Below are 560924 nucleotides of genomic sequence, written 5' to 3' on the forward strand. Positions count from 1 at the left end.
TATCCACTGAACAGTCCATCCATCAAATCCATCTCTCTCCAATTTAGAGAGAAGGATGTTGTGGGGGACCGTGTCAAAGGCCTTACAGAAGTCCAGATAGATGACATCCGTAGCTCTTCCCTTGTCCACTGATGTAGTCACTCCATCATAGAAGGCCACTAGGTTGGTCAGGCAGGACTTGCCCTTGGTGAAGCCATGCTGGATGTCTCGAATCACCTCCCTGTCCTCCATGTGCCTTAGCATAGCTTCTAGGAGGATCTGTTCCGTGATCAGACAGGATCTGACAGCCCAAGGAGAGGCGAGGCTGCCGCAGCTCCATGCCCCCAGGTCCAACCAGTAGCAAGGCTGAAAATGTAGGCACATGCACAAAGAGCACATGTATACACAACATATATATATACATATATACATTATACACAGCCAACCACACAGATCACAGACACACAGAGCACTCATGCGAACACAGACAGCACCAACGGCCTCATCCCACTCCCCTCTCTGGCTGAGCAAGATGGAGGTCCGCTAGTGAGAATATATATATACGTTATGTACAATGAGGATGCCTCCAGCAGCTGAGCTCAGATGCTCCGTCTGCCCAGTAGCTGGCCCCCGGATCCCAGTCCCCCCAGTTGCTGGCATCTCGACATAAGAGCCCCCGAGGCCAGAGCCCCACTCCAGTTGCTGGTACAGACAGTCACACACACACAGAGTTGGCCAGGACTCCCCTGGTCCCCAGTAGCCAACCCCCCTGTGGTCTTGCCCTTAGACACACACACGCACACACACACACACGGGTCTCGCCCCTAGAGACACCCAGGCCCTATGGTCTCTCTGGCGGCTGGCTGGGATTCTCCTGGTCCCCAGTAGCCAACCCCCTTCAGAGAGGTCGCCCTTAGAGACATACCTGCTACTCAACCCACTTCACCTTGATCTTTGCTAGCACTCACACACTCACGTGCACACCCACACTTGTTCCAGTTGCTGGCACCACGGACGCATGGGCCTCTGACCCCTGGTCCCACTCCGGTGGCTGGCACTTGGTTTCACTCACTCTGGTCCCTCCAGTCGCTGGCACCCAGGCACACGGGCCCTAGGTCCCACGGTCCCAGTCCAGTTGCTGGCACTCAGTCCCCCATACACACACATGCATGCACACATAATAGAGAGTCCCTCACCCAGTAGAAAGAGTTAGAAATGGAATTTAATAAGAAAATAGGACAGACAGTGCTCATCAGGCACAGGACAAAAGCTAGTTTAAAGGCCTCCTCACTAGGTTAGGAAGCCTGTTGGTAAAGATGCTCTTGCCCCACTTTGTCAGATAGATCCCATCTCTCCCCAGAAGTGCTCATTCCTCAAAGAGGGTTCTGTGGTGATAAAAGCCAAAGCCCTGCCTGTGACCCCAGCCACACAGCCAGGTCTTAACCTGCTTGAGGGTCAAGAAGCAATGGGCACAAAGTGGCACACAGGACATTCTGTCTGAACGTAAGGAAACACTTTTTACTGTGAGGGTGACCGAGCACTGGAACAGGTTGCCCAGGGAGGTTATGGAGTCTCCATCCTTGGAGATATTCAAAAGCTGTTTGGACATGGTCCTGGGCAACCGTTTCTAGGTGGCCCTCCAGAGGTCCCTTCCAACCTCAACCATTCTGTGTGATTCTGTGATTCTGTGGATGTGTTAATTCCTTTCCCTTTCACCTGTAATACTGAGGAGGAATACCACCTGAGCTCCCATGCCCTTCAACTTGATCCTCAGAGGCCCATAATCATTCTTGATATGCTCAAGGTTACCCCTTTGGCTTCACTTTCAGCTGTCTCACTCCTTTCCACAGAGCCTCCACACAGCTGGTTAACAAAAGACACATATATGACATGCTGCAGTTAATTCACATTAAACGTGCATATAAATCTGTGCAACCCTTTTGATTTGAAAATTATCTTTTATCATAATAAGACATCTTATCGCTACGTGTAATACTCAAGAAAAACAAGTAGTCACATGAGCAGCAGAATTAATGAATCTTGTTTACCATGGATTTTTGTTCTATATTGTCGTGTTTCTTTCCCACAATAACCCAGTCGTCGTCGTCCCGTCCGTCCGTCCCCCAAATCCCTACAGTCCCCATTCTTTGCAATTTCATTGTTTTCCCTACCCCTTGATACCCTCCATTCCTTCCCATGCCCGGAAAGAGGGAGCATACACTGCAGCTATTTCCAAGCAGCGTGTGTGCTGACTGGCCAGCAGATACATACATGCCAGCAAGCCAAACAAAACAGCATCAACTCACATCATAGTGTTTCCTTCAGGCAGGACACTAATTTATCTGCTACCCTTCCCAAAGGGCTCAGAAGTTACTGACAGAGGAATAGGATCAAAAGAGCAAGGATGCCAGCTTTAAATTTAATTCAAAAGCCAAACTGAAGAGGTCACATGCAGCAGTGCTTTGCTTCTCCCTGACATACAAGACAGGCCTACTTTCTATCTTGCTTATATTTTACATTCGCAATCCAGGTCTTGTTTGCACCAATTTTCCTTAAAAAACTCTATAATGACTCATGATGTGATAAACCTACTAGAATATAAGTATTGATGAGGTAAAAGCTAACTGACACAGAGGAAACTTTTATTGAACAGCTCCTAATTCTTTTGTTTATTTGTACATTAATCACACACCTGACAAATGTAGAAGAACAACTGTTACTGGACAACAGAACTCTCGATTGATTTCTCTGGCTACCTCTTGAAAGAGCCCTCCATGTACATAAGGCAGCGCAGATTGGACTCAACACTCCCTATACCTCTAAGGTTAAAAAGAGTCCACGCTTCCCTCTGCAAGAAGGAAACATTGCCTGCACTTTGTAAATCAAAAAACAGAGAGGTTGGGAAGTAGGGGGCAGAGGAGAGGCAGGAATGCAACTCTGCTTTCAGCACTCACTTTAAATACAAACAACTATTTATGCTTTATTAAAAAGTATATGTAAACTAAATTCTTTGCATCTCAAAGTTTTGGTTTGTTGCTTGGTTTTTTTTAAATGATTGGTGCCAAAAATTCAAGGTTAAAAAAAAAAAAAAAAAAAAGAGAGAGAGAAGTCACACTTGCGTGTCTAAGCAAATGACTTCCCACCATTGCTTCTGATCATGTGCAACTAAAGCAATCCCAAATTTTAGTTAGTTCTTCTCCATTTACAGTGGCCAAAGCAGGAATCCCCAAGGCCAAGAGTAATATACCCATTCTTCTGCTGTTGTAGCATTCATCCATACATCTTCCCTAATCCCTTATATTCACTATTCCTTTTTCAGTAAAAGCGGGCAAAATACAGGAAATCCTTTAAGCAATTTTTCCTTATTGTTCAGACCCTTAATTATTACTACTTTTTAATCAAGCTGCATACAAGCAGGACCATTTGGATGTGTGTCAAAAAAACAAGGGTATCTATTTTGTCAGACTAGTATAATGAACTAGCATATTACAGATGCACAGACTGGCTAAATAGTACTGTATGAGAACTCCAGTGAAGCTCGCAGAATTTAACTGACTGGAGCACCAAATTCAGGGAGACCATTTTCCCCTCCTTAGAAAAACCTAAATTTAGAGAAAGAAAGATTCTTTTTCACCTTTCACTGGTCTTCTTTCAACTGTATACGTCATTGGGAAGAGCAGTATTTCTCTTGGAATATTTCAGTAATTTCATTTGAAGAAATGAGTCGCTTGCCAAAAAATGACAGTATAAACAATATTTTCTAGTACATGTGCTTGTAATCAGCCTGTATTTCATACTGTGAACTTCTCCCAATCCTTCTCCCAATCCTATACTTGAATTTCTAAACATCACCACCTTGTTTGAAACAAAACTAGGAATATAATAGGGAGTCACCAAAGATTTCCTTGCTTAGCCTAAGGAACAGTCAGTTGCCATGTTATTGTTACAAGTCTTATTTGATAAGCAGGGACAATATCTGAACATCAGAATCAGTTTATGTAAATCAATTGGAATAACTGTTCTGATAACTTTAAGGTCTATTTTGCAAGAAAAAAACAATTGCAATTTTGAAAAACAGGAAAGAAAACCCACCCCCAGAATACCATACATGAATATCGACAACTCTCAGGAGGAAAAAAAGAAAGGCTAAAATATAATCATATAGCTTTTTACCATTAATACCATATCCCAAACCCTCCCCTTAACCATACTAGCCAAATATCTCACAATCATAAACGTGTTAATCATCACAACAGCCTTGTTATGGAATGGCAAGACTGAGTCCAGCATACAGAATGAGAACCAAGATACACACTGGTCATGTGATTTGCCCAACATCCACAGTGGAACATGAGACTTGAAACTGATAGGGATACTTGATCATCCTTCCTTCCATAGCAAGACCTATCTTTAGCTAAAAATGGAACATACATACATATATATATATATATATATAAAAAAAATCTAGGTTAGTGGACTGGAATCCATTGTCTCATGCTACATAACAGCTCTTCATTACAATCAGACTTAATCCTATTCCAATCACTCTGATACAGAACAACCATAGTATTTTGAAGCTTTGAGGCAGAATCACCAGGCAGTTTCGGAAACATCCTGGAAGTGGGGGAAGATCCTGGAGATGGGAGAGATGTGGGAAGACAAATGCCAGGGGATGCCCAGGGACCTTGGCTGGTAACGCCCCAAACTGGTAACTGTGAGCAGCTGCATGGCACAGAACTGACATGACTTTCTGCCTGACCTTCCTGAACCAGCAGCAACCCCCTCGATGGAAAGGGAAGTCAAGACCAAATGAACGTGACACTTTGGGGGGAGTGAACGAGTAAGTGTGTGAAATGATCAAGTAGGGTAAAAGCTCTAATCTCATTGGTTCTTGAATAAACCCCAGTATCCAGATCCATTACAGGTTATTGCTTACTCTGTCTTTCCCATGACACTGAAGCAGCTTTTACTTGTAATAAGACTTACTTTAGCTTTTTGGAATAGTACAGACATCAAGTGGATCAAGACAACCTGCCTAATGCTTTCAGTAGTACATATGAACAGACAATGAGCAGGTATTCCTTCAGTAGCAGGCCAGATTCCTAACTATGGCTGTTATTCAAGAGGCCTTTCTCTGGCCATGGCAAATGAGGCATCAATATCAACTTGGGTTCATGCAGGTGCTCTACCAACACAGCTGCTCCAAGAACAAAGAGACACTGCCTGGGAGAAGGCTGCCCATTGAACCAAGAACAGGATAGAAACCTTGAGTCATAGAATGTCTGTATTACATTTTCATCTGAGAACAAGAGGTAGTTTCTACTCAGGAAAGAGATATAACTAGTTGACTCAACATTTTTATACTTCACCAGCTTACATACCAATAGGACTCCAACATGCTTACAATGTTTTGTGTTAGAGGAAAATATATCATGCCAGATCCAACAGCCCAAGAGAGGCGAGGCTGCTGCCACTCCATGTCCCCAGGTCCAACCAGTAGTGAGGCTGAAGATATATTCCCAGCAGGCACACACACAAAAGCACACATATACACTACAGATATACATATATACGTGTATATGTATATCCATATATACATATATACATGGCCGGCCACACAGATCACAGACAGACACTAAGAGCACTCACACGAACATAGACAGCACCAACGGCCTCATCCTGCTCCCCTCTCTGGCTGGACAGGATGGAAGTCCACTAGTGAGAATATATATACACATATGTACAAGGTGGATCCCTCCAGCAGCTGGGCTCAGACACTCAGTCTGCCCAGTAGCTGGCCCCTTGGACTCCAGTCTCCCTAGTTGCTGGCATCTGGACATACAAGCCCCTGAGGCTGTAGCCCTACTCCAGCTGCTGGTACAGACAGTCACACGCACACAGCTGGCCAGGTCCCCCTCCCGTGCTCTTGCCCTTAGAGATACACAGGCGCTCTCACACCCAGAGATGGCCCTTAGAGACCCACTCACCCTCTTGCTCCCAGGCCACTTCACCTATTCACGGGCTAGTCCGGCTTGATCTTCGCTAGTGATCGCACGCTCACTCACACGCCCGCAGTCACTCCAGTCACTGGCACCATGGACACATGGGCCCTCCGACCCGTGGTCTGACTCCAGGTGCTGCACTCACACCCCGATACACACGCATGCACACGGAACAGGGAGTCCCTCACCCAGGAAAGAGTTAGACAGGAATTGAATAAGAAGATAGGACAGACTGTGCTGATCAGGCACAGAGCATAGCCAGACAAGCATCCTGACCAGCCAACTACACGCGACTGGCCCTTTTTATCCCCTTATCCCTCTATTTTCCCACTCTTGTTCCTCCCCAAATCACCTAAACCCCTCCCTTGTCCCGCCTTTGGTTCCTCCCCTAAACATCCCATAATAAGTCCTGTGCGATCCCAAACTGATTTTCTCCTGCATCCCATAATGTGTCTCATCCCTAGGCAGCAACCCCCCTTGGTCCGAAAGGTGATCTGGAGAGCTGCTCCCGATGACTCAATGTGATAGGTTTCACACACCACAGTTCTGATCCTGCAAATACTTAAACATGTTTTTTTATGAAAGCAGAATTACACACATGCTTAGAAGACCATACTTAGAAGTGGCGTTCCTCAGGAGTCTCTCCTGTTTAATATCTTCACCGGTGACCTGGAGGAGGAGACGGAATCCACCTCATTGAGTTTGTGGACAACACCAAACCGGGGGGAATGTAGTTGATATACTCAAGGATGGAGCTGCCATTCAGAGGGATCTAGAAAGACTGGAGGAATGGGCCGGCAGGAACCTTATGAAACTCGACAAGGACAAATGCCAAACCTTGTACCTGGGATGGACTAACCCCTTGCAGCGGTACAGGTTGGGGACTGACTAGCTGGAGAGCAGATCTGCTGAAAAGGACCTGGGGGTCCTGGGGGACAGAAGGCTAAACAGGAGCCAGCAGTGTGCTCTAGTGCGCGCGTGCGCGTGCACACACACACACCCCCCAGTACAAGAAAGATGTTAATAAACTTGAGCAAGTCCAACAGAGGCCACCAAGATGGTCAGGAGGCAGAAGCACATGCCCTATGAGGAGAGGCTGAGGTCTACAGGGTATTTAAAGACCTAGATTTCCTTCTTCAAAGATAAAAGCTGTCAGGCAGCAAGGGCTGGCTGCTCCGCAAGGGAAGGTGAGCCAGGAGCCAAGTGTGATAACAAGGCCAGCAGAGGCAGTGGCCTCACCAGTAAGGCCCCAGTCCCACATTACCCAAGCAAGATGAGCAGGGTAGGTCCGGTGACGGTAACCATGGTCAGACAGTCCAGTGATCTCCAGGCAAGTCCATGGTGACAAGGCAGGTCCAAAGTCAGGCCAAGAAGTCAGTTTGTGAGTCAGGGTCCGGATCCTGATCAACGGGTCCCATGGCCAGGCACAGGCTTGGCTGCAACACAGTGGGAGCTGTAGCTCAGGCAGGGGCCAAACGGTGGAGGCTCAGTTTAAAAGCAACTCCCATGGGAAGGGGGGGTCAGCCCTTGCTGAGGCCTCCCTGCAGAGCTGTCTGGGACCGCTCTCCCCAAGGTCACCAGAGGGAAGGGGGGCAGCCCTCAGCTGCACTGTCTCTAAGTTAGCCCTGAGCCCAGGCAGCCAAACCTCCAGGAGGGGGGGGATGCTCTCAGGGCCCTTACAGAAGTAACTGTTACCCTACCTCATTCTCCTGAACAGAACAGTGCTGACTGATGTCCAGTGTTAAACTCCTTGATAGCTTACATCAAACAGATCTAAGGAAAAGTTATATCCAGTGAGGATTTTTCCACTGTTATGGGCTTTGTTTTGTTTTAGAGTTTACAAACTCAAAATATTGCAGTGATCAGAAAGCTGCTGCATTCAGTATTGCAGATTTCCTTTCACTTCAGGTGAGTTCAAAGCTCACTGCTTTAAGTAAGAATAACCACTAAGACAAGGTCTCCCAGGCCTTTGTGCCTAGAGACAGAGTTCAAGGAGGAGAGGAACTGCCAATAGTGGGAGATCAAGTCAGGCATCAGGGATCTCTTGAGAAATCTCAACCCACACAAGTCCATGGGACCAGATGTGATGCAGCCAAGGGGGCTGAGAGAGCTGGCTGATTTCATTATGAGGCTGCTCTCAATCATCTTTGAAAGGGCTTGGAGATCAGGGAAGATCCCCAGTGACTGGAGAAAGGCAAACGTTGCACCTGTCTTCAGAAAGGACAAGAAGGATGATCCAGGGAACTACAGGCTGGTCAACCTCACTTTAGTCCCTGGGAAAATCATGGAGCAAGTCCTCTTGGAACACGTTTCTGGGAACATGAAGGAAGAGGTGATTGGGAAGAGCCAGCACAGATTTATCAAGAGTAAAACATGCTTGAACAACCTGATGACTTCTATGATGAGATGACTGGCTCTGGGGACAAGGGGAGAGCAGTGGATGTTGCCTACCTTGACTTTAGCAAGGCTTTTGACACTGTCTCCCACAGCATCCTCATATCCAAGTTGGGATGTTGTGGTCTAGATGAGTGGACTACTAGATGGGTGAGAAAGTGGCTGGATCATTGGGCTCAAAGGTTAATGGTTCGTGCTCTACCTGGAGGTTGGTTACAAGTGGAGTTTCTCAGGGGTCTATTCTGGAACAGCTCCTGCTTAATATATTTATCAATGTCCTGGAGGAGGAGACGTAATGCACCTCATCAACTTTGTGGACAACACCAAACTGCGGGGCACAGTTTCAAGACCTGACCGGATAAAGCCCTGAGCAACCTGGTCTGAATTCAGTGCTGACCCTGCTTTGAGCCGGGGGTTGGACTAGGGACCTCCCAAGGTCCCTTCCAACCTGAATGGTTCTAGGAGTCTGCGAATCAAATCTTCACAGGAACAGGCCTGAGCAGAGAGTAAATGTAAACCTCAAAAGTTTCCCTTTGCAACCTAAATAATATCCCAGGTACATAGTGCAGAAACATAAAGAAGGATAAGTTTTATCTATGCTTATAACACGCAGCAAACATTTTCAAATTCTGTATTGTAACTTCTTGGTGCAGGTACATCATACAGCATTCATGTGGTGTTCCTTGTTTTCTCCAACACAGACTCAACACTTTCATCTTTTCAGTGAATGTTACTAGCCAGACTTAGTTGCATAATCATTCCCCAGCCTCTCATACAAATACATAACACGCAAACAGATACTCTCTATGGCATTTACCATTTTTTAGAATATTGTAGGGTACTCCTTTAAGAGGAAACTTTCAAATTATGCAGATTATGAAGTTATATGTTAATAAAATCTAGAGAATTCAGATTTAAACTTTTCTTCTACATATGTATTGGCAGGGAATGATCTTATATATCTTGTAAGAAACATTTCACACTCATGCAAACTCTGTTACCGATTTGGAGCACTTGGAGCACTGACCGACCTGTTAAAAATCCCTTATGCTGCTCACAATTTTGAATGTATTCATTTAATTGCAAATGCATTTTAAATTAAAAATAATCATTTCGCATTTATGTCATGTCATTAAACAAAAAAAAAATCAAATTCTCTGTGAGAATCTCACATGCAATATAGTTATTAGGGTTCTTAATGTGATCTAGCTTTTTGATTCATGTTATAAGAAACATCATTTTATTAAGAATTAAACTCGACCAAGCCTGCTCAATGCCCAAGGAATCTCTTAAATCCCATGATAACAGCTGAAGTACTGCTTAAGGCTTCATGTAAGCTAGACTGCAATGGGATAAATTTCACCCTGAATACTTTGTCGTCTCTGTTTTATCCTCCTTGGTGCTGTTGAAAGGCTTCTCATTGCCTGGCTGAGAGCGGGACATGTAGGAAAGGTTCAGTCCAAATAAGACTGAAGTGATGCTGGCAAATTAAAGGAAATGATTAACCAGAAGGTCGTATTGTTTACAAAAAAACCTCACAAAAAAGCAAAAAAAAAGTGTTCATTAGCCATCCCCTCTCAACAGAAAGCTGAAATACATGCTTTAAATATGCTTTCCTAACTTCACAGGCAAATAAATATGCTCATCTGCAAATTCCTTGTAGGGTAAATGCGCATCCAGCTTCCTGTCCCCATGCTAATGCCCTTGCTACTCATGGTTTGTGTGAAAAGGGAACCTTTGTCATCAGTCTATAGGTGATAAAGCATTTCAAGACATTTCACTAATTTCTCTTGTAATGGCTGATCTTCTGCATCCACATAGATAACCTGTGTTCATTGCAGCGTTGTCCAGCACCTGGTATGGTTTTGTTGGGAATCTTTCCTCTGTACATAGAGAGATGATATGATTTGGCTTTCATAGTTTGGAAATTTTTCTTAACAATCAGCCTTCAGTAAAGCACTGCAATATTTCAGACTTCAAAACTGAGCCAGTCCATCACTGTGAACTTGCCTGGCCATCTGGACTGTTGTCTGACCCTGGTTACTGTCACTGGACCTGCTCTGTTCTCCTCACCCAGGTAGGTACTGTGGGTTTAAGGGCCCTGAGAGCAGCCCCTCCTCCTGGAGGTTTGGCTGCCTGGGCTCAGGGCCAACTTAGATATAGCACAGCTGAGGGCAGCCCCCCCTCCCTTCCCTCTGGTGACTTTGGGGAGAGCACTCCCAGACAGCTCTGCAGGGAGGCCTCAGCCAGACCCACCCCCACTTCCCTTGGAATCTGCTTTTAAGCTGAGGCTCTAGCAGCTGTCCCCCACCTGAGCTACAACTACACCACAGCCATGCCTGTACTTGGCCATAGACCCCACTGATGCAGACCCTGACCTGGGGACAGACTTCCCAGCCTGGCCTCAGACCTGCCTCATCACCACAGACTTGCCTGGCAATTGGGACTCTTGGTTGAATCCGGCTACCATCCCCGGGCCTGCCCTGCTTGCCTCACTCAGGTACTGTGGGACTGGGCCCTTGCTGGCAAGGTCACTGCTTCTGCTGGCCTTGTTATCATGCTCAGCTCCTGGCTCCTCTTCCCTTAGAGAACAGCCAGTCCTCACTGCACCCTGAGAGTGGGGCTGCACACCTTGTAAGTGAGGTCACTGCCCTGGCCTGCCTTGCTGTCACCCTTGTCTCCCAGCTTGCCCTCCCTCACAAAGCAGTCACTCTTACTGTTCCCTGAGAATTTCATAGCCTCTCTCAGTTAACAAATGAGAGGGAGCAGAACTGGTCATGTACGTAAGCTAGCGTGTAATGTCATGATGACATGAATGGGCATTCTTTATCATTGCTAAAGCCCTGCCTACTTTAAAATGATCATTTAGACTACCTACTCATCAAGTGGGGTCACTTTTTAACCTTTAAGAGACTGCCTTAGGTACTGAAACACCTGTCAGGGAGCAGCAAGAGCAGGGCTGCCCCCTCGAGGAAGGTGAGCCAGAAGCTGAGGGCAACCACAACACAGGCCAAGCAATGACCTCACCAACAGGGCACAGTCCCACAGCACTAGAGGCAGTGTGGTGACAGCAACAGGTCCTATCAGTAATCCAGGGAGTCAGAGCTGCAGGCTGTGGGACCGGGGGGGGGGCTGCAGTGATGCAGAAATCCTGGGGTGGCCTTACATAATTTCTCATTCTTAGAGTAGTTAGTGACTATGTTTCCCATCCAATTTCTCCATTTCATCCGGGAGGATCATGGCTCAGGATCTGTCCATGCCGCCCCCCCTTCCCGCACATACCTTTCCATCAATTTCCCTACCCATTCCAAGCACCCATCTGCTTCCCCCAGAGGACCTTTTCCCTCTGTAACCAAACCCTCCTTCCCAGACATACTCGTTTAGTCTGCTGACTTCAGATCAGGATCCTGCCGACTATGTCAGATGTTAGGCACTGATTAGCAAAATGCCATCATGACTAGAACGGGCACCGATATGGCGATACCAGGATGCTTGACCCATCCTGTCAGAGTGTTCTCCTGCTAGGCAGGGAAAGCAGCCCCCCTTCCCTCCCATCCTCCTGACCACAGAAGAAGGCTTGATTTGCATGGCATGGTCAGAACAACAGTCTTTGTTTAACGTCTTGATTTAAGCTGCAGTGATCTAGCGCAGGGCTGTCCGGCAGGTGCCTCCAGACAGCCCTGATCCCATGATTTGCATAAATTACTCCTTTTCCCATGTCATCACCCTCCTTTTCGCTGCCCTCATACTTCTGTTGCAGGAAAAAATCTGGTGAACCCATGTAGTTTAAATCAAATCAGGATTCAAATGGTTTATTGATTTATTAATGACATAATTAGCCAGCAATCAGTGAGCTATACATTCAGGATCAATATCAGGAATTCAACAGATAAAGCACAATACTACACACTTACAAAATATTAATAAACACTTAAAAAATTTTAAATGCCCTTCTATAACTAGCCCCAAGAAGTTCTAATCCCCCCCCCACACGCATTCACACAGTTATATGCACACCCTCTCCTGGGACTGCGGGTACCTCTACTTGCACACGCTTACTGTGGGAGATGTGGGTGATCCAGCTTTATGTGAAGCCATGCTGCTCCCTACGTTCCTGGTGAGAGAGCACCCCATGAGGTCACATACACACACGGAAGGTGTGGGTCCCTACCTGCTGCATGCACTCTGTACCATCAGTGCACTAGCTAGAATGCAGGCTACTCATAGTGCCCCACAGGGAGGCTGCTCTGTCAGGCCTAGGCAGAGGTCATGATGTCTGCAGGGTGACTTTTGGCAGTGTCAAACCAGGTTTTGATTCCTGCTTTGTTCCCACTTCTTTCTCCCCACTGTTACAAATTTTCATGCTTCTTTTATACTTCTTTTCAAGCTGACACCTTTTTTTCAAAAGTCTTTTGCTAATTCACTGGTTACTGCTTAATTTGGCTCATGGTTATCTTAAGCAAACTTCCTCTTCAGCCTCATCAGCTTTTGGGCAAACGCGCTCTCAAAGAGTTTTGGGTATTATATTCATGCACACTATTTGCACTCACATTCCTCTCTTATCAGCTGTTGGTATCCAATCCATTTTGCCAAGAGATGGCCGTGTGGATTCCCCCACTTAATGCCCCTCTCCTCCCATATAAACCATCACCCCTAATCATGTTTTCCCCGTTGGCCCCAGTTTTACTACATCTGTACCCAAATTTGGTATTTCTGATACCAGTTCCAAGGCATTCATGGCCATATATGTTATTACTGATACAGTTACCCAAGCACTGCTGGCCTTGCAAGACTCCACTCCCCAAAAGGCCCCCAATGCTCCCCTTAGGTGTCTCCTCCTTAACCCCATATGAAATCCAGCCATCCCTCACAGCACTGCCTGTAACTTCTCACACTATTATTGACGAGGAGAAGCAAGAGCAGAACTGCTCTATGAGGGAAAAAAAGAGTTAAAAACAAAGGGCAATTACAGAAAAGGCAGGGGCAATGACCTAACCAACCAGGATACATCCCCACAGTATATGAGGAGGGTGAGCACAGCAGGGGTGGTGATAACAACAGGTTCTATCACAGGCTGGCAGTGGAAGGGGTCTGTGTGATGCTGAGGCTTCAGGAGGGAGACATGAACAACTGGGTGAATCTTCTGGGATCATGGGAGCTCCAGGCAGTAGGTAACTGGGTTGATTTGGTCAGCCATGGTGAAAGGCCCCAAATAACGATGGTCCAGCTTGGCAGATGGTCAGGCAGTCTGGATGTGCTTCCTGGAAAGCCAAACCCAGTGACCAATGGAGAAGGCTGTGGCCAGGCAACACCATCTGCCTACTTGCCTCTTGTAGGCACTTTTGGCTTTGTCCAGCTGGGTTATGAGGAGGATGTGAATTTGCTGGAATTGTACAAGCAGGTCACCAGTTGCAGGTGTGTGTGTGAAGCAGCTGCTGTGGTTGGATGACTCTGGGGGTGGAAATCAAAGTTAGCAAAGAATGGGGTCTGCTCTGCAGATGCAAGGATGTTATTGTTGTAAGCAAACTCTGCCAATGGGAGGAGGGTGACCCATTCATCTTGGAGAAAATTATTGTAACGCCAGAGATATTGTTCCAGGATCTGATTCACTCTCTGTGTCTGCTCGTTGGTCTGGGGGTGGTGAGAGGGCGAGAGGCAAGTTTGTACGGGGAAGAGCCCCACAAGCTCCTTCCAAAATCTGGCTGTAAACTGCTGCCCCCCCCGCCCCCTTCCCCCGGTCGGTAATGATGCTGTCTGGGAAAGGCTATGGCATCAGAAAATGTACTGTAGGAAGTCGGGCAGTCTGTGGGCAATTTCCCGAGGGGGACAAAGTGAGCCATCTTAGTGAAGAGGTCCACGGTCGCTAGGACAGCTGTGTTGCCCTGTGAGGGGGGCAGGTCTACTATGAAGTCCATGGACACCAACTGCCAAGGCTGGTCAGGAGTTGGGGAGGGTCTGCAAGAGACCCTGTGGTCTTTGCAGAGGCCTTTTGGTATGAACGCAGGTGTTCACTAGGATGGCTGTGTTGCCTTGCGAGGGGGGGGGCAGGTCTACTATGAAGTCCGTGGACTGTGGCCTGTACTGTGGGCCACCAGTAAGTCCAGGTAATCAGGTGTTGTATCTTCCATCAGCCCACGCATCTGGCTGCAGGTACATGGTGGCATTGATGGAGGACCTGTGCTTGCAGCGGTCTCTGCAGGATGTACAGCTTCTTCCCCCAATACAGGCAGGTGTCCTGTTTTTGCAGGCTAAGTTAGGCTGTGCCAGCACAATGCTTTGCTAGAAGGGCACCATTTGCAGTGGTTTCTCTTAACTAGTGCAGTGAGCTCGTCCTCTGCTGTGGTGGTGACGAAGTGTCTGAGTCCCCTTTCCATGACAAGGCATTGGCCTTGCCATTCTGCTGCCCTGGACGTTAGGCGAAAATGAAGTGAAAGTGCAAAAAGAAAGAGGCCTAGAGGGCAAGGCTGGGAGAGAGACACGTCACCCCTCAGTAGTATTCCAGGCTATGGTGGTCGGTCAGCAACACTGTTGGGTCTTTTGTCCCCTTGAGGAGGTGAAAGGCAGCTTTGATTGCCAGGAGCAACTTGTCCCAGATGTTGTAATTCGTCTCAGTGGGAGCGAGCTGCTGAGAGAAAAAGGCACAGGGGTGGAGCTCCCGCTTAGGGCTGACCTTCTGAGAGAGGATGACCCCTACGGCTCCGTCTAAGGCATCCACTTCTACAAAGAAAGGCCGTCTGGGTAGTCTAGGAATGCAGCTGTAAGTGAATGCCCGTTTCAATTTCTTAAAGGAGCATTTCTTGAGTTTGGCATAGAGATGCTTCTGTCACAAGTCACTCGAGACTTCCTGCATGTAGTCTACGTGAGCCTCTTGAGTGGTTGAAAAAGTCAAGATGTCATCCAGGTATGCCACGACAGAGTTATCAAGCAAGTCCCTCAGGACATCATTTATAAAATGCTGGAAGGTGGTTGGAACATTGCAGAGACCAAATGGCATCACAAGATACTCGTAGTGGCTGTACCTGGTGTGGAAAGCAGTTTTCCACTTGTCCCCCTGCTGGATTTCGAGCAAGTTGTAGGAGCCTCTCAGGTCCAGCTTTGTGAACCAATGAGCCTCCTGCAGACGTACCAAGAGCTTCAGGATGAGAGGAAGAGGGTGACGGTTTTTAACCATTGTATCATTCAACCCCCTGTATTCTATGCAGGGGCAGAAACCTCCATCATTCTTTTTGCTGAAAAATATGGGGGCCCCGGTGGGGGAGATGGAGGGGACAGATGAACCCGCATGCCAGATTGTCCTCAAGAGCTGCTAATTCCAGGCATAGATGCATCTGAAAGGCTCCTCCTTTCCTAGGATCAGGTCAATGGGACAGTCATACGGGCAATAGGGCAGTAGTGTTTCCACCCCCTTCTTCTCAAAGACATCTGCAAAGTCACTGTACTCATCTAGGAACATTGTTGGGAGCGAGGGATCCAGTGACTGAGGCAGAGGTATGTTCAACCTGGACAACTGCTCACATGATGTAGAGCCAGGACCATGGGAGTCTCTGGGTCAAGTCACAGAGGGTGCTGTGGTGGGGGAGACAGCCCCAAGAGGATCCCAGGGCCAGATCTTGTCCTCAGGCTCTGAATATCCCCTTTCCACAGGAAAGCCCAAGAAGACCAATTGTCAGTTAACGATAGGTTCTGCTTCCATAACCAGGGCAGCCTGAGGATGACTAGAAAGAGGGGTGTGTGCAGGATGAGGAAGGGCAAAATCTCAGTGTCCAGGTGCCATGGTTACCCAAAGGGGAAAAGTCTCATGAGTAATGCCCCCTCCAATCTCGGGTTCTCCTCCCATCTTATAGCAATGACTGTGCTTGGGGTGGGTCAGGGCTGGGCACTCTTTTCAGACTCAGAGGCCATAAACCAATGGGATGTCCTGAGTCTATCAGAGCAGTAGTTTAGATGGTGTGCCCACCTGGGAGGGTGATGATCCTGGACTCACAATACCCCTCACCTTGTGCAGATGCCCCTGACCACACTCCCTTCACAGCGGTTAGGGTAGAGGATTTGTTGGGGCAAGTGGCAACACAATGGCCTTTCTCACCACAGTAGAAACATACCCTTGCCTTCCACCTGCGTTTTCACTCTTGAGGTGAGGTTGGGTTTTGCCTACCTCTATGGACTCCTCCTCTGGGGATAGTAAGGGAGGTGGAGCAAAATGCGGAGGTACGCTCTCTCTGGTGTGCTATCAGGCACTTCTCCAGAGTGATAGCCAGGTCTGACAGCTGCCCCAGGCTCTGGGGTGGGTCAGCCCTGGCCAGCTCATCTTTGAGAGCCTCAGTCAACCCTGATCTGTAACAGGCCATAAGGGCTTGGTTCCTCCCACACGGTTTCCATGGCCTACTACATGAATTACTGAATTGAATTGAACTGAATTGTGTAGTTAGTGCCTGACTGACTCCCTTGCCAGAGCTCCAGCAAGGCAGCCTCAGCTGCATGATTGCAGTCTCCCCCAAAACTGTTCCAGAGCAATGAATAAATAATCAGGGTCCTGGAGCACTGTGTCATTGCACTCCATATAGGGGGTGACGCAGTCTAGGGCCATCCCTGAGAGCCAGGATATTATTAATGCTGTGTGGCTAATTTCTGTTGGATAAGCAGTACAGATTAGCTGTATCTCACTAATAAATCCCCATACCCTCACCTGATGCCCATTGAAGGGTTTGGGGAGGTGGGGGGGCAAGGGCAGGCTGTGACCTGCCTCTGCATGCTGATTATAGCTTCCTGCAGGGTTTGGAGGTCAGCCTGGAGCTGTGGGGGAGCCATGGGAGCAAGTCCCCGTCCAGCCTGAGAGCCAGACTCCGTGGCACTCGGCTCAGGGCTCAACGAGGCCTGAGCTAACTGTCAAGGAGCAGCAAGAGGAGAACTGCTCCATGAGGAAAGGTGAGCTGAGAACCAAGGTGTGACCGATCAAGGAACCCCTACAATGGAAGAAGGCTCAGAGAAGATAGGCAAGGGTGATGTGCTCATGAAGCTCAGAAAAGAATATAGGAAGTGACCACACCTATCGTAAAGGAAGCTGAACTTATCTCAACACAAAGGGGTCTGTTTTAGATAAACAGCTGTATCAGTTGAGTGGGTCAACTGGTTATGTAAATGGCCTTCCCTAAAATAATCACTAGAGAGTATTATCTTCCTAAGCCAGACAGACCAACATGGGGGAAGTGTATATGTGGCTCAGCCCAACACAGAACATAAAAACCGGACAACCAGCAAGGTGAACTTTGAAGAGAGCAACAGGCTTGAGCTGGCTTCAACCCACGTATTCCTTCCTGGCAACTGGGGATGCTCAGTGTCGTGATGGTGAGCATATAGATATCGGTAACGGGAATCATGTTTGTATTGTGATCCAACTATATGTTGCAATTGCTATAGTGTGTTTGTGCTGTGATTTCAGTATGTTGCTGTATCACTCTGCTAAATCAAAAATCCCACGTAACGTCAAATACCTACAAATAAGTAAATCTGATATTAAACATTAAACCCTCCTGATGTGGAATAATTAAAAGAACCTGGTCAGAGAGTATTGGACTCTGACACAAGGGCAACCACAGCGCAGGCAGGGGCAGTGACCTAACCAAAAAGGGCACGACACCACAGTATCTGAGCAGGGTGAGCAGAGCAGGGGTGGTGATAGCAGCAGGTTCCATCAACAGTCCAACAATCATCAGACACAGGTGAGGTAACAAGTCAGGTCTGAGGCCAATCTGGGAAGTCCAATCAACATGTCAGGAATGACAAGGGACAGGACTGGAGACAAGTATACCAACAACATAGCTCAGGCGAGGACATGTAGTCTGGGCCTGAGCTTAAATGGAGCTCCTGGACCAGTGAGCAGAGGGTATGTGAGTGGGAGTCTCAGGTAAGGTTGGTTAGGGCAATGAAGGCCTGTTATTGCACTCAGCACTTTGACAGTTATCTGTCATGTCCAGCAATTTCTCATGTCATGGCCAGTAGTTTTCCACGTCTTGTTCAATTAGATTAACCTCAGGCCAGGGACTAGTCGGTGGTGTAGTCATTTGCCTGCAGCCCTGTTGTGGTTTAACCCCAGCCAGCAACTAAACACCACGCAGCCGCTCGCTCCCCCCCCACCTCCGGTAGGATGGGGGAGAGAATCGGGAGGGCACAAGTAGGGAAACTCGTGGGTTGAGATAAAAACAGTTTAATAATGGAAATAAAACAAAGTAGAACAGTAATAATAACAATGAGAACAGCAACAATAATAGAATATACGAAGCAGGCGATGCACAATGCAACTGCTCACCACCCGCCGACCGACGCCCCGCGTGTCCCGAAACGCGAGAGCCTCCCCCCCCCCCGGTTTTTATACTGAGCATGACGTCACATGGTATAGAATACCCCATTGGCCAGCTGGGTCAGCCGCCCCGGCTATGCTCCCCCTGCCAGCTTCCCGTGCACCTGGCAGAGCATGGGAGGCCAAAAAGTCCCCGGTGCAAGCACCACCCAGCAACAACCAAAACATCAATGGGCCATCAACGCTCCTCTCATACCAAAGCCAAAACACAGCGCACCCCCCAGCCACCAGAAAGAAAGTTAACTCTATCCCAGCCGAAACCAGGACAAGCCCTGACACTGAGCTAGCCATCTTGGAGAGAAATGGGCTGCTCCATGGGGTGAGCCATCTAATCTACCTTAGATAATCATCTTGTGTCATGCATCACCCTCTGGGGGTGCTATTGACTTGGAAAAGGAGCTTGGGGTGACTAGATGTCCCACATTTTATTGTGTAAATAGGACAGGTGATTCCTGCCCTGTACACCCACTGAATTTCAACGGGTCTCCAACTGTAATGTGGAGATAACGAACCGTAGGATATTGACATGCTCACTCTTTCCATGCACAGCACCAAGCACAACAAAACAGAAGAAACAACCAAGCACATTTTCATCAGAAAAGCTTTTTTTCCGGTCTTTTTTGATGCAAAGTCAATTATTTTTCCACAGAGGAAAATTTTCAGACTGCTAAGCATATTTTTGATGACTATATAAATTGAGTAGAATTATGATAGAACAAGTCAGAATTAAAAAGAAAATCCTTGAAAATGCTCAAAGATTTTGAGTTCCATGGGTTTTGAAATGGAAGGGTTTTTTGTTTTATAAATAAAAGTGATTACAAAATTAATTACAAAAATTGCTTTTTACATTTTTCCCCTCTTCCGGTCTCCCTTTTTCCCTTTCCCCATTTATTCCACTGATTGAAAACGTAATGACAGCCATACTGGGTCAGACCTAAGGTCCACCTAGTATCCTTTCACTGACAGTGACCAGAAGTGGATGTCGAAAGAAGGGGATAAGAACAGAGCAAGCGTATATGACACTTTCTCAAGGGCTCTCTCAGCCTCTGACCATTTGCGAGATCCGGGTTTATTTTCCATTCTTCTTTTGTCACTCAGTGATGGTTCCAAAACTGAGGAAGACTTTTAAGAGTGCCACATTGGAAAAAGGAAAAAATATCACTTGAGAAACTTTTGTCGTTGTCTCACCCCCACCCCACCCCGAAAAAAGAAAAAAGCACAAGAGAGGGGAGAAAAAAAGAAACCTCCCCAAAGATTGCCTGTTCTGTTGTGTTTCGTGGCAACCTGGATGCCAGCAGTGGGATGTGAGGGGAAAGAAGAAAACATGGAATTTTTTTTTACAGGGGTTGTCTTTGCCTCTAACATTTTGACCAATTCTAATAAAACTAAGAGGATAAAAGGCCTTTGCGGCGGTCAGGGTAGGAGGTTTGTTGGGGTAAATGACAACACGGTGGCCTTTTTCACCGCAGTAAAAGCATACCCCTTCCCTCCATCTGTGTTCTTACTCTTGGGATGAGGGGTGTGGCTGGATGGCACCTACTTCCATGGGCTCATCCTCTGGCAGGGTGTCACGGGTGAGACAGAGTAAAAGACAACCCATAGTGGATCTGGATACTGGGGTTTATTTAAGAACCAACAAGATTAGAGCTTTTACCCTACTTGATTATCTCACACACTCACTCATTCACTCGCTTCCTCCCCCCAGTGTTACATTCACTAGGTCAGGTCTTAACTTCCCTTCCCATCAGGGAGATTGGTCCAGGAAGATTGAGCGGAAAGTTGGATCAATTCCTGCTGTGCCGCTACTCGCAGTTATCGGTCTCAGGCATTACTGGCCAAGGTCCCTGGGCATTTAGGGACTGGAGCATCTCACATATGAGGAAAGGCTGAGAGAGCTGGGGCTGTTCAGCCTAGAGAAGAGAAAGCTCGGGGGGGATCTCATCAATGTATACAAATATCTGAAGGGAGGGTGCAAAGAAGACAGAGCCAGGCTCTTTTCAGTGGTGTCCAGTGACAGGACAAGAGGCAATGGGCACAAAGTGAAACACAGGAGGTTCCGCCTGAACATCAGGAAACACTTCTTTACTGTGAGGGTGACCGAGCACTGGGACAGGTTGCCCAGAGAGGTTGTGGAGTCTCCCTCCTTGGAGATAATGCAAAAGCCATCTGGACATAGTCCTGGGCAACTGGTTCTCGGTGGCCCTGCTTGAGCAGGGGAGTTGGACCAGAAGACCTCCAGAGGTCCCTTCCAACCTCAACCATTCTGTGATCCCCCCAGCATTTGTCTCCACACATCACCCTGATCTCCAGGATCTTTCCCCACTTCCAGGATCTTCACTCACCTTCCCCCCCACGCCCCTCCCTCCCCCTCGAGACCACTTCTTCTTTTCGAGAACCCTTCTTTTTGGCACCAGCTTGTCTTTTCTGAACCCCAAGGCCCTGTTCTTCCCAATCTAAATAGTCTATGTGCAGAAGCACAATGTGTGATCGGCCTCCTAATCAGTGGTTCTGTCTCGTGTCTCTTTATTAATTGGAGGATGCAGGATATGCCACTTTTGTTTAGTCCAGGTGTTATCAAAATTTCCGACCAGCCTATACCAGTTGCAGCTAGCAAGTAGCAGGCTTCCACCTGAGAGTTCAAAAGTTCAATTTCAGACATTCACCCACACATACACCCAATTATCTGCCGCCTGTTAGCATTCACAACTTAAGCTATGACGGGGTGGTAAGGGAGGTAGAGAAAAGCATGGCTGAGCTCCCCCAAGGATCTGGGCATCCTCTCTCTGGCACGCCATCTGGCACCTCTCCAGGGTGATAGCCAGGCCTGAGAGCTGCCCCAGCCTCTGGGGTGGGTCCACCCTGACCATCTCGTCTTTGAGGGCCTCAGTCAGCCCTTACCTATAGCGAGCCATAAGGGCTCACCCTTCCCACCCAGTTTCCATGGCCAACTTCACAAATTGTGTAGTCAGCATCCCACTGGCTCCCCTCCAGTAAGGCAGCCTCAGTCACAGCTGCACAATTGCTGTCTCTGAAAAACACACTCCAGAAGAGCAACTAGGTCATCAGGGTTCTGGAGCATGGGGTCATTGTGCTCCATATAGGGGGTGACCCAGTCTAGGGCCATTCCTGAAAGCTGGGAGATAATTACTGCTGAGCAGCTAATACCTGTTTGGTAGGCCCCTGGATAAGCAGCATTGGCCGCATCCGACTAACAAACTCCCATACCCTTGCTCAAATCTCACGGAAGGGTTTAGGGAGCTGGGGGGCAGGGGGTGCGCTGGGTGCAGAGGATGCTAAAGCAGCCTGCAAGGGCTGTAATCTGCCTCTGCATAGTGACCACAGCCTCCCGCAGGGTTTGGAGGTCAAATGGGGGCTGTGAAGGCAAGTTCCAGCACAGCCTGAGGGCCAGGCTCTACCGGTACTTAGTTCAGGGCTTGAGATGGCCTGAGCTAATTGCAAGGGAGCAGCAAGAATGGGGCTGTTTCCTAAGGGAAGGTGAGCAGGAAGTTAAGGGTGGCCGCAATACCAGCCAGGCAACCACCTCACCAACAGGGTGCAGTCCCATAGCACCAGAGGCAGATGAGTAGAGCAAGGTGGTGATAGCAACCAGTCCTACTAGCAGCCCAGCGAGCATCAGATAAAGGGAACAAGCTAAATCCAAGGTCAAGCCCTTCACCACCCCTGGCCCCCAAGCCTGCCTGGCCTCCAGGGCTCCCAAGGGGCATCTCCCATGCCATGTCCTTTTCCAGTTTCCTATCCCTGCCCTAGCTCTGTGTCCCCTGAAATAGTCCCATGACAACCCATAGCAATTAAATCACTCTACAGCAAGTCCCTTCTGAACCCAGATCTCTGTAAGGTGTGAGGACACACCTTGCTGGGAGGGGAGGCTGCTGTCAGTGCCCTGAGGGCATTAATAGGCCTGAATTGCTCTGACCAGCCTCCCCTGGAGCCTCCACTCCCGCTTTCTGCCCAGGGGCCCAGGGGCTCCGTTTAAGCTCAGGCCTGGGCTTTCAGTTTCTAAGCTATGTTGTAGGTGCATTTGTCTGTGGTGCTGTCACAACTATGCCTGTGTTTGGTCATGGACCTTGTTGACCTGGACCCTGATCTGCAGACTGGTTTCCCGGTTTGATCTTGGACCTGTCTTGTCACTGTGGATTTGCCTGGGCTATTTCTGCCCCTGGTTACTGTTGCTGGATCTGACCTGAGGATTGACTTCCTGGCTTAACCTTGGACTTGCCTCGTCACCATGAACTTGCCTGATGGTTTGAACTCTTGGTTGAACCTGGCTATCGTACCCAGGTCTGTCCTGCTTGCCTTGCCCCAGTACTGTGGGACTGGGCCCTGACTGGCGAGGGTCCTGCCTTGCCAGATGTGTTATTGTGCTTGGCTCCTGGCTCCCTGTCCCTTAGGGAGCAGCTGGACCTTGCTGCTACCTGACAGTGTTGACCCCAAGGAATGCCAGTAGTAACCAGCTGACAGTTGGATTTTGTATTGTGCAATGCAACCCTTTGAGCCTAGTAGACAGAAAATCGGCTGCACCATCTTGTAGTCAGTCCACTTATCCAGCCCATATTTCACCAATTTGACTATAAGGATTCTATGGGAGACCATGACAAAGGCCTTGCTGAAGTCAAGGTAAACCACATCCACTGCTGTGCCCTCACCCACAGAGCCAGTCTTTTCATTGTAGAAGGCAATCGGGTTGGTCAGGCACGATTTGCCCTTGGTAAATCCATGCAACTAGGTCATCAGCTCCTAATAAAAAGGGGCTTTCATTTCTCTTAAGGTCTCCAGTGAGATTCCCTGAATGTGCTCAGTGATACACAGCCTGCTAAGCAAGAGCATTTTATGGGAATGCTTGCCTGGTCTACCCTTGGCAAATGGCCTGGATAACACCTATTAAGCTAAGAATGTGAGTACAAATTGTGTGTGTGTGTGTGTGTGTGTATTGAATACATAATACTATCTATCTGGAGGGTGTTGTCAGAGCAGCCATAAAAGCAACCTGGTTATATTGGGAAAAATACTGACAGAGAAAGATGTCTGCTAAAATACTGACAAAGGAAGATGTCTGCTAGCCTGGAAACCCAGAGTATCCTTGAGAAGTGCAGCTGGAATCCTTGAAGAGTGTCTGGGTACCTGAGAACCTGAGATATCCTGAGATATCCTTGATAAGCACAAACCAAACAAACTGCAATAACAAATTACCATCTGGAAAAATGGAAATTCATCTGGGAAAAGTAAAAATCAGTCTGGGAAAGCAAAGAATGGTCTGAGAAAATAGAAAACAACAACATCTATTGGCTGTTCCAGGTGGAAAAATTGAAGTCAGCAACAGCTATTGGCTGCTCCAAGTGGTGGTGTCCTACTGTACTGGTTTGGGCTGGGATAGAGTTAATTTTCTTCATAGTAGCTGGTATGGGGCTATGTTTTGGATTTGTGCTGAAAATAGTGTTGATAACACAGGGATGTTTTAGTTACTGCTGAGCAGTGCTTACACAGAGTCAAGGCCTTTTCTGCTCCTCACTTTACCCCATCAGCGAGTAGGCTGGGGGTACACAAGAAGTTGGGAGGGGACACAGCTGGGGCAGCTGACCCCAAATGACCAAAGGGATATTCCGTACCATATGACATCATGCTCAGCAATAAAAGCTGGGGGAAGAAGAAGGAAGGGGAGGACGTTCGGAGTGATGGCGTTTGTCTTCCCAAATAACCGTTACGCATGATGGAGCCCTGCTTTCCTGGAGATAGTTAAACACCTGCCTGCCGATGGGAAGTAGTGAATGAATTCCTTGTTTTGCTTTGCTTGCGTGCACAGCTTTTGCTTTACCTATTAAACTGTCTTTATCTCAACCCACGAGTTTTCTCACTTTTACCCTTCCGATTCTCTTCCCCATCCCACTGTGGAGGGAGGGAGTGAGCGGCTGTGTGGTGCTTAGTTGCCGGCCGGAGTTAAACCACAACACCTATGCTCCCTTATGTCTCTAACGATATAAAAATAACTCGCTATCTACCCAAAGTGGAGCTTCTCTCTGAGATCTCCTCCTGCGAGAACTGCTCTTTGCAAGATGTGAAAAGCTCGAGAAGTGGGCCTGTGTGAACCTCATGAGGTTCAACAAGGCCAAGTGCAAGGTCCTGCACCTGGGTCGGGGCAACCCCCGGTATCAATACAGGCTGGGGGATGAAGGGATTGAGAGCAGCCCTGCTGAGAAGGACTTGGGGGTACGGGTGGATGAAAAGCTGGACGTGAGCCGACAATGTGCGCTCGCAGCCCAGAAGGCCAACCGTACCCTCGGCTGCATCAAAAGAAGCGTGGCCAGCAGGTCGAGGGAGGTGATTCTGCCCCTCTACTCCGCTCTGGTGAGACCCCACCTGGAGTACTGCGTCCAGCTCTGGAGCCCTCAGCACAAGACAGACATGGACCTGTTGGAGCGGGTCCAGAGGAGGGCCACAAAAATGATCAGGGGGATGGAACGCCTCTCCTGTGAGGAAAGGCTGAGAGAGTTGGGGTTGTTCAGCCTGGAGAAGAGAAGGCTTCGGGGAGACCTTATTGCAGCCTATCAGTACTTAAAGGGGGCTTATATGAAAGATGGGGACAGACTTTTTAGCAGGGCCTGTTGCGACAGGACAAGGGGGAATGGTTTTAAACTAAAAGAAGGTAGATTCAGACTAGCTATAAGGAAGAAATTTTTTACCATGAGGGTGGTGAGACACTGGAACAGGTTGCCCAGAGAGGTGGTAGATGCCCCATCCCTGGGAACATTCAAGGTTAGGTTGGACGGGGCTCTGAGCAACCCGATCTAGTTGAAGATGTCCCTGCCCATGGCAGGGGGGTTGGTCTAGATGACTTTTAAAGGTCCCTTCCAACCCAAACTATTCTATGATTCTATTCTATGATTCTATGAGTCTATGAAGATCTCCTGGACAGACTGGACCCTCGCTGGGGACACCTGGTTGACTCCGAACTCTGTGAAGTGGATCATCTACAAAGTTGACAGCCGGCTGAACATGAGCCGGCAGTGTGCTCAGGTGGCCAAGAAGGCCAACGGCATCCTGGCCTGTATCAGAAATAGTGTGGCCAGCAGGAGCAGGGAGGTGATCGTGCCCCTGTACTCGGCACTGGTGAGGCCGCACCTCGAATCCTGTGTTCAGTTTTGGGCCCCTCACTACAAGAAGGACATGGAGGTGCTGGAGCGTGTCCAGAGGAGGGCAACAAAGCTGGTGAAGGGCCTGGAGCACAAGTCTTATGAGGAGCGGCTGAGGGAACTGGGGTTGTTTAGCCTGGAGAAGAGGAGGCTGAGGGGAGACCTCATCGCGCTCTACAACTACCTGAAAGGAGGTTGTAGTGAGGTGGGTGTTGGTCTCTTCTCCCAAGTAACTAGCGATAGGACAAGATGAAATGGCCTCAAGTTGCACCAAGGGAGGTTTAGATTGGACATTAGGAGAAATTTCTTTACTGAAAGAGTGGTCAGGCCTTGGAACAGGCTGCCCAGGGAAGTGGTGGAGTCACCATCCCTGGAAGTATTTAAAAGACGTGTAGATGAGGCGCTTAGGGACATGGTGTAGTGGGCATGGTGTGTTGGGTTGACGGTTGGACTCGATGATCTTAGAGGTCTTTTCCAACCTTAATGATTCTATGATTCTATGATCTATGAAGAGAGACCTTCTGTTGTCGATTAGCCCCGCTCCTGGGAGCGGTTTTGGAAGTGCTGTACCGGTAATGCTTAGAAAGTTTATATATATTATAGGTGTGCATATAAGTAAATAATCATAATTATATACTTGGTTTACTAGTAGTAATTTGTAAAAACTTGCAATAGATTATCTCAAAATAAACAAAACCCTCTGTGTCCTTGTGTATTATGGAATCCTACAAGCCCACCGTTGTGATCTTTGCACACTCGCAGGCTGGGTAACTTTTATAGGTTGCGATAGGTGTTTGCCCAAAACTGATCATGTTAAAGAGGAAGACAACCATCAGCCAGATTAAAAAGTAACTGGACAATTAAAAGGAGACTTTTGAAACAAAGAAGGAGTCAGCCTGAAAAGAAGTATAAAAGAAGCATGAAAATTTGTAACACTGGGGAGAGAACTTGGAGAGGAAACAGCAATAGTCAAAACCTGGTTTAATACTGCCAGAAATCACAGGATCATAGGATAATTTAGGTTAGAAGGGACCTCAGGAGGTCTCTAGTCAAACCTCCTTCTCATAACAGGGTTAGCTATGAGTTTAATCCAGGTTATTTGGGGTTTATCCAGTCTAGTCTTTAAAACCTCCAAGGATGGAGAGTGCACAACCTATGTTGCCCTGCAAACAGTTCCCCCACACCTGTGCTGACAGTATATGGTGCAGCAAGTAGGGACCCAAACCTTGCATGTGCGTATGTGACCTTGTGGGGTGCTTTCTCACTGGTGTGTGCATTACAAAATTGTAGGGAATCACATGGGTTACCATAAAGTTGGAGCACCCACATCTCCCACAGCAGGTGTATGCAAGTAGGAGAACTCCCACTCCCAGAAGGTGGGGTGCTTATAAACCACGTCCCACGAGAGGGGTCTGTGCGTGTAACAGTGTGAATGTGTGTGGGTGTTGGGGGATTAGAACTTCTTGGGGCTAGTTGTAGAAGGGTGTTTAGAACTTTGTAGGTGTACATCAACATTTTGCGCATAGTATTATGCTTTATATGTTGTGTTACTGATATTGATCCTGAACATACAGTTCACTGATTGCCAGTTAATTATGTGCTGTTAATAAATCAGTAAACTGCTTCTATACTGATTTGATTTAAACTATGTGAACTGAGCGGTTTTTCCCTGCAACAGGTTTCACCACAGCAATTGAATCCTCCTCCCGTTTACTTATGTTCATCTGGGTGAACATACTGATATATGTTCCCCAAAGGACAGGGAATTAACAGGGAAAGGATGGAGGCTAGTAAAAAAAATGGTCGTTTGATTAGGAACAGAGGGACCATCAATCACAGTGATCGTAAGATAGTTACAGTGAGAGAAGAGGACAAGCTAGATTAATACATTTTCATCTATAGCATTGGCAGGATGTTATTGCTATATTTTCTCCAAGTAATAGAGTTTATTGTCTGTCTTTATCCTTCACATATGAGGTGTGTGCATCTACATCAGCTGCATAATGAAGTAATTGTTCCTTTCATAGGCTGAGGCTTCATGGAAAAATAAAATCAGATGTTTTAAAAACTGTTTTGAAGGACAGGAGCCACCACTACCAACAGTGTAGGTGTGGTGGGTTGACCCTGGCCAGCAACTAAGCACCCACCCAGTCGCTCGCTCACTCTCCCCCAGCAGGATGGGGGAGAGAATCAGAAAAGCAAAAGCGAGAGAAGTCGTGGGTCGAGATAAAGACAATTTAATAAGCGAAGCAAAGCTGTGCACGCAAGCAAAACAAATCAAGGAATTAATTCACTATTTCTTATTGGCAGGCAGATGTTTAGCCACTTCCTGGAAAGCAGGGCCTCAGTACGCATAACGGTTACTTGGGAAGACAAACACCATAACCCCGAACATCCTCCCTTCTTCCTTCTTTCCCCCAGCTTTTATTGCTGAGCATGACATCATATGGTATGGAATATACCTTTGGTCAATTCAGGTCAGCTGTCCAGGCTGTGTCCCCTCCCAATCTCTTGCCCACCCCCAGCCTACTCGCTGCGGGGGAGGGTCAGAGTGAGAAAAAGAGAAGGCCTTAGCACTGTGCAAGCACTGTTCAGCAGCAGCCAAAACATTGGTGGATTATCAACACCATTTTAGTCACAAATCCAAAACAGCACCATATGAGCTGGTGTGAATAAAGTTAACTCCATCCCGGCCAGACTCAGTACAGTGGGTCTGAGGCAGAGACAATTTACAAGATGTCTATAAAGTGAGAACATCAAGGATGTTCAGGAGATTCAACTCTGACTCCCACTGTATGCGGAGGCTGCATTTCACTCTTGCTTAAGAATATTTAGCAAGCAGTAGAGAAATTACCCATTCATCCATTAAAATCAAAGGACACCTACTGAGGCATCATCTGAAGCACAACATTTATCTCCTTGCTTGACTGTTATCTGCAAGCCAGTGTTATCTGAAGCCAGTGCATATTTTCCTGTGGCATGTTGAGTCACTTTGGTGAAGACAGTCATTGAGAAAGAGCTTTGTCAAACAGGCAGACAATTACCTGCTCCAATGATGGAGAAACTGCCCTGAGCTTTCTTCTTTAATCTGTTTGGACGCTGGTAAGAGAGACAAGCAAGGATGAGATAGTAAAGCAGAACTTTTCAGTGTTTGCCTTAACTGCCAGTCTATGAAGACTTTATTAGTGACAGACCAAAAATGCCCACTGCAAGTGGGCCAAATGCAAATAGCACATGCAGAACTGGGGCAGGCTCAGAAACATTTGTACTTTTAAGTCATGCAGGGACTTTTGAAACCTTCTTCTCTTTGCCGATGTGACAGAGGAGTAAAGGTGGGCTACACTACCTTCTGCTAGAATATATGGGGAGATCCTCTGAGAAAATGGACATTCATTTCAGTGGGCTGATTTACATTCAGACTCTGGCTCCTGTTGGTATTAGGGGAATGGATATAACAGAATATGCCTGTGTGCACATGTGTGCAGGGGGTGTAACACAGCCTTAAACTCTGGATCTCTGGCACAAAAAAATGAAGCAGTGTTGCACATATGCAGTCATGGGGTGTGGACATGCATTTGTGAGTGTGTGAATATTTAATCTGTTACAACCTTCAGGTGTATAGGACACAGAAAATACTCAGCTGTATCCATCAACAACCCAGAGAGTGTACAACAGGTTAGGTGTCCCATGCATTCGAGTCAAGGGACACACTCCAGAGCTTTACCTCACTGAGTAACAGCTACCACTGTGAATTATTTCTGTATCAAGATGCTTCTTAGCTGGAATGAAGGAGGAAGAACTGGACTCCAGAAAGAGACTCTTTCTCTGGCTGCAGTGCTTCAAGTATAATTTATACTATAATTTCTCCTTGCCTGAGGTGCCTTTCCATCCTGGCCAATGCAGCCCTACCAAATCTCACTCAGAATGGTAGGTTTCCGGGTGGATTAGGTCACACTGATGATACATTTCCTCTTTGGCTCAGACAGAATTACTGTCAGCATGTTGACTAAGATATTGGTCTGTTTTCCACTGAGCATTCTCCAAGTCACTTGACTGGGCACTGATGAATGAGACACATTGCCGGACTTAGGCTCATTGGTTGCTAACTAGAATCAAATGTAATTTCTGATTGATTTATCAGCAAATTTATGAGCAACATATTTTGGGAACGGCTGATGGGGAAAGAGATTAAATGCTCCCCCCTGCAATTCAGTGTTGAATTGCCCCAGTGATACTGGGGCAAAATCCCAAACTAATTCAGATATTCAGTGTTGGGGGGAGGGGAGGGAAATTTTTGGATATTTTATGTAGGTGTGATGCAGTAGATACAGTCTGTTACAGTACCTATTATTCCATACTGCTTGCTTCTAATTCTAAACAATGAAGACTTGTTGCTTAGGAGTTAGGTAACTAGCAGGTATTGTGTTTGCAGGTGTGTAGCATTGTTAGACCCTGGTAAAGATTAACCTTGGAAATGAGAACCATAAATGAACGTGGTCCAGACATGGCTCGGAGACAAACCTCGACCTTATAAGGAAAGAAAGGAACGGGTTCATGAAGAGTTCACTACCCTGCCGACCACCAGAGACCACTCGAGACCCTCAAGAAGACCCTAAAGACTTTAGTGCGCATGTGTCTAGGATGATGTAATATTATAATTAGTTCTTGGAAATTTAATGCATATGCAAAAGAGAAACTTAAAATATGTATGAGAAGCATGGATATAAACAGAAAGGTGATTAGACCAGGTGTGCTTGATTTGTGGCAAGTCCACCGAGCCCCCAGGCCTGAATAAAACAATATCTCTCCTGAGCGTGTGGAATTGGTTACTTGCACGCCGGGCACGAATCCGCTTTTTGGACAACAGGTGGATTGACTATCTCACGGTCCAAGGCCATCACTGTGGTGGACGGTGTCTCCCACAGGCCAAGTATATGAAAGCCCTCCTATAGGTTTCTGAACATCCCTCTGCTGTCTCCCCTCAGCACCTGTGTCCTCCTATTCTCCTAAAGGGTTTATGCCATGGAGGAGTGTGGAGCCTGTGCTAATGTGAGCTCCTTGACAAAGATATTCATAAGGTCACATTCCTCTCCTGTGTGACCCCAGCGAGCCAATGGAATTTATCAAGGAATTCATTTTGCCTCTGATCACGCCTCAGTTCTATTCCTATCTAAACATCAGAGGAAAATTTCTTCCCAATGAGAGACTTCAAGAGCTTGATCTGTTCAGCTTTAGAAAAAGAAGGTTGAGAAGTGACTTCATAAATGTACAGAGACTTTCACTGCACCGGAGAAAATACTGTGTACTAGGGAGCTCTTTACTTTGGTAGAAAAAGCTGAAAAAGACCCAGAAAATGTCAAAACCAAATGACACAAACAAGAGTGAGGGACCGCATTTTTAACAGACAGAGCATGTTCACTTTTGGAACAAGCTTTCAAAGGATATGGTGGGATTTTTTGATGTCTTCCACGTCAGATCAGATTACTTTCTCTGAAATAACTGTTAGACAAAAGCCATTCTAAGGGTCTATTACTGAGGTCAAACAGGAGGTGAGACTTGTGGTCCAGAGGGGCTTGTGAAGCTGTGAAATGGCTTAGCTCCAGAGTGAGGCAAGGGCAAGTGTCCTGGCCTACAGAGCTGACATCACTCGAGTAATTAGGGTGATGTCAGAGGCCCACGGTTTGACCTTCAGGATGTTGCTATGTAGTTGTTAGGGATGTAACTTTTGTTAGATAAAGCACAATTAGAGAGGTGTTATGGGGAAAAAAAAGTGTAATTGGCAGAAATAGCAGAAGTAAACTTATACAAGAACGTTCGCCTGGCGACTCACTACATCAATCAAGAAGCAACAGCTCAGAGTGGTCCACCAACCAGTAAAGATAAAACCACCTGGAAGAGTCTCTCCACCTCATAAAACTCATCCACCTCAGCCCAAAGGGGAGTGGCACAACTCTATCTTTAGGGACGCCCGACCCTGGAGAACCTCCAGGGATGCCTGAGACCAAGCTTGCGTGGCCGGAACCATCATGCTCAGCGCCCTGACTACTGACAACCGCCATTCCTGTCAGCAAGGAACGGGGAAGTAGAGATAACCAGTTTTCTGAAACTTTGTAGTGTTCTTTGCATTATTAATCACTCTTTCACAGAGGCAATATCTAAACTCCGTCACACAGATCCAATTATTGCATAGTAATTAATATGTACATTTAGTCTGTGCTGACCTAAACCACGACATTAATAAAAATGGTGTCATAAGTGGGATCCGAAGGAGGTTTTGGACTGTGAAAAGAGGATTGTACAGCTGTAGTACCGTCCAACGAATGTCCGCAAGGCTGAGACTACCTACAGCTGCCGAATTAGTTTGCCCAGGTGTAATTTTGCAGAACCTGAGAGTGGGCGCTCGGGGTAGGAGTCTGGTGGGGAGCACACTTAGTACTCCTTCTCAAGGTAGTGTTTTAATGGTGCATATAGGATAACACTAACTTATATATAAGATAACACTAACTTCTACTTGATTTAATGTGTCAATACTGTATATAAGATACCACTACCTCCTACTCTATATAGCATGTTAATAGCATATATAAGATAGCACTAACATTTTGAAACATGTTCAAGCATAAAACAGTAACAAATGTAATGTAGCTCTTTCCCCTTCCTGGTATGTCTTCTGTAATCACTCAGCAACTCCCAGTATATAGTCCAGCAAATCCTTTCTGTGCTGTCCGAAACATCCTTGGTATGAAACCGTACTTCTTGGAAGGGGGAGGGGCCGAGACACTGTGTACTCCTTGAAGAGCAGCGGGAGGAAACAGTAGTCAAGGTTGTGTAGCTGTGCTCTGAGCAGTGTATCTTAACACTTCCTCTCCCGGCATCCATGTGAAGAGGTGGTTTCTTGCAACGGTTTCTGCCAGGCTGGAAGAGGGGCTGAGAACAGTCACACAAAACACTAATGATGTAAGAAACTGAAACCACACAACCCTTAAACAGGGACCTAAAGACTGATTTTAAATGGGCAGAGGAAAACCTACTAGCCTATTACGATGCTGGGGTGTGGGCACCAGCAGCTTAGAGCTAGATGACTGGGAGGCATGGTGGCTGGGGTCTCTGTCCAATGACAGAGCCATGGATAGTGCAATCACCAAGAAGTTAGCCACCTGGGTACATGAACTCAAGGAATGAGAAGGACATTTCTGCCTTTGTCAGGCCCCTGAGTGCACTAATAGGCCTTACTGGCCCTGACTAGCCTCACCCGGGGCCTCCACCCACACCCTCTGCCCATGGGCCCAGGGGATCCGTTTCAGCTGAAGGGGAAATTCAAATTGTAACTGCTCAGCAATGGTAATTTGTGACAGAGGAATGATCTGGTGTGGAGGGCGAGAAGGCCTAACTGCAGAACTGGTTAAACTGACTAGAAGCAGGAATGCCAGAGACAGAAGGACTCCTTGCAAGGAAGCATAGATTCCCTTGCTGATAAGAAATGCTGTCTTGTAAGGATCATGGAAAGCGAGTGCTCAGGGGGACACTTTTGGTCAGCAGAACTGGCGCTGGGGGATGAACCAAATGCCGGGTTAAGGCTCCCGATGCCGACGCTCCTATGATTGGTGCTGGCGCAAGCGTATATAAGGAATTGGCTTGCGCTGCATCTTTGCAGACTCCTTGTAGAACCGCTTATGGTGGTAGGACTCTGTCCAATGCATTGTCCATTAAATATCTTTATATTTACGCACAAACATGTGTTTAATTCGCCTCGAGGGGTACAATAAAAATTCCCCAACAGATGCTACAGTAGCTACTGGTCAAAAAGGAGAGACCCGTTCTTGTTTCCTTTGTTCTGTAAGGAGGCTTGAATATTGTCTCCCATGAGGCTTTCTATCTCCCTGTCAGGCTTTGGCAAGGCTGTCTGTTTCTCTTGTCATGCCCCAGTGTTGGGAGCTTTTTTTCTTCTTCTGTTAGAAGGTTATTAATTAAAGCTGTCTGGTTGCAGCTCAGCAAAGACAAGACGTTACTGGAGTAAACCAGCTAGATTTAGGGATAAGGAAAGAGCTTATCCCTATGGGGTCATAGGAGATAACTTAGGAATAGTGCACCCACAATACTGAAATAACCAGACCTAAGAATTGGAGATCTAGGAATGTATTTTCTTAGTCTGTGACATAAATGAAGTCCACATCACAGTACTTATTGCCTGTGGAGGTTAACTCTTCTCTTGTTTATCAACTTCACTGTAACCTCTGGAAGATCCAGAATACAGACCCTCCCTTATATGTGGTATTACTTATGGAGCTGGATTAAACCACCATCTAACAGGGTTCTGAGAGCAAGTGTGCCATGACAATGTGTGACTTGAAAGAGAATGGATGCGTCCCAGAAAGCTACCTCTTCACTATATACTGTTCACCCAGCGGTGAATGTTAGAGAAGGACGAATCCAGTAGCCTGACAGAGGTGAGGCTGCTGCAGCTCCATACGCCCATGTCCAAGCAGTAGCCAGGCTGAGCATTTCTTCCCAGTAGGCACACGCATGAGCACACGTATACACCACATATATACACAGCCGGCCACACAGATCAACACATTCAGAACTCACACAAACACAAGCAGCACCAATGGCTTCATCCTCTTTCCCTCTCTGGCTGATCAGGATGGTCCATTAGTAGGAATATATACACATGTAAAATGTGGACACTCAGTCTCCCCAGTAGCTGGCCCCTGGATCCCGGTCTCCCCAGTTGCTTGCATCTGGACATACGAGCCCCCGAGACCCCGCAGCCTCACTCCAGTTGCTGGTACAAACCTCCTCATGCACAGACACACATGCACACATGCAGAGCTGGCTGGGCCTCCCCATGTCCCTCTGGTAGCCAAGCCTTGTAGTCTTGCCCTTAGAGGCACACAGACACAAGCGGATCTCACCCTCAGAGACCCCCAGACCCTATAGTCCCTCTGGCAGCTGGCTGGGCCCCCCCGGTCCCTCCAGTAGCCAACTCCTCCTGTGGTCTCACCCTTAGAGAAGCACACACATACCTGGCTCCCAGGCCACTTCACCTACTTGCTGGCTAGTCTGGCTTGATATTCGCTAGTGATCACACACTCTCTCGCACATCCTCATTTGCTACAGTTGCTGCCACCATGGACACATGGGCTCGCCGACCCACGGTCCCAATCCAGTTGCTGATACTCAGACCCTCACTCACTCCAGTTGCTGGCACCATCGACGCAGGGGCCCCTGTGACCAGAGGTCCCACTCCAGTTGCTGGCACTTAAGTCCATTCACTCCAGTCTCTATAGTTGATGGCATCATATATAGAGGCCCTGTGACCCATGGTCTAACTCCAGTTGCTCACACTTAGACCCCCATACACACATATAGAATCATAGAATCATAGAATCATAGAATCATACAGGTTGGAAAAGACCTCTAAGATCATCGTGTCCAACCGTCAACCCAACACCACCATGCCCACTACACCATGTCCCTAAGGGCCTCATCTACACGTCTTTTAAATACTTCCAGGGATGGTGACTCCACCACTTCCCTGGGCAGCCTGTTCCAAGGCCTCACCACTCTTTCAGTAAAGAAATTTCTCCTAATGTTCAATCTAAACCTCCCTTGGTGCAACTTGAGGCCATTACCTCTTGTCCTATCGCTAGTTACTTGGCAGAAGAGACCAACACCCACCTCGCTACAACCTCCTTTCAGGTAGTTGTATGCCACAGAATAGAGTCCCTTGCCTAGGAAAATAGAAATGGAATTAAATAAGAAGATTAGACAGACTCTGCTGATGAGGCACAGGGCATGGCCATACAAGTATACTGACCAGCAACTCTTTTTGTGTGACTGGCCTTTTTAATCCCTTTGTTCCCTCTGTTTTCCCATACTTGTTCCTCTCCAAACCACTTAGATCCCTCCCTTTCCCCACCTTTGGTTTCTCCCTAAAACATCCCATAATAAATCCCGTGCAATCCCCAAATGTTCTTCCCCTGCATCCCATAATGTGTCCCATACCCCTAGGCAGCGGTCCCTCTCAGTCCAAAAGGTGCTCCAGTGTTGACTCATCTTGATGGGTTTCAGGCCTGAACAATGGGGCACTCCTGGGACAGAACTCCTGGGACAGACCTGGGAGGAATCCAGACAAGGTGTCACTTCCTCTGATTCTGTAATTTGGGTTCCCCACCTGCCATTGTGCCTCTGTGCTCCTCTGGGCTTGTGGAGATGGGCCTTTGATGGGCTGATAGCTCTCCTGTGATGGGCCTGGGACTAGCCAGGGGCAAGGTATTATTCAGGCTCCCCCACCTAAGTTGAACATTGAATCATAGAACATCCTGAGTTGGAAGGGACCCATGAGGATCATCGAGTCCACCTCCTGACTCCACACAGGGCAACCAAAAAGTTAAACCATATATCTAAGAGCATTGTCCAAACACTTCTTGAACACCGATAGGCTTGGGGCCATGACCACTTCCCTGAGGAGCTTGTTCCAGTGCTTGACCACCCTCTCAGTGAAGAACTTTTTCCTAATATCCAATCTGAACTTCCCCTGACGCAGCTTTAAGCCATTCCCTCGTGTCCTATCACCGGACACCAGAGAGAAGAGATCAGCACCTCCCTCTCTGCTCCCCCTCATGAGGAAGTTGTAGACAGCAATGAGGTCACCCCTCAGTCTCCTCTTCTCTAAGCTGAACAAGCCTAGTATCCTAAGCCGCTCCTCATAAGTCAGGCCCTCTAGTCCTTTCACCATCTTTGTTGCCCTCCTTTGGACACATTCTAATATTTTTATATCCTTCTTATATTGTGGATCCCAAAACTGCACACAGTACTTGAGGTGAGGCTGCACCAATGCTGAGTATAGTGGGACAAGCACTTCTTTCGACCGGTTAGCTATACTGTGCTTAATGCACCCCAGGACACGGTTGGCCCTTTTGGCCGCCAGGGCACATTGTAGACTCATATTGAGCTTACCATCATGTATTTCAAGTGTTTTTCAATAACTCCCAGAATAACCTTCTCCATAATTTTACCAGGCACCAAAGTGAGACTGACAGGCCTATAATTACCAGGGTAATCTCTCTGGCCCTTCTTGAAAATGGGAATAACATTTGCTAGCTTCTAGTCGTCTGCGACTTCTCCAGATTCCCAAGACAGTTGATAAATAACTGAGAGCGCTCTCGCGATAACATCAGCCAACTCCTTCAGTACCCTGGAATGAATCCCATCGGGCCCCATAGACTTATGTGCATTCAGTTGCAGCAGCAAATCCCATACGAGTTCAAAGTCAGCTGGGAGCTTACCACTCCCCCAGTCGCAGCCCTCCAACCCAGGGCTCCGGGGGTCCCAGGGCCCATCATTGGTGTTAAAGACAGAGGTGAAGAAGGCATTAAATGTCTCTGCTTTATCTTCATCCCTATTGGTGAGGTGACCAACCTCATCAAGTAACGGACCAATGTTTTCTTTAGTCCTCTTTTTGCTGTTAACATACTTAAAAAAGCCTTTCTTGTTATCCACCACAGTACTGGCCAGCTTCAACTCCAACTGAGCTTTGGTCGTATGAATTTTCTCCCTACAGTGGCGAACAGCACCTCTGTAGCCCTCCTTTGTAGCCTGACCTTGCTTCCAAAGTCCATACACTTTCCTTTTCCGCCTAAGTTCCAGAAGGAGATCCCTGTTCAGCCAAGCTGGCCTTCTGCCCTGCTTGCTTGACTTCCGACACATTGGAATTGCCTGTCTCTCTTAAAAGATGGCTCTTAAAAAGTGACCAGCATTTACGGACTCCAATACCCTCAACATCAGATTCCCAGGGGACCTTACTAACCAGCTCCTTGAACAGCCTAAAGTCTGCTCTCCCAAAATCTACGGTAGCAGCTCTGCTGACAGTTTTTTCTCATATCACCAAAGATTTTAAACTCAACCATCCAACATGAGTCAGCAGTGTGCCCTTGCAGCAAAGAAGGCCCACTGCATCTTGGGCTGTATTAGAAATAGTGTAGCCAGCAGGTCCAGGGAAGTGGTCCTTCCTCTCTTTTCAGCACTTGTGAGACTGCATCTGGAATATTGTGTCCACTTTTGGGATCCCCATTACAAGAAAGACACTGACCTACTAGAGCGAGTCCAGCGGAGGGCCACCAACTGGTCAGGCAGCTGGAGAATTTGACATCCAAGGTGAGACTGAGAGAACGGGGCCTGTTCAACTTGGAGAAGAGAAGGCTAAGGGGAGACCTTACTGCTGTATACATGTATTGGGTTTATATGGCAAGGTATTGGTAGCGGGTGGGGGCTGCAGGGGTGGCCTCTGTGAGAAGAGACCAGGGGTTGCCCCCGTGCCGGACAGAGCTGGTTCCAGCTGGCTCTATAATGGACTCACTGCTGGCCAAAGCTGAGCCAGTCAGCGAAGCTGGTGGCGTCTCTGTGATAACATATTTAAGAATGGGTAAAAAACGCTGCACAGCAGCTTTGAGAAGGAGAAGTGAGAAAAAATGTGAGAGAAACAATTCTGCAGACACCAAGGTCAGTGAAGAAGGAGGGGGAGGAAGTCCTCCAGGCACAGGAGCAGACATTCCCCTGCAGCCTGCGGTGAAGACCATGGTGAAGACCCAGGTTTTCCCCCTGCAGCCCATGGAGGACCCCATGCTGCAGCAGGTAGATATGCCCTGAAGGAAGCTGCAGCCTGTGGAGAGGAGCCCACACTGGAGCAGGTTTTCTGGCAGGAACTGTGGCCCGTGGGGGACCCATGCTGGAGCAGTCTGTCCCTGGAGGACTATTCTCTGTGGAGAGGACCTATGCTGGAGGAGTTCTTGAACAACTGCAGCCGGTGGGAAGGACCCATGTTGGAGCAGTTTGTGAAGGACTGTATCCCTTGGGAGCGACCCCATGCTGGAGCAGGGGAAGAGTGTGAGGAGGAAGGAGCATCGGAGACAAAATATTATTAACTGACCGCAATCCCCATTCACCATCCCCCCGCACCACTCGGTGGCAGGGGGAGGAGGTAGAAGAGTCGGGAGTAAAGGAGTGAAGTTGAGCCTAGGAAGAAGGGAGGGAGGTGGGGGGAAGGTGTTTTAGCTTTTGTCTTGTTTCTCACTATACTTCTCTACGTTTGATTGGCAATAAATTAATCTTCCCCAAGTCAAGTCTGTATCGCCTGTGACAGTAATTGGTAAGTGATCTCCCTGTCTTTATACCTTTAAGCTCTTGCTTTCTCCCCTTGTCCTGTTGTGGATGGGGAGTGAGAAGGCAGCTGGGTGAGCATCTGGCAGTTAGCCAAGGCCAGGAAAATTGCTGCTCCAGTTTCCAGTGAGCAGTTCCCCAGACAGAGTAGAAGGGCTGATCTTACTTCCAACCTTAATAAAGGGACTTTTGATTCGCATTTACAAGAAGCGAGTAACGAGTACTATGACCAGGACTAGAGGGGCCCTGTCTCCTGCCAGGTGGAGGAAAGGGACAACCAGGTTTACTGGACTGTGTGGATTCGATGGCCTGGCACATCAGACCCACAGGAGTATAAGGCTCTCGTAGACACCGGTGCACAGTGCACCCTGATGACATCAAGCTATAAAGGGGCAAAACCCATCTGTATTTCTGGAGTGACAGGGGGATCGCAAGAGTTAACTGTATTGGAGGCCGAAGTGAGCCTAACCAGGAAGGAGTGGCAGAAGCACCCCATTGTGACTGGCCCAGAGGCTCCGTGCATCCTTGGCATAGACTACCTCAGGAGAGGGTATTTCAAGGACCCAAAAGGGTACCGGTGGGCTTTTGGTATAGCTGCCTTGGAGACGGAGGACATTAAACAGCTGTCTACCTTGCCTGGCCTCTCGGAGGACCCTTCTGTTGTGAGGTTGCTGAGGGTTGAAGAACAGCAGTTACCAATCGCTACCACAACGGTGCACCGGCGGCAATATCGCACCAATCGAGACTCCCTCATTCCCATCCATAAGTTGATTCATTGACTGGAGAGCCAAGGAGTGATCAGCCAAGTGGTATGCCACAAGTGCTATCGCTAATGGATTTTTCTCAATCCCTTTGGTGGCAGAGTGCAGGCCACAGTTTGCTTTCACTTGGAGGGGCGTCCAGTACACCTGGAACCGACTGCCCCAGGGGTAGAAACACAGCCCTACCATTGGCCATGGACTGATCCACACCGCACTGGAACAGGGTGAGGCTCCAGAACACCTGCAATACATTGATGACATCATTGTATGGGGCAGCACAGCAGCAGAAGTTTTTGAGAAAGGGAAGAGAATAGTCCAAACCCTTCTGAAGGCCGGTTTTGCCATAAAACAAAGTAAGGTCAAGGGACCTGCACAGGAGATCCAGTTTTGAGGAATAAAATGGCAAGATGGACGTCATCAGATCCCAATGGATGTGATCAACAAAATAACAGCCATGTCCCCACCCACTAGGAGAAAGGAAACACAAGCCTTCTTAGGCGTTGTGGGTTTTTGGAGAATGCATATTCCAGACTACAGTCTGATTGTAAGCCCTCTCTATCAAGTGACCCAGAAGAACAATTTCAAATGGGGCCCTGAGCAACAACAAGCCTTTGAACAAAAAAACAGGAGATAGTTCATGCAGTAGCCCTTGGGCCAGTCCGGGCAGGACAAGATGTAAGGAATGTGCTCTACACCGCAGCCAGGGAGAATGGCCCTACCTGGCAGAAAGCTCCAGGGGAGACTCGAGGTCGACCCTTAGGGTTCTGGAGTCGGGGATACAGAGGATCCGAGGCCCACTACACTCCAACTGAGAAGGAGATATTGGCAGCAGATTAAGAGATTCGAGCTGCTTCGGAAGTGGTTGGCACTGTAGCACAGCTCCTCCTGGCACCCCGTCTGCCGGTGCTGGGCTGGATGTTCAAAGGGAGGGTGCTCTCTACGCACCATGCAACCGATGCTACGTGGAGTAAGTGGGTCGCGCTGATCACACAACGGGCCCAAATAGGAAACCCCAGTCGCCCAGGAATCTTGGAAGCGATCACGAACTGGCCAGAAGGCAAAGATTTTGGAACATCCCCAGGGGAGGAGGTGACACGTGCTGAAGAGGCCCCACTGTATAACAAACTACCACAAAACGAGAAGCAATATGCCCTGTTCACTGATGGGTCCTGTCACCTTGTGGGATAGCATTGGAGGTGGAAAGCTGCTGTATGGAGTCCCATACGCCAAGTTGCAGAAACTGCTGAAGGAGAAGGTGAATCGAGCCAGTTTGCAGAGGTGAAAGCCATCCAGCTGGCCTTGGACATTGCCAAACGAGAAAAATGGCCAGTACTTTATCTCTATACTGACTCATGGATGGTGGCAAATGCCCTGTGGGGGTGGTTGCAGCAGTGGAAGCAGAACAACTGGCAGCGTAGAGGTAAATCCATCTGGGCCGCCGCACTGTGGCAAGATATTGCTGCCCGGGTAGAGAACCTGGTTGTAAAAGTACGTCACGTAGATGCTCACGTACCCAAGAGTCGGGCCACTGAAGAACACCAAAACAACCAGCAGGCGGACCAGGCTGCTAAGATTGAAGTGGCTCAGGTGGATCTGGACTGGCAACATAAGGGTGAAGTATTTATAGCTCGTTGTGAGAGAAGGGGCTAAGGGAATTTTAGCAGTTGAATGATAGATAGTGGTTAAAGGATTGAATTAGTAGATAAAGTTTGATACTTTGTTAACTATTGTGCAAATTAACTGTGACTCCTCACAAGGATAATTCCTGATAAGCTTTGTTAACTATTGTGTGTAAATTAACTGTGACTCTTCACAAGGACAGTTCCTGATAAGAACCAAGAACTTGCCTTAAGAGACCAGCTAAAACCGACCCTACGGTTTGGGCAAGAGCCAAGGAAGAACTGAGCCTGCGCAAGAACAAAAGGTTACTAGCGGTGACGAAGAGGAACCACTAACCTTCATCCCCACGACCCCCGACGACCACCACCGGGAGGCAATGCGCAAGCGCACATGGGAGGGGCTCATGGAAATAACGTCTTGGAACTCATTTTAATACGAAGCGGGGATAGGTCATGCATATGTATAGGCGTATTGCGAAACTTTATGTATATACAACGCTTCGCTGTATATATTTCTGGCAAGTACCGTGTTGGGGCGCGCACGACTTTGGTGGGATTACCCCCCGTGCTGCCCAGCGCTGAATAAACATACCTACTCTACAATCTTATAGATTGTGGAGTCCGTTTTTCCGCAAGTCAGTTTTGGTGAGCCAGGCAGGAGGCTCTCTGCTTAACTGCGGGATTGACTGCGGAGCGGACGCCCCTGGGCGCGCCCCGAGCACTTTCCTCGGAGGGGACTCTGCTGCCAGCCGCTCACCGTGGGAGCAGACAACAACCTCCTGAAGCCGCGGAAGGAAAAGTATGTTTTATGGGAGGGGCCTGTAATTCGTACGCGTGGCCAGGGCTGCTGGTAAATCGTGCAAAGACGTCTGGCGTGCAGCGTAGTCCCCGTATGGGAGGAGGGTACCCTGCACGGTAATAGGGGGGATTCGCTGACCGATAGAGCGGCCGCTAGTGATCTTGGGAGTAGATCGAGTGAATCCGAGGTTTCTGCTGCATCCCAGTGTTGGGAACCAGGACGGACCTGCTAATGACTGGTATATAAGAAGCAGGAGAAGGGTAAGCGGACCTCCTCGCAATTGCGGTTGGGTTATTTTTTTTTTACATTTGCAGCTGCTGAAGGGATAACAACTAGAGTATGAACTGTATGCTTTACTTATGAAACGCCCGGGTATTTTATGTTAGAAGCATTTGTGTGTGTGTGTGTGTGTGTTTGAGACGCAGCGCAGCTGCGAAGCGAGTGCGGAGTTCTGATCCGTGGTTCCGTGATCTCCGCGAGGAGAGCGGCCGGGGACGAGCGAAGCGAATGATAGGATTATGTTTTTGTCTTTATGTGTGCGTAATGTATGGAAAGATTGTAAGATTGTAAATGCCTCTATATGTTAATGAAGGAGCAAGGCAGAGGGAATCACTTCTTCGGTGGTTTGGGCTCGAACCTTGGGAATATTTAAATGAAGGAGGGAATCGGATAAGAAGGGGGAATGAGCAATTTTATCTGAAAGGAGCATATGTGACTCCCGCAGGACGGAAAGTGGCCTTAGAGTGGGAGCAGCCTTCGGATGTTTTTAAAAACCCCTGTGTTGGTGGACTAAGAGGAGTGATTCCCTGCCTTGCATGTGGACTTGTTCCTAGAAATTTGGCACCAGGCTTGGGTTTTGTTGAAATGTAAATCTTGCAGGGAAATATGGTATTGTATATCTAGTAGGAGGAAAGCGGAGTGCCCTAAGTGCCTTCCCCGGACTTCACAGTTCTGTGATAGGGAAGAAGTCCAACAAGAATCTGAAATAGTGAAGTTGCTGTGTGGAAAGTAAAAACTAGTCCCGGAAATTTGGGAAGTGTGGGAAAAGGACTGGGAGAAAACCATAAGGAATTGCAAGAAACGATTTGCGTGGAAACTTACTAAAAGTCAAAATAAAGATCAATAGAAGAAGTTACAAAATGGGTAACGCTCAAAGGGGAGTTTTGAAGAAAAGCCCCTTGGGCTGTGTGCTTGCTCATTGGAAAGACATTGTTGGGACTGGAGGGACAGAAAGTAAAAAGATCCTTATCAAGTATTGTAATCAATGGTAATTTGTATAAATTAGAAAGTGAAGCTAAGTGGCCATTTAATGGATCTATAGACTATAATACTCTCTTACAATTGATGCTGTTTTTAAGGAGAGAAGGGAAGTGGGATGAAGTTTCATATGCAGACATGTTTTTCACCCTCCGAAACCATCCGGAGTGGCAAAGGGACTGTGGAATGGTGCCACCACAGGACCCTATGGTACTCGCACTTGAGCGAGAAAATAATAAAGAATTTAAAGGTAAACTGAAGCGGTGTTGCTCGGCATGCAGTATTGGACAAAGGTGTATTAAAGCAAACAAAATTCACCAGGCACCGGAACCAGATCTAACTGACCTGTTTAAGCCTCCCCCTCGACCACAGGAACAGGATGCAGACTCGGATGAAACTTCCACCCCCCCGGACAGCCCTGTATCTTCCCGCACCAGGAAGAAATCTGTCCCAGCAGCCTTACAGGCACCTCTTCGAGAGGCGGTAGGGATGGATGGCGGGACGATGCTAATCAAGGTACCTTTTTCCACTACTGATTTAGGGGAATGGAAAAGGGTTGCAAAGGATTACAGGAGTGATCCGATCAGTGTAACCAAACATTTTCAGTTTATTGTGAAACGGCATAACCCTGATTGGAAGGACATACAGTTATTATTAGAATATATGACTGAGACAGAGAAGCAACTGATTTTAAAAACGGCAGGGAATTTGGCTGATGATCATTATAAGATTATAGGAGGGGACGTTAAGGAATATTTCCCTCTCCAAGATCCAAAGTGGGATGTTAATAGATCTGCACATATGGAAAAATTACAGGGGTATCAGGAGTGGATTTCGAAAGGAATGGAGAGGGCTATCCCCAAAACTATAAACTGGTCAGCTTTATATGCAGTTAAGCAAGGTCCCTCCGAGTCCCCATCCGAATTCCTGGATCGATTGAGAGATGTAATGCGCCGTAACACACCGCTGGATCCTGGGTCCGAGGTAGGAATACAACTAGTCTCTCTGTTCTTGGGTCAGTCCACAGGAGACATTAGGCGCAAGCTCCAGAAGCTACGTACTACAGAAAGTAGAAATCTGGAAGTGTTAGACGAAGCGTGGAGAGTATTTAGTAACAGAGAAGAAGGATATAGACAAGGGCAAAGGAGAATAATAGCGGCTATCAGAGAAGAGGAAGAAAGGAGGCCTAGGCAAGGACTGCCTCGATTAGGCAAGGATCAATGTGCGTTATGCAAAAGATTTGGTCACTGGAAAGATGACTGTCCGGAAAAATGGAAAAATAAGGAGAAGGGGCGGAACAATCAGAAAGGAAGAATAGTGGCCCATGTGAAGAAAGACTGATGGGAACCGGGGGAATCTACCCTAGCGGATCCACTGGTTATAATGCAGCTAGGGAAGGAGCAAAAGAAAGTAGAATTTCTGGTTGACACAGGGGCAACGTATTCGGTTTTAAACCAAGCTTTGATGCCCCTGGGAAATGACTATATCATGGTAAAAGGGGCAACTGGCCAAAGTGAAAAGGCATATTTTTGTGAACCTCTGAGATATAAACTGGGAAAACAATGGGGCATCCACAGATTTCTGTACATGCCCAACTCCCCGAAAGCACTTCTGGGAAGAGATTTATTGGAACAACTGGGTGCAATAATCAAATTTGAAAAGGGAGAGATTACTCTGGAGGTAAATGACCAGCAGTATATCCAAATAATGAGTTTATCCCTAGCTAGTGTTCCCACAGAAGGAAAAATCAGCGAAGAAATCATGAACCAGGTATATCCCGGGGTATGGGCCACCGATGTGCCCGGGAAAGCAAAGAATGCTTCACCTGTTGAGGTCAAGCTCAAAGACGGACGACAGCTGGTAAGAATCAAACAATATCCCCTGAGGAAGGAGGACAGGGAGGGAATTCGGCCAATAATAGAAAAATTTTTACAACTGGGATTATTAAAGGAATGTGAATCCGACTTTAACACTCCCATATTACCTGTCCATAAACCCGACGGGTCATATCGGGTGGTCCAGGACCTACGGGCTATAAATAAAATAACTGAGGATCTCTACCCCATAGTGGCGAATCCATATACTCTGTTGACTGTATTAACGCCTGAGCTAACTTGGTTTACTGTTTTAGACCTGAAGGATGCCTTCTTTTGCCTCCCTCTCCATAAGGCCAGCCAGAAAATATTTGCATTTGAATGGGAAAATCCTAAAAGCGGGCGTAAAACTCAGCTCACTTGGATGGTGCTACCACAAGGGTTCAAAAACAGCCCTACTATATTTGGCAACCAACTCGCAAAAGATCTTGAGTCCTGGGAAGCCCCGCCTGAGGAAGGGAAACTGTTACAATATGTGGATGATATCCTACTTGCCACCAAAACAGAGGAAGATTGTATGATCTGAACGGTGAGTCTATTAAATTTTTTGGGGTCCAAGGGTACCGGGTGTCCAGGAAAAAGGCCCAAGTAATGCAGTGTGAAGTGATTTATTTGGGCTATGAAATCAGTGCTGGACAAAGGACCTTGGGACAGGCCCGAAAAGAGACAATATGTCAAACTCCAAGACCGCAAACAGTGAAAGAATTACGGACTTTCTTAGGGATGACTGGGTGGTGTCGACTGTGGATTTATAACTATGGACTGCTTGTTAAACCATTATATGCACTAATAGCCACTGAACAGAAACACCTTAAATGGAACAAGGAGACCGCACAAGCCTTTGAGACACTGAAGAAAGCTTTGATGTCAGCTCCGGCCTTAGGGCTCCCAGATGTAAGTAAGCCATTTTTCCTCTTTTCCCACGAGAAACAGGGGATAGCTCTGGGGATATTAGCACAAGATCTGGGCCCCTATCGACGAGCGGTCGCCTACTATTCCAAACAGTTAGATGCAACTGCGAAGGGTTGGCCTGGATGTTTGCGAGCGGTTGCAGCTGTAATACTAAATATACAAGAAGCCCGAAAATTTACTCTGGGCCAGAAAATGACCGTCTTGGTGTCCCATACAGTATCCGCAGTGCTGGAAGTGAAGGGTGGGCACTGGCTTTCTCCACAAAGGTTCCTGAGATATCAGGCTATACTGGTAGAACAGGATGATGTGGAGATCATAGTTACTAACATTGTCAACCCAGCTTCTTTCCTCGAGGGAAACACAGGAGAACCAGTGCACCATGACTGCTTGGAGACCATTGAAGCAACGTATACAAGCCGGCCAGATCTAAAAGACAGCCCCATGGAAGGCGAGGAAAACTGGTTCACAGATGGAAGCAGCTATGTCCTAAGTGGTAAAAGACATGCAGGATACGCCATTACCACTAGTCAAGAAATTATAGAGTCAAGACCTTTGCCCATAAATACCTCTGCACAGAAGGCAGAAATAATTGCTCTGACCCGCGCCTTGGAATTGGCCCCTATTGTGTGTAAATTAACTGTGACTCTTCACAAGGACAGTTCCTGATAAGAACCAAGAACTTGCCTTAAGAGACCAGCTAAAACCGACCCTACGGTTTGGGCAAGAGCCAAGGAAGAACTGAGCCTGCGCAAGAACAAAAGGTTACTAGCGGTGACGAAGAGGAACCACTAACCTTCATCCCCACGACCCCCGACGACCACCACCGGGAGGCAATGCGCAAGCGCACATGGGAGGGGCTCATGGAAATAACGTCTTGGAACTCATTTTAATACGAAGCGGGGATAGGTCATGCATATGTATAGGCGTATTGCGAAACTTTATGTATATACAACGCTTCGCTGTATATATTTCTGGCAAGTACCGTGTTGGGGCGCGCACGACTTTGGTGGGATTACCCCCCGTGCTGCCCAGCGCTGAATAAACATACCTACTCTACAATCTTATAGATTGTGGAGTCCGTTTTTCCGCAAGTCAGTTGGGCAAAAGGACTTTTGTGTTTTAATCCTAGGCAGTAACTGAGCACCACACAGCTGCTCGCTCACTCCCCCCATTTCCGGTGGGATGGGGGAGAGAATCGGGAGAGTAAAAGTGAGAAAACTCGTGGATTGAGATAAGAGCAGTTTAATAACTGTAATAAAGTAAAATAGTAGTAGTTGTAATAATAATAATAATAATAATAATAAAAGAATATACAAAGCAAGTGATGCACGATGCAATTGCTCACTATCCGCCGACCAATGCGCAGCCAGTCCCCGAGCAGCGGTCTCTGTCCCCCAGCCAGCTCCCCCCAGTTTATGTACTGAGCATGATGTCATATGGTATGGAATATCCCTTTGGCCAGTTTGGGTTAGCTGTCCTGGCTATGCTCCCTCCCAGCTTCTTGAGCACCTCCTTGCTGGCAGAGCATGAGAAGCTGAAAAGTCCTTGACGTAGTGTAAATACTACTCAGCAACAACTAAAACATCAGTGTGTTATCAACATTCTTCTCATCCTAAATCCAAAACACAGCACTATACCAGCTACTAGGAAGAAAATTACCTCTATCCCAGCCGAAACCAGGACATCCACCACACTACAACTACCTGATTAGAGGATACACAGGAAATGGAGCAAGACTCTTAGAGGTGCATGGTGATAGGACAAGAGGCAACAGATACAAGATGGTGCATGGGAAATTACAATTAGATATTAGGAAAGTTTGAGAGGGTTTTTGGTTTTGTTTTTTTTTGATAAAGAGAGAGTGAGTAATGGGCAAGACCCAGGAAAGGCCAACCGTGCAAAGTTGGTCCAACCACCCATCCGCATTAGAACCAATGCCACCAGAAAAGTACATAGGGTGTTAGTAATTGGAGACTCCTTGCTGAGAGGGACTGAAGCGCCCATTTGTCACACAGACAATATCTCTAGAGAAGTTTGCTGCCTGCCAGGAGCTCGCATACGCAATGTCACGGAAGTCCCCCTTCTCTATGTCAAAAATGGGATTGATTGCACGGAGCTATCTTTGAAGAATAGCAATGCGCAGGTCAAGAGCTTATGGGTGAAAATTAGAGACCAAGCCAACAAAGGAAACTTTGTGGTTGGTGTTTACTACAGGCCACCCGATCAAGAAGAAGAGGTTGATGAAGAGTTCTTTCTTCAACTGCAGGAAGCATCATGCCTTGATCCTGATAGGGGACTTCAACCATCCGAACATCTGCTGGAAAAGCGGCACAGAGAACTGCAAGCAGTCCAGGAAACTACTGGAGTGCGTTGAGGACAGCTTCCTAGTACAGGTGATGGAGAGCTCGACCAGAGGAGAGGCACTGCTGGACCTTTTGCTCACTAATGTGGAAGAACTTATCAGAGAGGTCAAGATTGGAGGTAGCCTGGGCTGCAGCCATCATGCCCTGGTGGAATTCTCAGTCTTGAGGGGTACAAGATGGGTAAAAAGTAGAGTCAGGACCCTAAACCTCAGAAAGGCAAACTTTCGGCTGTTTAGGGTGCTAGTGCATGGGATCCCTTGGGAAACTGCCCTCAGAGGCAAAGGAGTGAATGAGAGCTGGGAGATACTTAAAGACATTTTTCTTGGGGCACAAGAGCTCTCAATCCCGATGTGCAAGAAGTCAGGCAGGGGAGGCAGGAGGCCAGCTTGGCTAAGTCAAGACCTCTTATCCAAACTAAAACACAAAACCAAAATGCATAGGCAGTGGAGGCAGGGATATACATCCTGGGTAGATTATAGGGATATGGCCCGAGAGTGCAGGGAGGGGATCAGGAAAGCCAAGGCACAGCTGGAGCTGAACTTAGCTAGGGACATGAAAAATAACAAGAAGGGTTTCTTCAGGTACATAGGACAACAAAGGAAGGTGAAAGAAACTGTACCCCCCATGATGAGCGAAACGGGAGACCTGGCTACAACCAACATGGAGAAGACTGAGGTACTTAATGACTTTTTTGCCTCGTTCTTCACTGGCAAGTGCTCAAGCCTCACCACCCAAGCCACAGAAGGCAAAGGCAGGGACTGGGAGAATGAAGAGCTGCCCACTGTAGGAGAAGATCAGGTTCGAGACCATCTAAGGAACCTGAAGGTGCACAAGTCCATGGGAACCGATGAGATCCATCTGCGGGTCCTGAGGGAACTGGCGGATGAAGTTGCTAAGCCACTATCCATCGTATTTGAGAAGTCGTGGCAGTCCGGTGAAGTTCCCGCTGACTGGAAAAGGGGAAACATAACCCCCATTTTTAAAAAGGGAAAAAAGGAAGACCCGGGGAACTACAGGCCAGTCAGTCTCACCTCTGTGCCTGGAAAGATGATGGAACAGATCCTCCTGGAAACTATGCTAAGGCACATGGAAAACAGAGAGGTGATTGGTGACAGCCAATATGGCTTCACCAAGGGCAAATCGTGACTGACAAACTTGGTGGCCTTCTACGATGGGTTTATAGCGTTGGTGGATAAGGGAAGAGCGACTGACGTCATCTACCTGGACTTGTGCAAAGCATTTGATAGTGTCCTGCACAACATCCTTGTCTCTAAAATGGAGAGACATGGATTTGACGGGTGGACCACTCGGTGGATAAGGAATTGGCTGGATGGTCACACTAAAAGAGTTGCGGTCAACGGCTCGATGTCTGGGTGGAGACCAGTGATGAGTGGTGTCCCTCAGGGGGCTGTATTGGGACCGGTATTATTTAACATCTTTGTCAGGGACATGGACAATGGGATTGAGTGCACACTCAGCAAGTTTGCGGATGACACCAAACTGAGTGGTGCGGTTGATACTCTAGAGGGAAGGGAAGCCATCCAGAGAGACCTTGACAGGCTTGAGGAGTGGGCCCGTGCGAACCTCATGAAGTTCAACAAGGCCAAGTGCAAGGTCCTGCACCTGGGTCGGGGAAATCCCAAACATGGATACAGGCTGGGTGATGAGGGGATTGAGAGCAGTCCTGAGGAGAAGGACTCGGGGGTATTGGTGGATGAAAAACTGAATATGAGCTGGCAATGTGCGCTCGCAGCCCAGAAAGCCAACCGTATCCTGGGCTGCATCAAAAGAAGCAAGGCCAGCAGGTCGAGGGAGGTGATTCTGCCCCTCTACTCTGCTCTGGTGAGACCCCACCTGGAGTACTGTGTTCAGCTCTGGGGCCCCCAGCATAAGAAAGACATGGACCTGTTGGAGCAGGTCCAGAGGAGGGCCATGAAGATGATCAGGGGGCTGGAGCACCTCCCCTATGAGGACAGGCTGAGAGAGTTGGGGTTGTTTAGCCTAGAGAAGAGAAGGCTCTGGGGAGACATTATAGCGGCCTTCCAGTACTTCAAGGGGGCCTACAGGAAAGATGAGGAGGGACTCTTTATCAGGGAGTGTAGTGATAGGACGAGGGGTAATGGTTTTAAACTAAAAGAGGGTAGATTTAGATTAGATATTAGGAAGACTGGACATTAGTAAGCATTTCTTTACCGAGAGGGTGGTCAAACACTGGAACAGTCTTCCTAGAGAGGTGGTCGATGCCCCATGCCTGTCAGTGTTTAAGAGGCATTTGGACAATGGCCTTAATAAGATGCTTTAACTTTTAGTCAGCCCTGAAGTGGTCAGGCAGTTGGACTAGATGATCGTTGTAGGTCCCTTCCAACTGAAATAGTCTTTTCTATTCTATTCTATTCTATTCTATTCTATTCTATTCTATTCCATGTTTAAGGTCCCTTCCAACCCAAACCATTCTATGATTCTATGATTCTATGAAATATTGGAACAGGTTGCCCAGAGAGGTTGTGGTATTTCCATCCTTCGAGGTATTCAACATATGACTTGACACAGCCCTGAGCAACCTGGTCTAATTAGACTTATTTTGATCAGGGTGGTCGACTAGATGACCTGTGAAGGTCCCTTCCAACCTAAATTATCCTTTGATTCTGAGGTTCCTGTCAGACCATTTTCCCAGCCTGTTGAATTCCCTCTTAATATTATTCCTGCATTCTAGTGAATTCACCACTTCCCCCCTCCCCATTTGGTATCTGTTTACTTGCTGAGTGTATACCCCATCCCATCATCCAGGTCATTAATAAAGATGTTAAATAGTGTCAGCGCCTATATTCACCCTGAGGGACAGCACTAATACCTACCAACCATTTGGGCTTTGTACTGCTGATCACAGACCTTTGAGCTTGGTGGTCTAGCCAATTTTATACCCACTTTATAGTTCACTATCCACTGTATCTCACCATTATAAACCATTCCCTCTTGAATGGTAAACTTCAGTCTAAAATTAATCATTAGCTGGCTATGAGAGATGCTCTTCTGTGTATGCTTTTAATTGTATATTTCAATACTACTTTCTTATCCACTTGATTCAATTGAATGCCAATCAATCCAGGTTACTCTTCCTAAAACTGCTCTGAAATATAAATTGAAATTCTAAGAATTCTCAGTATTGCACATTAGAGTGCAAATTGTGAAAAATTATGCTGAATATGGATGTCATTTCTGTGATCATAGTTTTCTAAATGTAAACATAGTTTTAAGGGGGAGCTTCTCTAGGATCAGTGGCATTTCTGCTGTGAAGGTGTTTACTCTCTACTGATGAAGTAATGATCCAGGTTAATTATATCTACTAAAATTCTGTCATTAACATGTTCTGCACCACAGTTGGGGGCAAGGGGTGAGGTGAGAGAGAAAAATGGTGCAGGATTCTTTCTGGATCTCAGTAAGAAAGGCTCGACAAGAAATGGCTTAATAAAATAGCTGTTTTAATAAGACAGAATAAGAAAAGGAATATAGATAGCAAGTAAATCTTACGTCCCTTTAAATGTTGGGCACATCGCGTTCACGCAGCATCAGATGGACCCTAGATGGATTTTTTTTCACATGGTACACTGCGCAGATCCTGTCTGTGGAGGGAAGCTCCTCCTTTTTGATCATTTGAGCTATTATATAATTGTCTTAAAAGAAAACAAGTCTGTTCCTAAAGGATGTTCATGAAGCCTTGGACAGTTGCAAATTATGTAAATAATGTGTAAGACAGTTATAAGCTTAACGATGAATTGTCATTCTCTTATCAAGGATGTAGCTCTTCTGTTCCTCCCAAACCTTCCTGGAATACATCATCCTTAGTCCCTGAGATAAGCAGTGTCAAGATGACCTGAACATATAGAAAAGGCTGTATTTCAAAGACTGTTTTAATAAGACTTGAATGGTTGCCAGGGTTGTCCCTGATAAAGCAGCAAACCTGTGCCCTAAAACTGAACTTTGCTTCAAAATGAGGAGGGGGCACTTCCCCAAACGACCACCAACGACCACCAGAGACCCCCGCGAAAGCGCAGAAGGACTGGGAAGAATGCCAAGGAAGATAAGAAGTAACGCTTACATAAACTCATGAATATATATTAGTTAGGCATGGCTTTAGGCGTGGTTTTGCTAATTTTGTACTATAAAGGAGAGCCTGGAGTTTGTGGCAGTGTGCTTGATTTATGGAAAATATCCACCCTGCACCCTGCGCAGAATAAAGCAATGTCTCCTCTCTAAACATGCTTGTTTGGTGTGTTTTGAGGGCTTAAAATCGACAGCATTCACAAGACAACTTCTTGCTGCACCTTTAGATAAGGCAAGGCCATGCCGGTGGCATAATTGCCGGTACAGAGTGGGAGCTGCCTGCAGGCTCCTCTGGTACAATGAGCTGGTTAACTTTACCCTGCAGCCAAGGAATCTCTCTAGCTCAGCACAGGCCTGGGCCTACCCAAGTTAACTATTACGTGGATCATTAACTCCTTGTTGTACAGTGATCTCCCAGTCAGGATTCAGGATACATTCCACCCCTTGATCCACATACAGTTCACCATTCCCAAAGATATTATAAGTTACAGATTATATGAATAACATATAGGTTCTCAAGCCCTAAATACAAAGCCCAATAGACCAGACATGGCCTGTCCAAGATCACTAACTCCTCGAATACAATGTCTCCTGCAAGGCTTCCAATACACTCCACCCTTTGGTCTCGATCACAGCCATGCCTGCTATCTATTGAAGAGCCATTTTGCTATGCATATTAACAAGCTGCTTAGTAATACAAACAATATGGATATACAGAGTAATCACAGCAATAGTAAGTAACACAGTAGTTGCAAGCAATACAGTGATAGGATGCATGATCAAACATATAACAGCATTAGCGTTGGGACTTATTCCCTTAAATATCACCATCTAGCTTTTGCAACATTATCAAAATGTTTGGTCATTTGTATAATTTGTTTATTTTGATGGAGCATGGATATTTCAGTTTTATCATATTCACTGATATAGTTGTGGTATCATTTGTCCAGTGCAATATGATACCACCTTCTACTTGCTGTAAGGTCCATGTCCCCAGTTCTCCATCACCTTCACAATGCAGGTGTAAGTTTTGACCTCCAGACCCTAGCAGCCATTGGGTACCGCTCACCATTCCATGTCTGCTTAAACATTGGCCTTTCAGTTCCCACCAGAGAGTCCATTGTATTATGGGCAGGTGGGACTTTGAACTTTGGTATAACTTATGGGTTGTTGACAGGTGTTGCTTCAGGCTAGTGCACCAGTGAGGCTTATCAGGTAGGGTATCTATATCCATATTCTGCAAAACAAATTGAAATCACTGTTTTCTGTAAATCAAATGTTGTAGAACATATTTAGGAATATCAGCAGAATGCTCCAAAAGTAAGGATGTATGCCCTGGCCCTGGGCCCAGGATCTCAGCAGGGACCAGTGATCATTAATTTTCATCAGTCTGTTTTTCGGATATTAGGATATGTCCCTGTCAATTAAAGTGACCTCAGCCCCTGTGTCCATTAGAGCCATCACCCACTGCTGGTTATGATGGCTCAAAAATATTGTCAGGGGAATATAAGGTGTGTTATCTCCCCATGGGGCCCCAGGCATGCATTGCACCTTGGCAGGGGAGATCCAAATCTAGTCAGCCCTTGTGGGTTTTGTATGTTTTCCAGTGAGCCATCAAGGTGCAATCAGGGTAATTACTTCGTCCCAGCATGCTCTCCCTTTCTTCACTGAAGGTGGGGGAGCAGAAGGTGTAATGGGGCCATCCATCATTCTAATTTTGTTTTGTGATCTCTTTTTCATTTCAATTGGTTATATTTTTCTGATAAATAGGGACTAGGTTTCCCATCGATTTTGTCTTTTGGGATTCCAGACTGAAGTAAAGCTACAGACATCTCCTTTCAAGTAACTTTTTTCTTTTGTGGTTTATCCACAAAGCATAATCTCCTGTGGTGGGTTGACTTTGGCTAGCTGCCAGATACCCACCCAGACTCTTGCATTCCCCCTCCTCAACAGGACAGGGGGAGAAAACGAGATAAAAAAGCCCATGGGTCAAGATAAAGACAGGGAAATCACTTACCAGTTACTGTCACATGCATAACAGAAAGTTAACTTTCTTCATAGCAGCTCCTATGGTGCTATGTTTTGGATTTGTGACCAAGACAGTGATGATAACACACTGATGTTTTAGTTATTGCTGAACAGTGTTTACACAGTGTCAAGGCCTTCTCTGTTTCTCATGCTGCCCTGCCAGCAGGTAGGCTTGGGGTGCACAAGATGCTGGGAGGGGGCACAGCTGGGACAGCTCACCCAAACTGACCAAAGGGATATTCCATACCATATGACGTCCTGCTCAGCAATAAAAGCTCAGGGAAAGAAGGAGGAAGGGGAAACATTCGGGGTTATGGCGTTTGTATTCCCAAGTAACCGTTACGCAAGATGAAGCCCTGCTTTCCTCGAAATGGCTCAACATCTACCTGTCGATGGGAAGTAGTGAATGAATTCCTTATTTTGCTTTTCTTGTGCATGCAGCTTTGCTTCACTTATTAAACTGTCTTTATCTCCACCCACAAGTTTTTTGTGCTTTTGCCCTTCTGATTGTCTCCCCCATCCCACTGAGGGGGAGTGAGCGAGCGACTGGGTGGGGGCTTACCTGCCAGCCGGGGTCAACCCATCACGCTCCTCATACTGCCGTGCAGCATTTTTGCCCTTTCTTAAATATGTTTTCGCAGAGGTGCCACCAGCTTCACTGATTGGCTCAGCTTTGGCTAGTAGAGGATCTGTTGCCGAGTCGGCTGGAACCGGCTGTGTCCAGCAGAGGGCAGCCCCTTACCTCTTCTCACAGAGGCCACCCCTGCATCCCCTTCCGCTACCAAAACCTTGCCATGTACACCCAACACATCTCTCTTCCCTTTCTACTTGGTATTCTCTTAAGTCCCCTAGCATGACAATTATATCACTGACCGCTTTCTCCTGGGCAGTTCCCAGGAGCAATGTGATGGTCCCTTTAAGATGAAAAGGAGCTCTGGCTCACAGTCTGGATTGCATTCCTGAGGTAAATACCTCTAAGTTGGGGCTAGTGAAGGCAGGGTTGTAAACATCCTAATGAATAGCCAGTTCTCAGTCTGAGTGTAATCTCGCACTGATATAGTATGCTGCAGCACCTGGAGAGTCCTTTTGCTTTGTTAATAACAAAAAGGCGTACAGGGATCACTCTATCATTTTTGTCCTTTGAAGCCTTCAGTCAATTCCTCGGCAGAGGAATCCCAGCCACCACTGTACCCATAATCACTGGTGTAACTGACTGCTCGACCCCTATGCCCCCATCGCCCAGTGCGGGCGCTCTACCCCTTCCTCACTGTGCGTACTTCGGTCTCCAGCATATCTCCCTGTGTCTGGGCTTCCAGTCTACCCAAGCGCAGCTGGGTCTCCAAACTTTCCAGTTGCACTTGCAATTCCCTTGTTTTCTTTCATTCACTTTCTAGGATCTCCCACAGTTGCCGAAAGCAAGTTAACAGTAAGAAGACACTACTTAGATCTTATTTCCCTCTGCCCCGTCCTACCCCTTGCTTCTCTAAACATCTCCCAGTGGGGCACTGGGGTAATTCCTTCTCAGCTCCCCAACTCACTGGGGGAGGGGTCACCTGGGCTAGACACTGCACGACTGGCCCCCATGACTGCGTGCAGGGCACCCATTCAGGTTTTTCCTGCTCTCTGCTATGCCTCTTCCAAAACTGCATTTCTTATCGAGATCCTGTCCATGATGCCAAATGTACTGCATAAGAGTAGGGAGCAGGAGGTGAGGTGAGAGAGAGAAATGGTGTAGGGTTCTTTCTGGATCTCAATAAGAAAGGCCCAACAAGAAATGGCTTAATAAAAAAGCAGTTTTAATAAGACAGAATAAAAAGAGGAATATAGATAGAGAGTTGTCCTGGTTCCGGCTGGGACAGAGTTAACTTTCTTCCCAGTAGCTTGCGGGGTGTGCTGTGTTTTGGATTTAGTGTGAAAGGAGCGTTGATGGCCCATTGATGCTTTGGCTGTTGCTGGGTGGTGCTTGCACCGGGAGGGGGGGGGGGGGGGGACAGCCGGGGTGGTGGACCCAGCTGGCCAATGGGGTATTCTATACCATGTGATATCATCCTCAGTATAAAAACCAGGTGTGTGGGGGGGGTCGCCCCCCGTTCGTGACACGCGGTCGGCGGTCCGTGAGCAGTTGCATTGTGCATTGTCTGCTTTGTGTATTCTGTTATTGTTGTTGTTCTCATTGTTATTATTACTGTTCTACTTAGTTTTATTTCAATTATTAAACTGTTTTTATCTCAACCCGGGAGTTTTCCTACTTGTGCCCTCCCGATTCTCTGCCCCATCCCACTGGAGTGGAGGGGTGATCGAGCGGCTGCGTGGGGTTTATTTTTGCTGGCTGGGGTTAAACCATGACAGTCCTTTTTGACACCCAACGTGGGGCAGTGAAGGGTTGAGATAACGACAGATTAATTAGAACATATTAAGGAATTTATATCTGGTAACATATTAATTTATTCTGCGCCATGCTCCTGTTTTTACTGTACCTGTTAAAGATTGGAGTTGGGTTTTGTAGTCTGCTGTGCTCTGCAGTGATTAATGATGTTTTGCCTGGGAGATTTGTTACTAAAACGCTGGCATTGGGGGTTATTTGGTATTTGGGATTCGTAATGAAACCGTTTCTGTATTTCGGGTACCACCTCCTGGAGACCATTAGCAATTATACCTTTTCCTCCGAGAGATTTTTTATGGAGGAAATAGAGAATGGCACCCTCGCTACCTTTCTCTATGATGTAATTTCCTTTGTTAAAATAACTTGCCAGTACCTTGAACATCCCTGGGTAGTTAAGATACATCTATTGGTACTCCTTGGGAATATTGTTGTGGTTTTATCCAAGGTTAGTAAGCAATTTAAGAATGTCATCCAGAGAACCAACCCATGCCGGTATCAGTCGCCCCTATACAAAAAAGAAAATGCACAAGAAAATCAGCTCGTTTAGTAAGGGATGAAGATGAACCAGGGCCATCAGGAGAACAGGAGGAGGAGGAGGCAGAACCCGTAAATGAGATGGTAACCACCCGATCCCTATCCCTGGGTGAGCTGCGAGATATGCGAAAAGACTTCAGCCGTCCTCCAGGGGAGCACATTGTCACCTGGCTGCTCCGATGCTGGGATAACGGGGCCAGTAGCCTCGAAATAGAGGGGAGGGAAGCCAAGCAGCTGGGATCCCTTGCTAGGGAAGGGGGCATTGACAAAGCAATTGGGCAAGGGGCACAAGTCCTCAGCCTCTGGAGGCGACTCCTGTCAGGTGTGAAGGAAAGGTATCCCTTCAAGGAAGATGTTATATGCCACCCAGGCAAGTGAACCACCATGGAGAGAGGTATCCAGTACCTGAGGGAATTAGCCGTGCTGGAGGTGATTTATGATGACCTGAACAACGAGCAGTTATCCAGAGACCCAGATGAAGTCAAATGCACCCGACCCATGTGGCGGAAGTTTGTACGGAGCGCACCAGCGTCACATGCAAACTCATTGGCAATAATGACCTGGAGAGATGGAGAGGAACAAACAGTGGATGAACTGGCTGGCCAACTCCGGCAATATGAAGAAAGTCTCTCTTCCTCCCTACGGGCCTGTGTCTCTGCTGTGGAGAAACTGTCTCAGGAGGTCCAGCAACTCAAAGAGGATATGTCCTGCTCCCCACCTGCACGGGCCAGCGTCTCAGCCATTAGGAGCAAGCACCCCTCTGCTCAAAAGAGGAGACATCGTGGGTACACACCCCGGGGCACCCTGTGGTTTTACCTGCGTGACCACGGAGAGGACATGAGGAAGTGGGATGGAAAACCTACCTCAGTCCTACAGGCACAGGTACATGAGTTGCAAGGAAAAACAACCACAAAAAGGGGTTCTTCCAGGAAAACTGCTGCTCCAGTCTCCAGTGAGCAGTTCCCCAGACAGAGTAGAAGGGCTGATTCCACTTCCGACCTTAACAAAGGGACTTCTGACTCATACTTACAAGAAGTGGATAGCGAATATGATGACCAGGACTAGAGGGGCCCTGCCTCCAGCCAGGTGGAGGAAAGGGACAACCGGGTTTACTGGACTGTGTGGATGCGATGGCCTGGCACATCAGATCCACAGGAATATAAGGCTCTCGTAGACACCAGTGCATAGTGTACCCTGATGCCATCAAGCTATAAAAGGGCAGAACCCATTTGTATTTCTGGAGTGACAGGGGGATCCCAAGAGTTAACTGTATTGGAGGCCGAAGTGAGCCTAACAGGGAATGAGTGGCAGAAGCACCCCATTGGGACTGGCCCAGAGGCTCCGTGCATCCTTGGCATAGACTACCTCAGGAGAGGGTATTTCAAGGACCCAAAAGGGTACCGGTGGGCTTTTGGTATAGCTGCCCTGGAGACGGAGGAAATTAAACAGCTGTCCACCTTGCCTGGTCTCTCGGAGGATCCTTCTGTTGCGGGGTTGTTGAAGGTCCAAGAACAACAGGTACAAATCGCTACCACAAAGGTGCACCGGCGGCAATACCGCACCAACCGAGATTCCATGATACCCATCCATGAGCTGATTCGTCGACTGGAGAGCCAAGGAGTGATCAGCAAGACTCGCTCACCCTTTAACAGTCCCATATGGCCAGTGCGAAAGTCCAATGGAGAGTGGAGACTAACAGTAGACTACCGTGGCCTGAACGAAGTCACGCCGCCACTGAGTGCTGCCATGCCGGACATGCTAGAACTCCAGTACGAACTGGAGTCAAAGGCAGCCAAGTGGTATGCCACAATTGACATCGCTAATGCATTCTTCTCAATCCCTTTGGCGGCAGAGTGCAGGCCACAGGTTGCTTTCACTTGGAGGGGCATCCAGTACACCTGGAACCGACTGCCCCAGGGGTGGAAACACAGCCCTACCATTTGCCATGGACTGATCCACACCGCACTGGAACAGGGTGAGGCTCCAGAAGACCTGCAATACATTGATGACATCATTGTATGGGGCAGCACAGCAGAAGAAGTTTTTGAGAAAGGGAAGAGAATAGTCCAAATCCTTCTGAAATCTGGTTTTGCCATAAAACAAAGTAAGGTCAAGGGACCTGCACAGGAGATCCAGTTTTTAGGAATAAAATGGCAAGGTGGACGTCATCAGATCCCAATGGATGTGATCAACAAAATAACAGCCATGTCCCCACCAACTAGCAATAAAGGAAACACAAGCTTTCTTAGGCATTGTGGTTTTTTGGAGAATGCATATTCCAAATTACAGTCAGATCGTAAGCCCTCTCTGTCACGTGACCCGGAAGAAGAACGACTTCAAATGGGGCCCTGAGCAATGACAAGCCTTTAAACAAATTAAACAGGAGATAGTTCATGCAGTAGCCCTTGGGCCAGTCAGGGCAGGACAAGATGTAAGGAATGTGCTCTACACTGCAGCCGGGGAGAATGGCCCTACCTGGAGCCTCTGGCAGAAAGCACCAGGGGAGACTCGAGGTAGACCCTTAGGGTTCTGGAGTCGGGGATACAGAGGATCCGAGGCCCACTACACTCCAACTGAGAAGGAGATATTGGCAGCATATGAAGGGATTCGAGCTGCTTTGGAAGTGGTTGGTACTGTAGCACAGCTCCTCCTGGCACCCCGACTGCCGGTGCTGGGCTGGATGTTCAAAGGGAGGGTCCCCTCTACACATCATGCAACCGATGCTACGTGGAGTAAGTGGGTCGCACTGATCACACAATGGGCCCGAATAGGAAAACCCAGTCGCCCAGAAATCTTGGAAGTGATCACGATCTGGCCAGAAGGCAAAGATTTTGGAATATCCCCAGAGGAGGAGGTGACACGTGCTGAAGAGGCCCCACTGTATCATAAACTACCAGAAAATGAGAAGCAATATGCCCTGTTCACCGATGGGTCCTGTTGCCTTGTGGGAAAGCATCGGAGGTGGAAGGCTGCTATATGGAGTCCTATACGCCAAGTTGCAGAAACTGCTGAAGGAGAAGGTGAATCGAGCCAGTTTGCAGAGGTGAAAGCCATCCAGCTGGCCTTGGACATTGCCGAACGAGAAAAATGGCCAGTACTTTATCTCTATACTGACTCATGGATGGTGGCAAATGCCCTGTGGGGGTGGTTGCAGCAGTGGAAGCAGAACAACTGGCAGCACAGAGGTAAACCCATCTGGGCTGCCGCATTGTGGCAAGATACTGCTGCCCGAGTAGAGAACCTGACTGTAAAAGTACGTCACGTAGATGCTCACGTACCCAAGAGTCGGGCCACTGAAGAACATCAAAACAACCAGCAGGTGGATCAGGGTGCTAAGATTGAAGTGGCTCAGGTGGATCTGGACTGGCAACATAAGGGTGAATTATTTATACCTAGGTGGGCCCATGACACCTCAGGCCATCAAGGAAGAGATGCAACATATAGATGGGCTCGTGATCAAGGGGTGGACTTGACCATGGACGCTATTGCACAGGTTATCCATGAATGTGAAACATGCGCTGCAATCAAGCAAGCCAAGCGAGTAAAGCCTCTTTGGTATGGAGGACGGTGGTTGAAATATAAATATGGGGAGGCCTGGCAGATTGGTTCTATCACGCTCCCACAAACTCACCAAGGCAAGCGACATGTAATTACAATGGTGGAAGTAACCACTGGATGGCTGGAAACATATCCCGTGCCCCATGCCACTGCCCGGAACACCGTCCTGGGCCTTGAAAAGCAAGTCCTGTGGCGACATGGCACCCCAGAAAGAATTGAGTCAGACAACGGGACTCATTTCCGAAACACCCTCATAGACACCTGGGCCAAAGAGCATGGCATTGAGTGGGTATATCACATCCCCTACCATGCACCAGCCTCCGGAAAAATTGAATGATACAGCGGGCTGCTAAAGACAACACTGAGGGCAATGGGTGGTGGGACATTCAAGCATTGGGACACACATTTAGCAAAGGCCACCTGGTTAGTCAACACCAGGGGATCTGTCACTCGAGCTGGCCCTGCCCAATCCAAACCCTTACATACTGTAGAGGGGGATAAAGTCCCTGTCGTGCATAGGAGAAATATTCTGGGGAAGACAGTCTGGGTTACTCCTGCCTCTGGCAAGGGAAAACCCATCCGTGGGATTGCTTTTGCTCAGGGACCTGGGTGCACTTGGTGGGTGATGCGACAGTATGGGGAAGTCCGGTGTGTACCTGAAGGGGATTTGATTTTGGGTGAAAATAGCCAATGAACTGAATTGTATGATGTTAGTTACTATATAATACTGTATGTCATCACTTCTATGGTTACCATATGCCATTTTAACAGTATTATAGTAAGAATCACCCAGATTAATGTAGAATGAACTCCGATGAAACTGAGCAAGGTGCAACGATGATAGAACCGGAGGAGCGCCCAGAACTGTCCTCCGCATGCAAAAGTCCAACACCACACACCATCTCTCCTGCCCTGAAAGAGTGTTACAACAGATGGAACCCGAAGTCATGGACTAAATGAACTCAGTGGACATTTTAGAGGGATGGCCCATGGACTAAGGGAATGATATCTCTGTGTGTGTATATATCAAAAGGCAGGGAAAAGTAGTGGTGGCTAATTGGAATGTATGGGAAAATGTGAGACCTGGGCATGATGTAGATGGTATAGAATAAGGGGTGGATATTGTCCTGATTCCGGCTGGGACAGAGTTATCTTTCTTCGGAGTAGCTTGCGGGGTGTGCTGTGTTTTGGGTTTAGTGTGAAAGGAGCGTTGATGGCCCATTGATGCTTTGGCTGTTGCTGGGTGGTGCTTGCACCGGGGAGGGGGGGCACAGCCGGGGTGGTGGACCCAGCTGGCCAATGGGGTATTCTATACCATGTGACATCATGCTCAGTATAAAAACCAGGTGTGTGGGCGGACTCGCCCCCCCGTTCCGAAAAGCGGATTCGTGCCCGGCGTGCAAGTAACCAATTCCACACGCTCAGGAGAGATATTGTTTTATTCAGGCCTGGGTGCTCGGTGGACTTGCCACAAATCAAGCACACACGGTCTAGTCACCTTTCTGTTTATATCCATGCTTCTCATACATATTTTAAGTTTCCTTGTTACATATTCATTACATTTCTGAGAACTAATTATAATATTACATCATCTTAAACACATGCGCACTAAAGCCTTTAGGGTCTTCTTGGGGGTCTCGGGTGGTCTCTGGTGGTCGGCAGGGTAGTGAACTCTTCATGAACTTATTTCCTCTTTACCTTATAGGGTCGCAATTTGTCCCTGAGCCATGCTTGGACCACGTTTGTTTATAGTTTCCATAGCTAAAATTAATTATCACTACTTCTAAAACACACACCTGTTAGTTACCTAACTTCTAAGCAACAAATCTTCATTGTTTAAAATTACAGAAGCGAGCAATATAGAATCCACAACAAACTAAACTATCTATCACCATAGTGTTCTTAAATTAAAACATATACATCTTGATCTCCTCCAATCAAACACCCACTCACTAGCTTCATCATTCTGGTTTCTTATTAACTGGTCTTTTAACCCAGTTCTGGGTGAGGGCTATACACAGGATGATAACACTTTGAAGATTAATGTTGATTAAGATCAACATTAACAACATCATGCTCAGTATAAAAACCAGGTGTGTGGGCGGACTCCCCCCCCCCCCCCCCCCCCCCGTTCGTGACACGCGGTCGGTGAGCAGTTGCATTGTGCATTGCCTGCTTTGTGTATTCTGTTATTGTTGTTGTTCTCATTGTTATTATTACTGTTCTACTTAGTTTTATTTCAATTATTAAACTGTTTTTATCTCAACCCGGGAGCTTTCCTACTTGTGCCCGCCCAATTCTCTCCCCCATCCCACCGGAGTGGGGGGGTGATCGAGCGGCTGCGTGGGGTTTATTTTTACTGGCTGGGGTTAAACCACGATAAGAGTAAATCTTATGTCCCTTCAGATGCTGGGAACCTCGTGTTCATGCAGCATCAGACGGGCCCTGGATGCATTTTTCTCCCATGGCACACTGCACAGATCCTGTCTGTGGACGGAAGCTCCTCCTTTTTGGTCATTTGAACTATTATGTAAGTTTCTTGCAAGAAAACAACTCTATTTCTAAAGATGTTCGCATGAGAACTTCCTGCTGCACTTTTAGTTGAAGACAAGGACACACAGGTGGCATAATTGCCTGTACAGAGTGGGAGTTGGCTGCAGGCTCCTCTGGTACAATGAGCTGGCTGAGCTCATCTTGTGGCCAAGGGATTTATGCAACACAAGACAGGCCTGAAGGCCAAGCTGTATGTGCAACACAGTACAGCACAGGCCTGTACCTGCTCAGGTTAACTGTTATGTGGATCACTAACTGCTGAAGGCCGGACTGCTAAGGGCTTTGTGCTTCCCGGTGTGATACAGGGGACACCTGCACCATGAGCTTGCCAAGCCACACTCCATCATTTATCAGCAGTCCTGGTTAAGAGGGGAGGTCCCAGACGACTGGAGGCTTGCCAATGTGACACCCATCTACAAGAAGGGCCGGAAGAAGGATCCGGGGAACTACAGGCCTGTCAGCCTGACCTCGGTGCCGGGGAAGATTATGGAGCGGTTCGTCTTGAGGGCGCTCACAAGCCATGTGCGGGACAACCAGGGGATCAGGCCCAGCCAGCACGGGTTCATGGAAGGCAGGTCCTGCTTGACCAACCTGATCTCCTTCTATGACCAGGTGACCCGCCTAGTGGATGAGGGAAAGGCTGTGGATGTGGTCTACCTGGACTTCAGTAAAGCCTTTGACACTGTCTCCCACAGCATTCTCCTAGAGAAGCTGGAGGCTCATGGCTTAGACAGGTGTACTCTTCGCTGGGTAAAAAACTGGCTGGACAGTCTAGCCCAGAGAGTTGTGGTGAACGGAGTGAAATCCAGTTGGTGGCCGGTCACGACGCTATTGCACAGGTTATCCATGAATGTGAAACATGCGCTGCAATCAAGCAAGCCAAGCGAGTAAAGCCTCTTTGGTATGGAGGACGGTGGTTGAAATATAAATATGGGGAGGCCTGGCAGATTGGTTCTATCACGCTCCCACAAACTCACCAAGGCAAGCGACATGTAATTACAATGGTGGAAGTAACCACTGGATGGCTGGAAACATATCCCGTGCCCCATGCCACTGCCCGGAACACCGTCCTGGGCCTTGAAAAGCAAGTCCTGTGGCGACATGGCACCCCAGAAAGAATTGAGTCAGACAACGGGACTCATTTCCGAAACACCCTCATAGACACCTGGGCCAAAGAGCATGGCATTGAGTGGGTATATCACATCCCCTACCATGCACCAGCCTCCGGAAAAATTGAATGATACAGCGGGCTGCTAAAGACAACACTGAGGGCAATGGGTGGTGGGACATTCAAGCATTGGGACACACATTTAGCAAAGGCCACCTGGTTAGTCAACACCAGGGGATCTGTCACTCGAGCTGGCCCTGCCCAATCCAAACCCTTACATACTGTAGAGGGGGATAAAGTCCCTGTCGTGCATAGGAGAAATATTCTGGGGAAGACAGTCTGGGTTACTCCTGCCTCTGGCAAGGGAAAACCCATCCGTGGGATTGCTTTTGCTCAGGGACCTGGGTGCACTTGGTGGGTGATGCGACAGTATGGGGAAGTCCGGTGTGTACCTGAAGGGGATTTGATTTTGGGTGAAAATAGCCAATGAACTGAATTGTATGATGTTAGTTACTATATAATACTGTATGTCATCACTTCTATGGTTACCATATGCCATTTTAACAGTATTATAGTAAGAATCACCCAGATTAATGTAGAATGAACTCCGATGAAACTGAGCAAGGTGCAACGATGATAGAACCGGAGGAGCGCCCAGAACTGTCCTCCGCATGCAAAAGTCCAACACCACACACCATCTCTCCTGCCCTGAAAGAGTGTTACAACAGATGGAACCCGAAGTCATGGACTAAATGAACTCAGTGGACATTTTAGAGGGATGGCCCATGGACTAAGGGAATGATATCTCTGTGTGTGTATATATCAAAAGGCAGGGAAAAGTAGTGGTGGCTAATTGGAATGTATGGGAAAATGTGAGACCTGGGCATGATGTAGATGGTATAGAATAAGGGGTGGATATTGTCCTGATTCCGGCTGGGACAGAGTTATCTTTCTTCGGAGTAGCTTGCGGGGTGTGCTGTGTTTTGGGTTTAGTGTGAAAGGAGCGTTGATGGCCCATTGATGCTTTGGCTGTTGCTGGGTGGTGCTTGCACCGGGGAGGGGGGGCACAGCCGGGGTGGTGGACCCAGCTGGCCAATGGGGTATTCTATACCATGTGACATCATGCTCAGTATAAAAACCAGGTGTGTGGGCGGACTCGCCCCCCCGTTCCGAAAAGCGGATTCGTGCCCGGCGTGCAAGTAACCAATTCCACACGCTCAGGAGAGATATTGTTTTATTCAGGCCTGGGTGCTCGGTGGACTTGCCACAAATCAAGCACACACGGTCTAGTCACCTTTCTGTTTATATCCATGCTTCTCATACATATTTTAAGTTTCTTTGTTACATATTCATTACATTTCTGAGAACTAATTATAATATTACATCATCTTAAACACATGCGCACTAAAGCCTTTAGGGTCTTCTTGGGGGTCTCGGGTGGTCTCTGGTGGTCGGCAGGGTAGTGAACTCTTCATGAACTTATTTCCTCTTTACCTTATAGGGTCGCAATTTGTCCCTGAGCCATGCTTGGACCACGTTTGTTTATAGTTTCCATAGCTAAAATTAATTATCACTACTTCTAAAACACACACCTGTTAGTTACCTAACTTCTAAGCAACAAATCTTCATTGTTTAAAATTACAGAAGCGAGCAATATAGAATCCACAACAAACTAAACTATCTATCACCATAGTGTTCTTAAATTAAAACATATACATCTTGATCTCCTCCAATCAAACACCCACTCACTAGCTTCATCATTCTGGTTTCTTATTAACTGGTCTTTTAACCCAGTTCTGGGTGAGGGCTATACACAGGATGATAACACTTTGAAGATTAATGTTGATTAAGATCAACATTAACAACATCATGCTCAGTATAAAAACCAGGTGTGTGGGCGGACTCCCCCCCCCCCCCCCCCCCCCGTTCGTGACACGCGGTCGGTGAGCAGTTGCATTGTGCATTGCCTGCTTTGTGTATTCTGTTATTGTTGTTGTTCTCATTGTTATTATTACTGTTCTACTTAGTTTTATTTCAATTATTAAACTGTTTTTATCTCAACCCGGGAGCTTTCCTACTTGTGCCCGCCCAATTCTCTCCCCCATCCCACCGGAGTGGGGGGGTGATCGAGCGGCTGCGTGGGGTTTATTTTTACTGGCTGGGGTTAAACCACGATAAGAGTAAATCTTATGTCCCTTCAGATGCTGGGAACCTCGTGTTCATGCAGCATCAGACGGGCCCTGGATGCATTTTTCTCCCATGGCACACTGCACAGATCCTGTCTGTGGACGGAAGCTCCTCCTTTTTGGTCATTTGAACTATTATGTAAGTTTCTTGCAAGAAAACAACTCTATTTCTAAAGATGTTCGCATGAGAACTTCCTGCTGCACTTTTAGTTGAAGACAAGGACACACAGGTGGCATAATTGCCTGTACAGAGTGGGAGTTGGCTGCAGGCTCCTCTGGTACAATGAGCTGGCTGAGCTCATCTTGTGGCCAAGGGATTTATGCAACACAAGACAGGCCTGAAGGCCAAGCTGTATGTGCAACACAGTACAGCACAGGCCTGTACCTGCTCAGGTTAACTGTTATGTGGATCACTAACTGCTGAAGGCCGGACTGCTAAGGGCTTTGTGCTTCCCGGTGTGATACAGGGGACACCTGCACCATGAGCTTGCCAAGCCACACTCCATCATTTATCAGCAGTCCTGGTTAAGAGGGGAGGTCCCAGACGACTGGAGGCTTGCCAATGTGACACCCATCTACAAGAAGGGCCGGAAGAAGGATCCGGGGAACTACAGGCCTGTCAGCCTGACCTCGGTGCCGGGGAAGATTATGGAGCGGTTCGTCTTGAGGGCGCTCACAAGCCATGTGCGGGACAACCAGGGGATCAGGCCCAGCCAGCACGGGTTCATGGAAGGCAGGTCCTGCTTGACCAACCTGATCTCCTTCTATGACCAGGTGACCCGCCTAGTGGATGAGGGAAAGGCTGTGGATGTGGTCTACCTGGACTTCAGTAAAGCCTTTGACACTGTCTCCCACAGCATTCTCCTAGAGAAGCTGGAGGCTCATGGCTTAGACAGGTGTACTCTTCGCTGGGTAAAAAACTGGCTGGACAGTCTAGCCCAGAGAGTTGTGGTGAACGGAGTGAAATCCAGTTGGTGGCCGGTCACGAGCGGTGTTCCCCAGGGCTCGGTTTTGGGGCCAGTCCTGTTCAATATCTTTCTCAATGATCTGGATGAGGGGATTGAGTGCTCCCTCAGTAAGTTTGCAGACGACACCAAGTTGGGCGGGAGTGTTGATATGCTTGAGGGTAGGAAGGCTCTGCAGAGAGACCTGGACAGGCTGGATCAATGGGCTGAGGCCAACTGTATGAGATTCAACAAGGCCAAGTGCCGGGTCCTGCACTTCGGCCACAACAACCCCAGGCAACGCTACAGGCTTGGGGAAGAGTGGCTGGAAAGCTGCCCAGAGGAAAAGGACCTGGGGGTGCTGGTTGACAGCTGGCTGAACATGAGCCGGCAGTGTGCCCAGGTGGCCAAGAAGGCCAATAGCATCCTGGCCTGTATCAGAAATAGTGTGGCCAGCAGGACTAGGGAGGTGATCGTGCCCCTGTACTCGGCACTGGTGAGTCCGCACCTCGAATACTGTGTTCCGTTTTGGGCCCCTCACTACAAGAAGGACATTGAGTTGCTGGAGTGTGTCCAGAGAAGGGCAACGAAGCTGGTGAAGGGCCTGGAGAGCAAGTCTTATGAGGAGCAGCTGAGGGAACTAGAACTGTTTAGTCTGGAGAAGAGGAGGCTGAGGGGAGACCTCATTGCGCTCTACAACTACCTGAAAGGAGGTTGTAGTGAGGTGGGTGTTGGTCTCTTCTGCCAAGTAACTAGCGATAGGACGAGAGGAAATGGCCTCAAGTTGCACCAAGGGAGGTTTAGATTGGACATTAGGAAAAATTTCTTTACTGAAAGAGTGGTCAAGCCTTGGAACAGGCTGCCCAGGGAAGTGGTTGAGTCACCATCCCTGGAAGTATTTAAAAGACGTGTAGATGAGGTGCTTAGGGACATGGTTTAGTGGGCATGGTGGTGTTGGGTTGACGGTTGGACTCGATGATCTTAGAGGTCTTTTCCAACCTTAATGATTTTATGATTTTATGATTCTATGATGACGGAGGTGGAAGGGAGTGCACCCTCACCGTTGGCTAGAGTACCCTGACACTGCCTCCATTGTTCTTCCTCTGAGGATTGACCGAGTGACTCTTGTACTTTTTAAAGTCAGAGTTTAAATTATGATTACTGTATCGTGCGCTGATTATTAAGAATTCGATCTGATCTGCAGAGGATCCAGGTGACTGAAAAATCTAAGTAACTAAAATTTTAGCTAATAGGAAAGCTATGCTAATTGCTAGAAATTCTCTGTAAAGATAAGCTACCCTGATTGCTAGAATCTTTATATAATAAAGCTCTAATTCTAACTACAACCCCGTGGCCAGTTCTCATTCTACCAAGGATCCTTAAAAGAACCTGCCTGTCCCCGTAGCATCGGGTAGCGTCAGCTGACAATATTCAAAAGAACTAGCAATGGCATTAATTTCTTCTGGAACATAGTAGCCAATATGTTAGAGGAAAATATATCATGCCAGATCCAACAGCCCAAGAGAGGTGAAGCTGCTTCCACTCCATGTCCCCAGGTCCAACCAGCAGCGAGGCTGGAGATATATTCCGACCAGGCAGGCACACACACACAAAGCACACATACTCTACATATATACATATATATATACTGAAGGGGAATTTCAAATTGTAACTTCTCAGCAATGGTAATTTGTGACCAAGGAATGATCTGGCCTGGCAGGTGTAAAAGTCAGTTCTTCACAGGCCGAGGAGAGAGGCAAGGATGCTTAGCATAGAATTACCAAAGGAATTTATGCGCATAGCAGTGCCCCAGCCTAATGCATGGAGGACCCCGATACAGAGGAAAGCAGGGTTTATATATGTTACAATACAGTTGTGTAGACCAATCAAATTAGTCGCGTTAAGGGGTGGGCTAATCAGTTACTATTGCTCGCGTAATCGGTATGTACTTGTCCCATGCAGGATCAGTACATGCTTGTCCCGTGCAGGTGGTGTGGACGTATGGTCAGTGGTGTGTTAATCTTCATTGTTCTAAACCCATGTCCCTGTGGTGGGTTGACCCTGGCTGGATGCCAGGTGCCCACCAAAGCCTCTCTATCACTCCCCCTCCTCAACTGGTCAGGGGAGAGAAAGTATAACGAAAGGCTTGTGGGTCGAGATAAGGACAGGGAGAGATCACTCACCAATTATTGTCACGGGCAAAACAGACTCGACATGGGAAAATTAGTTTAATTTATTGCCAATCAAAAGTCAGAGTAGGATAATGAGAAGTAAAAACAAATCTTAAAACACCTTCCCCCCACCCCTCCCTTCTTCCCGGGCTCAACTTCACTCTTGGCTTCTCTACCTCCTCCCCCCGAGCGGCACAGGGGGCCAGGGAATGGGGGTTGCGGTCAGTTCATGACACGTTGTCTCTGCCACTCCTTCCTCCTCAGGGGGAGGACTCCTCACACTCTTCCCCTGCTCCAGCATGGGGTCCCTCCCATTGGAGACAGTCCTCCATGAACTTCTCCAACGTAGGTCCTTCCCACAGGCTGCAGTTCTTCAAGAACTGCTCCAGCGTGGGTCCTTTCCATGGGGTGCAGTCCTTCAGGAACAGACTGCTCCAGCATGGGTCCCCCATGGGGTCACAAGTCCTGACAGCAAACCTGCTCTAGTGTGAGCTCCTCTCTCTCCACGGGTCCACAGGTCCTGCCAGGAGCCTGCTCCAGCACAGGCTTCCCACAGGGTCACAGCCTCCTTCGGGCACATCCACCTGCTCTGGCATGGGGTCCTCCATGGGCTGCAGGTGGATATCTGCTCCACTGTGGACCTCCATGGGCTGCAGGGGTACAGCCTGCCTCACCATGGTCTTCACCATGGGCTGCAGGGGAATCTTTGCTCTGGTGCCTGGAGCACCTCCTCCCCCTCCTTCTTCCCTGACCTTGGTGTCTGCAGAGTTGTTTCTCTCCCATATTCTCACTCCTCTCTCTCAGCTGCAGTTGCTGTTGCGCAGCAACTTTTTCCCCTTCTTAAATATGTTATCACAGAGGAACTACCACCATTGCTGATTGGCTCAGCCTTGGCCAGCAGCGGGTCCGTCTTGGAGCTGTCTGGCATTGGCTCTATCGGACATAGGGGAAGCTTCTAGCAGCTTCTCACAGAAGCCACCCCTGTAGCTCCCCCGCTACCAAAACCTGGCCTCGCAAACCCAGTACAGTCCCATGCAGGTGTGGGGGAGTGTATACTGGATTCTGTTCGATTGCTGTTCTGGCCTGGTTTCATTGAATGGTAAATCTTCTATTGTTTTATCTTCAGTATGGGGCATTCTCAGCCGGTAGTCTTCAGGTCACATCGACCCTGAGGTAAAAGCTCATAGCCTCAGGTAGTCTTCATTCTTCTAAGCAAGTGGTATTGCAGTTAGCGCCTTGCCTTTCACAGTCCCTCCTCCTCTTTTGTCCGTCAGGACCTATTTACTTGATATAATACTTGGGAGCTATAGTATTACAAAGAGAAAGACAGCATTTAATACTCACGTCCAAGACAACGAAAAGCGAATAATATTGTTATTAAAAAAATTGTAAGCTTTTGTGCCCATTGAGCAATATTAGGAAACCAGGACATTAGCCAATTCAAAGCATCAAAAGTTTGTTCTTGTCCTACTTCATGTAGGACTTGCAAATGAGTTCTAATTTGTTCAATATCTGTCTTTATTCATTGATTTTGATTGACATAAAAGCAGCAGCTAGTATTAATTAGGGCGCATACTCCGCCTTGTGCTGCTAAAATGTAATCTAAGGCCGATTGGTTCTGAGTAACTATTTGTGAAGGCATATTTTTACGAATTAGGTGTTTCTGTCGTAGGATCAGTTTTTGCCATCTGGTCCCTTTTTAACATGGGAGTGATGAATCCAGGAACCTTTACCCTCCACCTTTACAACAGAAAAAGAGGTTAGTAATGCAAGATAGGTTTCTTCCCATTTTGGAGACAAACCATTTTTCCGTTTATGTACCTTTATCCCTACTTTATCCCCTGGGGAAAAGGTATGTAATGATCCCTCTAGCGGTACTGGCTGTGCCAATTGGGCCTGATTCTGATTTTGGTTTATAGTTTGCTGAATATTTAGGATGTATTGTGTTACTTGTTCATCCCTGGCTAATAGGTTTGAAATGTCCTTTTATTTGTTCTTTGTTCAAAATGTGTGTTCTGGCTGAGGTTATAAAACCTCTTTGTTTCCAAATTTTTCCTGTGGCGTGGCACACTCTGAAGGCATATTGCCAGTCTGTGTAGATGTTAACCGTTTTATCTGTGCTTAGTTTACGGGCTTAGGTTAGGGCAATTAATTCAGCTGCTTGTGCACTTAGTCTGGGGCTAAGTGGCTCGCCTATTAACACTTCGGTTTCCAAAGTAGCTGCAAAGCCTGTGATGCGATCTCTATTTAGGTAATATGAAGAGCCGTCAACGTATAGAATCAAAGCTGGATTTGCAAGAGGGGTATCTCGGAGGTCTTCTCTTATTTTTCCGGATTCTTGTATGACTTCTGTACAGTCGTGATGCGGAAGTCCTTCATGGGGTAGTGGAAGTAAGGAAGTTGGATTTAAAGTGTTGCAATGTTTCAGTGTAATGTTGTCAGCTGTTAAGAGTGTTGCTTCATATTTCTGAAGGCGTTGAGGGGACAAGGCTTGAGTCACGTGATTAGAATCATAGAATCATAGAATCATAGAATCATTAAGGTTAGAAAAGACCTCCAACCGCCAACCCAACACCACCATGCCCACTAAACCATGTCCCTAAGTGCCTCATCTACACGTCTTTTAAATACCTTCGGGGATGGTGACTCAACCACTTCCCTGGGCAGCCTGTTCCAAGGCTTGATAACCCTTTCAGTGAAGAAATTTTTCCTAATGTCCAATCTAAAGCTCCCTTGGCGCAACTTGAGGCCATTTCCTCTCGTCCTATCGCTAGTTACTTGGCAGAAGAGACCAACACCCACCTCACTACAACCTCCTTTCAGGTAGTTGTAGAGCGCGATGAGGTCCCCCCTCAGCCTCCTCTTCTCCAGACTAAACAGTCCCAGTTCCCTCAGCCGCTCCTCATAAGACTTGTTCTCCAGACCCTTCACCAGCTTCGTTGCCCTTCTCTGGACACAATCCAGCAACTCAATGTCCTTCTTGTAGTGAGGGGCCCAAAACTAAACACAGTATTCGAGGTGCGACTTCACCAGTGCCGAGTACAGGGGCACGATCACTTCCCTGCTCCTGCTGGCCACACTATTTCTGATACAGGCCAGGATGCTATTGGCCGCCTTGGCCACCTGGGCACACTGCCGGCTCATGTTCAGCCAGCTGTCAACCAGCACCCCCAGGTCCTTTTCCTCTGGGCAGCTTTCCAGCCACTCTTCCCCAAGCCTGTAGCGTTGCATGGGGTTGTTGTGGCCGAAGTGCAGGACCCGGCACTTGGCCTTGTTGAATCTCATACAGTTGGCCTCGGCCCATCGATCCAGCCTGTCCAGGTCCCTCTGCAGAGCCTTCCTACCCTCGAGCAGATCAACACTACCGCCCAGCTTGGTGTTGTCTGCAAACTTACTGAGGGTGCACTCGGTCCCCTCATCCAGATCGTTGAGAAAGATATTGAACAGGACCGGCCCCAGTACTGAGCCCTGGGGAACACCGCTCGTGACCGGCCGCCAACTAGATTTAACTCCGTTCACCACAACTCTCTGGGCTCGGCCGTCCAGCCAGTTTTTTACCCAGCAAAGAGTACACCTGTCTAAGCCATGAGCCTCCAGCTTCTCTAGGAGAATGCTGTGGGAGACAGTGTCAAAGGCTTTACTGAAGTCCAGGTAGACCACATCCACAGCCTTTCCCTCATCCACTAGGCGGGTCACCTGGTCATAGAAGGAGATCAGGTTGGTCAAGTAGGACCTGCCTTCCGTGAACCCGTGCTGGCTGGGCCTGATCCCCTGGTTGTCCCGCACATGGCTTGTGAGCGCCCTCAAGACGAACCGCTCCATAATCTTCCCCGGTACCGAGGTCAGGCTCACCGGCCTGTAGTTCCCCGGATAATATGCTGGGCATAAATCAATTACAGTAGAAAATTTAGAATTTGGGGGGACTAAGGTGATAATAGTTGATGGATCGGGCACTATTGGGTGGGGTATTTCTACCCACTCGTTGATGGCTTTTAGATCCTGTATGAATTGGTAGAGAGGTTTCCCATCCGGGCCTGGTTTAGATTATTTAATGGGTAGAATGGGGGTGTTACATGGTGATTGGCATTCTTTTAATATTCCTTGGCATAAAAAGCTTTGGATTAGACGTAATACCCCTTCAGTGGCTTCACGAGATAATGCATATTGCTTGAGTGAAGGTGGGGGACCCTCTTTAGTTCATAGGATAACTGGTTTTGCAGATTTTAGGAGCCCTACTTCAGTGGGATCCCACCCCCAGATATGAGGAGGGAGTTTTTGCAGCTCTTTTGGTAGGGTGAAGTCTCTAGGGCTTTTCCTGTAATGGGGCAACTAATTTAGATAAATTCTTGATAGATATCTGGAGCCGCATGCCCTGGGGGGAACAGTTTAAATTTGCCTGCAATTTGCAGCGTAAATCTCTCCCTAATAAATTTGTTGGGCTGTTTTCAAGTAGTATAAAAGAATGTGTAATTGATAAGGGCCCTATCTGGAGGGGCATCTCTTCTAACAAGGGTACGTGTTGGGTAGGGGCTTCCTTCAATTCCCATGATATATTTTTGTCCCACTGTGTTAATGTGGTCAATTGTTTAGAGCCCAATGTGTAGCGCCTGTATCTACTAGGCACAAGTAATCTCTCCCCCCCGCCCCCCGACACACTTTAAGGGTCAGTTGGAGCTCTTGTTGTGGGTTTACAGTGTTTTAAATCATGTAGGCATTACTCATGGTTGCTGCATAATAGGTTCCCAGTAATTGTCAATCTTGGGTACAATTATGTTCTTGTGCGGGGGCAGGGGAATTGAATTCAGAAGTCACGGTTAAACCGGGCATAGCTTGTGGTGTCAGAGAAAAATGGGGTTTATAGGGGCAATCTTTTTTCCAGTGTCCTAATCACCCACAAGAGTTGCAGCAATCGGCTCGGGCAATTTCAGGGGAAAAAAGTCCTCGTGGTTTACCACGTCCCAGTCCTTGGCCCCTCCCTCTCGGGAAGAAAGGTCCTGGACCCCTAAGGGCTGTGGCCAGTAAGGAAATTTTTTCCTCCTGTTGTTTTTTTTCTCTCAGTTTCTCCTGTTTATCTTCCCTGCCATTAAAGACAAAAGTTGCTATACTAACAATTTCATCTATTCCTTTCCCTTGCCATCCTGGAGCATGTCTGGAAAAATATTTGTGGATGTCAGGAGCGGATTGGTCGACAAAAACGGAAACAAGTAGTGATTGATTTTCAGGATTTTCAATGTTGACCCCTCTGTACATTCTCATTTGTTTAGCTAACCGAGCATAGAAATGGGATGGGTGCTCTGTCGACCCTTGCTGACATTCCCTCACTTTACTCCAATTTGGTTTTTTTCATCCTGCTCGCTCCAGGGATTCTAAAAGTCCATCTCTACATTGTCTTAGGGTGTTCCTCCCTGCTTCTGTATTATGATCCCACCCTGGGTCAGCCATCGGCCACGGTGTTCTCCCAGTGGCTTCTTCAGCCTATCTCGGATTTGTATGCGTTCATCCGGGGTAAACACTGATTCAAATAATTGTTGGACGTCTGCCCAAGTTGGATCATATGCTCTCAGGATACGCCGAATGGTCTGGACTACCTTTTCTGGGTCATCTCTGAGCCTGGGCATCTGTTGTTGCCATAAGACTAAATCATTAGGGCTGAAAGGAATGTGAACAGTACCTAAAATCAGATGTCCAGGAACCTGCCCGGGCCCTACTACAACTTGTTTTAGAGGAGCCTTGTGGAGAAGAATTGTGGAGTTGGGAGTTTCGGCCAAGATAAGACAGGAATTCGGCCTGTGCGCTGAGAACTAGCAGACACGCACATACGCCTGAGATAAGACCTGAACACCTGGCTTAGTTGTCTCCTCTGTAAGGAAACTGAAAACATCAAGAGAATTATGTAACTGGTTAACCGTGAGAATAAGCGGATCTGAGAGCAGATGTGTGGATCGTTGTCAAAAGGAAGAGAGACTGTTTTACTTAGTTTATAAGGGATACGAGTCGGGTGATGTTTGGGGGAGACAGCGGGACCTCCCCGTTATGGTAAAGGATATATTCTCCTGTATTGTAACAATAAACGATTCTGTGCATGCTTATGTGAGAGTCCGTGCAATCATACACCACAGAGCCTGAATCTCCCGTGCACTAGGAGATTCAGGGTCCTTAGGGTTGGAGGAAAATCGAGGGGGTTTAGTTTGTAAAAACTCCCCATTTGCCCGACCTTGATGGTTGAGCGGAGGGGGGCATTTCTTTCGCCAGGCGTAATTATTCCAAATATACCAATAATCCATCTGTCCCGGGGATTGGTCCTCTAATTGTAGATGCAAAAACTGCTGTCTATCCTCATCCAGACTGCCCATCTTGGGCCACTGCTGGTCTATATTTCCAACAGAGGTCACCTCAGACCAGTTCAATTGGCATAATTGTACTGCCCTTTTTCTCGAGAGGCCATGAGTCCCGTCTGGTTTCAGCCAATCCTTTAATATTTCTTCTAAGGCCGACCCCTTCACTATACTAAGTCCTCCTCCCATCATTAACACACCTCTTTTAACGCCCAAAAAGAATTCTTCCACTCGCTACACCCTGTATTCAAGTTCCAAGGTGAACTCACCTTCTTGCCGGCAGTGGGACACGGAATCACAGGGAAACGTAGCGACGTGGTGAATCGAGCGAGTCGGCGGTGTCCCCTCTGGGGTGCCAACTGTAAAAGTCAGTTCTTCGCCAGCTGAGGAGGGAGGCAAGGACACTTAGCATAGAATCACCCAGGGAATTTATTCTTTTATTTTAGCTATGCGCATAGCGGTGCCCCAGCCTAATGCATGGAGGACCCCGATACAGAGGAAAGCAGGGTTTATATATGTTACAATACAGTTGTGTAGACCAATCAAATTACTCGCGTTAAGGGGTGGGCTAATCAGTTACTATTGCTCGCGTAATCGGTATGTACTTGTCCCATGCAGGATCAGTACATGCTTGTCCCGTGCAGGTGGTGTGGACGTATGGTCAGTGGTGTGTTAATCTTCATTGTTCTAAACCGATGTTCCATGCAGGTGTGTGGGGGGTTCTACTAGATTCTGGTCGATTGCTGTTTTGGCCGTGGTTATATGCCTGGTTTTTTTGAAAGGTAAATCTTCTGTTGTTTTATTGTCGGTATGGGGCGTTCTCAGCCGGTGAGAGCTGGCTTAGGTTGGGTCTTCAGGTCACATCGACCCTGAGGTAAAAGCTCATAGCCTCAGGTCGTGTTCATTCTTCTAAGCAAGTGGTATTGCAGTTAGCGCCTTGCCTTTCACAATTTCAAGAAAAACTTTTGCATAATTGGCTGATGGGATTGAAAAAGGAGTATCATGATTTAGTAAGGGCAGCCAACAATGCACTTCTTCCATTTGGATCTACATCTCTTCCTGAGGTAACTTTTTCAGCTATGACAACCATTAAAACCAAGTATTGAAATAAACTGAACTTAGAACTAGACCTTCGAATTGCTGTATCACAAGTTGATAAACCAAGATTTTAAAAAATAAAGAAAAATATCGATAATAATTTTTAGTGAGAGCAGAAAGGTGGTTTTGTACCATTAATAAATCAACTAATTAAAAAAAAATTATTTCATCTTTATCTCATCCTTTTTTATTTCTATTTTTTTGTATGTTTTATAATGTACATAATATATTAGTACAGTAGTATATGTATATAAATTATAAACGTATACATATACATATATTGGGGGTGCATGATTGTCGTGAATGAGTGGTTTAGAGGACGCTTAAAGAATCACTATCAAAGGTATTAGCAGAAAGTGATTTTAATAGTAATTTATAAAAGCGCGACTTAACAGAGTTCAATGGCAAGGTTCACTCTATTACTTACTACACGGATGAAACATATAAAGGAAAATCGAGTCAAAATTGGGCTAGAATGATTTACATAGAGACCGAGGACGTAAAAGGGTAAGGGAGACCCTCCTATTGAGTCATGAGGTTCAGAGAAGACCCCCTTGCTCTCTAAACTCCTGATGGAGCTTAGGTGTGGCTGGATCCAATCTTAGTCTCAGACTTAGTCAACGGTTTATGTCTAAGGGATTATATGTGTTTAGCAGCAGTCTAAGGTTCATTCATAATTTTAAGGTGGATCACCAGATTTTAGCAGTACTTTATTAACTAATCATTAACAAACTTTAGCAGCACTTAATCATTAACTAATTTAATATTTACAAAGTGTTAGTAGAGTCTACTACAATCATGACTTAATTACAGATTATGCTTACTATTATTTCTCACACACAAAGACAGAAATATATATATATAAATGTACAAAAGGTACCTGTTAAAAATTCCCCTTGAGTTTGGTGAAGAAATATTCACGTAAAATGTCTCGGCATTTCTCAATGGGTGAGGGTTGAGCCTCGAGAAGTGAAGTTTCAGCCCAGGTCCCGTCGGACGACGGGCCTCCAAATATTGCCAGCTCAAGACATTGCAAACTCTGAGAGGTGTCCCACTCAGAGGGAGATGCTGGGTGCAGCCCGCTGCGGTCCTGGAGGCTCAAAGGGTCTCACTTAGGACCACCATTTATAGGTTTGCAAGATGATTGACTTTAGTAATCCGTAAATTTCCATCCTGGCCACAGTCCCAGGTGGTAATTACTAAAAAATTCTCAAGGTTTCAGTGTTGTTCCACTTGAGCTACAACTCAGATATGGGTATCAGGGGATGACACCTGGGCCAGGCAGTAGGGGTATGTTCCCAGCCTCAGCTATGCAGAGTTTCTGACACAGTCAAGGAGCACTTATCCGCTAGACTCAGTACACCAAGGCCAAGGTTTCATGGGAATTTCTGAGATCAACAAGCAGCCCAGGAGAAGGAGGGAAATACAGCACCACAATGATAAAAAAAATTTGGAGACCACTGCTTTAGATAACTGGAGGAAGCTTCATGATCGCAGGCCCTGATCAGTGAAGAAGGAGGGGGAGGAGGTGCTCCAGGCACCAGAGCAAAGATTCCCCTGCAGCCCATGGTGAAGACCATGGTGAGGCAGGCTGTACCCCTGCAGCCCATGGAGGTCCACAGTGGAGCAGATATCCACCTGCAGCCCATGGAGGACCCCATGCCAGAGCAGGTGGATGTGCCCGAAGGAGGCTGTGACCCTGTGGGAAGCCTGTGCTGGAGCAGGCTCCTGGCAGGACCTGTGGACCCGTGGAGAGAGAGGAGCTCACACTAGAGCAGGTTTGCTGTCAGGACTTGTGACCCCATGGGGGACCCATGCTGGAGCAGTCTGTTCCTGAAGGACTGCACCCCATGGAAAGGACCCACGCTGGAGCAGTTCTTGAAGAACTGCAGCCTGTGGGAAGGACCTACGTTGGAGAAGTTCATGGAGGACTGTCTCCAATGGGAGGGACCCCATGCTGGAGCAGGGGAAGAGCGTGAGGAGGAAGGAGTGGCAGAGACCCCTGTGCCGCTCGGTGGAAGGAGGTAGATAATTCGGGAGTGAAGTTGAGCCCGGGAAGAAGGGAGGGGTGGGGGGAAGGTGTTTTAAGATTTGCTTTTCTTTCTCATTACCCTACTCTGATTTGATTGGTAATAAATTAAACTAATTTTCCCAAGTCGAGTCTGGTTTGCCCATGACAGTAATTGCTGAGTGATCTCCCTGTCCTTATCTCGACCCACGAGCCTTTCATTATATTTTCTCTCCCCTGTCCTGTTGACGGAGGAGGAGTGATAGAGCGGCTTAGTAGGCACCTGGCATCCAGCCAAGGTTAACCCACCACAGGGGGACACCTGATATATGCTCGGCATGCAATATGGCTGGATGCAAGCAAGTTAGGAGATTGCTGGAGGGTGTTAATGACAAGGGTAGATGCTGAGCTGGACCTGTTACTTGAAAACAAAGAAGAATTAGCTGACGATGTAAAGGTCAAAAGCCTTGATTGCAGTGACCATGAGATGGTGGAGTTTAAGATCCTGAGAAAAGTGAGCAAAATGAATAGTAGACTTAAAACCCTGGATTTTGGGCAAGCAGATTTAGGCTTTTTCAGGGATCTGCATTGCAGGATCCCATGGGAGACTGCCCTGAAGTGCAAAGGGGCCCAGGAAAACTGGGTGATCTTCAAGGACTATCTCTTCAAAGCACAAGAACAGCCCATTCCACTGTGCGTAAAATTGAGCAACCTTGAAAGAAGGCGGCCAACATGGATGAGCAGGGAACTCCTTACTGAGGTCAAGCATAAAATGGGAAGTATGCAGAAGGTAGAAATGGGAATGGACTACCTAGTTGGAATATAGAGACATTGCCCAAGTGTGCAGGGACAGAATTTGGAAAGCCAAAGCTCAGCTGGAATTGGAACTAGTGAGGGATGTGAAGGGCAACAAGAAGGGCTTCTTCAGGTATGCGGGCAGCAAAAGGAAAGCTAAGGAAAATGAATCAGGGGACCTAGTGACCAAGGACATGGAAAAGGCTGAGGTACTCAATGCCTTTTTTGTCTCTGTTTTCACTGGTAAGCTCTGCCCTCAGGCCTTTCAGGTCCCTGAGCCTAGTATCAGAGTCTGTGGGAGAGAAGCATTACCTACAGTAGAGGAATATCAAGTTAGGGATCACTTAACCCACTTAGACATGTACAAGTCCATGGGACCAGATGGGATGCATCCAAGGGTGCTGAAGGAGCTGGCCAATGTAATTGTGAGGCAGCTCTCTATCATCTTTGAAAGGTCATGGCAATTGGGAGAGGTTCCAGATGACTGGAGAAAGGTGAATGTCATACCATCTTCAAGGACAGCACAAAGGAGGATCTGGGGAACTGCAGCCCGGTCAGCCTTACCTCTTTTGCCAGGAGGATTATGGAGCAAATCACAGAATCATAGAATCATAGAATAGTTTGGGTTGGAAGGGACCTTTAAAGGTCATCTAGTCCAACCCCCCTGCAATGAGCAGGGACATCTTCCACTAGATCAGGTTGCTCAGAGCCCCGTCCAACCTGACCTTGAATGTTTCTGGGGATGGGGCATCTACCACCTCTCTGGGCAACCTGTTCCAGTGTTTCACCACCTCAAAGCCATGTCCAGGCACATAAACAACAAGAAAAGGTGTTTTGGAACAGCCAGCATGGCTTTAACAAGGACAAATGGTGTCTGACCAACCCGATAGCTTTCTATGATGGGATGACTGGCTCTGTGGACACGGGGAGAAGAATGAATGTAGTTTACCTTGACTTAAGGAAAGCCTTTGACACTGTCTCCCATAGTATCCGTATAGCCAAGCTGGAGAAAGATGGTTTAGATAGGTGGGCTATAAGGTGGATGGACAATTGCCTGAACTGTTGGGCTCAAAGGTTTGTGATTGAGTGTACAAAGTCCTACTGGTAGCCAGTTACTGATGTTCCTCAATTGTTGATACTGGGGCCAATACTATTTAATATCTTTATTAAGGACCTGGACGATGGGACAGAATGTACCCTTGGCAAGTTTGTGGATGACACCAAATTGGGAGGAGTGGTTGATATGCTGGAGGACATGGCTACATGATCTTGATAAGCTGACTACGTGAGCTGACAGGAACCTCATGAACGTTAACTAAGGCAAATGCAAAGTCCTGCATCTGGGATGGAACAATCCCATGCAACAGGACAGACTGGGGGCCCACTGGCTAGAAAGCTGACAGTAGCCAGCAGGTTGAGGGAGGTGATTATTCCCCTCTACTCAGCACTGGTGAGAACACATCTGGAGTAGTGTACAGTTTGGGGCTCCCCAGTATAAGAAAGACATTGACATACTGGAATGAGTCCAGCAGAGGCCACCAAGATGGTTAGGGGGCTGGAACACATGACATATGAGGAGAGGCTGAGAACTGTTTTTGTTGTGGATTTTTTTCTGCCTTAAGAACAGAAAGCTATGGGGAGATCTTATTGCTGCCTACAACTACCTAATGGGACAGTATACATGTACGGAAATTTCTGTAACAAAATTCAGTGCAGGATCTTATGGAAGGGGAAGGTGATATTTATTTACTAAATCTCTAAGTTGATTTTACCCACTCACTCTCTCACACTCACATACTCACAGCCATCAAAATGTATGTGTCTAAGTGGTCTGGCCAAGATCACTTGTGTGCTACACTGAGGACAAGGGACGCTGGCTGTCAAGCCCTCACTACATATCTTGGGTTCCTCTTGATTGGTGACAATGTACTATTTTTGGACAGATCTTTTACACCCTATAGGAGTCAACAGTTGTTATGGGGTGGTCCTTCACTTCAGAATTGTGTAGACTTCAGTCTCCATCAGTCTTAGGCAAGGTACCTGATCATTGTCTGTTTTCCTGTTGGGCTAACAGGAAAAGAAATGGCGTATGTGATATGCTGCAAGCTTGTTGTCATCTTCTTGTTTTTAGAGTGCAGGGTCTTCTGCTGACAAGTCATCTGTGCTGTGATCTGACCAGAGTGCAGGCCTTCTGGTTGCAACAGAAACACATTCCTGAGTTTCATGTCCGAGAACAGTGCCCTGGGAACCATGTTCTTCATTATCCATACAGGCTATTCTTTTAACCCTTGTTCTGCTGCTTCTTACGGTGTTTTCTCACACTCGCACACATTTGTATTCATATTTCATTCCTATCAATGTTCACATTTTTGTTTCAAATAACTACAGCCCCCCTCTTGGTTCAGAGAATGTCCACATTGGAATGAATTATATTAGCATACGGATTCATTGTGATTCATCTCAGTATATTGGTCATCTGGGCATCCCAATGTGTTTTTTTTTTCTTAATCAATCTACGATCTTCAATCAAATTATTCATAGCACGAAAGCATGCAAAGCAGTGTAGAGTATATCACAATATCACTGGCATTGCTATTACCATTTCTTCCAAAGCACAATAGCTGTTGGTTTTCTAACGTAATCTGAAGTTTCCCCTCTTGGTGTCTCTTTATTAATGTTTTTAGCTTCTTGTTCTATTTCTTGTGATTCACTAAAAAGTTTATTCCAATGATGTAATGCACCAGTGCTAGTGTTCATTATGATCCCAGGAAGAAAGGCACTCAGACTCTGTAAGGTATTGATTAAAATATCATTTATTGGAGCTAACATTAGAAGGAAAAAGAGAATAAGGAGAATATGTCCCTTCAGACGGTGGGAACCCTGAGTTGTGGAGTATAGGATGGATCTCCAATCAGGGCATGGCATGTTGCACAGATACCATCCATGGACAGGTTCCCCAACATTTTGGTCTTTAGAGGTCTTATAGTATTTTCTTAGAAGAAAACAACTTTATTAATCATTTATACTGTCAAGCAAAAAGATGTTCACATGAGAACATGCTGCTTTACTTTCAGATAAAGACAAGGATATGCAGGTGCTGTAATCTCTGGTGCCAAGTGGGACTTGCCTACAAGCTCCTCCATTACAATTAGCTGGCTAAGTTTAACCTGTGGCCGAGGATTATGTACAGCACAACACAGGATACACTAAGGTATAAGTGCACACTTATAGTACAGCACACTAAGCTATAAGTGCAGCACAGCACAGGCCTGGGCCTGGGTCTACTCGGGTTAACTGTTATGTAGATCGCTAACTCTTCAATGTACAGTAGTCTCCCAGTTAGGATCACTACAAGTAAACCCAGACTTAATCCCAGTATAAACCCAGACTTAATCCCAGTATAGTGTTTTTGTATTTTATATTACTCTGATTATACTATAGATGATGCATGACGTGTGGACATTGCAGATGTTTCACCCCTTATCTATACACACGAGAAAAATTGTACATACATTTTTCCACAAGGGTTTCAGTTTTCTGATACAATCCCTACCAAACTGGATACAGGGAAACAACACATATACATCCATTTCCAGTAGCGTATATGTGAGAATCATTAACTGGTACCATGTGCAAGTAATTATTGTCTCGTTATTCCATTCCATTTCCAGGACTGGAATTTAAACCAATCTGGACATTGATTTTCACACTCTATGTGTTCAGGTGATTGATATTTTTATAGCAAGAAACCATTACTTTGGTTGTTTGTTATCTTGTTAGTCTCAACTGCTAACAGTTGCGTTTGAGTACAAGTTTGTCCTGGTTTCGGCTGGGATAGGGTTAAATTTCTTCCTAGTGCTGTGTTTTGGATTTAGAATGAGAAGAATGTTGATAACACACTGATGTTTTCAGTTGTTGCTAAGTACCCTCCTAGTCCAAGGACAGCTCCCATGCCTACTACTCAGCTAGGTACACAAGATGGGAGGGAACATAATCAGGACAGCCAGCCCAGATGGCTAATGGGGTACTCCATACCATGTGACGTCATGCTCAGTATATGAATGGTAGGCGTGTTCCAGGAAGTAGGGATTGCTACTTGGTTATCGGTCAGCGCGGGTGGTGAGCAATTGCATTGTGCATCACTCATTTTGTATATTCTATCATTATTTATTATTATTATTTTCCCTTTTCTGTTCTATTAAACTGTCTTTATCTCAACCCACGAGTTTTTCTCACTCTTACCCTTCCGATTCTCTCCCCACCCCACTGGGGGGGCGGGGGGAGTGAGTGAGCGGCTGCGTGATATTTGGCTGCCTGCCAGATTAAACCACGACAGTCCTTTTTGGCGCCCAACGTGGGGCTCGAAGGGTTGAGATAACGATAGATCTGACCAAAGTGTGTTAAGGCAAAATTGTTATAAGCATCCATTATATTGATTGGTCACAATGTTGATGTATTGGCTGTCAAAGTTGTGGGGCTGGCTCTCAATGTTGGGTCATGTAATACCTTGCTTGCAGTATGTGTTCCCTTTTGTGCTGTTTATCATTAGTCGGAACTGGGCCAAGATTATCATTTTGCTGCTGTTTTATGAGGTGATAAAATCATTGGTCGTAAGTCTAATCTGGTATCTGGACTCGGCACTGCCGTCATTTCTGTACCTCGGGAACCACCTCTTAGAAACTATTGGTAATTGCACTTTTTTCTCCTCGGAGAATGAATTTAAGGGGGAGACAGGATGGGACACTTTCTCCCACTTGTTCATCTTCCCTTCCATATTGTCAGAAACTCCTTTTTCTTCTATCCTCTTCACGAAGATGTCCACAATATTCCCTGAGAATTTTGAACATCCTTGGGATGTTCAAACAAGCATGTTCATATTGCTACTATGTCTCCTGAATGTGGTTCAGGCCTTGTTTAGGGTTAAACAACTATTCAGGAATACTGTCCAGGGATTAACCCTCAGGAAAAAGAAAAGAGGGAGGGCAAACGGCGGTGCCTCGTCGGGGCGGGCGGAGCGGAGGGTCCCGGGGGCGGCTACAGACACGGCAGCTACTCAAAACCCCACGACAGGCACTGCGGCTACTTCAACCCCTGCGACAACCCCTGTGGATACTCAAACCCCGGCAACAGTCACCGTAGCTTCTCCAACCCCTGCGACAGGCACTGCAGCCACTCAAACTCCGGCAACAGGCACTACAGTTACTCCAACCCCCATGACAAGCACTGCAGCTACCCAAACCCCAGCAACAGGCACTACAGCTAAACGAGAGGACCAACCCTTGCTGGTATCCGTTGCCCCTGTACAGAAGAGGAAATCTTGGAAGCGGAAGTCAGGTCATTTAGAAAGGGATGATGGAAGAGCAGGGCCATCACAAGGAGAGGAGGAGGAAGAGGAAGAACTCATAAACGAGACGGAAACCACCCGATCCGTATCCCTGTGTGAGCTGCGAGATATGCAGAAAGATTTCAGCCGTCGTCCAGGCGAGCATATTGTTACCTGGCTACTCCGATGCTGGGATAATGGGGCAACTGGAATTAGAGGGGAAAGAAGCCAAACAGCTGGCATCCCTTGCTAGGGAAGGAGGCATTGACAAAGCAATTGGAAGAGGGACGCAGGCCCTCAGCCTCTGGAGGTGACTGCTGTCAGGCGTGAAGGAAAGGTATCCCTTCAAGGAAGATGTTATACATCACCCAGGCAAATGGACCACTATGGAGAGAGGTATCCAGTACCTGAGAGAACTAGGCGTGCTGGAGGTAGTTTATAGTGACCTGGACGATGACCAAACACCCAAAGATCCAGATGAAGTCCAGTGCACGCGACCGATGTGGCGGAAATTAGTACGGCGCGCACCAGCGTCGTATGCCAATGCGTTGGCAGTACTGTGCTGGAAAGAGGAAGAAGCACCAACGGTGGATGTCATGGTTAGCAATCTCCGGGAATACGAAGAAACTGTCTCCTCCTGCCTTGTCTCAGCTGTGGAGACATTGTCCCGGGAGGTCCAGCAACTCAAAGAGGATAGGTCCTATTCTCCACCTGTATGGACCAGTATCTCAGCCATTAGGAGTCAGCGTTTTTCTCCTCAAGAGAGAGGATATAGAAAGTACACACCCCGGGGCACCCTGTGGTTTTACCTGCGTGACCACGGAGAGGACATGAGGCAGTGGGATGGAAAACCTACCTTGACCATAGAGGCACGGGTACGTGAGTTGCAAGGAAAAACAATCACACAAGGGGATTCTCTCAGGAAAAATGCTGCTCCAGTTTTCAGGAAAAACCTGTCTCACGATGGTCCAGTTTCCAGTGAACAGTTCCGCAGACAGAGTAGAAGGGCTGATCTTACTTTGGATTGTAACGAAGGAATTCTTAACTCGCGTTTGCAAGAAGTGAGAAATGGATACTATGACCAGAATTGGAGGGGCCCTGCCTCCGGCCAGGTGGAGGAAAGGGACAACCGGGTTTACTGGACTGTGTGGATTCGATGGCCTGGCACATCAGACCCACAGGAGTATAAGGCTCTTGTAGACACCGGTGCACAGTGCACCCTGATGACATCAAGCTATAAAGGGGCAGAACCCATTTGAATTTCTGGAGTGACAGGGGGATCCCAAGAGTTAACTGTGTTGGAGGCCGAAGTGAGCCTAACCGGGAAGGAGTGGCAGAAGCACCCCATTGTGACTGTGACTGGCCCAGAGGCTCCGTGCATCCTTGGCATAGACTACCTCAGGAGAGGGTATTTCAAGGACCCAAAAGGGTACCAGTGGGCTTTTGGTATAGCTGCCTTGGAGACGGAGGAAATTAAACAGCTGTCTACCTTGCCTGGTATCTCAGAGGACCCTTCTGTTGTGGGGTTGCTGAGGGTTGAAGAACAGCAGGAACCAATTGCTACCACAACAGTGCACCGGCGACAATATCACACCAACCGAGATTCCCTGATCCCCATCCATGAGCTGATTCGTTAACTGGAGAGCCAAGGAGTGATCAGCAAGACTCGCTCACCCTTTAACAGTCCCATATGGCCAGTGCGAAAGTCTAATGGAGAGTGGAGACTAACAGTAGACTACCGTGGCCTGAACGAAGTCACGCCGCCACTGAGTGCTGCCGTGCCGGACATGCTAGAACTTCAATACGAACTGGAGTCAAAGGCAGCCAAGTGGTACGCCACAAGTGATATCGCTAATGCATTCTTCTCAATCCCTTTGGCGGCAGAGTGCAGGCCGCAGTTTGCTTTCCCTTGGAGGGGCGTCCAGTACACCTGGAACCAACTGCCCCAGGGGTGGAAACACAGCCCTACCATTTGCCATGGACTGATCCACACCGCACTGGAACAGGGTGAGGCTCCAGAACACCTGCAATACAATGATGACATAATCATATGGGGCAACACAGCAGAGGAAGTTTTTGAGAAAGGGGAGAGAATAATTCAAATCCTTCTGAAGGCCGGTTTTGCCATAAAACAAAGTAAGGTCAAGGGACCTGCACAGGAGATCCAGTTTTTAGGAATAAAATGGCAAGGTGGACGTCATCAGATCCCAATGGATGTGATCAACAAAATAACAGACATGTCCCCACCAACTAGCAATAAAGGAAAAAGGAAACACAAGCTTTCTTAGGTGTTGTGGGCTTTTGGAGAATGCATATTCCAGACTACAGCCTGATTGTAAGCCCCATCTATCAAGTGACTCGGAAGAAGAATGATTTCATATGGGGCCCTGAGCAACGACAAGCCTTTGAACAAATTAAACAGGAGATAGTTCATGCAGTAGCCCTTGGGCCAGTCCGAGGAGGACAAGATGTAAGGCACGTGCTCTACACCGCAGCCGGGGAGAATGGCCCTACCTGAAGCCTCTGGCAGAAAGCACCAGGGGAGACTCGAGGTCGACCCTTAGGGTTCTGGAGTCGGGGATACAGAGGATGTGAGGCCCACTATACTGCAACTGAGAAGGAGATATTGGCAGCATATGAAGGGATTCGAGCTGCTTCAGAAGTGGTTGGTACTGAAGCACAGCTCCTCCTGGCACCCCGACTGCCGGTGCTGGGCTGGATGTTCAAAGGGAAGGTCCCCTCTACACATCATGCAACCGATGCTACGTGGAGGAAGTGGGTCGCGCTGATCGGGCCCGTATAGGAAACCCCAGTCGCCCAGGAATCTTGGAAGTGATCACGATCTGGCCAGAAGGCAAAGATTTTGGAATATCCCCAGAGGAGGAGGTGACGCGTTCTGAGGAGGCCCCACTGTATAACAAACTACCAGAAAATGAGAAGCAATATGCCCTGTTCACTGATGGGTCCTGTCGCCTTGTGGGAAAGCATCGGAGATGGAAAGCTGCTGTATGGAGTCCTATATGCCAAGTTGCAGAAACTGCTGAAGGAGAAGGTGAATCGAGCCAGTTTGCAGAGGTGAAAGCCATCCAGCTGGCCTTGGACATTGCTAAACGAGAAAAATGGCCAGTACTTTATCTCTATACTGACTCATGGATGGTGGCAAATGCCCTGTGGGGGTGGTTGCAGCAGTGGAAGCAGAACAACTGGCAGCGCAGAGGTAAATCCATCTGGGCTGCCGCACTGTGGCAAGATATTGCTGCCCGGGTAGAGGACCTGACTGTATAAAAGTACGTCATGTAGATGCTCACGTACCCAAGAGTCAGGCCACTGAAGAACATCAAAACAACCAGCAGGTGGACCAGGCTGCTAAGATTGAAGTGGCTCAGGTGGATCTGGACTGGCAACATAAGGGTGAATTATTAATAGCTTGGTGGGCCCATGATGCCTCAGGCCATCAAGGAAGAGATGCAACATATAGATGGGCTCATGATTGAGGGGTGGACTTAACCATGGACGCTATTGCACAGGTTATCCATGAATGTGAAACATGCGCTGCAATCAAGCAAGCCAAGCGAGTAAAGCCTCTTTGGTATGGAGGACGATGGCTGAAATATAAATATGGGGAGGCCTGGCAGATGGATTATATCACACTCCCACAAACCCGACACGGCAAGCGCTATGTGCTCACCATGGTGGAAGCAACCACCGGCTGGCTAGAAACATACCCTGTGCCCCATGCCACTGCCCGGAACACCATCCTGGGCCTTGAAAAGCAAGTCCTGTGGCGACATGGCACCCCAGAAAGAATTGAGTCAGACAACGGGACTCCTTTCCGAAACACCCTCATAGACACCTGGGCCAAAGAGCATGGCATTGAGTGGGTATATCACATCCCCTACCATGAACCAGCCTCTGGGAAAATCGAACGAAACAACGGACTGCTAAAGACTACGCTGAGGGCAATGGGTGGTGGGACATTCAAGCATTGGGATACACATTTAGCAAAAGCCACCTGGTTAGTCAACACCAGGGGATCTGTTAATCGAGCTGGCCCTGCCGAATCAAGACTCTTAAGTACTGTAGAGGGGGATAAAGTCCCTGTCGTGCACATAAGAACTATGCTGGGGAAGACAGTCTGGGTTACTCCTGCCTCTGGCAAGGGAAAACCCATCCGTGGGATTGCTTTTGCTCAAGGACCTGGGTACACTTGGTGGGTGATGCGAAAGGATGGGGAAGTCCGGTGTGTACCTCAAGGGGATTTGATTTTGGGTGAAAATAGCCAATGAACTGGATTTTATGATGTCAATTGTTATATGATATTGTATACCATTATTTCTATGGTTGCTATCAATGGTATAGCAGTGAAAATCACCCAGATTAATGAAGAATGAACTATCTCCGATGAAATCGAGCAAAGTGCAACAATGATAGAACTAGACGAGCGCAGCAGTACCGAAATGAGAACTGGCTTCAGGATGCAACAGCCCAACACCACACACCATCTCTCCTGTCCTGAAAGACTGTTATGACAGATGGAGCCCTAAGTCGTGGTCTAAATGAACTCAATGGACATTTTAAAGGGATAGTCCATAGACTAAGGGAATGATATCTGTGTGTGCATATATATATGTATACATAAAAAGAAAGTTAGAGGTGATTAATTGAAATGTATCGAAAAATGTGAGACCTAAGCATAACGTAAATGGTATGGAATAAGGGATGTATACTGTCCTGGTTTCGGCTGGGATAGGGTTAAATTTCTTCCTAGTGCTGTGTTTTGGATTTAGTATGAGGAGAATGTTGATAACACACTGATGTTTTCAGTTGTTGCTAAGTGCCCTCCTAGTCCAAGGACAGCTCCCATGCCTACTGACTGAGCTAGGTACACAAGATGGGAGGGAACATAATCAGGACAGCCAGCCCAGCTGGCCAACGGGGTATTCCATACCATGTGACGTCATGCTCAGTATATGAACGGTAGGCGTGATCCAGGAAGTAGCAATCGCTACTTGGTTATCGGTCAGCGCGGGTGGTGAGCAATTGCGTTGTGCATCACTCATTTTGTATATTCTATCATTATTATTATTATTTTCCCTTTTCTGTTCTATTAAACTGTCTTTATCTCAACCCACGAGTTTTTCTCACTCTTACCCTTCCGATTCTCTCCCCGTCTCACTGCGGGGGGCGGGGGGAGTGAGTGAGCGGCTGCGTGGTATTTGGCTGCCTGCCAGATTAAACCATGACGAAGCTTTATCAATGCTAGTAACATTTCTCCAGTCTTAATACTTTTCCTTTACGTATGTTAAATATTTTCATTGCTTTTGTACACATTTTGATCCCAATATGATATGATTAAAGCTTGATTTGAAAGAATCTCACAATTTGGTATTTCCTCTCAATTATTCTCTGTTAAATTGACTTTCAATCAGCTGTTCATTTCAGGCTAGTATCATTTTCAATCCACAAATAATATATTCCCCTGAAATCAGAAACTTGTTAGCAAGACAGCATTATTCTTAGCATGTTAAAATACAAACAATGTTACTGGTTTATTTTAATAATTTCTTATATACCTCAATGATGGAAGCAGAGACACTTCTTATTTTCATGATCACGGTTTCTCTTGTTTGGAAAAGGAGATGTCTTGAAATTGGATCCATTTTTCTTCCCTCAGTTTGTCCCTAATTTTCTCATGTTTTTAAGTTCAGCCCTTAACCATGGCGATTAATCTCTAAAGAAATGTACCTATACCTTCTTTTTCATACATGCACATACAATGATAAAATCAAAACAAGTATACTGAAGCCAAGAAAAAATTAAAAATAGCCATAGGGTTGAAATGGATGCCTTACTCCTCTGTGGAAAATAGCAAAGTTTGTTATTAAGAGTCATTTAAGTTACCCAAGCTAGCACATCTCCCTCTATAGGTGTTTCTGGTGATACTAACTGTCTAATTAACTGCATTTCTTCATTTCCTTATTTTATCAATTTTATTAACTAATATTTTTAAACAGCTGTTCACTACTCTTCCTTCCACACCTGTTATCCACTGCTTCCATTCCTTCTTTATAACAAATAAACTTTGTTTTTAAAGTTAAATTAACAGTCATTGCATTTATGCATTGATTTTTACTATTATATTTTTCCCTCCTTACTCTTGAAAGAAATGCTGGTTTTAACACATCAGTTGCAGTCAAGCATTATAGGGTTAACTTTTGTTTGTTTTTCCAAGTTTTTCCCAATTCAATAACAGTATTTTATTATTCATTATCCCCTCAAACCTTCACATACACATGCTTAAACCACCATTCAACTCTTAAGTACTGGTTCTTCTGTTTCAAACCTCCTCTTCTTTCCTTCCTTGTTTGATACCCTTCCTATGTTTCTTTTATGAATATGCTCACATAAAGTTACTTGGAAACATTTCTGAATTGTATCTTTCTCTGTTGATAGCCCTTGGAGGATGACTCTGCAAAATAAAATGTAAAGATTTACCCAATCATTAGGTTATGATGTTTGTAATTCACTTTTATAGAGCTTGAAGTCAGATTGGTGAATAAAACATCTTCAAAGGCAGATCTGATCTTTATATGCACTTGTTAAACTATTGGGTTGGGGGGTATTTATGAATGAACAAAATTATTATGGGCAAATAATTTGATTGTTTGTTGTGGTTTAACCCCAGCCAGCAACTAAGCACCACACAGCCACTCACTTACTCCCCCAGAGTGGGATGGGGGAGAGAATCGGAAGGGTAAAAGTGAGAAAACTCGTGGGTTGAGATAAAGACAGTTTAATAGGTAAAGCAAAAGCTGCACACGCAAGCAAAGCAAAACAAGGAATTCATTCACTACTTCCCATCGGCAGGCAGGTGTTCAGCCATCTCCAGGAAAGCAGGGCTCCATCACGTGTAACAGTTACTTGGGAAGACAAACGCCATCACTCCGAATGTCCCCCCCTTCCTTCTTCTCCCCCCAGCTTTATATGCTGAGCATGACGTCATATGGTATGGAATAGCCCATTGGCCAGTTGGGCTAGCTGTCCTGGCTACGCTCCCTCCCAGCTTCTTGTGCACCTGGCAGAGCATGGGAAGCTGAGAAGTCCTTGACTAGGGAAAACACCACTTAGCAACAACTAAAACATCAGTGTGTTATGTCCTGGTTTTGGCTGGGATAGAGTTAAATTTCTTCCTAGTGCTGTGTTTTGGATTCAGTATGATAAGAATGTTGATAACACACTGATGTTTTCAGTTGTTGCTAAGTACCCTCCTAGTCAAGGACATCCAGCTCCCATGCTCTACTGACTGAGCTAGGTGCACAAGATGGGAGGGAGCACAGCCAGGACAGCTAGCCCAGCTGGCCATTGGGGTATTCCATACCATGTGACGTCATGCTCAGTATATGAATGGTAGGCATGTTCCAGGAAGTAACGATCGCTATTTGGTTATCGGTCAGCGCGGGTGGTGAGCAATTGCATTGTGCATCACTCATTTTGTATATTCTGTCATTATTATTACTATTTTCCCTTTTCTGTTCTATTAAACTGTCTTTATCTCAACCCACGATTTTTTCTCACTGTTACCCTTCTGATTCTCTCCCTGTCCCACCGGGGAGGTGGGGAGTGAGCGAGCGACTGCGTGGTATTTGGTGGCCTGCCAGGTTAAACCACGACAGTTATCAACATTATTCTCATACTAAAACCAAAACACAGCACTATACCAGCTACTAGGAAGAAAATTAACTCTATCCCAGCTGAAACCAGGACATTGTTGTTGGTGCTGATAACTTAAATCAGTAAAAGGAATGGCATATGTGATATGCTGCAAGCTTGCTGTCATTCTCCTGTTGGAGGAAAATGGAGCACATTACCTCCAGAAGGAAATAATTTGTAATACAACGGAACCTTCAAGGTATCTGTCTGAAAAGCTACAGACCCACATTTTATAGACACAACCTCTCTGAACTCCCAGATGGCCTGTAGTCTGGAATGCACATTAGATTAATGGCCCAAGTAGCTTCATAATGCAGAACTATCCTTCCTTTTCTTATTTGAGGATAAGATCTGTGGAGCAATGTTAGAAATCTAATTTTAGTTGAATGAATGATCTTGCTTTCAGACCTTTTCCTTCAACCAGAAATTGCCTAAAACTGAACTGTACAAAGGACTCGGGAAAAGGTGAGGCTGTGCCATGACTCAATGTTATGCAATATCATAGAATCATAGAATAGTTTGGTTTGGGAGGGACCTTTAAAGGCCATCTAGTCCAACCCCCCTGCCTTGGGCAGGGACATCTTCAACTAGATCGGGTTGCTCAGAGCCCCGTCCAACCTGACCTTGAATGTTCCCAGGGATGGGGCATCTACCACCTCTCTGGGCAACCTGTTCCAGTGTCTCACCACCCTCATGGTAAAAAATTTCTTCCTTATATCTAGTCTGAATCTACCCTCTTTTAGTTTAAAACCATTCCCCCTTGTCCTATTGCTACAGGTCCTGCTAAAGTTTGTCCCCATCTTTCTCATAAGCCCCCTTTAAGTACTGAAAGGCCGCAATAAGGTCTCCCCGTGCCTTCTCTTCTCCAGGCTGAACAACTCCAACTCTCTCAGCCTTTCCTCATAGGAGACGTATTCCATCCCCCTGATCATTTTTGTGGTCCTCCTCTGGACCCGCTCCAACAGGTCCATGTCTTTCCTGTACTGAGGACAATATTGTCAGTACAGGAAGAGTTTTAAAGTAACTTACATATGGGAACTGAATGAAGCCTGAATCACCATAAAGCAATGGTGGTTTTCTGTATCCTCCTGTTTCTGTCATTTCTGTATGAAATTTCTGTATGAAAAGAGCTGTGTGGTTACCATATAGTGGTGATAGGGACTGTGAAAAGTTGCAAGTACCTCACAAAGGCAAAGCACAGGATGTCAAGAAAAAGTGCTTTTGACCCTTATATTCTACAAGGTGGCTAGCTAGAAGTTGTTACTTGCAATTTGTGGGGTGTTTAGGTTTGTGAAATTTAGCAAACTAACCTAGAAAGGCCTCATATGGCCTTAGATAATTGCTGGAAGACGTTCCATGATTTTCAGCACAAGGTTGCAAGGCCCAGTGATATCACCTCTCTGGAGGTGGTGTGGTGACCTCTTCTTACATTAGGTGAAAACCCAAAACAAACCACATGTAGGAATGAGGAAAAGGGGTGATGCAGGTAGGTGACATAGAAAATCTCATGAAATCTGGAAAGCTTTCTGTAGTGAAGGACTGTCTTTGGGGACGGGCATTAACTATTACAGTTGTAAAAAATAAACAGAAGAAAACTTTCCCATCAATTAAATTGTGTTTGGGGTTGTGTGGAGAACATGGCAGTGCTGTGATATTTAGAAGTAAATGAATTGTCCATCTATACATTAAAGCTCACATAATTCTTCTTCAACAAAGTGACACCACATGTCACCTTTTAGGTAGTAAATTTTGCCGAGTAAAGACTTTTTCTTTGGTTATGTACATGCCAATTTTCACATTATAAACTCTTCCTGAAAACTAAAACTCAATTTTTTTTAACAAATGTATGTATTTATTTTAATACACACACATTTTTAATTCTTGTGAGAAAATGTCCTAGCTGCATTCTTAGTATCTTTTAAAGTGAAATGGTTGAAATAAAAAATGCTTACCAGATACATTACCAAAGTAATATGCTCTAGCCATTGTGTCAAATTTAAGTTTACTTACATATCAAGCTCTATATAAAATGGTAAGGTCAGTGTAATTGCTTGAACCAAGAAACTGCAAGCTACAGGTCTAGAAAATTTTACCCCTTTGTCCTGGTTTCGGCTGGGATAGAGGTAATTTTCTTCCTAGTAGCTGGTATAGTGCTGTGTTTTGGATTTAGGATGAGAAGAATGTTGATAACACACTGATGTTTTAGTTGTTGCTGAGTAGTGTTTTCCATAGTCAAGGACTTTTCAGCTTCCCATGCTCTGCCAGGTGCACAAGAAGCTGGGAGGAAGCATAGCCGGGACAGCTAACCCAAACTGGCCAACGGGGTATTGCATACCATATGACATCATGCTCAGTATATAAGCTGGGGGGAGTTCGCCGGGGAGCAGCAATCGCTGCTCGGGGACTGGCTGGGCATCGGTCAGTGGGTGTTGAGCAATTGCATTGTGCATCACTCATTTTGTATATTCTATCATCGTCTTTATCATTATTATTATCCCTTCCTTTTCTGTTCTATTAAACTGTCTTTATCTCAATCCACAAATTTTACTTTTTTTTTTCGATTCTGTCCCCAATCCCACTGGCGGGGAGGGGGAGTGAGCGAGTGGCTGTGTGGTGTTTGGCTGTCTGCCACGTTAAACCACAACACCCTTCAAATACTAACTGAAGTATTTTTGAACCAAATCCAAGTAACTGAAAAGTCTTTCACCCTGCCACACCTGTCCATTTCTTGTTCCTAATTAAAATTAACTATTTATCTTTCCAGACACCTCTTCTGATTGATCTTGACAGTAGAGCTGGTCATCACTGCACTAATCAAATATCTGGAATTTTTAAATGATAATTAATCTTCATGCAAGGGTCCATCATTGGTTGCATGTAACCCTGGGAGGCCGTGAAGGTCCCAGTGGATTCTCCACGGATTAGAGCTTGCCCCTTTCTTTGAAGGGCAGTAATTTGTCTGTCAGGCAATATGGACACAAATTACTAACCAGTTATGCCCATAGCATCCCTGGTTCATCGTCTCAGGATGGGAAATAAAGCCCAGGGAAAAGTTTCTAAAGGTGCCAGGCTGAGGAATGCACACATGCACCTTGCACCCTGGCCACTGTAATGCCTACTTCCCAATCCCATGCCATCAATATGACAGTGACTTTTCTGCACGTGCCATGCGATGGGGAAGCTGAAGATACAGACTTCAGCGTTTGCTCCCTGTGACGGGCCTGTAAAATACAGGGAGAACTGGGGAAAAGGGGAGAAAGGAAAGTGAAGGGGGAATTGAGCACTGGGGAAAGAAACCTGTGCGCACAAGGGGTGTATGAGAGCGAGGCTGGCGGAGCTGCAGGAGGTGAAAAAGCACATGCCTGACAAAAGGCGACGTGGTGGGTTGACCTTGGTTGGCCACCAGCTGCCCACCAAGCCGCTCTATCACTCCTCCTCCATCAACAGGACAGGGGGAGAAAATGCGATGAAAAGCTCGTGGGTTGATATAAGGACAGGGATATTACTTACCAATTACTGTCATGGGCAAAACAGACTCGACTTGGGGAAATTAATTTAATTTATTGTCAATTAATTATAACAGAGTAGGATAGTGATAAATAAAACAAAACTGAAAATACCTTCCCCCACCCCTCCCTTCTTCTCTAGACTCAACTTCACTCCCAACTCTTCTATCTCCTCCCGCAGAGCGGTACAGGGTGATGGGGAATGGGGGTTGCAAGCAGTTCATAACATTTCATCTCTGCTGCTCCTTCCTCCTCACACTCTTCCCCTGCTCCAGCATGGGGTCCCACCCATGGGATATAGTCCTTCACGATCTTCTCCAATGTGGGTCCTTCCCACGGGCTGCAGTTCTTCAAGAACTGCTCCAGCATGGGTCCTTTCCACGGGGTACAGTCCTTCAGGAACAGACTGCTCCAGCGTGGGTCCCCCAAGTGCCACAGGTCCTGCCAGAAAACTTGCTCCTGCATGGACTCCTCTCCACGGGCTGCAGCTTCCTTCAGGGTATATCCACCTGCTCCGGCGTGGGGTCCTCCATGGGCTTCAGGGGGACAACCTGCATCGTCACCATGGTCTTCACCACAGGCTGCAGGGGAATCTCTGCTCCGGTGCCTGGAGCACCTTCTCCCCCTCCTTCTTCACTGACCTTGGTGTCTGCAGAGTTGTTTCTCTCACATATTCTCACTCCTCTCTCCCAGCTGCTGTTGCACATCGGTTTTTACCCTTTCTTAAATGTGTTATCACAGAGGCGCTCCCAACATCGCTGATTAGCTCAGCTTTGGCCAGCAGTGTGTCCGTCTTGGAGCCGGCTGAAACTGTCTGTGTCTGACATAGGGGCAGCTTCTGGCATCTTCTCACAGGAGCCACCTCTGCACTCTGCAGCGCCCGCCCGCCCCTCCCCCGCTACCAAAACCTTGCCACGAGCCCAAAGTACCATTGTTTTTTGTAAACAATTGATTCCTGTCCCCGCCACCGTGCCCTGCTCTTTCTGACTGCTCAACTCTTCTCCTCAAACAGCAGCAAGAGCTTGCATGTAATGGAAGAAGAGCCGGCCCTGCAGCCAGCGCACAGCCCCGTGCAATAGCCCGGCTGCCCAATCGAACGATCGCAGCAGTTTCCTCTTCTCTCACCCCCACCCCCACCGCACTCCTCGCCCCGCCCGCAAAGCATTTGGCTGAAAGGGAGAGAAAAATATCACTGCAAAGGCAGCCCTGTTGCTGGAGAGGCCTTTGCAATTACAGATATTCCCTGCAGCTCCCTGCTAACTCACTGCATGCGGGAGGGCGGGGGGAGAGAAGGTGTGGGGAGAGCTTGTAGGTGCTTCCGAATTGGAGCGATGGGAGAAGCTAGGGGTAGCTGGAGCATAAAGGACATGCTTGAGTCCTAATCAATGAAGCAGTGCAAAGGGGACAATGACGATTGCAGGTTCAGTGTGTCTGGTCTGCTCAGGACTTTCCAACACAATTGATTGCTGCATATTTATTGCAGGCAGAGACTCCCTGGCTTTGTGTAGATCTCCCAGGAACCAGGGCCACCCTGGTAAGACAAAGGCTCATTTAATTGAAAGTGCATGGATGGCAAGGAGCCAGGGCTGGAAAAGTCTACCAAACCCTTTCAAGCCTTCCCTGTTGAGTTTATAGCCGTGTGCGCGTGCACGCATACACAGAATCACAGAATGGTTGAGGTTGGAAGGGACCTCTGGAGGTCTTCTGGTCCAACTCCCCTGCTCAAGCAGGGCCACCGAGAACCAGTTGCCCAGGACTATGTCCAGATGGCTTTTGCATTATCTCCAAGGAGGGAGACTCCACAACCTCTCTGGGCAACCTGTCCCAGTGCTCGGTCACCCTCACAGTAAAGAAGTGTTTCCTGATGTTCAGGCGGAACCTCCTGTGTTTCACTTTGTGCCCATTGCCTCTTGTCCTGTCACTGGACACCACTGAAAAGAGCCTGGCTCTGTCTTCTTTGCACCCTCCCTTCAGATATTTGTATACATTGATGAGATCCCCCCCGAGCTTTCTCTTCTCTAGGCTGAACAGCCCCAGCTCTCTCAGTCTTTCCTCATATTGAGATGCTCCAGTATATGCCGAGCAGTACAGGCAGTACTGCTAGCCAGTGGCTTTCTGTTTTCTGTGTGCGCATGTGGCAATCCATGTGGGGCTGCCCTCCCTCCGTTGCTTGTATGCTTTGGTCATAAGCTTTTTAAAGGAGAAGGGAAAAAAAGATAAAGATGAGCGGAGCTCTGCCTGAGCTCAGCACCAGGCTCTTGACTGCTGAGACATCTGTCACTGCCACCGCTGGGAGTGGGGGCAAGTAGAGTCTGGGGAAAGAAGGGAGCAAGGCCTGGGAGAGGGATGTGCCCTAGCATCTCAAGTGCTGTATGATGCAGGACAGCTTTTCCCTTCCAGCATGGCCAAGGGATACCCAGGGTGGTTGGGCTGAGACCTGCTGGTGCAGCTGAATGCTGGCAATGGGAGTGGGATGGAAGGAAAAGAAGTGGAGAAAGGAAGGAGAGGGGAGAACAAAACAAGGGGAGAAAAGTTTGTGTGTCTGGTGGGGATGAGGCCCTCCCCTGGTTGTCATGTTCTGTCCTGTGCGGGAGCTGGTGTTCCAGAAATTCAGTGGCCCCCTCTGTTGCCTTGGGATCCAAGTGGACAGAGTTGGTATGGAAGCGGGAAGATGCAGGGCTGGCTGCGAGCTGAGCACTCTTCTTTCTCACCGTGTATAATTTATGCTGGGCTGGTGAGGCCGATAGCAGAGGAGGAAGGAAGCAACTTTTTCCCTGAGAGCAGCCAGACCAGCGTTAGGGGATAGAGGACTTGCCTCTACCCTACATAGGGAGAGGAGAAAGCGCACACACACGCAAAGGCGGATCTAATACATGAACAGGCACCCGCGGGGAATCACCCCCCTCTTCCGGTCAGGGCCGGGATTGAGAAGTGGACCTTGCCATCTTGTACGAGGGGGGCCAAGACGGCAGACGAAGTCCCCGAGACGGAAGGGCGGGGGGAGACGGACTTCACTGATTCGGATACCCTTTTCTTTCGCTCCCCTGGCGTAGTGCTGTTATTGTTTCCAGGGCGGAGGCGGGGGAGGGAGAGGTATAATAGCCTTCTATGCTGCCTTTGTTTACTCTCTTGCACTGAGCCCTAGCCCTTTGAGTCGTGAGGCACAGCTAATCGCCTCCCCTGCCGAGCTAGCAGGCTCAGCCCCCGCCCAGTGCCCCTGAGCCCGTACCGGGGGACAACGAACGGTGGCAGCCCCCTTACCCCACCGCTGCTACTTCGCAGGGGAGGGGAGACCGAAAGGGAGTTTGTTGCCGTGCTCACCACCCCTCGTGCTCTGTCTGGGCAGTTGGGACCCCGTCTGCTGACAACTGCTTGGGGGCGGGCGGGGGGAAGTGATGCCGATCGCCGCCAACTCGCAACCTTGCGCTGTGCAGGCCGACTCCCGCCTCTTTCCTTCCGCCTGCCTGCGGAACCACGACCGGGAATCCGCAAAGTCCGGGGAGGACGGCGTTGAAGATCGATCGGATCCCCTTCGCCAGGTGGGAGAAGCGGGTAGGGGAGTTGGACTCACCAGCAGATTGGTGGCTCCTTCCGCCGTCTCCCTCCCCCCTCCTCCTGCGCTGTCGCCCCCCGCCTTCTTCTCCTCCTCCCCCTCCCCCATCGCTGCCGCAGCCGTCGCCTCCCCCCCAGCTCCCTTCCTCCTCTTGGAGCCCCCCCGAATCCACTCCAGCTTCCTCAGCTTCGCCATGAACGGGGGCACCGCTCATTTCCAGCAGCCGCCTCCCCCCACCCTCTGCCAGCAGCCGCCGCCGCCCCTACACAGGCCGAGCCTCCCGGAGCAAGGAACTCAGAGCCAGGGCAGAGGCAGACACATCGCCGCCCCGGGCAGCAGAGCCCCTGTATCAGGTAAGCGGTGCGTGTGAGGCGGGGAAGGATATTCCCCCCCCAGGACTACCCCTTTGTTCATCTTCTCCCCCAAAGGTCCCAGAAGTTGACACCCTCCGCAACACTTCAGTGGAGTGGAGTTATGCCCGCCCCGCCGGGTATGTGTCCCCACGGGAGACACGACGGGTGTCTGGACGCCAGGCGGTAAAACACGCGGGGATGGGGGAGAGCCCAGAGTCGTGGTTACGCCCTCCATCTCCTTTGGGGTGTCTCTGCCCTCAGAGCTTGTGACCTTCTTGAGTGGTCGCCTCGCGGCCCGGGGGTGACTTGAGAGTAGCAGCGCACACGGGGGAGACGTCGGCGCTCCCGGAAAAGGGACTGAGCAAAAACTTTGCTAGGGTTATACCAAAACAAATAAACTTGTTGGGGCTCTTGTTCAAGTTTTGTACCTCCTGGCGAACAGCTGAAACTTTGGAGTGTATCGGGGGGAAAGAGAAACAGACTCACCAAGACCGGGGGTTTGTGGAGTCTTCAGGACTGTGTTGAGAAGCCATTTCCTTCTCTGCGTATTTTCTCCTTGTATTTCTGGTGTTGGAATCGTTGAGTGGACTGGACTGCTGGAGAAAGTTTCTGAACTCTCTTGCTCCGTGTGGCTCAAAGGGGTGCATTGGTCTTGCCACAGAGCCCGAGTTGGGTGTTAGGATAGAAGCATTTAAAGTTATTCCATCCTTTGAGACCTTTCATATATATTTTTTTTTCTTAGCATCAGATGTGGCATTATAAATTATGCTGTTGGAGAAGAAATGCTATAATTAAATTTGAGAGGGCACATTTGTTCTTAGTATAATCATTGTTAATATAGTATCTGTGCTGTCTTCGTATTTCCTAGCCTGTTGGTATAATGTTGTTTTTTTTCTAATTTGAGATTACTGTTTTTTTATTGTGCCTTTAAATATGTCTGTACTATCATATAAACTTTTTTTTGTATTCTGAATAATACCAGGGCTGTGTAACTTTGATTGTAGTTACTCTGTTTAGCTGATCCTCCAAAATATTATGTGAGATTCAGTGATTGTCTATGGTTAGCTCTGATCTCTTTGGTAAAGAAACAGCCCCCTAATACAGCTAATCTGTTGATAAATGTAGTAGATAGCATAAGTGTATGGGTGATGTATTCTTACTTAATTTCCTTAATGAGTAGCTGGCTGCTTGCCTTCTTACTGCCCTTTGGCTTTATTGGTATTGGAAAGTGAACTGACACACTTTTGTAAGCATCAAGTGTTTAATTTTTAGAATATTTATTTTGTGGGGAAACTTGCAATCCTTCAGGAGTGGCATTCAGTTCCAAAATTACATGTGTATATAAATCCAAAGCAGCCCCTAGCTGGTTGACTACTTTTTTCCTTTACTGTCAGCATCTTTTGAAACTATTATTAAGACTGATATGGCTTCTTTTATTCTTGTATATGTTGGTAACTCCAAAATGCTGGGAAAACATCATCTTATGGAAACCCTGTCTTTCTTCCTAATAATCTCTGTATATTGGCCATTTGACACCTGACTTTTTAAGTGTCAGGTCCATTTCCTGTTAAAAATGGTTACATGATGATATCCCTCTGAGGAACAGCTTTTGACCACTCAATTCACTTTTATTTTGGAGCTATGATGTTTTCAAGACTGAGGCCCTAACACTTAAGTTTATGTGTTTATTTTTAAACGTGGGAGTTCTCTTCTAGACTGCATTGGGATTTCCCACATGATTAAATTTTAAGCACAACTGTGCTTTCAGGATTGAGGTCTTAGATGTTTTTTCATCATTGTTTGCATATGGCAATAAGAACTTTTATATATATAATATATTAAAACCTATATCTATAACTATATAAATACATATAATAACCATATCTATAACGTAAGTTTTATATATATGAAGTCAGTAATTATGCATTGGTGCGGGGAGCACAGCAAACAATGAGAGATCATTCTTTGGGATTGGAGCGTGGAGAAATAGACTAATTAGTCCTTTCCTAGAATATATTTGTAACTGTGCTTATGTCTTGGGGAGTTACTTAGATGACTTATGGAAGTCTGTAGTATGGATGTTTACACCATTAGAAATCTTACTCTAAAATTAGATATATTTTATACACAACAGGGTTCACCACTTTCCCTTGGAATTTGTGGTTGGAAATGTTTTAAAGGAATACCATGTTAAAAATTTAGAAAGAATTTTAATTTTTACATTTGAATTGGTTTATATATTGCAGAAATATCTGTGTATGTGTATTGGAGATCACTTCTTATATAGCTATCTCTCCTCCCCAGTTATGTGGGCCTTTCACAAAAGATGATATTTAACAGAAGCAGGCCCTGGTTATTATGGGGGGCTTCAACTACCCTGATATTTGTTGGGAAAGCAACACAGTGGTGGACAAGCATTCTAAGAGATTTCTTGAATGCATTGAGGACAACTTCCTAGTGTAATTGCTGGATGTGCCGACTAGGAGTGGTGCTCTTCTGGACCTACTGCTTACAAATAAGGAAGATTTGTTTGGAGATGTGACTGTCAATCGCAGCCTTGGCTGCAGTGACCATAAGATCACAGAGTTTGAGATCCTAAGGGGCATGAGGAAGACAAGTAGCAGAATAAAGACCTTGGACTTCAGAAGAGCTGATTTCAACTTGTTTAGGGAACTGTTATGAGGGATCCCATGGAAGTCTGCTTTGGAAGGCAAAGGAGCTCAGGAGTCCTGGGAGATTTTCAGAGACAGCCTCCTCAAGCACAAGAGCAGTCCATCCTCCTAAGCAGGAAAAGGAGTAGACATAACAAGAAACCAGCCTTGTTAAACAGTGAGCTACCGAGAGAGCTCAAATGCAAAAAAGGAAGCATATGAGATATGGAAAAGGGGACAAACTCCCAAAGAATATAGAAATATTGCTTGGGCGTGCAGAGATGCAGTTAGGAAGACAAAAGCTCAGCTGGAGCTCAAACTGGCAAGAGATGTCAAGAATAACAAGAAAGGCTTCTATAGGTATGTTTGTAGCAAGCGAGCATGTATGCATGAATGTTTCTCCCTGCACACATATGTGCATGTGTGTCTCCCTCTCATAAAAAAGTCTAGGTTGGAAGGGACCTCTGGAGATCATCTGGTCCAACCTTCTGTTAAAAGCAGGGTCTTAGATTAGGTTATCCAGGACCCCGTCAAGCAGTCTTGACTATTTCCAGCTCAGCAGTTTAGCTAGTTTTCTACCCATCTTGTGGTCCATCTATCCAGTCCATATCTTACCAACTTGCCAACAAGGATGGGGTGGGAGACCATGTCAAACACCTTGCTAAATTCGAGGTAGATGATATCCACTGCTCTCCCCATATCCACTGAGCAAATGCACGTGCAATAGGAGAGGAGGACACTCATGCACATACAAAGGGAGAAACATGCCCTCACACATGCAGACAGAGGCACTTGTGCATGCACGCTCACAGAGGCTGACACAGGGAGACACCCGTATACAGAGACACGCAAAGGGAGACACACATGTGACAGAGAGGGAGAAACTAGCATGCACCCAGAGGGAGACACACGGACACATGCACAGACACAGATGGAGTTACTCACACACACAGAGAGACAGATGTGTGCACACACACAGAGACACTTAGATTCATACAGACATAGAGGGAGATACCCTCCCCCCCATGCATACACAGAGGACGCTGATGTACATGGACACAGAGGGAGATGCACACATTCAGAGGGGGAAATGTGCACACACAGAGCATGCACACAGAGGGAGACACAGATGCACACATACGCAGGGAGATGCACATGCAGAAGGAGGTGCAAACAGACACAGGGAGACAGATACATGCACACAGACGGGAAGACAGGGAGATGTGTGCACACAGAGGGAGGCACGCACATAAACATACAGGGAGACAGTCATGAGTGTATGCACGTGGACACAGAGATACTTGTGCGTGCACACACATGCACATTGGTAGATACTGATGCATGCTCACACACAGGGAGACACGCATGCGCACACCCCCACAGAAGGAGACACTCAGATGCATATGTATACACATACACAGATACACAGAGGAAGACACTCACACACGTGCACACACACAGCTGGAGATGCACACACATATACCATCATCTCTTCCCCTGTCCTGATTTTTCTGTTGGTATCAGTGTATAAACACTACTGAAAATGCCCTGGATTTGCCTGTATGCAGTTGAAAGGCAATTCAGGCCTAACGTCTTGTAGTTTTTATGGTGAGGATATGTCTGGTAATCCTGCCTCAGTTAAAATGACTGATAACAGACACGATAATGATAACTCGGTGTACAGTACAGCCTCAGTTCAGTGAAATGCAATGACATGCAGCAAAATGTAGCTGTCCTGTGTCTAAAAGCAACAATGCAAACATATTTAACTAAGTAAGTGACTTGAATTCAATATTAAAAACTCTTCAGTTGCTCTTTGTAGTTGAATAGATAGTTATATTTTTTTAGCTCAGTCCATGTCCTAACACTTCCCTTCTATGTCTGCATTATTTTTCCATATTGGAAATGATGCTACAACACACATGTTTTCATGCCTATCTTAAAGTAGCATCACAGGCACTCAAAAATGTGTTGTTTGTGCTGTGGGCTATTTCATTCCAGGATAAAATTACTTAAAACATATTGCCTGCTGCTTTTCTTGTATTCTTCCTGCTTTATGTGGGGGTTGTGCTTTGGGACAGCTGGGGAGACTGAAATTTTATGTCAGAAGTTTTATTTATATGGTGTTAAAAAGAATGATTGCTTTGTCACTGAAAGGAAAGAATAATGCTTTATCAGGGTATTAATAAGCGTGACTATGAACGTACAAACCCTTGGAAAATCTGAGCTAGTTTTTTAAAAAAAAAAAGCTTTTGCTCTTCTTTTCATGCTGCTTATACCCTCTTTTCTTCACCCTCTATGTTACCTTGGCAAAATGAAACCTGCATGCACACATAATCTTTTTAACCTATGTTGTCTGAGAAAAAGATTTTAAATCTTTTTTTTCTTCAAGATTCTTGCACTTGAAAACCATTCATCAGGTCTTCTTATATGGTATCTGCTTCATATCAGAAGTTCAGATAGAACGATGTCAGCTAAACATAGAGTTGAAAACCTGAATGAGATGCAAGATGTAGGGGTGAGCCATAGATCTGAGTGGACATCCTGCCCTATCCCTCAGCAAGGTGGTCATCTGGCAATAGTTACTGGCAGCAACCATCCCAAACCACATGCTGGTCAGAAGCCTGACTGGGGAAGGATTAGGAATGTTTTCAGTGTGACTCTAAGGAAATGATTTGGAATGTCTGTCTTGGAAGAGAGGAGAGAAGGATGATGCTGCAAAACCATGGAGGGATGCTCTGACTACACTCCCTCCTCTTCAAACAAGAATGCAAAATGTCAGGGAGTGTCTTGAAAATTTTCTAGTGAATCTCCCTTCATGTGAACATGCTGATGTCGAGGTGCTGCTTTCCTCCTGCTTTTGTTTATCTGTTGCTTTTTTCTTTAGATGGCTTTTGGTTGAACTCTCTTATGCTTGTTCTACAGTAGTGGTTTGTTTTGGTTTTTTTTTCCTCTCTGTGTGTGTGTAAAGTACAGTAAATATCTATTTGGTTGTTAGAGCTCCCTGGCTATGGAAAACATTTTCTCACTGTTGAGGGGAAAATTATTGGCTGTTGTTCTTGTGCTCTGGCAATCTAAGACACAGCTGTCTTTTAGAAGTTACTTTACTTGACATGTAATGTAGAAGGAAGAATGAGTACTTTGTACTATTTAGGGAAAGAAGCGGGAAGTGGTTTTGAAATTTGCTATTTTAAGAAGGGTTTTGAGTATGTATAGTGTTCTTGTTTTCTCATCTTCTCAAATGCACTCACATGCCCCAAATGTTCATTCTTAAAACACTGTCTTCCCCAGACCTTTCTCAGTCGAAGGGATTGATATCATACCTGTTATCACCAAGGTTGCTGTTCCCAGAATCACTGCCATCTTATTTAGGTTGAGCCTCTGCCTCCCAGCTTTCATTCAAGCCCTTGCTACTCATGGTTTGTGTGAAAAGGGAACCTTTGTCATCAGTCTATAGGTGATAAAGCATTTCAAGACATTTCACTAATTTCTCTTGTAATGGCTGATCTTCTGCATCCACATAGATAACCTGTGTTCATTGCAGCGTTGTCCAGCACCTGGTATGGTTTTGTTGGGAATCTTTCCTCTGTACATAGAGAGATGATATGATTTGGCTTTCATAGTTTGGAAATTTTTCTTAACAATCAGCCTTCAGTAAAGCACTGCAATATTTCAGACTTCAAAACTGAGCCAGTCCATCACTGTGAACTTGCCTGGCCATCTGGACTGTTGTCTGACCCTGGTTACTGTCACTGGACCTGCTCTGTTCTCCTCACCCAGGTAGGTACTGTGGGTTTAAGGGCCCTGAGAGCAGCCCCTCCTCCTGGAGGTTTGGCTGCCTGGGCTCAGGGCCAACTTAGATATAGCACAGCTGAGGGCAGCCCCCCCTCCCTTCCCTCTGGTGACTTTGGGGAGAGCACTCCCAGACAGCTCTGCAGGGAGGCCTCAGCCAGACCCACCCCCACTTCCCTTGGAATCTGCTTTTAAGCTGAGGCTCTAGCAGCTGTCCCCCACCTGAGCTACAACTACACCACAGCCATGCCTGTACTTGGCCATAGACCCCACTGATGCAGACCCTGACCTGGGGACAGACTTCCCAGCCTGGCCTCAGACCTGCCTCATCACCACAGACTTGCCTGGCAATTGGGACTCTTGGTTGAATCCGGCTACCATCCCCGGGCCTGCCCTGCTTGCCTCACTCAGGTACTGTGGGACTGGGCCCTTGCTGGCAAGGTCACTGCTTCTGCTGGCCTTGTTATCATGCTCAGCTCCTGGCTCCTCTTCCCTTAGAGAACAGCCAGTCCTCACTGCACCCTGAGAGTGGGGCTGCACACCTTGTAAGTGAGGTCACTGCCCTGGCCTGCCTTGCTGTCACCCTTGTCTCCCAGCTTGCCCTCCCTCACAAAGCAGTCACTCTTACTGTTCCCTGAGAATTTCATAGCCTCTCTCAGTTAACAAATGAGAGGGAGCAGAACTGGTCATGTACGTAAGCTAGCGTGTAATGTCATGATGACATGAATGGGCATTCTTTATCATTGCTAAAGCCCTGCCTACTTTAAAATGATCATTTAGACTACCTACTCATCAAGTGGGGTCACTTTTTAACCTTTAAGAGACTGCCTTAGGTACTGAAACACCTGTCAGGGAGCAGCAAGAGCAGGGCTGCCCCCTCGAGGAAGGTGAGCCAGAAGCTGAGGGCAACCACAACACAGGCCAAGCAATGACCTCACCAACAGGGCACAGTCCCACAGCACTAGAGGCAGTGTGGTGACAGCAACAGGTCCTATCAGTAATCCAGGGAGTCAGAGCTGCAGGCTGTGGGACCGGGGGGGGGGCTGCAGTGATGCAGAAATCCTGGGGTGGCCTTACATAATTTCTCATTCTTAGAGTAGTTAGTGACTATGTTTCCCATCCAATTTCTCCATTTCATCCGGGAGGATCATGGCTCAGGATCTGTCCATGCCGCCCCCCCTTCCCGCACATACCTTTCCATCAATTTCCCTACCCATTCCAAGCACCCATCTGCTTCCCCCAGAGGACCTTTTCCCTCTGTAACCAAACCCTCCTTCCCAGACATACTCGTTTAGTCTGCTGACTTCAGATCAGGATCCTGCCGACTATGTCAGATGTTAGGCACTGATTAGCAAAATGCCATCATGACTAGAACGGGCACCGATATGGCGATACCAGGATGCTTGACCCATCCTGTCAGAGTGTTCTCCTGCTAGGCAGGGAAAGCAGCCCCCCTTCCCTCCCATCCTCCTGACCACAGAAGAAGGCTTGATTTGCATGGCATGGTCAGAACAACAGTCTTTGTTTAACGTCTTGATTTAAGCTGCAGTGATCTAGCGCAGGGCTGTCCGGCAGGTGCCTCCAGACAGCCCTGATCCCATGATTTGCATAAATTACTCCTTTTCCCATGTCATCACCCTCCTTTTCGCTGCCCTCATACTTCTGTTGCAGGAAAAAATCTGGTGAACCCATGTAGTTTAAATCAAATCAGGATTCAAATGGTTTATTGATTTATTAATGACATAATTAGCCAGCAATCAGTGAGCTATACATTCAGGATCAATATCAGGAATTCAACAGATAAAGCACAATACTACACACTTACAAAATATTAATAAACACTTAAAAAATTTTAAATGCCCTTCTATAACTAGCCCCAAGAAGTTCTAATCCCCCCCCCACACGCATTCACACAGTTATATGCACACCCTCTCCTGGGACTGCGGGTACCTCTACTTGCACACGCTTACTGTGGGAGATGTGGGTGATCCAGCTTTATGTGAAGCCATGCTGCTCCCTACGTTCCTGGTGAGAGAGCACCCCATGAGGTCACATACACACACGGAAGGTGTGGGTCCCTACCTGCTGCATGCACTCTGTACCATCAGTGCACTAGCTAGAATGCAGGCTACTCATAGTGCCCCACAGGGAGGCTGCTCTGTCAGGCCTAGGCAGAGGTCATGATGTCTGCAGGGTGACTTTTGGCAGTGTCAAACCAGGTTTTGATTCCTGCTTTGTTCCCACTTCTTTCTCCCCACTGTTACAAATTTTCATGCTTCTTTTATACTTCTTTTCAAGCTGACACCTTTTTTTCAAAAGTCTTTTGCTAATTCACTGGTTACTGCTTAATTTGGCTCATGGTTATCTTAAGCAAACTTCCTCTTCAGCCTCATCAGCTTTTGGGCAAACGCGCTCTCAAAGAGTTTTGGGTATTATATTCATGCACACTATTTGCACTCACATTCCTCTCTTATCAGCTGTTGGTATCCAATCCATTTTGCCAAGAGATGGCCGTGTGGATTCCCCCACTTAATGCCCCTCTCCTCCCATATAAACCATCACCCCTAATCATGTTTTCCCCGTTGGCCCCAGTTTTACTACATCTGTACCCAAATTTGGTATTTCTGATACCAGTTCCAAGGCATTCATGGCCATATATGTTATTACTGATACAGTTACCCAAGCACTGCTGGCCTTGCAAGACTCCACTCCCCAAAAGGCCCCCAATGCTCCCCTTAGGTGTCTCCTCCTTAACCCCATATGAAATCCAGCCATCCCTCACAGCACTGCCTGTAACTTCTCACACTATTATTGACGAGGAGAAGCAAGAGCAGAACTGCTCTATGAGGGAAAAAAAGAGTTAAAAACAAAGGGCAATTACAGAAAAGGCAGGGGCAATGACCTAACCAACCAGGATACATCCCCACAGTATATGAGGAGGGTGAGCACAGCAGGGGTGGTGATAACAACAGGTTCTATCACAGGCTGGCAGTGGAAGGGGTCTGTGTGATGCTGAGGCTTCAGGAGGGAGACATGAACAACTGGGTGAATCTTCTGGGATCATGGGAGCTCCAGGCAGTAGGTAACTGGGTTGATTTGGTCAGCCATGGTGAAAGGCCCCAAATAACGATGGTCCAGCTTGGCAGATGGTCAGGCAGTCTGGATGTGCTTCCTGGAAAGCCAAACCCAGTGACCAATGGAGAAGGCTGTGGCCAGGCAACACCATCTGCCTACTTGCCTCTTGTAGGCACTTTTGGCTTTGTCCAGCTGGGTTATGAGGAGGATGTGAATTTGCTGGAATTGTACAAGCAGGTCACCAGTTGCAGGTGTGTGTGTGAAGCAGCTGCTGTGGTTGGATGACTCTGGGGGTGGAAATCAAAGTTAGCAAAGAATGGGGTCTGCTCTGCAGATGCAAGGATGTTATTGTTGTAAGCAAACTCTGCCAATGGGAGGAGGGTGACCCATTCATCTTGGAGAAAATTATTGTAACGCCAGAGATATTGTTCCAGGATCTGATTCACTCTCTGTGTCTGCTCGTTGGTCTGGGGGTGGTGAGAGGGCGAGAGGCAAGTTTGTACGGGGAAGAGCCCCACAAGCTCCTTCCAAAATCTGGCTGTAAACTGCTGCCCCCCCCGCCCCCTTCCCCCGGTCGGTAATGATGCTGTCTGGGAAAGGCTATGGCATCAGAAAATGTACTGTAGGAAGTCGGGCAGTCTGTGGGCAATTTCCCGAGGGGGACAAAGTGAGCCATCTTAGTGAAGAGGTCCACGGTCGCTAGGACAGCTGTGTTGCCCTGTGAGGGGGGCAGGTCTACTATGAAGTCCATGGACACCAACTGCCAAGGCTGGTCAGGAGTTGGGGAGGGTCTGCAAGAGACCCTGTGGTCTTTGCAGAGGCCTTTTGGTATGAACGCAGGTGTTCACTAGGATGGCTGTGTTGCCTTGCGAGGGGGGGGGCAGGTCTACTATGAAGTCCGTGGACTGTGGCCTGTACTGTGGGCCACCAGTAAGTCCAGGTAATCAGGTGTTGTATCTTCCATCAGCCCACGCATCTGGCTGCAGGTACATGGTGGCATTGATGGAGGACCTGTGCTTGCAGCGGTCTCTGCAGGATGTACAGCTTCTTCCCCCAATACAGGCAGGTGTCCTGTTTTTGCAGGCTAAGTTAGGCTGTGCCAGCACAATGCTTTGCTAGAAGGGCACCATTTGCAGTGGTTTCTCTTAACTAGTGCAGTGAGCTCGTCCTCTGCTGTGGTGGTGACGAAGTGTCTGAGTCCCCTTTCCATGACAAGGCATTGGCCTTGCCATTCTGCTGCCCTGGACGTTAGGCGAAAATGAAGTGAAAGTGCAAAAAGAAAGAGGCCTAGAGGGCAAGGCTGGGAGAGAGACACGTCACCCCTCAGTAGTATTCCAGGCTATGGTGGTCGGTCAGCAACACTGTTGGGTCTTTTGTCCCCTTGAGGAGGTGAAAGGCAGCTTTGATTGCCAGGAGCAACTTGTCCCAGATGTTGTAATTCGTCTCAGTGGGAGCGAGCTGCTGAGAGAAAAAGGCACAGGGGTGGAGCTCCCGCTTAGGGCTGACCTTCTGAGAGAGGATGACCCCTACGGCTCCGTCTAAGGCATCCACTTCTACAAAGAAAGGCCGTCTGGGTAGTCTAGGAATGCAGCTGTAAGTGAATGCCCGTTTCAATTTCTTAAAGGAGCATTTCTTGAGTTTGGCATAGAGATGCTTCTGTCACAAGTCACTCGAGACTTCCTGCATGTAGTCTACGTGAGCCTCTTGAGTGGTTGAAAAAGTCAAGATGTCATCCAGGTATGCCACGACAGAGTTATCAAGCAAGTCCCTCAGGACATCATTTATAAAATGCTGGAAGGTGGTTGGAACATTGCAGAGACCAAATGGCATCACAAGATACTCGTAGTGGCTGTACCTGGTGTGGAAAGCAGTTTTCCACTTGTCCCCCTGCTGGATTTCGAGCAAGTTGTAGGAGCCTCTCAGGTCCAGCTTTGTGAACCAATGAGCCTCCTGCAGACGTACCAAGAGCTTCAGGATGAGAGGAAGAGGGTGACGGTTTTTAACCATTGTATCATTCAACCCCCTGTATTCTATGCAGGGGCAGAAACCTCCATCATTCTTTTTGCTGAAAAATATGGGGGCCCCGGTGGGGGAGATGGAGGGGACAGATGAACCCGCATGCCAGATTGTCCTCAAGAGCTGCTAATTCCAGGCATAGATGCATCTGAAAGGCTCCTCCTTTCCTAGGATCAGGTCAATGGGACAGTCATACGGGCAATAGGGCAGTAGTGTTTCCACCCCCTTCTTCTCAAAGACATCTGCAAAGTCACTGTACTCATCTAGGAACATTGTTGGGAGCGAGGGATCCAGTGACTGAGGCAGAGGTATGTTCAACCTGGACAACTGCTCACATGATGTAGAGCCAGGACCATGGGAGTCTCTGGGTCAAGTCACAGAGGGTGCTGTGGTGGGGGAGACAGCCCCAAGAGGATCCCAGGGCCAGATCTTGTCCTCAGGCTCTGAATATCCCCTTTCCACAGGAAAGCCCAAGAAGACCAATTGTCAGTTAACGATAGGTTCTGCTTCCATAACCAGGGCAGCCTGAGGATGACTAGAAAGAGGGGTGTGTGCAGGATGAGGAAGGGCAAAATCTCAGTGTCCAGGTGCCATGGTTACCCAAAGGGGAAAAGTCTCATGAGTAATGCCCCCTCCAATCTCGGGTTCTCCTCCCATCTTATAGCAATGACTGTGCTTGGGGTGGGTCAGGGCTGGGCACTCTTTTCAGACTCAGAGGCCATAAACCAATGGGATGTCCTGAGTCTATCAGAGCAGTAGTTTAGATGGTGTGCCCACCTGGGAGGGTGATGATCCTGGACTCACAATACCCCTCACCTTGTGCAGATGCCCCTGACCACACTCCCTTCACAGCGGTTAGGGTAGAGGATTTGTTGGGGCAAGTGGCAACACAATGGCCTTTCTCACCACAGTAGAAACATACCCTTGCCTTCCACCTGCGTTTTCACTCTTGAGGTGAGGTTGGGTTTTGCCTACCTCTATGGACTCCTCCTCTGGGGATAGTAAGGGAGGTGGAGCAAAATGCGGAGGTACGCTCTCTCTGGTGTGCTATCAGGCACTTCTCCAGAGTGATAGCCAGGTCTGACAGCTGCCCCAGGCTCTGGGGTGGGTCAGCCCTGGCCAGCTCATCTTTGAGAGCCTCAGTCAACCCTGATCTGTAACAGGCCATAAGGGCTTGGTTCCTCCCACACGGTTTCCATGGCCTACTACATGAATTACTGAATTGAATTGAACTGAATTGTGTAGTTAGTGCCTGACTGACTCCCTTGCCAGAGCTCCAGCAAGGCAGCCTCAGCTGCATGATTGCAGTCTCCCCCAAAACTGTTCCAGAGCAATGAATAAATAATCAGGGTCCTGGAGCACTGTGTCATTGCACTCCATATAGGGGGTGACGCAGTCTAGGGCCATCCCTGAGAGCCAGGATATTATTAATGCTGTGTGGCTAATTTCTGTTGGATAAGCAGTACAGATTAGCTGTATCTCACTAATAAATCCCCATACCCTCACCTGATGCCCATTGAAGGGTTTGGGGAGGTGGGGGGGCAAGGGCAGGCTGTGACCTGCCTCTGCATGCTGATTATAGCTTCCTGCAGGGTTTGGAGGTCAGCCTGGAGCTGTGGGGGAGCCATGGGAGCAAGTCCCCGTCCAGCCTGAGAGCCAGACTCCGTGGCACTCGGCTCAGGGCTCAACGAGGCCTGAGCTAACTGTCAAGGAGCAGCAAGAGGAGAACTGCTCCATGAGGAAAGGTGAGCTGAGAACCAAGGTGTGACCGATCAAGGAACCCCTACAATGGAAGAAGGCTCAGAGAAGATAGGCAAGGGTGATGTGCTCATGAAGCTCAGAAAAGAATATAGGAAGTGACCACACCTATCGTAAAGGAAGCTGAACTTATCTCAACACAAAGGGGTCTGTTTTAGATAAACAGCTGTATCAGTTGAGTGGGTCAACTGGTTATGTAAATGGCCTTCCCTAAAATAATCACTAGAGAGTATTATCTTCCTAAGCCAGACAGACCAACATGGGGGAAGTGTATATGTGGCTCAGCCCAACACAGAACATAAAAACCGGACAACCAGCAAGGTGAACTTTGAAGAGAGCAACAGGCTTGAGCTGGCTTCAACCCACGTATTCCTTCCTGGCAACTGGGGATGCTCAGTGTCGTGATGGTGAGCATATAGATATCGGTAACGGGAATCATGTTTGTATTGTGATCCAACTATATGTTGCAATTGCTATAGTGTGTTTGTGCTGTGATTTCAGTATGTTGCTGTATCACTCTGCTAAATCAAAAATCCCACGTAACGTCAAATACCTACAAATAAGTAAATCTGATATTAAACATTAAACCCTCCTGATGTGGAATAATTAAAAGAACCTGGTCAGAGAGTATTGGACTCTGACACAAGGGCAACCACAGCGCAGGCAGGGGCAGTGACCTAACCAAAAAGGGCACGACACCACAGTATCTGAGCAGGGTGAGCAGAGCAGGGGTGGTGATAGCAGCAGGTTCCATCAACAGTCCAACAATCATCAGACACAGGTGAGGTAACAAGTCAGGTCTGAGGCCAATCTGGGAAGTCCAATCAACATGTCAGGAATGACAAGGGACAGGACTGGAGACAAGTATACCAACAACATAGCTCAGGCGAGGACATGTAGTCTGGGCCTGAGCTTAAATGGAGCTCCTGGACCAGTGAGCAGAGGGTATGTGAGTGGGAGTCTCAGGTAAGGTTGGTTAGGGCAATGAAGGCCTGTTATTGCACTCAGCACTTTGACAGTTATCTGTCATGTCCAGCAATTTCTCATGTCATGGCCAGTAGTTTTCCACGTCTTGTTCAATTAGATTAACCTCAGGCCAGGGACTAGTCGGTGGTGTAGTCATTTGCCTGCAGCCCTGTTGTGGTTTAACCCCAGCCAGCAACTAAACACCACGCAGCCGCTCGCTCCCCCCCCACCTCCGGTAGGATGGGGGAGAGAATCGGGAGGGCACAAGTAGGGAAACTCGTGGGTTGAGATAAAAACAGTTTAATAATGGAAATAAAACAAAGTAGAACAGTAATAATAACAATGAGAACAGCAACAATAATAGAATATACGAAGCAGGCGATGCACAATGCAACTGCTCACCACCCGCCGACCGACGCCCCGCGTGTCCCGAAACGCGAGAGCCTCCCCCCCCCCCGGTTTTTATACTGAGCATGACGTCACATGGTATAGAATACCCCATTGGCCAGCTGGGTCAGCCGCCCCGGCTATGCTCCCCCTGCCAGCTTCCCGTGCACCTGGCAGAGCATGGGAGGCCAAAAAGTCCCCGGTGCAAGCACCACCCAGCAACAACCAAAACATCAATGGGCCATCAACGCTCCTCTCATACCAAAGCCAAAACACAGCGCACCCCCCAGCCACCAGAAAGAAAGTTAACTCTATCCCAGCCGAAACCAGGACAAGCCCTGACACTGAGCTAGCCATCTTGGAGAGAAATGGGCTGCTCCATGGGGTGAGCCATCTAATCTACCTTAGATAATCATCTTGTGTCATGCATCACCCTCTGGGGGTGCTATTGACTTGGAAAAGGAGCTTGGGGTGACTAGATGTCCCACATTTTATTGTGTAAATAGGACAGGTGATTCCTGCCCTGTACACCCACTGAATTTCAACGGGTCTCCAACTGTAATGTGGAGATAACGAACCGTAGGATATTGACATGCTCACTCTTTCCATGCACAGCACCAAGCACAACAAAACAGAAGAAACAACCAAGCACATTTTCATCAGAAAAGCTTTTTTTCCGGTCTTTTTTGATGCAAAGTCAATTATTTTTCCACAGAGGAAAATTTTCAGACTGCTAAGCATATTTTTGATGACTATATAAATTGAGTAGAATTATGATAGAACAAGTCAGAATTAAAAAGAAAATCCTTGAAAATGCTCAAAGATTTTGAGTTCCATGGGTTTTGAAATGGAAGGGTTTTTTGTTTTATAAATAAAAGTGATTACAAAATTAATTACAAAAATTGCTTTTTACATTTTTCCCCTCTTCCGGTCTCCCTTTTTCCCTTTCCCCATTTATTCCACTGATTGAAAACGTAATGACAGCCATACTGGGTCAGACCTAAGGTCCACCTAGTATCCTTTCACTGACAGTGACCAGAAGTGGATGTCGAAAGAAGGGGATAAGAACAGAGCAAGCGTATATGACACTTTCTCAAGGGCTCTCTCAGCCTCTGACCATTTGCGAGATCCGGGTTTATTTTCCATTCTTCTTTTGTCACTCAGTGATGGTTCCAAAACTGAGGAAGACTTTTAAGAGTGCCACATTGGAAAAAGGAAAAAATATCACTTGAGAAACTTTTGTCGTTGTCTCACCCCCACCCCACCCCGAAAAAAGAAAAAAGCACAAGAGAGGGGAGAAAAAAAGAAACCTCCCCAAAGATTGCCTGTTCTGTTGTGTTTCGTGGCAACCTGGATGCCAGCAGTGGGATGTGAGGGGAAAGAAGAAAACATGGAATTTTTTTTTACAGGGGTTGTCTTTGCCTCTAACATTTTGACCAATTCTAATAAAACTAAGAGGATAAAAGGCCTTTGCGGCGGTCAGGGTAGGAGGTTTGTTGGGGTAAATGACAACACGGTGGCCTTTTTCACCGCAGTAAAAGCATACCCCTTCCCTCCATCTGTGTTCTTACTCTTGGGATGAGGGGTGTGGCTGGATGGCACCTACTTCCATGGGCTCATCCTCTGGCAGGGTGTCACGGGTGAGACAGAGTAAAAGACAACCCATAGTGGATCTGGATACTGGGGTTTATTTAAGAACCAACAAGATTAGAGCTTTTACCCTACTTGATTATCTCACACACTCACTCATTCACTCGCTTCCTCCCCCCAGTGTTACATTCACTAGGTCAGGTCTTAACTTCCCTTCCCATCAGGGAGATTGGTCCAGGAAGATTGAGCGGAAAGTTGGATCAATTCCTGCTGTGCCGCTACTCGCAGTTATCGGTCTCAGGCATTACTGGCCAAGGTCCCTGGGCATTTAGGGACTGGAGCATCTCACATATGAGGAAAGGCTGAGAGAGCTGGGGCTGTTCAGCCTAGAGAAGAGAAAGCTCGGGGGGGATCTCATCAATGTATACAAATATCTGAAGGGAGGGTGCAAAGAAGACAGAGCCAGGCTCTTTTCAGTGGTGTCCAGTGACAGGACAAGAGGCAATGGGCACAAAGTGAAACACAGGAGGTTCCGCCTGAACATCAGGAAACACTTCTTTACTGTGAGGGTGACCGAGCACTGGGACAGGTTGCCCAGAGAGGTTGTGGAGTCTCCCTCCTTGGAGATAATGCAAAAGCCATCTGGACATAGTCCTGGGCAACTGGTTCTCGGTGGCCCTGCTTGAGCAGGGGAGTTGGACCAGAAGACCTCCAGAGGTCCCTTCCAACCTCAACCATTCTGTGATCCCCCCAGCATTTGTCTCCACACATCACCCTGATCTCCAGGATCTTTCCCCACTTCCAGGATCTTCACTCACCTTCCCCCCCACGCCCCTCCCTCCCCCTCGAGACCACTTCTTCTTTTCGAGAACCCTTCTTTTTGGCACCAGCTTGTCTTTTCTGAACCCCAAGGCCCTGTTCTTCCCAATCTAAATAGTCTATGTGCAGAAGCACAATGTGTGATCGGCCTCCTAATCAGTGGTTCTGTCTCGTGTCTCTTTATTAATTGGAGGATGCAGGATATGCCACTTTTGTTTAGTCCAGGTGTTATCAAAATTTCCGACCAGCCTATACCAGTTGCAGCTAGCAAGTAGCAGGCTTCCACCTGAGAGTTCAAAAGTTCAATTTCAGACATTCACCCACACATACACCCAATTATCTGCCGCCTGTTAGCATTCACAACTTAAGCTATGACGGGGTGGTAAGGGAGGTAGAGAAAAGCATGGCTGAGCTCCCCCAAGGATCTGGGCATCCTCTCTCTGGCACGCCATCTGGCACCTCTCCAGGGTGATAGCCAGGCCTGAGAGCTGCCCCAGCCTCTGGGGTGGGTCCACCCTGACCATCTCGTCTTTGAGGGCCTCAGTCAGCCCTTACCTATAGCGAGCCATAAGGGCTCACCCTTCCCACCCAGTTTCCATGGCCAACTTCACAAATTGTGTAGTCAGCATCCCACTGGCTCCCCTCCAGTAAGGCAGCCTCAGTCACAGCTGCACAATTGCTGTCTCTGAAAAACACACTCCAGAAGAGCAACTAGGTCATCAGGGTTCTGGAGCATGGGGTCATTGTGCTCCATATAGGGGGTGACCCAGTCTAGGGCCATTCCTGAAAGCTGGGAGATAATTACTGCTGAGCAGCTAATACCTGTTTGGTAGGCCCCTGGATAAGCAGCATTGGCCGCATCCGACTAACAAACTCCCATACCCTTGCTCAAATCTCACGGAAGGGTTTAGGGAGCTGGGGGGCAGGGGGTGCGCTGGGTGCAGAGGATGCTAAAGCAGCCTGCAAGGGCTGTAATCTGCCTCTGCATAGTGACCACAGCCTCCCGCAGGGTTTGGAGGTCAAATGGGGGCTGTGAAGGCAAGTTCCAGCACAGCCTGAGGGCCAGGCTCTACCGGTACTTAGTTCAGGGCTTGAGATGGCCTGAGCTAATTGCAAGGGAGCAGCAAGAATGGGGCTGTTTCCTAAGGGAAGGTGAGCAGGAAGTTAAGGGTGGCCGCAATACCAGCCAGGCAACCACCTCACCAACAGGGTGCAGTCCCATAGCACCAGAGGCAGATGAGTAGAGCAAGGTGGTGATAGCAACCAGTCCTACTAGCAGCCCAGCGAGCATCAGATAAAGGGAACAAGCTAAATCCAAGGTCAAGCCCTTCACCACCCCTGGCCCCCAAGCCTGCCTGGCCTCCAGGGCTCCCAAGGGGCATCTCCCATGCCATGTCCTTTTCCAGTTTCCTATCCCTGCCCTAGCTCTGTGTCCCCTGAAATAGTCCCATGACAACCCATAGCAATTAAATCACTCTACAGCAAGTCCCTTCTGAACCCAGATCTCTGTAAGGTGTGAGGACACACCTTGCTGGGAGGGGAGGCTGCTGTCAGTGCCCTGAGGGCATTAATAGGCCTGAATTGCTCTGACCAGCCTCCCCTGGAGCCTCCACTCCCGCTTTCTGCCCAGGGGCCCAGGGGCTCCGTTTAAGCTCAGGCCTGGGCTTTCAGTTTCTAAGCTATGTTGTAGGTGCATTTGTCTGTGGTGCTGTCACAACTATGCCTGTGTTTGGTCATGGACCTTGTTGACCTGGACCCTGATCTGCAGACTGGTTTCCCGGTTTGATCTTGGACCTGTCTTGTCACTGTGGATTTGCCTGGGCTATTTCTGCCCCTGGTTACTGTTGCTGGATCTGACCTGAGGATTGACTTCCTGGCTTAACCTTGGACTTGCCTCGTCACCATGAACTTGCCTGATGGTTTGAACTCTTGGTTGAACCTGGCTATCGTACCCAGGTCTGTCCTGCTTGCCTTGCCCCAGTACTGTGGGACTGGGCCCTGACTGGCGAGGGTCCTGCCTTGCCAGATGTGTTATTGTGCTTGGCTCCTGGCTCCCTGTCCCTTAGGGAGCAGCTGGACCTTGCTGCTACCTGACAGTGTTGACCCCAAGGAATGCCAGTAGTAACCAGCTGACAGTTGGATTTTGTATTGTGCAATGCAACCCTTTGAGCCTAGTAGACAGAAAATCGGCTGCACCATCTTGTAGTCAGTCCACTTATCCAGCCCATATTTCACCAATTTGACTATAAGGATTCTATGGGAGACCATGACAAAGGCCTTGCTGAAGTCAAGGTAAACCACATCCACTGCTGTGCCCTCACCCACAGAGCCAGTCTTTTCATTGTAGAAGGCAATCGGGTTGGTCAGGCACGATTTGCCCTTGGTAAATCCATGCTGGCTGTTCCCAATCACCTTTTTTGTTGCTTGTGTCTGAACATGGCTTACAAGTTCTTCAGTCCTGTGGGATATTGAGGCTGCAGCAGGTGCGGAGTGGTAGAGAATATGTCAAATGTATAATAAGTGCATCACACTGTGCTTGACCCTTTAAGAGGAGGCAGGTCCAGCCTCCATGTCCAAGGCAACACTTGTCAAGTGATTAGAAAAGCCAGAGCATGGTCCATGGGGATGGCTGGCTCTGAGGGACAGGAGAGAACAGGAAGAGGGAAATGCCTCAGTGATGGCAGTGGGTGTTATTCTCAGGTTTTGATTTGAAGGGTAAGCCATGCCTTGGGAAGGGTTCTCAACAGAGCATGGAGGGCTCTAGGTAGATGGCCCTCCTGGCACTGTTGTCCGAAAAGCGGATTCATGCCCGGCGTGCAAGTAACCAATTCCACACGCTCAGGAGAGATATTGTTTTATTCAGGCCTGGGGGCTCGGTGGACTTGCCACAAATCAAGCACACCTGGTCTAATCACCTTTCTGTTTATATCCATGCTTCTCATACATATTTTAAGTTTCTCTTTTGCATATGCATTAAATTTCCGAGAACTAATTATAATATTACATCATCCTAGACACATGCGCACTAAAGTCTTTAGGGTCTCCTTGAGGGTCTCGAGTGGTCTCTGGTGGTCGGCAGGGTAGTGAACTCTTCGTGAACCTGTTCCTTTCTTTCCTTATAAGGTCGAGGTTTGTCTCCGAGCCATGTCTGGACCACGTTCATTTATGGTTCTTAATTTCAAGGTTAATCATTACTAGGGTCTAACAATGCTACACACCTGCAAACACAATACCTTCTAGTTACCTAACTCCTAAGCTACAAGTCTTCATTGTTTAGAGTTAAAGAAGCGAGCAGTATGGAATAATAGGTACTGTAACAGACTGTACCTACTGCATCAATTCCCCCCTTTGAGACTTATGATGTTGAGCATCATGAGTCTCACACCATTCACTTATAAGCATTTGGTCTGCAAAAAGACATACATTGAATTATACAACAAGTAATTATAACTAAGATGACGATCAGTATTGCAAGGAAAAAATAACTATCTGAGCCAATATAAATTTGGAAGCCATGAAAATTTACTTCTCGGGCTAAAAGTTCCCAGATATTTTGATTTCTATCCCATTTTGGCAATAGAAATTGGGATTCAGCTTTACTTATCGTCATAACTAATACCAACAGGCTCCACATTTTCTACTCCTAAAACCTACAATTCCTAATTTGGTTTCCCTTCTAACAATAAATATTTTAAATATCACAAATAATTCAGCAACATTTCCAGTGACTCATCAAGTATGCCTTAAAGTTAATTTCAATGGTTCCTTAGGTGTAGATGTCCACAGTCTACGAGGTATTTTCTTTATTCTGGTGTAATGAATTCAAGAGTTTATTTCGTCTAATTTTACAGCAGTGTTTGTTGTTAACACTTGGAAGGGTCTTTTCCACTTTTCTCCAAAGGGGTCGTCCTTCCACGTTCGCAGGTAGACTTGGTCTCCTGGACTGAATGAATGTACCAGAAATTCAAGGGGTAAAAGTGTCTTCAAGAGAACATATTTGTGTAAAGAACTCGCCATTTTACTCAAAGACAAGAGATATTCAGTTAACACTTTTTCTCTAGCTCTTGGCATTATTCTAATTCTTAACAAGGAAAGTTTCAATCTATTTCAACTGAGCTTCCTGACATATATTAGAAATTTGTTTCTTTAATATTTGTTTTTTTCTCTCTACTTGTCTACTAAATTGTGGTCTCCAAGGGGTATGTAAATCCCATTTGATTCTTAGTGTTTTACTCACATTCTTAATAACCTCCGCTACAAAATGTGTGCCTCTATCAGAGGACATCCCTAAAGGGACTCCAAATCGTGAAATAAATTCTTTTAATAAGTGTTTTCTTACCTCTTTTGCCTTGTTGATTCGACACGGGAAAGCTTTTGGCCATCCAGAGAAGGTATTTACCAATACCAATAAATATCGGTATTGGTTGCACCTTGGTAACTCTGAAAAATCTATTTGCCAATACTCACCGGGAGTTATGCTTTTCTTTACCTCTCCAGGAGGGGGTCGGATTTGTATTTTCGGATTGTTCCTAAGACAAATCTCACATTTATTACTCACACTTTTAGCAATCAATAACATTTTAGTCCCTATTGCATATCGTTTTACCGACTCAACCATTGCTTCTGCTCCCATATGTGTCTCAGCATGGGTTGTGACCATCAATTTCTTCATGATTTCGGGAGTTACTATACATTGTCCATGTAAAGTAATCCATCATCCCTGATCATTCTTTTTGCACTGTAATAGCTCAGCCAACTTATTTTCTTTTTCGTTATAATTTGGGGATTCTATTTGAATTTCTTTTGATGGAATTAAAACATAGATTGTGGTATTTAGCGCCACATGCTTGGCAGCTTCATCTGCCTTTCAGTTTCCTTGTATCACTTTTGAGTTTCCTCTTTGGTGCGCTTTAAAATGAATCACAGCAACTTCTTTGGGTTTTTTTGTGCTGCTTCCAATAAATTTAAAACCTCTGTTCCATACTTTATATGTCGTGGTTTAACCTGGCAGGCAGCCAAATACCACGCAGCCACTCACTCACTCCCCCCACCCCCAGCGGGACGGGGAGAGAATCGGAAGGGTAAGAGTGAGAGAAACTCGTGGGTTGAGATAAAGACAGTTTAATAGAACAGAAAAAAAGGGAAAATAATAATGATAATGATAAAATATACAAAATGAGTGATGCACAATGCAATTGCTCACCACCCGCGCTGACCGATAACCAAATAGCGATCGGTACTTCCTGGATCACGCCTACCCTTCATATACTGAGCATGACGTCACATGGTATGGAATACCCCATTAGCCAGCTGGGCTGGCTGTCCTGATTATGTTCCCTCCCATCTTATGTACCTAGCTCAGTCAGTAGGCACGGGAGCTGTCCTTGGACTAGGAGGGCACTTAGCAACAACTGAAAACATCAGTGTGTTATCAACATTCTCCTCATACTAAATCCAAAACACAGCACTAGGAAGAAATTTAACCCTATCCCAGCCGAAACCAGGACAGTATCCACCCCTTATTCCATACCATTTACGTCGTGCTTAGGTCTCACATCTTTTTTTAATACATTTCAATTCACCACCACTATCTTTCTTTATATATACACACATATATATATGTGCACGCACAGATATCATTCCCTTGGTCTATGGACTATCCCTCTAAAATGTCCACTGAGTTCATTTAGTCCATGACTTTGGGCTCCATCTGTCATAACAGTCTTTCAGGGCCGAAGAGATGGTCTGCGGTGTTGGGCTGTTGCATCCTGAAGCCAGTTCTCATTTCGGTACTGCTGCGCTCGTCCAGTTCTATCATCGTTGCACTTCGCTCGGTTTCATAGGAGTTAGTTCATTCTTCACTTATCTGGGTGATTTTCACTGCTATACCACTGCTATATCATAGAAATAATGATATACAATATCATGTAACAATTGACGTCATACAATTCAGTTCATTGGCTATTTTCACCCAAAATCAAATCCCCTTGAGGTACACACCGGACCTCCCCATCCTTTCGCATCACCCACCAAGTGTACCCAGGTCCTTGAGCAAAAGCAATCCCACGAATGGGTTTTCCCTTGCCAGAGGCAGGAGTAACCCAGACTGTCTTCCCCAGCATAGTTCTTATGTGCACGACAGGGACTTTATCTCCATCTACAGTACGTAAGAGTCTTGATTGGGCAGGGCCAGCTCGATTGGCAGATCCCCTAGTGTTGACTAACCAGGTGGCTTTTGCTAAATGTGTGTCCCAATGCTTGAATGTCCCACCACCCATTGCTCTCAGCGTAGTTTTTAGCAGTCCATTGTATCGTTCGACTTTCCCGGAGGCTGGTGCATGGTAGGGGATGTGATAGACCCACTCAATGCCGTGCTTTATAGCCCAGGTGTCTATGAGGGTGTTTCGGAAATGAGTCCCGTTGTCTGACTCAATTCTTTCTGGGGTGCCATGTCGCCACAGGACTTGCTTTTCAAGGCCCAGGATGGTGTTCCTGGGGGTGGCATGGGGCACAGGGTATGTTTCTAGCCATCCGGTGGTTGTTTCCACCATGGTGAGCACATAGCGCTTGCCGTGGCGGGTTTGTGGGAGTGTGATATAATCAATCTGCCAGGCCTCCCCATATTTATATTTCAACCATCGTCCTCCATACCAAAGAGGCTTTACTCGCTTGGCTTGCTTGATTGCAGCGCACGTTTCACATTCAAGGATAACTTGTGCAATAGCGTCCATGGTTAAGTCCACCCCTCGATCACTAGCCCATCTATATGTTGCATCTCTTCCTTGATGGCCCGAGGTGTCATGGGCCCACCAAGCTATAAATAATTCACCCTTATGTTGCCAGTCCAATTCCACCTGAGCCACTTCAATCTTAGCAGCCTGGTCCACCTGCTGGTTGTTTTGATGTTCTTCAGTGGCCTGACTCTTGGGTACGTGAGCATCTACATGACGTACTTTTATACGGTCAGGTTCTCTACCCAGGCAGCAATATCTTGCCACAATGCGGCAGCCCAGATGGGTTTACCTCTGCGCTGCCAGTTGTTCTGCTTCCACTGCTGCAACCACCCCCACAGGGCATTTGCCACCATCCATGAGTCAGTATAGAGATAAAGTACTGGCCATTTTTCTCATTCAGCAATGCCCAAGGCCAGCTGGATGGCTTTCACCTCTGCAAACTGGCTCGATTCACCTTCTCCTTCAGCAGTTTCTGCAACTTGGCGTATAGGATTCCATACCGCAGCTTTCCACCTCCGATGCTTTCCCACAAGGCGACAGGACCCATCAGTGAACAGGGCATATTGCTTCTCGTTTTCTGGTAGTTTATGATACAGTGGGGCCTCTTCAGAACGTGTCACCTCCTCCTCTGTGGATATGCCAAAATCTTTGCCTTCCGGCCAGTTCGTGATCACCTCCAAGATTCCTGGGCGACTGGGGTTTCTTATTCGGGCCCATTGTGTGATCAGTGCGACCCACTTACTCCACGTAGCATCGGTTGCATGATGTGTAGAGGGGACGCTCCCTTTGAACATCCAGCCCAGCACCGGCAGTCGGGGTGCCAGGAGGAGCTGTGCTTCAGTACCAACCACTTCCGAAGCAGCTCGAACCCCTTCATATGCTGCCAATATCTCCTTCTCAGTTGGAGTGTAGCAGGGCTCGGATCCTCTGTATCCCTGACTCCAGAACCCTAAGGGTCGACCTCGAGTCTCCCCTGGTGCTTTCTGCCAGAGGCTCCAGGTAGGGCCATTCTCCCCGGCTGCGGTGTAGAGCACATTCCTTACATCTTGTCCTGCCCGGACTGGCCCAAGGGCTACTGCATGAACTATCTCCTGTTTAATTTGTTCAAAGGCTTGTCGTTGCTCAGGGCCCCATTTGAAGTCGTTCTTCTTCCTGGTCACTTGATAGAGAGGGCTTACGATCTGACTGTAATTTGGAATATGCATTCTCCAAAAACCCACAACACCTAAGAAGGCTTGTGTTTCCTTTTTGCTAGTTGGTGGGGACATGGCTGTTATTTTATTGATCACATCTGTTGGGATCTGATGACGTCCATCTTGCCATTTTATTCCTAAAAACTGGATCTCCTGTGCAGGTCCCTTGACCTTACTTTGTTTTATGGCAAAACCGGCCTTCAGAAGGGTTTGGACTATTCTCTTCCCTTTCTCAAAAACTTCTGCTGCTGTGCTGCCCCATACAATGATGTCATCAATGTATTGCAGGTGTTCTGGAGCCTCACCCTGTTCCAGTGTGGTGTGGATCAATCCATGGCCAATGGTAGGGCTGTGTTTCCACCCCTGGGGCAGTCGGTTCCAGGTGTACTGGACGCCCCTCCAAGTGAAAGCAAACTGTGGCCTGCACTCTGCTGCCAAAGGGATTGAGAAGAACGCATTAGCAATGTCAGTTGTGGCGTACCACTTGGCTGCCTTTGGCTGCAGTTCATATTGAAGTTCTAGCATGTTCAGCACGGCAGCACTCAGTGGTGGCGTGACTTCGTTCAGGCCACGGTAGTCTACTGTTAGTCTCCACTCTCCATTAGACTTTTGCACTGGCCATATGGGACTGTTAAAGGGTGAGCGAGTCTTGCTGATCACTCCTTGGCTCTCCAGTCGATGAATCAGCTCATGGATGGGGATCAGAGAGTCTCGGTTGGTGTGATATTGTCGCCGGTGCACTGTTGTGGTAGCGATTGGTTCCTGCTGTTCTTCAACCTTCAGCAACCCCACAACAGAAGGGTCCTCCGAGAGACCAGGCAAGGTGGACAGCTGTTTAATTTCCTCCGTCTCCAGGGCAGCTATACCAAAAGCCCACTGGTACCCTTTTGGGTCCTTGAAATACCCTCTCCTGAGGTAGTCTATGCCAAGGATGCACGGAGCTTCTGGGCCAGTCACAATGGGGTGCTTCTGCCACTCCTTCCCGGTCAGGCTCACTTCGGTCTCCAATACAGTTAACTCTTGGGATCCCCCTGTCACTCCAGAAATACAAATGGGTTCTGCCCCTTTATAGCTTGATGTCATCAGGGTACAATGTGCACCAGTGTCTGCTAGAGCCTTATACTCCTGTGGGTCTGATGTGCCAGGCCATCGAATCCACACAGTCCAGTAAACCCGGTTGTCCCTTTCCTCCACCTGGCTGGAGGCAGGGCCCCTCTAGTTCTGGTCATAGTATCCATCTCTCACTTCTTGCAAACGTGAGTCAAGAATTTCTTCATTGCAATTACAATCCAAAGTAAGATCAGCCCTTCTACTCTGTCTGCGGAACTGTTCACTGGAAACTGGACCATCGTGAGACAGGGTTTTCCTGACAACTGGAGCAGCATTTTTCCTGGGAGAACCCCCTTGTGTGATTGTTTTTCCTTGCAACTCACGTACCCGTGCCTCTATGGTCAAGGTAGGTTTTCCATCCCACTGCCTCATGTCCTCTCCGTGGTCACGCAGGTAAAACCACAGGGTGCCCCGTGGTGTGTACTTTCTATATCCTCTCTCTTGAGGAGAAGAACGCTGACTCCTAATGGCTGAGATACTGGTCCATACAGGTGGAGAATAGGACATATCCTCTTTGAATTGCTGGAACTCCCGGGACAGTTTCTCTACAGCCGAGACAAGGGAGGAGGAGATAGTTTCTTCAAAATCCCGAAGTCTGCTAACTAAGACATCCACCGTTGGTGCTTCTTCCTCTGCCCAGGATAGTACTGCCAACAAACTGGCATACGACGCTGGTGCGCTCCGTACCAACTTCCGCCACATGGGTCGCGTGCACTGGACGTCATCTGGATCTTTGGGTGTTCGGACGTCGTCCAGGTCACTGTAAACCACCTCCAGCATGCCTAGTTCTCTCAGGTACTGGATACCTCTCTCCATAGTGGTCCATTTGCCTGGGCGATATATAACATCTTCCTTGAAGGGATACCTTTCCTTCACGCCTGACAGCAGTCACCTCCAGAGGCTGAGGACCTGTGTCCCTTTTCCAATTGCTTTGTCAATACCCGCTTCCCTAGCAAGGGATCCCAGCTGTTTGGCTTCCTTCCCCTCTAATTCCAGGCTACTGGCCCCATTATCCCAGCATCGGAGCAGCCAGGTGACAATATGCTCGCCTGGACGACGGCCGAAATCTTTCCGCATATCTCGCAACTCATTCAGGGATAACGGTCGGGTGGTTTCCGTCTCGTTTATGAGTTCTTCCTCTTCCTCCTCCCCTACTCGTGATGGCCCTGCTCTTCCATCATCCTTTTCTAAACGACCTGACTTTTGCTTCAAAGATTTCTTCTTCTGTACAGGGGCGACGGATACCAGCGACGGTTGGTCCTCTGGTTCAGCTGTAGTACCCGTCGCGAGGGTTTGGGTAGCTGCAGTGCCTGTCGCGGGGGTTGGAGTACTTGTAGTGACTGTTGCCGGGGTTTGAGTGGCTGCAGTGCTTGTCGCACTGGTTGGAGTAACTGCAGTGACTGTTGGCGGAGTTTGAGTAGCTGCAGTGCCTGTTGCAGGGGTTGGAGTAACTGTAGTGACTTTTGACGGGGTCTGAGTAGCCATAGTGGTTGTTGTGGGGGTTGAAGTAGCCACGGTGCCTGTCGCAGGGGTTTGAGTAGCCACAGTGGTTGTCATGCGGGTTGAAGTAGCTACAGTGCCTGTCGTGGGGGTTTGAGTAGTCACCGTGTCTGTTGCTGGGGTTGATCTCTGGACAGTATTCCTGAATAGTTGTTTAACTCTAAACAAGACCTGAACCACATTCAGAAGACATAGCAATATGAACATGCTCGTTTGAACATCCCAAGGATATTCAAAATTCTCAGGCAATATTGTGGACGTCTTCATGAAGAGGATAGAAGAAAAAGGAGTTTCTGAAGATATGGAAGGGAAGGTGAACAAGTGGGAGAAAGTGTCCCATCCTGTCTCCCCACTAAATTCATCCTCTGAGGTGAAGACGTAAGAAGTGTAATTATTAATAGTTTCCGAAAGATAGCTCTCGAAGAACAGGAATGATGGCAGTGCTGAGTACAGGCTCGTGACCAATAATTTTATCATAACATAAACCAGTGTCACACAGTATAGCAAAGCAATGACCTTAATCCATTTCCCAGAGATGACCAACCCCACATACAAACTGATAATCAGCAGTATAGACAGCCAGTAAGGTGCTATATACCACAACTCCAAAAACAGATCCAAAAACTCTGAGAGCAAATAAATCAACATTGTGAACATCGAGTACTAAACTGATATAATGAATGCTTATAACAAATTTGTTTTAACCCGTTTGGGTCAGATGTGTCGTTATCTCACCCCTTCGAGCCCCACGTTGGGCGCCAAAAAAGGACTGTCGTGGTTTAACCTGGCAGGCAGCCAAATACCACGCAGCCGCTCACTCACTCCCCCCGCCCCCAGCGGGACGGGGAGAGAATCGGAAGGGTAAGAGTGAGAGAAACTCGTGGGTTGAGATAAAGACAGTTTAATAGAACAGAAAAAAAGGGAAAATAATAATGATAATGATAAAATATACAAAATGAGTGATGCACAATGCAATTGCTCACCACCCGCACTGACCGATAACCAAGTAGCGATCGGTACTTCCTGGATCACGCCTACCCTTCATATACTGAGCATGACGTCACATGGTATGGAATACCCCATTGGCCAGCTGGGCTGGCTGTCCTGATTATGTTCCCTCCCATCTTGTGTACCTAGCTCAGTCAGTAGGCACGGGAGCTGTCCTTGGACTAGGAGGGCACTTAGCAACAACTGAAAACATCAGTGTGTTATCAACATTCTCCTCATACTAAATCCAAAACACAGCACTAGGAAGAAATTTAACCCTATCCCAGCCGAAACCAGCACAGTGAGCCACTGGCAGACAAAAGTTCTCGCTCTTTCCATACCGCTCCATGGGCATGAACAACTCCAAAAGCATATTTAGAGTCTGGATAAATATTACCTGTTTTACCTTTAGCTGGATCTAAAGCTCTTGTCAAAGCTATTATCTTTGCCTTCTGGGCGGATGTATTTGGAGGTAATGCTTTTACTTTTCGATCTTTGGTTAAAGTTACCATGGCATAGCCAGCCCTCCTTTCTCCTTTCACAACAAAGCTGCTTCCATCAGTAAATAATTCTTCATCCGGAGTCTGGAGAGGGACATCTCTCAGGTCTGGCCTGCTGGCATACACCTGTTCGATAACTTGTAAACAATCATGATTAGGATCACTCTCTTTTTCACTTGGCATTAAAGAAGCAGGATTTAAAATTGCACTTACTTCAAAATGATGTCATCCTGTTTCACTAACAGAGCTTGATATTGTAGATTGAGGGGGTCCCATCTTGCAAATGGCCTTTTTTCTATCATTTCCCAATCTTCGCTGTCCTTGGGAAATCTCAAATCCCAAATAAATTACCGTTTGTTTTGCAATTTGTGCTTTCTTCTCTGACACCCTATACCCGGCCATTCCCAAAAAGTTTAGGAGGCTAACAGTCTTTTCTTTGCAGATCTCAATAGTATCTGCTCCCAATAGGATGTCATCAACATACTGAAGGAGGGTGATTTGATCTTCCTTACCGGACCACCGTTCCAGTTCCTTATTCAGAGCTGCTCCAAAGATGGTTGGGCTATTTTTAAACCCTCGTGGCAGCACAGTCCAGCAGAGCTGAGTCCTCCTCCCAGTCGACAGATCTTCCCCTTCAAAGGCAAAAATCTTTTGACTGTTTTCTTCCAGAGCTATAGAAAAGAAAGTATCTTTCAAATCTATAACTGAGAAATGTACATTTGATTCATTGATAGTTGTTAGCAGCGTATATGGATTAGGGACTCCTGGATGAATGTCCACCACTAATTGACTTTTTGCTCTTAGATCTTGAACCAACCTATATCCTTGGTTATGTGGCTTTTTCACTGGAAGGATAGGAGTAATCAGATTGACATTCTCTTAAAAGTCCATATTTGAGAAAATTATTTATTATTGGTTCCAAACCTTTTCTGGCTTTTATACTAATAGGATATTGTTTCTTTCTTACCGGTCGAACTCTTGCTTTCAATTTTTACCGGTTACATATTTTTTGCTCTTCCTGGTTTCTCTGTCACCCAAACAAAAGGGTAAAATGCATCTTTAATCTCTTCTGGAATTTCTTCAGATTCATCTGTGTTTGTCTGTAATAAATAAACTTGGGCTTGCCAGGCATTAGCTTCAGGAAAATGAACTTGGATTTTTCCTTTTTTAAAGTTCATTTGGGCTCCCAATTTATTCAATAAATCCCGTCCTAAGAGAGGCATGGTGCATTCCAGTATATATAAAAATTCATGCATCAATGTTTTTCCTCCAATTTTACATTTTAAAGGTTTCAAAAAAGGCCTTACCTCTTTCTTTCCCGTGACCCCAACAATAGATACATTAAATTTACTCATTGGTCATTTACATGTATTTATAACAGAATATTTTGCTCCAGTATCTACTAAAAAATCAACTACTTCATCTCCCAGCTTTACTGGAACCAGGGGCTCAGCTGGGAGAATATAATTTTCTTCCCCCAGTCCCCATCATTCACAATCCCCTCCCATCATAAGTAGATCAGCTTCAGGTGGGATTTGTTGTGGCTGGCTAACTTTCCTATTTTTTTGGACACTCATTCTTCCAGTGTCCTTGTTTCTTACATGTAGCACATTGATTGATCCCTACTGGAGCAGACTGTCTAAATATATTTCCATATCTTCTACCTCTGTCTCTCAAGTACCCTCTGCCTCTACCTCCAGCAGGTCCTTGGGCATCCACAAAAGCAGCTGCTAGAATAGCAGCTTTCTGTTTCCTATCTTTTATTTTTTCTTTCATTTTCCATATTAGTTTTTTTCAATACCACCCTCTTTTCTGCAGGAGTTAACAAATTATTTAAAAGAATTTGAATATCTTGCCAATCTGGATTATGATTTTTAATAATTGTCTTAAAAGATCTATATACCTTTTCAGGATTTTCCCTATATGATCCTGCCAATTCTTTCCAATTCATCAAATCAGAAGTAGTAAAAGGTATTTTCACAAACACTGGTTCCCCCCTTGGGCCCACAGCCTGACGAAGGGGTGCTAATAAGACAGACCCCTGTTGGATCCTAGTTCTGCCAGGTATTGGACTAAATGTATTACTTCCTCTTGCTTCAGTTTCAAAACTTTCATTTTTACTCAGTGCCACCAACATCTGTATATCTTCTTCCTCTTCTCCTAGTTTTAAACACCGTTTTCCTATACTACAAGCAGAACAACAATGCGTTTTTGGTTCCTTGTCCTCCATCATCATCATCATCGCATTAGAATCTGAGTCTAAAAGTTTATATTTCTTCCGAATTTCATGATCATTTCTCAAGGTAAAGAACAAGTCCACATAAGAGACCTCCTCCCATTTACCCTGTCGTCAACAAAATAACATAAGTTGCAAGATAGTATTATATTGCAAAGTTCCCAATTCTGGCCATTTTACCTCATCTTCTAATTTATACATTGGCCACCATTTAGTACAATACTCAATTAATTTCTCCTTTCTCAAAGGATCTCCCCCAAATTTTCCCCAATGTTTTATAATGCATCCAAGGGGAGAGCAAGGTGTTACTTTAGACTGTTGAGTTCCCATATTTTTGCCCAAAAAGAACATTCTAAACCATGATTTCATATACTCCAGTCATCACTGTCAAACGTATATGAATATACCCTTTTACCTTTGGCCACAATTTCATATACTCCAGTCATCACTGTCAAATGCATATGAATATACCTTTTTACCTTTGGCCACAATTCCTTACCAAATGCATGCACAATTTTATACCCCAGAACAATATCTCATTTACCTTAGCGTTGCACCATTGAGTCGCTCACCTGCTCTGGTTGGGGAGAATACTCACGGATTCCCCAATCAAAAGGTCGGTGCACGCTGGAGTCCAGAGAGCAGGGTCTCCCCACTGAGAGCCGGCAAGTCGATCCGGGCAAGGCTTCACAGCAGTCCCACCTGGGTCGCCAAAAACTGTTGTCCGAAAAGCGGATTCGTGCCCGGCGTGCAAGTAACCAATTCCACACGCTCAGGAGAGATATTGTTTTATTCAGGCCTGGGTGCTCGGTGGACTTGCCACAAATCAAGCACACCTGGTCTAGTCACCTTTCTGTTTATATCCATGCTTCTCATACATATTTTAAATTTCTCTTTTACATATTCATTACATTTCCGAGAACTAATTATAATATTACATCATCCTAGACACATGCGCACTAAAGTCTTTAGGGTCTCCTTGAGGGTCTCGAGTGGTCTCTGGTGGTCGGCAGGGTAGTGAACTCTTCGTGAACCTGTTCCTTTCTTTCCTTATAAGGTCGAGGTTTGTCTCCGAGCCATGTCTGGACCACGTTCATTTATGGTTCTTAATTTCAAGGTTAATCATTACTAGGGTCTAACAATGCTACACACCTGCAAACACAACACCTGCTAGTTACCTAACTCCTAAGCTACAAGTCTTCATTGTTTAGAATTAAAGCAGCGAGCAGTATGGAATAATAGGTACTGTAACAGACTGTATCTACTGCATCAGCATCTCTACTTTCTGAGCACTGTTCCCAAACCCTGTGCTTCCCCTGTACCTGTGCATGAAGCTATTTGTCGAGAGTGCTTGGATGAAAGAGGCTCTTCCCTTGGCTTTGCCTAGTGTGTTTAGATGGGAAACATTCTTTTTTTACTGTATGGGCCCTTTGCATGTTCACTCCAGCAGAGTCTTTCCATTGGTTTGAGTAGTGTCTGGGTCACCCCAGAGTGGTGCAATAGTTCTCTCTGCTATACCCTGGGGGAGAATCTTATCCCTTTGCAGTAAGCCCATATCTCTTGGACCCATTCGCTCTCTTAATCCAGGCATTGCGAGCAAAATAGTCTTGAGTCAGGGAATTTCACTGAATTTAATTTATTGCTGATTGCATCAACTTATAATTATGGATTTGGGTACTGAGAAACAAGTAAGAGTCAAACAAACACTCAGGGAAAACACCCTTTCTCCTTTACCTGTCTCAGCTTTGCTCCAGGCACCTCTCCTCCCTCCTTCCTTGTCTCCAATGCCCTTGCTTTTGCTGCATGTTACACTCAGTCCCTTCAGTGAGGTAACGGGCAGGCACAGGAGGTTGGGGGTCAGTGTGGAGTGGTTTCCTTTTTTGTCACTCCTTGTTTATTACTCTCTTAAACTGCCCCTCCAAGTGAAAGCAAACTGTGGCCTGCACTCTGCCACCAAAGGGATTGAGAAAAATCCATTAGCGATAGCACTTTTGGCATACCACTTGGCTGATCACTCCTTGGCTCTCCAGTCAATGAATCAACTTATGGATGGGAATCAGGGAGTCTCGATTGGTGCGATATTGCCGCCAGTGCACCGTTGTGGTAGTGATTGGTACCTGCTGTTCTTCAACCCTCAGCAACCCCACACCAGAAGGGTCCTCCGAGAGGCCAGGCAAGGTAGACAGCTGTTTAATGTCCTCCGTCTCCAGGGCAGCTATACCAAAAGCCCACCGGTACCCTTTTGGGTCCTTGAAATACCCTCTCCTGAGGTAGCCTATGCCAAGGATGCATGGATCCTCTGGGCCAGTCACAATGGGGTGCTTCTGCCACTCCTTCCTGGTTAGGCTCACTTCGGCCTCCAATACAGTTAGCTCTTGCGATCCCCCTGTCACTCCAGAAATACAAATGGGTTTTGCCCCTTTATAGCTTGATGGCATCAGGGTACACTGTGCACCGGTGTCTACGAGAGCCTTATACTCCTGTGGGTCTGATGTGCCAGGCCATCGAATCCACACAGTCCAGTAAACCTGGTTCTCCCTTTCCTCCACCTGGCTGGAGGCAGGGCCCCTCTAGTCCTGGTCATAGTACTCGTTACTCGCTTCTTGTAAATGCGAATCAAAAGTCCCTTTATTAAGGTTGGAAGTAAGATCAGCCCTTCTACTCTGTCTGGGGAACTGCTCACTGGAAACTGGAGCAGCAATTTTCCTGGCCTTGGCTAACTGCCAGATGCTCACCCAGCTGCCTTCTCACTCCCCATCCACAACAGGACAAGGGGAGAAAGCAAGAGCTTAAAGGTATAAAGACAGGGAGATCACTTACCAATTACTGTCACAGGCGATACAGACTTGACTTGGGGAAGATTAATTTATTGCCAATCAAACGTAGAGAAGTATAGTGAGAAACAAGACAAAAGCTAAAACACCTTCCCCCCACCTCCCTCCCTTCTTCCTAGGCTCAACTTCACTCCTTTACTCCCGACTCTTCTACCTCCTCCCCCTGCCACCGAGTGGTGCGGGGGGATGGTGAATGGGGATTGCGGTCAGTTAATAATATTTTGTCTCCGATGCTCCTTCCTCCTCACACTCTTCCCCTGCTCCAGCATGGGGTCGCTCCCAAGGGATACAGTCCTTCACAAACTGCTCCAACATGGGTCCTTCCCACCGGCTGCAGTTGTTCAAGAACTCCTCCAGCATAGGTCCTCTCCACAGAGAATAGTCCTCCAGGGACAGACTGCTCCAGCATGGGTCCCCCACGGGCCACAGTTCCTGCCAGAAAACCTGCTCCAGTGTGGGCTCCTCTCCACAGGCTGCAGCTTCCTTCAGGGCATATCTACCTGCTGCAGCATGGGGTCCTCCATGGGCTGCAGGGGGAAAACCTGGGTCTTCACCATGGTCTTCACCGCAGGCTGCAGGGGAATGTCTGCTCCTGTGCCTGGAGGACTTCCTCCCCCTCCTTCTTCACTGACCTTGGTGTCTGCAGAATTGTTTCTCTCACATTTTTTCTCACTTCTCCTTCTCAAAGCTGCTGTGCAGCGTTTTTTACCCATTCTTAAATATGTTATCACAGAGACGCCACCAGCTTCGCTGACTGGCTCAGCTTTGGCCAGCAGTGAGTCCATTATAGAGCCAGCTGGAACCAGCTCTGTCCGGCACGGGGGCAACCCCTGGTCTCTTCTCACAGAGGCCACCCCTGCAGCCCCCACCCGCTACCAATACCTTGCCATATAAACCCAATACATGTATACAGCAGTAAGGTCTCCCCTTAGCCTTCTCTTCTCCAAGTTGAACAGGCCCCGTTCTCTCAGTCTCACCTTGGATGTCAAATTCTCCAGCTGCCTGACCAGTTGGTGGCCCTCCGCTGGACTCGCTCTAGTAGGTCAGTGTCTTTCTTGTAATGGGGATCCCAAAAGTGGACACAATATTCCAGATGCAGTCTCACAAGTGCTGAAAAGAGAGGAAGGACCACTTCCCTGGACCTGCTGGCTACACTATTTCTAATACAGCCCAAGATGCAGTGGGCCTTCTTTGCTGCAAGGGCACACTGCTGACTCATGTTGGATGGTTGAGTTTAAAATCTTTGGTGATATGAGAAAAAACTGTCAGCAGAGCTGCTACCGTAGATTTTGGGAGAGCAGACTTTAGGCTGTTCAAGGAGCTGGTTAGTAAGGTCCCCTGGGAATCTGATGTTGAGGGTATTGGAGTCCGTAAATGCTGGTCACTTTTTAAGAGCCATCTTTTAAGAGAGACAGGCAATTCCAATGTGTCGGAAGTCAAGCAAGCAGGGCAGAAGGCCAGCTTGGCTGAACAGGGATCTCCTTCTGGAACTTAGGCGGAAAAGGAAAGTGTATGGACTTTGGAAGCAAGGTCAGGCTACAAAGGAGGGCTACAGAGGTGCTGTTCGCCACTGTAGGGAGAAAATTCATACGACCAAAGCTCAGTTGGAGTTGAAGCTGGCCAGTACTGTGGTGGATAACAAGAAAGGCTTTTTTAAGTATGTTAACAGCAAAAAGAGGACTAAAGAAAACATTGGTCCGTTACTTGATGAGGTTGGTCACCTCACCAATAGGGATGAAGATAAAGCAGAGACATTTAATGCCTTCTTCACCTCTGTCTTTAACACCAATGATGGGCCCTGGGACCCCCGGAGCCCTGGGTTGGAGGGCTGCGACTGGGGGAGTGGTAAGCTCCCAGCTGACTTTGAACTCGTATGGGATTTGCTGCTGCAACTGAATGCACATAAGTCTATGGGGCCCGATGGGATTCATTCCAGGGTACTGAAGGAGTTGGCTGATGTTATCGCGAGAGCGCTCTCAGTTATTTATCAACTGTCTTGGGAATCTGGAGAAGTCGCAGACGACTAGAAGCTAGCAAATGTTATTCCCATTTTCAAGAAGGGCCAGAGAGATTACCCTGGTAATTATAGGCCTGTCAGTCTCACTTTGGTGCCTGGTAAAATTATGGAGAAGGTTATTCTGGGAGTTATTGAAAAACACTTGAAATACATGATGGTAAGCTCAATATGAGTCTACAATGTGCCCTGGCGGCCAAAAGGGCCAACCGTGTCCTGGGGTGCATTAAGCACAGTATAGCTAACCGGTCGAAAGAAGTGCTTGTCCCACTATACTCAGCATTGGTGCAGCCTCACCTCAAGTACTGTGTGCAGTTTTGGGATCCACAATATAAGAAGGATATAAAAATATTAGAATGCGTCCAAAGGAGGGCAACAAAGATGGTGAAAGGACTAGAGGGCCTGACTTATGAGGAGCGGCTTAGGATACTAGGCTTGTTCAGCTTAGAGAAGAGGAGACTGAGGGGTGACCTCATTGCTGTCTACAACTTCCTCATGAGGGGGAGCAGAGAGGGAGGTGCTGATCTCTTCTCTCTGGTGTCCGGTGATAGGACACGAGGGAATGGCTTAAAGCTGCGTCAGGGGAAGTTCAGATTGGATATTAGGAAAAAGTTCTTCACTGAGAGGGTGGTCAAGCACTGGAACAAGCTCCTCAGGGAAGTGGTCATGGCCCCAAGCCTATCGGTGTTCAAGAAGTGTTTGGACAATGCTCTTAGATATATGGTTTAACTTTTTGGTTGCCCTGTGTGGAGTCAGGAGGTGGACTCGATGATCCTCATGGGTCCCTTCCAACTCAGGATGTTCTATGATTCAATGTTCAACTTAGGTGGGGGAGCCTGAATAATACCTTGCCCCTGGCTAGTCCCAGGCCCATCACAGGAGAGCTATCAGCCCATCAAAGGCCCATCTCCACAAGCCCAGAGGAGCACAGAGGCACAATGGCAGGTGGGGAACCCAAATTACAGAATCAGAGGAAGTGACACCTTGTCTGGATTCCTCCCAGGTCTGTCCCAGGAGTTCTGTCCCAGGAGTGCCCCATTGTTCAGGCCTGAAACCCATCAAGATGAGTCAACACTGGAGCACCTTTTGGACTGAGAGGGACCGCTGCCTAGGGGTATGGGACACATTATGGGATGCAGGGGAAGAACATTTGGGGATTGCACGGGATTTATTATGGGATGTTTTAGGGAGAAACCAAAGGTGGGGAAAGGGAGGGATCTAAGTGGTTTGGAGAGGAACAAGTATGGGAAAACAGAGGGAACAAAGGGATTAAAAAGGCCAGTCACACAAAAAGAGTTGCTGGTCAGTATACTTGTATGGCCATGCCCTGTGCCTCATCAGCAGAGTCTGTCTAATCTTCTTATTTAATTCCATTTCTATTTTCCTAGGCAAGGGACTCTATTCTGTGGCATACAACTACCTGAAAGGAGGTTGTAGCGAGGTGGGTGTTGGTCTCTTCTGCCAAGTAACTAGCGATAGGACAAGAGGTAATGGCCTCAAGTTGCACCAAGGGAGGTTTAGATTGAACATTAGGAGAAATTTCTTTACTGAAAGAGTGGTGAGGCCTTGGAACAGGCTGCCCAGGGAAGTGGTGGAGTCACCATCCCTGGAAGTATTTAAAAGACGTGTAGATGAGGCCCTTAGGGACATGGTGTAGTGGGCATGGTGGTGTTGGGTTGACGGTTGGACACGATGATCTTAGAGGTCTTTTCCAACCTGTATGATTCTATGATTCTATGATTCTATGATTCTATATGTGTGTATGGGGGTCTAAGTGTGAGCAACTGGAGTTAGACCATGGGTCACAGGGCCTCTATATATGATGCCATCAACTATAGAGACTGGAGTGAATGGACTTAAGTGCCAGCAACTGGAGTGGGACCTCTGGTCACAGGGGCCCCTGCGTCGATGGTGCCAGCAACTGGAGTGAGTGAGGGTCTGAGTATCAGCAACTGGATTGGGACCGTGGGTCGGCGAGCCCATGTGTCCATGGTGGCAGCAACTGTAGCAAATGAGGATGTGCGAGAGAGTGTGTGATCACTAGCGAATATCAAGCCAGACTAGCCAGCAAGTAGGTGAAGTGGCCTGGGAGCCAGGTATGTGTGTGCTTCTCTAAGGGTGAGACCACAGGAGGAGTTGGCTACTGGAGGGACCGGGGGGGCCCAGCCAGCTGCCAGAGGGACTATAGGGTCTGGGGGTCTCTGAGGGTGAGATCCGCTTGTGTCTGTGTGCCTCTAAGGGCAAGACTACAAGGCTTGGCTACCAGAGGGACATGGGGAGGCCCAGCCAGCTCTGCATGTGTGCATGTGTGTCTGTGCATGAGGAGGTTTGTACCAGCAACTGGAGTGAGGCTGCGGGGTCTCGGGGGCTCGTATGTCCAGATGCAAGCAACTGGGGAGACCGGGATCCAGGGGCCAGCTACTGGGGAGACTGAGTGTCCACATTTTACATGTGTATATATTCCTACTAATGGACCATCCTGATCAGCCAGAGAGGGAAAGAGGATGAAGCCATTGGTGCTGCTTGTGTTTGTGTGAGTTCTGAATGTGTTGATCTGTGTGGCCGGCTGTGTATATATGTGGTGTATACGTGTGCTCATGCGTGTGCCTACTGGGAAGAAATGCTCAGCCTGGCTACTGCTTGGACATGGGCGTATGGAGCTGCAGCAGCCTCACCTCTGTCAGGCTACTGGATTCGTCCTTCTCTAACATTCACCGCTGGGTGAACAGTATATAGTGAAGAGGTAGCTTTCTGGGACGCATCCATTCTCTTTCAAGTCACACATTGTCATGGCACACTTGCTCTCAGAACCCTGTTAGATGGTGGTTTAATCCAGCTCCATAAGTAATACCACATATAAGGGAGGGTCTGTATTCTGGATCTTCCAGAGGTTACAGTGAAGTTGATAAACAAGAGAAGAGTTAACCTCCACAGGCAATAAGTACTGTGATGTGGACTTCATTTATGTCACAGACTAAGAAAATACATTCCTAGATCTCCAATTCTTAGGTCTGGTTATTTCAGTATTGTGGGTGCACTATTCCTAAGTTATCTCCTATGACCCCATAGGGATAAGCTCTTTCCTTATCCCTAAATCTAGCTGGTTTACTCCAGTAACGTCTTGTCTTTGCTGAGCTGCAACCAGACAGCTTTAATTAATAACCTTCTAACAGAAGAAGAAAAAAAGCTCCCAACACTGGGGCATGACAAGAGAAACAGACAGCCTTGCCAAAGCCTGACAGGGAGATAGAAAGCCTCATGGGAGACAATATTCAAGCCTCCTTACAGAACAAAGGAAACAAGAACGGGTCTCTCCTTTTTGACCAGTAGCTACTGTAGCATCTGTTGGGGAATTTTTATTGTACCCCTCGAGGCGAATTAAACACATGTTTGTGCTTAAATATAAAGATATTTAATGGACAATGCATTGGACAGAGTCCTACTGTTAATGTTAATCTTAATCAACATTAATCTTCAAAGTGTTATCATCCTGTGTATAGCCCTCACCCAGAACTGGGTTAAAAGACCAGTTAATAAGAAACCAGAATGATGAAGCTAGTGAGTGGGTGTTTGATTGGAGGAGATCAAGATGTATATGTTTTAATTTAAGAACACTATGGTGATAGATAGTTTAGTTTGTTGTGGATTCTATATTGCTCGCTTCTGTAATTTTAAACAATGAAGACTTGTTGCTTAGAAGTTAGGTAACTAACAGGTGTGTGTTTTAGAAGTAGTGATAATTAATTTTAGCTATGGAAACTATAAACAGACGTGGTCCAAGCATGGCTCAGGGACAAATTGCGACCCTATAAGGTAAAGAGGAAATAAGTTCATGAAGAGTTCACTGCCCTGCCGACCACCAGAGACCACCCGAGACCCCCAAGAAGACCCTAAAGGCTTTAGTGCGCATGTGTTTAAGAATGATGCAATATTATAATTAGTTCTCGGAAATGTAATGAATATGTAACAAGGAAACTTAAAATATGTATGAGAAGCATGGATATAAACAGAAAGGTGATTAGACCGTGTGTGCTTGATTTGTGGCAAGTCCACCGAGCACCCAGGCCTGAATAAAACAATATCTCTCCTGAGCGTGTGGAATTGGTTACTTGCACGCCGGGCACGAATCCGCTTTTCGGACAACAGTTTTTGGCGACCCAGATGGGACTGCTGTGAAGCCTTGCCCGGATCGACTTGCCGGCTCTTGGTGGGGAGACCCTGCTCTCCGGACTCCAGCGCGCACCGACCTTTTGATCGGGGACTCCGTGAGTATTCTCCCCGACCAGAGCAGGTGAGCGACTCAACGGTGCAACGCTAAGGTAAAAGAGATATTGTTCTGGAGTATAAAACTGTGCATGCATTTGGTAAGGAATTGTGGCCACAGGTAAAGAGGTATATTCATATGCGTTTGACAGTGACGACTGGAGTATATGAAGTTGTAGGCGCCAGGGGTAAACCGGTATATTCATATGCGTTTGACAGTGACGACTGGAGTATATGAAGTTGTGGTAAAGAACGTTCTTTTTAGGTAAAGGTATGGGAGCTCAACCATCAAAAGTAACACCTTGTTCCCCCTTAGGATGCATCATTAAACATTGGGGAAAATTTGGGGGTGATCCTTTGAGAAAGGATAAATTAATTGAGTATTGTACTAAATGGTGGCCAATGTATAAATTAGAAGATGAGGTAAAATGGCCAGAATTGGGAACCTTGCAATATAATACTATTTTACAATTAATGTTATGAGGTACTTTATGTAATTTGTTTTTTTTTTCTTTGAGAAATGATCATGAAATTCGGAAAAAATGTAAGCTTTTAGATTCAGATTCTAATGTGATAATGATGATGATGGAAAATAAGGAACCAAAAGTGCATTGTTGTTCTGCTTGTAGCATAGGAAAACGGTGTTTAAAACTAGGAGAAGAAGAGGAAGATACACAAATGTTAGTACCACCAAATGAAAATGAAACTTCTGAAACCGAAGCAAGAAGAAGCAATACTTTTAGTCCGATAGCTGGCAGGACTAGAACCCAGCAAGGGTCTGTATTGTTAGCACCCCTTCGCCAGGCAGCGGGCCCAAGGGGGGAGCCAGTATTTGTGAAAGTACCATTTACAACTTCTGATTTAATGAATTGGAAAGAGTTAGCAGGATCATATAAAAAGAATTCTGAAAAGGAGTATAGACCTTTTCAAACAGTTATTGAAAATTATAATCCAAATTGGCAAGATATTAAAATTCTTTTGAATAATTTGTTTACTCCTGAAGAAAAGAGGGTAATATTAGAAAAAGCAAATATAGAAAATGAGAGAATAAATGCAAAAGAAGATCCTGCTCATTTTATGCTAACTCAAGACCCAAACTGTAATCCTAATAGTAATGATGGGAAATTGATGATTAAACAGTATCAACAATTAATTTTATATGGAGTAAAGAATGGAATACCCTGCCCAAAGAATTTGGCGAAATTGACTCAAATAATTCAGGGAAAAACAGAGGACCCATCCACCTTTTATGAACGATTATGTGAGGCAGCTAGGAGATGGACAGACTTAGATCCTGAAACTGATGAGAATAGAGCAATATTTACTACTTTGTTTGTAGGGCAAGCTGCTCCAGATATTCGAAAGAAATTGCAGAAAGTGGATGGGATTACAGGAATGACTATATCACAGTTAATTGAAATTGCTTATAAGGTGTATAACAATAGGGAAGAGGAGGAAAAGAAAAATCAGGAAAAAGAAAAAATAAAAGACAGGAAACAAAAAGCTGCTATTCTAGCAGCTGCTTTTATAAATGCCCAAGGATCAGCTGGAGGAAGAGGTAGAAGATATTTGAAAGGAAAAGGTAGAGGGTATTTGAGAGGAAAAGGCAGAGGAGGTAGAGATATGTTTAAACAATATACCCCATTAGGATTTAATCAATGTGCTGTATGCAAGAAACAGGGACACTGGAAGAGTGAGTGTCCAGAGAACAAAGGAGCAGTCGTGACTCAGTCACAGCAGATACCACCTGAAGCTGATTTACTTATGATGGGAGGACATTCTGAATGATGGGGACCGGGGGTAGAAAATGATATTTTCCCAGCTGAGCCCCTGGTTCCAGTAAAGCTGGGAGATGAAGTAGTTGATTTTTTAGTAGATACTGGAGCAAAATATTCTGTTATAAATACATGTAAAGGACCAATGAGTAAATTTAATGTATCTATTGTTGGGGTCACGGGAAAGAAGGAGATAAGGCCTTTTTTGAAACCTTTAAAATGTAAAATTGGAGGAAAAACACTGATGCATGAATTTTTATATATACCGGAATGCACCATGCCTCTCTTAGGACGGGATTTATTGAATAAATTGGGAGCACAAATCAACTTTAAAAAAGGAAGAATTCAAGTTTATTTTCCTGAAGCTAATGCCTGGCAAGCCCAAGTTTATTTATTACAGACAAACACAGATGAATCTGAAGAAATTCCAGAAGAGATTAAAGATGCAGTTTACCCTTTTGTTTGGACAACAGAGAAACCAGGAAGAGCGAAAAATGTGGAACCGGTAAAAGTTAAATTGAAAACAGGAGCTCGACCGGTAAGAAAGAAACAGTATCCTATTAGTATAGAAGGCAGAAAAGGTTTGGAACCAATAATAAATAATTTTCTTAAATACGGACTTTTAAGAGAATGTCAATCTGATTATAATACTCCTGTCCTTCCAGTGAAAAAGCCACATAACCAAGGATATAGGCTGGTTCAAGATTTAAGAACGATAAACCAGTTAGTGGTGGACATTCATCCAATAGTCCCTAATCCATATATGCTGCTAACAACTATCAATGAATCAAATGCATATTTCTCTGTTATAGATTTGAAAGATGCTTTCTTTTGTATACCTCTGGAAGAAAACAGTCAAAAGATTTTTGCCTTTGAATGGGAAGATCCGTCAACTGGGAGGAGGACTCAGCTCTGCTCGACCGTGCTGCCACAAGGGTTTAAAAATAGCCCAACCATCTTTGGAGCAGCTCTGAATAAGGAACTGGAATGGTGGTCCGGTAAGGAAGATCAAATCACCCTCCTTCAGTATGTTGATGACATCCTATTGGGAGCAGATACTACTGAGATCTGCAAAGAAAAGACTGTTAGCCTCCTAAATTTTTTGGGAATGGCTGGCTACAGGGTGTCAGAGAAGAAAGCACAAATTGCAAAACAAACTGTAATTTATATGGGATTTGAGATTTCCCAAGGACAGCGAAGATTGGGAAATGGTAGAAAAGAAGCCATTTGCAGGATGGCACCCCCTCAATCCAAAAGAGAGTTGAGAGGATTTCTAGGAATGGCTGGATGGTGTCGCCTTTAGATTCCAAATTATGGTTTGATGGCAAAACCATTGTATGAGGCAACCAAAGGCCCTGAAGAAAATCCTGCCTCTTTAATGCCAAGTGAAAAAGAGAGTGATCTTAACCATGATTGTTTACAAGTTATCGAACAGGTGTATGCCAGCAGGCCAGATCTGAAAGATGTCCCTCTCTAAACTCCGGATGAAGAATTATTTACTGATGGAAGCAGCTTTGTTGTAAAAGGAGAAAGGAGGGCTGGTTATGCCGTGGTAACTTTAACTGAAGATCGAGAAGTAAAAGCATTACCTCCAAATACATCCGCCCAGAAAGCAGAAATTATAGCCCTCACAAAAGCCTTAAATTTGGCTAAAGGTAAAAGAGTTAACATCTATACAGATTCTAAATATGCTTTTGGAGTTGTGCATGCTCATGGAGCAATATGGAAGGGGCGAGGACTTTTATCTGCTAGCGGTACCCCTATAAAATATGGAACCGAGATTTTGAATTTGTTGGAAGCAGTACAGAAACCTAAAGAAGTTGCGGTGATTCATTGTAAAGCTCATCAAAAAGAGGACTCAAAAGTAATACAAGGAAATCGAAAAGCAGATGAGGCTGCTAAACGTGTAGCATTAAATACTATGATTTATGTTTTAATTCCATCAAAAGAAATTCAGGTGGAATCCCCAAATTATAATGAGAAAAAAAAATAAATTAGCTATGTTATTACATTGTAAGAAGAATGATCAAGGATGGTGGATAACTTCACATGGACAATGTATAGTAACCCCTGAAATTATGAAGAAATTAATGGTCAAAACGCATGCTGAAACACATATGGGAGCAGAGGCAATGGTGGAATCAGTAAGACGATATGCGATAGGAACCAAAATGTTATTGATTGCTAAAAGTGTGAGTAATAAATGTGAGATTTGTCTTAGGAACAATCCGAAAATACAAATCCGACCCCCTCCTGGAGAGGTAAAAAGAGGCATAACTTCCGGTGAGTATTGGCAAATAGATTTTTCAGAGTTACCGCGATGTAACCAATACCGATATCTATTGATATTGGTAGATACCTTCTCTGGATGGCCGGAAGCTTTCCCGTGTCGAACCAACAAGGCAAAAGAGGTTGTGAAACATTTGTTGAAAGAAATAATTTCAAGGTTTGGAGTCCCTTTAGAAATGTCCTCTGATAGAGGCCCACATTTTGTAGCAGAGGTTATTAAAAATGTGAAGAACCAAATATTAAAGAAACAAATTCCTAAAATATATCCAGAAGCTCAGTGGAAATAGATTGAAGCTTTACCATTTGCCTTGTTAAGAATTAGGGTGACCCCGAGAGTTAGAGAAAAAGTAAGTTGATTTGAAATTTTGTATGGTAAACCTTATGATCCTTAATCTAACAGGAAGATCTAAACAAATGCATGTAATAGGAGAAAAAGTATTAACTGAATATCTTTTATCTTTGAGTAAGGTGTTGAATTCTTTGCATAAGTATGTCCCTTTGAAGACACCTTTACCTCTTGAATTTCCAGTACACTCATTTAATCCAGGGGATCAAGTTTATTTGCGAATGTGGAAGGATGACCCTCTTAGAGAAAAGTGGAAAGGACCTTTCCAGGTGCTGTTAACAACAAACACTGCTGTGAAACTGGAAGGAATAGATTCTTGGATTCATTATACGAGGATTAAGAAAATTCCACCTGGACTGTGGACATCTGTATTTAAGGAACCATTGAAGTTAACTTTGCGGCGTGTTCAATGAGATACTGGAGATGCTGCTAAATTAGTGTAACAATTTGATTATTGAACAGAATTAAATCAGAGAGAGAGGGAAGATGTGGAATGTGTTGTTGTTAATAATAACGATCAGTTAGATTGATTCTCAATTTTTGTTATAGAAATCGAAATATCTGGGAACTTTTAGCCCGAGAAGTAACCAACATGTCTTCCTTTTGTATTGCAGCCGAAAATTCTGTGGGAGAGATGTATAGTTCTTGTTTGGTAAGAAAAGATATAAATTATACCTCCCAAGCACTTTCGACTATTGGTAAATGACACAAATAAGAAAAGCCACACTTGAAAACAGGGCTGCAATTGACTATTTACTTTTAAGACACAATCATGGTTGTGAAGAATTTAAAGGAATGTGTTGTTTTAATTTGAGTGATAATTTACAGTTAGTAGAGAAGAAAATCCAACAATTAAAAGATTTGGCATATGGGTTTAAAGAACGGGAAGGATTTAGATTTTTCTTGCTTGTTCTCGTGGCTTCCAAATTTAAATTGGCTTAAACAATTATTTTTGTTTGTGGTACTGATCGTTATTTTAGTTATGATTATATGTTGTATGATTCAATTTATATCTTTTTGTAGAAAATAAGTATTGTGAGACTCATGATGCTTAACATCATAAGTCTCAAAGGGGGGAATTGTTAATGTTAATCTTAATCAACATTAATCTTCAAAGTGTTATCATCCTGTGTATAGCCCTCACCCAGAACTGGGTTAAAAGACCAGTTAATAAGAAACCAGAATGATGAAGCTAGTGAGTGGGTGTTTGATTGGAGGAGATCAAGATGTATATGTTTTAATTTAAGAACACTATGGTGATAGATAGTTTAGTTTGTTGTGGATTCTATATTGCTCGCTTCTGTAATTTTAAACAATGAAGACTTGTTGCTTAGAAGTTAGGTAACTAACAGGTGTGTGTTTTAGAAGTAGTGATAATTAATTTTAGCTATGGAAACTATAAACAGACGTGGTCCAAGCATGGCTCAGGGACAAATTGCGACCCTATAAGGTAAAGAGGAAATAAGTTCATGAAGAGTTCACTGCCCTGCCGACCACCAGAGACCACCCGAGACCCCCAAGAAGACCCTAAAGGCTTTAGTGCGCATGTGTTTAAGAATGATGCAATATTATAATTAGTTCTCGGAAATGTAATGAATATGTAACAAGGAAACTTAAAATATGTATGAGAAGCATGGATATAAACAGAAAGGTGATTAGACCGTGTGTGCTTGATTTGTGGCAAGTCCACCGAGCACCCAGGCCTGAATAAAACAATATCTCTCCTGAGCGTGTGGAATTGGTTACTTGCACGCCGGGCACGAATCCGCTTTTCGGACAACACTACCGCCATAAGCGGTTCTACAAGGAGTCTGCAAAGATGCAGCGCAAGCCAATTCCTTATATACGCTTGCGCCAGCACCAATCATAGGAGCGTCGGCATCGGGAGCCTTAACCCGGCATTTGGTTCATCCCCCAGCGCCAGTTCTGCTGACCAAAAGTGTCCCCCTGAGCACTCGCTTTCCATGATCCTTACAAGACAGCATTTCTTATCAGCAAGGGAATCTATGCTTCCTTGCAAGGAGTCCTTCTGTCTCTGGCATTCCTGCTTCTAGTCAGTTTAACCAGTTCTGCAGTTAGGCCTTCTCGCCCTCCACACCAGATCATTCCTCTGTCACAAATTACCATTGCTGAGCAGTTACAATTTGAATTTCCCCTTCAGCTGAAACGGATCCCCTGGGCCCATGGGCAGAGGGTGTGGGTGGAGGCCCCGGGTGAGGCTAGTCAGGGCCAGTAAGGCCTATTAGTGCACTCAGGGGCCTGACAAAGGCAGAAATGTCCTTCTCATTCCTTGAGTTCATGTACCCAGGTGGCTAACTTCTTGGTGATTGCACTATCCATGGCTCTGTCATTGGACAGAGACCCCAGCCACCATGCCTCCCAGTCATCTAGCTCTAAGCTGCTGGTGCCCACACCCCAGCATCGTAATAGGCTAGTAGGTTTTCCTCTGCCCATTTAAAATCAGTCTTTAGGTCCCTGTTTAAGGGTTGTGTGGTTTCAGTTTCTTACATCATTAGTGTTTTGTGTGACTGTTCTCAGCCCCTCTTCCAGCCTGGCAGAAACCGTTGCAAGAAACCACCTCTTCACATGGATGCCGGGAGAGGAAGTGTTAAGATACACTGCTCAGAGCACAGCTACACAACCTTGACTACTGTTTCCTCCCGCTGCTCTTCAAGGAGTACACAGTGTCTCGGCCCCTCCCCCTTCCAAGAAGTACGGTTTCATACCAAGGATGTTTCGGACAGCACAGAAAGGATTTGCTGGACTATATACTGGGAGTTGCTGAGTGATTACAGAAGACATACCAGGAAGGGGAAAGAGCTACATTACATTTGTTACTGTTTTATGCTTGAACATGTTTCAAAATGTTAGTGCTATCTTATATATGCTATTAACATGCTATATAGAGTAGGAGGTAGTGGTATCTTATATACAGTATTGACACATTAAATCAAGTAGAAGTTAGTGTTATCTTATATATAAGTTAGTGTTATCCTATATGCACCATTAAAACACTACCTTGAGAAGGAGTACTAAGTGTGCTCCCCACCAGACTCCTACCCCGAGCGCCCACTCTCAGGTTCTGCAAAATTACACCTGGGCAAACTAATTCGGCAGCTGTAGGTAGTCTCAGCCTTGCGGACATTCGTTGGACGGTACTACAGCTGTACAATCCTCTTTTCACAGTCCAAAACCTCCTTCGGATCCCACTTATGACACCATTTTTATTAATGTCGTGGTTTAGGTCAGCACAGACTAAATGTACATATTAATTACTATGCAATAATTGGATCTGTGTGACGGAGTTTAGATATTGCCTCTGTGAAAGAGTGATTAATAATGCAAAGAACACTACAAAGTTTCAGAAAACTGGTTATCTCTACTTCCCCGTTCCTTGCTGACAGGAATGGCGGTTGTCAGTAGTCAGGGCGCTGAGCATGATGGTTCCGGCCACGCAAGCTTGGTCTCAGGCATCCCTGGAGGTTCTCCAGGGTCGGGCGTCCCTAAAGATAGAGTTGTGCCACTCCCCTTTGGGCTGAGGTGGATGAGTTTTATGAGGTGGAGAGACTCTTCCAGGTGGTTTTATCTTTACTGGTTGGTGGACCACTCTGAGCTGTTGCTTCTTGATTGATGTAGTGAGTCGCCAGGCGAACGTTCTTGTATAAGTTTACTTCTGCTATTTCTGCCAATTACACTTTTTTTTCCCCATAACACCTCTCTAATTGTGCTTTATCTAACAAAAGTTACATCCCTAACAACTACATAGCAACATCCTGAAGGTCAAACCGTGGGCCTCTGACATCACCCTAATTACTCGAGTGATGTCAGCTCTGTAGGCCAGGACACTTGCCCTTGCCTCACTCTGGAGCTAAGCCATTTCACAGCTTCACAAGCCCCTCTGGACCACAAGTCTCACCTCCTGTTTGACCTCAGTAATAGACCCTTAGAATGGCTTTTGTCTAACAGTTATTTCAGAGAAAGTAATCTGATCTGACGTGGAAGACATCAAAAAATCCCACCATATCCTTTGAAAGCTTGTTCCAAAAGTGAACATGCTCTGTCTGTTAAAAATGCGGTCCCTCACTCTTGTTTGTGTCATTTGGTTTTGACATTTTCTGGGTCTTTTTCAGCTTTTTCTACCAAAGTAAAGAGCTCCCTAGTACACAGTATTTTCTCCGGTGCAGTGAAAGTCTCTGTACATTTATGAAGTCACTTCTCAACCTTCTTTTTCTAAAGCTGAACAGATCAAGCTCTTGAAGTCTCTCATTGGGAAGAAATTTTCCTCTGATGTTTAGATAGGAATAGAACTGAGGCGTGATCAGAGGCAAAATGAATTCCTTGATAAATTCCATTGGCTCGCTGGGGTCACACAGGAGAGGAATGTGACCTTATGAATATCTTTGTCAAGGAGCTCACATTAGCACAGGCTCCACACTCCTCCATGGCATAAACCCTTTAGGAGAATAGGAGGACACAGGTGCTGAGGGGAGACAGCAGAGGGATGTTCAGAAACCTATAGGAGGGCTTTCATATACTTGGCCTGTGGGAGACACCGTCCACCACAGTGATGGCCTTGGACCGTGAGATAGTCAATCCACCTGTTGTCCAAAAAGCGGATTCGTGCCCGGCGTGCAAGTAACCAATTCCACACGCTCAGGAGAGATATTGTTTTATTCAGGCCTGGGGGCTCGGTGGACTTGCCACAAATCAAGCACACCTGGTCTAATCACCTTTCTGTTTATATCCATGCTTCTCATACATATTTTAAGTTTCTCTTTTGCATATGCATTAAATTTCCGAGAACTAATTATAATATTACATCATCCTAGACACATGCGCACTAAAGTCTTTAGGGTCTTCTTGAGGGTCTCGAGTGGTCTCTGGTGGTCGGCAGGGTAGTGAACTCTTCATGAACCCGTTCCTTTCTTTCCTTATAAGGTCGAGGTTTGTCTCCGAGCCATGTCTGGACCACGTTCATTTATGGTTCTCATTTCCAAGGTTAATCTTTACCAGGGTCTAACAATGCTACACACCTGCAAACACAATACCTTCTAGTTACCTAACTCCTAAGCAACAAGTCTTCATTGTTTAGAATTAGAAGCAAGCAGTATGGAATAATAGGTACTGTAACAGACTGTATCTACTGCATCACACCTACATAAAATATCCAAAAATTTCCCTCCCCTCCCCCCAACACTGAATATCTGAATTAGTTTGGGATTTTGCCCCAGTATCACTGGGGCAATTCAACACTGAATTGCAGGGGGGAGCATTTAATCTCTTTCCCCATCAGCCGTTCCCAAAATATGTTGCTCATAAATTTGCTGATAAATCAATCAGAAATTACATTTGATTCTAGTTAGCAACCAATGAGCCTAAGTCCGGCAATGTGTCTCATTCATCAGTGCCCAGTCAAGTGACTTGGAGAATGCTCAGTGGAAAACAGACCAATATCTTAGTCAACATGCTGACAGTAATTCTGTCTGAGCCAAAGAGGAAATGTATCATCAGTGTGACCTAATCCACCCGGAAACCTACCATTCTGAGTGAGATTTGGTAGGGCTGCATTGGCCAGGATGGAAAGGCACCTCAGGCAAGGAGAAATTATAGTATAAATTATACTTGAAGCACTGCAGCCAGAGAAAGAGTCTCTTTCTGGAGTCCAGTTCTTCCTCCTTCATTCCAGCTAAGAAGCATCTTGATACAGAAATAATTCACAGTGGTAGCTGTTACTCAGTGAGGTAAAGCTCTGGAGTGTGTCCCTTGACTCGAATGCATGGGACACCTAACCTGTTGTACACTCTCTGGGTTGTTGATGGATACAGCTGAGTATTTTCTGTGTCCTATACACCTGAAGGTTGTAACAGATTAAATATTCACACACTCACAAATGCATGTCCACACCCCATGACTGCATATGTGCAACACTGCTTCATTTTTTTGTGCCAGAGATCCAGAGTTTAAGGCTGTGTTACACCCCCTGCACACATGTGCACACAGGCATATTCTGTTATATCCATTCCCCTAATACCAACAGGAGCCAGAGTCTGAATGTAAATCAGCCCACTGAAATGAATGTCCATTTTCTCAGAGGATCTCCCCATATATTCTAGCAGAAGGTAGTGTAGCCCACCTTTACTCCTCTGTCACATCGGCAAAGAGAAGAAGGTTTCAAAAGTCCCTGCATGACTTAAAAGTACAAATGTTTCTGAGCCTGCCCCAGTTCTGCACGTGCTATTTGCATTTGGCCCACTTGCAGTGGGCATTTTTGGTCTGTCACTAATAAAGTCTTCATAGACTGGCAGTTAAGGCAAACACTGAAAAGTTCTGCTTTACTATCTCATCCTTGCTTGTCTCTCTAAACACTGAAAAGTTCTGCTTTACTATCTCATCCTTGCTTGTCTCTCTTACCAGCGTCCAAACAGATTAAAGAAGAAAGCTCAGGGCAGTTTCTCCATCATTGGAGCAGGTAATTGTCTGCCTGTTTGACAAAGCTCTTTCTCAATGACTGTCTTCACCAAAGTGACTCAACATGCCACAGGAAAATATGCACTGGCTTCAGATAACACTGGCTTGCAGATAACAGTCAAGCAAGGAGATAAATGTTGTGCTTCAGATGATGCCTCAGTAGGTGTCCTTTGATTTTAATGGATGAATGGGTAATTTCTCTACTGCTTGCTAAATATTCTTAAGCAAGAGTGAAATGCAGCCTCCGCATACAGTGGGAGTCAGAGTTGAATCTCCTGAACATCCTTGATGTTCTCACTTTATAGACATCTTGTAAATTGTCTCTGCCTCAGACCCACTGTACTGAGTCTGGCCGGGATGGAGTTAACTTTATTCACACCAGCTCATATGGTGCTGTTTTGGATTTGTGACTAAAATGGTGTTGATAATCCACCAATGTTTTGGCTGCTGCTGAACAGTGCTTGCACAGTGCTAAGGCCTTCTCTTTTTCTCACTCTGACCCTCCCCCGCAGCGAGTAGGCTGGGGGTGGGCAAGAGATTGGGAGGGGACACAGCCTGGACAGCTGACCTGAATTGACCAAAGGTATATTCCATACCATATGATGTCATGCTCAGCAATAAAAGCTGGGGGAAAGAAGGAAGAAGGGAGGATGTTCGGGGTTATGGTGTTTGTCTTCCCAAGTAACCGTTATGCGTACTGAGGCCCTGCTTTCCAGGAAGTGGCTAAACATCTGCCTGCCAATAAGAAATAGTGAATTAATTCCTTGATTTGTTTTGCTTGCGTGCACAGCTTTGCTTCGCTTATTAAATTGTCTTTATCTCGACCCACGACTTCTCTCGCTTTTGCTTTTCTGATTCTCTCCCCCATCCTGCTGGGGGAGAGTGAGCGAGCGACTGGGTGGGTGCTTAGTTGCTGGCCAGGGTCAACCCACCACACCTACACTGTTGGTAGTGGTGGCTCCTGTCCTTCAAAACAGTTTTTAAAACATCTGATTTTATTTTTCCATGAAGCCTCAGCCTATGAAAGGAACAATTACTTCATTATGCAGCTGATGTAGATGCACACACCTCATATGTGAAGGATAAAGACAGACAATAAACTCTATTACTTGGAGAAAATATAGCAATAACATCCTGCCAATGCTATAGATGAAAATGTATTAATCTAGCTTGTCCTCTTCTCTCACTGTAACTATCTTACGATCACTGTGATTGATGGTCCCTCTGTTCCTAATCAAACGACCATTTTTTTTACTAGCCTCCATCCTTTCCCTGTTAATTCCCTGTCCTTTGGGGAACATATATCAGTATGTTCACCCAGATGAACATAAGTAAACGGGAGGAGGATTCAATTGCTGTGGTGAAACCTGTTGCAGGGAAAAACCGCTCAGTTCACATAGTTTAAATCAAATCAGTATAGAAGCAGTTTACTGATTTATTAACAGCACATAATTAACTGGCAATCAGTGAACTGTATGTTCAGGATCAATATCAGTAACACAACATATAAAGCATAATACTATGCGCAAAATGTTGATGTACACCTACAAAGTTCTAAACACCCTTCTACAACTAGCCCCAAGAAGTTCTAATCCCCCAACACCCACACACATTCACACTGTTACACGCACAGACCCCTCTCGTGGGACGTGGTTTATAAGCACCCCACCTTCTGGGAGTGGGAGTTCTCCTACTTGCATACACCTGCTGTGGGAGATGTGGGTGCTCCAACTTTATGGTAACCCATGTGATTCCCTACAATTTTGTAATGCACACACCAGTGAGAAAGCACCCCACAAGGTCACATACGCACATGCAAGGTTTGGGTCCCTACTTGCTGCACCATATACTGTCAGCACAGGTGTGGGGGAACTGTTTGCAGGGCAACATAGGTTGTGCACTCTCCATCCTTGGAGGTTTTAAAGACTAGACTGGATAAACCCCAAATAACCTGGATTAAACTCATAGCTAACCCTGTTATGAGAAGGAGGTTTGACTAGAGACCTCCTGAGGTCCCTTCTAACCTAAATTATCCTATGATCCTGTGATTTCTGGCAGTATTAAACCAGGTTTTGACTATTGCTGTTTCCTCTCCAAGTTCTCTCCCCAGTGTTACAAATTTTCATGCTTCTTTTATACTTCTTTTCAGGCTGACTCCTTCTTTGTTTCAAAAGTCTCCTTTTAATTGTCCAGTTACTTTTTAATCTGGCTGATGGTTGTCTTCCTCTTTAACATGATCAGTTTTGGGCAAACACCTATCGCAACCTATAAAAGTTACCCAGCCTGCGAGTGTGCAAAGATCACAACGGTGGGCTTGTAGGATTCCATAATACACAAGGACACAGAGGGTTTTGTTTATTTTGAGATAATCTATTGCAAGTTTTTACAAATTACTACTAGTAAACCAAGTATATAATTATGATTATTTACTTATATGCACACCTATAATATATATAAACTTTCTAAGCATTACCGGTACAGCACTTCCAAAACCGCTCCCAGGAGCGGGGCTAATCGACAACAGAAGGTCTCTCTTCATAGATCATAGAATCATAGAATCATTAAGGTTGGAAAAGACCTCTAAGATCATCGAGTCCAACCGTCAACCCAACACACCATGCCCACTACACCATGTCCCTAAGCGCCTCATCTACACGTCTTTTAAATACTTCCAGGGATGGTGACTCCACCACTTCCCTGGGCAGCCTGTTCCAAGGCCTGACCACTCTTTCAGTAAAGAAATTTCTCCTAATGTCCAATCTAAACCTCCCTTGGTGCAACTTGAGGCCATTTCATCTTGTCCTATCGCTAGTTACTTGGGAGAAGAGACCAACACCCACCTCACTACAACCTCCTTTCAGGTAGATGTAGAGCGCGATGAGGTCTCCCCTCAGCCTCCTCTTCTCCAGGCTAAACAACCCCAGTTCCCTCAGCCGCTCCTCATAAGACTTGTGCTCCAGGCCCTTCACCAGCTTTGTTGCCCTCCTCTGGACACGCTCCAGCACCTCCATGTCCTTCTTGTAGTGAGGGGCCCAAAACTGAACACAGGATTCGAGGTGCGGCCTCACCAGTGCCGAGTACAGGGGCACGATCACCTCCCTGCTCCTGCTGGCCACACTATTTCTGATACAGGCCAGGATGCCGTTGGCCTTCTTGGCCACCTGAGCACACTGCCGGCTCATGTTCAGCCGGCTGTCAACTTTGTAGATGATCCACTTCACAGAGTTCAGAGTCAACCAGGTGTCCCCAGCGAGGGTCCAGTCTGTCCAGGAGATCTTCATAGACTCATAGAATCATAGAATAGAATCATAGAATAGTTTGGGTTGGAAGGGACCTTTAAAAGTCATCTAGACCAACCCCCCTGCCATGGGCAGGGACATCTTCAACTAGATCGGGTTGCTCAGAGCCCCGTCCAACCTGACCTTGAATGTTCCCAGGGATGGGGCATCTACCACCTCTCTGGGCAACCTGTTCCAGTGTCTCACCACCCTCATGGTAAAAAATTTCTTCCTTATAGCTAGTCTGAATCTACCTTCTTTTAGTTTAAAACCATTCCCCCTTGTCCTGTCGCAACAGGCCCTGCTAAAAAGTCTGTCCCCATCTTTCATATAAGCCCCCTTTAAGTACTGATAGGCTGCAATAAGGTCTCCCCGAAGCCTTCTCTTCTCCAGGCTGAACAACCCCAACTCTCTCAGCCTTTCCTCACAGGAGAGGCGTTCCATCCCCCTGATCATTTTTGTGGCCCTCCTCTGGACCCGCTCCAACAGGTCCATGTCTGTCTTGTGCTGAGGGCTCCAGAGCTGGACGCAGTACTCCAGGTGGGGTCTCACCAGAGCGGAGTAGAGGGGCAGAATCACCTCCCTCGACCTGCTGGCCACGCTTCTTTTGATGCAGCCGAGGGTACGGTTGGCCTTCTGGGCTGCGAGCGCACATTGTCGGCTCACGTCCAGCTTTTCATCCACCCGTACCCCCAAGTCCTTCTCAGCAGGGCTGCTCTCAATCCCTTCATCCCCCAGCCTGTATTGATACCGGGGGTTGCCCCGACCCAGGTGCAGGACCTTGCACTTGGCCTTGTTGAACCTCATGAGGTTCACACAGGCCCACTTCTCGAGCTTTTCACATCTTGCAAAGAGCAGTTCTCGCAGGAGGAGATCTCAGAGAGAAGCTCCACTTTGGGTAGATAGCGAGTTATTTTTATATCGTTAGAGACATAAGGGAGCATAGGTGTTGTGGTTTAACTCCGGCCGGCAACTAAGCACCACACAGCCGCTCACTCCCTCCCTCCACAGTGGGATGGGGAAGAGAATCGGAAGGGTAAAAGTGAGAAAACTCGTGGGTTGAGATAAAGACAGTTTAATAGGTAAAGCAAAAGCTGTGCACGCAAGCAAAGCAAAACAAGGAATTCATTCACTACTTCCCATCGGCAGGCAGGTGTTTAACTATCTCCAGGAAAGCAGGGCTCCATCATGCGTAACGGTTATTTGGGAAGACAAACGCCATCACTCCGAACGTCCTCCCCTTCCTTCTTCTTCCCCCAGCTTTTATTGCTGAGCATGATGTCATATGGTACGGAATATCCCTTTGGTCATTTGGGGTCAGCTGCCCCAGCTGTGTCCCCTCCCAACTTCTTGTGTACCCCCAGCCTACTCGCTGATGGGGTAAAGTGAGGAGCAGAAAAGGCCTTGACTCTGTGTAAGCACTGCTCAGCAGTAACTAAAACATCCCTGTGTTATCAACACTATTTTCAGCACAAATCCAAAACATAGCCCCATACCAGCTACTATGAAGAAAATTAACTCTATCCCAGCCCAAACCAGTACAGTAGGACACCACCACTTGGAGCAGCCAATAGCTGTTGCTGACTTCAATTTTTCCACCTGGAACAGCCAATAGATGTTGTTGTTTTCTATTTTCTCAGACCATTCTTTGCTTTCCCAGACTGATTTTTACTTTTCCCAGATGAATTTCCATTTTTCCAGATGGTAATTTGTTATTGCAGTTTGTTTGGTTTGTGCTTATCAAGGATATCTCAGGATATCTCAGGTTCTCAGGTACCCAGACACTCTTCAAGGATTCCAGCTGCACTTCTCAAGGATACTCTGGGTTTCCAGGCTAGCAGACATCTTCCTTTGTCAGTATTTTAGCAGACATCTTTCTCTGTCAGTATTTTTCCCAATATAACCAGGTTGCTTTTATGGCTGCTCTGACAACACCCTCCAGATAGATAGTATTATGTATTCAATACACACACACACACACACACACAATTTGTACTCACATTCTTAGCTTAATAGGTGTTATCCAGGCCATTTGCCAAGGGTAGACCAGGCAAGCATTCCCATAAAATGCTCTTGCTTAGCAGGCTGTGTATCACTGAGCACATTCAGGGAATCTCACTGGAGACCTTAAGAGAAATGAAAGCCCCTTTTTATTAGGAGCTGATGACCTAGTTGCATGGATTTACCAAGGGCAAATCGTGCCTGACCAACCCGATTGCCTTCTACAATGAAAAGACTGGCTCTGTGGGTGAGGGCACAGCAGTGGATGTGGTTTACCTTGACTTCAGCAAGGCCTTTGTCATGGTCTCCCATAGAATCCTTATAGTCAAATTGGTGAAATATGGGCTGGATAAGTGGACTGACTACAAGATGGTGCAGCCGATTTTCTGTCTACTAGGCTCAAAGGGTTGCATTGCACAATACAAAATCCAACTGTCAGCTGGTTACTACTGGCATTCCTTGGGGTCAACACTGTCAGGTAGCAGCAAGGTCCAGCTGCTCCCTAAGGGACAGGGAGCCAGGAGCCAAGCACAATAACACATCTGGCAAGGCAGGACCCTCGCCAGTCAGGGCCCAGTCCCACAGTACTGGGGCAAGGCAAGCAGGACAGACCTGGGTACGATAGCCAGGTTCAACCAAGAGTTCAAACCATCAGGCAAGTTCATGGTGACGAGGCAAGTCCAAGGTTAAGCCAGGAAGTCAATCCTCAGGTCAGATCCAGCAACAGTAACCAGGGGCAGAAATAGCCCAGGCAAATCCACAGTGACAAGACAGGTCCAAGATCAAACCGGGAAACCAGTCTGCAGATCAGGGTCCAGGTCAACAAGGTCCATGACCAAACACAGGCATAGTTGTGACAGCACCACAGACAAATGCACCTACAACATAGCTTAGAAACTGAAAGCCCAGGCCTGAGCTTAAACGGAGCCCCTGGGCCCCTGGGCAGAAAGCGGGAGTGGAGGCTCCAGGGGAGGCTGGTCAGAGCAATTCAGGCCTATTAATGCCCTCAGGGCACTGACAGCAGCCTCCCCTCCCAGCAAGGTGTGTCCTCACACCTTACAGAGATCTGGGTTCAGAAGGGACTTGCTGTAGAGTGATTTAATTGCTATGGGTTGTCATGGGACTATTTCAGGGGACACAGAGCTAGGGCAGGGATAGGAAACTGGAAAAGGACATGGCATGGGAGATGCCCCTTGGGAGCCCTGGAGGCCAGGCAGGCTTGGGGGCCAGGGGTGGTGAAGGGCTTGACCTTGGATTTAGCTTGTTCCCTTTATCTGATGCTCGCTGGGCTGCTAGTAGGACTGGTTGCTATCACCACCTTGCTCTACTCATCTGCCTCTGGTGCTATGGGACTGCACCCTGTTGGTGAGGTGGTTGCCTGGCTGGTATTGCGGCCACCCTTAACTTCCTGCTCACCTTCCCTTAGGAAACAGCCCCATTCTTGCTGCTCCCTTGCAATTAGCTCAGGCCATCTCAAGCCCTGAACTAAGTACCGGTAGAGCCTGGCCCTCAGGCTGTGCTGGAACTTGCCTTCACAGCCCCCATTTGACCTCCAAACCCTGCGGGAGGCTGTGGTCACTATGCAGAGGCAGATTACAGCCCTTGCAGGCTGCTTTAGCATCCTCTGCACCCAGCGCACCCCCTGCCCCCCAGCTCCCTAAACCCTTCCGTGAGATTTGAGCAAGGGTATGGGAGTTTGTTAGTCGGATGCGGCCAATGCTGCTTATCCAGGGGCCTACCAAACAGGTATTAGCTGCTCAGCAGTAATTATCTCCCAGCTTTCAGGAATGGCCCTAGACTGGGTCACCCCCTATATGGAGCACAATGACCCCATGCTCCAGAACCCTGATGACCTAGTTGCTCTTCTGGAGTGTGTTTTTCAGAGACAGCAATTGTGCAGCTGTGACTGAGGCTGCCTTACTGGAGGGGAGCCAGTGGGATGCTGACTACACAATTTGTGAAGTTGGCCATGGAAACTGGGTGGGAAGGGTGAGCCCTTATGGCTCGCTATAGGTAAGGGCTGACTGAGGCCCTCAAAGACGAGATGGTCAGGGTGGACCCACCCCAGAGGCTGGGGCAGCTCTCAGGCCTGGCTATCACCCTGGAGAGGTGCCAGATGGCGTGCCAGAGAGAGGATGCCCAGATCCTTGGGGGAGCTCAGCCATGCTTTTCTCTACCTCCCTTACCACCCCGTCATAGCTTAAGTTGTGAATGCTAACAGGCGGCAGATAATTGGGTGTATGTGTGGGTGAATGTCTGAAATTGAACTTTTGAACTCTCAGGTGGAAGCCTGCTACTTGCTAGCTGCAACTGGTATAGGCTGGTCGGAAATTTTGATAACACCTGGACTAAACAAAAGTGGCATATCCTGCATCCTCCAATTAATAAAGAGACACGAGACAGAACCACTGATTAGGAGGCCGATCACACATTGTGCTTCTGCACATAGACTATTTAGATTGGGAAGAACAGGGCCTTGGGGTTCAGAAAAGACAAGCTGGTGCCAAAAAGAAGGGTTCTCGAAAAGAAGAAGTGGTCTCGAGGGGGAGGGAGGGGCGTGGGGGGGAAGGTGAGTGAAGATCCTGGAAGTGGGGAAAGATCCTGGAGATCAGGGTGATGTGTGGAGACAAATGCTGGGGGGATCACAGAATGGTTGAGGTTGGAAGGGACCTCTGGAGGTCTTCTGGTCCAACTCCCCTGCTCAAGCAGGGCCACCGAGAACCAGTTGCCCAGGACTATGTCCAGATGGCTTTTGCATTATCTCCAAGGAGGGAGACTCCACAACCTCTCTGGGCAACCTGTCCCAGTGCTCGGTCACCCTCACAGTAAAGAAGTGTTTCCTGATGTTCAGGCGGAACCTCCTGTGTTTCACTTTGTGCCCATTGCCTCTTGTCCTGTCACTGGACACCACTGAAAAGAGCCTGGCTCTGTCTTCTTTGCACCCTCCCTTCAGATATTTGTATACATTGATGAGATCCCCCCCGAGCTTTCTCTTCTCTAGGCTGAACAGCCCCAGCTCTCTCAGCCTTTCCTCATATGTGAGATGCTCCAGTCCCTAAATGCCCAGGGACCTTGGCCAGTAATGCCTGAGACCGATAACTGCGAGTAGCGGCACAGCAGGAATTGATCCAACTTTCCGCTCAATCTTCCTGGACCAATCTCCCTGATGGGAAGGGAAGTTAAGACCTGACCTAGTGAATGTAACACTGGGGGGAGGAAGCGAGTGAATGAGTGAGTGTGTGAGATAATCAAGTAGGGTAAAAGCTCTAATCTTGTTGGTTCTTAAATAAACCCCAGTATCCAGATCCACTATGGGTTGTCTTTTACTCTGTCTCACCCGTGACACCCTGCCAGAGGATGAGCCCATGGAAGTAGGTGCCATCCAGCCACACCCCTCATCCCAAGAGTAAGAACACAGATGGAGGGAAGGGGTATGCTTTTACTGCGGTGAAAAAGGCCACCGTGTTGTCATTTACCCCAACAAACCTCCTACCCTGACCGCCGCAAAGGCCTTTTATCCTCTTAGTTTTATTAGAATTGGTCAAAATGTTAGAGGCAAAGACAACCCCTGTAAAAAAAAATTCCATGTTTTCTTCTTTCCCCTCACATCCCACTGCTGGCATCCAGGTTGCCACGAAACACAACAGAACAGGCAATCTTTGGGGAGGTTTCTTTTTTTCTCCCCTCTCTTGTGCTTTTTTCTTTTTTCGGGGTGGGGTGGGGGTGAGACAACGACAAAAGTTTCTCAAGTGATATTTTTTCCTTTTTCCAATGTGGCACTCTTAAAAGTCTTCCTCAGTTTTGGAACCATCACTGAGTGACAAAAGAAGAATGGAAAATAAACCCGGATCTCGCAAATGGTCAGAGGCTGAGAGAGCCCTTGAGAAAGTGTCATATACGCTTGCTCTGTTCTTATCCCCTTCTTTCGACATCCACTTCTGGTCACTGTCAGTGAAAGGATACTAGGTGGACCTTAGGTCTGACCCAGTATGGCTGTCATTACGTTTTCAATCAGTGGAATAAATGGGGAAAGGGAAAAAGGGAGACCGGAAGAGGGGAAAAATGTAAAAAGCAATTTTTGTAATTAATTTTGTAATCACTTTTATTTATAAAACAAAAAACCCTTCCATTTCAAAACCCATGGAACTCAAAATCTTTGAGCATTTTCAAGGATTTTCTTTTTAATTCTGACTTGTTCTATCATAATTCTACTCAATTTATATAGTCATCAAAAATATGCTTAGCAGTCTGAAAATTTTCCTCTGTGGAAAAATAATTGACTTTGCATCAAAAAAGACCGGAAAAAAAGCTTTTCTGATGAAAATGTGCTTGGTTGTTTCTTCTGTTTTGTTGTGCTTGGTGCTGTGCATGGAAAGAGTGAGCATGTCAATATCCTACGGTTCGTTATCTCCACATTACAGTTGGAGACCCGTTGAAATTCAGTGGGTGTACAGGGCAGGAATCACCTGTCCTATTTACACAATAAAATGTGGGACATCTAGTCACCCCAAGCTCCTTTTCCAAGTCAATAGCACCCCCAGAGGGTGATGCATGACACAAGATGATTATCTAAGGTAGATTAGATGGCTCACCCCATGGAGCAGCCCATTTCTCTCCAAGATGGCTAGCTCAGTGTCAGGGCTTGTCCTGGTTTCGGCTGGGATAGAGTTAACTTTCTTTCTGGTGGCTGGGGGGTGCGCTGTGTTTTGGCTTTGGTATGAGAGGAGCGTTGATGGCCCATTGATGTTTTGGTTGTTGCTGGGTGGTGCTTGCACCGGGGACTTTTTGGCCTCCCATGCTCTGCCAGGTGCATGGGAAGCTGGCAGGGGGAGCATAGCCGGGGCGGCTGACCCAGCTGGCCAATGGGGTATTCTATACCATGTGACGTCATGCTCAGTATAAAAACCGGGGGGGGGGAGGCTCTCGCGTTTCGGGACACGCGGGGCGTCGGTCGGCGGGTGGTGAGCAGTTGCATTGTGCATCGCCTGCTTCGTATATTCTATTATTGTTGCTGTTCTCATTGTTATTATTACTGTTCTACTTTGTTTTATTTCCATTATTAAACTGTTTTTATCTCAACCCACGAGTTTCCCTACTTGTGCCCTCCCGATTCTCTCCCCCATCCTACCGGAGGTGGGGGGGGAGCGAGCGGCTGCGTGGTGTTTAGTTGCTGGCTGGGGTTAAACCACAACAGGGCTGCAGGCAAATGACTACACCACCGACTAGTCCCTGGCCTGAGGTTAATCTAATTGAACAAGACGTGGAAAACTACTGGCCATGACATGAGAAATTGCTGGACATGACAGATAACTGTCAAAGTGCTGAGTGCAATAACAGGCCTTCATTGCCCTAACCAACCTTACCTGAGACTCCCACTCACATACCCTCTGCTCACTGGTCCAGGAGCTCCATTTAAGCTCAGGCCCAGACTACATGTCCTCGCCTGAGCTATGTTGTTGGTATACTTGTCTCCAGTCCTGTCCCTTGTCATTCCTGACATGTTGATTGGACTTCCCAGATTGGCCTCAGACCTGACTTGTTACCTCACCTGTGTCTGATGATTGTTGGACTGTTGATGGAACCTGCTGCTATCACCACCCCTGCTCTGCTCACCCTGCTCAGATACTGTGGTGTCGTGCCCTTTTTGGTTAGGTCACTGCCCCTGCCTGCGCTGTGGTTGCCCTTGTGTCAGAGTCCAATACTCTCTGACCAGGTTCTTTTAATTATTCCACATCAGGAGGGTTTAATGTTTAATATCAGATTTACTTATTTGTAGGTATTTGACGTTACGTGGGATTTTTGATTTAGCAGAGTGATACAGCAACATACTGAAATCACAGCACAAACACACTATAGCAATTGCAACATATAGTTGGATCACAATACAAACATGATTCCCGTTACCGATATCTATATGCTCACCATCACGACACTGAGCATCCCCAGTTGCCAGGAAGGAATACGTGGGTTGAAGCCAGCTCAAGCCTGTTGCTCTCTTCAAAGTTCACCTTGCTGGTTGTCCGGTTTTTATGTTCTGTGTTGGGCTGAGCCACATATACACTTCCCCCATGTTGGTCTGTCTGGCTTAGGAAGATAATACTCTCTAGTGATTATTTTAGGGAAGGCCATTTACATAACCAGTTGACCCACTCAACTGATACAGCTGTTTATCTAAAACAGACCCCTTTGTGTTGAGATAAGTTCAGCTTCCTTTACGATAGGTGTGGTCACTTCCTATATTCTTTTCTGAGCTTCATGAGCACATCACCCTTGCCTATCTTCTCTGAGCCTTCTTCCATTGTAGGGGTTCCTTGATCGGTCACACCTTGGTTCTCAGCTCACCTTTCCTCATGGAGCAGTTCTCCTCTTGCTGCTCCTTGACAGTTAGCTCAGGCCTCGTTGAGCCCTGAGCCGAGTGCCACGGAGTCTGGCTCTCAGGCTGGACGGGGACTTGCTCCCATGGCTCCCCCACAGCTCCAGGCTGACCTCCAAACCCTGCAGGAAGCTATAATCAGCATGCAGAGGCAGGTCACAGCCTGCCCTTGCCCCCCCACCTCCCCAAACCCTTCAATGGGCATCAGGTGAGGGTATGGGGATTTATTAGTGAGATACAGCTAATCTGTACTGCTTATCCAACAGAAATTAGCCACACAGCATTAATAATATCCTGGCTCTCAGGGATGGCCCTAGACTGCGTCACCCCCTATATGGAGTGCAATGACACAGTGCTCCAGGACCCTGATTATTTATTCATTGCTCTGGAACAGTTTTGGGGGAGACTGCAATCATGCAGCTGAGGCTGCCTTGCTGGAGCTCTGGCAAGGGAGTCAGTCAGGCACTAACTACACAATTCAGTTCAATTCAATTCAGTAATTCATGTAGTAGGCCATGGAAACCGTGTGGGAGGAACCAAGCCCTTATGGCCTGTTACAGATCAGGGTTGACTGAGGCTCTCAAAGATGAGCTGGCCAGGGCTGACCCACCCCAGAGCCTGGGGCAGCTGTCAGACCTGGCTATCACTCTGGAGAAGTGCCTGATAGCACACCAGAGAGAGCGTACCTCCGCATTTTGCTCCACCTCCCTTACTATCCCCAGAGGAGGAGTCCATAGAGGTAGGCAAAACCCAACCTCACCTCAAGAGTGAAAACGCAGGTGGAAGGCAAGGGTATGTTTCTACTGTGGTGAGAAAGGCCATTGTGTTGCCACTTGCCCCAACAAATCCTCTACCCTAACCGCTGTGAAGGGAGTGTGGTCAGGGGCATCTGCACAAGGTGAGGGGTATTGTGAGTCCAGGATCATCACCCTCCCAGGTGGGCACACCATCTAAACTACTGCTCTGATAGACTCAGGACATCCCATTGGTTTATGGCCTCTGAGTCTGAAAAGAGTGCCCAGCCCTGACCCACCCCAAGCACAGTCATTGCTATAAGATGGGAGGAGAACCCGAGATTGGAGGGGGCATTACTCATGAGACTTTTCCCCTTTGGGTAACCATGGCACCTGGACACTGAGATTTTGCCCTTCCTCATCCTGCACACACCCCTCTTTCTAGTCATCCTCAGGCTGCCCTGGTTATGGAAGCAGAACCTATCGTTAACTGACAATTGGTCTTCTTGGGCTTTCCTGTGGAAAGGGGATATTCAGAGCCTGAGGACAAGATCTGGCCCTGGGATCCTCTTGGGGCTGTCTCCCCCACCACAGCACCCTCTGTGACTTGACCCAGAGACTCCCATGGTCCTGGCTCTACATCATGTGAGCAGTTGTCCAGGTTGAACATACCTCTGCCTCAGTCACTGGATCCCTCGCTCCCAACAATGTTCCTAGATGAGTACAGTGACTTTGCAGATGTCTTTGAGAAGAAGGGGGTGGAAACACTACTGCCCTATTGCCCGTATGACTGTCCCATTGACCTGATCCTAGGAAAGGAGGAGCCTTTCAGATGCATCTATGCCTGGAATTAGCAGCTCTTGAGGACAATCTGGCATGCGGGTTCATCTGTCCCCTCCATCTCCCCCACCGGGGCCCCCATATTTTTCAGCAAAAAGAATGATGGAGGTTTCTGCCCCTGCATAGAATACAGGGGGTTGAATGATACAATGGTTAAAAACCGTCACCCTCTTCCTCTCATCCTGAAGCTCTTGGTACGTCTGCAGGAGGCTCATTGGTTCACAAAGCTGGACCTGAGAGGCTCCTACAACTTGCTCGAAATCCAGCAGGGGGACAAGTGGAAAACTGCTTTCCACACCAGGTACAGCCACTACGAGTATCTTGTGATGCCATTTGGTCTCTGCAATGTTCCAACCACCTTCCAGCATTTTATAAATGATGTCCTGAGGGACTTGCTTGATAACTCTGTCGTGGCATACCTGGATGACATCTTGACTTTTTCAACCACTCAAGAGGCTCACGTAGACTACATGCAGGAAGTCTCGAGTGACTTGTGACAGAAGCATCTCTATGCCAAACTCAAGAAATGCTCCTTTAAGAAATTGAAACGGGCATTCACTTACAGCTGCATTCCTAGACTACCCAGACGGCCTTTCTTTGTAGAAGTGGATGCCTTAGACGGAGCCGTAGGGGTCATCCTCTCTCAGAAGGTCAGCCCTAAGCGGGAGCTCCACCCCTGTGCCTTTTTCTCTCAGCAGCTCGCTCCCACTGAGACGAATTACAACATCTGGGACAAGTTGCTCCTGGCAATCAAAGCTGCCTTTCACCTCCTCAAGGGGACAAAAGACCCAACAGTGTTGCTGACCGACCACCATAGCCTGGAATACTACTGAGGGGTGACGTGTCTCTCTCCCAGCCTTGCCCTCTAGGCCTCTTTCTTTTTGCACTTTCACTTCATTTTCGCCTAACGTCCAGGGCAGCAGAATGGCAAGGCCAATGCCTTGTCATGGAAAGGGGACTCAGACACTTCGTCACCACCACAGCAGAGGACGAGCTCACTGCACTAGTTAAGAGAAACCACTGCAAATGGTGCCCTTCTAGCAAAGCATTGTGCTGGCACAGCCTAACTTAGCCTGCAAAAACAGGACACCTGCCTGTATTGGGGGAAGAAGCTGTACATCCTGCAGAGACCGCTGCAAGCACAGGTCCTCCATCAATGCCACCATGTACCTGCAGCCAGATGCGTGGGCTGATGGAAGATACAACACCTGATTACCTGGACTTACTGGTGGCCCACAGTACAGGCCACAGTCCATGGACTTCATAGTAGACCTGCCCCCCCCCTCGCAAGGCAACACAGCCATCCTAGTGAACACCTGCGTTCATACCAAAAGGCCTCTGCAAAGACCACAGGGTCTCTTGCAGACCCTCCCCAACTCCTGACCAGCCTTGGCAGTTGGTGTCCATGGACTTCATAGTAGACCTGCCCCCCTCACAGGGCAACACAGCTGTCCTAGCGACCGTGGACCTCTTCACTAAGATGGCTCACTTTGTCCCCCTCGGGAAATTGCCCACAGACTGCCCGACTTCCTACAGTACATTTTCTGATGCCATAGCCTTTCCCAGACAGCATCATTACCGACCGGGGGAAGGGGGCGGGGGGGGCAGCAGTTTACAGCCAGATTTTGGAAGGAGCTTGTGGGGCTCTTCCCCGTACAAACTTGCCTCTCGCCCTCTCACCACCCCCAGACCAACGAGCAGACACAGAGAGTGAATCAGATCCTGGAACAATATCTCTGGCGTTACAATAATTTTCTCCAAGATGAATGGGTCACCCTCCTCCCATTGGCAGAGTTTGCTTACAACAATAACATCCTTGCATCTGCAGAGCAGACCCCATTCTTTGCTAACTTTGATTTCCACCCCCAGAGTCATCCAACCACAGCAGCTGCTTCACACACACACCTGCAACTGGTGACCTGCTTGTACAATTCCAGCAAATTCACATCCTCCTCATAACCCAGCTGGACAAAGCCAAAAGTGCCTACAAGAGGCAAGTAGGCAGATGGTGTTGCCTGGCCACAGCCTTCTCCATTGGTCACTGGGTTTGGCTTTCCAGGAAGCACATCCAGACTGCCTGACCATCTGCCAAGCTGGACCATCGTTATTTGGGGCCTTTCACCATGGCTGACCAAATCAACCCAGTTACCTACTGCCTGGAGCTCCCATGATCCCAGAAGATTCACCCAGTTGTTCATGTCTCCCTCCTGAAGCCTCAGCATCACACAGACCCCTTCCACTGCCAGCCTGTGATAGAACCTGTTGTTATCACCACCCCTGCTGTGCTCACCCTCCTCATATACTGTGGGGATGTATCCTGGTTGGTTAGGTCATTGCCCCTGCCTTTTCTGTAATTGCCCTTTGTTTTTAACTCTTTTTTTCCCTCATAGAGCAGTTCTGCTCTTGCTTCTCCTCGTCAATAATAGTGTGAGAAGTTACAGGCAGTGCCGTGAGGGATGGCTGGATTTCATATGGGGTTAAGGAGGAGACACCTAAGGGGAGCATTGGGGGCCTTTTGGGGAGTGGAGTCTTGCAAGGCCAGCAGTGCTTGGGTAACTGTATCAGTAATAACATATATGGCCATGAATGCCTTGGAACTGGTATCAGAAATACCAAATTTGGGTACAGATGTAGTAAAACTGGGGCCAACGGGGAAAACATGATTAGGGGTGATGGTTTATATGGGAGGAGAGGGGCATTAAGTGGGGGAATCCACACGGCCATCTCTTGGCAAAATGGATTGGATACCAACAGCTGATAAGAGAGGAATGTGAGTGCAAATAGTGTGCATGAATATAATACCCAAAACTCTTTGAGAGCGCGTTTGCCCAAAAGCTGATGAGGCTGAAGAGGAAGTTTGCTTAAGATAACCATGAGCCAAATTAAGCAGTAACCAGTGAATTAGCAAAAGACTTTTGAAAAAAAGGTGTCAGCTTGAAAAGAAGTATAAAAGAAGCATGAAAATTTGTAACAGTGGGGAGAAAGAAGTGGGAACAAAGCAGGAATCAAAACCTGGTTTGACACTGCCAAAAGTCACCCTGCAGACATCATGACCTCTGCCTAGGCCTGACAGAGCAGCCTCCCTGTGGGGCACTATGAGTAGCCTGCATTCTAGCTAGTGCACTGATGGTACAGAGTGCATGCAGCAGGTAGGGACCCACACCTTCCGTGTGTGTATGTGACCTCATGGGGTGCTCTCTCACCAGGAACGTAGGGAGCAGCATGGCTTCACATAAAGCTGGATCACCCACATCTCCCACAGTAAGCGTGTGCAAGTAGAGGTACCCGCAGTCCCAGGAGAGGGTGTGCATATAACTGTGTGAATGCGTGTGGGGGGGGGATTAGAACTTCTTGGGGCTAGTTATAGAAGGGCATTTAAAATTTTTTAAGTGTTTATTAATATTTTGTAAGTGTGTAGTATTGTGCTTTATCTGTTGAATTCCTGATATTGATCCTGAATGTATAGCTCACTGATTGCTGGCTAATTATGTCATTAATAAATCAATAAACCATTTGAATCCTGATTTGATTTAAACTACATGGGTTCACCAGATTTTTTCCTGCAACAGAAGTATGAGGGCAGCGAAAAGGAGGGTGATGACATGGGAAAAGGAGTAATTTATGCAAATCATGGGATCAGGGCTGTCTGGAGGCACCTGCCGGACAGCCCTGCGCTAGATCACTGCAGCTTAAATCAAGACGTTAAACAAAGACTGTTGTTCTGACCATGCCATGCAAATCAAGCCTTCTTCTGTGGTCAGGAGGATGGGAGGGAAGGGGGGCTGCTTTCCCTGCCTAGCAGGAGAACACTCTGACAGGATGGGTCAAGCATCCTGGTATCGCCATATCGGTGCCCGTTCTAGTCATGATGGCATTTTGCTAATCAGTGCCTAACATCTGACATAGTCGGCAGGATCCTGATCTGAAGTCAGCAGACTAAACGAGTATGTCTGGGAAGGAGGGTTTGGTTACAGAGGGAAAAGGTCCTCTGGGGGAAGCAGATGGGTGCTTGGAATGGGTAGGGAAATTGATGGAAAGGTATGTGCGGGAAGGGGGGGCGGCATGGACAGATCCTGAGCCATGATCCTCCCGGATGAAATGGAGAAATTGGATGGGAAACATAGTCACTAACTACTCTAAGAATGAGAAATTATGTAAGGCCACCCCAGGATTTCTGCATCACTGCAGCCCCCCCCCGGTCCCACAGCCTGCAGCTCTGACTCCCTGGATTACTGATAGGACCTGTTGCTGTCACCACACTGCCTCTAGTGCTGTGGGACTGTGCCCTGTTGGTGAGGTCATTGCTTGGCCTGTGTTGTGGTTGCCCTCAGCTTCTGGCTCACCTTCCTCGAGGGGGCAGCCCTGCTCTTGCTGCTCCCTGACAGGTGTTTCAGTACCTAAGGCAGTCTCTTAAAGGTTAAAAAGTGACCCCACTTGATGAGTAGGTAGTCTAAATGATCATTTTAAAGTAGGCAGGGCTTTAGCAATGATAAAGAATGCCCATTCATGTCATCATGACATTACACGCTAGCTTACGTACATGACCAGTTCTGCTCCCTCTCATTTGTTAACTGAGAGAGGCTATGAAATTCTCAGGGAACAGTAAGAGTGACTGCTTTGTGAGGGAGGGCAAGCTGGGAGACAAGGGTGACAGCAAGGCAGGCCAGGGCAGTGACCTCACTTACAAGGTGTGCAGCCCCACTCTCAGGGTGCAGTGAGGACTGGCTGTTCTCTAAGGGAAGAGGAGCCAGGAGCTGAGCATGATAACAAGGCCAGCAGAAGCAGTGACCTTGCCAGCAAGGGCCCAGTCCCACAGTACCTGAGTGAGGCAAGCAGGGCAGGCCCGGGGATGGTAGCCGGATTCAACCAAGAGTCCCAATTGCCAGGCAAGTCTGTGGTGATGAGGCAGGTCTGAGGCCAGGCTGGGAAGTCTGTCCCCAGGTCAGGGTCTGCATCAGTGGGGTCTATGGCCAAGTACAGGCATGGCTGTGGTGTAGTTGTAGCTCAGGTGGGGGACAGCTGCTAGAGCCTCAGCTTAAAAGCAGATTCCAAGGGAAGTGGGGGTGGGTCTGGCTGAGGCCTCCCTGCAGAGCTGTCTGGGAGTGCTCTCCCCAAAGTCACCAGAGGGAAGGGAGGGGGGGCTGCCCTCAGCTGTGCTATATCTAAGTTGGCCCTGAGCCCAGGCAGCCAAACCTCCAGGAGGAGGGGCTGCTCTCAGGGCCCTTAAACCCACAGTACCTACCTGGGTGAGGAGAACAGAGCAGGTCCAGTGACAGTAACCAGGGTCAGACAACAGTCCAGATGGCCAGGCAAGTTCACAGTGATGGACTGGCTCAGTTTTGAAGTCTGAAATATTGCAGTGCTTTACTGAAGGCTGATTGTTAAGAAAAATTTCCAAACTATGAAAGCCAAATCATATCATCTCTCTATGTACAGAGGAAAGATTCCCAACAAAACCATACCAGGTGCTGGACAACGCTGCAATGAACACAGGTTATCTATGTGGATGCAGAAGATCAGCCATTACAAGAGAAATTAGTGAAATGTCTTGAAATGCTTTATCACCTATAGACTGATGACAAAGGTTCCCTTTTCACACAAACCATGAGTAGCAAGGGCATTAGCATGGGGACAGGAAGCTGGATGCGCATTTACCCTACAAGGAATTTGCAGATGAGCATATTTATTTGCCTGTGAAGTTAGGAAAGCATATTTAAAGCATGTATTTCAGCTTTCTGTTGAGAGGGGATGGCTAATGAACACTTTTTTTTTGCTTTTTTGTGAGTTTTTTTTGTAAACAATACGACCTTCTGGTTAATCATTTCCTTTAATTTGCCAGCATCACTTCAGTCTTATTTGGACTGAACCTTTCCTACATGTCCCGCTCTCAGCCAGGCAATGAGAAGCCTTTCAACAGCACCAAGGAGGATAAAACAGAGACGACAAAGTATTCAGGGTGAAATTTATCCCATTGCAGTCTAGCTTACATGAAGCCTTAAGCAGTACTTCAGCTGTTATCATGGGATTTAAGAGATTCCTTGGGCATTGAGCAGGCTTGGTCGAGTTTAATTCTTAATAAAATGATGTTTCTTATAACATGAATCAAAAAGCTAGATCACATTAAGAACCCTAATAACTATATTGCATGTGAGATTCTCACAGAGAATTTGATTTTTTTTTTGTTTAATGACATGACATAAATGCGAAATGATTATTTTTAATTTAAAATGCATTTGCAATTAAATGAATACATTCAAAATTGTGAGCAGCATAAGGGATTTTTAACAGGTCGGTCAGTGCTCCAAGTGCTCCAAATCGGTAACAGAGTTTGCATGAGTGTGAAATGTTTCTTACAAGATATATAAGATCATTCCCTGCCAATACATATGTAGAAGAAAAGTTTAAATCTGAATTCTCTAGATTTTATTAACATATAACTTCATAATCTGCATAATTTGAAAGTTTCCTCTTAAAGGAGTACCCTACAATATTCTAAAAAATGGTAAATGCCATAGAGAGTATCTGTTTGCGTGTTATGTATTTGTATGAGAGGCTGGGGAATGATTATGCAACTAAGTCTGGCTAGTAACATTCACTGAAAAGATGAAAGTGTTGAGTCTGTGTTGGAGAAAACAAGGAACACCACATGAATGCTGTATGATGTACCTGCACCAAGAAGTTACAATACAGAATTTGAAAATGTTTGCTGCGTGTTATAAGCATAGATAAAACTTATCCTTCTTTATGTTTCTGCACTATGTACCTGGGATATTATTTAGGTTGCAAAGGGAAACTTTTGAGGTTTACATTTACTCTCTGCTCAGGCCTGTTCCTGTGAAGATTTGATTCGCAGACTCCTAGAACCATTCAGGTTGGAAGGGACCTTGGGAGGTCCCTAGTCCAACCCCCGGCTCAAAGCAGGGTCAGCACTGAATTCAGACCAGGTTGCTCAGGGCTTTATCCGGTCAGGTCTTGAAACTGTGCCCCGCAGTTTGGTGTTGTCCACAAAGTTGATGAGGTGCATTACGTCTCCTCCTCCAGGACATTGATAAATATATTAAGCAGGAGCTGTTCCAGAATAGACCCCTGAGAAACTCCACTTGTAACCAACCTCCAGGTAGAGCACGAACCATTAACCTTTGAGCCCAATGATCCAGCCACTTTCTCACCCATCTAGTAGTCCACTCATCTAGACCACAACATCCCAACTTGGATATGAGGATGCTGTGGGAGACAGTGTCAAAAGCCTTGCTAAAGTCAAGGTAGGCAACATCCACTGCTCTCCCCTTGTCCCCAGAGCCAGTCATCTCATCATAGAAGTCATCAGGTTGTTCAAGCATGTTTTACTCTTGATAAATCTGTGCTGGCTCTTCCCAATCACCTCTTCCTTCATGTTCCCAGAAACGTGTTCCAAGAGGACTTGCTCCATGATTTTCCCAGGGACTAAAGTGAGGTTGACCAGCCTGTAGTTCCCTGGATCATCCTTCTTGTCCTTTCTGAAGACAGGTGCAACGTTTGCCTTTCTCCAGTCACTGGGGATCTTCCCTGATCTCCAAGCCCTTTCAAAGATGATTGAGAGCAGCCTCATAATGAAATCAGCCAGCTCTCTCAGCCCCCTTGGCTGCATCACATCTGGTCCCATGGACTTGTGTGGGTTGAGATTTCTCAAGAGATCCCTGATGCCTGACTTGATCTCCCACTATTGGCAGTTCCTCTCCTCCTTGAACTCTGTCTCTAGGCACAAAGGCCTGGGAGACCTTGTCTTAGTGGTTATTCTTACTTAAAGCAGTGAGCTTTGAACTCACCTGAAGTGAAAGGAAATCTGCAATACTGAATGCAGCAGCTTTCTGATCACTGCAATATTTTGAGTTTGTAAACTCTAAAACAAAACAAAGCCCATAACAGTGGAAAAATCCTCACTGGATATAACTTTTCCTTAGATCTGTTTGATGTAAGCTATCAAGGAGTTTAACACTGGACATCAGTCAGCACTGTTCTGTTCAGGAGAATGAGGTAGGGTAACAGTTACTTCTGTAAGGGCCCTGAGAGCATCCCCCCCCTCCTGGAGGTTTGGCTGCCTGGGCTCAGGGCTAACTTAGAGACAGTGCAGCTGAGGGCTGCCCCCCTTCCCTCTGGTGACCTTGGGGAGAGCGTTCCCAGACAGCTCTGCAGGGAGGCCTCAGCAAGGGCTGACCCCCCCTTCCCATGGGAGTTGCTTTTAAACTGAGCCTCCACCGTTTGGCCCCTGCCTGAGCTACAGCTCCCACTGTGTTGCAGCCAAGCCTGTGCCTGGCCATGGGACCCGTTGATCAGGATCCGGACCCTGACTCACAAACTGACTTCTTGGCCTGACTTTGGACCTGCCTTGTCACCATGGACTTGCCTGGAGATCACTGGACTGTCTGACCATGGTTACCGTCACCGGACCTACCCTGCTCATCTTGCTTGGTGTCGTGGTTTAACCTGGCAGGCAGCCAAATACCACGCAGCCGCTCACTCACTCCCCCCGCCCCCCCAGTGGGACGGGGAGAGAATCGGAAGCGTAGGAGTGAGAAAAACTCGTGGGTTGAGATAAAGACAGTTTAATAGAACAGAAAAGGGAGAATAATGATAATAAATAATGATAGAATATACAAAATGAGTGATGCACAATGCAATTGCTCACCACCCGCGCTGACCGATAACCAAGTAGCGATCGGTACTTCCTGGATCACGCCTACCCTTCATATACTGAGCATGATGTCACATGGTATGGAATACCCCATTGGCCAGCTGGGCTGGCTGTCCTGATTATGTTCCCTCCCATCTTGTGTACCTAGCTCAGTCAGTAGGCACGGGAGCTGTCCTTGGACTAGGAGGGCACTTAGCAACAACTGAAAACATCAGTGTGTTATCAACATTCTCCTCGTACTAAATCCAAAACACAGCACTAGGAAGAAATTTAACCCTATCCCAGCCGAAACCAGGACAGTATCCACCCCTTATTCCATATCATTTACGTTATGCTTAGGTCTCACATTTTTCGATACCTTTCAATTAATCATCACTATCTTTTTTATATATATACATATATAATACATATACATACATATATACATATAATACATATACATACATATATACACATAAATATATATATAAATGTCCATTGAGTTCTTTTAGTCCACAACTTTGGGCTCCATCTGTCACAACAGTCTTTCAGGGCCAGAAGGATGGTGTGTGGTGTTGGGCTGTTGCATCCTGAAGCCAGTTCTCATTTCGGTACTGCTGCACTCGTTCAGTTCTATCATCGTTGCACTTTGCTCGGTTTCATCGGAGTTAGTTCATTCTTCGTTAATCTGGGTGCTTTTCACTGCTATACCATTGATAGCAACCATAGAAATAATGGTATACAATATCATATAACAGTTGACATCATAAAATTCAGTTCATTGGCTATTTTCACCCAAAATCAAATCCCCTTGAGGTACACACCGGACCTCCCCATCCTTTCGCATCACCCACCAAGTGCACCCAGGTCCTTGAGCAAAAGCAATCCCTCGGATGGGTTTTCCCTTGCCAGAGGCAGGAGTAACCCAGACTGTCTTCCCCAGCATATTTCTTATGTGCACGACAGGGACTTTATCTCCATCTACAGTACGTAAAAGTCTTGATTGGGCAGGGCCAGCTCGAGTGACAGACCCCCTAGTGTTGACTAACCAGGTGGCCTTTGCTAAATGTGTGTCCCAATGCTTGAATGTCCCACCGCCCATTGCCCTCAGTGTTGTCTTTAGCAGCCCGTTGTATCGTTCGATTTTCCCGGAGGCTGGTGCATGGAAGGGGATGTGATAGACCCACTCAATGCCATGCTCTTTGGCCCAGGTGTCTATGAGGGTGTTTCGGAAATGAGTCCCGTTGTCTGACTCAATTCTTTCTGGGGTGCCATGTCGCCATAGGACTTGCTTTTCAAGGCCCAGGATGGTGTTCCGGGCAGTGGCATGGGGCACAGGGTATGTTTCTAGCCAGCCGGTGGTTGCTTCCACCATGGTGAGCACATAGCGCTTGCCGTGGCGGGTTTGTGGGAGTGTGATATAATCAATCTGCCAGGCCTCCCCATATTTGTATTTCAACCATCGTCCCCCATACCAAAGAGGCTTTACTCGCTTGGCTTGTTTGATTGTAGCGCATGTTTCACATTCATGGATAACCTGTGCAATAGCGTCCATGGTTAAGTCCACCCCTCGATCACGAGCCCATCTGTATGTTGCATCTCTTCCTTGATGGCCTGAGGCATCATGGGCCCACCGAGCTATAAATAATTCACCCTTATGTTGCCAGTCCAGATCCACCTGAGCCACTTCAATCTTAGCAGCCTGATCCACCTGCTGGTTGTTTTGATGTTCTTCAGTGGCCTGACTCTTGGGTACGTGAGCATCTACGTGACGTACTTTTACAACCAGGTTCTCTACTCGGGCAGCAATATCTTGCCACAATGCGGCAGCCCAGATGGGTTTACCTCTGTGCTGCCAGTTGTTCTGCTTCCACTGCTGCAACCACCCCCACAGGGCATTTGCCACCATCCATGAGTCAGTATAGAGATAAAGTACTGGCCATTTTTCTCATTCAGCAATGTCCAAGGCCAGCTGGATGGCTTTCACCTCTGCAAACTGGCTCGATTCACCTTCTCCTTCAGCAGTTTCTGCAACTTGGCGTATAGGACTCCATACAGCAGCTTTCCATCTCCGATGTTTTCCCACAAGGCGACAGGACCCATCAGTGAACAGGGCATATTGCTTCTCGTTTTCTGGTAGTTTATTATACAGTGGGTCTTCTTCAGCACGTGTCACCTCCTCCTCTGGAGATATTCCAAAGTCTTTGCCTTCTGGCCAGTTCGTGATCACCTCCAAGATTCCTGGGCGACTGGGGTTTCCTATTCGGGCCCGTTGTGTGATCAGTGCGACCCACTTACTCCACGTAGCATCGGTTGCATGATGTGTGGAGGGGACCCTCCCTTTGAACATCCAGCCCAGCACCGGCAGTCGGGGTGCCAGGAGGAGCTGTGCTTCAGTGCCAACCACTTCCAAAGCAGCTCGAATCCCTTCATATGCTGCCAATATCTCCTTCTCAGTTGGAGTGTAGCGGGCCTCGGATCCTCTGTATCCCCGACTCCAGAACCCTAAGGGTCGACCTCGAGTCTCCCCTGGTGCTTTCTGCCAGAGGCTCCAGGTAGGGCCATTCTCCCCGGCTGCGGTGTAGAGCACATTCTTCACATCTTGTTCTGCCCGGACTGGCCCAAGCGCTACTGCATGAACTATCTCCTGTTTAATTTGTTCAAAGGCTTGTTGTTGCTCAGGGCCCCATCTGAAGTCGTTCTTCTTCCTGGTCACTTGATAGAGGGGGCTTACGATCTGACTGTAATTTGGAATATGCATTCTCCAAAAACCCACAACGCCTAAGAAAGCTTGTGTTTCCCTTTTGCTAGTTGGTGGGGACATGGCTGTTATTTTCTTGATCACATCCATTGGGATCTGACGACGTCCATCTTGCCATTTTATTCCTAAAAACTGGATCTCCTGTGCAGGTCCCTTGACCTTACTTTGTTTTATGGCAAAACCGGCTTTCAGAAGGATTTGAATTATTCTCTCCCCTTTCTCAAAAACTTCTTCTGCTGTGTTGCCCCACACGATGATGTCGTCAATGTATTGCAGGTGTTCTGGAGCCTCACCCTGTTCCAGTGCGGTGTGGATCAGTCCATGGCAAATGGTAGGGCTGTGTTTCCACCCCTGGGGCAGTCGGTTCCAGGTGTACTGGACGCCCCTCCAAGTGAAAGCAAACTGTGGCCTGCACTCTGCTGCCAAAGGGATGGAGAAGAAGGCATTAGCAATGTCAATGGTGGCGTACCACTTGGCTGCCTTCGACTCCAGTTCGTATTGAAGTTCTAGCATGTCCGGCACGGCAGCACTCAGTGGCGGCGTGACTGCATTCAGGCCACGGTAGTCTACTGTTAGTCTCCACTCTCCATTAGACTTTCGCACTGGCCATATGGGACTGTTGAAGGGTGAGCGAGTCTTGCTGATCACTCCTTGGCACTCCAATCGACAAATCAGCTCATGGATAGGGATCAGGGAATCTCGGTTGGTGCGGTATTGTCGCCGATGCACTGTTGTGGTAGCGATTGGTACTTGTTGTTCTTCAACCCTCAACAACCCCACAACAGAAGGGTCCTCTGAGAGACCGGGCAAGGTGGACAGCTGTTTGATTTCCTCCGTCTCCAGGGCAGCTATACCAAAAGCCCACCGATACCCTTTTGGGTCCTTAAAATACCCTCTCCTGAGATAGTGTATGCCAAGGATGCACGGAGCCTCTGGGCCAGTCACAATGGGGTGCTTCTGCCACTCCTTCCCGGTTAGGCTCACTTCGGCCTCCAACACAGTTAACTCTTGGGATCCCCCTGTCACCCCAGAAATACAGATGGGTTCTGCCCCTTTATAGTTTGATGGCATTAGGGTGCACTGTGCACCAGTGTCTACGAGAGCCTTATACTCCTGTGGCTCTGATGTGCCAGGCCATCGAATCCACACAGTCCAGTAAACCCGGTTGTCCCTTTCCTCCACCTGGCCGGAGGCAGGGCCCCTCTAGTCCTGGTCATAGTATCCGCTTCTCACTTCTTGCAAACGTGAGTCAAGAATTCCTTCATTACAGTCCAAAGTAAGATCAGCCCTTCTACTCTGTCTGGGGAACTGTTCACTGGAAACTGGACCATCGTGAGACAGGGTTTTCCTGACAACTGGAGCAGCATTTTTCCTGGGAGAACCCCCTTGTGTGATTTTTTTTCCTTGCAACTCACGTACATGTGGCTCTAGGGTCAAGGTAGGTTTTCCATCCCACTGCCTCATGTCCTCTCCGTGGTCACGCAGGTAAAACCACAGGGTGCCCCGTGGTGTGTACTTTCGATATCCTCTCTCTTGAGGAGTAAAACGCTGACTCCTAATGGCTGAGATACTGGTCCGTACAGGTGGAGAATAGGACCTATCGTCTTTGAGTTGCTGGACCTCTCGGGACAGTTTCTCTACAGCCGAGACAAGGGAGGAGGAGATAGTTTCTTCAAAATCCCGAAGTCTGCTAACCACCTCATCCACCGTTGGTGCTTCTTCCTCTTTCCAGCACAGTACTGCCAACGAACTGGCATACGATGCTGGTGCGCTCCGTACCAACTTCCGCCACATGGGTCGCGTGCACTGGACGTCATCTGGATCTTTGGGCGTTTGGTCGTCGTTCAGGTCACTATAAACCACCTCCAGCACGCCTAATTCTCTCAGGTACTGGATACCTCTCTCCATAGTGGTCCATTTGCCTAGGCGATATATAACATCTTCCTTGAAGGGATACCTTTCCTTCACGCCTGACAGCCGTCGCCTCCAGAGGCTGAGGACCTGTGTCCCTTTTCCAATTGCTTTGTCAATGCCTCCTTCCCTAGCAAGGGATCCCAGCTGTTTGGCTTCCTTCCCCTCCAATTCCAGGCTACTGGCCCCATTATCCCAGCATCGGAGCAGCCAGGTAACAATATGCTCGCCTGGACGACGGCTGAAATCTTTCCACATATCTCGCAGCTCACTCAGGGATAGGGATCGGGTGGTTTCCGTCTCGTTTATGAGTTCTTCCTCTTCCTCCTCCTCTCCTCGTGATGCCCCTGCTCTTTCATCATCCCTTTCTAAACGACCTGATCTCCGCTTCCAAGATTTCCTCTTCTGTACAGGGGCAACGGATACCAGCAAGGGTTGGTCCTCTGGTTCAGCTGTAGTGCCTGTTGCTGGGGTTTGGGTAGCTGCAGTGCTTGTCATGGGGGTTGGAGTAATTGTAGTGCCTGTTGCCGGAGCTTGAGTGGCTGCAGTGCCTGTCGCAGGGGTTGGAGAAGCTACGGTGACTGTTGCCGGGGTTTGAGTAGCCACAGGGGTTGTCATGGGGGTTGGAGTAGCCGCAGTGCCTGTCGTGGGGTTTTGAGTAACAACTGTGTCTGTAGCCGCCCCCGAGACTCGCCGCTCCGCCCGCCCCGATGAGGCACCGCTGCTTGCCCTCCCTCTTTTCTTGTTCCTGAGGGTTGATCTCTGGACAGTATTCCTGAATAGTTGTTTAACCCTAAACAAGGCCTGAACCACATTCAGGAGACATAGCAATATGAACATGCTTGTTTGAGCATCCCAAGGATATTCAAAATTCTCAGGGAATATTGTGGACATCTTTGTGAAGAGGATAGAAGAAAAAGGAGTTTCTGACGATATGGAAGGGAAGATGAACAAGTGGGAGAGAGTGTCCCATCCCGTCTCCCCCTTAAATTCATTCTCCGAGGAGGAACAAGTGCAATTACCAATAATTTCTAAGAGGTGGTTCCCGAGGTACAGAAATGACGGCAGTGCCGAGTCCAGATACCAGATTAGACTTACGACCAATGATTTTATCACCTCATAAAACAGCAACAAAATGATAATCTTGGCCCAGTTCCGAATAATGATAAACAGCACAAAAGGGAACATATACTGCAAGCAAGGTATTACATGACCCAACATTGAGAGCCAGCCCCACAACTTTGACAGCCAATACATCAACATTGTGACCAATCAATATAACGAATGCTTATAACAATTTTGCCTTAACACACTTTGGTCAGATCTATCGTTATCTCAACCCTTCGAGCCCCACGTTGGGCGCCAAAAAGGACTGTCGTGGTTTAACCTGGCAGGCAGCCAAATACCACGCAGCCGCTCACTCACTCCCCCCGCCCCCCCAGTGGGACGGGGAGAGAATCGGAAGGGTAAGAGTGAGAAAAACTCGTGGGTTGAGATAAAGACAGTTTAATAGAACAGAAAAAAGGGAAAATAATAATGATAATGATAAAATATACAAAATGAGTGATGCACAATGCAATTGCTCACCACCCGCGCTGACCGATAACCAAGTAGCGATCGGTACTTCCTGGATCACGCCTACCCTTCATATACTGAGCATGACGTCACATGGTATGGAATACCCCATTGGCCAGCTGGGCTGGCTGTCCTGATTATGTTCCCTCCCATCTTGTGTACCTAGCTCAGTCAGTAGGCACGGGAGCTGTCCTTGGACTAGGAGGGCACTTAGCAACAACTGAAAACATCAGTGTGTTATCAACATTCTCCTCGTACTAAATCCAAAACACAGCACTAGGAAGAAATTTAACCCTATCCCAGCCGAAACCAGGACACTTGGGTAATGTGGGACTGGGGCCTTACTGGTGAGGCCACTGCCTCTGCTGGCCTTGTTATCACACTTGGCTCCTGGCTCACCTTCCCTTGCGGAGCAGCCAGCCCTTGCTGCCTGACAGCTTTTATCTTTGAAGAAGGAAAACTAGGTCTTTAAATACCCTGTAGACCTCAGCCTCTCCTCATAGGGCATGTGCTTCTGCCTCCTGACCATCTTGGTGGCCTCTGTTGGACTTGCTCAAGTTTATTAACATCTTTCTTGTACTGGGGGGTGTGTGTGTGTGCACGCGCACGCGCGCACTAGAGCACACTGCTGGCTCCTGTTTAGCCTTCTGTCCCCCAGGACCCCCAGGTCCTTTTCAGCAGATCTGCTCTCCAGCTAGTCAGTCCCCAACCTGTACCGCTGCAAGGGGTTAGTCCATCCCAGGTACAAGGTTTGGCATTTGTCCTTGTCGAGTTTCATAAGGTTCCTGCCGGCCCATTCCTCCAGTCTTTCTAGATCCCTCTGAATGGCAGCTCCATCCTTGAGTATATCAACTACATTCCCCCCGGTTTGGTGTTGTCCACAAACTCAATGAGGTGGATTCCGTCTCCTCCTCCAGGTCACCGGTGAAGATTTTAAACAGGAGAGACTCCTGAGGAACGCCACTTCTAAGTATGGTCTTCTAAGCATGTGTGTAATTCTGCTTTCATAAAAAAACATGTTTAAGTATTTGCAGGATCAGAACTGTGGTGTGTGAAACCTATCACATTGAGTCATCGGGAGCAGCTCTCCAGATCACCTTTCGGACCAAGGGGGGTTGCTGCCTAGGGATGAGACACATTATGGGATGCAGGAGAAAATCAGTTTGGGATCGCACAGGACTTATTATGGGATGTTTAGGGGAGGAACCAAAGGCGGGACAAGGGAGGGGTTTAGGTGATTTGGGGAGGAACAAGAGTGGGAAAATAGAGGGATAAGGGGATAAAAAGGGCCAGTCGCGTGTAGTTGGCTGGTCAGGATGCTTGTCTGGCTATGCTCTGTGCCTGATCAGCACAGTCTGTCCTATCTTCTTATTCAATTCCTGTCTAACTCTTTCCTGGGTGAGGGACTCCCTGTTCCGTGTGCATGCGTGTGTATCGGGGTGTGAGTGCAGCACCTGGAGTCAGACCACGGGTCGGAGGGCCCATGTGTCCATGGTGCCAGTGACTGGAGTGACTGCGGGCGTGTGAGTGAGCGTGCGATCACTAGCGAAGATCAAGCCGGACTAGCCCGTGAATAGGTGAAGTGGCCTGGGAGCAAGAGGGTGAGTGGGTCTCTAAGGGCCATCTCTGGGTGTGAGAGCGCCTGTGTATCTCTAAGGGCAAGAGCACGGGAGGGGGACCTGGCCAGCTGTGTGCGTGTGACTGTCTGTACCAGCAGCTGGAGTAGGGCTACAGCCTCAGGGGCTTGTATGTCCAGATGCCAGCAACTAGGGAGACTGGAGTCCAAGGGGCCAGCTACTGGGCAGACTGAGTGTCTGAGCCCAGCTGCTGGAGGGATCCACCTTGTACATATGTGTATATATATTCTCACTAGTGGACTTCCATCCTGTCCAGCCAGAGAGGGGAGCAGGATGAGGCCGTTGGTGCTGTCTATGTTCGTGTGAGTGCTCTTAGTGTCTGTCTGTGATCTGTGTGGCCGGCCATGTATATATGTATATATGGATATACATATACACGTATATATGTATATCTGTAGTGTATATGTGTGCTTTTGTGTGTGTGCCTGCTGGGAATATATCTTCAGCCTCACTACTGGTTGGACCTGGGGACATGGAGTGGCAGCAGCCTCGCCTCTCTTGGGCTGTTGGATCTGGCATGATATATTTTCCTCTAACACAAAACATTGTAAGCATGCTGGAGTCCTATTGGTATGTAAGCTGGTGAAGTATAAAAATGTTGAGTCAACTAGTTATATCTCTTTCCTGAGTAGAAACTACCTCTTGTTCTCAGATGAAAAGTAATACAGACATTCTATGACTCAAGGTTTCTATCCTGTTCTTGGTTCAATGGGCAGCCTTCTCCCAGGCAGTGTCTCTTTGTTCTTGGAGCAGCTGTGTTGGTAGAGCACCTGCATGAACCCAAGTTGATATTGATGCCTCATTTGCCATGGCCAGAGAAAGGCCTCTTGAATAACAGCCATAGTTAGGAATCTGGCCTGCTACTGAAGGAATACCTGCTCATTGTCTGTTCATATGTACTACTGAAAGCATTAGGCAGGTTGTCTTGATCCACTTGATGTCTGTACTATTCCAAAAAGCTAAAGTAAGTCTTATTACAAGTAAAAGCTGCTTCAGTGTCATGGGAAAGACAGAGTAAGCAATAACCTGTAATGGATCTGGATACTGGGGTTTATTCAAGAACCAATGAGATTAGAGCTTTTACCCTACTTGATCATTTCACACACTTACTCGTTCACTCCCCCCAAAGTGTCACGTTCATTTGGTCTTGACTTCCCTTTCCATCGAGGGGGTTGCTGCTGGTTCAGGAAGGTCAGGCAGAAAGTCATGTCAGTTCTGTGCCATGCAGCTGCTCACAGTTACCAGTTTGGGGCGTTACCAGCCAAGGTCCCTGGGCATCCCCTGGCATTTGTCTTCCCACATCTCTCCCATCTCCAGGATCTTCCCCCACTTCCAGGATGTTTCCGAAACTGCCTGGTGATTCTGCCTCAAAGCTTCAAAATACTATGGTTGTTCTGTATCAGAGTGATTGGAATAGGATTAAGTCTGATTGTAATGAAGAGCTGTTATGTAGCATGAGACAATGGATTCCAGTCCACTAACCTAGATTTTTTTTATATATATATATATATATGTATGTATGTTCCATTTTTAGCTAAAGATAGGTCTTGCTATGGAAGGAAGGATGATCAAGTATCCCTATCAGTTTCAAGTCTCATGTTCCACTGTGGATGTTGGGCAAATCACATGACCAGTGTGTATCTTAGTTCTCATTCTGTATGCTGGACTCAGTCTTGCCATTCCATAACAAGGCTGTTGTGATGATTAACACGTTTATGATTGTGAGATATTTGGCTAGTATGGTTAAGGGGAGGGTTTGGGATATGGTATTAATGGTAAAAAGCTATATGATTATATTTTAGCCTTTCTTTTTTTCCTCCTGAGAGTTGTCGATATTCATGTATGGTATTCTGGGGGTGGGTTTTCTTTCCTGTTTTTCAAAATTGCAATTGTTTTTTTCTTGCAAAATAGACCTTAAAGTTATCAGAACAGTTATTCCAATTGATTTACATAAACTGATTCTGATGTTCAGATATTGTCCCTGCTTATCAAATAAGACTTGTAACAATAACATGGCAACTGACTGTTCCTTAGGCTAAGCAAGGAAATCTTTGGTGACTCCCTATTATATTCCTAGTTTTGTTTCAAACAAGGTGGTGATGTTTAGAAATTCAAGTATAGGATTGGGAGAAGGATTGGGAGAAGTTCACAGTATGAGATACAGGCTGATTACAAGCACATGTACTAGAAAATATTGTTTATACTGTCATTTTTTGGCAAGCGACTCATTTCTTCAAATGAAATTACTGAAATATTCCAAGAGAAATACTGCTCTTCCCAATGACGTATACAGTTGAAAGAAGACCAGTGAAAGGTGAAAAAGAATCTTTCTTTCTCTAAATTTAGGTTTTTCTAAGGAGGGGAAAATGGTCTCCCTGAATTTGGTGCTCCAGTCAGTTAAACTCTGCGAGCTTCACTGGAGTTCTCATACAGTACTATTTAGCCAGTCTGTGCATCTGTAATATGCTAGTTCATTATACTAGTCTGACAAAATAGATACCCTTGTTTTTTTGACACACATCCAAATGGTCCTGCTTGTATGCAGCTTGATTAAAAAGTAGTAATAATTAAGGGTCTGAACAATAAGGAAAAATTGCTTAAAGGATTTCCTGTATTTTGCCCGCTTTTACTGAAAAAGGAATAGTGAATATAAGGGATTAGGGAAGATGTATGGATGAATGCTACAACAGCAGAAGAATGGGTATATTACTCTTGGCCTTGGGGATTCCTGCTTTGGCCACTGTAAATGGAGAAGAACTAACTAAAATTTGGGATTGCTTTAGTTGCACATGATCAGAAGCAATGGTGGGAAGTCATTTGCTTAGACACGCAAGTGTGACTTCTCTCTCTCTTTTTTTTTTTTTTTTTTTTAACCTTGAATTTTTGGCACCAATCATTTAAAAAAAAACAAGCAACAAACCAAAACTTTGAGATGCAAAGAATTTAGTTTACATATACTTTTTAATAAAGCATAAATAGTTGTTTGTATTTAAAGTGAGTGCTGAAAGCAGAGTTGCATTCCTGCCTCTCCTCTGCCCCCTACTTCCCAACCTCTCTGTTTTTTGATTTACAAAGTGCAGGCAATGTTTCCTTCTTGCAGAGGGAAGCGTGGACTCTTTTTAACCTTAGAGGTATAGGGAGTGTTGAGTCCAATCTGCGCTGCCTTATGTACATGGAGGGCTCTTTCAAGAGGTATCCAGAGAAATCAATCGAGAGTTCTGTTGTCCAGTAACAGTTGTTCTTCTACATTTGTCAGGTGTGTGATTAATGTACAAATAAACAAAAGAATTAGGAGCTGTTCAATAAAAGTTTCCTCTGTGTCAGTTAGCTTTTACCTCATCAATACTTATATTCTAGTAGGTTTATCACATCATGAGTCATTATAGAGTTTTTTAAGGAAAATTGGTGCAAACAAGACCTGGATTGCGAATGTAAAATATAAGCAAGATAGAAAGTAGGCCTGTCTTGTATGTCAGGGAGAAGCAAAGCACTGCTGCATGTGACCTCTTCAGTTTGGCTTTTGAATTAAATTTAAAGCTGGCATCCTTGCTCTTTTGATCCTATTCCTCTGTCAGTAACTTCTGAGCCCTTTGGGAAGGGTAGCAGATAAATTAGTGTCCTGCCTGAAGGAAACACTATGATGTGAGTTGATGCTGTTTTGTTTGGCTTGCTGGCATGTATGTATCTGCTGGCCAGTCAGCACACACGCTGCTTGGAAATAGCTGCAGTGTATGCTCCCTCTTTCCGGGCATGGGAAGGAATGGAGGGTATCAAGGGGTAGGGAAAACAATGAAATTGCAAAGAATGGGGACTGTAGGGATTTGGGGGACGGACGGACGGGACGACGACGACTGGGTTATTGTGGGAAAGAAACACGACAATATAGAACAAAAATCCATGGTAAACAAGATTCATTAATTCTGCTGCTCATGTGACTACTTGTTTTTCTTGAGTATTACACGTAGCGATAAGATGTCTTATTATGATAAAAGATAATTTTCAAATCAAAAGGATTGCACAGATTTATATGCACGTTTAATGTGAATTAACTGCAGCATGTCATATATGTGTCTTTTGTTAACCAGCTGTGTGGAGGCTCTGTGGAAAGGAGTGAGACAGCTGAAAGTGAAGCCAAAGGGGTGACCTTGAGCATATCAAGAATGATTATGGGCCTCTGAGGATCAAGTTGAAGGGCATGGGAGCTCAGGTGGTATTCCTCCTCAGTATTACAGGTGAAAGGGAAAGGAATTAACACATCCACAGAATCACAGAATCACACAGAATGGTTGAGGTTGGAAGGCACCTCTGGAGGGCCACCTAGAAACGGTTGCCCAGGACCATGTCCAAACAGCTTTTGAATATCTCCAAGGATGGAGACTCCATAACCTCCCTGGGCAACCTGTTCCAGTGCTCGGTCACCCTCACAGTAAAAAGTGTTTCCTTACGTTCAGACAGAATGTCCTGTGTGCCACTTTGTGCCCATTGCTTCTTGACCCTCAAGCAGGTTAAGACCTGGCTGTGTGGCTGGGGTCACAGGCAGGGCTTTGGCTTTTATCACCACAGAACCCTCTTTGAGGAATGAGCACTTCTGGGGAGAGATGGGATCTATCTGACAAAGTGGGGCAAGAGCATCTTTACCAACAGGCTTCCTAACCTAGTGAGGAGGCCTTTAAACTAGCTTTTGTCCTGTGCCTGATGAGCACTGTCTGTCCTATTTTCTTATTAAATTCCATTTCTAACTCTTTCTACTGGGTGAGGGACTCTCTATTATGTGTGCATGCATGTGTGTGTATGGGGGACTGAGTGCCAGCAACTGGACTGGGACCGTGGGACCTAGGGCCCGTGTGCCTGGGTGCCAGCGACTGGAGGGACCAGAGTGAGTGAAACCAAGTGCCAGCCACCGGAGTGGGACCAGGGGTCAGAGGCCCATGCGTCCGTGGTGCCAGCAACTGGAACAAGTGTGGGTGTGCACGTGAGTGTGTGAGTGCTAGCAAAGATCAAGGTGAAGTGGGTTGAGTAGCAGGTATGTCTCTAAGGGCGACCTCTCTGAAGGGGGTTGGCTACTGGGGACCAGGAGAATCCCAGCCAGCCGCCAGAGAGACCATAGGGCCTGGGTGTCTCTAGGGGCGAGACCCGTGTGTGTGTGTGTGCGTGTGTGTGTCTAAGGGCAAGACCACAGGGGGGTTGGCTACTGGGGACCAGGGGAGTCCTGGCCAACTCTGTGTGTGTGTGACTGTCTGTACCAGCAACTGGAGTGGGGCTCTGGCCTCGGGGGCTCTTATGTCGAGATGCCAGCAACTGGGGGGACTGGGATCCGGGGGCCAGCTACTGGGCAGACGGAGCATCTGAGCTCAGCTGCTGGAGGCATCCTCATTGTACATAACGTATATATATATTCTCACTAGCGGACCTCCATCTTGCTCAGCCAGAGAGGGGAGTGGGATGAGGCCGTTGGTGCTGTCTGTGTTCGCATGAGTGCTCTGTGTGTCTGTGATCTGTGTGGTTGGCTGTGTATAATGTATATATGTATATATATATGTTGTGTATACATGTGCTCTTTGTGCATGTGCCTACATTTTCAGCCTTGCTACTGGTTGGACCTGGGGGCATGGAGCTGCGGCAGCCTCGCCTCTCCTTGGGCTGTCAGATCCTGTCTGATCACGGAACAGATCCTCCTAGAAGCTATGCTAAGGCACATGGAGGACAGGGAGGTGATTCGAGACATCCAGCATGGCTTCACCAAGGGCAAGTCCTGCCTGACCAACCTAGTGGCCTTCTATGATGGAGTGACTACATCAGTGGACAAGGGAAGAGCTACGGATGTCATCTATCTGGACTTCTGTAAGGCCTTTGACACGGTCCCCCACAACATCCTTCTCTCTAAATTGGAGAGAGATGGATTTGATGGATGGACTGTTCAGTGGATAAGGAATTGGCTGGACGGTCGCATCCAGAGGGTAGTGGTCAATGGCTCAATGTCCGGATGGAGATCCGTGACGAGTGGTGTCCCGCAGGGGTCTGTATTGGGACTGGTACTGTTTAATATCTTCATCAACGACATAGACAGTGGGATCAAGTGCACCCTCAGCAAGTTTGCGGGTGACACCAAGCTGAGTGGTGCGGTTGACATGCCTCAGGGTCATGATGCCATCCAGAGGGACCTGGACAAGCTCGAGAAGTGGGCCCGTGTGAACCTCGTGAGGTTCAACAAGGCCAAGTGCAAGGTCCTGCACCTGGGTTGAAGCAATCCCAATATCAGTACAGACTGGGGAATGAAGGGATTGAGAGCAGCCCTGCAGAGAAGGACTTGGGCATACTGGTGGATGAAAAACTAGACATGAGACAGCAACGTGCGCTCGCAGCCCAGGCAGCCAACCGTATCCTGGGCTGCATCAAAAGAAGCGTGGCCAGCAGGTCGAGGGAGGTGATTCTGCCCCTCTACTCCGCTCTGGTGAGACCCCACCTGGAGTACTGCGTCCAGCTCTGGAGCCCTCAGCACAAGACAGACATGGACCTGTTGGAGCGGGTCCAGAGGAGGGCCACGAAAATGATCAGGGGGATGGAACGCCTCTCCTGTGAGGAAAGGCTGAGAGAGTTGGGGTTGTTCAGCCTGGAGAAGAGAAGGGTCCAGGGAGACCGTATTGCGGCCTTTCAGTACTTAAAGGGGGCTTCTAAGAAAGATGGGGACAGACTTTTTAGCAGGGCCTGTTGCGACAGGACAAGGGGTAATGGTTTTAAACTAAAAGAAGGTAGATTCAGACTAGCTATAAGGAAGAAATTTTTTACCATGAGGGTGGTGAGACACTGGAACAGGTTGCCCAGAGAGGTGGTAGATGCCCCATCCCTGGGAACATTCAAGGTCAGGTTGGACGGGGCTCTGAGCAACCTGATCTAGTTGAAGATGTCCCTGCCCATGGCAGGGGGTGTTGGACTAGATGGCCTTTAAAGGTCCCTTCCAACCCAAACTATTCTATGATTCTATGATTCTATGATCCGTCAGGATACATTTTCCCCTAACAACATGCAGTATGGGAAACAAACAGGAGGAATTCCAAGTCCGACTGCAGTTGCAGAGCTCTGATCTCACTGGGATTACAAAGATGTGATGGCATAGCTCACATGACTAGAGTGCTGCAATGGATGGATACAGGCTCTTTGGAGAGGACAGACCAGGAAGGCAAGGAAGGAGGGGTTGTGCTCTATTCAAAGGAGTGGTTTGAATGCATGGAGCTTTGCCTTGGAACAAGTGACAAGCCACTTGAAAGCTTATGGGTAAGGGTCAGAGGACAGACCAACATGGGTGACATCGTGGTGGGCGTCTGCTGCAGACTTCTGGATCAAGGAGAGAAAGTAGATGAGTCCTTTAGACCAGTGGTCTCCAAAGTGGGGTGCGCGCACCCCAGGGGGTGCACAAGATGATCTGTTGGGGTGTGGGAAGAAACTATTGGAACTTCTATTTATATTTTTTTTTATCTAAAAAAAAAAAAGAAAAGAAATTAAGCTTTAGTAATATTTAATATGTGGATTGACACTGGCGCCCTGACTCGGTCCGTATGTCGGTCGCGTGTCACATATGGTAGGCGAGGTATCCTGAGGGAAGAGTGGGTGTTCCACAACGCGAAGAGGTTGACAGTGGCGCCCTCACTCATTCACTGGCTTTCAGCATATTGCAAGGTATTGCAGTTTACGTGTGCCAGGTTAAGTGGCTTTATGGATTATATTATATAGTTTTAACTAAACTAACCCTCACAGAATGGACAAGTGGCTTAAAAAGATTCCTGCAAAGAAACCGTGGATTGAAGATAATGCTAATAACGTGATGTCGTGGTTTAACCCCAGCCGGCAACTAAGCACCACGCAGCCGCTCGCTCACTCCCCCCCGGTGGGATGGGGAAGACAATTGGAAGGGTAAAAGTGAGAAAACTCGTGGGTTGAGATAAAGACAGTTTAATAGGGAAAGCAAAAGCCGCGCGCGCAAGCAAAGCAAAACAAGGAACTCATTCACTATTTCCCATCAGCAGGCAGGTGTTCAGCCATCTCCAGGAAAGCAGGGCTCCATCACGCGTAACGGTTACTTGGGAAGACAAATGCCATCACTCCGAACGTCCCCCCTTCCTTCTTCTTCCCCCAGCTTTATATGCTGAGCATGACGTCATATGGTATGGAATACCCCGTTGGGTAGCCAGTTGGGTTAGCTGTCCTGGCTATGCTCCCTCCCAGCTTCTTGTGCACCTGGCTGAACATGGGAAGCTGAAAAGTCCTTGACTAGGGAAAAACACTACTCAGCAACAACTAAAGCATCAGTGTGTTATCAACATTATTCTCATACTAAATCCAAAACACAGCACTATACCAGCTACTAGGAAGAAAATTAACTCTATCCCAGCCGAAACCAGGACACACGAGCACAAGCGAACAATAAAATGATAGAGCTGACACTTCTACTCCTAGTAGGAGTACTCTTCGCCAGCCACATTGCGAGGTAAAAACAATGACAATCTAATCAGATCTGACAAGAAGTCAGATCAAAAACCCCAGAAATTATCAAGAAGACTATTTGAAATATGGATTTACATCCACTATGATCAATGATGAACCTCGCCCTGAGAGTATACTGTGCCTTGAGATATTAGCTAATGATAGTATGAAGCCATCACGATTAGCAAGACATTTAAAAACTAAACATCCAGAACATGAAGACAAACCTCTACCGTTTTTTCAACAATGTTTCAAGTCATGCGATACTCAGTCTGATACTTTACAAAATTTCACTAAACTTAATGATAAATGTTTAGAAGCCTCTGTTGAGGTTTCTTACTCAAGAGTGAAAGACAAAAAGCCACGTGCCATTGGGGAAACACTTGTTCTTCCTGCCACGGTAAAAATGACTGAAATAATGCATCGAAAACAGTATGGCGACAAACTAAAACGCACTCCTTTGTCAGGAAATGCCGTTGGAAGATGCATAGAAAACATTGCTGAAGATTTGAAGAAACAAGTATTAGAACCAATTACACAGTGTGGGAGGTTTGCTATGCAGTTGGATGAAAGTACAGATGTTTCTAACATGTCTCAGCTTATGGTATTTGCTAGATTCTGTTTCAAGAATGAAATACACGAAGAACTACTTTTTTGTGAGCCGCTAAAGGAAAGATGCACCAGAGAAGATATATTCTCAACAGTAAATGACTTCTTTAATAAAAAACAATGCTTTATGGAAAAAACTGTGTAAGTGTAACCCCTGATGGAATGGCTGCTTTGACTGGAATTAAAAAAAAAAAAAGGATTCCGGGGTAAGGTATAGCGGAGGTAGCACCACACATGAAACTCATCCACTGCCTCATTCATAGGCAAGCTATTGCAGCAAAGATGTTGGAGCCAGAACTGCACAAAGTCCCTCAACAGCTTTGGTGACCCAGGTGGGACCCTAGGCGACTGCCATCAGACCCTCTCGTCTCCAAACGTCCAGTTGCTGGCAATGGGTGAGTTCACCTGGGAACTTTGGGGACGGGAGGGTGCTGACTGGCGAGTCTTAAACTTCCGCTACTAAATTCTGGTCTGGACTAAAGCGCGTTAGGATGGGAAACGCACCCGGCGTAGAGAAGAGGACGCCCTTAGCCGAGGTGTTGGAAAATTGGAGGAAAATTGATGGTACCAAAGGGTTAGAAAAAAATAAATTAATAACATTATGTCAGGAGGATTGGCCGCTCCTTACACAGGAGGGCAATCTGGCAGAAAGGTGGCCACCACAGGGAACCTTTGACCAGCAAGAATTAACCTTCCTACGGCAATATTTAGAGGACAGATTCCCTGGACAAATGGATTATCGGTATGTATGGGATAATTGAGCATTTGCTAAGCAAAAAGAGAAACCTAGAAAAAAGGGGAAAGCTGCTTCTCAGAATAATGTGAGTATAACCCCTGCTATGTCTGCTAAACTGCTTGTGGAATCTACTCCACCCTATACTCCGCCCTCCACTTTGCCCTCTACTTCGGCTTCTCTATACCCCCCGCCTTCTATTCCTATTTTCCAGGCCCCTTTACAAGTGGTGCCCATGCCAGGGGTGGCTGTGCCTGATCGTGGAGTACCCCGGGTAGCCACTACCGACCTTGGGGTCCCCAAGATTTGATTACTTGGAGTCAACAGACCCCCAGGCTTAGAGAGGACCTGGAGAAGGTATTACAGATAGTAAAAGGAATACTGCGAGCATACGACCCTACTTGGGGGGATGTGCAAATGCTCCTTGAATCCCTGTTCACCCCAGACAAGAAAAACGCAATTTTGGATGCGAACCATCAGCTGGGCTGAACAAGGGGGGCTCCAGATGCCCGAACCGTGTGGCCGACGGCGGATCCCAGATGGAATTATAATGCAGAAGCAGATTACAGACAGCTGCAATTAGCCAGGAAGGGTATAGAAGAAGCAATACGCCTGGCAGGACAAAGGACTGCAAATTGGTCCAAGATAAGAGAGTGTCAACAACAGCCAGAGGAACATCCTTCGGCTTTTCTTTCTAGATTGTATAAACTAATTAGGATGTTTGGGGGAGGAGTAGATCCGGAAGCAGAAGCTAATAGACCATTAATTGTTTCTACTTCTGTGGACCAAACATCCCTGGATATAAAAAAATATTTTTCTAAACATGTACCTGACTGGCCAGGAAAAACTATGGATGAAATAGTGCGTTTAGCCACATTTGTATACAATAGTCGTGAGGAAGAAAAGACAAAAGAGAAAAAACGACAGTGCTACACAATGTCATCAGTATGGTTAATTTTATAAAAACAAGACCTGTAAATAGTAGAAACTTTACAATACTTTGTAATGAGATGGGGAGTGACAATGGAAATCTTTTGTACCACACAGAGGTTCGCTGGTTATCTCATGGCAAAGTGCTTAAAAGAGTTGTCAAACTTAAAAATGTTACGCATTTTTTTTTACAAAAAGACATGTGTTCCAAGTTTGCTGACCTTTTCTGTGATGACAAGTGGCTGCCAGTAGTATTCTACCTAGCAGATATTTTCGAAAAAATAAACACACTTTATGTGTCCCTTCAAGGTGAAGGTGACATTTTAACAAAGAGCGAGAAAGTAACTGCTTTTCAAAAGAAACTAATGCTATGGAGAGAGCATTTGGAAAACAGCTGTTTGGAAATTATGTGACTTTGATGCTGAAAACGATGTGTGTCACCTATAAAAACTCTTGTATCTATACACTTAAAAAACTTGGAAACAGAATTTTGTAGCCTGTTTAAAAATCTTCCCAGTGAAGAGTTTCAGCGGGTTTTGAACCCATTTGTCAAAAATATAAAAAAGCAACACTTTCCGAATAGTTTGCAAAAACAACTGCTTGACATCATCAGGGAAGACGAAAATTTACAAGCCAAACTTTGCAAAAGTCAGTTCTTAGCCGGCCGAGGAGGGAGGCAAGGACACTTAGCATAGAATTACATAGGGAATTTATTCTTTTATTTTAGTGTCCCGGTTTCGGCTGGGATAGGGTTAAATTTCTTCCTAGTGCTGTGTTTTGGATTTAGTATGAGGAGAATTTTGATAACACACTGATGTTTTCAGTTGTTGCTAAGTACCCTCCTAGTCCAAGGACAGCTCCCGTGCCTACTGACTGAGCTAGGTACACAAGATGGGAGGGAACATAATCAGGACAGCCAGCCCAGATGGCTAATGGGGTATTCCATACCATGTGACGTCATGCTCAGTATATGAAGGGTAGGCGTGTTCCAGGAAGTAGGGATCGCTACTTGGTTATCGGTCAGCGCGGGTGGTGAGCAATTGCATTGTGCATCACTCATTTTGTATATTCTATCATTATTTATTATTATTATTTTCCCTTTTCTGTTCTATTAAACTGTCTTTATCTCAACCCACGAGTTTTTCTCACTCTTACCCTTCCGATTCTCTCCCCGTCCCACTCAGGGGGGCGGGGGGAGTGAGTGAGCGGCTGCGTGATATTTGGCTGCCTGCCAGATTAAACCACGACAGTCCTTTTTGGCGCCCAACGTGGGGCTCGAAGGGTTGAGATAACGATAGATCTGACCAAAGTGTGTTAAGGCAAAATTGTTATAAGCATTCGTTATATTGATTGGTCACAATGTTGATGTATTGGCTGTCAAAGTTGTGGGGCTGGCTCTCAATGTTGGGTCATGTAATACCTTGCTTGCAGTATGTGTTCCCTTTTGTGCTGTTTATCATTAGTCGGAACTGGGCCAAGATTATAGTTTTGCTGCTGTTTTATGAGGTGATAAAATCATTGGTCATAAGTCTAATCTGGTATCTGGACTCGGCACTGCCGTCATTTCTGTACCTGGGGAACCACCTCTTAGAAATTATTAGTAATTGCACTTTTTTCTCCTCGGAGAATGAATTTAAGGGGGAGACAGGATGGGACACTTTCTCCCACTTGTTCTTCTTCCCTTCCATATCGTCAGAAACTCCTTTTTCTTCTATCCTCTTCACGAAGATGTCCACAATATTCCCTGAGAATTTTGAATATCCTTGGGATGTTCAAACAAGCATGTTCATATTGCTACTATGTCTCCTGAATGTGGTTCAGGCCTTGTTTAGGGTTAAACAACTATTCAGGAATACTGTCCAGAGATCAACCCTCAGGAACAAGAAAAGAGGGAGGGCAAACGGCATTGCCTCGTCGGGGTGGGCGGAGCGGCGAGTCTCAGGGGCGGCGGGCAGCGGGAGATCAACCCCAGCAACAGACACGGTAGCTACTCAAAACCCCACGACAGGTACTGTGGCTACTTCAACCCCCGCGACAACCCCTGTGGATACTCAAACCCCGGCAACAGTCACCGTAGCTTCTCCAACCCCTGCGACAGGCACTGCAGCCACTCAAACTCCGGCAACAGGCACTACAGTTACTCCAACCCCCATGACAAGCACTGCAGCTACCCAAACCCCAGCAACAGGCACTACAGCTAAACCAGAGGACCAACCCTTGCTGGTATCCGTTGCCCCTGTACAGAAGAGGAAATCTTGGAAGCGGAGGTTAGGTCATTTAGAAAGGGATGATGGAAGAGCAGGGCCATCACGAGGAGAGGAGGAGGAAGAGGAAGAACTCATAAACGAGATGGAAACCACCCGATCCGTATCCCTGAGTGAGCTGCGAGATATGCGGAAAGATTTCAGCCATCGTCCAGGCGAGCATATTGTTACCTGGCTGCTCCGATGCTGGGATAATGGGGCCAGTAGCCTGGAATTAGAGGGGAAAGAAGCCAAACAGCTGGGATCCCTTTCCAGGGAAGGAGGCATTGACAAAGCAATTGGAAAAGGGACACAGGTCCTCAGCCTCTGGAGGTGACTGCTGTCAGGCGTGAAGGAAAGACATCCCTTCAAGGAAGATGTTATATGTCTCCCAAGCAAATGGACCACTATGGAGAGAGGTATCCAGTACCTGAGAGAACTAGGCGTGCTGGAGGTAGTTTATAGTGACCTGGACGATGACCAAACACCCAAAGATCCAGATGAATTCCAGTGCATGCGACCCATGTGGCGGAAATTAGTACGGAGCGCACCAGCGTCGTATGCCAATGCGTTGGCAGTACTGTGCTGGAAAGAGGAAGAAGCACCAACGGTGGATGTCGTGGTTAGCAATCTCCGGGAATACGAAGAAAGTGTCTCCTCCTCCCTTGTCTCAGCTGTGGAGAAACTGACCCGGGAGGTCCAGCAACTCAAAGAGGATAGGTCCTATTCTCCACCTGTATGGACCAGTATCTCAGCCATTAAGAGTCAGCGTTCTTCTGCTCAAGAGAGAGGATATAGGAAGTACACACCACGGGGCACCCTGTGGTTGTACCTGCGTGACCACGGAGAGGACATGAGGCAGTGGGATGGAAAACCTACCTTGACCCTAGAGCCACATGTACGTGAGTTGCAAGGAAAAAAAATCACACAAGGGGGTTCTCTCAGGAAGAATGCTGCTCCAGTTTTCAGGAAAACCCTGTCTCACGACGGTCCAGTTTCCAGTGAACAGTTCCCCAGACAGAGTAGAAGGGCTGATCTTACTTTGGATTGTAACGAAGGAATTCTTAACTCACGTTTGCAAGAAGTGAGAAATGAGTACTATGACCAGGACTAGAGGGGCCCTGCCTCCGGCCAGGTGGAGGAAAGGGACAACCGGGTTTACTGGACTGTGTGGATTCGATGGCCTGGCACATCAGAGCCACAGGAGTATGATGCTTTAGTAGACACTGGTGTACAGTGTACCCTGATGCCATCAAGCTATAAAGGGGCAGAACCCATTTGTATTTCTGGAGTGACAGGGGGATCCCAAGAGTTAACTGTATTGGAGACTGAAGTGAGCCTAACCGGGAATGAGTGGCAGAAGCACCCCATTGTGACTGGCCCAGAGGCTCCGTGCATCCTTGGCATAGACTACCTCAGGAGAGGGTATTTCAAGGACCCAAAAGGGTACCAGTGGGCTTTTGGTATAGCTGCCCTGGAGACGGAGGAAATTAAACAGCTGTCCACCTTGCCTGGTCTCTCGGAGGACCCTTCTGTTGTGGGGTTGCTGAGGGTTGAAGAACAACAGGTACCAATCGCTACCACAACAGTGCACTGGCGACAATATCGCACCAACCGAGATTCCCTGATCCCCATCCATGAGCTGATTCGTCGACTGGAGAGCCAAGGAGTGATCAGCAAGACTCGCTCACCCTTTAACAGTCCCATATGGCCAGTGCAAAACTCTAATGGAGAGTGGAGACTAACAGTAGACTACCGTGGCCTGAACGAAGTCACGCCGCCACTGAGTGCTGCCGTGCCGGACATGCTAGAACTTCAATACGAACTGGAGTCAAAGGCAGCCAAGTGGTACGCCACAAATGATATCGCTAATGCGTTCTTCTCAATCCCTTTGGCAGCAGAGTGCAGGCCACAGTTTGCTTTCACTTGGAGGGGCGTCCAGTACACCTGGAACCGACTGCCCCAGGGGTGGAAACACAGCCCTACCATTTGCCATGGACTGATCCACACCGCACTGGAACAGGGTGAGGCTCCAGAACACCTGCAATACATTGATGACATCATTGTATGGGGCAACACAGCAGAAGAAGTTTTTGAGAAAGGGGAGAGAATAATTCAAATCCTTCTGAAGGCCGGTTTTGCCATAAAACAAAGTAAGGTCAAGGGACCTGCGCAGTAGATCCAGATTTTAGGAATAAAATGGCAAGATGGACGTCGTCAGATCCCAATGGATGTGATCAACAAAATAACAGCCATGTGCCCAGCAGCTAGCAAGAAGGAAACACAGGCTTTCTTAGGCGTTGTGGGCTTTTGGAGAATGCATATTCCAGATTACAGCCTGATTGTAAGCCCCCTCTATCAAGTGACTCGGAAGAAGAACGATTACAAATAGGGCCCTGAGCAACAACAAGCCTTTGAACAAATTAAACAGGAGATAGTTCATGCAGTAGCCCTTGGGCCAGTGCGGGCAGAACAAGATGTAAAGAATGTGCTCTACACCGCAGCCGGGGAGAATGGCCCTACCTGGAACCTCTGGCAGAAAGCACCAGGGGAGACTCGAGGTCGACCCTCAGGGTTCTGGAGTCGGGGATACAGAGGATCGGAGGCCCGCTACACTCCAACTGAGAAGGATATATTGGCAGCATGTGAAGGGGTTCGAGCTGCTTCGGAAGTGGTTGGTACTGAAGCACAGCTCCTCCTGGCACCCCGACTGCCGGTGCTGGGCTGGATGTTCAAAGGGAGGGTCCCCTCTACACATCATGCAACCGATGCTACGTGGAGTAAGTGGGTCGCACTGATCACACAATGGGCCCGAATAGGAAACCCCAGTCACCCAGGAATCTTGGACGTGATCACGATCTGGCCAGAAGGCAAAGATTTTGGAATATCCCCAGAGGAGGAGGTGACACGTTCTGAAGAGGCCCCACCATATAACAAACTGCCAGAAAACGAGAAGCAATATGCCCTGTTCACTGATGGGTCCTGTCGCCTTGTGGGAAAGCATCGGAGATGGAAGGCTGCGGTATGGAGTCCTATATGACAAGTTGCAGAAACTGCTGAAGGAGAAGGTGAATCGAGCCAGTTTGCAGAGGTGAAAGCCATCCAGCTGGCCTTGGACATTGCTGAATGAGAAAAATGGCCAGTACTTTATCTCTATACTGACTCATGGATGGTGGCAAATGCCCTGTGGGGGTGGTTGCAGCAGTGGAAGCAGAACAACTGGCAGCACAGAGGTAAACCCATCTGGGCTGCCGCACTGTGGCAAGATATTGCTGCCCGAGTAGAGAACCTGGTTGTAAAAGTACGTCACGTAGATGCTCACGTACCCAAGAGTAGGGCCACTGAAGAACATCAAAACAACCAGCAGGTGGACCAGGCTGCTAAGATAAAAGTGGCTCAGGTGGATCTGGACTGGCAACATAAGGGTGAATTATTTATAGCTTGGTGGGCCCATGACGCCTCAGGCCATCAAGGAAGAGATGCAACACAGATGGGCTCATGATCGAGGGGTGGACTTAACCATGGACGCTATTGCACAGGTTATCCATGAATGTGAAACATGCGCTGCAATCAAGCAAGCCAAGCGAGTAAAGCCTCTTTGGTATGGAGGACGATGGTTGAAATATAAATATGGGGAGGCCTGGCAGATTGATTATATCACACTCCCACAAACCCGGCACGGCAAGCGCTATGTGCTCACCATGGTGGAAGCAACCACCCACTGGCTAGAAAGATATCCTGTGCCCCATGCCACCGCCAGGAACACCATCCTGGGCCTTGAAAAGCAAGTCCTATGGCGACATGGCACTCCAGAAAGAATTGAGTCAGACAACGGGACTCATTTCCGAAACACCCTCATAGACACCTGGGCCAAAGAGCATGGCATTGAGTGGGTCTATCACATCCCCTACCATGCACCAGCCTCCGGGAAAATCGAACGATATAACGGACTGCTAAAGACCACGCTGAGGCCAATGGGCGGTGGGACATTCAAGCATTGGGACACACATTTAGCAAAGGCCACCTGGTTAGTCAACACTAGGGGGTCTGTCACTCGAGCTGGCCCTGCCCAATCAAGACTCTTACGTACTGTAGATGGAGATAAAGTCCCTGTCGTGCACATAAGAACTATGCTGGGGAAGACAGTCTGAGTTACTCCTGCCTCGGGCAAGGGAAAACCCATCCGAGGGATTGCTTTTGCTCAAGGACCTGGGTGCACTTGGTGGGTGATGCGAAAGGATGGGGAGGTCCGGTGTGTACCTCAAGGGGATTTGATTTTGGGTGAAAATAGCCAATGAACTGGATTTTATGATGTCAATTGTTATATGATATTGTATACCATTATTTCTATGGTTGCTATCAATGGTATAGCAGTGAAAAGCACCCAGATTAACGAAGAATGAACTAACTCCGATGAAACCGAGCAAAGTGCAACGATGATAGAACTGGACGAGCGCAGCAGTACCGAAATGAGAACTGGCTTCAGGATGCAACAGCCCAACACCACACACCATCTCTCTGGCCCTGAAAGACTGTTATGACAGATGGATCCCAAAGTTGTGGACTAAATGAACTCAATGGACATTTTAAAGGGATAGTCCTTAGACTAAGGGAATGATATCTGTATGTGCATATATATATATGTATATATAAAAAAAGATAGTGGTGATTAATTGAAAGGTATCGAAAAATGTGAGACCTAAGCATAACGTAAATGGTATGGAATAAGGGGTGGATACTGTCCCGGTTTCGGCTGGGTTAGGGTTAAATTTCTTCCTAGTGCTGTGTTTTGGATTTAGTATGAGGAGAATGTTGATAACACACTGATGTTTTCAGTTGTTGCTAAGTACCCTCCTAGTCCAAGGACAGCTCCCGTGCTTACTGACTGAGCTAGGTACACAAGATGGGAGGGAACATAATCAGGACAGCCAGCCCAGATGGCTAATGGGGTATTCCATACCATGTGATGTCATGCTCAGTATATGAAGGGTAGGCGTGATCCAGGAAGTACTGATTGCTGCTTGGTTATCGGTCAGCGCGGGTGGTGAGCAGTTGCATTGTGCATCACTCATTTTGTATATTCTATCATTATTTATTATTATTATTTTCCCTCTTCTGTTCTATTAAACTGTCTTTATCTCAGCCCATGAGTTTTTCTCACTCTTACCCTTCCGATTCTCCCCCCGTCCCACTGGGGGCGGCTGCGTGGTATTTGGCTGCCTGCCAGATTAAACCACGACATTTAGCTATGCGCATAGCGGTGCCCCAGCCTAATGCATGGAGGACCCCGATACAGAGGAAAGCAGGGTTTATATATGTTACAATACAGTTGTGTAGACCAATCAAATTACTCGCGTTAAGGGGTGGGCTAATCAGTTACTATTGCTCGCGTAATCGGTATGTACTTGTCCCATGCAGGATCAGTACATGCTTGTCCCGTGCAGGTGGTGTGGATGTATGGTCGGTGGTGTGTTAATCTTCATTGTTCTAAACCGATGTTCCGTGCAGGTGTGTGGGGGGTTCTACTAGATTCTGGTCGATTGCTGTTTTGGCCATGGTTATATGCCTGGTTTTTTTGAAAGGTAAATCTTCTGTTGTTTTATTGTCGGTATGGGGCGTTCTGAGCCGGTAAGAGCTGGCTTAGGTTGGGTCTTCAGGTCACATCGACCCTGAGGTAAAAGCTCATAGCCTCAGGTAGTGTTCATTCTTCTAAGCAAGTGGTATTGCAGTTAGCGCCTTGCCTTTCACAGTCCCTCCTCCTCTTTTGTCCGTCAGGACCTATTTACTTGATATAATACTTGGGAGCTATAGTATTACAAAGAGAAAGACAGCATTTAATACTCACGTCCAAGACAACGAAAAGCGAATAATATTGTTATTAAAAAAATTGTAAGCTTTTGTGCCCATTGAGCAATATTAGGAAACCAGGACATTAGCCAATTCAAAGCATCAAAAGTTTGTTCTTGTCCTACTTCATGTAGGACTTGCAAATGAGTTCTAATTTGTTCAATATCTGTCTTTATTCATTGATTTTGATTGACATAAAAGCAGCAGCTAGTATTAATTAGGGCGCATACTCCGCCTTGTGCTGCTAAAATGTAATCTAAGGCCGATTGGTTCTGAGTAACTATTTGTGAAGGCATATTTTTACGAATTAGGTGTTTCTGTCGTAGGATCAGTTTTTGCCATCTGGTCCCTTTTTAACATGGGAGTGATGAATCCAGGAACCTTTACCCTCCACCTTTACAACAGAAAAAGAGGTTAGTAATGCAAGATAGGTTTCTTCCCATTTTGGAGACAAACCATTTTTCCGTTTATGTACCTTTATCCCTACTTTATCCCCTGGGGAAAAGGTATGTAATGATCCCTCTAGCGGTACTGGCTGTGCCAATTGGGCCTGATTCTGATTTTGGTTTATAGTTTGCTGAATATTTAGGATGTATTGTGTTACTTGTTCATCCCTGGCTAATAGGTTTGAAATGTCCTTTTATTTGTTCTTTGTTCAAAATGTGTGTTCTGGCTGAGGTTATAAAACCTCTTTGTTTCCAAATTTTTCCTGTGGCGTGGCACACTCTGAAGGCATATTGCCAGTCTGTGTAGATGTTAACCGTTTTATCTGTGCTTAGTTTACGGGCTTAGGTTAGGGCAATTAATTCAGCTGCTTGTGCACTTAGTCTGGGGCTAAGTGGCTCGCCTATTAACACTTCGGTTTCCAAAGTAGCTGCAAAGCCTGTGATGCGATCTCTATTTAGGTAATATGAAGAGCCGTCAACGTATAGAATCAAAGCTGGATTTGCAAGAGGGGTATCTCGGAGGTCTTCTCTTATTTTTCCGGATTCTTGTATGACTTCTGTACAGTCGTGATGCGGAAGTCCTTCATGGGGTAGTGGAAGTAAGGAAGTTGGATTTAAAGTGTTGCAATGTTTCAGTGTAATGTTGTCAGCTGTTAAGAGTGTTGCTTCATATTTCTGAAGGCGTTGAGGGGACAAGGCTTGAGTCACGTGATTAGAATCATAGAATCATAGAATCATAGAATCATAGAATCATTAAGGTTAGAAAAGACCTCCAACCGCCAACCCAACACCACCATGCCCACTAAACCATGTCCCTAAGTGCCTCATCTACACGTCTTTTAAATACCTTCGGGGATGGTGACTCAACCACTTCCCTGGGCAGCCTGTTCCAAGGCTTGATAACCCTTTCAGTGAAGAAATTTTTCCTAATGTCCAATCTAAAGCTCCCTTGGCGCAACTTGAGGCCATTTCCTCTCGTCCTATCGCTAGTTACTTGGGAGAAGAGACCAACACCCACCTCACTACAACCTCCTTTCAGGTAGTTGTAGAGCGCGATGAGGTCTCCCCTGAGCCTCCTCTTCTCCAGACTAAACAGTCCCAGTTCCCTCAGCCGCTCCTCATAAGACTTGTTCTCCAGACCCTTCACCAGCTTCGTTGCCCTTCTCTGGACACAATCCAGCAACTCAATGTCCTTCTTGTAGTGAGGGGCCCAAAACTAAACACAGTATTCGAGGTGCGACTTCACCAGTGCCGAGTACAGGGGCACGATCACCTCCCTGCTCCTGCTGGCCACACTATTTCTGATACAGGCCAGGATGCTATTGGCCGCCTTGGCCACCTGGGCACACTGCCGGCTCATGTTCAGCCAGCTGTCAACCAGCACCCCCAGGTCCTTTTCCTCTGGGCAGCTTTCCAGCCACTCTTCCCCAAGCCTGTAGCGTTGCATGGGGTTGTTGTGGCCGAAGTGCAGGACCCGGCGCTTGGCCTTGTTGAACCTCATACAGTTGGCCTCGGCCCATCGATCCAGCCTGTCCAGGTCCCTCTGCAGAGCCTTCCTACCCTCGAGCAGATCAACACTACCGCCCAGCTTGGTGTTGTCTGCAAACTTACTGAGGGTGCACTCGGTCCCCTCGTCCAGATCGTTGAGAAAGATATTGAACAGGACCGGCCCCAATACTGAGCCCTGGGGAACACCGCTCGTGACCGGCCGCCAACTGGATTTAACTCCGTTCACCACAACTCTCTGGGCTCGGCCGTCCAGCCAGTTTTTTACCCAGCGAAGAGTGTACCTGTCTAGGCCGTGAGCCTCCAGCTTCTCTAGGAGAATGCTGTGGGAGACAGTGTCAAAGGCTTTACTGAAGTCCAGGTAGACCACATCCACAGCCTTTCCCTCATCCACTAGGCGGGTCACCTGGTCATAGAAGGAGATCAGGTTGGTCAAGTAGGACCTGCCTTCCGTGAACCCGTGCTGGCTGGGCCTGATCCCCTGGTTGTCCTGCACATGGCTTGTGAGCACCGTCAAGACGAACCACTCCATAATCTTCCCTGGTACCGAGGTCAGGCTCACCGGCCTGTAGTTCCCCGGATAATATGCTGGGCATAAATCAATTACAGTAGAAAATTTAGAATTTGGGGGGACTAAGGTGATAATAGTTGATGGATCGGGCACTATTGGGTGGGGTATTTCTACCCACTCGTTGATGGCTTTTAGATCCTGTATGAATTGGTAGAGAGGTTTCCCATCCGGGCCTGGTTTAGATTATTTAATGGGTAGAATGGGGGTGTTACATGGTGATTGGCATTCTTTTAATATTCCTTGGCATAAAAAGCTTTGGATTAGACGTAATACCCCTTCAGTGGCTTCACGAGATAATGCATATTGCTTGAGTGAAGGTGGGGGACCCTCTTTAGTTCATAGGATAACTGGTTTTGCAGATTTTAGGAGCCCTACTTCAGTGGGATCCCACCCCCAGATATGAGGAGGGAGTTTTTGCAGCTCTTTTGGTAGGGTGAAGTCTCTAGGGCTTTTCCTGTAATGGGGCAACTAATTTAGATAAATTCTTGATAGATATCTGGAGCCGCATGCCCTGGGGGGAACAGTTTAAATTTGCCTGCAATTTGCAGCGTAAATCTCTCCCTAATAAATTTGTTGGGCTGTTTTCAAGTAGTATAAAAGAATGTGTAATTGATAAGGGCCCTATCTGGAGGGGCATCTCTTCTAACAAGGGTACGTGTTGGGTAGGGGCTTCCTTCAATTCCCATGATATATTTTTGTCCCACTGTGTTAATGTGGTCAATTGTTTAGAGCCCAATGTGTAGCGCCTGTATCTACTAGGCACAAGTAATCTCTCCCCCCCGCCCCCCGACACACTTTAAGGGTCAGTTGGAGCTCTTGTTGTGGGTTTACAGTGTTTTAAATCATGTAGGCATTACTCATGGTTGCTGCATAATAGGTTCCCAGTAATTGTCAATCTTGGGTACAATTATGTTCTTGTGCGGGGGCAGGGGAATTGAATTCAGAAGTCACGGTTAAACCGGGCATAGCTTGTGGTGTCAGAGAAAAATGGGGTTTATAGGGGCAATCTTTTTTCCAGTGTCCTAATCACCCACAAGAGTTGCAGCAATCGGCTCGGGCAATTTCAGGGGAAAAAAGTCCTCGTGGTTTACCACGTCCCAGTCCTTGGCCCCTCCCTCTCGGGAAGAAAGGTCCTGGATCCCTAAGGGCTGTGGCCAGTAAGGAAATTTTTTCCTCCTGTTGTTTTTTTTCTCTCAGTTTCTCCTGTTTATCTTCCCTGCCATTAAAGACAAAAGTTGCTATACTAACAATTTCATCTATTCCTTTCCCTTGCCATCCTGGAGCATGTCTGGAAAAATATTTGTGGATGTCAGGAGCGGATTGGTCGACAAAAACGGAAACAAGTAGTGATTGATTTTCAGGATTTTCAATGTTGACCCCTCTGTACATTCTCATTTGTTTAGCTAACCGAGCATAGAAATGGGATGGGTGCTCTGTCGACCCTTGCTGACATTCCCTCACTTTACTCCAATTTGGTTTTTTTCATCCTGCTCGCTCCAGGGATTCTAAAAGTCCATCTCTACATTGTCTTAGGGTGTTCCTCCCTGCTTCTGTATTATGATCCCACCCTGGGTCAGCCATCGGCCACGGTGTTCTCCCAGTGGCTTCTTCAGCCTATCTCGGATTTGTATGCGTTCATCCGGGGTAAACACTGATTCAAATAATTGTTGGACGTCTGCCCAAGTTGGATCATATGCTCTCAGGATACGCCGAATGGTCTGGACTACCTTTTCTGGGTCATCTCTGAGCCTGGGCATCTGTTGTTGCCATAAGACTAAATCATTAGGGCTGAAAGGAATGTGAACAGTACCTAAAATCAGATGTCCAGGAACCTGCCCGGGCCCTACTACAACTTGTTTTAGAGGAGCCTTGTGGAGAAGAATTGTGGAGTTGGGAGTTTCGGCCAAGATAAGACAGGAATTCGGCCTGTGCGCTGAGAACTAGCAGACACGCACATACGCCTGAGATAAGACCTGAACACCTGGCTTAGTTGTCTCCTCTGTAAGGAAACTGAAAACATCAAGAGAATTATGTAACTGGTTAACCGTGAGAATAAGCGGATCTGAGAGCAGATGTGTGGATCGTTGTCAAAAGGAAGAGAGACTGTTTTTCTTAGTTTATAAGGGATACGAGTCGGGTGATGGTTGGGGGAGACAGCGGGACCTCCCCGTTATGGTAAAGGATATATTCTCCTGTATTGTAACAATAAACGATTCTGTGCATGCTTATGTGAGAGTCCGTGCAATCATACACCACAGAGCCTGAATCTCCCGTGCACTAGGAGATTCAGGGTCCTTAGGGTTGGAGGAAAATCGAGGGGGTTTAGTTTGTAAAAACTCCCCATTTGCCCGACCTTGATGGTTGAGCGGAGGGGGGCATTTCTTTCGCCAGGCGTAATTATTCCAAATATACCAATAATCCATCTGTCCCGGGGATTGGTCCTCTAATTGTAGATGCAAAAACTGCTGTCTATCCTCATCCAGACTGCCCATCTTGGGCCACTGCTGGTCTATATTTCCAACAGAGGTCACCTCAGACCAGTTCAATTGGCATAATTGTACTGCCCTTTTTCTCGAGAGGCCATGAGTCCCGTCTGGTTTCAGCCAATCCTTTAATATTTCTTCTAAGGCCGACCCCTTCACTATACTAAGTCCTCCTCCCATCATTAACACACCTCTTTTAACGCCCAAAAAGAATTCTTCCACTCGCTACACCCTGTATTCAAGTTCCAAGGTGAACTCACCTTCTTGCCGGCAGTGGGACACGGAATCACAGGGAAACGTAGCGACGTGGTGAATCGAGCGAGTCGGCGGTGTCCCCTCTGGGGTGCCAACTGTAAAAGTCAGTTCTTCGCCAGCTGAGGAGGGAGGCAAGGACACTTAGCATAGAATCACCCAGGGAATTTATTCTTTTATTTTAGCTATGCGCATAGCGGTGCCCCAGCCTAATGCATGGAGGAGCCCGATACAGAGGAAAGCAGGGTTTATATATGTTACAATACAGTTGTGTAGACCAATCAAATTACTCGCGTTAAGGGGTGGGCTAATCAGTTACTATTGCTCGCGTAATCGGTATGTACTTGTCCCATGCAGGATCAGTACATGCTTGTCCCGTGCAGGTGGTGTGGACGTATGGTCAGTGGTGTGTTAATCTTCATTGTTCTAAACCGATGTTCCGTGCAGGTGTGTGGGGGGTTCTACTAGATTCTGGTCGATTGCTGTTTTGGCCGTGGTTATATGCCTGGTTTTTTTGAAAGGTAAATCTTCTGTTGTTTTATTGTCGGTATGGGGCGTTCTGAGCCGGTAAGAGCTGGCTTAGGTTGGGTCTTCAGGTCACATCGACCCTGAGGTAAAAGCTCATAGCCTCAGGTCGTGTTCATTCTTCTAAGCAAGTGGTATTGCAGTTAGCGCCTTGCCTTTCACAATTTCAAGAAAAACTTTTGCATAATTGGCTGATGGGATTGAAAAAGGAGTATCATGATTTAGTAAGGGCAGCCAACAATGCACTTCTTCCATTTGGATCTACATCTCTTCCTGAGGTAACTTTTTCAGCTATGACAACCATTAAAACCAAGTATTGAAATAAACTGAACTTAGAACTAGACCTTCGAATCGCTGTATCACAAAGTGTTAAACCAAGATTTTAAAAAGTCTATTCAATTGCATTGCTCTCACTGAAAAACATCAATTTTTTTTTTAGTGAGAGCAGAAAGATATTGTTCTTTTCATCTTTATCTCATCCTTTTTTAATTTCTATTTTTTGTGTATGTTTTATAATGTACATAATATATTAGTACAGTAGTACATGTATATACATTATAAATAAATACATATACATATATTGGGGGTGCATGCTCAGAAATTTTTTATTGATAGGATTGTGTGATCAAAAAAGCTTGGAGACCACTGCCCTAAGGAACAGGGATCCAAGCATGATATCAAGGCTGGGAGGGCAGGGGCTTCTACAGCTAGGGCCCCATCCCACAATACCCAGGAAAGGCAAGCCTGGGGATGGGAGCTGGGATCAACTGAGGGTCCATATCACCAGACAAGTTTGTGGTGATGAGCAAGGTCCAAAGTCAAGCTGGGAAATCAGTCTGTAGGTCAGGGTTCATAGACAGGCACAGCTATAATAAAACTGGAAACAGGTAGTCCCTCAATGTAGCTTAAGCAGGAAGTCAAGTCCCAGGACTGAGTTTAAATGGAGCTTCTGGGGCCATGGGCAGGGGTTATGGGGTAGAAGTCCCAGGTGAGGCTGATCAGGGAATTTAAGGCCTATTGATACACTCAGGACCCTGATACCATGTGGTTTGGTTTTTTTTTTTTTATATATATAATGCAAGGTCCATGTTATTGAGTCACTTAAAATTTATTTTCTCCCAAAGTAGATTCACCTGGATTTAGATGGCATAAATGCACCACCTCTGGAAATTTCTCCTCTTATCCAAATGTATAGATGATCAAAAGAAGTGTATATGCAATAATTTGTCATAACTGTTCTCATTATTTCCTGCATATTGTTTTTATCTTAAAATAAGTTATCTTGAATAAGTTTAGTTTAATTTTGTCCCTGGTGTAATAGGCAAGAAATAAGGATTGTAATCGATTAAAAATGTCAGTGCCTTATCCATAATGCTGTTTTTCTTATGATTTTCAGCTTGAATTCTGAGCTTGAATTGATTCCAAGTTTCAAACAAGTATATGAAGTGTACTTACTAGTAGTTATGTGTATTGCTTAAGCCTAAATGAAGTGGGAACAGGAAACTTAAACTATTTTCCAGTGTTAATTTTTTTCACCTATCTTGAAACTTTTATTTCTTGTGGGGCGGAGTTAGAAAGGGGAAGGGGAATGCAAATGCAGAAGTACAAAGTTCTTGGACAAATGTGTGTATGATAGACTGGCATACTCAGTTAGAACTGTTTTGACCTGTTAAGCCACTACAGACTTACTAAATTCTGCACTCAAGCATTGCCTTTTTAATGTGATGGGTCAGGAAAAAGTTCATTTTGTGGAACTCAGTTGTTTGGGGGAATGAATTTTCAAATGAATAATCCTCCCAAAATGTACATTTTGTTGCAAATTGTAACTCTCTCTAAACTAAACCTGGCAAACTGGTAAGGAAATCCCACCTTTAAAGTACTCAGTCAGGGATCAGCTTGGCAGGATCCAATGGGGACTGCCCCGAAGGACATAGGGGCCCAGGAAAGCTGGCTGATCTTCAGGGACAACTTCCTCAAAGCACCAAAACAGTCCATTCTGATGAGCATAAAGTTGCGCAAGTGTGGTAGAAGGCCAACATGGATGGACAGGTAATTCCTGAATGAGCTCAAACACAAAAAGGCAAGTACAGGGAAGATGGAAGTGGGGATGGGCTACCCAGGATGAATATAGGGACATTGCCAAAGCGTGCAGGGACGGAATTTGGAAAGCAAAAGCTCAGCTGGAATTGGAACTAGTGAGGGATGTGAAGGGCAACAAGAAGGGCTTCTTCAGGTATGTGGGCAGCAAAAGGGAAGCTAAGGAAAATGTGGTCCCACAGTTCAATGGGACAGGGGACCTAGTGACCAAGGACATGGAAAAGGCTGAGGTACTCTGCCTTTTTTGTCTCTGTTTTCACTGGTAAGCTCTGCCCTCAGGTCTCAGGTCCCTGAGCCTAGTGTAAGAATCTTGAAGAGTGAAGTATTACCCAGAGTAGAGGAAGATCAAGTCAAAGAGCACTTAAGCCAATTGGACATTGTCATGGTTTAGGTCAGGATAGACTAAACGCACAGTTTAATTACAGCACAGTAGTTGGATCCATGTGAAGGAGTTTGGATATTTATTGCCTCTGTAAAAGAGTGATTAATGATGTGAAGAACACTACAAAGTTACAGAAAACTGGTTATCTCTACTTCGCTTTTCCTTGCTGACAGGAGTGGCGGTTGTCAGTAGTCAGGAGGAGTAGGGTGTTGAGTGTGATGGTTCCAGGCATCCCTGAGGTCCTCCACGATCATGTGTCTCTATGCAGTTCCCCTTTGGGCTGAGATGGATGAGTTTTATGAGGTGGAGAGACTCTTCCAGGTGGTTTTATCTTTACTGGTTGGTGGACCACTCTGAGCTGTTAATTGTTGATTGGTGTAGCAAGTCAACAAGCAAATATTGTTGTATAAGTTTAGTTCTGCTATTTCTGCCAATTACACTTTTTTTTCATAATACCTGCTTAATTGTGCTTTATCTAACAAAATTTACATCCCTAACAACTACATAGCAACATACTGAAGGTCAAATTGTGGGCCTCTGACATCAGCCTAACTACTCAAGTGATGTCAGCTCAGTAGGCCAGGATACATTCCACCATTCCACCCATTGCTCTAAACCTCTACAACTCTCTTTCTTCTAATTAAATGTAGTGGGAGGTTACTTGCATAATAAATAACATCTTCTGTGACAGTCTCCAGATCTTTACGTATAAGACTATAACAACAAGGCTAAAGATTATAAGTGCCCCCATGCCGTGGTTTAACCCCAGTCGGCAACTAAGCATTGTTACAGACTACTTAAGTAGTACATAAATGTAATAAATGGCCATTAAACCTAGATAGATTTTTGGCTTGAACCTAAAAAATTGATACCAGTTGCAAACTACAAAAACTGATCCAGCTGTCACAGCTTTTTTAAAACTGTAAGCATTTGTGCTCACAAGCAGGCTTTGAAGTGAATCTAGATTTCTGCGGTGGGTTAACATTGTCTCGCTGCCAGATGCCCACCAAGCAGCTCTCTCACTCCCTCTCCTCAGCAAGACAAGGGAAGCTCGTGGGTCAAGATGAGAACAGGGAAATCGCTCACCAATTACCGTCATGGGCAAAACAGACTCAACTTGGGGAAATTAATTTAATTTATTGCCAAATAAAAAAAGAGTAGGATAGTGGAAAAAAAACCCCAAAACCTAAAAGCACCTTCCCCACACCCCCCTTCTTCCCAGGCTCAACTTCACTCCTGACTCTTCTACCTCCTCCCTCCCACCCTGAGCAGCACAGGGAATGGGGGTTGCGATCAGTTCATTACAATTCGTCTCTGCCACTCCTTCCTCCTCACACATTCCATGCTCCACCGTGGGGTCCCTCCCACAGGAGATAGTTCTTCACAACCTTCTCCAACGTCGGTCCTTCCCACAGGCTGCAGTTCTTCAAGAACTGCTCCAGTGTAGGTCCCCCGCGGGGTCACAGGTCTTGCCAGAAAACCTGCTCTGTCATGAGCTCTCCACGGGCTGCAGCTTCCTTCAGGACATACCCACCTGCTGCGGCATGGGGTCCTCCACGGGCTGCAGGTGGATATCTGCTCCACTGTTAACCTCCATGGGCTGCAGGGGGGCAACCTGCATCACCATGGTCTTCACCATGGGCTGCAGGGGAATGTTTGCTCTGGCGCCTGGAGCACCTCCTCCCCCTCCTTCTTCACCGACCTTGGTGTCTGCAGGGTTGTTTCTCTCACATTTTCTCACTCCTCTCTCCCAGCTGCTGCTGCGCAACATTTTTTACCCTTTCTTAAATATGTTATCACAGAGACGCCACCAGCGTCATTCATTGGTTCAGCTTTGGCCCTTGGTGGGTCCGTCTTGGAGCTGGCTGGAACTGGCTCTGTCCAACATGGGGGCAGCTCCTGATCTCTTCTCACAGAAGCCCCCCCTTGCAGCCCCCCCCTTCCGCTATCAAAACCTTTCCACATAAACCCAATACAATTTCACAGGGTTTTCTATTGCTATTATTTTGGTCTATATGGTAAGGATGAAATAAGAATAGTTTTATTTAGGACAATAAATTTTTTCATGTAAATGTGGTTTTAAATCTTGAAAGCTTCACTGTTAATTCAAACATCGGTCATTATTTAGCTTCATATTCTTTCTGGTATTATTTACATGGGAATGTGTGCTCAGGGTACTGGAAATGGCAGAAGGGTTTTTCACCTTTGGGTACAGTAATTTCTGTCAAGACTAGGTTGACAGACACCCAAATAATTATCAGTCATGTGTGGCCAGTACAAAACAAAAGCGGTAGCCTCCATTTAATTCTTAGAGGAGATGCATGCACATTGCAAAATCCACTAAAACAACCCACTGCCACCTATGGTAAATTCTATGGAATTTAATGTATAACTGTTATATAAGGAGGAAATCATAGTTATAATTGTGGTGTAGCTGGGTATCAGGGCTGTGCTTGTGTGTATACTCAGTGGGCCTAGCCATCAGTTCCCTGGGTAGTCCAGGAGCTCCCCAGCTAGTCTCTGCTACATGAAACAATGAACTGACTTGAGACAAGGTGATTGACAACTCCTGGCCCCTTCACAGCAAAGCATTTGACTAATTGTTACAGGACCTCTCCCAGTGGGAAGTTCAGACAGTCCAGGAGATTCCCACAGGCAGCCCCTGCTGTGCATAGGCCAATTGATAGGCACTACTTATATGCTTCAATATGTTGATTAAGATCCTCGGTGGAGAATCTGGCAGTCCAAGTGACTCCCCCAAGCATTTCCTGCTGTAGAATTGACCTAACTGTACATAGATAAGATACTTGTAAATAGTCAGTAGAAACTGTTCCTGCAGATGCAGAAATGATCACGTAGGATAGTCTTTTGTACATAGTTAAGAGGAGATAATCAATAGCAATGGCTCATGCATGCATTGGAGTGGTCACGTAGGAGGAGCCATCTGGATTATAAGAATTCACTAGAAAAATAGTTCAGGGAGTCTCAACTGATCCAACTGAAGACATCGTTGCGAGGATCCTGTTGCCATCCAGACAGCAACTGATCAGCCTGTTAGAGAGATTTGATTCATGTGGTGGGTTAACCTTGGCCAGCAGCCAGGTGCCCACCCAGACACTCACTCCTCCTCCATAACAAGACAGGGCATGAAAAAACCTCATGGGTCGAGGTAAAGACAGGGAGATTGCTTACCAATTACTATCATGGGCAAAAAAAGACTCGACTGGGGGAAATTTAATTTAGTTTATTGCCAATTAAAAGAGATTTGGGCACTGAGAAACAAAGACAAAAATTAAAATAACACCTCACCCCGCTCTTTTCCCAGGCTCAACTTCATTCCTTCATTCCAGGCTCTTCTACCTGCCCACCCCCCCACCCCCAAGTGGCACTGGGGGGGATGGCGGGGTTACGGTCAGTACATAACAGTTCCTCTCTGCTGCTCCTTCCTCCTCACACTTTTCCCCTGTTCCAGCATGGGTCCTTTCCATGGGCTGCAGTCCTTCAGGGAAAAAAATGCTCCAGCGTGGGTTCTCCACAGGCCACAATTCCTATCAGGAGAATCTGTTCCAGTGTGGGCTTTTCCACAGGCTGCAGCTCCTTCAGGAAATATCCAGCTGCTCTGGTGCGGGGTACTCCATGGGCTGCAGTGAATATCTGCTCCAACATGGCCTCTTCCACAGCCTGCAGGGGAATCTCTGCTCTAGCGCCTGGAACACCTCCTCCCCCTCCTTCTTCACTGACCTTGGTGTTCCCTCTGCTGTTTCTCACTCTTTTTTCTCTCCTCCTCTGCCTGTCTGGTGTTTTTGCCCTTTCTTAAATATGTTTTCACAGAGGTGCCACCAACTTTGCTGATTGTCTCAACTTTGGCCTGTGGTGGGTCCATTGTGGAGCTAGCTGGAACTGGCTGTGTCAGGCACAGCCTTTGACCTCTTCTCACAGAGGCCACCCCTGCAGCGCCCCCCCCCCCCGCCAAAACCTTGCCACGTACACCCAATACAATTCGTCACATGAACATTTTCCTATGCAAAATATCCCAATAAATTAGCTGGCTTTTTTAAACAAACACTCTCTCCATGAGCGTTTGTGCAACACATCCTTATTGTCAAGAATGATTAGTGTGGATCACAGCAGAAAGAGACAGCCAACAGATGCAGCAGTTTGTGCAGCAGATTCTGGGCTCTGCTTCTCTGACGTCTTCTTGAGATCTCCTTGAATTTCTGGGCACTTTGTCTGGGATCTGGAAACTCCTGGGAACCCTCAGAGAAACTTGAGGGTGCCTGCTGCTGTCCATTAAGGCTAAGGATAAGGTAAGGACAGCTCTAGCAGCTTCTAACAAAGTCAGCTTTCCTCATCAAAGGGTGCCTACAGCCTTTGTTCTAGCTGACCCCTGATTAGGGAAGGTCAAGGACCCTTTTAGCTGGTGCTAGGGAGAGGCCTATATAACAGCCAATACACAGCTCCTAGACTGTACCGAAGAAAGACAGCAACCAAGTGTGGCAGTTTGCATAGCAGGGCACCTAAAAACATGCAAGTGGTTGAGAAACAGTGCAAAGCATATATTATTAGCAGACACCGATTCTTAGAAGAGGAGAAAACAAGAAATAACTAAGAAATTGAGAAATATCAGATGTAATGTAGCCTAAAACAGTAGTTCTCCTCATCCCAGCGAGAATATAATATTGCCATCTAAACACAAAGTTATGAACAGTAGAAAAAACACTCTTCAGGTTGCTTTTTATTATTTATTTGAAAATCATAACTATTTATTCATTTTACCATGTGTGCTGGTTTTGGCTGGGATAGAGTTAATTTTCTTCATAGTAGCTAGTATGGGGCTATGTTTTGGATTTGTGCTGAAAACAGTGTTGATAATACAGGGATGTTTTCATTATTGCTGAGCAGTGCTTACACAGAGTCAAGGCCTTTTCTGCTTCTGTCCTGGTTTCGGCTGGGATAGGGTTAAATTTCTTCCTAGCGCTGTGTTTTGGATTTAGTATGAGGAGAATGTTGATAACACACTGATGTTTTCAGTTGTTGCTAAGTGCTCTCCTAGTCCAAGGACAGCTCCCATGCCTACTACTGAACTAGGTACACACCACCCCAGGCTGGGGGTGCACAAGAAGTTGGGAGGGGACACAGCTGGGACAGCTGACCCCAAATGACCAAAGGGATATTCCGTATCATATGACATCATGCTCAGCAATAAAAGCTGGGGGAAGAAGAAGGAAGGGGAGGACGTTCGGAGTGATGGCGTTTGTCTTCCCAAGTAACCATTACGCGTGATGGAGCCCTGCTTTCCTGGAGGTGGCTGAACACCTGCCTGCCGATGGGAAGTAGTGAATGAGTTCCTTGCTTTGCTTTGCTTGCGTGCGCGGCTTTTGCTTTACCTGTTAAACTGTCTTAATCTCAACCCACGAGTTTTCTCACTTTTACCCTTTTGATTCTCTCCCCCATCTCACTGGGTGGGGGGAGTGAGCGAGCGGCTGTGTGGTGCTTAGTTGCCAGCTGGGGTTAAACCACGACAACATGAATACACAACCTCTCTCTAGCAGAGGCCTTCAAAATCTACCTTCCCAGGCAACTAACTCATGAAAGGCTAAACTCTTCTGCAGCTTCAAAAGACTGTCATACGTAGTAACATATAAATATAAATTTGCCAGAGATATCCTGTTTCAAACCTCACACTGTGTCAATTCCATTCCTTATGAGCACTTAAATATAAGCAAAAAATATGGCATCCCAGAGCAGATGACAGGTCTATGCTCAATTTTTTTGGGGACCTATCTGCAATAGAAATGGGTGCCATATACCACCAGAAATCTTCATCTTCCCTTTACTATGAATGTGCTTGTACCTCTGTGAGATTTTGAGGCATCTAGTGATCTGGAACCTTTGAATTAGCCATCTCAGTGGGGGTAGGGAATGGAGATCAACAACTAAACCATCAGTGTGTTATCAACATTATTCTCATACTAAATCCAAAACACAGCACTATACTAGCTACTAGGAAGAAAATCAACTCTATCCCAGCCGAAACCAGGACACCCCAACAATACGACAATAGGGTGAGTGAGGAGAACAAGGAACAAGGCATTAGCATTTGGGCTCCAACCAGAGATTGTATTATACCAATGTGCTTCATCTGCAGTGACTACACTGTGAGCAGTCTTAAGTATATTCCCATTGTCACCCAACGCTATGGAGACAGGCAGGTTCTTTAGGGAGCCATGGTAGAATGAGGACTGGCCACAGAGTTGTGTTTATAATTAGAGCTTTATTATTACATAGAAATTTTAACAATCAGTGTAGCTTATTGTTATCTACAATTTCTAGCAGTTAGCGTAGCTTATTGTTGCGTAGAATTTTTAGCAATTAGCATAGCTTACAGTTAAACAGAATTTCTAGTAATTAGTATAGCTTTCTTATTATGTAGAATTTTTAGTTACATAGACTGTTCAGTCACCTGGACCCTCTGCAAATTGGGTCAAATTCTTAATAATCATTGCACGATACTATAATCATAATCTAGACTTAGACTTTACCTAAAAGAACATGAGTCATTCACTCAGTCATTGGAGGAAGAAGACAACAATGGAGGCGTCTCTGACCACCAGGGGATCATAGGTTTTGCCATCCAGTCTAAGTCCCACTTGTAGCTGCTTGATTTTATAGGTAATATCTCATGTGCTGTTACGCTTCCTTGTTCCGTAATGGGTGTCACCATATCTTGGCAACAATGTTGGTGGGCAAATGCTCTTTGCTCTTATCGCAATGCTGACAGTAGTTTTGCCTGTTCTATAATGGTGACAACACTGGTGGGCAAATGGTCTTATCACAATATTGAAAAAGGGGGCTGTTTGCCCAAGAAAATGGCATTGGTTATGCTAACCATATTACTAGGTGTCAGGAGCAGGGGATACCGGTCACACCCATGCTGATGTAACACTTGGATCCCTACCTCTCAGTGTGTATCTAGGTCTCTTAACAGTTTTGTGATGCGTGTGTCTAATTCTGCTTAGCTTTGGAGGATACTATTTAGGTATCCCCCAACCTCAGAGCCAGGTACTGTCCATTGAATACTTTCTTTAGACAAGTTTTTCACATCCACCTGTGTGAATACTGAGGCATGATAAGTGCAATTACCAATTATAGTCATAATAGTGTTGGTTTTACGTTCTTGCATGGGCGGAAACGAACAAGTTCCATCTTCCCACTCTACTGGTAGACCTACAGATTACACAGAGACGCCCGTTCCAATTAGTGGTTACAAATTGTTTTTCTCTAAAAGATATAAGGGTACAAATATAATGAGTTCTGCTATTTATACAAGTCAGGCACAATGCGGGGTTCTTGCGTATATCCATTTCTATTCTGGTTTAATCATAATATCTTACCATTCGCTATCACATTTTAAACTTTCATATACGCTTGCTTAACCTTCAATTCTCTCAACTTTTAACCACTTAAGTACAGGTAACATTTAGCTGGTTTTCCTTCTGTTTTAAACTTTTTACCTTCTTGATACCCCCTCTTAGTTTTCTTTTGTTAGTTACATATTTGTTTAAAAGAATATTACTGAAACCAACAATTTTATCACTGGGTTTGGTTGTTTCTTTTCAAGTTGCTGTTCTTCAAAGGATCACCCAGTAAAACAAAACAAAAAGATTTACAAAGGCCATTAAGTTGTTATACTTTGGCTATAACTGTGACTGCTGAAACTATTTCATGGGTCAGTCTACAAGACACCAGGCCTGCTGGTGACAGATGGGGTACACCTGTCTCAAAGGGGGAAAAGGATCTTTGCACAGGAGTTAGCAGGGCTCATTGAAAGAGCTTTAAACTAGATTTGAAGAGGGAAAGGTATAAAACCAGGCTCCCTAGAGATAAGCCTGGGGGCGGCATGCCAATGTTTGAGGGACGGCGTGCTAGCGAGGTCCTTCGGTCTGCCATCTCAGTGGAGGTAGGGGATGGAGATCCATGCGGCAGCAAAGATGCAAGGGTTCTTGATGTGTTAGAAACCACGGAAGCGCCTGAGAACAGTCACATAGGAATTAGGGCTTCTCCTCCAAAAAAGGTGGCAGGATCAATAGCCCAACCGAAGCGCATCTACACCAATGCACGCAGCATGGGCAACAAACAGGAGAAGTTGGAAGCCATTGTGCAGATGGAAAGCTATGACATAGTTGCAATCATGGAAACATGGTGGGATGACTCACACGACTGGAGTGCTGCAATGGATGGCTATAAACTCTTCCGAAGGGATAGGCAAGGAAGGAGAGGCGGTGGGGTAGCCCTGTATGTTAGGGAGTGTTTTGACCATCTAGAGCTTGATGATGGTGATGAAAGGGTCGAGTGTTTATGGGTAAGAGTCAGGGGAAAGGCCAACAAGGCAGATATCATGGTGGGAGTCTGTTATAGACCACCCAACCAGGATGAAGAGGCAGGTGAAATATTCTTAGAAGCAGCTGGGAGAAGTCTCACGTTCGCTAGCCCTTGTTCTCATGGGGGACTTCAACTTACCAGAAGTCTGCTGGAAATACAATACAGCAGAGAGGAAACAGTCTAGGAGGTTCCTGGAGTGTGTGGAAGGTAACTTCCTGACACAGTTGGTGAGTGAGCCAACTAGGGAAGGTGCCCCACTGGACCTGTTGTTTGCGAACAGAGAAGGACTTGTGGGTGATGTGATGGTTGGAGGCCGTCTTGGGCATAGCAATCATGAAATGATAGAGGTTTTGATTCTTGGAGAAGTAAGGAATGTGGTTAGCAGAACTGCTAGCTTGGACTTCCGGAGGGCAGACTTTGACCTGTTTAGGGGCCTGGTTGACAGAGTCCCTTGGGAGGCATTCTTCTGAAGGGCAAAGGAGTCCAGGAAGGCTGGACATTCTTCAAGAAGGAAATCTTAAAGGCACAGGAGCAGGCCGTCCCCATGTGCCGAAGGACGAGCCGGCGGGGAAGAAGACCGGCCTGGCTGAACAGAGAGCTGTGGCTGGAACTCAGGAAAACAAAGAGAGTTTATGACCTTTGGAAGAAGGGGCAGGCAACTCAGGAGGACTACAAGGATGCCATGAGGTTATGCAGGGAGAAAATTAGAAGGGCCAAAGCCCAACTAGAACTTAATCTGGCTACTGCCGTAAAAGACAATAAAAAAATGTTTCTATAAATACATTCACAAGAAAAGGATGGGCTAAGGAGAATCTCCATCCTTTATTAGATGCGGGGAGAAACATAGTGACAAAGGATGAGAAAAAGGCTGAGACACTTAATGCCTTCTTTGCCTCAGTCTTTAATAGTAAGACCAGTTGTTCTCAGGGTACCCAGCCCCCTGAGCTGGAAGACAGGGACAGGGAGCAGAATGAAGCCCCCATAATCCAAGGGGAAATGGTTAGCGACCTGCTACACCACTTAGACACACACAAGACTATGGGGCCGGATGGGATCCACCCAAGGGTACTGAGGGAGCTGGCGGAAGTGCTCGCCAAGCCACTTTCAACCATTTATCAGCAGTCCTGGCTAACCGGGGAGGTCCCAGTTGACTGGAATTTATCAAATGTGATGCCCATCTACAAGAAGGGCCGGAAGGAGGATCCGGGGAACTACAGGCCTGTCAGTTTGACCTCAGTGCCGGGGAAGGTTATGGAGCAGATCATCTTGAGCGCCATCACACGGCACGTATGGGACAACCAGGTGATCAGGCCCAGTCAGCATGGGTTTATGAAAGGCAGGTCCTGCTTGACTAACCTGATCTCCTTCTATGACAAGGTGACCCACTTAGTGGACGAGGGAAAGGCTGTGGATGTTGTTTACCTGGACTTTAGTAAAGCCTTTGACACCGTTTCCCACAGCATTCTCCTGGAGAAACTGGCTGCTCACGGCTTAGACAGGTGTACTCTTCGCTGGGTAAAAAACTGGCTGGATGGCCGGAGCCAAAGTGTTGTTGTGAATGGAGTTAGGCTTGGGGAAGAGCGGCTTGAAAGCTGCCCTGCGGAAAAGGACCTGGGGGTGTTGGTCAACAGCCGGCTGAATATGAGCTGGCAGTGTTACTAAAGTTTGTTAATGATTAGTTGATGATTGAGTGCTGCTAAACACATATAGTTCCTAAGATATAAACCCTTGGATGATTTTCCTTTATATGTTTCATCCGTGTAACGAGTAATAAAGTGAACCTTGCCATCGAATTCTGTTAGGTCGCACCTTTATAAATCTCTATTAAAATCACTTTCTGCTAATACCTTTGATGGTGATTCTTTAAGCGGCCTCTAAACTTAGGAGGCAGGGCCCCTCTAGTTCTGGTCATAGTATCCGTTTCTCACTTCTTGCAAACGCGAGTCAAGAATTCCTTCGTTACAATCCAAAGTAAGATCAGCCCTTCTACTCTGTCTGCGGAACTGTTCACTGGAAACTGGACCGTCGTGAGACAAGTTTTTACTGAAAACTGGAGCAGCATTTTTCCTGAGAGAACCCCCTTGTATGATTGGTTTTCCTTGCAACTCACGTACCCGTGCCTCTAGGGTCAAGGTAGGTTTTCCATGCCACTGCCTCATGTCCTCTCCATGGTCACGCTGGGAAAACCACAGGATGCCCCATGGTGTGTACCTTCCATATCCTCTCTCTTGAGCAGAAAAATGCTGACTCCTAATGGCTGAGATACTGGTCCATACAGGTGGAGAATAGGACATCCTATTCGAGTTGCTGGACCTCCCGGAACAGTGTCTCCACAGCCGAGACAAGGCAGGAGGAGACAGTTTCTTCGTATTCCCGGAGTCTGCCAACCACATCATCCACCATTGGTGCTTCTTCCTCTTTCCAGCACAGTACTGCCGACGAATCGGCATACGATGCTGGTGCGCTCCGTACCAACTTCCGCCACATGGGTCACGTGCGCTGAACAACTTCTGGATCTTTGGGTACCTGCTCGTTGTCCAGGTCACTATAAACCACCTCCAGCATGGCTAATTCTCTCAGGTACTGGATACCTCTCTCCATAGTGGTCCATTTGCCTGGGCGATATATAACTTCTTCCTTGAAGGGATACCTTTCCTTCACGCCTGACAGCAGTCACCTCCAGAGGCTGAGGGCCTGTGTCCCTTTTCCAATTGCTTTGTCAATGCCCCCTTCCCTAGCAAGGGATCCCAGCTGTTTGACTTCCTTCCCTCTAATTCCAGGCTACTGGCCCCATTATCCCAGCATGGGAGCAGCCAGGTGACAATATGCTCGCCTGGACGACGGCTGAAATCTTTCCGCATATCTCGCAACTCACCCAGGGACAGGGATCGGGTGGTTTCCGTCTCGTTTATGAGTTCTTCCCCTTCCTCCTGCCCTCCTCGTGATGGCCCTGCTCTTCCATCATCCCTTTCTAAACGACCTGACTTTCGCTTCCAAGATTTCCTCTTACGTACAGGGGCGACGGATACCAGCAAGGGTTGGTCCTCTGGTTCAGCCGCAGTGCTCGTTGTGGGGGTTGGAGTAGCCGCAGTGCCCGTCGTTTTGTCATCAGATCCGGAGACCTTCTCTCCCCCTTGAGGGTTCTGAACAGTGTTGAATAGGGCTCGGTAGGCATGGGCCAGGCCCCAGCACGTTGCAGTAATCTGGGTCTCTCTGGAATTGCCAGCGTGACAGCATACGTTTTCCAAATATTTTACTATTTTTTCAGGATTCTGCACTTGTTCAGGGGTGAAGCTCCAAAACATTGGAGGTGACCACTGTCCTAGGCACTCGCCCATACTATCCCACACACCCTGCCACTCATAACTATCCAGCCTCGGGGCAGATCTCTGGGGGGTATTCTTAAATAGTTGTTTAACCTTAAACAAGGCCTGAACCACATTCAGGAGACATAGCAATAGGAACACGCTGGTTTGAACATCCCAAGGATATTCAAAATCCTCAAGAGCTATTGTAATCAGCCTGGAGGAGAAGGGGAAGGTGAAGGAAACTGTCTCCCCTGTAAATTGGCTCTCCGAGGAGAAGGGGTAAAAAGTGTAATTATTAATAGTTTCCCAAAGATAGCTCCCGAAGAACAGGAATGATGGCAGTGCTGAGTACAGTCTCCTGACCAATAATTTTATCATAACATAAACCAGTGTCACACAGTATAGCAAAGCAATGACCTTAATCCATTTCCCAGAGATGACCAACCCCACATAAAAACTGATAATCAGCAGTATAGACAGCCAGTAAGGTGCTACAGACCAAAACTCCAAGAACACATCCAACAACTCTGAGAGCAAATAAACCAACATTGTGACCAGCGACTACTAAACTGATATAATGAATGCTTATAACAAATTTGTTTTATCACGTTTGGGTCAGATGTGTCGTTATCTCAACCCTTCGTGCCCCACGTTGGGTGCCAAAAAGGACTGTCGTGGTTCAACCCGGCAGGCAGCCAAACACCACGCAGCCGCTCGCTCACTCGCCCCTCCCCCAGTGGGACGGGGAGAGAATCGGAAGGGTGAGAAAAACTTGTGGGTTTAGATAAAGACAGTTTAATGGAACAGAAAAAGAAGGGAAAATAATGATGATGATGATGATGATGATGATGATGATGATGATGATGATGATGATAGAATATACAAAATGAGTGATGCACAATGCAATTGCTCACCACCCGTGCTGACCGATAACCAAGTAACAATCGCTACTTCCTGGATCACGCCTACCATTCATATACTGAGCATGACATCCCATGGTATGGAATACCCCGTTGGCCAGCTGGGCTGGCTGTCCTGAATATGTTCCCTCCCACCTTGTGTACCTAGCTCAGTCAGTAGGCATGGGAGCTGTCCTTGGACTAGGAGGGTACTTAGCAACAACTGAAAACATCAGTGTGTTATCAACATTCTCCTCATACTAAATCCAAAACACAGCACTAGGATGAAATATAACTCTATCCCAGCCGAAACCAGGACAATTGCCTCTGTGAAAGAGTGATTAATAATGCAAAGAACACTACAAAGTTTCAGAAAACTGGTTATCTCTACTTCCCCGTTCCTTGCTGACAGGAATGGCGGTTGTCAGTAGTCAGGGCGCTGAGCATGATGGTTCCGGCCACGCAAGCTTGGTCTCAGGCATCCCTGGAGGTTCTCCAGGGTCGGGCGTCCCTAAAGATAGAGTTGTGCCACTCCCCTTTGGGCTGAGGTGGATGAGTTTTATGAGGTGGAGAGACTCTTCCAGGTGGTTTTATCTTTACTGGTTGGTGGACCACTCTGAGCTGTTGCTTCTTGATTGATGTAGTGAGTTGCCAGGCGAACATTCTTGTATAAGTTTACTTCTGCTATTTCTGCCAATTACACTTTTTTTCCCCATAACACCTCTCTAATTGTGCTTTATCTAACAAAAGTTACATCCCTAACAACTACATAGCAACATCCTGAAGGTCAAACCGTGGGCCTCTGACATCACCCTAATTACTCGAGTGATGTCAGCTCTGTCCCCCAGCCAACTCCCCCCAGTTTATATACTGAGCATGACGTCATATGGTATGGAATACCCCGTTGGCCAGTTTGGGTCAGCTGTCCTGGCTATGCTCCCTTCCAGCTTCTTGTGCACCGGCAGAGCATGGGAAGCTGAAAAGTCCTTGACTAGGGAAAAACACCACTTAGCAACAACTAAAACATCATTGTGTTATCAACATTATTCTCATACTAAATCCGAAACACAACACTATACCAGCTACCAGGAAGAAAATTAACTGTATCCCAGCCGAAACTGGGACAAACCTATGTTGGCTGTGCCTGATGATTGCATTGGTCTTTAAATGCCTTTCAACGGCACCCAGTATGATCTTCTCCAGAATTTTTCCAGGTACTGAGGTTAGACTAACAGGTCTGTAGTTTCCTGGGTCTTTTCTCATGCCCTTCTTGTAAACTGGAATAACATTGGCTAGCTTCCAGTGAGCAGGGACCTCCCCAGACTTCCAAGACCTTTGGCAGATGATTGAGAGGGGTCCTGCCATAACATCTGCTAGCTCCTTCAGTACTCTGGGATGAATCCCTTCAGGCCCCATGGGCTGTCAACCAGCACCCCCAGGTCCTTTTCCTCTGGGCAGCTTTCTAGCCACTCTTCCCCAAGCCTGTAGCGTTGCATGGGGTTGTTGTGACCCAAGTGCAGGACCCGGCACTTGGCCTTGTTGAATCTCATACAGTTGGCCCCAGCCCATCGATCCAGCCTGTCCAGGTCCCTCTGCAGAGCCTTCCTACCCTCAAGCAGATCAACACTCCCGCCCAAGAAGAACATAAAACCCCATCGAATGTAACCAATAAGTTGAAGGAAAAAACATGACAAGAGAAAAAAAGACACATATATTTTTAAAATTTTTTTTTAAACCAAACTCCTCAATTTTTATTGTCCAAGCTATGATTTTGCAGAACTTTTGAGTTGGCTGTATAGTCAACACAAAGCTACGCAGACAAAGGGAATTTAGGTAACTTATTAGAGAGTTTTGTACATACCATTGGTTGTAGTTTTTCACTCAGGCAGTCAGAATATTTAAAGAATCCTGAGCCTAATCAATAATGGAAAATGGAAAAAGTAGTACCTCCGTCTTTCAGACATTCTGCAACATTTCTAAAATAAAGTTTCATAGATATCTGGCATTTAAGAATGTAGAAGGGCACAAGTAGAAAGGCTTATTCATGCTTTATGCACTTTTTGCTAACGAAAATCACTAGCAATGGAAGTAGTATCTCAGCTACGTGAGAACAGAATCATCATACAATAAATTCCTTATATTTACTATTCCTATTATTAAGCTCAATATTTTGCAGTTTTTTACAATGTGAGTATTTCAGTATTAGTGTTGAATATTCCCTTAATGCCACTCAAAAATAATATCAATACTAACGCAATTTAACAAGTGTAGACAAATAGGGAAGACTGATGCTAATAAATTTGCACATTTCCATAGCAAAACTAAATTTTGCAATGCATGTGTTTGTGTATCCAACAGTAGGAAATTACAGTAAACTTCCTTTTTTGTCGCATATATGCATATCAGTCTTTTGAAAAGTGGTTTGGTTGCAACCAAAGGCATCTTGCAGCTTTGGCATCGCTGTTTGAAAATTCTAATCCACAACAGATCAGAAGCTTTTTACAATGGCACATTCCTCTGGGCTCCCTAACATCATTATGCAGTAACAGTGAAGAGGTACTCTCACAGCCAGTCTGTCACAAGTATAGTATTGATCCCTCCCCCTCTGCCCTTTTTCCTCTAGGGAGACCAGTTTTGAGGGTGTTACTTGATGTTCTCAGCAGGAAACCTGACATTTAGCACTGACAATCCTGCTTTACTGGAAACTAATTAAAATTCAGTATGAAGAAAGCTATATCCCTTTCTTCTCGCTTGCTGCATGAAGGAGTGTTTGCTTTTTAATTTACAGATATATGTTCGTTAGTGGATAGATCAGTCATAATGTAAAAGTGAAATTATAGTGTTACTAAGGCTACTTAAGGATACTAAAGGAATGGATCTATGTGGTTTAGGGAGGAACAAATGTAAGAAAATAGAGGGATAAAGGGAATAAAAAGGGCCAGTTGTGTGCAAACAGCTCCTGATCAGTACACTTGCCTGGCCATGCCCTGAACCTGATCAGCACTGTCTGTCCTGTCTTCTCATTAAACTCCATTTCTAACTCTTTTCCTGGGTGAGGGACTCTCTGTCCTGTGTGCAAGTGTGTTTATGGAGAGCTAAGTGCCAGCAACTGGAGTGGGACCATCGGTCAGAGGGCCTGTGTGTCTATGATGCAAGCAACTGGAGCAAGTGTGGGTGTGTGAGTGTGTGATCGCTAGTAAAAATCAATCCAGAGTAGCTGGCAAGTAGGTGAAGTGGCCTGGGAACCAGGGGAGTGTGTGTGTGTCTCTAAGAGCAAGTCCACAGGGGGAGTTGGCTACCAGAGGGATCAGGGGAGTCCTGGCCAACTGCTGGAGAGCTCTGTGTGTGTGTCTTTAAGTGAGGAGGTCTGCACTAGCAACTGGAGTGGGGCTGCAGCATAGGGGGCTCTTATGTCCAGGTGCCAGCAACTGGGGAGACTGGCATCCAGGGACCAGTTACTGGGCGGACTGAGTGAGCCCAGCTCCTGGAAGAATCCACATTGTACATATGTATATATACATTTCCCACTAATGGACCTTCATCCTGATTAGCCAGAGAGGGGAACAGGATGAAGTTGTTGGTGCTGTTTGTGTTTGTGTGAGTACTGAGTGTTTCTGTCTGTGTTGAGCTGTGTGGCCAGCAATGTGTGTGTGTATATATATATGTACAAACATGTTGTATACATGTGTGTGTGTGTGCGCGCGCACGCACCTCCTGGGAATACATTCTCAGTGTTGCTATTGGTTGGACCTGGTGACATACGGCTGTAGCAGCCTCACCTCTGTCAGGCTATCAGATTTGGCTCTCCCTAACGTTGCTGGAAGGTAATTATGGACTTAATTTAAGGAACAGACAGCAGAAGTAAATGAACTACTGAGAAACAGTCTGTTTTCAAACAAGTGTCCTTAGTTATAAAAGAATCCTGAAAATTAGGAGACTTGACTGAGACTTGACATTAGGAAGCATTTCTTTACCGAGAGGGTAGTCAAACACTGGAACAGGCTTCCTGGAGAGGTGGTTGATGCCCCATGCCTGTCAGTGTTTAAGAGGCATTTGGACAATGCCCTTAATAATATGCTTTAACTTTTAGTCAGCCCTGAAGTGGTCAGGCAGTTGGACTAGATGATTGTTGTAAGTCCCTTCCAGCTAAAATATTCTATTCTATTCTATTCTATTCTATTCTATTCTATTCTATTCTATTCTATTCTATTCTATTCTATTCCAGAAAATGTGATATGCAAGAAGTATTTTCTCCAAAGTTCCATTACTTATGACTTACAGATCTGCCCAGATATAGCACACACTGACAGAAGGGTCTCCACTCAAAATAGTTTATAGTCTGTGTTAAAACTTGAGACTTGCAAAAAACCATAGGTGAAGAGAATAGCATAAGGACAACAATACTTTAGTTAACTAGTTATTTAATTTTAGTCTAATTCTAAGTATATGAAACTGCTGTTCATAAATAATATGAATAAGCAGGTTTTGAAAAATGTGGATCAGCAGCACTGGAAGAGACGGGCTTGCAATTAAATTTTTAAACATCCTAAGCTCACACTCACAGGTTTTTCTTTTATACTTGTGGTGGATTCACCGCAGCCAGCAGTCAAGCACCCACACAGCACTTGCTCACTTTCCCACCCCGACCCAGTACATTACTAAAAATTTAAGATGTGATTGCCTTGTTTCCCTATCTCTATGAACTACTGCAGAACTTTCAGGATGACTGAGATTCTGCAAGTGAAATATGACTGAGATGGGAATTGATTTTTATTCAGAATTGTTCGGTTTAAAAAATATATTGTGGATGAGCACACATACATCCCTACCTCAATCCCCTAGCAAGTCCAAGTAAAACCCGAAATAACACCTGACAACTACACAGTCATTAAAAATACCACACATTGAGCCTTTTGGTTTTTTAAAACTTATCTGTAGATCACAAAGCAGCAAAACCAAGAATGCATTTTGAGAAGGCACAGGTCACCCTAAGGTTGCAAAGAAAGTTTAAGAAATAACTTTCAGAAATAACTAGCCAGAGGAATTTCTATGACTGTAATACAACCCACTAGATGCAAGAAACTCATAATTAAGACAAACATGACAATTCCCTTCGTTCTCTTCAATGAAAGAAAAAAATCTTGATCCTGACACCAAAAGTTTTTGTTAAAACAATGGTCATATTTTTCAGATTTCTTCATCAGCTTGCAGTCCAAAATGCAACCAAGAGTTTTGTCTTTAAGTTACACAACCAGTGCCTTTAAGATCTGCTGTTTATGTTTGTATCCATGCTCACATAAACAGAATCACAGAATAACTGAGATTGGAAGGGACCTCTGGAAGTCTCTGGTCCAACCCCTTATTCAAAGCAGGGCCAACTTAAAGCAAGTTGTCAGGGCCTTGTCCAGTCACAGTTTAAACATCTCTAAGGATGGAGATCCCACAGCCTATCCGTGCCCCTGTTCTACTGTTTGACCACACTCATGGTAATAAATAAATAAATAAATAATTCCTAAAATCTAATCAGTATTTCCCTTGTTGCAACTTGAGTCCATTGCCTCTCATCCAAAGATTGCACCTACAACCGTAGTCTTGCTCCATCTTCTCTGTGTCCTCTGATCAGGTAGTTGTAGACAGCAATAAGGTCTCCCCTTAGCCTTCTCTTCTCCAGGCTGAACAAGCTCAATTCTCTCAGCCCCCTAATCATCTTGGTGGCCTCTGATGGACTCAATCCAGCATGTCAGTATCTTTCTTGTACTGGAGAGCCCAGAACTGGACACAGTACTGCAGATGTGATCTCACAAGTGCTAAATACAGGGGAGTAGTTGCTTCCCTCATTCTTCAGGCTAATACAGCCTAGTATGTGGATGACCACCTTTGCTGCAAGGACACGCTGCTGACTCATGGTCAACTTGACTACCAGTTCTGCAAAAATACTTCCTAGCCAGTCAGACCCCAGCTTGTCCTGCTGCATGGAGTTTTTCCAGCCCAGGGACAGGACTTGGAATTTTCCTTTGCTGAGCTTCACAAAGTTCCTCTCAACCCATTTCTCCAGTCTGTAGAGATCCCTCTGAATAGCAGCCCTGCCCTCCAGCATATCAACCACGAGCTTTCTGAGAGCACATTCTGTCACACTGTCCAGGTTGTTAATAAAGACATTAAATAGTATTGGCTCCACTATCGGCACCCCTGTAACACTATTAGTAACTGGCTGCCAGCTGGACATGGTACCACTGGTCACAAGCCTCTGAGCCTGACAGTCCAGCCAGATTTCCATCCACCCTATAGTCCACTTATCCAGTTCATGTCTCACCGTTTTGAGTATAAAGGTACTATGAGAGACTGTGTCAAAGGCCTTTTCTAAAGACAAGGTAAACTACACCAACTGCACTTCTCTCATCCACACAACCAGTCGTCTAATTGTAGACGGCAATCAGGTTAAACAAGCATAATTTGCCCTTGGTAATGCCATGCTGGCTGTTCCCAATCACCTCCCTGTCTGGCACATGTTTGAAAATGGTTTCCAGGGAGATTTTTATAATCATGGAAGTCTTTGAAACACAAAGTATGCTGGGGCCTAATGGGATCCACCTGTCCCGATGGGGGAAACACATCTTTGGATGTAAGCTGGCAGGACTGACTGAAAGGCCTTTAAACTAGAATCAATAGGGGGAAGGGGATACCATCAGGAGAGCTGAAGGTAAACCAAGAGTTGGCATGGAATTACCTGAGGGTGGCAATGTTAGTGGGAACATTTACGCTGCTCTCCTGCAGTTGTAGGAAAAGTGTCAAGGATTTTCATTCATTTTAAGCTTTGTTTTCCTTATGACAGGATGGTAGACCAGTGTCCTGGGTCTGGCTGGGATGGAGTTAATTTTTTTCATAGTAGCTCGTATGGTGCTATGTTTTGGATTTGTGATGAAAACAGTGTTGATAACACACCCATGGTTTAGCTATTGCTGAACAGTGCTTACACAGCATCAAGGCATTTTCTGCTTTACACACTGCCCTGCCAGCGAGTAGGCTGGGGGTGTGCAAGAAGTTGGGAGGGGACACAGCCAGGACAGCTGACCCCAACTGACCAACAGGATATTCCATACCATATGACATCATGCTCAGCAATAAAAACTGGGAGGGGGGAAGTTTGCCATTGCTTGGGGACTGGCTGGGCATCGGTTGGCTGGTGGTGAGCAATTGTTGGTTTTTTTGCATCACTTGTTTTTCTTGGGTTTGTTTTTCTTTGTTGTATTTCTTTTTGGGTTTTGGTTTTTTACTTATTAAATGGTCTTTATCTCAACTCATGAGTTTTTGCACTTTTACCCTTCCAATTCTTACCCCATCCCACTGTGGGGGGAGCGAGTGAGTGGGCTGTGTGGTGCTTAGCTGCCTACCGGGGTTAAACCACAACAACCAGGCCTATGGCTGGAGAGTCAATGGCTGAAGCTTTGTTGTGGAGGTTAATAAGATTGTTCATAATAAGATTGATCTCCATCGACATGGAGAGGGCTGGATAATAGCCTTTCCGCAAAGTATACTGCCATGTCTTGCCCTGCAGCGCTATTTTAAAGATGCTGTCTTTGTCAATGCTATTCCAGATGTGTGGGTACTGTATTTCCACAAGCCCCACCTCCCACTTGCCTGAGAGCTCCAGGGGTCTCACCAGCTGTGAGGTGAAGTTCGAGCTGGTGTTTTGTGGGAAATTTCTGGCACTGACATTGCTGGGCAGCATGATGTAAAAACAATTGTCTGCGATCCTTCTTTTTCCCCCACTCCTATCCCAGTCACTAGACATCCTGGGCTTGGGAGGCTTCTATCCAGCTGTTAAATTTCTGGGGCAAGCCATGCCTCTTCACGAGCAGCTGTTTCTTTCTTCCTTTCCCTTTTGCAGTGATGATCTCAATTTTGTAGATTCTGTCCTCATCAGGATTCACTTTTTGAAGGTTTTCAGGGTAAAATATCCCCTTGATTGCTTCATGACCATAGTCTATTAAGCGGTACGTGGGTATCTGTCCCCTTCTCACAACTTCAGCTACTATGAAAATTTCATCTGTGAACATCTGTTCATAACCTTTCTGAAATTTCTCTTTTGTTCAATACACCCTGAGGATTCGAGCAGAGGCACAGATTCTTTAACTTAAAACCAATCCCCATATATGGTTTTGCAAACCTTCGCAGAGTTTAAAGTGTTCATGTGCACAGGCCTGGCTCTGATAGTTCTGTGGAAGCTGTAGTTATTACTCTTCATAAACTGCAATAACACACTGAAGCTACAAAAGTTGTTGCATGCTGTAAAATATCTCCACATCTTGGTTTCGAGAGTCCTGCTAAAATGCTGTATGATGGAAGCTTTTACTTTATTATTAGTAACAAAGTGGTGAATGTTATACTGCTTTAGCATTTTGTTTAAAGGCTGGTTTAAAAATCCTTTTCCCCAGTCAGTCTAATTTACGAGGCATGTGCCCCCTGGTAAAAATGCTTTTAAAAGCCCAAGCTATTTCATAACCTGTTTTGCCTTTTAGACCAAAAGCCCAGGCGCATTTTGGTAATATGTCTATCAGTATTAGATGTACTCAACACCATCCTTGTGCTTGGAAAACTGTTGCATATCCACCAAATCTGCCTGTCATTGTGCATCCACCTCTGCCACAATCACCTTGTTTCTTTTAAAATGCTTCCTTGCCACCTTGTGTAAGCTGTAAGCAACCTGGTTTGCAAGCCGGGTTACTACTTGGCTTTTGTTCCGATCAGGAATTCACCTTTTAGTGGCTTCAAAAAGGGGATTTATACCCCCAAAGCTTCCCACCTCCCCAAGAGCATAGTAAATGCTCCCTGTCCCGATGGGGAAAACGCATCTTTGGATGTAAGCTGGAGGGACTGATCGAGAGGGCTTTAAACTAGAATCAATGGGGGAAGGGGATACCATCAGGAGAGCTGAAGGTAAACCAAGGGTTGGCATGGCATCGCCTGAGGGTGGCAATGCTAGTGGGAACATTTACGCTGCTCCTGGGAGCTCAGAGGGCTCAGGAGCATATCTGAAATGCTTGTACACCAACACACGCAGTATGAGAAACAAACAGGATGAACTGGAAGCGTTGGTCAGTCCCCAGAGCTATGATATCATTGGTATTAGTGAGACTTGGTGGAATGAGTCCCACGATTGGAGTGCTGGGATGGAGGGCTACAGGCTGTTCAGGAGGGATAGGCAGGGCAGGCGAGGTGGAGGTGTCGCACTCTGTATGTAAGGGAGAGGTTTGATTGTACAGCCCTCACAGTTAGGGATGATGTGGTTGAGAGCCTCTGGGTGAGGATTAGGGGGATGGAAAACAAAGCAGATGTCGTTGTGTGGGTGTCTACTACAGATCGCCCAGCCAGGATGTAAGCACCGATGAGTTATTCTATAGGCAATTAGGAGAAATCTCTGGATCAGTAGCCCTTGTCCTTATGGGAGATTTCAACTTCCCAGGCATCAACTGGGAATATCATACTGCTGTGACAAGCAAGCCTGGGAAATTCCTGAAGTTTGTAGAAGATAACTTCTTGTCACAAGTACTCAGTGAGCCAACTAGGAAAGATGCCCTCCTAGACTTGTTGTTTGTGACTAGAGAAGGACTCGTGGGAGATGTGATGGCAGGTGGCTGTCTTGGCCACAGTGATCGTGAAATGGTTGAGTTTAAAATTTTCGGTTGTCGTGGTTTAACCCCAGCCAGCAAAAATAAACGCCACGCAGCCGCTCGATCACCCCCCTCCTCCGGTGGGATGGGGGAGAGAATTGGGAGGGCACAAGTAGGAAAGCTCCCGGGTTGAGATAAAAACAGTTTAATAATTGAAATAAAACTAAGTAGAACAGTAATAATAACAATGAGAACAACAACAATAACAGAATACACAAAGCAGGCAATGCACAACGCAACCGCTCACCGACCGGTGACCGCGTGTCACAAACGGGGGGCGAGCCCCCCCACACACCTGGTTTTTATACTGAGCATGATGTCACATGGTATAGAATACCCCATTGGCCAGCTGGGTCCACCACCCCGGCTGTGCTCCCCCCTCCCGGTGCAAGCAGCACCCAGCAACAGCCAAAGCATCAATGGGCCATCAACACTCCTTTCACACTAAACCCAAAACACAGCACACCCCCCAAGCTACTGGGAAGAAAGTTAACCCTGTCCCAGCTGGAACCAGGACGATATCCACCCCTTATTCTATACCATCTACATCATGCCCAGGTCTCACATTTTCCCATACATTCCAATTAGTCACCGCTACTTTTCCCTGCCTTTTGATATATACACACACAGAGATATCATTCCCTTAGTCCATGGGCCATCCCTCTAAAACGTCCGTTGAGTTCATTTAGTCCATGACTTCGGGTTCCACCTGTCATAACAGTCTTGCAGGGCAGGAGAGATGGTATGTGGTGTTGGGCTCTTGCATGCGGAGACCAGTTCTGGGCGCTCGTCCGGTTCTATCATCGTTGCACCTTGCTCAGTTTCATCGGCGTTCATCCTACATTAATCTGTGTGATTCTTACTGTAATACTGTTAATATGGCATATGGTAACCATAAAAGTGATGACATACAGTACTATGTAATAACTAACATCGTACAATTCAGTTCATTGGCTATTTTCACCCAAAATTAAATCCCCCTGAGGTACACACCGGACTTCCCCATCCTTTCTCATCACCCACCAAGTGCACCCAGGTCCCTGAGCAAAAGCAATCCCACGGATGGGTTTTCCCTTGCCAGAGGCAGGAGCAACCCAGACCGTCTTCCCCAGCATATTTCTCATATGCACGACAGGGACTTTATCCCTCTCCACAGTACGTAAGGGTTTGGATTGGGCAGGGCCAGCTCGAGTGACAGATCCCCTGGTGTTGACTAACCAGGTGGCCTTTGCTAAATGTGTGTCCCAATGCTTGAATGTCCCACCGCCCATTGCCCTCAGTGTTGTCTTTAACAGCCCGTTGTATCGTTCAATGTTTCCGGAGGCTGGTGCATGGTAGGGGATGTGATAGACCCACTCAATGCCGTGTTCTTTGGCCCAGGTGTCTATGAGGGCGTTTCGGAAGTGAGTCCCGTTGTCTGACTCAATTCTTTCTGGGGTGCCATGTCGCCATAGGACTTGCTTTTCAAGGCCCAGGATGGTGTTCCGGGCGGTGGCATGGGGCACAGGATATGTTTCCAGCCATCCTGTGGTTACTTCCACCATGGTGAGCACATAGCGCTTGCCCTGTCGGGTTTGTGGGAGCGTGATATAATCAATCTGCCAAGCCTCCCCATATTTATACTTCAACCATCGTCCTCCATACCAAAGAGGCTTTACTCGCTTGGCTTGCTTGATTGCAGCGCATGTTTCACATTCATGGATAACCTGTGCAATAGCGTCCATGGTCAAGTCCACCCCTCGATCACGAGCCCATCTATATGTTGCATCTCTCCCTTGGTGGCCTGAAGTGTCATGGGCCCACCGAGCTATAAATAATTCACCTTTATGTTGCCAGTCCAGATCTACCTGAGCTACTTCGATCTTGGCAGCCTGATCCACCTGCTGGTTGTTTTGGTGATCTTCAGTGGCCCGACTCTTGGGTACGTGAGCATCTACGTGACGTACTTTTACAGCCAGGTTCTCTACCCGGGCAGCAATATCTTGCCACAATGCGGCAGCCCAGATGGGTTTACCTCTGCGCTGCCAGTTGTTCTGCTTCCACTGCTGCAACCACCCCCACAGGGCATTTGCCACCATCCATGAGTCAGTATAGAGATAAAGTATTGGCCATTTTTCTCGTTCGGCAATGCCCAAGGCCAGCTGGATGGCTTTCACCTCTGCAAACTGACTCGATTCACCTTCTCCTTCAGCAGTTTCTGCAACTTGGCGTATAGGACTCCATACCGCAGCCTTCCATCTCCGATGTTTTCCCACAAGGCGACAGGACCCATCCGTGAACAGGGCATATTGCTTCTCGTTTTCTGGCAGTTTGTTATATGGTGGGGCCTCTTCAGCACGCGTCACCTCCTCCTCTGGGGATATTCCAAAATCTTTGCCTTCTGGCCAGTTCGTGATCACCTCCAAGATTCCTGGGCGACTGGGGTTTCCTATTCGGGCCCGTTGTGTGATCAGCGTGACCCACTTACTCCACGTAGCATCAGTTGCATGATGTGTAGAGGGGACGCTCCCTTTGAACATCCAGCCCAGCACCGGCAGTCGGGGTGCCAGGAGGAGCTGTGCTTCAGTGCCAACCACTTCCGAAGCAGCTTGAACCCCTTCATATGCTGCCAATATCTCCTTCTCAGTTGGAGTGTAGCGGGCCTCGGATCCTCTGTATCCCCGACTCCAGAACCCTAAGGGTCGACCTCGAGTCTCCCCTGGTGCTTTCTGCCAGAGGCTCCAGGTAGGACCATTCTCCCCGGCTGCGGTGTAGAGCACATTCTTCACATCTTGTCCTGCCCGGGCTGGCCCAAGGGCTACTGCCTGAACTATCTCCTGTTTAATTTGCTCAAATGCTTGTTGTTGCTCAGGGCCCCATCTGAAGTCGTTCTTCTTCCTGGTCACGTGACAGAGAGGGCTTACGATTTGACTGTAATTTGGAATATGCATTCTCCAAAAGCCCACAACGCCTAAGAAAGCTTGCGTTTCCTTTTTGTTAGTTGGTGGAGACATGGCTGTTATTTTATTGATCACATCTGTTGGGATCTGACGACGTCCATCTTGCCATTTTATTCCTAAAAACTGGATCTCCTGTGCAGGTCCCTTGACCTTACTTCGTTTTATTGCAAAGCCGGCCTTCAGAAGAATTTGGACTATCCTCTCCCCTTTCTTGAAAACTTCCTCTGCTGTGTTGCCCCACACGATGATGTCATCAATGTATTGCAGGTGTTCTGGAGCCTCACCCTGTTCCAGTGCGGTGTGGATCAGTCCATGGCAAATGGTAGGGCTGTGTTTCCACCCCTGGGGCAGTCGGTTCCAGGTGTACTGGACGCCCCTCCAAGTGAAAGCAAACTGTGGCCTGCACTCTGCCACCAAAGGGATGGAGAAGAATGCATTAGCGATATCAATGGTGGCGTACCACTTGGCTGCCTTTGACTCCAGTTCGTATTGAAGTTCCAGCATGTCCGGCACGGCAGCACTCAGTGGTGGCGTCACTTCGTTCAGGCCACGGTAGTCTACTGTTAGCCTCCACTCTCCATTGGACTTTCGCACTGGCCATATGGGACTGTTGAAGGGTGAGCGAGTCTTGCTCTCCAGTCGACGAATCAGCTCATGGATGGGGATCAGGGAGTCTCGGTTGGTGCGGTATTGCCGCCGGTGCACTGTTGTGGTAGCGATCGGCACCTGTTGTTCTTGGACCTTTAACAACCCCACAACAGAAGGATCCTCTGAGAGACCGGGCAAGGTGGACAGCTGTTTAATTTCCTCCGTCTCCAGGGCAGCTATACCAAAAGCCCACCGGTACCCTTTTGGGTCCTTGAAATACCCTCTCCTGAGGTAGTCTATGCCAAGGATGCACGGAGCTTCTGGGCCAGTCACAATGGGTTGCTTCTGCCACTCATTCCCGGTTAGGCTCACTTCGGCCTCCAACACAGTTAACTCTTGGGATCCCCCTGTCACTCCAGAAATACAAATGGGTTCTGCCCCTTTATAGCCTGATGGCATCAGGGTACACTGTGCACCGGTGTCTACGAGAGCCTTATATTCTTGTGGATCTGATGTGCCAGGCCATCGAATCCACACAGTCCAGTAAACCCGGTTGTCCCTTTCCTCCACCTGGCTGGAGGCAGGGCCCCTCTAGTCCTGGTCATCATATTCGCTATCTACTTCTTGTAAGTATGAGTCAGAAGTCCCTTTGTTAAGGTCGGAAGTGGAATCAGCTCTTCTACTCTGTCTGGGGAACTCACTGGAGACTGGGGCAGCAGTTTTCCTGGAAGAACCCCCTTTTGTGGTTGTTTTTCCTTGCAACTCATGTACCCGTGCCTGTAGGACTGAGGTAGGTTTTCCATCCCACTTCCTCATGTCCTCTCCGTGGTCACGCAGGTAAAACCACAGGGTGCCCCGGGGTGTGTACCCACGATGTCTCCTCTCTTGAGCAGAGGGACGCTTGCTCCTAATGGCTGAGACGCTGGCCCGTGCAGGTGGGGAGCAGGACATATCCTCTTTGAGTTGCTGGACCTCCTGAGACAGTTTCTCCACAGCAGAGACACAGGCCCGTAGGGAGGAAGAGAGACTTTCTTCATATTGCCGGAGTTGGCCAGCCAGTTCATCCACTGTTTGTTCCTCTCCATCTCTCCAGGTCATTATTGCCAATGAGTTTGCATGTGACGCTGGTGCGCTCCGTACAAACTTCCGCCACATGGGTCGGGTGCATTTGACTTCATATGGGTCTTTGGATAACTGCACGTTGTTCAGGTCATCATAAATCACTTCCAGCACGGCTAATTCTCTCAGGTACTGGATACCTCTCTCCATGGTGGTCCACTTGCCTGGGTGGCATATAACATCTTCCTTGAAGGGATACCTTTCCTTCACACCTGACAGGAGTCGCCTCCAGAGGCTGAGGACTTGTGCCCCTTGCCCAATTGCTTTGTCAATGCCCCCTTCCCTAGCAAGGGATCCCAGCTGCTTGGCTTCCCTACCCTCTAATTCCAGGCTACTGGCCCCGTTATCCCAGCATCGGAGCAGCCAGGTGACAATGTGCTCCCCTGGGCGACGGCTGAAGTCTTTTCGCATATCTCGCAGCTCACCCAGAGATAGGGATCGGGTGGTCACCATCTCATTTACGGGTTCTGCCTCCTCCTCCTCCTGTTCTCGTGATGGCCCTGGTTCATCTTCATCCCTTACTAGACGAGCTGATTTTCTTGTGCATTTTCTTTTTTGTATAGGGGCGACTGATACCGGCATGGGTTGGTTCTCTGTCGCAGGGGGCGGAGTAGCTGCTGTGCTTGCCCTGGGGGGTGAGGGAGCCGCTGTGCTTGCCCTGGGGGGTGGGGTAGCCACAGGGCCTGTTGCTTTGTCATCAGCTGCAGAGACGTTTCCTTCCCCTTGGGGGTTCTGAGTGGTGTTAAACAGGGCTCGGTAGGCGTGGGCCAGGCCCCAGCACATTGTAGTGATTTGCGTCTCCCTGGAATGGCCAGGGTGACAGCATACTTCTTCCAAATATTCTACTAATTTTTCAGGGTTCTTCACTTGTTCAGGGGTAAAGTTCCAGAACACTGGGGGTGCCCATCGCCCTAGGCATTTGCCCATGCTATCCCACTCGCCCTGCCACTCATAACTATCCAGCCTTGGGGCAGATCTCTGGATGACATTCTTAAATTGCTTACTAACCTTGGATAAAACCGCAACAATATTCCCAAGGAGTACCAAGAGATGTATCTTAACTACCCAGGGATGTTCAAGGTACTGGCAAGTTATTTTAACAAAGGAGATGAAGGTAGCGAGGGTGCCATTCTCTATTTCCTCCATAAAAAATCTCTCGGAGGAAAAGGTATAATTGCTAATGGTCTCCATGAGGTGGTACCCGAAATGCAGAAACGGCTTCATTACGAATCCCAAATACCAAATAACCCCCAATGCCAGCGTTTTAGTAACAAATCTCCCAGGCAAAACATCATTAATCACGGCAGAGCACAACAGACTACAAAACCCAACTCCAATTTTTAACAGGTACAGTAAAAACAAGAGCATGGTGCAGAACAAACGAATATGTTACCAGATATAAATTCCTTAATATGCTCTAAATAATCTGTCGTTATCTCAACCCTTCGTGCCCCACGTTGGGCGCCAAAAAGGACTGTCGTGGTTTAACCCCAGCCAGCAAAAATAAACGCCACGCAGCCGCTCGATCACCCCCTCCCCGGTGGGATGGGGGAGAGAATTGGGAGGGCACAAGTAGGAAAGCTCCCGGGTTGAGATAAAAACAGATTAATAATTGAAATAAAACTAAGTAGAACAGTAATAATAACAATGAGAACAACAACAATAACAGAATACACAAAGCAGGCGATGCACAATGCAACTGCTCACCGACCGCCGACCGCGTGTCACAAACGGGGGGCGAGTCCCCCCACACACCTGGTTTTTATACTGAGCATGATGTCACATGGTATAGAATACCCCATTGGCCAGCTGGGTCCACCACCCCAGCTGTGCTCCCCCCCCCCCCCCGCCCGGTGCAAGCACCACCCAGCAACAACCAAAGCATCAATGGGCCATCAACGCTCCTTTCATACCAAACCCAAAACACAGCACACCCCCCAAGCTACTGGGAAGAAAGTTAACTCTGTCCCAGCCGGAACCAGGACAGTGTCCTAAGTCAAGCAAGCGGGGCAGAAGACCAGCTTGGCTGAACAGGGAACTCCTCGTGGAGCTTGTGATGGTGCATTTCCCCCCTTCCCCTGGGCCACTCTACGATCTCAGGAACTCCTGTTAGGCCTTCGACATTGTGTAATGAGTTGGGCGGTTGAGCGTCCCTTGACCCTTGACCAGGCACTCTTGCATGGCTAAGGTGGGGAGCGACACTGATCGTACCAGGAACACCGGCTACCTGATCAAGGTATGGAACAAGAGCAGGGGATAATTTGTCGTCTCTGACAGCCCTGAAGCATTCCCTACCTGGATCATAGCTCAAGTGGAACGATACCATGGTTACCGTGGAACAATACCATAATTACTATCCCGGATCACCCCGGATAGTGGCCAGGATGGAAATTTACTGATGACTAAAGCCAATCATCTTGCAAACCTATAAACAGCGGTCCCAAGTGAGACCCTTTGAGCTCTCCTGGACCACAGCGGGCTGCGCCGAGTCTCCCTCTGAGTGGGACACCTCTCAGAGTTCGCAAACTCTCGAGTTTGTGATATTCGGAGGACCGTTGGGACCTGGGCTGAAACACTCCTCGGCCGAGACACTCCTCAGGGCTCAACCCTTCGCCCATTGAGAAATGCCAAGACATTTAACCTGAGTATTTCACGAGACTCGAGGGGAATTTTTAACAGGTATACCTTTATAAATGTATCTAGCTTTAGGCCTTTATAAATTTATCTAGCCTTGGGCCCTTATGTGTGAATTGATCTAGATCTTTTGTGTGTGTGTGTGTGTTTGTGTGTATTGATTTAGATAACCAGTAATAAGCATAATCTGTAATCAAGTCACTTCAGTAATTGTAGTAAACTTGATTAGCTCGCCTTGTAACTGTTAAATTAGTCAATGATTAAGTGCTGTCAAAATCTTATGATCTACCTTAAAACTGTAAATGAACTTTAAATTGCTGCTAAACACATATAATCCCTTAGGCATAAACCGTTGACCAGGTCTGAGACTAGGGGTAGATCCAGCCGCACCTAGACTCCTCTCTGAGAAGGAGTTTGGAGGGCGGGGGGGTCTACTCTGAACCTCGTGACTCAACGGGAGGGTCTTCCTTACCCTTTTTGTTCTCTGTCTTTCTATAAATCATTCAAACACAATTCTGACATGATTTTCCCTGTGTATACTTAATCCATGTAATGAGTAATAGAGCGAACCTTGCCATCGAATTCTGTTAAGTCACGCTTTTATAAATTTCTGTTAAAATCGCTTTTTGCTGATACCTTTGCCAGTGATTCTTTAAGCGGCCTCAAAACCACTCATTCGCAACAGAGCTCAAGAGGAAAAAGAAATTGTATGATCTCTGGAAGCAAGGTCAGGCTTTGCAGGAAGATTACAGAGCCGTGGTTCGCATATGCAAGGAGAAGACATGAAAGGCCAAAGCTCAACTAGAGTTGAAACTGGCCAGTGCTGTGTCAGACAGCAAGAAAGGCTTTTTTAAGTATGTTAATAGCAAGAGGAGGTCTAAAGAAAACATTGGACCGATACTTGTTGAAGATGGTCACCTGACAAATAGGGATGAAGAAAAAGCGGAGGCATTCAATGCTTTTTTTGCCTCAGTCTTTAATAATACTGATAGACCTTGGGCTGCCCAGTTGTTGCGAATGAGTGGTTTAGAGGCCGCTTAAAGAATCACCATCAAAGGTGTTAGCAGAAAGTGATTTTAATAGAGATTTATAAAGCTGCGACCTAACAGAATTCCATGGCAAGGTTCACTCTATTACTCGTTACACGGATGAAACATATAAAGGAAAATCATCTAAGGGTTTATAAACCCTTAGGGACTATATGTGTTTAGCAGCACTTAATCATCAACTAATCATTAACAAACTTTAGTAGCACTTATTCATTAATTAATTTAATATTTACAAAATAATTGTTAGTAGAGTCTACTGTAATCACGACTTAATTACAGATTATGCTTACTATTAGTCCACACATACAGACAGACAGAAATATATATATATATATATGTACAGAAGGTATACCTGTTAAAAATTCCCCTCGATTTCAGTGAAGAAATATTCACGTCGAATGTCTAGGCATTTCTTTCTCAACGGGTGAAGGGTTGAGCTTCGAGGAGTGAAGAGTTTCAGCCCAGGTCGGCGACGGTCCTCCGAATATTGCAGACTTGAGAGGTCGCGAGCTCTGAGAGGCATCCCCTTCAGAGGAAGATGCTGGGCGCAGCCCGCTGCGGTCCAGGAGAGCTCAAAGGGCCTCACTTAGGACCACCTTCTACAGGTTCGCAAGATGGTTGGCTTTAGTCATCCATAAATTTCCATCCTGGCCACAGTCCCAGGTGGTAATTACTAAAAAATTCTCAAGGTTTCAGTGTTGTTCTACTGGACACCTGGGCCAGGCAGTAGGAGTATGTTCCCAGCCTCAGCTATGCAGAGTTTCTGATACGGTCAAGGAGCACTCAATAGCCAGACTCAGTACACCAAGGCCAAGGTCTCATGGAGATTTCTGAGATCAACAAGTGGCCTAGGAGAGGGGGGAGGAAATACACCACTACAATCCACCCCGTGACTAAAGTCAATCCATCTTGATCACAGAGTGGCGGTGTGGTCGCCTCTTGCCTCTGTGCTTATAAACAGATCAATGCCATATTCTAATTGTAATTTCAGGGAAATTTTGGTTGGTATACTTAATCATTAAGGTTTTGTTAAATACAATTAAGCGATGTTATATATGCAAGGAGGTTTTGGTATTAGTGCCATTTGTTTAGTTATCTTCCACACTTTAACACATAGAATAACGTTCAACAATAAGCATAGCACAATAGAAATTAGTAAAATTATGATGGGATGTAACACCCGATTCAAAGTTCCTGTTGCTGTTGGTGACCATCCAAATAAAACATCCCACCAGTGATGTTCTCCATCCTTCTTTACCTTTTCTAGGACATGATGTATCTTCGCTGCATCATGATGGACCGTAATCAGAGTTCTTTGTCCGTTGTTTTGAATCCAGTTTAGCAATTGACTCAGGTCATCATGTTGTAACAGTTTTCATACTAATGTAAGATTCATTCCAATGGGGGTAGGTAGTAGATCTTGACAAGATGTATAGCTTGTAGCAACTGATGGGTTGTAACAGGAGCTGAATAGTTGAAGTCGCATCCCATAATCTTAGTAAAATTACAAATACAGTTATTTGAGTGGTTAGATGTTTCCACAGTGGTGTTGTCTGTAAATATAGAATCACAAAGAGTTCTCATGCAAACACATCCATTTCCAACATATATAAGTACAGTTTCAGGGGTTTCATCAGGATGTATTTCAAAATGACAAACATTTTGTCTAGTATCAAGACAAATGTCTTGGGCCTTAATGGTATTGCTTTCACAAATAAATCCCTGTTGTTCTCGCACAACACATGCATCAACATCAATAGTTTGCCATTTGTTCCCATTTTTTTGGGCCCATACTCTATGTTCTAATGGATAGACACCAAGTTGGGCGGGAGTGTTGATCTGCTTGAGGGTAGGAAGGCTCTGCAGAGGGACCTGGACAGGCTGGATCGATGGGCTGGGGCCAACTGTATGAGATTCAACAAGGCCAAGTGCCGGGTCCTGCACTTGGGTCACAACAACCCCATGCAACGCTACAGGCTTGGGGAAGAGTGGCTAGAAAGCTGCCCAGAGGAAAAGGACCTGGGGGTGCTGGTTGACAGCCCATGGGGCCTGAAGGGATTCATCCCAGAGTACTGAAGGAGCTAGCAGATGTTATGGCAGGACCCCTCTCAATCATCTGCCAAAGGTCTTGGAAGTCTGGGGAGGTCCCTGCTCACTGGAAGCTAGCCAATGTTATTCCAGTTTACAAGAAGGGCATGAGAAAAGACCCAGGAAACTACAGACCTGTTAGTCTAACCTCAGTACCTGGAAAAATTCTGGAGAAGATCATACTGGGTGCCGTTGAAAGGCATTTAAAGACCAATGCAATCATCAGGCACAGCCAACATAGGTTTGTCCCAGTTTCGGCTGGGATACAGTTAATTTTCTTCCTGGTAGCTGGTATAGTGTTGTGTTTCGGATTTAGTATGAGAATAATGTTGATAACACAATGATGTTTTAGTTGTTGCTAAGTGGTGTTTTTCCCTAGTCAAGGACTTTTCAGCTTCCCATGCTCTGCCGGTGCACAAGAAGCTGGAAGGGAGCATAGCCAGGACAGCTGACCCAAACTGGCCAACGGGGTATTCCATACCATATGACGTCATGCTCAGTATATAAACTGGGGGGAGTTGGCTGGGGGACAGAGCTGACATCACTCGAGTAATTAGGGTGATGTCAGAGGCCCACGGTTTGACCTTCAGGATGTTGCTATGTAGTTGTTAGGGATGTAACTTTTGTTAGATAAAGCACAATTAGAGAGGTGTTATGGGGAAAAAAAGTGTAATTGGCAGAAATAGCAGAAGTAAACTTATACAAGAATGTTCGCCTGGCAACTCACTACATCAATCAAGAAGCAACAGCTCAGAGTGGTCCACCAACCAGTAAAGATAAAACCACCTGGAAGAGTCTCTCCACCTCATAAAACTCATCCACCTCAGCCCAAAGGGGAGTGGCACAACTCTATCTTTAGGGACGCCCGACCCTGGAGAACCTCCAGGGATGCCTGAGACCAAGCTTGCGTGGCCGGAACCATCATGCTCAGCGCCCTGACTACTGACAACCGCCATTCCTGTCAGCAAGGAACGGGGAAGTAGAGATAACCAGTTTTCTGAAACTTTGTAGTGTTCTTTGCATTATTAATCACTCTTTCACAGAGGCAATTGTCCTGGTTTCGGCTGGGATAGAGTTATATTTCATCCTAGTGCTGTGTTTTGGATTTAGTATGAGGAGAATGTTGATAACACACTGATGTTTTCAGTTGTTGCTAAGTACCCTCCTAGTCCAAGGACAGCTCCCATGCCTACTGACTGAGCTAGGTACACAAGGTGGGAGGGAACATATTCAGGACAGCCAGCCCAGCTGGCCAACGGGGTATTCCATACCATGGGATGTCATGCTCAGTATATGAATGGTAGGCGTGATCCAGGAAGTAGCGATTGTTACTTGGTTATCGGTCAGCACGGGTGGTGAGCAATTGCATTGTGCATCACTCATTTTGTATGTTCTATCATCATCATCATCATCATCATCATCATTATTATTTTCCCTTCTTTTTCTGTTCCATTAAACTGTCTTTATCTAAACCCACAAGTTTTTCTAACTCTTACCCTTCCGATTCTCTCCCCGTCCCACTGGGGGAGGGGCGAGTGAGCGAGCGGCTGCGTGGTGTTTGGCTGCCTGCCGGGTTGAACCACGACAGTCCTTTTTGGCACCCAACGTGGGGCACGAAGGGTTGAGATAACGACACATCTGACCCAAACGTGATAAAACAAATTTGTTATAAGCATTCATTATATCAGTTTAGTAGTCGCTGGTCACAATGTTGGTTTATTTGCTCTCAGAGTTGTTGGATGTGTTCTTGGAGTTTTGGTCTGTAGCACCTTACTGGCTGTCTATACTGCTGATTATCAGTTTTTATGTGGGGTTGGTCATCTCTGGGAAATGGATTAAGGTCATTGCTTTGCTATACTGTGTGACACTGGTTTATGTTATGATAAAATTATTGGTCAGGAGACTGTACTCAGCACTGCCATCATTCCTGTTCTTCGGGAGCTATCTTTGGGAAACTATTAATAATTACACTTTTTACCCCTTCTCCTCGGAGAGCCAATTTACAGGGGAGACAGTTTCCTTCACCTTCCCCTTCTCCTCCAGGCTGATTACAATAGCTCTTGAGGATTTTGAATATCCTTGGGATGTTCAAACCAGCGTGTTCCTATTGCTATGTCTCCTGAATGTGGTTCAGGCCTTGTTTAAGGTTAAACAACTATTTAAGAATACCCCCCAGAGATCTGCCCCGAGGCTGGATAGTTATGAGTGGCAGGGTGTGTGGGATAGTATGGGCGAGTGCCTAGGACAGTGGTCACCTCCAATGTTTTGGAGCTTCACCCCTGAACAAGTGCAGAATCCTGAAAAAATAGTAAAATATTTGGAAAACGTATGCTGTCACGCTGGCAATTCCAGAGAGACCCAGATTACTGCAACGTGCTGGGGCCTGGCCCATGCCTACCGAGCCCTATTCAACACTGTTCAGAACCCTCAAGGGGGAGAGAAGGTCTCCGGATCTGATGACAAAACGACGGGCACTGCGGCTACTCCAACCCCCACAACGAGCACTGCGGCTGAACCAGAGGACCAACCCTTGCTGGTATCCGTCGCCCCTGTACGTAAGAGGAAATCTTGGAAGCGAAAGTCAGGTCGTTTAGAAAGGGATGATGGAAGAGCAGGGCCATCACGAGGAGGGCAGGAGGAAGGGGAAGAACTCATAAACGAGACGGAAACCACCCGATCCCTGTCCCTGGGTGAGTTGCGAGATATGCGGAAAGATTTCAGCCGTCGTCCAGGCGAGCATATTGTCACCTGGCTGCTCCCATGCTGGGATAATGGGGCCAGTAGCCTGGAATTAGAGGGAAGGAAGTCAAACAGCTGGGATCCCTTGCTAGGGAAGGGGGCATTGACAAAGCAATTGGAAAAGGGACACAGGCCCTCAGCCTCTGGAGGTGACTGCTGTCAGGCGTGAAGGAAAGGTATCCCTTCAAGGAAGAAGTTATATATCGCCCAGGCAAATGGACCACTATGGAGAGAGGTATCCAGTACCTGAGAGAATTAGCCATGCTGGAGGTGGTTTATAGTGACCTGGACAACGAGCAGGTACCCAAAGATCCAGAAGTTGTTCAGCGCACGTGACCCATGTGGCGGAAGTTGGTACGGAGCGCACCAGCATCGTATGCCGATTCGTCGGCAGTACTGTGCTGGAAAGAGGAAGAAGCACCAATGGTGGATGATGTGGTTGGCAGACTCCGGGAATACGAAGAAACTGTCTCCTCCTGCCTTGTCTCGGCTGTGGAGACACTGTTCCGGGAGGTCCAGCAACTCGAATAGGATGTCCTATTCTCCACCTGTATGGACCAGTATCTCAGCCATTAGGAGTCAGCATTTTTCTGCTCAAGAGAGAGGATATGGAAGGTACACACCATGGGGCATCCTGTGGTTTTCCCAGCGTGACCATGGAGAGGACATGAGGCAGTGGCATGGAAAACCTACCTTGACCCTAGAGGCACGGGTACGTGAGTTGCAAGGAAAACCAATCATACAAGGGGGTTCTCTCAGGAAAAATGCTGCTCCAGTTTTCAGTAAAAACTTGTCTCACGACGGTCCAGTTTCCAGTGAACAGTTCCGCAGACAGAGTAGAAGGGCTGATCTTACTTTGGATTGTAACGAAGGAATTCTTGACTCGCGTTTGCAAGAAGTGAGAAACGGATACTATGACCAGAACTAGAGGGGCCCTGCCTCCTAAGTTTAGAGGCCGCTTAAAGAATCACCATCAAAGGTATTAGCAGAAAGTGATTTTAATAGAGATTTATAAAGGTGCGACCTAACAGAATTCGATGGCAAGGTTCACTTTATTACTCGTTACACGGATGAAACATATAAAGGAAAATCATCCAAGGGTTTATATCTTAGGAACTATATGTGTTTAGCAGCACTCAATCATCAACTAATCATTAACAAACTTTAGTAACACTGCCAGCTCATATTCAGCCGGCTGTTGACCAACACCCCCAGGTCCTTTTCCGCAGGGCAGCTTTCAAGCCGCTCTTCCCCAAGCCTAACTCCATTCACAACAACACTTTGGCTCCGGCCATCCAGCCAGTTTTTTACCCAGCGAAGAGTACACCTGTCTAAGCCGTGAGCAGCCAGTTTCTCCAGGAGAATGCTGTGGGAAACGGTGTCAAAGGCTTTACTAAAGTCCAGGTAAACAACATCCACAGCCTTTCCCTCGTCCACTAAGTGGGTCACCTTGTCATAGAAGGAGATCAGGTTAGTCAAGCAGGACCTGCCTTTCATAAACCCATGCTGACTGGGCCTGATCACCTGGTTGTCCCATACGTGCCGTGTGATGGCGCTCAAGATGATCTGCTCCATAACCTTCCCCGGCACTGAGGTCAAACTGACAGGCCTGTAGTTCCCCGGATCCTCCTTCCGGCCCTTCTTGTAGATGGGCATCACATTTGATAAATTCCAGTCAACTGGGACCTCCCCGGTTAGCCAGGACTGCTGATAAATGGTTGAAAGTGGCTTGGCGAGCACTTCCGCCAGCTCCCTCAGTACCCTTGGGTGGATCCCATCCGGCCCCATAGTCTTGTGTGTGTCTAAGTGGTGTAGCAGGTCGCTAACCATTTCCCCTTGGATTATGGGGGCTTCATTCTGCTCCCTGTCCCTGTCTTCCAGCTCAGGGGGCTGGGTACCCTGAGAACAACTGGTCTTACTATTAAAGACTGAGGCAAAGAAGGCATTAAGTGTCTCAGCCTTTTTCTCATCCTTTGTCACTATGTTTCTCCCCGCATCTAATAAAGGATGGAGATTCTCCTTAGCCCATCCTTTTCTTGTGAATGTATTTATAGAAACATTTTTTTATTGTCTTTTACGGCAGTAGCCAGATTAAGTTCTAGTTGGGCTTTGGCCCTTCTAATTTTCTCCCTGCATAACCTCATGGCATCCTTGTAGTCCTCCTGAGTTGCCTGCCCCTTCTTCCAAAGGTCATAAACTCTCTTTGTTTTCCTGAGTTCCAGCCACAGCTCTCTGTTCAGCCAGGCCGGTCTTCTTCCCCGCCGGCTCGTCCTTCGGCACATGGGGACGGCCTGCTCCTGTGCCTTTAAGATTTCCTTCTTGAAGAATGTCCAGCCTTCCTGGACTCCTTTGCCCTTCAGAAGAATGCCTCCCAAGGGACTCTGTCAACCAGGCCCCTAAACAGGTCAAAGTCTGCCCTCCGGAAGTCCAAGCTAGCAGTTCTGCTAACCACATTCCTTACTTCTCCAAGAATCAAAACCTCTATCATTTCATGATTGCTATGCCCAAGACGGCCTCCAACCATCACATCACCCACAAGTCCTTCTCTGTTCGCAAACAACAGGTCCAGTGGGGCACCTTCCCTAGTTGGCTCACTCACCAACTGTGTCAGGAAGTTACCTTCCACACACTCCAGGAACCTCCTAGACTGTTTCCTCTCTGCTGTATTGTATTTCCAGCAGACTTCTGGTAAGTTGAAGTCCCCCATGAGAACAAGGGCTAGCGAACGTGAGACTTCTCCCAGCTGCTTCTAAGAATATTTCACCTGCCTCTTCATCCTGGTTGGGTGGTCTATAACAGACTCCCACCATGATATCTGCCTTGTTGGCCTTTCCCCTGACTCTTACCCATAAACACTCGACCCTTTCATCACCATCATCAAGCTCTAGATGGTCAAAACACTCCCTAACATACAGGGCTACCCCACCGCCTCTCCTTCCTTGCCTATCCCTTCGGAAGAGTTTATAGCCATCCATTGCAGCACTCCAGTCGTGTGAGTCATCCCACCATGTTTCCATGATTGCAACTATGTCATAGCTTTCCATCTGCACAATGGCTTCCAACTTCTCCTGTTTGTTGCCCATGCTGCGTGCATTGGTGTAGATGCGCTTCGGTTGGGCTATTGATCCTGCCACCTTTTTTGGAGGAGAAGCCCTAATTCCTATGTGACTGTTCTCAGGCGCTTCCGTGGTTTCTAACACATCAAGAACCCTTGCATCTTTGCTGCCGCATGGATCTCCATCCCCTACCTCCACTGAGATGGCAGACCGAAGGACCTCGCTAGCACGCCGTCCCTCAAACATTGGCATGCCGCCCCCAGGCTTATCTCTAGGGAGCCTGGTTTTATACCTTTCCCTCTTCAAATCTAGTTTAAAGCTCTTTCAATGAGCCCTGCTAACTCCTGTGCAAAGATCCTTTTCCCCCTTTGAGACAGGTGTACCCCATCTGTCACCAGCAGGCCTGGTGTCTTGTAGACTGACCCATGAAATAGTTTCAGCAGTCACAGTTATAGCCAAAGTATAACAACTTAATGGCCTTTGTAAATCTTTTTGTTTTGTTTTACTGGGTGATCCTTTGAAGAACAGCAACTTGAAAAGAAACAACCAAACCCAGTGATAAAATTGTTGGTTTCAGTAATATTCTTTTAAACAAATATGTAACTAACAAAAGAAAACTAAGAGGGGGTATCAAGAAGGTAAAAAGTTTAAAACAGAAGGAAAACCAGCTAAATGTTACCTGTACTTAAGTGGTTAAAAGTTGAGAGAATTGAAGGTTAAGCAAGCGTATATGAAAGTTTAAAATGTGATAGCGAATGGTAAGATATTATGATTAAACCAGAATAGAAATGGATATACGCAAGAACCCCGCATTGTGCCTGACTTGTATAAATAGCAGAACTCATTATATTTGTACCCTTATATCTTTTAGAGAAAAACAATTTGTAACCACTAATTGGAACGGGCGTCTCTGTGTAATCTGTAGGTCTACCAGTAGAGTGGGAAGATGGAACTTGTTCGTTTCCGCCCATGCAAGAACGTAAAACCAACACTATTATGACTATAATTGGTAATTGCACTTATCATGCCTCAGTATTCACACAGGTGGATGTGAAAAACTTGTCTAAAGAAAGTATTCAATGGACAGTACCTGGCTCTGAGGTTGGGGGATACCTAAATAGTATCCTCCAAAGCTAAGCAGAATTAGACACACGCATCACAAAACTGTTAAGAGACCTAGATACACACTGAGAGGTAGGGATCCAAGTGTTACATCAGCATGGGTGTGACCGGTATCCCCTGCTCCTGACACCTAGTAATATGGTTAGCATAACCAATGCCATTTTCTTGGGCAAACAGCCCCCTTTTTCAATATTGTGATAAGACCATTTGCCCACCAGTGTTGTCACCATTATAGAACAGGCAAAACTACTGTCAGCATTGCGATAAGAGCAAAGAGCATTTGCCCACCAACATTGTTGCCAAGATATGGTGACACCCATTACGGAACAAGGAAGCGTAACAGCACATGAGATATTACCTATAAAATCAAGCAGCTACAAGTGGGACTTAGACTGGATGGCAAAACCTATGATCCCCTGGTGGTCAGAGACGCCTCCATTGTTGTCTTCTTCCTCCAATGACTGAGTGAATGACTCATGTTCTTTTAGGTAAAGTCTAAGTCTAGATTATGATTATAGTATCGTGCAATGATTATTAAGAATTTGACCCAATTTGCAGAGGGTCCAGGTGACTGAACAGTCTATGTAACTAAAAATTCTACATAATAAGAAAGCTATACTAATTACTAGAAATTCTGTTTAACTGTAAGCTATGCTAATTGCTAAAAATTCTACGCAACAATAAGCTACGCTAACTGCTAGAAATTGTAGATAACAATAAGCTACACTGATTGTTAAAATTTCTATGTAATAATAAAGCTCTAATTATAAACACAACTCTGTGGCCAGTCCTCATTCTACCATGGCTCCCTAAAGAACCTGCCTGTCTCCATAGCGTTGGGTGACAATGGGAATATACTTAAGACTGCTCACAGTGTAGTCACTGCAGATGAAGCACATTGGTATAATACAATCTCTGGTTGGAGCCCAAATGCTAATGCCTTGTTCCTTGTTCTCCTCACTCACCCTATTGTCGTATTGTTGGGGTGTCCTGGTTTCGGCTGGGATAGAGTTGATTTTCTTCCTAGTAGCTAGTATAGTGCTGTGTTTTGGATTTAGTATGAGAATAATGTTGATAACACACTGATGGTTTAGTTGTTGATCTCCATTCCCTACCCCCACTGAGATGGCTAATTCAAAGGTTCCAGATCACTAGATGCCTCAAAATCTCACAGAGGTACAAGCACATTCATAGTAAAGGGAAGATGGAGATTTCTGGTGGTATATGGCACCCATTTCTATTGCAGATAGGTCCCCAAAAAAATTGAGCATAGACCTGTCATCTGCTCTGGGATGCCATATTTTTTGCTTATATTTAAGTGCTCATAAGGAATGGAATTGACACAGTGTGAGGTTTGAAACAGGATATCTCTGGCAAATTTATATTTATATGTTACTACGTATGACAGTCTTTTGAAGCTGCAGAAGAGTTTAGCCTTTCATGAGTTAGTTGCCTGGGAAGGTAGATTTTGAAGGCCTCTGCTAGAGAGAGGTTGTGTATTCATGTTGTCGTGGTTTAACCCCAGCTGGCAACTAAGCACCACACAGCCGCTCGCTCACTCCCCCCACCCAGTGAGATGGGGGAGAGAATCAAAAGGGTAAAAGTGAGAAAACTCGTGGGTTGAGATTAAGACAGTTTAACAGGTAAAGCAAAAGCCGCGCACGCAAGCAAAGCAAAGCAAGGAACTCATTCACTACTTCCCATCGGCAGGCAGGTGTTCAGCCACCTCCAGGAAAGCAGGGCTCCATCACGCGTAATGGTTACTTGGGAAGACAAACGCCATCACTCCGAACGTCCTCCCCTTCCTTCTTCTTCCCCCAGCTTTTATTGCTGAGCATGATGTCATATGATACGGAATATCCCTTTGGTCATTTGGGGTCAGCTGTCCCAGCTGTGTCCCCTCCCAACTTCTTGTGCACCCCCAGCCTGGGGTGGTGTGTACCTAGTTCAGTAGTAGGCATGGGAGCTGTCCTTGGACTAGGAGAGCACTTAGCAACAACTGAAAACATCAGTGTGTTATCAACATTCTCCTCATACTAAATCCAAAACACAGCGCTAGGAAGAAATTTAACCCTATCCCAGCCGAAACCAGGACAGAAGCAGAAAAGGCCTTGACTCTGTGTAAGCACTGCTCAGCAATAATGAAAACATCCCTGTATTATCAACACTGTTTTCAGCACAAATCCAAAACATAGCCCCATACTAGCTACTATGAAGAAAATTAACTCTATCCCAGCCAAAACCAGCACACATGGTAAAATGAATAAATAGTTATGATTTTCAAATAAATAATAAAAAGCAACCTGAAGAGTGTTTTTTCTACTGTTCATAACTTTGTGTTTAGATGGCAATATTATATTCTCGCTGGGATGAGGAGAACTACTGTTTTAGGCTACATTACATCTGATATTTCTCAATTTCTTAGTTATTTCTTGTTTTCTCCTCTTCTAAGAATCGGTGTCTGCTAATAATATATGCTTTGCACTGTTTCTCAACCACTTGCATGTTTTTAGGTGCCCTGCTATGCAAACTGCCACACTTGGTTGCTGTCTTTCTTCGGTACAGTCTAGGAGCTGTGTATTGGCTGTTATATAGGCCTCTCCCTAGCACCAGCTAAAAGGGTCCTTGACCTTCCCTAATCAGGGGTCAGCTAGAACAAAGGCTGTAGGCACCCTTTGATGAGGAAAGCTGACTTTGTTAGAAGCTGCTAGAGCTGTCCTTACCTTATCCTTAGCCTTAATGGACAGCAGCAGGCACCCTCAAGTTTCTCTGAGGGTTCCCAGGAGTTTCCAGATCCCAGACAAAGTGCCCAGAAATTCAAGGAGATCTCAAGAAGACGTCAGAGAAGCAGAGCCCAGAATCTGCTGCACAAACTGCTGCATCTGTTGGCTGTCTCTTTCTGCTGTGATCCACACTAATCATTCTTGACAATAAGGATGTGTTGCACAAACGCTCATGGAGAGAGTGTTTGTTTAAAAAAGCCAGCTAATTTATTGGGATATTTTGCATAGGAAAATGTTCATGTGACGAATTGTATTGGGTGTACGTGGCAAGGTTTTGGCGGGGGGGGGGGGCGCTGCAGGGGTGGCCTCTGTGAGAAGAGGTCAAAGGCTGTGCCTGACACAGCCAGTTCCAGCTAGCTCCACAATGGACCCACCACAGGCCAAAGTTGAGACAATCAGCAAAGTTGGTGGCACCTCTGTGAAAACATATTTAAGAAAGGGCAAAAACACCAGACAGGCAGAGGAGAGAAAAAAGAGTGAGAAACAGCAGAGGGAACACCAAGGTCAGTGAAGAAGGAGGGGGAGGAGGTGTTCCAGGCGCTAGAGCAGAGATTCCCCTGCAGGCTGTGGAAGAGGCCATGTTGGAGCAGATATTCACTGCAGCCCATGGAGTACCCCGCACCAGAGCAGCTGGATATTTCCTGAAGGAGCTGCAGCCTGTGGAAAAGCCCACACTGGAACAGATTCTCCTGATAGGAATTGTGGCCTGTGGAGAACCCACGCTGGAGCATTTTTTTCCCTGAAGGACTGCAGCCCATGGAAAGGACCCATGCTGGAACAGGGGAAAAGTGTGAGGAGGAAGGAGCAGCAGAGAGGAACTGTTATGTACTGACCGTAACCCCGCCATCCCCCCCAGTGCCACTTGGGGGTGGGGGGGTGGGCAGGTAGAAGAGCCTGGAATGAAGGAATGAAGTTGAGCCTGGGAAAAGAGCGGGGTGAGGTGTTATTTTAATTTTTGTCTTTGTTTCTCAGTGCCCAAATCTCTTTTAATTGGCAATAAACTAAATTAAATTTCCCCCAGTCGAGTCTTTTTTTGCCCATGATAGTAATTGGTAAGCAATCTCCCTGTCTTTACCTCGACCCATGAGGTTTTTTCATGCCCTGTCTTGTTATGGAGGAGGAGTGAGTGTCTGGGTGGGCACCTGGCTGCTGGCCAAGGTTAACCCACCACATGAATCAAATCTCTCTAACAGGCTGATCAGTTGCTGTCTGGATGGCAACAGGATCCTCGCAACGATGTCTTCAGTTGGATCAGTTGAGACTCCCTGAACTATTTTTCTAGTGAATTCTTATAATCCAGATGGCTCCTCCTACGTGACCACTCCAATGCATGCATGAGCCATTGCTATTGATTATCTCCTCTTAACTATGTACAAAAGACTATCCTACGTGATCATTTCTGCATCTGCAGGAACAGTTTCTACTGACTATTTACAAGTATCTTATCTATGTACAGTTAGGTCAATTCTACAGCAGGAAATGCTTGGGGGAGTCACTTGGACTGCCAGATTCTCCACCGAGGATCTTAATCAACATATTGAAGCATATAAGTAGTGCCTATCAATTGGCCTATGCACAGCAGGGGCTGCCTGTGGGAATCTCCTGGACTGTCTGAACTTCCCACTGGGAGAGGTCCTGTAACAATTAGTCAAATGCTTTGCTGTGAAGGGGCCAGGAGTTGTCAATCACCTTGTCTCAAGTCAGTTCATTGTTTCATGTAGCAGAGACTAGCTGGGGAGCTCCTGGACTACCCAGGGAACTGATGGCTAGGCCCACTGAGTATACACACAAGCACAGCCCTGATACCCAGCTACACCACAATTATAACTATGATTTCCTCCTTATATAACAGTTATACATTAAATTCCATAGAATTTACCATAGGTGGCAGTGGGTTGTTTTAGTGGATTTTGCAATGTGCATGCATCTCCTCTAAGAATTAAATGGAGGCTACCGCTTTTGTTTTGTACTGGCCACACATGACTGATAATTATTTGGGTGTCTGTCAACCTAGTCTTGACAGAAATTACTGTACCCAAAGGTGAAAAACCCTTCTGCCATTTCCAGTACCCTGAGCACACATTCCCATGTAAATAATACCAGAAAGAATATGAAGCTAAATAATGACCGATGTTTGAATTAACAGTGAAGCTTTCAAGATTTAAAACCACATTTACATGAAAAAATTTATTGTCCTAAATAAAACTATTCTTATTTCATCCTTACCATATAGACCAAAATAATAGCAATAGAAAACCCTGTGAAATTGTATTGGGTTTATGTGGAAAGGTTTTGATAGCGGAAGGGGGGGGCTGCAAGGGGGGGCTTCTGTGAGAAGAGATCAGGAGCTGCCCCCATGTTGGACAGAGCCAGTTCCAGCCAGCTCCAAGACGGACCCACCGAGGGCCAAAGCTGAACCAATGAATGACGCTGGTGGCGTCTCTGTGATAACATATTTAAGAAAGGGTAAAAAATGTTGCGCAGCAGCAGCTGGGAGAGAGGAGTGAGAAAATGTGAGAGAAACAACCCTGCAGACACCAAGGTCGGTGAAGAAGGAGGGGGAGGAGGTGCTCCAGGCGCCAGAGCAAACATTCCCCTGCAGCCCATGGTGAAGACCATGGTGATGCAGGTTGCCCCCCTGCAGCCCATGGAGGTTAACAGTGGAGCAGATATCCACCTGCAGCCCGTGGAGGACCCCATGCCGCAGCAGGTGGGTATGTCCTGAAGGAAGCTGCAGCCCGTGGAGAGCTCATGACAGAGCAGGTTTTCTGGCAAGACCTGTGACCCCGCGGGGGACCTACACTGGAGCAGTTCTTGAAGAACTGCAGCCTGTGGGAAGGACCGACGTTGGAGAAGGTTGTGAAGAACTATCTCCTGTGGGAGGGACCCCACGGTGGAGCATGGAATGTGTGAGGAGGAAGGAGTGGCAGAGACGAATTGTAATGAACTGATCGCAACCCCCATTCCCTGTGCTGCTCAGGGTGGGAGGGAGGAGGTAGAAGAGTCAGGAGTGAAGTTGAGCCTGGGAAGAAGGGGGGTGTGGGGAAGGTGCTTTTAGGTTTTGGGGGTTTTTTTCCACTATCCTACTCTTTTTTTATTTGGCAATAAATTAAATTAATTTCCCCAAGTTGAGTCTGTTTTGCCCATGACGGTAATTGGTGAGCGATTTCCCTGTTCTCATCTTGACCCACGAGCTTCCCTTGTCTTGCTGAGGAGAGGGAGTGAGAGAGCTGCTTGGTGGGCATCTGGCAGCGAGACAATGTTAACCCACCGCAGAAATCTAGATTCACTTCAAAGCCTGCTTGTGAGCACAAATGCTTACAGTTTTAAAAAAGCTGTGACAGCTGGATCAGTTTTTGTAGTTTGCAACTGGTATCAATTTTTTAGGTTCAAGCCAAAAATCTATCTAGGTTTAATGGCCATTTATTACATTTATGTACTACTTAAGTAGTCTGTAACAATTTAACAATTTCAGTGTAGTGAAATCATGCGTGAGGGGTGTTCAGACTAACAGGGAGATTCTACCAATTTTTTTGACTATTTTTTTCTTTCCTAAAATACAGCTATGGGATTACTTGAGGATGATGTGCATAACCAAAAGACATGCTCTTAAGCATTCTTTCCATTTGAAAATGGAGGGCTTAATTTTTTTCTGAAAAATTAACTTTGAAGATCATGTCCTTGAACAACATAAGTTTACAGCACAGTGAATGTACTCACCAATTAACTGAAGCTCACATATGATTCTTGACTTTCTACTTTAAAAGCAAGAAAAAAATATTGAAAGCAATTTTAATGTCTGATAAATTTTTGTTTAACTAAAGTAGTGACGGCAATAAGCAATGACACATTGCAAATTTTTTTCCAAATAACTGTGTTGGGAGAGGTGTCTAAGGAGACCTTGCACTGGCAATGATTTCTGCCTGTGCCTGGTCTGTATTTTGTCAAGCATTCTTACAAGATCTTTGATCAGTCCTCTTATGGTCCAAAGCAATGTGGACCACAAAGATGTATAAAAATGCTGTATGTGAAATTACAAAATAAAATTATCCACATTTCAAAACTTCAAAAACAGTTAGAAATTGTTAGGGGAAAGCTTTAGGTACATCTTCTGCAAGGAAACCATGTAATAATGCAGCTTTACAAATGAGACTGTTTTTTCTACTTTTTTTTTTTTAAGTGTCTTTGCTCAGTGGGAAGAGGGAGACTTTTTTTCCACAGCTTACAGGCTCTGTACATGTATTCATTTGCACATTAGCCAAAAGCTGTTCCCAGCTTCTAATTATTTTGGTTCAGTACAGCTTAGTCCTTACTTAAGTTTGTGCATATGTATTTTACTGCATATGATTGTTTTGGATTGATGAACCAGAGCTAATTTTGTTATCTTTAAGCATTTAAAAAAAATAATCTGGGTGAAGTTATTGCTGGCACACTGAAAAATGTCTCTCTGCTGCTTATTGTCTTGAATATAAGAGCTGTCTGATACAGATGTTTGGCAAGTAAATATCTCTGCCGTGTAAAAATAGTTTCTGGCTGGTACAGTTGTCTATATTTATTTTTAGTGTTCATAGGAATTGTTTTTTCATTTTAATGAATTTTTTTCCTTCCCCTCCCCCGCTTCTCTTGTAGGTAGCATTGGCACTTCGTTTCAATGCCAGTCAATCCATCAAGATCATATTTGCAGCAATGACAGTGACAAGGTGAGGTTTGCATAAATGTTCCATTTACAAGGTGCATTTTTTTATGAATCACGTTGATTTTACTGTACTAATAGTGTTTGTTTTCCAGGCCCAGTAGCTAACTTTCAGTGTTACACTTTGAAATCTCTCTGGCTTTTTAAGAAGTACATGTACTTACTTCACTCAAGACAATCTTTTTAGTTGATTAAAAAGATATTTGTCTTGTAGCATATTTTTCTTCTTGCTTGCATTCCCTTGCTATTCTAAATATTTGTGCTTTACCCTCACAGGTAATAAAGAGTGGCAATGTCAAAAAATCATAGAATAGTTTGGGTTGGAAGGGACCTTTAAAGGTCATCTAGTCCAACCCCCCTGCAGTGAGCAGGGAATGTCATTGTTAATACGATAGGCACAGTAACGTGTCTTACTCCTATCACTTGTGTTTTCTGAGGTTTGAGCTAGTTAACAATGCTGAGAGTTTTTTTGCAATGGCTTTCTTTTCTATATTTGGAGATGATGGCAACTCTAGATTTTACAGACAGGAACCTATTGTTCATTACTGTAGCTTTAAAATATCATCCTATCTAGCGCCATCCAAGTGTTTTCCTAATCTTTTAGCAAGGGATCATGCTCGCAGTGATATATCAGTAATGTATATGTGGGCTATATGATATATCAGTAATATATGATATATCAGTAATATATGTGTGGAATACAGAAGGGAAAAGTTTTCAGGTTGAATTACTGTCAAGACTTGCTTTCATGTTTCTGTTCTTGTTTGTGTTTTTTCCTCAACAGTTCCTCTCCTTAATAACACAAATTGATTAACATTAGTCCAATATGTAACATGTGTTACATTATTTTCAAGTTTGACACTGTATAATAAGCTTTCTTGCTGCCTTGAGAAGCCTGGGAAAGGGCATGTATTAGTCAAATTTAATTAATCTTTCTTGGAAGTTGGAATGCTAGCTGCCTGTCAGTGCTCTGATAACCGCACAAATCCTTGTGCTTTGTGGAATAAATTAAGACTCAGTTTGTTTATAGCATTTTCAGCTCATTCCAAAACCAAGTTTCTTTTCAGAATGACTCTGCATTTTTTCATAATTTCGAAGTATGCCCAGATTTGGAGTCTAGTTATCTTTCAAATATTGGACAAACATGCTAGTTACAACTTGGTAAAAAAAAATATTTAAAGTTTCCAGTTGATTTGGTGGTCATTGTCAGGGAGCAGCAAGAGTGGCTGCTCCACAAGAGCAGGCGAGCTGGGAGCTGAGGGTGACAGCAAGGCAGACAGAGGCAATGGCCTCAACAACAAGGGGTGCAGTCTCGTAGCACCTGAACACGGAGAGCAGAGCAGGTCTGGTGGCAGTGACCGGGGTCAGTTATGGTCCAGTGATAAGCAAGGCCATAGTGATAAGGCAGGTCCAAGGTCAAGCCAGGAAATCAAGTCAGCAAGGCAAGGACAGGATCAAAGTACATGGCCAGGTACAAGTGTACATAGCATACCTACAGGGTAGCTCAGGCAAGGTCCAAGGTCCAATGGCCTGAACTTAAATGCAGCTCCTAAGTGAAAGGGGTAGCCCCTGCACTGAGGCTTTTCCCAGCTCTTTCTCAGCAGTCTGATGCCAGGTTACACAACTGTGCTATGTCAGAGCTGGCCTTGAGTGCAGGCAGACAAACCCTTGGTGGGGAGGGGGGAAGAGGTTGCAGAGTCTGTTGGTGCACTCTGGGCCCTGGCAGTAATACACTATGGTAGAGTAAGACAGTTACTTTCCCTTATGGTGTTTCCAAGGTCTGAAAAGCTTCTTTCTAACTATAAAAGGAAGAAAAAAATAGTCCAATTACTTTAAACTATTTTCTTTTTCTACGGTGTTGGATCTATTTTCAAGGAAAGTTAGGGATTATGTTGTAGCTTTGCCTTATGTAATGGGCTTCTTCAATAGGAAGCCTTTCCTGTCTGTCTTGGAAACTTGACAGGGTTGAAGGTCACTTCTAGGTGATACATCAGAAGTGTGGAACAGATGGTGGAAATGTGGAAGAGAGAAAAGTATTAGAGTTGAAGATTCTGTGGTCAGGATTCAGTTGTACAGTCAGCGTGCTGTTGCATACTCACACACTGAGTGCTATTTAAAGAAATTGATTTATTGCAGTCTTCTGCATAGGGTAATGCTCATTTGGGGAATCGCTCAAACAGGATGGCCAGCTGTTGTCTGGCTGTTGACAGGTGTCTCAATTGCAAGGGTCCTTGTAATGGCATCTTCAGCTGGATCAGATGAGACTCCCTAAACTGTCGTTCTGTAAATTCTCATAATCTAGCTGGTTCCTGGTTCTACAATACCGCTCTAGCATATGCATGATCAGTTTCTATTGAATAATTAAACTATCTTAACTATGTACATCTTAACTATTGTCCTATCCAATAATAAACATATCTAAACATACAAATAGAATCTACCAATTGGTCAGTTACTTTATCTGTGCAAAGCAGGAATTGCCTCTGGAGTTCCTGTCAATCTATTGATTACCTTATCAACATGAAGCCAGGACTGCCTGGGAAGGGGGGTCCTTTATCAATTGGTCAATTATCTCATCTAGGCAGAAACTGTCAGGGGGGTTCATGGGAGTGTTCTATTGATGACTAAGTGGGTTGAGTATGTACAAAGGCACAGGCTTTATACCCAGCTGCATTAATTATAATTGTAGTGTAAGTATAATTCTACAGGTTTTGCCACATTGCCAATACATCTGTTGGTAGTAATGTTTGTAGAAAGCAGCAAAATGAAGATTCTTTAGATCCTTTTACATGTTGCGTATTCATAAATTTCTTTTGTTCCTTGTGAGCTATATTCCAAGTGGATTCTTGGGGGAGAAGAGCAAGCAGTGGTAAATTCCTTTCAGAGCTACACTAATGTACCAAGTTCCATATTGGAACTTCCTTCCTTTTTAACACTCCTCCCTTTCTGCCATTATGGTGAAGAACATATTTTTATTAGTGATTGGGTTAAGAGAAAAATCAGGGAAGATAAAAAAGTATGTTCAATTAAAAAAATGTTTTAATTTCAGTTGAGAATTCCATTTTTGGCATGTCACAAAAGTTTGGGAGGGTGGGGGAAAACACAGAAGGTTTAAATTCCAGAAGACTACATAACTTTTTTTGAGTTGCATGGTGTCGTGGTTTAACCTGCAGGCAGCCAGATACCACGCAGCTGCTGGCTCACTCCCCCCACCCCCACAGTGGGACGGGGAGAGGATCGGAAGGGTAAGAGTGAGAAAAACTCATGGGTTGAGATAAAGACAGTTTAATAGAACACAAAAGGGAAAATAATAATAATGATGATGATGATGATGATGATGATAATGATAGAATATACAAAATGGGTGATGCACAATGCAATTCCTCACCACCCGCGCTGACCGATAACCAAGTAGCGATCGCTACTTCCTGGAACACGCCTACCATTCATATACTGAGCATGACGTCACATGGTATGGAATACCCCGTTGGCCAGCTGGGCTAGCTGTCCTGGCTGTGCTCCCTCCCAGCCTCTGCTTGGTAGTATGGAAGCTGAATGTCCTTGACTAGCAGGGTACTTAGCAACAACTAAAAACATCAGTGTGTTATCAACATTCTTCTCATACTAAATCCAAAACACAGCACTAGGAAGAAATTTAACTCTATCCCAGCCGAAATCGGGACAGTATCCACCCCTTATTCTATACCATTTAGGTCATGCCTAGGTCTCACATTTTTCAATACATTCCCATTAATCACCACCACATTTTTTGTCCTTTTTTATATATATATATACACACACAGAGATATCATTCCCTTAGTCTATGGACCATCCCCCTAAAATGTCCATTGAGTTCATTTAGTCCACGAATTTGGGCTCCATCTGTCATAACAGACTTTCAGGGCTGGAGAGATGGTGTGTGGTGTTGGACTGTTGCATCCTGAAGCCAGTTCTCATTTCCAGTATTGCTGCGCTTGTCCGGTTCTATCATCATTGCACTTTGCTCGGTTTCATCGGAGTTAGTTCATTCTTCATTAATCTGGGTGATTTTTACCGCTATACCATTGATAGCAACCATAGAAATAATGATGATATACAATATCATATAACAATTAACATCATAAAATTCAGTTCATTGGCTATTTTCACCCAAAATCAAATCCCCTTGAGGTACACACCGGACCTCCCCATCCTTTCGCATTACCCACCAAGTGTACCCAGGTCCTTGAGCAAAAGCAATCCCACGGATGGGTTTTCCCTTGCCCGAGGCAGGAGTAACCCAGATTGTCTTCCCCAGCATAGTTCTTATGTGCACGACAGGGACTTTATCTCCATCTACACTACGTAAGAGTCTTGACTGGGCAGGGCCAGCTCGACTGAAAGGTCCCCTGGTGTTGACTAACCAGGTGGCTTTTGCTAAATGTGTATCTCAATGCTTGAATGTCCCACCACCCATTGGCCTCAGCGTAGACTTTAGCAGCCCGTTGTATCGTTCAATTTTCCCAGAGGCTGGTGCATGATAGGGGATGTGATAGACCCACTCAATGCCATGCTCTTTGGCCCAGGTGTCTATGAAGGTGTTTCGGAAATGAGTCCCATTGTCTGACTCAATTCTTTCTGGGGTGCCATGTCGCCATAAGACTTGCTTTTCAAGGCCCAGGATGGTGTTCCTGGCGGTGACATGGGGCAGGGGATATGTTTCCAGCCATCCGGTGGTTGCTTCCACCATGGTGAGCACATAGCGCTTGCCGTGGCGGGTTTGTGGGAGTGTGATATAATCAATCTGCCAGGCCTCCCCATATTTATATTTCAACCATCGTCCCCCATACCAAAGAGGCTTTACTCGCTTGGCTTGTTTGATTTTAGCGCATGTTTCACATTCATGGATAACCTGTGCAATAGCGTCCATGGTCAAGTCCACCCCTCGATCACGAGCCCATCTATATGTTGCATCTCTTCCTTGATGGCCCGAGGTGTCATGGGCCCACTGAGCTATAAATAATTCACCTTTATGTTGCCAGTCCAGATCTACCTGAGCCACTTCAATCTTAGCAGCCTGGTCCACCTGCTGGTTGTTTTGATGTTCTTCAGTGGCCCGTCTCTTGGGTACGTGAGCATCTACGTGACGTACTTTTACAGCCAGGTTCTCTACCCGGGCAGCAATATCTTGCCACAATGCGGCAGCCCAGATGGGTTTACCTCTGCGCTGCCAGTTGTTCTGCTTCCACTGCTGCAACCACCCCCACAGGGCATTTGCCACCATCCATGAGTCAGTATAGAGATAAAGTACTGGCCATTTTTCTTGTTCAGCAATATCCAAGGCCAGCTGGATGGCTTTCACCTCTGCAAACTGGCTCGACTCACCTTCTCCTTCAGCAGTTTCTGCAACTTGGCATATAGGACTCCATACAGCAGCTTTCCATCTCCGATGCTTTCCCACAAGGCAACAGGACCCATCAGTGAACAGGGCATATTGCTTCTCGTTTTCTGGCAGTTTATTATACAGTGGGGCCTCCTCAGCACGCGTCACCTCCTCCTCTGGAGATATTCCAAAATCTTTGCCTTCTGGCCAGTTCGTGATCACCTCCAAGATTCCTGGGCGACTGGGGTTTCCTATTCGGGCCCATTGTGTGATCAGCGCGACCCACTTACTCCACATAGCATCGGTTGCATGATGTGTAGAGGGGACCCTCCCTTTGAACATCCAGCCCAGCACCGGCAGTCGGGGTGCCAGGAGGAGCTGTGCTGCAGTACCAACCACTTCCGAAGCAGCTCGAACCCCTTCATATGCTGCCAATATCTCCTTCTCAGTTGGAGTGTAGCGGGCCTCGGATCCTCTGTATCCCCGACTCCAGAACCCTAAGGGTTGACCTCGAGTCTCCCCTGGTGCTTTCTGCCAGAGGCTCCAGGTAGGGCCATTCTCCCCGGCTGCGGTGTAGAGCACATTCTTCACATCTTGTCCTGCCCGGACTGGCCCAAGGGCTACTGCATGAACTATCTCCTGTTTAATTTGTTCAAAGCCTTGTTGTTGCTCAGGTCCCCATTTGAAATCATTCTTCCTCCAGGTCACGTGATAGATGGGGCTTACAATCTGACTGTAATTTGGAATATGCATTCTCCAAAAGCCCACAATGCCTAAGAAAGCTTGCGTTTCCTTTTTGTTAGTTGGTGGGGACATGGCTGTTATTTTGTTGATCACATCTGTTGGGATCTGATGATGTCCATCTTGCCATTTTATTCCTAAAAACTGGATCTCCTGTGCAGGTCCCTTGACCTTACTTTGTTTTAGGGCAAAACCGGCCTTCAGAAGCATTTGAATTATCATCTTCCCTTTCTCAAAAACTTCTTCTGCTGTGCTGCCCCATACAATGATGTCATCAATGTATTGCAGGTCTTCTGGAGCCTCACCCTGTTCCAGTGCGGTGTGGATCAGTCCATGGCAAATGGTAGGGCTGTGTTTCCACCCCTGGGGAAGTCGGTTCCAGGTGTACTGGACGCCCCTCCAAGTGAAAGCAAACTGCGGCCTGCACTCTGCTGCCAAAGGGATTGAGAAGAATGCATTAGTGATATCACTTGTGGCGTACCACTTGGCTGCCTTTGACTCCAGTTCGTATTGGAGTTCTAGCATGTCCGGCACGGCAGCACTCAGTGGCGGCGTGACTTCGTTCATGCCACGATAGTCTACTGTTAGTCTCCACTCTCCATTGGACTTTTGCACTGGCCATATGGGACTGTTAAAGGGTGAGCGAGTCTTGCTGATCACCCCTTGGCTCTCCAGTCGACAAATCAGCTCATGGATGAGAATCAGGGATTCTCGGTTGGTGCGATATTGCTTCCGTTGCACTGTTGTGGTAGCAATTGGTACCTGCTGTTCTTCAACCCTCAGCAACCCCACAACAGAAGGGTCCTCCGAGAGACCAGGCAAGGTGGACAGCTGTTTAATTTCCTCCGTCTCCAGGGCAGCTATACCAAAAGCCCACCGGTACCCTTTTGGGTCCTTGAAATACCCTCTCCTGAGGTAGTCTATGCCAAGGATGCACGGAGCCTCTGGGCCAGTCACAATGGGGTGCTTCTGCCACTCATTCCCGGTTAGACTTACTTCGGTCTCCAATACCGTTAACTCTTGGGATCCCCCTGTCACTCCAGAAATACAAATGGGTTCTGCCCCTTTATAGCTTGATGGCGTTAGGGTACACTGTGCACTGGTGTCTACGAGAGCCTTATACTCCTGTGGCTCTGATGTGCCAGGCCATCGAATCCACACAGTCCAGTAAACCCGGTTGTCCCTTTCCTCCACCTGGCCGGAGGCAGGGCCCCTCTAGTCCTGGTCAAAGCATCCGTTTCTCACTTCTTGCAAACGCGAGTCAAGAATTTCTTCATTAAAATCCAAAGTAAGATCAGCCCTTCTACTCTGTCTGGGGAACTGTTCACTGGAAACCGGACCATCGTGAGACAGGTTTTTCCTGACAACTGGAGCAGCAATTTTCCTGGGACAACCCCCTTGTATGATTGGTTTTCCTTGTAACTCACGTACCCATGCCTCTATGGTCAAGGTAGGTTTCCATCCCGCTGCCTCACGTACTCTCCGTGGTCACGCAGGTAAAACCACAGGGTGCTCCAAGGTGTGTACCTTCTATATCCTGTCTCCTGAGCAGAAAAACACTGACTCCTAATGGCTGAGATACTGGTCCATACAGGTGGAGAATAGGACATATCCTCTTCGAGTTGCTGGACCTCCCAGGACAGTTTCTCCACAGCTGACACAAAGCAGGAGGAGACAGTTTCTTCGAAATCCCGGAGTCTGCCAATGACATTATCCACCGTTGGTGCTTCTTCCTCTGCCCAGGATAGTACTGCCAAAAAACTGGCTTACAATGCTGGTGCGCTCCGTACCAACTTCTGCGACATGGGTCACGTGCGCTGAACTTCATCTGGATCTTTGGGTACTTGCTCGTTGTCCAGGTCACTATAAACCACCTCCAGCACAGTTAATTCTCTCAGGTACTGGATACCTCTCTCCATAGTGGTCCATTTGCCTGGGCGATATAGAACATCTTCCTTGAAGGGATGTCTTTCCTTCACGCCTGACAGCAGTCGCCTCCAGAGGCTGAGGGCCTGTGTCCCTTTTCCAATCGCTTTGTCAATGCCCCCTTCCCTAGCAAGGGATCCCAGCTGTTTGGCTTCCTTCCCTCTAATTCCAGGCTACTGGCCCCATTATCCCAGCATCGGAGCAGCCAGGTGACAATATGCTCGCCTGGATGACGGCTGAAATCTTTCCGCATATCTCGCATATCCGCATATCTCATTCGGGGTTAGGGATCGGGTGGTTTCCGTCTCGTTTATGAGTTCTACCTCTTCCTCCTGCCCTCTGTGTGATGGCCCTGCTTTTCCATCATCCCTTTCTAAATGACCCGACTTCCGCTTCCAAGATTTCCTCTTCTGTACACGGGCGACAGATACCAGCAAGGGTTGGTCCTCTGGTTCAGCTGTAGTGCCTGTTGCTGGGGTTTGGGTAGCTGCAGTGCCTGTCGTGGGGGTTGGAGTAACTGTAGTGACTGTTGCCAGGGTTTGAGTGGCTGCAGTGCCTGTGACGGGCGTTGGAGTACCAGCGGTGTCTGTCGCTAGGGTTTGAGTAGCCACAGTGCCTGTCGCGGGGGTTGGAGTAACTGCAGTGACTGTTGCCCGAGTTTGAGTGGCTGCAGTGCCTGTGACGGGGGTTGGAGTACCAGCGGTGTCTGTTGCCGTGGTTTGGGTAGCCACCGTGTCTGTTGCCGGGGTTGATCTCTGGACAGTATTCCTGAATAGTTGTTTAACCCTAAACAAGGCCTGAACCACATTCAGGAGGCATAGCAATATGAACATGCTTGTTTGAACATCCCAAGGATATTCAAAATTCTCAGGGAATATTGTGGACGTCTTCATGAAGAGGATAGAAGAAAAAGGACTTTCTGAAGATATGGAAGGGAAGATGAACAAGTGGGAGAGAGTGTCCCATCCTGTCTCCCCCTTAAATTCATTCTCCGAGGAGAAAAAGGTGTAATAACTAATAGTTTCTAAGGGGTGGTTCCTGAGGTACAGAAATGACGGCAGTGCTGAGTCCAGATACCAGATTAGACTTACAACCAATGATTTTATCACATCATAAAACAGCAGCGAAATGATAACCTTGACCCAGTTCTGAATAATGATAAACAGCATAACAGGGAACATATACTGCAAGCGAGATGTTACTTAACCCAACATTGAGAGCCAGCCCCACAACTTTGACAGCCAATACATCAACATTGTGATCAATCAATATAATGAATGCTTATAACAATTTTGCCTTAACACGCTTTGGTCAGATCTATCATTATCTCAACCCTTCGAGCCCCACGTTGGGCACCAAAAAGGACTGTCGTGGTTTAACCTGGCAGGCAGCCAAATACCACACAGCTGCTCGCTCACTCCCTCCCACCCCTCAGTGGGACGGGGAGAGAATCGGAAGGGTAAGAGTGAGAAAAACTCGTGGGTTGAGATAAAGACAGTTTAATAGAACAGAAAAGGGAAAATAATAATAATAATAAATAATGATAGAATATACAAAATGAGTGATGCACAATGCAATTGCTCACCACCCACGCTGACCGATAACCAAGTAGCGATCGCTACTTCCTGGATCACGCCTACCATTCATATACTGAGCATGACGTCACATGGTATGGAATACCCCATTAGCCAGCTGGGCTAGCTGTCCTGGTTGTGTTCCCTCCCATCCTCTGCTTGGTAGTATGGAAGCTGAATGTCCTTGACAGGACAGGGAACTTAGCAACAACTGAAAACATCAGTGTTATCAACATTCTTCTCATACTAAATCCAAAACACAGCACTAGGAAGAAATTTAACCCTATCCCAGCCAAAACCAGGACACATGGCATATGATCTGTTTTCATATTGACAGAAGAAAGGGACTAGAACTTTTTTAGTTTTCATGTTTGTTGGAAGGCAATAGGGGGAATCCAACTTTCTTATTGGTATTGATTCTGTATCAAATTAGAACATCAAGTTGTAAAAGCTGATAAAAGTAAAACTAGTCCAAAACACAGGAAGAATGCTTTTTGGAAGCATTGCAGAGATATTTGTGCTTTTTTCCCCAAATGTCAGTTTTATCTTTGATTTTTCTATCAGAAAATGTCAAACTCTCTTGCACTTTTTAGAAGAATCTGATGATTGTTTCTTCCTAAGAATGTTCACAATTTTACCAAACTTGAGCTATAATACTTCTTTCTAAAAGCAGTAGGTTGCAATAGTAGGGTATAATAGCAATCTCCTACCCCTTTCTCCCAATACTGCGTGTGTGTCTATGTGAATAAGGATTTCCACAACCAATTACTTCATTTTGTTGACTCAGCACACAAGAATCACAGAATCATAGAATAGAATCATAGAATCATTAAGGTTGGAAAAGACCTCTAAGATCATCGAGTCCAACCGTCAGCCCAACACCACCATGCCCACTATACTATGTCCCCGAGCACCTCATCTACAAGTCTTTTAAAGACATCCAGGGATGGTGACTCAACCACTTCCCTGGGCAGCTGTCGTGGTTTAACCCCAGCCAGCAAAAATAAACGCCACGCAGCCGCTCGATCACACCCCCCCCGGTGGGATGGGGGAGAGAATTGGGAGGGCACAAGTAGGAAAGCTCCCGGGTTGAGATAAAAACAGTTTAATAATTGAAATAAAACTAAGTAGAACAGTAATAATAACAGTGAGAACAACAACAATAACAGAATACACAAAGCAGGCAATGCACAACAGAACCGCTCACCGACCGCCGACCGCGTGTCACGAACGGGGGGTGAGCCCCCCCACACACCTGGTTTTTATACTGAGCATGATGTCACATGGTATAGAATACCCCATTGGCCAGCTGGGTCCACCACCCCGGCTGTGCTCCCCCCTCCCGGTGCAAGCATCACCCAGCAACAGCCAAAGCATCAATGGGCCATCAACGCTCCTTTCACACCGAACCCAAAACACAGCACACCCCCCAGGCTACTGGGAAGAAAGTTAACCCTGTCCCAGCTGGAACCAGGACAGCAGCCTGTTCCAATGTTTAACCACTCTTTCAGTAAAGAAATTTTTCCTATCGCTAGTTACTTGGCAGAAGAGACCAACACCCACCTCGCTACAACCTCCTTTCAGGTAGTTGTAGAGCGCTATGAATCTTGAATTCATGTTCAGTGAGATCAGCAGGAAACTGAAGACTAGGATTTCTTTGTGTGTGGCCTCATGGCATTAAAAAAAGAGAGTAATTGTTTGGTAATACAAAGAACCTGCTTGACCTCACAGCATCAAAAAGCAACATTTTGCAACTTATCCCTTAAAAAGATGTAGTATTCATATATATACAATACAGTTTTCCATTGTACGTGGTGTTTTAAAAAGTTTATAAACAAGTCTTAAATTGCTTTTTTAGAGGTGGAAACTTTCAAGTATCAATGCATGAATTAAATGGACCCTTTTTTACACCTGTAATTTCTTTGATTTTTTCTTTGAAGTGTAACATGCCATCTATATTTAATACCAATGGTTTTTAAATGAATAGAATAATAATATAAAGTGAGGCTGCAATTGTTATTCTTAAAGAAATGACAAAAATGGAAAAAATTCTTCTTGAAGTACTGCATTTAGGGAAAAGTATTTTATAAAAAGAAAATGCTATTGCTTAAAACATTACTTTGCTTTAAACTCCAACAATGGCTTCCCATTAAAGGTAAATAGAGAGATATATTATTTTTCAGTGCCTTTCAACCATATTCAGTTTATTTTCTTTAAACGTTTTTCCTCCATTAGCTTTTTATTTTGACACTGGTATAATTCCACAAAATGATGCTTCCACTAGTTGAAAAGAAACATGTAGTCTACGATAACTCTCTGATTGCCAGCTGTCTTTAGATTAGTGCAAGAACAATCTGATTGGATGTTACTTTTTTTTTCTAAGACTTTGTGTTTCACAGTGGAAAGTACTGCATAATGTAGCTTGTCATGCTATGTTTACTTACAGAAAATGCAAATTTGACACTTCTGAAATCACTGGGTCCTTATGGTCTAAGTATTTCTACATCGTACATGGTTAGACCTTGTCCCAGTCTTGGGCAAGACTGGGCAATCAGTTAACTGTTGCCTGCTCATTTAATTTCTCACTATTCTTATTTGTAAATAAACCTACAAAGATGCAACTTGTAACTACTTTTGGAATGTCACTTTCAGAGACCTCATCCAGCTATCTATTTCCTTAGTTCCTATGCAAATAAAACCAAACGGACCACCCAATAGTAATGTAAAAAATAAGGCACCATAGGAGCAGTGCTGGCACTAAGAGCTGTCAGATAAGGCACTAAATAAGGGACAGATTCTTCCCTTAAATTAAACATTTATATGATACAGATTAGTGAAGTAAAATACTTAGCATGAACTATACAGAATGTATAAAATGCCCAGATTTGCCTCTTCCTCACCTTAAGGTTCTAGAATCAAAGTTATGTTGGTTTAGCTGCAGTGGTTCAGTGTTGCATATGCTTACACTAACGCATCTTAATATTTTCTAGTGTTTTGTTTGATGATGATAAGTCCTTCATGCTTTGTCACTTTCCTTGGAAATTTTCCCTATAACTCTGTACATCTTGCTGTTTGGAAGGATTATCTCTTAGAGACCACAGCTACAGCAGAAGGAGCAAGGGGAGCAGTAAGAGCCAATGGGGTGTTACAGAGATGAAAGACCGTGATTATTATCAGGTACAGAGTAGTGGCAAGCAAGGAGGAGGGCATAAAAGGGCTGCTGGTGCTGATAATTCTAGGGCCTTGGTTCACAGGCTAGCAAAACTGAAAACACTGTTACAATGAAGACTACTAATTAGGAAAACTAAATGAATTTTGCATCACTTCAAGCGTCATGTTGGCAAGGGGTTTACAGGGACCTCAAGGGCCATAAAATGTAAACTGCTTTCCTGAACCTGATGGGCCAGTGAATGTGTCCTACTAGGGCAGAAGATCATAGAATCATAGAATCATAGAATCATACAGGTTGGAAAAGACCTCTAAGATCATCGAGTCCAACCGTCAACACCACCATGCCCACTAAACCATGTCCCTAAGCGCCACATCTACACGTCTTTTAAATACTTCCAGGGATGGTGACTCAACCACTTCCCTGGGCAGCCTGTTCCAAGGCTTGACCACTCTTTCAGTAAAGAAATTTTTCCTAATGTCCAATCTAAACCTCCCTTGGTGCAACTTGAGGCCATTTCCTCTCGTCCTATCGCTAGTTACTTGGCAGAAGACACCAACATCCACCTCGCTACAACCTCCTTCAGGTAGTTGTAGAGTGCGATGAGGTCTCCCCTGAGCCTCCTCTTCTCCAGACTAAACAGTCCCAGTTCCCTCAGCCGCTCCTCATAAGGCTTGTTCTCCAGACCTTTCACCAGCTTCGTTGCTCTTTGGACACGCTCCAGCACCTCAGTTTCCTTCTTGTAGTGTTGCATGGGGTTGTTGTGACCCAAGTGCAGGACCCAGCACTTGGCCTTGTTGAATCTCATACAATTGGCCTCAGCCCATCGATCCAGCCTGTCCAGGTCCCTCTGCAGAGCCTTCCTACCCTCGAGCTGATCAACACTCCCGCCCAACTTGGTGTCGTCTGCAAACTTACTGAGGGAGCACTCAATCCCCTCATCCAGATCATTGATAAAGATATTGAACAGGACCGGCCCCAAAACTGAACCCTGGGGAACACCGCTCGTGACCGGCCGCCAACTGGATTTAACTCCATTCACCACAACTCTCTGGGCTCAGCCGTCCGGCCAGTTTTTTACCCAGCGAAGAGTGTACCTGTCTAAGCCGTGAGTCGCCAGCTTCTCTAGGAGAATGCTGTGGGAGACAGTGTCAAAGGCTTTACTGAAGTCCAGGTAGACCACATCCACAGCCTTTCCCTCATCCACTAGGCGGGTCACCTGGTCATAGAAGGAGATCAGGTTGGTCAAGCAGGACCTGCCTTCCATGAACCCGCGCTGGCTGGGCCTGATCCCCTGGTTGTCCCGGACATGGCTCATGAGCGCCCTCAAAACGAACCGCTCCATGATCTTCCCCGGCACCGAGGTCAGGCTGACAGGCCTGTAGTTCCCTGGGTCCTCCTTCCGGCCCTTCTTGTAGATGGGTGTCACATTGGCTAGCCTCCAGTCATCCGGGACCTCCCCTGTTAACCAGGACTGCTGGTAAATGATGGAGAGGGGCTTGGCAAGCTCCTCCGCCAGCTCCCTCAGTACCCTCGGGTGGATCCCATCTGGCCCCATAGACTTGTGAGCGTCCAGGTGGCGTAGCAGGTCATTATGGGGGGTTTATCCTGCTCCCCATCCCTGTCTTCCAGCTCAGGGGCTGAGTACCCTGAGGATAACTGCTCTGACTATTAAAGACTGAGGCAAAGAAGGCATTAAGTACCTCAGCCTTTTCCTCATCCTTGGTGGCAACACTCCCCCCCGCATCCAATAAAGGATGGAGATTCTCCTTGGCTCTCTTTTTGTCATTAATATATTTGTAAAAACATTTTTTGTTGTCTCTCATGACAGTGGCCAGATTGCATTCTAGCTGAGCTTTTGCCTTTCTAATTTCCTCTCTGCATAACCTAACGAGATCCCTGTACTCTTCTTGAGTTGCCTGCCCCTTCTTCCGCAAGTGGCAAACTCTCCTTTTTTTCCTGAGTCCCAGCAAGAGCTCCCCGTTCAGCCAGGCCGGTTGTCTTCTCCGCCCGTTCTTCTTATGGTGCATGGGGACAGCCTGCTCCTGCGCCTTTAAGACTTCCTTCTTGAAGAACGTCCAGCCTTCCTGGACCCCTTTGCCCTTCAGGACTGTCTCCCAAGGGACTCTCTCAGCCAGTGTCCTGAGCAGGCCAAAGTCTGCCCTCTGGAAGTCCATGGTAGCGGTTTTGCTGGCCCCCCTCCTCCTTCACCAAGAATCGAGAATTCTATCATTTCATGGTCACTAAGCCCAAGATGGCCTCCGACCACCACATCTCCCACCAGATGACCCCCTGGAAGTGACTTCCTGGTTACCACAGCCGCCTGCAAAGCAAGAGGCTATGCCCCCACAAGTTCACAATGAGGATGTCTCCCTGGAGAGACCACCAGCAACACTCCCAAGCCCCTCAGGGGGCATTTGAAAGCCCAGCTTTACTCCTGCCCTCAAATGTAGCAGGGGAGGTGGAGGCAGTCCAGCTTGTGGCTTCCATAGAGCATGTGCGACAGTGGAAATGGCTGATCCAGAGTTTTGGGGTAGGTGATGTGTAGAAGAGTAGAGTATTGTTAATTTATATCAGGTATCACTACATGAAGCTTATGAAACATTTGTTCAGGGTGTAGAGCAAATTTTTGTTCATCTACTTCAGCTGTTTGAAACTAGCAATTATGCTCAGCTCTGTCTTGAAGCTGTCAGCGTGCACGATTTTATATTCTCCCACTATTGATTTAAGCAATATGAATGCAGAAATTTTTTTAAGATTGGGTCAGCACTCTCCTACAAAGTAAGAGAGCTGTGTTTTCATCAGACTGTCTGCCTGGCTATCATTATTGTAAAAGGTGTTGGGGATGGGATGCACAGAACCCTATGGTCTATCCCCCATTCTAAAATAGATAAAAAGCGCTGCTATTTAATTGATCTAAATAACAACGACAATAATCTCTGTTTTGCTGGGAGTCTTGCAGTGCTTACAGCACTGAGGGATCTAACAGATACAGAACTGTTAATAGGTGCAAAAGAGCTACAGGACAAACTGGGTATGTGGAAGGAGAGTCCATCTGCTTCATTAAGGTTATCTGACCAAGGCCTTTTCAATGCAAAAAGAGATAATAAGTACAGGGGGAAGCGATTAACAAGAACACACAGAGATACAAACCTGGTAGACAAGGGATAACAGAGACAATGCCAAGGTCCAAAAGTCTCTGGTCACTAATTGATGGGCCATCAGGAAACTACAGGCATAGCTTTGGAGAGAGCCACCTGGATTTTGTAACTGATAAGAAGAGGGAAACAAGAGGCACATGAGGATTTGGGATATTCAAGAGGGGCCTGTTCCAAAATCTATTAGGGAACTTTTAGGGGAAGGGGATTGGGGAGGAACAAAGCAGGGAATAGACAGAAATGGGTATAAAAGGGACCAGTCATATAAAATGGGGCCATTCAGTACGCTTGTCTGACTAAGCCCTATGCCTGATCGCTGCAGTCTGTCCTATCTTCTTAGTAAGTCCTTTCTTAACTATGTCTCTGTGTAATCTCACTCTCTACCCTGTGTTCGTGAGTGCTGTAAGGACTAGGTGCCAGCTACTGGCGAGACCGACATGAGTGTATTTGGTGCCAGCAACTGGAGTCAGACCGGGGGTGTAGGTGCCCCCTGGCCTGTGGTGTCAGCAACTGAAGTGAGTAGGGGTGTCTCAGTGCTAGTCACTGGAGCAAGGATCTCAGTTCCACTTAGATGGGGCTGGTATGTGTCCTGGGCACAGCTCCTGGGGGGGCCGGGGTGAGTGAGGGTTGCAGCACCAGTGACTGGAGTAAGACCATGGGTCACAGGCCCATGTGCTTGGGTGTGTCCTGGTTTTGGCTGGGATGGAGTTGATTTTCTTCCTATTAACTGGTATAGTGCTGTGTTTTGGATGTAGTGTGAGAATAATGTTGGTGACACGCTGATGTTTTGGTTGTTGCTAGGTAGTGTTTGCGCTAGTCAAGGACTTTTCATCTTCCCATGCCCTGCCAGATGTGCAGGGGGCTGGGAGGGAGCGCGGCCAGGGCGGCTGGCCCATCTGGCCAATAGGCTATTCCATACCATATGACGTCATGCTCAGCATATAAGGCTGGGTGAAGAAGAAGGAGGGGGGCGTTCGGAGTGATGGTGTTTGTCTTCCCAAGTAACCGTTACGCGTGATGGAGCCCTGCTTTCCTGGAGATGGCTGAACACCTGCCTGCCGATGGGAAGTGGTGAATGAATTCCTTGTTTTGCTTTGCTTGCGTGCACGGCTTTTGCTTTCCCTATTAAACTGTCTTTATCTCAACCCACGAGTTTTTCTCACTTTTACCCTTCTGATTCTCTCCCCCATCCCACCTGGCGGGGGGGGGGTGAGCGAGCGGCTGCGTGGTATTTGGCTGCTGCCAGGTTAAACCACAGTGTTTGTATCTTCCCCAAACCTGGTGTGCGTGCGGGGGCTGTGTGTGTAATTTGCCAGCAAACTTCAAGCTGGACTATCTGGCCAGTAGGAGGCCCAGGGTCTGTGCAGGGATATCAGATGTGCAGAGGGTCCATGCTGGTATTTGGGATGACCTGCGAGTGTGGAGTGCCTGCGAAACGGGTGTGTGAGTCTGTGAGCACGTACATCTGCTAGCAAGCATCAAGCTGGACTAGGCGGCAAGTAGGAGACCTGTGGAGTGGTTAAGAGGGCTCAGGATCCAGGCAGGGGTATCGAACAGAAGGTCTGTGCCAGTGTGCGAGGGATCTGCAAAAGTGCATGTGTTTGTGAATCTAGAGTGAGGGAGTGTGTGCCAGAGAGGATGAAGGGGACTTGGCTGTCTATACTTATGTTTTATGTGAGTCCTGGTAGTGTTATATGTTGTTGTGGTTAACCCGGCAGGCAGCCAAACACCACACAGCTGCTCGCTCACTTCCCCCTCCCTGCACAGTGGGATGGGGAAGAGAATTGAAAAAAAAGAAGTAAAATTCGTGGATTGAGATGAAGACAGTTTAATAGAACAGAAAAGGAAGGGATGATAATAATAATAATAATAATAATAATAATAATAATAATAATAATAATAATAATGGTAGAATATACAAAATGAGTGATGCACAATGCAATTGCTCACCACCCTCTGACCAATAACCAGTAGCGATCGCTACTTCCTGGACCACGCCTCCTATTTATACACTGAGCAAGACGTCATATAGTATGGAATACCCCGTTGGCCAGTTGGGCTAGCTGTCCTGGCTATGCTCCCTCCCAGCTTCTTGTGCACCTGGCAGAGCATGGGAAGCTGAAAAGTCCTTGACTAGGGAAAACACCACTTAGCAACAACTAAAACATCAGTGTGTTATCAACATTCTTCTCATACTAAATCCAAAACACAGCACTAGGAAGAAATTTAACTCTATCCCAGCCAAAACCAGGACGTATGTAGGTGCTCTTAAAGGCAGATTCTTGTCTGTAGCAGTAGTGTGTAGCCAGCTGCGTCGGTGTCCTCTGTGTGTGTGTGTGTGTTTCTGGGATACACTCTCAGCCTCGCTGCTTCAACCTGCAAATGTGAAAGCAGCAGCTGTGTCCATCAGCCTGGGACCAAGTCCCTCAAGTCTCCTGGCTGGGCTCCAGCAGCCTGTCAGGAGGAATCACCAGGCCCTGTAGCTGCTGGATGCAGTGGCTACTTATAACATCCCTTAACACTGGGGTGATCTGTGTACAGGAAGGTCATGCTGAGTGACATCCTCTTGTTTGAGACTCTGCTACGTGTTAATATATGTGTCAGCCTCTGATTTGAGGGGAAAAAAGGTTGGGGAATTTTTAAGCCAAAAAATAGTTTTATGTATCCCAAGATCTGTTTCCTGCTTTTGCACAATGAACTTTTTTATGGTGTTAAGGATGTCAGGAAGGTATTTGGGGCAAGAAACTTCTTTAAGCTTTGTCATACATTATATAATCATGGCCACAGCTGTAAATATTATTGTCAGCTCTGCCTGTTGTGTGACTGTGCACTTAACACTGGCGTGAGAATACGTTGCCCTAGCTGCAAACTGCTGTGCAGGTCTGGGGAATGTTTGTAGAGGCATAAGGCCCTGACTTTTAAAAAATCAAATTGATTTTTTGGCTGTGATTTTCTGTGAGAAGTGGAAAGCCTATGTGGAAAAGGCCTCACAAATGTAAAGGCTGGAAGTGCAGCATGTGCTATGAACAGATCTATCATGTAAACCAGCACCGGTGCTTCATGCCCATGATCAAAAACCCAGAAGCAGGGCAGGGCTATATTTTCTATGAAATCAAATGTATGCAGGAAACAAGGATGTCCCAAACTACATATTTGCCATGAAGTTAGCACTGGAAGCCCCTTGGGATGAAGAAGAAGGGGTATGTATTGGATTTATGTGGCAAGGTTTTGGCAGCAGGGGGGCTGCAAAGGTGGCTTCTGTGAGAAGAGATCAGGAGCTGCTCCCATGTTGGACAGAGCCAATTCCAGCCAGCTCCAAGACAGACCAAAGCTGAGCCAATGAGTGATGCTGGTGGTGCCTTTATGATAACATATTTAAGAAAGTGTAAAAAATGCTGCACAACAGCTGTGAGAGAGAGGAGTTAGAAAAATGTGAGAGAAACAACCCTGCAGACACCAAGGTCAGTGAAGAAGGAGAGGGAGGAGGTACTCCAGGCACCAGAGCAAACATTCCCCTGCATCCCATGGTGAAGACCATGGTGAAGCAGATTGTCCCCCTGCAGCCCATGGAGGACCACGGTGGAGCAGATATCCACTCTGCAGCCCGTGGAGGACCCCATGCTACAGCAGGTGGGTATGCCCTGAAGAAAGCTGCAGCCCGTGGAGAGCTCATGGCAGAGCAGATTTTCTGGCAGGACCTGTGGCCCCGTGGGGGACCCACGCTGGAGCAGCCCGTTCCTGAAGGACTGCACCCCATGGAAAGTACCCATGCTGGAGCAGTTTGTGAAGAACTGCAGCCCGTGGGAAGGACCTGCATTGGAGAAGTTTGTAAAGGACTGTATCCTGTGGAAAGGACCCCATGCTGGAACAGTGGAACAGTGTGAGGAGGAAGGAGTGGCAGAGATGAAGCGTTATGAACAGACCGCAACCCCCATTCCCCATCCCCCTGCGCTGCTCAGGGGGAAGGAGGTAGAAGAGTCAGCAGTGAAGTTGAGGCCGGGAAGAAGGGAGGGGTGGGGGGAAGGTGTTTTTATTTTTGTTTTATTTCTCACTATCCTACTCTGTTATCAGTTGGCAATAAATTAAGTTAATCTTCCCCAAGTTGAGTCTGTTTTGCCTGTGACGGTAATTGGTGAGTGACCTCCCTGTCCTTATCTCAACCCACGAGCTTTTTCATCGTGTTTTCTCCCCCTGTCCTGTTGAGGAGGTGGAGTGATAGAGCGGCTTGGTGGGCACCTGGTGGCCAACCAAGGTCAACCCACCACAGGGCAGAAAGGAAAAGTGAAGGAGAATGGGAGTTTAAAGGGGACACATGACTTGTCGACTTTGGTTGTTTATGGACACAAAGTTTTGGGCCTACACTTTCCTAGCGCATAATGCCAAAGGCTATGAAGCCTACTTTGTTGTTAGTCAGCTTCTGAAGGAAAGAATGGATGTGCAGCAGAGGTGGTAAATTCATGTGCATAGACGTTCCCCTGCTGAGTATATGTTTCATAGACTCTTCACATTTTTTACCCATGTAACTAAACAGCCTTCCCCATGTGCTGGGTATTGAGGGCTGCAAAAGTTATTTCTCCCATTTTTTCAATACTGCTGAAAATCAAAGTTATGTGGGCCCTCTTCCACAACTGGAATATTATGGGGTGCACACCATAATGCCTGAGGCATGGCATACAGCTAATCAGGAAAAGATTTCTGACTTTCAAAAAGAACTGTGTTACTATTGTGTCGCGAATGAGTAGTTTAGAGGCCGCTTAAAGAATCACCATCAAAGATATTAACAGAAAGTGATTTTAATAGAGATATATAAAGGTGCGACCTAACAGAATTCGATGGCAAGGTTCTCTCTATTACTTATTACACGGATGAAAACATATAAAGGAAAATCATCTAAGGGTTTACATTTCAGGGACAGTCTAGGTTTCATTCACAATTTAGCAACACTTAATTATCAACTAATCATTAACAAACTTTAGTAACGCTTAATCATTAACTAATTCGATATTTGCAAAGTGAGTTAGTAAGTCTACTACAATCACAACTTAATTACAGATTATGCTTACTATTAGTTCACACACACAGAGAAACATATATATATATAAAAATATACAGAAGGTACCTGTTAAAAATTCCCCTCAATTTCAGTGAAGAAATATTCACGTCGAATGTCTAGGCATTCCCTCTCAATGGGCGAAAGGGTTGAGCTTTGAAAGGGACTCACCCAGGACCCAACAGTCCTCCGAATATTGCAGGCCTGAAAGATCGCAAGCTCTGAGAGGCGTCCCACTCAGAGGGAGATGCTGGGTGCAGTCCGCTGCCATCCAGGAGAGCTCAAAGGGCCTCACTTAGGACCACCGTTTATAGGTTCGCAAGATGGTTGGCTTTAGTCATCCATAAATTTCCATCCTGGCCACAGTCCCAGGTGGTAATTACTAAAAAATTCTCAAGGTTTCGGTGTTGTTCTACTGGACACTTGGGCCAGGCAGTAGGAGTATGTTCCCAGCCTCAGCTATGCAGAGTTTCTGATACGGTCAAGGAGTGCTCAACTGCCAGACTTCAATACACCAAGGCCGAGGTTTCATGGAAATTTCTGAGATCAACAAGCGGCCCAGATCAACAAGTGGCCCAGGGAAGAAAGGGGGGTATGAATGCACCACCACATATTGCCAGCAAGATGTGAAAAATTTGAGGGAGGCCTGCAGATCATACAGGAATGAGATTATGGTGATAACTTGGGCTGTCAGAGCCAAGCATTCTTTAAACCCCTGACTACCGACACTATCCAGTGTGACTGCTTCCTGCTGCCTGGCTGTGTCTTTGTAGAAAAGCCTCATGGAGAAATGCATGGACAATGTGTCATGTCTGTAATGGAGAAGCAAGTCAATGAAGGCGCGATAGGGATAGCAGTTGTTGCTCTGGCTTATTAGTTGGTCCTGTGGCATAATGTCCAGCTGGCTGAAAATAGAGGCCAGTGGGTAATTTGCCAATCCCATGTCCTCACCTCACCAGCACCAAAGTTGGACCCAACATCTTTTAAGAACTTGCAGCAAAGGTATAGAGAGTATTGTTCATATCTGTGTTATCTTTTCCATTCCCAGCTATGAAAAAGTCCAGAGGTGTAGGCTCCATATTAGCTAAAAGCGGGGACACTTCAAACAAATCCAACTCAGAACTGATACATTCTTCTGAGGAGCTGTGAACGAAAGGTATCCCTGTCAAAATATAGCTCCTTTTCTAGCAGTAGAATGGGCCCCCGTTCTTTGGGTTTTCCATTTCTTTTGCACCGTTCAGCCTGTCTTGTTCTTTTTCTTCTTCCTGTCCTAGTCAGACTGCTGCCTGGCACCACCCATCCTTTTTCTTTTAAGGGGCTGGGGTCAGCCTTGCCCTCTGGGGGCATAAAGCAGCTCTCTTTCTTTTAAAGCTCTTTGAATATAATCAAGCCTCAAGACCTCGTGCTTTGCCGGTGTTTCTGGCTTGTCCAGGAGGTTCTTGGAAATGCATCCAAACACATTTGTTGCAATGTCTTGAATGATGCGTTTAACTTGTAGCTTAACAATTTCCAAACCCCTTTTCAAAAGCGGAACGGCCTTTCTAAACAGGCTATGGAATATACCTCCAGTGTCCACCCCATACATCACAGGAATGCCTTGAAAACCAGGGAGACCATTGTCGGCCTGGACTCTGTATTAATTAATGTACGAGGCCAGTTCCTCATAGTTCTTTACCACTGCCTATTTGGCATGGTTTCTAAAATTTCAGAGACTTCTGGGTCCACAGATGCAGCTTCACAATCACCTTCACAAAGCAAAATGAGACATGCTTGTTCTGGTCAGTCTTTATTTCAATGCTGATTGTGTTGATGTGCTGGCAATTTACCGGCACAGTGCGGCTTGTCATATGTCACCGTAAAAGTCTCATTGTCGTTACTGCTGATGGAACACAGCACTATAATGGAAACAAAAAGTCCCTGTGGTGGGTTGATCCTGGCTGGTCGCCAGGCGCCTGCCAAAGCCACTCTATCACTCCCCTCCTCAGCAGGACAGGGGAGAGAAAATATAACGAAAGGCTCATGGGTCGAGATAAGGGCAGGGAGAGATCACTCACCAATTACCGTCACGGGCAAAACAGACTCGATTTGGGGAAATTAGTTTAATTTATTACCAATCAAATCAGAGTAGGATAATGAGAAATAAAAACTAAATCTTAAAACACCTTCCCCCCACCCCTCCCTTCTTCCTGGGCTCAACTTTACTGCCGATTTTTTCTAACTCCCCCCGCCCAGCGGCACAGGGGGACGGGGAATGGGGGTTGTGGTCAGTTCATCACATGTCGTCTCTGCAGCTCCTTCCTCCTCAGGGGGAGGACTCCTCACACTCTTCCCCTGCTCCAGCGTGGGGTCCCTCCCAGGGGAGACAGTCCTCCACGAACTTCTCCAATTGTGAGTCTTTCCCACGGGCTATAGTTCTTCATGAACTGCTCCAGCGTGGGTCCCTTCCACAGGGTGCCATCCTTCAGGAACAGACTGCTCCAGCATGGGTCCCCCACGGGGTCACAAGTCCTGTCAGCAAACATGCTCCAACGTGGGCTCCTCTCTCCACGGGTCCACAGGTCCTGCCAGGAGTCTGCTCCAGCGTGGGCTTCCCATGGGGTCACAGCTTCCTTCAGGCACATCTACCTGCTCTGGCGTGGGGTTCTCCACGGCCTGCAGGTGGATATCTGCTCCACCGTGGACCTCCATGGGCTGCAGGGGGACAGCCTGCCTCACCATGGTCTTCACCATGGACTGCGGGGGAATCTCTGCTCCGACGCCTGGAGCACCTCCTCCCCCTCCTTCTTCACTGTCCTTGGTGTCTGCAGAGTTGTTTCTCTCACATATTCTCACTCCTCTCCTCCGGCTGCAGTTGCACAGGGTTTTTTTTTTACCCTTTCTTAAATATGTTATCACAGAGGTGCTACCACCGTCGCTGATTGGCTCGGCCTTGGCCAGCGGTGGGTCCGCCTTGGAGCTGGCTGGCATTGACTCTATGGGACATACGGGAAGCTTCTAGCAGCTTCTCACAGAAGCCACCCCTGTAGCCCCCCTGCTACCAAAATCTTGCCACGCAAACCCAATACAGTCCCCAACAAGCTAGTGCTCTACAAGGTCTGAGGAGAGGCAGAGCAAGTTAAACCCTCCAGTGATGTCTGCCACAAAGGGAAATTTCTTAGCAGCAATCCCTGGAGAAGCCCCCAAAATATGTTCTCATTCCCCAGTTGTAGGAAAAGTGTCAAGGATTTTCATTCATTTTAAGCTTTGTTTTCCTTATGACAGGATGGTAGACCAGTGTCCTGGGTCTGGCTGGGATGGAGTTAATTTTTTTCATAGTAGCTCGTATGGTGCTATGTTTTGGATTTGTGATGAAAACAGTGTTGATAACACACCCATGGTTTAGCTATTGCTGAACAGTGCTTACACAGCATCAAGGCATTTTCTGCTTTACACACTGCCCTGCCAGCGAGTAGGCTGGGGGTGTGCAAGAAGTTGGGAGGGGACACAGCCAGGACAGCTGACCCCAACTGACCAACAGGATATTCCATACCATATGACATCATGCTCAGCAATAAAAACTGGGAGGGGGGAAGTTTGCCATTGCTTGGGGACTGGCTGGGCATCGGTTGGCTGGTGGTGAGCAATTGTTGGTTTTTTTGCATCACTTGTTTTTCTTGGGTTTGTTTTTCTTTGTTGTATTTCTTTTTGGGTTTTGGTTTTTTACTTATTAAATGGTCTTTATCTCAACTCATGAGTTTTTGCACTTTTACCCTTCCAATTCTTACCCCATCCCACTGTGGGGGGAGCGAGTGAGTGGGCTGTGTGGTGCTTAGCTGCCTACCGGGGTTAAACCACAACAACCAGGCCTATGGCTGGAGAGTCAATGGCTGAAGCTTTGTTGTGGAGGTTAATAAGATTGTTCATAATAAGATTGATCTCCATCGACATGGAGAGGGCTGGATAATAGCCTTTCCGCAAAGTATACTGCCATGTCTTGCCCTGCAGCGCTATTTTAAAGATGCTGTCTTTGTCAATGCTATTCCAGATGTGTGGGTACTGTATTTCCACAAGCCCCACCTCCCACTTGCCTGAGAGCTCCAGGGGTCTCACCAGCTGTGAGGTGAAGTTCGAGCTGGTGTTTTGTGGGAAATTTCTGGCACTGACATTGCTGGGCAGCATGATGTAAAAACAATTGTCTGCGATCCTTCTTTTTCCCCCACTCCTATCCCAGTCACTAGACATCCTGGGCTTGGGAGGCTTCTATCCAGCTGTTAAATTTCTGGGGCAAGCCATGCCTCTTCACGAGCAGCTGTTTCTTTCTTCCTTTCCCTTTTGCAGTGATGATCTCAATTTTGTAGATTCTGTCCTCATCAGGATTCACTTTTTGAAGGTTTTCAGGGTAAAATATCCCCTTGATTGCTTCATGACCATAGTCTATTAAGCGGTACGTGGGTATCTGTCCCCTTCTCACAACTTCAGCTACTATGAAAATTTCATCTGTGAACATCTGTTCATAACCTTTCTGAAATTTCTCTTTTGTTCAATACACCCTGAGGATTCGAGCAGAGGCACAGATTCTTTAACTTAAAACCAATCCCCATATATGGTTTTGCAAACCTTCGCAGAGTTTAAAGTGTTCATGTGCACAGGCCTGGCTCTGATAGTTCTGTGGAAGCTGTAGTTATTACTCTTCATAAACTGCAATAACACACTGAAGCTACAAAAGTTGTTGCATGCTGTAAAATATCTCCACATCTTGGTTTCGAGAGTCCTGCTAAAATGCTGTATGATGGAAGCTTTTACTTTATTATTAGTAACAAAGTGGTGAATGTTATACTGCTTTAGCATTTTGTTTAAAGGCTGGTTTAAAAATCCTTTTCCCCAGTCAGTCTAATTTACGAGGCATGTGCCCCCTGGTAAAAATGCTTTTAAAAGCCCAAGCTATTTCATAACCTGTTTTGCCTTTTAGACCAAAAGCCCAGGCGCATTTTGGTAATATGTCTATCAGTATTAGATGTACTCAACACCATCCTTGTGCTTGGAAAACTGTTGCATATCCACCAAATCTGCCTGTCATTGTGCATCCACCTCTGCCACAATCACCTTGTTTCTTTTAAAATGCTTCCTTGCCACCTTGTGTAAGCTGTAAGCAACCTGGTTTGCAAGCCGGGTTACTACTTGGCTTTTGTTCCGATCAGGAATTCACCTTTTAGTGGCTTCAAAAAGGGGATTTATACCCCCAAAGCTTCCCACCTCCCCAAGAGCATAGTAAATGCTCCCTGTCCCGATGGGGAAAACGCATCTTTGGATGTAAGCTGGAGGGACTGATCGAGAGGGCTTTAAACTAGAATCAATGGGGGAAGGGGATACCATCAGGAGAGCTGAAGGTAAACCAAGGGTTGGCATGGCATCGCCTGAGGGTGGCAATGCTAGTGGGAACATTTACGCTGCTCCTGGGAGCTCAGAGGGCTCAGGAGCATATCTGAAATGCTTGTACACCAACACACGCAGTATGAGAAACAAACAGGATGAACTGGAAGCGTTGGTCAGTCCCCAGAGCTATGATATCATTGGTATTAGTGAGACTTGGTGGAATGAGTCCCACGATTGGAGTGCTGGGATGGAGGGCTACAGGCTGTTCAGGAGGGATAGGCAGGGCAGGCGAGGTGGAGGTGTCGCACTCTGTATGTAAGGGAGAGGTTTGATTGTACAGCCCTCACAGTTAGGGATGATGTGGTTGAGAGCCTCTGGGTGAGGATTAGGGGGATGGAAAACAAAGCAGATGTCGTTGTGTGGGTGTCTACTACAGATCGCCCAGCCAGGATGTAAGCACCGATGAGTTATTCTATAGGCAATTAGGAGAAATCTCTGGATCAGTAGCCCTTGTCCTTATGGGAGATTTCAACTTCCCAGGCATCAACAGGGAATATCATACTGCTGTGACAAGCAAGCCTGGGAAATTCCTGAAGTTTGTGGAAGATAACTTCTTGTCACAAGTACTCAGTGAGCCAACTAGGAAAGATGCCCTCCTAGACTTGTTGTTTGTGACTAGAGAAGGACTCGTGGGAGATGTGATGGCAGGTGGCTGTCTTGGCCACAGTGATCGTGAAATGGTTGAGTTTAAAATTTTCGGTTGTCGTGGTTTAACCTCAGCCAGCAAAAATAAACGCCACGCAGCCGCTCGATCACCCCCCTCCTCCGGTGGGATGGGGGAGAGAATTGGGAGGGCACAAGTAGGAAAGCTCCCGGGTTGAGATAAAAACAGTTTAATAATTGAAATAAAACTAAGTAGAACAGTAATAATAACAATGAGAACAACAACAATAACAGAATACACAAAGCAGGCAATGCACAACGCAACCGCTCACCGACCGGTGACCGCGTGTCACAAACGGGGGGCGAGCCCCCCCACACACCTGGTTTTTATACTGAGCATGATGTCACATGGTATAGAATACCCCATTGGCCAGCTGGGTCCACCACCCCGGCTGTGCTCCCCCCTCCCGGTGCAAGCAGCACCCAGCAACAGCCAAAGCATCAATGGGCCATCAACACTCCTTTCACACTAAACCCAAAACACAGCACACCCCCCAAGCTACTGGGAAGAAAGTTAACCCTGTCCCAGCTGGAACCAGGACGATATCCACCCCTTATTCTATACCATCTACATCATGCCCAGGTCTCACATTTTCCCATACATTCCAATTAGTCACCGCTACTTTTCCCTGCCTTTTGATATATACACACACAGAGATATCATTCCCTTAGTCCATGGGCCATCCCTCTAAAACGTCCGCTGAGTTCATTTAGTCCATGACTTCGGGTTCCACCTGTCATAACAGTCTTGCAGGGCAGGAGAGATGGTGTGTGCTGTTGGACTCTTGCATGCGGAGACCAGTTCTGGGCGCTCGTCCGGTTCTATCATCGTTGCACCTTGCTCAGTTTCATCGGCGTTCATCCTACATTAATCTGTGTGATTCTTACTGTAATACTGTTAATATGGCATATGGTAACCATAAAAGTGATGACATACAGTACTATGTAATAACTAACATCGTACAATTCAGTTCATTGGCTATTTTCACCCAAAATTAAATCCCCCTGAGGTACACACCGGACTTCCCCATCCTTTCTCATCACCCACCAAGTGCACCCAGGTCCCTGAGCAAAAGCAATCCCACGGATGGGTTTTCCCTTGCCAGAGGCAGGAGCAACCCAGACCGTCTTCCCCAGCATATTTCTCATATGCACGACAGGGACTTTATCCCCCTCTACAGTACGTAAGGGTTTGGATTGGGCAGGGCCAGCTCGAGTGACAGATCCCCTAGTGTTGACTAACCAGGTGGCCTTTGCTAAATGTGTGTCCCAATGCTTGAATGTCCCACCGCCCATTGCCCTCAGTGTTGTCTTTAACAGCCCGTTGTATCGTTCAATTTTTCCGGAGGCTGGTGCATGGTAGGGGATGTGATAGACCCACTCAATGCCGTGTTCTTTGGCCCAGGTGTCTATGAGGGCGTTTCGGAAGTGAGTCCCGTTGTCTGACTCAATTCTTTCTGGGGTGCCATGTCGCCATAGGACTTGCTTTTCAAGGCCCAGGATGGTGTTCCGGGCGGTGGCATGGGGCACAGGATATGTTTCCAGCCATCCTGTGGTTACTTCCACCATGGTGAGCACATAGCGCTTGCCCTGTCGGGTTTGTGGGAGCGTGATATAATCAATCTGCCAAGCCTCCCCATATTTATACTTCAACCATCGTCCTCCATACCAAAGAGGCTTTACTCGCTTGGCTTGCTTGATTGCAGCGCATGTTTCACATTCATGGATAACCTGTGCAATAGCGTCCATGGTCAAGTCCACCCCTCGATCACGAGCCCATCTATATGTTGCATCTCTCCCTTGGTGGCCTGAAGTGTCATGGGCCCACCGAGCTATAAATAATTCACCTTTATGTTGCCAGTCCAGATCTACCTGAGCTACTTCGATCTTGGCAGCCTGATCCACCTGCTGGTTGTTTTGGTGATCTTCAGTGGCCCGACTCTTGGGTACGTGAGCATCTACGTGACGTACTTTTACAGTCAGGTTCTCTACCCGGGCAGCAATATCTTGCCACAATGCGGCAGCCCAGATGGGTTTACCTCTGCGCTGCCAGTTGTTCTGCTTCCACTGCTGCAACCACCCCCACAGGGCATTTGCCACCATCCATGAGTCAGTATAGAGATAAAGTACTGGCCATTTTTCTCGTTCGGCAATGCCCAAGGCCAGCTGGATGGCTTTCACCTCTGCAAACTGACTCGATTCACCTTCTCCTTCAGCAGTTTCTGCAACTTGGCGTATAGGACTCCATACCGCAGCCTTCCATCTCCGATGTTTTCCCACAAGGCGACAGGACCCATCCGTGAACAGGGCATATTGCTTCTCGTTTTCTGGTAGTTTGTTATATGGTGGGGCCTCTTCAGCACGCGTCACCTCCTCCTCTGGGGATATTCCAAAATCTTTGCCTTCTGGCCAGTTCGTGATCACCTCCAAGATTCCTGGGCGACTGGGGTTTCCTATTCGGGCCCGTTGTGTGATCAGCGCGACCCACTTACTCCACGTAGCATCAGTTGCATGATGTGTAGAGGGGACGCTCCCTTTGAACATCCAGCCCAGCACCGGCAGTCGGGGTGCCAGGAGGAGCTGTGCTTCAGTGCCAACCACTTCCGAAGCAGCTTGAACCCCTTCATATGCTGCCAATATCTCCTTCTCAGTTGGAGTGTAGCGGGCCTCGGATCCTCTGTATCCCTGACTCCAGAATCCTAAGGGTCGACCTCGAGTCTCCCCTGGTGCTTTCTGCCAGAGGCTCCAGGTAGGACCATTCTCCCCGGCTGCGGTGTAGAGCACATTCTTCACATCTTGTCCTGCCCGGGCTGGCCCAAGGGCTACTGCCTGAACTATCTCCTGTTTAATTTGCTCAAATGCTTGTTGTTGCTCAGGGCCCCATCTGAAGTCGTTCTTCTTCCTGGTCACGTGATAGAGAGGGCTTACGATCTCACTGTAATTTGGAATATGCATTCTCCAAAAGCCCACAACGCCTAAGAAAGCTTGTGTTTCCTTTTTGTTAGTTGGTGGAGACATGGCTGTTATTTTATTGATCACATCTGTTGGGATCTGACGACGTCCATCTTGCCATTTTATTCCTAAAAACTGGATCTCCTGTGCAGGTCCCTTGACCTTACTTCGTTTTATTGCAAAGCCGGCCTTCAGAAGAATTTGGACTATCCTCTCCCCTTTCTTGAAAACTTCCTCTGCTGTGTTGCCCCACACGATGATGTCATCAATGTATTGCAGGTGTTCTGGAGCCTCACCCTGTTCCAGTGCGGTGTGGATCAGTCCATGGCAAATGGTAGGGCTGTGTTTCCACCCCTGGGGCAGTCGGTTCCAGGTGTACTGGACACCCCTCCAAGTGAAAGCAAACTGTGGCCTGCACTCTGCCGCCAAAGGGATGGAGAAGAATGCATTAGCGATATCAGTGGTGGCGTACCACTTGGCTGCCTTTGACTCCAGTTCGTATTGAAGTTCCAGCATGTCCGGCACGGCAGCACTCAGTGGTGGCGTCACTTCGTTCAGGCCACGGTAGTCTACTGTTAGCCTCCACTCTCCATTGGACTTTCGCACTGGCCATATGGGACTGTTGAAGAGTGAGCGAGTCTTGCTGATCACTCCTTGGCTCTCCAGTCGACGAATCAGCTCATGGATGGGGATCAGGGAGTCTCGGTTGGTGCGGTATTGCCGCCGGTGCACTGTTGTGGTAGCGATCGGCACCTGTTGTTCTTGGACCTTTAACAACCCCACAACAGAAGGATCCTCTGAGAGACCGGGCAAGGTGGACAGCTGTTTAATTTCCTCCGTCTCCAGGGCAGCTATACCAAAAGCCCACCGGTACCCTTTTGGGTCCTTGAAATACCCTCTCCTGAGGTAGTCTATGCCAAGGATGCACGGAGCTTCTGGGCCAGTCACAATGGGGTGCTTCTGCCACTCATTCCCGGTTAGGCTCACTTCGGCCTCCAACACAGTTAACTCTTGGGATCCCCCTGTCACTCCAGAAATACAAATGGGTTCTGCCCCTTTATAGCCTGATGGCATCAGGGTACACTGTGCACCGGTGTCTACGAGAGCCTTATATTCTTGTGGATCTGATGTGCCAGGCCATCGAATCCACACAGTCCAGTAAACCCGGTTGTCCCTTTCCTCCACCTGGCTGGAGGCAGGGCCCCTCTAGTCCTGGTCATCATATTCGCTATCTACTTCTTGTAAGTATGAGTCAGAAGTCCCTTTGTTAAGGTCGGAAGTGGAATCAGCTCTTCTACTCTGTCTGGGGAACTCACTGGAGACTGGAGCAGCAGTTTTCCTGGAAGAACCCCCTTTTGTGGTTGTTTTTCCTTGCAACTCATGTACCCGTGCCTGTAGGACTGAGGTAGGTTTTCCATCCCACTTCCTCATGTCCTCTCCGTGGTCACGCAGGTAAAACCACAGGGTGCCCCGGGGTGTGTACCCACGATGTCTCCTCTCTTGAGCAGAGGGACGCTTGCTCCTAATGGCTGAGACGCTGGCCCGTGCAGGTGGGGAGCAGGACATATCCTCTTTGAGTTGCTGGACCTCCTGAGACAGTTTCTCCACAGCAGAGACACAGGCCCGTAGGGAGGAAGAGAGACTTTCTTCATATTGCCGGAGTTGGCCAGCCAGTTCATCCACTGTTTGTTCCTCTCCATCTCTCCAGGTCATTATTGCCAATGAGTTTGCATGTGACGCTGGTGCGCTCCGTACAAACTTCCGCCACATGGGTCGGGTGCATTTGACTTCATATGGGTCTTTGGATAACTGCACGTTGTTCAGGTCATCATAAATCACTTCCAGCACGGCTAATTCTCTCAGGTACTGGATACCTCTCTCCATGGTGGTCCACTTGCCTGGGTGGCATATAACATCTTCCTTGAAGGGATACCTTTCCTTCACACCTGACAGGAGTCGCCTCCAGAGGCTGAGGACTTGTGCCCCTTGCCCAATTGCTTTGTCAATGCCCCCTTCCCTAGCAAGGGATCCCAGCTGCTTGGCTTCCCTACCCTCTAATTCCAGGCTACTGGCCCTGTTATCCCAGCATCGGAGCAGCCAGGTGACAATGTGCTCCCCTGGGCGACGGCTGAAGTCTTTTCGCATATCTCGCAGCTCACCCAGGGATAGGGATCGGGTGGTCACCATCTCATTTACGGGTTCTGCCTCCTCCTCCTCCTGTTCTCGTGATGGCCCTGGTTCATCTTCATCCCTTACTAGACGAGCTGATTTTCTTGTGCATTTTCTTTTTTGTATAGGGGCGACTGATACCGGCATGGGTTGGTTCTCTGTCGCAGGGGGCGGAGTAGCTGCTGTGCTTGCCCTGGGGGGTGAGGGAGCCGCTGTGCTTGCCCTGGGGGGTGGGGTAGCCACAGGCCCTGTTGCTTTGTCATCAGCTGCAGAGACGTTTCCTTCCCCTTGGGGGTTCTGAGTGGTGTTAAACAGGGCTCGGTAGGCGTGGGCCAGGCCCCAGCACATTGTAGTGATTTGCGTCTCCCTGGAATGGCCAGGGTGACAGCATACTTCTTCCAAATATTCTACTAATTTTTCAGGGTTCTTCACTTGTTCAGGGGTAAAGTTCCAGAACACTGGGGGTGCCCATCGCCCTAGGCATTTGCCCATGCTATCCCACTCGCCCTGCCACTCATAACTATCCAGCCTTGGGGCAGATCTCTGGATGACATTCTTAAATTGCTTACTAACCTTGGATAAAACCGCAACAATATTCCCAAGGAGTACCAAGAGATGTATCTTAACTACCCAGGGATGTTCAAGGTACTGGCAAGTTATTTTAACAAAGGAGATGAAGGTAGCGAGGGTGCCATTCTCTATTTCCTCCATAAAAAATCTCTCGGAGGAAAAGGTATAATTGCTAATGGTCTCCATGAGGTGGTACCCGAAATGCAGAAACGGCTTCATTACGAATCCCAAATACCAAATAACCCCCAATGCCAGCGTTTTAGTAACAAATCTCCCAGGCAAAACATCATTAATCACGGCAGAGCACAACAGACTACAAAACCCAACTCCAATTTTTAACAGGTACAGTAAAAACAAGAGCATGGTGCAGAACAAACGAATATGTTACCAGATATAAATTCCTTAATATGCTCTAAATAATCTGTCGTTATCTCAACCCTTCGTGCCCCACGTTGGGCGCCAAAAAGGACTGTCGTGGTTTAACCCCAGCCAGCAAAAATAAACGCCACGCAGCCGCTCGATCACCCCCTCCCCGGTGGGATGGGGGAGAGAATTGGGAGGGCACAAGTAGGAAAGCTCCCGGGTTGAGATAAAAACAGATTAATAATTGAAATAAAACTAAGTAGAACAGTAATAATAACAATGAGAACAACAACAATAACAGAATACACAAAGCAGGCGATGCACAATGCAACTGCTCACCGACCGCCGACCGCGTGTCACAAACGGGGGGCGAGTCCCCCCACACACCTGGTTTTTATACTGAGCATGATGTCACATGGTATAGAATACCCCATTGGCCAGCTGGGTCCACCACCCCAGCTGTGCTCCCCCCCCCCCCCCGCCCGGTGCAAGCACCACCCAGCAACAACCAAAGCATCAATGGGCCATCAACGCTCCTTTCATACCAAACCCAAAACACAGCACACCCCCCAAGCTACTGGGAAGAAAGTTAACTCTGTCCCAGCCGGAACCAGGACAGTGTCCTAAGTCAAGCAAGCGGGGCAGAAGACCAGCTTGGCTGAACAGGGAACTCCTCGTGGAGCTTGTGATGGTGCATTTCCCCCCTTCCCCTGGGCCACTCTACGATCTCAGGAACTCCTGTTAGGCCTTCGACATTGTGTAATGAGTTGGGCGGTTGAGCGTCCCTTGACCCTTGACCAGGCACTCTTGCATGGCTAAGGTGGGGAGCGACACTGATCGTACCAGGAACACCGGCTACCTGATCAAGGTATGGAACAAGAGCAGGGGATAATTTGTCGTCTCTGACAGCCCTGAAGCATTCCCTACCTGGATCATAGCTCAAGTGGAACGATACCATGGTTACCGTGGAACAATACCATAATTACTATCCCGGATCACCCCGGATAGTGGCCAGGATGGAAATTTACTGATGACTAAAGCCAATCATCTTGCAAACCTATAAACAGCGGTCCCAAGTGAGACCCTTTGAGCTCTCCTGGACCACAGCGGGCTGCGCCGAGTCTCCCTCTGAGTGGGACACCTCTCAGAGTTCGCAAACTCTCGAGTTTGTGATATTCGGAGGACCGTTGGGACCTGGGCTGAAACACTCCTCGGCCGAGACACTCCTCAGGGCTCAACCCTTCGCCCATTGAGAAATGCCAAGACATTTAACCTGAGTATTTCACGAGACTCGAGGGGAATTTTTAACAGGTATACCTTTATAAATGTATCTAGCTTTAGGCCTTTATAAATTTATCTAGCCTTGGGCCCTTATGTGTGAATTGATCTAGATCTTTTGTGTGTGTGTGTGTGTTTGTGTGTATTGATTTAGATAACCAGTAATAAGCATAATCTGTAATCAAGTCACTTCAGTAATTGTAGTAAACTTGATTAGCTCGCCTTGTAACTGTTAAATTAGTCAATGATTAAGTGCTGTCAAAATCTTATGATCTACCTTAAAACTGTAAATGAACTTTAAATTGCTGCTAAACACATATAATCCCTTAGGCATAAACCGTTGACCAGGTCTGAGACTAGGGGTAGATCCAGCCGCACCTAGACTCCTCTCTGAGAAGGAGTTTGGAGGGCGGGGGGGTCTACTCTGAACCTCGTGACTCAACGGGAGGGTCTTCCTTACCCTTTTTGTTCTCTGTCTTTCTATAAATCATTCAAACACAATTCTGACATGATTTTCCCTGTGTATACTTAATCCATGTAATGAGTAATAGAGCGAACCTTGCCATCGAATTCTGTTAAGTCACGCTTTTATAAATTTCTGTTAAAATCGCTTTTTGCTGATACCTTTGCCAGTGATTCTTTAAGCGGCCTCAAAACCACTCATTCGCAACAGAGCTCAAGAGGAAAAAGAAATTGTATGATCTCTGGAAGCAAGGTCAGGCTTTGCAGGAAGATTACAGAGCCGTGGTTCGCATATGCAAGGAGAAGACATGAAAGGCCAAAGCTCAACTAGAGTTGAAACTGGCCAGTGCTGTGTCAGACAGCAAGAAAGGCTTTTTTAAGTATGTTAATAGCAAGAGGAGGTCTAAAGAAAACATTGGACCGATACTTGTTGAAGATGGTCACCTGACAAATAGGGATGAAGAAAAAGCGGAGGCATTCAATGCTTTTTTTGCCTCAGTCTTTAATAATACTGATAGACCTTGGGCTGCCCAGTTGTTGCGAATGAGTGGTTTAGAGGCCGCTTAAAGAATCACCATCAAAGGTGTTAGCAGAAAGTGATTTTAATAGAGATTTATAAAGCTGCGACCTAACAGAATTCCATGGCAAGGTTCACTCTATTACTCGTTACACGGATGAAACATATAAAGGAAAATCATCTAAGGGTTTATAAACCCTTAGGGACTATATGTGTTTAGCAGCACTTAATCATCAACTAATCATTAACAAACTTTAGTAGCACTTAATCATTAATTAATTTAATATTTACAAAATAATTGTTAGTAGAGTCTACTGTAATCACGACTTAATTACAGATTATGCTTACTATTAGTCCACACATACAGACAGACAGAAATATATATATATATATATGTACAGAAGGTATACCTGTTAAAAATTCCCCTCGATTTCAGTGAAGAAATATTCACGTCGAATGTCTAGGCATTTCTTTCTCAACGGGTGAAGGGTTGAGCTTCGAGGAGTGAAGAGTTTCAGCCCAGGTCGGCGACGGTCCTCCGAATATTGCAGACTTGAGAGGTCGCGAGCTCTGAGAGGCATCCCCTTCAGAGGAAGATGCTGGGCGCAGCCCGCTGCGGTCCAGGAGAGCTCAAAGGGCCTCACTTAGGACCACCTTCTACAGGTTCGCAAGATGGTTGGCTTTAGTCATCCATAAATTTCCATCCTGGCCACAGTCCCAGGTGGTAATTACTAAAAAATTCTCAAGGTTTCAGTGTTGTTCTACTGGACACCTGGGCCAGGCAGTAGGAGTATGTTCCCAGCCTCAGCTATGCAGAGTTTCTGATACGGTCAAGGAGCACTCAATAGCCAGACTCAGTACACCAAGGCCAAGGTCTCATGGAGATTTCTGAGATCAACAAGTGGCCTAGGAGAGGGGGGAGGAAATACACCACTACAATCCACCCCGTGACTAAAGTCAATCCATCTTGATCACAGAGTGGCGGTGTGGTCGCCTCTTGCCTCTGTGCTTATAAACAGATCAATGCCATATTCTAATTGTAATTTCAGGGAAATTTTGGTTGGTATACTTAATCATTAAGGTTTTGTTAAATACAATTAAGCGATGTTATATATGCAAGGAGGTTTTGGTATTAGTGCCATTTGTTTAGTTATCTTCCACACTTTAACACATAGAATAACGTTCAACAATAAGCATAGCACAATAGAAATTAGTAAAATTATGATGGGATGTAACACCCGATTCAAAGTTCCTGTTGCTGTTGGTGACCATCCAAATAAAACATCCCACCAGTGATGTTCTCCATCCTTCTTTACCTTTTCTAGGACATGATGTATCTTCGCTGCATCATGATGGACCGTAATCAGAGTTCTTTGTCCGTTGTTTTGAATCCAGTTTAGCAATTGACTCAGGTCATCATGTTGTAACAGTTTTCATACTAATGTAAGATTCATTCCAATGGGGGTAGGTAGTAGATCTTGACAAGATGTATAGCTTGTAGCAACTGATGGGTTGTAACAGGAGCTGAATAGTTGAAGTCGCATCCCATAATCTTAGTAAAATTACAAATACAGTTATTTGAGTGGTTAGATGTTTCCACAGTGGTGTTGTCTGTAAATATAGAATCACAAAGAGTTCTCATGCAAACACATCCATTTCCAACATATATAAGTACAGTTTCAGGGGTTTCATCAGGATGTATTTCAAAATGACAAACATTTTGTCTAGTATCAAGACAAATGTCTTGGGCCTTAATGGTATTGCTTTCACAAATAAATCCCTGTTGTTCTCGCACAACACATGCATCAACATCAATAGTTTGCCATTTGTTCCCATTTTTTTGGGCCCATACTCTATGTTCTAATGGATAGACACCAAGTTGGGCGGGAGTGTTGATCTGCTTGAGGGTAGGAAGGCTCTGCAGAGGGACCTGGACAGGCTGGATCGATGGGCTGGGGCCAACTGTATGAGATTCAACAAGGCCAAGTGCCGGGTCCTGCACTTGGGTCACAACAACCCCATGCAACGCTACAGGCTTGGGGAAGAGTGGCTAGAAAGCTGCCCAGAGGAAAAGGACCTGGGGGTGCTGGTTGACAGCCCATGGGGCCTGAAGGGATTCATCCCAGAGTACTGAAGGAGCTAGCAGATGTTATGGCAGGACCCCTCTCAATCATCTGCCAAAGGTCTTGGAAGTCTGGGGAGGTCCCTGCTCACTGGAAGCTAGCCAATGTTATTCCAGTTTACAAGAAGGGCATGAGAAAAGACCCAGGAAACTACAGACCTGTTAGTCTAACCTCAGTACCTGGAAAAATTCTGGAGAAGATCATACTGGGTGCCGTTGAAAGGCATTTAAAGACCAATGCAATCATCAGGCACAGCCAACATAGGTTTGTCCCAGTTTCGGCTGGGATACAGTTAATTTTCTTCCTGGTAGCTGGTATAGTGTTGTGTTTCGGATTTAGTATGAGAATAATGTTGATAACACAATGATGTTTTAGTTGTTGCTAAGTGGTGTTTTTCCCTAGTCAAGGACTTTTCAGCTTCCCATGCTCTGCCGGTGCACAAGAAGCTGGAAGGGAGCATAGCCAGGACAGCTGACCCAAACTGGCCAACGGGGTATTCCATACCATATGACGTCATGCTCAGTATATAAACTGGGGGGAGTTGGCTGGGGGACAGAGCTGACATCACTCGAGTAATTAGGGTGATGTCAGAGGCCCACGGTTTGACCTTCAGGATGTTGCTATGTAGTTGTTAGGGATGTAACTTTTGTTAGATAAAGCACAATTAGAGAGGTGTTATGGGGAAAAAAAGTGTAATTGGCAGAAATAGCAGAAGTAAACTTATACAAGAATGTTCGCCTGGCAACTCACTACATCAATCAAGAAGCAACAGCTCAGAGTGGTCCACCAACCAGTAAAGATAAAACCACCTGGAAGAGTCTCTCCACCTCATAAAACTCATCCACCTCAGCCCAAAGGGGAGTGGCACAACTCTATCTTTAGGGACGCCCGACCCTGGAGAACCTCCAGGGATGCCTGAGACCAAGCTTGCGTGGCCGGAACCATCATGCTCGGCGCCCTGACTACTGACAACCGCCATTCCTGTCAGCAAGGAACGGGGAAGTAGAGATAACCAGTTTTCTGAAACTTTGTAGTGTTCTTTGCATTATTAATCACTCTTTCACAGAGGCAATTGTCCTGGTTTCGGCTGGGATAGAGTTATATTTCATCCTAGTGCTGTGTTTTGGATTTAGTATGAGGAGAATGTTGATAACACACTGATGTTTTCAGTTGTTGCTAAGTACCCTCCTAGTCCAAGGACAGCTCCCATGCCTACTGACTGAGCTAGGTACACAAGGTGGGAGGGAACATATTCAGGACAGCCAGCCCAGCTGGCCAACGGGGTATTCCATACCATGGGATGTCATGCTCAGTATATGAATGGTAGGCGTGATCCAGGAAGTAGCGATTGTTACTTGGTTATCGGTCAGCGCGGGTGGTGAGCAATTGCATTGTGCATCACTCATTTTGTATATTCTATCATCATCATCATCATCATCATCATCATCATCATTATTATTTTCCCTTCTTTTTCTGTTCCATTAAACTGTCTTTATCTAAACCCACAAGTTTTTCTCACTCTTACCCTTCCGATTCTCTCCCCGTCCCACTGGGGGAGGGGCGAGTGAGCGAGCGGCTGCGTGGTGTTTGGCTGCCTGCCGGGTTGAACCACGACAGTCCTTTTTGGCACCCAACGTGGGGCACGAAGGGTTGAGATAACGACACATCTGACCCAAACGTGATAAAACAAATTTGTTATAAGCATTCATTATATCAGTTTAGTAGTCGCTGGTCACAATGTTGGTTTATTTGCTCTCAGAGTTGTTGGATGTGTTCTTGGAGTTTTGGTCTGTAGCACCTTACTGGCTGTCTATACTGCTGATTATCAGTTTTTATGTGGGGTTGGTCATCTCTGGGAAATGGATTAAGGTCATTGCTTTGCTATACTGTGTGACACTGGTTTATGTTATGATAAAATTATTGGTCAGGAGACTGTACTCAGCACTGCCATCATTCCTGTTCTTCGGGAGCTATCTTTGGGAAACTATTAATAATTACACTTTTTACCCCTTCTCCTCGGAGAGCCAATTTACAGGGGAGACAGTTTCCTTCACCTTCCCCTTCTCCTCCAGGCTGATTACAATAGCTCTTGAGGATTTTGAATATCCTTGGGATGTTCAAACCAGCGTGTTCCTATTGCTATGTCTCCTGAATGTGGTTCAGGCCTTGTTTAAGGTTAAACAACTATTTAAGAATACCCCCCAGAGATCTGCCCCGAGGCTGGATAGTTATGAGTGGCAGGGTGTGTGGGATAGTATGGGCGAGTGCCTAGGACAGTGGTCACCTCCAATGTTTTGGAGCTTCACCCCTGAACAAGTGCAGAATCCTGAAAAAATAGTAAAATATTTGGAAAACGTATGCTGTCACGCTGGCAATTCCAGAGAGACCCAGATTACTGCAACGTGCTGGGGCCTGGCCCATGCCTACCGAGCCCTATTCAACACTGTTCAGAACCCTCAAGGGGGAGAGAAGGTCTCCGGATCTGATGACAAAACGACGGGCACTGCGGCTACTCCAACCCCCACAACGAGCACTGCGGCTGAACCAGAGGACCAACCCTTGCTGGTATCCGTCGCCCCTGTACGTAAGAGGAAATCCTGGAAGCGAAAGTCAGGTCGTTTAGAAAGGGATGATGGAAGAGCAGGGCCATCACGAGGAGGGCAGGAGGAAGGGGAAGAACTCATAAACGAGACGGAAACCACCCGATCCCTGTCCCTGGGTGAGTTGCGAGATATGCGGAAAGATTTCAGCCGTCGTCCAGGCGAGCATATTGTTACCTGGCTGCTCCCATGCTGGGATAATGGGGCCAGTAGCCTGGAATTAGAGGGGAAGGAGGCCAAACAGCTGGGATCCCTTGCTAGGGAAGGGGGCATTGACAAAGCAATTGGAAAAGGGACACAGGCCCTCAGCCTCTGGAGGTGACTGCTGTCAGGCGTGAAGGAAAGGTATCCCTTCAAGGAAGAAGTTATATATCGCCCAGGCAAATGGACCACTATGGAGAGAGGTATCCAGTACCTGAGAGAATTAGCCATGCTGGAGGTGGTTTATAGTGACCTGGACAACGAGCAGGTACCCAAAGATCCAGAAGTTGTTCAGCGCACGTGACCCATGTGGCGGAAATTGGTACGGAGCGCACCAGCATCGTATGCCGATTCGTCGGCAGTACTGTGCTGGAAAGAGGAAGAAGCACCAATGGTGGATGATGTGGTTGGCAGACTCCGGGAATACGAAGAAACTGTCTCCTCCTGCCTTGTCTCGGCTGTGGAGACACTGTTCCGGGAGGTCCAGCAACTCGAATAGGATATGTCCTATTCTCCACCTGTATGGACCAGTATCTCAGCCATTAGAAGTCAGCATTTTTCTGCTCAAGAGAGAGGATATGGAAGGTACACACCATGGGGCATCCTGTGGTTTTCCCAGCGTGACCACGGAGAGGACATGAGGCAGTGGGATGGAAAACCTACCTTGACCATAGAGGCACGGGTACGTGAGTTGCAAGGAAAAACAACCATACAAGGGGTTTCTCTCAGGAAAAATGCTGCTCCATTTTTCAGGAAAAACCTGTCTCACGACGGTCCAGTTTCCAGTGAACAGTTCCCCAGACAGAGTAGAAGGGCTGATCTTACTTTGGATTTTAATGAAGAAATTCTTGACTCGCGTTTGCAAGAAGTGAGAGATGGATACTATGACCAGAACTAGAGGGGCCCTGCCTAAAGCCAGGTGGAGGAAAGGGACAACCGGGTTTACTGGACTGTGTGGATTTGATGGCCTGGCACATCAGACCCACAGGAGTATAAGGCTCTCGTAGACACCAGTGCACAGTGTACCCTGATGCCATCAGGCTATAAAGGGGCAGAACCCATTTGTATTTCTGGAGTGACAGGGGGATCCCAAGAGTTAACTGTATTGGAGGCCGAAGTGAGCCTAACCGGGAAGGAGTGGCAAAAGCACCCCATTGTGACTGGCCCAGAGGCTCCGTGCATCCTTGGCATAGACTACCTCAGGAGAGGGTATTTCAAGGACCCAAAAGGGTACCGGTGGGCTTTTGGTATAGCTGCCCTGGAGACGGAGGAAATTAAACAGCTGTCCACCTTGCCTGGTCTCTCGGAGGACCCTTCTGTTGTGGGGTTGCTGAGGGTTGAAGAACAGCAGGTACCAATTGCTACCACAACAGTGCAACGGAAGCAATATCGCACCAACCGAGAATCCCTGATTCTCATCCATGAGCTGATTTGTCGACTGGAGAGCCAAGGGGTGATCAGCAAGACTCGCTCACCCTTTAATAGTCCCATATGGCCAGTGCAAAAGTCTAATGGAGAGTGGAGACTAACAGTAGACTATCGTGGCCTGAAAGAAGTAACACCGCCACTGAGTGCTGCTGTGACGGTTAAGCTAGAACTCCAATACGAACTGGAGTCAAAGGCAGCCAAGTGGTACGCTACAACTGATATCGCTAATGCATTCTTCTCAATCCCTTTGGCAGCAGAGTGCAGGCCACAGGTTGCTTTCACTTGGAGGGCCTCCAGTACACCTGGAATCAACTGCCCCAGGGGTGGAAACACAGCCCTACCATTTGCCATGGACTGATCCACACCACACTGGAACAGGGTGAGGCTCCAGAAGACCTGCAATACATTGACGACATCATTGTATGGGGCAGCACAGCAGAAGTTGTTTTTGAGAAAGGGAAGAAAATAGTCCAAATCCTTCTGAAGTCTGGTTTTGCCATAAAACGAAGTAAGGTCGAGGGACCTGCACAGGAGATCCAGTTTTTAGGAATAAAATGGCAAGATGGACGTCGTCAGATCCCAACAGAAAAGAACTGAGAACTTTCTGCACCCCAGAAAGAACTGAGTCAGACAACGGGACTCATTTCCGAAACACCCTCATAGACACCTGGGCCAAAGAGCATGGCATTGAGTGGGTCTATCACATCCCCTATCATGCACCAGTCTCTGGGAAAATCGAATGATACAATGGACTGCTAAAGACTACGCTGAGGGCAATGGGTGGTGTTACATTCAAGCATTGGGACACACATTTAGCAAAAGCCACCTGGCTAGTCAACACCAGGGGATCTTTCAATCGAGCTGGCCCTGCCCAGTCAAAACCCTTACGTACTGTAGAGGGGGAAAAAGTCCCTGTCATGCACATAAGAAATATGCTGGGGAAGACAATCTGGGTTACTCCTGCCTCGGGCAAGGGAAAACCCATCCGTGGGATTGCTTTTGCTGAGGGACCTGGGTGCACTTGGTGGGTAATGCGAAAGGATGCGCGAGTCCGGTGTGTACCTCAAGGGGTTTTGGTTTTGGTTGAAAATAGCCAATGAACTGAACTGTTTGATGTTAATTGTTATATGATATTGTATACTATTATTTCTATAGTTGTTATCAGTGGTATTGCAGTAAGAAGACGGTGTCTCCCACAGGCCAAGTATATGAAAGTTCTCCTATAGGTTTCTGAACATCCCTCTGCTGTCTCCCCTCAGCACCTGTGTCCTCCTATTCTCCTAAAGGGTTTATGCCATGGAGGAGTGTGGAGCCTGTGCTAATGTGAGCTCCTTGACAAAGACATTCTTAAGGTCACATTCCTCTCCTGTGTGACCCCAGCGAGCCAATGGAATTTATCAAGGAATTCATTTTGCCTCTGATCATGCCTCAGTTCTATTCCTATCTAAACATCAGAGGAAAATTTCTTCCCAATGAGAGACTTCAAGAGCTTGATCTGTTCAGCTTTAGAAAAAGAAGGTTGAGAAGTGACTTCATAAATGTACAGAGACTTTCACTGCACCGGAGAAAATACTGTGTACTAGGGAGCTCTTTACTTTGGTAGAAAAAGCTGAAAAAGACCCAGAAAATGTCAAAACCAAATGACACAAACAAGAGTGAGGGACCGCATTTTTAACAGACAGAGCATGTTCACTTTTGGAACAAGCTTTCAAAGGATATGGTGGGATTTTTTGATGTCTTCCACGTCAGATCAGATTACTTTCTCTGAAATAACTGTTAGACAAAAGCCATTCTAAGGGTCTGTTACTGAGGTCAAACAGGAGGTGAGACTTGTGGTCCAGAGGGGCTTGTGAAGCTGTGAAATGGCTTAGCTCCAGAGTGAGGCAAGGGCAAGTGTCCTGGCCTACAGAGCTGACATCACTCGAGTAATTAGGGTGATGTCAGAGGCCCACGGTTTGACCTTCAGGATGTTGCTATGTAGTTGTTAGGGGATGTAACTTTTGTTAGATAAAGCACAATTAGAGAGGTGTTATGGGGAAAAAAAGTGTAATTGGCAGAAATAGCAGAAGTAAACTTATACAAGAACGTTCGCCTGGCGACTCACTACATCAATCAAGAAGCAACAGCTCAGAGTGGTCCACCAACCAGTAAAGATAAAACCACCTGGAAGAGTCTCTCCACCTCATAAAACTCATCCACCTCAGCCCAAAGGGGAGTGGCACAACTCTATCTTTAGGGACGCCCGACCCTGGAGAACCTCCAGGGATGCCTGAGACCAAGCTTGCGTGGCCGGAACCATCATGCTCAGCGCCCTGACTACTGACAACCGCCATTCCTGTCAGCAAGGAACGGGGAAGTAGAGATAACCAGTTTTCTGAAACTTTGTAGTGTTCTTTGCATTATTAATCACTCTTTCACAGAGGCAATATCTAAACTCCGTCACACAGATCCAATTATTGCATAGTAATTAATATGTACATTTAGTCTGTGCTGACCTAAACCACGACATTAATAAAAATGGTGTCATAAGTGGGATCCGAAGGAGGTTTTGGACTGTGAAAAGAGGATTGTACAGCTGTAGTACCGTCCAACGAATGTCCGCAAGGCTGAGACTACCTACAGCTGCCGAATTAGTTTGCCCAGGTGTAATTTTGCAGAACCTGAGAGTGAGCGCTCGGGGTAGGAGTCTGGTGGGGAGCACACTTAGTACTCCTTCTCAAGGTAGTGTTTTAATGGTGCATATAGGATAACACTAACTTATATATAAGATAACACTAACTTCTACTTGATCTAATGTGTCAATACTGTATATAAGATACCACTACCTCCTACTCTATATAGCATGTTAATAGCATATATAAGATAGCACTAACATTTTGAAACATGTTCAAGCATAAAACAGTAACAAATGTAATGTAGCTCTTTCCCCTTCCTGGTATGTCTTCTGTAATCACTCAGCAACTCCCAGTATATAGTCCAGCAAATCCTTTCTGTGCTGTCCGAAACATCCTTGGTATGAAACCGTACTTCTTGGAAGGGGGAGGGGCCGAGACACTGTGTACTCCTTGAAGAGCAGCAGGAGGAAACAGTAGTCAAGGTTGTGTAGCTGTGCTCTGAGCAGTGTATCTTAACACTTCCTCTCCCGGCATCCATGTGAAGAGGTGGTTTCTTGCAACGGTTTCTGCCAGGCTGGAAGAGGGGCTGAGAACAGTCACACAAAACACTAATGATGTAAGAAACTGAAACCACACAACCCTTAAACAGGGACCTAAAGACTGATTTTAAATGGGCAGAGGAAAACCTACTAGCCTATTACGATGCTGGGGTGTGGGCACCAGCAGCTTAGAGCTAGATGACTGGGAGGCATGGTGGCTGGGGTCTCTGTCCAATGACAGAGCCATGGATAGTGCAATCACCAAGGAGTTAGCCACCTGGGTACATGAACTCAAGGAATGAGAAGGACATTTCTGCCTTTGTCAGGCCCCTGAGTGCACTAATAGGCCTTACTGGCCCTGACTAGCCTCACCCGGGGCCTCCACCCACACCCTCTGCCCATGGGCCCAGGGGATCCGTTTCAGCTGAAGGGGAAATTCAAATTGTAACTGCTCAGCAATGGTAATTTGTGACAGAGGAATGATCTGGTGTGGAGGGCGAGAAGGCCTAACTGCAGAACTGGTTAAACTGACTAGAAGCAGGAATGCCAGAGACAGAAGGACTCCTTGCAAGGAAGCATAGATTCCCTTGCTGATAAGAAATGCTGTCTTGTAAGGATCATGGAAAGCGAGTGCTCAGGGGGACACTTTTGGTCAGCAGAACTGGCGCTGGGGGATGAACCAAATGCCGGGTTAAGGCTCCCGATGCCGACGCTCCTATGATTGGTGCTGGCGCAAGCGTATATAAGGAATTGGCTTGCGCTGCATCTTTGCAGACTCCTTGTAGAACCGCTTATGGTGGTAGGACTCTGTCCAATGCATTGTCCATTAAATATCTTTATATTTACGCACAAACATGTGTTTAATTCGCCTCGAGGGGTACAATAAAAATTCCCCAACAGATGCTACAGTAGCTACTGGTCAAAAAGGAGAGACCCGTTCTTGTTTCCTTTGTTCTGTAAGGAGGCTTGAATATTGTCTCCCATGAGGCTTTCTATCTCCCTGTCAGGCTTTGGCAAGGCTGTCTGTTTCTCTTGTCATGCCCCAGTGTTGGGAGCTTTTTTTCTTCTTCTGTTAGAAGGTTATTAATTAAAGCTGTCTGGTTGCAGCTCAGCAAAGACAAGACGTTACTGGAGTAAACCAGCTAGATTTAGGGATAAGGAAAGAGCTTATCCCTATGGGGTCATAGGAGATAACTTAGGAATAGTGCACCCACAATACTGAAATAACCAGACCTAAGAATTGGAGATCTAGGAATGTATTTTCTTAGTCTGTGACATAAATGAAGTCCACATCACAGTACTTATTGCCTGTGGAGGTTAACTCTTCTCTTGTTTATCAACTTCACTGTAACCTCTGGAAGATCCAGAATACAGACCCTCCCTTATATGTGGTATTACTTATGGAGCTGGATTAAACCACCATCTAACAGGGTTCTGAGAGCAAGTGTGCCATGACAATGTGTGACTTGAAAGAGAATGGATGCGTCCCAGAAAGCTACCTCTTCACTATATACTGTTCACCCAGCGGTGAATGTTAGAGAAGGACGAATCCAGTAGCCTGACAGAGGTGAGGCTGCTGCAGCTCCATACGCCCATGTCCAAGCAGTAGCCAGGCTGAGCATTTCTTCCCAGTAGGCACACGCATGAGCACACGTATACACCACTTATATACACAGCCGGCCACACAGATCAACACACACAAGTGGAGAGGGAGGTGCTGATCTCTTCTCCCTGGTATCCACTGACAGGACGCATGGGAATGGTTCAAAGCTGCGTCAGGGGAGGTTTAGACTTGACTTTAGGAAATATTTCTTTACCGAGACAAACACTGGAACAGGCTTCCTAGAGAGGTGGTCGATGCCCCATGCCTGTCAGTGTTTAAGAGGCATTAGGACAATGCCCTTAATAATATGCTTTAACTTTTGGTCAGCCCTGAAGTGGTCAGGCAGCTGGACTAGATGATCCTTGTAGGTCACTTCCAACTGAACTATTCTATTCTATTCTATTCTATTCTATTCTATTCTATTCTATTCTGTTCTAAATGTCTTTTAGCAGAAGCAGTGGCATAGATATGTCTCCTAACACAGTGCTAACACATGTAAGAAATGAACCAGGCAGACATTTTTTTAAATGCTCTATGGGGTTATTGACCTAAGGATAAAGAAACACATATAGCAGAAGCCTGCATAAAGGAAGCCATGTATGTATTCTTCTCAGGTTGGCTTTTTTTTGTTGGTTTTCCATTTTAGTGGGCAGTGTTGCTTGTATCTTGCAACACAGCTCAAAGCCCAAGTAATACTGCATGGTCATAGGGGCCCATGTGTCCATGGTGCCAGCAACTGGAGAGAGTGAGGGTGTGTGAGCAAGTGTGTGATGATTGCTGGCAATTAGCAAGTCAGACTACTCAGTGAGTAGGTGAAGTGATCTCTGAGCCAGGTGTGTGTCTGTGTGTGTCTCTAAGGGCGAGACCACAGGGGATTGAATTGGCTACCAGAGAGACCAGGGAAGTCCCAGACTGCTGGGGGGGGGGGTGGTGGGGGGGGGTGAGGGGGGTGGTTTGTGTGTGTGTGCACACGCCTGTGAGTGAAGCAGTCTGTACCAGCAACTGGAGTGATGCTGTGGGCCTCAGGGGCTCACATGTGCAGGTGCCAGCAACTGGGGAGACCGGGATCCAGGGGCTAGCTCCTGGGCAGACCAAGTGTCTGAGCCCAGCTACTGGAGGGAGCCACATTGTACACCTGTGTGTGTGAGTGTGTGTGTGTGTGTGTGTTTATTTACCATTAATGGACCTTCACCCTGATCAGCCAGAGAGGGGACCATGATAAGGCCGTTGGTGCTGTTTGTGTTTTTGTGAATGCTGAGTGTGTCCGTCTGTGTTGATCTGTGTGGCTGGCCATGCATATATGTATATATTTGTGGGTATATGTGTGTTTGTATGTGTGCATGTGTGTGTGCCTATTGGGAATACATTCTTAGCTTTGTTACTGGTTAGACCTGTGGGGCATAGAGCTGCGGCAGCCTCGCCTCTGTGAATATCAGCCAATCACAGGGGAGTCTGAGAACACATGGGGTATGGTGGAATCAAAAATGTTGGCTCCCTGCCATAAAATGGTGGCTGAAACAAAATGACAGCCCCTCCACATGTAGTGGGAGGGGTTGCTGGTTCTGACATTTTTCCAGGTAAACTGGAAGGGGTGATTTGCTCTGCTGTCCAATCACAGGGCAGTCTGAGAACACGTGGGTTATGACATTTTAAAAAATGCCAGCTTCCAGGGCAAAAAGAGGTGGGGAAAATTGACCTTCTGACTGGAACAGAGAAGGGACTTACTAGGGCAAGTGGGACATGTGACTAAGTAGGGACAGGGCTTCTACAGGTATTGGCAGGTGTGGCACCTGTCACTTCTTGACTTTGATAAAAGTTGTACTTATATTACTGTCATGGGAATCTCTTGGCCTTGACCCAGCAACACCAGTGGTGGAACTCCAGGCACCCTTCAGGAAAACTGGGGCCATCTCCAGATATGACTACCATCTCTGCTCTACTGGGCAGCAGCTGGAGTTAGGAGGCTGCCTGGAGAAGTTGAGTTTTGTGACTAGATTTGCTAGTTCAGTCATGAGCACTCAGTAATGCTGAGGTGGTACAAAGGAGCTGTAATCCAATTGTGACTTGGTAAGGAAGCAGGTTCCCAAATATCAGAGAACTCTTTCTTGGTCAATAAGGATGATTGTTGCACTAGTCAGCTCTGGGCTTCCCTCCCTCTGTGTGAGCTATCCGGAGGGTCTAATCCTTTCATCAGAGGCACAGGGACCTGTAGGCTTGAGGTGGGGACCTGGGTTCAAGTCCTAGAGATACTGTCTGTACTGTCTGTCTGCACTTATGGATCCTTTGAGGTTGAAGAAATAATTACAGGATATCACTCCTTGAGTCCTATATTACTGTAGAATCATAAAATAATTTAGGTTGGAAGGGAGAACAGGAAGCCATCTAGTCTAACTCTCCACTCAGAGAAGGATGATCACAGAATCATGGAATAATTTAGGTTAGAAGGAACTACTGTACGTCATCTAGTCAAACCCCCTGCTAAAAGCAGGACCAATTAGATCAGGTTGCTCAGGGACTTGTCCAGCTAAGTTTTGAATATCACCAAGAATGGAGATTCCACCACCTGTCTGAGCAATCTCTTCCAATATTTGTCCAACCTCATGATGGAAAGAGTTTTTCCTTATATCTAATAGGAATTTCTCATGTTCCAACTTGTGCCCATTACCTCTTGTCCTATCATTGTGCACCTTTGAGAAGAGTCTGTCTCCGTCTTCTCTATACCCTCCCATTAGATAGTTGTAGACAGTAATAAGATAACCCATCCCCTTTGCCTTCTGTTTTTAAGAAAAAAAAAAATTCTTAAGAAAAAAAAAAAGCTGAGAAAAAAAAATAGTTCTCAGTCTCTTCTTGTATGTCGTGGGCTCCAGCCCCCTGATCATCTTGGTGTTCCTCCACTGGATTCGTTTCAGTATTTTCAATGTCTTTCTTGTGATGAGGAGCCCCAAACTGCACACAGTACTCCAGATGCAGACTCAAAAGTACCAAATAGAGGAGAATAATCACTTCCCTCACCCTGCTGGCTACATTCTTGCTAATACAGCCCAGTATTTGGTTGGCTGCCTTTGCTGTAGGGGCATACTGCTGACTTATGTTCAACTTGTTTTCTACTAGTACCCCTAGATGCTTTTATGCAAAGTTTTTTGTAGCCAGTTGCCCCCTAGCCTGTTGTGTTGAATGGGATTATTCCATGCCAGATGCAGCACCTCGCATTTGCCTTTGTTGGATTTCATGAGGTTCCTGTCAGGCCATTTCTCTAGCCTGTCAAGGTCCCTCCAAGTAGCAGCCCTGCCCTCCAGCACATCAACTGCTTCCCCTGTTGCACAAAGGATTATGATACAGACTTACATACACAAAGAATTGTTTGCAGGGTCTGTAGTTGATGATATACATTGACTCTAGTGGTAAAAATACCTTTTGGGGGCAGGGGAGGAAGGAGAGAGAAAAGGCAAGGGAAACTCTTCCCCAGTGGCCAGCTGGGAAAGAAATGATGGGTATCTCCCCAAATTAGCAACCTGTTCAGTCAGTCAGACGGCGCTTTTGAAAACATGCTAGAAAACCATAACTGACCTAAGGATAAATGTCTTGCAGGTAGCTGCAAGCTCCCCCACCGCTGTGGGACAGCTGACCCAAATCGACCAAAGGGATATTCCATGCCATATAACATCATGCTCAGCAATAAAAATGGAGAGGAGGGGGGTTTTGGGTAGGTAGCCATTGCTCAGAGGCTGGCTTGTCATTGGTCTACTTGTGGGAGGTGTTGAGTGATTGCCTTTGCATCGCTTCTTTTTTTTCCTTTTCTTCTTCCTCTTTCTTTTGCTTATGAAACTATCTTTATCTCATCCCACGAGTTTTCTTGCTTTTGCTTTTCCTGTTCTCTCCCCCATCCCGCTGCAGGGGGGAGTGAGCGAGCAGCTGTGTGGTGCTTAGCTACCAAATGGGGTCAACCCACCACAGGGGGCCTCTTGGTTGGACTCACAGGACCGGTCTCTTCTTCGCATAGGGTGGGGGTCGTGTGCAGGCCTCTTGGTTAGCCTCCCAGGTTTGGTCCCTAGTCCCACAGACATGTTCAAACTTACTCATGTTCCCCACCCATTCAGGAACATCCCACTGGCTTAAAGTCCCCCCACCCCAAACATGGTAGGGCTTGCGTGGTGTATGATTGCACGGACTCTCACATAAGCATGCGCAGAATCCTTTATTGTTACAATACAGGAGAATATATCCTTTACCATAACGGGGAGGTCCCGCTGTCTCCCCCAGTCATCACCCGATTCGTATCCCTTATTAACTAAGAAAAACAGTCTCTCTTCCTTTTGGCAATGATCCACACGACTGCTCTCAGATCCGCTTATTCTCACGGTTAACCAATTACATAATTCTCTTGATGTTTTCAGTTTCCTTACAGAGGAGACAACTAAGCCAGGTGTTCAGGTCTTATCTCAGGCGTATGTGCGCGTCTGCTAGTTCTCAGCGCACAGGCCGAATTCCTGTCTTATCTTGGCCGAAACTCTCAACTCCACAATTCTTTTCCACAGGCTTGTTCAGCAGTTTTATAAAGCAGAGAGTCCCGAGCCTGTATTTTACTTTTGTTTAATTTTCTTTATATTCCTATTTAAACTTGAATTATTAATTTTATTACATCTTATAAAATTGCAGGAAGCAGATGTCAGCAGCAGCAGTTGCCGCGTGCTGAGCGGAGTGCAAGGCTTGTGAGGTACTCGGGGGGTGTCTGAGGTGGTTTCTGGGCCCCCGACACCTTGGGCTGTGAGTGGGGGAGAGACCAGCCGGCAGACAGCAGGTCTCACGAGAGGGGCAGGGGAGAGTTGGGCAATGCCGGCTGTCCTCCTGGCCAGTTCAAATGGCAGGAAGCTGCATATAACTGGTCCCTAGGGAGCGCCGAGAACAGGACCACCATGACCAGGGCGCAGAAACAGGGCGCGGCATCTGTTCGGAGCGGCGTCGGCAGTTTGCGTGGAAGTTTGCGTGGGAAGGGAAGGAAACTCTGCCAGTTATCGGGCTGCTGCCTGCTCTGTTCATCCACAGGCTTAGACTGCAGCCTCAACGGTCACCCCAACTAACTGGTGGCTGTGCAAGCCTACCCAGAAGCTTGAGGTCTCCAGGGAATTAGAAGGGCTTATTAGGCAGTGGTTTGAGTATGTTGGAAGCATGGTGGTAGACCTGGCGCAATACGCTGGCTTGTGCAGCTGGTTGGGTAGGAATGAGAGTTTTAAACAAAACCACTTTAAATAAAGAGCAAGGTTTAAAATTAATAACGAAAGAAATCACATTCAGGATTGGGCTCAATTACATTCACTTTTGGGAGGAGGGGCTGTAGCCTTTCAACTGCATACAGATATAGTGCCTAAAGAGACATTCAAGTTTACAGCTTCAACACATTCTTTCCATAGGAGAAAAAGACTATTTTCCTGTTTCGATTTGCGTGCAAAGCTCTTTAGTTTACTTACATAAGTCCTCAGTATGACTGTTTAAAACATCTTGCACTGTCTACTAAAATGGGAGCAGGTAAAGAATTGTAACTTAGACATAAATTGTATTTTTCTAAAAATACTCAATAGTGAATAAAAAAGTTAGCAGATTTTTAGAACCAAAATTCACACACCACTACTGAAATGATATTCAGAGGCCTTGAGACATTTACTTTTATGAAAAAAGATCGCTCAAAGATTTTGTTAGCATGTTTTCATTCTTCCAAGTTTGAGCCCTCAGACTATATGAAGCAAGTCTAACCGTAAAAACCAACCACCCTGACTTTCCACAGCTGCAGCCACTAATGAAATTGAATTGCAAAAATGCCATTTTTCAATAAAATGGTTATAACTTAGAGCAAAGATCAAGAACTTGAACTCAGCATGCATGAGGATGTAGTACAAAAAGCAATACTTACAACTCCAAATGAAACCTCTTGGTGTAAAGGATCATGGGTTAAGAATTGGATAGGAGCTGAGGAAGTCAATGTTGGTGGATGAGTTGACGGAGGGTAGGTAAAGCTTCCTATAGGAAGATGTTCTCCAAGCAGTTCTACTTCATTCTCTATCCTTTGAAGTGGCTGAAAGAAACACAGGGTTTGTTGTATTAATAGAAAACCAGTTTTTTAAATTTATTTTTTAATACAAAAAAACCACAACTCCAGTTATACGTTCTGAGGAGTTGTGGAAATTTTATGGAGGTGTACTGGGTATATGTGGCAAGGTTTTGGTAGTGGCGGGGGCTGCAGAGGTGGCCTCTGTGGGAAGAGGTAAGGGGCTACCTTGTGCCAGACACAGCTGGTTCCAGCTGGCTTGGCAATGGAGCCACTGCAGGCCAAAGCTGAGCCAATCAACAGTGTTGGTGGTGCCTCTGTGAAAAACTGTTTAAGAAAGGGCGAAAAAAAAAGCTGGATGGAGAGTAGGAGGGAACAAAAAAGAGTGAGAAACAGCAGAGGGAACACCAAGGTCAGAGAAGGAGAAGGATGAGGAGGAGGTGCTCCATGGCACCAGAGAAGATATTCCCTGCAGCCTGTGGAGGACCCACTCTGGAACAGATTGCTATTTCCCAAAGGAACTGTGGCCCATTGAGAACCCATGCCAGAGCAGATTTTCCTGATAGGACTGCAGCCCATGGAAGAACCCACACTAGAGCAGATTTTCCTGACGGACTGCAGCCCATGAAGAACCCACGCCGGAGCAGAGGAAAGGTGTGAAAAGGAAGGTGCAGCAGAGAATGACTGCTATATACTGACCATAACCCCCAACTCCTCCTCCCTCTTGTGCCGCTTGGGCAGGGAGAGGAATCTGGAGGAGAAGAACTACTAGCAGTGGATGAGGATTGAGTCAGGGATTGATTACTTGAGAGAACTTGACCCATACAAGTCCATGGGACCAGATGGACTACATCCAAGGGTGCTGAGAGAACTGGCCGATGTCCTTGCAAGGCTGCTCTCTATCATCTTTAAAAGGTTGTGGAGATCAGGGGGAGATCCCTGACAACTGGAGAAAGGCAAACATTGCATTCATCAACAAAAAAGGCCAAAAGGACAATCTGGGAAACTACAGGCCAGTCGACCTTACTTCAGTCCCTGGGAAAATCATGGAGTGAGTCCTCTTGGAACATATTTCTGGGCACATGGAAGAGGGAACAGTCAACATGGCTATACCAAGGGAAAATCGTGCCGGGTCAACCAGATTGTCTAGTATGATAAGGTGACTGGATTTGTGGATGAGGGGAGAGCAGTGGATGTCATTTACCTCAACTTTAGCAAGGCTTTTGACACTATCTCCCACAACATTCTTGTAACCAAGTTCGGATGTTACAGTCTGGATGGGTGGACAACCAGATGGACAAAAAAAATGTTTGGATGATCAGGCTTAGATCATAGTGGTTAATGGGTCATACTCTACCAAGATGCTGGTAACAGGTGGTATACCACAGGGACCTATCCTATTTAACAACATTATCAATCGCCTGGAAGAGACAGAGTACTTGCTCATGAAGTCTACAGCTGATATCAAATTGCGGAGAACAGTCCATACACTGGAAGGTAGGGCTGCCATACAGCAGGACGTGGACAGGCTGGAGAAATGGGCCAACAGGAACCTTATGATATTCAACAAGGACAAATGCCAAGTCCTGCACCTGGGAAGGAAGAACCCCTGGCAGCAATACAGACTGGGGAATGACTGGCTGTGAAGCAGCTCTGCTGAAAAGGCCCTGGGGCCCTCGGTAGACAGCAAGCTGAACATGAGCCAACAGTGTGCCCTGGCAGCAAAGGCGGCTAGCAGTATCTTGGGCTGTATTAACAAACAGTAGCATAGCCAGTAGATTGAGCAAAGTGATTATCCACCTTCTGCTCAACACTTGTTAGACCTCATGTAGAATACTACATCCAGTTTTGGGCACCCAAATACAAAAAAAAAAAAAAAAAAAGACATTGTTAAAGTAGAACAAGCTCAAAGGAGGGCCACCAAGATGGTCAGGGGACTGGAGCATTTGTCCTATTAGAAGAGCTTGAGGGAACCAGGCTTTTTCTGCCAGGAGAAGAAAAGGCTTGGGGGAGGGGGGAAGGACACCTAACAGCAGCCTTCCAATACCTGCAGAGATTTGATCAAGAAGATGGAGCCAGGCTCTTTACAGTGGTGCATGGTGGAAGGACAAGAGACAATGGGCATAAGTCAAAACAAAAGAGGTTCCAGCTAAATACAAAGAGAAGCTTTTTCACCATGAGGACAGTCAAGCAGTGGAACAGGAGCCTAGAGAGTTTATGTAGTCTCCATCCTTGGAGGTTTTCAAGACCCAACTGGAAAAAGCCCTGAGCACCCTCACTTGACCTCATAGCTGATCCTGTTTTGAACAGAAGGTTGAACTAGAGACCTCCTGAGGTGTCTTCCAACCTGAATTATCCTCTGATCCTGTGATCCTATGATCCCTTTCATCAGACTGCATATATAAGGCAGCAACTGACTTCCTTAAGAGACATGTTCTCAAACTGAAGAAAATACTTCTACTTCACTACCATAAGGAATAATTGAAGGCACACTGATGTATGAAGAATTAAGAAGTTTCTTACAAAAACAACTCAGCATTTCCCTGTGAAGCAAAAATCTTCATTATGAACACCATGATTTATACTTATAAATAATCTATTGCCATGTTTAGGCTAGATACATTATCTTGAAGCTATACTTTTGCTATTAGGAAAGATCAATTCAAATCTCAGCTCATTTTGGTCTCATTTTTCAGGAAAACCTTAACTCTACTATTTCACTAATTCACCCTTCTTTTCCCAGTACTGAATTCCACATGCTTCAAAACAGTCAGATATGAAAGTCATCTTGTGGAAGCAAAGGAAAAGGAAAATTGTTTCCCCATTCTGCTGAACAAACTTTAAATAGTCAGCATTTTTAAGGCAATAATTCTTTTAGTAAGACTTGACAGCAAAAAATCAAGCTATCGAACAGAGCTAAAAGTTAACAAGGGAGCCTATTCCTGAAGCTAAATTAGCAATCTAAGTTAAGAAAGAAGCCCCGACATTTTCTGAGGGAAGACATCCTGATTACCAGAGAAAACTATGCAGAACCGTTCCCCCATGACTATAATGAAATTATTACAATAGTGCCAACTCCTGACATTTAACACAGCAGTATTTGTTACTGATCAAAACAGTCTGAGCAGTATTTGTTAGTAATACTGAAATTATTTTGTATTTCTGTATTAATGAAATATTGGTAGAGCTCCAAAGAAACAGGCACAAAGGTGCCTGGCAGAAGATTAGTAAGTGAAAATTACTAACCTCTGGCAGAAGATTAGTAAGTAGAAATTACAAAATGTAATTTTTTCCCGCGTGTCCAAAATAGCATCTTCTCTCATGTTTGCATAAGCCCTATTATGAAGGCATTAACTTTTCAGCCAAGTTTGTTTAAGTGAAAAGAGTCAATAATTTCCATAAGCAGGGGAGAAAAGAGGTTCCAGTAGGCCATAGAAGGTTTAGGTAATACTTTTCGCACTAGTGTTCGGGGGGGATACAGTGGTCACTTTAAATAAACTGTGAATTAATGTGGTAGAAGCATGCAATAGGAATAACGCTTTGTGCTTTCTGGTCTCTCTGCAAAGTTTTTTCTCTGAGACCACTGCTGCACTACACTTAGGTCTCTATATTCTCTTTTACTTTCTGGAAGAACACCACCTGCAGAAGCAGTACATGAAGCAAACTTATGTCAGACTGACAGGAGTACAGGCCTCCAGGGAAACGGAGTGGGCAACAGCTGAGGAAATCTTAAGAGAATCAAAATGAATTTCAAAACAATACTTTTTTTTTTTCTTCAGACTAAGTCTTGCTCAGGTAGCACTACTACAAAACCCTATTACTTACTCTAAATCAGATCCATTTGTTCTCTCAACCAGAATGTTATTAGAAGGACAAGAGCATTATTTGCTGATCAACCCCCAAATATTTTAGGAGAGGGGATAAGAAGCATTACTTACTGAACGTGACTGCTGTGCTTGGAAGGGAACAAATTGCCCTGGAGGTGGCAGGTGAGACGGGTGATGCGGAGAGAGGTGAGGAGGATGCAAAAGGAATGGGTCGTTAGAAATCAGAGGTGGGAACGCTGCATATGGTACTGGTAGATGTTGGACTGAGCACGCCTGAAGCATCTGAAAGAAAATGAACATTTTTACATCTAGAGTGAAAGGAGATTATTAAAAGAAAGCAGTCCACTTACCCTTAGCTTACAAACACAACCCACACAATAATTCATTCAGAAACTCAATGAACAGTGATTCTAGTACAGAACAGGGTCTAAAAGTGTGATGGTACCAGCTACACTTGCAAGGTGCAAAGGGCCTTTTACTTCAGATGAAGTCAATAGGAGTTGGGGGTGTTCACTCTGCATTATCAGGCGCAGACTCCCAAGGGGGGAGCAGGTTTACTTACCATAGTGGCTTCTGTTCTTCCCATATATTACATTTACAGACACATGCCAAGAAAAGAAGCACTAGTTGGAACTGAAGGACTCCTAAATGTCAGATTGTGCCCTAAACAACTCTGTTGCCTGAAGTTGGGCCCCTTCTCTTCCTTCCCCTCTTGCTGGTACCTGCTGTCCCTTTCTCCTCTGTCCTGGGACTTTGAGGTGATCTGCTGAAAGGAAATGGTGTCCATCTGCCACAACTGCAAGGCTGTGGCTGTAACACAAACAGAAGCACTACAGCCTAGCTATGCTGACATCTCCCCCCAAACAGACCTCCCAAGGATCGATATAGCTGTCCAGACCTCAGGCTGCATGGAGCTCCAGTATCTGGAAGACCCCCTAGTACCTGAAGGCAGCAGTGGATGTCATAGCTGCACAAGTGTGCCCAGCTGGAAGAACTCTTCAGACAAGTAGCTATGTAACAAGAGGACCTCAACAGGCAGCGCGGTATCTGGGAATGCGAGCAGGAGATTGATGCGTGGTATTGTGCACTGTCCCAGGCTGAGCGACAGCCCTGCCTTAAGGCTGTGCAAGGGGAAGGTAAGTGGAGTGACTACATCAGTGGACAAGGGAAGAGCTACGGATGTCATCTCTCCGGACTTCTGTAAGGCCTTTGACACGGTCCCCCACAACGTCCTTCTCTCTAAATTGGAGAGAGAGGGATTTGATGGATGGACTGTTCGGTGGATGAGGAATTGGCTGGATGGTCGCATCCAGAGGGTAGTGGTCAACAGCTCAATGTCCAGATGGAGATCCGTGATGAGTGGTGTCCCGCAGGGGTCCGTATTGGGACCGGTACTGTTTAATATCTTCATCAACGACATAGACAGTGGGATCGAGTGCACCCTCAGCAAGTTTGTGGGCGACACCAAGCTGAGTGGTGCGGTTGACACGCCTGAGGGGTGGGATGCCATCCAGAGGGACCTGGACAAGCTCGAGAAGTGGGCCCGTGTGAACCTCGTGAGGTTCAACAAGGCCAAGTGCAGGGTCCTGCACCTGGGTCGGGGCAACCCCCGATATCTATGCAGGCTGGGGGATGAAGGGATTGAGAGCAGCCCTGCTGAGAAGGACTTGGGGGTACTGGTGGATGAAAAACTGGACATGAGCCAACAATGTGCGCTCGCAGCCCAGAAGGCCAACCGTATCCTGGGCTGCATCAAAAGAAGCGTGGCCAGCAGGTCGAGGGAGGTGATTCTGCCCCTCTACTCTGCTCTGGTGAGACCCCACCTGGAGTACTGCGTCCAGCTCTGGAACCCTCAGCACAAGACAGACATGGACCTGTTGGAGCGGGTCCAGAGGAGGGCCACAAAAATGATCAGGGGGATGGAACGCCTCTCCTATGAGGAAAGGCTGAGAGTGTTGGGGTTATTCAGCCTGGAGAAGAGAAGGCTACAGGCTGACCTTATTGTGGCTTTTCAATATATTAAGGGGGCTTATAAGAAAGACAGAGAAAGACTTTTTGCCAGGGACTGTAGTGACACGACAAGGGGTTGGACCTTTGAAGGTCCTTTCCAACTCAAACCATTCTATGAGTCTATGATTTTAAGTTATAACTAGCCTTAAAAGTTCTGCTCATTTCCATGTTTTGAGGGGAGCCTTATGCTCTGGAGTGAAAAACTCTTCCTCTGACCTATGAAGGCATCACCCAGAGACAGTTTTCAATAAAAGCATATCACTCCTCTGTGAAGTTACATGTCCAAAATATACTGTGAGTCACTAAAGTTTGAATTCTCAGGAATCAAGGTGGTGGTAGGGAGAATAGAAACTCACTTCATGGAAGTGCTCAGTTTCACTTCCAGCTCTACACATCCAGGAACAAGACCCCAAATTTGCATTCTTTCAACTGCTGCTTTAATCCGTCACCAGAAGGCTACAGGCTGACCTTATTGCAGCCTTTCAGTACTTAAAGGGGGCTTCTAAGAAAGATGGGGACAGACTTTTTAGCAGGGCCTGTTGCGACAGGACAAGGGGTAATGGTTTTAAACTAAAAGAAGGTAGATTCAGACTAGCTATAAGGAAGAAATTTTTTACGATGAGGGTGGTGAGACACTGGAACAGGTTGCCCAGAGAGGTGGTAGATGCCCCATCCCTGGGAACATTCAAGGTCAGGTTGGTCGGGGCTCTGAGCAACCTGATCTAGTGGAAGATGTCCCTGCCCACAGCAGGGGGGTTGGACTAGATGACCTTTAAAGGTCCCTTCCAACCCAAACTATTCCATGATTCTATGATTCTATGAAGGTAAGCCTGAATTCAGCCTTGAGCTGACTGACACAAGTAACTCACGAGATGAAGGAGACTGGATGTTTGTCTCTGCTCGGGGTAGAAGGAAGAACCTTCCCCGATCCCCTGAAGTGCCCCTGCATAACAGATACAATGCTCTGGGGGTGGAGATTGAAGAGGACGTGAGTAACGGACAGGATCCAGGAAAAGCCAACCGTGCAAAGTTGATCCAACCACCCACCCGCGTTAGAACCAGTGCCACCAGAAAAGCACGTAAAGTATTAGTAATTGGAGATTCCTTACTGAGAGGCACCGAAGCACCCATTTGCCATCCAGACAACTTCTCTAGAGAAGTCTGCTGCCTACCAGGAGCTTGCATTCGTGATGTCCCTGAGAGGCTTGCTGAGCCTGGTGAACCCTACAGATTATCATCCGCTCCTACTATTCCACATAGGGTCTAATGATACTGCGACGAGGCAACTTAGAACCATCAAAAGAGACTATATGTCCCTCGGAGCAATGTTAAAAGGATCAGAAGCACAAGTGGTGTTCTCCTCTGTCCTCCCAGTCAGAGGAAGGGGTTTAGGAAGAAGGAGATGAATTGAAGAGGTGAATGCCTGGCTGTGTGGCTGGTGCCATACTCGAGGTTTTGGCTTCTATGATCATGGATCTACCTTTGAGAAGCTGGGTCTGCTGGGAGCTGATGAGATTCACCTGGCCAAGTAGGGCCAGAGGGTCTTCGCCAACAAGCTGGCCAGACTTATAAGGAGAGCTTTAAACTAGATTTATTGGGGGAAGGGGATGGAGTTTTGAGTAACGGAGAAGAGCCAGGGGCTGCTGATGTATTAGGAACCAACAGGGAAACACCTGAGAAATGCCGCAAAGGAATTAGGGCTTGTTCCTCCAAAAAAGTGACATGGTCAACAGCCCAACTGAAGTGCCTCTATACCAATGCATGCAGCATAGGTAACAAACAGAAAGCTATGATATAATCACAATCACTGAAACTTGGTGGGATGAATCACACAACTGGAGCACTGCAATCGACAGATATAAACTGTTCAGAAGGGACAGGCAAGGAAGGAGGGGCGGGGGGTTGCCCTCCATGTAAAAAAAATGGATTGACCGCACAGAGCTGTCTTTGAAAAACAGCGATGAACAAGTAGAGAGCTTATGAGTAAAAATTAGTGGCCAAGCCAACAAAGGAAACCTCGTGGCTGGTGTTTACTACAGGCTGCCCGATCAAGGGGAACCTGTTGAAGAAGCATTCTTACTTCAACTACAGGAAGCATCTCGCTCACAGGCTCTGATCCTGGAACAGGCTGCCCAGGGAAGTGGTTGAGTCACCATCCCTGGAAGTATTTAAAAGACGTGTAGATGAGGCGCTTAGGGACATAGTATAGTGGGCATGGTGGTGTTGGGCTGACGGTTAGACTCGATGATCTTAGAGGCCTTTTCCAACCTTAATGATTCTATGATTCTATGATTCTATGACTTCAACCACCCCGACATCTGCTTGAAAAGCAGCACAGCAAGCTATTGGAGTGCACTGAGAAGAATTTCTTAATCCAGGTAATAGACAGCCCAAACAGAGGAGAAGTGTTACTACACCTGTTGCTCACCAACACAGAATAACTAATTGGAGAGGTCAAGATCAGTGTCAGCCTGGATTGCAGTGATCATGCCCTGCTGGAATTCACAATCTTGAGGGATATGGGCCAGGTGAAGAGTAGAGTCAGGATGCTGAATTTTAGGAGAGCAAACTTTCAGTTGTTTAAGGAATTAGTGGATGGGACCCCCTGGGAAACTGCCCTCAGGGACAAAGGAGCTGAACAGAGCTGGCAGCTCTTTAAGGACATTTTTCTTAGAGCACAAGAGCTCTCAATTCCCATGTGTAAGAAATCAGGCAAGGAAGGCAGGAGACTAGCGTGGCTGAGTAAGGACCTCCTGGTCAAACTAAACTGTAAGAAGGAAATGCATAGGCAGTGGAACCAGGGACATGTATCCTGGGAAGAATATAGGGATGCTGCCAGGGTGTGTAGGGATGGGATCAGGAAGGCTAAGGCACAGCTGGAGCTGAATTTGGCAAGGGATGTGAAGAATAATAAGAAGGGCTTTTACAGGTACGTTGGCCAGAAAAGGAAGAAAATGTACCCGTTTTTAAAAAGGGTAATAAGGAGGACCCTGGGAACCACCAACCAGTCAGCCTCACCTCCGTACCCGGTAAGATCATGGAACAGATCCTCCTGGAATACATGTCGAAACATGTGGAAGACAGGGAGGTGGTTAGAGACAGCCAACGTGGCTCCACCAAGGGCAAGTCATGCCTAACTAATCTAGTGGCTTTCTACAATGGAGTGACTGCATCAGTGGACAAGGGAAGAGCTATGGATGTCATCTACCTGGACTTCTGTAAAGCCTTTGATATGATCCCCCACAACATTCTTACCTCTAAATTGGAGAGAGATGGGTTTGACGGATGGACTGTTAGGTGGATAAGGAATTGGCTGGATGTCCGCACCTAAAGAGTTCTAGTCAATGGCTCAATGTCCAAGTGGAAACCAGTAATGAGTGGTGTCCCTCAAGGGTCCGTACTGGGACTGGGACTATTTAATAACTTCATCAATGACATAGACAGTGGGATTGAGTGCACCCTCAGCATGTTTGCAGATGACTCCAAGCTTAGTGGTGCAGTTAATTCGCTAGAGGGAAGGGATGCCATCCAGAGGGACCTTGACAGGTTTGGATATGAGCCAGCAATGCGCACTTGTAGCCCAGAAAGCCAGTTGTATCCTGGACTACTTTAAAAGAAGCGTGGCCAGCAGGTTGAGGGAGGTGATTCTCCCCCTCTACTCTGCTCTTGTAAGACCCCACCTGGAGTACTGCATCCAGCTCTGGGGCCACAAGTACAACAAAGACATGGACCTGTTGAAGTGGGTCCAGAGGAGGGCCACGAAAATGATCAGAGGGCTGGAATACCTCTCCTATGAAGAAAGGCTGAGAGCGCTAGGGTTGTCCAGCCTGGAGAAGAGAAGACTCTGGGGGAGACCTGATTGTGGTCTTTCAATATATAAAGGGGACTCATAAGAAAGATGGAGACACTTTTTGCCAGGGCCTGTAGTGACGGACAAGGGGCAATGGTTTTAAACTGAAAGGGGGTAGGTTTAGTTTGGACATAAGGAAGAAATTTTTTTACGATGAGGGTGGTGAGACATTGGAACAGGTTGCCCAGAGATGTTGTGGATGCCACATCCCTGGAAGTGTTCAAAGTCAGGTTGGACAGGGTTTTGAGCAACCTGATCTAGTGAAAGATGTCCCTGCCCGTGGCAGGGGGGTTGGACTAAATGATCTTTGAAGGTCCTTTCCAACTCAAACCATTCTATGATTCTTTGAGTGTAAAACAATGTTTTAGTTATTTATGCATACACTTTTATGGTTATATATATTTATATACACATATAAAGTTTATCTATGTATAAATAAACATATCTTTATACATAGAATCATAGAATCATAGAATCATTAAGGTTGGAAAAGACCTCTAAGATCATCGAGTCCAACCGTCAACCCAACACCACCATGCCCACTACACCATGTCCATAAGCGCCTCATCTACACGTCTTTTAAATGCTTCCAGGGATGGTGACTCAACCACTTCCCTGGGCAGCCTGTTCCAAGGCCTGACCACTCTTTCAGTAAAGAAAATTTTCCTAATGTCCAATCTAAACCTCCCTTGGTGCAACTTGAGGCCCTTTCCTCTCGTCCTATCGCTAGTTACTTGGCAGAAGAGACCAACACCCACCTCACTACAACCTCCTTTCAGGTAGTTGTAGAGCGTGATGAGGTCTCCCCTCAGCCTCCTCTTCTCCAGGCTAAACAACCCCAGTTCCTTCAGCCGCTCCTCATAAGACTTGTTCTCCAGACCCTTCACCAGCTTCGTTGCCCTTCTCTGGACACGCTCCAGCACCTCAATGTCCTTCTTGTAGTGAGGGGCCCAAAACTGAACACAGTGTTCGATGTGCATATTAGTACATATTAGTACACCCCTTCATATATATAATTATTTCTCACCCTCTTTTGATATATATATATAAATGTATATATATTTGTATACGTGATCTTCCTGGTTGAGAGGAAACTGGCAGCCAATCAGGGAGCATACTGAGATCACATTGGGTATGATATTTTCAAAATGGTGCCCCCGTGCCATGAACAAAATCACATCTGCAACAAAACATCAGCTGACCCATAAGGGTAGTGGGAGGAGGGTTGCTGGACTCTAATATCCTTCCAGGGTAAACAGGAAGGGGTAACTTGACTTGCCAGCTGATCATAGGGCAGTCTCCGAACATAGAGGGTATTATGGTGTCCAAAATGGCAGTCAGCCAACCACAAGGCAGTATGTAAATATGCGGGGAGTGTTGAGATTGTAAGAAATGGCAGCTCTCAGCCATAAAATGGTGGCTGAAAGAAAATGGTAATGTCCCTGTATGTAGTGGAAGGGCTTATTTCTGGATAAACAGGAAGGGGTGGCATGCCCTGCTGTCCAATCACATGGCACTCTGAGAATATGTGTGGGTTTGTTTTTTAAAAAAATAGCAGCCCTCAGGGGCAAAAAGACATGGAGTAAACTGACTGTGTGACTGGAACTGGGGTGGGATTTCTGAGGCAAGTGGGACATGTGACTGTATGTAGGGGCAGGGTTTCCATGGAAGTGGGGTGTATCGATTCTGCTACTTCCTGGATAAAGGTTGTACTTATACTACTCATAGTTGCCTATGATGCTGATAGCAAAAGGCTAGCAATGTTTCTCTGATAACTGGTCATTAGCATGTGATTGTGGAAAATGTAGTTTTGGGTTTTGTTGACTTTTTTTTATTTGCTCTTCTCACTACCTATTACATATTAGGGAAGTGAATGTGATTCTAGAGAGACCAGAGGTATGAGCTGAACAGATATCAAAGCGAAGGTAATCATGGGGGACGGGGAGAAGAGTTTGTCTGGCTTTTGTGGTGGTTTAGTTTTGAGCTTTTCCTTAGTGAAAACTAATCCCAAAATTTTGTAATGTTATAGTGGGCAGAGGGATAATGTTGTATAACTCTTCCTAAACCATGCAGAAGTATTCATTAATGTTATGAAAATTGTTTCAGCGTGTGTATTTCACATATAACATAAAATCCTGTAGCAGCAAAAATGAGTTGCTGTTGGAGATGGAGGTTCCCAGCTCTTATAGATTCAGTTGTCTGGGGCTTTCATTTTTGTTATTTTTAGGCTGACTTGGGGCTTGCCAGTGAGTTTTTGAAGATTTACCTCAGTTCACCTAGAGGTTTTTATCTTTTATTTAAAGAAAATAGAGCAATAACAGAAAATGTATTTTTAAGCTCAAATTCTGTGCCTCAGTTCTACATATCTTAATATGACAAACTGATTAGATGAGTATGTAGAATGCAGGTTCAGTCCTTAGCTAGAACATCCAAATAGAGTATCTTACAGTTGTGTTTTTAAGAAAAACAAAACAAAACAAAAAAGAACAGCTTGGGAATGATTTAGGAAAAACCCTGCAAAATGCCTTAGCTCCTACTAACTATGTAGGGTACTTATTTTCCTCTCTACCGTATCTAAATTGATTTTTCATGGAACTGCATGGATACGAATGTGGTGATTGAGGAGTAACATTTACCAATGTTTAAAGAACCTTGAGGGAAGAAAACACGACTGCCTTGAAAGAAATGATGGAAGATTTGTAGGCTCTGACTGTAATAGTGAAGACATAAGGTGCCAGAAGTAACTGTCTTAATAAGTGTTCTGACACTTCAATACAATATAGAGCTTAACTATTACTGTACCATAAAAAAACTTAGGGCTGTAAATGATAAGGCTGATTTGTGCATCGTTCTAAATTAAATAATTTACTTGTGTCAAAGAGCCAGATGTCATTGACTTGTGCTTTGAAACTTGATGAAGTTGTAAAAGTAGTGTTTAGTAATGCTTCCCTAAAGTGGGAGGCATAGGAAAATATTTTATAGAGATAGGGAAAATTGCAGGCTTTTCCATCAGATGGAAATGTACTCAATATATTTGTTATCAGTAGGTGTCCTGGGTATCTCCAGCAGCTCCTACTGAGATCCTACAATTCCAAATTGGCTCCCAATGAAGATCAAGTCTATAATGACTGACACTTGGGCTAAAAAAGAAGTGCTTACATTACAGATGTTCTGGTCCCACCTGGAGTAGAACTCTTCTAATTGATGTTAGACCAATTACTCTTGCAATACTTAGATGGCAGGCAATGGACAAAATATTCCCTAGGATGCAGAGGCAGATCTAGAAGGGAATTGCAACTCTTACCTACACTCAAGCATCAGACAAACTTGGTTCATCACTTGAGACTGACTGTTGCAGAAGCCTGAATCCTGACTTTTTTCATTTTCTCACATGTTGTGGTTTAACCTGGCAGGCAGCCAAACACCACACAGCCACTCGCTCACTCCCCCTCCCCCAGTGGGATGGGGGAGAGAATAGAAAAAAAAGTCACCTGGAGCTGCCAGGTGACAATGTGCTTGCCTGGACGACGACTGAAATCTTTTCGCATATCTCGCAACTCATTCAGGGATAGGGATCGGGTGGTTACCATCTCATTTATGGGTTCTGCCTCTTCCTCCTCCTGTTCTCATGATGGCCCTGGTTCATCTTCATCCCTTACTAAACGAGCTGATTTTCTTGTGTATTTCTTCTTCTGTATAGGGGCAACTGATACCGGCACAGGTTGGTTCTCTGGTTCAGCTGCAGTGACTGTCGCTGGGGTTTGGGTAGCTGCAGTGCCTGTCACTGGGGTTGCAATAGCTGTAGTGCCTGTCGAGGGGGTTGGAGTAACCACAGTGCCTGTCGCCGGGGTTTGAGTAGCTGCAGTGCCTGTCGCGGGGGTTGGAGTAGCCGCAGTGCCTGTCACGGGGGTTGGAGTAGCCACAGTGCCTGTCACCGGGCTTGATCTCTGGACGGTATTCCTAAATAGTTGTTTAACCCTAAACAAGACCTGAACCACATTCAGGAGACATAGCAATATGAACATGCTTGTTTGAACATCCCAAGGATATTCAAAATTCTCAGGGAATATTGTGGACGTCTTCATGAAGAGGATAGAAGAAAAAGGAGTTTCTGGAGATATGAAAGGGAAGGTGAAGGAGTGGGGGCAAGTGTCCCCCCCTGTCTCCCCCATAGATTGATTCTCCGAGGAGAAAAGGTAAAGAGTGTAATTAATAGTTTCCGAGAGGTGGCTCCCGAGGTACAGAGTTGACGGCAATGCCGAGTACAGATACCAGATTAGACTCACGAGCAATAATTTTATCATATCATAAAACAGTGTTACACAGTGCAGCAAAATGATAACCTTGACCCAGCTCCGAGCAGTGATAAACAGCACAACAGGGAATATATACTGCAAGTAAGGTATTACATAACCCAACATTGAGAGCCAGCCCAACAACTTTGAGAGCCAATACATCAACATTGTGACCAGTGACTATTAAACCAATATAATGAATGCTTATAACAAATTTGCCTTAACACGCTTTGGTCAGATCTGTCATTATCTCAACCCTTTCTGCCCCACGTTGGGCGCAAAAAAGGACTGTTGTGGTTTAACCTGGCAGGCAGCCAAACACCACACAGCTGCTCGCTCACTTCCCCCTCCCCCAGTGGGATGGGGGAGTGAATCAAAAAAAAAAAAATTCATGGATTGAGATAAAGACAGTTTAATAGAACAGAAAAGGAAGGGGAAATAATAATAAAAATAATCATGATAAAATATACAAAGTCAGTGATGCACAATGCAATTGCTCACCACCTGCCAACCGATGCCCAGCCAGTCCCCAAGCAGTGATTGCTGCTTCCCGGACCACGCCTCCTAGTTTATATACAGAGCATGACATCATATGGTATGGACTACCCCATTGGCCAGTTGGGCTAGCTGTCCTGGCTATGCTCCCTCCCAGCTTCTTGTGCACCTGGCAGAACATGGGAAGCTGAAAAGTCCTTGACTAGCGAAAAACACTACTTAGCAACAACTAAAACATCAGTGTGTTATCAACATTATTCTCATACTAAATCCAAACCACAGCACTATACCAACTACTAGGAAGAAAATGAACTCTATCCCAGCCAAAACCAGGATATCACAGCACTCAAGGACATATGGAGATAAGGCATCCCTCCTATGGAGTGCCTGAGGTTTAGTGTGGCTTTGCAATCAGCCCTTCTTGTTTAAGGGTAGTTGCTGGTACTGACTCAAAAACAAACAGGGAAACCTCACTTAAAGTGGCAGGGTAGGGCACCTTTCCCACAAGGAGCTAATATCTATTTTTTAAATATTGTTTAATTGCTTGCTTTCTTCTTTTAATAGAAGTAAAAGTACATACGTGTTTTCTTGAATGCTCTTTCTTTCCCAGTATGTATGTTTGCAAGGATAAGTTTCTGGACTTCTGTTAATGGTTTTCAGCATATTTCATTTGATTGCAAACTCTAAAAATCCTCTTTAAGTCATATTAGAGAAATTAAGTATAGTTGTGTCTTAAAACTGATTTTTATGTTGAGATATTTTCAGGAAATGCTCATTTTTAACATGTTATCCCTTATGGCAATTACCTTAACTTGACCAGTAGTAATTTGGTTAGAAATCATGAGAGGGCCCCTGAGCATTTAGCATTTGATCTTTGCAACAACCTTTCAGTGGTGGTTTTTGGAGCAAACACTGGTTACTTGAGATTTCTTGCAATAAGTTCTTGGAAGGTATAAGATGTCTGACAGCAAAGGACTAAGCATGTTGACTAGGGTGGTCTGTCTTGGTCCTGTTACTTATTTAATTAGTTGTTGCCTGTGTACTTGTTTGAAAGTATTGTTTGTTATGAAAGCTACATTGGTTTCACTTACTAAATGTGTTCTATTTACACTCACCTAAGAGTTTTTGCTGTCTGCTAGCCCAACAGACTGCTTTAACTGCTTTGTAGCACTAACAAGAGTGCAAAATAGGAACTTTTTTCCCCCATCGGTGACGTATTGGTGCCTTTATCCCCTATTCCACAGAAAAGGAAAAAACGCTCTTTACTGTCCTCCCACTCACAGCTCAGGGCTCTATCTGGATGGGACAAGAACTTGGTACTGACAGAAAAAAGAGAGGAAGTAGGGGAAGGTCATTGCTAATCTTCTCTGATCACAAAACATCTCTTTGCTTTGATTAAGAAAAATTAAAAATGTGTATGTGAAAAAATAGCATTGAGAAGACTTGAACAGTTGCCATCATCAAAATAGTATATGGTAAGCAATGGTGATTGTGAGAAGAGAGGTGGTATGTAAACAAAAGGAGTTCATAAGTTTGGATTCTCAAGCTCTTACTTTATTAAACTTTTCTATCTCTCTGACTTACAGAACAGGTTAAACTGGATCTGAGTCTACTTTGTTACCCACAGTTCCCAACAATTTTTTTTGCTTTAATGAAAATATAATAAATAATGAATTATGTGGCGAATAAGGGCACGGACTCCGTCTGAGAGGGAACGAAGACGAAATCCTTTATTATACAGCACAAGCGCCTTTTTATACCTCACATTATGCCACGTATGCACTTCAAAGAATTCCCTAGTACATCCCCTAAGCAAAGGTCATCTCGACACTCTTCCGCTAATTTCCTTATCTTTGTCACGCCCTCAGAACCGTGAACTGCCACCTCTTATCTCCCTTTTTCCCACGGCTTCTTTCACTTCCCATCTTCCCATGGCTTCTTGTTTACCTACGCTATGATACTGCTTGTACTCTCAGACATTGATTCCTCCACATCTCCCCCTTTTTCTTTTACAACAAACACTAAGCTAACTGACTTTTCTATTATTCGTTTCACACATTGCAATAAACATAGTACACACACAAGAATACATACGAATACAATCAAACGTATAATTCCCAGTTCAGTCAAACTCATTACCCATTTTGCCAAGCCCCAATAATTCTATCTCTTGTGGCTCTACACTCAGGGGCGGACGGTACACCAAACATTATTTACATCTTTCAAATAAGCAAACTCCATGCAGGACACTACCCCTGCAACATATGCAGAATCAGTCACGATGTTGACGGGGCATTGCCATTTTTCAAACACTCGTACCACTGCCGCCAACTCCACGATTTGTGGTGAACCGTCTTGTTTCCGATTATCAGATTGCCATTGATCGTGGTCGTCCTTCCAGACAAGGACAGACTTACCCGTGCGCCCGGACCCATCCGTGAAGACCGTTAGAGCGTCCAAAGGGGTCACGCTACATTTCGGCAATTGCTGCAGTGGTAGCGGGGACTGCAGCCATTTATGACTGGGAGGGTGAATAGAAATCGCTCCTGTAAAACCTTCCATAGCCATTTGAAAAGGTACAGACATTTGCATCAACCAAGTTAACATAGGCATCACGACAGGAATGTAAATGGTATGCAGCTCTTTTCCGCACAGAGCTATCAACCGTTGCCTCCCTCTCATGACCAGGGATGCAAACATTTCTGCTCTAGTGGTGATGGTTTTTCCAAATTGATGGGGAAGAAACACCCATTCTATGACCAACAACTGTTCGCCGCTGGGTGTTGGCTTCCATTGAAACAACAAACCATATGGTTGGAAGTCAGTGTTCACTATTGCTAACTGAAAAGGAAGCTCTGGATCACAGCGCTGTGCTTGCCGAGCCGATATCATTGTAGCAATCCGCTGCAACGCTTGCTGAGCCTCGGGGGTTAACGTTCGTCGAGACCCCAACGCAGGATCACCTTTTAGCAAATTAAACAGACGTCTCAACAGCTCGTTGTTGATTCCCAACAGAGGCCTTACCCAATTGATGGTGCCCAATAATTTCTGCAAATCAGTCAGGGTGTGGACCTGACTACTGATCTTGAGCCCTTTGCGGTATCACAGTTTGCTCAGTAATGCGCCACCCTAGATATTGCCAGGGAGCGGTCTGCTGCACCTTTTCTGGGGCAACTATCAAGCCGTTACGCTGGAGGCTCGTTATGACAACCTCCATGGCCCCTCGTATCATGGCCTCAGAGGGGGTTGCTACAAGGATATCATCCATATAATGATAAATTACGACTTCAGGCAATTGGGCGTGGGCTGGACTAAGGGCCCGAGCCACGAACCATTGACATATGGTGGGACTATTTTTCATGCCTTGCGGGAGCACCGTCCAATGGTACCGTTGACTCGGCTGGGCTACATTGGTCGCAGGTACAGTAAAAGCAAACCGTGGCGCGTCATCTGGGTGTAGCGGAATGGTAAAAAAAACAGTCCTTAAGGTCTATTACAGTGATTGTTGGAGAAAGTTAGCCAGACTAGGCCGCGGTGGGAAAATTCTGAGTCATGCTGAGAAGGGAGAAAAGAAAGTCATGCTGACCTTGCTCTGTGCAGATAAGCAACTTTGAGAAAGTACAGTATAAGAAAAACAGGATGGAACCCGGACCACGTAGCAGTAACCGAAAGTAGGAGGAATATGATAATGTAATTTTTAGAGCTAAGCCAATGATTGTGAGACAAGTATGCATAAGGTAGAACTTAGTGTATAAATATGTGTAGGGTTTTACAATAAAGTTGAAGCTGGCCTTATCACTCACATTGAGTCGACTGCCTGCCTTCCCTCGCTCGTCGCAAGTGGCGCCCGAACAGGGACCCCCCATCCCTGTTTTTCACTGGACAGCGAGATCGGAGAAGCACTGGTAGCAGCGACCAGGGAGCAGAAGATCAGTAGACGCTGTCGCGGCGTGCCTGATCCGTGCTTGAACCCAGGACGATTAGAAGGGGTTCGCCGTCCGATAGAAGGCTACCCGTGGGAAAAGGCTGCAAACGACCGGATAATTAAGAGGGTCAAGAGAAGCGCGCAATGGAAGTAGAGGTAGCCTTCGATATTTTAAAACGCTTTTTAGAAGAGCGGGGAGTAAGCCAATTAAAAGACCTGGCTGGTTTAATTGCGTTAGGGAAAGCGAAAGGGTTTTTTAAAGACCCTGAAAGTATGTTTGAAGTAGACGAGTGGCGTTTTTATGGAGATTGTTTGTGGGATCTAGTAATCGATGATGATAAATCAGCAAAAAAATTAATGAAATCTTGGAGAGATGTTATTAATTGCATAAAAAGATATAAAACTGAAAGGCGAATAGCTACAGCCGCCTCCGATCGGCTTGAGCAGTCCGATCCTGCCGCTGGACGTCTCACAGCAGGGGGTGACTACTTTTCACCTCCACCTTCGGGAATTCCTGTTCCCGTCGTTCGCCGACCCTCTCGTCCCCCTCCTGATCCACCGACAGAAAGGGCTTGTCCCTCCGCACCGCCGGGGGAAAGGGAGGGGGAGAGGGAGGGTCCAAGTGAAAATGAGAGGGTAGACAGTAGCGGACAGGAGACTGCTCAAGCTGAAAGTCTTCTAAAGGCCCCACCCCCCACCCCTCACACCCCCCACCCCCACCACCCCCACCCCCCCCACCACCCACCCCCACCCCCCCCCACCCCCCCGTCCCAAGCTCATCAACAGCCGCGTTTAGTGCGGGTTAGTTGGGACAAAATAGCATGAGAAGCTGTTGAACAAAAAGATTTTGATTTATTAGATCAAATTAGCCCTCAAGCCTTCCCGGTAATCTACCAGGTAGATAACGCGGGGGCTATGACTGGGGTGCATCAGGCCCTAGATTGGAAAATATTAAATCAATTGCGAAACACAGTTAATGAGTCGGGAGTGCATAGCGAGCCTGCAAGGCAAATGCTAAACTATATCTGGGGTAGCGGAATGCTATGTCCAGAAGATATTAAGAACATAATGAGGCTTATTTTGAAGCAATCACAACAATTACTTTGGCAAGCCCACTGGCAAAGACTTTGTGAAATATCTGCGCACTCGCTCCGAGCCCCAAATGATCGTTTAGCTGGAGTATCTGTAGAACAACTAATGGGTATAGGTCCTTTTGCCTCTGTAGAAATGCAGATGCAAACTGGCCCAGACGTGTTGTTAGAATCTATGAAATTAGCACGAGAAGCCTTGCAGAAAGTTAAAACTACACCAGCTCCTCCCTCATATATGTCAATTAAACAAGGAAGAGAGGAGCCTTTTGCATCTTTTGTAGATAGAGTCACAGACGCTATTGACCGCGCAGATATGGCAGATTTTATGAAAGGACCTTTGCTGAGACAGTGTGTATTAGAGAATTGTAATACTTATACGAAGGGCATCCTTGTCACCTTACCCTTAGACGCCACCATAGAAGTCATGTTAGAGCGAACGAGTAGAGTTCCTGTAGGAGCTCAAGCCATGTTAGTTGAAACAATCAGAGAACTAGGGGAAAAATTAGTCAAGGCGCAGGGACAGGCGTTTGCAGCTCTTGCCCCACTGAAGCCTCCGGATGCCCACCAAAGTAAGACGACTGGCCGACGAGAGTATAAGTGCTTCCGATGTGGCTACCCAGGACATCTGCGTCGACAATGTCGAGAGCTGCCAGAACTGTCAAATGAATAATCATAATACTACGGTCTGCCGGCGTTCGGGAAACGGGAAACCGAGCGCCAAGAGCCGCAGTGCGCCGACACCAATCGCGGCTCCGGTCACCTTCAGGCCAACGGCAGCCCCCAACCAAATGACAGTGCAGAGATACCAGACGCCATTGCCCAGTTTCGACCAGCAACCCAACTTCGACCAGCAACCAGGGGGAGCCTCGGACTGGATCTGGCAACAGCAGTAGATGTCACGCTAATTGACGACCGGCCGCGAAAAATTGCTACAGGAATTAAAGGGCCCATAGTTATCAATGGACAATCTCATGGAGCGTTGTTGTTGGGGCGATCATCCAGTGGTCTCCAAGGACTTTTTATATTACCAGGACTTATCGATTGTGATTCAAAAACTCAGTACCCACATCGTTGACCGAGCAGTGGATCGTATTGACCCTGACTTACCTGTGGACTTAACCGTTTTGCACGGCCCCACACATTTTATTGGTGCACTCACGCAGTGCAAAAAGAAAAAGGGGGAGACTGTGAGAGTATTAGAATGGATATTTACCGGAATGCAACCAAAGACTACAATTCAAGAGAAGACACGAAATTTAGCGGAGATCATCCGGAAAGGGAGGTCACGCATCTTACAGATTACCGGAACAGAACCAAATGTTATGTATTTACCAATACGTAGAGAAGATCTAGAGTGGTGGTTGCAAAGATCATCGGCATTACAGTTGAGTCTACTGAGTGAGGCTCTGGACATTAAGGTAGAGTCACTAAAAGCACCTTTGCTAAAATGGATTAGTAATAACGCTTGGACAGAGCGGCCGAAACGCAGTGAACGGCCTCTATCAAATGCTGTTACAATATACACAGATGCAGGAAAAAGGTCACGAAAAGCGACAGCAACGTGGCACGAAGATGGTCAGTGGAAACATCAACTCCTTCAAGCAGAAACAGGTGATTCTCTACAAACATTAGAATTGGCTGCTGTTGTTTGGTCATTCCTGCAATGGATGCACAAGGAACTGAACATAGTAGCTGACTCAATGTATGTAGCAGGTATTGTAAATCGCATTGAAGACGCTCGAATCAAGGAAGTGCAGAACCTGCGACTGTTTGAGCTACTTCGACAACTGCAATCAGCCATACAACAACGCACGCTATCTTATTGTATCATACATATCAGAAGCCACAAGTGGTCTGAGGGACTTGGAGAAGGGAACGCACGTGCTGACCAACTCGTGTCCATGGCGGCTCCCCTGAATGAGTTTGTGAAGGCACGGGAGGCACACAGTGCTTTTCACCAAAATGCGCGAGGCTTGCACCGACAGTTCAATATCACCATAGAAGAAGCCAAGGGAATTGTGCGGGCCTGTCCTACGTGTAGCCACCATGGGCCTAGTCTCGGAATCGGCGTGAATCCCAGGGGACTCGAGGCCAGAGAATTGTGGCAAGTGGATGTGACTCACGTTGCTGACTTTGGCAGACTGAGATATATACATGTTACAATTGACACCTATAGCAAATTTATATGGGCCACGGCACAAACAGGAGAACGAGCACTCCACGTAATGCGACATTTGACTAGTTGTTTTGCAGTCATGGGAGTGCCACAAACGATAAAAACTGACAATGGCCCTGCATACACAAGCGCCAAAGTGAAACGTTTTTTCCAAACATGGGGAGTGCGACATACTACTGGTATTCCGCACTCACCCACGGGACAAGCTATCATTGAAAGGGTGCATCAAACGCTGAAACAATATTTGCAAAAATTTAGGGAAATCTCAGATGTACAAGAAAGACTTGTTAAGACTCTTTTTGTGCTAAATCATTTATGTATTTTTGCAGATCAGAAAGAGCCACCAGCATGGGTGCATGGTTATCCTAAAGAAAATAAGGATGACAAGCCAGTTTTCGTTATGTATAGAGATCCAGCAACCGGACTGTGGAAAGGTCCAGCAGAAGTGAAGTATATGGGTAGAGGTTATATGTGTGTACTTACTCCCACAGGGCCGAAGTGGATTCCAAGCCGCTGGACCAAAGCTGCTGTTGCTGATGATGATCAATGCAGCTCTGTCTGTACTGATCCCAGCTATGCCGTTGCCCAGCCGTGCGAACTTATGGGTGGCGTGGGCGAATAAAACTGGGACGACAGACTTTTGCCTGAGTTCAGCTACGGCAACTGAGCCCTTTAAAACATGTCTGATAGGCTTTCCTGAAATTATTGCCAGAGATTTTGATAATTGGACGTCTGTAACAGTTAATTGTATAAATGTTACTGTAGCAAATTGCTCGGTACAACTAATAAGAGCCCTAAATCACACTCTCCCTTGGGACCCCCCAAGAAATTGACCTTTTGGGGTCAGAAAAAATTGGAAATGCAACTGATAATGTTACTACTCAGACATGTTTTGTGTTTGGCAGCTTTAGCCGCTTTGCCGCACAGGCCCAGACCTTTCAGTCATTGATCGGCATAAGCAGCCGCACTGATGATAACAACCCTTTTGTTAATACCACCGGTTGGACTGTTGTTTCACCTTTTACGAAAGGATTCGAAATAGGCCAATATTGTGGGAATTATAACGCTTCCAAAACACTCAGTGCCTATGGACGGAGTATGAAGGGAACCAATAACTCTTTGTGGAACAATGATACGGCCAAAGCTCTTCCCCCCGGATATTTTTTGATCTGTGGGGATCGAGCATGGCCTGGCATTCCAAAGAACGCCTTTGGAGGGCCTTGTTATGTAGGTAAATTAACTCTGCTTACAGTTAGCCGACAAAGTTGGCTCAATATAACTACAGTAGCGACAAATCGACACAAAAGGTCTATACAGCAATTGCAAGCAGATTGTAACGACAATATAGAATTATGGTCAACCACAGCCAATGTATTTGCTTCCCTAGTGCCTAACATAGGCACTGCGTAAGCGCTGGCTTGGTATTTTATTAACAATTATAGTTATAGTAAAAATAGCATATCACTGTATTTTAAATAATGTTGTAAAAATGAACCACAATGTATTGGTGGTCCAAAAAGAAGAAGGGGGAATTGTTGGAGAAAGTTAGCCAGACTAGGCCGCGGTGGGAAAATTCTGAGTCATGCTGAGAAGGGAGAAAAGAAAGTCATGCTGACCTTGCTCTGTGCAGATAAGCAACTTTGAGAAAGTACAGTATAAGAAAAACAGGATGGAACCCGGACCACGTAGCAGTAACCGAAAGTAGGAGGAATATGATAATGTAATTTTTAGAGCTAAGCCAATGATTGTGAGACAAGTATGCATAAGGTAGAACTTAGTGTATAAATATGTGTAGGGTTTTACAATAAAGTTGAAGCTGGCCTTATCACTCACATTGAGTCGACTGCCTGCCTTCCCTCGCTCGTCGCAAGTGATGTGCCAGTTCATAGGTATCATGGTTGGTGAAGGGAGACCTGGCTGTAGAGCTCCCATGTCCTCTATAGCCTCATTTATACGTCTTAGATCGTGAAGGAGCCTCCACTTTCCTGATTTCTTCTGGATGACAAAAACTGATGAGTTCCATGGGCTCGTGGATGGCACAATGTGCCCAGCGCGCAGCTGCTCAGCAACTAGGTCCTGCAAGTGACGCAGCTTATCCGTGGGGAGGGGCCACTGATCCACCCATATAGGCTTTTCACAGGACCATTGCAACTTCAGGGTGTGCTGCCGATCAGTAGCCCCTAGGATAAATTTGTCCCCAGCATGATTCCCCATTGTGACAAACAGTCTCGTCCCCACAGCGTGAGAGGGGCCGGAAGAACGAACAGTCGGACATTGGCCCGCCGACCCTCCGGTCCCTCGATTTGAATTAATTGAACGTTCTGCAGTGGTGCTGTTTGCCCTCCGATACCTGTAAGGGCAATCGGGACCTGTTTCGTCGGCCATTGAGCTGGCCAGTGTGACTGCGCAATGACTGTCACGTCAGCTCCGGTATCAATAAGGCCGCTGATGCGCACAGACTGCTGAGGGTCACCACCTGACAGGCAGCAAGGCAGTTGCGGTTGCCCCGCAGCGACAGGCTGCGCCCACCACAGTTGTGGCGTGCCGGTGGAACCAAAACCTCCACTCCCCCGTTCCTGAGGCTCCGCCGCAGGAGGGGCAGCTCGAAAGTAGACGAGCTGTGCTATTCATGCTCCTGCCGGCATGTAACAGGGCAGAGTAGGCGTCCACAACATGATTTTAATTTCTCCCGTATAGTCTGCATCAATAACCCCAGTGAGAGCGAACAAGCCCTGTAACGTGGCGGATGAACGTCCCAGTAAGAGTGCACTGTAACCGCCACCTAGCGGCCCCCACACTCCGGTGGGCACCGCTTGAACAGCCGTAGAAGTCAGGTTCACTGGGTGGGAGGGGGCCAAGTCCACGCCGGCACTTCCCCGTGTCCGGGCGGATAATTCGGAGGCACGGATGCCAGCGGGGGGCTGGGGGCAGTTTGCATCATCGCATGGGGGGCTACTTGTATCATCGCGCGGCCCCTCCCCGCGCTCCTGCAACCGTTTCCCTGGATAGGCTGACTGTCTTTATCATACCGCGACCGGCATTGATTTGCAAAGTGCTGGCCCTTCCTACATTTTGGACACGTTCCCAGTTGTGAGTCAGTCAGTTCCTGCCTCCGCCTGCCTGCCTGCGGGCACTGTCTCTTAAAGTGACCAGGACGGCCACAGGTGAAGCACGTCTGTTGGCTAAACTTAAAGTTTGCAAAAGCAGTAGCCATCGCCACAGCCTGGTGCTCCGTGGTCCCCACACGGTTGCATTCCTCTATCATTTCAACTACCGTAGGGTTTTTTAGCGGACGGAGCACCTTCTGGCAATCCGCGTTAGTGTTTTCAATTGCCAATTTTTGTAATAATATTTTCCGTGCTTCCTCATTCTCTACTTGTTTGTCCAAAGCATCTTTTAATGTCTTGATAAATTTCATATACGGTTCCTGCGGTCCCTGCCTAATATTAGTAAATGAGCGTTGGGGCTTCCCTACCTCGGGGACCTTCATAAATGCTTGGTAGGCAAGATTCTTTGAATCATTTAGGGCTTCCATCGGGAGTTGTACCTGGGCAGAGGCAGTGGCTTATCGACCCTCTCCTACCAATGCGTCAACTCCCAAGAATCTCAGTGGATCTGCCGCAGGACACTCCAAATATTCCAGGGCTTTTGCCTCACAGAGTCGCCGCCACTCCCCATTCCAGAGCATAAACTGAGCAGAGGAGAGCAACAATTGCGCCAGCGTTTTACAATCGAGCGGACATAACGTATAACTCCTCATGACCGACCCTAGCATGTTCGCAGAGTAGGGGGCATTAAGGCCAAATTCAATCACTCCCCTTCTCAACTCCTTCACTACTTGGAAATTCAGAGCCTCCCACCGGGGCCTTTGATGAGCTTCATAAATCACCGGGAACTCACGGAGCTTAAGCGCGAGGTCAGAGTCCCCTTCTTTCTCTGCCTCCCTTTGAATCCCCTTCCACACATCATGCAGATGCGGGGGATATAAATCTGGCTCTTTCTCTGGGTTGACCGGTCCCGGATCGAACGGATTGGGATCATCACTGCTGCTACCCTGCTCCCCACAGGCAGCCACCGCTCCAGCCTCAGTGGCCGGGGGCGCAGAAGGCTCTTTGGCCACAGATGCACTCCCTCCTGAGTTTTCACCTCTCAGCTTGTCTTTAGCACTGACATGCTTTTTTAGGGTCTCATTCAGAGTCCTCCAAGGCGCTAGCAGTCCCGCAGCCACCGAGTCCGAACGAGTGGCAGCATCCCAAAGCTGGGTGCCTGCTTCATTCCAAATTTCTGGATCATAAATGTTAGTAGAATCGACTCCCTTAACAGTGGTTGTCACCCACTTCAGGAGTTGTCTCAAGTCCCCATTATCCATGGTTACTTGATGTTTTTTCAGGATCAATTCCATGATCCTGCAAACAGTTTTTTCCTCCTTTGTCATGTTTAAACCCATGACTACCACCCCCCGCTGCTCACCTCTGTTCTGCAGAGACAATTACGCGACGTCACTATCCTGTTTCCTTTCAACAGCTTTTGTCCTGTTTCCTTTCAACAGCTTTTGTCCCGTTTCCTTTCAACGGCTTTTTTCCTGTTTCTTTTCAACAGCTTTTATCCCGTTTCCTTTCAACGGCTTTTTTCCTGTTTCTTTTCAACAGCTTTTATCCCGTTTCCTTTCAACGGCTTTTATCCGGTTTCCTTTCAACGGCTTTGCAGTTAAGCGGGGGCTCGCCACCGGATCGGCAATTGCCGACTTTATGGCCCTTCAGACAGAATGTCCCTGTCCCTGTTCGGGCGTCATTTGTGGCGAATAAGGACACGGACTCCGTCTGAGAGGGAACGAAGACGAAGACGAAATCCTTTATTATACAGCACGAGTGCCTTTTTATACCTCACATTATGCCACGTATGCACTTCAAAGAATTCCCTAGTACATCCCCTAAGCAAAGGTCATCTCGACACTCTTCCGCTAATTTCCTTATCTTTGTCACGCCCTCAGAACCGTGAACTGCCACCTCTTATCTCCCTTTTTCCCATGGCTTCTTTCACTTCCCATCTTCCCATGGCTTCTTGTTTACCTACGCTATGATACTGCTTGTGCTCTCAGACATTGATTCCTCCACAGAATTAAAGTTGCAAGCTTAATGGTCCTTGTTCTTCACCTGTGGTAAGGTAGGAGCTACTGTGTTTGTAGTTCTCTTCTTTGGAAGATATGGACCTGAGTGGGATAACTGGCATCGGTGCCAGTGCCTTTATGATTTATAAAGCTTGTGGATGAGCTCATCTAAATAATTTTTTTTTAAATTATCTTGGCTTATTTATATCATGTCAGAAGATGATTTATAAGATTTAAAGTGGCATTGTTGACAAAGTCAATTTACTTTTTCCTCTGCTGTAAGAAAGCCATTCAAGAATTAAATGTATTCTACACAAAATAGTATGACAATAATGTGAAAGTTGTATTATTAGGAAGACGAGTGCTTTTTACTTATAATCCTAAAAAAAAACCCTGAATTTGAACATGAAATAATATAGTCAGTTATACTTCAAAATTGTTATACATGTTTGCTCACGGAAAGAGAGTGCATGAGTGTGTATGGTACTTTCCCAAAGGATTTGTCACTTAATCGTATTCTGCAAAGAACACTTTTCTCTTTCCAGATGTAGGGATTTGAAAAGTGGGAGTAAGGGTGAAAACATAATTTGAAGGAGGTTTTTTCTTTTCTTTTTTTTTTCCTCCTTCTCTTTTTCTCCTTACTTGTGCTAGTAGAAGGATGGGCCTTGAAGCCAAGGTAAGGGTATAGGCCTGACAAAATACATGCTGAAGTACAACGATCTAAAACCTTACACAGACTAGGAGAGCACAAGTTAACTAGTCTAATAGGGAGTATTTAAATTCTACTCAGCTAAGGGCTGAGCTTGGTCCATAAGTTACCATGATGGCCTACCCAGCTCTCTGTTCAGCAGGATGAGTTTTCTACTTTCTGCATTTTGCTCCACTTAAAGTCTGTAGGTTTCTCCCTTCCTAAGTTTCTTGAAAAATAAAAGTAAAGGAAGGTAACTTTATTTGGTGCTCTCAGCTGATTGCTGCTCACTAGAATGTCTAAAACTAGGATTTCTTTTCTTCTTTTTGCAGCAGTGAAATGCTAACAGCAGCATGTCTTTAAAAACATTCATGACTGACTGAAGACAGTGGATGGGAAAGAGGGGGGCAACATCTGTTTATCTCCAGCTTGATATCAATTACTGCAGGATCATGTTGTCTGGATTGAAATGGAACTGCCTCTCACTTGGCAGAAGAGCAGTTAACCTGCAGCTGCCTTACCTGGACTCTCACACAGATTTGAAGGTTTTTAGCTGCTGCAAGATTGCCTTGGCTATGTCTTTAATCTTGATTCCTTTGAACCATTAAAAAGCTTTTCTTGAAGTGGGGGCTTTCTCTCTCTTGTTTCTTTGATGTCCCTCATCTTCTACAGTTCTTTGTTTTCATTTAGTACTTTTCAAACTTAGTTTCCTAGTAGTTCCACCTCCTAGTTCACTTGCATAACTTTGTTGCTTCTGTTCCTCCCCATCACCTCAGCTCTTGTCAAAAAGTGCTGTGCTTTTTTTGCCTGAATACCACTACGCATGCATCCTTTAGTTTTGTTCCTTAGGGAGTCCTCTAATCTTCACAGTTGTAACTGAATCACTTCCTGTCAATCTTGCAATTCTGTCTCCATTCCTGTAATCACTGGCTTTCCATTAGTAGTAGGGCAACTTAATAATTATATGATTTCAGCCCCATCCTCTCTCCAGAGCCTTTCATCTTAACACAATGTCTGGCTTGGTCAGCTCCTTGAGTTTTTGACAGAACCCTCTCCATGTTCTTTCACGCTGCAGTAAGAATGAATTATTATACAAGAGGGAATGAAAGCACAAATAACACAATTTGTAATGCTGTTGAAAAGAGAGAATACCTAGGAGACTTCAGTAAAGCTTTGAGATGGTTGTCTCTCTAGGCAAATAAAGAAAAATAACAATTTTTTTTCTTCCTCACTAGTTATTTCTTCAGAGGCTTCAACTATGTTTGGATTGTTCTGAATGAAGGCCGCTGTGTGCTGAATGGTTTTGATGAGCTGGTGTTCTGCATCAGAGTGGGGGGAGAAAGGATGGTGTAGGGTTCTCTGGATCCCTGAGGAAGACCCAACAATAAATGGCATAATAAAATAGCTGGTTTAATATTATATAATAAGAAGAGGAATATAGATAGTAAGTAAATCTTACGTCCCTTCAGATGCTGGGAACCTCACTTTTGTGCAGCATCGGATGGACCCCAGATGGTTTTTCCCATGGCATTCTGCACAGAACCCATCCATGGAGAGGGTCTTCCTCCCTCCCATACCGTGGCGCCTTTTATTTTGTGTAACAAGCAGAATCATATCTTCTGACAGGTTGGAATATTTTCTCTGTCATAACATCCACCAGTGTGCAGCACAGGCCAGCATGGAACATTCCAGCAGATTCCCTTACAGCAGCTACTCATGCCAACATATGGGCTTCTAAAGCCCTAAGTACAAGGCCCAATAGAGCAGACACGGCCTGCTCAAGATCATTAGCTTCTCGATTACAGTATCTTCTTCAAGACTCCCAATACAGCTGGTTCCATTTCAGTGCTTTGTATTCCTTCAAAAAAATTGGTCAGTCTGTTGCAAGGACAGATTGACAGCTATTTCGCCATTAAGTACTGTAGTAGGTTTTTAGTTTGCTATGCTGCATGTGTAAAAACTTGTTGGTTGAAAAAATCGGATATGAAGCTTTAGCATATGATTGTTTTCAACTAGTGTGCCTAGTATAATGCATTGCACTCTGAAATTAAAATGTTCAGTTATTACTGAAGGGTATACTTTTTTTTTTTTTTTTCAAAAATGAAGTAAAAGTCTAATTGACAGAAAAAATGCTTGATAGATAGCCTTTGTGTAAAATAAGGATATGTTTTAGAGTTTGAGGTGTCTTTCTGTGGGATGTTCCATATGTCATGGGAAGTAGAGCAGCTGGAGTGGTAAAAGAGCAAAAGCAGCTATTTGATTTAAATGGTCCTGTGGAAAGAACTTGTCAAGACAAGTCGCAAAGTTTCAAGTGTTTGATTATGTGGATATGAGAGAAATCCGTAGATGTGGTGTCGTGGTTTAATCTGGCAGGCAGCCAAATACCACGCAGCCGCTCACTCACTCCCCCCGCCCCCTCAGTGGGACGGGGAGAGAATCGGAAGGGTAAGAGTGAGAAAAACTCGTGGGTTGAGATAAAGACAGTTTAATAGAACAGAAAAGGGAAAATAATAATAATAATAAATAATGATAGAATATACAAAATGAGTGATGCACAATGCAATTGCTCACCACCCGCGCTGACCGATAACCAAGTAGCAATCGGTACTTCCTGGATCACGCCTACCCTTCATATACTGAGCATGACGTCACATGGTATGGAATACCCCATTAGCCAGCTGGGCTGGCTGTCCTGATTATGTTCCCTCCCATCTTGTGTACCTAGCTCAGTCAGTAGGCACGGGAGCTGTCCTTGGACTAGGAGGGCACTTAGCAACAACTGAAAACATCAGTGTGTTATCAACATTCTCCTCATACTAAATCCAAAACACAGCACTAGGAAGAAATTTAACCCTATCCCAGCCAAAACCAGGACATGTGGACATGGAGAACCTGGCAAGACTGCTATACGTTTGTTCTGTGGAGTGTGGTTGGGGGAGGGGGGGGTGTCGCGAATGAGTGGTTGTCGTGGTTTAACCCGGCAGGCAGCCAAACACCACACAGCCGCTCGCTCACTCCCCCCACCCCCCTCAGTGGGATGGGGAGACAATTGGAAGGGTAAGAGTGAGAAAAACTTGTGGGTTGAGATAAAGACAGTTTAATAGAACAGAAAAGGAAGGGAAAATAATGATAATGATAATGATAATGATAATGACAATGATGAGTGATGCACAATGCAATTGCTCACCACCCACGCTGACCGATAACCAAGTAGCGATTGCTACTTCCTGGATCACGCCTACCATTCATATACTGAGCATGACGTCACATGGTATGGAATACCCCATTAGCCAGCTGGGCTGGCTGTCCTGATTATGTTCCCTCCCATCTTGTGTACCTAGCTCAGTCAGTAGGCACGGGAGCTGTCCTTGGACTAGGAGGGCACTTAGCAACAACTGAAAACATCAGTGTGTTATCAACATTCTTCTCATACTAAATCCAAAACACAGCACAAGGAAGAAATTTAACTCTATCCCAGCTGAAACCAGGACAGTGGTTTAGAGGCCGCTTAAAGAATCACTGTCGAAGGTATTAGCAGAAAGTGATTTTAATAGAAATTTATAAAAGCGTGACTTAACAGAGTTCGGTGGCAAGGTTCACTCTATCACTTACTACACGGATGAAGCATACAAAGGAAAAGAGCATGGGAAGCTGAAAAGTCCTTGACTTAGTGTAAGCACTACTTAGCAACAACTAAAACATCAGTGTGTTATCAACCTTATTCTCACACTAAATCCAAAACACAGCACTATACCAGCTACTAGGAAGAAAATTAACTCTATCCCAGCCGAAACCAGGGTATCGTGTTAGAATTGAGTTGGAATGATTTATACAGAGGTCGAGGACGAGAAGGTTAAGGGACACCCTCCCATTGAGTCATGAGATTCAGAGTAGACCCATCTGGATCCACCCCTAGTCCCAGACTTGGTCAACGGTTTATATCTAATGGGAGAAATATAAGGAATAAGGAGACCCTCCCGTTGAGTCATGAGGTTCAGAGTAGACCCCCTTGCTTTCTAAACTCCTTCTCAGAGAGGAGTCTAGGTGCAGCTGGATCTACCCCTAGTCCCAGACCTGGTCAACGGTTTACGTCTAATACAATAAAGGGTAAAGAGACCCTCCCGCTGAGTCACGAGATTCAGAGTAGACCCAACTGGATCCACCCCTAGTCCCAAACTTGGTCAACGGTTTATGTCTAAGGGATTATATGTGTTTACCAGCAGTCTAAGGTTCATTCCCAATCTTAAGATAGATCATAAGATTTTAGCAGACTATATTTGCTAGTGGGTACCTCCATCAATTCACACACACACGCACACACAGACACAAAAAATAGATAAATGTACAAAGGTATACCTGTTAAAAATTCCCCTCTAGTTCAGTGAAATATTCATGTCAAATGTCTTGACATTTCTCAACGGGCGAAGGGTTGAGCCTTGAGGAGTGTTTTGGTCAAGGAGTGTTGCAGCCCAGGTCCCGTGCCAGTCGGTGACGGTCCTCCAAATATCACAAACTTGAGAGTTCACGAACTCTGAGAAGCGTTCCACTCAGAGGGAGATTCTGGGTGCAGCCTGCTGCGGTCCAGGAGAGCTCAAAGGGCCTCACTTGGGACCACTGTCTATAGGGTCGCAAGATGATTGACTTTAGCCATCTGTCAAAACTCTCAAGGTTTCAGTAACACTGGTATCGTTCCACTTGAGCTACGACTCAGATAAGGGTATCAGGGGATGACAATTATCCCCGTTCTCATCCTCTACTTGGGCCAGGCAGTGGAAGTTTCTGGTACAATCAGTACATTCCCCAACCTCAGCTATGCAAGAGTTCCTGATACGGTGAAGGGATGCTTCACCGCCTGAATCATTACACCAAGGCCAAGGTTTAACGGGAGTTTCTGAGATCATGGAGCAGTCCAGGAAGGGGGGGAATGCACCACCACAGGGGGGTATAATTCTCAACTGTCTACCAAGCCAAGGATGGAGCTTACCTGGGAAGCTGCTTCTTTATCCTCTGCATCCTTATTGGGTCTGATAACTACCAAAAAATGCTCTTCTCGAGACCCAAACACAAAATTCAGGTATGGAGGTTGTTCTTTATCTCCGTTTTCAATAACTAATGGTTCTGTGTGTGGTTAAAAACAAAAAATTGAACTGTAATAGCTGTAGTTAATGTAAACAACTTTTTTTTTTTCTAGGATCTTCAGAAGAGGGTTAGTCTAACCAGGATAGAACAGTCTTGGGCACTATACAAAGCACAAATCTCTGAGTATCTTGTGCACTTTAAATTGTTATGTGTGTGTGGGGTGTCGAGCAGTGGATGTTGTTTATTGACTTTAGCAAGGCTTTTGACATCCTTATAGACAAACTGATGAAGTACAGGCTAGATATATGGACAGTGAGGTGGACTGAAATCTGGCTGAACTGCCAGGTTCAAAGGGTTATGATCAATGGCACAAAATCCAGTTGGAAGCCAGTCACTAGTTATATAACCCAGAGTTGATAGAGGAGCCAATTGTGTTTAATCTCTTAAAAAAAAAACAACTGGAAGGAGTGGTTGATGCACCAGATGGGCAGACAGGAACTTAACGAAATTCAGCAAAGGGAGATGCCAAGTCCTTCACCTGGGCAGGAATAAGCCTGTGCACTAGTAGAGGCTGGGGGCTGACTGGCTGGAAAGTGGCTTTGAAGCAAAGGAGCAAAGGACCTAGGGGTCCTGGTGGACAGCAAGTTGAACATGAGCTAGCAATGTGCCCTTGTGGCAAAGACGACCAGCAGCATCCTTGGCTACATTAGGAAGAGCATTGCCAGCAGTCTGAGGGGAGGTGATCCTTCCCCTCTACTCAGCACTGGTGATGCCACACCTGGAGTGCTGTGTCCAGCTCTGGGCTTCCCAGTACAAGAGAGATATGGACATACTGGAGAGAGTCCAGCAAAGGACCACAAAGATGATTAGGGGACTGGAACATCTTTCTTATGAGGAAAAGCTGAGAGAGCTGGGACTGTTTAGCCTAGAAAAGAGGGGACTCAGGGAGGATCTTATCAATATGTTTTGTTTACACAAAGAAGAGAGGCTAAGAGTGCAGGTGTATTGGGTTTATGTAGCAAGGTTTTGGTAGCGGGGGTGGCTGCAGGGGTGGCCTCTGTGAGAAGAGGGTAGGGTTGCCCCCATGTCAGACAGAGCCAGTTCCAGCCAGCTCCAAAATGGACCCGCCACTGGCCAAAGCTGAACCAATCAGTGAAGCTGGTGGCGTCTCGGTGAAAACATATTTAATAAAGGGCAAAAAATGCTGCGCAGCAGCTGTGAGAGAGAGGAGTGAGGAAAAAATGTGAGACAGACACAGCAGTATGAACACCAAGGTCAGTGAAGAAGGAGGGGGAAGAGGTGCTCCAGGTGCTGGAGCAGAGATTCCCCTGCAGCCCATGGAAGAGACCATGGTGAAGCAGATATCCCCACTGTAGCCCGTGGAGAGCCCATGCTGGAGCTGTTTATGAAGGACTGTGTCCCATGGGAGGGATCCGTGCTGGAGCAGGGGTGTGAGGAGGAAGGAGTGGCAGAGAGGAACTGTAATGAAGTGACTGCAAGCCCCCATTCCCCATCCCTGCCCCGTGCCACTCAGAATGCAGGGGAGGAGATAGAGCAGTCTGGAATGAAGGAGTGAAGTTGAGCCTGGGAAGGGGGCGGGGTGAAGATGTTGTTTTAATTTTGTCTTTGTTTCTCACTATCCAAATCTATTTTAATTGTCAATAAATTAAATTAATCTTCCCCAAGTTGAGTCTGTCTTGCTTGTGACAGTAATTGGTAAGTGAACTCCCTGTCTTTATCTTGATCCGTGAGGTTTTTCATCTTAATTTCTTCCCATGTCCTGTTGAGGAGGGGAAGTGAGAGAGCAGCTGGGTGGGTGTCTGGCAGCCAGCCAAGGTTAACCCACCACATCAGGTTTCCCTCTGAAATAGTATTTTCACTAAAGTAGTAGAAATGGGCAGTGCCATTCTAGGATTTATTTGTCTGTCTCCCTGAAATATACATCCTAGTTTGAAGGTACATGTTGCTTTCAGTAATACTTGGCAGTTTCAGGAGTGGTATCTGTTCTTCTGTACTGTGTCTTCTAAGACAAACCTAGCATTCGGTGGGGAGAAACAACTGCTCAGGGAGGTACTCACCATCTTAAGAGTAACTGCTAGAATTCTACACAAAAATACTCCAAGTTGCTCTCTGCTCCAAACTTTTAAGTTCTTTCGCAGGCAAATGCTCCTAGAAACTTATTACTTTACATGCAGAGAAGACTTATTTACAAGCTTCCTTTGTGCTATCTCACAATCCTTTTTTACCTACACTAATGATTGGCTTGTTTTGGCCTTCCTTACAGGTAACCAGAGTTTAAGGCAGCTCTCAGAGTTAATTTTTTCTATGTCAAATTTTCAGTAGCCCAAGTTCAAACAGTCTTCATGTTCCTTCATTGAGAAATCCTGTTTCTGTGCCCAGACAGCCAGATTTCCAAGACTTATCTGTCAAATCTGAAATCAAGGCTTGACTCTGGGAGAGAGGGTAGGGTGTAATTCTAAATATCGATAGTGTTGTTCTTAATGACCTGCCAGTTCTCTAGAGTTCCTTTGCCCTTCGGAGCTGCCTTCCATGGGATCCCACCAGGCCAGGATCTGAACTTTGTGGCTTGGCTTCCTCACTCCCCTCAGGATCTTGAACTCTGCTATTTCATGGTCACTGCAGCCAAGGCTACCATTGATTATCATGTCCCCAACCAGTTCTTCCTTGCTGGTAAATAGCAGATCCAGCTGTGCATCACTTCATTCATCATCTACTTCATTCTCATTTGATGGTCTGTAGCAAGCTCCCAAACTCCCACCACAGTGTCACCCTTACTGGTGTGTCCTCTGATCCTGACTCATAAGCTTTCACAGGGACTTTCATCAGTCCTATAGAAGAGCTCCATACATTCAAGCTGTTCTTTCAGATACAGGGCACACCGCCTTGCCCCCAAACACACGTGTATGCACACACACGCGCACGCACACACACACACACATGCTTGTCTGCCCTGCCTGAAATGTGTTTTTTTTTTTAAGAGTTTATATCCACCCCCGCGGCACTCCAGTTGTACAAGCTGTCCCACCGTGTCTTCCATTCCAATGAGCTCCTGGCAAGCAATAAACCTCCATAGACAATAACTCAGTTTGGCAGATGGCAGCCTCCATCTCTTGAAGGAGGGAGTCTCCCACCACTATCACCTGTTGCTTCCTCTTGGTGCTGATTTGTGGTTCAGGCTTGGCTGGATCTGATGCCTCCTCAGACATGGCTTTCTCTCCCTTGTCTTCTACCAGGGCACTGAACTTATTCCACTGTTGCAGGTGTGCGGGTAGAGAAGGAGCGGTCTTCCTGTTGCCAGAAGTCACAAGCCTGCAGCCTTCCCCATCATAGAATCATAGAATGGTTTGGGTTGGAAGGGACCTTAAAGATCATCTAGTTCCAACCCCCCTGCCATGGGCAGGGACACCTTCCACTAGACCAGGTTGCTCAAAGCCCTGTCCAACCTGACCTTGAACACTTCCAGGGATGGGGCATCTACCACCTCTCTGGGCAACCTGTTCCAGTGTCTCACCACCCTCATAGTGAAGAATTTCTTCCTTATATCTAATATAAATCTACCCTCTTTCAGTTTAAAGCCATTACCCCTTGTTGTATCACTACATGCCCCTGTAAAAAGTCCCTCTCCAGCTTTCTTGTAGGCCCCCTTCAGGTACTGGAAGGCTGCTATAAGGTCTCCCCGTGCCTTCTCTTCTCCAGGCTGAACAACCCCAACTCTCTCAGCCTTTCTTCATAGGAGAGGTGCTCCAGCCCTCTGATCATCTTCGTGGCCCTCCTCTGGACTCGGTTCAACAGGTCCATGTCCTTCTTATGTTGGGGGCCCCAGAGCTGAATGCAGTACTCCAGGTGGGATCTCACGAGAGCAGAGTAGAGGGGCAGAATCACCTCCCTCGACCTGCTGGCCATGCTTCTTATGATGCAGCCCAGGATACGGTTGGCCTTCTGGGCTGCGAGCGCACATTACTGGCTCATGTCCAGCTTTTCATCCACCAGTACCCCCAAGTCCTTCTCCTCAGGGCTGCTCTCAATCCATTCTCTGCCCAGCCTGTATTGATACCAGGGGTTGCCCCGACCCAGGTGCAGGACCCTGCACTTGGCCTTGTTGAACCTCATGAGGTTCGCATGGGCCCACTCCTCAAGCCTGTCAAGGTCCCTCTGGATGGCATCCCTTCCCTCCAGCATGTCGACCGCACCACACAGCTTGGTGTTGTCGGTGTCGTGGTTTAACCTGGCAGGCAGCCAAATACCACGCAGCCGCTCACTCACTCCCCCCACCCCCTCAGTGGGACGGGGAGAGAATCGGAAGGGTAAGAGTGAGAAAAACTCGTGGGTTGAGATAAAGACAGTTTAATAGAACAGGAAAAAAAAGGGAAAATAATAATGATAATGATAATGATAAAATATACAAAATGAGTGATGCACAATGCAATTGCTCACCACCCGCGCTGACCGATAACCAAGTAGCAATCGGTACTTCCTGGATCACGCCTACCCTTCATATACTGAGCATGACGTCACATGGTATGGAATAGCCCATTAGCCAGCTGGGCTGGCTGTCCTGATTATGTTCCCTCCCATCTTGTGTACCTAGCTCAGTCAGTAGGCACGGGAGCTGTCCTTGGACTAGGAGGGCACTTAGCAACAACTGAAAACATCAGTGTGTTATCAACATTCTCCTCATACTAAATCCAAAACACAGCACTAGGAAGAAATTTAACCCTATCCCAGCCGAAACCAGGACAGTATCCACCCCTTATTCCATACCATTTACGTCGTGCTTAGGTCTCACATCTTTTTTAATACATTTCAATTAACCACCACTATCTTTCTTTATATATACACACATATATATATATGCACGCACAGATATCATTCCCTCGGTCTATGGACTATCCCTCTAAAATGTCCACTGAGTTCATTTAGTCCATGACTTTGGGCTCCATCTGTTATAACAGTCTTTCAGGGCCGAAGAGATGGTGTGCGGTGTTGGGCCGTTGCATCCTGAAGCCAGTTCTCATTTCGGTACTGCTGCGCTCGTCCAGTTCTATCATCGTTGCACTTCGCTCGGTTTCATTGGAGTTAGTTCATTCTTCACTAATCTGGGTGATTTTCACTGCTATACCACTGCTATATCATAGAAATAATGACATACAATATCATGTAACAGTTGACATCAAAATTCAGTTCATTGGCTATTTTCACCCAAAATCAAATCCCCTTGAGGTACACACCGGACCTCCCCATCCTTTCGCATCACCCACCAAGTGTACCCAGGTCCCTGAGCAAAAGCAATCCCTCGGATGGGTTTTCCCTTGCCAGAGGCAGGAGTAACCCAGACTGTCTTCCCCAGCATATTTCTCATATGCACGACAGGGACTTTATCTCCATCTACAGTACGTAAGAGTCTTGATTGGGCAGGGCCAGCTCGACTGGCAGATCCCCTGGTATTGACTAACCAGGTGGCCTTTGCTAAATGTGTGTCCCAATGTTTGAATGTCCCACCACCCATTGCTCTCAGCGTAGTTTTTAGCAGTCCATTGTATCGTTCGATTTTCCCAGAGGCTGGTGCATGGTAGGGGATGTGATAGACCCACTCAGTGCCATGCTCTTTGGCCCAGGTGTCTATGAGGGCGTTTCGGAAGTGAGTCCCGTTGTCTGACTCAATTCTTTCTGGGGTGCCATGTCGCCACAGGACTTGCTTTTCAAGGCCCAGGATGGTGTTCCGGGCAGTGGCATGGGGCACAGGGTATGTTTCCAGCCATCCGGTGGTTGCTTCCACCATGGTGAGCACATAGCGCTTACCGTGGCGGGTTTATGGGAGTGTGATATAATCAATCTGCCAGGCCTCCCCATATTTATATTTCAACCATCGTCCCCCATACCAAAGAGGCTTTACTCGCTTGGCTTGTTTGATTGCAGCGCACGTTTCACATTCGTGGATAACCTGTGCAATAGCGTCCATGGTTAAGTCCACCCCTTGATCACGAGCCCATCTATATGTTGCATCTCTTCCTTGATGGCCTGAGGCATCATGGGCCCACCGAGCTATAAATAGTTCACCCTTATGTTGCCAGTCCAAATCCACCTGAGCCACTTCAATCTTAGCAGCCTGGTCCACCTGCTCGTTATTTTGATGTTCCTCAGTAGCCCGACTCTTGGGTACGTGAGCATCTACGTGACGTACTTTTACAGTCAGGTTCTCTACCCGGGCAGCAATATCTTGCCACAGTGCGGCAGCCCAGATGGGTTTACCTCTGCGCTGCCAGTTGTTCTGCTTCCACTGCTGCAACCACCCCCACAGGGCATTTGCCACCATCCATGAGTCAGTATAGAGATAAAGTACTGGCCATTTTTCTCGTTCAGCAATGTCCAAGGCCAGCTGGATGGCTTTCACCTCTGCAAACTGGCTCGATTCACCTTCTCCTTCAGCAGTTTCTGCAACTTGGCGTATAGGACTCCATACAGCAGCTTTCCATCTCCGATGTTTTCCCACAAGGCGACAGGACCCATCAGTGAACAGGGCATATTGCTTCTCATTTTCTGGTAGTTTATTATACAGTGGGGCCTCTTCAGCACGTATCACCTCCTCCTCTGTGGATGTGTCAAAATCTTTGCCTTCTGGCCAGTTCGTGATCACCTCCAAGATTCCTGGGCGACTGGGGTTTCCTATTCGGGCCCGTTGTGTGATCAGTGCGACCCACTTACTCCACGTAGCATCGGTTGCATGATGTGTAGAGGGGACCCTCCCTTTGAACATCCAGCCCAGCACCGGCAGTCGGGGTGCCAGGAGGAGCTGTGCTTCAGTACCAACCTCTTCCGAAGCAGCTCGATTCCCTTCATATGCTGCCAATATCTCCTTCTCAGTTGGAGTGTAGCGGGCCTCGGATCCTCTGTATCCCCGACTCCAGAACCCTAAGGGTCGACCTCGAGTCTCCCCTGGTGCTTTCTGCCAGAGGCTCCAGGTAGGACCATTCTCCCCGGCTGCGGTGTAGAGCACATTCTTTACATCTTGTCCTGCCCGGACTGGCCCAAGGGCTACTGCATGAACTATCTCCTGTTTAATTTGTTCAAAGGCTTGTCGTTGCTCAGGGCCCCATTTGAAGTCGTTCTTCTTCCTGGTCACGTGACAGAGAGGGCTTATGATCTGACTGTAATTTGGAATATGCATTCTCCAAAAGCCCACAACGCCTAAGAAAGCTTGCGTTTCCTTTTTGTTAGTTGGTGGAGACATGGCTGTTATTTTATTGATCACATCTGTTGGGATCTGACGACGTCCATCTTGCCATTTTATTCCTAAAAACTGGATCTCCTGTGCAGGTCCCTTGACCTTACTTTGTTTTATGGCAAAACCAGATTTCAGAAGGATTTGAATTATTTTCTTCCCTTTCTCAAAAACTTCTTCTGCTGTGTTGCCCCATACGATGATGTCGTCAATGTATTGCAGGTGTTCTGGAGCCTCACCCTGTTCCAGTGCGGTGTGGATCAGTCCATGGCAAATGGTAGGGCTGTGTTTCCACCCCTGGGGCAGTCGGTTCCAGGTGTACTGGACGCCCCTCCAAGTGAAAGCAAACTGTGGCCTGCACTCTGCCGCCAAAGGGATGGAGAAGAAGGCATTAGCAATGTCAGTTGTGGCGTACCACTTGGCTGCCTTTGACTCCAGTTCGTATTGGAGTTCTAGCATGTCCGGCACGGCAGCACTCAGTGGCGGCGTGACTTCGTTCAGGCCACGGTAGTCTACTGTTAGTCTCCACTCTCCATTAGACTTTCGCACTGGCCATATGGGACTGTTGAAGGGTGAGCGAGTCTTGCTGATCACTCCTTGGCTCTCCAGTCGACGAATCAGCTCATGGATGGGGATCAGGGAGTCTCGGTTGGTGCGGTATTGCCGTCGGTGCACTGTTGTGGTAGCGATTGGTACCTCCTGTTCTTCAACCCTCAGCAACCCCACAACAGAAGGATCCTGTGAGAGACCGGGCAAGGTGGACAGCTGTTTAATTTCCTCCGTCTCCAGGGCAGCTATACCAAAAGCCCACCGGTACCCTTTTGGGTCCTTGAAATACCCTCTCCTGAGGTAGTCTATGCCAAGGATGCACGGAGCCTCTGGGCCAGTCACAATGGGGTGCTTCTGCCACTCATTCCCAGTCAGGCTCACTTCGGCCTCCAATACAGTTAACTCTTGGGATCCCCCTGTCACTCCAGAAATACAGATGGGTTCTGCCCCTTTATGGTTTGATGGCATCAGGGTGCACTGTGCACCGGTGTCTACGAGAGCCTTATACTCCTGTGGCTCTGATGTGCCAGGCCATCGAATCCACACAGTCCAGTAAACCCGGTTGTCCCTTTCCTCCACCTGGCCGGAGGCAGGGCCCCTCTAGTCCTGGTCATAGTATCCATCTCTCACTTCTTGCAAACGTGAGTCAAGAATTTCTTCATTGCAATTACAATCCAAAGTAAGATCAGCCCTTCTACTCTGTCTGGGGAACTGTTCACTGGAAACTGGACCGTCGTGAGACAGGTTTTTCCTGACAACTGGAGCAGCATTTTTCCTGGGAGAACCGCCTTGTGTGATTGTTTTTCCTTGCAACTCACGTACACGTGCCTCTAGGACGAAGGTAGGTTTTCCATCCCACTGCCTCATGTCCTCTCCGTGGTCACGCAGGTAAAACCACAGGGTGCCCCGTGGTGTGTACTTTCTATATCCTCTCTCTTGAGGAGAAAAACGCTGACTCCTAATGGCTGAGATACTGGTCCGTACAGGTGGAGAATAAGACATATCCTCTTTGAGTTGCTGGACCTCCCGGGACAGTTTCTCCACAGCCGAGACAAGGGAGGAGGAGATAGTTTCTTCAAAATCCCGAAGTCTGCTAACTACCTCATCCACCGTTGGTGCTTCTTCCTCTTTCCAGCACAGTACTGCCAACGAACTGGCATACGATGCTGGTGCGCTCCGTACCAACTTCCGCCACATGGGTCGCGTGCACTGGATGTCATCTGGATCTTTGGGTGTTCGGGGGTCATCCAGGTCACTATAAACCACCTCCAGCACGCCTAGTTCTCTCAGGTACTGGATACCTCTCTCCATAGTGGTCCATTTGCCTAGGCGATATATAACATCTTCCTTGAAGGGATACCTTTCCTTCACGCCTGACAGCAGTCGCCTCCAGAGGCTGAGGACCTGTGTCCCTTTTCCAATTGCTTTGTCAATACCTGCTTCCCTAGCAAGGGATCCCAGTTGTTTGGCCTCCTTCCCCTCTAATTCCAGGCTACTGGCCCCGTTATCCCAGCATCGGAGCAGCCAGGTAACAATATGCTCGCCTGGACGACGGCTGAAATCTTTCCGCATATGTCGCAACTCATTCAGGGATAAGGATCGGGTGGTTTCCGTCTCGTTTATGAGTTCTTCCTCTTCCTCCTCCCCTCCTCGTGATGGCCCTGGTTTTCCATCATCCTTTTCTACACGACCTGACTTCCGCTTCAAAGATTTCTTCTTCTGTACAGGGGCAACGGATACCAGCGACGGTTGGTCCTCTGGTTCAGCTGTAGTACCCGTCGCGAGGGTTTGGGTAGCTGCAGTGCCTGTCGCGGGGGTTGGAGTATTTGTAGTGACTGTTGCCGGGGTTTGAGTGGCTGCAGTGTCTGTTGCGGGGGTTGGAGTAACTGTAGTGACTGTTGCCGGGGTCTGAGTAGCCATAGTGGTTGTTGTGGGGGTTGAAGTAGCCACGGTGCCTGTCGCAGGGGTTTGAGTAGCCACAGTGGTTGCCGTGCGGGTTGAAGGAGCTACAGTGCCTGTCGTGGGGGTTTGAGTAGTCACCGTGTCTGTTGCTGGGGTTGATCTCTGGACAGTATTCCTGAATAGTTGTTTAACTCTAAACAAGGCCTGAACCACATTCAGAAGACATAGCAATATGAACATGCTTGTTTGAACATCCCAAGGATATTCAAAATTCTCAGGGAATATTGTAGACGTCTTCATGAAGAGGATAGAAGAAAAAGGAGTTTCTGAAGATATGGAGGGGAAGGTGAACAAGTGGGAGAAAGTGTCCCATCCTGTCTCCCCCCTAAATTCATCCTCTGAGGTGAAGACGTAAGAAGTGTAATTATTAATAGTTTCCAAAAGATAGCTCCCAAAGAACAGAAATGATGGCAGTGCTGAGTACAGGCTCGTGATCAATAATTTTATCATAACATAAAGCCAGGTCACACATTATAGCAAAGCAATGACCTTAATCCATTTCCCAGAGATGACCAACCCCACATAAAAACTGATAATCAGCAGTATAGACAGCCAGTAAGGTGCTATATACCACAACTGCAAGAACAGATCCAAAAACTCTGACAGCAAATAAATCAACATTGTGAACATCGAGTACTAAACTGATATAATGAATGCTTATAACAAATTTGTTTTAACCCGTTCGGGTCAGATGTGTCGTTATCTCAACCCTTCGAGCCCCACGTTGGGCGCCAAAAAGGACTGTCGTGGTTTAACCTGGCAGGCAGCCAAATACCACGCAGCTGCTCACTCACTCCCCCCACCCCCAGCAGGACGGGGAGAGAATCGGAAGGGTAAGAGTGAGAAAAACTCGTGGGTTGAGATAAAGACAGTTTAATAGAACAGGAAAAAAAAGGGAAAATAATAACGATAATGATAATGATAAAATATACAAAATGAGTGATGCACAATGCAATTGCTCACCACCCGCGCTGACCGATAACCAAGTAGCGATCGCTACTTCCTGGATCACGCCTACCCTTCATATACTGAGCATGACGTCACATGGTATGGAATAGCCCATTAGCCAGCTGGGCTGGCTGTCCTGATTATGTTCCCTCCCATCTTGTGTACCTAGCTCAGTCAGTAGGCACGGGAGCTGTCCTTGGACTAGGAGGGCACTTAGCAACAACTGAAAACATCAGTGTGTTATCAACATTCTCCTCATACTAAATCCAAAACACAGCACTAGGAAGAAATTTAACCCTATCCCAGCCGAAACCAGGACAGTCGGCAAACTTGCTGATGGTGCACTCAATCCCACTGTCCGTGTTGCCAACAAAGATGTTAAATAGCGCCGATCCCAATACGGGCCCCTGAGGGACACCACTTGTCACTGGTCTCCACTTGGACATCGAGCTGTTGACGGCAACTCTTTGAGTGCCACCATCCAGCCAATTCCTTATCCACTGAGTGGTCCATCCGTCAAATTCATGTCTCTCCAATTTAGACAAGGATGTCGTGCGGGACAGTGTCAAATGCTTTGCACAAGTCCAGGTAGATGACATCAGTCATCACGGGAGTCTTCATATGCCCCACAACTGACTACAGTCTCTGGTTGCTCCTTCTGTGCAGTTGAGGATTCAGGCTCTCATCTCTGCAGGGTCTCTGTGAAAATCGCACCACTCTTCATCTTTCCTGATTCTGAAAAGTCTTCTTACAAATAATGCTTAATAGTTACATTTTTGTCATAAATGTTCCCTTTTGATCTTGATATCATGTTTTGTTGTGGGCTCCAATTCTGAAAGTTGGAAAACTTTGTCTAATGAGAAGTTTTAAATTTCAGAAAAGTAAATGTTTAACACATGTAATATTTAGTATCAGTGTGTTAGTATTGCTCAGAATTGTCCAGATTATTTTCACAAGTCTTGGCTACTTTGCATCCTCCAAATTGAGTTTTATTCTTGAAGCTTATCTCCCTGTTTTTTCCACCTTCGATCATTCACAGCTCTTGGTAAAATAGAAACATCTGTGGGCATCATGACACATTTAATCTTCTTAGATATGTAGACAACATGTGGAGGAATGGAGTGGAGATGTATTTTAGATATCAGTCTTAATTGTTTCTGGTAATAACTCCATTCTATGTTGTTGTTTGGTTTGGGTTTTTTTTTGTGGGTGTAACTGGAAAATAGGCATATCTCAAGGTACACTGACTTGGTGAAAATATGAGAGGTCTAAATTATCATGCTATAACTCTCACTTTCTCTATGCAAAGGACAACAGCATTTAGGTAAACTATGTAAAAGTGACTATTGAAGCATGTTCAGAAGTGTAACTGTAGTGGGTTGACCTTGGCCAGATGCCCACCCAGCTGCTCTCTCACTTTTCTCCCTCATCAAGACAGGGGGAGAAAATAGGATCAAAAAGCTCTTGGGTCAAGATAAAGACAGGGAGATCATTTACCAATTACGATCATGGGCAAAACAGGCTTGACTTGGGGAAAATTAATTTAATTTATTGCCAGTTAAGAGATTTGAATGGTGAGAAACAAAGACCAAAAATTAAAACAATGCCCCCCCCCCCTTTTTTTTTCCCAAGGCTCAACTTCACTCCTTCATTCCTGATTCTTCTACCTCTCCTCTGCTTCCCCTCCACCCCCAAGCAGCACGGGGGGGGGGATGGAAAATGGGGGGGTGGGGTATGGTCAGTACATAACAGTTCCTCTCTGCCGCTCCTTCCTTCTCAAACTTTTCCTGCTGCAGCATAGTCTCTCCATGGGCAGCAGTTCCTTCAGGTAATATCCACCTGCTCCAATATGGTCCTCTCCACAGGCTCTAGGGAAATACCTGCTCCACTGTGGTCTCTTCCACGGGCTGCAGGGGACCTTGGTGTTTGCACTATTGTTTCTCACACTTTTTTTCCTTGCGGCCTGTCTGGTATTTTTGCCCTTTCTTAAATATGTTTTCACAGAGACCCCACCAGCTTTGCTGATTGGCTCAGGTTTGGTGGGTCCATTTTGTAGCTGGCTGAAACCAGCTCTGTCTGGCATGGGGGCAGCCCCTTACCTCTTCTCACAGAGGCCACCCCTGCAGCCCCTCCACTACCAAAACCTTGCCATGTACACCCAATACAGTAACAAACCATCATTTCAATAGTAAGTTCCAATTAAACTATAATCCATATGAAGTATACTTGAAAAAAGGTTTGCTATGTTGGTTGGGTGTACTTTTCTCTCCCCTTTCACATCCTGATGTGTTGAGATTTCATAGGACATAACATGAAGTGAGACTTTATGTCGTGATATAAGTTTAATCTCTTACTAGTAAAAATCTTATGCCTTAATTTTAAAGCTGTTGCCTTTAAGCTGGAAATATTTTGTTTCTGTTTAGTCTTTGATTTTTCTTGAATTAATATTTCAACTGATCTTTTTTTTTTTTTCTCTTAAAAGCAAAAAAAGTCTAAAGGTCAAGTAGCTGCATAGAACACTTGGTTCTTGTTGCTTATTGGGCAGGAGAAAAGCATACCACAGAATGGTTGTTAGGAGTAGCACTAGTCCCAGAGAACTTGCTGAATGTTAGTACGATGTGGCTTAAGTGTTCTTTATATTTTGGGAGCAGTCACTGTTGTAACAGGTATCGTATTCTATTGCACTTCTCACCCGATAAGAGCATAGGTCATAAAACTGTTGTTTGATTATGTGATAAACATAAGGCTGTTGTTTGATTATGTGATAAAACTCATCAGCACACCCACAGAGGAGCGCAGAGACACAATGGCGGGTGGAAGAACCCGAATAATACCCTGCCAAGCCCATTACAGGAGAGCCATCAGCCCATCAAAGGCCAACCTCTACAAGTCCAGAGGAGCACAGGAGCACGATGGCAGGTGGGGAACCCAAATTCCAGACTCAAAGAAATGGACACCCTGTCCAAGCCATTCTCAGGGCTGTCCCAGGTGAGCCATGAGCTCCGTTGTCCAGGTGTGAAACTCATCAAGATGGTCAACACCAGAGCACCCTTTGGACTGGTGTATGTGTGTGTGTTACTGCCTAGGGGTAATGGACACATTATGGGATGCAAGGGAAGAGCATTTTGGGATTGCACAGGATTTATTATGGGATGTTTAGGGGAGGAACCAAAGGCAGGGAAAGGAATGGATTTAGGTGATTTGGGGAGGAACAAGCATGGGAAAATTGTGGGATAAAGGGGATAAAAAGGGACAGTTGCATATAAACAGCTCCTGTTCAGTATACTTGCCTGGCCATGCCCTGCACCTGATCAGCTCCGTCTGTCCTGTCTCTTTATTAAGCTCTGCCTTCAACTATTTTCTGGTAAGGGGTTCTTTATTCCATGTGCATGTGTGTGTATGGGGATCTGTGGTGCCAGCAAGTGTAGGTGTGCGAGTGTGTGATTGTTAGTGAAGATTAAGCTGGACTCGCTGTTGAGTAGGTGAAGTGACCTGGGGGCCAGGGGTGTGTGTGGGTCTCTAAGGGCCAGCTCTGGGTGTGAGAGCACCTGTGTGTTTCTAAGGCAGAGAGCACGGGGGGCAGGGGGTCAGCTATGGGGGACCAGGGGTTTCCTGGCCAATGCTGTGCATGTATGTGTGTGCGCATGCATGTGTGTGAGACAGTCTACACCAGCAAGTGGAGTGGGGTTGCGGCTTCGGGGGCTTGTATGTCCAGGTGCCAGCAACTGGGGAGACTGGGATCCAGGGGCCAGCTACTGGGCAGACTGAGTGCCTGAGGTCAACTGCTGGAGGGGCTCCACTTCGTACATATGTATATTTTCTCTTGCTAGTGAACCTCTATCTTGCTCAGCCAGAGAGGGGAGCAGGATGAGGCTGTTGGTGCTGTCTGTGTTCATGAGAGTGCTCTGAATGTCTGTCTGTGATCTGTGTGGCTGGCCGTGTATATATGTGGTGTATACATGTGCTCTGTGTGTGTGTGGGCGTGCCTACTGGGAGTAAATTTTCAGCCTCGCTACTGGTTGTACTTGGTGCATGGAGCTGCAGCAACCTTGCCGCTCAGGCTGTTGGATCCGGCACGATATACTTTCCTGTAACAGGTATAGCTAGTTCTTCCAAAGGTTAGTTGAATCTGACACATTAAAAAAAAAAAAATCTTAAAATACCTAAAATATATTTCTGTCAGTAATGCCTTGTTAGTTTCTGTGGTGGGTTAACCTTGGCCCGCAGCCAGACACCCACCCAGCTGTGCTCTCACTCCACTTCCTCAACAGGAAAGGGGGGAGAAAATAAGATGAAAAAGCTAGTGGGTTGTGATAAAGACAGGGAGATCACTTAATGATTACCATCACCAGCAAAATGGATTTGACTTGGGGAAAATTAATTTATTGCCAATTAAAATAGATTCGGATAGTGAGAAGCAAAGACCAAAAAAAATTAAAACACCACCTTGCCTCCCCCTGCTGAGCAGCACTGGGGGGTGGGGGGGTTACGATAAGTACATAACAGTTCGTCTCTGCTGATCCTTCCTCCTCACACTTTTCTTCTGCTCCAGTGTGGATCCTTCCATGGGCTGCAGTCCTTCAGGAAAAAACTTGCTCCAGCAGCACAGGCCTGAATTCCTTCAGGAAATATCCAACTATTTTGGCATGGGCTCCTCCACAGGCTGCAGTGTGAATATTTGCTCTGCTGGTCTCTTCCATGGGCTGTGGGGGAATATCTGTTCCGGCACCTGGAGCACCTCCTCCCCCTCCTCCTTCTCTGACCTTGGTGTTAGCACTGCTATTTCTTGCTCTGTTTTCTCTCCTCCTCTGCCTGTCTGATGGTTTTGCCCTTTAAATATGTTTTCACAGAGATGCCACCAGCTTCGCTGATTGGCTCAGCTTCAGCCAGCAGTGGGTCCATTTTGGAGACAGCCAGAACCATCTGTGTCTGGCATGGGGGCAGCCCCGACCTCTTCTCACAGAGGACACCCCTGCAGCCCCCTCCCGCTACCAAAACCTTGCCATGTTCACCTATTACAGTTTCCCAGAATGCTCTTATAACCTTTCTGTAATGATCACATAGGAATTTATTTATTAATTTATTTTTAGTTGAAACCAAAGAGAGCCACCATGTTTTTTAGGGTGGTTTTATGACAACTTATAAAATAACCTGAAGCTCAGCTCCCACTTCTTCATTTTCAGTGGGAAAAAAAAATTATAATATAATAATACAAATATAATATAAATATAATTTAAAAACATAATTATATGTAGTTAAGAAAACTTCTTTATTTTCTTTCTAATGGCAAAGAAATTAGAATGTTGATAGTATAGCATGGCTATTCAAAACTTGATAATAATTAGTAATTTTGAATGGTGATGAAGGCTAACCACATAGCAATTTGCATTTCTGCCGTTTTTGAAGTGGTGTACTCCAAATACAAAAAATAAAATAACCATTTCCCCAAGATTAACACCTCCTGCCCTGTAGAAAGCCCATTCATTTTACCTCTGCCACATTTCTTGGGCACTAAATTATGATAGTGGCAACAGGAGATGTCTATCGAAAGGAAGGTACAAGATTGTACTGGTTTTGGCTGGGATAGAGTTAAATTTCTTCATAGTAGCTGGTACAGGGCTATGTTTTTGATTTGTGCTGAAAATAGTGTTGATAACACACTGATGTTTTAGTTATTGCTGAACAGTGCTTGCACAGAGTCAAGGCCTTTTCTGCTCCTCAGACTTGCCCCAACAGTGAGTAGGTTGGAGGTGCACAAAATGTTGGGAGGGGACACAGTTGGGACAGCTGACCCCAACTGGCCAAAGGGATATTCCATACCACATGACATCATGCTCAGCAATAAAACTGGGGGGGAGGTTGATGGGGGGGGCCGCAGCTCGGGGACTGGCTGGGCATCGGTGGGTTGGTGGTGAGCAATTGTTTTCTTTTGCATCACTTGTCTTTCTAGGGTTTTATTTTCCTCTCTCTTTGTTATTTTTCTCTCTTTTCCTTACAACTTTATTTTTAATTATTATTTCTCTTTAATTATTAAACTGTCTTTATCTCCACCCATGAATTTCTTTCTCGCTTTTACCCTTCTGTTTCTCCCCGCATCCCACCAGGGGTGGGAGTGATTGAGCGGCTGTGTGGTGCTTAGTTGCCAGCTGGGGTTAAACCACGACAAAGGTATAGGTGGAGTGGTGAATATTTTATCCCTTTGCTTTATTTTGCTGGTCTTCCAACTTCACTGAACCCTCTGTCTCCTTCCTACATTCAGTTCTTCCTTTTTGCATTCCAGAGCCCACAGCATGCCATTTTCCCATGCCTTATCTACCTTTCTTGCGTATATTTTTGTCTTGTCTCCAGTCAACTTGGTGTAAAAGGTTACTTCTCCCTAGCCTGAGTGTTCTGAGGCAGGCCACAAATCTTTTTTGTCCTACATTCATAATTCATTTTGTTGCAACAATAATATAAATTTAAATAAACAACTCTAAGTGGCAGAAGTAATGAAGTCTAGTTTCCTAGTAATTTGTCTTTGGCAAGATTCTCTAGCATGTAACAAGATGCATATTCTGATTTAAACTTTTTCTCATGGCTGGGGCACTTCTCCAGGTGGGGTTTACTGCTGTTTAAGGAGGCTGATCTTATGGAAGTGGGAGCCCTTCTTGGAGAACTGCCCATTACCTGGGCATGTGGTTTCATGGAACTCTAAGAATAGACCAGTCTCTGACTTCTCCTTTGTTCTTTCATGTTGAATTTCAGTTTATGAAGGAATTCAAAAGTGATTGGAGGATGAGCAAATACATGCATCATAGAATCATAGGATAATTCAGGTTGGAAGGGATCTGGGGAGTTCTCTAGTCCAACCTCTTGCTCAAAGCAGGGTCAACTATTAGATCAGACCGTATGAGTTTACCAGACTGGATAATTGTTTTCACACCAGCTTCATTTTAAGGAAACAATGCTAAAACAGGGATCAAAACTAGGTCCAATCCTGTTCAACATCTTAATTAATGATCTGGATGCTGGGGCAGAGTATACCCTCTGCAAGTTTGCTGATGACACAAAAGTGGGAGGAGTAGCTGATATGCCAGAGGGTCGTGCTGCCATCGAGAGGGACCTGGACAGGCTGGAGAAATGGGCTGACAGGAACCTCATGCAGTTCAACAAGAAGTGCAAAATCCTGCACCTGGGGAGGAACAATCCCAGGCACCAATATATGCTGGGAGCCACCCAGATGGAAAGCAGCTTGGCAGAAAAGGACCTGGGGATCCTGGTGGACACCAAGTTGAACATGAGCCAACAGTGCGCCCTTGCTGCAAAGGCGGCCAATACTAACCTGGGCTACATGAGGAGGAGTGTTGCCAGCAGGTTGAGGAAGGTGATCCTTCCCCTTTATTCAGCACTGGTGAGGCCACACCTGGAGTCCTGTGTCCAGTTCTGGGCTCCCCAGTACAAAAGAGTCATGGACATACTGGAGAGAGTCCAGCGAAGGGCTATTAAGACGATTATGGGACTGGAGCATCTCTCCTATGAGGAAGGGCTGAGAGAGCTGGGACTGTTCAGCCTAGAGAAGACAAGGCTCAGGGGGGATCTCATTATTAATTTATATAAATATCTGAAGGGAGGCTGCAAAGAAGATGGAGACAGGTTCTCTTCAGTGTTGCCCAGTGACAAGACCAGAGGCAGTGGGCACAAAGTGAAACACAGAAGGTTCCATCTGAACATGAGGAAACACTTCTTTACTGTGAGGGTGACTGAGCACTCTGGTTGCCCAGAGAGGTTGTGGAGTCTCCCTCCTTGGAGATATTAAAAAACTGTCTGGACATGGTCCTGGGCAACTGGTTCTAGGTGGCCCTGCTTGAGCAGGGGGGTTGGACTAGATGACTTCCAGAGGTCCCTTCCAACCTCAACCATTCTGTGAAAAACAAACAAGATAGTAAAATTTGGCATTCCCCCAGGTATTGCATGATTCTTTTCTTTTGATATTTCACCTTTTTCTCCTCCCTAATCATTACTAAGGTTAGTAATGGTAACTGGTTGAGTAAGGGTTTAGTAGGGAAAAACCTCCAGCTTGTGGCATGTAACTTTAAAATATGGGTCTGAAAAGAGGTGAAATGTAGTCAGAAAGACTGTAAAGTCAAGAGGGGAAAATACTTTTTTCTTCTCAAATGTTGCTACAGCTTAAGGATTAGAAAAAGAGTCTGCTTATACAGGTGTGAGCTGAAAAGAAAGCAAGAAAACAAATTACCTATCAAGCAGCAAGAGAAATAGGGCTTCTGTCTATAATCACTGAAAAGTTGTGGAGATCAGGGGATGTCCCTGATGACTGGAAGAGGGCAAATGCCACACCCATCTACAAGAAGGGCCCAAAAGAGGACCCAGGAAACTACAGGCCCATTAGTCTTACTTCAATCCCTGGGAAAGTAATGAAACAAGTCCTCCTAGAAACTATTACAATCCACATGAAGCAGGTGATTGGGAAAAGCCAGCCAGCCTTTGCCACCAAAGGCAAATCATGCCAGACTAAACTCATCACCTTCTACAACAAAATAACTTATTCTGTCGACATGAGGAGAGCAGAGCAGTGGATGTTGTTTACTTGGACTTCAGCAAAGCATTTGACCCTGTTTCCCACAGCCTTCTCCTGGACAAACTGGCAAGATACAGACTGGATGAGTGGTCTGTGAGATGGGTAGGAAATTGGCTAACAGGCTGCACTCAGAGGGTGGTTATCAATGGTTTTTACTCAGGCTGTCAGCTTGTCACAAGTGAGGTCCCCCAGGGATCGATACTGGGCCTCATGCTGTTCAACATCTTCATAAATGATCTGGACGATGGAACTGAAAGCACCCTCACCAAGTTTGCTGATGACACTAAACTGGGTGGTGAGGTGGACATGTCAGAAGGGAGAGACAGCTTACAGAGAGACCTGGACAGGCTGGAAGAGTGGATTAGCAAGAACAGTGTGAAGTTTAGCAAAGACAAGTGCAAGGTCCTGTACCTGGGACAACATAACCAAAGAGCCCGGTACAGCCTAGGATCTTTTTTGTCTGAGCAGTCAGGGATCAGGTTAGGAAAGCTAAAGCCCTGATAGAATTAAATCTGGCCAGGGACGTCAAGGGCAACAAGAAAAGCTTCTATAGGTACGTCAGGGATAAAAGGAAGACCAGGGAAAATGTGGGCCCTCTCCGGAATGAAACGGGAGACCTGGTTACCCGGGATATGGAGAAGGCAGAGGTACTCAATGATTTTTTTGCCTCGGTCTTCACCGGCAAGTGCTCAAGCCTCACCACCCAAGCCACAGAAGGCAAAGGCAGGGACTGGGAGAATGAAGAGCCGCCCACTGTAGGAGAAGATCAGGTTCGAGACCATCTAAGGAACCTGAAGGTGCACAAGTCCATGGGACCCGATGAGATCCATCTGCGGGTCCTGAGGGAACTGGCGGATGAAGTTGCTAGGCCACTATCCATCGTATTTGAGAAGTCGTGGCAGTCCGGTGAAGTTCCCGCTGACTGGAAAAGGGAAAACATAACCCCCATTTTTAAAAAAGGAAAAAAGGAAGACCCGGGGAACTACAGGCCAGTCAGCCTCACCTCTGTGCCTGGGAAGATCATGGAGCAGATCCTCCTGGAAGCTGTGCTAAGGCACATGGAGGACAGGGAGGTGATTCGAGACATCCAGCATGGCTTCACCAAGGGCAAGTCCTGCCTGACCAACCTAGTGACCTTCTATGATGGAGTGACTACATCAGTGGACATGGGAAGGGCTACTGATGTCGTCTATCTGGACTTCTGTAAGGCCTTTGACACGGTTCCCCACAACATCCTTCTCTCTAAACTGGAGAGAGATGGATTTGATGGATGGACTGTTCGGTGGATAAGGAATTGGCTGGACGGTCGCATCCAGAGGGTAGTGGTCAATGGCTCAATGTCCAGATGGAGATCCGTGATGAGTGGTGTCCCGCAGGGGTCTGTATTGGGACCAGTACTGTTTAATATCTTCATCAACGACATAGACAGTGGGATCGAGTGCACCCTCAGCAAGTTTGCAGACGACACCAAGCTGAGTGGTGCAGTTGACACGCCTGAGGGACGGGACGCCATCCAAAGGGACCTGGACAAGCTTGAGAAGTGGGCCCATGTGAACCTCATGAGGTTCAACAAGGCCAAGTGCAAGGTCCTGCACCTGGGTCGGGGCAACCCCCAGTATCAATACAGGCTGGGGGATGAAGGGATTGAGAGCAGCCCTGCTGAGAAGGACTTGGGGGTACTGGTGGATGAAAAACTGGACATGAGCCGACAATGTGCGCTCGCAGCCCAGAAGGCCAACCGTATCCTGGGCTGCATCAAAAGAAGCATGGCCAGCAGGTCGAGGGAGGTGATTCTGCCCCTCTACTCCGCTCTGGTGAGACCCCACCTGGAGTACTGTGTCCAGCTCTGGAGCCCTCAGCACAAGACAGACATGGACCTGTTGGCACGGGTCCAGAGGAGGGCCACGAAAATGATCAGGGGGATGGAACGCCTCTCCTATGAAGAAAGGCTGAGAGAGTTGGGGTTATTCAGCCTGGAGAAGAGAAGGTGTCCTGGTTTTGGCTGGGATAGAGTTAAATTTCTTCCTAGTGCTGTGTTTTGGACTTAGTATGAGAAGAATGTTGATAACACACTGACGTTTTTAGTTGTTGCTAAGTACCCTGCTAGTCAAGGACTTTTCAGCTTCCCATGTTCTGCTGGGTGCACAAGAGGCTGGGAGGGAGCATAGCCAGGACAGCTATCTCAACTGACCAACGGGGTATTCCATACCATATGATGTCATGCTTAGTATATAAATAAGAGACGTGGTCCAGGAAGTAGGGATCGCTGTTTTGGGGATGGGCTGGGCAACGGTCGGCAGGTGGTGAGCAATTGCATTGTGCATCACTCGTTTTATATATTCTATCATTATTATTATTACTATTATTATTATTATTATTATTATTATTATTATTATTTTCCCTTCCTTTTCTGTTCTATTAAACTGTCTTTATCTCAATCCACGAATTTTACTTTTTTTTTTTTTTGATTCTCTCCCCCATATCACTGCGGGGGGGTAGTGAACGAGCATCTATGTGGTATTTGGCTGCCTGCTGGGCTAAACCACAACAGAAAGCTTCGGGGAGACCTTACTGCAGCCTATCAGTACTTAAAGGGGGCTTCTAAGAAAGATGGGGACAGACTTTTTAGCAGGGCCTGTTGCGACAGGACAAGGGGGAATGGTTTTAAACTAAAAGAGGGTAGATTTAGACTAGCTATAAGGAAGAAATTTTTTACCATGAGGGTGGTGAGACACTGGAACAGGTTGCCCAGAGAGGCGGCAGATGCCCCATCCCTGGGAACATTCAAGGTCAGGTTGGACGGGGCTCTGAGCAACCTGATCTAGTTGAAGATGTCCCTGCCCATGGCAGGGGGTGTTGGACTAGATGACCTTTAAAGGTCCCTTCCAATCCAAACCATTCTATGATTCTATGATTCTATGATTTTGTGGCTAGGGAGCAGCCTTGATGAAAGGGACTTGGTGGTCAAGAATCTGAACATGAGTCAGCAGTGTGCTGCTGCAGCAACAAAGGAAAATCGGATCCTGGGCTGCATCCGCAGGGGCATTATTAGCCAAGATAGATATGTGATCATCCCACTCAGCGCTTGTCAGGCCGCACCTGGAGTACTATGTCCAGTTCTGGTTCTCACAATATAAGAAAGACATGGAGAGACTGGAGTAGGTCCAAAGGAGAGCCACGAAGACGATTAAAGGGCTAGAGAAACTGCCCTATGAGGAAAGACTGAAGGAGTTGGGTCTTTTCTCTGTGGAGAAGAGAAGGCTCAGGAGGGACCTCATCACAGTATTCTAGTTCTTAAAGGGCGGCTACAAAGAGGACGGAGGCTCTCTCTTCACAAGGAGCCACATGGAGAAGACAAGGGACAACGGGTTGAAGTTGTACTGGGAGAGGTTTCATCTCGATTTAGGAAAGACATTTTTTACAGTGTCGTGGTTTAATCTGGCAGGCAGCCAAATACCACGCAGCTGCTCACTCACTCCCCCCGCCCCCCCAGTGGGACGGGGAGAGAATCGGAAGGGTAGGAGTGAGAAAAACTCATGGGTTGAGATAAAGACAGTTTAATAGAACAGAAAAGGGAAAATAATAATAATAAATAATGATAGAATATACAAAATGAGTGATGCACAATGCAATTGCTCACCACCCGCGCTGACCGATAACCAAGTAGCAATCGCTACTTCCTGGATCACGCCTACCCTTCATATACTGAGCATGACGTCACATGGTATGGAATACCCCATTAGCCAGCTGGGCTGGCTGTCCTGATTATGTTCCCTCCCATCTTGTGTACCTAGCTCAGTCAGTAGGCACGGGAGCTGTCCTTGGACTAGGAGGGCACTTAGCAACAACTGAAAACATCAGTGTGTTATCAACATTCTCCTCATACTAAATCCAAAACACAGCACTAGGAAGAAATTTAACCCTATCCCAGCCAAAACTAGGACAGTATCCACCCCTTATTCCATACCATTTACGTTATGCTTAGGTCTCACATTTTTCGATACATTTCAATTAATCACCACTATCTTTCTTTTTATATATACATATATATATATATGCACACACAGATATCATTCCCTTAGTCTATGGACTATCCCTTTAAAATGTCCATTGAGTTCATTTAGTCCACGACTTTGGGCTCCATCTGTCATAACAGTCTTTCAGGGCGGGAGAGATGGTGTGTGGTGTTGGGCTCTTGCGTCCTGAAGCCAGTTCTCTTTCCGGTACTGCTGCGCTCGTCCAGTTCTATCATCGTTGCACTTTGCTCGGTTTCATCGGAGTTAGTTCATTCTTCATTAATCTGGGTGATTTTCACTGCTATACCATTGATAGCAACCATAGAAATAATGATATACAATATCATATAACAATTAACATCATAAAATTCAGTTCATTGGCTATTTTCACCCAAAATCAAATCCCCTTGAGGTACACACCGGACCTCCCCATCCTTTCGCATCACCCACCAAGTGCACCCAGGTCCTTGAGCAAAAGCAATCCCTCGGATGGGTTTTCCCTTGCCAGAGGCAGGAGTAACCCAGACTGTCTTCCCCAGCATAGTTCTTATGTGCACGACAGGGACTTTATCTCCATCTACAGTACGTAAAAGTCTTGATTGGGCAGGGCCAGCTCGATTAACAGATCCCCTAGTGTTGACTAACCAGGTGGCTTTTGCTAAATGTGTGTCCCAATGCTTGAATGTCCCACCACCCATTGCTCTCAGCGTAGTCTTTAGCAGTCCATTGTATCGTTCGATTATCCCAGAGGCTGGTGCATGGTAGGGGATGTGATAGACCCACTCAGTGCCATGCTCTTTGGCCCAGGTGTCTATGAGGGTGTTTCGGAAATGAGTCCCGTTGTCTGACTCAATTCTTTCTGGGGTGCCATGTCGCCACAGGACTTGATTTTCAAGGCCCAGGATGGTGTTCCGGGCAGTGGCATGGGGCACAGGGTATGTTTCTAGCCAGCCGGTGGTTGCTTCCACCATGGTGAGCACATAGTGCTTGCCTTGGTGGGTTTGTGGGAGTGTGATATAACCAATCTGCCAGGCCTCCCCATATTTGTATTTCAACCATCGTCCTCCATACCAAAGAGGCTTTACTCGCTTGGCTTGCTTGATTGCAGCGCATGTTTCACATTCATGGATAACCTGTGCAATAGCGTCCATGGTTAAGTCCACCCCTCGATCATGAGCTCATCTATATGTTGCATCTCTTCCTTGATGGCCTGAGGAGTCATGGGCCCACCGAGCTATAAATAATTCACCCTTATGTTGCCAGTCCAGATCCACCTGAGCCACTTCAATCTTAGCAGCCTGGTCCACCTGCTGGTTGTTTTGGTGTTCTTCAGTGGCCCGACTCTTGGGTACGTGAGCACCTACATGACGTACTTTTACAACCAGATTCTCTACTCGGGCAGCAATATCTTGCCACAACGCGGCAGCCCAGATGGGTTTACCTCTGCGCTGCCAGTTGTTCTGCTTCCACTGCTGCAACCACAGCCCACAGGGCATTTGCCACCATCCATGAGTCAGTATAGAGATAAAGTACTGGCCATTTTTCTCGTTCAGCAATGTCCAAGGCCAGCTGGATGGCTTTCACCTCTACAAACAGACTCGATTCACCTTCTCCTTCAGCAGTTTCTGCAACTTGGCGTATGGGACTCCATACAGCAGCCTTCCACCTCCGATGCTTTCCCACAAGGCGACAGGACCCATCAGTGAACAGGGCATATTGCTTCTCATTTTCTGGTAGTTTGTTATACAGTGGGGCTTCTTCAGCACGCGTCACCTCCTCCTCTGGGGATATTCCAAAATCTTTGCCTTCTGGCCAGTTCGTGATCACTTCCAAGATTCCTGGGCGACTGGGATTTCCTGTTCGGGCCCGTTGTGTGATCAGTGCGACCCACTTACTCCACGTAGCATCTGTTGCATGATGTGTAGAGGGGACCCTCCCTTTGAACATCCAGCCCAGCACCGGCAGTCGGGGTGCCAGGAGGAGCTGTGCTTCAGTACCAACCACTTCCGAAGCAGCTCTAATCCCTTCATATGCTGCCAATATCTCCTTCTCAGTTGGAGTACAGCGGGCCTCGGATCCTCTGTATCCCCAACACCAAAACCCCAGGGGTCGACCTCGAGTCTCCCCTGGTGCTTTCTGCCAGAGGCTCCAGGTAGGGCCATTCTCCCCGGCTGCGGTGTAGAGCACATTCTTACATCTTGTCCTGCCTGGACTGGCCCAAGGGCTACTGCATGAACTATCTCCTGTTTAATTTGTTCAAAGGCTTGTTGTTGCTCAGGGCCCCATTTGAAGTCATTCTTCTTCCGAGTCACTTGATAGAGGGGGCTTACAATCAGGCTGTAATCTGGAATATGCATTCTCCAAAAGCCCACAACACCTAAGAAAGCTTGTGTTTCCTTTTTGCTAGTGGGTGGGGACATGGCTGTTATTTTGTTGATCACATCCATTGGGATCTGACGATGTCCATCTTGCCATTTTATTCCTAAAAACTGGATCTCCTGTGCAGGTCCCTTGGCAAAACCAGCCTTCAGAAGGATTTGAATTATTTTCTTCCCTTTCTCAAAAACTTCTTCTGCTGTGTTGCCCCATACAATGATGTCATCAATGTATTGCAGATGTTCCGGAGCCTCACCCTGTTCCAGTGCGGTGTGGATTAGTCCATGGCAAATGGTAGGGCTGTGTTTCCACCCCTGGGGCAGTCGGTTCCAGGTGTACTGGACGCCCCTCCAAGTGAAAGCAAACTGTGGCCTGCACTCTGCCACCAAAGGGATTGAGAAGAACGCATTAGCGATATCATTTGTGGCGTACCACTTGGCTGCCTTTGACTCCAGTTCGTATTGGAGTTCTAGCATGTCCGGCACGGCAGCACTCAGTGGCGGCGTGACTTCGTTCAGGCCACGGTAGTCTACTGTTAGTCTCCACTCTCCATTGGACTTTCGCACTGGCCATATGGGACTGTTAAAGGGTGAGCGAGTCTTGCTGATCACCCCTTGGCTCTCCAGTCGACGAATCAGCTCATGGATGGGGATGAGGGAGTCTCGGTTGGTGCGATATTGTCGCCGGTGCACTGTTGTGGTAGTGATTGGTACCTCTTGTTCTTCAACCCTCAGCAACGCCACAACAGAAGAGTCCTCTGAGAGACCAGGCAAGGTGGACAGCTGTTTAATTTCCTCCATCTCCAAGGCAGCCATACCAAAAGCCCACTGGTACCCTTTTGGGTCCTTGAAATACCCTCTCCTGAGGTAGTCTATGCCAAGGATGCATGGAGCCTCTGGGCCAGTCACAATGGGGTGCTTCTGCCACTCATTCCAGTCAGGCTCACTTCAGCCTCCAATACAGTTAACTCTTGGGATCCCCCTGTCACTCCAGAAATACAGATGGGTTTTGCCCCTTTATAGCTTGATGGCATCAGGGTGCACTGTGCACCAGTGTCTACGAGAGCCTTATACTCCTGTGGCTCTGATGTGCCAGGCCATCGAATCCACACAGTCCAGTAAACCCGGTTGTCCCTTTCCTCCACCTGGCCGGAGGCAGGGCCCCTCTAGTCCTGGTCATAATATCTGTTTCCCACTTCTTGCAAACGTGAGTCAAGAATTCCTTCGTTACAATCCCAAGTAAGATCAGCCCTTCTACTCTGTCTGGGGAACTGTTCACTGGAAACTGGACCGTCGTGAGACAGGTTTTTCCTGACAACTGGAGCAGCATTTTTCCTGGGAGAACCCCCTTGTGTGATTTTTTTTCCTTGCAACTCACGTACACGTGCCTCTAGGGTCGAGGTAGGTTTTCCATCCCACTGCCTCATGTCCTCTCCGTGGTCACGCAGGTAAAACCACAGGGTGCCCCATGGTGTGTACTTTCTATATCATCTCTCTTGAGCAGAAGAACGCTGACCCTTAATGGCTGAGATACTGGTCCATACAGGTGGAGAATAGGACCTATCCTCTTTGAGTTGCTGGGCCTCCCGGGACAGTTTCTCCACTACTGAGACAAGGCAGGAGGAGACAGTTTCTTCATATTCCCAGAGATTGCTAACCAACTCATCTACCCTTGGTGCTTCTTCCTCTTTCCAGCACAGTACTGCCAACGAACTGGCATACGATGCTGGTGCGCTCCGTACTAATTTCCGCCACATGGGTCGCGTGCACTGGACTTCATCTGGATCTTTGGGTGTTTGGTCATCGTCCAGGTCACTATAAACTACCTCCAGCACGCCTAGTTCTCTCAGGTACTGGATACCTCTCTCCGTAGTGGTCCATTTGCTTGGGCGATATATAACATCTTCCTTGAAGGGATACCTTTCCTTCACGCCTGACAGCAGTCGCCTCCAGAGGCTGAGGACCTGTATCCCTCTTCCAATTGCTTTGTCAATGCCCCCTTCCCTGGCAAGGGATCCCAGCTGTTTGGCTTCCTTCCCCTCTAATTCCAGGCTACTGGCCCCATTATCCCAGCATCGGAGCAGCCAGGTAACAATATGCTCGCCTGGACAACGGCTGAAATCTTTCTGCATATCTCGCAGCTCACTCAGGGATACGGATCGGGTGGTTTCCGTCTCGTTTATGAGTTCTTCCTCTTCCTCCTCCTCTCCTCGTGATGTCCCTGCTCTTCCATCATGCCTTTCTAAACAACCTGACCTCCGCTTCCAAGATTTCCTCTTCTGTACAGGGGCAACAGATACCAGCAAGGGTTGGTCCTCTGATTCAGCTGTAGTGCCTGTTGCTGGGGTTTGGGTAGCTGCAGTGCTTGTCATGGGGGTTGGAGTAATTGTAGTGCCTGTTGCCGGAGCTTGAGTGGCTGCAGTGCCTGTCGCAGGGGTTGGAGAAGCTACGGTGACTGTTGCCGGGGTTTGAGTAGCCACAGGGGTTGTCATGGGGGTTGGAGTAGCCGCAGTGCCTGTCGTGGGGTTTTGAGTAGCCACCGTGTCTGTAGCCGCCCCCGAGACTCGCCGCTCCGCCCGCCCCGATGAGGCACCGCCGCTTGCCCTCCCTCTTTTCTTGTTCCTGAGGGTTGATCTCTGGACAGTATTCCTGAATAGTTGTTTAACCCTAAACAAGGCCTGAACCACATTCAGGAGACATAGTAGCAATATGAACATGCTTGTTTGAACATCCCAAGGATATTCAAATTTCTCAGGGAATATTGTGGACATCTTAGTGAAGAGGATAAAAGAAAAAGGAGTTTCTGACGATATGGAAGGGAAGATGAACAAGTGGGAGAGAGTGTCCCATCCTGTCTCCCCCTTAAATTCATTCTCCGAGGAGAAAATTGCAATTACCAATAGTTTCTAAGAGGTGGTTCCCGAGGTACAGAAACGACGGCAGTGCCGAGTCCAGATACCAGATTAGACTTACGACCAATGATTTTATCACCTCATAAAACAGCAGCAAAATGATAATCTTGGCCCAGTTCCGAATAATGATAAATAGCACAAAAGGGAACTCATACTGCAAGTAAGGTATTACATGACCCAACATTGAGAGCCAGCCCCACAACTTTGACAGCCAATACATCAACATTGTGACCAATCAATATAATGGATGCTTATAACAATTTTGCCTTAACACACTTTGGTCAGATCTATCGTTATCTCAACCCTTCGTGCCCCACGTTGGGCGCCAAAAAGGACTGTCGTGGTTTAATCTGGCAGGCAGCCAAATACCACGCAGCCGCTCACTCACTCCCCCCGCCCCCCCAGTGGGACGGGGAAAGAATCGGAAGGGTAGGAGTGAGAGAAACTCGTGGGCTGAGATAAAGACAGTTTAATAGAACAGAAGAGGGAAAATAATAATAATAATGATGATAGAATATACAAAATGAGTGATGCACAACGCAATTGCTCACCACCCGCGCTGACCGATAACCAAGTAGCGATCGGTACTTCCTGGATCACGCCTACCCTTCATATACTGAGCATGGTATGGAATACCCCATTAGCCAGCTGGGCTGGCTGTCCTGATTATGTTCCCTCCCATCTTGTGTACCTAGCTCAGTCAGTAGGCATGGGAGCTGTCCTTGGACTAGGAGGGTACTTAGCAACAACTGAAAACATCAGTGTGTTATCAACATTCTCCTCATACTAAATCCAAAACACAGCACTAGGAAGAAATTTAACCCTATCCCAGCCGAAACTAGGACATACAGTGAGAACAATCATTCACTGAAACAACCCCCCCAGGGATGTGGTAGAGCCCTCATCACTGGAGGTTTTCAAGATGTGATTGGACAGGGTGCTAGATAATGTCATCTAGGCTCCCTTTCCCACAAAAGGTTGGACCAGATATTCTTTCGAGGTCCCTTCCAACCTTGGCTGTTCTATCATTCTGTGAAATATTCTACTCAAGCAATAGTTTTCAGAAAGTGGAAATCAAACGTCTTTAAAGCTAAAAAACATAAGAGGGCCAAGAAAATAGGAAGAAAAAGCATATTTGGTAGACTGAGGAAAATTGTGAAGAATGAATAAGTGTAGAGAGGCTTTAAAACATGATAGTCTTTAAATGTATGTGAAACAAAAGGCTTCTAACAGGGTTAGAGGGGGCAGTTCAGGAAGACAGTTATTGTAGAGAAGCTCAGTTTTCTCTGTATTGGTCATCTGCAAATGACTGCAAATATTTGGTTTCTTAAACTCATCACATCATATCTCTTAACTGAAATTATTATGGTGAGGAAGAAGAGAGGTCTAGCTAACCATTTTAAGCAGGGACAAGCAGTGAAAAGGAGAGGTAACTATTTCTGTTCAGGACCAAATATAAACTTGGAGGTGAATGGTTTTCATATCACTAACACTGACAACTCTAGGAGCTACCTAGTCCCAGTAGAACTTCAGTAAAATACACAAACTTAAACCAAGGTTTTCATGGTGGTTGTTTTTGATCACATTGACTTTACCTGTTAATTACTATTACTGCACTAACAAGTTAAAAGATGAGGCACCTCTGTGCTGGGATAGCACAGTTGATTTGTACTCCAGACATTTTAAAATGTTTTTTCAGCTATGTAAGCATGCACCTGGTAGGAATGGAGTGCATATGCTGAACTAGAGCTCTATATGGCATCTATTTACTGCAAATATGGATCCCATTGGTATGAAATCTGTGCTTATCTTTTCCAAAAAGGTCTTTGGATCACTCATTTATGTGTTTATATTCTAAATCTGTATTGGGGTGGGGGGGTGGGGGGTAGTGCCTGTGTTGAATATTATAACAAAATAGGACCTACCTCTTTCTCCTGAAGTAAAAATTTACTCCTTTTTCCGATATAACTTCTGTGGTTGCCTTAGCATTAGTATTTAAAATATCTTGATGTTGCTAAAATATAGAATCATACAATCATAGAATAATTTGGATTGGAAAGGACCTTTAAATGTCATCTAGTCCAACCCCCCTGCCATGGGCAGGGACATCTTCAGCTAGATCAGGTTGCTCAGAGCCCCGTCCAACCTGACCTTGAATGTTCCCAGGGATGGGGCATCTACCACCTCTCTGGGCAACCTGTTCCAGTGTCTCACCACCCTCATGGTAAAAAATTTCTTCCTTATAGCTAGTCTAAATCTACCCTCTTTTAGTTTAAAACCATTCCCCCTTGTCCTGTCGCAACAGGCCCTGCTAAAAAGTCTGTCCCCATCTTTCTTAGAAGCCCCCTTGAAGTACTGATAGGCTGCAATAAGGTCTCCCCGAAGCTGCCTCTTCTCCAGGCTGAACAACCCCAACTCTCTCAGCCTTTCTTCATAGGAGAGGCATTCCATCCCCCTGATCATTTTCGTGGCCCTCCTCTGGACCTACTCCAACAGGTCCATGTCTTTCTTGTACCGAGGACTCCAGAGCTGAACACAGTACTCCAGGTGGGGTCTCACCAGAGCAGAGTAGAGGGGCAGAATCACCTCCCTCGACCTGCTGGCCATGCTTCTTTTGATGCAGCCCAGGATATGGTCGGTCTTCTGGGCTGCGAGCGCACATTGCTGGCTCATGTCCAGCTTTTCATCCACCAGTACCCCCAAGTCCTTCTCAGCAGGGCTGCTCTCAATCCCTTCATCCCCCAGCCTGTATTGATACCAGGGGTTGCCCTGACCCAGGTGCAGGACCTTGCACTTGGCCTTGTTGAACCTCATGAGGTTCACATGGGCCCACTTCTCGAGCTTGTCCAGGTCCCTCTGGATGGCATCCCGTCCCTCAGGCGTGTCAAATGCATCACTCAGCTTGGTGTTGTCTGCAAACTTGCTGAGGGTACACTCGATCCCACTGTCTATGTCGTTGATGAAGATATTAAACAGTACTGGTCCCAATACGGACCCCTGCGGGACACCACTCGTCACCGATCTCCATCTGGACATTGAGCCGTTGACCACTACCCTCTGGATGCGACCATCCAGCCAATTCCTCATCCACCGGACAATCCACCCATTAAATTCATATCTCTCCAGTTTAGAGAGAAGGATGTTGTGGGGGACCGTGTCAAAGGCCTTACAGAGGCCTTTATGTAATGCTTTATACTATGCTTCAGTAAAAATGTTCAGGTGGGCAATTTAGTGTTTGCATTATGAAGGCAGTAGGTTCTACAACTAATTATAGTTGTTTAACTTTATGGTGTTTTGATCTAGTCTGTTAAGTCTCCCTCTCTAATGCTAACTGAAGTAAATAATATTGGAGTTTCAATATGGAAAACAAATCACTCAGCTGAGGTTTTTTTGTCTACATTGGCACAGAGTGAAGATAGTTCTAGTCCCAAGAGACAACGCCTTTCTCATTCAGTCTTTGACTGTACAGTGGCATCACCAACTGCATCACCGCCAATGCGACCGTGGGAGATGGCATCAAATAGGCAGCCTCCTTTGGCTCGGTCCAACCAACATCACTTCTCCAGGGAACGCTGCAGCACACCTGCACGAAGTAGGAGGAGGTAAGTAAGCTATTTAGGTTAGGGACCAGTTTCTTATTGTCTCTATTGTCAACTCAGGGGAAGCCTATTTCAGGCAACACTGAACATTGTTCATTATATAATAAATATTCTAATGCTTCTTTTGACTTTTTTTTTACTAAATTATAATAAGTGCAACAGAAAACCCTGTATTGAATGTAATTTAAGTTCTTGCATCTTCCAATAATTTGTAAGAGTAGAGAGAAATTGGAGAAGAGAATGCTTATTATCATTTTTTGTTATGAGCTGGCTTCTTTCTCTCATTCTGTACTGGTTTAAAAAAATCTGAAGGGGGGAATTGTGGTGGGTTGACCTTGGCTAGCTGCCAGGTGCCCACCAAGCCAATCTATCACTCCACCTCCTCAATAGGACAGGGGGAGAAAAATACGACAAAAGGCTCGTGGGTCAAGATAAGGACAGGAGATCACTCAGCAATTACCATCACAGGCAAAACAAACTCAACTTGCAGAGATTAATTTAATTTGTTGCCAGTTAAACAGAGTAGGATGATGAGAAATAAGAACAAATCTGAAAATACCCTCGTCCCACCTCTCCCTTCTTCCCAGGCTCAACTTCACTCCCGACTCTTCTACCTCCTCCCCCTGAGTGGCACAGGGGGATGGGGAATGGGGGTTGTGGTCAGTTCATAACGGTTTGTGTCTGTCACTCCTTCCTCCTCATGCTCTTCCCCTGCTCCAGCATGGGGTCCCTCCCATGGGAAACAGTCCTTCACGAACTTCTCCAACGTGGGTCCTTTCCACGGGCTGCAGTTCTGCAAGAACTGCTCCAGCATGGGTCCTCTCCACAGGGTCACAGGTCCTGCCAGGAGACTGCTCCTGTGTGGGCTCTCCATGGGCTGCAGCTTCCTTCAGGGCAAATCCACCTGCTGTGGCGTGGGGTCCTCCACAGGCTGCAAGGTAGATATCTGCTCCACCGTGAACCTCCATGGGCTGCAGGGGGACAACCTGCTTCGCCATGGTCTTCGCCACGGGCTGCAGGGGAATCTTTGCTCCGGCGTCTGGAGCACCTCCTCCCCATCCTTCTTCACTGACCTTGGTGTCTGCAGGGTTGTTTCTCTCACATTTTTTCACTCATCTCTTCCAGCTGCTGTTCCGCAGCATATTTTACCCTTTCTTAAATATGTTATCAGAGAGGTGCTGCCAACGTTGCTGATTGGCTCACCTTTGGTCAGCCTTGGAGCTGGCTAGAACTGGCTCTGTCCGATATGGGGGTAGCTTCTGGCATCTTCTCACAGAAGCCACCTTTGCAGCCCCCCTGCTACCAAAACCTTGCCATGTAAACCCAATACAGGAATAAAACCATATTTTTTGTCAGGGTGCTATTAAAAGCAATAAGTTCCATATGTAGTGTCATGTATGTTCATTGCACTCGCAACTCAGTCCTTGTCTTGCAAACAGCAAAGGTGAGGAGGACCTGACTGGAGGATACCATAGCATCATGTGGTTGCTGAGGTGGTTGGTTTGCATATTATAAAGATTACATTTTTCTTCTGTTTTTTAGTGTGTAGCTCATAAGACTCTCTGAGGCAGAGCTTTTGGTATAAGCTTCCTTAGTCATGGAAGAGTAGAGATTTAGATGTCTATGTTGAACTGATGTCTGGATAAGAGTGTATAGGAAAACTTAAAAATAAAGATGACCTTTACTCTTCTATTTAGTTATCCAAAGCAAAAGCTTTCAATTCCCTTCCCCCCCCGCTCTGCAATGTGTCCAAGTCATCTAATAAAAGTTTAAAGCTCACTGACCTGTTTACATCGCAGAAACACTATAGCTTGATTTCTACTAAAATAGAAGTATCTGTGCATTTTCATGACTGTAAAATGTTAGGTGAGGTTGAAAAAACATAATTGCTTCTCTTCTGACTCCATAGATAAAATTTGTCAACCATGATAACATAGCGTTAGAAGGAATAGACTTAAACATGCTGGGTTTTGTTTCTTCTTCAAGTCCACAAATCTGGAAGCTTTCAGTCCAAAGCATGAACATGGTATGGGTGTTGGTACAGCTGTCAGACCTAAGAAAGAAATTCTCATTTCAGAATAACTACTGCATGCCCTTTATACAGTTCTGTGCAGTGGTGACTCATAAGTCTAGTCCACAAGACGTTTTTATTTAGAAATGCTTTGAACTGGGCTGTTCAGAATATGATGCGTTTCACATTTTTGCTTGTCATCTGACCAGTCTGCACACATTTCCTTGCATCCTTCCATTATCGTCTCTTACTGGTGTGTGCCTGAGCTAATCTACCTTCCCAGAATAGGATCATTGGGGGAGTACAGTTTATACACATCTGTGTACATGTTCTGCAGGAATCTGATTAAGTTTTATAGCACTGATGCTAAACCAGAGCTGATAAGCCCTAATGGATCAGATCTTGATTCTTTAAGATTGTTGTGAGTCATAGAATCATAGAATGGTTTCAGTTGAAAAGGACCTTCAAAGATCATCTAGTCCAACCCCCCTGCCATGGGCAGGGACATCATCCACTAAATCAGGTTGCTCAAAAGCCCTGTCCAACTTGACCTTGAACACTTCCAATGATGGGGCATCCACAACTTCTCTGGGCAACGTGATCCAGTGTCTCACCATCCTCATCGTAAGAAAATTTCTTCCTTATATCCAAACTAAACCTACCCTCTTTCAGATTAAAACCATTGCCCCTTGTCCTGTCACTACAGGCTCTGGTAAAAAGTCTCTCTGTCTGTCTTATAAACCCCCTTTATATATCGAAAGACCACAATCAGGTCTCCCTGGAGCCTTCTCTTCTCCAGGCTGAATAACCCCAACTCTCTCAGTCTTTCTTCATAGGGAAGGTCTTCCAGCCCTCTAATCATTTTCATGGCCCTCCTCTGGACCTACTCCAACAGGTCCATGTCTTTTTTGTACTCGGGGCCCCAGAACTGGACACAGGAGTCCGGGGGGGGTCCCATGAGAGAGGAGTAGAGGGGGAGAATCACCTCCCTCGACCTGCTGGCCACGCTTATTTTGATGCACCCCAGGATACAGTCGGTTTTCTGGGCTGCAAGCACAAATTGCTGGCTCATGTCTAGTTTTTCATCCACCAGTATGCCCAAGTCCTTCTCGGCAGGGCTGCTCTCAATGCATTCATCCCCCAGCCTGTACTGATATTGGGATTGCTTCAACCCAGGTGCAGGACCTTGCACTTGGCCTTGTTGAACCTCACGAGGTTCACACGGGCCTACTTCTTGAGCTTGTCCAGGTCCCTCTGGATGGCATCCCGTCCCTCAGGTGTGTCAACCGCACCACTCAGCTTGGTGTCGCCCGCAAACTTGCTGAGGGTGCACTTGATCCCACTGTCTATGTCGTTGATGAAGATATTAAACAGTACTGGTCCCAATACGGACCCTTGAGGGACACCACTCATTACTGGTTTCCACTTGGACATTGGGCCACTGACTATAACTCTTTGGACGCAGCCATCCAGCCAGTCCCTTATCCATCTAACAGTCCATCCATCAAACCCATCTCTCTCCAGTTTAGAGAGAAGGATGTTGTGGGGGACCGTATCAAAGGCCTTACAGAAGTCCAGGTAGATGACATCCATGGCTCTTCCCTTGTCCACTGACGCAGTCACTCCATCGTAGAAGGCCACTAGATTAGTCAATCATGACTTGCCCTTGGTGAAGCCATGTTGGCTGTCTCGCATCACCTCCCTGTCTTCCACATGTTTCGACATGTATTCCAGGAGGATCTGTTCCATGATCTTACCAGGCACGGAGGTGAGGCTGACTGGCCTGTAGTTCCCAGCGTTCTCCTTTTTACCCTTTTTAAAAATGGGCATGACATTTCCCTTTTTCCAGTCCCTGGGGACTTCACCTGACTGCCATAACTTTTGAAATATGGTGGAGAGTGGCTCGGCAATTTCCTCAGGACCCTAGGATGCATCTTGTCAGGTCCAATGGACTTGTGTATGTTCAGGTTCCTCAGGTGGTCTCAAACCTGATCTTCCCTTCTGAGGGGAGGGACTTCATTCCCCCGTCCCTGCCCTGAGGTTCAGGGACTTGAGTGATGTAGAAAGAGAGATTACCATTGAAAACTAAGGCACAAAAAATGTTGAGTATCTCAGCCTTCTCCACATTGGTTGTCACTAGTTCTTCTTTCTTATTTCTCATGGGGGTTGTCGTGGTTTAACCAAGCAGGCAGGCAAACACCACACAGCCACTCGCTCACTCCCCCGACCCCCAGTGGGATGGGGAGAGAATCAGAAGGGTAAGAGTGAGAAAAACTCGTGGGTTGAGATAAACACAGTTTAATAGAACAGAAAAGGAAGGGAAAATAATAATAATAATAATAATAATAATAATAATAATAACAACAACAATAAAAATAATAATAAAAATAATGATGATGATGATGATGATGATGATGATAGAATATACAAAATGAGTGATGCACAATGCAATTGCTCACCAACCACGCTGACCGATGACCAAGTAGCGATCGCTACTTCCTGGAACACGCCTACCATTCATATACTGAGCATGACGTCACATGGTATGGAATACCCCGTTGGCCAGCTGGGCTAGCTGTCCCGGCTATGCTCCCTCCCAGTCTCTCATGTTCTTGGCAGAGCACGGAAGCTGAATGTCCTTGACTAGCAGGTTACTTAGCAACAACTGAAAACATCAGTGTGTTATCAACATTCTCCTCATACTAAACCCAAAACACAGCACTAGGAAGAAATTTAACTCTATCCCAGCCGAAACCAGGACAGTATCCACCCCTTATTCTATACCATCTACGTCATGCCTAGGTCTCACATTTTCCAATACATTCCAATTCATCACCATCACCTTTCTTGTCTTTATACATATATATATATATACACACACACAGAGATATCATTCCCTTAGTCTATGGGCCATCCCTCTAAAATGTCCATTGAGTTCATTTAGTCCATGACTTTGGGCTCCATCTGTCATAACAGTCTTTCAGGGCAGGAGAGGTGGTGTGTGGTGTTCGATTGTTGCATCCTGAAGCCAGTTCTGGTTCCATTATCGCTGCGCTCGTCTGGTTCTATCATTGTTGCACTTTGCTCGGTTTCATCAGAGTTCACTCAATCACCCATTAATCTGGGTGATTTTTACTGCAATATTGTTGATAGCAACCATAGAAGTGATGATATACAATATCATATAACAATTAACATCATAAAATTCAGTTCATTGGCTATTTTCACCCAAAATCAAATCCCCTTGAGGTACACACCGGTTTGTGGAAGTGTGATATAATCAATCTGCCAGGCCTCCCCATATTTATATTTCAACCATTGTCCTCCATACCAGAGAGGCTTTACTTGCTTTGCTTGCTTGATTGCAGCGCATGTTTCACATTCATGGATAACCTGTGCAATAGCGTCCATGGTTAAGTCCACCCCTCGATCACGAGCCCATCTATATGTTGCATCTCTTCCTTGATGGCCTGAGGTGTCATGGGCCCACCAAGCTATAAATAATTCACCCTTATGTTGCCAGTCCAGATCCACCTGAGCCACTTCAATCTTAGCAGCCTGGTCCACCTGCTGGTTGTTTTGATGTTCTTCAGTGGCCTGACTCTTGGGTACGTGAGCATCCACGTGACGTACTTTTACAACCAGGTTCTCTACTCGGGCAGCAATATCTTGCCACAATGCGGCAGCCCAGATGGGTTGACCTCTGCGCTGCCAGTTGTTCTGCTTCCACTGCTGCAACCATCCCCACAGGGCATTTGCCACCATCCATGAGTCAGTATAGAGATAAGGTACTGGCCATTTTTCTTGTTCAGCAATGTCCAAGGCCAGCTGGATGGCTTTCACCTCTGCAAACAGACTCGATTCACCTTCTCCTTCAGCAGTTTCTGCAACTTGGCGTATGGGACTCCATACAGCAGCTTTCCACCTCCGATGCTTTCCCACAAGGCGACAGGACCCATCAGTGAACAGGGCATATTGCTTCTCATTTTCTGGTAGTTTATTATATGGTGGGGCATCTTCAGCACGCGTCACCTCCTCCTCTGGGGATATTCCAAAATCTTTGCCTTCTGGCCAGTTCGTGATCACTTCCAAGATTCCTGGGCGACTGGGGTTTCCTATTTGGGCCCGTTGTTTGATCAGTGCGACCCACTTACTCCACGTAGCATCGGTTGCATGATGTGTAGAGGGGACCCTCCCTTTGAACATCCAGCCCAGCACCGGCAGTCGGGGTGCCAGGAGGAGCTGTGCTTCAGTACCAACCACTTCCGAAGCAGCTCGATTCCCTTCATATGCTGCCAATATCTCCTTCTCAGTTGGAGTACAGCGGGCCTCGGATCCTCTGTATCCCCAACTCCAAAACCCCAGGGGTCGATCTCGAGTCTCCCCTGGTGCTTTCTGCCAGAAGCTCCAGGTAGGGCCATTCTCCCCGGCTGCGGTGTAGAGCACATTCTTCACATCTTGTCCTGCCCGGACTGGCCCAAGGGCTACTGCATGAACTATCTCCCGTTTAATTTGTTCAAAGGCTTGTTGTTGCTCAGGGCCCCATTTGAATTCGTTCTTCTTCCTGGTCACGTGGTAGAGAGGGCTTACAATCAGGCTGTAATCTGGAATATGCATTCTCCAAAAGCCCACAACGCCTAAGAAGGCTTGTGTTTCCTTTTTGCTAGTTGGTGGGGACATGGCTGTTATTTTGTTGATCACATCCGTTGGGATCTGACGACGTCCATCTTGCCATTTTATTCCTAAAAACTGGATCTCCTGTGCAGGTCCCTTGACCTTACTTTGTTTTAGGGCAAAACCGGCCTTCAGAAGGATTTGAATTATTCTCTCCCCTTTCTCAAAAACTTCTTCTGCTGTGTTGCCCCATACAATGATGTCATCAATGTATTGCAGGTGTTCTGGAGCCTCACCCTGTTCCAGTGCGGTGTGGATCAGTCCATGGCAAACGGTAGGGCTGTGTTTCCACCCCTGGGGCAGTCGGTTCCAGGTGTACTGGACGCCCCCCCAAGTGAAAGCAAACTGTGGCCTGCACTCTGCCGCCAAAGAGATTGAGAAGAATGCATTAGCGATATCATTTGTGGCGTACCACTTGGCTGCCTTTGACTCCAGTTCATATTGGAGTTCTAGCATGTCCGGCACGTCAGCACTCAGTGGCGGCGTGACTTCGTTCAGGCCACGATAGTCTACTGTTAGTCTCCACTCTCCATTAGACTTTCGCACTGGCCATATGGGACTGTTAAAGGGTGAGCGAGTCTTGCTGATCACTCCTTGGCTCTCCAGTCGACGAATCAGCTCATGAGTGGTTTAGAGGCCGCTCAAAGAATCACTGTTGACGGTATTAGCAGAAAGTGATTTTAATAGAAAATTATAAAAGCGCGACTTAGCAGAGTTCGATGGCATGGTTCACTCTATCACTTACTACATGGATGAAGCATACAAAGGAAAAGAGCATGGGAAACTGAGGAGTCCTTGGCTGGCGTAAACACTACTTAGCAACAACTAAAACATCAGTGTGTTATCAACATTATTCTCATACTAAATCCAAAACACAGCACTATACCAGCTATTAGCAAGAAAATTAACCTTATCCCAGCCGAAATCAGGGTATCGTGTTAGAATTGAGTTGGGATGATTTATACAGAGGCCGAGAACGAAAAGGTTAAGGAAGACCCTCCCGTTGAGTCACGAGGTTCAGAGTAGACCCGGCTAGATCTACCCCTAGTCCCAGACTTGGTCAATGGTATATGTCTAAGGGATTATATGCATTTAGCAGCAGTCTAAGGTTCATTTACAATCTTAAGATAGATCATAAGATTTTAGCAGACTATATTTGCTAGCAGATACTTCCATCAATTCACACACACACGCACACGGATGCAAAGATGGATAAATATACAAAGATATACCTGTTAAAAATCCCCCTCGAGTTCAGTGAAATACTCACTTAAAATGTCTTGGCATTTCTCAGTGGGTGAATGGTTGAGTCTCGAGGAGTATTGCAGCCCAGGTCCCGTGCCAGCCGGCGACGGTCCTCTGAATATCGCAAACTCGAGAGTTTGCAAACTCTGAGGAGCATTCATCTCAGAGGGAGACTCTGGGCGCAACCCGCTGCGGTCCAGGAGAGCTCGAAGGGTCTCACTTAGGACCACCGTTTATAGGTCTGCAAGATGATTGACTTTAGTCATCTGTAAATTTCCATCCTGACCACAGTCCAAGGCGGTAGTGACTAAAATTCTGAAGGTTTCAGTGTTGTTACAACTGAGCTACAACTCAGATAAGATGGTGCCTGGGCCAGGCAGTGGGAGTACATTCCCAGCCTCATCCATGCAGAGTTTCTGATATGGTCAAGGAGCGCTCAACCATCAGACTCAGTACACAAAGGCCAAGGTCTCATGGGAATTTTTGAGATCAACAAGTGGCCCAGGAGAAGGGGCGTGGGGGATGCACCACCACAATCCACCCCGTGACTAAAGTCAATCCATCTTGATCACAGAGTGGCGGTGTGGTCGCCTCTTGCCTCTGTGCCTATAAACAGATCAATGCCATATTCTAATTGCAATTTGAGGGAAATTTTTGGTTGGTATACTTAATTATTAAGGTTTTGTTAAATGCAGTTAAGCAGTGTTATATATGCGAGGAGGTTTTGTTAATAGTGCCACCCATCTAGCTATTTTCCACACTCTAACATATAGAACAATGTTCAACAACAAGCATAATACAACAGAAATTAATAAAATTACGATCGGATGTAACATTCGATTCAAAGTTCCTGTTGCTGTTGGCGACCATCCAAATAAGGCATCCCACTAGTGCTGTTCTCCACCTTTCTTCAGTCTTTCCAGGACATGGTGTATCTTCTCTGCGTCATGATGGACGGTAATCAGAGTTCTTTGTCCGTTTTTTCAAATTCATCTTAGCAATTGACTCAGGTCATCATGTTGTAACAGTTTTCTCACCAATGTAAGATTCATTCCAATGGGGGTAGGTAGTAAATCTTGATAAGATGTATAGCTTGATTGTAACAGCTGATGGGTTGTAACAGGAGCTAAATAGTTAAAGTTGTATCCCATAATCTTGGCAAAATTGCAAATACAGATATTTGAGTGATTATATGTTTCCAGCACCGGAAACCAAAAAAAACCCCAAAAACCAGGACCATCTTAACCTTTTCATTCTCGGCCTCTGTATAAATCATCCCAACTCAATTCTAACACGATACCCTGGTTTCAGCTGGGATAGAGTTAATTTTCTTGCTAATAGCTGGTATAGTGCTGTGTTTTGGATTTAGTATGAGAATAAGGTTGATAACACGCTGATGTTTTAGTTGTTTCTAAGTAGTGTTTACACCAGCCAAGGACTCCTCAGTTTCCCATGCTCTTTTCCTTTGTTTGCTTCATCCGTGTAGTAAGTGATAGAGTGAACCTTGCCATTGAACTCTGCTGTCGCGCTTTTATAAATTTCCATTAAAATCACTTTCTGCTAATACCGTCAACAGTGATTCTTTGGGCGGCCTCTAAACCACTCATTCGTGACAAATTGGCATAGTCGGCAGGATGGCAAGAAGTATCAATGATTACTTACAAAAACTTGGAATAAGTCCGATTCCCAAATTCCCGGATGATTGGGCTTGTTATAATTGGCATGATTGGGAAGCTGTGGAAAAACAGCTAAACGCAGACAGGGGCCATATAAAAGATGGAAAAGGAAAAGGAATTATTTGCAAAATGTTAGGCACCTATTTAGAAGCTGCTTATCAGTATAGGAAGGATAACAATATAAGGGAGCAGAACTTAAAAGAAGAAATAGAAGGTAGAAAGGCAGCTGAATTAATACTGTCCTTGAAAATTGAGCAGCTGCAAAAACAGTTACAGGAAGAAAAGGAGCGTATTTCAACTCCTCTGGTGCCAGCTCCAAGAAAGAGCAATAGCCCTTTCCTTCCCCAAAATTCGAGATCAAAAAACGAGTAATGCCAGGACGGCAACTGGGCCTGCCTGTCCGGCAAGTGAAATCTTATCAATGGATAAATGATAATGGCCCGTATATTTTAATTCGAGTTGGCCCTCGACAGCAATTAGTAAAACTTCTAATAGATACAGGAGCACAAATTTCATTACTAATACAACAAGATGCCGAGAAGCTGGGTGTACAACCTGGACGGCAAAGAGTTAAAATCACTGGAGTGAATGGAGCAAGTGTTACATGCCAAACTGCAAAAGTTAATTTATGGCTCCCGGGCAAGAAGTGCATGTTATCTGCTCACTTTGCAATTAAAGATCACGATGAGAATATTTTAGGTTTCGATGTTTTGAACGGCCGAACCTGGCATCTGCCGGACGGCAGCGTGTGGTCCTTTCATTCAAATGTCGAACCAAACCCTGATACAAAGCGGGAGGCTATAGCGCATCTACTCCGCGGAGCCCCTGCACTTCCTGATTCAAAAATCACCAACGTCCCGCAGTATCCAATTTCTGGTGTGGCATGAGCTGGAATCTCTGAAGTAATAGCAGGTTTGGAAAAACAGCACATTATCTCCAGAACCCACTCCCCATATAATTCACCGGTTTGGCCAGTCTGAAAACCAGACAGGAGAGTAAAAGCAAGAAAACTCATGGGTTGAGGTAAGAACAGTTTAGTAATTGAAATAAAGTAAAATAGTAATAATAATAATACTGGGTGTACTTGGTGGGTAATGCGGAAGGATGGGGAGACCCAGTGTGTGCCTCAAGGATATTTAACCTTGGGGGAAAAATAATCTGTGATGTGAGTTGTATGTTGTAGGAAGTAATGTGGCAGGAATGACATGAACCGATGTTTCGCAAGGAACCAGACAAGTGCAACAATGACCCAAACCAAGCCAGTGTTGGTGCCCAACACTCAAACATACTGCTGCTCCTATCCTGAGCACCCATCTTGACAGATGAAGCCCAAGTCATAGCCTGTTTTTATGAACATCTGGAGGAGTGGAGTAAGCCCATGGAATGGGAAAGTAATATCTGTCTGTAAAGGACAGGGGATATTAGTTAATGAGGATGTATAAATCTGTATGTTGGGTATAAAGATGGTTTAAGTATGTAGTTTAAGTTGTAAATGTTGGTAAGAAGGGATTTCAGTAATGAGAATTAAATACAATGGGATGGTAGAAAGAGCTAATGGCTTATCATGAAAAACCCACCAAAATTAAAACATACTACACCGATTTTTCTAAACCTAAAGACAACGAGAAATCTTGCTATAAGATACCAGAATCAAATTGTTGGTATAATTTCACTTTCACACAACCCGTACTCACATTCTGGTACTGGGGTAATCGTGGTGTGGAACTATTGTTTGATTTTATGATTATCGAGCGCAAAATGTGGAACTTGTGTACGACGGGGTGGCCATGGGTTGATGTATACGTACTTGTCATGGTTTAACCTGGCAGGCAGCCAAATACCACTCAGCCGCTCGCTCACTCCCCCCACCCCCAGTGGGACGGGGAGAGAATCAGAAGGGTAAGAGTGAGGAAAACTCATGGGTTGAGATAAACACAGTTTAATAGAACAGAAAAGGAAGGGAAAATAATAATGATAATGATAGAATATACAAAATGAGTGATGCACAATGCAATTGCTCACCACCCGTGCCGACCGATAACCAAGTAGCGATCGCTACTTCCTGGAACACACCTACCATTCATATACTGAGCATGATGTCACATGGCTGGGCTAGCTGTCCCGGCTGTGCTCCCTCCCAGCTTCTTGTGCACTTGGCAGAGCATGGGAAGCTGAAAAGTCCTTGACTAAATCATAGAATCATAGAATCATACAGGTTGGAAAAGACCTCTAAGATCATCGTGTCCAACCGTCAACCCAACACACCATGTCCACTAAACCATGTCCCTAAGGCACTAAACCATGTCCCTAAGGACTAGCAGGGTACTTAGCAACAACTGAAAACATCAGTGTGTTATCAACATTCTTCTCATACTAAATCCAAAACACAGCACTAGGAAGAAATTTAACTCTATCCCAGCCGAAACCAGGACAGGTGGATATCGGGTACTCATTGCCAACTGGTTTGCTGTATAGATTCATTACTATTGGTCCACACTTCTTGCTAATGTAGACACAGCCTGCATCTTTGCCATGTTTTGCAGTGGATTTCTGTAGGGTCTTTATTATCTGGATTTTTTTTTTCTATTATTTGGATTACTCTTTATACTATAAGCTCTTATGGTCAGAGGTTTCTGTACCATGCCTGGTAAAATGAGGTCCTATTTTCACTTGGGATTTTCAGATTCATGATAAGCAAATACATATTGCATTAAGAAGATAGCCTTAATAGAGTTTTACATAATACTGCTTATAAGTGAGGTCAAGTTGCCTTTCTTCTTGAGAATGTATATTCCAAGTCAGTTGTACATTCCAATGTCCAAGTTGTACATTCCAATGTCCATGTTGGTTCTCCATCACCACATCCATTCCTTGCCGTAGGACAAATTCTGTTTGCTCTGACTGGAGACTGTTCTGAAGCTCTTTTACTTTGGACAGCTGGCAAGTAAGTCTTATACTAAACACTAAAAAATAAAATTTGAAGACATTCTCTTTTGTTCTGCTTTTTAATTTGAATCTGTAGAAGATGCTGTCCTAATTTTATTGTCCTTTGATTCAGAAGTTTTTTGTATTGTAAGCACAACAGTTGCATGTGTGGAACCAAAAAGTACAACTCCATTTTCTTTCTACCAATCACTGGAAAGTGGGGACTTCTGTCCCTTTGCTATGCTATGCTGCATTTTCCACTTGTTCTTCCTTTCTTCTTTGCCATAATAGTAATTTCAGTTCAAAAGAGTAAGGGCATTCAAAAAGTTGCTGCTTCAAAGAAATTACCTTAGAGAAAGCTGACATCAAGGCTCTTCAGTTATGGACAGCTTGTGATGGCTGTTCCTGCCTAAAGATCATACTCACTATGTGTTCTTCTGTCTGCTTCCATCTGACCCACTTTAACTCAGCTGGACACATCACCTTTTTTAGACTGTAAATGATTTTGGGTGCCAGGGACTGCCGCTTACTGGTTTTGTACAACATCTAGCACAGTGTTTGGAAGAAAAAAGTTGAAGTGCAACTTCAATATAGGTATTTAATAATTTAGATGCAGTTCTGACTACTCTTCCTGAGTCATTCACAATAAATTAGAAAATTAGAAAGCTTTTAGAGCTGTGTATCTGGATACTCTGAGTTTTGCTAAATGATTTTTTTTTAGTAGCTCTACATAGTAAAAGAATCTTTTGTTTCCAATTTTGCTGCTTTCAGAGAATTTTGTTCTGCCCAACTGGAGGAAAAAAAACACCCCAGAAGCAATGCCAAAAACCCAGCCCTACACCCTTCTACTTCTACCTCTCTCTTTCTAGAAGTAGTCTTAAAAGAAGCTACTCTGTCTGAGGATCAGTGCTGATCATAATTAGGGAATTTGCTTAATTGCTCTTCCAAGCAATTAGGACATTCATTGGTAACTCTCCTTCCCTCCTACAATTCTTGTAAACATAAGTCCTTGCATATATATTTTATGTTAAAAGCATTCGGAGCATGCATATGCATCAGAAGTCTCTTTTTTTTTTTTTAGTAGGAAATAGCAGCTTTAAAGCTATAATTAGAATATTCCAAGTAAAAAAGAATGTCTACTGCCTTAAGTATTATCTGCTCTAGGATTAGAATCACACTGAGGAAAGAAAATTGTCCTAATGCAAAACACTGAACAGGTAGATCATACAGAGAGGGACAATGCAGAGAGGGACAATGATACAATCTATGACTATGAGTAATCTAAGACAGATTATGATACAATCACAATAGCATCTGAACAACTGTGGTAGTATCCTTCTCCTTCTCCCCACCCCTTCAGTAGCGAAACTGGGTGCAGCTTGAGAAACGTCAGGGTTATGTAGTGAGTTGCCAATAGGTTTCAGGGTTGTTTGATGATAGCAAAAGGAACGATGAAAGCTGAGAATCTTGCATTCTGTTCCAGGCCATGTTGGAAAGGATGTGCTCTAGTGTTCGCAGACCCCTTCTGTTTCTTTCCTGCAGTTTGGCTCATTAAGCCTGTACCCAGGGTAGCACTAAATCCCATAACTTGAACGATTCTACATGCAATGGATAATTTATTTATTTGTGGAGATTGGAAGGTATGTTGTGGAATCAAGTGGGGCACTGTGGGATGGTCTCTACTTAGTTTGTTCTACTGCAAAATTTATGAGAAATGCCATGTAAGTCACTTCATCCAAACTTTTTTTTATGGACAAGTTATTAATTGTGTGCCTCATGAGTACATTGTCAAATCCCAAGTCTCTAAATTGCTTACTCAAAATAAGCAGATGTGCAAGCTTCAGTTGGTTTAAATGCCAGTCACCAATTGTAAAATAGAAATATTACCACAGTTGCAACTCATTAGGAGCCTCTAAAGATAATTTTTGTGAAGCACACAAGTAATGTAAATATGTGGAAGTCTACTGAAATTTGCATTCTTGTTTTTAGGGTTGCTGAACCCTAAAACAAGAGGGTTTAGGGTTATTGAACCTTTAGTTCAACAAGGGGAAGTGCAAAGTCCTGCACCTGGGGAGGAATAACCCCATGCACCAGTACATGCTGGGGGCTGAATGGCTGGAAAGCAGCTCGGCAGAAAAGGACCTGGGGGTCCTGGTGGACACCAAGTTGAACATGAGCCAGCAATGTGCCCTTGTGGCAAAGAAGACCAATACTAACCTGGGCTGCATTAGGAGGAGTGTTGCCAGCAGGTTGTGGTCTGAACAGTAATGGAGTCTGACAACATGTTATAAAACAAAGCTTTATTGAGGCAGTAGGAAAGATGAGCAACGACTGTGGTGAGTTAACCTTGACCGGCTGCCAGGTGCCCACCAAGCTGCTCTCTCACTCACCTCCTCAGTGGGACAGGGACAGAAGAAAATCAGATGAAAAACTCGTGAGTTGAGATAAAGGCAGTTTAATAAAGAAATGCAAAGGCCATGTGTGGAAGCAAAGGAAAAAAAACAAGCAAATTATTCTCTACTTCCCATCAGCAGGCGATGTCCACCCACTTCCTGAAAAGTAGGGCCTCAGTACTCATAGCAGTTGCTTTGGAAGTCAAACGCCTTAATAGCGAATGCCCCCCCTCCTCCTCCTTTCTCTTAGCTTTTATTGCTGAGCACAACGTCATATGGTATGGAATATCTCTTTGGTCAGTTTAGGTCAGCTGCCCTGCCCACACCCAGCCTACTGGCCTTTGTGGGGGGGTTGGGGTTGGAGAGACAGCCTTGGTGCTGTGTGAGCACTGCTCAGCAGTAGCCAAAACACTGGTGTGTTATCAACACCTTTCTAGCTACAAATGAGGGCTGCTATGGGGAAAGTTAACTGCATCCCAGACAGATCCAATAGAATGACGCACCCATACGGTGACTCACCAGATCACTGATAGCAAACACATTATTATAAGCAATGCCATGGCTCTGGTGGACTGCCAGGAACATTTGGTGTCCGGGTCATCTGGGAGGAACAGCCAATCATGCAAATGCCTTTTGAATGGGGGTGAGAGTCACACCACCCCTTGACTCCACCAATGGTAGTGTGATTTGAGAGATTCAAACTTTATATGGAATGTGGGCAGGACTCTGCCTATGCTTCCAAGGTCAAGGGGCAGTCTGTCTAGGCCTACAATAATGGTCAAGTGGCAGGGTGTCACAGGTTGACGGAGGTATCCTTCCCCTCTACTCAGCACTGGTGAGGCCGCACCTGGAGTCCTGTGTCCAGTTCTGGGCTCCCCAGTACAAGAGAAACACGGACATACTGGAGAGAGTTCAAAGAAGGGCCACAAGGATGGTTTAAAGGGAGTGGAGCATCTCTTCTATGAGGAAAGGCTGAGAGAGCTGGAACTGTTTAGCCTGGAGAAGAGAAGGCTCGGGGGGCATCTTATCAATGTATATAAATACCTGAAGGGAGGGTGCAAAGAAGATGGAGCCAGGCTCTTTTCAGTGGTGCCCAGTGACAGGACAAGAGGCAATGGGCACAAAGTGAAACACAGGAGGTTCCATCTGAACATCAGGAAAGACTTTTTTACTGTGAGGATGACCGAGCACTGGAACAGGTTGCCCAGAGAGATTGTGGAGTCTCCCTCCCTGGAGATATTCAAAAGCCATCTGGACATGGTCCTGGGCAACCGGCTCTTGGTGGCCCTGCTTGAGCAAGGGGGTTTGACTAGATGACTTCCAGAGGTCCCTTTCAACCTCAACCATTCTGTGAATCAAGTGCTCAAATGTCTTTTTAACAAGTTTTGTGAAGGTAATATTTCTGTAAAAATGCATCTTCTGGTTTCTTCTCTTGTATTAAGCTATGCTCAAGCACTCATGCTGAAATAAGCATCTATGCTAGGGCTTTCAGAAATTTTCTCAATGAGAGATTGTATGACAAGCTAACATACCTGGCCTAGCAAAACTTTCCAGTGTAAAAATATCCTTACTATTGAGTTCTTTGTGCTTCTAGTTATAAGAAGTGCCACAAACCTTTCTTAATGTGATCTTTCATCTTTTTCTTTATGTGTTTTTAGTCCTCCAGTTCGCCGTCAGAGAACAAGAAGGGATCGCTTGTCTCGACACAATTCTGTTAGCCAAGATGAAAACTATCACCATCTCTCCTATGGACAGCAGCAAGCGATAGAAGAGCCCCAAGCCTTTAACCCTCCAAATATATCCCACCGTATGTTGCACCCAGCTGCTCACCCGCCACAGCAGAACACAGTGATGGTTGACATTCATGATCAGGTAAGAGTGTGTTGAGAACATGGATGCAAATGTCTTAAACTCTGTGTATTCCTCTCCGAAGAGAGCAAATGAATGAACTCTCCTTGACAAATTAGCTGGCAATGGAGGTCACATAACACTAACTCCTATTAGTCCTCTTGTAGAGCGGTTTTTTTCTTTTTTTCTTCTGAGTAGTATCAGTCTATAGAGAGCTGCAGCATTCAGTGAAAACATTGATACATTTGTTACTTCAGAAAAAAAAAAAAATCTAGACTCTAATAGAGAAGAGTGAAAGTCAACAGTCTGTCAGTGTGTGTTGGCACACTTCTGAAGATCTCTGCATCCCACCTTTGAAATGTGACTCTTCTGCTTCTGAAGTTAATTTAGTTTAAGATATGCTATGGTAATAATGTATTTTACTTCATTGCATATGAAGTACCTCTCCTTAGCTTAAAGTGCTTTACATAGTTTAAATATATTCTTTAAAAATAGAATTCACAATGCATGTAATTGCTTACCTAACAGCAAAACTCATGATAATATCATCTCACCACTAAATTACTCATTCTAGCCTCAACCAGCTCCTTAAATGGCATGAGAAAATGAGATTTGCAGTTAGTCCAGAAAAATAAGTTAGGTCTTCCCTGAGACAGGAAGAGGAGTAGGACTCCATAATAGAGGCTCTTTAAAGGAAATTGTCCTCTTGATATAGCCTTTTCTTGTTCAAATCAGTAGACTGCAGCCCAAGTGTGTTTGTTGCTATGCAGTTACATTCATTAACTGGGGACAGAGCTGGTCATTCTAGTGCGATGTACAGGGGGGTTTCCTGAACCGGGGAAACCTCAGGGGGAGCCAAGAGACTCAACAGGAGCCCGCAGCTCGCACAACAGTGGCTGACAAGACCTGGGCGGGGCCAGGAGCAACGGCAGCCAAGCCCCCCCACATGTATAAAAGAAGCCCCTAGGGACCGCTAGCAACCAGGGCAGGCAAACAGGGCATGGCGCGTTAGCAAGGGCGTGGCGCGGCAGTTCGCGCGGCAGTTCAGGCGGAAGGGTGCACCAGAAGGGCGCTGTAGCTCTGGCAGCTTGACCAGGGAGAAAAGGTATCTACCTGGCAGAAGGCCATGGCCTCTCTAAACTCTGCACCCGCCGCAACTGACGCAGCTTCCCAGACAGAGCTAAAAAGGGAACATGCTACCACCCAGGCGTCAGGCTGCAGGGCGTGCCCTACTCTTATACCAGTACCGTACGGCTGTAGTGAGTACACCTGTGGGAGGTGCACCCAGGTAGAGGAACTCCTCAGCTTAGTGACAGAGCTCCGGGAGGATGTGAGTAGGTTGAGGAGTATCAGGGAGTCCGAGAGAGAGATAGATTACTGGAATCGCACCCTACCTTCCCTGGGACAGGCCTGTCAGGCAGGCAGGATGCATGATACGGAGGATTCTCTATCCTCTCTCCACCTGGCTGAACGCAGTGACTTAAGGGATAGGGGGCAATGGCGACAAGTTCCTGCCTGGAGCAGCAGGCGCATCTCCTCCGTGATACCCCACCTTCCCAGGTGCCCTTGCATAATGGGTATGAGGTTCTGCAAGTGGAACCGAACAATGACGAGGACGATGGTTCATCTAGGTTGGTGGTGTCGCCAAGGTTAAGTCGGCCTACACCCTGCGTCAAAACCGCTTCCATAAAGAAAAAAAGATGGGTCATTGTCATAGGAGACTCCTGAGGGGAACAGAAGGCCCAATATGCAGATGGGACCCACTTCTTGGGGAAGTCTGCAGCCTCCCTTGGGCCCGGGTTAAAGATGTTACAAGAAAACTTCCTACCCTGGTACGGCCCTCAGATTATTATCCATTATTGATTTTTCAGGTAGGCAGCGATGAAGTTGCAATAAGAAGTCTGAGGTCAATCAAGAGAGACTTCAGGGCCTTGGGATGACTGGTTAAGGGATCAGGAGCACAAGTAGTGTTCTCTATCCTTCCAGTTGCAGAGAATGCTGTTGGAAGAAACAGGAAGACACAGATGATCAATACCTGGCTCCGTGACTGGTGTCACTGGCAGAATTTTGGGTTTTTTGATCATGGGTCAGTCTACACGACACCAGGCCTGCTGGCAGATGGGGTACACCTATCTCTGTCCTGGTTCCAGCTGGGATAGAGTTAATTTTCTTTCTAGTGCTGTGTTTTGGGTTTGGTATGAGAAGAATGTTCATGGCGCATTGATGTATTAGTTGTTGCTAAGTGGTGCTTACACTAGTCAAGGACTCTTCAGCTTCCCATGCTCTGTCAGGTGCACAAGAAGCTGGGAGGGAGCATAGCTGGGACAGCTAGCCCAGCTGGCCAATGTGGTATTCCATACCATATGACGTCATGCTCAGTATATAAACTAGGAGGCATGGTCCGGGAACGGAGGGAATCGCAGCTCGGGGACGGGCTGGGGCATCGGTCTGCGGGTGGTGAGCAGTTGCATTATGCATCGCCTGCTTTGTATATTCTATTATTGTTGTTGTTATTGTCATTACTACTGTTCTACTTTGGTTTATTTCAATTATTAAACTGTTTTTATCTCAACCCATGAGTTTTCCCACTTTTACCTTCCCGATTCTCTCCGCCATCCTACCAGATGGGGGCGGGGTGAGCGAGCAGCTGTGTGGTGCTTAGTTGCTGGCTAGGGTTAAACCACGACAGTCCCAAAGGGGGAAAAGGATCTTTGCGCAGGAATTAGCAGGGCTCATTGAAAGAGCTTTAAATTAGATTTGAAGGGGGAAAGGGATAAAACCAAGCTCCCTAGAGATAAGCCTGGCAGAGGCACGCCAATGTTTGAGGGATGGTGTGCTAGCGAGGTCCTTCGGTCTGCCATGTCAGTGGAGGTAGGGGATGGAGATCCATGTGGCAGCAAAGATGCAAGGGTTCTTGATGTGTTAGAAACCACGGAAGCACTTGAGAACAGTCACATAGGAATCAGGGCTTCTCCTCCAAAAAAGGTGGCAGGATCAATAGCCCAACCGAAGCGCATCTACACCAATGCACGCAGCATGGGCAACAAACAGGAGAAGTTGGAAGCCATTGTGCAGATGGAAAGCTATGACATAGTTGCAATCACGGAAACATGGTGGGATGACTCACACGACTGGAGTGCTGCAATGGATGGCTATAAACTCTTCCGAAGGGATAGGCAAGGAATGTTAGGGAGTGTTTTGACCATCTAGAGCTTGATGATGGTGATGAAAGGGTCGAGTGTTTATGGGTAAGAGTCAGGGGAAAGGCCAACAAGGCAGATATCATGGTGGGAGTCTGTTATAGACCACCCAACCAGGATGAAGAGGCAGGTGAAATATTCTTAGAAGCAGCTGGGAGAAGTCTCACGTTCGCTAGCCCTTGTTCTCATGGGGGACTTCAACTTACCAGAAGTCTGCTGGAAATACAATACAGCAGAGAGGAAACAGTCTAGGAGGTTCCTGGAGTGTGTGGAAGGTAACTTCCTGACACAGTTGGTGAGTGAGCCAACTAGGGAAGGTGCCCCACTGGACCTGTTGTTTGCGAACAGAGAAGGACTTGTGGGTGATGTGATGGTTGGAGGCCGTCTTGGGCATAGCAATCATGAAATGATAGAGGTTTTGATTCTTGGAGAAGTAAGGAATGTGGTTAGCAGAACTGCTAGCTTGGACTTCCGGAGGGCAGACTTTGACCTGTTTAGGGGCCTGGTTGACAGAGTCCCTTGGGAGGCATTCTTCTGAAGGGCAAAGGAGTCCAAGAAGGCTGGACATTCTTCAAGAAGGAAATCTTAAAGGCACAGGAGCAGGCCGTCCCCATGTGCCGAAGGACGAGCCGGCGGGGAAGAAGACCGGCCTGGCTGAACAGAGAGCTGTGGCTGGAACTCAGGAAAACAAAGAGAGTTTATGACCTTTGGAAGAAGGGGCAGGCAACTCAGGAGGACTACAAGGATGCCATGAGGTTATGCAGGGAGAAAATTAGAAGGGCCAAAGCCCAACTAGAACTTAATCTGGCTACTGCCGTAAAAGACAATAAAAAAATGTTTCTATAAATACATTCACAAGAAAAGGATGGGCTAAGGAGAATCTCCATCCTTTATTAGATGCGGGGAGAAACATAGTGACAAAGGATGAGGAAAAGGCTGAGACACTTAATGCCTTCTTTGCCTCAGTCTTTAATAGTAAGACCAGTTGTTCTCAGGGTACCCAGCCCCCTGAGCTGGAAGACAGGGACAGGGAGCAGAATGAAGCCCCCATAATCCAAGGGGAAATGGTTAGCGACCTGCTACACCACTTAGACACACACAAGACTATGGGGCCAGATGGGATCCACCCAAGGGTACTGAGGGAGCTGGCGGAAGTGCTCACCAAGCCACTTTCAATCCTTTATCAGGGAACTACAGGCCTGTCAGTTTGACCTCGGTGCCGGGGAAGGTTATGGAGCAGATCATCTTGAGCGCCATCACACGGCACGTATGGGACAAACAGGGGATCAGGCCCAGTCAGCATGGGTTTATGAAAGGCAGGTCCTGCTTGACCAACCTGATCTCCTTCTATGACAAGGTGACCCGCCTAGTGGATGAGGGAAAGGCTGTGGATGTTGTTTACCTGGACTTTAGTAAAGCCTTTGACACCGTTTCCCACAGCATTCTCTTGGAGAAACTGGCTACTCATGGCTTGGAAAGACGTACACTTTGCTGGGTGAAAAACTGGCTGGATGGCCAGGCCCAAAGAGTTGGGGTGAATGGAGTTAAATCCAGTTGGTGGCCTGTCACGAGCGGTGTTCCCCAGGGCTCAGTTTTGGGGCCAGTTCTGTTTAATATCTTTCTCAATGATCTGGATGAGGGGATCGAGTGCTCCCTCAGTAAGTTTGCAGACGACACCAAGTTGGGCGGGAGTGTTGATCTGCTCGAGGGTAGGAAGGCTCTGCAGAGGGATCTGGACAGGCTGGATCAATGGACTGCGGCCAACTGTATGAGATTCAACAAGGCCAAGTGCCGGGTCCTGCACTTCGGCCACAACAACCCCATGCAACGCTACAGGCTTGGGGAAGAGTGGCTGGAAAGTTGCCCAGAGGAAAAGGACCTGGGGGTGCTGGTTGACAGCCGGCTGAACATGAGCCGGCAGTGTGCCCAGGTGGCCAAGAAGGCCAACGGCATCCTGGCCTGTATCAGAAATAGTGTGGCCAGCAGGACTAGGGAAGTGATCGTGCCCCTGTACTCGGCACTGGTGAGGCCGCACCTCGAATACTGTGTTCCGTTTTGGGCCCCTCACTACAAGAAGGACATTGAGGTGCTGGAGCGTGTCCAGAGGAGGGCAACGAAGCTGGTGAAGTGCCTGGAGAGCAAGTCTTATGAGGAGCGGCTGAGGGAACTGGGACTGTTTAGTCTGGAGAAGAGGAGGCTGAGGGGAGACCTCATCGTGCTCTACAACTACCTGAAAGGAGGTTGCAACAAGGTGGGTGTCGGTCTCTTCTCCCAAGTAGCAAGTGATAGGACGAGAGGAAACGGCCTCAAGTTGCGCCAAGGGAGGTTTAGATTGGATATTAGGAAAAATTTCTTCACTGAAAGGGTTATGAAGCCTTGGAACAGGCTGCCCAGGGAAGTGGTTGAGTCACCATCCCTGGAGGTATTTAAAAGACGTGTAGATGTGGCACTTATGGACATGGTGGACTTGGCAGTGTTAGGTTTACGGTTGGACTTGATGATCTTAAAGGAAGGAAGAGGAAGAGAAACAAAGATGGGGGCGTGCACGGACAGAGGAATAGAGAGACATGCATGCGCACACACAGACACAGATGGGAGCACACACAGACGCAGAGAGAGACAGACAAAGAGAGAGACTGAGACATATGTGCGTGCACAGGCAAATGTAGAGGAAGAGAGAGAGTCACGGGCATGCACAGACGCAGACAGAGGCAGGCAGAGAGACAGAGAGACGAGTGCACACAGACGCAGAGGAAGAGGAACAGAGATGTGCGTGCGTACAGATACAGAGGAAGAGAGAGACAGAGAGTGAGACAGAGACATGCATGTGCATAGACATAGACGGGAGCACACAGATGCAGAGAGAGAGACATGCATGCAGATGCAGAGGAAAATAGACAGGTGTGCATGCACAAAGATGTGGAGAGACGTGTGCACATTAAGACAGAGAGAGAGACTTGTGCACACACAGATGCTGAGGAAGAGAGATGCGCGTGCACAGAGATGCGTACACACATGCAAAGGAGGAGAGATAGAAAGACACGCACACACATACACAGACTGGAGCACACACAGACACAGAGAGAAACAGGGAGGCGCGCGCACAGATGCAGAGGAAGAGAGACAGAAGCACATGCACACAGACACAGAGACACGTGCACATGTTCAGACACAGAGAAAGACAGAGAGACAAACAGGCGTGCACGTGCACAGACATAGCAGTAGAGAGACACAGACACCTGCATATACATAGATACAGAGAGAAGCGACTGCACACAGACGAGGAGGAAGAGAGACACACACAGACACAGAGACATGCACACGCACAGAGGCAGAGGAGGAGAGAAAGAGAGATTCATGTGCACAGAGACACATGCAGACTCAGACTCTGAGAGAGATGAGCATACACACAGACAGAGGAAGAGAGACAGAGAAGTGTGCACGCATGCAGAGGAACAGAGACAGAGACGCACACACACAAACGCAGAGCGAGACAGAGAGAGACACGCACACAGATGCAGAGGAAGAGAGAAAAAGATGCGGGCACGCACAGAGGGGGGGGAGAGAGAGAGGGGACACATGCTGGAACTCCAAAATGAAGTGGAGTCAAAGGCAGCTGAGTGGTATGCTACAATTGCCATTGCCAATGCATTTTTCTCAATTCCTTTGGCAGCAGAATGCAGGCCACAGTTTGCTTTCAGGTGGAGGGGCGTCCAGTACACCTGGAATAGACTGCCCCAGGGGTGGAAGCACAGTCCTACCATTTGTCATGGACTAATCCAAACTGCATTGGAACAGGGTGATGCCCCTGAACATCTACAATACATCGATGACATGATCGTGTGGGGCAACAAAGTAGAAAAAGTGTTTTAGAAAGGAAAAAAGAATAATTCCGATCCTTCTGAAAGCTGGTATCACCATAAAAAGAAGCCAGGTAAAGGGACCTGCACAGGAGATCCAGTTCTTGGGAATAAAATGGCAGGATGGACGTCATCATGTCCCTATGGATGTGATCAACAAGATAGCAACTATGTCCCCACCAGCTAACAAGAAGGAAACACAAGCTTTCCTAGGCCTTGTGGGATTCTGGAGAATGCATATTCCAGGTTACAGTCAGCTTGTGAGCCCTCTCTATCAAGTAACCTGAAAGAAGAACTATTTAGAGTGGGGCCCCGAGCAACAACAAGCCTTTGAGCAGATAAAGCAGGAGATAGCTTGTGCGGTAGCCCTTGGGCCTGTCCGTACAGGACCAGCTGTGCAAAATGTGCTCTACACTGCAGCCAGGGAGCATGGTCTCACCTGGAGCCTCTGGCAGAAAACACCAGGAGAAACCTGAGGTCGACCTCCAGGGTTTTGGAGCCGGGGGTATCAAGGATCGGAAGCCCACTACACCCCGACTGAAAAAGAGATACTAGCAGCATATGAGGGGGTTTGAGCCGCTTCAGAAGTTGTTGGTAGAGAAGCATAATCTCCTCTTGGCACTGCGATTGCCTGTGCTACACTGGATGTTCAAAGGAAACATCCCCTCTACACATCACGCAACTGATGCTACATGGAGTAAGTGGGTAGCATTGATCACGCAACGGGCTCAAACGGGGAACTCCAACTGCCCAGGAATGCTGGAAGAGATGATGGACTGGCTAGAAGGCAGAGATTTTGGAGCATTGCCTGAGGAGGTGGCTCATGCCCAAGAGGCACCACCATATAATGAGTTATCAGAAGATGAAAGGCGTTATGCTCCATTTACTGATGGATCCTGTTGTGTTGTAGGAAACCATCGGAAGTGGAAAACTGCTGTGTGGAGTTCCACACAAGAAGTTGTTGAAGGTGTTGAAGGAGAAGGCGAGTTTGCAGAAGTGAAAACCATCCAGCTGACCCTAGAGATTGCTGAATGAGAAAAGTGTCCAGTACTCTATATTGACTCCTGGATGGTGGCAAATGCCCTATGGGGGTGGCTACAGCAATGGAAGAAGATCAACTGGCAGCGCAGGGGTAAACCCATCTGGGCTGCTGCACTGTGGCAAGGCATTGCTGCCTGGGTAGAAAACATCACTCTAAAGGTACAGCACGTAGATGCTCACATGCCCAAGAACTGTGCCACTGAAGAACATAGAAACAACAAACAGGTAAAGACGACTGTCAAAATTGAAGTGACTCAGGTGGACCTGGACTGGGAGCATAAGGGCGAGTTCTTTGTAGCTCAATGGGCCCACGAAACATCGGGACATCTAGGGAGAGATGCAAGAAAGACATTGAGTTGCTGGAGCATGTCCAAAGAAGAGCAACAAAGCTGGCGAAGGACCTAGAGAACAAGTCTTATGAGGAGCGGCTGAGGGAACTGGGACTGTTTAGTCTGGAGAAGAGGAGGCTCAGGGAGACCTTATCGCTCTCTACAACTACCTGAAAGGAGGTTGTAGCGAGGTGGGTGTTGGTGTCTTCTCCCAAGTAACTAGCGATAGGACGAGAGGAAATGGCTTCAAGTTGCACCAGGGGAGGTTTAGATTGGATATTAGGAAAAATTTCTTCACTGAAAGGGTTATGAAGCCTTGGAACAGGCTGCCCAGGGAAGTGGTTGAGTCACCATCCCTGGAGGTATTTAAAAGACGTGTAGATGTGGCACTTAGGGACATGGTTTAGTGGTGGACTTGGCAGTGTTAGGTTTACGGTTGGACTTGATGATCTTAAAGGTCTTTTCCAACCTAAATGATTCTTTGATTCTATGATTCTATATCCAGGTCCCAAACTGCAAGGCTTAAAATGCAATTCTTACAGCACAGCTCATGAAGTGACTTGCATTCACTACAGCAGCAGATCACTGATGTTTTTTCTGTGCAGAGCACTGCTCAATAAGGAAGTATCTGCACCCAGAGCAGAGCGCATGAGTTAAAGCTAATAGTCTTTCTGGCCTTGTCACAGCCTTCGCTTGTATCTGAACAGTTGAGTTACTAAAGTATCTCAAAATAAAAATACAATTTGTCTTTGTCCTTGGGTGATCAGACTTACAGCGTCATCTTGAGAAATGATTGTTCTATGATGCTGTCACTACCTTCCAAGCATCATCCACAGCCAGGTGTTAGTGTTTTCATAGTTACTATGGATCTTCCATGATCATGCTTTGCACAGACTACTCTAGAGAGGGAACCACTTTCTCTTTTTTTTATTTTCTTTCTTTCTACACTGAGAGCAGTGGTAACCTCTCCTGAATCGCATCTGGCACTGCCCTCAAACATCCAACAGTTATGGCATTAAAAACTCTCTGATAGCTCACATACAAAATATTTGCATTTGTACCTGAACTGGAACTAGGTCAAAGTCACTGTTTCTGCTGAGAGGCTTTTTTCCCAAATATGTGCAGTTTTGAGATTTGAAGTTTTATTCAGTCATCTGTGTGATGTTCCTGTTTTGGCCTCTGCATCTCATGGCCAGTTAAGTAGGTTAGCTCTCTTCGGTTTACTTATTCTCACCTTTGTAATGAGCTGTTCTTGCTTGTTCATTTTCCAAGGGTGGATTACTTTTTAGTAGGTTGTGAAGGAAGGTTCTTCAAAATAATTGCTTTCCATGGATCCACGTTCCCTACCTATGATTCTTTGCAGTTTTTGCTAGATTCCTGATGTAATACAAGGAATTGAGCAGTGTCTGGGTCCAGAGTACCTTCTACCCTTGGATTGATGATAGAGTTCTAAGTGAATATTGCTAACTAAAAAAAAACTGTAAGCCATCATGTTCTCTACTATATTTGTAGATATTTAGTGGATGTTGTCTCAGAGGCATATTTATGAATATGTAACCTTGTCTTTTTCAGCTTTTAAATTAATCTTTAGTTTCAACTACTGTTGTTAGTCATGTTAAGACACATCCCTGGAGTGTTGCCCTGAGTAGGCATTCAGAGATTGGCTTCTTTACAGGAAAGAAAATCTATCTGAAGTTCTTCTTCTTCAAAGATATAAGTCTCTGGGTTAACATTTAATCACTCTGCAAGGATGAGTTGAAGAGATTCTTTAGATACTTGTAGGGGTTTTTTCCCCCCCTTTTTCTGACTGGCTTCTATGTGGGAGTTACTGTTGCCTATTTTCTCTAAGAACTAACCTTAGTGTGTGGGAGGGGCAGCTTTGCTGAATTTGAGATGCTTTTGAGAGCCTCTAACAGTGCTTTGGAGGACTAAGCATCTTGAGAGCTCCCTCCTGGCCTTGTCCTAAAAGCACTGACTGAAGAGCGATACTCCAATGAGAAGATTTATTTATTTTTTTTTTTTTGTAAAGGACAGGGATTACAGGTATTTGCTTTCTTTAACACCTTCAGAGTAAAAAATACTTTTTTGTTATGTTAGGTGAAAGCTTGTTTTCTGTGCCATGCCATAACTGTCCAAAGCCCTTGTAACAGCTTACTTCATACACTTGTGTTTTTGCTGCAGATCCATCAGGGCGCAGTCCCCGTCTCATATACGGTGACAACGGTGGCGCCACATGGAATTCCACTTTGTACAGCCCAGCACATACCACCCTGCAGCACACAGCAGGTCCCAGGTTGTTCTGTGGTATTCAGTGGACAGCACCTTCCTATCTGTAGTGTGTCTCCTCCAGTAAGTATGGTTCTCTAGTTATATTGTCTCTGGACTTAGACTTACGAGGTGGAAAGCCTGGAGTTTCACTGCCCATACAGCTTTCCCTGATGAAAAATAAAAACTATTATTTCCTGGGGTAAATTGTAATGGTATATATAATATGGTATATATAATAGTGCAAGCTTTAGAGCTAGTAAATGTATTGTGCTTCCCTGCTCCCTTCATAGAATTATACCATATTCTCATGGTTTTTTTACTCAAAATGGATGCTGGTTTATGATCTGGTCTCTTACCCTATCCATTAGCAGCTATTCTACATACATTCAGATGCTTACAGGAAAAGACTTCAAAGTTCATCAAGTACTATTAGGAATCTCACCTAGAGCTTTTATCTGGAAATGGACTTTGCTGTGGTTTACCCGGCAGGCAGCCAAACACGACACAGCCACTTGCTCAATCCCCCCCCGCAGTGGGATGGGGGGGAGAATCAGAAAAAAAAAAAGTAAAATTCGTGGCTTGAGATAAAGACAGTTTAATAGAAGAGAAAAGGAAAGGAAAATACTAATAATACTAATGATAGAACAGAGAAAATGAGTGACACACAATGCAATTCCTCACCACCTGCCGAACAATGCCCAAAACAGCGATCGCTAATTCCTGGACCACGTCTCTTATTTATATACTGAGCATGACATCATATGGTATGGAATACTCAGTTGGCCACCTGGGCCAGCTGTCCCGGTATGCTCCCTCCCAGCTTCTTGTGCATTCACAGAGCATGGGAAGCTGAAAAGTCCTTGACTAGCAGGGTACTTAGCAACAACTAAAAACATCAGTGTGTTATCAACATTCTTCTCATACTAAATCCAAAACACAGCACTAGGAAGAAATTTAACTCTATCCCAGCCGAAACCAGGACAGGATCCACCCCTTATTCTATACCATTTACGTCATGCCTAGGTCTCACATTTTCCAATACATTCCAATTAATCACCACCACCTTTCTTGTCTTTTGATATATACACTGATGTTTTCAGTTGTTGCTAAGTACCCTGTTAGTCAAGGACATTCAGCTCAAGAAAAAAACAAAACAAACCAAGTGATGGGAGGGAGCACAGCCAGGACAGCTAGCCCAGCTGGCTAATGGGGTATTCCATACCATGTGATGTCATGCTCAGTATATGAATGGTAGGCGTGTTCCAGGAAGTAGCGATGGCTACTTGGTTATCGGTCAGCGTGGGTGGTGAGCAATTGCATTGTGCATCACTCATTTTGTATATTCATTCATTGTTATTATTATTTTCCCTTTTCTGTTCTATTAAACTGTCTTTATCTCAACCCACGAGTTTTTTTCTCACGCTTACCCTTCCGATTCTCTCCCCGTCCCGCTGGGGATGGGGGGAGTGAGCGAGCGGCTGCGTGGTATTTGGCTGCCTGCCAGGTTAAACCACAACAGTCCTTTTTGGCGCCCAACGTGGGGCTTGAAGGGTTGAGATAACGACACATCTGACCCGAACAGGATAAAACAAATTTGTTATAAGCATTCATTATATCGGTTTAGTAGTCGCTGGTCACAATGTTGGTTTATTTGCTCTCAGAGTTGTTGGATCTGTTCTGGGAGTTTTGGTATGTAGCACCTTACTGGCTGTATGTACTGCTGTTTGTAAGTATTTATGTGCGGTTTATCATCTCTGCGAAATGGATTAAGGTCATCGCTGTGCTATACTGTGTGACACTGGTTTATGTTATGATAAAATTATTGATCAGGAGCCTGTACTCAGCACTGCCGTCATTCCTGTTCTTCGGGAGCTATCTTTTGGAAACTATTAATAATTACACTTTTTACCCCTTCTCCTCGGAGAGCCAATTTACAGGGGAAACAGCTTCCTTTACCTTCCCCTTCTCCTCAAAGCTGATTACAGTAGCTCTTGAGGATTTTGAATATCCTTGGGATACTCAAACCCGCGTGTTCCTATTGCAATGTCTCCTGAATGTGGTTCAGGCCTTGTTTAAGGTTAAACAACTATTTAAGAATACCACCCAGAGATCTGCCCCGAGGCTGGATAGTTATGAGTGGCAGGGTGTGTGGGATAGTATGGGCGAGTGCCTAGGACAGTGGTCACCTCCAATGTTTTGGAACTTCACCCCTGAACAAGTGCAGAATCCTGAAAAAATAGTAAAATATTTGGAAAACGTATGCTGTCACGCTGGCAATTCCAGAGAGACCCAGATTACTGCAACGTGCTGGGGCCTGGCCCATGCCTACCGAGCCCTATTCAACACTGTTCAGAACCCTCAAGGGGGAGAGAAGGTCTCCGGAACTGATGACAAAACGATGGGCACTGCAGTTACTCCAACCCCCGTGACAGACACTGCGGCTACTCCAACCCCTGCGACGGGTACTACAGCTGAACCAGAGGACCCTTCTGTTCTGGGGTTGCTGAGGGTTGAAGAAAAGCAGGTACCAATTGCTACCACAACAGTGCACCGGCGACAATATCGCACCGAGACACCCTGATCCCCATCCATAAGCTGATTCGTCGACTGGAGAGCCAAGGAGTGATCAGTAAGACTCGCTCACCCTTCAACAGTCCCATATGGCCAGTGCGAAAGTCCAATGGAGAGTGGAGACTAACAGTAGACTACCGTGGCCTGAATGCAGTCACGCCGCCACTGAGTGCTGCCGTGCCGGACATGCTAGAACTCCAATATGAACTGGAGTCAAAGGCAGCCAAGTGGTACGCCACAAATGATATCGCTAATGCATTCTTCTCAATCCCTTTGGCGGCAGAGTGCAGGCCACAGTTTGCTTTCACTTGGAGGGGCGTCCAGTACACCTGGAACCGACTTCCCCAGGGGTGGAAACACAGCCCTACCATTTGCCATGGACTGATCCACACCGCACTGGAACAGGGTGAGGCTCCAGAACACCTGCAATACATTGATGACATCATTGTATGGGGCAACACAGCAGAAGAAGTTTTTGAGAAAGGGAAGAAAATAATTCAAATCCTTCTGAAGGCCGGTTTTGCCCTAAAACAAAGTAAGGTCAAGGGACCTGCGCAGTAGATCCAGTTTTTAGGAATAAAATGGCAAGATGGACGTCGTCAGATCCCAATGGATGTGATCAACAAAATAACACCCATGACTCCAACAACTAGCAAAAAGGAAACACAAGCTTTCTTTGGCATTGTGGGCTTTTGGAGAATGCATATTCCAGATTACAGCCTGATTGTAAGCCCTCTCTATCAAGTGACTCGGAAGAAGAACGAATTCAAATGGGGCCCTGAGCAACAACAAGCCTTTGAACAAATTAAACAGGAGATAGTTCAGGCAGTAGCCCTTGGGCCAGTCCGGGCAGGACAAGATGTAAAGAATGTGCTCTACACCGCAGCCGGGGAGAATGGCCCTGCCTGGAGCCTCTGGCAGAAAGCACCAGGGGAGACTCGAGGTCGACCCTTAGGGTTTTGGAGTCGGGGATACAGAGGATCCAAGGCCCGCTACACTCCAACTGAGAAGGAGATATTGGCAGCATATGAAGGGAATCGAGCTGCTTCGGAAGTGGTTGGTACTGAAGCACAGCTCCTCCTGGCACCCCGACTGCCGGTGCTGGGCTGGATGTTCAAAGGGAGCGTCCCCTCTACACATCATGCAACTGATGATATGTGGAGTAAGTGGGTCGCGCTGATCACACAACGGGCCCGAATAGGAAACCCCAGTCGCCCAGGAATCTTGGAGGTGATCACGAACTGGCCAGAAGGCAAAGATTTCGAAATATCCCCAGAGGAGGAGGTGACGCGTGCTGAAGAGGCCCCACTGTATAATAAACTACCAGAAAATGAGAAGCAATATGCCCTGTTCACTGATGGGTTCTGTCGCCTTGTGGGAAAGCATCGGAGGTGGAAAGCTGCTGTATGGAGTCCTATACGCCAAGTTGCAGAAACTGCTGAAGGAGAAGGTGAATCGAGCCAGTTTGCAGAGGTGAAAGCCATCAAGCTGGCCTTGGACATTGCTAAACGAGAAAAATGGCCAGTACCTTATCTCTGTACTGACTCATGGATGGTGGCAAATGCCCTGTGGTGGTGGTTGCAGCAGTGGAGGCAGAACAACTGGCAGCGCAGAGGTAAACCCATCTGGGCTGCCGCATTGTGGCAAGATATTGCTGCCCGGGTAGAGAACCTGGTTGTAAAAGTACATCATGTAGATGCTCACGTACCCAAGAGTCAGGCCACTGAAGAACATCAAAACAACCAGCAGGTGGACCAGGCTGCTAAGATTGAAGTGGCTCAGGTGGATCTGGACTGGCAACATAAGGGTGAATTATTTATAGCTCGGTGGGCCCATGATGCCTCAGGCCATCAAGGAAGAGATGCAACATATAGATGGGCTCGTGATCGAGGAGTGGACTTGACCATGGACGCTATTGCACAGGTTATCCATGAATGGGAAACATTCGCTGCAATCAAGCAAGCCAAGCGAGTAAAGCCTCTCTGGTATGGAGGATGATGGTTGAAATATAAATATGGGGAGGCCTGGCAGATTGATTATATCACACTCCCACAAACCCACCAAGGCAAGCGCTATGGGCTCACCATGGTGGAAGCAACCACAGGATGGCTGGAAACATATCCCCTGCCCCATGTCACCGCCAGGAACACCATCCTGGGCCTTGAAAAGCAAGTCCTGTGGCGACATGGCACCCCAGAAAGAATTGAGTCAGACAATGGGACTCATTTCTGAAACACCTTCATAGACACCTGGGCCAAAGAGCATGGCATTGAGTGGGTCTATCACATCCCCTACCATGCACCAGCCTCTGGGAAAATCAAACGATACAATGGACTGCTAAAGACTACACTGAGAGCAATGGGTGGTGGGACATTCAAGCATCGGGACACACATTTATCAAAAGCCACCTGGTTAGTCAACACCAGGGGATCTGTCACTCGAGCTAGCCCTGCCCAATCCAAACTCTTACGTACTGTAGACAGGGATAAAGTCCCTGTCATGCACATAAGAAATATGCTGGGGAAGACAGTCTGGGTTACTCCTGCCTCTGGCAAGGGAAAATCCATTCGTAGGATTGCTTTTGCTCAAGGACCTGGGTGCACTTGGGGTGCCATGTCGCCATAGGACTTGCTTTTCAAGGCCCAGGATGGTGTTCCGGGCAGTGGCATGGGGCACGGGATATGTTTCCAGCCATCCGGTGGTTACTTCCACCATGGTGAGCCCATAGCGCTTGCCGTGGTGGGTTTGTGGGAGTGTGACATAATCAATCTGCCAGGCCTCCCCATATTTGTATTTCAACCATCGTCCTCCATACCAAAGAGGCTTTACTCGCTTGGCTTGCTTGATTGCAGCGCATGTTTCCCATTCATGGATAACCTGTGCAATAGCGTCCATGGTCAAGTCCACTCCTCGATCACGAGCCCATCTATATGTTGCATCTCTTCCTTGATGGCCTGAGGCATCATGGGCCCACCGAGCTATAAATAATTCACCCTTATGTTGCCAGTCCAGATCCACCTGGGCCACTTCAATCTTAGCAGCCTGATCCACCTGCTGGTTGTTTTGATGTTCTTCAGTGGCCCGACTCTTGGGTACGTGAGCATCTACGTGACGTACTTTTACAGCCAGGTTCTCTACTCGGGCAGCAATATCTTGCCACAATGCGGCAGCCCAGATGGGTTTACATCTGTGCTGCCAGTTGTTCTGCTTCCATTGCTGGAACCACCCCCACAGGGCATTTGCTACCATCCATGAGTCAGTATAAAAATCTACACGTCTTTTAAATATCTCCAGGGATGGTGACTCAACCACTTCCCTGGGCAGCCTGTTCCAATGTTTAACCACCCTTTCAGTAAAGACATTTTTCCTAGTGTCCAATCTAAACCTCCCTTGATGCAACTTGAGGCCATTTCCTCTCGTCCTATCGCTAGTTACTTGGGAGGAGAGACCAACACCCACCTCACTACAACTTCCTTTCAGGTAGTTGTAGAGCGCGATGAGGTCCCCCCTTAGCCTCCTCTTCTCCAGGCTAAACAGTCCCAGTTCCCTCAGCCGCTCCTCATAAGACTTGTGCTCCAGACCCTTCACCAGCTTCGTTGCCCTCCTCTGGACACGCTCCAGCACCTCAATGTCCTTCTTGTAGTGAGGGGCCCAAAACGGAACACAGTATTCGAGGTACGGCCTCACCAGTGCCAAGTACAGGGGCACAATCACCTCCCTACTCCTGCTGGCCACACTATTTCTGATACAGGCCAGGATGCCATTGGCCTTCTTGGCCACCTGGGCACACTGCCGGCTCATGTTCAGCCGGCTGTCAACCAGCACCCCCAGGTCCTTTTCCTCTGGGCAGCTTTCCAGCCACTCTTCCCCAAGCCTGTAGCGTTGTCTGGGGTCGTTGTGACCCAAGTGCAGGACCCGGCACTTGGCCTTGTTGAATCTCATACAATTGGCCTCAGCCCATCGATCCAGCCTGTCCAGGTCCCTCTGCAGAGCCTTCCTACCCTCGAGCAGATCAACACTCCCGCCCAACTTGGTGTCGTCTGCAAACTTACTGAGGGAGCACTCGATCCCCTCATCCAGATCATTGATAAAGATATTGAACAGGACCGGCCCCAAAACTGAGCCCTGGGGAACACCACTCGTGACGGGCCGCCAACTGGATTTAACTCCGTTCACCACAACTCTCTGGGCTCAGCCGTCCAGCCAGTTTTTTACCCAGCAAAGAGTGTACCTGTCTAAACCATGAGCCTCCAGCTTCTCTGGGAGAATGCTGTGGGAGACAGTGTCAAAGGCTTTACTGAAGTCCAGGTAGACCACATCCACAGCCTTTCCCTCATCCACTAGGCGGGTCACCTGGTCATAGAAGGCGATCAGGTTGGTCAAGCAGAACCTGCCTTCCATGAAACCGTGCTGGCTGGGCCTGATCCCCTGGTTGTCCCGCACATGCCTTGTGAATGCCCTCAAGCTGATCTGCTCCATAATCTTCCCCAGCACCAAGGTCAGGCTGACAGGCCCGTAGTTCCCCGGATCCTCCTTCCGGCCCTTCTTGTAGATGGGCGTCACATTGGCAAGCCTCCAGTCATCCGGGACCTCCTGTTAACCAGGACTGCTGGTAAATGATGGAGAGTGGATTGGCAAGCTCCTCCGCCAGCTCCCTCAGTACCCTCGGGTGGATCCCATGTGGCCCCATAGACGTGTGAGCGTCCAGGTGGTGTAGCAGGTCGTTAACTGCTTCCTCTTGGATTATGGGGGGTTTATTCTGCTCTCTGTCCCTGTCTTCCAGCTCAGGGGGCTGAATACCCTGAGGATAACTGTCTGATTATTAAAGACGGAGGCAAAGGCGGCATTAAGTACCTCAGCATTTACCTCGTCCTCCGTGGCAAAGTTCCCCCCTGCATCCAATAAAGGATGGAGATTCTCCTTGGCTCTCTTTTTGTTATTAATATATTTGTAAAAACATTTTTTGCTGTCTCTTACGACAGTGGCCAGATTGCCTTTCTCCCCGGCTGCGGTGTAGAGCACATTCCTTACATCTTGTCCTGCTCGGACTGGCCCAAGGGCTACTGCATGAACTATCTCCTGTTTAATTTGTTCAAAGGCTTGTTGTTGCTCAGGGCCCCATTTGAAATCGTTCTTCTTCCTGGTCACGTGACAGAGAGGGCTTACGATCTGACTGTAATTTGGAATATGCATTCTCCAAAAGCCCAAAATGCCTAAGAAAGCTTGTGTTTCCTTTTTGCTAGTTGGTGGGGACATGGCTGTTATTTTGTTGATCACATCCATTGGGATCTGACGACGCCCGTCCTGCCATTTTATTCCTAAAAACTGGATCTCCTGTGCAGGTCCCTTGACCTTACTTTGTTTTAGGACAAAACCCACCTTCAGAAGGATTTGAATTATTTTCTTCCCTTTCTCAAAAACTTCTTCTGCTGTGCTGCCCCATACAATGATGTCATCAATGTATTGCAGGTGTTCTGGAGCCTCACCCTGTTCCAGTGCGGTGTGGATCAGTCCATGGCAAATGGTAGGGCTGTGTTTCCACCCCTGGGGCATTCGGTTCCAGGTGTACTGGACGCCCCTCCAAGTGAAAGCAAACTGTGGCCTGCACTCTGCTGCCAAAGGGATTGAGAAGAACGCATTAGCAATGTCAATTGTGGCGTACCACTTGGCTGCCTTTGACTCCAGTTCATATTGGAGTTCTAGCATGTCCGGCACGGCAGCACTCAGTGGCGGCGTGACTTCGTTCAGGCCACGGTAGTCTACTGTTAGTCTCCACTCTCCATTGGACTTTCACACTGGCCATATGGGACTGTTGAAGGGTGAGCGAGTCTTGCTGATCACTCCTTGGCTCTCCAGTCGACAAATGAGCTCATGGATGGGAATCAGGGAATCTCGGTTGGTGCGATATTGCCGCCAGTGCACCATTGTGGTAGCGATCAGCACCTCTTGTTCTTCAACCCTCAGCAAACCCACAACAGAAGGATCCTGTGAGAGACCAGGCAAGGTGGACAGCTGTTTAATTTCCTCTGTCTCCAGGGCAGCTATACCAAAAGCCCACCGGTACCCTTCAGGGTCCTTAAAATACCCTCTCTTGAGGTAGTCTATGCCAAGGATGCACAGAGCCTCTGGGCCAGTCCCAATGGGGTGCTTTTGCCACTCGTTCCCGGTTAGGCTCACTTCGGCCTCCAATACAGTTAACTCTTGGGATCCCCCTGTCACTCCAGAAATACAAATGGGTTCTGCCCCTTTATAGCTTGATGGCATCAGGGTACACTGTGCACTGGTGTCTACGAGAGCCTTATACTCCTGTGGCTCTGATGTGCCAGGCCATCGAATCCACACAGTCCAGTAAACCCGGTTGTCCCTTTCCTCCACCTGGCCGGAGTCAGGGCCCCTCTAGTCCTGGCCATAGTATCCATTTCTCACTTCTTGTAAATGCGAGTCAAGAATTTCTTCATTAAAATCCCAAGTATGATCAGCCCTTCTACTCTGTCTGGGGAACTGTTCACTGGAAACTGGACCGTCGTGAGACAAGTTTTTCCTGAAAACTGGAGCAGCATTTTTCCTGGGAGAACCCCCTTGTGTGATTGTTTTTCCTTGCAACTCACGTACCCGTGCCTCTAGGGTCAAGGTAGGTTTTCCATCCCACTGCCTCATGTCCTCTCCGTGGTCATGCAGGTAAAACCACAGGGTGCCCCCTGGTGTGTACTTTCTATATCCTCTCTCTTGAGCAGAAGAACGCTGACCCTTAATGGCTGAGATACTGGTCCGTACAGGTGGAGAAGAGGTCATATTCTCTTCGAGTTGCTGGACCTTTCAGGACAGTTTCTGCACAGCCGAGACAAGGGAGGAAGAGACACTGTCTTCGTATTCCCGGAGTTTGCTAACCGCATCATCCACCGTTGTTGCTTCTTCCTCTTTCCAGGATAGTATTGCCAATGAACTGGCATGTGACGCTGGTGCACTCTGTACCAACTTCCACCACATGGGTCGCGTGCACTGGACTTCATCTGGATCTTTGGGCGTTTGGTCGTTGTCCAGGTCACTATAAACCACCTCCAGCATGGCTAATTCTCTCAGGTACTGGATACCTCTCTCCATGGTTGTCCATTTGCCTGGGCGATATATAACATCTTCCTTGAAGGGATACCTTTCCTTCACACCTGACAGGAGTCGCCTCCAGAGGCTGAGGACTTGTGCCCTTTGTCCAATCACTTTGTCAATGCCCCCTTCCCTAGGGAGGGATCCCAGCTGTTTGGCTTCCTTCCCCTCTAATTCCAGGCTACTGGCCCCATTATCCCAGCATCGGAGCAGCCAGGTAACAATATGCTCACCTGGACAACGGCTGAAATCTTTCCGCATATCTCGCAGCTCACTCAGGGATAGGGATCGTGTGGTTTCCATCTCGTTTATGAGTTCTTCCTCTTCCTCCTCCCCTCCTCGAGATGGCCCTGCTTTTCCATCATCCCTTTCTAAATGACCTGACTTTTGCCTCCAAGTTTTCTTTTTATTTTTATGTACAGGGGTGACTGATACCAGCAAGGGTTGGTCCTCTGGTTCAGCTGTAGTACCTGTTGCAGTGGTGGAGTAGCCGCAGTGCCTGTTGTGGGGGTTGGAGTAGCCGCAGTGCCCTTCGTTTTGTCATCAAATCTGGAGACCTTTTCTTCCCCTTGAGGGTTTTTAATAGTGTTGAACAGGGCTCGGTAGGCATGGGCCAGGCCTCAGCACGTTGCAGTGATTTGTGTTTCTCTGGAATTGCCAGGACGACAGCATGCTTTCTCCAAATATTTTACTAGTTTTTCAGGATTCTGCACTTGTTCAGGGGTGAAGTTCCAAAACATTGGAGGTGACCACTGTCCTAGGCACTCGCCCATACTATCCCACACACCCTGCCACTCATAACTATCCAGCCTCGGGGCAGATCTCTGGGTGGTATTCTAAAATAGTTTTTTAACCTTATACAAGGCCTGAACCACATTCAGGAGACATTGCAATAGGAACATGCTGGTTTGAACATCCCAAGGATATTCAAAATCCTCAAGAGCTATTGTAATCAGCCTGGAGGAGAAGGGGAAGGTGAAGGAAGATGTCTCCCCTGTAAATTGTCTCTCCAAGGCAGTGTTACACAGTACAGCAAAGCAATAATCTTAATCCATTTCGCAGAGATGACAAACCGCACATAAATACTTACAAACAGCAGTACATACAGCCAGTAAGGTGCTACATACCAAAACTCCCAGAACAGATCCGACAACTCTGAGAGCAAATAAACCAACATTGTGACCAGCGACTACTAAACTGATATAATGAATGCTTATAACAAAAGGAAAGGAAAATAATAATAATGATAGAATATACAAAATGAGTGATGCACAATGGAATTGCTTACCACCCGCCTTGACCAATAACCAAGTAGCGATCCCTACTTCCTGGAACACACCTACCATTCATATACTGAGCATGACGTCACATGGTATGGAATACCCCGTTGGCCAGCTGGGCCAGCTGTCCCAGCTATGCTCCCTCCCAGCTTCTTGTGCGCTTGGCAGAGCATGTGAAGCTGAAAAGTCCTTGACTAGCAGGGTACTTAGCAACAACTAAAAACATCAGAGTGTTATCAACATTCTCCTCATACTAAATCCAAAACACAGCACTAGGAAGAAATTTAACTCTATCCCAGCCGAAACCAGGACAGTCTTATAAAATGGTACATCTACAGCTAACAGCTCTTTATGAAAGACAGGCAAGGAAGCAGAGGGGATTGCCCCTTATATGAAGGAGCAGCTCAAGCGTGTAAAGCTCTTCTATGGAATGGGTGACAGGCTGTTTGAGAGCTTGTGGGTCAGGAACAGAGATGAGACTAGTAAGGGGTGATATCATGATGTGAGCTTGTTACAGACCACCTGATCAGTGTGAAGAAGGGGACAAGACCTTCTTTAAGCAACCTGAGGAAGTCTCCAGAGTACAGACCCTGGTTCTTATGGGGGACTTGAAACTCCCTGACATCTGCTGGAAGGGCATCAATGGGACAAAAACAGTCCTGGAGGCTTCTGGAGGGTGTTGCGGGGTGTGAACAATGATGAAAACTTCTTAATACAGGTGTTGGATAGGCCATCTGGGGGGATGTACAGCTGGATCTGCTGCTCATGAACAAGGAAGAACTAATTGAGGATGTGGCAATCAGTGGCAGCCTTGACTTGAGTAGAGCTCAAGATCCTGAGGGGAGTGAGGAAGGCAAGAAGCAGAGTACAGACCTTGCATTTCAGACCATTGCGCGTGCAGCTTTTTCTTTACCTGTTAAACTGTATTTATCTCAACCCAAGAGTTTTCACACTTTTACCCTTCCGGTTCTCTTCCCCATACCAATGCGGGGAGGGGAGTGAGCGAGCGGCTGTTTGGTGTTTAGCTGCCTACTAGGGTTAAACCACAACAGTCCTTTTTGGTGCCCAACGTGGGACTTGAAGGGTTTGAGATAACGACAGATTTGACTGTAGTGTATTGGAAGGAACTTATAATTATTATATCTGTTTAACAGTTGCTGGTTGTGATGTTGACTTATCTGTCCTCGACATTGGTTTATCTGATCTGTGCCATGCTCCCTTTTTTTAATGTACATCAAATTTGAGAGCTTGTTAAAGGCTGGGTTTGGCTTTTGCAGTTTGCTGTGCTGTGTAGCACTTGGTGGTGTTTTGCCTGGGAGAATTATGATAAAAGCACTGGCCTTGAGTCTAATCTGGTATTTGGGCCCTGCACTGATGCCTTCCCTGTACTTCAGGAACCATCTCATGGAGACAATTAACAATTACACTTTTTCCCTTTTCTCCTCTGAGAGGCATTCAGTGGAGGAAACACAGAATGGCGCCTTCCCCTTCTTCTATGGGGTAGATGTTTGCTCCCTTGTTACAATAAGTCTTCAGTATCTTGAGCATCCTTGGGTAACCAAAATACTCCTATCGGTACTTCTCAAGAATATTGTTTTGGCTTTTTCTAAGGTTAACCAACTATTTAGGAATATCACCCAGGGATATGCCTCGAGGCAGTGTGGTTATGGGTGGCAAGGCGTGTGGGAGAATATGGGCAGGTACCTAGAACGGTTGTCACCGATGGTCTGGAAATTCACCCTCGAACAAGTGCGGGATCCTGATGAAGTGATAGAATGTTTGAAAAAAGGATGCCCTGGCCCTGGCTATGCCAAAGAGACACAACTTCTCGCACTGTGCTGGGGCCTGGCCTACGCCTACTGAGAACTATTCAGCACCCTCAAGGAGAAGAGAGGGTCTCTGGATCTAAAGACATACAAACAGACACTGTGGCTAAACCAGAGACCCAGCCCTCAACTATATGTTGCCCCGATAGACAAGAAGAAACAATGGAAGTGGAGGTCAACTCGTTTAGTAAGGGAGGAAGAAGCTTCTCCTGAAAGGGAGGGACAATCAGAAAAGGCAGCCTGTTCTGCAGCAGTGCAGTCACAAGAACAGGAGGAGGAAGAGACTGAAAGCATAAACGAGTCAGAAACCACCCGATCCCTATCCCTGAGTGAGCTGCGAGATATGCGAAAAGATTTCAGCCGTCATCCAGGCCAGCAAATTCTCAGCTGGTTCCTCTGACGCTGGGATATTGGGGCCAATAGTCAGGAATTAGAGGGTAAGGAAGCCCGGCAGCTGGGATCCCTTGCTAGGGATAAGGCCATTGACAAAGGGATCGGAAAAGGCTCAGGAGTCCTCAGCCTCTGGAGGTGACTCCTGCCAGGTGTGAAGGACAGGTATCCCTTCAAGGAAGATCTTGCAAATTATGAAGGCAAGTGGACCACCATTGTGGGAGATATCCAGTATCTGAGGGAATTAGCCGTGGTGGAGGTGATCAACAACCTCATAGACACCTGGGCTAAGGAGCATGGCATTGAGTGGGTATATCACATCCCCTATCATGCACTAGCCTCCGGGAAAATCCAATAATACAATGGACTGCTAAAGACTACACTGAGAGCAATGGGTGCTGGGACATTCAAGTATTGGGATACGCATTTAGCAGAAGCCACTTGGCTAGTTAACACTAGAGGATCTGCCAGTGAACCTGGCCCTGCCCAATCAAAACCCCTACATGCAGTGGAAGGAGATAAAGTCCCCGTAGTACATATAAGGAACTGGCTGGGAAAAATAGTCTGGGTTATTCCTTCCTCAGGAAAGGGCAAAGCTATTCATGGGATTGCTTTTGCTCAAGGACCTAGGTGTACTTGGTGGGTGATGCAGAAGGATGGAGAAGTCTGATGTGTACCTCAAGGAGATTTAATCTTGGGTGAAAATAACCCATGGTTTGAGTTGTATGGTGCCATTGCTGTATGATGCCAGTGTTATATGATGCTTTACATTGCCACTGCTGTAGCTGCCATATGTCAAAGGTATTATAACAGGAACCCCTTGCTGCTAGCCAGGCTAGGGGCAAGGGGAGGAATTCATTGCAATTTTAAACCCTATAACCTGGCCCAAAGGGACCAGGGGTGGAGATTGTAATGGAAATACCTTTAAATTGTTGTAACCCATGATTTGAGTTGCATGTTATGGGAATTACTATAGCAGGAACCACCTGAACCAATGGAGGACAAGCCTCACAAGAAGCAGTGCAAGTGCAGCAGTGACCCCACCTGAGCTGGCTTTGGTGCCCAATAACTCCATGCAACACACCACGTCTCCTGTTCTGAGTGACCACTATAACAGATGGAGCCCAAAGTCATGGAATAAATGAATTGAATAGACATTTTACGGACATTTCACAGGGGTGGTCCATAGACTAAGGGAATGATATCTGTGTATTATATCAAAGGACAGGAAGGGGGGTGGTGGCTAATGAGGATGTATTGGATAGTGTGGGACCTGGGCATGATGTAAATGGTATGGAATAAGGGGTGGAGATTGTACTGGTTTTGGCTGGGATAGAGTCAATTTTCTTCATAGTAGGTGGTATGGGGCTATGTTTTGGATTTGTGCTGAAAACAGTGTTGATAACACACTAATGTTTTAGTTATTGCTGAACAGTTCTTGCACAGTGTCAAGGCCTTTTCTGCGTCTCACACTGCCCTGCCAGTGAGTAGGCTGACTCCAACTGACCAAAGAGACTGTCTCTCTTGCTCTGCACACACACGCCTCTCTGTCTCTCTTTCTGCCCATCTCTGTCTCTGTGTCTGTGTATGCACACAACTCTCGGTGTGTGCACGTCTCTCCTCTCTCTGCATCTGTGTGCAGAAGTGTCTGCACGCATCTCTGCTGCTCTTCCTCTGCATCTCTCTTCGCACATGTCCCTCTGTCTCTCCACCTGTGCACCTCTGTGTGCGCATGCGTCTCTCGGTCTCTCTTCCTCAGCATCTGTGTGCGCACATCTCTCCATGTCTGTGTGTACGCGCATCTGTTTGTCTCTCTTCCTCTGCATCTGTGTGCACACATCTCTCCATGTCTGTGTGTACGCGCATCTGTTTGTCTCTCTTCCTCTGCATCTGTGTGCACATGTGGTGGGTTGACATTGGCTGGCTGCCAGGTGCCCACCAAGCTGCTCTCGCTCCCCCCTCCTCAGCAGGACAGGGGAAGAAAATAAGATTAAAAACTCATGGGTCGAGATAAAGGCAGTTGATTGAAAGAAAGCAAAGGCCATGCATGGAAGCAAAGCAAAAAAAATTTATTCTGTACTTCCCATCAGCATCCCAGCCACTTCCTGGGAAGTAGGGCCTCAGTACGCATAGTGGTTGCTTTGGAAGACAAACGCCTTAATAACAAATGCCCCCTCCTCCTCCTTTCTATTAGCTTTTATTGCTGAGCATGACATCATAGCATATGGAATATCCCTTTGGGTCAGCTGTCCCAGCTACGTCCCCTCCTAACCTCTTGCCCACCCCCAGCCTTTGGGGGGAGGGGGGGTTGGAGAGACAGCCTTGATGTTGTGTGAGCGCTGCTCAGCAGTAGCCAAAACATTGGTATGTTATCAACATCATTCCAGCTACAAATACAAAGCACAGCACTATGAGGGCTGCTATGGGGAAAGTTAACTCCATCCCAGCCAGACCCAGTACAATCTCCACCGCTTATTCCATCCCATTTGCGTCATGCTCATTCCACATAATTTGAAACATTAACTTATCTTCTGATCATCCCATTGTATCTGTTTCACATTCCTGAAATCCCCTCCTGCCAACACTTGTAACTTATACGACATAATTAAACCATCTTTACATCCAACATACAGATTTATACATTCTCATTAACTACTATCCCTTCTCCCTTAACAGATAGTTAGATATTATTTCCCCATTCCATGGGGCTCCACCACTCACCAAAATGTTCATAAGAACAGGTTATGACTTGGGCCCCATCTGTCAAGGTGGTCTCTTAGGACAGGAGAAGCAGCATGATCAATTGTTGGGCACCAACACCAGCTTGGTTTGGGTCATTGCTGCACTTGTCGGGTTAATTGCGAAGCTCACTCTTCGTCAGTTCAGGTAGTTCCTGATACATTACTTCCTACAACATACAACTCACATCACAGATTATTTTCCCCCAAGGTTAAATCTCCTTGAGGCACACACTGGATCTCCCCATCCTTCCACATTACCCACTAAGTACACCCAGGTCCTTGAGCAAAGACAATCGCATGAATGGGTTTGCCTTTTCCCAAGGGAGGAGCAACCCACACTGCCTTCCCCAGCCACTTCCCTATGTGCACTATAGGGACCTTATCTCCTTCCACAAGTATGTAGGGGCTTTGCTTGGGCAGGACCAGGATGGTTAGCAGATCCTCTGGTATTAACCAGCCAAGTGGCTTGTGCTAAATTTATATCCCAGTGCTTCCATGCCCAATGCTCTCAGCATAGTCTTTAACAGTCCACTATATTATTCAATCTTTCCAGAGGCTTGTGGTTGATAGGGGATGTGATACACCCAATCAATGCTGTGTTTCTTGGCCCAGGAGTTTATGAGGTTATTTTGGAAATGAGTCCCATTGTCTGACAATTCTTTCTGGGGTACCGTGTCACCACAAAATTTGCCCTTCAAGGCCCAAGATGGTGTTTCAGGCAGTGGCATGGTTTACAGCATATGTTTCTAGCGACCCAGTAGTTGCTTCCACCATGGTGAGTATGTAGTGCTTGCCTTGACCTGTTTGTGGCAGTGGTCCAATATAGTCAATTTGCCAGGCCTCGTCATATTGAAAACCCAGCCACCACCCTCTATTCCAGGGACACTTACTCATGTGGCTCACTTAATTGTGGCACATGTTTCACATTCATGAGCAACCTTCGTGATGGCCTCCATGGTCAGGTCCACCCCTCGATCACGAGCCCATCTGTATGTTGCATAGAATCATAGAATCAAAGAATCATTTAGGTTGGAAAAGACCTTTAAGATCATCAAGTCCAACCGTAAACCTAACACTGCCAAGTCCACCACTAAACCATGTCCCTAAGTGCCACATCTACACGTCTTTTAAATACCTCCAGGGATGGTGACTCAACCACTTCCCTGGGCAGCCTGTTCCAAGGCTTCATAACCCTTTCAGTGAAGAAATTTTTCCTAATATCCAATCTAAACCTCCCCTGGTGCAACTTGAAGCCATTTCCTCTCGTCCTATCGCTAGTTACTTGGGAGAAGACACCAACACCCACCTCGCTACAACCTCCTTTCAGGTAGTTGTAGAGAGCGATAAGGTCTCCCTGAGCCTCCTCTTCTCCAGACTAAACAGTCCCAGTTCCCTCAGCCGCTCCTCATAAGACTTGTTCTCTAGGTCCTTCGCCAGCTTTGTTGCTCTTCTTTGGACATGCTCCAGCAACTCAATGTCTTTCTTGCATCTCTCCCTAGATGTCCCGATGTTTCGTGGGCCCATTGAGCTACAAAGAACTCGCCCTTATGCTCCCAGTCCAGGTCCACCTGAGTCACTTCAATTTTGACAGTCGTCTTTACCTGTTTGTTGTTTCTATGTTCTTCAGTGGCACAGTTCTTGGGCATGTGAGCATCTACGTGCTGTACCTTTAGAGTGATGTTTTCTACCCAGGCAGCAATGCCTTGCCACAGTGCAGCAGCCCAGATGGGTTTACCCCTGCGCTGCCAGTTGATCTTCTTCCATTGCTGTAGCCACCCCCATAGGGCATTTGCCACCATCCAGGAGTCAATATAGAGTACTGGACACTTTTCTCATTCAGCAATCTCTAGGGTCAGCTGGATGGTTTTCACTTCTGCAAACTCGCCTTCTCCTTCAACACCTTCAACAACTTCTTGTGTGGAACTCCACACAGCAGTTTTCCACTTCCGATGGTTTCCTACAACACAACAGGATCCATCAGTAAATGGAGCATAACGCCTTTCATCTTCTGATAACTCATTATATGGTGGTGCCTCTTGGGCATGAGCCACCTCCTCAGGCAATGCTCCAAAATCTCTGCCTTCTAGCCAGTCCATCATCTCTTCCAGCATTCCTGGGCAGTTGGAGTTCCCCGTTTGAGCCCGTTGCGTGATCAATGCTACCCACTTACTCCATGTAGCATCAGTTGCGTGATGTGTAGAGGGGATGTTTCCTTTGAACATCCAGTGTAGCACAGGCAATCGCAGTGCCAAGAGGAGATTATGCTTCTCTACCAACAACTTCTGAAGCGGCTCAAACCCCCTCATATGCTGCTAGTATCTCTTTTTCAGTCGGGGTGTAGTGGGCTTCCGATCCTTGATACCCCCGGCTCCAAAACCCTGGAGGTCGACCTCAGGTTTCTCCTGGTGTTTTCTGCCAGAGGCTCCAGGTGAGACCATGCTCCCTGGCTGCAGTGTAGAGCACATTTTGCACAGCTGGTCCTGTACGGACAGGCCCAAGGGCTACCGCACAAGCTATCTCCTGCTTTATCTGCTCAAAGGCTTGTTGTTGCTCGGGGCCCCACTCTAAATAGTTCTTCTTTCAGGTTACTTGATAGAGAGGGCTCACAAGCTGACTGTAACCTGGAATATGCATTCTCCAGAATCCCACAAGGCCTAGGAAAGCTTGTGTTTCCTTCTTGTTAGCTGGTGGGGACATAGTTGCTATCTTGTTGATCACATCCATAGGGACATGATGACGTCCATCCTGCCATTTTATTCCCAAGAACTGGATCTCCTGTGCAGGTCCCTTTACCTGGCTTCTTTTTATGGTGATACCAGCTTTCAGAAGGATCGGAATTATTCTTTTTTCCTTTCTAAAACACTTTTTCTACTTTGTTGCCCCACACGATCATGTCATCGATGTATTGTAGATGTTCAGGGGCATCACCCTGTTCCAATGCAGTTTGGATTAGTCCATGACAAATGGTAGGACTGTGCTTCCACCCCTGGGGCAGTCTATTCCAGGTGTACTGGACGCCCCTCCACCTGAAAGCAAACTGTGGCCTGCATTCTGCTGCCAAAGGAATTGAGAAAAATGCATTGGCAATGGCAATTGTAGCATACCACTCAGCTGCCTTTGACTCCACTTCATTTTGGAGTTCCAGCATGTGTCCCCTCTCTCTCTCCCCCCCCTCTGTGCGTGCCCGCATCTTTTTCTCTCTTCCTCTGCATCTGTGTGCGTGTCTCTCTCTGTCTCGCTCTGCGTTTGTGTGTGTGCGTCTCTGTCTCTGTTCCTCTGCATGCGTGCACACTTCTCTGTCTCTCTTCCTCTGTCTGTGTGTATGCTCATCTCTCTCAGAGTCTGAGTCTGCATGTGTCTCTGTGCACATGAATCTCTCTTTCTCTCCTCCTCTGCCTCTGTGCGTGTGCATGTCTCTGTGTCTGTGTGTGTCTCTCTTCCTCCTCGTCTGTGTGCAGTTGCTTCTCTCTGTATCTATGTATATGCAGGTGTCTGTGTCTCTCTACTGCTATGTCTGTGCACGTGCACGCCTGTTTGTCTGTCTTTCTCTGTGTCTGAACATGTGCACGTGTCTCTGTGTCTGTGTGCATGTGCTTCTGTCTCTCTTCCTCTGCATCTGTGCGCGCGCCTCCCTGTTTCTCTCTGTGTCTGTGTGTGCTCCAGTCTGTGTATGTGTGTGCGTGTCTTTCTATCTCTCCTCCTTTGCATGTGTGTACGCATCTCTGTGCACGCGCATCTCTCTTCCTCAGCATCTGTGTGTGCACAAGTCTCTCTCTCTGTCTTAATGTGCACACGTCTCTCCACATCTTTGTGCATGCACACCTGTCTATTTTCCTCTGCATCTGCATGCATGTCTCTCTCTCTGCATCTGTGTGCTCCCGTCTATGTCTATGCACATGCATGTCTCTGTCTCACTCTCTGTCTCTCTCTTCCTCTGTATCTGTACGCACGCACATCTCTGTTCCTCTTCCTCTGCGTCTGTGTGCACTCGTCTCTCTGTCTCTCTGCCTGCCTCTGTCTGCGTCTGTGCATGCCCGTGACTCTCTCTCTTCCTCTACATTTGCCTGTGCACGCACATATGTCTCAGTCTCTCTCTTTGTCTGTCTCTCTCTGCGTCTGTGTGTGCTCCCATCTGTGTCTGTGTGTGCGCATGCATGTCTCTCTATTCCTCTGTCCGTGCACGCCCCCATCTTTGTTTCTCTTCCTCTGTGTCTGTGTGCATGTCTGTCTATGTCTGTGTGCGTGCATCTCTGTCTCTTTTCCTCTGTGTCTGTGTGCATCTCTGTCTCTCTCTGCCTGTCTCTGTCTCTCTCTGTGTCTGTGCATGCCCACACCTCTTCCTCGGCATCTGTGTGTGAGTGCGTCTCTCTCTCTCTCTCTGCATTTGAATGAGGGCACGTCTCTTCACATCTGTGTGCATGCACATCTGCCTGTCTCTATTCCGCTGCATGCACGCCTCCCTGTTTCTCTTTGCATCTATGTGCTCCAGTCTGTGTATGTGTGGGCGCATCTCTCTGTCTCTCCTCCTCTCTGTCTCTCACGTTTCTCTTCTTCTGTGTCTGTGTGCACCTATGTCTCTGTTTCTCTCTTCCTCTGCATCTGTGCACGTGCATGCCTCACTGTCTCTCTCTGCCTGTCTGTGCGTGCCTGCAACTGTGTCTCCCTTCTTCTGTGTTTGTCTGCACAAGCATCTCTTGGTTGCTCTTCCTCTGCATCTGTGCGTGTGCGCATCTTTGTTTCTCTCTGCTCCTGTGTGCGCATCTCTGACTCTCTTCGCCTGTGTCTCTGTGCGTGCATATCTCTCTCTCTCATTCTGCGCCCGTGTGTGCACGTCTCTCTCTCTCCCTGCGTGTGCGCATGCATCTCTGTATCTGTCTTTCTCTTTCTCTGCATCTGTATGCCTGTGTGTTTGTCTCTTCCTCTGCATCTCTGTTCGCACACACCTGTCTCTCCTCCTTTGTGTCTGTGCATGCACGTCTCCATGTCTGTGCACGTGTGCATCTCTCTCTCCCCTCCTGTTTGCGCGCCCGTCTCTCTGTCTCTCTTCTTCTGCGTCTGTGTGCATGTGCCTTTTTCTCGCTCTGCGTCTGAATGTGTGCATATCTCTCTGTATCTGTCTCTTCCTCTGCAAGTGCACTTGCATCTCTGTCTCTCCTCTTCTGTGTCTCTGTCTGTGTGCGTGCGCCTCTCTGTCTATTTTTCTGTCTCTTTCTTCCTCTGCGTCTTTGCTCATGCCTCTGTCTTTCTTCCTTTGCATCTGTGCACGCGTGCACCTCTGTCTCTCTGCCTGTCTCTGTCTCTCTGCGTTTGTGCACGCCTGCGTCTATCTTCCTCCACGTTTGTCTGTGTGAGCATCTCTCAGTCGCTCTTCCTCTGCATCTGTGTATGCGCGCATCTATCTATCCCTGTTTCTCTCTGTCTCTCTCTCTGCATCTGTGTGCACGTGGATTTCTCTGTCTCTCCCTGTGTCTGTGTGCACACATCTCTGTCTCTTCCTCTGCATCTGTGCATGCGCTTCTCTGTTTCTCTTTATCTGTCTCTTCCTCTGGATTTGTCTGCGCAAGCGTCTGTCGGTATCTCTTCCTCTATGCATCCCTCTCCCCCCACCCCCCCGCATGTCTCTGTGTGCATGTGGGTCTCTGTCTCTCTTCCTCTGCCTCTGTGCACACGTGTTTGTGTGTGCATCTCTCTTCCTCCTTGTCTGTGTGCAGGCACATCTCTCTGCATCTGTGTGCACACGTGTCTCTCTCTCTGCATCTGTGTGCGTCCCTCTGCCTCTCTTCCACTACATCTGTGCATGTGCTTATCTATTTGTCACTCTTCATCTGCATCTGTGTGTGCTCATGTCTCTTTCTCTCTTCCTCTCCATCTTTGTGCACACGTGTCTCTCTTTCCCTGCATGTGTGCGTGCGTGCATCTCTGCATCTGTCTTTCTGCACGTCTTTCTCTCTTCATGCCTGTGTGCAGGTGCCTCTGTCTCTCTTTCTCCGCGTTGGTGTTCATGCACACCTCTCCTCATCTGTGTGCACACGTGTCTCTCTCTCTTCCTCTGTGTCTGTGCACGTGCTTCTCTGTCTCTCTCTGCGTCTGTGTATGTGCCTGTTTGTCTCCCTCTCTCTCTGTCACTCTGCATTTGTGTGCCTGCGCATCTCTCTTCCTTTGAGTGTGTGTGCATGCGTCTCTCTTCCTCTGCATCTTTGTGTGTGTGCGTCTGTCTAGCCTCCTCTGCATCTGTCTGCACGTGTCTCTTTCTCTTCCTCTGTCTGCGCGCTTCTCTCTCTCTTTCTGCATTTGCGCGCACATGCCTCCCTGTGTCCGTCTCCTGTCTGTCTCCGTCTCTCTCTCTGTCTCTGTCTCTCTCTGATGCTCTTTCTCTCTCTCATTCTGCCTTTTCCTCTCTTTCTGACTCCCTCTTCTCCATTGTCTTCCGCTCTCTCGCACTTTTGTGCGTGCTCACTTTCTCCCACACTACCTGTGTCATTCTGTCTTGATTGCGCTTTCTTGCTCTCATTCTCTCGCTGTTTCTCCCTCACTTTCTCTTCCTTTCTGCTCTCTTTCTCTGTCTTTTTATTCCTTTATCCTTCTATTTCTGTTTCTTCCTCTCTTCTTTCTTTCTCGCTCTCTCACTTACTCTCATGTTCGCGCTCCTTTCTCTCCCCCACGCTTTCTTTTTTTCCTCTCTCTTCCTGTCTCTTCCCCTCTCGTTTTCTTTATCTCCCTCTTGCGCTTTATTTTTCTCTCTGCCTCTCTCTCTCTGGTTCTAACTATCTTTCTTTCGCTTTCTCCCTCACTCCCCCACCCCCGGTTTCTCCCTGTCTCTCTCGCACTCTCTCTGTGTCTCTTTGTGACATGGTCTGGAAAAGTCAGCCTGTAAATGAACACTTTTCAATAAACTTCTGAAAAGACTTTCTAGAATTGTAATGGTTGCTTATTTTTAGTACCAGAGATCATTGCACATTCTAGCTCTACTTAAAAATAATGAAATTGAAAATTATTTCAGAATATAACACTGTAAAGTGGAGACTTGGTTGACATGTCCTCTTATTGTAATATTGGGTGAGAAATACATTCTGTTTCTTCAGTATTAAACAACAGGATTAAGGCAATAGATTTGAAAGACTGAAGGACATTTAAAATATACCCTAACCTTCTGCATAACACACATCACAGAATGTTGCTCGATAATCTTTATGCAGTACCCTTAACATACATTAAAGCTATAATAAACTTTATTTCTTTTTGGCTATTATATAAACTGATGAACTGTGTTTTAATATTTCCAAAAGTACCTCCTACATGTGTTATAGAATACTATGTTATGTTGTACCTGCACATTTATTATTTATTTCAGAGGATCATTTGAGGAAAATTAGTATTTAGATCAGATTAATCTTGAACTGTATCAGCTTGGTGTAAGGATCAATTTGGGGTCATGACCACAGTAAATGAGGTTGTGACTGCACTTTCTCTATTGGAATCTGATCATAAACTATATCTCCTTACCATCTTTGCAGTCATTATGCATAGTGACCATAATGTGTTTTGTGTTAACTAATGAGAACAATATGCTTTGGGTAAGAGAGAGTACAGCTGTGTCCTCTACTCTTCTTCATTTCTTGATAAAGCTTGATTCACTTCGGAAGTGGAGCAGTGAAGTTTAATGTTTGAAAACTGTCTCTAATAAATACCCTTGTTTACATAAGACAACTGATGCTTATTTTTTAAAAGCTCGTTTTGAGTTGCACTTTTAATGGTCAGAAACATAAAAGGAAAGCCTGATATTCTGGTGACAGATTAAAGCAGCAGTTGAAAGAATGCAAATTTGGGGTCTTGTTCCTGGATGTGTAGAGCTGGAAGTGAAACTGAGCACTTCCATGAAGTGAGTTTCTATTCTCCCTACCACCACCTTGATTCCTGAGAATTCAAACTTTAGTGACTCACAGTATATTTTGGACATGTAACTTCACAGAGGAGTGATATGCTTTTATTGAAAACTGTCTCTGGGTGATGCCTTCATAGGTCAGAGGAAGAGTTTTTCACTCCAGAGCATAAGGCTCCCCTCAAAACATGGAAATGAGCAGAACTTTTAAGGCTAGTTATAACTTAAAATCATAGACTCATAGAATGGTTTGAGTTGGAAAGGACCTTCAAAGGTCCAACCCCTTGTCGTGTCACTACAGTCCCTGGCAAAAAGTCTTTCTCTGTCTTTCTTATAAGCCCCCTTAATATATTGAAAAGCCACAATAAGGTCAGCCTGTAGCCTTCTCTTCTCCAGGCTGAATAACCCCAACACTCTCAGCCTTTCCTCATAGGAGAGGCGTTCCATCCCCCTGATCATTTTTGTGGCCCTCCTCTGGACCCGCTCCAACAGGTCCATGTCTGTCTTGTGCTGAGGGTTCCAGAGCTGGACGCAGTACTCCAGGTGGGGTCTCACCAGAGCAGAGTAGAGGGGCAGAATCACCTCCCTCGACCTGCTGGCCACGCTTCTTTTGATGCAGCCCAGGATATGGTTGGCCTTCTGGGCTGCGAGCGCACATTGTTGGCTCATGTCCAGTTTTTCATCCACCAGTACCCCCAAGTCCTTCTCAGCAGGGCTGCTCTCAATCCCTTCATCCCCCAGCCTGCATAGATATCGGGGGTTGCCCCGACCCAGGTGCAGGACCCTGCACTTGGCCTTGTTGAACCTCACGAGGTTCACACGGGCCCACTTCTCGAGCTTGTCCAGGTCCCTCTGGATGGCATCCCATCCCTCAGGCGTGTCAACCGCACCACTCAGCTTGGTGTCGCCCGCAAACTTGCTGAGGGTGCACTCGATCCCACTGTCTATGTCGTTGATGAAGATATTAAACAGTACCGGTCCCAATACGGACCCCTGCGGGACACCACTCATCACGGATCTCCATCTGGACATTGAGCTGTTGACCACTACCCTCTGGATGCGACCATCCAGCCAATTCCTCATCCACCGAACAGTCCATCCATCAAATCCCTCTCTCTCCAATTTAGAGAGAAGGACGTTGTGGGGGACCGTGTCAAAGGCCTTACAGAAGTCCGGAGAGATGACATCCGTAGCTCTTCCCTTGTCCACTGATGTAGTCACTCCACTTACCTTCCCCTTGCACAGCCTTAAGGCAGGGCTGTCGCTCAGCCTGGGACAGTGCACAATACCACGCATCAATCTCCTGCTCGCATTCCCAGATACCGCGCTGCCTGTTGAGGTCCTCTTGTTACATAGCTACTTGTCTGAAGAGTTCTTCCAGCTGGGCACACTTGTGCAGCTATGACATCCACTGCTGCCTTCAGGTACTAGGGGGTCTTCCAGATACTGGAGCTCCATGCAGCCTGAGGTCTGGACAGCTATATCGATCCTTGGGAGGTCTGTTTGGGGGGAGATGTCAGCATAGCTAGGCTGTAGTGCTTCTGTTTGTGTTACAGCCACAGCCTTGCAGTTGTGGCAGATGGACACCATTTCCTTTCAGCAGATCACCTCAAAGTCCCAGGACAGAGGAGAAAGGGACAGCAGGTACCAGCAAGAGGGGAAGGAAGAGAAGGGGCCCAACTTCAGGCAACAGAGTTGTTTAGGGCACAATCTGACATTTAGGAGTCCTTCAGTTCCAACTAGTGCTTCTTTTCTTGGCATGTGTCTGTAAATGTAATATATGGGAAGAACAGAAGCCACTATGGTAAGTAAACCTGCTCCCCCCTTGGGAGTCTGCGCCTGATAATGCAGAGTGAACACCCCCAACTCCTATTGACTTCATCTGAAGTAAAAGGCCCTTTGCACCTTGCAAGTGTAGCTGGTACCATCACACTTTTAGACCCTGTTCTGTACTAGAATCACTGTTCATTGAGTTTCTGAATGAATTATTGTGTGGGTTGTGTTTGTAAGCTAAGGGTAAGTGGACTGCTTTCTTTTAATAATCTCCTTTCACTCTAGATGTAAAAATGTTCATTTTCTTTCAGATGCTTCAGGCGTGCTCAGTCCAACATCTACCAGTACCATATGCAGCGTTCCCACCTCTGATTTCTAACGACCCATTCCTTTTGCATCCTCCTCACCTCTCTCCGCATCACCCGTCTCACCTGCCACCTCCAGGGCAATTTGTTCCCTTCCAAGCACAGCAGTCACGTTCAGTAAGTAATGCTTCTTATCCCCTCTCCTAAAATATTTGGGGGTTGATCAGCAAATAATGCTCTTGTCCTTCTAATAACATTCTGGTTGAGAGAACAAATGGATCTGATTTAGAGTAAGTAATAGGGTTTTGTAGTAGTGCTACCTGAGCAAGACTTAGTCTGAAGAAAAAAAAAAAGTATTGTTTTGAAATTCATTTTGATTCTCTTAAGATTTCCTCAGCTGTTGCCCACTCCGTTTCCCTGGAGGCCTGTACTCCTGTCAGTCTGACATAAGTTTGCTTCATGTACTGCTTCTGCAGGTGGTGTTCTTCCAGAAAGTAAAAGAGAATATAGAGACCTAAGTGTAGTGCAGCAGTGGTCTCAGAGAAAAAACTTTGCAGAGAGACCAGAAAGCACAAAGCGTTATTCCTATTGCATGCTTCTACCACATTAATTCACAGTTTATTTAAAGTGACCACTGTATCCCCCCCGAACACTAGTGCGAAAAGTATTACCTAAACCTTCTATGGCCTACTGGAACCTCTTTTCTCCCCTGCTTATGGAAATTATTGACTCTTTTCACTTAAACAAACTTGGCTGAAAAGTTAATGCCTTCATAATAGGGCTTATGCAAACATGAGAGAAGATGCTATTTTGGACACGCGGGAAAAAATTACATTTTGTAATTTCTACTTACTAATCTTCTGCCAGAGGTTAGTAATTTTCACTTACTAATCTTCTGCCAGGCACCTTTGTGCCTGTTTCTTTGGAGCTCTACCAATATTTCATTAATACAGAAATACAAAATAATTTCAGTATTACTAACAAATACTGCTCAGACTGTTTTGATCAGTAACAAATACTGCTGTGTTAAATGTCAGGAGTTGGCACTATTGTAATAATTTCATTATAGTCATGGGGGAACGGTTCTGCATAGTTTTCTCTGGTAATCAGGATGTCTTCCCTCAGAAAATGTCGGGGCTTCTTTCTTAACTTAGATTGCTAATTTAGCTTCAGGAATAGGCTCCCTTGTTAACTTTTAGCTCTGTTCGATAGCTTGATTTTTTGCTGTCAAGTCTTACTAAAAGAATTATTGCCTTAAAAATGCTGACTATTTAAAGTTTGTTCAGCAGAATGGGGAAACAATTTTCCTTTTCCTTTGCTTCCACAAGATGACTTTCATATCTGACTGTTTTGAAGCATGTGGAATTCAGTACTGGGAAAAGAAGGGTGAATTAGTGAAATAGTAGAGTTAAGGTTTTCCTGAAAAATGAGACCAAAATGAGCTGAGATTTGAATTGATCTTTCCTAATAGCAAAAGTATAGCTTCAAGATAATGTATCTAGCCTAAACATGGCAATAGATTATTTATAAGTATAAATCATGGTGTTCATAATGAAGATTTTTGCTTCACAGGGAAATGCTGAGTTGTTTTTGTAAGAAACTTCTTAATTCTTCATACATCAGTGTGCCTTCAATTATTCCTTATGGTAGTGAAGTAGAAGTATTTTCTTCAGTTTGAGAACATGTCTCTTAAGGAAGTCAGTTGCTGCCTTATATATGCAGTCTGATGAAAGGGATCATAGGATCACAGGATCAGAGGATAATTCAGGTTGGAAGACACCTCAGGAGGTCTCTAGTTCAACCTTCTGTTCAAAACAGGATCAGCTATGAGGTCAAGTGAGGGTGCTCAGGGCTTTTTCCAGTTGGGTCTTGAAAACCTCCAAGGATGGAGACTACATAAACTCTCTAGGCTCCTGTTCCACTGCTTGACTGTCCTCATGGTGAAAAAGCTTCTCTTTGTATTTAGCTGGAACCTCTTTTGTTTTGACTTATGCCCATTGTCTCTTGTCCTTCCACCATGCACCACTGTAAAGAGCCTGGCTCCATCTTCTTGATCAAATCTCTGCAGGTATTGGAAGGCTGCTGTTAGGTGTCCTTCCCCCCTCCCCCAAGCCTTTTCTTCTCCTGGCAGAAAAAGCCTGGTTCCCTCAAGCTCTTCTAATAGGACAAATGCTCCAGTCCCCTGACCATCTTGGTGGCCCTCCTTTGAGCTTGTTCTACTTTAACAATGTCTTTTTTTTTTTTTTTTTTTGTATTTGGGTGCCCAAAACTGGATGTAGTATTCTACATGAGGTCTAACAAGTGTTGAGCAGAAGGTGGATAATCACTTTGCTCAATCTACTGGCTATGCTACTGTTTGTTAATACAGCCCAAGATACTGCTAGCCGCCTTTGCTGCCAGGGCACACTGTTGGCTCATGTTCAGCTTGCTGTCTACCGAGGGCCCCAGGGCCTTTTCAGCAGAGCTGCTTCACAGCCAGTCATTCCCCAGTCTGTATTGCTGCCAGGGGTTCTTCCTTCCCAGGTGCAGGACTTGGCATTTGTCCTTGTTGAATATCATAAGGTTCCTGTTGGCCCATTTCTCCAGCCTGTCCACGTCCTGCTGTATGGCAGCCCTACCTTCCAGTGTATGGACTGTTCTCCGCAATTTGATATCAGCTGTAGACTTCATGAGCAAGTACTCTGTCTCTTCCAGGCGATTGATAATGTTGTTAAATAGGATAGGTCCCTGTGGTATACCACCTGTTACCAGCATCTTGGTAGAGTATGACCCATTAACCACTATGATCTAAGCCTGATCATCCAAACATTTTTTTTGTCCATCTGGTTGTCCACCCATCCAGACTGTAACATCCGAACTTGGTTACAAGAATGTTGTGGGAGATAGTGTCAAAAGCCTTGCTAAAGTTGAGGTAAATGACATCCACTGCTCTCCCCTCATCCACAAATCCAGTCACCTTATCATACTAGACAATCTGGTTGACCCGGCACGATTTTCCCTTGGTATAGCCATGTTGACTGTTCCCTCTTCCATGTGCCCAGAAATATGTTCCAAGAGGACTCACTCCATGATTTTCCCAGGGACTGAAGTAAGGTCGACTGGCCTGTAGTTTCCCAGATTGTCCTTTTGGCCTTTTTTGTTGATGAATGCAATGTTTGCCTTTCTCCAGTTGTCAGGGATCTCCCCCTGATCTCCACAACCTTTTAAAGATGATAGAGAGCAGCCTTGCAAGGACATCGGCCAGTTCTCTCAGCACCCTTGGATGTAGTCCATCTGGTCCCATGGACTTGTATGGGTCAAGTTCTCTCAAGTAATCAATCCCTGACTCAATCCTCATCCACTGCTAGTAGTTCTTCTCCTCCAGATTCCTCTCCCTGCCCAAGCGGCACAAGAGGGAGGAGGAGTTGGGGGTTATGGTCAGTATATAGCAGTCATTCTCTGCTGCACCTTCCTTTTCACACCTTTCCTCTGCTCCGGCGTGGGTTCTTCATGGGCTGCAGTCCGTCAGGAAAATCTGCTCTAGTGTGGGTTCTTCCATGGGCTGCAGTCCTATCAGGAAAATCTGCTCTGGCATGGGTTCTCAATGGGCCACAGTTCCTTTGGGAAATAGCAATCTGTTCCAGAGTGGGTCCTCCACAGGCTGCAGGGAATATCTTCTCTGGTGCCATGGAGCACCTCCTCCTCATCCTTCTCCTTCTCTGACCTTGGTGTTCCCTCTGCTGTTTCTCACTCTTTTTTGTTCCCTCCTACTCTCCATCCAGCTTTTTTTTTCACCCTTTCTTAAACAGTTTTTCACAGAGGCACCACCAACACTGTTGATTGGCTCAGCTTTGGCCTGCAGTGGCTCCATTGCCAAGCCAGCTGGAACCAGCTGTGTCTGGCACAAGGTAGCCCCTTACCTCTTCCCACAGAGGCCACCTCTGCAGCCCCCGCCACTACCAAAACCTTGCCACATATACCCAGTACACCTCCATAAAATTTCCACAACTCCTCAGAACGTATAACTGGAGTTGTGGTTTTTTTGTATTAAAAAATAAATTTAAAAAACTGGTTTTCTATTAATACAACAAACCCTGTGTTTCTTTCAGCCACTTCAAAGGATAGAGAATGAAGTAGAACTGCTTGGAGAACATCTTCCTATAGGAAGCTTTACCTACCCTCCGTCAACTCATCCACCAACATTGACTTCCTCAGCTCCTATCCAATTCTTAACCCATGATCCTTTACACCAAGAGGTTTCATTTGGAGTTGTAAGTATTGCTTTTTGTACTACATCCTCATGCATGCTGAGTTCAAGTTCTTGATCTTTGCTCTAAGTTATAACCATTTTATTGAAAAATGGCATTTTTGCAATTCAATTTCATTAGTGGCTGCAGCTGTGGAAAGTCAGGGTGGTTGGTTTTTACGGTTAGACTTGCTTCATATAGTCTGAGGGCTCAAACTTGGAAGAATGAAAACATGCTAACAAAATCTTTGAGCGATCTTTTTTCATAAAAGTAAATGTCTCAAGGCCTCTGAATATCATTTCAGTAGTGGTGTGTGAATTTTGGTTCTAAAAATCTGCTAACTTTTTTATTCACTATTGAGTATTTTTAGAAAAATACAATTTATGTCTAAGTTACAATTCTTTACCTGCTCCCATTTTAGTAGACAGTGCAAGATGTTTTAAACAGTCATACTGAGGACTTATGTAAGTAAACTAAAGAGCTTTGCACGCAAATCGAAACAGGAAAATAGTCTTTTTCTCCTATGGAAAGAATGTGTTGAAGCTGTAAACTTGAATGTCTCTTTAGGCACTATATCTGTATGCAGTTGAAAGGCTACAGCCCCTCCTCCCAAAAGTGAATGTAATTGAGCCCAATCCTGAATGTGATTTCTTTCGTTATTAATTTTAAACCTTGCTCTTTATTTAAAGTGGTTTTGTTTAAAACTCTCATTCCTACCCAACCAGCTGCACAAGCCAGCGTATTGCGCCAGGTCTACCACCATGCTTCCAACATACTCAAACCACTGCCTAATAAGCCCTTCTAATTCCCTGGAGACCTCAAGCTTCTGGGTAGGCTTGCACAGCCACCAGTTAGTTGGGGTGACCGTTGAGGCTGCAGTCTAAGCCTGTGGATGAACAGAGCAGGCAGCAGCCCGATAACTGGCAGAGTTTCCTTCCCTTCCCACGCAAACTTCCACGCAAACTGCCGACGCCGCTCCGAACAGATGCCGCGCCCTGTTTCTGCGCCCTGGTCATGGTGGTCCTGTTCTCGGCGCTCCCTAGGGACCAGTTATATGCAGCTTCCTGCCATTTGAACTGGCCAGGAGGACAGCCGGCATTGCCCAACTCTCCCCTGCCCCTCTCGTGAGACCTGCTGTCTGCCGGCTGGTCTCTCCCCCACTCACAGCCCAAGGTGTCGGGGGCCCAGAAACCACCTCAGACACCCCCCGAGTACCTCACAAGCCTTGCACTCCGCTCAGCACGCGGCAACTGCTGCTGCTGACATCTGCTTCCTGCAATTTTATAAGATGTAATAAAATTAATAATTCAAGTTTAAATAGGAATATAAAGAAAATTAAACAAAAGTAAAATACAGGCTCGGGACTCTCTGCTTTATAAAACTGCTGAACAAGCCTGTGGAAAAGAATTGTGGAGTTGAGAGTTTCGGCCAAGATAAGACAGGAATTCGGCCTGTGCGCTGAGAACTAGCAGACGCGCACATACGCCTGAGATAAGACCTGAACACCTGGCTTAGTTGTCTCCTCTGTAAGGAAACTGAAAACATCAAGAGAATTATGTAATTGGTTAACCGTGAGAATAAGCGGATCTGAGAGCAGTCGTGTGGATCATTGCCAAAAGGAAGAGAGACTGTTTTTCTTAGTTAATAAGGGATACGAATCGGGTGATGACTGGGGGAGACAGCGGGACCTCCCCGTTATGGTAAAGGATATATTCTCCTGTATTGTAACAATAAAGGATTCTGCGCATGCTTATGTGAGAGTCCGTGCAATCATACACCACGCAAGCCCTACCATGTTTGGGGTGGGGGGACTTTAAGCCAGTGGGATGTTCCTGAATGGGTGGGGAACATGAGTAAGTTTGAACATGTCTGTGGGACTAGGGACCAAACCTGGGAGGCTAACCAAGAGGCCTGCACACGACCCCCACCCTATGCGAAGAAGAGACCGGTCCTGTGAGTCCAACCAAGAGGCCCCCTGTGGTGGGTTGACCCCATTTGGTAGCTAAGCACCACACAGCTGCTCGCTCACTCCCCCCTGCAGCGGGATGGGGGAGAGAACAGGAAAAGCAAAAGCAAGAAAACTCGTGGGATGAGATAAAGATAGTTTCATAAGCAAAAGAAAGAGGAAGAAGAAAAGGAAAAAAAAGAAGCGATGCAAAGGCAATCACTCAACACCTCCCACAAGTAGACCAATGACAAGCCAGCCTCTGAGCAATGGCTACCTACCCAAAACCCCCCTCCTCTCCATTTTTATTGCTGAGCATGATGTTATATGGCATGGAATATCCCTTTGGTCGATTTGGGTCAGCTGTCCCACAGCGGTGGGGGAGCTTGCAGCTACCTGCAAGACATTTATCCTTAGGTCAGTTATGGTTTTCTAGCATGTTTTCAAAAGCGCCGTCTGACTGACTGAACAGGTTGCTAATTTGGGGAGATACCCATCATTTCTTTCCCAGCTGGCCACTGGGGAAGAGTTTCCCTTGCCTTTTCTCTCTCCTTCCTCCCCTGCCCCCAAAAGGTATTTTTACCACTAGAGTCAATGTATATCATCAACTACAGACCCTGCAAACAATTCTTTGTGTATGTAAGTCTGTATCATAATCCTTTGTGCAACAGGGGAAGCAGTTGATGTGCTGGAGGGCAGGGCTGCTACTTGGAGGGACCTTGACAGGCTAGAGAAATGGCCTGACAGGAACCTCATGAAATCCAACAAAGGCAAATGCGAGGTGCTGCATCTGGCATGGAATAATCCCATTCAACACAACAGGCTAGGGGGCAACTGGCTACAAAAAACTTTGCATAAAAGCATCTAGGGGTACTAGTAGAAAACAAGTTGAACATAAGTCAGCAGTATGCCCCTACAGCAAAGGCAGCCAACCAAATACTGGGCTGTATTAGCAAGAATGTAGCCAGCAGGGTGAGGGAAGTGATTATTCTCCTCTATTTGGTACTTTTGAGTCTGCATCTGGAGTACTGTGTGCAGTTTGGGGCTCCTCATCACAAGAAAGACATTGAAAATACTGAAACGAATCCAGTGGAGGAACACCAAGATGATCAGGGGGCTGGAGCCCACGACATACAAGAAGAGACTGAGAACTATTTTTTTTTCTCAGCTTTTTTTTTTTCTTAAGAATTTTTTTTTTTCTTAAAAACAGAAGGCAAAGGGGATGGGTTATCTTATTACTGTCTACAACTATCTAATGGGAGGGTATAGAGAAGACGGAGACAGACTCTTCTCAAAGGTGCACAATGATAGGACAAGAGGTAATGGGCACAAGTTGGAACATGAGAAATTCCTATTAGATATAAGGAAAAACTCTTGCCCAAACCAAAGCCCTCAGCTTTTGGTTTGCAGCATGTTCACCAATTCAAGTCCTGCCTGTCCAAACCAGTCCGTATATAGGCTAAGCCTTACAAAATGCTTATTAGCTAGCTTGCAAGGGTTTCTGTTTAGCATTTTTACTTTTTTCCTGCAGGATAGTATAATTGTATATTACTGATGAGATTTGTTGGTCAAAACAATTATTTGAAAAGGCTGGTATTTTTTGGCTTGGGCAGGGCTGGATTTTTTTGGGTAATGCCTTATTTAAAATGTATTTCAACATTCACTTTTAATTTAATTTCATTATTAAATAAGACAAGAAAATATTGTTGTTTTTCTTCCTTTTTACAGCCTTACCCACCTTTTATGCCTCGAAGACTCACAGGGCGCAGTAGATACCGATCACAGCAACCAATACCACCACACTCGTACCATCCCAACCTATTACCATATGTGCTGTAAGTCCAAAGCACATTGTACTTGTAGACTACTAAATAACTCTGTAAGCTGGTTGATCCCCTCAATGATTTTTTATGTTTAGGCTCTACCACAGGGTACAGACAGTTCAGACAATCAAGACAGTGTGTCACAATCATTCCTGATTAATTTAATTAGATGACATTTATAGTGCTGTGGATTTTTTATTTCTATGGTTGTGCATTAAACTTTGACCCATATTACTATCTTGGGAAGGAGATGCTTTTTTAACTTAAAAGAAAAAACAGAAAAATGGTGCGCTCTTGCCTTTATATCTGAAGAGGTTCTTCTCTGGCCAAATCCATGTTATATGGGAATGTATAGTTGGGTCTGCTGTCAATGTGGAAGTTGGCCCAGTACTATATTGTAATTATCTTTGTTATGTGTATTATTGAAAAGGAGACTGAGGGGTGACCTCATTGCTCTCTACAGCTTCCTGAGGAGGGGAAGTGGAGAGGGAGGTGCTGATCTCTTCTCCCTGGTATCCAGTGACAGGACGCGTGGGAATGGTTCAAAGCTGCGTCAGGGGAGATTCAGACTAGACATTAGGAAACATTTCTTTACCGAGAGGGTGGTCAAACACTGGAACAGGCTTCCTAGAGAGGTGGTCAATGCCCCCCCCATGCCTGTCAGTGTTTAAGAAGCACTTGGACAATGCCCTTAATGATATGCTTTAACTTTTGGTCATCCCTGAAGTGGTCAGGCAGTTGGACTAGATGATCGTTGTAGGTCCCTTCCAACTGAACTATTCTATTCTATTCTATTCTATTCTATTTGAGTGCTTGAATGCTTTTGTATTGGGGAGCTAAGTGAACTTGGGTTATTTATCTTTGTTGATATTCTATCTATTTTAATAAGTCAAATTTAAAACCAGAAAGTGTGTTCAATATTAATATTAACTCTGTGATGCAGGCTATCAAGACATTAATTTCTTTAATAACACTGAGCCTTACTGTAAGTATGAGTTGTCATAGAAATATACATGCAGTTTAAAAATGCAATACAGCGAGTATCAAAAAGTGGTGCAATTAGCTTTTCTTTGACTCCTTTACTTTGAATTTTAATTCTTAATTTCAAATTTAAACTTTTTACTGATTCGTAGAATTTGTTGATTTAAGAAGGATCAATAACGTAACTCTACCTCTGCCATATGTTTGCATGCTTTCCTTCAGGAAGGTGTTGAGTCTTACTGTTGTTTGTTCTTCTGGCAGATCAGTGCTTCCAGTGCCACCTGCAGTTGGACCAGCTTTCAGTTTTGAGTTGGACGTGGAAGATGGAGAGGTAGAAAACTACGAGGTTGGTGTGTGAAGTACAAATTCATGAGGAGCAGAGGTTAACTCAATACATGAACTTAAATGGTCTTTTGCTTTTCAAAGACAAAAATGGGATTAAATAAATGTAATGTTTATGAAGACAGAATCTAGAAACATTTTTTTCATACTAGTTTCTAACACTGGATGTTAGAAACACTCTTATTTTGTATCATCTATTGCCTTTCCCCAGAATCTATCCTTTCAGATTAGTGATGGTTAAATTCCTCAACTTTCCATTCTAGATGTGACTCTTCTTTTTGCATTTTGCTTGATTTTTAAATATCGAGCATAAATATCCTATTCTTTTGAATATGCTATAACTTAGTGCTTTTTATGTGCCTTGCTAACTTTACGGATTAGTGTTAACATTATAGGATGAATTCACGAAAATGTGATGTTGGCAAGAATCTCTTAATGTATATTTTCTCTTGACAATAAAGAGAGTACAGCAAGTCACGTATTTTGAAATAAAATGTCAGTGGTGTCTTAGATAATTGAGGGCTGATCCCAACTCTTGTCCTTGCTGCTTCTCAGGCTGTTGGATTCCCATCAGATTCTGTTCAGAAAACCTCAGCTGCCACCTACCCCTCCTCATGTATCTTTCTCCTTGCTTCTGCTCAGAGCTGTGTATTTATGCAGTTGCATAGCATTTACAGTGTAATGGCAAGCTTTCCTATAATGGTTCTTGTGCTAGTTAAAAGAAGCATCATATTGTAGCTGACATGTTGGGCTCCAGGTTTTGGGCTATTTGAGTATCTGTACTCTTTGCATCTTTCATCAAATCGCTTAACTTCTGTGCTTCAGTTCTCTATCAAGTTGATATTGATGCTTTTCTGGAGCCCCTCATGAGGGAGCAGAAATTATTTACATGAGGAGCAGTTAGGTACAGTGTTCTACCTGTATGAACGAGTACAAAATTTAATCAGAAAGTGTCTCTATTCAGTTTGATGTCATGCCTTTGTTTCCAAAGGTTCAGCATAAAATCTCCATGTCTCAATTCAGCTAGCCCAAGAAGTGGAATGGGAGGCAAAATTTGTCCCTTTAAACTCTTGGCCACATAGAGCTAGGCTCATTGCATATTCCTAGAAAGCAAGTTTGTCAACATTTTCTTCTGGTTACTCACACTACTGTGTGGGGGATGGGGGAAGGGAGTTCACTTCCAAAGCAAAACATGTATCAAGCTGTGAATACAGCTGTGGGAGTGATTAACTGTTAGGTCATCAATATTTGGAAATCCCAAAGATACTATCTTATGCAGTTCAGAAGGATTCATCAATGATCAAACTTTGAAAGACATCTTTCCATAGCGCTTGCAGTTGTAGAGAGAGAGAAGCAAGACTAAACGTGTCTTGATGGAGAGGTGGGTTGTGCTACCTGGTGGGATAGTGACATGGCAGAAGAAATCACTTCTGGTAGAGTTGGAGCTTGTTTGAGCAATGAATGTTAAAAAGTCCAAATTCCTTTTTTCGTAGGCACTGCTGAATTTGGCAGAACGTCTAGGAGAAGCCAAACCTCGAGGACTGACAAAGGCAGACATTGAACAGCTTCCATCTTACAGGTTCAATCCAAGCAATCATCAATCAGAACAGACATTGTAAGTACATATATCCTAAATTTACATACTTTACGTGGCTGTATTTCCATTCCTTTAGGCTGCAGCCTCAACTAGGCAAATACTGTAACACAAGTGCTCTAAAAGCATTCAAATAAAAAAGATAAATTTTCTTAAACCATTTTTCAAATCAGATATCATTTATCTTGACTTTAAAATTCTGCATAGTCTCACTTCAGTTAGATGTTCAAATTTAGTTATTCAGTATTTTTAAAAAGTTTTCCAAATTTTTGTTTGGCATACTAGATATTAAATGGCCATCATCAACTTGGAATTCAGCCCATATTAAAATATTTTCCAATTAGTAAAATTTCAAGTGCTCCTGGAAGAGCTTTTGACAGTCTTTGAGATTTACAGTTATATTTTCTTATTTTTAAGACTAATTCTGTTTGAAAGATCTACATAACAAAGAAATGAGCTATAGGTGGGAGGCAGTGAAAGTGATATACAGTGCTATTAAATGTTTGAAATTGAACAGAAGAGTTTTTTTCTCTGATCTTCCACTTAGAGCAATCTTCAATGTTATTTTTAACATAGTAGGGAATAAGAAAAATAAAAGTACCAGAGAACTTAAGTAGATGATGTCCCTGGGGAAGAAATGTGTTTATAAAACATGTACAACAGAATATAGATGTAATTTAAGGAGAAATTTTTCATAGTAAAAATGTGTGTGATCTTTAATCAGTTATGGCTTTGAGGAATACTCAAAGCAAGTTTTCTGTTTTTTATTTTAATATAGCTAAAATTAAAGTTAAAACTGAAAGAAATATGCTATAAGGTTTACACTACCTGTTTATATCAGCAGGCATGAACTCCAGTATTTTGAATTATGGTAATACAATCTATTTACTGCTTGGGCCAGTGAACTCCCATGGGTATGAGTTTGAGCCCTTGTATGCTTTGGGATTTGAAACCATGGTGAACAAAACAAAAGCAATTCTCATTTTACACTGGTCCACTAGAGATCTATACCCACAAAAGTTTGATCACTGTAGATACTCCAGTGGTTTAAAAAAAAAACTTTTGCAGACACACCTTATAAGTTGCCTATAGAATATAAATTATTGTTATTAAATGGGAAAGTTTATAGATATTTGCTGTCTTTTTTTTAGGTGTGTAGTGTGTATGTGTGACTTTGAGGCAAGGCAGCTACTTAGAGTCTTACCCTGTAACCACGAGTTTCATGCCAAATGTGTTGATAAATGGCTTAAGGTAAATAAAATCTGTGTTGGATGCAATTTATAATGTCCTAGTTTGTAGTTTCATTTTTTCTTTAGTTTTCTACTGCATTTCATCTCTTGTTTCTCATTTTTAATATTTAGGCTCTGAAGTAACAAAAAAGGGCACAAGCTGAATTTATCTTCTTTTTGTTGTCTCCTTACACTATAGAAATATTCTTTTTAGCAATTAACAGAAGATATTTCTTTGTAATAATAATTGGAATAGGGTCATTTTAAAAGAAATATGAGGAGAATGATCTTCACTGGCGCTCCTATAAGAATCCCTCCTATCCCTATGAATTTGAATTCTTGGGGCAAATAAAAAAGTATCTATTTTTATAAGTATAAGGCATGATTGAGAGATATTTAAAAAAAAAAAAGACTTAGCATGAAATTATGGCTTTGTGCATGCTATGAGATATTCTTTCAAAACAAATTTGGGGGAAGACCTAGAAGCAGGACAGCACAATAAGTTGACAGATAGAATAGCAGTGGTACAGAAGGTGAGAAGGATAGGAATACAGTTTAGAAGATGATATATAGGGAGACATCTGTACAAGCTGTGTTATCCAGACCTACTGCTAATAAGGTATTCATTCCTTTCTTGTCTCACTTTTTTGAAAATTCTATTCAGATTTACTTTAATCTGTCTATAGTCTCTGTTGCAATATCAAATATTCCACAGTCCTATGTGAAAGAAGCATGTCAAACATTTCCTAGAGAATTATAAATGCAATCTTATGTTACATCATTTTAAGATATATTTTAAAAATAAAAAAGTTTTCATGCTTTGCTGACAAATGTATTCCTATAGAGAATATACATTTTTTACTTGGATAAAGTCCTATAATTTCTAGGCTTTATAAAGTCAAGGAAATGACTGCCTCATGCATACAGTAGAATATCCTGTGCTTCAAGCACAGCATAGCTAGCCAGTCGAGGGAGGCAATTGTCCCACTCTGCACTGCACTGGTGCAGCCCCACCTCAAGTACTGTGTGCAGTTTTGGGCGCCTCAATATAAGAAGGACATCAAACTATTAGAGTGTGTCCAGAGGAGGGCGACCAAGATGGTGAAAGGCCTCGAGGGCAAGACTTATGAGGAGCGGCTGAGGGAACTTGTTTTGTTCAGTTTGGAGAAGAGAAGGCTGAGGGGTGACCTCGTTGCAGTCTACAACTTTCCTCAAGGAGGGCAGCGGAGGGGGAGGTGCTGATCTCCTCTCTCTGGTGACCAGCGATAGGGCACGAGGAAATGGCATGAAGCTGCGTCAGGGGAAGTTCAGATTGGACCTTAGGAAAAGGTTCTTCACTGAGAGGGTGGTTGGTCACTGGAACAGCCTCCCCAGGGAAGTAGTCACAGCACCAAGACTGTCTGAGTTCAAGGAGCGTCTGGACAATGCTCTTAGTCATATGGTTTAGTTTTAGGTAGTCCTGCGAGGAACAGGGAGTTGGACTCGATGATCCTTATGGGTCCCTTCCAACTCGAGATATTCTATGATTCTATGATTCTATGATTCTATGATTCTATGTGTGGCATGGAGAGAAGGTAAACAAGGAACAATAGCTTGCTCCCTCTTCTGAAATGAGAACTAGGATGATTGGATGTCATGCACCCCATGACATGGTGGATGCTGAAATTCTGTGGAGGTTGATGATAAGTTTTTGAAAAAATAATTAAAGAATTCCTCCCAGGGTTGTTGATGCAAAGACATTGCATCTGGCTCAAAAAGCACTTGACCCACAGACTGCTGGAAGGTAGGGGAATATATCAGGGAAATATCATGTATGCTCTTTCTTACGCACCTGCTGTTGGTCACTGTTCAATTCAGAGTATTTGGTTAAATGAAGCTTTGGTTGGACTCACTATGGCAGTTCTTATGTAACATTAAGCACTTTCAATTGGCAATCAAAGGGTAGTGAAGATAGCCCTTAGAAATCAGTAAAATGGGGAAAAAACCAGTTTTGGGGCATTCTTTTTTTTAGTAATCTGAAGTGAACTGTAGTATTTGTGAGGCAATTTTGTGCTGATGCTTCTAATCAAGCTTAGAAATTGCTGACTTTTAACACTAGTATTGGCTAAAGGATGACTGACTTTTGAAAAAAACACATCAGCATAACAGTGTCAACTAGGCAGGTTTCTCTTTAATTGAAAGATTTGTGTAATCTGAGCCTAAAGGGAGTACAATTACACTATGTCAACACAAAGTTTTAGACTGTGTTTAGGGAGTAAGGTAAAATAACTTTTGCACTTTAAATTCACATCCCATGTTGATAAACTGTGCAAGGGAACACATTATCATTGGTAAATTTTAGTAAAAATTACTATTCCATTACAAGCTGGTGATGCAACAATAGAAGGCATCAAAGCAAACTTTGACTTGTCTACATATGAAATTTGGATTTTTGCCTGTCCTATAGTTATAAAACCCTACATAGAAACACTTTTTCAGGCAATATGAGATAGCCAGGGGAAAACCTATGTTATACTGAATTATGTGCCTATATATTAGACTACAGTGAGAAAAAAATCCATGTTAAATAAGGCTGAAGACTCATGAAAGAGAGGTTAAACAGTAAATGGGACAAGATTAACAAGAGAGAGATTATTCTTTTTGCTTGTCTTTTCAACTCTCAATTTTATCATGTTTCACAGTATCTGATTGTTTATTGATATCCTAACTCCTTGAGTCAAAGGAATACATGAGAAATCTTTTTTTTTAAAAGCAGGATTTAGTCAGAGTTCCAAAGAAAAACTTGAAAACATGACCCGTATTCACCCTGAAGGCTCAGGCTGTAAATCTTTTTCTTCTAAATGTCGTTCACTTCAGCTAGAAAATTTCTATTTAATGATTCTTATGATAATTTCAGTTCATTGTGCAGCTCTTATGTTACAGAAAGTTAGCTTGCCTGAAGGAATAGCAAATTAAGAGAGGATACACATTGCAGCCTATGATGCATTATGTGCACCTAATTCATCTTTACATCAGTTATGTTAAGACGCGAAGGGGGATTAATTTCATGAAATACACAAGAACAAGTAGTCGAACAGGGGTCCAGAGATGCTGTGCAGCCTCCGTCCTAGATATTTTCAGGACCTAATAGGAGAGAGCCCTGAGTAACCTGGTCTGACTTTACAGCTGACCCTGCTTTGAGCAGGAGGCTGGACTAGAGACCTCCTGAGGATCATTCCAACATGAATTATTTTATGAATCAGTGTATTCTCAACAAGTTTTTCACTGAAGGGCTAAACTTAAAACTTTTATGCATGTTCAGCTTTGGAGCTGTTTAGTCAGATTGTGTGTTGTGTCTGTTACTAAAACCCCTTCTCTTTCCGCCCCCCCTGCTCAGCTTTCAAGCTTTGGCCAAGCCTGCATGATAGACTTCTGCTCTTCTGCTGGGATAACGGGGTAGTGAGAGCCTAAAAAGCTGTGATTCATGACAAAGAGTTAGTAAGACTAGGATGCCCTAATATAGGGCACTTTTTTCCACCTCTGTCTTGCTTCTCTAGTGATGGTGGGTTTCTCTGCCCACTGTATTTTTCTTTTGAGTTTACAAAACTTTTAGGTCATTTTCACATACTCTAAAGTAACAGAAAATGGGTGCACGCTGGGTTTATCTTTTTTTTTTTTTGTCCCTTTTGGGTACTCTTGATCACTGCAAGTCGCAATTTCATTTTGTTTCTGGGTTGCAGACACTGTTACCTTAACGAGTGTATTTGTCAGTGCATTAAACTTTCTTTTATTTCTGGTTTTACAGGCAAATCGTACCTGCCCAATTTGCAGAGCTGATGCTTCAGAAGTGCATCGTGATTCAGAATGACTAATCTAAGAGCACAAATCTGGTTTGGGTGTTCCTGGTCACGTGTATATATGAACTACCCATTGAACTTACCCATGTGGCTTCCAGCATTCCCTTTACACAAAAGGGTCAATGGACATTTCTTTGCACTGTGCAACTTAATTGATTATAAAGCTTATAATTAGTCTTCACAATTGTGGGATTGCTATACTAACTGTGTGATTGGAACTCCAAAGACATTTTTTAGCTTCATTTTGTGTGTGCACTAACTTTTCCTGGTTTTTGTGTCATCATTCTGAGTGTTGCTGCGAGATTACAGTGGACATGATCTTTTAGCATGTGCTTTTATAAAAAGTGGTAGCTCCAAACAACATAGCACTCTACCTTCAGATACTGTGAGTGGGCATGAATGGGGGGGGTTGAGAGGATGCGTGAAGTGCACTTGTGACTGGGTGTGTATATGTGTTTGAGAACATATATACCAGCATGTACTAAGAATGTATGTATGTAGTATTAATTATGCTGCAATGTATAATCTTATGTTATTTAAACAGTACTAGTACTGTACACTGGTTTCTTTCCTTGTGTTTGGAGTCACACACTGAATGCAGAGGGTGCTGCAATTATAGACATTTAATATTTCCTCCCCAATATACTTAATGGTATAAAAAGATTTTTTACTTGCTATTCAAACAGATGTTATGCTTCCCCTTTATTGGAGGCTTTTAAGTGTACTTCTAAAGAGTGCGTTCATTACTCAGTATGTGAGTAACCTTGGGTTTTTACACACGATAGGAAATCCAAATTTCAGTATGACAGATTTACTGCTTATTTTATCAATATAAAGTTGCAATATTGCATAACTCAGTTAACAATATTAACACTTCCAATCGGTGACTTTAATGTTGAAGCTTTTCTGTTCTCCTTCTCAGTTCTTCTAGCTGGGTTTTATTTACGTTCAGTTGATTTCAGATTAGACTTGAGTTTTGAAGATACTGCACTTTGTGCTCCTCCTCCAAAAGGAAGCTGAAAAGGTGCTGAGGGTCATGTGCAAAGTTTCTTCACTTTGACCATTATACTTGCTAAGTATGTACTCCTTTAGTATATAAACATTGGCTTTAATCACTTATGCTCTTTGTTTACAAGAGAGTTTGTATACAATTAAAATAACTTGTAAGAGGATATGATTTTATTCCTGTGACTTAATGAACAAAATAAAATTTTTAACGTTTTTTCAGAGAAGTAGAACTTTCAATTTTTGTGCTTCAAAAAGGGTTGGTGGTGGTCATTCACTGCTAGAATACAGTTGTCCTAGTATGCTGCTTCTTAGCCTTCTGTATTTTCTGATAGGCTTGGCATGAAAAAATTTCCCTTATTTCTTTTTCTGTCAAGTCTCCAGAATGTTCCACTGTAGAAGAGTAAATTGGTACACCATCCAGAACAAATAATGCTGTGAAATGGGAGGTAACTTTCATTTGACTGCCTTTCAAATAATATTTTTAGTTGTGCGGTTGAAAATATTGACTTCTTTAACACTTCAGACTGTTAAGAACTTAAAGATGTTTCAGTGAAATAACTGGATCTAAACATACCATAGTTAATCAAGGGATGTGATTTTTGGCATCAAAATGTTTTCTCCAAAATTTAGCATCAATACCTTGGTTACAATAGTACAAGTGACACAACTACCAATATTGCTATAACTTGGTGCCAGTCTGAGCTTTGTTTGTTCTTTGTCATTTCTGATACTTTTGTATGCTGCTATGCTTGAGTATGAGTTATATTTTCAGACAATGTTATGTTTTCTATGCTGCTTGCCCTTCTTTGAAGGTTCTACAAACCAATTAATTACAGCTATTGTTTTTGCTTGTTTCAGATGCTCTTGTCTTTTAGTTACACAAATAGTACTCAAAACTTTAGTCTGTCCATACTTGTCAATAATTAAAATGCTAAATAAAAATATAGTTATATCAACTTCAAAATATTACAATTTCCCCCCTCTACCCCAGGCACTAAAGAATGGACTCCTCACAATAACATCAAAAAAGTTAAATCACCTATAGTAAACTTTATTTTTTTTTTAGCAAATGAAATCATGTGGTTATTTTAAAAAGTGTGTGCTGTATATGTCTTATAATACTTAATGTCTCTAATATATATGAAAAAAACCCAACCCTAGCTGTACAGATTTAACCATAACAAACACTACTACACTCAGTATTCACTTTGTTTGAAGCATGGAAAGAAGGCACTAGTTCTAAGCTAGATATAAATGCATAATGGACAAGGCACACTTCAAGAATACCAAGGGGAAAATAGTTGTCTTTCTGTAACTGGAGAAATCTTGGTGTGTAATGTTCCTTTTTTGCTAGTAAAAGACTGTGAGGCAGCTGAAGATTTAGGAGATGGAGTATCTAATTTGGTAAAATACTGAATTTAATTGTTGCACTCCTGTGGCTGATCTCTTCTGGAATGTTACTTCTGTTTGCATGGGACTCTTGCAGATGTGTGCAGACTTGCTTCCTGTGGTTAGTGTGTATAAACAGCACACGTGCATGCGTTCCGAATCAGATCAGACCAGCTACAACCAAGTCTTTTCTATTGTGGTCGTCAAAAGAGAAGGGGAAGGAGATTTATGGTCAGCTATTAACTGTCATGTGCTGTGCACATTTGTGTCTAATGTCACAGCCTGTTGTGGTGCCTGATGGTACCAGAATCCAGCAAGACACAAATAAATGTTCATTGCCTTCCTGCCATACTTACCCAACGGGGAAGGGGGGGGCATGTTAACGGTTTACTATATTGGCACACCTGTTGGGTTTGGGGTTTTTTAGGGTGGTTTTTTTTTTTTTTTTTTAAACAAGAGGTCTCAACATAACTTTGATCTAAGAGAGAGAGAGAGAGAGGCTTAAAGGCTTACAGATATCTCCAATGTCTCATTTTATCATTTTCTTTCCAGAAATCTTACTGTGCAAAGTAAACCTTTTTGTTGTGTATGGCTTCTGTAAAGGTTCTTGAATGTGATAACAAGATGTGTTAACAGCTGAGAAATATTTGGAATGGCATTTACCAACCTTTGTTTTACTTTTGGAAAAAACATTTTTGACTGAGTTATATTTAGACTCCTATAAATGAGCTATGCGGGTTTTGTGGGGTTTTTTTTTTCCTTTCCTTTGGTACATTGTTACCTCATTTTGCTATTTGGTTTGTTAATGATTATCAAAGCTTATGGGTTTTGTTAGAATCATATTTTGTCAAGCATTTTCTTTAAAAATCACACTTGATTGTGTCATTTAACATATTTTAAATGTATTATAAATATCTGTAATGAAATAATTTGCAAGCTTGATAAATTTTTAACAAAACTTGTACTTTTTTATGAGTTACTACTAATGCTTTATGAAGTAGTGCAATTAATTTTTATTTTTAATCTCTGTGCCCAATTTTGGAGACAGTTGTTCAATAATAAAAATAAAGATATGATGTATACTTGCACAATTTTAGCCTGTTCCTTCTTCCTAGAAAGGGATGCAGTCCTTGCCTTGAGTGCTCTCCATATTTCAGTGCTTCTTCATGCAAGTCTAGATAGAAGGATAATATGGTTGGGCATAAGCAAAGAGATTTCTGGAGTGTGTTCATGACAGTTTCTTGATGCAGGTGACTGATGAGCTGACTAGGGGAAGTGCACAGTTAAAAGACAAGAGGCAATGGGCCCAAGCTGCGATGTGGGAAATTCTGATTAGATGCAAGGAAATTTTTTTTCCATGAGTGTGGTCTAGTATTGAAACATGAGCACAAAGTGGGTTTTGAGTATCTCTAAAGATGGAGATTCCACACTTAACAAGGCCCTGAGCATTCTCGTCTAATGGATCTGCTTTGAGCAGGGGAGTGGACTAGGTGATCCCCAGAGATTCCTTCCAACTTAATTTTTTCTTATAGTTCCACCCCAGTAACAAAGCTGGGTTAAGGGGGGGTCTGCTTTGCTAACTCTGTCAAGTAGATTTGTTTTAATTAACTGGTTTATTTATAGAGATCCTAGGAAGATGCAATTAAAAAAAAATGCAGTGTCATGTCTTTAATAGTTATTTTACAATTTAACTTCTTGAACTATAACATTTTTCAAAGCCTTGTTCAGCTTTCTACAAATGTTACTTAACTGAAATGAATGATAAAGAAAGTGCCAGGGGGCAGGTGGGTTGTTTTGGAAATATAATTTGCATTGTATGTTAGGTGAAGATGTATTATGCCTTGCAGTGCCCTTGTGTGAGGTAAAAATATATCCCTGAATTAGGAGGTAAATCTGAAGTATAGAGTTTGGTTAGTTCAGGGTCACAGACAGAAACCAGTGGTAAAATAAAAAGAAGAGAGTCCATTCTGTGGGTAGGGTTTTGTTTGTTTGCTTTTTTGTTGGTGGGATGATGTAAACTGAGTCTTCAAATGTAATCTGTTCAAAGGATTTCATCCATACAGTGCAGTTGATCATTTCCTGCTGCTGAAATTATTTTTGTGCTCAAAGTACATAATATATGAAGATCTAGTGGAGTTTTCCTAAAGATAATCTTTACGGGAGGATCTATTTAAATATCTTTTGGCTTTATAATCCTGGTTGATAACTAGTTTACGCTTTACACAATAAAAAATAGCTATCAACTGGAAAGTGGACAGTACTGCCACTAGTACTTATATTTGTACAAGCTAAGGTGCTAGGCTGCCCAGTTTCAGTAATGACAGAGCCTCATGGGTGTTCAAGACTAACTTGATTAGAACCTGTGCCAGCACAGCTCTGAAAGCAGGACATCCTGGTGTAGATGCACTAAATGCTAGCAGGTATGTCCTGAACCTAAACTAAAATAACAAAACACCTTAAATGATTTAGCTGCTGCCTGTGTACAAGGATCCCCCACCCTCCACCCTGCTGAATCCTTTCCTGCAGAAATAGACCCAGAAGTGCTTGCACTGCAAACACTGCCTTGATGTGTAACAGCCTACATGGCTTGTGAGGTCTACTGTGTTAAAGCCTAGATCACTGGCAAATCCTCAGTTGGCTTAAGAGGCTGGAACCAAATTAAGCAGTACTCCTAGCAACAGAAAAACCTTTTGTGGTTGCAACACAGTTCTTGTAAACTCACCCCAGGGTGGACTATGAAGCTGTACAGTTTGTATTGTAGCAGGGGAACGTTTTGTGTTATCTTCTGGTATTTGTGCAACAGGAAGATCTTTGACAAAAATAGAAAACCAATCCCTAGGCAGCTTCCCTCCGTACCTTTCAGTGCAAAGAAAATGTAATGTTGTATATTGGGTTTATGTGGCAAGATTTTGGTAGCCGGGGGGGGGGGGGGCGGGGGTGGGCGGGACCTGCAGGGGTGGCCTTTGTAACAAGAAACCAGGGGCTGCCCTGTGCTGGACACAGCCAGCTCCAGCTGGCTCAGCAATGGGCCCACCAGAGGCCAAAGATGAGCAAATCAGTGAAGCTGGTGGCACCTCTGTGAAAACATATTTAAGAAAGGGAAAAACACTGCATGGCAATGAGGAGTGAGGGGGAAAAAGTGTGAGAAACAATCCTGCAAACACCAAGGTCAGAGAAGGAGAGGGAGGAGGTGCTCCAGGAGCTGGAGCAGATATTCACCTGCAGCCTGTGGAAGTTCTGGAAGAGACCACGGTGGAGCAGGTATTTCCCTGTAGCCTGTGGAGAGGACCACATTGGAGCAGGTATTTCCTGCAGCCCATGGAAAGGACCATGCCAGAGCAGACATCCACACTGCAGCCTGTGGAACACCCCATGCTGGAGCAGGTGGATATTTCCTGAAGGAACTGTGGCCCATGGAGAGCCCACGCTGGAGCAGGTTCTCCTGACAGGAGCTGCGGCCTGTGGAGAGGAGTCCACACCGGAGCAGGTTTAGCCTGAAGGACTGTAGCCCATGGAGAGGACCCACACTGGAGCAAGGGAAAAGTGTGAGGAGGAAGGAGAAGCAGAGAGGACCTGTTATGAACTGACCTTAACCCCTCCATTCCCCATGAGAGTCGGGAATGAAGGAGTGAAGTTGAGTCTGGGAAGAAGGGGGTGTAGGGCTTTAATTTTTTGTCAATAAATTAATTTTCCCCAAGTCCAGTCTGTTTTGCCCAAGATGGTAATTGGTCAGTTTGTGTTGGCTTCAAACCATGTATTCCTTCCTGGCAACTGGAGACGCACAGCATCGGGATGGTGAGCATGTAGATATCGGTAACAGGAATCATGTTTGTATTGTGATTCAACTGTATATTGCAATTGCTATATTATGCTTGTATTGGGATTTCAGTATATTGCTGTATCACTCTGCTAAATCAAAATCCTGTGTAACATGAAATATCTTCAAATAAGTAAATTTGGTATTAAAATATTACAACCCCCTTGTGTGAAATATCTAAAAGAACCTGGTCAGAGAGTATTGGACTCTGGCATGCGGGCCACGGTTCCTGTCAGGAAAATCTGCTACAGTGTGGGTTCTCCATGGACCACAGGGAAATACCTGCTTCACTGTGGTCACTGGGGCGATTGGTTGAAGGATCAGGAGCACAGGTAGTGTTTTCCTCGATCCCTTTGTTGTCCGAAAAGCGGAATCGTGCCCGGCGTGCAAGTAACCAATTCCACACGCTCAGGAGAGATATTGTTTTATTCAGGTCTGGGTGCTCGGTGGACTTGCCAATTTAAATTTGGAAGCCATGAGAATAACCAAGAAAAATCTAATCCTTCCCGTTCTTTAAACCCAAATGCCAAATCTTTTAGTTGTTGGATTTTCTTCTCCACTAACTGTGAATTATCACTTAAATTAAAACAACACATTCCTTCAAATTCTTCACAGCCATGATTATGTCTTAAAATTAAATAGTCAATTGCAGCCCTGTTTTCAAGAGTGGCTTCTCTTATCTGTGTCATTTCCATACCAATAGCTGAAAGTGCTTGGGAGGTATAATTTATGTCTTTTACTAAAGCACAAGTAATCCATTTTATGGTGTGATAATTCATAGCTATTCCAACTCCGGGTGCTAGGATAGCTGCAGCTGACATCTCACTCGAACTGTATAAAGTGACTTGCGAGTCACAATCCTCTGATATTTGATGTACACTCCTTTTAGTTCGTCCACCATGTTCTAAGTCCTTTTTGTCTATCAGCAGCGGAGCTATCCTCCCTATTGAACACGGACCTCCTGTCACAGTCGCCGGAATATAGGAATATGCTATTCGTCCACATAACAAAAACCATCCAAGGGGTAATTTAGTATGAGCCCATGCATAACTCTGAAGTTGAGTGGAGTTACATCTCAAAGGAGGTTGTAAACATGTTAAATTTTCACATTTAGAAATGCAATTTATGAATTTAACACTGCCCAGCTGGAAGCATTCCTCACACCTTGACTCTTAACATCCCTCTCTCCTCGGATCTAGTTGTTTTTCCCAAACTATAAATGCTATGATAAGTTAACTTAATGTCAAAACTTTGAAACATTGTGTAATTCTTTATCAATTCCAACGGGGTTGGTACTCCTACCAAACAAGAACTATACATCCCTCCCACAGAATTCTCAGCTGCAATACAAAAGGAGGACATGTTGGTTACTTCTCAGGCTAAAAGTTCCCAGATATTTTGATTTCTATCCCATTTTGGTAACAAAAGTTGAGAATCAATCTGACTGATCGTTATTATTAACAACAACAAATTCCACATCTTCCCTCTTTCCCTAATTTAATTCTTTTCAAAAATCAAATAATTACACTAATTTAGCAGCATCTCCAGTATCTCATTGAACATGCCGTAAAGTTAACTTCAACGGTTCCTTAAATACAGATGTCCACAGTCCAGGTGGAATTTTCTTAATCCTCATATAATGAATCCAAGAATCTATTCCTTCTAGTTTCACAGCAGTGTTTGTTGTTAACAGCACCTGGAAAGGTCCTTTCCACTTTTCTCCAAGAGGGTCGTCCTTCCACGTTCACAAATAAACTTGATCCCCTGGATTAAATGAGTGTACTGGAAACTCAAGAGGTAAAGGTGTCTTCAAAAGGACATACTTATGCAAAGAATTCAACACCTTACTCAAAGATAAAAGATATTCAGTTAATACTTTTTCTCCTATTACATGCATTTGCTCTGATCCTCCTGTCAAATTAACACTATAAGGTTTTCCATATAAAATTTCAAATGGACTCACTTTTTCTTTAGCTCTAGGGGTCACCCTAATCCTCAACAAGGCAAGTGGTAAGGCTTCGATCCACTTCAATTGAGCTTCCTGACATATTTTAGAAATTTGTCTTTTCAATGTTTGATTCATCCTTTCCACCTGCCCACTAGATTGAGGTCTCCAAGGGGTATGGAGATTCCACTTAATCCCTAATGTCTTACTCATGTTTTTAACAACCTCTGCTACAAAATGTGGACCTCTGTCTGAGGATATTCCTAAAGGGACTCCAAACCTTGAAATTATTTCTTTCAACAAATGTTTTACAACCTCTTTTGCCTTGTTGGTTCGACACGGGAAAGCTTCCGGCCATCCAGAGAAGGTATCTACCAATACCAATAGATATCGGTATTGGTTACATCGCGGTAACTCTGAAAAATCTATTTGCCAATACTCACCGGGAGTTATATCTCTCTTTACCTCTCCAGGAGGGGGTCGGATTTGTATTTTCGGATTGTTCCTAAGACAAATCTCACATTTATTACTCACACTTTTAGCAATCAATAACATTTTGGTTCCTATCGCATATCGTCTTACTGATTCCACCATTGCCTCTGCTCCCATATGTGTTTCAGCATGGGCTTTGACCATTAATTTCTTCATAATTTCAGGGATTACTATACATTGTCCATGTGAAGTTATCCACCATCCTTGATCATTCTTCTTACAATGTAATAACATAGCTAATTTATTTTCTTTCTCATTATAATTTGGGGATTCCACCTGAATTTCTTTTGATGGAATTAAAACATAAATCATAGTATTTAATGCTACACGTTTAGCAGCCTCATCTGCTTTTCGATTTCCTTGTATTACTTTTGAGTCTCCTTTTTGATGAGCCTTAGAATGCATCACCGCAACTTCTTTAGGTTTCTGTACTGCTTCCAACAAATTTAAAATCTCTGTTCCATATTTTATAGGGGTACCACTGGCAGACAAAAGTCCTCGCTCCTTCCATATTGCTCCATGAGCATGCACAACTCCAAAAGCATATTTAGAAACTGTATAGATGTTGACTCTTTTACCTTTAGCCAAATTTAAGGCTTTTGTCAGGGCTATAATTTCTGCCTTCTGGGCGGATGTATTTGGAGGTAATGCTTTTACTTCTCGATCTTCAGTTAAAGTTACCACGGCATAGCCAGCCCTCCTTTCTCCTTTTACAACAAAGCTGCTTCCATCAGTAAATAATTCTTCATCCGGAGTCTGGAGAGGGACATCTTTCAGGTCTGGCCTGCTGGCATATACCTGTTCAATGACTTCTAAACAGCCATGGTTAAGATCACTCTATTTTTCACTTGGCATTAAAGAGGCAGGATTTAAAATTGTACTCACTTTCAAAATGATGTTGTCTTGTTCCACTAACAAAGCCTGATATTGTAACAAACGACTAGGGGTAAGCCAATTATGTCCTTTTTGTTCCAGTACTGCAAGTACCGCATGTGGGATGTGAACCGTTATTTTCTGTCCCAATGTCAATTTTCTAGCTTCTTGAATGATAAGAACCGTTGCCGCAACTGCCCGCAAGCAGCTAGGCCATCCTGAGCTTACTTTATCTAATTGTTTAGAAAAGTAAGCCACTGGTCTTTTCCAGTCTCCCAAAAGTTGAGTTAAAACCCCCATAGCTACTTCTCATGAACAAATAGCTCAAAGGGTTTGGTCAGATTTGGGAGTCCTAAAGCTGGAGCTTTCATTAAAGTCTGTTTAATGTCATCAAAACTTTTTCGGCACTCTGGAGTCCATTCTAACAATTCTTCAGGGCCTTTGGTTGCCTCATACAGTGGTTTTGCCATCAAACCATAATTTGGAATCCAAAGGCGACACCATCCAGCCATTCCTAGAAATCCTCTCAACTCTCTTTTGGTTTGAGGGGGTGCCATCCTGCAAATGGCTTCTTTTCTATCATTTCCCAATCTTCGCTGTCCTTGGGAAATCTCAAACCCCAAATAAATTACAGTTTGTTTTGCAATTTGTGCTTTCTTCTCTGACACCCTATACCCGGCCATTCCCAAAAAGTTTAGGAGGCTAACAGTCTTGTCTTTGCAGATCTCAGTAGTATCTGCTCCCAATAGGATGTCATCAACATGCTGAAGGAGGGTGATTTGATCTTCCTTACCGGACCACTGTTCCAGTTCCTTCTTCAGAGCTGCTCCAAAGATGGTTGGGCTATTTTTAAACCCTTGTGGCAGCACGGTCCAGCAGAGCTGAGTCCTCCTCCCAGTTGACGGATCTTCCCATTCAAAAGCAAAAATCTTTTGACTGTTTTCTTCCAGAGGTATACAAAAGAAAGCATCTTTCAGATCTATAACTGAGAAATATGCATTTGATTCATTGATAGTTGTTAGCAGCGTATATGGATTAGGGACTATTGGATGAATGTCCACCACTAACTGGTTTATTGCTCTTAGATCTTGAACCAGCCTATATCCTTGGTTATGTGGCTTTTTCACTGGAAGGATAGGAGTGTTGTAATCAGACTGACATTCTCTTAAAAGTCCATATTTAAGAAAGTTATTTATTATTGGTTCCAAACCTTTTCTGGCTTCTATACTAATAGGATATTGTTTCTTTCTTACCGGTCGAACTCCTGTTTTCAATTCAATTTTTACCGGTTCCACATTTTTCGCTCTTCCTGGTTTCTCCGTTGCCCAGACAAAAGGGTAAACTGCATCTTTAATCTCTTCTGGAATTTCTTCAGATTCATCTGTGTTTGTCTGTAATAAATAAACTTGGGCTTGCCAGGCATTAGCTTCAGGAAAATGAACTTGGATTCTTCCTTTTTTAAAGTTAATTTGTGCTCCCAATTTATTCAATAAATCCCATCCTAAGAGAGGCATGGTGCATTCTGGTATATATAAAAATTCATGCATCAATGTTTTTCCTCCAATTTTACATTTTAAAGGTTTGAAAAAAGGCCTTACCTCTTTCTTTCCCTTGACCCCAACAATAGATACATTAAATTTACTCATTGGTCCTTTACATGTATTTATAACAGAATATTTTGCTCCAGTGTCCACTAAAAAATCGACTACTTCATCTCCCAGCTTTACTGGAACCAGGGGCTCGGCTGGGAAAATATCTTCTTTTACCCCCGGTCCCCATCATTCATATTCCTCTCCCATCATAAGCAGATCAGCTTCAGGTGGAATCTGTCGTGGCTGACTAACTTTTCTATTTTCTGGACACTCGTTTTTCCAGTGTCCTTGTTTCTTACATGCAGCACATTGATTGATCCCTAATGGAGCAGACTGTCTAAATATATTTCCACATCCTCTACCTTTGCCCCTTAAATACCCTCTGCCTCTACCTCTCAAATATCTTCTTCCCCTACCTTCAGCACATCCTTGAGCATTCACAAAAGCAGCTGCCAGAATAGCAGCTTTCTGCTTCCTATCTTTTATTTTTTCTTTCTCCTGGTTTTTCTTTTCTTCTTCTTCTCTATTATTATATACTTTATAGGCAATCTCAATCAACTGTGATATAGTCATCCCTGTAATGCCATCCACTTTCTGCAATTTCTTTCGAATATCAGGGGCTGCTTGTCCAACAAACAAAGTAGTGAATACTGCCCTGTTCTCATCACTTTCAGGGTCTAAAACCGTCCATTTTCTGGCTGCCTCACATAAGCGTTCATAGAAGGTGGATGGGTCTTCTATTTTCTCTTGAATTATCTGGGTTAATTTTGCCAAATTCTTTGGACGGGATATTCCATTTTTCACTCCATATAAAATCAATTGTTCATACTGTTTTATCATTAATTTCCCATCATTACTATTAGGATTCCAATTTGCGTCCTGTGTCGGCATAAAATGAGCAGGACCTTCTCTTGCATTTATTCTTTCATTTTACATATTAGCTTTTTCCAATACTACCCTCTTTTCTTCAGGAGTAAGCAAATTATTTAAAAGAATTTGAATATCTTGCCAATCTGGATTATGATTTTCAATAATTGTCCTAAAGGATCTATACATCTTTTCAGGATTTTCTCTATATGACCCTGCTAGTTCTTTCCAATTCATTAAGTCAGAAGTTGTAAAAGGTACTTTCACAAATACGGGTTCCCCCCTTGGGCCCACAGCCTGACGAAGGGGTGTTAATAAGACAGACCCCTGTTGGGTCCTAGTTCTGCCAGCTATTGGACTAAATGTATTACTTCCCCTTGCTCCAATTTCAGAACTTTCATTTCTACTCGGTGCCACCAACATCTGTATATCTTCTTCCTCTTCTCCTAGTTTTAAACACTGTTTTCCTATACTACAAGCAGAACAACAATGCGCTTTTGGTTCCTTGTCCTCCATCATCATCATCATTACATTAGAATCTGAGTCTAAAAGTTTACATTTCTTCCGGATCTCATGATCATTTCTCAAGCTAAAAAACAAGTCCACATAAGGGACCTCATCCCATTTACCCTGTCGTCAACAAAATAACATCAGTTGCAAGATAGTATTATATTGTAGAGTTCCCAATTCTGGCCTGTTTTCCTCATCTTCTAATTTATACATTGGCCACCATCTAGTACAATACTCAATTAATTTCTCCTTTCTCAAAGGATCTCCCCCAAATTTTCCCCAATGTTTTATGATGCATCCAAGGGGAGAGCAAGGAGTTACTTTAGACTGTTGAGTTCCCATATTTTTACCCCAAAAGAACGTTCTTAACCACGACTTCATATACTCCAGTCGTCACTGTCAAACGCATATGAATATACCTCTTTACCTGTGGCCACAATTCCTTACCAAATACATGCACAATTTTATACCCCAGAACAATATCTCATTTACCTTAGCGTTGCACCGTTGAGTCGCTCACCTGCTCTGGTCGGGGAGAATGCTCACGGAGTCCCCGATCAAAAGGTCGGTGCGCGCTGGAGTCCAGAGAGCAGGGTCTCCCCACTGAGAGCCGGCAAGTCGATCCGGACAAGGCTTCACAGCAGTCCCATCTAGGTTGCCAAAAACTGTTGTCCGAAAAGCGGATTCGTGCCCGGCGTGCAAGTAACCAATTCCACACGCTCAGGAGAGATATTGTTTTATTCAGGCCTGGGTGCTCGGTGGACTTGCCACAAATCAAGCACACCTGGTCTAATCACCTTTCTGCTTATATCTATGCTTCTCATACATATTTTAAGATTCTCTTTTACATATTCATTACATTTCCAAGAACTAATTATAATATTACATCATCCTAGACACATGCGCACTAAAGTCTTTGGGGTCTCCTTGAGGGTCTCAAGTGGTCTCTGGTGGTCGGCAGGGTAGTGAACTCTTCGTGAACCTGTTCCTTTCTTTCCTTATAAGGTCGAGGTCTGTCTCCGAGCCACGTCTGGATCACGTTCATTTATGGTTCTTGATTTTAAGGTTAATCTTTACTACAGTCTAACAATACTACACACCTGCAAACACAATACCTAATTTTTTAAGCATCAAATCTTCATTGTTTTAAAATTACAGAAACGAAGAGAACAGTATACAATGTTCGAAATTACAAAACGAACAAACTATACCTACTACATCAGCCCTGCCCTCAAGTGTATCAACTGTTTCCTGAATTTGGTGTCATTTGCAAATTTCATGAGAGTGTACTCTGTCACCTCCTTCATGTCATTGATAGAGATCTTAAACAGCCTATATCCCTGCAGTACTCCACTTGTTACTGACCCTCAGGTAGAGTATGACCTATTGACCACTACCCTTTGAGCATGACCAGCTGACCAGGTTTTTTTAACCATCTAGATGTCCAAGAAGTCAGACCCTAAAGCCCCAACAAGGATAAAAGAATGTTGTGGGAGATCATGTCAAAAGCCTTGCTAAAGTTGAGGTAAATGACATACAATGCTCTCCCCTCATCCACAAATCCAGTGAAACGAAGAAGCTCCTGACAATCTCTCCAAGACTCAATTTGGAGTTTTAGAAAGCAGGTATTCTTTATTGCAGCGCTGGACGCATAGGGGATCGCTCCACCTAGTGTGCGCGCCAAATCACTTAACCATAGAAGTTACATACAGTTAGAGTATACATATTCATTACATTTCCCGGAATTCATTAACATATGCAAAAGTCTCAGTCTTCATGCATGCTTAGTTTTAGCTCCTGGCTTAATTAGCGCAATTCTCACTAGCACCACCCTCTTATCTCAAGATACAAGGTTGGCCTCCTTATCTAGAATACTAAGTTTCAAGGCCTTTTTATCTACTATGTGTCAGGTCGGCCTATTCACAAGGTGTTCCTAACCATCTGCATCATTTCAACCAAAGAACTGTAAATCTCTTCATTGTTCCTTCCTATTTGACGTTAATCCCTATCAATCCCTCCTTTTCTTTTGAGGGTATATAGTTAAAGCTATATCCCTCAATAAATTAAGCTCCTTTGAGACCATAGAAGGAAAACTTCACTGTAGTTCCTCTTATATTAGTCTCACCTTCTCGGAACTTTGGTTTCCAATTATAGAACAACATTTCCAAAAACACTGTATTATTACATATATGTAAGCAAAGCCCAATATAGCAGTCAAAAGAATACCTAATTACTTTCTCACCCATTGACTAAGGTCGGGAATCCAGGAGGTTAACCATTTGAATGTTTCCCCTAATCCATACTAAGTGTCATCTTTCTGTATTTCATGGAGCAATTTTGTCTGTTTCCAAATTTCTTCTAAATCAGTAGAAATTCTACCACTTTGATCTACGTATACACAACAGCTTGTGTTTAGCATTGTGCATACTCCTCCTTGAGAGGTTAACATCATGTCCAAAGCCATTCTATTCTGGAGGGTTATTTCTGCCAATTTAGACACTTCTTCCTGCAAGGCCTTTATAGCGTCATAGGTTTCGTTCCCAATTTTCTCAATCATAGCAGATATATTTACTATAGCTTTCTCTCATTCACCAACTCCTAACCATGGGATAAACTATCGTGCGAAAGAATGGAACCCGGTGGGTCTATCTACTAATGGGTTATTTCCAGCTCTCTTACTTCTAAGATAAGTTCTTAGCCACATTTTAGACTCTAATTTCTCAACCACAGTAATGTGTAGTACTACTGCTCCCAAAGCACATATCCCTGACCAATTTGGTGGCAAGACCTTACGGGCCTTGTTTCGACAAATCCAATACCAACCTCTTCCTTCGGGTACCGGCCATTCAAAAGATTCAAAAGGTCTTAAACCTCCGATATTTATAGTCTTATTGCAATCAGAATAATTTCCAACAAAGTCAGCCTTTGTTAGGCATCTGATTTTGTCCATTCCTCCTGGGGGATTATACCGTTGTACACAGGTACAATATTTCTGTTCTGGAGTTGGGGTCTCAATTATCGATTCCTGTTCTTTCATCTCCCTACTTACGTTAAAAGAAGTGTTTCTCCACAGAGTGTTCCAAGATATACTAGCTGGTATTGGGATTCCACTTAAGGGAACTCCTTTCTTTGAATGCTCCGGAAAATGAGTACAGGCCCAACAATCTGACTTGTTAGCGATCTGGACTGTTCTTTGTAACAAGTCTATATGTTGGTTTCCTTTCCATGGATTCCCTGACCCCTCATGGAATAGTTCTATCCAAAAGCAACAAAGGAATATCAAGTCTCTTAGTGTTTTTGATGTAGTAGGTACAGTATCTACTATTCCATACTGCTTGCTTCTGTAATTCTACTGCTTGCTTCTGTAATTCTACTGTTCGCTTCTGTAATTCTAAACAATGAAGACTTGTTGCTTAGAAGTTAGGTAACTAGCAGGTGTTGTGTTTGCAGGTGTGTAGAATTGTAACTAGTCTAAATTGTGTATCCTGGAAGCATTGTTAGGCTCTAGTGAAGAATAACCTTGGAAACTATAAACAAACGTGGTCCAAGCATGGCTCAGGGACAAACTGCGACCCTATAAGGTAAAGAGGAAATAAGTTCATGAAGAGTTCACTACCCTGCCGACCACCAGAGACCACCCAAGACCCTCAAGGAGACCCTAAAGGCTTTAGTGCGCATGTGTTTAAGATGATGTAATATTATAATTAGTTCTCGGAAATGTAATGAATATGTAAAAGAGAAATTTAAAATATGTATGAGAAGCATGGATATAAGCAGAAAGGTGATTAGACCAGGTGTGCTTGATTTGTGGCAAGTCCACCGAGCCCCCAGGCCTGAATAAAACAATATCTCTCCTGAGCGTGTGGAATTGGTTACTTGCACGCCAGGCACGAATCCGCTTTTCGGACAACATTTTCATTCCTTACTCAAAAGTTAATATAATTGTATGATACGTCAAAGTTCCAAGTGCAATTTACTATATTCGAGAGAGTTTCAGCTTTAATGGTCCTGTCCTCTCAGAAGTCCATTCTCCTGGTGGAGCTTTCTTCACACGAGAACAGTGTATCCAGGGTGTCTGCTCTTTGGTCTTGATTGCAGTAAAGGTCGTCAGCAACACCTGGAACGGTCCCTTCCACTTTTCTTCCAGTGGTTGACCTGCAAAAACTTTGACATAAACCCAATCCCCTGGCTTAAAAGGGTGAACCGGTTGGTCTAGGCCCCTAGCTCTGGTTCCTAAGACAACCTTTTCTATTTGGCCCAATTGTTTTCCTAGAGCAATCATATACTGTTGCAGATATCCTTCTCCTAACTGATTCAAATCTTCTCCTCTATATTGCAATTGGTATGGCCTTCCAAACAGGATTTCAAAAGGACTTATGCTTTCCTTAGTTCTTCGTTTTGTTCTGATCCTAAGCAACACAAGTGGAAGCGCTTGATACCAATATAGATTAGTTTCTTGCCAAATTTTAGCTAGTTGTTTTATCAAATGATTCATCTTTTCAACCTGTCCACTTGCTTGGGGTCGATGTGGCGTGTGTAACTGCCACTCAATCCCTAGCATTTTGCTAAGTTGTTGAACTATTTGTGTGCAAAAGTGAGTACCTCTATCTGATGATATTACTGCTGGTATTCCAAATCGGGGTATAATTTCATTCAGCAATGCTCGGATGACTTCTCGAGCTTTGTTTGTTCTGCAAGGGAAGGCTTCTGGCCAACCTGAGAATGCGTCTGTTAACACTAACAAGTACCGATACCCCCCTTTTCTTGGGAGTTCGGAAAAGTCTATTTGCCATTGTTTCCCTGGGATGTTACCCTTTCCAATTGTCCCTACCTGTACCCTATTGGTTGTATTAGGATCGTTTTTCAAACAAATTTCACACTGCTGCGTCACTTGTTTCACCACAGTATACAAATTGCAATCTACTATTCTTTTGTTTAGATCCTTGTACAAAGCATCTGCTCCCCAATGAGTTTTGCTGTGCTCATCTGAAATTAATTTCCACGATATTCTGGAGGGTATTATAATACATCCACCTGGTGTATATACCCATCCATCGTCTTTTTCTTTTCCTCCTAAGTCGTCAATCAAATTCTTATCTTCCTTTGAATATCTTTCAGAGCCTAAATTTAATTTTAATACTTGAAATTTACCATCTGGAATCAAAGCCAATGCCTCAACTTCCGTCCTTTCTGTGGCTTGTCTGGCCTCATAGTCTGCCAATTTATTTCCAATTTCCTGTTCAGTGTTACCTTTTTGGTGTCCTCTGCAATGCATAATAGCCACTTTCTCTGGCAATTTTACAGCTTCTAGGAGTTGTAAAATTTCTTTTGCATGTTTTATCTGTTTTCCTTGGGCTGTGAGTAATCCTCATTCTTTCCAAATGGCTCCGTGGGCATGCACCACTCCAAAGGCATATTTAGAATCAGTCCATATATTAATTTTCTTCCCTTTTGACAATTCTAGGGCTCGAGTCAAAGCAATTATTTCGGCCTTCTGTGCAGATGTCCCAACAGGTAAAGATTTAGCCTCTATTACCTTATGGGTGGTAGTCACAGCGTACCCAGCCTTACATTCTCCTTGCTTCACAAAGCTGCTCCCGTCTGTGAACCATGAGTCCTCAGCATCCTCTAGTGGTTCTTCTTTCAGGTCCGGTCGACTGGAATAGACAGCTTCCATGGTTTCTAAACAGTCATGCATCACAGGTTCTGAGGTATCTCCACTGAGGAAAGATGCTGGGTTTACAATATTAGTAGTCTGTATGTTAACATCATCCTGCTCTACCAAAATAGCTTGGTACTTCAAAAATCTGGAAGGAAAAAGCCAGTGACTCCCTTTTTGTTCTAATACTGCTGAAACTGTATGAGAGACCAATACCGTTATTTTCTGACCCATAGTAAACTTGCGAGCTTCCTGAATGTTGAGGATGACCGCTGCCACTGCTCGCAGGCATCCGGGCCATCCTTTACTCACTTCATCTAGTTGTTTGGAGAAGTATGCAACCGCTCTCTTGTAGGGTCCTAATCGTTGAGCAAGCACTCCCAGCGCTATGCCCTGTCTTTCATGAGAAAACAACCAAAAGGGTTTTGAAATATCTGGGAGGCCTAAAGCTGGGGCTTTCATAAGTTCCATTTTTAACTGTTGAAATGCTCTCTTTGCTTCCCCCATCCAAACTAATTTTAACAGATTTTCTTTCAGTAGTTCATACAGTGGTTTCACTAAAAGTCCATAATTATATATCCATAATCTACACCAACCTGTCATTCCAAGAAAGGTTCTGAGTTCTTTTACTGTCCTGGGTTCTGGTGTGCAGCAAATAGCTTCTTTTCGTTCTGGTCCAAGTTCTCTTTGTCCTCCCGAGATTTCAAATCCAAGATATGTCACTTGTGATTGTATCAGCTGAGCTTTCTGTTGAGAGACTCGATATCCACGTAATCCCAAAAAGTTAAGCAAACTTACAGTCCATTGCACACATTCTTTTTCTGTTTCTGTAGCAATTAAAAGATCATCTACATATTGTAACAGAGTGCCATCTTGTGATGGGGGATTCCAAGTTTCAATCTCTCGTGCTAATTGATTATCAAAGATAGCAGGACTATTCTTGAATCCTTAGGGTAACACTGTCCAGGTTAATTGGGTCTTTCTCCCTGTATCAGGTTTTTCCCACTCAAATGCAAATAATTTTGTCTCTCTTTTGCCAAAGTCAGACAGAAAAAGGCATCCTTTAAGTCCGTTACGGTAAACCATATCTGACTATTCTTTAATTTAGTTAGCAATGTATAAGGATTCGCTACCACAGGGTGCAAGTCGTCTACAATTTTGTTTATTCCTCTCAAATCTTGAACCAATCTGTAACTTTTGCCATCCGGCTTTTTCACAGGTAAGATAGGAGTGTTATACTCTGATTCACATTCCACAAGTAGTCTGAATTGCAAGAAATTATCAATTATTTCTTTTATTCCCTTTCGATCTTCTAGCCTCAATGGATACTGTTTAATTCTAACTGGGCCAGCCCCTGGCTTTAATTCTATCTTTATTGGTGCTGCATTTTTGGCTTTTCCAGGTATACCGGAGGCCCACACTCAGTTTGTATTAGAGCCAGGCTTAAGACTTTGATTAATTGTTCATTTTTAATTTTAAATTCCATTTTATCCTTTCTGAATGTTATTTGTGCTCCCAATTGTTCTAATAAATCTCGCCCCAACAGGGATTTTGGAGAATTTGGCATATACAAAAACTTATGTATCCCTATTTGTTTTCCTAACTTATATTTAAGCGGCTGTAAAAATAAAGCTTTCTCTTGTTGGCCAGTAGCTCTTATCACAGTCACAAAATCCTCATCCACAGGTATTAATTCTTGGTTTAATACAGAGTAAGAGGCACCCGTGTCTACCAAAAATTTGACCTCTTTGCTCTGCTTTCCTAGCTTTATTTTAACCAGTGGATCCACTAGGATAGATTCCCCAGGTCCCCATCACTCGATCTCTGCAATGGTGGAGGGCTTAATCCTTTGCAACTTTGGGCACTCATTTTTCCAATGTCCGTGTTTTTTACAAAAGGCACACTGATCTGACCGTAAAGGTGATCGAAAATCTCTTTGATCTTTCATAGCTTTTCCTCTGCCATTCACTCTAAAAGGTCTCCCATTTCTCCGATTTCCTCCTTCAAGAACTGCTACTAACCGGGCATTCACCTTATCTTTGGTTTGTTCTCTGTTTCGATATACCGTCCATGCTACATTCAACATTTTTCCCAAGTTTTGGGCATCCTCATCCTGTAACTTTTGCAATTTCTTTCTAATGTCATCAGAGGATTGTGCCATAAACAAAGAAACTAACTGTCGTTGCCCTTCATCAGATTCCACATTTAAAGTTGTATATTTTCTAGCTACCTCTTTTAATCTGTTCAAAAAATCAGTGGGGTTTTCTTTCCGATCTTGTTTTATCTCATATAACTTAGACCAATTTATAGCTTTCGGAATAGCAGCTCTAATACCGTACAATATTAATTGCCGATATCTCTCTAACCTGGCCCTATTGGCAGGAATATTCGGGTCCCAGGCAGGTCTGTCAAGGGGAAAGTGATCTTCTACTGCCCCTTGTAGGACCCCTGTAGATATTTGGCCCTGTGTGATTTCTTATAGCTCGTTTTATCATATCCATATCTGTGGAGTCAAACACCTCTCCCATCACAGCATCTAAATCACTCCAATCTGGATCTTGAGTTTTTATTAACATCTCAAAAGCTCAGGCTGTGTTTTCAGGGTTATCTCGATAATTGCCCGCTGCTTGTCTCCAATTCTTCAAATCTGTGATTGAAAAGGGGACTTTAACTACTACTGGACCTTCCAGTCCCACAGCCTCCCATAAAGGGGCCTGAATGGGTAATGCATTCCTGCCGCCTTTGTTCCGAGTCCTCCCTGCCACAGGGCTAAAACCTCCGCCTTCCTTTTTCTCAGCAGTTTCTGAATCGCTCTTATCCGGAGATGAGTCAACATCCCCCTCTGCCCCCCTTTCTAGCAACCTAGCCTGGGGCACTATCAACATTTCCATTTCTTCCTCTTTATCTTGTTCCTTTGTCCTCAGACATCTCTGCCCAATGCTACATGCTGAACAACACCGTTTCAACTTTCCCAGATCCTTCTCTCATTCCTTTTCTAATGCCAATACAAAAGGGTCTTGAGGTGCTAAATTTATACCACACTCCTTAGAATCATAGAATCATAGAATCATACAGGTTGGAAAAGACCTCTAAGATCATCGAGTCCAACCATCAACCCAACACACCATGTCCACTAAACCATGTCCCTAAGGGCCTCATCTACACGTCTTTTAAATACTTCCAGGGATGGTGACTCAACCACTTCCCTGGGCAGCCTGTTCCAAGGCCTGACCACTCTTTCAGTAAAGAAATTTCTCCTAATGTCCAATCTAAACCTCCCTTGGCGCAACTTGAGGCCATTTCCTCTTGTCCTATCATTAGTTACTTGGCAGAAGAGACCAACACCCACCTCAATACAACCTCCTTTCAGGTAGTTGTAGAGCGCGATGAGGTCTCCCCTCAGCTTCCTCTTCTCCAGGCTAAACAGTCCCAGTTCCCTAAGCCGCTCCTCATAAGGCTTGTGCTCCAGGCCCTTCACCAGCTTCGTTGCCCTCCTCTGGACACGCTCCAGCACCTCAATGTCCTTCTTGTAGTGAGGGGCCCAAAACGGAACACAGTATTCGAGGTGCGGCCTCACCAGTGCCGAGTACAAAGGAACCATCACCTCCCTACTCCTGCTGGCCACACTATTTCTGATACAGGCCAGGATGCCGTTGGCCTTCTTGGCCACCTGGGCACACTGCCGGCTCATGTTCAGCCGGCTGTCAATCAGCACCCCCAGGTCCTTTTCCTCTGGGCAGCTTTCCAGCCACTCTTCCCCAAGCCTGTAGCGTTGCCTGGGGTTGTTGTGACCCAAGTGCAGGACCCGGCACTTGGCCTTGTTGAACCTCATACAGTTGGCCTCGGCCCATCGATCCAGCCTGTCCAGGTCCCTCTGCAGAGCCTTCCTACCCTCGAGCAGATCAACACTCCCGCCCAACTCAGTGTCGTCTGCAAACTTACTGAGGGTGCACTCGATCCCCTCGTCCAGATCGTTGATAAAGATATTGAACAGGACCGGCCCCAAAACTGAGCCCTGGGGAACACCACTTGTGACCGGCCGCCAACTGGATTTAACTCCGTTCACCACAACTCTCTGGGCTCGGCCATCCAGCCAGTTTTTTACCCAGCAAAGAGTACACCTGTCTAGGCCGTGAGCCGCCAGCTTCTCTAGGAGAATGCTGTGGGAGACAGTGTCAAAGGCTTTACTGAAGTCCAAGTAGACCACATCCACAGCCTTTCCCTCATCCACTAGGTGGGTCACCTGGTCATAGAAGGAGATCAGGTTGGTCAAGCAGGACCTGCCTTCCACGAACCCGTGCTGGCTGGGCCTGATCCCCTGGTTGTCCCGGACATGGCTCGTGAGCACCCTCAAAACCAACCGCTCCATGATCTTCCCCGGCACCGAGGTCAGGCTGACAGGCCTGTAGTTCCCCGGATCCTCCTTCCGGCCCTTCTTATAGATCGGCGTCACATTGGCGAGCCTCCAGTCGTCCGGGACTTCCCCAGTTAAGCAGGACTGCTGGTAAATGATGGAGAGCGGCTCGGCAAGCTCCTCCGCCAGCTCCCTCAGTACCCTTGGGTGGATCCCATCTGGCCCCATAGACTTGTGAGCGTCCAGGTGGCGTAGCAGGTCATTAACTTCATCCTCTTGAATTATGGGGGGTTTATCCTGCTCGTCGTCCTTGTCTTCCAGCTCAGGGGGCTTCTGCCATTCCGGATGGTTTTGCAAAGTGAAAAACATATCTGCATACATTACTTCATCCCATTTTCCTTCTCTCCTCAAGAACATTAATTGTAATAAGGTGTTATAGTTCAAAGTTCCATTAAAAGGCCATTTTTCTTCATCTTCCAACTTATACAATGACCACCATTGATTACAATATTTTATCAAGGTTTTCTTATTCACTCTCCTGCCTGGTGGACCCCCAACTTCTTTCCAATGGGCTAATATACATCCTAACGGACTCTTCTTCAAGATACCTCCACTCTGCTTACCGCCCATTACGATATACACAAAATTCTTACACAAAGAATAACAAAATTCTCTTATCACAATAACAAAAACAAATCATTATGAACAATAGTATACCGCAGTATACCCCAAAACTCATTTAGAGTACCAAAATCATAATGAGCAACAGTATACAGATAATTCCATATACTTCCAAACTTATTCAGAATCAAAACCAAAACCAAAATCAGAATCAAAACCAATGTATACGTATACCACTGAGGTGCACCAAAACCAAAATCAAAACTAAAACCAATGTATACCACTAAGGTGCTAGCGCCTCGGTATACACCGTCCTGCTGACTTGCGGAAAAACGGACTCCACAATCTATAAGATTATAGAGTAGGTATGTTTATTCAGCGCTGGGCAGCACGGGGGGTAATCCCACCAAAGTCGTGCGCACCCCAACACGGTACTTGCCAGAAATATATACAGCGAAGCGTTGTATATACATAAAGTTTCGCAATACGCCTATACGTATGCATGACCTATCCCCGCTTCGTATTAAAATGAGTTCCAAGACGTTATTTCCATGAGCCCCTCCCATCTGCGCTTGCGCATTGCCTCCTGGTGGTGGTCGTCGGGGGTCGTGGGGATGAAGGTTAGTGGTTCCTCTTCGTCACTGCTAGTAACCTTTTGTTCTTGCGCAGGCTCAGTTGTTCCTTGGCTCTTGCCCAAACCGTAGGGTCGGTTTTAGCTGGTCTCTTAAGGCAAGTTCTTAGTTCTTATCAGGAACTGTCCTTGTGAAGAGTCACAGTTAATTTACACACAATAGTTAACAAAGCTTATCAGGAACTATCCTTGTGAGGAGTCACAGTTAATTTGCACAATAGTTAACAAAGTATCAAACTATCTACTAATTCAATCCTTTAACTATCTATCATTCAACTGCTAAAATTCCCTTAGCCCCTTCTCTCACTGCGTAGGATCCTCTGCCTACGTCTTATGGATAGCCCCAAATTGGCCAATCCCAAAAGTTAAAGAGTTAAAGAACACCTTTATCAAATAGATAGCCCTTTGTCTGCCCCTGCCGTGATCCGGATGAGGCGAGGAGTCCCTCCGGAGAAGTCTCCAGGGGTACCCAAGAGAGACCTTTTTCTCAGCGGGTCCTGCAGGCAAGCAGAGGAAGTCCCATCTGGGGTGCCAATCTGAAACGAAGAAGCTCCTGACAATCTCTCCAAGACTCAATTTGGAGTTTTAGAAAGCAGGTATTCTTTATTGCAGCGCTGGACGCATAGGGGATCGCTCCACCTAGTGTGCGTGCCAAATCACTTAACCATAGAAGTTACATACAGTTAGAGTATACATATTCATTACATTTCCCGGAATTCATTAACATATGCAAAAGTCTCAGTCTTCACGCATGCTTAGTTTTAGCTCCTGGCTTAATTAGTGCAATTCTCACTAGCACCACCCTCTTATCTCAAGATACAAGGTTGGCCTCCTTATCTAGAATACTAAGTTTCAAGGCCTTTTTATCTACTATGTGTCAGGTCGGCCTATTCACAAGGTGTTCCCATCTGCATCATTTCAACCAAAGAACTGTAAATCTCTTCATTGTTCCTTCGTATTTGATGGTAATCCCTATCACTAGTCATTTTATCATAGAAGGCAATCAGGTAGGTCAGGAGTGATTTCTGTTTTATAAATTCATGCTGACTCTTCCCAATCACCTTTTCCTTCATGTGCCCAGAAATGTGTTCCAAGGGGACTTTATCCATGATTTTCCCAGGGACCAAAGTGAGGCTCAAGTGCAGGGTGAGTCTGCTCCTACCTGAGCCAGCATGTTTGAGGAGACTACCACCTGAACTCCGGTGCCCTTCATCCACTTTTCCTGAGCCCTGTAGTTGTTGTCCCTCAAGCGGGGTTCGTTACCCAGTGTGCAATAAGCCAATCTCACACACAGAGCCGAGATATTTGTTTATTTCATGTCTGCACAGAGATGGGTGCTAGGTGGTAACTCCACAAAGCTAGCACACCAAAACACAAAACAAGTCCTTATTTATATCGTAAAATCAGCTAACTACCGCCCATTCTACACACAGATTGGTTATTATAATTTTCTCATTACCATTTTGCTTTGTCATTCTCAACATTAACTACGCATGTTCAGTGGGTAAGGGGATTAATGTGGTAGGGGGAGATTTCAGCAGTGGAGGTGTGGTTTTCATATTATAATTAGGATAGGTTAACTTAGGACATGATCTTTGAGGAACTTGGCACAATTTTTACAGTTTGAAAGACACTTCATTTATCTCAAGTTCATGCCTACTGGTTCATGACCATCTGTTCCTTTCTTGTTCTAAAAATCAATTTATCAAAATGCTATGTTATAACGGTTCCCATAGTATCTTAATTAAACATTTATAATATTCAGCAGCTTCTTCATATAATCTTACTACATAGTCACAGTTGGTATGCTCAAGGTCTCCCTTGGGAGTTTCATTGATACCCACATGGATGAGCAACGACTTGGTGTTATTCCAACCACTAACACAGAATCACAGAATCATAGAGGTTGGAAGAGGTTGGTCCACAGATGAAGATTTCACAACCTCTCTGGGCAACCTGTGCCAGTGTTTGACCACCCTCACACTAAAAGTGTTTTCTTACGTTCAGATGGAGTTTAATCTGTTTTAATTTGTGATCATTGCATCTTGTCCTGTCACTGGGCACTACTGAGAAGACTCTGGCTTCCTCTTCCTTATTCCCTCTCTTCAGTTTCATAGCCAGCAGGATCTGGTCGAGTTGTGAGCACTCCCGAGATTACACATATATCACTCTTATGTGAGGGGGGAACTGATCCTTTGCTAATGTGCCTACAGTGATAAATTTGTAACCAACCTTCTAGAGCTTTATGCAGGCACCCAAACAGGACCTGTGCTACTAAATCCTTGGGTTAATTGGAACAATTGGACTGAAAAGATGTTTACAGAACATTAGAAGGACAATAGGAGGTGTAAAATGGCTCAAACTGCAGGCCTAGTGACTGGGATTTGTAGTTTGGGGATGAAAAGAGAGGCTTACCAAAGTATGTACAAGACCTCCTGTAAGTAACAGATCACTTCCACCTATCAAATCATTAATGATATTGGCTATAAAGTAGGAGGAAACCTGAGAGAATCAGGCTAAGGCTGAGCTCTCTACAAATTGAATTTCCAAATTTGCAAAGAATCAGGTAGAAAAGGGAAATGCACAGTTGCAAAGGAAGAGCCTCATGTTACAGAGATTTAAACCTGATGGAGCCAAGTATTAGATCCAAGTACTGCAGAGGAAATCGATGAATTATAGGGGAACAAACATCACTTAACTCTGCAAATAATATACCTAATGGAAATGTAAATCCCTTGTTAGACAAATGCATACCATTCTGCTTGTAAACAAGAGGTGGCTGGACAGGACAACCCAGGGTCAGCCAGTATGGTTGTCAGTGGCACAAGAGGTCCTTGTCTCCAAGGATGCTCAGATAAGTCCCTGATCCAAGGGTTGTCACAGTCCATTTGGATCTCTCAAATTTACAGGACAACGTACTCTGTGATTTAAACTTTATTTCATGAGCTCATTGAGAAATATGGCAAACAAACAAGACAAACAGGGGCTCAATCCCCTTTTGCCCAGACTAGTCTAGCACGTGAATTCACTTATTCACCATTCAAGTCATAAGGTTTCATAACTTATAACCTGTAACTCTTAATATTGTGCACCTATGAGCAAAAAAAAAGAATTAGTTACCTAGCCGACCGTGAGAGTGCTCATCCTTCCTCCTCCATCACGGTGCGGGCGTCCCCTGTATCACACGGGGAAGCATGAAAGCCTCAGCAGTCCAGCTGCCATTGGATCTGCTTCAAAAGCTTTTTGGGTATGCTGATGTTTTATACCTTCCAGCTTGGAGGTTTGGTCTATACCATTTCCATAAGTTAGTGGATTCTGAGGAAGCTGCCAGACAAAAGATAATGGCTGCCAGAGACAGCAATTTGCAGGTGATAATGGCTGCATCATGGCCCTTTAGCTCCTTCTGGCCACCTGTCCTGCCTATGTGGTGCTCTCACTTTGACCTAATGGCACTGCTCCCAGCATACATCAGGCCTTAGCATGAGCTGTGTTAGCCAAAATCTAAGCAGGAGTTGAGTGAACAGTCGCAAAGGGGATATATGATTTTTTTCCTCCCCTAAGGAGCTAGAATCCTTCTAGGGGTCCTTAAAAGATCCTGCCCTTAAGAGCGTATATTGGGTCTGGCTGGGATGGAGTTAACTTTCCCCATAGCAGCCCTCATAGTACTGTGCTTTGCATTTGTAGCTAGAAAGGTGTTGATAACACACCAGTGTTTTGGCAACTGCTGAGCAGTGCTCACACAGCATCAAGGCTGTCTCTCCAACCCCGCAAAGGCCAGTAGGCTGGGGGTGGGCAAGAGGTTGGGAGGAGACATAGCCGGGACAGCTGACCCAAACTGACCAAAGAGATATTCCATACCATACGACGTTATGCTCAGCAATAAAAGCTAAGAGAAAGGTGGAGGAGAGGGGGCATTTGTTATTAAGACGTTTGTCTTCCAAAGCAACCGCTACACGTACTGAGGCCCTACTTCCCAGGAAGCGGCTGGACAGCACCTGCTGATGGGAAGTAGGGAATAAATCTTTTTGTTTTCTTTTGCTTCCATGTGCGGCCTTTGCTTTTCTTTATTAAACTGCCTTTACCTTGATCCACAAGATTTTAATCTGATTTTCTCCCCCTGTCCCACTGAGGAGGTGAATGATAGAGAGGCTTGGTGGGTACCTGGTGGCCAGCCAAGGTTAACCCACCACAGAGCGACAACAATTCAGGCACAGGGACGGGTCAGGTGACAGTTTCGTTGCTGTCCTGAAGGACTGTCCTGGTTTTGGCTGGGATTGTTGTCCGAAAAGCGGATTCGTGCCCGGCGTGCAAGTAACCAATTCCACACGCTCAGGAGAGATATTGTTTTATTCAGGCCTGGGGGCTCGGTGGACTTGCCACAAATCAAGCACACCTGGTCTAGTCACCTTTCTGTTTATATCCATGCTTCTCATACATATTTTGAATTTCCTTGTTACATATTCATTACATTTCCGAGAACTAATTATAATATTACATCATCTTAAACACATGCGCACTAAAGCCTTTAGGGTCTTCTTGGGGGTCTCGGGTGGTCTCTGGTGGTCGGCAGGGTAGTGAACTCTTCATGAACTTATTTCCTCTTTACCTTATAGGGTCGCAATTTGTCCCTGAGCCATGCTTGGACCACGTTTGTTTATAGTTTCCATAGCTAAAATTAATTATCACTACCTCTAAAACACACAGTTTATAATTAATTACTACTCCACACAATTACAAACACACACCTGTTAGTTATCTAACTTCTAAGCAACAAATCTTCATTGTTTAAAATTACAGAAGCGAGCAATATAGAGTCCACAACAAACTAAACTATCTATCACCATAGTGTTCTTAAATTAAAACATATACATCTTGATCTCCTCCAATCAAACACCCACTCACTAGCTTCATCATTCTGGTTTCTTATTAACTGGTCTTTTAACCCAGTTCTGGGTGAGGGCTATACACAGGATGATAACACTTTGAAGATTAATATTGATTAAGATTAACATTAACAATTCCCCCCTTTGAGACTTATGATGTTAAGCATCATGAGTCTCATAATACTTATTTTCTAGAAAAAGATACAAATTGAATCATACAACATGTAATCATAATTAAAATAACGATCAGTACCACAAACAAAAATAATTGTCTAAGCCAATTTAAATTTGGAAGCCATGAGAACAACCAAGAAAAATCTAATCCTTCCCGTTCTTTAAACCCAAATGCCAAATCTTTTAATTGTTGGATTTTCTTCTCTACTAACTGTGAATTATCACTCAAATTAAAACAACACATTCCTTTAAATTCTTCACAACCATGATTGTGTCTTAAAAGTAAATAGTCAATTGCAGCCCTGTTTTCAAGGGTGGCTTCTCTTATTTGTGTCATTTCCGTACCAATAGCCGAAAGTGCTTGGGAGGTATAATTTATGTCTTTTACTAAAGCACAAGTAATCCGTTTTATGGTTTGATAATTCATAGCTATTCCAACTCCGGGTGCTAGGATAGCTGCAGCTGACATCTCACTTGAACTGTATAAAGTGACTTGCGAGTCACAATCCTCTGATATTTGATGTATACTCCTTTTAGTTCGTCCACCATGTTCTAAGTCCTTTTTGTCTATCAGCAGCGGAGCTATCCTCCCTATTGAACACGGACCTCCGGTCGCATTCGCTGGAATATAGGAATATGCTATTCGTCCACACAACAAAAACCATCCAAGGGGTAATTTAGTATGAGCCCATGCATAACTCTGAAGTTGAGTGGAGTTACATCTCAAAGGAGGTTGTAAATGTGTTAAATTTTCACATTTAGAAGTGCAATTTATGAATTTAACACAATGCCCAGCTGGAAGCATTCCTCACACCTTGACTCTTAACATCCCTCTCTCCTTAAATCTAGTTGTTTTTAATTTAATGTCAAAACTTTGAAACATTGTATAATTCTTCATCAATTCCAATGGGGTTGGTACTCCTACCAAACAAGAACTATACATCCCTCCCACAGAATTCTCGACTGAAATACAAAAGGAAGACATGTTGGTTACTTCTCGGGCTAAAAGTTCCCAGATATTTCGATTTCTATCCCATTTTGGTAACAAAAGTTGAGAATCAATCTGACTGATCGTTATTATTAACAACAACACATTCCACATCTTCCCTCTCTCTCTAATTTAATTCTGTTCAATAATCAAATTGTTACACTAATTTAGCAGCATCTCCAGTATCTCATTGAACACGCCGCAAAGTTAACTTCAATGGTTCCTTAAATACAGATGTCCACAGTCCAGGTGGAATTTTCTTAATCCTCATATGAATCCAAGAATCTATTCCTTCCAGTTTCACAGCAGTGTTTGTTGTTAACAGCACCTGGAAAGGTCCTTTCCACTTTTCTCCAAGAGGGTCGTCCTTCCACGTTCACAAATAAACTTGATCCCCTGGATTAAATGAGTGTACTGGAAACTCAAGAGGTAAAGGTGTCTTCAAAAGGACATACTTATGCAAAGAATTCAACACCTTACTCAAAGATAAAAGATATTCAGTTAATACTTTTTCTCCTATTACATGCATTTGCTCTGATCCTCCTGTCAAATTAACACTATAAGGTTTTCCATATAAAATTTCAAATGGACTCACTTTTTCTTTAGCTCTAGGGGTCACCCTAATTCTCAACAAGGCAAGTGGTAAGGCTTCGATCCACTTCAATTGAGCTTCCTGACATATTTTAGAAATTTGTCTTTTCAATGTTTGATTCATCCTTTCCACCCGCCCACTAGATTGAGGTCTCCAAGGGGTATGGAGATCCCACTTAATCCCTAATGTCTTACTCATGTTTTTAACAACCTCTGCTACAAAATGTGGACCTCTGTCTGAGGATATTCCTAAAGGGACTCCAAACCTTGGAATTATTTCTTTCAACAAATGTTTTACAACCTCTTTTGCCTTGTTGGTTCGACACGGGAAAGCTTCCGGCCATCCAGAGAAGGTATCTACCAATACCAATAGATATCGGTATTGGTTACATCGCGGTAACTCTGAAAAATCTATTTGCCAATACTCACCGGGAGTTATATCTCTCTTTACCTCTCCAGGAGGGGGTCGGATTTGTATTTTCGGATTGTTCCTAAGACAAATCTCACATTTATTACTCACACTTTTAGCAATCAATAACATTTTGGTTCCTATCGCATATCGTCTTACTGATTCCACCATTGCCTCTGCTCCCATATGTGTTTCAGCATGGGTTTTGACCATTAATTTCTTCATAATTTCAGGGGTTACTATACATTGTCCATGTGAAGTTATCCACCATCCTTGATCATTCTTCTTACAATGTAATAACATAGCTAATTTATTTTCTTTCTCATTATAATTTGGGGATTCCACCTGAATTTCTTTTGATGGAATTAAAACATAAATCATAGTATTTAATGCTACACGTTTAGCAGCCTCATCTGCTTTTCGATTTCCTTGTATTACTTTTGAGTCCCCTTTTTGATGAGCTTTACAATGAATCACTGCAACTTCTTTAGGTTTCTGTATGGCTTCCAACAAATTCAAAATCTCTGTTCCATATTTTATAGGGGTACTGCTAGCAGATAAAAGTCCTCGCTCCTTCCATATTGCTCCATGAGCATGCACAACTCCAAAAGCATATTTAGAATCTGTATAGATGTTAACTCTTTTACCTTTAGCCAAATTTAAGGCTTTTGTGAGGGCTATAATTTCTGCTTTCTGGGCGGATGTATTTGGAGGTAATGCTTTTACTTCTCGATCTTCAGTTAAAGTTACCACGGCATAGCCAGCCCTCCTTTCTCCTTTTACAACAAAGCTGCTTCCATCAGTAAATAATTCTTCATCCGGAGTTTGGAGAGGGACATCTTTCAGATCTGGCCTGCTGGCATATACCTGTTCGATAACTTGTAAACAGTCATGGTTAAGATCACTCTATTTTTCACTTGGCATTAAAGAGGCAGGATTTAAAATTGTACTCACTTTCAAAATGATGTCGTCTTGTTCCACTAACAAAGCCTGATATTGTAACAAATGACTAGGGGTTAGCCAATGATGTCCTTTTTGTTCCAGTACTGCAAGTACCGCATGCGGGACGTGAACCGTTATTTTCTGTCCCAATGTCAATTTTCTAGCTTCTTGAATGATGAGAACTGTTGCCGCAACTGCCCGCAAGCAGCTAGGCCATCCTGAGCTTACTTTATCTAATTGTTTGGAAAAGTAAGCCACTGGTCTTTTCCAGTCTCCCAAAAGTTGAGTCAAAACCCCCATAGCTACATGTCTCTTCTCATGAACAAATAGCTCAAAGGGTTTGGTCAGATTTGGAAGTCCTAAAGCTGGAGCTTTCATTAAAGTCTGTTTAATGTCATCAAAACTTTTTCGGCACTCTGGAGTCCATTCTAACAATTCTTCAGGGCCTTTGGTTGCCTCATACAGTGGTTTTGCCATCAAACCATAATTTGGAATCCAAAGGCGACACCATCCAGCCATTCCTAAAAATCCTCTCAACTCTCTTTTAGATTGAGGGGGTGCCATCCTGCAAATGGCTTCTTTTCTACCATTTCCCAGTCTTCGCTGTCCTTCACGAACCCATCTATATATTGCGTCTCTTCCTTGATGGCCTGAGGTGTCATGGGCCCACCAAGCTATAAATAATTCACCCTTATGTTGCCAGTCCAGATCCACCTGGGCCACTTCAATCTTAGCAGCCTGGTCCACCTGCTGGTTGTTTTGATGTTCTTCAGTGGCCTGACTCTTGGGTACGTGGGCATCTACGTGACGTACTTTTACAGCCAGGTTCTCTACCCGGGCAGCAAGATCTTGCCACAATGCGGCAGCCCAGATGGGTTGACCTCTGCGCTGCCAGTTGTTCTGCTTCCACTGCTGCAACCACCACCACAGGGCATTTGCCACCATCCATGAGTCAGTATAGAGATAAAGTACTGGCCACTTGTCTCTTTCAGCAATATCCAAAGCCAGCTGGATGGCTTTCACCTCTGCAAACTGGCTCGATTTATCTTCTCCTTCAGCAGTTTCTGAGACTTGGCGTATAGGACTCCATACAGCAGCCTTCCACCTCCGATGCTTTCCCACCAGGCGACAAGACCCATCAGTGAACAGGGCATATTGCTTCTCATTTTCTGGTAGTTTGTTATACAGTGGGGCCTCTTCAGCACGCGTCACCTCCTCCTCTGGGGATATTCCAAAATCTTTGCCTTCTGGCCAGTTCATGATCACTTCCAAGATTCCTGGGCGACTGGGGTTTCCTATTCGGGCCCGTTGTGTGATCAGTGCGACCCACTTACTCCACGTAGCATCGGTTGCATGATGTGTAGAGGGGACCCTCCCTTTGAACATCCAGCCCAGCACCGGCAGTCGGGGTGCCAGGAGGAGCTGTGCTTCAGTACCAACCACTTCCGAAGCAGCTCGAACCCCTTCATATGCTGCCAATATCTCCTTCTCAGTTGGAGTATAGTGGGCCTCGGATCCTCTGTATCCCTGACTCCAGAACCCTAAGGGTCGACCTCGAGTCTCCCCTGGTGCTTTCTGCCAGAGGCTCCAGGTTGGGCCATTTTCCTCTGCTGTGGTGTAGAGCACATTCCTTACATCTTGTCCTGCCCAGACTGGCCCAAGGGCTACTGCATGAACTATCTCCTGTTTAATTTGTTCAAAGGCTTGTCGTTGCTCAGGGCCCCATTTGAAATCGTTCTTCTTCCGAGTCACTAGAAAGAGAGGGCTTACAATCAGGCTGTAATCTGGAATATGCATTCTCCAAAAGCCCACAACACCTAAGAAAGCTTGTGTTTCCTTTTTGCTAGTTGGTGGGGACATGGCTGTTATTTTGTTGATCACATCCATTGGGATCTGACGACGTCCATCTTGCCATTTTATTCCTAAAAACTGGATCTCCTGTGCAGGTCCCTTGACCTTACTTTGTTTTAGGGCAAAACCGGCCTTCAGAAGGATTTGAATTATTCTCTCCCCTTTCTCAAAAACTTCTTCTGCTGTGCTGCCCCACACAATGATGTCATCAATGTATTGCAGGTGTTCTGGAGCCTCACCCTGTTCCAGTGCGGTGTGGATCAGTCCATGGCAAATGGTAGGGCTGTGTTTCCACCCCTGGGGCAGTCGGTTCCAGGTGTACTGGATGCCCCTCCAAGTGAAAGCAACCTGTGGCCTGCACTCTGCTGCCAAAGGGATTGAGAACGCATTAGCAATGTCAGTTGTGGCATACCACTTGGCTACCTTTGACTCCAGTTCGTATCGGAGTTCTAGCATGTCCGGCACAGCAGCACTCAGTGGCGACGTGACTTCGTTCAAGCCACGATAGTCTACTGTTAGTCTCCACTCTCCATTAGACTTTTGCACTGGCCATATGGGACTGTTAAAGGGTGAGCGAGTCTTGCTGATCACCCCTTGGCTCTCCAGTCGACGAATCAGCTCATGGATGGGGATCAGGGAGTCTCGGTTGGTGCGGTATTGCCGCCGGTGCACTGTTGTGGTAGCGATTGGTACCTGTTGTTCTTGGACCTTCAACAACCCCGCAACAGAAGGATCCTCCGAGAGACCAGGCAAGGTGGACAGCTGTTTAATTTCCTCCATCTCCAAGGCAGCCATACCAAAAGCCCACTGGTACCCTTTTGGGTCCTTGAAATACCCTCTCCTGAGGTAGTCTATGCCAAGGATGCACGGAGCCTCTGGGCCAGTCCCAATGGGGTGCTTCTGCCACTCATTCCCGGTTAGGCTCACTTCGGCCTCCAACACAGTTAGCTCTTGGGATCCCCCTGTCACTCCAGAAATACAGATGGGTTCTGCCCCTTTATAGCTTGATGGCATCAGGGTACACTGTTGTCGTGGTTTAACCTGGCAGGCAGCCAAATACCACGCAGCCGCTCACTCACTCCCCCCGCCCCCAGTGGGACGGGGAGAGAATCGGAAGGGTAAGAGTGAGAAAAAAAACTCGTGGGTTGAGATAAAGACAGTTTAATAGAACAGGGAAAAAGAAGGGAAAATAATAATGATAATGATAATGATAAAATATACAAAATGAATGATGCACAACGCAATTGCTCACCACCCGCGCTGACCGATAACCAAGTAGCGATCGGTACTTCCTGGATCACGCCTACCCTTCATATACTGAGCATGACGTCACATGGTATGGAGTACCCCATTAGCCAGCTGGGCTGGCTGTCCTGATTATGTTCCCTCCCATCTTGTGTACCTAGCTCAGTCAGTAGGCACGGGAGCTGTCCTTGGACTAGGAGGGCACTTAGCAACAACTGAAAACATCAGTGTGTTATCAACATTCTCCTCATACTAAATCCAAAACACAGCACTAGGAAGAAATTTAACCCTATCCCAGCCGAAACCAGGACAGTATCCACCCCTTATTCCATACCATTTACGTCGTGCTTAGGTCTCACATCTTTTTTAATACATTTCAATTAACCACCACTATCTTTCTTTATATATACACACATATATATATATATGCACGCACAGATATCATTCCCTCGGTCTATGGACTATCCCTCTAAAATGTCCACTGAGTTCATTTAGTCCATGACTTTGGGCTCCATCTGTCATAACAGTCTTTCAGGGCCGAAGAGATGGTGTGCGGTGTTGGGCCGTTGCATCCTGAAGCCAGTTCTCATTTCGGTACTGCTGCGCTCGTCCAGTTCTATCATCGTTGCACTTCGCTCGGTTTCATTGGAGTTAGTTCATTCTTCACTAATCTGGGTGATTTTCACTGCTATACCACTGCTATATCATAGAAATAATGACATACAATATCATGTAACAGTTGACATCAAAATTCAGTTCATTGGCTATTTTCACCCAAAATCAAATCCCCTTGAGGTACACACCGGACCTCCCCATCCTTTCGCATCACCCACCAAGTGTACCCAGGTCCCTGAGCAAAAGCAATCCCACGGATGGGTTTTCCCTTGCCAGAGGCAGGAGTAACCCAGACTGTCTTCCCCAGCATATTTCTCATATGCACGACAGGGACTTTATCTCCATCTACAGTACGTAAGAGTCTTGATTGGGCAGGGCCAGCTCGATTGGCAGATCCCCTGGTATTGACTAACCAGGTGGCCTTTGCTAAATGTGTGTCCCAATGTTTGAATGTCCCACCACCCATTGCTCTCAGCGTAGTTTTTAGCAGTCCATTGTATCGTTCGATTTTCCCGGAGGCTGGTGCATGGTAGGGGATGTGATAGACCCACTCAATGCCGTGCTCTTTGGCCCAGGTGTCTATGAGGGCGTTTCGGAAGTGAGTCCCGTTGTCTGACTCAATTCTTTCTGGGGTGCCATGTCGCCACAGGACTTGCTTTTCAAGGCCCAGGATGGTGTTCCGGGCAGTGGCATGGGGCACAGGGTATGTTTCTAGCCAGCCAGTGGTTGCTTCCACCATGGTGAGCACATAGCGCTTACCGTGTCGGGTTTGTGGGAGTGTGATATAATCAATCTGCCAGGCCTCCCCATATTTATATTTCAACCATCGTCCCCCATACCAAAGAGGCTTTACTCGCTTGGCTTGTTTGATTGCAGCGCACGTTTCACATTCATGGATAACCTGTGCAATAGCGTCCATGGTTAAGTCCACCCCTCGATCACGAGCCCATCTATATGTTGCATCTCTTCCTTGATGGCCTGAGGCGTCATGGGCCCACCGAGCTATAAATAGTTCACCCTCATGTTGCCAGTCCAAATCCACCTGAGCCACTTCAATCTTAGCAGCCTGGTCCACCTGCTCGTTATTTTGATGTTCCTCAGTAGCCCGACTCTTGGGTACGTGAGCATCTACATGACGTACTTTTACAGTCAGGTTCTCTACCCGGGCAGCAATATCTTGCCACAACGCGGCAGCCCAGATGGGTTTACCTCTGCGCTGCCAGTTGTTCTGCTTCCACTGCTGCAACCACCCCCACAGGGCATTTGCCACCATCCATGAGTCAGTATAGAGATAGAGTACTGGCCATTTTTCTCGTTCAGCAATGTCCAAGGCCAGCTGGATGGCTTTCACCTCTGCAAACTGGCTCGATTCACCTTCTCCTTCAGCAGTTTCTGCAACTTGGCGTATAGGACTCCATACAGCAGCTTTCCATCTCCGATGTTTTCCCACAAGGCGACAGGACCCATCAGTGAACAGGGCATATTGCTTCTCGTTTTCTGGTAGTTTATTATACAGTGGGGCTTCTTCAGCACGTATCACCTCCTCCTCTGTGGATATGTCAAAATCTTTGCCTTCCGGCCAGTTCGTGATCACCTCCAAGATTCCTGGGCGACTGGGGTTTCCTATTCGGGCCCGTTGTGTGATCAGTGCGACCCACTTACTCCACGTAGCATCGGTTGCATGATGTGTAGAGGGGACCCTCCCTTTGAACATCCAGCCCAGCACCGGCAGTCGGGGTGCCAGGAGGAGCTGTGCTTCAGTGCCAACCACTTCCGAAGCAGCTCGAACCCCTTCATATGCTGCCAATATCTCCTTCTCAGTGGGAGTGTAGCTGGCCTCGGATCCTCTGTATCCCCGACTCCAGAACCCTAAGGGTCGACCTCGAGTCTCCCCTGGTGCTTTCTGCCAGAGGCTCCAGGTAGGGCCATTCTCCCCGGCTGCAGTGTAGAGCACATTCTTTACATCTTGTCCTGCCCGGACTGGCCCAAGGGCTACTGCATGAACTATCTCCTGTTTAATTTGTTCAAAGGCTTGTCGTTGCTCAGGGCCCCATTTGAAGTCGTTCTTCTTCCTGGTCACTTGATAGAGAGGGCTTACGATCTGACTGTAATTTGGAATATGCATTCTCCAAAAACCCACAACGCCTAAGAAAGCTTGCATTTCCTTTTTGTTAGCTGGTGGAGACATGGCTGTTATTTTATTGATCACATCTGTTGGGATCTGACGACGTCCATCTTGCCATTTTATTCCTAAAAACTGGATCTCCTGTGCAGGTCCCTTGACCTTACTTTGTTTTATGGCAAAACCAGATTTCAGAAGGATTTGAATTATTCTCTCCCCTTTCTCAAAAACTTCTTCTGCTGTGTTGCCCCATACGATGATGTCGTCAATGTACTGCAGGTGTTCTGGAGCATCACCCTGTTCCAGTGCGGTGTGGATCAGTCCATGGCAAATGGTAGGGCTGTGTTTCCACCCCTGGGGCAGTCGGTTCCAGGTGTACTGGACACCCCTCCAAGTGAAAGCAAACTGTGGCCTGCACTCTGCTGCCAAAGGGATGGAGAAGAAGGCATTAGCAATGTCAATGGTGGCGTACCACTTGGCTGCCTTTGACTCCAGTTCGTATTGAAGTTCTAGCATGTCCGGCACGGCAGCACTCAGTGGCGGCGTGACTTCGTTCAGGCCACGGTAGTCTACTGTTAGCCTCCACTCTCCATTAGACTTTCGCACTGGCCATATGGGACTGTTGAAGGGTGAGCGAGTCTTACTGATCACTCCTTGGCTCTCCAGTCGACGAATCAGCTCATGGATGGGGATCAGAGAGTCTCGGTTGGTGCGGTATTGCCGCCGGTGCACTGTTGTGGTAGCGATTGGTACCTGTTGTTCTTCAACCCTCAGCAACCCCACAACAGAAGGATCCTGTGAGAGACCGGGCAAGGTGGACAGCTGTTTAATTTCCTCCGTCTCCAGGGCAGCTATACCAAAAGCCCACCGGTACCCTTTTGGGTCCTTAAAATACCCTCTCCTGAGGTAGTCTATGCCAAGGATGCACGGAGCCTCTGGGCCAGTCACAATGGGGTGCTTCTGCCACTCGTTCCCGGTCAGGCTCACTTCGGCCTCCAATACAGTTAACTCTTGGGATCCCCCTGTCACTCCAGAAATACAAATGGGTTCTGCCCCTTTATGGTTTGATGGCATCAGGGTGCACTGTGCACCAGTGTCTACTAGAGCCTTATACTCCTGTGGCTCTGATGTGCCAGGCCATCGAATCCACACAGTCCAGTAAACCCAGTTGTCCCTTTCCTCCACCTGGCTGGAGGCAGGGCCCCTCTAGTCCTGGTCATAGTATCCATCTCTCACTTCTTGCAAACGTGAGTCAAGAATTTCTTCATTGCAATTACAATCCAAAGTATGATCAGCCCTTCTACTCTGCCTGGGGAACTGTTCACTGGAAACTGGACCGTCGTGAGACAGGTTTTTCCTGACAACTGGAGCAGCATTTTTCCTGGGAGAACCCCCTTGTGTGATTGTTTTTCCTTGCAACTCACGTACACGTGCCTCTAGGACGAAGGTAGGTTTTCCATCCCACTGCCTCATGTCCTCTCCGTGGTCACGCAGGTAAAACCACAGGGTGCCCCGTGGTGTGTACTTTCTATATCCTCTCTCTTGAGGAGAAAAACGCTGACTCCTAATGGCTGAGATACTGGTCCGTACAGGTGGAGAATAAGACATATCCTCTTTGAGTTGCTGGACCTCCCGGGACAGTTTCTCCACAGCCGAGACAAGGGAGGAGGAGATAGTTTCTTCAAAATCCCGAAGTCTGCTAACCACCTCATCCACCGTTGGTGCTTCTTCCTCTTTCCAGTACAGTACTGCCAACGAACTGGCATACGATGCTGGTGCGCTCCGTACCAACTTCCGCCACATGGGTCGCGTGCACTGGACATCATCTGGATCTTTGGGTGTTCGGGGGTCATCCAGGTCACTATAAACCACCTCCAGCACGCCTAGTTCTCTCAGGTACTGGATACCTCTCTCCATAGTGGTCCATTTGCCTAGGCGATATATAACATCTTCCTTGAAGGGATACCTTTCCTTCACGCCTGACAGCAGTCGCCTCCAGAGGCTGAGGACCTGTGTCCCTTTTCCAATTGCTTTGTCAATACCTGCTTCCCTAGCAAGGGATCCCAGCTGTTTGGCCTCCTTCCCCTCTAATTCCAGGCTACTGGCCCCATTATCCCAGCATCGGAGCAGCCAGGTAACAATATGCTCGCCTGGACGACGGCCGAAATCTTTCCGCATATCTCGCAACTCATTCAGGGATAAGGATCGGGTGGTTTCCGTCTCGTTTATGAGTTCTTCCTCTTCCTCCTCCCCTCCTCGTGATGGCCCTGGTTTTCCATCATCCTTTTCTACACGACCTGACTTCCGCTTCAAAGATTTCTTCTTCTGTACAGGGGCGACGGATACCAGCGACGGTTGGTCCTCTGGTTCAGCTGTAGTACCCGTCGCGAGGGTTTGGGTAGCTGCAGTGCCTGTCGCGGGGGTTGGAGTATTTGTAGTGACTGTTGCCGGGGTTTGAGTGGCTGCAGTGCCTGTTGCGGGGGTTGGAGTAACTGTAGTGACTGTTGCCGGGGTCTGAGTAGCCATAGTGGTTGTTGTGGGGGTTGAAGTAGCCACGGTGCCTGTCGCAGGGGTTTGAGTAGCCACAGTGGTTGTCGTGCGGGTTGAAGGAGCTACAGTGCCTGTCGTGGGGGTTTGAGTAGTCACTGTATCTGTTGCTGGGGTTGATCTCTGGACAGTATTCCTGAAGAGTTGTTTAACTCTAAACAAGGCCTGAACCACATTCAGAAGACATAGCAATATGATCATGCTTGTTTGAACATCCCAAGGATATTCAAAATTCTCAGGGAATATTGTAGACGTCTTCATGAAGAGGATAGAAGAAAAAGGAGTTTCTGAAGATATGGAGGGGAAGGTGAACAAGTGGGAGAAAGTGTCCCATCTTGTCTCCCCCCTAAATTCATCCTCTGAGGTGAAGATGTAAGAAGTGTAATTATTAATAGTTTCCAAAAGATAGCTCCCAAAGAACAGGAATGATGGCAGTGCTGAGTACAGGCTCGTGACCAATAATTTTATCATAACATAAAGCCAGGTCACACAGTATAGCAAAGCAATGACCTTAATCCATTTCCCAGAGATGACCAACCCCACATAAAAACTGATAATCAGCAGTATAGACAGCCAGTAAGGTGCTACATACCACAACTGCAAGAACAGATCCAAAAACTCTGAGAGCAAATAAATCAACATTGTGAACATCGAGTACTAAACTGATATAATGAATGCTTATAACAAATTTGTTTTAACCCGTTCGGGTCGTTATCTCAACCCTTCGAGCCCCACGTTGGGCGCCAAAAAGGACTGTCGTGGTTTAACCTGGCAGGCAGCCAAATACCACGCAGCCGCTCACTCACTCCCCCCACCCCCAGCGGGACGGGGAGAGAATCGGAAGGGTAAGAGTGAGAAAAAAAACTCGTGGGTTGAGATAAAGACAGTTTAATAGAACAGGGAAAAAGAAGGGAAAATAATAATGATAATGATAATGATAAAATATACAAAATGAATGATGCACAACGCAATTGCTCACCACCCGCGCTGACCGATAACCAAGTAGCGATCGGTACTTCCTGGATCACGCCTACCCTTCATATACTGAGCATGACGTCACATGGTATGGAGTACCCCATTAGCCAGCTGGGCTGGCTGTCCTGATTATGTTCCCTCCCATCTTGTGTACCTAGCTCAGTCAGTAGGCACGGGAGCTGTCCTTGGACTAGGAGGGCACTTAGCAACAACTGAAAACATCAGTGTGTTATCAACATTCTTCTCATACTAAATCCAAAACACAGCACTAGGAAGAAATTTAACCCTATCCCAGCCGAAACCAGGACAACTGTGCACCGGTGTCTACGAGAGCCTTATATTCCTGTGGATCTGATGTGCCACGGCATTGAATCCACACAGATCAGTAAACCCGGTTGTCCCTTTCCTCCACCTGGCTGGAGGCAGGGCCCCTCTAGTCCTGGTCATAGTACTCATTACTCACTTCTTGTAGATGCGAATCAAAAGTCCCTTTATTAAGATTGGAAATAAAGTCAGGTCTTCTACTCTGTCTGGGGAACTGCTCACTGGAGACTGGAGCAGCAATTTTCCTAGAAGAACCCCCTTGTGTGATTGTTTTTCCTTGCAACTGACGTACCCGTGCCTCTAGGGTCGAGGTAGATTTTCCATCCCACTGCCTCATGTCCTCTCTGTGGTCACGCAGGTAAAACCACAGGGTGCCCTGGGGTGTGTATCCCTGATATCTTTTCTCTTGAGCAGAGGGACGCTTACTCCTAATGGATGAGATACTGACCTGTGCCGGTGGGGAGTAGGACATATCCTCTTTGAGTTGCTGGACCTCCCGAGTTTTTCCACAGCCGAGACACAGGCCCGTAGGGAGGAAGAGAGACTTTCTTCATATTGCCGGAGTTGGCCAGCCAATTAATCCACCATTTGTGTCTCTCCATCTTTCCAGGTCATTATTGCCAATGAGTTTGCATGCGACGCCGGTGTGCTCCGTACAAACTTCCGCCTCATGGGTCGGGTGCACTGGACTTCATCTGGGTCTTTGGATAATTGCTCGTTGTTCAGGTCATCATAAATCACTTCCAGCACGGCTAATTCCCTCAGGTACTGGATACCTCTCTCCATGGTGGTCCACTTGCCTGGGTGGCATATAACATCTTCCTTGAAGGGATACCTTTCCTTCACACCTGACAGGAGTCGCCTCCAGAGGCTGAGGGCTTGTGCCTGTTGTCCATTCGCTTTGTCAGTGCCCCCTTCCCTAGAAAGGGACCCCAGCTGCTTGGCTTCCCTACCCTCTAATTCCAGGCTACTGGCCCTGTTATCCCAGCATCGGAGCAGCCAGGTGACAATGTGCTCGCCTGGACGACGGCTGAAATCTTTTCGTATATCTCGCAGCTCACTCAAGGATAGGGATCAAGTGATTACCATCTCATTTATGGCTTCTGCCTCTTCCTCCTCCTGTTCTCGTGATGGCCCTGTTTCATCTTCATCCCTTACTAAACGAGCTGGTTTTCTTGTGTATTTCTTCTTCTGCATAGGGGCGATTGATACCGGCACAGGTTGGTTCTCCGGTTCAGCTGCAGTGACTGTCGCTGGGGTTGCAATAGCTGTAGTGCCTGTCGAGGGGGTTGGAGTAAGTGTAGTGCCTTTTGCCAGGGTTTGAGTAGCTGCAGTGCCTGTTGCAGGGGTTGGAGTAGCCGCAGTGCCTGGCGCGGGGGTTGGAATAGCCACAGTGGCTACTAAAAGCACATAAACAGCAAAAGGAAGACCAGGGAAAATGTCAGCCTGCTGCTGAGTGGGGCAGGGAACTGGTGATGCAGGACATGGAAAAGGCTGAGGTACTGAATGCCTCCTTTGTCTCAGTCTTTATTAGTAAGACTGGCCTTCAGAAATCCCAGGTCCCAAAGACCAGAGGGAAAGCCTGCAGCAAGGAAGACATACCCTTGGTGGAAGAGGATCAGGTCTGAGAATACTTAAGCAAACTTAAGTCCACGGGCCCTGATGGGATGCACCGAAGAGCGCTGAGGGAGCTGGCTGTTGTCATGGTGAGGCCAATAATTTCTGAACAATCATGGCTATTGGGAGAGGTACCTGAGGACTGGAAGAAAGCAAATGTCACTCCTATCTTCAAGAAGGGCAGGCAGGAGGACCCAGGGAGCTACAGTCCGGTCAGCCTCACCTCCAACCCTGGGAAGGCAATGGAGCACCTAATCCTGGAAACCACTTCCAGGTACATGAAGGACAAGAAGGTCATCAGGAGTAGTCAGTATGGCTTCACCAAAGGGAAGTCATGCTTGACCAACCTGATAACCTTCTATGATAAAATTACTGGCTTGGTAGATGAGGGGAAGGCAGTGGATATTGTCTACCTTGACATCAGGAAGGCCTTTGACACTGTCTCCCATAAGATCCTCATATAGAAGCTATTGAAGTATGGGCTGCACGAGCAGACACTGAGGTGGGTTGAAAACTGGCTGAACGGCTGGGCCCAGAGGGTGGTGATCAGTGGCACCAAGTCTAGTTGGAGGCCAGTAACTAGCGGTGTACCCCAGGGATCAAGACTGGGTCCAGTCCTGTTTAACATCTTCATTAATGATCTGGATGATGGGGGCAGAGTGTACCCTCAGCAAGTTTGCAGATGACACAAAACTGGGAGGAGTGGCTGATATGCCAGATGGGTCGTGCTGCTATTCAGAGGGACCTTGAAAGGCTGGAGAAATGGGCTGACAGGAACCTCATGCAGTTCAACAAGGGGAAGTGCCAAGTCCTGCACCTGGGGAGGAACAACCCCAGGCACCAATATATGCTGGGGGCCACCCAGATGGAAAGCAGCTTTGCAGAAAATGACCTGGGGGTCCTGGTGGCACCAAGTTGAGCCAGCAATGTACCCTTGTGGCAAAGAAGGCCAATACTAACCTGGGCTACATGAGGAGGAGTGTTGCCAGCAGGTTGAGGAAGGTGATCCTTCTCCTTTATTCAGCACTGGTGAGGCCACACCTGGAGTCCTGTGTCCAGTTCTGGGCTCCCCAGTACAAAAGAGTCATGGACATACTGGAGAGAGTCCAGCGAAGGGCCACAAAGATGATGAAGGGAGTGGAGAATCTCTCCTATGAGGAAAGGCTGAGAGAGCTGGGACTGTTCAGCCTAGAGAAGAGAAGGCTCAGGGGGGATCTCATCAGTGTTTATATGTAAATGTAAATACCTGAAGGGAGTATGTAAAGAAGAGGGAGCCAGGCTCTTTTCAGTGGATTCCAGTTACAGGCCTGGAGGCAATGGGCACAAACCAAAAAACAGGAGGTTCTGTCTGAACATCAGGAAACATTTTTTTACTGTGAGGGTGACTGAGTGCTGGAACAGGTTGTCCAGGGAGTTTGTGGAGCAGATATTTTCCTGAAGGACTGCAGCCCGTGGAAGGACACATGCTGGAGCAGGGGAAAAGTGCCAGGAGGAAGGAGCAGCAGAGAGGAACTGTTATGAACTGACTGCAACTACCCGTGCCCCCTGTGCCGCTTGCGGGGGGCGCGTGCACATGTGTGTGTGTAGGAGTCGGGAGTGAAGGAGTGAAATTGAGCCTGAAAAAAAAGGGGGGGAGGTGGTGTTTTAATTTTGTCTTTATTTCTCACTACCCAAATTTATTTATCTGGCAATAAATTAAATTAATTTTCCTCAAGTTGAGTCTGTTTTGCTTGTGACAGTAATTGGTAAGCGATCTCCCTGTCTTTATCTTGACCCACGAACTTTTTCATCCTATTTTTCCCCTTGTCCTGTTGAGGAGGGGGAGTGAGAGAGCAGCTGTGTGGGTGTCTGGCCCTTAGTCAAGGTTAACCCACCACAATGTTGTAGCTACAGGCTGAACACTGTCTTGAATCATCATTGACTCTGAGATTAAGTGCAATAACACACAGTGCCATTGGTCATTGTGAAATGGTCAGATACACTGTTTATAAATTTCAGTTTCATAGCAGTAACTTATTTAGTAATTATGCATCTAGTACAGAACTTTTTTTTTAAGTAGTTTATTCTGTAGAATTCTAAATAAACTAATATTAGTCTTTGCTATAAAGTAAGGATGCTAATAATACTTGCAGAAATTATGGGTGGCTTGTACTATTATTTCTGGACTTTTCCAGTCTACTGTCTATCTATTTCACTGACCAATATGGTATACTTCTGGTAAACCTCATTTTTTCTATTTGCATTAAGGTATCCAATTTTTGCAAATATTTTTACCTTTTGATAAGTGTCTTGGATTATGAAGATATGGTGAGCTCATCTTTTTACTTCTCTGCTGCTGAAATAAGGAGGTCTGTCTCACCCCTCCTATTTCTTTTCTCCCATTCACAGCTCAGCACTCCTATCTCCTACTATGTAGCAGATCCAGCACTCACATCCTTCTGTGAGCTGATTCATCTCATTAACATGGAAGAAAACTAGTGTGACAAAGGAAAAACAAAGCAAAATGACAAAAACAACAAATCCAGGACCATAAGCAGTGAAAAGGAGTCCTTTCAAAAGTGATGAACCATTATGTAGCTGAGCTAATCTGTGGAGCCATATCCTTATAAATACTCAAGGACTGATATCTGCAGTGCTTTCCAGATGTTATGTTAGTGTTGGTTTGTAATATTGAAATGTCTGTTACAAGTTTCTAGCCAAAAGCTACTTCATTAATTTAGAAGATTTGTTTTTAATAAGAAAAAAAGCTGAAATAAGTGAATGAAAACTTCTAAGTCGCTGTGTTAAAAGGCATATGTTAACTATGTTAGCTGAGAGACCCAGCAGTCTATCTGCTGTAGCAGACTTTATGTATTTGTCCCCCTTGTTAAGGAGGAAAAAAAAGTTGTCCTAGCCTTAAAAAAAAAACCAAAACAAAAGCACCCCCCCTCCCCCCAAAAAAAACAAAGTTAAACTCTGGCTTTGTTGCTGTGGTTTGGTGCAGGTTAGCAAAAGTTCATCATGCATTGGCCAATGGCAACTCAGCATTCTGTATTTTGCCTTTGAAAATGTTTGTCCTTTCTCCTTTTATTAGAGGGGGAAATCTATTTGACAGTTGCTTTTATGAGCTATTATCCAGCCAAGGAATAGGTTGTTGCAGATACTTCTACGTAATATAGGATAGTCGGAACTTTAGCTCATGATGCTCATATGCTTACTGCTGCTTTCCCCTTTTCCCCCACCTAAACACACCAAGCAGCAGACTATTGAGTTGGGCGGTGCCAGCTGTCCCTGCAGCCAGTTCAAACCGCGGGAAGCTGACGCTAGCAGCAATAGCAGCAACAGCAGCAGCAGCAGTTGACGTGTGCTGAGAGGAGTGCTAGGCTTGTGAGGTACCCAGGAAGTGTCTGAGGGGGTTTCTGGGCCCCCAACACCCTTGGGCTGTGTGTGTGGGAGGGACTGGCTGGCAGGCCACAGGTCTCATGAGATTGGCGGGCGAGAGTTGGGTGGTGCTGGCTGTCCTCGTGTCCTGGTTTCGGCTGGGATAGAGTTAATTTTCTTCCTAGTAGTTGGTATAGTGCTGTGTTTTGGATTTAGTATGAGAATAATGTTGATAACACACTGATGCTTTAGGTGTTGCTAAGTGGTGTATTCCCTAGTCAAGGACTTTTCAGCTTCCCATGCTCTGCCAGGTGCACAAGAAGCTGAGAGGGAGCATAGTCAGGACAGCTAACCCAACTGGCCAAAGGGGTATTCCATACCATATGACATCATGCTCAGCATGTAAAGCTGGGGGAACAAGAAGGAAGGGGGGGACATTCGGAGTGATGGCGTTTGTCTTCCTAAGTAACTATTATGCGTGATGGAGCCCTGCTTTCCTGGAGATGGCTGAACACCTGCCTGCCAATGGGAAGTAGTGAATGAATTCCTTGTTTTGCTTTGCTTGCGTGCGCGGCTTTTGCTTTACCTATTAAACTGTCTTTATCTCAACCCATGAGTTTTCTCACTTTTATCCTTCTGATTCTCTCCCCCATCCCACCAGGGGGGGAGTGAGCGAGCAGCTGTGTGGTGCTTAGTTGCCGGCTGGGGTTAAACCACAACACCTTGCGACCTGTTCAAACCATGGGAAGCCAAATATAAACAGCCCCTAGGGAGCACGAGCAACCAGGAGCGCCACGACCAGGGCATGCAAACAAGCTGCAGCATCTGTTGGGAGCCGAGTCAGGGCACTGTGTCTCTTGGGAAAGGTGTCAGCAGTTTGCACACAAACAGGGAGCAGCATCTGTTGGGAGTGGCATCAGGAAGCAGCGTCAGGAGTTTGCATGGCAGTTCGCATGGAAGGGCGCACAAGAAGGGCTGCGCACTCTGCCAGTTTTCAGGCTGCTGCCTGCTCTGCTCACCCACAGGTTCAGGCTGCAACCCTGACAGTCACTCCAACTAACTGGTGGCTGTGCAAGCCTACCCAGAAGCTTGAGGTCTCCAGGGAATTAGAATTAGAAGGATGACATCTTTTAAAAGAAATACCATTTTATAAACGTACTATCTTTCTAAGAACTATAAGGAGACTGTGACCTGCTGAAAGACAATGGTGTCCATCCACCGCAAATGCAAGGCTGTGGCTGTAACACAAACAGAAGCACTACAGCCTAGCTATGCTGACATCTCCCCCCAAACAGACCTCCCAAGGATCGATATAGCTGTCCAGACCTCAGGCTGCATGGAGCTCCAGTATCTGGAAGACCCCCTAGTACCTGAAGGCAGCAGTGGATGTCATAGCTGCACAAGTGTGCCCAGCTGAAAGAACTCTTCAGACAAGTAGCTATGTAACAAGAGGACCTCAACAGGCAGCGCAGTATCTGGGAATGCGAGCAGGAGATTGATGCGTGGTATTGTGCACTGTCCCAGGCTGAGCGACAGCCCTGCCTTAAGGCTGCGCAAGGAAAAGGTAAGCCTGAATTCAACCTTGAGCTGACTGACTGTCCTGGTTTCGGCTCGGATAGGGTTAAATTTCTTCCTAGTGCTGTGTTTTGGATTTAGTACGAGGAGAATGTTGATAACACACTGATGTTTTCAGTTGTTGCTAAGTACCCTCCTAGTCCAAGGACAGCTCCCATGCCTACTAACTGAACTAGGTACACAAGATGGGAGGGAACATAATAGGACAGCCAGCCCAGCTGGCTAATGGGGTATTCCATACAATGTGATGTCATGCTCAGTATATGAATGGTAGGCGTGATCCAGGAAGTAGCGATGGCTACTTGGTTATCGGTCAGCGCGGGTGGTGAGCAATTGCATTGTGCATCACTCATTTTGTATATTCTATCATTATTTATTATTATTATTTTCCCTTTTCTGTTCTATTAAACTGTCTTTATCTCAACCCACGGGTTTTTCTCACTCTTAGCCTTCCGATTCTCTCCCCGTCCCGCTGAGAGGGCGGGGGGATTCAGTGAGCGGCTGCGTGGTATTTGGCTGCCTGCCAGATTAAACCACGACAGTCCTTTTTGGCGCCCAACGTGGGGCCCGAAGGGTTGAGATAACGATAGATCTGACCAAAGCGTGTTAAGGCAAAATTGTTATAAGCATTCATTATATTGATTGGTCACAATGTTGATGTATTGGCTGTCAAAGTTGTGGGGCTGGCTCTCAATGTTGGGTCATGTAATACCTTGCTTGCAGTATGTGTTCCCTTTTGTGCTGTTTATCATTAGTCGGAACTGGGCCAAGATTATCATTTTGCTGCTGTTTTATGAGGTGATAAAATCATTGGTCATAAGTCTAATCTAGTATCTGGACTCGGCACCGCCGTCATTTCTGTACCTGGGGAACCACCTCTTAGAAATTATTAGTAATTGCACTTTTTTCTCCTCGGAGAATGAATTTAAGGGGGAGACAGGATGGGACACTTTCTCCCACTTGTTCATCTTCCCTTCTATATCGTCAGAAACTCCTTTTTCTTCTATGCTCTTCACGAAGATGTCCACAATATTCCCTGAGAATTTTGAATATCCTTGGGATGTTCAAACAAGCATGTTCATATTGCTATGTCTCCTGAATGTGGTTCAGGCCTTGTTTAGGGTTAAACAACTATTCAGGAATACTGTCCAGGGATCAACCCTCAGCAACAAGAAAAGAGAGAGGGCAAAGGGCAGTGCCTCGTCGGGGCGGGCGGAGCAGCGTGTCCTGGGGGCGGCAGGCAGCAGGAGATCAACCCCGGCAACAGACACGGTGGCTACTCAAAACCCCACGACAGGTACTGCGGCTACTTCAACCCCCACGACAACCCCTGTGGCTTCTCAAACCCCGGCAACAGTCACCGTAGCTTCTCCAACCCCTGCGACAGGCACTGCAGCCACTCAAACTCCGGCAACAGTCACTACAGTTACTCCAACCCCCATGACAAGCACTGCAGCTACCCAAACCCCAGCAACAGGCACTACAGCTGAACCAGAGGACCAACCCTTGCTGGAATCCGTTGCCCCTGTACAGAAGAGGAAATGTTGGAATCGGAGGTCAGGTCGTTTAGAACAGGATGATGGAAGAGCAGGGCCATCACGAGGAGGGGAGGAGGAAGAGGAAGAACTCATAAACGAGACGGAAACCACCCGATCCCTATCCCTGAGTGAGCTGCGAGATATGCGGAAAGATTTCAGCCGTCGTCCAGGCGAGCATATTGTTACCTGGCTGCTCCGATACTGGGATAGCAATCGAGAAGCAATATGCCCTGTTCACTGATGGGTCCCATCGCCTTGTGGGAAAGCATTGGAGGTGGAAGGCTGTGGTATGGAGTCCTATACGCCAAGTTGCAGAAACCGCTGAAGGAGAAGGTGAGTCGAGCCAGTTTGCAGAGGTGAAAGCCATCCAGCTGGCCTTGGACATTGCCGAACGAGAAAAATGACCAGTACTTTATCTCTATACGGACTCATGGATGGTGGCAAATGCCCTGTGGGGGTGGTTGCAGCAGTGGAAGCAGAACAACTGGCAGCGCAGAGGTAAACCCATCTGGGCTGCTGCATTGTGGCAAGATCTTGCTGCCCGGGTAGAGAAACTGGCTGTAAAAGTACATCATGTAGATGCTCACGTACCCAAGAGTCGGGCCACTGAAGAACATCAAAACAACCAGCAGGTGGACCAGGCTGCTAAGATTGAAGTGGCTCAGGTGGATCTGGACTGGCAACATGAGGGTGAATTATTTATAGCTTGGTGGGCCCATGATGCCTCAGGCCATCAAGGAAGAGATGCAACATATAGATGGGCTCGTGATTGAGGGGTGGACTTAACCATGGACGCTATTGCACAGGTTATCCATGAATGTGAATATGCGCTGCAATCAAGCAAGCCAAGCGAATAAAGCCTCTCTGGTATGGAGGACAATGGTTGAAGTATAAATATGGGGAGGCTTGGCAGACTGATTATATCACGCTCCCACAAACCCGACAAGGCAAGCGCTATGTGCTCACCATGGTGGAAGCAACCACCAGATGGCTGGAAACATATCCTGTGCCCCATGCCACCACCCGGAACACCATCCTGGTCCTTGAAAAGCAAGTCCTATGGCGACATGGCACCCCAGAAAGAATTGAGTCAGACAACGGGACTCATTTCCGAAATACCCTCATAGACGCCTGGGCCAAAGAGCATGGCATTGAGTGGGTATATCACATCCCCTACCATGCACCAGCCTCCGGAAAAATTGAACGATACAACGGACTGCTAAAGACAACACTGAGGGCAATGGGTGGTGGGACATTCAAGCATTGGGACACACATTTAGCAAAAGCCACCTGGTTAGTCAACACTAGGGGATCTGTCACTCGAGCTGGCCCTGCCCAATCCAAACCCTTACGTACTGTAGAGGGGGATAAAGTCCCTGTCGTGCATATGAGAAATATGCTGGGGAAGACAGTCTGGGTTACTCCTTCCTCGGGCAAGGGAAAACCCATCCGTGGGATTGCTTTTGCTCAGGGACCTGGGTGCACTTGGTGGGTGATGCGAAAGGATGGGGAGGTCCGGTGTGTACCTCAAGGGGATTTGATTTTGGGTGAAAATAGCCAATGAACTGAATTATACGATGTTAGTTATTACATAGTACTGTATGTCATCACTTTTATGGTTACCATATGCCATATTAACAGTATTACAGCAAGAATCACCCAGATTAATGTAGAATGAACTCTGATGAAACTGAGCAAGGTGCAACGATGATAGAACCGGACGAGCGCCCAGAACTGGCCTCCGCATGCAAGAGTCCAACACCACACACCATCTCTCCTGCCCTGAAAGACTGTTACAACAGATGGAACCCAAAGTCATGGACTAAATGAACTCAGCGGACATTTTAGAGGGATGGCCCATGGACTAAGGGAATGATATCTCTGTGTGCATATATATCAAAAGGCAGGAAAAATAGTGGTGACTAATTGGAATGTATGGGAAAATGTGAGACCTGGGCATGATGTATATGGTATAGAATAAGGCGTGGATATTGTCCTGGTTCCAGCTGGGACAGGGTTAACTTTCTTCCCAGTAGCTTGGGTTCAGTGTGAAAGGAGCGTTGATGGCCCATTGATGCTTTGGCTGTTGCTGGGTGGTGCTTGCACCGGGGAGGGGGAGCACAGCCGGGGTGGTGGACCCAACTGGCCAATGGGGTATTCTATACCATGTGACATCATGCTCAGTAGAAAAACCAGGTGTGTGGGGGGGCTCGCCCCCATTCGTGACACGCGGTCGGTGAGCAGTTGCATTGTGCATTGCCTGCTCTGTGTATTCTGTTATTGTTGTTGTTCTCATTGTTATTATTACTGTTCTACGTTGTTTTATTTCAATTATTAAACTGTTTTTATCTCAACCCGGGAGCTTTCCTACTTGTGCCCTCCTGATTCTCTCCCCCATCCCACTGGAGTGGGGGGGTGAGCGAGTGGCTGCGTGGGGTTTATTTGCTGGCTGGGGTTAAACCACGACAGTCAGGATGCTGAATTTTAGGAGAGCAAACTTTCAGTTGTTTAAGGAATTAGTGGATGGGACCCCCTGGGAAACTGCCCTCAGGGATAAAGATGCTGAACAGAGCTGGCAGCTCTTTAAGGACATCTTTCTTAGAGCTCAAGAGCTCTCTATTCCCATGTGTAAGAAATCAGGCAAGGAAGGCAGGAGAACAGCATGGCTGAGTGAGGACCTCCTGGGCAAATGAAACTGTAAGAAGGGAATGCACAGGCAGTGGAACTAGGGACATGTATCCTGGGAAGAATATAGGGATGCTGCCAGGGTGTGTAGGGATGGGATCAGGAAAGCTAAGGCACAGTCACAGCTCAATTTGTCAAGGGACATGAAGAATAATAAGAAAGCTTCTACAGGTACATTGGCCAGAAAAGGAAGATTAAAGAAAATGTAACCCACCCCGATAAATAAGACAGTAGAACTGGTAACAGCCGACATGGAGAAGGCTGAGGTACTCAACATTTTTTTTGCCTCAGTTTTCACTTCTAATCTCTCTTCCTACATTTCTCAAACCCCTCAGACTCAAGACAGGGACTGGGGGAATGAAGTCCCTCCCATCGTAGGAGAAGATCAGGTTCGAGACCATCTGAGGAACCTGAACCTACACAAGTTCATGGGACCCAAAGAGATGCATCCCAGGGTCCTGAAGAAATTGGCTGATGTAGTTGCCAAGCCACTCTCCATCATATTTGAAAAGTCATGGCAGTCAGGCGAAGTCCCCAGGGACTGGAAAAAGGGAAACATCACACCCATTTTTAAAAAGGGTGGAAAGGAGGCCCTGGGAACTACCGACCAGTCAGCCTCACTTCCTCATGGAACAGATCATGGAACAGATCCTCCTGGAAGTTATGTCGAAACATATGGAAGACAGGGAGGTGATTAGAGAAAGCCAATATGGCTTCACCAAGGGCAAGTTGTGCCTGACTAGTGGATGTTACAGCAGGACCGCTATCAATCATCTACCAAAATTCTTGGGAGTCTGGGGAGGTTCCCTCTGACTGGAAGCTAGCCAAGGTTATTCCAATTTACAAGAAAGGCATGAAGGGAGACCCAGGAAACTACAGACCTGTCTGTAGTTTAACCTCAGTACCTGGGAAAATTCTGGAGAAGATCATACTGCGTGCTATTGAAAGGCATTTAAAGAACAATGCAATCATCAGGCACAGTCAACGTGGGTTCACAAAGGGAAAGTCCTGTCTAAATAATCCGATATCCTTCTACAATAAGGTCACCCGCCTAGTGGATGAAGGGAAGGCGGTGGATGTAGTTTTTCTGGTTTTTAGTAAGGCTTTTGGTACTGTCCCTCACAGCATCCTTCTGGACAAGTTGTCCAACTGTGAAATGAGCAGGTACACCGTGCGCTGGGTGAAGAACTGGCTGAAGGGCAGGGCTCAGAGGGTTGTAGTGAATGGGGCTCCATCTGGCTGGCGGCCAGTCACCAGCGGTGTTCCTCAGGGCTCAATCCTAGGGCCAGTTCTGTTCAATATTTTTATCAATGATGTGGATGCAGGAGTTGAATACACCCTTAGCAAGTTTGCTGAGGATACTAAACTGGGAGGTGCTGTTGACTCTCTTGAGGGACAAGAGGCCTTGCAGAGCGATCTGGATAGGTTGGAGCATTGGGCAATCATCAATGGCATGAAATTTAACAAGAACAAATGCCGGATTCTGCACCTTGGATGGAGTAACGCTGGACACAAGTACTGGGAGAGGAGTGGCTGAAGAGCAGCCCTGCAGAAAGGGATCTGGGGGTGCTGGTTGACAGCAGGCTCAAGAGGAGTCAGCAGTGTGCCCTGGCAGCCAAGAGGGCAAACCGCATCCTGGGGTGCGTTAAACACAGCATAACCAGCCAGTCAAAAGGGGTGATTATCCCTCTGTATTTAGCGTTGGTGAGGCCTCACCTTGAGTGTGCTGTTCTGGCCCCCATGATTTAAAAAGGATGTTAAGGTACTTGAATGCATGCAGAGGAGGGCAAAAAAGCTGGTGAAAGGGCTGGAAGGCATGTCCTATGAGGAGCGGCTAAGGACTCTGGGTCTGTCTAGTTTGGAGAGAAGGAGTCTGAGGGGTGACCTCATTGCTCTCTACAGCTTCCTGAGGAGGGGAAGTGAAGAGGGAGGTGCTGATCTCTTCTCCCTGGTATCCAGTGACAGGACGCGTGGGAATGGTTCAAAGCTGCATCAGGGGAGGTTCAGACTTGACATTAGGAAGCATTTCTTTACTGAGAGGGTGGTCAAACACTGGAACAGGCTTCCTAGAGAGGTGGTCGAAGCCCCATGCCTGTCAGTGTTTAAGAGTCATTTGGACAATGTCCTTAATAATATGCTTTGTCCATTTTGTGGACATTTGTGGACATTTTACAGACATTTTACAGGGGTGGTTCATAGACTAAGGGAATGATATCTGTGTATTATATCAAAGGATGGGAAGGGGGGTGGTGGGTAATGAGGATGTATTGGATAGTGTGGGACCTGAGCATGACGTAAATGGTATGGAATAAGGGGTGGAGAATGTGCTGGTTTTGGCTGGGATAGAGTTAAACTTCTTCATAGTAGCTGGTATGGGGCTATGTTTTGGATTTGTGCTGGAAACAGTGTTGATAATACAGGGATGTTTCCGTTACTGCTGAGCAGTGCTTACACAGAGTCAAGGCCTTCTCTGTTTATCACATCACCCCGCCAACTAGTAGGCCGGGTGTGCACAAGAAGTTGGGAGTGGACAGAGCTGGGACAGCTGACCCCAACTGACCAAAGGGATATTCCATACCATATGATATCATGCTCAGCAATAAAAAGCTGGGGGAAGAAGAAGGAAGTGGGGAACGTTTGGAGTGGTGACATTTTGACTTCCCAAGTAACCGTTATGCGTGATGGAGCCCTACTTTCCTGGAGATGGCTGAACACCTGCCTGCCAATGGGAAGTAGTGAATGAGTTCCTTGTTTTGCTTTGCTTGTGTGCGCAGCTTTTGCTGTAACTATTAAACTGTCTTTATCTCAAACCACGAGTTTTCTCAATTTTATCCTTCTGATTCTCTCCCCCATCCCACTGGGTGGGGGGAGTGAGCGAGCGTCTGTGTGGTGCTTAGTTGCCAGCTGGGGTTAAACCACGACACCATATCTGGAGTACTGCATCCAGCTCTGGGGTCCCCAGTACGAGACAGACATGGACCTGTTGGAGCGGGACCAGAGGAGGGCCACGAAAATTATCAGATGGCTGGAACACCACTCCTATGAGGAAAGGCTGAGAGAGCTGGTGTCGTGGTTTAACCTGGCAGGCAGCCAAAGCCCACGCAGCCGCTCGCTCACTCCCCGCCCCGGAGGAGCGGGGAGAGAATCGGAAGGGTGAGAGTGAGAAAAACTTGTGGGTTGAGATAAAGATAGTTTAATAGAACAGAAAATAGAAAATAATAATAATAATGATAGAATATACAAAATGAGTGATGCACAATGCAATTGCTCACCACCTGCGCTGACCGATAACCAAGTAGCCATCGCTACTTCCTGGAACACGCCTACCGTTCATATACTGAGCATGACGTCGCATGGTATGGAATACCCCGTTGGCCAGCTGGGCTAGCTGTCCTGATTATGTTCCCTCCCATCTTGTATACCTAGCTTAGTCAGTAGGCATGGGAGCTGTCCTTGGACTAGAAGACTACTTAGCAACAACTGAAAACATCAGTGTGTTATCAACATTCTCCTCATACTAAATCCAAAACACAGCACTAGGAAGAAATTTAACCCTATCCCAGCCAAAACCAGGACAGCTGGGGTTGTCCAGCCTGGAGAAGAAAAGGCTCCGGGGAGACCTTATTGCAGTCTTTCAACATATAAAGGGGGCTTATAAGAAAAACAGAGAGAGAATTTTTACCATGGCCTGTAGTGACACAACAAGGGGCAATGGTTTTAAACTGAAAGAGGGTAGATTTAGTTTGGACATAAGGAAGAAATTTTTTATGATGAGGGTGGTGAGACACTGGAACAGGTTGCTCACAGAAGTTGTGGATGCCCCATCTTTGGAAACATTCAAGGTCAGGTTGGACGGTGCTTTGAGCTACCTGATCAACTGAAAGATGTCCCTGCCCGTGGCAGGGGGATTGGACTAGATGATGTTCAAAGGTCCCTTCCAACCCAAACCATTCTATGATTCTATGAATTATTGCCAATTAAAAACAGAGTAGTATGGTGAGAAACAAAAAAAAATACTTAAGAACACCTTCCCACATCCCACCCCTTCTTTACTCCTTCATTCCTGAATCTTCTACCTCTTCCTTGCCCCAAGTAGCACAGTGAGAATGCTGAATGGGGGGGATCGTGTTCAGTTCATAACAGTTTGTCTCTGCCACTACGTCCTCGTAATTTTTCCCTGCTCCAACGTGGGTCCTTCCCACGGGCTGCAGTTCTTGAAGAACTGCCCCAGCATGTGTCTTCTCCACGGGCTACAGTTCATCAGGAAAAGACTGCTACATGCATGGACTGCAATTCCTGCCAGGAGCCTGTCCTGGTTTCGGCTGGAATAGAGTTAAATTTCTTCCTAGTGCTGAGTTTTGGATTTAGTATGAGAAGAACACTGATAACACACTGATGTTTTCAGTTGTTGCTAAGTACCCTCCTAGTCCAAGGACAGCTCCCATGCCTACTGACTGAGCTAGGTACACAAGATGGGAGGGAACATAATAGGACAGCCAGCCCAGCTGGCTAATGGGGTATTCCATACCATGTGACGTCATGCTCAGTATATGAACGGTAGGCGTGATCCAGGAAGTAGCGATGGCTACTTGGTTATCGGTCAGCGCGGGTGGTGAGCAATTGCATTGTGCATCACTCATTTTGTATATTCTATCATTATTTATTATTATTATTATTTTCCCTTTTCTGTTCTATTAAACTGTCTTTATCACAACCCACGAATTTTTCTCACTCTTAGCCTTCCGATTCTCTCCCCATCCCGCTGAGGGGGTGGGGGAAGTGAGCGAGCGGCTGCGTGGTATTTGGCTGCCTGCCAGGTTAAACCACGACAGTCTTTTTTGGCGCCCAACATGGGGCTCGAAGGGTTGAGATAACGATAGATCTGACCAAAGAGTGTTAAGGAAAAATTGTTATAAGCATTCATTATATTGATTGGTCACAATATTGATGTATTTTCTGTCAAAGTTGTGGGGCTGGCTCTCAATGTTGGGTCATGTAATACCTTGCTTGCAGTATGTGTTCCCTTTTGTGCTGTTTATCATTAGTCAGAACTGGGTCAAGATTATCATTTTGCTGCTGTTTTATAAGGTGATAAGATCATTGGTCACAAGTCTGACCTGGTATCTGGACTCGACACCGCCGTCATCTCTGTACCTGGGGAACCACCTCTTAGAAATTATTAGTAATTGCACTTTTTTCTCCTCGGAGAATGAATTTAAGGGGGAGACAGGATGGGACACTTTCTCCCACTTGTTCATCTTCCCTTCCATATTGTCAGAAACTCCTTTTTCTTCTATCCTCTTCACGAAGATGTCCACAATATTCCCTGAGAATTTTGAATATCCTTGGGATGTTCAAACAAGCATGTTCATATTGCTATGTCTCCTGAATGTGGTTCAGGCCTTGTTTAGGGTTAAACAACTATTCAGGAATACTGTCCAGAGATCAACCCTCAGGAACAAGAAAAGAGGGAGGGCGAACGGGGGTGCTTTGTCGGGGCGGGCGGAGCGGCGGGTCCCGGGGGCGGCAAGTGGCGGGAGAACAACCCCGGCAACAGACACGGTGGCTGCTCAAACCCCCACAACAGGCACTGTGGCTAGTTCAACCCCCACGACAACCCCTGTGGCTTCTCAAACCCCGGCAACAGTCACCGTAGCTTCTCCAACCCCTGCAACAGGCACTGCAGCCACTCAAACTCCGGCAACAGTCACTACAGTTACTCCAACCCCCATGACAAGCACTGCAGCTACCCAAACCCCAGCAACAGGCACTACAGCTGAACCAGAGGACCAACCCTTGCTGGTATCCGTCGCCCCTGTACAGAAGAGGAAATCTTGGAAGCGGAAGTCGAGTCGTTTAGAAAGGGATGATGAAAAAGCAGGGCCATCACGAGGAGAGGAGGAGGAAGTGGAAGAACTCGTAATCGAGACGGAAACCACCCGATCCCTATCCCTGAGTGAGCTGCGAGATATGCGGAAAGATTTTAGCCGTCATCCAGGCGAGCATATTGTTACCTGGCTGCTCCAATGCTGGGATAATGGGGCCAGTAGCCTGGAATTAGAGGGGAAGGAAGCCAAACAGCTGGGATCCCTTGCTAGGGAAGGAGGCATTGACAAAGCAATTGGAAAAGGGGCACAGGTCCTCAGCCTCTGGAGGTGACTGCTGTCAGGCGTGAAGGAAAGGTATCCCTTCAAGGAAGATGTTATATGCCACCCAGGCAAGTGGACCACCATGGAGAGAGGTATCCAGTATCTGAGAGAATTAGCCCTGCTGGAGGTCGTTAATAGTGATCTGGACAACGACCAAACGCCCAAAGATCCAGATGAAGTCCAGTGCACGTGGCCCATGTGGCGGAATTTGATACGGAGCGTACCAGCGTCGTATGCCAGTTCGTTGGCAGTACTGTCCTGTAAAGAGGAAGAAGCACCAATGGTGGATGACGTGGTTAGCAGACTCCGTGAATACGAAGAAACTGTCTCCTCCTCCCTTGTCTCAGCTGTGGAGAAACTGTCCTGGGAGGTCAAGCAACTCGAAGAGGGTATGTCCTATTCTCCACCTGTACGGACCAGTATCTCAGCCATTAGGAGTCAGCGTTCTTCTGCTCAAGAGAGAGGATATAGAAAGTACACACCATGGGGCACCTTGTGGTTTTACCTGCGTGACCATGGAGAGGACATGAGGCAGTGGGATGGAAAACCTACCTTGACCATAGAGGCACAGGTACGTGAGTTGCAAGGAAAATAATCACACAAGGGGGTTCTCTCAGGAAAAATGCTGCTCCAGTTGTCAGGAAAACCCTGTCTCACGATGGTCCAGTTTCCAGTGAACAGTTCCCCAGACAGAGTAGAAGGGCTGATCTTACTTTGGATTGTAACAGAGAAATTCTTGACTCACGTTTGCAAGAATTGAGAAACAGATACTATGACCAGAACTAGAGGGGCCCTGCCTCCGGCCAGGTGGAGGAAAGGGACAACCGGGTTTACTGGACTGTGTGGATTCGATGGCCTGGCACATCAGACCCACAGGAGTATAAGGTTCTCGTAGACACTGGTGCACAGTGTACCCTGATGCCATCAAGCTATAAAGGGGCAGAACCCATTTGTATTTCTGGAGTGACAGAGGGATCCCAAGATGCATTGTGCATCACTCATTTTGTATATTCTATCATTATCATTATTATTTTCCCTTTTCTGTTCTATTAAACTGTCTTTATCTCAACCCACGAGTTTTTTCTCACTCTTACCCTTCCTATTCTCTCCCCATCCCACTGGGGGTACGGGGAGTGAGCGAGTGGCTGCGTGGTAAATAAAAAAAATATAAATTTATACATGTTTGTACACTCCTTTATATAAATATTTCTCTCTATGTATATATTGTTTTCCTGGTTTCGGCTGCGATGGAGTTGATTTTCTTCCTATTAACAGGTATAGTGCTGTGTTTTGGATTTAGGATGAGAATAATGTTGATAACACACTGATGCTTTAGTTGTTGCTGAGTAGTGTTTTCCCTAGTCAAGGACTTTTCAGCTTCCCATATTCAGCCAGGTGCACAAGAAGCTGGGAGGGAGCATAGTCAGGACAGCTAACCCAACTGGCCAATGGGATATTCCATACCATATGACATCATGCTCAGCATATAAAGCTGGGGGAACAAGAAGGAAGGGGGGGATGTTCGGAGTGATGGCGTTTGTCTTCCCAAGTAACCGTTACGCGTGATGGAGCCCTGCTTTCCTGGAGATGGCTGAACACCTGCCTGCCGATGGGAAGTAGTGAATGAATTCCTTGCTTTGCTTTGCTTGCGTGCGCAGCTTTTGCTTTACCTATTAAACTGTCTTTATCTCAACCCACGAGTTTTCTCACTTTTACCCTTCTGATTCTCTCCCCCATCCCATTGTGGGGGGAGTGAGTTAGCAGCTGCGTGGTGCTCAGTGGCCAGCTGGGGTTAAACCACGAAAGTCCTTTTTGGCGCCCAACGTGGGTCTCGAAGGGTTCGAGATAACGACAGGTTTGATTGGAATGTGCTAGATCAAATTTATAGGTGTTATTGCTGTTGAGCTATTAATTGGCAGGCTCCTGTGCTTGCCATGGGGCTTGCTTGCCTTACTGTATATTAGAGTCTAGTGCTCGTTAGTGGCTGCTTTTTGCTTTTGCTGCTTGCTGTACTGCTTATCACCTTACTCTGCTGTGCCTGGGAACACTTTGATAACAGCTATGGGGATGCGCCTGGGCTGGCAGATGGCCAGGTGTGGTGGTGCATTCATACCCCCCTTCTTCCTTGGGCCACTTGTTGATCTGGGCCGCCTGTTGATCTCAGAAATTTCCATGAAACCTCGGCCTTGGTGTATTGAGTCTGGCAGTTGAGCGCTCCTTGACTGTATCAGAAACTCTGCATAGCTGAGGCTGGGAACATCCTCCTACTGTCTGGCCCGGGTGTCCAGCAGAACACCACCGAAACCTTGAGAATTCTTTAGTAATTACCACTTGGGACTGTGGCCAGGATGGAAATTTACGGATGACTAAAGCCAACCATCTTGCGAACCTATAAACGGTGGTCCTAAGTGAGGCCCTTTGAGCTCTCCTGGACCGCAGCAGCTGCACCCAGCATCTCCCTCTGAGTGGGACGCCTCTCAGAGTTTGCGATCTTTCAGGCCTACGATATTCGGAGGACCACTGGGTCCTGGGTGAGTCCCTTTCGAAGCTCAACCCTTCGCACGTTGAGAGGGAATGCCTAGACATTCGACGTGAATATTTCTTCACTGAAATCGAGGGGAATTTTTAACAGGTATACCTTCTGTATATTTTTATATATATATATGTTTCTCTGTGTGTGTGAACTAATAGTAAGCATAATCTGTAATTAAGTTGTGATTGTAGTAGACTTACTAACCTATTTTGCAAATATTGAATAGTTAATGATTAGGCGTTACTAAAGTTTGTTAATGATTAGTTGATAATTAAGTGTTGCTAAATTGTGGATGAAACCTAGACTGTCCCTGAAATATAAACCCTTAGATGATTTTCCCTTGTATGTTTCACCCATGTAATAAGTAATAGAGTGAACCTTGCCATCGAATTCTATTAGGTTGCACCTTTATAAATCTCTATTAAAATCACTTTCTGCTAATTTCTTTGACGGTGATTCTTTAAGCGGCCTCTAAACCACTCTCTCGCGACACCAGGGCATCGCTGCTGTTTCTGTGCTGCTGTACTGGACAGGCTGGAATTCCAGTGTGAACTCGAGTCGAAGGGACTGTGACCTGTGGCTGAGTCCACGTGGGAGCAGGACACCCCGAGACGTCTGTGGCCGTGGATAAGCCCATGCCCTAGCAGGTACATCTCGAAGCGTCAGTGGCAGTGATTATGTCCGTGCCGCAGCAGGTGTACCTCTGAAGGGATTGTGGCCTAAGGATAAGTCCATGCTGGAGAAGGTATACCTCGAAGCATCTGTGGCCTTGGATAAGTACATGCTGCAGCAGGTACACCTTGAAGCGTCAGTGGCTGTGCATGAGGTCATGCTGGAGCATCTCAAAGCGTGTGGCTATGGATTAGCCCACGACAGGGGAGGTACACCCCTGGAGGGACTGCAGCCATGGGTAAGGCCGCGCTGGAGCAGGTCTATCTCTGAAGGCATTGTGGCCCATGGAGAAGGCCATGCTGGAACAGGTGCACCTCAGAGTGACTGTGGCTGTGGATAAGTCGATGCCGCAGCAGGTATACCCCTGGAGAGACTGTGGCTCATAGATAAGGCTCCACTTGGGGCAGGTACACCCCTAAGGGACTGCAGTCTGTGGATAAGTCCAAGCCGGAGCAGGGGCAAGGGGAGGAGTTCATTGCAATGTTAAACCTGATGGTCTGGCCCAAAGGGACCAGGGGTGTAGACTGTAATGGAAATACCTTTAAATTGCTGTAACCCATGATTTGAGTTGCATGTTATAGGAATTACTATAGCAGGAACCACCTGAACCAATGTCGTGAATGTGTGATTTAGAGGCCGCTTAAAGAATCACCGTCAAAGAAATTAGCAGAAAGTGATTTTAATAGAGATTAATAAAGGTGCGACCTAACAGAATTCGATGGCAAGGTTCACTCTATTACTTATTACATGGGTGAAAACATATAAAGGAAAATCATCTAAGGGTTTATATTTCAGGGACAGTCTAGGTTTCATTCACAATTTAGCAACACTTAATTATCAACTAATCATTAACAAACTTTAGTAACGCTTAATCATTAACTAATTCAATATTTGCAAAGTGAGTTAGTAAGTCTACTACAATCACAACTTAATTACAGATTATGCTTACTATCAGTTCACACACACATTGAAACATATATATATATATGAAAATATTCAGAAGGTATACCTGTTAAAAATTCCCCTCGATTTCAGTGAAGAAATATTCACGTCGAATGTCTAGGCATTCCCTCTCAACGGGCGAAAGGGTTGAGCTTCGAAGGGGACTCAGCCCAGGACCCAACAGTCCTCCGAATATCGTAGGCCCAAAAGATCGCAAGCTCTGAGAGGCATCCCACTCAGAGGGAGATGCTGGGTGCAGCCCGCTGCGGTCCAGGAGAGCTCAAAGGGCCTCACTCAGGACCACCGTTTATAGGTTCGCAAGTTGGTTGGCTTTAGTCATCCATAAATTTCCATCCTGGCCACAGTCCCAGGTGGTAATTCCTAAAAAATTCTCAAGGTTTCGGTGTTGTTCTACTGGACACCTGGGCCAGACAGTAGGAGTATGTTCCCAGCCTCAGCTATGCAGAGTTTCTGATATGGTCAAGGAGTGCTCAACTGCCAGACTTCAATACACCAAGGCCGAGGATTCATGGAAATTTCTGAGATCAACAAGCGGCCCAGATCAACAAGTGGCCCAGGGAAGAAAGGGGGATATGAATGCACCACCACAATCCACCTCGTGACTAAAGTCAATCCATCTTGATCACAGTGTGGCGGTGTGGTCGCCTCTTGCCTCTGTGCTTATAAACAGATCAATGCCATATTCCAATTGTAAGTTGAGGGAAATTTTTGGTTGGTATACTTAATTATTAATATACTTAACTATTAAGGTTTTATTAAGTACAATTAAGCAAGGTTATATATGCGAGGAGGTTTTGGTATTAGTGCCATTTGTTTAGTTATTTTCCACACTTTAACACATAGAATAATGTTCAACAATAAGCATAGCAGAATAGAAATTAGTAAAATTGTCATGGGATGTAAAACCCAATTCAAAGTTCCTGTTGCTGTTGGTGACCATCCAAATAAAACATCCCACCAGTGATGTTCTCCATCCTTCTTCACCTTTTCTAGGACATGATGTATCCTCTCTGCATCATGATGGACCGTAATCAGAGTTCTTTGTCCGTTGTTTCGAATCTGGTTTAGCAATTGATTCAGGTCATCATGTTGTAACAGTTTTCGTACTAATGTAAGTTTCATTCCAATGGGGGTAGGTAGTTGTCCCGGTTTCAGCTGGGATAGGGTTAAATTTCTTCCTAGTGCTGTGTTTTGGATTTAGCACGAGGAGAATGTTGATAACACACTGATGTTTTCAGTTGTTGCTAAGTGCCCTCCTAGTCCAAGGACACCTCCCATGCCTACTGACTGAGCTAGGTACACGAGATGGGAGGGAACATAATCAGGACAGCCAGCCCAGCTGGCTAATGGGGTATTCCATACCATGTGACGTCATGCTCAGTATATGAATGGTAGGCGTGATCCAGGAAGTAGCGATTGCTACTTGGTTATCGGTCAGCGCGGGTGGTGAGCAATTGCATTGTGCATCACTCATTTTGTATATTCTATCATTATTTATTATCATTATTTTCCCTTTTCTGTTCTATTAAACTGTCTTTATCTCAACCCACGAATTTTTCTCACTCCTACCCTTCCAATTCTCTCCCCGTCCCACTGAGGGGGCGGGTGGAGTGAGTGAGCGGCTGCGTGGTATTTGGCTGCCTGCCAGGTTAAACCACGACAGTAGTAGATCTTGACAAGATGTATAGCTTGATTGTAGCAACTGATGGGTTGTAACAGGAGCTGAATAGTTGAAGTCGCATCCCATGATCTTAGTAAAATTACAAATACAGATATTTGAGTGGTTAGATGTTTCCACAGTGGTGTTGTCTGTAAATATAGAATCACAAAGAGTTCTCATGCAAACACACCCATTTCCAACATATATAAGTGCAGTTTCAGGGGTTTCATCAGGATGTATTTCAAAATTACAAACATTTTTTTCAGTGTCAAGACAAATGTCTTGGGCTTTAATGGCATTCCTTTCACAAATAAATCCCTGTTGTTCTCGCACAACACATGCATCAACATCAATAATTTGCTATTTATTCCCATTTTGTTGGGCCCATATTCTATGTTCTAACGGATAGAGTACCGTTCCATTGTGATTTAATCCCAGCGCAATGATTGGGTATATGGTGTATACCAAAGCACTGTGTATTGTCAAAACAAAAGCTGTGACTTTGCTGTCAGTGGAGTCATAAGTAAAATTGACTAGACGCCACCAAGCTTGAAATTCTTTTTCAAATTTAGTTGCATTATCCCAAACTACCTTTCGGATTTCAGTGGGCAAGGTGCCCTCATCACCTTCCCTTATAATAGCTGCCACGGTAGATTGTATCCATAATTGAGCCTGGATGCAGCTAAGAGCTAGAGAAGTATTATTTTTAATTGTGCCAAATGCGTTTGTGATTAGTTGGTGGTCCTTTTCATTAATTCTTTCCCATGTAGGCAATATATTAGCCAAAAGCCATTGACTATTTCCTAGCGCTGTCAAAGATCGTAATGGGTGTTCTAATTTATGTAAATCACTTGTTGCCAAATTCATTTTGTTTGCTAAAACTTCAGCATCCATGCTGTTCAATATTCCTAGTCCCATTCCCAGGATGCCAGTTACATCTCTCCTTGATCATTTTGGAGAGGTGAGGGTTTGTCCATGCAACCACACTAACCATCCTGTAAAAGATGTATTCAGGAATGGTGAGCAAGCAGGTTTAATTGTAGAGATATCAACTTGCATCGATAGCTCCACTCGTTTTAGAGACCACAATGGATTAAATAGCATTTGCTGTTGTCCTATGTTCTTGATTATATAGGGACCAATGTTATAAATGTGAGGAGACAGTTTGATAGGAGGCTGAGTTGGTGAATATGGTTGTGCGGTATCAATCCTGAATTGAAAACCTAAGCTGGAATGAGAGTTAGGGTTTGTCCAAAGACACCTTACGAGTACTGAATGGGATATAGTAAAAGTATACCAGCATTCGTGTTTAAAAGGACAGGCATGTATGTTGTCTTTTCCTTCAACGTTGTTTACAACAATGTGTAAGGTTGCTGTCATACATTTAGTATGATTTTCAATTTGGCATCCTATCGAAATGGTGTCTCCTTTAGTTCCCTTTAAGGGTGGAATTTGTTGGTTTTCATTTTCTTCTTCAATAATCCATTCCTGCCTATGAAAGGTGATGTTATTGTGTAGTGCTGTTGCAGATAGATTTAGATCAGGTGTAGGTACGTTAAAAAGTATGTATGCATCAACCCACAGCCACCCCGTCGTACACAAATTCCAAATTTTGTGCTTGCTAATCATAAAATCAAACAATAGTTCTACACCACGATTACTCCAGAAGCAAAATGTGAGTACAGGTTGCGTGAAAGTGAAATTGTACCAACAACCTGGTTCTGGTGTCTTATAGCAAGATTTCTCATTGTCTTTACGTTTAGAAAAATCAGTGTAGTCTATTTTAATTTCAGTGGGTTTTTTTGTGGGTAGATCCATTGATTGCATGGCACCCTATTTTTATTTCTTCCCCTGGTGTGGCTTGAAGTGATAAAATTTTATTAATGTTATTGTTATTGTGAGATATCTTAATTTCTTTCTGGTGTAGTGTCTCCCATCTCCATTCATCCTTTGGATATGCCTCGTTCCCATGTATAACTGATATAACAAGGTTCAGGTTTGTCTTATCTGTTGGTAGGGTTCCCACACTTCCAGTATAATTTAGTAGTGCATGGTCCCAGGGATCTTGTGCCTGAATTGGGAGGATTATACTTGTCTCGACTAAAAGGAAAAACAAAATTGGGTTGGGGAGATGCTGCTGCTGTTGTTGTTGTTGCCATCGGTATAGGTTCATCTTCTCCTGTTAAAAAAAAAAAAAAAAAAAGAAGACGCTTCTGTGCGGAAGGCCGAACGGGTTACCCCTTTTAGAAAGAAGGAAAAATCCATCTAGTACTGATTCTATATTTTGCACCACTGCTATCAGTAGCTTCCCAAGCCAGTGGGCCACGGGGTTTAGTTAGAGTCATAGGCACAGTTCCAATTTGTGGTAAATTTACCATAACGGGTTGTCCTGGCTGCAATGTTAGCAGATATTTTCTTTCATCAGTAGGGGGAGTATTAGATTTAGCATTTGCAAAGAACGCTCAGCTCACAGGGCTTCCAGTGGGTCCGTATCGATTATTTAATTGATGGAGTACTTCGGAAAGTCATGTATCCCACCGGACTTCGTGTGGTTTAAGGCTCTTTTTTAATAAGCCATTAGCTCTTTCTATCATCCCATTTGATTGGGGGTAGTAGGGGGTGTGGAATACCCATTGAATTTCTTTCTGTTTTGCCCATTCTTGCACTTCCCTATTTGTGAAATGTGTGCCATTATGACTTTGGATAGCATCAGGAGTAGGTAGACTAGAGAACCAAGAAGATAGTCCTCGTACTGTGTTTTTTTCATCAGCTTTTTGGCATTTAGTCGCCATAAGCAAGCCGGAGACTACTTCTACCCCCGTGAGGATATATCGATATCCTGCAGAAGATTTTAGTGGCCCAATGTAATCAATTTGCCATGTAGACCACAGAGTCTTTCCCTGACTGATATGTAAGGGGGGTGCTTTAGCAGGGTGATTCGTTTGTAATTTTAATCTACATTGAGGACATTCTGTAAGAATAATTTCACAGGTTTTCCTGTCTAGGGGCCAACCCTTACTTTGTGCAGCAAAATAAAGTGCTTCTTTTCCTGTATGACCTAATTTTTGATGTAGCCATTCTCCCAATCGATACCACTCAGAATTTAAGGAATTTCCTACTTTTATTTTTCTAATTTTTGCCAATTCATCTACCTTTTGATTCCAATTTGTGGCTGGTTCATTATTTTTGGCATGAGCTTTCATCCATCCCATCTTGAATGGAGTGTTTCTGGCTATTTTAAGTAATAGTTGCCAATCTTGAGATCTCCAAACTGGAGATCTATTTACTTCCCAGTTCAGGACTTCCCACTGACAAAGCCACTGCATGGCACCTGCCCACACGGCATAGGAGTCGACACAGATAACTTTTGCTCCGTTTTGTGCTGCTAGAACAACTGCCCTTAATTCTCCTACTTGTGCACTACCTTCACCACCTTCTATGATTTGTTTGCCAGTGTTGATGTTTAATGCAGCAGCCTTGTATTGCCATCTGACATCTATTCTCCTTGCTGAGGCATCAGTAAACCAAATATCTTCTGATGGTGTTCCCTCGGTGAGAGGAGGTGTGTTTAAAATAGGTGAGGGTTTAAAAGGTTGTTGTAATGCTAATGGGTCTGCATTTATAGGCATCTGTAATTTAGAGAGTTTAGTGTGTCCTTCAGTTAATCTCATTTCTTCTGCAATTCCTGTCAAATAAGCATACCATTTCCTAATTGTAGGCTTTTGTGCAATTCCTTCTGGGGGGGCAGTCCCCTTTAGAACTGCTTCTAATAAATTAAATGGACCTCTGGTTTGTATGGGTTGTTTCTGGTGTATTTTCTCAGCTTTTTTCACTGCTCGGACTAAGGACAATAGTCCCTTTTCCCACTCGGAATATCTCTGTTCTGTCTCTTTAAATGCAGTCGAACTGAACATCAAAGGTCTTTTTGGTCCATCAGGGCCAGTTTGGAACAGGTTACAGTAAGTACCGTGTTCAGCAAAAACCCATTCTGCTATAATAGGGTCGTGGGGGTGTAGTGGTCCCAATGATTGATATGCTTTTAATTCCTGAATTAGAGTTTTGACTGCCTCTTCATGTTCTGAATTCCATTCCCATGATTTTCCTTTTCGTAAAAGTGAATATAGCGGGTGAGCAATGATAGAAAATCCAGGTACATGTTTTCTCCAATATCCTAAAGTACCCATAAGCTGTTGTAATTCTTTCCTAGATTGGGGCATCTGCAATTGTTCTATTTTACTTAGGGTGTCCGGTGGAATTGTTGCGCTACCTGCGATCCACCAAGTACCTAAAAATTTTACCTCTTTACTTGGTCCCTGACATTTCTCAGAGGGAATTTCAATTTCTGCTTTATGTAGCGCTTGCCATACTGCTGTTGCTGCTTCCCCTACCTCTTCAGAGGAATCTCCTCCAATTAGAATATCATCTATATATTGGTACAGTTTCACATTCTGGGGAAGTGAGACGGTTTGTAAAAGTTCAGCAAGCGCAGCATGAGCGATTGTGGGTGAATGTTTATATCCCTGTGGGAGTCTGTTAAAGGTGTATTGTATGCCATCCCAAGTAAAAGCAAACTTCTCTTTATCTTTTTCCTGTAAAGGGACCATAAAGAACATATCCTTTACATCTAATGCTGCCATCCATGGGTGTGCAGCTGCTTGTAATGTGGCTATTAAAGTTGCAATATTAGGTACGGCAGCCGTTAGAGGAGCTGTGTTGGCATTTAAGCACTGATAATCAATTGTTAATTGCCACCTCCCATCTGGTTTTCAGACTGGTCAAACTGGTGAATTATATGGGGAGTGGGTTCTGGAAATAATATGCCGTTTTTCTAGATCTGCTATTACTTCAGAGATTCCAGCTCATGCCACACCAGAAATCGGATACTGCGGGACGTTAGTGATTTTTGAATCAGGAAGTGCAGAAGCTGCACGGAGTACGTGCACTAACATTTCGCGATTTTTATCAGGGTTAGGGTCGACATTTGAACCGAAGGACCACACACTGCCATCCAGCAGACGCCAGGTTCAACCGTTCAAAACATCGAAACCTAAAATATTTTCATTGTGATCTTTAATTGCAAAGCAAGTGGACGATATACGCTTCTCACCCGGGAGCCATAAATTAACTTTTGCAGCTTGGCATGTAACACTTGCTCTGTTCACTCCAGTGATTTTAACTCTTTGCCGTCCAGGTCATATACCCAGCTTCTCGGCATCTTGTGTTAATATTGAAATTTGTGCTTCTGTATCTATTAAAAATTTAACTAATCATTGCCAAGGGCCAACTGGAATCAAAATATATGGCCATTGTCATTTATCCATTGATAGGATTTTACTTGCCGGACAGGCAGGCCCAGTTGCCGTCCTGGCACTATTCGTTTTTTGATTCCGAATTTTGCGGAAAGGGGCTATCCCTCTTTCTTGGAGCTGGCAATGGCACCTGAGCATTTAAGATATACTCTTTTCTTTTGTCCTCATCGCATTTCAAAACCGCATGAATTAGACTCTGGATGTTGTATGCAGTTTGTCTCTGAACTATAGCTTTTGGAATGCCTAACGCTAATGCTTGATTGTATAGTTCTTTCCACCTCTGAACTGTGGGTTGCCAGATGATAGATTCCAGTTTCTGGGGACTATCTTGTAGTTGTTTAATTTGTCTGATATTACGGCCTGACTTTTTGACTTCGCTAGATAGATCGCTCCATCCCATTTCTCGCCTGTGATTTATAATGTCATGCATCAGCGCCGCCCAGGTAGGGATCTCTCTGGGTATCAAGATTGGCTCTCCAACAAGTTGGGCATTGAATTCTGCATCTCTCCTAATCTGATCCCATTTTGCAATGAGGTAAGGTTTGAGCATAGCGGGGGCTCCTTTAATTAGCGGCTTTAGCATTTCATGATTTACTTCTGCCGATATGGGAATATCGCGAGGGCCACGATCATGCATGGCCTGAATACAGGCAGCTTTTTTAATAGCTGTGGAGATCTCATTTAAGGATTTAATAGGTATTACTAGGGGCTCTCCTCTTTCCAGTACCTCTATTCCACCAGCCCAGTATGCCACCCTACTTGTTATGGAATGGGGATCATTTGCGGGCTCAGGGCCAGAGTTTAAAAAGACATCAGGTCCCCAAAATCCATTGGCTTCCTCGCCGTTTAGTAAGATTCTGTCTCCTCCAGTCAGACATACCCGCCATAGATATTCAGTTTCAGTTTTGCCTGGCTTACGGCCGTAGTGATCTTGCAAATTAGCCATCTGAAGGGGATCGAATGGGGTCGTTTTTCGGGTGCGATCTACCAAACCACCCCGAGGTCCAGTAGTTTCTTCTTTTTTTATAATGGGTCTAGCTTCATATTCAGGGGGATTTAAAGGAGTTAAAGAGTCGTTTTCCCCCGGTTCACTATCATTAGGATCATCCCATACATTTCCATCCCATTCCTCAGGTGATACTATTAATTTCCTAACCTGTACAATGTCAGGGGGGTTGGGAGCCTGCATTAATATCATCTCAAGCCTTCCTTCCAACCTTTTAATTTTCTCCCTTCCCTCCTGTAACTCTCTTTGCAGCTGCCCGACTTTCAAGGATAGTATCAATTCAGCTTTCTCCTTATCTTCCTGTGATTGTTTTTGCAGCTGCTCGTTTTTCGAGGACAGTTTTAATTCAGCTGCCTTTCTTTCTTCTATTTCTTCTTTTAGGTCCTGCTCTCTCTTATTACTATCCTTTCTAAACTGATAAGCGGCTTCTAGGCAGGTGCCTAACATTTTGCAAATAATTCCTTTTCCTTTTCCATCTTTTACACGGTCCCTGGCTGCATCTAATTGTTTTTCTACAGCTTCCCAATCGTGCCAATTATCACGAGCCCATTCGTCCAAAAATTTAGGGCTTGGACTCACTCCATGTTTTAGTAAGTAATCAGTGATACTACTTGCCATCCTGCCGACTACGCCAATTTGTCATGAATGAGTGATTTAGAGGCTGCTTAAAGAATCACCGTCAAAGAAATTAGCAGAAAGTGATTTTAATAGAGATTAATAAAGGTGCGACCTAACAGAATTCGATGGCAAGGTTCACTCTATTACTTATTACATGGGTGAAAACATATAAAGGAAAATCATCTAAGGGTTTATATTTCAGGGACAGTCTAGGTTTCATTCACAATTTAGCAACACTTAATTATCAACTAATCATTAACAAACTTTAGTAACGCTTAATCATTAACTAATTCAATATTTGCAAAGTGAGTTAGTAAGTCTACTACAATCACAACTTAATTACAGATTATGCTTACTATTAGTTCACACACACATTGAAACATATATATATATATGAAAATATTCAGAAGGTATACCTGTTAAAAATTCCCCTCGATTTCAGTGAAGAAATATTCACATCGAATGTCTAGGCATTCCCTCTCAACGGGCGAAAGGGTTGAGCTTCGAAGGGGACTCAGCCCAGGACCCAACGGTCCTCCGAATATCGTAGGCCCAAAAGATCGCAAGCTCTGCGAGGCGTCCCACTCAGAGGGAGATGCTGGGTGCAGCCCGCTGCGGTCCAGGAGAGCTCAAAGGGCCTCACTCAGGACCACCGTTTATAGGTTTGCAAGTTGGTTGGCTTTAGTCATCCGTAAATTTCCATCCTGGCCACAGTCCCAGGTGGTAATTCCTAAAAAATTCTCAAGGTTTCGGTGTTGTTCTACTGGACACCTGGGCCAGACAGTAGGAGTATGTTCCCAGCCTCAGCTATGCAGAGTTTCTGATACGGTCAAGGAGTGCTCAACTGCCAGACTTCAATACACCAAGGCCGAGGTTTCATGGAAATTTCTGAGATCAACAAGCGGCCCAGATCAACAAGTGGCCCAGGGAAGAAAGGGGGATATGAATGCACCACCACAACCAATGGAGGACAAATGTATATATTTTTATATCTGAGCACTTCCTGGTCCAAAGGAAGAGGGCAGTCAATCACAGGGCTGCCTGAGAACATGTGGGTATGACAGTGTCAAGAAATGGCCATCAGTCAATCACAGAGCAGTGTGAAAACACATGGGTTATGACATTTAACGAAATGGCAGCGCCCTGTCATAAAATTGCAGCTGAAACAAAATGGCTTCCCCTGTGTATGTTGAATGAAGGGCCTTTTGGGTCTGATGTACTTCTGGGTAAACTGATAGGGGTGGCTGGTCCTGCCAGCCAATCACAACAGACCGTGTTACCAGAGGAGGGGAGCGACTTCCAGGCCAAATGACCCCTGAAGATGCTGGGAAGGGTGTGGGACTTCTGTCAGAAGCTGGGGGTGTGGGACTTCTGCCAGAAGCTGGGGATGGAGCACCTGTCACTTCTTATCTTGTATATCAGTGGTACCTATACTATTCATGGCTATTTGGTGAGGTGAACTCCTCAGATTAATCATTCTTTTAATTTTCTCCTCAGCTGGTAACACCCTACATTGTCTTCTTATCCAATTAAAAGATCTTTACAGCTTTATCTTAGACAAGAATTTATTTCTGAAGTGATACCTCACAATGATGACAGGTATCTTAACGAATGTTCCTTTTCCATACCATTCTCCTATGGTATTGGAGGGTTTGACTTTCTTAATAATTAGAAATGCTTGATTTTGGGGGGAAAAAAATTAATGGCTGAATAAAGCCAAACTTCAGAATCACTCATTTTTCCACTGAGGTAATAATTATTAGTAGAATGACAGGGTGTCATGCCTTTAATGAGGAATGAGAGTTGTTTTCCAAATATGTTTTGTTCTTGTAAGGAGACAAATTTTATTATACCTCCACACTATTACTACTTTTGATTGTGAGACTAGTGGAAAAAAGTGCTACTGAGTGGAAATTGCCAACAGAACTGAGCTTTAGTGTGAAAGTAGCTCTAGAGCTTAATTAAGCTCTGCTTAATGTTCTGGGGAAATGTGCTAGAATTTTTACAGAATATTTTTTACTTTCTTTGACTGGATCTACTCTTTGCTAATGATAAGGATTCTGGGTACTCGTTACAAATTAAAGAGAGTCAACTTCTGTCCTTGTAAACCATCAGTCTTGTGTCAACACTGATATAAAATGAAATTTGAGTGATTAAAAAAGAAAAATCTATAGAGAAAATGAAAGTCCCTTACCCTTTTTTACCATCATAGTTCTGATTCATCTGACACTGCCTGTATGATCTCAACTTTTGTTCAGTTAATTCTGAAGTGATATTAATTATCTAGCCATGTTGAAATAAGATGCCACAAATTATTTTCTGTTTCATGAAAAATTGCAGCAACAGCGTGGTAAGCTCTAAGTTTGAAATTATACTTCTGACAAGTACTCTGTGATATTCCCACTTATCAAAGTTTCTTGTCATCTTAAAGATCATTAAGTATTACAACTTATGCTATTTTCCCATCATGATGAGAGGTGCCTGTAGGCTGAGGGAAATATTTTATTACGAAGAAAAGAGACAAGAGTAACATTACTAAGAAACACAACTGTATGACAGTGATTTTGTTCTTTATCACAAACTCAAGAATTTAAAACTTACAGTTGACTGCTAAATTAGCTCATAAAAATCTACTCAAACAGTTGAGTAGCACAAACATGCCTGCACTGTTGAAAAAAAGATCATAAATGCATGTGCAACTCCGTAGTTGTATGAAGGGGTAAGAAAATATTACATGAAGACTGTTTGCATTTATATTTTGGCATATTTAAAATTAAACTTCCTGCAAAATGCTTTTATACTTTTCAGTCTTCCAAATCATCAGTCTAAAGAAATTCAGGTAGCTTATTCAGAATGATCATTCACTTGATAAAGAGACTATATATATGACTGTTGTTCAAGAAAAAACTATTAAAAGCCTGTACTAATTCATGATCCCACAGATGAGGAGCAGTCTTTATATCTGCTATCTGGTGATATGCTGATGATTAATCTTATATGATGTCACGGATATGGAGGAACAGGGGCAGATAATTAAAAAATTGAGAGATAAGAATATATGCACAGAAGAGTCAGGATGGGTCTGTGACTATGCCCACGAGCAATATGGGATAAAATATCACAAAAGAATGACTAGAAACATGCTACAGGCTTGTCCCAATACATCTGTGCAGATATTTTTTTCTTTATTTGACAATTCTAAATCAGGTATTAATGAGCACCAGGATAAATTTTAAGAATTCAGCCCAAACTTTCCATGAAATTCCTCACAGCAATGCAAAGACATAAAATTTTAGATTCCTCTGGATGTTTGTCTAGATTCGGTAGTACTCATGACACAGCTGAGACCTCAGTGGGGCATTTCAAAATCTTTTAGCGTTATACTGTCAACTAAACAAGGAATGTAAAAATCTCAAGTATGGAGCACACGACCATTATCTCTGAAGAGGGAACACAAAGGTCAGAGGAGGTGCTCCATGGCTGACCCTGTGGAGGACGCACACCGGAGCAGATATTCCTGACAGGAATTGCCGGGTCCTGCACTTCGGCCACAACAACCCCAGGCAACGCTACAGGCTTGGGGAAGAGTGGCTGGAAAGCTGCCCAGAGGAAAAGGACCTGGGGGTGCTGGTTGACAGCCGGCTGAATATGAGCCGGCAGCGTGCCCAGGTGGCCAAGAAGGCCAACGGCATCCTGGCTTGTATCAGAAATAGTGTGGCCAGCAGGACTAGGGAAGTGATGGTTCCTTTGTACTCGGCACTGGTGAGGCCGCACCTCGAATACTGTGTTCCGTTTTGGGCCCCTCACTACAAGAAAGACATGGAGGTGCTGGAGCGCGTCCAAAGAAGAGCAACGAAGCTGGTAAAGGGTCTAGAGAACAAGTCTTATGAGGAGTGGCTGAGGGAACTGGGGTTTAGTCTGGAGAAAAGGAGGCTGAGGGAAGACCTTATTGCCCTCTACAACTACCTGAAAGGAGGTTTATGGTGGGTTGATCCTGGTTGGACACCAGGTGCCCACCAAGACGCTCTATCACTACCCCTCCTCAAATGGACAGAGGAGAAAAATACGACAAAAGGCTCGTGGGTCGAGATAAGGACAGGGAGATCACTCAGCAATTACCATCACAGGCAAAACAGACTAGACTTGGGGAAATTCATTTAATTTATTACCAATCACATCAGAGTAGGATAATGAGAAATAAAAGCAAATCTTAAAACACCTTCCCCCCACCCCTCCCTTCTTCCCGGGCTCAACTTCATTCCTGATTTCTCTACCTCCTCCCCCTGAGCAGCGCAGGGGGATGGGGAACTGGGGTTGCGGTCAGTTCATCACATGTTGTCTCTGCTGCTCCTTCTTCCTCACGTTCTTCCCCTGCTCCAGCGTGGGGTCCCACCCAGGGGAGAGAGTCCTCCACAAACTTCTCAAACGTGGGTCCTTACCACGGACTGTAGTTCTTCACGAACTGCTCCAGCGTGGGTCCTTTCCACAGGGTGCAGTCCTTCAGGAACAGACTGCTGCAGCGTGGGTCCCCCCCGGAGTCACAGGTCCTGCCACAAAGACCTGCTCCTGTGTGGGCTCCTCTCCACAGGGTCACAGTTCCTGCCAGGAGCCTGCTCCAGCACCGGCTCTCCACAGGGTCACAGCCTCCTTCAGGTGCATCCACCTGCTCTGGCATGGGGTCCTCCATGGGCTGCAGGGTGGATATCTGCTCCACCATGGTCCTCCATGGTCTGCAGGGGGGCAAACTGCTTCACCATGTGTCGTGGTTTAACCCCAGCCAGCAAAAATAAACGCCACGCAGCCGCTCGATCACCCCCCTCCGGTGGGATGGGGGAGAGAATCGGGAGGGCACAAGTAGGAAAGCTCCCGGGTTGAGATAAAAACAGTTTAATAATTGAAATAAAACTAAGTAGAACAGTAATAATAACAATGAGAACAACAACAATAACAGAATACACAGAGCAGGCAATGCACAACACAACCGCTCACCGACCGCCGACCGCGTGTCACGAACGGGGGGCGAGCCCCCCCACACACCTGGTTTTTATACTGAGCATGATGTCACATGGTATAGAATACCCCATTGGCCAGCTGGGTCCACCACCCCGGCTGTGCTCCCCACTCCCGGTGCAAGCATCACCCAGCAACAGCCAAAGCATCAATGGGCCATCAACGCTCCTTTCACACCGAACCCAAAACACAGCACACCCCCCAGGCTACTGGGAAGAAAGTTAACCCTGTCCCAGCTGGAACCAGGACACCATGGTCTTCACCACGGGCTGCAAGGACATCTCTGCTCTGGCACCTGGAACACCTCCTCCCCCTCCTTCTTCACTGACCTTGGTATCTGCACAGTTGTTTCTCTCACATATTCTCACTCCTCTCTCCCAGCTGCTGTTGCACAGCGTTTTTTACCCTTAAATTTGTTATCACAGAGGCGCTACCACCATTGCTGATTGGCTCAGCTTTGGCCAGTGGAGCCATCTGATACTGTCTTCTCACAGAAGCCACCCCTGCAGTGCCCCACACTAGCAATGCCTTCCATGTAAACCCAATACAGTGTTTTTTTTGTCATGGTTTAACCCCAGCTGGCAACTAAGCACCACACAGCCGCTTGCTCACTCCCCCACCCAGTGGGATGGGAGAGAGAATCAGAAGGATAAAAGTGAGAAAACTCGTGGATTGAGATAAAGACAGTTTAATAGGTAAAGCAAAAGCCGTGTGCACAAGCAAAGCAAAATAAGGAATTCATTCACTACTTCCCATCAGCAGGCAGGCAGGTGTTCAGCCGTTTCCAGGAAAGCAGGGCTCCATCATGCATAATGGTTACTTGGGAAGACAAATGCCGTCACTCTGAATGTCCCCCCTTCCTTCTTCTTCCCCCAGCTTTTATTGCTGAGCAGGATGTCATATGGTATGGAATATGCCTTTGTTCAGTTGGGGTCAGCTGTCCCATCTCTGTCCACTCCCAACTTCTTGTGCACCCCCCAGCCTACTCACTGGTGGGGTGGTGTGAGAAGCAGAAAAGGCCTTGACTCTGTGTAAGCACTGCTCAGCAGTAACGGAAACATCCCTGTATTATCAACACTGTTTCCAGCACAAATCCAAAACATAGCCCCATACCAGCTACTATGAAGAAGTTTAACTCAATCCCAGCCAAAACCAGCACATTCTCCACCCCTTATTCCATACCATTTACGTCATGCTCAGGTCCCACACTATCCAATACATTCTCATTACCCACCACCCCCCTTCCCATCCTTTGATATAATACACAGATATCATTCCCTTAGTCTATAGACCACGCCTGTGAAATGTCTGTAAAATGTCCACAAATGTCCACAAAATGTCCATTGAGTTCATTTAGTCCATGACTTTGGGCTCCATCTGTTATAGTGGTCACTCAGGACAAGAGAGGTGGTGTGTTGCGTGGAGTTACTGGGCACCAAAGCCAGCTCAGGTCAGGTGACTGCTGCACTTGCACTGCTTCTTGTAAGGTTTGTCCTCCATTGGTTCAGGTGGTTCCTGCTATAGTAATTCCCATAACATGCAACTCAAATCATGGGTTACAACGATTCAAAGGTATTTCCAGTACAATCTCCACCCCTGGTCCCTTTGGACCAGACCATCAGGTTTAACATTGCAATGAACTCCTCCCCTTGCCCGTGCTCCAACTTGGACTTATCCACAGACTGCAGTCCCTTAGGGGTGTACCTGCCCCAAGTGGAGCCTTACCTATGAGCCATAGTCTCTTCAGGGGTATACCTGCTGCATCATGGACTTATCCACAGCCACAGTCACTTTGAGGTGCACCTGCTCCAGTGTGGCCTTACCCATGGCCACAGTCCCTCCAGGGGTGTACCTGCTCTGTTGTGGGCTTATCCAGGCCCACACACTTCGAGGTGTTCCAGCATGACCTCATGTGCAGCCACTGATGAGTCAAGGTGTACCTGCTGTGGCATGGACATAACCACGGCCACAGATGCTTCGCGGTGTCCTGCTCCCACGTGGACTCATCCACAGGTCACAGTCCCTTTGACTCAAGTTCACACCGGAGTTCCAGCCTGTCCAGTACAGCAGCACAGAAACAGCAGTGATGCCCTGGCCATCTGCCAGCCCAGGCGCATCCCCATTGCTGTTATCAAAATGTTCCCAGGCACAGCAGAGTAAGGTGATAAGCAGTACAGCAAGCAGCGAAAGCAAAAAGCAGCCATTAACGAGCACTAGACTCTAATACACATTAAGGCAAGCAAGCCCCATGGCAAGCACAGGAGCCTGCCAATTAATAGCTCAACAGCAATAACAGCTATAAATTCGATCTAGCACATTCCAATCAAACCTGTTGTTATCTCGAACCCTTCGAGACCCACATTGGGCACCAAAAAGGACTGTCGTGGTTTAACCCCAGCCGGCAACTAAGCACCACACAGCTGCTCACTCAATCCCCCAGAGTGGGATGGGGGAGAGAATCGGAAGGATAAAAGTGAGAGAACTTGTGGGTTGAGATAAAGACAGTTTAATAGGTAAAGCAAAAGCCATGCATGCAAGGAAAGCAAAACAAGGAATTCATTCAGTACTTCCCATTGGCAGGCAGGTGTTCAGCCATCTCCAGGAAAGCAGGGCTCCATCACGCGTAACGGTTACTTGGGAAGACAAACACCATCACTCCGAACGTCCCCCCTTCCTTCTTCTTCCCCCAGCTTTTATTGCTGAGCAGGATGTCCTATGGTATGGAATATCCTTTTGGTCAGTTGGAGTCAGCTGTCCTAGCTGTCCTAGCTGTCCCATACCAGCTACTATGAAGAAATTTAACTCCATCCCAGCCAAAACCAGTACATTGTTTTAACTCCTTTACAAGGACCCAATTGCCAGGTTTCAGGTCATGATCATGACATGGCACATCAGGTCATATAGGAAGCTCATCTTGGACCTGAGAAGACACTAGTTTGGCAATTTTGGATAGCTCAATACAATATCCTACTAGATAGATAGAGAAAATAGTAGAGGATTCAGTGTTCTTATGGAGGTCTGGTCCAAGTATACTGCTGTCCTTAATAAGTGAAGGCAAACAAAAACTGTGAATTGGGGCATATGGGGATAACTCTTGGTCTCCCAGTTCCCTCCACTATTTCTTTCTGATGTAGTTTATATTGTCCGGGTTCCCTATGATTCCTCCAAGGTCTTCAGATTATAATCCTCCAAATCTGTATTTACTTGTAACCCTGCACCACATGGGGTATTAAAGTGCGGTGTCTGATATCACCAGAGGATTGGGATACGGGGGTAGGACTGGTGCAGTAGCACCAGGTACTAAGCTTGGGTACAGCAATTTAGGTGCTCCAGCTGAAGTTTTACAAGGATTCTTATTTTCATTTTCACCTAATCTTTTAAATTTGTCCTTTCATTTTTGCATTATTATTCTGTAAGCTAGATATAATAGATTTCTGCCGGCATTGGTTTGCCTCCTTGTCCCATGAAAATCAAGCATTCATTTGTTTCAGTTTATTATCCTCAAGGTAAGTTAATTTAGCCAGGTCAAAGGTTCCCTCATCTGGAAATTGTAGTTCTGTTTTGGCACAGGTGGAGCCATTCCATTAGTGAGCAAGTTGGACCTATCTCTTGCCCCCATTTTTTCCCATTCGTGCGCCATAATTGTGGCACATGTAGCCTAATGGGCTATTAGGATCCAGACAGGAGGAACCTTGACTCATTTTCCCAATATTTTTTTCTACTTTTCTCAGTGAGGGAGTACAAAGCTAAGGCCTATTCACGGCAAAGGGATAGAAAGAGAGGTTCGGGTGTCCCCGGAAGACAGAGCTTCGACTTCATCCCCTTAAAACCTGGGCCCATACAAAAGACGACTCATCGTCACCCATGGAGATGACTCCAGAGCATGATCCGAGCTTTCAGCAGTATCAAACATACTCAGAAATCAGAACACAAAATTTATCAGAATTCATTTTCAAACATTCATCCCCTTAATTTTCCCCCCTTTCTATATATTATAAGCACAAACTAAAATAACATAGGTTTGCTTACCACTGACATGACGGCCAGCCAGGAGAGATACAGTAGGGGAGAAGACCACATGCAAGTGGGATTTTGAAATTAGGATCTCTTGCCTCTTGTGGTGGTGCCACATTGGGTCTCCCCTCTGGTTATAGTCTGGTCGCTTCTGCCAGTGTGCAGCAATCCCACTCCTGATACCATTCCATTGCTCTCATCCCATTCCTAGTCTTCCTTTTGTCACCTATATACGCGTAGAACCCTTTCTTGTTGCCTTTACCATCCCTTGCTAGATTGACTCCAGGTAGGCCTTGGCTTTTCTAATCCCATCCCTGCACGATTGGGCAGCAACTCTATACTCCTCCTGAGTCACCTGCCCCTGCTTCCACCTCTTGTACACTTGCTTTTTACATCAGAGTTCAGTTAGGAGCTCCTTGCTCACCCATGCAGGCCTCCTGCCACCTTTGCTTGGTTTCCTACTTGTCAGGATCAACCTTTCTTGAGTTTGGAGGAGGTGATTCTTGAATATCAGCTCTCCTGGACCCCTCTTCTCTCCAGGGCCGTATCCCCTGGGATTCTTCCAAGCAGATCTCTGAAGAGGTTGAAGCCTGCTCTCCTGAAGTCCAGGACCGTGGTCCTGCTTTTTTCCCTGCTTCTTCCTCTTAGGATCCTGAACTCCACCATGTCATGGTCACTGCAGCCAAGGCTGACTCCAACTTTCACATCTCCAACCAGTTCTTCCTTGTTTGTAAGTATCGGGTCCAGCAAAGCACCTTTCCTTGTTGGCCCCTCAATTACCCGTGTCATGAAGTTGTCATCAGTGCACTCCAGAAATCTCCTAGATTGCTCAAGCCCTGCTGTATTGTCCTTCCAGTAGATATCAGGGTGGTTAAAGTCCCCCATGAGGGCCAGGGCCTGTGAATGTGAGGCTTCTTCCAGTTGTTTGAAGAAGGCCTCATCTACTACTTCTTCCTGATCAGGAAGTCTATAGCAGATACCCAGTACAACAGCACCCATGTTGGTCTGCCTGCTAATCTTGACCCATGAGCTCTCAACTGGCTCCTGACCCATCCCAAGGCAGAGCTCCATGCATTCCAGCTACTCTTTCACATAAAGGGCAACTCCCCTCTCCTCGACTTCCCAGCCTATCCTTCCTGAAAAGCCTGTATCTCTTTATCGCAGCACTCCAGTCATGTGAACCATCCCACCACTTCTCTGTGATCCCAATGAGATCATAGCTCTGTAACTGCACACAGACTTCTAACTCCTCCTGTTTGTTCCCCATGCTTTGTGCGTTAGTGTAGAGATACTTCAGAGGGGCATCCTGGCAAGCTGATTTCCCAGAACAGGCTTGAAAGTTCTCCCCATAAAGTTGTTCTGCAGGCACTTCCTTTTTTACATGCCTATGCTCAAAGGGATTCCACTTCAGTTCTGTTGTTTTGTTGATTTGTTATGTCCCTTCTCTTCCCATCACCCTGGGCCCTTTCCTTGCCTACCCTATCCCAAACTTCCTTGCTTGTTTGTTGAGGTAACCCTCTGTCCCCAATTGGAAAGGCCAGAAGATAATTAACTTCCTTCCTAAGAAAGTATGCTATTTAAAATCTCATCCAGTTGGAGCTTCTGGGAACAGCCTTGCAGGGAAGGTGATGTACATATCAATTACACATTAGTAATGGGCATTAGATGTTCTGAGCGACACTGTCCTGGAAAATGTCAAAATATCAAGATTATCATGTTTTAATAATCTCCAGGGCAACATCGGTATCTTCTGTGTCTCCCAGATGAATCATTCAGAAATGTGTTAATCTTCACCAGCCTTCCCCCCAAACCCACCTACAAGAAAACAGTACAATAAATAGCACTGGACACTCTGGGGTAGAATTGTATATATTCTATTTGGTGGAGTAAAACTTGTATTTTATTTTTATGATCTGCATAGGGCTAGAATGCATTTCATGTCTCACACAGTAAGCCAAAAATGTTTGTAATCAAGCATGGGTTAGGGCCTGTCTATTCATGTTTTTTTAACCCCTTGATGATGCACCAGACACAATTATTACTCATTAAAAAAAAGTTAGAGAATTAAAGGAATTAAAGACCATATCTAACTTTCTAAGAGGATGAGGGGGGGTTTCCCTCTGTTACTATGACCCACTTTCACCCTGGATATTTTGGATTGGGTAATAAATGCATCATAATTTATATAGCTTCTGTCTATATAAAATGAAGACATATTTTATAGCAGTATGCAAATTAATACATAACAATTGATTTATTCCATTAAGTTTTAGTTCACAGCTTACATGAAAAAACTGAACAAATAAAAAACAACCTCCTGTTTCTCTCAACAAAAATATTAACTACAGTAACACCATGACATACAGAGAGACAAGTGAGAAGAATGGAAATATGAGATAATACCTGTAGCTGTCAGAGAACACAAAAAATGAGGGGGGGGAAGTAGATCTAAGAAAACAATTCTGTTTCATCAAAGTAAAAAGCTTTTTTACCTAAAGGCAGGGTTAATTGACAGAAGGATTAGCAGTTATTACATATAGCTAATTAGAACTGAATTACAAGGTTGTATAATTTGGGCAGTTGCAAACTTTACTCTTTGTCTTGAAAAGAATGTTAATATTTACCCTTTATGAAGTTGTATACATTGCCAGATCAGTTTAAAGCTGAAGGGTAGGGCATAAATCTCTCAGTAATTCATGACAATGAATTCTGTTCTGAGATTTTGCAAATGGACTTAGTGTGTGCCCCTCTCTGCAAAGGATAGTTCTAAAAGTGGGATGAGGACTGCTCCATGTTATTCAAATTTAAAGGAGATAACTTAAATGCTTTTCTATAGCATAATCCAATTTTAAAGGAGATACTTTAAATGCTTGTCTATGGAGTCTCATAACTATGTTTTAGCCACATAACTATGTCTCATTTGGTAAAGTCTGATAAAGCCTGGGCCATTGGTTTTGTAGATGAGAAAAATACAAATATTGAACCTTCTCACTGGAAAGAAATGGGTATTTAATGGGAACCTAGAATTAATTCTTTTCTGTTTCTTTGACACTTCTGATTTCTAAGAGCAGCTGAGAAAACCAGGGCTACTCAGGGACTTCTTTTGTCTTTTTTTCTGTTCAACAAGTTTTCTAATTTCTTGGAGGAGATATTACACCTGTTGAATACTGTCCTTCATGATTCCACCATCTGTGTCTTTGTCTTTGTTGTGCTGTCACATAAGGGGAAATAAGGAAAAAATATTTTAAATGGAAATGTAAAGATATGATTTAATGCCTTTACTTTATGCTGTATGAAAAGTACCATTGCCTTAGGAATTAAAATATTAAAAACTTCAATATTAAAACCTTTAATAAGGGTACATTTTTTTGTTTTCTGATCTGCACTATGAATCACATATATAGGGGCAACAAAACTGATCCAAAGAAGCAGAATCAATAAGATAGTTCTTAATATTTTATAAGGTATTGTTCAATTCTTTTGAGTTTTCCTGAGATTCCAGTCCTAGGAATTTGTTTGTAACACTAATTAAGAGCCATTTGCCAAAACTCCTTGCTTTGGACAAATTTTGATGGCATACCTTGCTGAATTTTGGGGGGGAGGGGGATATGTAAAGGTTTGTGTGCTTTTTTTCTTAATAGCTTCAATTTGAGAGACAGTTATTGATGAATTAGTGTTTTGAAGTATTCAGAAAGACACTCTCCTGCTAATCTAATCCAAATATTTGTTGCTCAGTTTGTTTTTTAGTTTGCTGATTCATCAACATTTCTGACAGTTTAGTTTTTCTTTTCCTGGAAGATATAAATATTCTTTACATTTCCAAAATTCATTAGATTTTCTATGATCCTGTTTGGTTAAGGTTTATCCATTTCTGTTGATCATATCATAATTGCTGTAACAGATGTATTCTATTGGTAGTAGAATAAAGTGTCTTAAATTATTTTCCCAATTTTGGTATTTAATGTTAGCTGAAAGTAGTCAGCTTCCAAAATGTACATATGAAAGCAGTTAAACTAATTAAGCAGCTTAAATGCCTCTGTGATAAACACAAGACCTTAAAAGCTACCTTCATTAGTTCCAATATAGAAACAGTCAATGATGTGATGGAAAGATGTTGAAACATGTAGCTGAATAAATGACCCCATCTTTTAAAAACAAATGGGGTGCACTTCATTTAAAGACCACTTTTTGAGACGCCATGCAACAGTCCCTTCAGGCATCCCAGGGAAAGAGCCATACACTTTTTTCTCTTCTAGTTCTGTATTCCATGCCCATCTGGGCTTCTAGAGCCTCTGAACTACTCTAATTCAATATAACAGCCCCTGGGCTATTAAGTACAATTGATTACCTTATCTTGAAGTGCTGTCACTTTCCTGGGGATTTACAATAAACCAAGATAAACAACACGTAACGAAATCCGCACCTGTGTGCATAAAAGATGCTTTTCAAAACAAAGCCTTCTGTGTTAACACAGGACTTTATGCGTATTTACACCGTAACAATTAGAGCTCTGGAAGTAAAAGTTATCATTTTACTTACTGATATTCATATTTTACCTATTCATTTTCAACTGTGTTAATACTTTCCTGAAATCCCAATCTGTCAAATACTCAGAAGATACTCATTCCTTTTAATTGTAAATGTCAGCAAGAAGAATATAATTGAAATGCACTTTCTAACCAAGTTCACATCACTAAAGTCTATTTTATGCTATGCTACATTAGGCAGCTTTCTTGTGAAATGTCAAGAAACAACAAAAAAAGAGACAAATGATTTATAGTATACAGGAAAACTTTCATTGCTAGTGTTCTACCAATAATCTTAAACATCAATCTGGAGCACCAGATTGTGCAAAAAGAATGATAGAAGCTCATTGTTTGATCAAGCTATGGCCTATATGCAAGATTCTTAATTATGGGTGATAACTACTGAAATGAACAAGAGTAGGTTGTTTTCAGAATGGCTTATATTTATTAAGCACTGGAATAAACCCTCAATTTCATGTCCAAGAAGTGACGGCAACAACCTTCAGTCACCAATGCCAATTTGAACCAGTGCTGCATAAATTTCTTTTCACAAGCATTAAGGCCATTGTTTCCCTTAACTGAACAGCATTTTATATATTTGGTTTTCTGATTTTAATGTTGATTTAACAACAACAGGAATGCAGTAAACTAAAATTGTAGAAACTGGGTTTGTAGTATATTAATCAGAATATTTTCCTGCTAACTCCTCATTCGCAACAGGGATGTGAATACAAGTAGTGTAGTGTCCTGGTTTCGGCTGGGATAGGGTTAAATTTCTTCCTAGTGCTGTGTTTTGGATTTAGTATGAGGAGAATGTTGATAACACACTGATGTTTTCAATTGTTGCTAAGTACCCTCCTAATCAAGGACAGCTCCCATGCCTACTGACTGAGCCAGGTACACAAGATGGGAGGGAACATAATCAGGACAGCCAGCCCAGCTGGCTAATGGGGTATTCCATACCATGTGATGTCATGCTCAGTATATGAATGGTAGGCGTGATCCAGGAAGTAGCGATGGCTACTTGGTTATCGGTCAGCGCGGGTAGTGAGCAATTGCATGGTACATCACTCATTTTGTATATTTGTCGTGGTTTAATCTGGCAGGCAGCCAAATACCACGCAGCCGCTCACTCACTCCCCCTACCCCCCCAGTGGGACGGGGAGAGAATCGGAAGGGTAGGAGTGAGAAAAACTCGTGCGTTGAGATAAAGACAGTTTAATAGAACAGAAGAGGGAAAATAATAATAATAATGATAGAATATACAAAATGAGTGATAAACTTAGCAACAACTGAAAACATCAGTGTGTTATCAACATTATTCTCATACTAAATCCAAAACACAGCACTAGGAAGAAATTTAACCCTATCCCAGCCGAAACCGGGACAGTATCCACCCCTTATTCCATACCATTTACGTTATGCTTAGGTCTCACATTTTTCGATACATTTCAATTAATCACCACTATCTTTTTTTTATATATATACATATATAATACATATACATACATATATACATATATACATATATACATATATATACATAAATATACAAATGTCCATTGAGTTCATTTAGTCCACAACTTTGGGCTCCATCTGTCATAACAGTCTTTCAGGGCCAGAAAGATGATGTGTGGTGTTGAGCTGTTGCATCCTGAAGCCAGTTCTCTTTTCGGTACTGCTGCACTCGTTCAGTTCTATCATCGTTGCACTTTGCTCGGTTTCATCAGAGTTAGTTCATTCTTCACTAATCTGGGTGATTTCGCTGCTATACCATTGATAGCAACCATAGAAATGATGATATACAATATCATATAACAGTTGACATCATAAAATTCAGTTCATTGGCTATTTTCACCCAAAATCAAATCCCCTTGAGGTACACACCGGACTACCCCATCCTTTCGCATCACCCACCAAGTGCACCCAGGTCCTTGAGCAAAAGCAATCCCATGGATGGGTTTTCCCTTGCCAGAGGCAGGAGTAACCCAGACTGTCTTCCCCAGCATATTTCTTATGTGCACGACAGGGACTTTATCTCCATCTACAGAACGTAAAAGTCTTGATTGGGCAGGGCCAGCTCGATTAACAGATCCCCTAGTGTTGACTAACCAGGTGGCTTTTGCTAAATGTGTGTCCCAATGCTTGAATGTCCCACCACCCATTGCCCTCAGTGTTGTCTTTAGCAGCCCGTTGTATCCTTCAAATTTTCCGGAGGCTGGTGCATGGTAGGGGATGTGATAGACTCACTCAATGCCATGCTCTTTGGCCCAGGTGTCTATGAGGGTGTTTCGGAAATGAGTCCCGTTGTCTGACTCAATTCTTTCTGGGGTGCCATGTCGCCATAGGACTTGCTTTTCAAGGCCCAGGATGGTGTTCCGGGCGGTGGCATGGGGCACAGGGTATGTTTCCAGCCATCCGGTGATTGCTTCCACCATGGTGAGCACATAGCGCTTGCCGTGCCGGGTTTGTGGGAGTGTGATATAATCAATCTGCCAGGCCTCCCCATATTTGTATTTCAACCATCGTCCTCCATACCAAAGAGGCCTTACACGCTTGGCTTGTTTGATTGCAGCGCATGTTTCACATTCATGGATAACCTGTGCAATAGCGTCCATGGTTAAGTCCACCCCTCGATCACGAGCCCATCTATATGTTGCATCTCTTCCTTGATGGCCTGAGGTGTCATGGGCCCACCAAGCTATAAATAATTCACCCTTATGTTGCCAGTCCAGATCCACCTGAGCCACTTAGCAGCCTGGTCCACCTGCTGGTTGTTTTGATGTTCCTTGGTGGCCCGACTCTTGGGTACGTGAGCATCTACGTGACGTACTTTTACAATCAGGTTCTCTACTCGGGCAGCAATATCTTGCCACAATGCGGCAGCCCAGATGGGTTTACCTCTGCGCTGCCAGTTGTTCTGCTTCCACTGCTGCAACCACCCCCACAGGGCATTTGCCACCATCCATGAGTCAGTATAGAGATAAGGTACTGGCCATTTTTCTCGTTCAGCAATGTCCAAGGCCAGCTGGATGGCTTTCACCTCTGCAAACTGGCTCGATTCTCCTTCTCCTTCAGCAGTTTCTGCAACTTGGCGTATAGGACTCCATACAGCAGCTTTCCACCTCCGATGCTTTCCCACAAGGCGACAGGACCCATCAGTGAACAGGGCATATTGCTTCTCGTTTTCTGGTACTTTATTATACAGTGGGGCCTCTTCAGCATGCGTCACCTCGTCCTCTGGGGATATTCCAAAATCTTTGCCTTCTGGCCAGTTCGTGATCACTTCCAAGATTCCTGGGCGACTGGGGTTTCCTATTCGGGCCCGTTGTGTGATCAGTGCGACCCACTTACTCCACGTAGCATCGGTTGCATGATGTGTAGAGGGGACCCTCCCTTTGAACATCCAGCCCAGCACCGGCAGTCGGGGTGCCAGGAGGAGCTGTGCTGCAGTACCAACCACTTCCGAAGCAGCTTGAACCCCTTCATATGCTGCCAATATCTCCTTGTCAGTTGGAGTGTAGCGGGCCTCGGATCCTCTGTATCCCCGACTCCAGAACCCTAAGGGTCAATCTGGAGTCTCCCCTGGTGCTTTCTGCCAGAGGCTCCAGGTAGGACCATTCTCCCCGGCTGCGGTGTAGAGCACATTCTTCACATCTTGTCCTGCCCGGACTGGCCCAAGGGCTACTGCATGAACTATCTCCCGTTTAATTTGTTCAAAGGCTTGTTGTTGCTCAGGACCCCATTTGAAGTCGTTCTTCTTCCTGGTCACGTGATAGAGAGGGCTTACGATCTGACTGTAATTTGGAATATGCATTCTCCAAAAGCCCACAACGCCTAAGAAAGCTTGTGTTTCCCTTTTGCTAGTTGGTGGAGACATGGCTGTTATTTTGTTGATCAAATCCATTGGGATCTGACGACGTCCATCTTGCCATTTTATTCCTAAAAACTGGATCTCCTGTGCAGGTCCCTTGACCTTACTTTGTTTTAGGGCAAAACCGGCCTTCAGAAGGATTTGAATTATTCTCTCCCCTTTCTCAAAAACTTCTTCTGCTGTGCTGCCCCACACAATGATGTCATCAATGTATTGCAGGTGTTCTGGAACCTCACCCTGTTCCAGTGCGGTGTGGATTAGTCCATGGCAAATGGTAGGGCTGTGTTTCCACCCCTGGGGCAGTCAGTTCCAGGTGTACTGGACGCCCCTCCAAGTGAAAGCAAACTGTGGCCTGCACTCTGCTGCCAAAGGGATTGAGAAGAATGCATTAGCGATGTCAATGGTGGCGTACCACTTGGCTGCCTTTGACTCCAGTTCGTATTGAAGCTCTAGCATGTCCGGCACGGCAGCACTCAGTGGCGGCGTGACTTCGTTCATGCCACGGTAGTCTACTGTTAGTCTCCACTCTCCATTAGACTTTCGCACTGGCCATATGGGACTGTTGAAGGGTGAGCGAGTCTTACTGATCACTCCTTGGCTTTCCAGTCTACGAATCAGCTCATGGATAGGGATCAGGGAATCTCGATTGGTGCGATATTGTCGCCCATGCACTGTTGTGGTAGCGACTGGTACCTGCTGTTCTTCAACCCTCAACAACCCCACAACAGTAGAGTCCTCTGAGAGACCGGGCAAGGTAGACAGCTTTTTAATTTCCTCCATCTCCAGGGCTTTCTTTGGCATTGTGGGTTTTTGGAGAATGCATATTCCAGATTACAGTCAGATCGTAAGCCCTCTCTATTACGTGACTAGGAAGAAAAACGACTTCAAATGGGGCCCTGAGCAACGACAAGCCTTTGAACAAATTAAACGGGAGATAGTTCAGGCAGTAGCCCTTGGGCCAGTCCGGGCAGGACAAGATGTGAAGAATGTGCTCTACACTGCAGCCGGGGAGAATGGCCCTACCTGGAGCCTCTGGCAGAAAGCACCAGGGGAGACTCCAGATTGACCCTTAGGGTTCTGGAGTTGGGGATACAGAGGATCCGAGGCCCACTACACTCCAACTGAGAAAGAGATATTGGCAGCATATGAAGGGGTTCAAGCTGCTTCGGAAGTGGTTGGTACTGAAGCCCAGCTCCTCCTGGCACCCCGACTGCCGGTGCTGGGCTGGATGTTCAAGGGGAGCGTCCCCTCTACACATCATGCAACTGATGCTACATGGAGTAAGTGGGTCGCACTGATCACACAACGGGTCCTAATAGGAAACCCCAGTCACCCAGGAATCTTGGAAGTGATCACGAACTGGCCAGAAGGCAAAGATTTTGGAATATCCCCAGAGGAGGAGGTGACGCGTGCTGAAGAGGCCCCACTGTATAACAAACTACCAGAAAATGAGAAGCAATATGACCTGTTCACTGATGGGTCCTGTCGCCTTGTGGGAAAGCATCGGAGGTGGAAAGCTGCTGTATGGAGTCCTATACGCCAAGTTGCAGAAACTGCTGAAGGAGAAGGTGAATCGAGCCAGTTTGCAGAGGTGAAAGCCATCCAGCTGGCCTTGGACATTGCTGAACGAGAAAAATGGCCAGTACTTTATCTCTATACTGACTCATGGATGGTGGCAAATGCCCTGTGGGGGTGGTTGCAGCAGTGGAAGCAGAACAACTGGCAGCACAGAGGTAAACCCATCTGGGCTGCCGCACTGTGGCAAGATATTGCTGCCCGGGTAGAGAACCTGATTGTAAAAGTACGTCACGTAGATGCTCACGTACCCAAGAGTCGGGCCACTGAAGAACATAAAAATAACCAGCAGGTGGACCAGGCTGCTAAGATTGAAGTGGCCCAGGTGGATCTGGACTGGCAACATAAGGGTGAATTATTTATAGCTCGGTGGGCCCATGACGCCTCAGGCCATCAAGGAAGAGATGCAACATATAGATGGGCTCGTGATCGAGGGGTGGGCTTAACCATGGACGCTATTGCACAGGTTATCCATGAATGTGAAACGTGCGTTGCAATCAAACAAGCCAAGCGAGTAAAGCCTCTCTGGTATGGAGGACGATGGTTGAAATATAAATATGGGGAGGCCTGGCAGATTGATTATATCACACTCCCACAAACCCGGCACGGCAAGCGCTATGTGCTCACCATGGTGGAAGCAACCACAGGATGGCTAGTAACATACCGTGTGCCCCGTGCCACTGCCCGGAACACCATCCTGGGCCTTGAAAAGCAAGTCCTATGGCGACATGGCACCCCAGAAAGAATTGAGTCAGACAACGGGACTCATTTCCGAAACACCCTCATAGACACCTGGGCCAAAGAGCATGGCATTGAGTGGGTATATCACATCCCCTACCATGCACCAGCCTCTGGGAAAATCGAACGATACAATGGACTGCTAAAGACTACACTGAGGGCAATGGGTGGTGGGACATTCAAGCATTGGGATACACATTTAGCAAAAGCCACCTGGTTAGTCAACACTAGGGGATCTATTAATCGAGCTGGCCCTGCCCAATCAAGACTCTTACGTACTGTAGATGGAGATAAAGTCCCTGTCGTGCACATAAGAAATATGCTGGGGAAGACAGTCTGGGTTACTCCTGCCTCTGGCAAGGGAAAACCCATCCGAGGGATTGCTTTTGCTCAAGGACCTGGGTGCACTTGGTGGGTGATGCGAAAGGATGGGGTAGTCCGGTGTGTACCTCAAGGGGATTTGATTTTGGGTGAAAATAGCCAATGAACTGAATTTTATGATGTCAACTGTTATATGATATTGTATATCATTATTTCTATGGTTGCTATCAATGGTGTAGCAGTGAAAATCACCCAGATTAGTGAAGAATGAACTAACTCCGATGAAACCGAGCAAAGTGCAACGATGATAGAACTGGACGAGCGCAGCAGTACCGAAAAGAGAACTGGCTTCAGGATGCAACAGCCCAACACCACACACCATCTCTCTGGCCCTGAAAGACTGTTATGACAGATGGAGCCCAAAGTCATGGACTAAATGAACTCAGTGGACATTTTAAAGGGATAGTCCATAGACCAAGGGAATGATATCTGTGCGTGCATATATATATATGTGTATATATAAAAAGAAAGATAATGATGGTTAATTGAAATGTATTAAAAAAAAAAAAAGTGAGACCTAAGCACGACGCAAATGGTATAGAATAAGGGGTGGATACTGTCCTGGTTTCGGCTGGGATAGGGTTAAGTTTCTTCCTAGTGCTGTGTTTTGGATTTAGTATGAGGAGAATGTTGATAACACACTGATGTTTTCAGTTGTTGCTAAGTGCCCTCCTAGTCCAAGGACACCTCCCATGCTTACTGACTGATCTAGGTACACAAGATAGGAGGGAACATAATCAGGACAGCCAGCCCAGCTGGCTAATGGGGTATTCCATACCATGTGATGTCATGCTCAGTATATGAACGGTAGGCGTGATCCAGGAAGTAGCGATCGCTACTTGGTTATCGGTCAGCGCGGGTGGTGAGCAATTGCATTGTGCATCACTCATTTTGTATATTTTATCATTATCATTATTATTTTCCCTTTTTCTGTTCTATTAAACTGTCTTTATCTCAACCCATGAGTTTTTCTCACTCTTACCCTTCCGATTCTCTCCCCGTCCTGCTGGGGGCCGGAGGGAGTGAGTGAGCGGCTGCGTGGTATTTGGCTGCCTGCCATGTTAAACCACGACATGTAGTCAGACTCAGTAAAAGCTTTTTGCCTACTGAACCTTCTCGCAGTTTGCTTTTGTTCAGAAAATTCTTCATATTATAGTAATTCATAACTTTGTCCTCTCTAATGTTTGTTCAAACTTTCAGTTCAGTGCAGTACATAAGTAGACATAAGTTTAGAAGTTAAGCACATGCTTAGGTATTTTGCTAAACCAGATTTCAAAGCCAAGTTTATAGAACAGCCCATGAGAATATTCAAGGAGAGTAGTTAATCCATGTTTTCTTAACATTAGACTCAAAACAGAATTTCACCACCATTTTTATACTTCACAGCAACTTTCCTAAAGTATCTGCTTCCAAATCCACTCCATTATTAATAAGTCCTCCAGAGTCTAATCTCTTCTACAACATCCTCTGCCTTCCTTTCTGTATCCAGATTCCTTCCCTTTGCAGTGTCCATACACCCAGATGGTGCTTTGGAGACACCAGTCTACCCTTGCAGATGGACACATTGAAATCTAATAAAAGGAATGTTTTCACATGCCAATCAGTGGGTCACATTCAGATACCATGTTCCATCCTGCTCTATGAAAATAAATTGTTATATTTGTTATATATGAGTGCTACATCATTAATACAATATAAATGGGTGATATGAATCGTGTAAGATTGTGACACACAAAGTGGCGGCACATAATCAACTTTAAATAATATTTGGCAAGTAATGTTGTATCTTGTCAGATCTGTTGTCCACTGCTATCATGCAAGATGAACCAATGGGATAATAACGTACATAATTGCCATGCAGTTGGACTACTATACAGTATGTTGTTATTATTAGTTTTTCCTTCAAGCTTTAGACATGGAAACAATTAAAGTTAATAGAATACGTAGTAGCGCTTCCAGCAAAGAAAATACATCAGTTAATAAACTGTACTTTGTGATCTGAATATGATTGAGGAAAGACAGAGAGTGGGTAGAAAAACATATACCCACAAACCTCGTTGTTCCTTGGCAGTTATCCCAAATCTTCTGTATTGGCTTTGTGTGGCAAGGTTTTGGTAGCTGGGGGGCTGGAGTGGTGGCTTCTGTGAGAAGCTGCAAGAAGCTTCCCCCATGTCCAATAGAGCCAATGCCAGACGGCTCCAAGACGGACCCGCCGCTGGCCAAGGCTGAGTCAATCAGCGACGGTGGTAGCGCCTCTGTGATAACATATTTAAGAAGGGGTAAAAACTGCTATGCACAGCAGCCAGAGGAGAGGAGTGAGAAAATGTGAGAGAAATAACTCTGCAGACACCAAGGTCAGTGAAGAAAGAGGGGGAGGAGGTGCTCCAGATGCCAGAGCAGAGATTCCCCTGCAGCTCGTGGTGAAGACCATGGTGAAGCAGTTTGCCCCCCTGCAGACCATGGAGGACCATGGTGGAGCAGATATCCACCCTGCAGCCCATGGAGGACCCCATGCCAGAGCAGGTGGATGCACCTGAAGGAGGCTGTGACCCTGTGGAGAGCCGGTGCTGGAGCAGGCTCCTGGAAGGACCTGTGACCCCGTGGGGGACCCACGCTGGAGCAGTCTGTTCCTGAAGGACTGCACCCTGTGGAAAAGGACACGTGGAAAGGACCCACGCTGGAGCAGTTCGTGAAGAACTACAGTCCGTGGGAAGGACCTACGTTTGAGAAGTTTGTGGAGGACTGTCTCCCCTGGGTGGGACCCCACGCTGGAGCAGCGGAAGAACGTGAGGAAGAAGGAGCAGCAGAGACAACATGTGATGAACTGACCGCAACCCCCGTTCCCCATCCCCCTGCGCTGCTCAGGGGGAGGAGGTAGAGAAATCAGGAATGAAGTTGAGCCCGGGAAGAAGGGAGGGGTGGGGGGAAGGTGTTTTAAGATTTGCTTTTATTTCTCATTATCCTACTCTGATGTGATTGGTAATAAATTAAATGAATTTCCCCAAGTCTAGTCTGTTTTGCCTGTGATGGTAATTGCTGAGTGATCTCCCTGTCCTTATCTTGACCCACGAGCCTTTTGTCATATTTTTCTCCCCTGTCCATTTGAGGAGGGGAGTGATAGAACGGCTTGGTGGGCACCTGGCGTCCAGCCAAGGTCAACCCACCACATCTTCATATACATGAATTATCTTAGGTTAAACATTTGACTTTTTTATAATTACAGCATTGCCTTTGCATAACAGATATTTTTGAAAATATGCTTCCTTTTTAATAACTTCATATTTCATAGGTGCAACTGATGGCTACATTTACTCATTTTGTTTGGTTTTTTTTAAAAATCAAACAATTTAGACATCCAAATTTCATTTATGCCATCATAAATGCAAGTACACTGGGTTGAACATTTTGACGTGAAAAAGATATACAGTAAAAGTTCTTGCGTTTCTATGTCCATTAACATTGGAGCTGGAAAAAGGAGAAAGAGAAGAGGTGGTTGTTTATCAGTCTAAATTCATCACATGTAAAAAAATATGATTACAGATAAATATAGCCATATTTTATTGGGGAATATTGCACACAGCTCCACTGATTTCACTAGGAACATTCCACAGCTAAACAATGCCATCCACTACATCATCAAAATACTCATAGATTTTACACTAAGCACTAAGCCACCCTAGCTCAATAAATGCATTTGAAGGTTTAACTTTTCATGGGAAATTAAAACATATGCAGTAATTAATTATCCTTAGCTTCTAAAACCACTGAAATTATCCTATATTTCCGTGTGTTTAGACAATGCATTTACCGTGATGCAGAAGATGTGTTATTCTGAATGTCTTTAAAAGACAACTATTATGTTAAGTCAACTATTTGCTGATTACAATGGAAAGATGGGAAATACCTAATGTCATTTTCCTACTTAGTTTTTTATATCCCAAGCATCTATTATTATATGTGTGTAATATTATATATTATATGATTAGTGTGGAGTAGAATGATTATTTTCTATTAGTAATCACTTTAATGCATCACCGCTAGAAAATGCATAAGAAGTTTATAGGACTAACAATTTTAAGTTTACTTTTTTTAGATTATATTTAAAGTGATGGACATTTCCAGTTTGACAAAGCACCAGAATAAAGAATCATAGAATGGTTTGGGTTGGAAGGGACCTTTAAAGGTCATCTAGTCCAACCCCCCTGCCATGGGCAGGGACATCTTCAACTAGATCAGGTTGCTCAGAGTCCCATCCAACCTGACCTTGAATTTTCCCAAGGATGGGGCATCTACCACCTCTCTGGGCAACCTGTTCCAGTGTTTCACCACCCTCACTGTAAAAAATTTCTTCCTTATAGCTAGTCTGAATCTACCCTCTTTTAGTTTAAAACTATTCCCCCTTGTCCTGTCGCAACAGGCCCTGCTAAAAAGTCTGTCCCCATCTTTCATATAAGCCCCCTTTAAGTACTGATAGGCTGCAATAAGGTCTCCCCGAAGCTGCCTCTTCTCCAGGCTGAATAACCCCAACTCTCTCAGCCTTTCTTCATAGGAGAGGTGCTCCAGCCCTCTGATCATCTGGACCCACTCCAACAGGTCCACGTCTTTCTTGTACCGAGGACTCCAGAGCTGAACACAGTACTCCAGGTGGGGTCTCACCAGAGCAGAGTAGAGGGGCAGAATCACCTCCCTCGACCTGCTGGCCATGCTTCTTTTGATGCAGCCCAGGATATGGTCGGTCTTCTGGGCTGCGAGCGCACATTGCTGGCTCATGTTCAGCTTTTCATCCACCAGTACCCCCAAGTCCTTCTGGGCAGGGCTGCTCTCAATCCCTTCATCCTCCAGCCTGTATTGATACCGGGGGTTGCCCTCACCCAGGTGCAGGACCTTGCACTTGGCCTTGTTGAACCTCATGAGGTTCACACGGGCCCACTTCTCGAGCTTGTCCAGGTCCCTCTGGATGGCATCCCATCCCTCAGGCATGTCGACCGCACCACTCAGCTTGGTGTCGTCTGAAAATTTGCTGAGGGTGTGCTTGATCCCACTATGTCATTGAAGATATTAAACAGTACTGGTCCCAATATAGACCCCTGAGGGACACCACTTGTCACCAATCTCCATCTGGACATTGAGCCGTTGACCACTACTCTCTGGATGCAACCATACAGCCAATTCCTTATCCACCAAACAGTCCACCCATCAAATCCATATCTCTCCAATTTAGAGAGAAGGATGTTGTGGGGAACTGTGTCAAAGGCCTTACACAGGTCCAGATAGATGACAAAATCTACATATTTTAAGTGACATGAATTCAGAAAGAGACAGAGAGACATTCCTTGTGGAATATACATAAAGCTTGCTGAGAAAAATAATTAATTGTTCTACCTTCTGCTTGTACCTAGGTATTATTCTACAAAGGAAAACGGAGAAAGTGTGAATAATATGAAAGTAAATCATTAATCTGAAAATCCAGGAACCAGATTAATGACAACATAGGACATACAATCCTCCTCCAAAACTAATTAACCCTCTTCTAAAGGTACGCTTCCAAAGCTTACACAGTACTCTTCTCCTTAAAAAGAGGAAAATAAATAAATAAATGAATCAAGAAAACAGAAAATGTTGACACAATTTAATAAAAAATATCTTGACCCTTCATTTATGGGCTGGTTTTACATCACTTCCAATCCCACTGCACATCTCAGAATAGGAAAATTCTCAGTGTGGGAGATGTAAGTATTTACTCTTCCAGAAATATTACAGAATAAACTGTTGATGATGAATTCTGAAATTACAGCATTTCAAATTTGTCTCTAGCCTGTCAATACAACGTGGGTTTTTTGCAACTAGTATGCAATATTTATGTATTTTGGCTCCTTTTCCTACTAACACATTACTAAAAAAAAAAGGCAGCACACTAAGTATGTTGTGATCTGGAAAGTGGGAAAGTGTTGCTAAGAAATCATGGTGTGGTGGATTAGCCGTAGCTAGCAGCCAAACTCCCATGCAGCTGCTCGCTCACTCCCCCTTCTCACTGAGACAGGGGGAGAAAAACAGAAAGAACAAGAATGAGAAAGCTTGTGGGTCTAGATAAAGACAGAGAGATTGCTTACCAATTGCCATCACGGGCAAAACAGACTCAACTTGGGGAAAAATAATTTAATTTATGGCCAATTAAAAGAAATATTTAATTACCATTTTGGGTAGTGGGAAACAAAAAGACAAACATTAAAACACCACCTTTCCTAGGCTCAACTTCACTCCTTCGCTCCAGACTCCTATACCCCCACCACGAGCAGCGGGGGTGGGGTGTGTGTTCAGTCAGTATATAGCAGTTTTTCTCTGCCACTCCTTCCTTCTCACACCTTTCCTCTGCTCCGGCATGGGTTCCCCATGGGCTGCAGTCCTTCTGGAAAATCTGCTCTGGCATGGGTCCGCCACAGGTTGAAGAGAATATCTGCTCTGCCATGGAGCACCTCCTCTTCTTCCTTCTCTGGCTTTGGTGTTCCCTCCTCTTCTGTCTGTCTAGTGTTTTCTTTGAAAATGTTTTTACAGAGGTGCCACCAGCTTCACTGATTGGCTCAGCTTTGGCCTGCAGTGGGTCTGTTGCCAAGATGACTGGAACTGGCTGTGTGCGGCACAGGGCAGCCCTTGACCTCTTCCCACAGATGCCACCCCTACACCCCTCCCCCTCCTACCAAAACCTTGCCACATATACCAAATACATTCAACCCCTCTCCTCTGTGAAAAAGTATTTAAGAAAGGGCAGAAAATGGCAGCTAGAAAGAGAAGGGAACAAAAAGAGTGAGAAACAACAGAGGGAACACCAAGGTCAGAGGAGGAGATACTCCATGGCAGAGCAGATATTCCTTGCAGCCCTGGAGGACCCACACTGGTGCAGATATTTACTGCAGTTCTTTATATGGATTTTGCAGAAAAAAAAAAGCAAAAGTACTTCTGTGAAGCTAATATTTATTGCTGGTATTCAGAAATAACACATATGACAAATGATTTTCTATTACAGCTTGTCGTGGTTTAACCTGGCAGGTAGCCAATACCACGCAGCCGCTCGCTCACTCCCCCCAACCCCAGTGGGACGGGGAGAGAATCGGAAGGGTAAGAGTGAGAAAAACTCGTGGGTTGAGATAAAGACAGTTTAATAGAACAGAAAAGGGAAAAAAAAAATAAATAATAATAATAATGATAGAATATACAAAAATGAGTGATGCACAATGCAATTGCTCACCACCCGCGCTGACCGATAACCAAGTAGCCATCGCTACTTCCTGGAACACGCCTACAATTCATATACTGAGCATGATGTCCCATGGTATGGAATACCCCGTTGGCCAGCTGTCCTGGCTGTGCTCCCCACCAGCACCTGTTTTGTTTTGGTTTTTTCCTTGAGCTGAATGTCATTGACTAGCAGGGTACTTAGCAACAACTGAAAACATCAGTGCATTATCAACAGTCTTCTCATAGTGAATCCAAAACACAGCACTAGGAAGAAACTTAGCTCTATCCCAGCCGAAACCAGGACAGTATCCACCCCTTATTCTATACCATTTATGTGATGCCTAGGTCTCACATTTTCCAATACATTCCAATTAGTCATCACCACCTTTCTTGTCTTTTTATATATATATATACACACAGATATCGTTCCCTTAGTCTATGGGCCATCCCTCTAAAATGTCCATTGAGTTCATTTAGTCCACGACTTAGGGCTCCATCTGTCATAACAGTCTTCAAGGGCAGGAGAGATGATGTGTGTGTTGGACTGTTGCATCCTGAAGCCAGACCTGATTCCAGCATTGCTGCGCTCGTCCGGTTCTATCATCGTTGCAATTTGCTCGGTTTCATCGGAGTTAGTTCATTCTTCATTAAACTGGGTGATTTTTACTGCAATACCATTGATAACAACCATAGAAATAATGATACATAATATCATATAATAATCAACATCATACAATTAAGTTCATTGGCTATTTTCACCCAAAATCAAATCCCCTTGAGGTACACATTGGACTTCCCCATCCTTTCGCATTACCCACTAAGTGCACCCAGGTCCTCGAGCAGAAGCAATCCCACGGATGGGTTTTCCCTTGCCAGAGGCAGGAGTAACCCAGATTGTCTTCCCCAGCATATTTCTTATGTGCACGACAGGGACTTTATCCCCCTCTACAGTACATAAGGGTTTGGATTGGGCAGGGCCAGCTCGAGTGACAGATCCCCTAGTGTTGACTAACCAGGTGGCTTTTGCTAAATGTGTATCCCAATGCTTGAATGTCCCACCGCCCATTGCCCTCAGTGTAGTCTTTAGCAGTCCATTGTATCGTTCGATTATCCCAGAGGCTGGTGCATGGTAGGGGATGTGATAGACCCACTCAATGCCATGCTCTTTGGCCCAGGTGTCTATGAGGGTGTTTCGGAAATGAGTCCCGTTGTCTGACTCAATTCTTTCTGGGGTGCCATGTCGCCATAGGACTTGCTTTTCAAGGCCCAGGATGGTGTTCTGGGTGGTGGCATGGGGCACAGGATATGTTTCCAGCCATCCTGTGGTTACTTCCACCATGGTGAGCACATAGCGCTTGCCTTGTCGGGTTTGTGGGAGTGTGATATAATCAATCTGCCAGGCCTCCCCATATTTATATTTCAACCATCGTCCTCCATACCAGAGAGGCTTTACTCACTTGGCTTGCTTGATTGCAGCGCATGTTTCACATTCATGGATAATCTGTGCAATAGCGTCCATGGTTAAGTCCACCCCTCGATCACGAGCCTATCTATATGTTGCATCTCTTCCTTGATGGACCGAGGTGTCATGGGCCCACCAAGCTATAAACAGTTCACCCTTATGTTGCCAGTCCAGATCCACCTGGGCCACTTCAATCTTAGCAGCCTGGTCCACCTGCTGGTTGTTTTGATGTTCTTCAGTGGCCCAACTCTTGGGTACGTGAGCATCTACGTGACGTACTCTTACAACCAGGTTCTCTTCTCGGGCAGCAATATCTTGCCACAACGCGGCAGCCCAGATGGGTTTACCTCTGCGCTGCCAGTTGTTCTGCTTCCACTGCTGCAACCACCCCCACAGGGCATTTGCCACCATCCATGAGTCAGTATAGAGATAAAGTACTGGCCATTTTTCTCGTTCAGCAATATCCAAGGCCAGCTGGATGGCTTTCACCTCTGCAAACTGGCTCGATTCTCCTTCTCCTTCAGCAGTTTCTGTGACTTGTCATATAGGACTCCAGCAGCCTTCCACCTCCAATGCTTTCCCACAAGGCGACAGGACCCATCAGTGAACAGGGCATATTGCTTCTCATTTTCTGGTAGTTTATTATACAGTGGGGCCTCTTCAGCACGTGTCACCTCGTCCTCTGGAGATGTTCCAAAATCTTTGCCTTCTGGCCAGTTTGTGATCACTTCCAAGATTCCTGGGCGACTGGGGTTTCCTATTTGGGCTCGTTGTGTGATCAGTGCGACCCACTTACTCCACGTAGCATCGGTTGCATGATGTGTAGAGGGGACCCTCCCTTTGAACATCCAGCCCAGCACCGGCAGTCGGGGTGCCAGGAGGAGCTGTGCTGCAGTACCAACCACTTCCGAAGCAGCTTGAACCCCTTCATATGCTGCCAATATCTCCTTGTCAGTTGGAGTGTAGCGGGCCTCGGATCCTCTGTATCCCCGACTCCAGAACCCTAAGGGTCAATCTGGAGTCTCCCCTGGTGCTTTCTGCCAGAGGCTCCAGGTAGGGCCATTCTCCCCGGCTGCAGTGTAGAGCACGTTCTTTACATCTTGTCCTGCCCGGACTGGCCCAAGGGCTACTGCCTGAACTATCTCCCGTTTAATTTGTTCAAACGCTTGTTGTTGCTCAGGGCCCCATTTGAAATTGTTCTTCTTCCGAGTAACTTGATAGAGAGGGCTTACGATCTGACTGTAATCTGGAATATGCATTCTCCAAAAGCCCACAACGCCTAAGAAAGCTTGCGTTACCTTTTTGCTAGTTGGTGGGGACATGGCTGTTATTTTGTTGATCACATCCATTGGGATCTGACGACGTCCATCTTGCCATTTTATTCCTAAAAACTGGATCTCCTGTGCAGGTCCCTTGACCTTACTTTGTTTTAGGGCAAAACCGGCCTTCAGAAGGATTTGAATTATTCTCTCCCCTTTCTCAAAAACTTCTTCTGCTGTGCTGCCCCATACAATGATGTCATCAATGTATTGCAGGTGTTCTGGAGCCTCACCCTGTTCCAGTGCAGTGTGGATCAGTCCATGGCAAATGGTAGGGCTGTGTTTCCACCCCTGGGGCAGTCGGTTCGAGGTGTACTGGATGCCCCTCCAAGTGAAAGCAAACTGTGGCCTGCACTCTGCTGCCAAAGGGATTGAGAAGAATGCATTAGTGATATCATTTGTGGCGTACCACTTGGCTGCCTTTGACTCCAGTTCGTATTGGAGTTCCAGCATGTCTGGCACAGCAGCACTCAGTGGCGGCGTGACTTCGTTCATGCCACGGTAGTCTACTGTTAGTATCCACTCTCCATTGGACTTTCGCACTGGACATATGGGACTGTTAAAGGGTGAGCGAGTCTTGCTGATCACTCCTTGGCTCTCCAGTCGACAAATCAGCTCATGGATGGGGATCAGGGAGTCTCGGTTGGTGCGATATTGCCGCCGGTGCACTGTTGTGGTAGCAATTGGTACCTGCTGTTCTTGGACCTTCAACAACCCCACAACAGAAGGATCCTCCGAGAGACCAGACAAGGTGGACAGCTGTTTAATTTCCTCCATCTCCAGGGCAGCTATACCAAAAGCCCACCAGTACCCTTTTGGGTCCTTAAAATACCCTCTCCTGAGGTAGTCTATGCCAAGGATGCACGGAGCCTCTGGGCCAGTCACAATGGGGTGCTTCTGCCACTCGTTTCCGTTTAGGCTCACTTCGGCCTCCAACACAGTTAACTCTTGGGATCCCCCTGTCACTCCAGAAATACTGATGGGTTCTACCCCTTATAGCTTGATGGCATCAGGGTGCACTGTGCACCAGTGTCTACGAGAGCCTTATACTCCTGTGGGTCTGATGTGCCAGGCCATCGAATCCACACAGTCCAGTAACCCGGTTGTCCCTTTCCTCCACCTGGCTGGAGGCAGGGCCCCTCTAGACATGGTCAAAGTATCTGTTTCTCACTTCTTGCAAACGTGAGTTAATAATTTCTCTGTTACAATCTAAAGTAAGATCAGCCCTTCTACTCTGTCTGGGGAACTGTTCACTGGAAACTGGACCGTCGTGAGACAGGTTTTTCCTGACAACTGGAGCAGCATTTTTTCCTGGGAGAACCCCCTTGCATGATTGTTTTTCCTTGCAACTCACGTACACGTGCCTCTAGGGTCAAGGTAGGTTTTCCATCCCACTGCCTCATGTCCTCTCCATGGTCACGCAGGTAAAACCACAGGGTGCCCCGTGGTGTGTACTTTCTATATCTTCTCTCTTGAGCAGAAGAACGCTGACTCCTAATGGCTGAGATACTGGTCCGCACAGGTGGAGAATAGAACATATCCTCTTCAAGATGCTGAACCTTCCGGGACAGTTTCTCCACAGCCGAGATAAGGGAGGAGGAGACAGTTTCTTCATATTCCCGGAGATTGCTAACCATGTCATCCACCGTTGGTGCTTCTTCCTCTTTCCAGCACAGTACTGCCAACGAACTGGCATATGATGCCGGTGCGCTCCGTACCAACTTCCGCCACATGGGTTGCGTGCACTGGACGTCATTTGGGCGTTTGGTCATCGTCCAGGTCACTATAAACCGCCTCCAGCATGGCTAATTCTCTCAGGTACTGGATACCTCTCTCCACAGTGGTCCATTTGCCTGGGCGATATATAACATCTTCCTTGAAGGGATGCCTTTTCTTCACGCCTGACAGCAGTCGCCTCCAGAGGCTGAGGACCTGTGCCCCTTTTCCAATTGCTTTGTCAGTGCCCCCTTCCCTAGCAAGGGATCCCAGCTGCTTGGCTTCCTTCCCCTCTAATTCCAGGCTACTGGCCCCATTATCCCAGCATCGGAGCAGCCAGGTAACAATATGCTCGCCTGGATGACGGCTGAAATCTCTCCGCATATCTCGCAACTAACCCAAGGATAGGGATCGGGTGGTTTACGTCTCATTTACGAGTTCTTCCTCTTCCTCCTGCCCTCCTCGTGATGGCCCTGCTTTTCCATCATCCCTTTCTAAACAACTTGACTTCCGCTTACGAGATTTCTTCTTCTGTACAGGGGCGACGGATACCAGCAAGGGTTGGTCCTCTGGTTCAGCCGCAGTGCCCGTTGCACGGGTTGGAGTAGCCACAGTGCTCGTCGCGGGGGTTGGAGTATCCGCAGTGCCCGTCGTTTTGTCATCCGATCTGGAGACCTTCTCTCCCCCTTGAGGGTTCTGAACAGTGTTGAACAGGGCTCGGTAGGCATGGGCCAGGCCCCAGCACATTGCAGTGATTTGTGTTTCTCTGGAATTGTCATGGTGACAGCATGCTTTCTCCAAATATTTTACTAGTTTTTCAGGATTCTGCACTTGTTCAGGGGTGAAATTCCAAAACACTGGAGGTGACCACTGTCCTAGGGACTTACTCATGCTATCCCACACACCCTGCCACTCATAACTATCCAGCCTCAGGGCAGATCTCTGGGGGGTATTCTTAAATAGTTGTTTAACCTTAAACAAGGCCTGAACCACATTCAGGAGACATAGCAATAGGAACACGCTGGTTTGAACATCCCAAGGATATTCAAAATCCTCAAGAGCTATTGTAATCAGCCTGGAGGAGAAGGGGAAGGTGAAGGAAGATGTCTCCCTTGTAAATTGGCTCTCCGAGGAGAAGGGGTAAAAAGTGTAATTATTTATAGTTTCCCAAAGATAGCTCCTGAAGAACAGGAATGACGGCAGTGCTGAGTACAGTTTTCTGGTGAATAATTTTATCATAACATAAACCAGTGTCACACAGTATAGCAAAGCAATGACCTTAATCCATTTCCCAGAGATGACAATGCCCACATAAATACCGACAAACAGCAGTATATACAGCCAGTAAGGTGCTACATACCAAAACTCCCAGAACAGATCCGACAACTCTGAGAGCAAATAAACCAACATTGTGACCAGCGACAACTAAACTGATATAATGAATGCTTATAACAAATTTGTTTTAACCCGTTCGGGTCAGATGTGTCGTTATCTCAACCCTTCGAGCCCCACGTTGGGCGCCAAAAAGGACTGTCGTGGTTTAACCTGGCACACAGCCAATACCACACAGCCGCTCGCTCACTCCCCCCAACCCCAGTGGGACGGGGAGAGAATCGGAAGGGTAAGAGTGAGAAAAACTCGTGGGTTGAGATAAAGACAGTTTAATAGAACAGAAAAGGGAAAAAAAAAAAATATAATGATGATAGAATATACAAAAATGAGTGATGCACAATGCAATTGCTCACCACCCGCGCTGACCGATAACCAAGTAGCAATGGCTACTTCCTGGAACACGCCTACCATTCATATTCTGAGCATGATGTCCCATGGTATGGAATACCCCATTAGCCAGCTGGGCCAGCTGTCCCGGCTTTGCTCCCCCCCAGTGCCTGTTTTGTTTTGGTTTTTTCTTGAGCTGAATGTCCTTGGACTAGGAGGGTACTTAGCAACAACTGAAAACATCAGTGCGTTATCAACATTCTTCTCATACTAAATCCAAAACACAGCCCTAGGAAGAAATTTAACTCTATCCCAGCCAAAACCAGGACACAGCTATTGAGGCTTTACAGAATATATTTGGTGTATATGGGTTACCTGAAGTTAATAGCCCAAACATTCCTCAAGGAAAATTCTGCTGAAAAACAGTAGAACTGCTATTTACTGTCCAGCACCAAACTGATTAGCAGAAGGCTTTATGCACACAGAGCCTTTAAAGTCAACACAGAGGAGAATTTTGAATAGAAAGAGGAGAAAGGCAATTTCCAATTTCATTTTGATGCTGCATGAAGAGACTACACTCCCTAGGATCTGACTAAAGTCAATGGAGGAAAAGATGATCCTCCAGAGAATGCTTTGCAATAAGTGTCTATTGCGGGTGCTCTGAAGCCCTTTTGAATTCCCTGTAATTTCTTTTGAGGTTCAGCCAGTTGCAGAACATATGCCCCAAATCCTGCCATTGAGGGTGTTGGCTGCCACTGCCCAGAAAAAGCAGGCTGTTGTGTACCCCTTTCTTTCCTGAAAGAACTGCAGCCCATGAAGAACCCCCATCAGACCAGAGTTTTCCTGACACGAAATGCAGCGCATGGAAGAGCCCATGCTGGAGCAGATTTTCCTGATGGGAACTGCAGCCTGTGGGGATAGCCCACGCTGGAGAAGGGGAAAAGCGTGAGAGGGAAGGAGCAGCAGAGAGAAACCACAATGTACTGACAACCCCCCTCCCCACCTGCGTTGCTCCGCGAGAAGGGGTAGAGGAGTTGGTAGTGAAGTTGAGCTTGGGAGAAAGGGGAGGAAAGGTATTGGTTTAATGTTTGTCTTTGAATCTATTTTAATTGGCAATAAATTACATTAGTTTTTCCCAAGTTGAGTCTGTTTTGCCTGTGACGGTAACCGGTAAGCAATCTCCCTGTCTTTATCTCGACACACATCTTCTCATCTTATTTTTCTCCCTCTGTCCCCCTGAAGGAGAGAGAGTAAGCAAGCGACTGGGTGGGAGCTTGCCCCTTAGCCAAGGTTAATGCAGGATTTGGCCCAGTGAAATCTGAGAGCCCTTACAAAACTAAATCTGTTAAATTAAATTGAGTCATTACCGGCATGAAAGGACAGAAATAGCAGGGAAACTGATTTGGAGGCTTCAGTCATCATTTGTGTGTGGCTGCTGTTAGAAAAATCTCATTCCCTATTATACCAATTAGTCTTTATAGTATGAAATTGTATTAACTTTCTTAAGATATAGTTTACACTGTATACTGAATAGCTATGCTTAAGTAAGCAAACTAAAGGACCCCAGCTCATTGCAAGGAGGAGGACAGCCCCACGCTGGAGATAAGGACCTTTGATTCTCAGAATCTTAAAGCTGTCCACAACAGATAAAGGATACCCCTGGACAACCAAGATAATGCCAGCATCCTAGCCCCTCTAACACCTCTGTGAAACCCTGCCATTGTCTGACATCACAGATAAGTAACTATAGCAAGACCAACTCCAGGGACATCTAGATCAGTAGAGAAGCAGGTGGATGATGACACCATAGAAATATAGTTGCTTTGCAAACGGTAGTGTGTTTGTGTGTTAAGTAGTGATTAGTCATAGATCATAGAATCATTAAGGTTGGAAAAGACCTCTAAGATCATCGAGTCCAACCGTCAACCCAACACCACCATGCCCACTACACCATGTCCCTAAGTGCCACATCTACACATCTTTTAAATACCTCCAGGGATGGTGACTCAACCACTTCCCTGGGCAGCCTGTTCCAAGGCCTGACCACTCTTTCAGTAAAGAAATTTCTCCTAATGTCCAATCTAAACCTCCCCTGGCGCAACTTGAGGCCATTTCCTCTCGTCCTATCGCTAGTTACTTGGCAGAAGAGACCAACACCCACCTCGCTACAACCTCCTTTCAGGTAGTTGTAGAGCGCGATGAGGTCTCCCCTCAGCCTCCTCTTCTCCAGGCTAAACAGTCCCAGTTCCCTCAGCCGCTCCTCATAAGATTTGTTCTCCAGACCCTTCACCAGCTTCGTTGCCCTTCTCTGGACACGCTCCAGCACCTCCATGTCCTTCTTGTAGTGAGGGGCCCAAAACGGAACACAGTATTCGAGGTGCGGCCTCACCAGTGCCAAGTACAGGGGCACAATCACTTCCCTACTCCTGCTGGCCACACTATTTCTGATACAAGCCAGGATGCCGTTGGCCTTCTTGGCCACCTGGGCACACTGCCGGCTCATGTTCAGCCGGCTGTCAACCAGCACCCCCAGGTCCTTTTCCTCTGGGCAGCTTTCCAGCCACTCTTCCCCAAGCCTGTAGCGTTGCATGGTGATGTTGTGGCCAAAGTGCAGGACCCGGCACTTGGCCTTGTTGAACCTCATACAGTTGGCCTCAGCCCATCGATCCAGCCTGTCCAGGTCCCTCTGCAGAGCCTTCCTACCCTCGAGCAGATCAACACTCCCGCCCAACTTGGTGTCGTCTGCAAACTTACTGAGGGAGCACTCGATCCCCTCATCCAGATCATTGATAAAGATATTGAACAAGACCGGCCCCAGTACTGAGCCCTGGGGAACACCGCTCGTGACCGGCCGCCAACTGGATTTAACTCCGTTCACCACAACTCTCTGGGCTCGGCCGTCCAGCCAGTTTTTTACTCAGCGAAGAGTACACCTGTCTAAGCCGTGAGCTGCCAGCTTCTCTAGGAGAATGCTGTGGGAGACAGTGTCAAAGGCTTTATTGAAGTCAACCGCCTGGTGGGATGGGGAAGACAATCGGAAGGGTAAAAGTGACAAAACTCATGGGTTGAGATAAAGACAGTTTAACAGGGAAAGCAAAAGCCGCGCACGCAAGCAAAGGAAAACAAAGAATTAATTCAGTACTTCCCATCGGCAGGCAGGTGCTCATCCGTCTCCAGGAAAGCAGGGCTCTATCACGCATAACGGTTACTTGGGAAGACAAACGCCATCTCTCCGAATGTCCCCCACTTCCTTCTTCTTCCCCCAGCTTTATATGCTGAGCATGACATCATATGGTATAGAATATCCCTTTGGCCAGTTGGGTTAGCTGTCCTGGCTGTGCCCCCTCCCAGCTTCTTGTGCACCTGGCAGAGCATGGGAAGCTGAAAAGTCCTTGACTAGGGAAAACACTACTTAGCAACAACTAAAACATCAGTGTGTTATCAACATTCTTCTCATACTAAATCCAAAACATGGCACTATACCAGCTACTAGGAAGAAAATTAACTCTATCCCAGCCGAAACCAGGACAGGTAAATAATTCAATGCCTTTCCAGCTTTAGAACTAGAAAAAAAGTTTGGTATGTTTTCAATACTTTTTCCCCTGGCATAACTGAAGAATGCTTTTTACTCCCATACTTATTTTGTATACTGAGAGGTACAAGTCTCAAGTGTCTAACTTGTACAGCAACAAGCAACTTTCGGAAGGGTGTTTTCATGCTGACAGTCACACCTTTCCAGATTCAATGTTGCCCATCACTCTACAGAGTAGCACATTTGTCACCCCTTGGACCACGTTGCCCGCTGTGCTGGCACAGGCCTATTCTTACAAAGTTATATGATCCCCTCCACAGTATTCACTCTCTACAGCATAGAGAGTTCTGTGTGTCAAATGCTCATTGATCTTGTCTTCCATTTTTTATTTTTCCTCTATCCCACATAATCTAATACCTGATCAGGGATTCATATTCCCCTTCCATCAATAAATGCCATCAGTACATAAACATTTGTTTACCTTCTTTTTGATTAGTTTGAGCTTTCCTTCATGTAGGCTTCACTTTTGCACAGAGAGCAACATTCCTAAATTTTCTGTAATGCAGTTGCACAGTTAGCTCACCCGCCTGAAATAATGGAAAGACACTAAAAATGTGTTTCAGAACCAGCTGTTGTCACTAATGGAATTAACCTCTGACAGTCTTCATGTTTGGTGGCACCATTTGCTTTTGCAGACACAGAACAAAGCACTCTCCCACCATCCCCGATTCTACTAAAACAGTCAGTCACAGCAAGGGTTTTAACTCACTCCTCCATTTGTGGGAAGTTAGTGTAGGAAAATTCAGTGCAACATCTTATGGAAGAGGAAGGTTATTTCATTTTACAAAATTATCTCAGATGTAATCTCATAGTCACATACTAACAAGCACCAAGGCACGTGACTAAGCAGTCTGGCCAGGATCACTTGTGCACATGGAAGACAAGCAATGCTGTCCACCCAGCTCTCACACATCTTGGTTTCTTCTTGGTTGACTGTGATAAACCTATTTGGGGATGTGCTTTTTATAATCCTTCAGCATGGGCACTACTTGGGATCTTTTACCTCTAACTTGTCTCACCACCTTTTAAGTCTTGCACAAAATGCCAGAGACTCATGGTTATTTTGTTTTCCTTATATGGGTGTTTTATGGCTCCAAACCTGTCATCTTGACATCTTATCACTAGGATTTCATTTTTTGTCTTCTTGCTATCAGGTCATATGAATGGAACTATCTACAGTGTTCTGTAGCAATTAACATGTTCTGCTGTTTCTAAGGCTTTTACACATGCACTTCCATTCCTTCTTTAGTCATATCAATCTTCACATTTTTGCTACAAATCTCTACACATTCTTTAATGTATTTTCTTAGTTTGTTTCAGTTTGTTCTTCAGCAATTGAGACATGTGACCCCACAGAGGTGTGGCTCCTCCTGTGTCTGACTTCTTTCAATCAACAAGTCCATTTAACACAACAGCTGACTCCTGCCAACGGTATCCTGTTATTTACATATTTAGTTATAAAACAGGAACATGTTGTACTTTCCGTCATCTGATTTGGCAAATACATTTCTACTGCATACAGTGATCATTCTAGAAAGAATTATTTATTTATTAAGTTCAGTGAAATCCAAACTAATCTACACAAATACAGACAGAAGACAACTACTCTAGCTTAATAAAACTTTTGGGAGATATGAACAATAGAGACTATACTGCACTGTGCATGTGTAGGTGAGGATTTTTTGTCCATCTGCAGAATGTATTTATGAAATTGATCTCAGTTTTCACAACTGTCACTTTCAAAGAGATCAACACAAAAGCACTCTACTCCCTCAGTGTGTCCTTTATTGGAAGTTGTCTTATATAGCATCAGAAACAATGTTTGCATATAGTTAGTTGGTAAAGCTCCTCTTTCTAGTCCTTTGGGTTGAAGGGTGATATATGTGCCAAATATAATTTTTTTTAAGATACTTCAATAACTTTTTACCATAATGCAGGCATAGTATTTTCTCAAAGAGGTGATGAGAAGATCTCAGACTAACATCCAAAAAGTATGTGCAACTTTTTTACCCTAACAATTGAAGTTCAGTGCCTTAAGGCAAATTCCAACTCAGCATGCTGGGTTTTCTGGATGGATATACCACTTCCTCAGCTAAGATTTTCTCCTATGACTAATTCTACTTAGTAATAAAGTGCTAGAATCTTTTTACAAAGACACCTAATGCCTTAAAGTACTCCTGAGATCATGATGTGAAGGCTAACACTGTGGCATCAGAAGTCAGGATTTCCTGATATTTTTTACTAATACTAGGCTTTCTAGACAGCTGCAACTAGAACACTATCAGGCAGTGCAAGTCCCTGGTGTCAAAGGTACTAATCTGAACCTTGGCAAAAAGAAGAGGGAGAAACCGAGAGAAAAACCAAACAACCCCCACACACCCTCCCCCACACCCCCCCAAAAAAACCACAGCCCCACAACAAAACACACCACGCAAAAAAACCCACCAAACCCAAAACACCAAACAATGCAGTCAGGACTTAAGTGATCTACACGCACTGCTGCATAACCCTTTCCTTAGGCTTTTAGATCTTTTTATACAGGACAAAAGGACATGAGAAAACATTAAACTAGCATTCCCCTGACAATAAACATTGCTATTTACTGCTAAATGTTGTTGTGCATGTGTCTACAAATCTTCTCAAAAGTTACGTGGTCAGAAATAAGGTAAGAATCATCATCTCAGCAGAAAAATTTGAGCATGAACAAATAAGCAAACAAGAAAAGTTTTACAGCACTGGAATTAAGGTAAAGTGTATCCTACTGGAACCAGCTGCAAAATGGCCACCCTAAGACCACAGCAGACGGACTCTCCTGTCTTTAAAGGACCAGGTACTTGAAGCTGGGAATGTTTGAGAGGATTAATGAATACTAGAAAATCTTGTGGCAACCAGGCTATTGAAGGAAAATGACTCTGGGAGATGGGGTTGAATTCTCTTATTTGAAGGCTAAGTTTTTCCATTTTCAGAGACCAAGTTTGGTGTGCAGGTTCTCCTATATGCTTTTGATTCATAGGATTAATTAAAAGAAAAAATCTAAACATCTTTCAGATACAGCCTTGGCCAAAGTCATTGATCAATAGGATATGAAAATATTCCATTTCAAAGCTAAGTCTTACTACAGGAAAAGCACTTTTTAACTTAAAGATTTGAGCAAAATTGTCTTGCAATTAGCACTAATCTTTGTCTCAACTTCCTTCCAGATAAAGCTTGCTCACTTCATTAATTTTTCATTTATTTATTTTTTTAAATCATGTCTGAAGACTCACTTGGGTATGAAAGTCAAGCTGCTTTCTTTCCTTCTCTCTCTTCAGTAATCCCGTGCTATTTCAAATGCACTTTTATTACATTTACCCTAAACCTTAGGTGGGTCAGCACTTCTGGTAATTGTGCTAGAAATATAACAGCACTAGTTGCAAATCTTGTGTTGAGTTTGCAGTCTTGATAATTAAGGAAAAAATAAACATCTTAAAAATAAACATACTTACAAATAAAGAACACTTGACACTGAGAGGCACACATGGAAACTTTCCTACCCCATTTTTTTAGTCCCTTTTCCAAATATAACTCCATTCAACACTGAAAAAAAAACCAAAGAAATTTAGAGTTCTTTGCCCTGGACTCCTTCCACAAACTTTGAGATAAGCTTTTACCATTGTGGATTTCCTAATAAAATAAAAGATCAAGAACTCAACCACCTGTTTGAAGCACCTGTGCAGAACTTAGTAATAATATTGCTACATGGTAGCTTGACATCCCTCCTCCCCCCCATATATATATATATATGTATATATATGAAAGAAACATAGGCAAAGGGGTTGTTTTTACTACCTGCAGTTATTGCCTAGAGTCATTAATTGTTTTTCCTTTTGGCAGATGCTGTAATGTCAAGGTGGTACCAGCTCCCTCTTGGTGAGACTTTACCCTTTCTTTTCTTTTATCTCCTGTAAGGGTAGGTGTTGTGGTGCTGATATATTTCATACGTAGATAAAAAATTTCAGAGGTTTTTTTTAAAACACTAAAAATTGACGTCTTCTATTGATCTTGCCATATCTGACATTTTCATGCTACTTGTATTAAAAATAATATTTTAAAAGTATTTATTTTGGATTATCTGGTCCCATAATAATTCTAAGTTTTAAGTGTCCCATAGTTCCCAATGTATTTGTGTCGCGGATGGAGCGAGAGGGAGAGATGCACTTCACTCGTAAGAGAGAAGTAGCAATATGTTTACTGATGTAAGAAAGACAGCGATTTAACAAAGTTTGATAGTAAATGCGACAGTGAGTTAACAAGATTCAATGGCAAGGTACACTTGATTATTTACTGCATAGAGGACAGGGTCAGACAAAACTGTCAGGGAGACCCTCCCGTTCAGTCATGAGGTTCAGAAAGGACTCCCTTGCTTTCTAAACTCCTTCTCAGAGAGGAGTCTAGGTGCGGCTGGATCCAATCCTAGTCCCAGACTTGGTCAACGGGTTATGTCTAAAGGATTATATATGCATAATGAATCCTTTATATCACTTAGCTAAGATTTCCAAGTTTAGCATGCTATGAGTCACTTACCGAGGATCTGTTGCGGCAAGGAATCTCTCAGCCTCAAGGAGTAACCCTGAGAGGCGTCCCTACTCAAGGGGAGATCCTGGCGTGCAGCCCGCTGCCGTGCAGGAGAGCTCCAAAGGGCTCTTGGGCTGCCCACTATTTATGGGGGTAAGATGATTGACTCATAGTCATATTTACATACCAACTGTAGATGTTAGTTTCTTCCAAATTTGGCTGGAGTCGGACATTGACCAGCACTGTGTTTAGGTGGACGCATTGCCTATTGTGTTGTTATCTGTCTCCCCCGAATCCACTTTGAGCTGGATGCATCCATCACGACCAGACACATCCATCACGGTCGCCACAGGTGGTTATCACTTGAGCAGGGTTACGGGAAAAGGTCAGGTCGGGGGCAGGGGGAGCACACCGTCACAATTTGCTCCAACATGTCTTCACATTTAAGAAGTGAAAGTGTAACTCACTGGTGTGGAAAGCTTGCTTCTTGAGGAAAAAGGGGAAACTCATTGTCCAAGGACATTAACCACCTTAACCAATCCTTATCAAACCAAAGCACCACCACACCAATCCTTAACCACTCAGTTAAGATCACAAATTAGGAGTTCTGTAAACAGCTTTTTCCTTTAAGAACTGCATAGAGGCAAGCTTACAACTTATTTCAGAGGTCAAAATATGTCTGACAATAATCTGTAGAATGCAATCGAGTTTAGATGCATAGTCTAGTTAATATTTATATTCTTCACTCTCCAGTTTTATACCTCTCTCAATGGTAAAAAAATAAAATACTTTTCAGGGATTCAGCAACTACTTTCAAATTAAGATGCAAGTCCAAGGAAGGATTTTAGCACTCTAGTTTTTAGGCACCGAGGCTGCATATGCAATACATAAGACAAAGGCACCTTTATACCAACACAAAATAGGCCATAAGTGCCAGTAAGTAGGCAATGCTAGGCCTGGGAGTATATCTTAAACCCCTGACCAACATTCTCCATCCTCTTAGCATCCAGGACTGAGATCTTCACTTCCAACTGTTCTTTTAGAGAACTGAGTAAGGCTACTCTTCTTTTGAGGCGATGCAAGACAACAAATAGTACTTTCTTTTACTGCAACACGTATTCAAGAGAAAATTTGTCCAGAAAACCTAGTTTCATATAGTTCTTTAGACACATGGGGCTCAAGCCTTCACATCTACTCTTAGATCACCCTGCTCACCACCAAGCTCCCAAGACACAACATATTCTACTGAAGATGAGCTAACATGCAAATAAACAGAAGGCTAAAAATCATGCTCATTTTCCTTCATGATATTAGAAAAATAGGACATTCTCCCTTGCTCCTAAACATTTTCAAATCAACTAGGAAGTGTGAGTTTAGCCACTTAACCTTGGCAGAACCACATCAACAGGAGAGTCTAAGTGTGAGATTTTATGAACAAGTTTTTAAGCTAAATTCTGTTTTTGTTAAAAGACAATTATGATGCTGATATGTATATCAGAGTGGTTAACACTTTTAAAAACAATCTAAATCATACCTCAAGTTTTTCTTAGTTCTCCAATATAGAATCATAGAATCATAGAATCATACAGGTTGGAAAAGACCTCTAAGATCATCGTGTCCAACCGTCAACCCAACACCACCATGCCCACTACACCATGTCCCTAAGGGCCTCATCTACACGTCTTTTAAATACCTCCAGGGATGGTGACTCCACCACTTCCCTGGGCAGCCTGTTCCAAGGCCTGACCACTCTTTCAGTAAAGAAATTTCTCCTAATGTTCAATCTAAACCTCCCTTGGCGCAACTTGAGGCCATTTCCTCTTGTCCTATCGCTAGTTACTTGGGAGAAGACACCAACACCCACCTCGCTACAACCTCCTTTCAGGTAGTTGTAGAGCGCGATGAGGTCTCCCCTCAGCCTCCTCTTCTCCAGACTAAACAACCCCAGTTCCCTCAGCCGCTCCTCATAAGGCTTGTGCTCCAGGCCCTTCACCAGCTTCGTTGCCCTCCTCTGGACACGCTCCAGCACCTCCATGTCCTTCTTGTAGTGAGGGGCCCAAAACGGAACACAGTATTTGAGGTGCGGCCTCACCAGTGCCGAGTACAGGGGCACGATCACCTCCCTACTCCTGCTGGCCACACTATTTCTGATACAGGCCAGGATGCCGTTGGCCTTCTTGGCCACCTGAGCACACTGCCGGCTCATGTTCAGCCGGCTGTCGACCAGCACCCCCAGGTCCTTTTCCTCTGGGCAGCTTTCCAGCCACTCTTCCCCAAGCCTGTAGCGTTGCCTGGGGTTGTTGTGGCCGAAGTGCAGGACCCGGCACTTGGCCTTGTTGAATCTCATACAGTTGGCCTCGGCCCATCGATCCAGCCTGTCCAGGTCCCTCTGCAGAGCCTTCCTACCCTCGAGCAGATCAACACTCCCGCCCAACTTGGTGTCATCTGCAAACTTACTGAGGGAGCACTCGATCCCCTCGTCCAGATCATTGATGAAGATATTGAACAGGACCGGCCCCAGTACTGAGCCCTGGGGAACACCGCTCGTGACCGGCCGCCAACTGGATTTAACTCCATTCACCACAACTCTTTGGGCTCGGCCGTCCAGCCAGTTTTTTACCCAGCGAAGAGTGTACCTGTCTAGGCCATGAGCTGCCAGCTTCTCTAGGAGAATGCTGTGGGAGACAGTGTCAAAGGCCTTACTGAAGTCCAAGTAGACCACATCTACTGCCTTTCCCTCATCCACTAGGCAGGTCACCTGGTCATAGAAGGAGATCAGGTTGGTCAAGCAGGACCTGCCTTCCATGAACCCATGCTGGCTGGGCCTGATCCCCTGGTTGTCCTGGACATGGCTCGTGAGCACCCTCAAAACCAACCGCTCCATGATCTTCCCCGGCACCGAGGTCAGGCTGACCGGTCTGTAGTTCCCCAGATCCTCCCCGTTCAGCCAGGCCGGTCGCCTTCCCCGCCCGTTCTTCTTGTGGCACATGGGGACAGCCCGCTCCTGCGCCTTTAAGACTTCCTTCTTGAAGAACGTCCAGCCTTCCTGGACCCCTTTGCCCTTCAGGACCGTCTCCCAAGGGACCCTCTCGACCAGTGTCCTGAGCAGGCCAAAGTCCGCCCTCCGGAAGTCCATGGTAGCGGTTTTGCTGGCCCCCCTCTTTACTTCACCAAGTATCGAAAATTCTACCATTTCATGGTCGCTAAGCCCAAGCCGGCCTCCGACCACCACATCTCCCACCAGCCCTTCTCTGTTCGTGAACAGCAGGTCAAGCGGGGCATCTCCCCTGGTGGGCTCGCTTACCAGCTGCGTCAGGAAGTTATCCTCCACACACTCCAGGAACCTCCTCGACTGTTTCCTCTCTGCCGTGTGGTATTTCCAGCAGACGTCTGGAAAGTTGAAGTCCCCCACGAGAACAAGGGCTAGCGACTGGGAGACTCCTGCCAGCCTCTGGTAGAATATTTCATCTGCCTCCTCGTCCTGGCCAGGTGGTCTATAACAGACCCCCAGCAGGATATCTGCCTTGTTGGCCTTCCCCCTCATCCTTACCCACAAGCACTCGACCTCGTCATCACTACCATCGAGCTCTAGACAGTCGAAGCATTCCCTAACATACAGGGCTACTCCACCGCCTCTCCTTCCTCGCCTGTCCCTTCTGAAGAGCTTATAGCCGTCCATTGCAGCACTCCAATCGTGCGACTCATCCCACCATGTTTCCGTGATGGCGACTAAGTCATAGCTACTCCGCTGCACAATGGCTTCCAGCTCCTCCTGTTTGCCGCCCATGCTGCGTGCATTGGTATAGATGCACTTGAGCTGGGCTGCCGATTTCTCCCCCGACAATGGTGTGCGGTCCCTAGGCTCTTCTCTAGAGAGCCTGGTTTTATCCCCTTCCCCCTTCGAATCTAGTTTAAAGCCCTCTCGATGAGCCCGGCCAACTCACACGCGAGAATCCTTTTCCCCCTGCGAGACAGCTGAACTCCGTCCGTCGCCAGCAGGCCCGGTGCCGTGTAAACCTCCCCGTGGTCAAAGAAGCCAAAATTCTGTCAATGGCACCAGCCCCTGAGCCACATGTTGATCCGATGAGTTTTCCTGTTCCTTTCGGTGTTCTGCCCTGCCACTAAAGGGATCGAGGAAAAAACTACCTATTTAGACTATGTTAGTCTAAATACAGTAGCATCATACTTTTGTGACAAATGCATATACACAGGAATGCAAAATCTCTGCACACTTCTTTAAAAATCAGAGTAAGTGAAGAGGAAGTGGAGATGGAAACAAAGTAGTACCCCAAGCACAGTTTTCCAGGTCTCTTTCCCCTGCCTTCTCCCCCCTCCTCCCCCACTTTTTTATTGGGCAAGCCTATGGTTGATTTCTCCTGAGAAAAGTAGAAGACATACATTGCACTGGAACAATTAGAACTTTGTTTCTCTGGATCAGCAAAGCGTAACTCAACATGATAAAAACCAGCAGCTGTCTTAAAGGAACACAACCCATTACCTCTCTGAGGAAGTGATACATTGTCTTAATGTTATTGTACATTTGTACATTCTAACAAAACATGCTCTAGAAGATCACAGCATCTGAAGAATGAATCTGAATTGGCCAGACAATCTGTTCAGACCTGTTTCATATCAACAGTAAGTTGGACTGTAAAAATTCTAAATTGATCCATTGCCGGATTATTATTAATAGTAATAAATTTGACACCTGCTTCTTTTAATACTAAAATACAGTGTGATCTGTCGTGGTTTAATCTGGCAGGCAGCCAAATATCACGCAGCCGCTCACTCACTCCCCCCACCCCCATAGTGGGACGGGGAGAGAATCGGAAGGGTAAGAGTGAGAAAAACTCGTGGGTTGAGATAAAGACAGTTTAATAGAACAGAAAAGGGAAAATAATAATAATAAATAATGATAGAATATACAAAATGAGTGATGCACAATGCAATTGCTCACCACCCGCGCTGACCGATAACCAAGTAGCGATCGGTACTTCCTGGATCACGCCTACCATTCATATACTGAGAATGACATCACATGGTATGGAATACCCCATTAGCCAGGTGGGCTGGCTGTCCTGATTATGTTCCCTCCCATCTTGTGTACCTAGCTCAGTCAGTAGGCATGGGAGGTGTCCTTGGACTAGGAGGGCACTTAGCAACAACTGAAAACATCAGTGTGTTATCAACATTCTCCTCATACTAAATCCAAAACACAGCACTAGGAAGAAATTTAACCCTATCCCAGCCGAAACCGGGACAGATCTCTGAAGTTTCACATCAAGTTTAAGACATCCCAGACTGGGACCATGCAAAACTCAAATTATGACAAAGCATCATACCACTCACCTTGGAAACTCACAAGTATTCTACATTCATTTTTGAAACAGGAACTTGACTGCAGTCTAGCCTGCATCAAAAATAAGATAACCAGCATAGAAACCCAGGATT

At 46.0% G+C, this 560924-nt stretch overlaps 1 protein-coding gene across 1 annotated transcript; it reads left to right on the plus strand.

Moving 5' to 3' along the window:
* The first annotated feature begins 100249 nt into the window (after positions 1-100249).
* Positions 100250-442798, plus strand: LOC142075099 (E3 ubiquitin-protein ligase RNF38-like). Its single transcript, XM_075136117.1, has 12 exons — positions 100250-100870; positions 256042-256112; positions 373149-373342; positions 389922-390135; positions 400723-400890; positions 426682-426852; positions 430764-430925; positions 434575-434681; positions 435912-435996; positions 437486-437607; positions 438738-438837; positions 442600-442798. Exons 1-12 carry the CDS (start codon positions 100360-100362, stop codon positions 442660-442662), a joined length of 1968 nt encoding a protein of 655 aa, XP_074992218.1. The 5' UTR covers positions 100250-100359; the 3' UTR covers positions 442663-442798.
* The last annotated feature ends 118126 nt before the right edge of the window (positions 442799-560924 follow it).

The sequence above is a fragment of the Calonectris borealis genome, chromosome W (assembly GCF_964195595.1).
Source record: "Calonectris borealis chromosome W, bCalBor7.hap1.2, whole genome shotgun sequence".
Lineage (NCBI taxonomy): Eukaryota > Metazoa > Chordata > Aves > Procellariiformes > Procellariidae > Calonectris > Calonectris borealis.

Excerpts from the sequence above, each read along its gene's own strand:
- LOC142075099 (XM_075136117.1), top strand. The coding sequence starts at position 100,360 with ATGCCGATCGCCGCCAACTCGCAACCTTGCGCTGTGCAGGCCGACTCC. Across the intron at positions 426,853-430,763 it reads AAGCACAGCAGTCACGTTCA|CCACTTCAAAGGATAGAGAA; the intron begins GTAAGTAATGCT and ends TGTTTCTTTCAG. Across the intron at positions 435,997-437,485 it reads GAGAGGTAGAAAACTACGAG|GCACTGCTGAATTTGGCAGA; the intron begins GTTGGTGTGTGA and ends CTTTTTTCGTAG.